This window comes from Podarcis erhardii, assembly GCF_964252035.2.
Source record: "Podarcis erhardii genome assembly, chromosome: 14".
NCBI classification, from domain to species: Eukaryota; Metazoa; Chordata; class Lepidosauria; order Squamata; family Lacertidae; genus Podarcis; species Podarcis erhardii.
The window spans coordinates 15,554,031-16,103,428 of NC_138503.1; the positions used below are offsets into that span (position 1 = coordinate 15,554,031).

Below are 549,398 nucleotides of genomic sequence, written 5' to 3' on the forward strand. Positions count from 1 at the left end.
ACATATCTTTTTGAAATGAAGTAATGCAGTAAAATATAAACTATATGATGACAAGTAAGCAAGTCCATGCTTCATATGACTTGTAGAGTTCAGTTTTTCTTGGTGCAAATGCACATAGCCCCTAGACATATGCAGAGTCAGAGTTTTCCTAATCAGTCAAGTTGTTTAGAGGTGAACCAAAGTTTCAAAAACAGCTGATCAGTCAAGTTACTTAGAGGTGAACCAAAGTTTCAAAACCAGCAGATGGCATAGAGGGGGACCTTTAGAGTTAACCTTGAGCCAATAATTAATTACCTAAGTTGGGGCTATCTGAGTTGAATGGCCTAGAATTTTTAGGAATCTTAATGGTCCAAATCCTTTATTTAAATTTTCTTTTCAACTGATGCCAGTTTTAGTAATAAAAAACCAGAGGATTCTCTCAATTGAATTCCATTAACCCAGTCTTAGCAGATGTCTGAGTGCACCATTGAATTGGGGCAACTGGGGGGGGGGGGCTTAATTTAGACTTGACTTAAATATGCATTTCTGTACAAGACATAAATATCACAAGTGTGTTTTCACCCATGGAGGCTCTTGCTTTAATTGGGTATGTAAAATAAACACAAACCCTGTGGTGGACAGAATTCTCATTTATTTTATTGATGCCTCTTCTTTCTTTCCTGGAGGCAGAGCAATCAGAGAGACAGTGGGACGCAATGAATAGGGTGGGCGAGAACTTGGAAGACCTGGCTGAAATTCCTTCTGAGCCATGAAGATTGAGAGGTGAACTTCAGCCAGTCACTCTCTCTCTCTTAGAAGAAGAAGAAGAGTTTGGATTTGATATCCCGCTTTATCACTGCCCTAAGGAGTCTCAAAGCAGCTAACATACTCCTTTCCCTTCCTCCCCCACAACAAACACTCTGTGAGGTGAGTGGGGCTGAGAGACTTCAAAGAAGTGTGACTGGCCCAAGGTCACCCAGCAGCTGCATGTGGAGGAGCGGAGACGCGAACCCGGTTCCCCAGATTACGAGACTACCGCTCTTAACCACTACACCACACTGGCTCTCCGGTGTGCTCAAGGGAGGTCCCACATAGAGTGCATTGCAGTAATCCAGTCTTTAAGTCACTCAGGCCTGAGCTACTGAGGGCAAACTTTCCTGGTCCAGGAACAGTCATAGCTGTTATACCAGCCACAGTTGATAAAGAAGCACTTTTGGACATTGAGGCTACTTGGAACGCCAGCTGGGTTCAGAAGCACCCACAGACTATACACAGTGGTACCTCGGGTTACAGACGCTTCAGGTTACAGACTCCACTAACCCAGAAATAGTACCTTGGGTTAAGAACTTTGCTTCAGGATGAGAACAGAAATCGCGCGTCTGCGCGGCAGCAACAGGAGGCCCCATTGGCTAAAGTGGTACCTCAGGTTGTGAAGAAGAAGAAGAAGAAGAAGAAGAAGAAGAAGAAGAAGAAGAAGAAGAAGAAGAAGAGGTAGAGGTGTTTGGATTTGATATCCCGCTTTATCACTACCCGAAGGACATTCTCCTTTCCCTTCCTCCCCCACAACAAACACTCTGGAGGTGAGTGGGGCTGAGAGACTTCAGAGAAGTGTGACTAGCCCAAGGTCACCCAGCAGCTGCCTGTGGAGGAGCGGAGATGCGAACCTGGTTCACCAGATTACGAGTCTACCGCTCTTAACCACTACATCACACTGGCTCTCAGGTTTCTGGTTAGAACAGTTTCAGGTTAAGAACGGACCTCCAGAACGAATTACGTTCTTAACCCGAGGTACCATTGTACTTGCTATTTCAGGAGGAGTTCAACCCCAGCCAGGGCAGGCAACTGACCAATTTCTCAAATGTGGTATCAACTCACCGACAGTACCTGTGCCTGCAATGGTTTCTTACAATTCCAAATATGCCACCAGGCCTTAAAAGTTTGGGGATCCTTAGCATAAGCTCTCATGGACTGGAGTCCACTACATCACATGCATGAAGCGTTATCCTGAACTAACAGGTGTAATGTTCATATGTGTATATGCAGGGTTTGGGACTGTGAAAAATATATACATTAGGACCCCCATCGTTCAGCCCGATGAGATCCAGCGCCGAGGGCCTTCTGGCGGTTCCCTCATTGCGAGAAGTGAGGTTACAGGGAACCAGGCAGAGGGCCTTCTAGGTAGTGGCACCTGCCCTGTGGAACGCCTTCCCTTCAGATGTGAAGGAAATAAGTAGCTATCTCATCTTTAAAAGACATCTGAAGGCAGCCCTGTTTAGGGAAGTTTTTAATATTTAATGCTGTATTATTTTTAACACTCGATTGGAAGCCGCCCAGAGTGGTTGGGGAAACCCAGCCAGATGGGCGGGGTATAAATAATAAATTATTATTATTATTATAATGAGGTCAGAGGGAAAGTAAATGCATGCATTCCAGACAGGGATAATTATATGAAAGCTTATGTGTTTGCAAAATGATTACAGTCGTACCTTGTTTGTTGAACACCTTGGCACTTGTCCGTTTTGGCTCCCGAATGTTGCAAACCCGGAAGTGGGTGTTTCAGTTTGCAAATGTTGTTTGGAAGCCGAATGTCCAATGCGGCTTCCGATTGAGTGCAGGAAGCCCCTGCAGCCAATCAGAAGCCGCGCCTTGGTTTTCGAACATTTTTGGAAGTTCGACAGCCAAGGTACGACTGTATAAGTTCACAAAGGAGCACTGCTTTCTACTGTATGTACTGTTCAGTGCCAGATTCCTGCTGCATGCCACCCTTATTAAATGTTAAAGTTCACTCATTGTGCAAAAATGCACAGTAAACATTCCAAAGGTTCATGGCAGATCAAGAGGAAAGCAATTTCCCTGGGTGGGGGCAATGTTTAAACTTTTGGAACTATCTGATCTGGAAAAGGTTATCATGCAGTCCTGAATCATCATTTCAGGGATGGCCCTAGATTAGGGGTGGTCAAGTTTGTCATTTTTTGTTTCTCCCCATTTCTCATTTTTTCCAATCTTAAGTCCTGTTTTCTCACATTTGCACAACAGTTTGTGATTTTTAAAAAGTCCTCCTTAAAATTCATCCACATAATTGTGTGAATTTCCCTCCAATAGACACATTTTTGTATGCAATTTCTCCTGATGTACACATTTTTGGAAACCGAAGTCCTCTAATATAATGCAATTTTGTGGGGGGGGGGTTTCCATGAATATATGCATTTTTATGCGCGCTTTCCCCCAATATATGCATTTTTGCACACGTAAGGGGTGTGCCTACAGCCACAGAACCGTTCTCAATCCAGGAATATGCTGCCATCAATTTGGAAAGGAAAACCCCACTCTCTCTCTCTCATAGGAACCATGCTCTAAACATGCAAGAGTCAGGAATAGCCAGAGCAGTACTCCTTTTCTTAGAAGAGGGGTGCTTAGCCAGAAGGCTACCATGAGAACCTCCCCATTCTGTGGTTTCCAGCAGCTGGTAATCAGAAACATTGCTTCCGCCAGCCATGGAGTTTTCTAACTGCAAGGAACCTATTAACAAGCAATCTATGCCCACATTCACATCATGCATTTAAAGTGCTATGATCCCACTTGAAACAGTTATAGCTTCTCCCAAAGAACTGTGGGAGCCAGTGGCATAGCATAGGTCGCCAGGGCCCGGGGCAAGGTGCAAAAGGGGCGAGGGGCTATGGCTCACCTGTAGCATGCCCACAGGAAGCTCCACTGGTCTGGCCTAGGAGCCAAGGCACTCTGAGAGGAGATATGACAGCCATCTTTAAATATCTAAAAGGTTGTCACATGGAAGATGGAGCAAGCTTGTTTTCTCCTGCTCCAGAGGGTAGGACTCAGACCAATGAATTCAAGTTACAGGAAATGTAACTAAGCATCAGGAAGGACTTTCTGACACTAAGAGCTGGGTCTTAGCTGAAGAGAGATTCCAACAGGTACAACAATATACAGTGGTACCTTTGTTCTCAAACACCTTGGTATTCAAACAACTTGGAACCCAAACACTACAACCGTGGAAGTAAGTGTTCCGGTTCGCGAATTTTTTTTTTGGAAGCCGAACATGCTCTGTTTTGAATGTTACACTTCCAATTTGAGTGCTGCGCTTTTGTTTTGAGTGCCACACTTCTGTTTAGAGTGTTACGCTGAGGTCTGTATGTTTTCGCTATTTATTTTGCATTTTTGTTTTTGCGGCTTTTTTTGTTTTTGTGACTGTGTGGAACCCAGTTCAGCTATTGATTGCTTGATTGTGTGACTGCAGTACGGTACATTGTTTATTGCTTTCATTTTATGGATCAATGGTCTCATTAGATAGTAAAATTCATGTTAAATTGCTGTTTTAGGGGTTGTTTTTAAAAGTCTGGAACGGATTAATCCATTTTGCATTACTTTCTATGGGAAAGCGCACCTTGGTTTTGGAACATTTGGTTTTGGAAGGGACTTCCAGAATGGATTAAGAACCAAGGTACCACTGTAATTCTGTATCTGGCTTCCTTTGTGATAAATACTATATCAACATAAAATCTACTTAAGAGGTACATAAGGCCTGCAAGAATTTGGAAGAATCGAAGCTATTGATGCTGAAGGTCTATGCTGTAAACTTAAAGCAATAGCTCAAAGACTTCCCAAGTCTACGCTTCACAAAGAATACTTCTCTTCATACTATAGCAAAAACTCATGTATAATGTGCCTAATGTTCTTGTTGCTCTAAGGTTTCTTCTCACACTTCCAGTGTCGGTGGAAAGGGGGAATGCAGTTTCTCAAAGCTCAAGCTTATAAAAACTTACATACAATCAGCGATGTTGCAAGAGAGTTGGCATGGCAAGTATATTAAGTTGAACATACTCAAGTATCAGCACTTGAAGAAGAAGAAGACCTCAAGAAATTGCTGACAAAATTTGAACATTTGAAAAGGAACTGCTGGCAAAATTTGAACATTTGAAAAGGAGAAGTAAGGTTTTGATGTGCCTGAAATTGAAACTTTTAAGAGACTTGAATTTTAACATCACAATGGACAAGAGTATTCAAAGTGATTTGTGTGCTAAAACATTTTCTTTTGTATTTGAGAAAGATCATCAAATATTGCTGTGTTTCACATTCTTGCAATTTAAAATAAATGTAGCAATTTCAAGTTTTTTGCTTTTCTTTTTTTCTCTTCCAGTATGTTGCTTTTCAAAAGGGAAGTTAGCATTTTTGGGGGGCTGAGGAGGGGTGGGTGCAAGTAGCCTTGCCTAGGGCACAAAATAGCTCTCTTAGCAACCAATCCTTCTTCACAGGAAACTTTGGGAACTGTAGTTCTGGGAGGAGAATAGTGGTCCCCTAAGAACTCTCAGCACCCTTAACCAAACAACAGTTCCAAAAATTCTTTGGGGGAAGCCATGACTGTTTAAACTGGTGTGATAAATGTACAGTCATACCTCATGTTGCGTTAGGTTCATGTTGCGTCTTTTCGGCTTGTGAGCGCGGTTTCACCGGGCGCTTTGCGCATGTGCAGAAGCATTCTGCTTGCTTCACACATGCGCAGAAGCACTCTATCGAACTCTGCGCTTGCGCAGAAGCACCACTCTAGTTGCGGACTTGGCTTCTGTTATTTGTACCACAGCACTTTATTGTGTCAATGTGACCTATGAATGTTTACTCAGAACGAAGTACCATGATAGGTTTTATCCAATGCTAACCCTATTTACAGCAGACCCACAGAAATTAATGAAGCTAAGGCTGCCATTTCTCTTAACTCCAACGGGTCTAGTTTTTGCAGGCCTAGCACTGGCTACACATCCTATTAAAGGGGCTTATATTCCCAGGCACAGGACAGCAGGCTCCCTCATCCATTTTTAAGTGGTGAAACATTCCAGAGAATTGCACCCTCCACATTGAGTCAGAAGTGGTGCAGTCCACGGCAGGGGCTCTACCACTTCCTTTTGCTGCAAGGTGCAACCAGGGCCAGATTTAGGTTTGATGAGGCCCTAAGCTACTGAAGGTAATGGGGCCCTTTATATGTCCAGCTGTCCTTTGTCAACAATAAATTGTCACTGTTTTTTGTGTTAAATATATGCTATATGGTAATTTATGGACCTAATAGGTCCATACACTTGCTGTATGTAGGTTTTATTTTATTTTATTTTTATCTTATATTTTGGAAATATACATCCAGGGTTTTTTTCTTAAATTTTTTTGGGGCCCCCCCAAGGGACACAGGTGGTGCTGTGGGTTAAACCACAGAGCCAAGGGCTTGCCGATCAGAAGGTCGGCAGTTTGAATCCTCATGACGGGGTGAGCTCCCATTGCTCGGTCCCTGCTCCTGCCAACCTAGCAGTTCGAAAGCACGTCAAAGTGCAAGTAGATAAATAGGTACCACTCCGGTGGGGAGGTAAACAGCATTTCCGTGCGGTGTTCTGGTTCGCCAGAAGCGGATTAGTCATGCTGGCCACCTGACCCGGAAGCTGTTCGCAGGCTCCCTGGACCTAATGGTCAGGGGTCCCTTTACCTTTACGTTTTAAGAGAGTGGGGCCCTAAGCTATAGCTGTTTAACTTATAGGTAAATCTGGCACTGGACAAATCCAGCTACGGAAAACAAGAGATCTCCCCACACCCCCGTGGCTTTCTTAGAAAAGGGTGAGGGGCGGATCTGAATGGTCGTCTTTAACCAGCCCCCTTCCCCATTCATCCCTGCCAGAGAGGCGCCCCTGGAGGCTATAAAAGGCAACGGAGGCGCCTTGGCCGGACGCCGCTTGCTAATTTGGGGCTCTCGCCCACCGCCTCCCTCCGCCCCATCGCTTTGGGCCAGCCAATCGCGAGGCGGCAGCTGCTATAAAGGGTCGCGGCCGTCCCACTGCCTCTCGCTTTTCGCTGCTAGTTTAGGGTAGGCGGGCTGTGTGTTCCCCGGAGGGGACGAGAGAGGGATCATTCCTGTCGCCAGAGCCGCGGAGAGAGAGGGATGCTGCGCGTCCGGTGCTTGCGAGGAGGGAGCCGGGGGGCCGAAGCCGTGCATTACATCGGGTCCAGGGTAGGTGCGGAGACCCCGGTGCGCGCGATCCTAAACCCAGAATTACCTGGGCGCTCGGATGGCTCGCTCTGGGCAAGGGGAGGAGAGAACAGCTCTCCAAGGATCGAGGCCGTGCGCTCTATTTATATGGGTGCAACTTTAACAAAAGTATATTTTTAAATATTCTTTTATTTAAAAACAACCCCGTCTCACTTTGCGCCATGAAAACATACTAGAATTTGCAATGAAAAGGTTTCTCTCCCTTGGGACGGTGTTAAAAAATTAACATTCGACTACTTTCTAGGCAAGGCAAGCCCCCTAAACAGTATTTTAAACCAGAACTTAATTTGAGAGGAAGGAGGACATGATTGGGGGAAAGTGAATCTGTGCATGTGCAGAGTGCATTCCTCTCGCCGCTGGACGCTGCTTGCTCATCAGAGCAGGACTTAGGGAGTAAGAGCGTGACTTCGCTGAGGCTTGGAGACGCTCTTATCATCTCCTATTCGGAATGGGGCCGGGCTATGATTAACAGCTTCTCTTAATTCTTCTTTCTAGGGACTGGAAGGAGTGTGCGTGTCTTGAGAGAAAAGTGGAATCTGGCAAAAAGTCAGGATTGGATGTTTGGAATTTCCAACGCAAGCACATTCTTGCTTTTGAAATTTGCATTGGAGAGCTACCCTTGCTGAATATGAATTTTTTAAGACAATATATTTAACTTGCAGGTTTAAATGCCTTAAAAAAAATAAGGGAAATTTCCATTTTATAGAACTATTTCCATAACTCAACTTCTCCAACATTCCATAATTTGGGGTGTGTGTGTGAATGGTTTAAATTAAAATATTGCTTACAAGTTTGGGAACCAAATCCAAATTCACTTGAAACTCTTCCCCTCCCCCATCCCATTGTCCAAATTGCTTCCAGCTATTAATTGACATCTCTGGCCCTTTGTAGGGTATAAAATATATATTTTTTTAACCTGATGCTTATGTGTGCATAAAAGAAAAAAACAGCTTGTGAAGGTTGCCTAATTTCTTCTTCTTGAGCTGATGATCACATTGCACTAACCTTAACCAAGCCAGTCTCTGCTCACACTGCAATCCTTGCAATAATCATAATTGCAAGAGTTGGAGCTTCATATTCTGTGGAGTTGTGTATATATCCGAATGGCATATGCAGGGCAGGTGAGAGACACAGAGGGGCTGTAGGTGTGTTTTAAAGCGGCTGATTGGGCACAGGGTTCGGTACTAGCTGAACAGCATCATGTATGCCACTTTTGCAAAATAATGCAACTCAGTGGTGCAGAATCTGCTTTGCACACAGATTCACTTCCTGGTATCTCCAGGTAGAGCTGGGAGAGAATCTTGTTTGAAACCCTTGATTGGCTACTGTCAATCAACATAGACATTGCTGAGCGAGGCGAACCCAATGGCCTGACAGCTTCCTGTGTTCCTCTCTTGCTTCCTAGGCCCCTGTCTTGTCATGTAGAATCATAGAATTGTAGAGCTGGTAAAGGTAAAGGGGCCCCTGACCATTAGGTCCAGTCGTGACCGTCTCTGGGGTTGCGGCGCTCATCTCGCTTTATTGGCTGAGGGAGCCGGCGTACAGCTTCCGGGTCATGTGGCCAGCATGACTAAGCCGCTTCTGGTGAACCAGAGCAGCACACGGAAACGCCGTTTACCTTCCCGCTGAAGCGGTACCTATTTATCTACTTGCACTTTGACGTGCTTTCGAACTGCTAGGTTGGCAGGAGCAGGGACTGAGCAACGGGAGCTCACCCCGTCGTGGGGATTCAAACCGCCAACCTTCTGATTGGCACGTCCTAGGCTCTCTGAACATACATGGCAGGTGGCCATCTTGGTAAAGCTGCTTTGGGCACAGTTAGTGGAAAGGCAGGTATGGATCTTTTCAAATAAGCAAAGCAACGATGGGTGTTATTTTGTAAATCTGATTTGACTAAGAATGCCCAGTAGGTACGTGATGTGAACATGCTCAACTGTCTCTTTCTGCGCCTTTGTGTGTACCTTTGGTTCCCAAACGGCTTAGTTGTCGAACAAATCGACTCCCGAACACCGCAAACCCGGAAGTAAGTGTTCCAATTTGCGAACGTTTTTCTGAAGCCCGACATCCAACTCCGCTTCCGCTTGAGTGCAGGAAGCTCCTGCAGCCAATCGGAAGCTGCATCTTGGTTTTTGAACGGTTTTAGGAGTCAAACGGACTCCCAGAACGGATTAAGTTCGAGAACCAAGGTACCACTGTACAGTGGTACCTCGGGTTACATATGCTTCAGGTTACATACGCTTCAGGCTACATACGCTTCAGGTTACAGACTCTGCTAACCCAGAAATAGTGCTTCAGGTTAAGAACTTTGCTTCAGGATGAGAACAGAAACCATGCTCCGGTGGTGTGGCAGCAGCAGGAGGCCCCATTAGCTAAAGTGGTGCTCCAGGTTAAGTACAGTTTCAGGTTAAGTACGGACCTCCGGAACGAATTAAGTACTTAACCTGAGGTACCACTGTAATCTGTTGTGAGCAAGTTAAGGAAGGTGCTGCCTTGTCAACAGGACTTAACTTCAAGTCCTGGAATGTGCACTTTAGCATTGTGGACTCTCTCAGAGCATTCCTTCTCAGCCAGGTAAGAAGTTAGCCTCCAACACGACTTGCCTTACCAGGGAGGTGTCAAAGTTCAAGGTGCGCCATTCATCTCAGATTGACACATAGCAGTTATGTTGACAGCTGTAAGAGATTCCTCCCTCTCCTGCCCCAATCTGTCCATGTCTCCTAGTTGTGAAGTTGGCTATGTATTTCCTGCGGTAAGCAGAGGCAATATGCATCTGAATACCACTTGCTGGAACGGGTGGTGCTGTGGGTTAAACCACAGAGCCTAGGACTTGCCGATCAGAAGGTCAGCAGTTCAAAACCCTGCAACAGGGTGAGCTCCCATTGCTTGGTCCCTGCTCCTGCCCACCTAGCAGTTCGAAAGCACATCAAAGTGCAAGTAGATAAATAGGTACTGCTCCGGCGGGAAGGTAAACGGTGTTTCCGTGCGCTGCTCTGGTTCACCAGAAGCGGCTTAGTCATGCTGGCCACATGACCCGGAAACTGTACACCGGCTCCCTTGGCCAATAAAGTGAGATGAGCTCCGCAACCTCAGAGTCATCCACGACTGAACCTAATGGTCAGGGGTCCCTTTACCTTTACTACATTTAGGGAGGCCACTGTTGCGCTCCTGTCCTGCTGCCTTATACTGAGCCGCTTATCCATCTTGCTCAGTATTATCTACACTGACTAATAGCATCCTTCCAGCATTCCAGACTGGTTTCTCTCCCAGCCCTACCTGGAGATCCTCAGGAATGAACCTGGAATCGTCTGCATGCCGGGGAGATGCTACTTGCACTGGGCTGCAGCCCCTCCTAAAAAGCCCAGTCAAAGGCGATTATGGGGTTGCGGCGCTCATCTTGCTTTCAAGCTGAGGGAGCCGGCGTTTGTCCACAAACAGCTTTCCGGGTCATGTGGCCAGCAGGACTAAACTGCTTCTGGCACAACGGAACACCATGATGGAAACCAGAGTGCATGGAAACACCGTTTACCTTCCTGCCACAGCAGTACCTATTTATCTACTTGCACTGGTGTGCTTTTGAACTGCTTGGTTGGCAGGAGCTGGGACAGAGCTCAGAGTCAGCCACGACTGGACCTAATGGTCAGGGGTCCCTTTACCTTTCCGTGAGGCGTGCTAGCAGATGCAAAGGGGAGCCACACAATTGAAAGGGTCCCCCCCCCCCGCCCAAGACAGGTCAAATCTTTGCTCTAACACAAGGAGACATCAGCAGCATCTACAGTAAGAAAGGGAAAGGGCAAAGCGACCCCTGACCATTAGGTCCAGTCACGGACGACTCTGGGGTTGCAGCGCTTATCTCGCTTTATTGGCCGAGGGAGCCGGCATACAGCTTCCAGGTCATGTGGCCATCATGACTAAGCCGCTTCTGGTGAACCAGAGCAGTGCACGGAAACACCGTTTACCTTCCTGCGGGAGCGGTACCTATTTATCTACTTGCACTTTGACGTGCTTTCGAACTGCTAGGTTGGCAGGAGCAGGGACCGAGCAATGGGAGCTCACCCTGTGGTGGGGATTCGAACTGCCAACCTTCTGATCGGCAAGTCCCAGGCTCTGCGGTTTAACCCACAGCACCACACGTGTCCCACGCCTCACGTAGGGAAGGGTTATTTCCCTCCCGCTGTTCCCTCTCTTTTGCTGAGCCAGCAGGCATGCATACCCCTCCCATATTGGGTCGGGGAATGTTGATCATTAACAGCCTGCAACAGGATAGGGCATATTTGCTCATCCGCAGCTTTGCTGTCTAGCCTTTCCCAACAGCTGGTGTGGAACAACTGCAACCAGCTTCTTTTTAAGTGGCTTGGAATGCTCAGCTTTGCAGAGCAGGGAGAAATTGCCCTCAAGCCTGATCCAGTTATGCCAGAGCAGTTTTTGGTTTTTTGGGGGGGGGAGCAAGCAAAGCGTATATCCTTATGTGTTGTGCCTTGCATAGAAGTAGATGTCCCAGCTTCAGAAAAGTACCTTCCACTGTGTACACACGGCACTGGAGAGCTGGAGCCAATCCTCTCTCCCTTATATTCTACATTCTGGGTAGGACGCTAAGCCCCTGCAATGTGGCCCTTCAGGCCTCCTATCTGGCCCTTCCCAGCTGCACCCCACTCTCCGCAGGCAGTGTTAGAAACTCAGATATATAAGCTAGGCACCAAATGACTCCTTAAACCAGGGTCAGTGTTGCCAAAACGGAATGCCTAGTTGCCATTTCTGGGACAGACGGCTCGAAAGTCATATTTTGCAATGTGACTTTTTGGTTCCTGAAATTCATTCTGATTGTGCAGATGAACTATAACGGGTAGAAAATTCTGCAGGATGAACTGTTGCTGATGTGTGTGAAGATAGTCAAGGGAAGTTTTTAATGACTGATGTTTTAATGCATTTTTAATCTTTTGTTGGAAGCCGCCCAGAGTGGCTGGGGAAACCCAGCCAGATGGGTGGGGTATAAATAAATTATTATTATTATTATTATTATTATTATTATTATTATTATTATTATTAAGATCCCAAAGCACGTACCTCCAGATGTTGGAGACGTTAGGCCAGGGGTCAGCAAACTTTTTCAGCAGGGGGCCGGTCCACTGTCCCTCAGACCTTGGGGGGCGGACGGACTATATTTTGAAAAAAAAATGTGAACGAATTCCTATGCCCCACAAATAACCAGAGATGCATTTTAAATAAGAGCGCACATTTGGCTCATGTAAAAACAGCAGGCAGGCCCCACAAATAACGCAGAGATACATTTTAAATAAATACATTTATATATTTTAAATAAAAGACACATTCTACTCATGTAAAAACACACTGATTCCTGGACTGTCCACGGGCCGAATTAAGAAGGTGATTGGGCTGGATCCGGCCCCCAGGTCTTAGTTTGCCTACCCATGCATTAGGCAGCATTCTGCCCCCCCCCCGGCATTTTCACTTGGTTGCAAGTGGCCAAAAGCCAGGTGCAAAATGTACCTGGTGAATTTCAAACTTTGCACCCTGCTTGAGTGATTTTGCCTGGCTGGAATGTGTCCTTGAGCTGTGACCAGAGGGATGCATGAGTGTGTCTAGAAACCAGCCTCGTACAAAAGGTATTATGTTTTTTTCCTGATGACTGTAGCCTCCTTCCACTGCTGCCATGTGGCACCCAGAAGGTTGCCAATGATTGGAACTTGGCCCATGGGCTGCAAGAGTTTCTCCACCCGTTCCTAAATGAGACAAGGTGAAGCAGCCTGGATGAAGAGCAGTGCAAGACCACCGTGGCTCCAATCCTCATGCAGCAAAGGGAGTTCCAGACCAGTCCAGTATTGCTACATAAACGTCAGGGGGGGTTGTGCCAGACAATTTCCTGCATGTCTCATGTTAATAGGAACAGACCCTCCAGAGTGGCTGGGGAAACCCAGCCAAATGGGCGGGGTATAAATAATAAATTATTATTATTATTATTATTATTATTATTATTATTATTATTATTTCCCTATTTTCCAGGGACAGTCCCAAATATCCAAGGACAGTCCCAGATTTACAGAAGCCATCCCAGTTTCTAATTTGATCGCCCGGAATGTCCCACTTTTCCTTAGGACATCCCTATTTTCATCAGAGAAATTAGTTATCCATAGCCATCTGAAGGCAGCCCTGTATAAAGGTAAAGGGGCCCCTAACCATTAGGTCCAGTCATGGCTGACTCTGGGGTTGCGGCCCTCATTTTGCTTTATTGGCTGAGGGAGCCGGCGTACAGCTTCCGGGTTACGTGGCCAGCATGACTAAGCCACTTCTGGCGAACCAGAGCAGCGCATGGAAACGCCGTTTACCTTCCCACCGGAGCAGTACCTATTTATCTACTTGCACTTTGACGTGCTTTCGAACTGCTAGGTTGGCAGAAGCAGGGACCGAGCAATGGGAGCTCACCCCTTCGTGGGGATTTGAACTACTCACCTTCTGATCGGCGAGCCCTAGGCTCAGTGGTTTAACCCACAGCGCCACCCGCGTCCCTGCAGCCCTATATAGGGAAGTTTTAAAATGTTTAGTTATGTTTTTATATATGTTGGAAGCTGCCCAGAGTGGCTGGGGCAGCCCAGTCAGATAGGTGAGGTAAAAAGAGTAAAATAATAATAATATTAATAATAAAAAAATAGGACGTCCCTATTTTCATCGGAGAAATGTTGGAGCGTATGTTGGAAGTATGGGGAGAGCCGTGGCTCAGTAGCAGACCATCTTTTGTAAAGATTCCTCTCCCCGGTGAGGTGTGTTGTGTTGTGTCATGTCCTGGCTTGGATACGTTTACATTAGCAGCTTTTGTTGACTGCTCACTCCCGGTGCTGAAATTCTTACTGCTTGCTGTTCATGCTGGCCCCGCTCCACCGAATGTTTTCTGGTGATATAGGGCAGTCGGCACAGTTGCTTCCCTCCCTCAAGCGCTTTGCGTTTACTCTCCCTCTGCAAATATTTTTTTTAAAATAATATTTATTAAGATTTCAAAAAAGTTACAATAATAAAAAAGAAAAGAAAAAGAAGGAAAAAAAATACAAAACACAAAAAGATAAAAAAAAATTAAAAACAAATCAACCTTTCCATATCTTAACTTCCATATACTTGTTTCCCTGACCTCCTCGCACCTCCCTTTTTTGTATTCTAGTTCAATTAATTATTTCAGCAAATCCTTTCCATTTTTGCTTTTATCCTAATAGTTTATTTTAATATATTATAACTTTACATTCTCACCTGTTAACAATCCATCTTTAAATACTCCTTTATAACATTACTGCTAAAGCCACATAACTTCATTCCAGCATCCTTCTAACATTCCTTAATTTTACAATATTTATGTAAATAGTCTTTAAATTTCTTCCAATCTTCTTCTACCAGCTCTTCTCCCAGGTCTCGGATTCTGCCAGTCATTTCCGTCAGTTCCATGTATTCTGTCACCTTCATCTGCCACTCTCCCTCTGCAAATAGACCCTGCGCAGCTGTGCAGAATCTTGCATGCAACACAGCCCCTTCTGTGGAGCTGCTGAAAGGGTTTGCGGGGCCCAGAGCAAACCCAAATCAGGTCCCATGCTTCTGGTCCGGGGTGTCGGGGACAGGACTTGTGTATACTTTTGTGCCTGCACCTGATTTCACTTACTGCATTTTCAGAAAAACAAAAAGTTTCTTGGGGACTTTTTATGAGCACAAGAAGGCAGCAGTGCTTGAGCTAGTTCCTTTTTCCTGAACTGGGTCTTTGTGCTTTTGAGGCTTGAGAGTTCTCTTCAAGCACAGTAAAGTAAATTGCGCTGTTCAGCATTAGTCTTCTGATTTTTGTGCAATTGGCATGAAGGGCTGAAGGCTTTTAAAAAGTGTCTTTGACTGAACGTGCTTTGAAACCTTCCTTCGAACCGGTTCCCTTTCTTTGCTAATTGTAAATCTGAAGAGCGGCTGGAAGACATTGGGGGGGGGGGCTTGCAGGCATGCTCCACCCCCCACTTTTACTCATTGTGCATTCAGGTGAATGTTCGAGCACTTGCAAAGTTCCTGCTCACAGGAAAAAGAAATCACGATTCTGCACATTGCACATTGCTGGTGCAAGCAGTCTCACACACGAGGAGTTCATTTGCACAGATCATGCATGAACCTGCTTGCAAGTGGGTGAGGCGCTAAAATTTACTTTCTTTTTAAAAAAAGAATCATGCCCCACACGAAAACAAAGACAGTGGCATAGCGTGGGGGGTGCGGGGGGGGGGGCGGCCGCACCGGGCGCAACATCTGGGGTTAGGGCAAATCCACGGGTTAGGGGGCGCAAATCCACGGGTTAGGGGGCGCAAATTACTTGCCTTGCCCCGGGTGCTGACAACCCACGCTACGCCACTGAACAAAGATCACCACAGCCAATTACAAACAAACAACCACATTCTAGGCCAACCCCAACCTCTCTCACCACCAAAGAAACACAAATGAACAGCAGAGAACCTGCACAAGCAACGCTGACACCAAACCCTACATACATTAAGCAAAATAGAGCTTAAGCTTTTAATGTTTAATAGATTATTGTATCTTAGTGTTTTGTTGGAAGCCGCCCAGAGTGGCTGGGGAAACCCAGCCAGATGGGCAGGGTATAATATTATTATTATTATTATTATTATTATTATTATTATTATTATTGCCACCCGACCCCCCCCCCATCTCCCCCCTCCCCCCCCAATGAAACTGATTTGTAAAAATGTTACATGGAAAAAATACGAGAGACATTACACATACTTCTGTAAAACAAGAAAATCTTTAATAATAATAAAAAAGAATCTTGCCATTCAAATACTCGAGGCAAATGAAATGGAGAACCTTTCTTCCCTAGAAGAGAATCGTTGTCTTGGCCACTGTGAGGATGGAGCTTCTTGGATGTATGTGTGTGTGTGTGTGTGTGTGTGTGTGTGCGCGCGCGCGCGCTGTTGAGATCATGAGGACTAGCCTCTTGGCTCCTCACTTAGCAGAATGATGTTTAAAGAATCTAAATTAATGAAGTGACCCTCCCCCCCCCACTTTTTGTTTTTTCATTAAAGCTTGGACGCGTCTTCACAGGATGGGTGCAGCGAACTTTCCAGAGCACCCACGCGGCTGCAGCCTCCCAGACGACCTGTGCTGTTGCTGATGAAAATAACAAGGCCCCTGACCCTGTTCCCGAGGATTGCCCAGTTTGCTCATACAACGAATGGGACCCGCTTGAGGAAGTCATTGTGGGGAGAGCCGAAAATGCCTGCGTTCCTCCTTTCTCTGTGGAGGTCAAGGTAAACCATTTGCTGTCTACGTCGCAAGACTTTATGTATGCCCTTTGCAGCTTCCCACTTCTGCAAACGCTGGAGAGGTTTTGCAATAACAGGCTTTTACAATGTCTGTTTTGCTACGAGTACCGAAGACTTTTAATAGCAATTGCGGGATTCTGGGTGCCTGCCTGCTACCCCCAATCAACTTGTAAATAAAAGTTATTGCAAGAAAAAAAATGGCTTGCTTCCAATTTCGTAGCTCTTACAAGGAGGGAATTGCAAGCTCAGACAGACAGTCTGCATCTAGAGTAGAAGCCTATGTATCATTCAAAGAGTCCTGAACTGTTTAAGGCTTTATAGGTCAAAACCAGCACTTTGAATTGGGCCTGGAAACTAATTGGCAGCCGGTTTAGTCAGTGTAATACTGACTGTAAAACTGTTTTGCCCCAGTGAGCAGCTTGGCTGCCAAAGTCTGCACCAGCTGAAGTTTCTGAACAGTCTTCAGAGGCAGCCCTATGTACAACACATTGCAGTAATCTAACCTAGAGGTTACCAGAGCATAAACAACAGCAGTTAGGCTATCCCTTGCAGACAGGGGCGCAGCTGGGCCACCAGCCAAAGCTAATAGAAGGTACTCAGCGCCACTGAGGCCACCTGAGCCTCAAGTGACAGCAAAGGATTCAGAAGTACCCCCAAGCTGCATACCCGCTCCTTCAGAGGGAGTGTAACGCCATCAAGAGCTGGCAATCTCCCAGCCATCCAGTCTGGGGAACTGCCACTTGCATGGCCTCCATCTTATCTGGATTGAGCTTCAGTTTGTTGGCTCTCATTTCCATTTCTGAGGCAAGACACCCGTCCAGGACCTCCACTGCCATGCCTGCAGATGTAAAGGAGAAATAGAGATTTGTGTCATCAGCATATTGTTGGCAACATACTCTAAACCTCCAGATAACCCTGTAAGTAAAGGGTGGCCAAGTTCTGTACAGTGGTACCTCAGGTTACATATGCTTCAGGTTACAGACTCCGCTAACCCAGAAATAGTACCCCAGGTTAAGAACTTTGCTTCAGGATGAGAACAGACATTGTGCTCTGGTGGCACGGTAGCAGCGGGAGGCCCCATTAACTAAAGTGGTGCTTCAGGTTAAGAACAGTTTCAGGTTAAGAACGGAACTCCGGAACAAATTAACCTGAGGTACCACTGTATTCTTGTAGTGAAGCTGGGGGGTGGGGTGGGCTACCTACTCTATGCAGCAGTTGTAAAAGTGTGGGGCTGAAACTTTATTTCACCTCACAAAATCTCTCCTAAGTGCTCAGTGTCTGTAGTAGTCAGTAGCCTGCAGTAGTAAGAGCAGTCTTCATCAAGCTGGTTTCCTTCAGATATTTCGGAGTGCAGTTTCCATTAGCTTTGGCTGTCACACGGAGGAAACATGGAAAATTGCTTTAGAGTCAAACCAGGGACGTGCAGAGATGGGGCCATCAGATCTGGCACTTAGGCTGCTGGTTGACAAGCCCATATTAATTTTATTATATCATGCTTCTGCACTTACTTTCACAGTTTATTTAGAGAGCAAACCCTAAACACGCCTGCTAAGGAGGAAGGATTACAGAGCACAATGAGAATTACTTTAGAGTCAACATTCATTCAGCTGCGCTGTCAGCCCAGCATTCGTATTCCAGACCTTGTTTGACATTTGCATGCTGCCAGATTAATCTGGCTGCAAAGAACACTATCGCCTGCAGGTAGAGAAGTAAATTCACTGATAATATTTGAGTGGCTTGACAGGCACATGGAAGCGATGCGGTTTAGCAAGTGAAGCAAGAAACCTCTAAGAGACGGAGCTGCTTCACAGGTCAATTTTCGGGGGGTGGGGGTGCATAGGGTTGCCATATAAAAGGTAAAGGGACCCCTGACCATTAGGTCCAGTCGTGGCCGACTCTGGGGTTGTGGCGCTCAACTCGCTTTATTGGCCGAGGGAGGTGGCGTACAGCTTCCGGGTCATGTGGCCAGCATGACTAAGCCGCTTCTGGCGAAACCAGAGCAGCGCACGGAAACACCATTTACCTTCCCACTGGAGCGGTACCTATTTATCTACTTGCACTTTGACGTGCTTTGGAACTGCTAGGTTGGCAGGAGCAGGGACCGAGCAATGGGAGCTCACCCCGTCGCGGGGATTCGAACCGCTGACCTTCTGATCTGCAAGTCCTAGGCTCTGTAGTTTAACCCACAGCACTACCCAGGGTTGCCATATATTGAAGAGCAAAAAGAGGGCAGCCTGAGATGTTGCCAACTTGAGATGGGGAAAGAGGTGCACGGGCGCGGGGCCCTTGCTGCCACGCCTCTGTGCCTGTTTCCCAGCTCGGGTTGGCAGTGCCTGTGGTGTGCAGAACAGCCCGAGTCCAATCATTGGCATGACCTGATCTTTGCTGCGACAGCCTCGCTCCACTGCGACGCTTCTGCTTCTGGGGTACAGGGCCCTCCCAAACATAAACATGCCCCCCAACCCAGACATTTCCTTTAAAATGTAAAAATCTGCCCGGATGGGCATGTTGGCACCCAAAATGAGGACACGTCCAGGTTTCCCCAGATGTCTGGCAACCCTAGGGAAACTGTTCTTAACCTGAAGCACCACTTTAGCTAATGGGGCCTCCTGCTGCTGTCGCGCCGCCGGAGCACGATTTCTGTTCTCATACTGAAGCAAAGTTCTTAACCCGAGGTACTATTTCTGGGTTAGCGGAGTCTGTAACCTGAAGTGAATGTAACCCGAGGTAACACTGCATCAGGAAACGGTGTTTCCAAGCAGACCCCTATAATCTCGTACTTGTGTGACTTCTGATAAGATTCTCCAGGCCCCTGGAATGACACCAAGGGAAGTTTGCGACAATTTCGCAACAGAGTTGAGAGTGTAGCTGTGGCGATCACACAGGGTCCCCTGATGTTTGACGGTCTATTGACCCTGTGCCACCACTGTGATTGCTTTCCCGCCTCCACCAACCCGTTTCTCTCGGGTAGACACTGAGTCCAGACAGTTGTTCACATTAACAAATAACCAAGTTTATTTTATAGGCATGAACAAGTTTATGGTTTCAGTTAATTTTTATTGGCAGTTTTTTACTCTTAGTTTTTTTACTGACCTATATGTTCCTAACAACTTCAAATTGATTATCCCAACTATCTATCTGACTCCACCTAACAGTTCTTCTCACTCTCTCACAACACAACTCGACCAACCCACAGACTTATCCTCCCTCTTCCTTCTCCAACTCCCAACTGATTTTCCAACAACTCCAACTCTATTTATTTTTTTAATAATATTTATTAAAAATTTTAAGGGTTACAGAAAGCAAAAGTAAAAACACCATATTAAACAAAAACAAAACAACACATCACAATAAGGAAAAAAGAAAAAAAGAAAAAAAACCACAGCTAATCTTCCCATAACTTATCTTTCATTCGCTTGTTTCCTTGACCTCCTCACACCTCCCTTTTTTGTATTCTAATTTGGTTAACTATTTCAGCAAATCCTTTCCATCTTTTCCAATTTTTGTTCTGTAATTTATCTCAATATGATGTTACTTTACTTTCCCTCCTTTCACCAATTAACAGTCTATTTTTTCCTAAACCCTTATAACATTTCTGCTAAAACCACATAACTTCATTCCAACATCCTTCTAACATTCATTAATTTTACAATGTTTCTGTAAGTAGTCTTTAAATTTCTTCCAATCTTCCTCCACCGACTCTTCTCCCTGGTCTCGGATTCTGCCAGTCATTTCCGCCAGTTCCATGTAGTCCATCACCTTCATCTGCCATTCTTCCCGGGTGGGTAGATCTTGTGTGTCCAACACCTCCAACTCTAACTCCTCCCCTTGGGTTCCCACTGGCCAGTCGCTTCACACTCATTGAACCCTTTCCTTATGATCCACCTAATAGGCAAACGCCACAGTGGCAAACCACTTTTATGTATTTTATTTGTAAAAGGGTGCTTTATTATTATTTTTTAAAAGTGCATTTATCACAGCCTGCAATGAGCGGTTCGACATGTAGGCAGTGGCGTAGCGTGGGGGGTGCAGGGGGGGCCGGCCGCACCGGGCGCAACATCTGGGGGGGGGCGCGCTCACCGCCTCCAGAGTCGCCGAAGAGCCTTGGGCGCAGGCTGTAGCAGAGCCCCATGTCTCGCGGAACCAACGAGCTGTGCGCGCGTCCGGGCTGAAGGCGTCCGGCAGGCAGCGGCTCTCAGCGCTCGCCGCGGTCCCCGCGCGTCAGGGCCGCAGAGGGCGCGCCAGGCAGCCCCTCCTCACAGCCCCGCCGCCGCTGCTGCAGCTGCTGGGCCATGTTGCATTTTCCTCGCCTCTCTGCCCTCCTCCTCCTCCGGGCAAGCGGCGTCGTTTGGGCGGCAGCGGCAGTGGCAACTCGCCTCAGATCACCTGACACGGACCCCCCGCCGCCGCCGTGGCTACCTTATCGTAAATACCCCAGCCCAGGCAGCAGCAAGAAGAAGCTGGCAGCGGCGGCAGGTTAGGGGTTAGGGGCGCAAATTACTTGCCTTGCCCCGGGTGCTGACAACCCACGCTACGCCGCTGCATGTAGGTTCCGAGTTGCTGAGCTGGCAGTCTCTGAAGGTCGTGCTTATGTTACAGGTTTCATTCCAGGCCATTTCTGAGTCTCCAGGACTGAGTCCTGCTGGCAGAAAATCTCGGGCTGTGTACTGTACATTTGGCCGCCGCCGCAGCAATTCATCTTCTAGCTGTCTAAAGGCCTTCTTAACATTTCCCTACTGAAACTTAAATACAGTGACAGATGTTCACTGTTGGCTGAGCTCGCTGCTCTGCTGACCTCTTTTTTTAGCAGCCGGTGGAGGGGCAGGGGGCAGTATTTATTTATCTTTTGAAAGCCACATTCACTTATTCATTGACTTGTTCAAAGCCTTAATACGTGGCATTCACATATAATGAATCGCATATGTGCAAAGCTTTGCTTGCGTTCTGTGGAAGGCGGCTGGCTGCAACACTCATTCCACTACAGTGGTACCTCGGGTTAAGTCCTTAATTTGTTCTGGAGGTCCGTTCTTAACCTGAAACTGTTCTTAACCTGAAGCACCACTTTAGCTAATGAGGCCTCCTGCTGCTGCTGCGCCTCCAGAGCACAATTTCTGTTCTCATCCTGAAGCAAAGTTCTTAACCTGAAGCAGAGTCTGTAACCTGAAGCAGAGTTCTTAACCTGTTAGCGGAGTCTGTAACCTGAAGCGTATGTAACCTGAAGCGTATGTAACTATGTGTTTTTTTCTGCATGTACATAAGAGGAAGGTGACAGATGTATTGTACAGTGGTACCTCAGGTTACATACGCTTCAGGTTACAGACTCTGCTAACTCAGAAATAGTATCTCGGGTTAAGAACTTTGCTTCAGGATGTGAACAGAAATCGTGCTCCGGCGGCGCAGCGGCAGTGGGAGGCCCCATTAGCTAAAGTGGTGCTTCAGGTTAAAAACAGTTTCAGGTTAAGAACGGACCTCCGGAACAAATTAAGTACGTAACCAGAGGTACCACTGTATTGGTACTTCTCGCGGCCGCAGCCCTGAAACCGGAAGTTTATTTCAGGCATTTTATACCCTGCCTTTGAAGGAAAAATGACCGTCAGAGCAGCTTACATAAATCAAGTACTAAGGTGGTTTCTGACTTGAGGCTGTCTAAAAAGTCATGACATGTGAGGAAAAAGGAACTGGAGGGAGGAGGAAGAAAGCAGGCTCAAAAAAGAACGTTCGGGTCAGGCATCCCCTTCCCTCAGGCAGCTGACTTAATGGCAGTCACTCCACCCAATTCCTACAAGTCTTAACTAGGGGTGTTGAACAATTTGGATGGAAACAGGTGTAGAAATTGCCAGTGTAATTATGTTCCTTGTGTTTTTATATTTTGCTAGATAATAGAGGGGGGAAAGGCTGACACAAGGTTGCCCAGTTAACTTTGTGCTGAATGGGGATTTGAACTCAGGTCTTTCTAGTCTAAGCCCAGGACTCTAACTACTATGAAAAACTGTCCGGCAATCGCTCTTGTTTATCTCAGTGGAATTTCTCCTGCTTGGAGTTGCAGTGGTCCCATGTGATTTAGGTTCCATGTGAATAGCAATAATTTTAATTTACTACCCCACATGGCTTGGTTATGACAATTTAAAATACATTACTATTATTATTATTATTATTATTATTATTATTATTATTACAGTGGTACCTCGGGTTACAGATGCTTCAGGTTACATATGCTTCAGGTTACAGACTCCGCTAACCCAGAAATAGTACCTCAGGTTAAGAACTTTGCTTCAGGATGAGAACAGAAATTGTGCGGTGGCAGTGAAGCAGCAGCAGGAGGCCCCATTAGCTAAAGTGGTACCTCAGGTTAAGAACAGTTTCAGGTTAAGAATGGACCTCCGGAACAAATTAAGTTCTTAACTTGAGGTACCACTGTATTTGAAATTATTTACCGCACTATACCCGGAGGTCTCAGGGCGGTTCACAGAATAAAATCCAAATATAAAACCACAAAATACATAATCAAAATAAAAACAACAACCCAATAACCCCCACCCCAAAAAAGCACATTTCAAAAGGGCATAGGATCCTCACAACATTTAAAGTAAGACCATTAACAAACCTAGACAGAAGCCACTCGTTGGAAAGACCATGATCTCAGAAATGTTTGCAGCAATATTTATTGGCAACCAAATTATCCAGGTGCCTTTCGGATACAAAGACAAAAATAGCTTTGAAATAAGAGTGGGAAGGGAAAAAATTAGCTGTGGTTGTTGAGCAGATGTAATACTATTCAAAAATAGTTTTAAAAACTTAGAATTACAGAAAATGCAATCACCTGAATATACAAGTCCTATGAGATTGACATACTGTTGTTTAACTGTTAGTAGATGAATACAGAGTGATTCTTTGCAATATGCTGCTGGTTCATGTCTGCTTTTTCTTTATTGATTACCAGGCAAATACCTATGAGAAGTACTGGGGGTTCTATCAGAAGTATGGAGGCCAGAGTTTTCCCCAGGATCATGTGAAGAAAGCAATTGCTGAAATTGAAGAGATGTGCAATATTCTGAAAATGGAAGGAGTGATTGTGAGAAGGCCAGAGCCACTAGACTGGTCAACCAAATATAAAACACCTGACTTTGAGTCCACAGGTAATTGCTCAGTGACTTGGAATGTGCAGAATCGATTTAGAGCATGCCCACATCCAAGCCGTACATGTAAAGCACATGGGAATCCTGGGAAATGTGGTTTAAGGGTGCCGGGAATTGTAGCTCTGTGATGGGTAAGCTGCAGGATTCTCTGGAGGAAGCCATGACTGTGAAAAGTGGTAAAAATGTGCTTAAAATGTACATTGTGGATGTGAACCATGTCTCCGTCTCCTCATTAGTTTATAAAGTATTGTTTATTCGTTATTGATGAGATTTATTTCCTCTTTAAAAAAACACAAAAAAACTTTAAAGTCCTCGTGACAATTCATAAAGGACAACAGTAGCCTACCGTTAAGCAATTTAGTGTATTGCTACCTATAGTTTCACAGGGGATGCATGTTGTTTACAGTAAAACAGTACAGTCCCTTCTGTTAATCTAGATCAGGGGTTGGCAAGGCTTACTGAAATATACTCGGAGTCCAGAGTGGATTTCATGCTCTTTATTCAGCTCATAGTGGTGAGGAGGAATGGAAGTTCCCCCAGAATGTCTGCTTTATATACATTATTTACACAATGGACCCCATGTGATTGGCTAATTCCGGGATTCTCCTGTAGGCCAATCAGGTTGCGGATTCACTTCCACCTGGAGCTGGATTGGGTGGCTCCTGTGGACCAATCAGGCTGCTGCATTCTGGATCCTATTCAACTCAGTACATAACACTTACCTTGCCTCCATGGGCCAGATTGCGGGTGCGTGTGAATGCGTGTGTCCACGATTTTCATCATCTGTGTCTGCGCAGACGCAATTTCTGGCGCCACTCACGAGTCCCCACACTGCACTACTTCGGTTTAGCGCAGCACGTGGGGACTTGCCGAGTGGGTGGCTCGGTTTGGGGGCGGCTTGTGGGCCGGTAAAACGACCCCTGTGGGCTACTTGTGGCCCATGGGCCTTAGGTTGTCGGCCCCTGATCTAGATCTTGCTAGGCCTACATAGACATCACTGTTATGCAGTTGTGATGCACTTTAGGCACACTGCGGAGCAGCCATGATGGATTAAAATGGATGACACGCTGAAACGTTTTTTTGTCTCGTACAAACTGCTTGAACTTGAGTGCACCGTTTTGCTGCTTTTTGATAAAGGCTTGGCACTCTGGTTAAGAGTGGCAGAAACACAGCCGTGTCCCCAAAATAAGGTTGGGTCATAACACATTTTGGCAAACCGACGCTGGGAATCACGTTGATTTGTTTCTGTTATGTTCAGTAGCCTGTGATTTGTTTTTTCGCTTGATGTGTGCAAGCTTTACTCCCTCTTCCACTGGGTTATTACCTAGCAAAATCGAACCTTGAATGGGATCCAGTGTGCAGGATTTGTGCCACTGTTGACTGGATCCCCAGATCAAACACTTCGTTCTTTTGGTAGGGATGTACGCAGCTATGCCAAGAGACATTCTGCTGGTCATTGGGAACGAGATCATTGAAGCGCCGATGGCTTGGCGGGCCCGTTTCTTTGAATACAGAGCGTACCGGCCCATCATCAAAGAGTACTTCCGCCGCGGATCAAAATGGACCACAGCACCAAAGCCCACCATGGCAGATGAACTTTATGACCAGGTATTACATGGGTGGCGCTGTGGGTTAAACCACAGAGCCTAGGACTTTCCGATCAGAAGGTCGGCAGTTCGAATCCCCGCAACGGGGTGAATTCCTGTTGTTGGGTCCCTGCTCCTGCCAACCTAGCAGTTCAAAAGCATGTCAAAGTGCAAGTAGATAAATAGGTACCGCTCTGGCGAAAAGGTAAACGGCGTTTCCGTGCACTGCTCTGGTTCGTCAGTCATGCTGGCCACATGACCCGGAAGCTGTACGCCGGCTCCCTTGGCTAATAAAGCGAGATGAGCACTGTAACCCCAGAGTCGGTCACAACTGGACCTAATGGTCTGGAGCATTCCCCGGTGGCTCTCTCTGGCTATAAATCTTCCTCAGTCCAGAGTGGCTGGTAATAAGCGACTCTTCTCTCTTCAAAAGAGCACACCAGTCTTCTGGTATATCATAGCAGAAGAAAGACTCAATCGTAGTTCTAAAACTACTTTATTTACAGTCTTATATACAGAGGGAGGCGCATGGCGCTGTGGGTTAAACCACAGAGCCTAGGACTTGCTGATCAGAAGGTCGGCGGTTTGAATCCCCGCAACGGGGTGAGCTCCCGTTGCTCAGTCCCTGCTCCTGCCAACCTAGCAGTTCAAAAGCAAGTCAAAGTGCAAGTAGAAGGTAAAAACGGTATTTCCATGCACTGCTCTGGTTCGCCAGAAGCGGCTTAGTCATGCTGGCCACATGACCTGGAAACTGTACGCCGGCTCCCTTGGCCAATAAAGCAGATGAGCGCCACAACCCCAGAGACTGGACCTAATGGTCAGGGGTCCCTTTACCTTTTATATACAGAGACTCCATCAGTACATCTGTGCTCTCTGAACACCAGTACAGTGGTACCTCGTGTTAAGTACTTAATTTGTTCCGGAGTTCCGTTCTTAACCTGAAACTGTTCTTAACCTGAAGCACCACTTTAGCTAATGGGGCCTCCTGCTGCCGCCATTCTGCCGGAGCACGATTTCTGTTCTCATCCTGAAGCAAAGTTCTTAACCCGAGGTACTGTTTCTGGGTTAGCGGAGTCTGTCACCTGAAGCGTCTGTAACCTGAAGCATATGTAACCCGAGGTACCACTATACAGAACTGCAACACACACAGAAGTGAAACCAACTTCCAATAGTTCATTGGTACCTTAGGTTACATACGCTTCAGGTTACATACGCTTCAGGTTACAGACTCCGCTAACCCAGAAATAGTGCTTCAGGTTAAGAATTTTGCTTCAGGATAAGAACAGAAATCGTGCTCCGGTGGCGCGGCGGCAACAGGAGGCCCCCATTAGCTAAAGTGGTGCTTCAGGTTAAGAACAGTTTCAGGTTAAGTACGGACCTCCGGAACGAATTAAATACTTAACCCGAGGTACCACTGTACTCAGAAGGAAGAGATAACACAGACTTACTTTCTCATGCTCACTCAGACACTCACATGATCATAGTACCACTCGCTTGGATAGATAAAAATCCTAACAGTTGGCAGGGGCTGATGGGAGCTCAATGCCAACAATAATATCTGCAGGACGATCTGTGTTCCTCACCCCAGAACTCAGCGTTTACCCACAGCATGTCTGCATTGGCAACCCTCCCTGCTAGAACTATCAGCCCTGGAAAAGCTTAGGCCGGGCTTCCTCAACCTCAGCCTTCCAGATGTTTTGAGACTACAATTCCCATCATCCCTGACCACTGATCCTGCTAGCTAGGGATCATGAGAGTTGTAGGCCCAAAACATCTGGAGGGCCGAGGTTGAGGAAGCCTGGCTTAGGCAGATCAGAGGTTGAGAAATGACGCCGTGTGATTGCCCCGAGTAGTGGGAACAGTCCTAGCGAAGGCCTGTGTGTGTTTTGTCTTTCTGAGACCAGGATTACCCCATTCGCACTGTGGAAGACAGGCACAAGCTGGCTGCACAGGGCAAATTTGTCACAACTGAATTCGAGCCGTGCTTTGACGCTGCAGATTTCATACGAGCTGGAAGAGACATCTTTGTGCAAAGAAGTCAGGTGAGCAGATTGGTTCCTTTTTTTGCAGTATAATTTTTTATTAATTTTTTCAAACATTTGCACCATAATTTTCTTATCAAATAGTTACATTGTTTCATAAATTGACTTCCCACTCTCATTTCTGCAGTCTTTTTACTCAGACCATCTCTACTGCATTATATCTTTATCTATTACAAAAGTTTCTCTGTTGCAATTATTTTATCATTTTTCCTTCCTCTGCTTTTATCTAGAATCCTGCCTTCAATTTCATTTGGCTATAGTATTTTTAAAAATAGTCCATTCCTCTATGAAAAGTTCACCATTTTGCTCTCTTAATTTCACTGTCAACTTTGCCATTTCTGCGTAGTCCAACAACAAAATTACATCCATTATCCGTTTTTTAGTTAGATTTATTTGTTGGTTAGTACCAAGTTTTATGCCAACTTTGAAAAGCCTGCTGAAAACTTTTCTATTCCACTACGCCTATGCAGACAATTATGAATACACCCCCCCCCCACAATGCTCTATTGATGTTCAATTTAAATATCTGCCTCTCTCTGTCCCTCCATTGTGTCAAGTTGGTGGAGTTTTGCACTTTGAGAATACAATGATCAGAGTTAATGCAGCGTGCGTTTATTAGCGGCAGAGTTTAGATGAGTGATTTATGTCATTCCCCCTTTAAAAAAGCTCAACAACTCTTGTCAATCCTTCCCCCCCCAAAAAGGTAGATCACTGCTATTTATTTTAAATACTGGGAGTAGATCGAAGTCTCTTGGGTGTTAGACGGGCCTGATATATGGCTTACTGTTGTTGCAGATATTTCTTCTGAAACAACTAAAAGTCTAAATCTTGCTCTCAAGGTTACTAACTACTTAGGTATTGAGTGGATGCGGAGACACCTTGCGCCGGAATACAGAGTGCACACCATCTCTTTCAAAGACCCCAATCCCATGCACATTGATGCCACATTCAACATCATCGGACCGGGCCTCGTGCTTTCCAACCCAGATCGTCCGTGCAATGAGGTAAGGGATCTTCAGCCAAACTGGGGGCAAAAATATAAGAGCAGCCCTGTAAGATCTGGCCAAAGACCCATCTATTATTGCTATTATTATTATTATTTATTGAATTTATATACTGCCCTATAGCCGGGGGTCTCAGGGCGGTTCACAGAACGAAATCAAAATATAAAACCACAAAATATGTAATCAAAATAAAAACAGCAACCCAATAACGCCCCTGCCCATTTTAAAAGGGCATAGGATGTCAATCAAGTCCTGGTTAAAAAGGAATGTTTTTGCCTGGTGCCTCAAGGTGTCTAATGAAGGCGCCAGGCGAATTTCCTTGGGAGAGCATTCCACAGATGGGGAGCCACTGCAGAGAAGGCCCTGTTCTCATGTTGCCACCCTCTGGACCTCTCGAGGAGGGGGCACACGAAGGAGGGCCTCAGAAGATGATCTCAGGGTCTTGGTAGGTTCATATGGAAAGAGGCGGTCCTTGAGGTATTGCGGTCCTGAGACATTTAAGGCTTTATAGTTCCAAACCAGCACTTTGAATTGGGCCCGGAAACTAATTGGTAGCCAGTGCAGTCGGACCAGGATCGGTGTAATATGCTCAAACCGTCTTGCTCCGGTGAGCCACCTGCCTGCTGAATTCTGCACCAGCTGAAGTTTCTGAACAATCTTCAGAGGCAGCCCTACGTATATTGCACGGCAGTAATCTAGTCCAGTATCCTTTTCCCACAGGGGTCAACCCATGGGAAAGCAGGACCCCCAAGCACAAGAGCCCCATCCCCCTCAGCAGCTTCCAGCAACTGGTATTCAGAAGCATCACATCCTCTGACCATGGAGGCGGAACATAGCCTTTGTGGATCGTAGCCCTTGATAGCTTTCTCCTCCATGAATTTGTCTAACCCTCTTTTGAAGCCATCCAAATTGGTAGCCATCACTGTTTCCTGAGGGAGCAATTTCTGGTGTACTTCTAGGCCCCCTCCCTGAGGTGCTAGCTGATTATGTGCAGGGAGTTTGATGCAGGAGAATATTCAAACATCCTGTTCACACACCTCCATTCTTAAAGTGGTAGAGTCCTGCCAGAAGAACGGAAAGAGTCCTGTTTAAACAGACCCAACGGCCAGTCTAGACCAGTGTAGGCCCACAGGTGCTTTTGGGAAGCTCGCAAGCCCAGACTTTTCTGAACCCTTTGAACAAGTCGCTAGGTTTCTCATCAGCAATTGTTAACTAAGCCAAACATTATTTAAGCCCTTGTTTTTGCAGCTGACCTTGGGCAATTGCGTGCAAAGGTTGTGATTCCTTTTTACAGCTCTTAAATTTGTGTGGGCTCTTCCTTGGACTCTTGATCTGTTTTTACTCCATCTAACAAAAGGACTGTACAGTGGTACCTCGGGTTACAGACGCTTCAGGTTACAGACTCCACTAACCCAGAAACAGTACCTCGAGTTAAGAACTTTGCTTCAGGATGAGAACAGAAATCGCACAGTGGTGGCGCGGCGGCAACGGGAGGCCCCATTAGCTAAAGTGGTGCTTCAGGTTAAGAACAGTTTCAGGTTAAGAATGGACCTCTGGAACGAATTAAGTTCTTAACCCGAGGTACCACTGTAGTGAGGGACACGGGTGGCACTGTGGGTTAAACCACAGAGCCTAGGACTTGCCGATCAGAAGGTTGGCAGTTCGAATCCCCGTGACAGGGTGAGCTCCTGTTGCTTAGTCCCTGCTCCTGCCAACCTAGCAGTTTGAAAGCACGTCAAAGTGCAAGTAGATAAATAGGTACCGCTCCAGTGGGAAGGTAAATGGCATTTCCGTGCGCTGCTCTGGTTCGCCAGAAGCGGCTTAGTCATGCTGGCCACATGACCCGGAAGCTGCACGCCGGCTCCCTCACCCAATAAAGCGAGATGAGCGCCGCTACCCCAGAGTCGGCCATGACTAGACCTAATGGTCTTTACCTTTACCTTTACCACTGCAGTAGATTGCTTCAGTTAGCAGAACTATTGCTCTGTTTGTTACCCTGGAGCTTCCTTGGACAGAAAGATGCATGTAGCCAGTGCCGGATTTACGTATAAGCTAAACAAGCTATAGCTTAGGGCCCCACTCTCTTGAGCCCACCCCCCAAAAAAATAAAGGAAAAGAAAACTGGATATACATTTCCAAAATAAAAGATAAAAAACAAATAAAATAAAACCTACATACAGCAACAGTGTTTTGTGTTGTGTAGGCTCCTATGATGTAAGTAATGGGCTCCACCTGCTAGCCTGCTCCCTAAAATATCACTGGTTTGCTATTATTATTTCATGTTATAGCAAGTTTCTAGAGACTAGATTATGAGTCTTTGTAAACTGTGTTTCTAAAGGAACTTTTGTTATTGCCAAATGCCAATGTGTTTGCATTATTAAGTTTGTTATGAATAAAATATCGTTTTAATTTAGAGCTTAATAATTATTTCACTATTAATATACTTCTTCTTAATTGTATTTCACTTTCAATATACTTCTTCTTAATTGTATTTCACTATCAATATACTTCTTCTTAATTGTATTTCAATTCAACAATTGCTTTGATAAAATACATATTTTGTTATGTACAAATGGCTTTAGATACCTTTTAGTTCCATAAATTACCATCTAGCATATATTCAGCTGAAAAAAACAGCAGCAATTTGTTGTTGACAAAGGACAGCTAGACATATAAAGGGCCCCATTACCTTTAGTAGCTTAGGGCCTCATCAAACCTAAATCTGGCCCTGCATGTAGCGTATGGAGAATGCGTTTATCTACATGAGAGGAATGGCCTACAAAAGCTGGCATGAATGCTAGAGGAGAAGAAGTGTGCATGCACACGAAAGCTCATACCAAGAACTAACTTAGTTGGTCTTTAAGGTGCTACTGGAAGGAATTTTTTTTATTTTGTTTTGACTAGAGGAGAAGAAATTAGTGTGTTGCTCTCTTTTAAAATATCTTGTCTGGTGGGGGTGCTAGAATCATCTGACGGGCCTCTGTGGGAAGGAGAATAGTGGACAAGATAGACATTGGGTCTGATCCAGGATAGCTCTTGATCTTCATTTGCAGTGGGTGGCCAAAGGAGGATGTGGAGTGTTTTCTAGGGTGCTATCTGCACTATAATTTAAAGCAGTACAACACCGCTTTAAACAGTCATGGCTTCTGTGGCAACCTTCCTTAGTAAAGATGGGAGTAAGGTAACATGACCGGATTTGGGGGTGGTTTTAAAATTTAGACTCTCCCTGTCTAATTTTTTAGAGGTCTGCATGTCTAGGCCTGCACTGATTGCGCGTCAGTTGTGAAGTACAAAGTACAATATCAAACATTTTAAGAATATTTGAGCAATTGGAAAATATTAGACGCCAGTGTCAGCACAATACATTTAGCTCCAGACTGAGATTGCATTCACATGGCAGTTTATTCCATTTTCACAAAATGTTTCCCTCACTGATAATTTCCACATTATTTTTCAGCTTTCATACAATGTAAAAGCCACCTCTGGAGCTATTGTGCTATATAGAAGCACTCGCTTCCATATTATTTGCAAATGGATTCTTTTCTGGAAGCAAATAACATGGACTTGACTGCTAAACTTGAACTATATTTCACTATAGTTACAGAAAAGGCTTTTACGATGTGTGAAAGCTCAAATATAATGTGGAACATAGCAGTTTGGGGAAAGATTGAAAATGGAATGAACTGCCATGGGAAAAAAAAGGATGCTCGGTGTCTTTCGTTGATGTGCAAGTAGAGAGCCCTCTTGTGATGAAAACTAAGCAATGCAACTTTGCAAACAATGCTACATTTTCCTATAAAGACCTTGAGGCCAGACTAGATTTGATGCAGAGTGCATATTTTCATTTTAGCATGCATGCATTTTAACATGCAAATGCCAAGAGCAGCAATGGCGATCATAATAAGGATTGTAGGAGGCAAGGCCATGGGTTTTATCTCTGTATGGGTGCACATTCCTGAATTGTAACGGGTTGGACTACTTATACTACTTCAAACTCTATTATTCTTAACCCTTTCCTCTCCTTCTGTGATCCTGCAAGACGCGTCCTCTTCTGTGGGTGCTTGTTTGCATTGGGAATAAATCCCACAATGGTTAAAAAAAATCTCCCAATTTGAATCTCTATCTCTTTCAGATTGATCTCTTCAAAAACGCAGGCTGGACGGTGGTTCACCCTCCATTGCCCCTGATCCCTGATGGTATGTTTAGCTTATTCCCAATTTTAAAGACCAGTTGTGCAAAGCAGAAGTCCCAGACTTCATCCACCCAATGGGAGTGCTAAATAGTATTTCCTGTTTATATTTGCATCCAGACCACCCGCTGTGGATGTCCTCTAAGTGGCTCTCTATGAATGTCCTGATGCTGGATGAAAAACGTGTGATGGTCGATGCCAACGAAACTCCAATCCACAAGCTGTTTGAAAGTCTCGGTGGGTCAAAATGTTTAGGGATGTGAATAGATGCCAGGAGAGGTTATATTTATTAGATACTATCCTTCCTTCCTCCCTCTCTCACACTTGTGAGTTCAGCAGAATGCATCCTTTCGCAGCTTAAAAGAGCCAGTGTGGTGTAGTGGTTAAGAGCGGTAGTCTCGTAATCTGGTGAACCAGGTTCACGTCTCCGCTCCTCCACATGCAGCTGCTGGGTGACCTTGGGCCAGTCACACTTCTTTGAAGTCTCTCAGCCCCACTCACCTCACAGAGTGTTTGTTGTGGGGGAGGAAGGGAAAGGAGAATGTTAGCCGCTTTGAGACTCCTTCGGGTAGTGGTAAAGCGGGATATCAAATCCAAACTCTTCTTCTTAAAAGGGAAGCTTGGATACGTTAGTTTTAGCCTTTTAATTTAAGGAAGACTGGATTCTCCTGATATTTCCCATATTCTCCCCCCTGAAAACAATAATCACCTATTGTAAAAAAAAAGTAAAAGTAAAACAGTCTTATAAAAAGTAAAAAATGACATTTACTCATTCAGTATTCCCTGTTGAAGAATTGCAGAGTAACAGCAGCTTTGTTCAGGCAGGCTTAAAATATTAATCCAGTTACAAATACACACTTTAGTCTAGTTCAAAATGGAGTCGGTGTGGCTCAGACTTAGCATATGTTATACATTGCTGGAATGAGGCGAAAGAGCAAAGAGAAAGTGCCCCGCCAGGTGAGGAGATTATATGTGGCTATGCCTTCCCGCTGTCAGGGCACATTGCAAGTGGCTCTCAAGAGTTCTGTCTAGCAAACTTACAGGAAAACTCTGTGAGCTTCAGCTCCTATCATGTGCCTGTCTAGCAAGCATGCATTGTTGGTTTGATTGCAACTTAAATATCCCATGCAATGTAGTGTGTAAAGGTAAAGGTAAAGGGACCCCTGACCATTAGGTCCAGTCGTGGTCAACTCTGGGGTTGCGGCACTCATCTCGCTTTATTGGCTGAGGGAGCCGGTGTACAGCTTCCAGGTCATGTGGCCAGCATGACTAAGCCACTTCTGGCAAACCAGAGCAGTGCACGGAAACGCCGTTTACCTTCCCGCCAGAGCGATACCTATTTATCTACTTTGCACTTTGACGTGCTTTCGAACTGCTAGTTTGGCAGGAGCAGGGAACAAGCAACGGGAGCTCACCCCGTCATGGGGATTTGAACTTGCCCACTCGGCCAAGTCCTAGGCTCTGTGGTTTAACCCACAGCGCCACCCGCGTCCCTAATGTAGTGTGTAAGTGAAGCTTAAAGGAGCAGCTAATTGGCAGGGCTGCAGTCACATGACGGAGAAGGTGATGAATATGGCTCTGCTCCAGGGCCTCTCTAGGCCCGAAACAGGAAAACCTGTGACTCCTCTATGCAGGTCCTATCAGTCTTGGGCATGCTGTTTAGAGCTTATGGGAGTTGGGATCCAACCGTCAGGTCACAATTTTTCCCATCCCTACTCTCTGGCAACTCTTAAGGCAGGTGTGGGGGACTTTTGACCCTCCAGATGTTGCTGAACTTCAAAACCCATCACCCCTGGGCCATGCCAGCTGGGGAAGATGCAGAGATATGAAGAACCAGATTTAAGCCTGGAAAAATAAGAAATATGAGAGAACTGAAATTGACTGAGCCATTTGGGGGTAGCTTGGCCAAAATGGCCTCACAGGGGGATCCCCACTGTTGGGAGAGGGGGGTTCAAGCCCAAATCTCCTTGAAATATGCCCCAAACACTCTATGACACTGTGCTGTGTTATAAAGATTAAAAAAAGGTAAAGGACCCCTGGACGGTTAAGTCCAGTCAAAGGCGACTATGGGGTTGTGGCGCTCATCTCGCTTTCAGGCCGAGGGAGCCGGTGTTTGTCCACAGACAGCTTTCCGGGTCATGCCTTCCCCTAATGTAATGTCTACTTTTGACAATAATGAGTTAATTCCTTGCTCTGGGCAATCCTAGCTCTGACACACATTATTATTTTAATGAAATTTCTACCCAACCTTTCCTCCCAATCTCATTTTGCTGCATTCACTGGGGGATTATGACACTGGTCATAATAATTAGTTCATAAACTATTGAATTCAGTGGGTCTAGGTGAAAAAGGTAAAGGATCCCTGGACGGTTACGTCCAGTCAAAGACGACAATGGGGATGCGGCGCTCATCTCGCTTTCAGGCCAAGGGAGCCGACGTTTGTCCACAGACAGCTTTCCGGGTCATGTGGCCAGCATGACTAAACCACTTCTGGCACAACAGGACACTGTGACGGAAGCCAGAGCGCACAGAAATGCCGTTTACCTTCCCGCTGCAGCGCTACCTATTTATCTACTTGCACTGGTGTGCTTTCAAACTGCTAGGTTGGCAGGAGCTGGGACAGAGCAACGGGAGCTCATCCCACCACAGGGATTCGAACTGCCAACCTTCCGGTCGGCAAGCCCAAGAGGCTCAGTGGTTTAGACCACAGAGCCACCCGCGTCCCCTGACTGTGTTGTAAATGAAGGAGGAGCTGGCCATGGTACCAGACATGCTTGCACAGCTCCTCATAACCCTGTGTGTAAATCTGAGTCAACCTTCACCAAAGGGTCTTGCTTCGCTTTCTTTTCTCCTGCAGGCATTTCGACAGTCAAAGTGAACATCCGCCATGCCAATTCCTTGGGAGGAGGCTTCCACTGCTGGACCTGCGACATCCGCCGTCGTGGTACCCTGAAGTCTTACTTTGATTAGGAAGGGTGCAGCTTTGTGAAGCTGCACACGGTTAAGTTTGCATGAGCTAGGCATAGGCAAATGAAGAAGAGGAGATCGGTTTCATCTTTCTGCTTAAAAAGGGTGCGAGTGCATGAACTGCAATACTTGGGACAGTGCCCACCTCCCCACCCACCCCAACGAAGGTAACAGGAACATTGTGCCCTAAGAGCCTATTCACACATTACACAGAGGCAAGCCCAAGATGTGCCTGTATGTTCCGTTTATTTTGTTTTTCCATTCATGCATACATTTGTTCAGAAGTAAGCTCCACTGTGCTGGACGTGGCTCATTTCTAGATGCACAGGATTGCAGCCTTAAATCACTAAACCCACTTATCTTTTTTTAAAAAATTCCCTTTTTAGAAGATGCCTACATTTTCAAAAGGCTCCTGCTACTCTTGCTTAGATCCAGACTGTTGGTTGCTGTTGTGTCCCAACTGAAATCAGTAGAACACTCTGTTGGTTAGAGCATGGCGCTGATATTGCCAAGGTTGCAGTTTCAGTCCCTTCCATTTCTACAATTCTATGGAAGTGACCTGCTGCTGACCTTATTTCCATAGGACCTCAGTGCATCTGGCTTACTCTGAAACTACAAAACACTGCTGAAACTTTTGTTACATGAATACAATACTGGTAATGACACACACAGCGTAACAGGCTGTATGTAACTGTGTAAATTCTATTTCAAAAAACAATTCAGCGTATCATATCACAATATGTAATTCCATAGGCAAACTTATCATATGAGCGGAACATATTCTGAGAGATTAAAGTCCAGCGGATTGATCAGGAGATACAGTCTATTCAGTTCTTATGCTAGAAACGTAAGATCCTGATTAATTCCCTGGACTTTAATCTCTCAGAACATGTTCCGCTCATATGATAAGTTGGTCTGTGGAATTACATATTGTGATATGATCTGTTTAATTGCTTTTTGAAATAGAAGCTACACAGTTACATACAGCCTGTTACATTGTGTGTGTCGTTACTCTGAATCTAACCTTTCTTGTATAGGTTCTGTAGCCTTTGAAACAACTTGGGTGTGCCCTCAAACACTGTAATGTGTGAAGTGGCCCTTAGCTCGTCTAGGCCAAAGTTGCAACTCCTCATCAGCAGTACAGGTCTTCTGGCTGGCTTTTTGAAAGACTTCCACCCCCCCACCCCCATGAAGTCCCTTCTTACATTCACTTCCAGGATGCACAAACTTCAACAGTACTTTTCAGCCTCATAGAGGTCAACTGGTTGATACTGCTCTACATCTACCTCTTTTCAAAAAGGCAGCTAGAAAGGTTAGACCTGAGTTTTAACAGAAATCTTTCCAGTATCTTTTCTAGTTTGAGTGTGTTTGTGGATACACATCACACTTCATAAAATTTAAGGCAAAATATTTAAATACACAGATCTTATATGGACCTTGGTTTTTACTGATTTTGTATAAGCTATTTAGGTTAGTTTGACTTGTGTTGTTGTTGTTTTGAAAAGGTTAAGCCCCATGCTGATGCGGCTGTTACTGAATTTATTAATCATGTAGGAATCATATGATGCCCTCTGTGGACCAGCTTGACACCCATTCATTGGAGCAGGGGAACTATGTGCGTGCAATCCATCACACAAAGGCTAGGGATCCTCGTGAATTGAATTTGGTCTGCATTTTTAAGCAAACAAGCCTGATTTGGGGGTTCCTGGTTTGCTACACAGATTGGCCCAGTGCTATCCTTCTATTTTCCTCCCTTCTTTGTTCTTTGCAATACACTTCTGGAAGCAGTGGCCCGCTTCACACATACACCAAACTATGACATGCATGTCTCCTGATGTACGCTGTCAGAACTGTGCCTAACTCACTCTCCCTTTCCTGCGCATACAGGAAGCAAACCACTGTGCCTATGGCTTACAGTTCGGTGCAAAATTGATCCTCGAAGTCTGTTTCTTTCCAAACAAACCACAAGAGGGAGAGCTTTTTTCCAGCAGCATGTACCAGCATTGTTACGTGTTCGCAGCACGCCATAGCTTGAGTTTCTTTGATGGGTGAACGCAAAACCAAGTGCGTACCTTGTCATGAAATGCACACCAAAAGAATATGCGAGATCAGAAAAAGATTGATCTCTCCTTCCTTAAAGTTGGCACAACCTTTGCCCTTTGAAATGGGAGATTCCTAAAGGTCCAACTTAGGAGGCCGGGCCCTCATATATAACTCTGAACCTCATGCTTTTCCTAGATGACTCAGTTGTTAGAGCATGGCGCTGATAACACCCAAGGTTGCAGGTTCGATCCCCTTATGGGTCAGCTGCATATTCCTGCATTGCAGGGGGTTGGACTAGATGATCCTCAGGGTCCCTTCCACCTCTACAATTCTATGATTCTAGTTAATATAATATAGAATTTTGCACGATGCAGAGAAACTGGGTAGATAATCCCCCCCCCCCCTAGAACTTGGGGACTGAATGTTGGGAAGATTCAAGGCAGACAAAATAAAAGCCCTCAAGAACGATGATGATGATGATGATGATGATGATGATAATTTATTATTTATACCCCACCCATCTGGCTGGGTTTCCCCAGCCACTCTGGGCGGCTTCCAGCAGAATATTAAAATACAATGATTCATCAAATATTAAAAGAATCCCTAAACAGGGCTGCTTTCAGATGTCTTCTAAAAGTCCGATATTTGTTTATTTCTTTGACATCTGATGGGAGAGCGTGCCACAGGGCAGTGATGGCTACCAACGTGGATGGCTTTAAAATAATAGACAAAGAAACATAAAAGAATAAACAAGTAAGGCTATGTTTTACTTCTGCTGCTTCCGAATGCCAGCTGCTGGAAACCACTGAGAGCCAGTGTGGTGTAGTGGTTAAGAGCGGTGGACTCGTAATCTGGGGAACCGGGTTCGCATCTCCGCTCCTCCACATGCAGCTGCTGGGTGACCTTGGGCCAGTCACACTTCTCTGAAGTCTCTCAGCCCCACTCACCTCACAGAGTGTTTGTTGTGGGGGAGGAAGGGAAAGGAGAATGTTAGCCACTTTGAGACTCCTTAAAGGGAGTGAAAGGAGGGATATCAAATCCAAACTCCTCCTCCTCCTCCTCCTCCTCCTCCTCCTCCTCCTCTTCTTCTTTTTCTTCTTCTTCTTCACTCAAGAGAGAGCTCTTGAGTTGAGGTCCTGTTTGCAGGTTCCCCTTAGGTCTCTAGTTGGCCACTGTTTTCATGAGGTGGTGGTAATGGCAGGAAATTCATGCACATAGCCCCTTACTCCAGTGGATGGGTTTGCAGATGGGTCATGAGATGGGGTCACCTTCCTACACAATCACATCCGCATAGTGCTTTCTAAAGCTCTAGACTTTGTATCTAGTGCCCTGGTTTAGGAAGTAGTTCTTATTTCAATGTATCTTCTCTCGATGAACATCACTTCTGGTTTGTTTGTTTTTAAAGTTCCCATGTGTGCCAACACATTTGATTTCGTGAGCTGGTTTAGATAAACGAAAAGCTTTTTATTGTTGTTATCATTGTTAATAATCCTTAGCAGAAATGCCAAATCGTGGGAATTTTAAGGATACCCACCAGTGCTGTAAATTAAGTTTTCAATACTGATTTCCTCAATATGTATTTTTATGCCGATAAAACATGTTTGCATTTGTGAACTGTTGGTGTTTTTCTCGTTTTGAGGGTTGATTTTCTGCCTTGGACAAGAATGGCTACACCCCGACCCCCACTCACCCCAGAAAACCCAAATCCTCTTTGTGTGTGTGTGTGTGTGTGTGTGTGTGTGTGTGTGTGTGTGTATTTTTGTCTTCAGACATTCACACTAAACATTTAAGGCACATTCAACACACATTTAAAACACATTACTTCACCCCCAAAATATTGAGAATGATAGCATAAGGGTGTTGGGAAGCGTAGTTCTGTGACGGAGAAATGATAGTTCCCAGAGTTCTTGGATGTGGGGAGTCATGCGCATTGAATGTGCTTTAAATACTTCTGCTCTCTGTCTGCCTCTCACAACCCACAAAACCCATTTTCAATAGGTTATTGTATTTTAGTGTTCTGTTGGAAGCTGCCCAGAGTGGTTGGGGAAACCCAGCCAGATGGGCAGGGTATAAATAATAAATTATTATTACAGTGGTACCTCGGGTTACATACGCTTCAGGTTACAGACTCCGCTAACCCAGAAATAGTACCTCGGGTTAAGAACTTTGCTTCAGGATGAGAACAGAAATCGCACGGCGGCAGCAGGAGGCCCCATTAGCTAAAGTGGTGCTTCAGGTTAAGAACAGTTTCAGGTTAAGAACAGACCTCTGGAACGAATTAAGTATGTAACCAGAAGTACCACTGTATTATTATTATTATTATCTTTAATGTTCAGTCAGCTTTAAGCCTGCAGATACATTTATTGATTTCATAAAATTTATACATTGCTTGGTGGTAAAAACACCTCTAGGCAGTTTACGCATACAGTGGTACCTCGGGTTAAGTACTTAATTTGTCCCGGAGGTCCGTTCTTAACCTGAAACTGTTCTTAACCTGAAGCACCACTTTACAAATGGGGCCTCCTGCTGCTGCCGCGCCTCCAGAGCACGATTTCTGTTCTCAACCTGAAGCAAAGTTCTTAAGCTGAAGCACTATTTCTGGGTTAGTGGAGTCTGTAACCTGAAGCGTATGTAACCCGAGGTACCACTGTAAAAGATAAAACAAATATTTTTTTTTCAACCATACTTAACAACATACAGAAGTCAAAATACTAAAACAGATTAGAATTACCTTGACTTTCTAAGCACGTGGGCAGGCTTCTCTAAACAGGGATGTTTTTAGCAGGCGCTGACAAGAGTACAGTGAAAGTACCTGCTTGGTCTCAAGAGGCAGGGAGTTCCAAGTAGATAAATAGGTACCACTCCGGTGGGAAGGTAAACGGCATTTCCGTGTGCTGCTCTGGTTCGCCAGAAGCGGCTTAGTCATGCTGGCCACTTGACCCGGAAGCTGTACGCCTGCTCCCTTGGCCAATAAAGCGAGATGAGCGCCGCAACCCCAGAGTCGGCCACGACTGGACCTAATGGTCAGGGATCCCTTTACCCTTTACCTTTAGAGTATATTGAGAAGCAAAGCAGCTGATAAGCCTGATCTCTATTAACTGTTGCAACAGGGTCCCCACTCGCCACACACAGGAGGGAGGCATAGCTGTCAACTTTTCCCTTTTCTTGCGAGGAATCCTATTCGGAATAAGGGAATTTCCCTTTAGAAAAGGGAAACGTTGACAGCTGTGGAGGGAGGAGGACCCTGAACAATGGTGCACAAGCCCTTATATAGACTTTTGAAATTGTCCACCCAGTAGCCCAAGACCCCCTGCTCCAAAAAAAACCATACATACATCACAGAAGGAGGTGGTGTACAGCAGAAATCCTGCCTGCCAGGATACCTGATAATGGTCACTGATTGCTTTACCTGGCCAATCTTTTGTGATGGTTAATACTTTAGTTCCTAAATCCAGGTCACATGCTCACCCTATTCATACAAAAATATGCCCTTAAGACAGGATTTGCAAGCAAAAAGACTATGGGAAGGCTTTCCCCATTTGCCTCCCTTACTGCAGAGGAATATTTGAGGTCGCTGGGAGAGTCAAAATGGCTTCAGGATTGCTCTCCCATACAATTTCAGACAAATGGTTCGTATATTTAGATATGTGTGCATTTATGAATATTTATTCTATATTTGAGACCTTAAAATTCTTATAACATTGGACTACACCTCCCACCTTTGCTGACCATTGGCCACACTGGCTGGGGCTGATGGGAATTGTAGTTCAACAACCTTGGGCAGGAGTAACCTGGCTTCTGCTTTGGCAGGTGTCCCTGTGCTGAAATTTATTTCCAACCAGAACTAGCAATGAGGAAGAAACTACTAAACCACGATTGGATGTGACCTTTTTTTATTACTGTGTTAAGCTTTTTGTTCAGAAAACAAAGGAAAACAAATTACAAGGAAGAAGAAACGATCAAACCATTCAGAGATTCAGAGTAGCTTCTTTTACACAAGGGCATTTCCAGATTGCCAATTATTTATTATTTTTTGCTGGATTCAGTCACATACCGGCACAATTACCGTTGCACAATTACCGTTGATTGCAAGGCTGATTGCACCACACAAACCCTTCTCCAAAACAACAAACCTTTTGCGTTAAGGAAAGTGAAATATACTCGGAGTCAAGAGTGGATTTTATGCTCTTTATTCAGCTCATAGTGGTGAGGAGGAATGAATGTTTCCCCAATATCTGCTTTATATACATTATTTACACAATGGGCTGCACGTGATTGGCTAATTCCGGGATTCTCCTGTAGGCCAGTCAGGTTGTGGATTCACTTCCACCTGGAGCTGGATTGGGTGGCTCCTGTGGACCAATCATACTGCTGCATTGTTCTAGGACCAATCAGACTGCTGCATTCTGAATCCTATTGTTCTAGGACCAATCAGACTGCTGCATTTTGGATCCTTTTCAACTCAGTACATAACAGAAAGTGATGGGAAATTGTGGGGAAGCGTTTCCTTGAATCCAGTGTCTTCTAAGCTCCCCACAAACAAATGAGATGGAGTGCTAACTCGTTAGTCAACATTATGTAGCCTTTCTGCAAAAAAGCAGGATGAATACTCAATAAAATACCCTCACCATGTGATGTTAACATATGAGAGTGCTGGAGGTGAAACAGTTAAACAGGTTACCCAATCAGAACCCAGGGGGGTGGAGTGAGAGGGACTATAAAACCAGCTCTGGGAGGGGTGAAGGGAAGAGTTCGTTGGGTGGCTGGTTGGGGTGGGAGTGAATTGGGATAGAGTCTATGGGTAGGTTGAGTTAGTGTAGTGAAATAAGCTGAGTCAGGAACAGTTAGGAGCTAGGAAGACAAGTACAGTGGTACCTGGGGTTACATACGCTTCAGGTTACAGACTCCACTAACCCAGAAATAGTACCTCGGGTTAAGAACTTTGCTTCAGAATGAGAACAGAAGTTGCATGGCGGCGGTGCAGCAGCAGTGGGAGGCCCCATTAGCTAAAGTGGTGCTTCAGGTGAAGAACAGTTTCAGGTTAAGAACAGACCTCCGGAACAAATTAAGTACTTAACCCAAGGTGCCACTGTAAATATCTGAGAGGTGGTTTAGTGAGTGAGAGCAGGTAGCGGAAGCTATAGGTCTGGAATAGGCACCCCATGATTGTAATTGCCCCACACAGTTTATGAAATCACACGCTTGTTAAACTGGACTCAGTATTGTACCAGGTAGTGCCTGGGTGGTGGCAGCGAGAAATGAAGCGGTGGCACAGGGATCAATAGATGGTGAAACGTCCAGGGACCCTGTGTGATTGCCACACACCCCATTAGAAGAAAGCAAGGAAGAAGGCAAAAGATTGTCTTGCTGAGGACTACCATCTTGAAAGCTTGTGATTCTTGCTGAGGGATATCTGCTTAAAAATAGTTATCTGGTCTTTACACATTCATTTCATTTATATTCCTCAGGTCCAGAGATGCACACTCTAATTTGATGCCAAATGATAGTTGTATTTTCCAAGCATTTCCTTTTAATACGTGCAAAACCTCAGAGACTTCTGCAAGTGCTTGAAATGAATGCTTGCAAAAAAAAGAAAAGAAAAGAAAGCAACATTTCCTGTCTTGTTTTTGAAGAGCTGCCTGTGGGAAAACAGGCATGAGGGATGCTCCCACCACAGAGCACACTCTTGCTCTCAAGTCTAGCCGTTATCTGCATCTGTCTCTAGAATGCTTCACATTGTTGTCGAATGGCTTGATGCTGCAACGCTAGAGGGTGCTGTGACAGCAGCTAATTGTCTAGGAATCCGCTTGAGAAAGTAGTTTTATTGCTTAGATTTTATTTCTTAGCTGACTTTTGCGATCATAACAGCCTGAAGTAAACCAGCGCACCTTTACCTAGAAGTAAGTCCAAAAGAGTAGTGTAAACCTTACTCCCAAGTAAGTACCCAGTAGAATTGCAACCTTCACCAAGTTCCATAGGCGCCAACTCCCCGGGATCCTGGGTGCCCAAGCACCCACAAAATTCCCCATGAAGGGGCCAGGCACCCACAAATTTCGGTGCCATGGCCGTGCATGCTGCGTGGCCCCAGGCACCCACAGTCGCAGAGCCAAGCTGGTACTCCCGCTGAGTCTAGTCCAAATGCCGTTGTTTGTTGAATTCACTATAGCAAGAGTTAGGCATTAGTTTAATGTTGCTAAACTATAACTCCTATCAGCCCTAGCAAGTGTGCCTAAAGGCCAGGGACTATGGAAGCTGGGACTTAAGTAACCATGCATAAAATTAAGACTTCTGGAGCTCATTTTAAGGCACTATCAACTAAGCAATAAAAACCATCCAATTAAAGAAATGGAATAGTTCCATAGGAAAAGAGATTGACTGTTAAACCACTTTCGGACCCTCCAAGTGTCCCTATTTTCCAGGAATAGCCCCAAATTTACAGAAGCCATCCCGGTTTCTGATTTGATCTCGCTTTTCCTTAGGATGTCCCTATTTTCATCAGAGAAATATTGGTGGGTATGGTAGGATGTCCCTATTTCATCAGAGAAATGTTGGAGGGTATGGAGTTATGAGACCCTGAGCCAATGAGATGAGCAACCTAAACAACCTTTAGAAGACATCTGAAGGCAGCCTGGTATAGGGATTTTTTTTTAATGTTTAATGTTTAATTATGTTTTTATATATGTTGGAAGCTGCCCAGAGTGGCTGGGGCAACCCAATCAGATGAGCGGGGTACAAATAATAAAATGATGATTATTATTATGGAATAGGATGTCCCCATTTTCATCGGAGAAATGTCGGAGGGTATGCACTTTGCAAACTGCAGCTGTGGGAGGCAATAGGAAGGTCTCCTAGCAATTCTTTGCCCCTGTAACAAACTACAGCTCCCATAATTCTTTGGGGGAAGCCATGACAGTTTAAAGTGGTATCCTACTGCTTCAGAGGTCTGGTGCGAATGTGCCTCAGGCAGCTTCCTATGTTCCACAGACACACACACACCATCTTTTCCCACACAACCCCTGAGGCTTATCTGGAGGAAAATATTCAGATCTTGCTTCTCTGTTTGCCGACGGCATTAGCATTGTAGATTAACCTGTTCTTGTAAGTCTGTTGACCAGCTCCTGGGAACGCTGAGCTCCTTACTGATAACATAAAGTAAACCACCTATGTAAAGGTCCTATATAAATTTCTTGCAGGGAGACAGAGGTAATACAAACTTTTGTATATGCATATACTCAAAGTTCCTGGGAAATAGGGACACTTGGAGAGTCTGCATAATGGTGGAAGGGGTTTTCCCCCATTCACATTAATGTCCCTCTAAAAAGGTAAAGGGGCCTCTGACCATTAGGTCCAGTCATGGCCGACTCTGGGGTTGTGGTGCTCATCTCGCTTTATTGGCCGAGGGAGCCAGCGTACAGCTTCCGGGTCATGTGGCCAGCATGACTAAGCCGCTTCTGGCGAACCAGAGCAGCACACGGAAACGCCATTTACCTTCCCGCCAGAGTGGTACCTATTTATCTACTTGCACTTTGACATGCTTTTGAACTGCTGGCTTGGCAGGAGCAGGGACTGAGCAACAGGAGCTCACCCTGTCACGGGGATTCGAACCGCTGACTTTCTAATCGGCAAGTCCTAGGCTCTTGTGGTTTAACCCACAGTGCTACCCGCGTCCCAATGTCTCCCTATGTGATTTTTTCCCCCACATAAAGGGACGCGGGTGGCACTGTAGTCTAAACCTCTTGGGCTTGCCGATCAGAAGGTTGGTGGTTCGAATCCCTGCGACAGGGTGAGCTCCAGTTGCTCTGTCCCAGCTCCTGCCAACCTAGCAGTTCGAAATCACGGCAGTGCAAGTAGATAATTAGGTACCACTGCAGTGGGAAGGTAAATGCTGTTGCTGTGCTCTGTGGTTTCCATCGCAGTGTCCCATTGCACCAGAAGCAGTTTAGTCATGCTGGCCACCTGTCCCAGAAAGCTGTCTGTGGACAAACACCAGCTCCCTCAGCCTGAAAGTGAGATGAGCACCTCAACCCCATAGTTGCCTTTGACTGGACTTAACCATCCAGGGGTCCTTCACCTTTACTTTTTTTTCCCCTTCCTACTTGCCACCCCAGAATAAGTGGCAACCTGGGCTGTGCACAGTGCACCCCCTTCCTGATCCTGGCCAGCGTGGGAAGCACCCGCCCCAGATCCAACCCCGAACCAGTGTGGGGACAGGATAAAGGCTTTTATAAAGGTCTTCATCCCCTCCTTGACGGCTTGATCCTGAGAATGCCGCTTTGCATGGGTCTCCCCTGCAGCAAAGGTGTTTGCAAAGAAAAGAGGCACACTGAAGCATGAGCACTGAACCTTCCAGCTGGTGGGTGGACAATTCAATCCTTTTTTTAAAAATCATGATTTTTATTGAGTTTTCCATGTTTCATTTCATCAACTTCCTTCCATCACTCTTTCTGACTTTCCTATTATTTTAACATATTTATCACATTTCTATAATCACTTCTTTACCATATATAATTATTTAACAATCACCCTCTCATTTGTAAATTAGCTCCTTCTCTCCAAATTACAAAACATTTCACGTTAATGCTACAAACGTTTCCAGGTGTTTACAAGTTTCTTTCAAATTTGCTCCAGTCCCTTTGAAATCTTTTGTAGGGTCGATTCCTAATTTTCTCCGTCAACTTCGCCAGTTCCACGTACTCTACCATCTTTATCTGCCAGTCGTCTAGGGTGGGGAGCTCTTACTGCTTCCAGGAGGATTCTTGCTGCCGTTGTGGCGTACATAAATAAGTTTACATCTTTTGGGCGGATTTCCTCGTCAATTAATCCTAGTAGAGTGGAGGATTCAATCCTGCTGGCGTCTGCTTCCCAAGTGCGTATCTTGCTGGGAAGGGACTGACAGCCTCAGACCACTCTGGGCAACCTGATCTAATCCAGGCTGATCTGGGGCTTTGTCTCAACCCAACTTGGCCCAAGGCCCAGATCACCCTCCTTTGGCCTGATTCAGTTCTGGCTTAGGCCAAAGTCACTGTACAGTCCTGGTGGCAATCACTCAATAAAAGTAAAAGGGTATGCTTCATGGCTGAGAAGGAATTCAAACCCAGATCTCTTCACTTCTACTCGAACCACTTCGTCACAATGGCTCTTTACACTGAAAAGTCTGTGTGCCGTTGTGGTTAAAGGTAAAGGTAAAGGGACCCCTGACCATTAGATCCAGTCGGGCCGACTCTGGGGTAGTGGCGCTCATCTCGCTTTACTGGCCAAGGGAGCAGGCGTACAGCTTCCGGGTCATGTGGCCAGCATGACTAAGCCGCTTCTGGTGAACCAGAGCAGCGCACGGAAACGCCTTCCCGCCGGAGTGGTACCTATTTATCTACTTGCACTTTGACGTGCTTTTGAACTGCTGGCAGGAGCAGGGACCGAGCAACGGGAGCTCACCCCGTCGCGGGGATCCGAACCGCCGACCTTCTGATCGGCAAGTCCTAGGCTCTGTGGTTTAACCCACAGCACCACCCGCGTCCCGTTTTTAGAGTAGTATAATGGCTTTATGAAAATCAGTTTTATTTTATATTTCACATTGATAGCCAGCCCTTAACCACGTGGTCCCAGGGTCAAAATAACTATCCCACATACAACAGAAAACATGGGAGAATGTCTCATTTTTCCAGTCTTCAATTCAGCTCTCATGAATTCAGCATTGGCCTGCGATTCTTTTTAAATATATATTTATTGACTTTTCAAAAATACAGCTTCAAGGAAGTCTAGAGAACGTACAGATCAGAAAAAGAAAAACAGTAACTATGCGAAGTGCAAATTCAGATTAAATCATCAGCGTTGGAAAATAAAGCAATTTTTTCCCTTTAAACGTCCTCATGAAAATCCACCACCATTTCAGTGTAAATTCCTGCTAATATACCATTTTTTATTTCAGTTTCCCGTAACGTGCATTTCTCTGCAAAACATTTTCCCATAACACAATGCATTTTGGGTATGTTGTTTTTACTAATACATATGATTACCCACACTCTTTACCATAGCAAATGCATTTTTGAGTGGGAAGGGGGTGGCTAAATATATATATATGAAAAGTTGGAAGTAAATGAGGAGAAAGAGAACATGGAGCACAAGTATTTTAAACAGATGAAAAATAGGCCTTAAAGATATGCAGGATTGTAGCCTGAAATCAGTAAGGGATGTTCGTGAGAGAGTCTTGCTCCACACGCCAATCACGGCTGGATTCATTTTCTTTCACTGAGGGGAAAGATGGCAAATTGATACATAAAGCGAGCCGCAAGAGCTGCCGCTGACCTTGACAAAGAACCAAAATAAACCGGTTATCAACAACACAAAGCAATTTGAAATTTCGGGTTGGCCGGCTGCCTCCTTCCTTCCCAGAATGAATGAACTCAGTAGGGAATTTGCAAGTGAGTTAAAAAAGCAGATCGCAAGCTCTTTATAAGGAGTGGAAGAAAACAGTCCTCGTCTATGGGCAGGTTGGGCTCAGATCAGCATGTGCTGAAAAGAAAATAGAAACCGCTATGCTTGGGGGAGCTGGCACGACGGGGATATCGAAGGACCCCTCCCACTAAGGCCAGACCACAGGACTCTGCTCAGCAGTTTTTTCTCCTGCTGAGCACCAAGGTTCTGCTATTCCAGTTGCCCCCACTCTGTTCATCAGGCTGCGTAGGAATGGGTGGATTTCTCTGCTCTGATTTCTCCTTCTTCTCCACTCTTACTTTCCGCTCATCACTTTTCCACATCATGTGGCGGGGGGGGGGGGGAGTTCAATTTTTTAAAATTTAAAAAAATTGCTCCTGAAAAACGCATCAGCGTTTATGCATGCTTCTCCTAAATAGACACATTTTCTGTGCAATTCTGCCAGATTTTTGCATGCATTTTTTCCTAAGGAGATGCATGTTTATTTTATTTATTTTTATTTACATATTAGTTTTCTATTCCTCCTTTCCTCTAAGGGGGCACTCGTAGCTCTCCTCCCCATTTTATCCTCACAACAGCCCTGCAAGGCGGGTTTGGCTGAGAGTGAGTGAGGGGCCCCAGGTGAGCTTCATGTGGCTTAGGGTGGATTTGAACTCTGGTCTTCCAGGTCCTAGAGATGCGGGTGGCGCTGTGGGTTAAACCACAGAGCCTAGGGCTTGCCGATCAGAAGGTCAGTGGTTCGAATCCCCATGACAGGGTGAGCTCCTGTTGCTCGGTCCCAGCTCCTGCCAACCTAGCAGTTCGAAAGTGCGTCAAAGTGCAAGTAGATAAATAGGTACTGCTCCAGTGGGAAGGTAAACGGCATTTCCGTGCGCTGCTCTGGTTCACCAGAAGCGGCTTAGTCATGCTGGCCACGTGACCTGGAAGCTGTACGCCGGCTCCCTCGGCCAATAAAGCGAGATGAGCGCCACAACCCCAGAGTCGGCCACGACTGGACCTAATGGTCAGGGGTCCCTTTACCTTTATCTCCCAGGTCCTAGTCCAACACACTAGCTAATACATTCTTTTCATTAACACATGTATTTTTAGGCTAAATTTCCCCCAATAAATCCATCATCGTTGTTGTTGTTAGTATTATTATTATTATCATTATTATTATTATTACTATGTCTACATAATACTTCTCCAGATGTTGGGGGTCTACTGCTGTCTTCTCCCATGACTGCTGGCTATAATGGGCAGCACAAGTCCAAAAAAGCATCTACATGCTGAGAGCCAGTGTGGTGTAGTGGTTAAGAGCAGTAGACTTGTAATCTGGGGAATCGGGTTCGCTTCCCCTCTCCTCCACATGCAGCTGCTGGGTGACCTTGGGCTAGTCACACTTCTTTGAAGTCTCTCAGCCCCACTCACCTCACAGAATGTTTGTTGTGGGGGAGGAAGGGAAAGGAGAATGTTAGCCGCTTTGAGACTCCTTAGGGTAGTGATAAAGTGGGATATCAAATCCAAACTCTTCTTCTTCTATATCTATTTTTATTTTATGGCATTGATATCCCACCTATTTCTCAAAGGAGCTCAAGGTGCCACACGTAGTTCTGCCCCCCCCATTTAATCCCCACAACAACCTTGTGAAGCAGATTAGGCTGAGAGACAGTGACTGGCCTAAGTCACACAGTGAGCTTCATGGCTGAGTAGGGATTTTAACCCAGATCTTCAAGGTCTTAGTCTGACTCTCTAACCACTTTTTCCTTCTTCTTCTTTGGCGATCACTCACAGCCGAGTCAGATTGTCTTCCATAAGCACGGCTTTAACAATGAGTCCGTAAGTGACTGTGGAGGCCAATTCTGGATCCACACGTCCTTCCACAGTGGGGACATTGCTTCCCAGGAGGGAGTTGATCACGGTGTGGATTTGCCAACCGTGCCTTCCTCTTAGCACTTTTCTCCCTTCCGTTCTGAGTTCAAGTGTCTGGGACATTCGCAGGGAAACCAAAATGCTTGTTTACGAAGCTATTGTACTACCAACCTTTATGCTTGTGAAACACGGACCACATACAAATGCCATCTCCAACTTCTCAACGGTGTCTCCGGAAAATCTTATACATCACTTGGGAAGAAAGGCGAACTAATACCAGTGTACTGGATGAAGCAAAGATCACCGGTGTTGAAGCAATGATTCTTCAACGTCAACTTCGTTGGACTGGTCATGTTGTGCGGATGCCTGATTATCATCTTCCAAAGCAACTACAGTGGTACCTCTGGTTACGTACTTAATTTGTTCCGGAGGTCCGTTCTTAACCTGAAACTGTTCTTAACCTGAAGCACCACTTTAGCTAATGGGGCCTCCTGCTGCTGCCACGCTGCCGGAGCACGATATCTGTTCTCATCCTGAAGCAAAGTTCTTAACCCGAGCTCCTATTTCTGGTTTAGTGGAGTCTGTAACCTGAAGCGTATGTAACCCGAAGTACGACTGTACTCTATTCCAAACTTAAAAATGGAAAGCGTAATGCTGGTGACAACAAAAAAGGTTTAAAGTTAAGAGCCTCAGACAGAAGATCACCAGGTTGATGGACTATATGGAACTGACGAATGACTGGCAGAATCCGAGACCAGGGAGAAGAGATGGTGGAAGAAGATTGGAAAAAGTTTATTTAAAGTTTATTTTTAGAAATAGAAATATTGTAAAATTATTGAGTGTTAGAAAAATGTTGGAATGAAATCTTATGGCTTTAGTAGAAATGTTATAAGGAGTTAAGCATAAATAAGCATTATAGTATTAATGGAAAATAAGGGTAAAAATATGTTAAGATATTTATATGACAGAAAATAGAGAAAGGTGGAAAGGAATTGCTGAAACAATTAATAGAAGTGGAATACAAAAAGGGAGGTGAGAGGAGGTCGATGAAACAAGGGAATGAAAGTTAGAGTACTGAAATGGTATGATGTATGTTTTTAAATTGTTTTTGCTTTGTTTTGTTTAGTTTAATGTGTCAATGTTGTGTTTTGTATTGTTTATATATTGTATTGGATTGTTTATTCCCTTTCTTGCTTTTTTTCTTTTTGTCTTTTTTCTTCTCTTTCTTTTTTGAAAGTTTTAAAAGTAATAAATAATTTTAAAATAAATAAATAAAGACTGTCTCAAGGCAAATCTAAAAAAAAATATAGTATAAACACAGACAACTGGGAAACACTGGCCTGTGAGCGCTACAGTTGGAGAACAACCTTCTAACCACTACAGCACACTGCCTCAACATGTGGAGAGTGCCACAGGGCCTACCCCTGCTGTCCTACAACCACCTGAGTATTCACTCTGGATGTGAGCCCAATAACGTCCGGCAGGCCAGCGGCTTTCGGGTTGGAAGGATTATGGCTTGATAAACCTTCACACCCTTGGAAAGCACCCTCCAAATATTTCGACGTCACTTCTCCAAATGCAGGAGTCCTATTCCCCCTTTGTACCCAGCCCTTCTAAGCGGCAGCCCGCATCTCTTCGCAACCTCTTTCTTTCGGAGCGGTTATCAGTTTTATTTCTCCGGGGGGGGGGGGTGTTGTTTGGGCTGACGTGGAACGGACCCGGTAACACGTTGTACCATTCTCCCTCCCTGCCTCCCTGCTTGCAAGCTTGGTATTCCGAGTACCTTATCTGAGCAGAAAGAAAGTCCACGGCGGGAGAGAGGCAGGGCTTAACAAGCAAGAGAATCTGCTTAACAAGCAAGAGAAGCAGAGAGCTGGAGAGACTCATTCCGATCTGTTTCCCTTTGGATTAGAGCCTGTCAGTCCGTCAGTCAGTCCGTCAGTCTCTCAGTCACACAGTACAGTGTGTGATGGCCTGGGATTCGGACTCGGATGCTGAACCTGAAGGATCCCAGCCTGCACAGGATTCCCCGCCTCCAGAACCAGCTGAGCCGGGGCTGGGGCATGAGCCTGAAGGGTCCTCACCTGTGCTGGATCCTCAGGTGCAGGCATCAGCTGAGTCTGGCTCTGAGGTGATGGAGGACCTATTGCCTGCAGGTGTTCCACTCTCAGCCCCATCAGAGGAAGCTGAGGTTGCCTCTGGGTCCGGTAACCCTCCAGCCTCTCCTGAGCTGCAGAGGCTCAGGGCAGAGAGGCGGAGGGAACTAAGTTCCCGCAGGAGTGCTCGCCTCCAGGCCAGGAGACACGAGTCACCAGAGGATCGGGGCCGCCCTATGCCTTGGGACAGATAAAAGCCAGCCAGCTCCAGTCCCAAGTTGTGGGAGCAACATTGCTGGTTGCTAGTTCCTGCCTGAACCCTGTCCTGCTTTTCTGCCAGAGCTCCTGACCCGCCCTGGCTCCCTGCTTGCTTGGCTGTTCCTGACTTCACCCGACTCCCTGCCCTGCACCCAGCTTCAGCTACTACGGGCTGCCTCCATATTGCACCTTTGACCACGGACTGGACTTGGACCTCGCCTCTCGGGTGACCCACGGGAGCAACATACAGTGGTACCTCGGGTTAAGAACTTAATTCGTTCTGGAGGTCTGTTCTTAACCTGAAACTGTTCTTAACCTGAAGCACCACTTTAGCTAAGGGTGCCTCCCGCTGCCACCGTGCCACCACTGCACAATTTCTGTTCTCATCCTGAAGCAAAGATCTTAACTTGAGGTACTATTTCTGGGTTAGCGGAGTCTGTAACCTGAAGCATCTGTAACCCGAGGTACCACTGTACAGGGAAGTCATCTAATTGGCTTGACAGACTCCCCATCTGAGGTTTAGAAACAGGTTGCGATGGTGGGAGTAGAGTCTAGTCCAAGCAATTTCTGATCTTGTTCCACTGCCTCTCGTGAGCCAGAAAAAAAGGACAAGATAAAAGGAATGAAATGCTTCGTGTTCAGCCATCTAGCTATCAAAGACGATGTAGGGAAGTCAGAGTGAACGAAGACAGGGCAGGGTTAGCAGAGGTGGTTCCAAAAAGCCGGCTCTACCATTGGGTGGGAGGAAGTACTGTAGTCACCTCAGGCAAATGGGCCTTGAACTTTGAGGTCTTTTGGGCACCCGGATAGAAAAAAGCGAGGGCCCTTACCAGAGAAGAATGGCGAATGAAACTATTGGACTACGCCAAAATGGCAAAACTGACCGGAAAACTCAAGAACCAGAAAGACCAAAACTTTAATAAGGAATGGGGGAAATTTACAATTTTCCTTAAAGACCACTGTAAGCAGTTGAATACGTTAGCGTGATTGCAATGACACTGTAATGTAACGAGAACTATGGATACAATGGAGTTATAAGAAACACACACTTGGATTACAGTGGTACCTCGGGTTAAGTACTTAATTCGTTCCGGAGGGCTGTACTTAACCTGAAACTGTTCTTAACCTGAAGCACCACTTTAGCTAATGGGGCCTCCCGCTGTCGCTGGGCCGCCGGAGCACAATTTCTGTTCTCAACCTGAAGCAAAGTTCTTAACCCGAGGTAATATTTCTGGGTTAGCGGAGTCTGTAACCTGAAGCGTATGTAACTCAAGGTAAAGGTAAAGGGACCCCTGAGCATTAGACCGACTCTGGGGTTGCGGTGCTCATATCGCTTTATTGGCCGAGGGAGCCGGCGTACAGCTTCCGGGTCATGTGGCCAGCATGACTAAGCTGCTTCTGGCGAACCAGAGCAGCACACGGAAACGTTGTTTACCTTCCCACTGGAACGGTTCCTATTTATCTACTTGCACTTGATGTGCTTTTGAACTGCTAGGTTGGCAGGAGCTGGGAACGAGCAACGGGAGCTCACCCCATCGCTGGGATTCGAACCGCCAACCTTCTGATCGGTAAGTCCTAGGCTCTGTGGTTTAACCCACAGCGTCACCCATGTCCCCTAACTCGAGGTACCACTGTATTATTTTTTTAAAGATGCAGTAAAAATGGTTTAATAACAGAACCCACAGAGGGGAAGGTGGGAAGTCCAAAGTCACAAGATTCTCCCAAATGAGAGTAGACCCATTGAAAATAATGAACCTGAGTTGGTTAACTTCAATGAGTCTACTCTGAGTTCTAGCATGGGCTACACCCCCATATCTTTCCCCTTTCTTTCTTCGCTTCCGCTGGGCCTCCGAGGAGCAGAGAGTTAATTCGAAAGATTCCTTTCTCCCTATGAAACACTGCTTCATTAAAGTGATTTGAAATGCATGCTTCACAGACCTGGTTGACCTTTCCAGCTATTTGATCATTTTATTAATCCTAAAAGCTTGAAAGGATCAGTCCAGGGGAAACGGATCTCGAAATCAAAGACCGTTGCCAAAAGAAGGGGCCTGACCTTTTTCCGGGGTGGGCAGGAGAGTTTTGCAACCAAGAAAAATGCCACCTATTTGGGGGACATCGTTCATCTGCAGCTGCCTGAAGATCTTGGAGGGAGGCATGATGTTGGCCCCCGAAATAGCCTAAGGCAGGAGTTCACTCAGGCAATAATATAATATTCTGTCTTTCCTGGTTGCAAGCGTCCCTTTGCCTCAGCCATAATAAAAGAGCTGCAACTGAGATACGACGAGTACTAAGCCTCACAGCAGAAATTAGTGGGCCGTGAAGAAGATAAAATTAAAGAATTCAATTAACACAGCCAAATCTGGATAACTGTGGACTCATACGCGGGGGTGCCAACTTGAATAAAATATTAGGGGGCCCCAGGTATGCCCTGCACCACAAAACCGAGCACATACAACATTTGAATGGCAATGCCCATTAGCTTCGTGGGTGGGGGGCTGGCCCCCTCAAATATTTTATGGGAGGGAGGGAACTCAGTCCCTAGGATTTGACTTCTATGGTCTCATGTTTTTAAGGGGAGAGCAGCCATAGCTTGTTTGTCCCAGAGTTATCTTTGTGGTAGGGATGAGGAACCTGTGGCCTTCTAGACGTTGTTGGCTGGGGCTGATCGGATGTCAGAGACTAGTATGACTCTGAAGAGGGAGGAATGTAGTCACAGACAGAGCAGACTTTAACAGAGGAAGAAGGGGAAGATTTGACCCCCCCTCCTTCCTTCAACGTTCCCAGAAGCAGAGAGACCAGCAGATTCAGAGGCCGTATAGTCGAGGAAAGAGTTGGACAGTTTTGAGATAGTAGCTAGGCAGCCAGGAGGGAGTGTATTAGCCCTGTCCCTTTCTCTCTCAGTAAAGGTGGGGCAACGACGACTGGGGTTTGAACCCTAACTGAAATGGATCTAGATAGTCAGTATCCTCCAAGAAGCTTGAGGCTGAATTACTCTCTCAAACCACTACAGTATTCTTATTTATCAAAAGAGAGGCTTTTTTTCCAGGGGTGGAAACAGCATCACTTCTTGAGTGTTCAGACCCCTGGGATCTCACTTGTGGGGTGCCTCAGGGTTCTGTCCTCTCCCTTGCTTTTTAACATCTATATGAAGCTGCTGGGAGAGATAATAAGGGGTTTGGGCTGGGTGTTCATCAGTATGCAGATGACACCCAGCTCTATCTCTCCTTTAAATCACAACCAGTGAAGGCGGTGAAGGTCCTGTGTGAGTGTCTGGAGGTGTCTGGAGGATGGATGGCGACTAATTGATTGAGATTGAATCCTGAGAAGACAGAAGTACGGTTTTGGGGGGCCAGGGGCCAGGCAGGTGTGCAGGACTCCCTGGTCCTGAAAGGGGGAACTATGCCCCTGAAGGACCAGGTGGGCAGCCTGGGAATCATTTTGAACTCACAGCTGTCCATGGAGGTGCAGGTCAATTCTGTGTCCAAGGCAGCTGTCTACCAGCTCCATCTGGTACGCAGGCTGAGACCCAGCTGCCCACAGACTGTCTCGCCAAAGTGGTGCATGCTCTAGTTATCTCCCGCTTGGACTACTGCAATGCTCTCTACATGGGGCTACCCTTGAAGGTGACCCAGAAACTACAACTAATCCAGAATGCGGCAGCTAGACTGGTGATTGGGAGTGGCCGCAGAGACCATATAACACCAGTCCTGAAAGACCTACACTAGCTCCCAGTACGTTTCCGAGCACAATTCAAAGTGCTACTGCTGACATTTGAAGCCCTAAACCAGAAGGAGCATCTCCACCCCTATTGTTCAGCCCAGACACTGAGGTCCAGCGCCGAGGGCCTTCTGGCGGTTCCCTCCCTGCGAGAAGTGAAACTACAGGGAACCAGGCAGAGCCCAGTTACGTCACCCCTTGCCTGCAGAGCTGGCAGCTTCTCACCCTTTTTCAAACACCTTCCCTTGTGGAGTGTTCCCTCAGCCTCCTCTCCCCTCTCCTTGGGAGTCCTCTGGGCAGCTGCTGCTACCGTCCCTGGTCTCTGAGCTGTCTGCCCTCCTGCCCCCAAGAGAGGTGCCTCCTCACACTGCCCCACAGGTGCCTGTTCATTCCCAACAGCAAGGGCTGGCTGGCTGGGCTCCCTTGCCCACTTGCTTGTTTATTCCAAGGCCGCCTCAGCTCCTGGCAACCAGCACCCCCTGGCCAGCCCCAGAGGCAGCATTCGCCTGGGGAGTCTGTAACAAGCAGGGCTGTTGCAACAAACAGCTGTCCAAGCCTTTGGGAGACAGAGACGCTGTTATGTACTGAAGTTCTCACCCTGTTGCCAGCAGGGGGATACTGTAGATAGTTTTCACTCAGGTCCACATATGCAAATAAGGAATTGAAAGTGACGTTCAGTGATTGGATAGTTACAGAAAGTGGTTACTGTTGCGTTGTAATGGAGCTCTATATAAGCAGGCTGGCTGAACCCTTCAGTTCAGTTCTGTTCTGGCCTGTGAATAAACAAGAGCTGTTTGAAGAATCGCTGTGTCGTCTGATATGATCACCCACAACTTAACACTGGCGACACCTGATAGGGCATCAGGGGAGGGAGGGAAGGAAAGAGGGACAGAGGCCAGTGTTGCCCATGGCACCCCTGACCGTCATTCACGGCACCCCAGAGTGCCACGGCACAGGGGTTGAAAACCACTGCTGTAATCAGTTGGACCACTGCAAGCATTTTGTCTATGTTCTCAGGCCACATAAATGCTCTGTTATGAGATGCTTTGGCCCATGTGGGAGGCTCCCATACTGTGGCTAGTCCCCATGAATTAATCTATGGGACTGCAATAATAGCACTCTTGTTATTTTGGTTGTACCTACATGCAGCCCTTCTTGCTTCTCCCAAACAGAACTGCAGTTTCTCTAGATACATTATTCATCTCCAGTTATTGGAATGGGCTGCACATCTCCCCCCCCCTTCTTTTGGTCTTGATGTATAAACTTTACCTAACAACAGCGGAGGATTTTATTACTGGAAGATCTCTCTCTTGATTATTTATTATTTAGACTATTTTGGTTCCAGTGTCTCACCAGTGCAAGCAAATTAAAGAGAAAATCCTTCTCCAAAGCGATTTCCTTCCTTCCTTTGCTCAGATAAGAGATCTTACCTAACGGCTCCGCGTTGAGGTTTAGGTTGTGTGTGCAAATACCGAAATGTGACTGCTAACTTGATCAATAGTTCAAAAAGCAGGGGATTCTTGTATTAAAGATTATTTCCATCGGTTGATAGTCATATTTAAAACATAACTCAGATGCATATGGTGAGAGTGACACAGAGAGATTTAGTAATTCATTCATCCCTCTTACCATTCCAAGGTTCTGCTTATCCCAACAACAATATTTACTCAGGCAGATAATAAGGCTTCAATGTAAGTTGACTTTATTACCTTCAGTGACGTGAAAGGATCGGTTGCCGGGTGACCTTGCATCTAGTTGTGTTTTTTTTTATTATCCTAGACATATATCTATATAATCTAGAATAGCTCTGAGAGCAGAGAGGAGGAGCTAACCTGTTGAATTACTTCTGATTTGGGAAGTTGAAAAAAACAACACAATCTGATTTTTATTGTTGTTTTGTTTTTTAAAAAGCCAGTCTGCAGAATAAGATCAGAGAGGGTTTGTGCAGGCAACAAGATCAATCCATCTCTGAGAGGGAAATACATACTCACATGTTGTGTGCTTCTTAACAAACCTATGAAGCGTGATTTGAAAATCTAGGATTAGACCAAGAGGACTTTAGGAGGAGGGAAAGAAACCACAACAACCCTCTGAGCTACTTAACAGAAGTAGCTCAGTTCAACTGTCCTACTCTGCTGGAGAAGCACTTATTTTGTCTCCTGGGGGGCCCACTTTGATGTTTACACTGGAAATCCAAGCTTTTAAAATCAAGAGAGCATGGAGGAAAAGGAAGACACCGGAGCTATGGAAAACAGAAACGTTCTCAATGGCCCTCTGTACAAGGTGGGGGAAATTATGCATTTATTTCTCTTAATTTGGCAGCAGAAGACTCCAGATAAGGACAGGAGGGGGCATGGGGGGGGGCTGGAGCCTGCCTGCTCAAAATTGTGTACAAAGTCAGGGTGGTGAGGAACAAAAGAGGGGGACCAAGGAATCTTGAGTTGGGAATGCTGTGACTTAGAGAGAGGTAAACAGCAGAGTTTTGTTTTATTTGCTGTACTAAACTATATATTAAAAAAACCGTACATTTTGGAAGCAAGCCGTTCAATCAGAGCCGGGCAGTCTGACTGCGTATATAAAGCCTCTGAACAAAATGGTGTAAACAGTGCTATTTTAAATAAAAATATAAACCCACAGAGTAATAAAACTTTAGAAGGCAGGGAAAACGGTAAAAGCGAATGCTGAAGTTGCTGTCACATTTGTGGCAGGGTTATCTCGGAAGAAGGAGCAATATTTCTGTAATTGTGGGCGTGGGTGATTTCTTTAGAATTTTCTTCAGAATTGATGTACTATTTTGTTGCATTTCAGCCCCGCCCCCCCAATCATTTGATGTAAAATTGAAGTTCTAACCCCACAGTCAATTTTAAGGATCAAATACATGCCTTGGAACTTCAAGTAATACTGAGATTTATATCTCATTGTTTGATTGTACGAGGAGGCTGCGACAGAGAAGTGGGATATTCGCCCAAATCCAAACCTTAAACAAAACTTTAACAAAACCGTTTTTAGGTGTCGCTTTTCTTTTAGTCCCAAACTTTGTTCCACTGTATCTCAGGGAAGTAAAATAGTCTTAAGAACCGAATAAAGGGTGTGGTGTCAGAAAAAAACCATGTACTTCTCCAGATCCATGGGGCAATTCTTAAAACCACATGTTTACTCTCATTTACCTTCGCTCAGACCAGAAAAAACATCCTAGTGGTAAAAATGAATCGATTTCTTGTTGTTGTAGTCTCAGGTGCTTTGTAAACATTTTGTTTCTGTGTAAGTCAGGGGTCAGCAACATTTTTTTAGCCGTGGGCCGGTCCACCGCCCCTCAGACCATGTGAGGGGCCGGACTATATTTTTTTTTGGGGGGGGGGGAGAACAAATTCCTATGCCCCACAAATAACCCAGAGATGCATTTGAAATAAAAGCACACATTCTACTCATGTACAAACACCAGGCAGGCTCCACAAATAACACAGAGATGCATTTTAAATAAAAGGACACATTCTATTCATGTAAAAACATGCTGATTCCCTAACCGTCTGTGGGCCGAATTGAGAAGGCGATTGGGCCGCATCTGGCCCACGGACCTTAGGTTGCCTACTCCACGTGTAAGTGGATGAAATTAAGGGGCACTGTTTACTCTTCTTGTGCAAGCGACAATTTCCTATGAGTCTCTCTCTCTCCATGTAATTTCATCCCTGAAAGTCTGTGTTAGCAAACCTCTTTCTCTGAGGGTAATCCCAATGACGTCGGCGAAACTGCTTCAGAGTTATAAGGGTTTGAAGACACCGGATTAAGGAACCATCATCAGGAGGGCAGCTGGATTGTACCTGTTTATTCATCGGTGCTGCTTTGTGTGTGCGTCGCCCTGGGTTGTGTAACTAGAATTGCCACCTGCCTGGTTGTAAACTGCAAGTAGCCGTTCAAAATGTGCATGTGAGTTCGGCGATGTTGGATCTCAAAAGAATTAGTGACCGGCTCCTCCTTGTACGTACCTTTGGGAGAGATGGTCAGCCTGGCGTTCTGTGTTTCTGCCAAATCCTTTTTCTGTGCTTGGCTGTGCTCCTAATCTAATCCGGCTGCTTATAACAGCCGTGTCCTCAGCTCACCTTTGAGTGGCAATTTTGACAGCTAGTTAAAAAGGGAAACACGCCAAAAGGTGGCGTGTGAAAAGAACCCCTCCCCGAATTATTTCCTATGTGAGAGACAATTGACAAATTGCCAGTTTAGGACAGGTTAAAGTGTTTCTGTTACAGTAATCTCCTCCTGTTACATGACTTGAAAAGATTGAGCTTGCAAGAACATATGGTCTTGTCCAGGGGTTTTATTTCTTGTTCCCCTGTAAAATAATAATAATAATAATAATAATAATAATAATAATAGTCAGAATAGATTTATTGCTGAATGAAATGCTATAACTGCAAAGATGTGGGGCTAGTTATGCATTGATCCCCCAGGTATAGCAGTTCAATAATACAGTGGTACCTCAGGTTACAGACGCTTTGGGTTACAGACTCCGCTAACACAGAAATAGTATCTCGAGTTAAGAACCTTGCTTCAGGATGAGAACAGAAATTGCATGGCGGCGGTGTGGTGGCAGCAGGAGCCCCATTAACTAAAGTGGTACCTCAGGTTAAGAACAGTTTCAGGTCAAGAACGGACCTCCAGAACGAATTAAGTTCTTAACCTGAGGTACCACTGTACTGTGTGTGTTGTACTTCTTGGAATTAAAACTGGTGTTTCCTGAAGACTGCACTAGAAACAATGTTTATTTCCTCTTGGGTAACCAAGTTTTTCTCTCATAAGCAATGTGATCTAGCATCCACAACTTGTATGTAATGGCTAAGGGTGATCAAGTCTCTGGCTTCAGATGACGCCTCAGCTGTGAACTTGGCGAGGGGCTGTAATTTTAGGCACATTTAGGACTCCACATTTCTTATTGCCCCATGCTTTCTAGGCATGGGTCTGAGCGGTTTTGACTTTGCCCATTGCTTTCCCCCAGAAAACCTGATTGCTATTTGTTCCGATTCAGTGCTCAACTGCAAGTTTGCCCAGGGGAAAACAGCAGGGCAAATGGAAGTATTAAAGAGCCCTAAACTGGGAGGACAATGACGACAGGATGAATTTGTCAGCTCTCCCACTGACAGCCTAAGACCTTCCTATTCAGAAAACGAAGCTGAAGACAATGCTGTCAACTGGGCTGCTGTCGGGCCAAACTATGTTAATTGCTGCTTCAAAATGAGCTTTGACGTATTTTAATTATTGTTTTTAACTAGTTTGTTTCTACTACCTTGCATTTTATAATGTTACTCTTAAGTGTTGTCAGCCGCTTTGAATCCCAGCATGGGAGAAAGGTGGGCTATACAGTAAATACGTTTTAAAGTAATAATTTAAGTTTCTCTCGTTTTGTATATTTTTACAATCTTTAGTTTGGTTCTCTCTATCAGTTAGCATTCCCCTCACCCCCAAGTCCTCAGGAAAATTCCCTAGCATTTAATTCCACATTTCCCCTTTAACATACATGTTTTCACAAGCAATTTCCCCAAATATAACCCATTCATTGGGGCTACTGTGTCAATAGGCTTCGGTTTGTGCTCTCGGTTGATTTGGACAAGCTGTTGTTCTTCTAGCCATTACTACTGCATAGAGGGCCAACAGTTTAGATATCAGCGGGGATGTATGTGAATGGGATTCTGATCGAGGTTTAAATTAGGGTGCGGTTGCAGGTGTGTGCTTGGACATGTGCGAAAGAGAGAGATTTCAGATTGGGGGAGGCACAATTCAAGGTTCAAAGGCCTGCTGTTAACATATTCTGCCCTGCTGGCTGAAACTAGTGGAAGCAGAACTTCATCTTCATAAATACTGAAGGCGCTTGTAGATTGTTTAGATAAGAAGGTTAGTGATTAACCTCCTGAAATATCTGATCCTGAAGAATAACAAACAAAATGCAGTTCCATTTCCATGGCTTACCGGAGAATTAATGGTTTAGATGTCCAACTGCGATGTTTTGATATGGATTTCAAAGCAGACACCTCCCCCAACAGCCTCTCCCACCCATGATTGAGACCTTAGCACAGGGACAGTCAACGTGGAGCTCTCCAGTGTTGCTGGACTGCCGCTAGCAGCATCCCTAACCCTTGGCCGTGCTATCTAGGGATGATGGGAGCTGTAGTCAACAACACCTAGAGTGCACCCCCTTGGCTATTCCTGCCTTAGAACTTGATGGGGCCTACTGAACAGCTCAGGACTGCAATACCTCAAAGACCTCCTCTTTCCACATGACCCCTGAGATCATCTTCTGAGGCCCTTCTTCGTGTGCCTCCTCCTCCATGTGAGGTCCGGAGGGTGGCAACACGAGAACAGGGCCTTCTCTGCAGTGGCTCCCCATCTGTGGAATGCTCTCCCCAGGGAAGTTCGCCTGGCGCCTTCATTAGACACCTTTAGACACCAGGCAAAAATGTTCCTCTTCAACCAGGTCTGTGGCTGATTGACATCCAGTGCCCTTTTAAAATGTGTTGGGGGGTGGAGTGGAATATTGGGTTGCCCTTGTTTTTCTTTTTATTGTGCATTTTGTGTTTTTATATTTTTATATTTTATATTTATATTTTATGTTGTGAACCGCCCCGAGACCTGTGGGTATAGGGCAGTATACAAATTTATCAATCAATCAACCAATCAATCAATCAGTTAATAATATTGAAAACCATGCCAATCCCTCTTTGTACAGCCCTATTCAATATTCTGCCTCTTTCGGTCACGCAACAGTAAAATGGAATATTTTACACAGTTCACCTCCACAATGTTTCACAACACCTTTCATCCGGGTTAATGCCCAACTCCTCCTCAGGTACTTTTATCAAGGTTTTCAATCTTTTTCGTTGATTTGGTTCTTAATTTGATAATGCTGACAGGCACCTATTAAACAGAGCTTGCAAAACAGAGCTTTTCATAGCTTGCTGTGTACGTTGCTCGTTTCCGTAAGGGTCGTGTTTTCTCTTGAACGTCTTAGGCCTGGTTTGGATAAAATGTTAAACCATCATTTAGCATTACAGAAACGAACCTGCTTGAGCCCTAGATGCAAGGGCTCTCTTCCCTTAATCCAGACATAGGCAAACTCAGCCCTCCAGATGTTTTGGGACTACAACTCCCATCATCCCTAACCACTGGTCCTGTTAGCTACGGATGATGGGAGTTGTAGTCCCAAAACATCTGGAGGGCCGAGTTTCCCATGCCTGCCTTAATCCCACACAGAAACAAGGAGGAGATGGGAAACATCCACTTCCTCATTTCAACTAATCACAGTTTCTAGTATGTCTAACACAAGAACGGTGGTTAGTCTAAACTACAGTCTATTGAAACAAGCCCAAAGCAGAAGCCATGGTTTGATCTTGGCTTGTTTCAATAGAGCATCATTTAAATGAACCACACTTTGCCCTTGTCAGACATAAAGACAACAAATGTCTTCACAAGCTCTACAGTGGTACCTCTGGATGTGAACAGGATCCGATCCAGATCCCCCAGAACAGTCAGCTCTCCGCAAGCCTTGGGAGACCAGCAGGACTTCCCGCCGGGCTCCCATGCCTTGCGGATATCTGCCTGAAGCCCAAACCAGGTTGGGGAACAGCAGGATGGTCGCGTTCTGCCTCCACACTGTCCCCCGAGCTTGTGGGGCTGGCGGCGGGGAGAAGTGCGCTTCTCCCCGCCGCCAGCCCCCAAACCAGGTCGGGGAACTGAAGCCCAGGGCACGTTGTGCAGCGTGCCCCAGGCTTCAAGATGCAGGCTGCTATCCGCAAGCCTAGGAAGCCCGACGGGAACTCCCGCGGGCTCCCAAGGCTTGCAGAGAGCTACCTGAAGCCTGGAGAGCGAGAGGGGTCGGTGCGCACCGACCCCTCTCACTCTCCAGGCTTCAGCGAAAGCCTGCATTCGCCCCATAGGACGCACACACATTTCCCCTTCATTTTCCTATAGGGCCAAAAATGCGGTAGGTACCGCTCCGGTGGGAAGGTAAACGGCGTTTCCGTGCGCTGCTCTGGTTTGCCAGAAGTGGCTTAGTCATGCTGGCCACATGACCCAGAAGCTGTACGCTGGCTCCCTCGGCCAATAAAGTGAGATGAGCACCGCAACCCCAGAGTCGGCCACAACTGGACCTAATGGTCAGAGGTCCCTTTACCTTTACTATTCCATTATTGTTGTTGTTGTTGTTGTTACTACTACTACTTTATTTTATTTTACTACGCCTCTCTAGATGTCTTCCAACATGTATAAAAACATAATAAAGCATTAAAAATCGAAAAGATTTCCGTATACAGGGCTGCCTTCAGATGGTTTGGGGGTTGCATAACTCCATACCCTCCACTATTTCTCTGATGGAAATAGGGACGTCCTAAGGAGAAGTGGGACATTCTGGAGTCAAATCAGAAACCAGGACAGTTTCTGTAAATTCAGGACTGTCCCAGGAAAATAGGGACACCTGAAGGGTCTGATTGATAACCCATGGGCTTTGATGTAATAACCACAGGTCTGACCAAGCAGTGCCCCAGAGATTCTGGTACCAGCTCCAGGTGGATGCAAGCTCTGCATAGCCTTGACACAACGTTCTCCACACACATTCCTTTTGCTATCCAGCCGGCCAAGGATTCGCGGCTCTGAATCTTCTTTGCATTTGAAAGATGATGCCCCAACTCCCACAAAAATATCCACAGTGGGGCCTTTAAAAAAAGAAAAGAACTGAATTGATGTTAGCGTTTTGTTCTGCAGTTGTTTGAAACGTCTGCTTTTTGTGTTTGGAAGAATGCGGTAGCTTGGCCCCTTGAGAACAGAGCCCAGAGCAAACAAGGTGATCTCACCCAAGAATACACAAGGCTACACTAGCAGGTGGGGAACCTGGACAGAGACTTCAGATGACAGAAGGAATTTCCCCACTAGGCCTGTGTTGTCCTAAAGGGCCTTTGATGGCTTGTTGTTCTTTAGTCGTGTCCACCTCTTCGTGACCCCATGGACCAGAGCACGCCAGGCACTCCTGTCTTCCACTGCCTCCCGCAGTTTGGTCAGACTCATGTTTGTAGCTTCAAGAACACTGTCCCACCATCTCGTCCTCTGTCGTCCCCTTCTCCTTGTGCCCTCCATCTTTCCCAGCATCAGGGTCTTTTCCAGGGAGTCTTCTCTTCTCATGAGGTGGCCAAAGTATTGGAGCCTCAGATTCACGATCTGTCCTTCCACTGAGCACTCAGGGCTGATTTCCTTTAGAATGGAGAGGTTTGATCTTCTTGCAGTCCATGGGACTCTCAAGAGTCTCCTCCTCTTATGGCAAAGCAGGAAGGCTCCAAAAGCAGCTTCCCTTGCGCTTAATCCAGTAGCTGCGCTCAGAGATCACCTCTGACTGCCAACTTGCCACCAGCCCGAATTCAAAATATTACCATTAGTACATAAAGCCCTTAACAACTTTGGACCAGTTGACCTGAGAGATCGCCTTTTCCCATATACACCCACATAACTGCTTTCATTTGTCGAATGGGCACTGTTGCAAGTGCCACATTGTAAGAAATCAGTCTTTTAGTGTGAAAGCATCTGTACTTCGGAACTCCCTTCTTATTGACACTAGGCCTTCACTATCCTACCTTCAGCACTTGCTAAAATCATTTCTGTTTAGCTACCCAGACATGTAGAATGCTGGTGTATGTTTTAATCTGGTTTTGGTTTGCTGCCTTTGAAAAAAAAAATGTTTCAAATAGTTGTTTTTAACTGTGTTTTTTTAAACCAACAAAAGTATCATTTCATTTTCTTTGTGAACTGCTTTAATTGTTTTTTTGTACAATCAAGTAGTGTATAAATCTTTAATGATGATGAAGACGATGATAATAATAATAATAATAATAATAATAATAATAATAATAATAATTACATTTTATTTACCCCGCCCTCCCTAGCCAAGACTGGGTTCAGGGCAGCTAACACCAGATATAAAACAATTGATACAACTTAAAAACAAGATTAAAATACAACATTAAAATGCAGCCTCATTTCAGTAGAAACTCAAATCAAAGCCTGTATAGCCTGTATAACTCAAACCGAGCCTGTATAGCTCGGTTGGTTAGAGCATGGTGCTGATAACACCAAGGTTGCAGGTTCGATCCCTGTATGGGACAGCTATCCTGTTCCTGCCTGGCAGGGGGTTTGACTAGATGACACTTGTGGTCCCTTCCAGCTGTACAGTTCTGTGATTTTAAGGTTGCATCGTTGTTTTAAACAATTTCTAATATTGTACTTCAGTGTTGCATGAAATAAATAGACGAAACGTCATCCAGTCTAGCGCCCCCAACTGCCCAAAGAGGAGATAGCCAATCCATCAACTATCCACAAATCAGCAAGTACAGATAAGACAACAAACTATGCCAACACTGAATTGCATATTCAGATATTGCAGGTTTGCTGCTTAGATTGTGGGATGCATGGTGTGGCATGTCACAACTTAGCAGCGGGGTGTCTGGTAAAGGTAAAGGACCCCTGGATAGTTACGTCCAGTCAAAGGTGACTATGGGGTTGTGGCGCTCATCTGGGTTTCAGGCCAAGGGAGCCAGCGCTTGTCCACAGACAGCTTTCTGGGTCATGGGGCCAACATGACTAAACCGCTTTTGGCGCAACGGAACACTGTGACGGAAACCAGAGCACACGGAAACGCCATTTACCTTCCCGTCATAGTGGTACCTATTTATCTACTTGCACTGGCATGCTTTCGAACTGCTAGGTTGGCAGGAGCTGGGACAGAGCAATGGGAGCTCACTGCATCACAGGGATTCGAACCACCGACCTTCTGATCGGCAAACCCAAAGGCTCAGTGGTTTAGACCACAGCGCCACCTGCGTCCCTTTTTTGCGGTTCAGGTTGTTGAGTTTTTTCAGGCAAAAAACTTAAAAATGTTGAGCTTTTTTAAGAGGAGTCACAGTTGTTCAGCTTCTTTGGGGGGAGCCTATGATCTACCACAGACGTCCAGTGATCTACCTGTTGGACATGCCTGGAGAGGAACGATGGTCGACGGCTGGCAAACCTTTATCGTCCACTGATTGTCTCCGTGGCAAGCTGCTGGGGACAATTACAGGAAGCAATGGTTGCATCAACTGTATTGTCCTGATGCAATTGTGCGTGGCTTTCCCTTTTGAGAGTGTCACTGATCTCAAAACGCCTTGGCAGCTTCTGAAAGCGTTAAGACAGATGGCTCATCTGTTTGGACACAGCCATGTGGCAGCTTGGAATGGGTGTGTATCCAAGGCACATAGATTGCCTTACCTCATTCCCTATGCACAATGAATCCTTGCATTGTAAGGTTGCTATCTTAGGGCTGACATATGTCCGGATTTTCCCGGACATTACCAGGATTTCAAAGGCGGAATTGGCGTCGGTGGGTGGGTGGGGATTTCCAAAAGGCAACACTTTGTCCTTAGGCAAATATATATATATATTGGAAGCTGCCCAGAGTCTCAGGGGCAACCCAGTCAGATGGATGAGGTATAAATAGTAAAATGATGGTGAAAGAATAGGATGTCCCTATTTTCATCGGAGAAATGTTGATTATGAGCTACAATTCCAGAGTGGCTTAACGGTCAATCCCTCTTCCCAGGGAATTTTGGGATTTGTAGCTATTTGTGAGCAGAGAAATTGGTGGGAACATGTCCCTGAAGTTCTCCAGAAGATTAAATTCTCCAACAATTTCTTAGAGATGGGTACAGACTGCCTCTTTGCAGTGGCACGATTTTTTCACTTCTCCCTGAAGTTTCCCCCCTTCTCTTTTCCCCTTTCTGTTGCTCCAAGCGGCAGTAGCAACAACTATCTTGGCAGCCTGGACATCAATTTACATCTTTTCCTTTTTTAATATAATCTTTATTAGTTTAACACATAAACATATATACACAGATAACAAGTCATACAAAGCAAAAGCGAAGAAAGAAAGGGAAAAAAGAAAAGAAAATACAGTGTATTACAATTAAATAAAAAGTTATGAATGTAAAACTTCCAATCATTCTCATTATACTGCTTATATTGTCTATGTTTTCTTGCACATTTATTATTATTATTATTATTTTTGTATAGTCCGATAAGATATCTAATATACTTTTTGCTTACAAGTATCAATCTAGTTCTGCAAGTATATTGTTGTTTGTACAATACAATTTTAGATATTCCTTAAATACTTTCTGTTGTGACGTGGGGTTTGTGATTTCAGCTCTCTTGACATAATATGCTGGAGACAGTTCTCTAGTAACACTTCTTTATTAACGCAACAAGACTGGGACCTGAGGAGGGGAGAGCTACATTTATAGGGACAGGGAACTAGCTAGAAAGGATACATTTTGGAGGGAACAATATCAGGCAATCACAGTCCTGCCTTTTGGAGGCAACCAATAAGACAGAGGATCCAAATACAGCAGCTTAAATGAACCAATAGTAGCTGAACCCTCTGGAACCAAAAGGCAGTTACTTTACCCTAATGCAAATACAGACAATAATAATACAGATATAAAATCCTTTGACTCAATACACAACACTTTCCATTCTCCATATACTTTCTGGTTTGAAACTCCTCTGACTCTTCCCGTCAGTTTTGCTAGTTGTAGGTACTCTATCATGAGGGTCTGCCACTCTGTTATTGTTGGTAGTGTTTCATTTTTCCAGTTTTCCACTATTATTCTAGCTGCCGTGATTGCATACATAAACAATGGTCTTATACTTCTTTAAAATTCTGTTGATAGTGGCAGTAGCAACAACTATCTTGGCAGCCTGGACACCAGTTTACATCTTTTCCAATGCCCTGGACTTAAGATAATTCTGGAGCATAGTGGGGAGAGAGGCAGTCACCCCCCCTCCAAAATGGTGGAAAAAATTTGCAAGAAAGTTGCAGCTTTGCAAATAAAATCCTGCAAAGTGGCCTTCTTTTTCTTTTCTTTCAAATTTCATTTATGATTTTCAATTTTACAAGTTTTCCGCCTTCGCAGTCACCCAAATACAAACAATATATTTAATATCGACTTCCCTCCCCTCACCTTCCATGGTTCAGTTTGTTTATCCTTTACTGCTGCATATTCTAAATATCCTATTTTCTGGTCTCTAGGAACTTGCAAATTAGATATTCCTATGAGAAAGGCTTCTAGTCTTTTAACAAAGGACCTTCTGAACATTTTTTTTCATCTCATTGTACAGCATTACCTCGGGTTAAGTACTTAATTCGTTCTGGAGGTCTGTTCTTAACCTGAAACTGTTCTTAACCTGAAGCACCACTTTAGCTAATGGGGCCTCCTGCTGCCACCGCACTGCCGGAGCATGATTTCTGTTCTCATCCTGTAGCAAAGTTCTTAAGCCGAGGTACTATTTCTGGCTTAGCGGAGTCTGTAACCTGAAGCGTATGTAACCTGAAGCGTATGTAACCTGAGGTACCACTGTATATCATCTCCCAGAAGCCCTTAACCATTTTGCATGTCCACCACATATGATAGAAAGTACCTTCCTTCTCTTTAGATTTCCAACATGCGTCTGATTCTGATTTATACATCTCAAAGTGGCCTTTTTTTAAGGGGATGAAAACAAGAAAAACACCAGAAATGCTCTCAGAAAAATGCCATCTAAGAAATTTCAGCTCAGCTCTAATTATAGAGCACTCAAGATGTCCTGGGGTGCTCTTCGCTAGAATCATAAAATCACAGAATTGTATGGTTGGAAGAGATCCACAAGGGTCATCGAGTCCAACCACCTAAAAGGCAGACTCACAGCTGAAGAATCCTTGACAGATGACCATCCAACCTCTGTTTAAAAAAATCCTGCGAAGGAGAGTCCATCATCTTCCGCAGTAGGCTGTTCCACTGTCGAACAGCTCTTACTGTCAGAAAGTTCTTCCTGATGAGAACATGTTTAAAATAAAAACAACAATGCTGAGGTGCTTTAAAAAAAATATTTAAAAAAATTAATCAGCTGCACAGATTTGGCTCTCACACACAAAAAGCGCAAGGAATGTCATTTGGCTCAAGATCAAGCATGGAAAGTTCCAATAAAAGAAAAAGGAATTTGTCTAGGGAAACCGTCAGCGAAGGGAACCAGAAGTGGACACACACACATTCATAAGGGAGATTTAGAGCTTGCAGTAAACCCAGAATCCTTGCAAAAATTGATGGTGAGAAAATGCTCTTCGGATCTAACAATGGAATCCCAGGTTTTGCTGCCATTCCAGTTTGTCTGGTTGGTGGTGATTCATAATCTAGGCATGGGGAAGCTGTGGCAGTTCAAATGTTGCACTGCAACTCCCCTCGTCCCTGATCATTGGCCATGCTGGCTGGGGCTGATGGGAGATAGAGTCTAACCCCCCCACCCCCCAGTAATCCCACCTTTCCTCCAAGAAGCTCAAGGTGGTATGGATGACTCCCCCCTCCCCATTTTATCCTGACAACAGCCCTGTGAGGTAGGATAGGCAGGGAGACTATGATTGGCCCCAGGTTACCCAGTTAACGTTGTGGCTAAAGTGGTGACTCGAACCCAGGCCTCCTTTGTCCAACACTCTAACCACTACACCACACTGCCTGTCAAATTTGATCATCTAGCTCATGGGTAGGCAAACTAAGGCCCAGGGGCCGGATCCGGCCCAATCGCCTTCTAAATCTGACCGCGGGTGGTCCAGGAATCGGAGTGTTTTTACATGAGTGGAATGTATCCTTTTATTTAAAATGCATCTCTGGGTTATTTGTGGGGCCTGCCTGGTGTTTTGACGAGTAGAATGTGTGCTTCTATTTAAAATGCATCTCTGGGTTATTTGTGGGGCATAGGAATTCGTTCATTCCCCCCCCCCCAAAAAAAAAATAGTCCGGCCCCCCACAAGGTCTGAGGAACAGTGAACCGGCCCCCTGCTGAAAAACTTTGCTGACCCCTGATCTAGCTGTTAGGGGAGAATAATCAACTTTAATGGTCTGGAATTGTGGGTCACTTTTTGGATTGAACATCAAAGCATTTCCACTTTCTCGTTTAAAACTGGCAACCTTTTTTTTTTTTTTTTTTTAAAGCCTACCCATGCTTGTAGATTATTAGTTACATAACAATTGTTCTTCCAATTTGCTAATGTGTTCCTAAAAGCTGAAGCAACAGCAGAAATAGTTGTGCCCCATGCTCCCTGTTGCTGTATTTAGAATACTGCACAAAGTCTCTCTGGCTACATCAGGTTGTTGCAGGATCAGTCCCTGCCCCACAGCATAATGCTATCCTATGGGACCCTACTATGGTCAGCCCTCCCTTAGGGCCCATAGTGAAGCTTGCCTGCATGCGACAACCACAATTTCCTCCCTACAATGTCCCAGAAGTTGAATTGAGTTCTGGGTCATCATGGTGGGGAAAACATAGCTGTCAGAAGAATATGGGATGGCTGCCATGCTTTCCTCACCACAGTTTGCGTGCATTGATTCACTTTCTGGGAGGCTGTCACAGGTCTGTCATAGGAGCGCGCCCGTCAGTAATCATGCAGTTCAAAGATGGAGTTAACTCTTTAGTTAGTTGAGTGTCAGGCCTAATAGGCAGAGCAGTTCATTCCTGGTGGTCTTCCTCCATAATAGGTAAAGGTAAAGGGACCCCTGACCATTAGGTCCAGTCATGACCGACTCTGGGGTTGCAGCACTCATCTCGCTTTATTGGCCGAGGGAGCCAGCATACAGCTTCCGGGTCATGTGGCTAGCATGACTAAACCGCTTCTAGCGAACCAGAGCAGCGCATGGAAACGCCGTTTACCTTCCCGCCGGAGTGGTACCTATTTATCTACTTGCACTTTGACGTGCTTTCGAACTGCTAGGTTGGCAGGAGCAGGGACCGAGCAATGGGAGCTCACCCCGTCGCGGGGATTCGAACTGCTGACCTTCTGATCGGCAAGTCCTAGGCTCTGTGGTTTAGCCCACAGCGCCACCTGCTTCCCTCCTCCATGATAGGTAAAGGTAAAAGGCAAAGGACCCCTGGACAGTTAAGTCCATTCAACAGCGACTATGGGGTAGCGGCACTCATCTCTCTTTCAGGCTGAAGGAGCTGGCGTTTGTCCACAGACAGCTTTCTGGGTCATGTGGCCAGCAGGACTAAACCACTTCTGGCAGAACGGAACACCGTGACGGAAACCAGAGCGCACGGAAACGCTGTTTACGTTCCTACTGCAGCGGTGCCTGTTTATCTACTTGCACCGGCATGCTTTCGAACTGCTAGGTTGGCAGGAGCTGGGACAGAGTAAAGGGAGCTCACTCTGTCGCGGGGATTTGAACCACCGACTTTCTGATCGGCAAGCCCAAGAGGCTCAGTGGTTTAGACCACAGTGCTACCCGCGTCCCCCTCCATGATAATCAGTTGCCGAGAATGAAAGCCCCTGCCTCTTCTCCAGGGCTTTTTCCAAGCAATCAGAGACTGCGCCGACATGAAGCCAACCTCCCCTCCGCCCTTTTCATGCCTCTTCTGGTTCTGGGAGACAAGGGGAGGGGAGGTTGTTGCAGCAGGAGGTGGAGACACCTGCGACTCTTCAGCAGCCTGACTTACCTCTGCTTCTTGGCTTCCGCCTCTGCATCTGATTCTGAACTTCTCTCTGTCACAGACTCTCCCAGCTCACTAAGCCCTGTGACCTCTTCATCTTCTGGCACCTCCTTTCCCCAGTCTTCTCCCTCTCTCCTTTCATCCCTGGGTCCTGAGCCTTCTTCTCTTGGTGGCTCCGCAGCTGGTTCCTCCCACCATTCCTCTGTTTCCAACCAGTCCATGACAGAGGCATTGTCAAAAATAAAGATGGCAGCTGGCTGGTTATTTTGGGGTCTGTCTGCTGTGAAAGAAGGCCCAAGGCAGACATCTGTGGCGAGCCTGGGCAGCTGCCTGTGGATGCCAGTGTCCAGTGTTAGCCTTGCACTGTTGCAATGTTCTCTAGTGCAAAGTCTTGTGCGCTAGCGGACAGGTGACTTTTAGTGTTGTGCAACCGATGAACCCAGCATACCTGTTGCGCTGGCAGAAACATTTTGCACAGACTTACCAACAGGCTTTTTATGCATCCTCTTGTGCAACAAACCCCCTCTTTCCATATGAACCTACCCGGACCCTGAGATCATCTTCTGAGGCCTTCCTTTGTGTGCCCCCTCCTTGATTATGTATGTTGTGATCTTTTCTGTGAACCACCCTGAGACCTCCGGGTATAAGGCGGTATATAAACTCAACTAACAACAACAACAACAACAACAACAACAACAACAACAACAACAAGTACAGTGGTGCCCCGCAAGACAAATGCCTCGCAAGACAAAAAACCCGCTAGACGAAAGGATTTTCCGTTTTGGAGGCGCTTCGCAAAACGAATTTCCCTATGGGCTTGCTTCGCAAGACGAAAACATCTTGCGAGTCTTGCGAGTTTTTTTCCTTTCCCCCCCTTTTTCTAAGCCGCTAAGCTGCTAATAGCTGCTAAGCCACTAAGCCGCTAATAGGGATGCTTCGCAAGACGAAAAAACCGCTAGACGAAGAGACTCGCGGAACGGATTATTTTCGTCTTGCGAGGCACCACTGTATTAGCACTGCATTGGATACAGCCCACTGAGTTCTTATCCTTTAAGATCCAGGAGCTTTTCTCAGGTCAGACCTGAGTTTCTCAATAAGTGAGAAATCTTGTTTTTTTTAAGGCAGATTTCACAGTGGATGTTAACATGTTTCCCTGCGCTCTTTGGCCCTCTAGATTCAGAGAACTTTTCCAGATCCATGTGGCATCAGATTGTGTTAGTTTTGTCTGTGCTTCATGACTGTGTGTGTGTGTGTGTGTGTAAGTAACCCCTTTGCCCCACCGCAGGAGTCCCTTGAAGTAGGGAACAGAATGAACCGCTTCACCCCTAGCAATTTTCTCTCTGGTAGATTATTAGGCAGCAGAGATCTGTGCTCTGTGGCTTTTGGGGAGGTTATGTTGCAAGCCGAGTGTGTTAGTTGCATAACCCTTTGGATTTAGGAGGCATAACCAAAACTGTCATTTTGCTTTTGCTGACAAAATAAGATTGCCGTTCTACTAAACTTTGTTCTGTTACAAGAACAGTGGGCAGATGCATACTCCATTTGCTCCAATTTAGCAGGGACGGCCCCTGATTTCTGGTAGGTTACTTTTTCAAGAAGTACTCAAAGGTACACACTACCAGCACCTCTTTTTGTTGTTGTTAAAAAGTCTGGCTCTTACTACAAGATGGTGAGTACTGGCAACCCTTTTTTCTAGGAAAAAAAGCACTACTAGTCCCAGTTTTTTGTTTTTTTTTCCTTTTGGGGAGATGTCAAATGTTTCTTTAAAAACTGGTGGTTAGTGTCAGTTCCTAGAGATCGCTCTGTGCTGAACTCTGCTTCTTGAGGGCACAAGTCTTCAACGGATGGGTCAGGATCTACTAGTGAGTTGCGGCCTGATCTGTGGTGGGTCACCACAAGAGCAAAGGTGTGGCGATCTGTTGTGGAACAATCCAACTAAAGAAGTTAACAGTGGTTTACCCAGACCTTGTTGCTACTTGCGAAGGGGCCCCCACGACAGTTCAAGCTTCAGTGTCCCCCAAAATATAAGTCTGCCAGTGGGTCAGGGAAAGCCTGGCAGGAATTCAACAGGTTCAGCTTTTCTGGCTCAGTGTGTTCTAGGCTTTGCCGGAAAATATTGTAAAATATGCAGCTGCTTTATTTCCTGCCTTCGATAATGACATGTCACTAGACATGCCTGTGTTTGGAGGGTGGTGGGAAAACCTGATTAGATGCCTCAGTTTCCACTCCCACCACCCTTGTGGATACAGTTCACACTTTATTCGCCTCTCCTCACACGTATACATCACCCGTGGTGGTAAATCTCAGTAGCCCCTGGCTGAAATTTAAACGTGCTAAGTGAATGCATCACAATAACGGCATAGTTAGAACCCAAGAAGCTTAGCTTTGCTACAGAAGCAGAAGCCGATGTGCATCGCATATACTCTATGACAAGGAGAAGCCGTTCAGAAAGAAAGAACCTCGCGAAAAATAAGTACAGTGGTACCTCAGGTTACATACGCTTCAGGTTACAGACTCCGCTAACCCAGAAATATTACCTCAGGTTAAGAACTTTGCCTCAGGATGAGAACAGAAATCGTGCTCCAGCGGCACGGCAGAAGCAGGAGGCCCCATTAGCTAAAGTGGTGCTTCAGGTTAAGAACAGTTTCAGGTTAAGTACGGACCTCCAGAACGAATTAAGTACTTAACCTGAGGTACCACCGTATAGAAATAGAGGGCACCTTGGCACAGTGCAATGAGAGCCCGATTCTCCCTTATGAGGAAGGGCGGTTGTTCCATGGTAGAGCACCTGTTCTGCATGCAGTTTGATCCCTGGTATCTCCAGGCAGGGCTGTAGAAGACCCCTGTCTGTAACCCTGGAGAGCTGCTGCCAGTCAGTGCAAGCACAACTGGGCTAGATGGAACAGCTTTCTATGTCCCTTTGTTTGTACGCTGATTCACAGCTGAAGAAGAAGAAGAGTTTGGATTTGATATCCCGCTTTATCACTACCCTAAGGAGTCTCAAAGCAGCTAACATTCTCCTTTCCCTTCCTCCCCCACAACAAACACTCTGTGAGGTGAGTGGGGCTGAGAGACTTCAGAGAAGTGTGACTAGCCCTTGGTCACCCAGCAGCTGCATGTGGAGGAGCGGAGACGCGAACCCGGTTCCCCAGATTACGAGACTACCGCTCTTAACCACTACACCACACTGGCTCGAGGATTCCCTAAGAAGGTAATTTGAAGACGCAGCAGCCGGTCCTCAGTAAGGCCAGCAGCGCCCATCCCACAATCCATTCACATTACAGTGGTACCTTGGGTTAAGCCAGAGACTTGATCACCCTTAGCCATTACGTTCAAGTTGTGGATGCTGAATTGCATTGCTTATGAGAGAAAAACTTGGATACCCAAGAGGAAATAAACATTGTTTCTAGTGCTGTCTTCAGGAAACACCAGTTTTAATTCCAAGAAGTACAACACACACAGTACAGTGGTACCTCAGGTTAAGAACTTAATTCGTTCCAGAGGTCCGTTCTTAACCTGAAACTGTTCTTAACCTGAGGTACCATTTTAGCTAATGGGGCCTCCCGCTACCACCGCACCGCCGCCACGCAATTTCTGTTCTCATCCTGAAGCAAAGTTCTTAACCCGAGGTATTATTTCTGGGTTAGCGGAGTCTGTAACCTGAAGCGTCTGTAACCTGAAGTGTCTGTAACTCGAGGTACCACTGTACTAAACATCTTCAAGGCTAGGAAGCAAATGCCTTAAAGGGGTTAACTCAACATGCCGCATGTCGCAACATCAGCCTCTCCCACCCTTCCCTTCAAATTAAGCTTTAATTATATGGTTCTCAGAGAAAGTACTTGCCTCCAAAACCCTTCCATCTGTGCTCGGTCTCATTTCAAGGCACTTGCTATGTTCACTGGCCCGCATGAGGTAGGCTGACCACTTATGCGTCGCCGAAAAAGAAGGTCCGGATTTGCATAAAATTTACACACACACGCATATATATATATATATATATATATATGCAAATTTAGGAATAATTATTTCAATTTAAAGATAAACACAAGACATTTTACCCAGATGCTTGCTGGAAGTGCAACAGCAGACATCATTCGGTTTATAACTTAAGGGTTAGTTCTGTTACCCTTAATGTCTGCTAGCCAAGAGTGTTAGGGAGTAGAGATGTTGCTCAGAAACCAGGCAGAGTAGCCTGATCTTCACAGAGGCAGGACGCGCCCTGATTGGCCGTGAATTTATGAGGGAGTTTTTCCAATGTATGTTTGGCTGAATGTCTCCCTGCTATTTACAAAGCCTGAAGCAAGCAAGAAAAAGCCCTTTGTTCCTTTCTCCTCAGACTAGACACTGCTTTTGTTCAGTTTTCCTCAGGCAAGCGTTATCGGGATTTCTTTTCTCTCTGGGCTCATTCCGCATTCTTTAAGCGACTTTGATAACAATGCCAGCTGTTGATGGGCAACTTCAAGGCTCTCCCTTCTCATAACTCTTTATCTTTAAACTGCATTCTGAACCAAGCAGTCCTTCAGACAGGGGATGCCTTCAGACGGAGGACTATCTCAAAATAAAGCATTGTACTCTGTAAACTGAGGCACGTGGGCACCCAGCTATGCAGGTGTCTGACCTTGGCGCTCTAGCAATCAGTAGCCCAGGAAGCTGTGCATTTTTTAAAATGTGTCCAGGGTGCAATGAAAGCTTAAATGGGTTTTCTCTGTGGCCTGGAAGGCAAAGTAGTTCTCACGTTCCAGAAGGTGTAGAAGCAGTGATCACATTTTATTGATTTCTATGGTAAGCTATCTTGGTGATCCTTTGGGGAGGCAGGAGAGAAATCAAATCAGTAGCTTCTGCTCTAGACTGAGACCCCATCTGTGCTACACATTCAAAGCGGTTCCACACCACTTTAGACAGTCATGCCCTGGGGACCGCAGTTTGTGTTGGGCAGGGCTGTTTTTCAGCCGGAACTTGCCGGAAGTCAATTCTGGCATCTGTCAGTTGGGCGCGATGGCCATTCTAAGAGAATGAAGGAGGTTTTTTCGCTGAGTTCCGACACCTCTTTTTCTAGAAAAATAGCACTGGCGTTGAGTATTGTTAGGTAAAGGTAAAGGGACCCCTGACCATCAGGTCCAGTCGTGGCTGACTCTGCAGTTGTGGCACTCATCTCGCTTTACTGGCCAAGGGAGCCGGCATACAGCTTCCGGGTCATGTGGCCAGCATGACTAAGCCGCTTCTGGTGAACCAGAGCAGCACACGGAAACACCGTTTACCTTCCTGCCGGAGTGGTACCTATTTATCTACTTGCACTTTGACGTGCTTTCGAACTGCTAGGTTGGCAGGAGCAGGGACCGAGCAACGGGAGCTCACCCCGTCGCGGGGATTCGAACCGCCGACCTTCTGATTGGCAAGTCCTAGGCTCTGTGGTTTAACCCACAGTGCCACCCGCTTCCCTTGTGAGGAGTATTGTTAGGAGACCTTCTTCCCCTCACAGAGCTACAATTCCCAGAGTGGTTTAACAACCAACCCTCTGTGAGGGGAATATTTCTCCCAGAACCCTTAACATACTACAGTTCCCAGGATTCTTTGTGGGAAGCCACAGCTGTTTAAAGTGGTATGGAATTTGCTTTAAATGAATAGTGCACATGGGGCCTGGCTGAGGTCCAGCTAACAAAATCTGGGAGTTTTCTTTGCCTTTGGATTGACACCACTTTCAGCTTCAAATGTGCACAAAGTTCAGACATAATGTCTCAAGCCCCTGTTCGGTTTACAAGTTTGATTTGCTCTGTATTTACTAATGTTCTGCTCTTTCTGTCCTTTCGCCCTCCTTCTCCTCCCCGTTTTCTTGCATACCTGTACTTTGTCCCCAGCAAAAGCGGGCAGAATTCTTTTGAACTTCTTAACTCTGTAGAAAAAACAACCTCCTTACTGTCCTTGGGGAAAAGGTCTATGCATGATAATACATTTCTGGAGCCGTTTAAAGCACTAGAACTGTTTCTGCCCCTCCTTCAACGCAATGTGGTTTTTGTGAGCACATGCGGTGCTCTTGAGGTCTTCCTCTGGTCCCCACCACTCACGGCTCCCTTGGTCATGAGATGGGGAAGGTGGCTACCTTTTAATCCCTTGAAAAGAGTTGTTGTTGTTGTTGTTGTTGTTGTTGTCGTCGTCGTCGTCATCATCACCATCATCAATATATATACTGCCCGTCATCATCAATAATAATATCTGACTAGGTTACCCTAGCCTAGGGGTCAGCAAACTGTTTCAGCTATGGGCCAGTCCACCGTCCCTCAGACCATGTGGTAGGCTGGACTATATTTTTTTGAGGGGGGGGGAATGAACAAATTCCTATGCCCCACAAATAACCCAGAGATGCATTTTCAATAAAAGCACACATTTTACTCATGTAAAAACACCAGGCACGTCCCACAAATAACCCAGAGATGCATTTGAAAATAAAAGGACACATTCTACTCATGTAAAACACACTGTTCCCGGACCATCCGCGGGCCTGATTGAGAAGGTGATTGGGCCTCATCCAGCCCCCGGGCCTTAGGTTGCCTACCCCTGCCCTAGCCACTCTGGGTGGCACCTAACAAAATATTAAAACCACAGTAAATCATCAGCCATCAAAAACTTCCCTGAAGTTCTAAAAATGAAAAAACATTGTTTATCTTTTTGACATCTGATGGGAGGGCATTCCACAGGGCGGGTGCCACTACCGAGAAGGACCTCTGCCTGGTTCCCTGTAGTTTTATGTCTCACAGTGAGGGAACCGACAGAGCTGGATCTCAAATGTCCGAGCTTGATGATGGAGGTGGAGATGCTCCTTCAGGTATACTGAGCCGAGGCTGTTTAGGGCTTTAAAGGTCAGCACCAACACTTTGAATTGTGCTCGGAAACGTACTGGGAGCTGATGTAGTTTTTTGGGGGACTGGTGTTATATGGTCTTGCGGCCGCCCCCAGTCACCAGTCTAGCTGCTGCATTCTGGGTGAGTTGTAGTGTCTGAGTCACCTTCAAAGGTAGCCCCACATTGCAGTGGTCCAAGCAGGAGATAATCAGACATCGAGCTGAAGGAGGAAGTTGGACGCATGCCACTCTTTCCTACTTCCTGTCCCAGCTCTATGTGCTTTTCAAGGCTCAGCTTTGTTCTCCCTTGGGAAATAAAAAATGTGTGCATGTTTTATCTCTCTCTGGGTGTGGCTAATTTGGGGGCAATGGGAGAAAAGTGTCCAGAGGAGAACCCATGGCATTTTCTCAAAAATCCAAATTTGCTTACAGGCCTAAAAAGTTTGCCACCCCCTTCTTAAAATCTTCTGGTGCCCTGCATGCCCTACAATGCCAGTATTTTCATTGCCTTCTATAAAGAAGGTAAATAATTATCCCTTTCCTTTACAACTTTATTGGATAGGGACAGCAAAGAAATTTTGGCAAGCATTTAGGGTACACCAAGGCTGCAATCCTAAACACACTTACTACGGAGTGAGCGTCATGGAACACAGTAGGATTTACTTCTGAGTAAACATGCAAAGCAATGTGTTGTATATATGATTCTATATATATGATTAAAGGCAGCAAAGCAGGGGGATTAGTGAGGCGGCTTGAGTTTATAGTAAGTAGATGACAGGAGTAAACAAAGTAGTTTGCATCAACGAAATCAAAAGCTTTATGGCATACTTTAATTATGAGACTCCAGAGTGAATTCATGTGTGTGTGTGTGTTTTAAAATATATTTTCAGGATGCGGCTTATATAAACTAATTGCATGGGATACATTCTTCTGAAACTGTGTAGAAATGATTATTTCTGTAGAAGTGAGTCCAGGATTTGGGGTCTTCAGCCACTGCTTTTTCCTGGGGGTTCTCAAGGCTACACAGTACCAACACCTTTTTTTTCTAGAAGAAAAGCACTGCCTTCAACTATCGCTGAGCCCAGCACAACGTTGCTATGTTGTAGGGATGAGTGAATCAGTCTATTTCCAATTCTTGTCATTTTCGTATGTATAAATTTCACTGCATCCTATTTCCAACATCAAGCTGTGGTTTGTTTGTTTTTTTTTTTAAAGCAGCGGATTTTGCATTTAAAACTCGATTTTTCCTAAAACGTATTTTGATAGTGTTTCAGAGCCAAGAGCTGGCTCAGAACATTCAGGAAGAGCTAAAATGGCTGGATAACTGAATCCTAATCCTCACGTTAGTCCAGGAAGTGAGGGTCAGGTTAGTCCATTACTGGAAATGCACACAGATGAAATGCTTTAAGTATTGTGACCCTCCACAGGCTATAAAATAAATAATGTGTACATAAATAAAAGGGCTGGTACCCATTGCTGTCTTTCTGGGGGCACTCAAAGGTACCCAGTACCGGCACCTCCCCCAAAGTGTGGCACTTACTGTAACAACTTAATGGTGATTACTGGCACCTTCCTTCCTTCCTTCCTTCCTTCCTTCCTTCCTTTTTAAAAAAGCACTGCTGGAGCTCTCCATGCTGCAACATTTTGTTGCAGGTCTCATATGATGCAGCTTGGAATATACAGGAATCCCATCTCTTAAAGTGACTAAGGACCATGTTAAGGAATTGCATTTCCTCTTAAAACTTCATGTGCTTTTTGTTTTAAACTGCTTTTAATATTGTATTTTTAAATTGCTGTGATCTGTCCTGGGACCTTGAGCTTTTATTTATTTGTTTAGCCCCTCCTCTAAGGAGCTCAAGGTGACATATACCTATTTATATATTATATATTATATATTATATATTATATATTATATATTATATATTGTATATTATATATTATTATATATTATATATTATATATTATATATTATATATTATATATTATATATTATATATTATATATTATATATTATATATTATATATTATATATTATATATTATATATGAATGAATCACTGCCAGAAAAAAATAATCCCAAAGCAAGTTAACAACAAAAACATATATAAAAACAATTTCAATACAGGCTGGGAGAAAAAGCTCCACTTCAAAGTCTTGTTGAAAAGGGAATTATCTTCAAAAGATAATAGAGCCAACTCCTATTTGATATGTGAAAGGAATTCCAAAGGGTGGTTGTCCCATTTTTTATTTTATTTTTAAATAATCCTCACAACTATCCTTCAAGGTAGACTATATTGGTAGCCTTTTCTGATCCAGGATCCAGCTTGAACCCCAACCTGCAACACAGAATCCACTTAACAGTGCAAAAATAAAATATATTACGCTGTTGTCTTTTGCCTTTTCTTTCTAAGGTGATGCCTGTTCATTTGGTTAGAAAGCAGGCTATGGAGGCACATGACGCAGGAACCTTGTTGAAGCTAAGCAGGCCTGGCTCTGGTCTGGGCCCTGGAAGGGAGACTCCCTGGGAACTCTGCCCCCTTGAGTTCCACAGAAGAAATGCAGGATGGAAATCGAATCAATCCTAATTTCAAGTTATTAATTATGTGTGCATGCATTAAAGCAGGCATGGCCAAACTTAGCCCTCCAGTTGTTTTGGGACAACAACTCCCATCATCCCTAGCTAACAGGACCAGTGGTCAGGGATGATGGGAATTGTAGTCCCAAAACATATGGAGGGCCAAGTTTGGCCATGCCCCCATTAAAGAATTCATACCCTGCCTTTATAGTATTAAAAACACCACTTGGGAAGCTCACAGTTTTACTGTTCTGTATAACAACATAATGCATAGGAGAGGGAGGGTTGGTTCTGTTGGAAAACCAATGGGACAGTGATTTGCACAAGGCCACCCTGATGAGTTTCCTGTCCGAGGAAGCGTCTCAAACTGTGATCTAAACTGATCCGGTTCCAATGCTTTCAGAAGGAGGCTGGGAATCTGGGACTCTCCAGAGGCTGTTGGACTCCAATGCCCACCATTTTTTTTTAAAAAAATAACAATTTTGTTATTAGATTTTCCACAATGATAACATAAACCACAAAGCGAAATGATACACAAAAACAGAAGAAAAAAGGAACAATAAACAGATAAACAATAACAACAAACTTAATTCTTCACAAATCCAACCTTTTAAACATCTTGGTTGACTTCCTCAAATCCCTCCCTTCTGAGTTTCCTTGTAACTAAAAGTAACAGCTTTCCAATACCATTCTTAAACTAAAACAATTTCCAATTATAGTCCATCTTATTCACTTTCCTTAACATTCTAAATCCCATTTATTTAATTATAACTTAGTTTAATCCTAGGCCTATTTGTTTCTTTCAAGTAATTTCTATTTTTTTATATTACAATGTTTATTCAAATAGTCCTTAAATTTCCTCCAGTCCTCTTGAAACTCCTTTCTGGTCGCGGATTCTTCCAGTCAGGTCAACTAGCTCCGAAAAGTCCATCATCTCCAACGCCCATCATCTTTGGCCATCAGCCATGCTTTGTTGGGGCTGATGGGAGCTGTAGCCCAGCAGCAAGTAGAGGGCCACACGTTCTTCACTGGTTGCTCTATCCTGATTGGCGCAGCTCTTCCCCTTTGCCCTGGATAATACCCCTTCTTTCTGCATTGTTTGTTCCACCTTCCTTTTCCTTAAATGCAGCCTATTACAGCTTTGGATTTCGATGGGTTGTCCTGCACGCCCCAAAGACCACTTCGTCAGCGTTTGTGTACACTATAATTATGCAGGCTTTCCCAGGGAACATAACCACAAGTACCTATTGCTATCACTAATCAAAACATTCAGGTAGGTGGCAATTATCCCTGGGAAAAGAACAGTAAACCCAGCAAGGTTAAATTTAGAGGACGTTTCTAACCACTTCAGAAGATGCCGGATGAAATTGGCAACTTTCCTGTCGACTGCTGGGCACTTGCTGAGCTGTCGGAACAGTGTGTGTTGCCTGCCCTGCCCTGAGCTCTCCATGCTGACCTGTTGGCCTCAGGTGTGGAGGGTAGGGGCAGAGGACCAATTTGCATTTCACTTTGTGTTTTAACTCACCAAGTCCACAGTTCCCGAAGCACGTGAGCTAGCGCAACAGTTATCCCTTGAAATTTGCACTTCTCTGAATTTTGTAATGCAGTTCTCAAGCGAAATGTGTATGCTAGGGAAAAGTGTGCATGGGTATATTACAGAAACGAACATGGAAAAATACATTCTATTAGGGTAGTTTGTGTGTGTGTGTGCAAAAATGTGTATATTAAGCAAAATTGCAGAGAACTGCTCCGTATACTGTAGGAATCAGGCCTTTAGTGTGCCAGCGCCTATCTTCTGGAATACCGTCAGAAAAGTGATTCTTTTAAAAACAAAGTGATTCCTTTTAAAAACAAAACAAAACTGAAGCCTTTAAACTAGAGATCGTTATTCTAAACTGTCTATGTATTGGATTCATTTCTATAGTTTTTATATATGTTTGATGTGCAGATTTCTCCCAGTCTACACATTTTTGTGTGCCATTTCACCTAATATACACATTTGCAAAGTATATCTCCCCTAAAATTTACGGTATATTCTCCTTAACATGTATTATACTCTATATACTCCTTATTAAGTGCATTAGCACCTTTGCATTTGCACATCACATGACTTGAATGGAGGACTGCACTGCAAAATCTGGAGATGTGTGGATTTCTAAAGAAGGGTGTATTTTGGTTCACGTAGCATTTCAGAAAGCATAAATTAGATAAATTCATATTCAGACTGAATCATATTTCTTCCCCATCCCCAAAGGAGTCTTCTTTGTGCTTTGTGTTAGCTGCCACTACTTATGTATTTATTTTCTTGTTTTCGTTTTTAATCACATGACGGGTTTTCTTTTGGCCTGTGGCTAAGAGAAAAGGACCCAGCCCTTTTAATACAATCTTGCTTCACATCTGCCTCTTTCAAAGAGGAGTCATGAGTGCCGAAGGGAGGAGAGCTTCTAAATGGGGTGTGATGACACATAGCTCCACTTCTCCTTTACATCTGTAGGTGTGGCATGGGATGTGCTGGACCGTTTTCTTGCCTCGGTAATGGACTGGATGAGAGCCAACAAACTGAAGCTCAATCCAGATTAAGGCAGAGGCACTGTTAGTAGGGGGTTCCCTAGACCAGATGGGTGGGAGGTGGCCTGCTCTTCATTGGTTTACACTCCCTCTGAAGGAGCAAGTCCATAGCTTGGGGTTATTTTGGGATCCCTTGTTGCCCCTTCCTTGAGGATCAGGTGACCTCAGTGGCATGGAGTGCCTTCCATCAGCTTTGGTTGGTGGCCCCTTTCTGGACAGGGATAGCCTAACTTCTGTCACTGTGGTAACCTCCAGGTTAAAGGTAAAGGGACCCCTGACCGTTAGGTCCAGTCGTGACCGACTCTGGGATTGCAGCGCTCATCTCGCTTTATTGGCCGAGGGAGCCGGCGTACAACTTCCGGGTCATGTGGCCAGCATGACTAAGCCGCTTCTGGCAAACCAGAGCAGCGAATGGAAACGCTGTTTACCTTCCCTCTGGAGTGGTACCTATTTATCTACTTGCACTTTGACGTGTTTTTGAACTGCTAGGTTGGCAGGAGCAGGGACCGAGCAATGGGAGCTCACCCCGTAGCGGGGATTCGAACCACCGACCTTCTGATCGGCAAGTCCTATGCTCTGTGGTTTAACCTTAACCTCCAGGTTAGATTACTGCAATGTGACGTACGTGTGGCTGCCACTGAAGACCGTTTGGAAACTTCAGCTGGTGCAGAATTTAGTGGCCAGGTTGCTCACCGGGGCAAAATGGTTTGAGCATATAACTCCAATCCTGGCTGACTGCACTGGCTGCCAATTAGCTTTTAATACAAAGTGCTGCTTTTGACATAATAAAGCCCTAAACAACTCAGGACTGCAAAACCTCACAGACCGCATCTCCCTATATCAGTGGTGGCCAAACTTGGCCCTCCAGCTGTTTTGGGACTACAATAATAATAATAATAATAATAATAATAATAATAATAATAATAATAATATAGCTAACAGGACCAGTGGTCAGGGATGATGGGAATTGTAGTCCCAAAACAGCTGGAGGGCCAGGTTTGGCCACCACTGCCCTATATGAACCAACCTGGAACCTGTGCTCATCATCTGAGGCCCTTCTTTGTGTGCCTCCTCCACTAGAGGCCTGGAAGGTGATAACTTTTCTGGGCCTTTTCTGTGGTGGCTCCCTTCTTGAGGAACACTCTCCCCAAAGAAGCTCTTCTGGCGCCTTCATTACATAGCTTTATAGACGGCCAGGCAAAAACATCCCTCTTCTCCCAGGTCTCTGGGCAATTAAACAATATGCAGCCTTTTAAACCGGGAGAGGTGGTATTTTGTTTATTATGGTATGCGTTTTTGTGTCTTTATATTGTAAACCACCCTGTGATTTACATTTGGATGAAGGGCGGTATACATAACAACAACAACAACAACAACAACAACAACAACAACAACAACAACAACAACAACAACAACATAATCTGGAATAATTGAATGAAGGAATAGAGCCTACAAAATCAAGGGACCAAGAGGTGGATGGTGGTTGCCAATTTGCCAGAAACGCAAACAAACAACACCCAGCCTGGTTTGCTCCCATGGGCCTAGCCAGGATTTTTGTCAGGCCTTTTGTTAGGGGGGACAGAACCTCAGTCAGCTATGTATTTTTACTGATTTTATTGATTTTCCCCTCCCTGGCTATGCCCATATCTGCTCAAGTGCCTTTTAAGGAGCAACTTGAACTGCAGAGATCAGCAAGTAAAGCAGAACGTAAGAGGCCTGCTGGCTCAGCGTAAAGGCAGTGTGTTCTCCTAGTGGCAAATCAGATGTCTATGGGAAGCCCATAAACAGGACCCTGAGTGTAGCAACACTCTTCCCTCTTGCGATTCCCAGGAATTGGTTTTCAGAGGTATAGTGCCACTGACAGTGGAGGCACAACACAGCCACTGTGGCTAGCAGCCACTGAGAAGTCTTATCCAACATGAATTTGTCGAATCCTCTCCCAAACCAAACCAAGTTGGTAGTCATCACTGCCACCAACCAAGTAGGGAACCTCCAGACAATTTTGGACTCCAGTTCCCATCATCCCTGGCCACTGGACAGGTTGGCTGAGATTGATGGGACCTGGAGTCCAACAACATTTGGAGGGTGTCAGGTTCCCCATCCCTAAGTAAAGCTTTTTACACTTGGCAATCTCTGCCAATTAAGATGTTTTAAAAGAGCAGGGGGCTCATGTATGTGTATGTAGATATATATGAAAATCTGGCAATACTATTCCAAATTATATTTAAAAAAATATTATTGCTGCAGACTGCAAAACAGCAACATCCCATAAGTCGCAGCGAATTTAACCTGGTTTGCTCCCAAGTATTCAGAGTATTGAAACCAGTAGTGCAGCGAGACAATTCTAAACTCTGGATTTCTTTTGGGGGGGGGCGTCTTTTGATCAGGGGTGGGGAACCTCAGGTCTGGGGGCCAAAGGCCACTTCTCTGTCTTTTGAAACTCTTCCTAGGCCACAGCCCTTCCTTGCTTTGTAGTGGGGGTGTTTTTTGCCTGGCTGGAATTTGTCCTTGAACTCCAATCATGCCTCTTGCTTCCTGGGTTGGAGGGTCCAGAGGGTTGTGGAAATGTGTGTCAAAACCAGCCTAATATAAGAAGCCAAAATTGACACCCACTGCCCCCTCCTCACTGGCATACAACCCTCAGAAGGTTCCCCTCAAGGGAATGTGGCCCCAGAAAGACATAAATTTCTCCAACTCCTGCTGCAATAACTGCTAAGATGTAAGAACATTTCTGCTTCCGCAGGCCTATGACCGGCTATGTTTTCCTGCATTTCATGGTGGTTACGTGTTTCAGATGGGTTTTTATTGTTAATGGTATTTTTATTACAGACGTACTCGCTGCCTGGGGCTCATTTGGGAGGAAGAGCAGGGTAGCGATGCAACAAAAGTTTCTTTTATTTTTTTATTACCCACCCTTCACCCTAAGCTCCAGGGCAGCTTACAACACCTAAGCACAATACTAGAAACTGTTTAAAACAATTATACAACCTTAGAATCATAGAATTGTAGCATTGGAAGGGACCCTGAGGATCATCTGGTCCAACCCCCTGCAATGCAGTTTTCCCATACAGGATCGAACCTGCAACCTTGGGGTTATCAGCACCACGCTCTAACCAGCTGAGCTATCCAAGCTCAGTCTTCTTTCAATTTTCTTTATTTCTATCCCTTCCTTCTTTTTCACTTTCTCTTCTCTTTCTTTAACTTTTGTTTTCCTTTGGTGTCTTCTGCTCTGGGCCATTTTGAGCGTCCACAGAGGAAAGCGATGGTTGATGAAGGACCCTGAGTGAGAGGCAGGGAAGGGAAAAGACGTCTGCAGACAGAGAAGAAAGGAAAGTTGCCAGGTGAGAGTTGGGAGGGTCCACCACTTTCTGCGTCAGGCAAAGGCAGACCCTCCAAGTGTCCCTATTTTCCAGGCGCAGTCCCAGATTTGCAAAAGCTGTCCCGGTTCCTGATTTGATCCTGGAATGTCCCACTTTTCCTGAGGACCATAGCTGGCAACCTTCCCTTTTTTTGTGGGAAATTCCCTTATTCCAGTGCCATTTCCCACTCCTATCCCGGATTGTTAGATATCCCGTAGACTATCCCCGGGACAGGTGAGGCTGCTGATCCCTTATTTTCGAGGCTGCTGATCCCTTATTTTCAAATCTGAAAGTTGACAGCTATGCTGAGGACGTCCCTATTTTCACTGGCGAAATGTTGGAGGGGATGGAGTTATGTGACCCCAGAGTGAAGGAGTATACAACCTTTCGAAGCCATCTGAAGGCAGAACTGTACAGTGGTACCTCGGGTTACATACGCTTTAGGATAGACTCCACTAACTCAGAAATAGTACCTTGGGTTAAGAACTTTGCTTCAGGATGAGAACAGAAATTGCGCGGCGGCAGCAGGAGGCCCCATTAGCTAAAGTGGTGCTTCAGGTTAAGAACAGTTTCAGGTTAAGAACGGACCTCCAGAACGAATTAAGTTCTTAACTCAGGGTACCACTGTATAGGGAAGCAGTTTATGCTTATGTTATTTTAAAAATATTTTTATATATATTAAAAGGTGCCCAGAGGGCTGGGGAAGCCCAGTCAGATGGGTGGGGTATAAATGAACCCAAAATTATGGAATAGGACAGCCCTATTTTCATGGGAGAAATGTTGGAGGGTATGGAAGGGTTAAGAGCTCACCCTGGCCAACCAGTCACCTCTCCTGGGAAGCGACGCATTTGATCCGCACTGATTTCAGGCGCGGATTTCAACAGCCAGGGCCTGCTGCTCCCTCCTCTGAACGGGGTCGGGATGGGGACCCCCGGGCGTTTACCCCAGCAACCCTGCCCCGGGGGCAACCGATCCCCACCCTCTTACAGGCCGTGCGTAAAAACCTCTCCAGCAGGGCCAGCTCCGCCTCCGTTTCCTGCGCTCTTGCTTTGCGCGCGAGAGGGCCGGCCGTCCAGCCAGCCCACCCACCCACCCCCAGGCCGGGCAGGCGGGCAGGCAGGCGGCCGATCCGAAGCAGCAACGGCGGAGGCGCGGGCAGGAGCGAGTGCAGAAGGAGGAGCCGCGCAAGGAGCCGGTTTGAAGTTCGCTCCTTCGCCGCCAGCCGGGCGCGCCGCGCCACATTGGCCCTCTCCGTTCATTTGCATTGACGCCAGTAAAGGCTGGAGGTCAGCGCTGGCGGGGGCTTTTATTGGCTGCGACGCGGCGGAGCCTGTCGGGGCTGTCAAACTCCCGGGCAGATCTTCTTCTTTTTTCTCCCCCTTCCTTTTTTTTTCTTCTTTCCTCCCTCCTTTTCTTCTTCTTCTTTTTTCCCCTGGAGGTGTTGGGTTCTTACGGGAGGGAGGGTGCTGGAAAGGGGGAGATCGTGCAAGCCGGGAAGCCTCGCTCGCTACTGGGGAGGAGAAGGCGAGGCGAGTGCGCGGCTGGGCTGCGGAATCGGCGGCAGCTGCAAAGATTTCGCCGCGAGCGCCGCCGAGAGAAGCAGCAGAAGAGGAAAAAAGAAGAGGCGAGCCGCCCCTACGCGCCTGGGATTTTTAAAAAAAAATATATTAGAAAAAGAACCCCCTCCGCTCCCCCCCTTTCTCGCCATTTTAATTCATTCCACGCAGATCGGAACTCCCCGCTCTTCCTTTTCTGCTTTCATTTTTCACTCCTTTTTTTTTTTAAGGGGGGGGGGGGAGAAGCGCTCCGTTTTGGCGCAGAATAAAAGCCACATTTTAAAAAAAACCACAACCAAAATGGAAACGGAGGAGGAGACGTCGGCTACCGGCTGGAGAATCTCGTTTTTTTTCCCTTCCTTGTGAAAAACTTAACCTTCTCTGTGTTTGTTACAATTCCTGCTGCTCTTCCCGGGGAAGGGAAGAGAAGAGGAAGACGGAGAAATCCTCGCTCCTCTCCTGGGCTTGACCCAGCCCCTGCTCCACACCCCCCCCCCCGTCCCCGCGCCTTCTCCCAAGGGTGCAGTTATTAAGATGCTCTCCATTTCTACGGGTCTTCTTTTGCATCGGCGCTCGTGCCTCGGGTTGATGCGCTCCGCTTGCAAGCTTCCCTCTCGCCTCTTTTTGGGGTGTATGTGTTTGGGATAAAGGGGGTTCTCGGTGCCCCTTGAATGGAAGGCCGTCGCTGGCTTGAAAGAAGCGCCTTCTTTTTTAACCCTAACCTTCCAGGAAGAAGAGTTAGTCCGGAAGAGAAGCCCTTTTCGAAGAAAAGAGAGGAAGTAACGTGTGAATGTCCGTAACGCGTTTCCAGGTTTTCAAGCGCAGCTGTTGCGAAAGAGGTGGTGGAGGAAGAGGAGGGGGAAGCGTTTGGCTAGGAATATGAATATGATGGGCGCTTCATGAGGTTCCCACGATAACACCAGAGGGGGCTTTATTCGCCCCCACCCCCAGTCCAGGAAGCCCCACTTGGGAACTGATTTATTTTAATCTTTTGGCAATATCCGACCCACTTGTGGGGGGCTTGGAGGCGGGGGGGCTTGGGGTGTGAAAGGGTAGGGCTGGGGGGGGAGAGCCCCCACCTACTTCGATGTAATTTGCAATACACTAGGAATACAAACGTGGGGGAAATACTTTTTTTTTGGAGGTGCTAAGGAGGGGGCCGAGAAATAGTACATTCTGGCATCGATCTGGCTTCTAATTAAACAGGAAGACTGAGGGGGGGGCTGGGGATTTTCCCCAATTTTATTCCTCTCTGCCCCCCTCTTTCAACTGACTTTTTGTGGTGGTGGTGGGGTTTGCCAGTTAAACGCAGTCCTTCTTTTTAACCCACTTTCTGAGGTTGAGATCATCAAGACAATCAGTTTTGTAGGGTCAAAAGGAAGAAGGGGGGGACAAAGCCCCTCCGCGCGCCTCCCCCACCCCAATTTCTCATCCGCCACCAGCCATGCGCCTTTGGGTTTGGGGTTTCTGCCTAAGGAACAGCTGACGATGTGGAGTCAAGCCGTGGATCAGGAACCAGATACGAACTATTAAGAGAAAGGAGTCACCAAGGAGCCCGTTTTCCCAAGAGGAAAGGGGGAAAAGAAAAAAAAAAAAAAAGGAGACGAGGTAATCTTGAGCACTAGCGGCTTGAAACCGCCACCATGGGCTGCGCTCCCAGCATCCACATCTCAGACAGCAGGGTGGTTTATCACAGTAGCAAAGAGACGGAGGACTCGAACTCGTCGTCGCAACAGCAGCAGCAACAGCAGCAAGGCAACCCTGTCTCTGGATTATTCATTAAATCTTCCAACACCTCCACGTACAAGGTGAGGACTAATCCTTCCAAGAAAGACAAACAGGACAACATGGAGGGGGACTCTCGCACCAGCAGATCCAGTGTTAAGGTAATGGAAAAAGTCGAGTCGTTTGGTTGTACTTTTCTCTTATTGACACATATATCGAACAGGATATTGGCCCCTGTCTGTTGAGTTGGTTTTAGGTTGGTTGGGGACCTGTTTATCTGAAAATGGCAACTTCAGCGGAGTTATTTATCCCCCCCCCCCATTCATCCTTTTGCAAACAGAATTAAGTTTTAAAGGTACCACTGTATGTCCTGTAGCAAGAGGTGCAGAAAATCTATCTATATATATATGTGCCAATTTCATATTGTTTGAACTTTCTTGGGCCTGCATGTGTCTAGTAGTGTAAGAATGTCACAGTAGCAAAGCTATTATTATTTTACCCCTGCCGCCCCCTGGCCCCTTTTAAGTTACCAAGTTTTTGTGGATTTAAGCAAAAGTTTGTTTTAACCTCCCCTCCCCGACCTGAAACATAATGGATTAGAACTGTTGATTTAAGGCACTGATTTTTTTCACACGCAAACGAACACAGAGGACGCTGGCCTTCTGAACTTTTGCAAGTATTTGTGAGCGTTCGTGTGCAGACCAGGAACAAAATTCACCAAGGTTAACGATAAAGGTGGTCAGAAGGGGAAACATGTAAAAACCCGGTTGGATTTTTGCAATAAATGTGTGGTTGCCTATTGTAAGAGGTTCCAGGTGAATTCACTATGTAGAATTTACAAGCAAGTTTGTTTAGGATTAGGGTAATCAAAACCACAAAGGTCATCCCACAAGAACCGAAAGACAAAAAGGCACTAGGAATATTGACTCAACTAAGAAAATAATTATTTTTAAGGATCAAAATAGACGTACTAATGCCTGCCCTTTTCAAGGTTTACAACCCAGTTAAACTGCTATGCTCAAAATAATAAAATGAATTATACTATAGCTTGAAAATATTGATTTCAGTGAGTACTTGATTTCAGTGAAACCTCATTATTCACTTTTTAAAAGCTTATTTAATACATATCTCACCTTTTCGCCAAAGTGCTCAGGGTACTGTATACTGCTCTGTCCCATTTTTATACCTGCAACAGACCTGACAGGTAGATCAGGTAAGGAAACTGTTCTAAACTCAGGCCTAAGGGAAATGGTGATCTAAACTATGCAGATATTTGAACTTGGTTGTATTTGGTCTAAACTAAGCAGCCTGGGTGCTGCATTGAACTGGATTGAATGTGTGAACGAAGATGCAAACTGTCTTAATTTCAACTGCTTCAAGCAGTTGGCTGAAGTCTAGGTGGTTTGTTTACCAGGCAATTCTGTAGGGACCATTTACTGTCAACATCCCCTTGTGTGTTTTCATACTTTAGGGCATTCTGTTGCAATGATCAGTTGCAATAAAACAAACAAGAGCTAGAGATGTCCATGAAATTACGTCCTGATTTTAATTCTAGGTGTGCTTACTAGGAAGGGAGGAAGAAGGTGGTAAGATTAGATTATGAAACCTAAATGCAGTGCTTTTTTTCTTTTTCTTTTTTTAAGGGGTACTCTCATTTTCCTACTCATATTGAAATACTACCCATCAATGAGGCCAAAACTTAGATTCACAAAATGTTTAGGGGTATGCGTCCCCCCAGGAAAAAAAGCATTGTCTAAATGTAATGCCTGTTGCTTTTCCCATGTAGGAAGAGCCAGGTGGCTGGTTTTACGTTGAGCAAAGTGGGTGGGTGGGTGGGTGGAATGGCTAAAATCCTCACACCCAGCTCCTCTCCTGCAGTGTTCAAAATTTCCCAGGCACCAGGTGCATTTTGCTACTGGTGTGGGTCCAGTTGCGACTACATGGAGATTTCTGGGTACTTAGTTGGCGGTCACTAGGGGTGCCAACTTGAATAAAACAGGTGTGTGTGTGTGTGTGTGTCCTAGGTAAGCCCCACCGTGCATAATCGATCACAAGACACAATTTAAATGGCAATGCTCATCAACTGGGTGGGAGGGACAGCTCCCTCAAATATTTTATTGGGGGGACGGACTAAAGGACCTAGGCCCCTAGGAGTTGGCTCCTATGGCAACCACAGTTTTAAAACCTCTGCCTTTCGATTTCCACTGTGTGTTTTTCTCCCTCTTGCATACCGGGCCAAGTGGATTGTTGGCCACAGTCAGGCAAGGTTGTTGAGATCATAGAACTGTAGCCTTGGAAAGGACATCTTGTCATCTAGTCCAATCCCCTGGCGAGTAGACATTCCGTTGCGGCTCTTGCAACCTAGGTTTAAGGTGCTATTTGGCACCTAGCTTATATAACTTGAGTTTCTAAGACTGCTATGCTGTACGTAATCAAAACTGAAGCCCCACCCCTCCACCGCCAAAACCAGCTTTAAGGTAAAGGTAAAGGGACCCCTGACCATTAGGTCTAGTCGTGGCCAACTCTGGGGATGCGGCGCTCATCTTGCTTTATTGGCCGAGGGAACCAGCGTATACTTCCAGGTCACGGGGCCAGCATGACTAAGCCGCTTCTGGCAAACCAGAGCAGCACATGGAAACACTGTTTACCTTCTTGCCGGAGTGGTACCTATTTATCTACTTGCTTTTGAACTGCTAGGTTGGCAGGAACAGGGACCGAGCAACAGGAGCTCACCCTGTTGCAGGGATTCGAACCGCCGACCTTCTGATCGGCAAGCCCTAGGCTCTGTGGTTTAACCCACAGCGCCACCTGCGTCCCTAGCTTTAAAGTATGTAAAGCAAAAAACATTAGGTGATCCAGTCTCAGGGAATTAAGTTCCGATTAAATCAGTGTGGATTTGTTGTGATTTTTAAGTAAGGCTCTGATCCGCTGCATCTGAGTAAACCCCATCAAACACAGTTGTACTTGCTTCTGAGTAAATGTGTAGGGCAGGAGCGGCAATCCTCTATGCCAATGAGGCTGATCAGAACTTAAGCCTATGATTCATGTGTTGCAAACTCTGATCTTGGCATGTGAAAGGGTCAATATTTTTTTCTTATTCATTTGTTTATTTATTGAGGGGATAAAATAGTTCCCAGGCTTCTTGCGAGATCGCTAGGGATTTGTGTGGCATCTCTTAATATTTTTGCTTTTCATTGGATGGTCACTGAATGATCACGAGAAGCTCTTAACAGAGAAGTAATATAGTTGTGTGTAGGTGACTTTTGAAATGTATTTTTGTCTCACTTTTACTCGCTTTTCCTATAAGCCTTCAAATATATGAAGAAAGAAGAAATATATATTGATATATGACAGACATACAGTTGAGTGAGCGATGGGTGGGGTGGGGTATATTATAAACGTTGCATAAAACATCTTTATCTCTTGTACTATTTCCAAGTTGAATGGTGAAATTGCAACCACTGTGGTAAATGAAATCAAATTAGTGATACGACCCCAAAACTCTGAAATGTGTGTTTAATTCCCACCCCCACATCTCTCCTGTTCAGTATAGGATTGAGGATTTAATCGTTTTACAGATTACAAAGATCACCAGGTCAGATGCACACCACACATTTAAAGCATATCATCCACAGCAAATGGCTTTCCTCTAAAGTATCATGGGAAATGTAGTTTGCTATCTCACTGGGAATTGTAGTTCGCTGAAACTATAGTCTCCATGATTCTTTGGGTGGGTGGGGGGCGGTCATGTGCTTTAAATGTGTGGTGTGCATTTGCAGAGACTATCGGGATCTTGCAGTAAAATTTAGAAGGGGCTCTCTGGTTGATTTCAGTCTGAATTCAAGATACTACTTCTTAATGGATTTAAGGCAGAGATAGGGAACCTGGTCAGGGATGATGAGGGATGTAGTTCACCAGAGGTTGCAGGTTCGATCCCCGAATGGGACAATTTACCGTACATACTCCTGTATTGCAGGGGGTTGGACCACATGATCCACTCTACAATTTTACAATTCTATGACTACCGTATTTACGCGAATCTGATGCGCCATCAAATCTAATGTGTGCCTCAGTTTTCAAAACCTTGAAACCAAGAAGGTATTTGCCATGCCAGCCGTGTTTTTCAAGTTTGCAACCGAATCTGATGCGCCATCATATCTAATGCACACCCTAATTTTTGCAACGTGATTTGGCCAAAAAAGGTGCGCATTACATTCGAGTAAATATGGTACAGTGGTACCTTGGGTTACATACGCTTCAGGTTACAGACTCCGCTAACCCAGAAATATTACCTCGGGTTAAGAACTTTGCTTCAGGATGAGAACAGAAATCGTGCTCTGGCGACACGGCAGCAGCAGGAGGTCCCTTTAGCTAAAGTGGTGCTTCAGGTTAAGAACAGTTTCAGGTTAAGAACGGACCTCCGGAACGAATTAAGTACTTAACCCGAGGTACCACTGTATGTCTATATCTATATCTGCTGCCTGATGATGGGAGCACCTTTTAAATAAGGTTGGTTAATTGATTAAACCTTGAATCTCCAGAGATGATACCTCATGTCGGTTCTTTGACGAGAGCAAGCAAGGCTTACATACTCTACTCCTTTCCTCTCCTCTCTTTAAACAGAATGGGTTTTACTCATGAGCTAAATAGGAGAGTGTGGGCTTTATTTATTTATGAATGGCGCATAAAACGAGTTTGCTATATAGAAGGGTCTGGAAACTTCTGTTTCAGTGTATCTGAAGAAGTGTGCATGCACACGAAAGCTCATACCAAGAACTAACTTAGTTGGTCTTTAAGGTGCTACTGGAAGGAAAAATTTTTTTGTTTTGACTATGGCAGACCAACACGGCTACCTATCTGTAACTGCGTTCATGTTGTGCTCCTTTTCGCTGCAGTTGACACATAATGTACACGGCGGTGTCTAACTTGAATGCGTGCATCAGTGAAAGGAGCTGCAGCCGCATCTCCCGCTGTTTGCCATGTCATCGACAGCTGAAAAGTAAAAAAGAACAAAGGGTTTTGTGGCACCTGAAAGGCAGGACAAATTTATTATGCCATGAGCTTTCTTGGGGAACAAGCACAATGATTTGGCTTTAAAACCTGGCAGAACCCGTTCAATAACTTGAGCCATAAAAATAGAAGGAGTGCATAAATAACATATGTGAGCCAGGGATTGTGATTTATTCTGTATCTATTAATTTGATGTGTCTGTTGTCAGATAATCCATCCCAGACCAGATGGAAGGGTGGCTGTGTTTTTAAAATGCACATTGTCATTGTAATCTGAATGTTGCTCCATGTAACTTCATAACCTTTATTTTATTTCGTTTTTAAAAAGCTCATAATATTAATACTCTAATAGCAAGGCCTATTATTATTACTATTTCGCCGTGAACGGTTGGGAACCAAAATGTCAAGTGTGGGGTCAGGGAGGCGTCCGCTCTGTCTGAGTGCTCGTCCGTAGACCAGCCTGCGGAGGGCCCTCCCCAACATGACCATATCGAACCTATTTAATTTTTAAAAAATAAATCATTCAAGGTTAGCAAGGAACAGCTTATTTGGGTTTGGTCCATGCATCAGTCAAGTTGCTACAGTGGTAACTCAGGTTACATACGCTTCAGGTTACATACACTTCAGGTTGCAGCCTCCGCTAACCCAGAAATAGTGCTTCAGGTTACGAACTTTGCTTCAGGATGAGAACAGAAATCGTGCTCTGGCGGCGCAGTAGCAGCAGGAGGCCCTATTAGCTAAAGTGGTGCTTCAGGTTAAGAACAGTTTCAGGTTAAGAACAGACTTCCGGAACGAATTACCGTATTTTTCGCTCCATAAGACGCACCCGACCATAAGACGCACCTAGTTTTTAGAGGAGGAAAACAAGAAACGAGAAAGCAATGCAAAGCCTCTTGAGCAAAGAGGCAGGAGCGCTCCGACTGTGCTCAAGAGGCTTTGCGTGGCTATCACTGAAGTCAGGAGAGCAAGAGGGATTGGTGCGCATCGATCCCTTTTGCTCTCCTGGCTTCAGTGATAGCTGTGCCGCCTGCATTTGCTCCATAAGATGCACACACATTTCCCCTTTTTTAGGAGAGGAAAAGTGTGTCTTATAGAGCGAAAAATACGGTAAGTTCTTAACCTGAGGTACCACTGTATTTTATTACACAGAAAAGAGTCTCAAGCTGCATCTTTTTCCCCTTTCCCCTGCTACCTGACTCTTCCGACTTGCCGCGTCAAGGACTGAACCTGGGACCTTGTGCATATATAAAGCAGGCACTCTGCCACTTCGGCAGCCTTCCTGCTGCAATCGTCTGTGCTTTTGACACATGGTGAAATCCAAATGGCACACATTAGACTGCCAGGTGTATAAATGTCTTTGGCACTGTGGTTCTTGGCATTGTGAAAGCCAGGTTAGACTGGATCGATGTGATCTGGCTCCCCAGTCAAATATATATTTCCCCACTAAAGTGCAGACTTTTATTTTACCTTTGCGCTGCCTATAAAGATTGAATTGAATTATTACTGCATTTCTATCCCACATTTTAGGGACGCGGGTGGCGCTGTAGTCAAAACCACAGAGCCTAGGGCTTGCCACTCAGAAGGTTGGCAGTTCGAAACGCTGCAATGGGGTGAGCTCCCATTGCTCGGTCCCTGCTCCTGCCCACCTGGCAGTTTGAAAGCATGTCAAAGTGCAAGTAGATAAATAGGTACCACTCTGGCGGGAAGGTAAACGGCGTTTCCGTGCGCAGCTCTAGTTCGCCAGAAGCAGCTCAGTCATGCTGGCCACATGACCTGGAAGCTGTATGCCGGCTCCCTCAGCCAATAAAGCGAGATGAGCGCCACAACCCCAGAGTCGGTCACAACTGGACCTAACGGTCAGGGGTCCCTTTACCCTTTACCTTTTCCCGACATTTTGCTCCAAGGAGCTCAAGGGGGCAGATTGGGTTCTGTCCCTCCTCGTTTCATCCACACAACAAGCCTGCGAAGTAGGTTAGGCTGAGAGGCAACAACTGGCCCAAAGTCACCCTGTGACCTTCGTGGCCAAGTGGGGATTTGGTTTCCTAGTCCAACACTCCTGCTACTGGCTCTCTAGTGTGGTAAAACCAAAGAACAGGTATCTAGCAAAGATGTGAGGAAGTGCTTTCAGATTACAGTGGTACCTTGGGTTACATATGCTTCAGGTTGCAGACGCTTCAGGTTACAGACTCCGCTAACCCAGAAATAGTACCATGGGTTAAGAACTTTACCTCAGGATGAGAACAGAAATCGTGCTCTGGTGGCACGGCAGCAGCGGGAGGCCCCCATTAGCTAAAGTGGTACTTCAGGTTAAGAACAGTTTCAGGTTAAGAACGGACCTCCGGAACGAATTAAGTACTTAACCCAAAGGTACCACTGTACCTGCTTTTGTGAGCATTCATTCTGATTTGTTTGCAGGGAGGTGTGACAAAATTATACGTCCCCACCCTTTGTGTTGCATTTTCCCTGTCATTTCCTTGATCTCAAGAAGTCCAATTTCTCCACTTTTTTGGGGTGGGGGAACACATCTGTCGTGCAAAAGTTCTGAACCAACTTTAATGGTAGAACCTGAGTTCACCAGCATGTGATGCTATTCTCCACTCTCGTCTACGAATGGCTGCATGTGATGGTTGTGGGTCGGGCTTCCTCTCTGGTCTGAGCAAACAGGCCGCTTCCTATCCCTGTTGTCGGAAATCCCATAAATTAAATCATGCGTTCTGTGATGTGCCTGATAGCGGTGGTCCAGGTGGCTGAAGGTTAGATCAGGTACAAGGCAACTTTTGATGTTCTTATGGAGTTGCATGATGATTGCAATCCTGATGGTATGTCCGTATGCAGTCTTCATAAATTTGGCTCATTACCAGGGCAAATGGAATGTCTCACACCTATTTACCCCCAATGTTACAGTGGTACCTCGGGTCCCATACGCTTCAGGTTGCATACGCTTCAGGTTACAGACTCCGCTAACCCAGAAATAGTGCTTCAGGTTAAGAACTTTGCTTCAGGATAAGAACAGAAATCGGGCTCCGGTGGCGTGGCAGCAGCAGGAGGCCCCATTAGCTAAAGTGGTGCTTCAGGTTAAGAACAGTTTCAGGGTAAGAACGGACCTCTGGAACGAATTAAGTACTTAACCTGAGGTACCACTGTATTTTAATTCAAACTGTGGGATTTTGGCCATGGCAGGCACAGAGTTAATTACTTGGGCATGACAACAAAAGTGGCAAAAATGGGTGGCAGCTTCGCTAATAAAATAAATCCCAGTGTCTTCAGAACTGCAGGTGTGAAGGTGATACATGAAAAGGATTGGTGTGCTTGCCCTTATTTAGCACCAATGAAAGTGTAGCAAACTTTGCTGAGATTCAGTGTTAGACTCTAAAATCCCTTTAAACCCTGTGTTCATCTAGCTCCTCCTCCTGACTATGGGACATAATTGTTGACGGTTCAGCCTCTGTTTAAAAACCTTTGGAGGCTGTCTGCTCTTTCACTGAACTGCTCATACTATCAGAAAGTTCCTCTTAATGCTTAGCTGAAATTCCTTCCTTGTCGGCTGAAATGCTGTGGCAGGGATGGATGGGACTTGCAGGTCAAAGTATCTAGAGGTTGCCAGGTCAGCATCAGCTGATGGAAGCAGTCCATAGCAAGAATATGAACCAGGGTCAATTTTTGCCAACCTGTTGCCTTCCAGGTGTTTTTGGGGGGCTGATGGGAGTTGTAGTCCAGTAACATCTGGAAGGCAAAGCCTGGTTTGCAGCATTCAGATTAAACTGCCCCCCCCCCAAAATATGCCACTCTTATTTGAAAAATGGATCAAACAGGCAGTGTTCAAAACTCCCATTGTTCTAGGTGCATTTTGCAGCAGGGAATTTCATTAGCACGAGCCGTTTCTGATCTCTGGGGCAGTGCTGCGTCTAAGATTTCAGATTAAAACTGCAGAGTGGAAGGAAAGGAGGATCTTTTTCTGCCTCCCCACTTCCCGCTACAGTGGTACCTCAGGTTAAGTACTTAATTTGTTCCGGAGGTCTGTACTTAACCTGAAACTGTCCTTAACCTGAAGCACCACTTTAGCTAAAGGGGCCTCCTGCTGCTGCCGCTGGGCCACTGGAGCCCGATTTCTGTTCTTATCCTGAAGCAAAGTTCTTAACCAGAAGCACTATTTCTGGGTTAGCGGAGTGTGTAACCTGAAGCATATGTAACCTGAAGAGCACGTAACCCGAGGTACCACTGTACTCTCTGAAGACTGGAGAAGAGACCCTCTTAAGAATATTAGGGGGGTGGGCAGGGGAAGGACTATGAAAAAATGAAGATAATATTTTAGCTATAGTCCATTCGTTTTCAGCTTTGTATTCTTCTTATTTTAAAAAAAGCGCCTAGACATTCCATTGTTGCACCCATCACCTAGATTTAAGGTGCCATTTAGCTCCTAGCTTTCATATCAGTTTCTAACACTGCAAACAGGTGGTTCTGGCGATGGGTAGAACCTCTAGATTCCGTCCTTTGAACTGATAAGGTCCTTCCTTTGAAACTCTCAGCGGACACTATAAACAATGGCTAGGCTCTGCCTGCACAGCTGAGAGGCAGTTGCGGGAAACCACCGGAGAGTTGATCATGAGTTCGAATCCTGATTGCAGGCTTCCCACAGACCTCCCACAGCATGGTGGGCTAGAGGGCCCACTGGCCTGATCCAAAAGGGGCTCTCCTTCTGTTCACTTTGGGGCGGGAGAATTTATGACACACTCGACTCTTTCTATTTCCACATCAGCCACCCTCCCTTTTCTTGACTGTGGTTGTTTTGTCCTTGCAGCCGATGTCATTGCTCTGAACCCTTCTCAGCCTTTCCCTCCCATTTCCATTGACGTCAATCATCTTGCACAAAGATTTGGCTTCCCACAATGAGACACTCTAAATTTTCCCCAGTGCTCCTGCTGCCTGTCTCTAAGGCCAAAATGTTTTGCTATGAGAGATGACGGCTTTTTTTATTGCGTTTTTGGTTGACCATAGTGCAGTGAGAGTTCCCCGCCCCCCACTTATATTGACCTGAAGTAAACATTTTATTTTTTTAAATTTAACCGAAGAAATATGCGAATCTATAAGGCAGAGATGTTGCTTTAGACGAGGGGCTGCATTTAGATAACACTTCATCACTTGTCCCTGAATTTTCCTTACCTGATAATTTCCATGTTACATGTGATTTTTCATGGGATATAAAACCCTCTTCTGGAAATTTAGCACTCATGTCCATGTTGATTGCTTCTGGGGGAAATCCATTTACAACCATGTTAACCTGGGAAATGGTGTGCTGTGATTTCCCCATGGTTTTCGTGGATCGTGCCATGTGATGAAATCTGGGGTGATATTCCTTATACAGTCCTCTCCTGCCTTTTTCATGAGTAAATCAGAGGGGAACAGAAGCACGCAGGTGGATAAAGGGGGGTGACATGTCCGATGGCATCAGCTGCTGTGTCACACCCCCATCCACTGGTGTGAATTAAATTTAGCTTGACATGGTGATATATTGACCATAGTGCAACATAGTGCAGTGCAGCGTAAAAGGAACGCTGGAAGCCAGGACAGAATTGCGAGTGTAACCAGGAAAACTAACATAACAATACCCATGTCTGAAAATCAGGGTGGGGAACCCACGGCCTTCCAGATGTTTCCCCCACCCAATATCTTTATTGAAACTTAACATATATACATAATAACCAAAACTCCCAATGATTCCCTCACATAAAAAATATTATCGAAATTACAACAGTTGCATAATTATACACCTAATTATAAAACCCATCACCCACCCTCTACTTCCCTCCACAGCAATTCAGCTTCTTTATATTTCTTTCTACCTTTCCCCCCTTGCATTCTATAATACATTATTTTTGTTAAATTCTGATTTTACTTTTTCTTTATTTGTTTTGTTATTGCTTACATTTTTTATTCTAAGCCTATTAACATGTCATTTTTAGAACAATATTTTGACATATAATCTTCGAAATACTTCCACTCCATTCTTAACTTTTGATTTGATTGGTATCTTATAAGTGAAGTTAATTTTGCCAATTCTATATACTCACTTAATTTACAAATCCACTCTTCCTTTGTTGGTATGTCCTGAGATTTCCATTTAGTAGCAATCACTACCCTGGCAGCTGTTGTTGCATATAAAAAGATTGTTTTTTTCATATGTGGTATGTTTTTGCCCATGGCCTTCCAGATGTTGTTAGACTCCAACTCCCATCAGCCCCTGCGAGCATTTGCCAATAGCCAGGGATGCTGGGAGTTTTAGTTCAGTAGCATTTGTTTCATTTATGAATCGCTTCCCATGAAACGTCCCAAAGTGATCAACAATAAAACAATTAAAAGCATGTATATTTCAAATCTGATAAAGGTGCAGGCCACGAGATTCCACAGGTGTCACAGGAACACGCCGGTCAATAACCACGCAGTTCAAAGGTGGAGTTATTAGCAAAAACATGAGCTCCAAAGCAGAGGTCGTCAACCTAAGGCCCATGGGTCAGTTCTGGCCCATAAGCTTCCTGGAACCGGCCCACAGCTGTTCTGTGGATTGGCGTGGGGATTCTGTGCTTCCCCCCCCCCCCCGCGGTGCCATTTTTTCTCTCACTGCGGGGGCCGACTTCTGGGTCGGAAGAGTGCTGGAAATAGCGTGTGTGCATACACATGGGCGCTCTCACCCAGAGTAGCACCCGTACGCATGCGTTCACGCTACTTCCAGCTCACTTCCAGGATGGAGAAGTGCCTGTGCACATGCGCGCACGCATAGCTTGAGAGCGCGCACACGCTCTGGCCCATCAAGAGATCTGCCGAGGATTGGACCGGACCAGCCTCAAAAAACGTTGCCAACCCCTGCTCCAAAGACTTGAGTGTCAGGCCTAAGGAGCGGAGCAGAGCATTCCCAGTGGTCTTCCTTCATCGTTCAGCCCAGACTGAGGTCCAGCGCCGAGGGCCTTCTGGCGGTTCCCTCACTGCGAGAGGTGAGGTTACAGGGAACTAGACAGAGGGCCTTCTCAGTAGTGGCACCCGCCCTGTGGAACGCACTCCCGTCAGATGTGAAGGAAATAAGCAGCTATCTTATTTTTAAAAGACATCTGAAGGCAGCCCTGTTTAGGGAAGTTTTTCATATTTAATGCTGTATTGTTTTTAACACTCGATCGGGAGCTTCCCAGAGTGGCTGGGGAAACTCAGCCAGATGGGCGTGGTATAAATAATAAATTATTATTACAGTGTTACCTCGGATTACATACGCTTCGGGTTACAGACTCCGCTAACCCAGTAATATTGCTTCAGGGGTTCCAGACACTTACACAGAGTTTGGTTTGCTAAGACTGTTATGTAGTGAAGTTTCACCCTGGGCCAGCAGGGGGATACTGTATATAGTTTTCAATCAGGTCTGTAGATAGTTTTCCCTCAGGTCCGCGTCAGTTATTTTAGGCGGGAACTCTGGGCTGTTGTTGTTACAATGTTGACAGCCGGCTGCCTATAAAAGCAGGCCGGCTGAGCTGTTTGCAGTCAGTTCTATTCCAGCTTACGAAATAAAGAGCTACTTGGAGAAATCGCTGTGTCGTCGGCTATGTCAACCCACAACTTAACACTGGCGACGAGGATGGGATTGATGGACATCAGAGCACAGCCAGATGCGGCCAGCCTCTGAACTGAGCTGAATCACAGAGCGAAATCACTGAGCGAAATCACTGGACAGAACCAATTCAGAGCTGACTGTTCTGGCTAGAGCACTGTGTTCCATCCATCGCCCTTCACGCCGGCATCGGAATCATGGCTTCACTTGTGCCTCTACCGCCGTTTGCGCCAGCCTCTGAATCATGGGATTCCTACCTCGCTCGGTTCGACTGCTACCTCCAAGCCAACGAGCTGACAGCAGTATCAAAGGATCGGAAGCGGGGCCTATTCCTCAGCCTCTGTGGGCCTGAGGTGTTTGAGACGGCCCGAGCATTGGTTGCGCCCGAAGCAGTCCAGGCAACACCATGGGACACGATCCAAGAGAAGCTCCGCAACCACTACGCACCAAAGCCGTCCAAGATTGCTGCCATGCGTTCTACCACCGGAACCAGGCAGAGGGGGAGTCAATCAACAACTACACCACCGCCCTGTGACAGGCTGCAATGCACTGTGAGTTCCGAGACTTAGACGATGCCCTGATGGATCGAATCGTCTGCGGGGTCCGGGACATCCATCTGCAACGGCGTCTCCTCGCCAAGCCAGACCTCATGCTGCAAAAAGCCATTGAGGAGGCTGTGGCCTCAGAAGCTGCTGAACGCTCCGCCCAGGAGATCCGCAAGTGCAGCAGCCCGCGTCTTGCTAGGGAGCCAGTTCCGGTGCATCATGAAGAGGCCAGCAGTGATGAGGCATCCTCCAGTGAAGGCGATGACGTGCACCAGACAAAGCGGGAGCACAGGAAGTTCCAACAGAAGTCCAAGGGCCAACCGGAATGTGCCGGCTGCGGAGGCAACCATTCCCGTGCCAAGTGTCGATTCAGAGACGCCATCTGTAGGAAGTGTTCCAGAAGGGGCCACATCGCTAAGGTCTGCCGATCGGCTCCGTCTGACACCCCCCCTTCATCGACTCGCAAGTCCAAGCCTTCCCTCCAGTCTGCCAAGGAAAGCTGTTTCGCTCTCACCAACTGCCGCTGCCCGTCTGGAACCACGATTGGCCAAACCGACTCGCCTACGCGACGCAAGCTGAACGTCACGGTGCTCATTGAAGGAGCTCCATGTGACATGGAGATCGACACCGGGTCTGCCCTGTCCATCGTGTCGTGGAGCACCATCAAAAGACTGGTACCCAGAGTGTCCAAAAGGCAACTCGACTCTCACCGCGTACACCTGAGAGACTACCAGGGAAACGACATTCCCGTGGTAGGCGTTGGCCGGTTCCGGATTGCCTTCAAGGATTTTTCGGGCCTGCTCCGGTTGGTGGTGGTCGAAGGTCAGCGGCCAAGCCTCCTAGGGCTAGACTGGTTTGATGCCCTCGGCCTGGAAGTCACCGGCATCAACTGCATCTCTAACGCAGAGACTGAGGGTCTGGTCAAAGACTTTGCCGAGGTTTTTGACGGCACCTTGGGGCAATATACAGGTACGCCCATCTCCTTTAGCCTTGATCCACAAGTCGCCCCCATCAAGCTAAAGCCACGCCGGGTTCCCTTTGCTCTCAAGGCTAAGGTGGACGAACAACTGGACAAACTGATCGCCCAAGGAGTTTTGGAGCCGGTTGACCACGCCAAGTGGGAAACCCCCATCGTCACGCCTGTCAAGCCAGATGGGTCGGTGAGAATCTGCGCTGACTACAAGTGCACGATCAACAAGGCACTTCAGCAGCACGCTTATCCGGTTCCTGTTGTCCAACACCTGCTGCATTCCCTGGGTGAGGGTAAGGTCTTCGCTAAGCTGGACCTTGCCCAAGCCTATCAACAACTGCCAGTCGATGATGCCACTGCTGAAGCCCAGACGATCGTCACCCACCGGGGGGCATTCCGTTGCCGCCGGTTGCAGTTCGGGGTGAGTGTGGCTCCTGGCATCTTCCAAAGCCTTATGGAGCGTCTCCTGCAAGGGCTTCCGGGCGTGGTACCATATTTTGATGACGTCTTGGTGTCTGCAGACTCACACCAGCAGCTGTTCGAGCGCCTCCGTGCCGTGCTGACCAGGTTCCAAGAGGCCGGGCTCAAGGTAAAGAGGGAGAAGTGCCAGATCGCCGTTCCACAGGTAGAGTTCCTGGGCTATCTTATCGATGCCTCCGGCCTTCACCCGACCACATCCAAGATCCGCGCTATCCAGCAGGCCCCCACCCCAAAGAACAAGACGGAGTTGCAGGCATTCCTGGGGCTGCTGAACTTTTATAACATGTTCCTGCCCCACAAAGCCACAGTGGCTGAGCCTCTTCACCGACTCCTTAGTACAAAGACGCCTTGGGCCTGGGGTCATCGGGAGACGGCGGCCTTCAACGCGGTTAAGGCTCTCCTTTCTTCAGACAGTGTGCTGGTACATTACAGTGAATCCAGGCCGCTGGTCCTTGCCTGCGACGCCTCACCTTTTGGCATCGGTGCTGTCCTTAGTCACCGTTTTCCAGATGGAAGAGAAGCACCACTCGCCTACTTTTCCAGGACACTATCTCTGACGGAACGGAATTACAGCCAGCTCGACAAGGAGGCATTGGCACTTGTGGCTGGAGTGAAGAGGTTCCATGAATACCTCTATGGCAGGACTTTTGACCTCATCACTGACCACAAGCCACTCCTGGGCCTCCTCGCCGGTGATCGTCCAACTCCACCGGTCCTCTCGCCACGCATGCTGCGATGGACTGTTTTCCTGGCTGCCTACCACTACCGGCTCATCCATCGCCCGGGGAAATCGATGGGCCATGCCGACGCCCTCAGCCGTTGCCCTCTTCCAGCATTTGTGGAAGACCCGGCTCCAGCTTCATCGCTCCTTCTGATTGAGGATCTTCCGGCAGCGCCTGTATCAGCTGCCACTGTGGCCTCCGCGTCTGCCCAGGATCGCACCATCAGCCGGGTGCTCAACTGGGTGTGGAGGGGGTGGCCACAAGGGCCTTTTGCATCAGAGTTCCAGCCCTTCGCATCCAGACAACATGAACTCTCAGCTCATCGCGGCTGTCTGCTGTGGGGAGACCGCGTCGTGATTCCCCAGGGACTCCGTCAGCGCGTCCTGGAGGCTCTGCACGTTGGCCACCCGGGAATTGTCAAAATGAAGGCGTTGGCTCGGTGTTATGTCTGGTGGCCTAATATGGACGATGCCATCACTGCCTGGGTGTCCGCCTGTCAAGCGTGCCAAGAGTCGAGGCCTGCACCACCGGCAGCTAAGGGACACACCTGGGAGACGCCAAAGACACCCTGGTCGAGGGTGCACATCGATCTGGCTGGCCCCTTTCACGGCCGGACCTTTATGGTAGTGGTGGACGCCTATTCCAAATGGCTGGAGGTCGCCCTGATGCCCTCCACCACTACCGAAGCTGTCATCCGGGTGCTGCGAGGCCTGTTTGCAACGCATGGGTGTCCTGATGTCCTTGTCTCTGACAACGGACCACAGTTCACGTCAGGCACGTTTGAGCGGTATCTTTTGGGACTGGGCATCCGCCATGCCCTAACGGCACCCTTTCATCCATCCAGCAACGGGCAAGCGGAAAGAATGGTGCGCTCGACAAAAGAGGCACTGGCGCGCCTGGACCGGGGAGACTGGCATGAGCGGGTCGCCGAATACTTGTTCGTGCAACACATCACCCCTCATGCGGCCACAGGGAGGAGTCCTGCTGAACTGCTTATGGGCCGCCGCCTCAGGTCACCACTCGACCGGCTACACCCGGACTTTGCCGTGGCTGAACCCCCAGGCTGTGCCAACGCGCCACGGTCATTTGTCCCAGGAAACCAGGTCTTTGCCCGGAACTATGTGGGGGACATTCCTTGGGTGCCAGCCACAGTAGTGGGAGTCACGGGACCTCGCTCGTACCAGGTGGCACTCGAAGACGGACGCTTGTGGCGACGGCACATAGACCAGCTTAGGCGCAGGGTTGGGGACTTGGACACTACCGAGGTGCCCCCAACTGCGCTTGCGGCTCCAGAAGAGACACGTACAGATGGCGAGGCCCCACCTACACCTCCCTCGCAAACTGCCAGCGTGGAGCCGAACCAAGCCGCTTCAGAGGGTCTGCCAGACTTACCACAGACTCAGACCACTCCACTTGCGGAGGCTCCACCCACAGCAGCGGATCCAGGGGATTTGGTTCCAACGCCACCTAGGGTCGCACCACAGCCTCAGCAAGAACTGTGTGGCCCTCCGGACTTGGCTACCAGTCCCCGGCGGTCTGGCAGAGTTCCCAAGCGCCCAACTTATTTAAAGGACTATGTTGTTGGACATGTATCACTGTTGGTCTAAGTATGGGAAATGTAACCAATATGCTTTTGTGCCTAATTGAACCATTACGCGTAGTGCTGTATATAAGGAAACCATTACGATTGTAACTAACGCCTTATCTCGGTGGGGAGGGGTGTTATGTAGTGAAGTTTCACCCTGGGCCAGCAGGGGGATACTGTATATAGTTTTCAATCAGGTCTGTAGATAGTTTTCCCTCAGGTCCGCGTCAGTTATTTTAGGCGGGAACTCTGGGCTGTTGTTGTTAGAATGTTGACAGCCGGCTGCCTATAAAAGCAGGCCGGCTGAGCTGTTTGCAGTCAGTTCTATTCCAGCTTACGAAATAAAGAGCTAGTTGGAGAAATCGCTGTGTCGTCGGCTATGTCAACCCACAACTTAACAAAGACAGTGGAGACTGTTGTGTCTTTCTGATACAGTGGTACCTCAGGTTACATACGCTTCAGGTTACACACTCCGCTAACCCAGAAATAGTGCTTCGGGTTAAGAACTTTGCTTCAGGATGAGAACAGAAATCGTGCTCCGACGACGCAGCAGCAGCATAAGGAGGCCCCATTAACTAAAGTGGTGCTTCAGGTTAAGAACAGTTTCAGGTTAAGAACGGACCTCCGGAACGAATTAAGTACTTAACCCGAGGTACCACTGTATTATTATTAACATCAGTTCCAGAGCCTGAGACACCTACCCACAGCTGTCTAAGTCCCCCCCTCTCCAGGGCTCTCCCCACACAATTGGAACCTGTGTGCAGCCAACATCTCCTCTGCCTTCTTAATGCCTCTTCTAGTTCCGAGAGACCAGTGGGGAGGGGAGCTTGTCGTAGCAGGAGGAGGAGACACTGATGACTCTTCATCAGCCTGACTCACTCTGCCTCTTGACCTCCCTCCTCCTTCACCTGCTTCAGCTTCTGCCTCTGATCCTGCACTTCTCTCTGCCTTAGACTCTCCCCGCTCACTAAGCCCTGTTACCTCATTCCCCCAGTTTTCTCCCTCTTCTGCCTCTGACCCCGAATCATTGTCTCTGAGCTTTCCTCCTTTGGTGATTCCCCTGCTGGTTCCTCCTACCATTCCTCTGCGTCCATGCAGTCCATGACAAAAGGCGCGTTGAAGAAGGAAGGTTTTCAGTAGATTCCAGAAAAGATGATAGTGATAGTTTTTTCTGCCTAGTAATGAGAAGGCGTTTCAAAGCTTAGGGGCTGCCACACTAATGACCCCATTCCTACTTTGTACAGGAAAGATGTCTAGATGTGATGGTATGTGCTAGACACTCTCTCCTGCAGAGTGTAGTGATTGGATGGATATACAGTGGTACCTCAGGTTACATACGCTTCTGGTTACAGACTCCACTAACCCAGAAATAGTCCTTCAGGTTAAGAACTTTGCTTCAGGATGAGAACAGAAATCGTGCTCCAGTGGCGTGGCGGCAGCAGGAGGCCCCATTAGTTAAAGTGGTGCTTCAGGTTAAGAACAGTTTCAGGTTAAGAACGGACCTCCGGAACGAATTAAGTACTTAACCCGAGGTACCACTGTATAAGAGGTGTTATGATCATTTAGATATTCTGGTCCAAGCCCTATAAGGTTTTGTCCTTCGGTGCCTACATGTTGAACTTAGCCTGGTGGCTAACAACAACAACAACAACAACAACAACAACAACAACAACAACAACAACAATATTTATACCCCACTCATCTGACTGGGTTTCCCCAGCCACTCTGGGCGGCTCCTAACATAATTTTAAAAACACGATAAAACATCAAACATTAAAAACTTCCCGAAACAGGGCTGCCTTCAGATGTCTTCTAAAAGTCAGGTAGTTGTTTATTTCCTTGACATCTGATGGGAGGGTGTTCCACAGGGCAGGTGCCACCGTCGAGAAGGCCCTCTGCCTGGTTCCCTGTAGCTTCACTTCTCGCAGGGAGGGAACCGCCAGAAGGCCCTCGGAGCTGGACCTCAGTGTCCAGGCTGAATGATGGGGTGGAGACACTCCTTCTGGTTTAGGGCTTTAACAGTCAGCACCAACACTTTGAATTGTGCTCAGAAACATACCAGGAGCCAATGTAGGTCTTTCAGGACCAGTGTTATATGGTCGCAGTGGCAGCTCCCAGTCACCAGTCTAGCTGCCGCATTCTGGATTAGTTGCAGTTTCCGGGTCACCTTCAAAGGTAGCCCCATGTAGAGTGCATTGCAGTAGTCCAAGCGGGAGATAACTAGAGCATGCACCACTCTGGCAAGACAGCCATTGCAACGTCTGCAGGGCCACCAGTCCCCCATCCCTGTAATATAGAAGAGCTCCTCTTGAACCCATAGGACTCTCCCGCTAAGAAGGCTTCCCTTAAACCTCTGTAGCTGCAATCCAAGTAAGACCCATTTAAATCTGTGGGGCTTGCATCCAAGGAAAGATGCATAAGATTACACTGCGGATGACGCGCAGTAAAAGCCCAACATTGAGGTTGACGAAATTTATTCCTACCGGTCTTGGCTATTTGGACTTTCTTGTCTCCCTCTGTTTGGGAAAAGTGTTGTGGAATGGAACATTTCCCCACTACTGTGTTTTTATGTGGAAAATGTGCCGCTTTTAGAAATGCGTTGTTTAATAAAAACATTAACATTATATTGAGCACAATATAATTCAAGTTGGGAAACCGGGATGAATGCGGCAGTGGCGAAATCTAAAAATCAACTTGGTAATTAGCTGTTTAACAAGTGCGTATATTTATGAGCCTGGCTCTTCAGGCTCACTGCGACGAAGTACGTAGTTTCCTCATTTCTCCCCTCCCCAAATCTAAAGGATGGCTGAGGTTGTGTACACACAGCATTTTATTCTGGACTGAATGGAGGCTGAGTACTTGAGTTGAGAGTCTGTGAGCTGGGCTGGAAGCAGGCAGAAGCCCGAGAGTGAGAAAAATGCTTGATTTCTGTTTCAATCCAAGGCTGTGGCTATGGGAGACCTCTTCTGGGGTGTTAATACTGTGAGCTCTTCCATCATAGGCTCAGGTTGTATATATGAGTAAATAAACCATATACAGTGGTACCTCGGGTTACATACGCTTCAAGTTACATACGCTTCAGGTTACACGCTCCGCTAACCCAGAAATCGTGCTTCAGGTTAAGAACTTTGCTTTAGGATAAGAATAGAAATCGTGCTTTGGCGGCACAGCAGCAGCGGGAGGCCCCATTAGCTAAAGTGGTGCTTCAGGTTAAGAATAGTTTCAGGTTAAGAACGGACCTCCGGAACAAATTAAGTACTTAACCGGAGGTACCACATTTTTGTCTTGCGAAGCAAGCCCATAGGGAAATTCATTTTGCGAAGCGCCTCCAAAACGGAAAACCCTTTCGTCTAGCGGGTTTTCCGTCTTGCGAGGCGTTCGTCTTGCAGGGCACCACTGTATTTTTTTTCCACCTGTGCTTGCATGAAATCTTGGATTGATTGACTGATGGATTTAATATGCCACCTGTCTGATTGGGTTGCCCCAGCCACTCTGCGTGGCTCCCAACAAAATATTAAAAACACAATAAAACATCAACTGTTAAAAACTCACAGTCTCCGCTGTCTTAGCAAACCAAACTCTGGGTAAGTATCTGGAACCCCTGGAATCTTGCATTGCTTGGAAATTGGGGTGGCATGCAATAATATTTAAGAGTGTTCCCATAAAACTGATTTCCAATAAAGCAGGGATGAAGAGTGTGTGAACCTCCCAATCAATGTTTCCCAAACTTGGGCCTCCACCTGTTTTTGGACTACAACTCCCATCATCCCTAGCTAGCAGGGCCAGTGGTCAGGGACAATGGGAATTGTAGTCCAAAAACAGGTGGAGACCCAAGTTTGGGAAACAGATGCTGCAGATGTTGCTGGACTCCAGGCTCCAGGCTCCAGCAGCAGATAGCATGAACTATGGTCAGGGATGATGGGAACTGTAATTCAACAACATCTGGAGGACCATGGGTCTCTCATCCTTGGAAAAAAAAACAACTGAATTAGTTTTGAGTAGAACATGTAAAGCGCAGGAAGTGCCCTTCATTGCTTTTTGGGTAATCACAAATGTCACTTCAACAATTTTAGGCTATTGAAACAGTTCCAGATGTTGATGCAGTGTGTCAAATGAACACGACATACTTTTTGAAGTTTTGTTTGATTCGTGTAAGTCTAAGGCGATAAATCTGCCCTCCGTTGATTTAGGTCAGTGGATAACTTTAAAGGAATGTTTCCAGAAAGCCCACATTACAGGGCAGAGGGCTGGTGGTGCATAGTTTTACGTTTGTTGTACCGAGTGTGATGGAATCACCGAATCACTACCCCATTCCAGAGAGAGTGGCTGGCTTGGACTATCAAGTCAGCTGAGATAGCTTGCTCACACAAGCCCTTTGCGCAATTTGTGATTAGACCAGGATCGCTTCATACAACTGAGAAGCAACCGAGAAACTATGCTACTAACTGCGCTTTCTTACTTCTGTTGCATGCAGTGTTAAAATGTAAAATCAGCATGTTATGCTTCGTGCTCAGGGAAATATTATGATGGGAAAATATTCATTTTATGTGAAACCTCAGGTCTGAAAAATAACACACACCCCCCAAGGAAGTATTGTAGAAGAAGCCTGAGCACACTTTTAGAGACTAAGTCCCATTTAACTTAATGGGTCTTGCTTCTGAATAACCATACAGTGGTACCTTGGTTCTCTAGCGGCTTAGTTGTCGAACAAATTGGCTCCTGAATGCCGCAAACCCAGAAGTAAGTGTTCCGGCTTGCAAACTTTTTTTGGAAGCTGAACATCCGACGCGGCTTCCGCTTGAGTGCAGGAAGCTCTTGCAGCCAATCGGCAGCCTTGGTTTTCAAACAGTTTCAGGAGTCGAACGGACCCCCAGAACAGATTAAGCTTTGGGAACCAAGGTATGACTGTATTGCCTGACACTGAATGTCAGGCAATTAATTTCATGGCTCTAAACTAGTTAGTGATAGGGGAGAATTTTGACTCAGTTATTCCAAGGTGAACCTGCCTAATTTGTACTTTCTGAAACAATATGAGAAACACAGCCATCCTTCACAATTTGTGCTTTTGCAATATATTTCTCTAGTAATGTAACATGCCCCGAAATAGGTGTACGAGGGTAAAACGTCCATAAAAACGTATACGTTAGAGAAAAGAATGTATAGCAAGCCCACAACTTATGCATATCGAAGTTCTGCTCATTCGGGGGGGGGGGTTGTCAGGGATAAAAAGATTTTGACAATCCCACCTGCCGTTGAACCCCAATGACTATATACGATTTAGGCTTTAGGTGCTATCCTCAGAAACGTAACCCCCATGTCAGTTGTTTGCTTATTGTACAAAAATGAATTTAAAAGTAGGAAATTGCTGTGTGAAAAAAAAGGTGCGTATTAGGAGCACTAAAATGATGTTGAATTTTACGAGGACTGTAAAAAAGAAGAAGCCAAGTCATAGCAATGGCATGATTTGAAAAATAAGGAGACATGACAAACCAAAATGCACAGAATCGCCCACCTCTAGCTCCAATCATAAAATTGTAATAAAATGATTATTACAGACCCTGAGATCAGCATCTGAGACCCTTCTTCGTGTGTCTTCTCCACAAGAGGTCTGGAGGCTGGCAACATGAGAATGGGCCTTTTCTTTTCTTTTTTCAAAAAGTACATAATTATATGTGCACTAAGCATTGTGAGACATAAATAAAAGAGAGAAAGAGAGAAGCAGGGCCTTTTCTGTGGTGGCTCCCCATTTGTGGAATGCTCACCCTGGGGAGACTCGCCTGACACCTTCGTTACAGATCTTTCGGTGCCAAGCAAAACCATTCCTCTTCTCCCAGGCCATTGGCTAATTAAACAATCTATGGCCTTTTAACTGTGTGTGTGTGTGTGTGTGTGATTGCTTGTTACTGTGGTATGTATTTTTATGTTTTTATATTGTAAACTGCCTTGTGACCCTCTGATGGAGAGCGGCTTATAAATTTAATAAATGAATGAATAAAACGAATAAATGAGGCTGGGATTGTATGCCCACTCCCTTGGGATTTTTCGCTTGAGCTTAGTAAAGCATACTTTTGAGCGTATCTGATTGGGCTAAATGTTTTGCTCCTTTGAAACCACTTCTTCCCACGTTCGTTTTAAATGCTGATTTCTCAGCCTCATCTAAGCTGCAGTTATTTCGATGAAGCAATTGGCTGTACTTTGTCCTAACAAGCTAAGGGTACTTGTAACAAGTAAACACTACAGGATTGAATTCACTTCCCTCAATACCCAACACAACCAAAAGGGCTGTATCTTCCTTTCGCTTACACACCCCAAATCCTGCCACTAACATTGAGATTGGCTTTCTAGAAAAAAAGCGAATAGCTGTGGAGAAGAAAAAAGTTATTGGGGGGAAAAAGTTTGCCTTAGGTTTCCTGTCTTTTGTGGAATGAAAATATAATAGACAATCAGAATATTCGAAAGTGTTTTTATTATTATTATTATAAAAAAGTATTGGTTTGGGGACCAGTGCTGCTTCTGTGTGTGTGTACAGACACATGTTGTAGCAAGCTGTGATTTCTGCCCCACTCTCTCCAAAGCTGTGTAGAAAATCTGTCAGTTATGATCGCATGTTACAGCTTCCCGAAGGTATTTCCTTCAGTTCTTGCAAGGCCTAAACTATCCATTAACTTTGTTGAACTTCTGCCAGAAAAGACTTTGCTCTGTGATATCTTCTGTGTGTGTGTGTATGTGTGTGTGTGTGTGTTTGTGCGATATGGTGTAATAAAACGTACTTGGTGAAGAATTGTTAAACACATCTTTGATTTGCTGCTTTTTTGCAAAGGAAAACTAAGTCAAGCAAAAACCGGCTTATTATTTAATTTAATATGGATTGATTCAGTTTTAATGGGAAAAAACAACTGCTCCTATCCGAATGGGTTTCCAGGTGGTGGCAGCACCTATAGAAATGTGGTTGTAAATATGGGCCTGGTCTGGTGGATGGGTGGCTGCGAGTCTTACTGTCTTTTCCTTAGGCTACTTTCCTTTCCTTTGGCAACAACTTCCTCGAGGATTGTTTGAGGGGAAGGGCCATAGTTTAAAAACTACCCTATACCAGAATGCTTTCAGATCTCTTATAAAGGTTGTCTAGTTACTTATCTTCTTGGCTCGAGGGTCACAAACTCCATCCCCTGCAACATTTCTCCAATGGAAATAGGGATGTCCTAAGGCAGGCATAGTGGGACGCGGGTGGCGCTGTGGGTTAAACCACAGAGCCCTGGACTTGCTGATCAGTAGGTCAGCGGTTCGAATCATCGTGATGGGGTGAGCTCCTGTTGCTCGGTCCCTGCTCCTGCCAACCTAGCAGTTCGAAAGCACGTCAAAGTGCAAGTAGATAAATAGGTACCGCTCCGGCGGGAAGCTAAACGGCATTTCCGTGCGCTGCTCTGGTGGCTTAGTCATGCTGGCCAGAAGTGGCTTAGTCATGCTGGCCACATGACCCGGAAGCTGTATGCCGGCTCCCTTGGCCAGTAAAGCGAGTTGAGCGCCGCAACCCCAGAGTCGGCCACGACTGGACCTGATGGTCAGGAGTCCCTTTACCTTTACCTTTAAGGCAGGCATAGGCAAACTCGGCCCTCCAGATGTTTGGGGACTACAGTTCCCATCATCCCTGACAACTGGTCCTGTTAGCTAGGGATGATGGGAGTTGTAGTCCCAAAACATATGGAGGGCCGAGTTTGCCTATGCCTGTCCTAAGGAAAAGCGGGACATTCTGGGATCAAATCAGAAACTGGGATGGCTTCTGTAAATCCAGGCCTGTCCCTGGAAAATAGGGTTTTCATTCTTTGATTACTTCAAGGCATCAGATCTGGCAAATTTCAGACCAGCAGATTGTACAGGCCTCCTGTACAGGTTTTTGCCTCAGCCACGCTTCAAATTAAGAAAATGAGCAGCAAGTTGATTTTTTTTGCATTCCCTGATGCTCCTGTAACTAGAAGGAATGAATGGAGCTTTTATTCATTTTACACACGAAAATACCCTACTTTCACTATTGGGTCACTTATTTCCATGTGAGGAGGAGCATATTGAAGGATGCATTCTGTTTGTCTTCTAACCCCTCTTGAATTCAGTGGGGCTTCTTAGTCTGAGTGCATGTAGGCAAGCTCTAACAATGAGCAAGTTATGTAAATAAGGTGCATCATAAAGCAATTTGCATATCTATTTATATAGAGCGTGCTCCTGCATTGTAGAGAACTAATGTGGAAAGCATTCATAGTAGGAGCCTGTGCCATGACGGGGGTCAAACGGTTGGACCAAAGGAAATCTGTGTGATAGTCCATTTTCAGTGGGTTCCACCAGCATCCCTAAACCAGGCTAGGCTATTGGTCCAACTATCCTTGTCCTATCTAATCTGACTGGCAGCAGTTCTCCAGGTGCTGCCCAGAAGTCTTTCATCACCTGTCACCTGATAATCCTTCTCAGTGCTGTTTTTCTAGAAAAAGAGGTGCCGGAACTCACCATGAACGTCTCCCTTGTTCTCTTATAATGGCAATGGTGCCCACCTGAGAGGTGCTGGAACTGAGTTCCAGTGAGTTCCAGCTGAAAAAAGCCCTGATTATTATATAGTTAATTATTTGCATACAGTGGTACCTCTGGTTGCGAACAGGATCCATTCCGGAGGCCCGTTTGCAACATGAAAAGAACGCAACCCACAGTGGTGTGTCTGCACATGCGCGGGTTGCGATTCACTGCTTCTGCACACACACATGATGTTATTTTGCACTTCTGCGCATGCACAAGCGGCGAAACCCGGAAGTAACCCTTTCTGGTACTTCCGGGTCACCGCAGGACGTAACCTGAAAGAACGTAACATGAAGCGGACGTAACATGAGGTATGACTGCATATTATCGTGCAAACTGTCCTGGAACCAATTCTGGTGATGGGTGGTATTTATTTATGCTCTTTCTTTTTTTCTTTTACTTCTAGCCCACCCTTCACCAAATATTCCCAGGGTGGGTTACAGAAACGTCGCCATTGAAATAAGTACAGTAAATTCGTAAGATAAAACCACAAATCTCCCACGGGCAGAAAGTAACAAAACAACAGCACAGAACAGCAGTGCAGGAGAAGACATCCACTCAGCCAGAGCCCTGGGTAAAAAAGTGTAGTTTTGACCAGTTGTCAGAAAACATTTAATGACTGTGTAGGACACTCATTCCATAACCTGGAAGCCACCACAGAGGAGATTCATAGCTGTCAACTTACAGATTTGAAAATAAGGGACCAGCAGCCTTGAAAATAAGGGACCAGCAGCCAAAATAAAGGACCTGCAGCCTCACCTGTTCCAGGCACTCCAGTCTTCCTGTCCTCCTGCAGTCTGGTCAAACTCATGCTGGTAGCTTTGAGAACACTGTCCAACCAACTTTGTAACCAGAGGTTCAACTGAATAGAATCTGAATCACATGCACCACAAGGCCTATGCAGCCTCAACTTAAGATGGCTCCCCGGCCTGGCTTTGCACTGCAAAGTTTTCAGCAGCACGTGCAACAAAATGGCATCCAGCATTCAAAAAATCCCTCAGCTTGCGTTAACTAGCCACACACAAGGCATGCAAGTTCCACCCCCCAGTCGTTCTTAGACTTCTTATTGGGTGAGCAACACAGCCAAGCAACACAGTTGGAGCCTCCCTCCTCCCTGGCCAGCAGGGAGGGAGGGGGAGGAGCTGCTTCCTTTGAAATTTAAGGGACATCATTTAAGGGACATTTAAGGGACATCCATCAATAAGGGACTGTCCCTTCAAATAAGGGACACTTGACAGCTATGAGGAGATTCTATTTTGAAGAAAGGAAACGAAGACAGCGAGCTAATAACGGTTCTTAACTTTCCTTTGCTTGCATAGAGATAGAGATAGATACAAACAGAGTGTCTTGTGTGCATCTCATTGTGTTAATTCTGAAAGATGAATATTTATTTTAAACTGGAGAGGGCAGGGATTTAATCTGGGAGCTGACTTTCGCTGCCACTGAGCTGTGTGGCCCTTTCTGCCTGGACAGCTTTGTTGTGTGCACCTTTCCTTGACCACAACAAGGTAATGGGATGCGGGTGGCGCCTCTTGGGCTTGACAATCGGAAGGTCGGCGGTTCGAATCCCCACGATGGAGTGAGCTCTCGTTGCTCTGTCCCAGCTCCTGCCAACCTAGCAGTTCGAAAGCACGCCGGTTCAAGTAGATAAATAGGTACCACTGCGGCAGGAAAGTAAATGGCGTTTCCGTACGCTCTGGTTTCCATCACGGTGTTCCGTTGCGCCAGAAGCGGTTTAGTCCTGCTGGCCACATGATCCGGAAAGCTGTCTGTGGACAAACGCCGGCTCCCTCAGCCTGAAAGCGAGATGATCACCGCAACCCCATAGTCGCCTTTGACTGGACGTATCCGTCCAGGGGTCCTTTACCTTTTTACCTTTACCTGACCACAGCACTCCAATGCAGGTGTGGAAACTCTGCATAACTGGAAGGAGTGTCCCGGTGAAACCAGCAGTAGTCATTTGCCGTGTGGGTTGGGGAGGCGGCGAGTTGCCAAGGGAGAACACATGGCGATTTGGTCAATGTATCATGTACATTCTTGGCAACTGGTACGGGCAGGGCACAGTATTGTCCTGTGTCAATTGAGAGTGAGGCTGCCTGGACAGTTGCGGCTGGAATTGACTGATTTATTATGGCTCTCTTTTCCTTGTTCAGTTTTGGGGAAATAAGCAGCCTTGGCGCATCATAAATTCTGGCTGATGGGAACATTTGCTGAAGAGGAGGTAGTTAAATAGCAAAATCTAAAGCGTGCATTCTTCCAGATCTTCCTTCTCTGCTGTGGGCTGAACTTTTGGTCTCAAATTAAAACTCCCAGGCTTCTCGTCACCCCCCTTTCATTTTCCCTTGGAAAAATCTGCATAGCTGTGTCACTCTCTGTTATATGAAAGCTTTGTGTTGTTGTTTTTTATTATAAATGAGACATTTTTGGCTTTTGCATGTGCCCCTTCTGTTTCTAATGAAAAAAAAGGAAAAACCTGTTTAACAACATTGCTTCTTATTTGAGTTCATCGATGGATGTGAGTTTTATTTTAGTCTTTTGACAACTAAATCTGCCTTGCAAATAAGTTTGCAAACTTTTTTTAGCCTCCTTTAGAAAACAACAGCAGCTTGTCTGCCTAACATCCCATATGTAGTTACTTTGTGGCCTGAGAATGAGTGAGCCAACTTTTATCAAACTTCCTGTCTTGGTTGCCAGAATACAATTCTTTGCTCAGCATAGGTGAATGGTTATTTAATAAACCTGAACTAAATGTCTTCTTTTAATTATTTGGCTGTGCCAGGAAGAAGAGAGGGGAGGGGCAGTGTGCAAGTTGAAGGCTCACTGCACAATAGACCATGGTCCCATCACAATAAAAGGTAAAGTGACCCCTGACCATTAGGTCCAGTCGTGGCAGACTCTGGGGTTGTGGCGCTCATCTCGCTTTATTGGCCGAGGGAGCTGGCGTACAGCTTCTGGGTCATGTGGCCAGCATGACTAAGCCGCTTCTGGCGAACCAGAGCAGCGCACCGTGGTTTATTGTGACATTCAAACTGGCCCCCTGTCTCTTCTGACAGGTAGTGGTGTATTTTCTTGAGTTTCAAAGCAGAGAACAAGTATTGAAAGTGGGGTTTAAATATTCTCTCTGTAAGCACAATTTTAGGCACACTGAAACCTGCTGAACTTAGTAAACATTATTCCCTCCACCCCGAAGGTGTAAAAATAGCTAACTTCAGAATTTACAAACCACTTCTCAACAAATGTTTCTGAAGCAGTGTATACAAATATAGAAACAACATATAAAGTTAAAAAAAGGTATTTATAATGGTGTAAAAAACAAATAAACAGATAATGAAATTATAAGATTCCATACGATGTACAATATAAAATGGCAGAGTCACTCTTCAGGGAAAGCCGTTAAAAAAATATAAGCCCATCACTAATTTCACCTGGAAGCCTATTCCTTAGAGCTGGGATTGCACTTTCTAGCTTGTCAGACATCCCTCTGGGGCATACAGTGGTGCCCCGCAAGACGAACGCCTCGCAAGACGAAAAACCCGCTAGACGAAAGGGTTTTCCGTTTTGGAGGCGCTTCGCAAAACGAATTTCCCTATGGGCTTGCTTCGCAAGACGAAAATGTCTTGCGAGTTCCTGCGGGTTTTTTCCCCCTTTCCCCCCCTTTTCCTAAGCCCTAAGCCGCTTATCAGCTGATCCGCTAAAAGCTGCTAAACCGCTAATAGCGCTAATCCGCTAAGCTGTCAATGGGCTTGCTTCGCAAGATGAAAAAACCGCTAGAGGAAGAGCCTCACGGAACAGATTAATTTCGTCTTGCGAGGCACCACTGTATTTCACAATGTCCCATCGGAGGGACACAATTGCCAGACAGAAGTACTGTATATGAAATAAGGCAGTCCTTCATATAACCTGTTTAACATATGATGGGCCAGGGAGTGGGTGTTCACTATTCCCCTGAAGTAGACCAGATATATTATATTATGGAGTCTGCTCCCTAAACCAGAAATGTCATGATCTGAGATCAAGACGTAGCCGAGTTAGAACTCTCTGTGTGCTTTGATCTTGGATTGACCTTTGGATTTGGAACGAAAGAAATGGGCAACATTGCCCCCTGCACTGGGCAAGCAGCAGGGGCACCCACATTGACGGCCCCCCGGCCATGTGATGTATCACATGACACATCACGTGATACTGCCCAGCGTGCGGAAGGCAATCTTCACCCTCGCTCGTCCCAGCCCCCTCCTGGGCGGAGGTCAGGGCATGCGAAGGGATGTTGGCTCCCTCAATATTGGGGGGGGGGGGCTGAGCCCCCTGGGCCAAAATATTGAGGGGGCTGAAGCTCCTTTTGCCCCCTATACCCAGCACCCCTGACAAGCAGTAAAACGCCTCGGATTGGCCAGACCTGTTAGGAGAAATAGGAGGTGGGCCTTTGGCTGCTGCGTCCATTTCTCAGATTCAAGAAGGCCAGGAGCTCTAGGGAAGTTGTTACTTCATGAGTCAGGAAAGTTCATAGGAGAGCTGGAAGTTCCACCTCATCCGCTCCTTCCTGGCTCTCCGTCGGGCCCTGATCCAGGCAGAGGCTCACATGTGCTTTCTCCTCATGCAGCAAGCCAAGCATTTTGTTGGTGACTGTAAAGCTCTTGCCTGGCTCAACATCTCTGTGCTTGTGACCCTGGATGTGGTGGGAGGTGAGGGTGAATTCAAGAGTTTTGTTGATCTGCTGAAGGTGGTGATCTGCTGGTTTCCCCTGCTCTTCCTTTGAAGAGACCACATATTCTAGGACTGGACAGGGCTGAGGCCTGACATTTGCCCGGTCCAACAGAGCAGGGGCTTTTTACCTGTTGCCCCTCAGACTTCTGTTTGCAGTCCACTGTCTTTGCGGAGATTCTGAGCTGAGGAATTCATCCTCTCCGGCGAGATTCAGCTGTAGCTACCCACAGTCCTGTCCTGGCTGCAACGACGGAGCGATACCGCTGAGCCAATAACCATAACAGAAGGGCATGTTTACGCTGGTGAAATACTGTAACGTAATGAAAGAATAACAGGCAAGCATCTCATGTTGAAAGAGCACGCAGTGTCTCAACCTTGACATCACTTAATTTTGAAATTAGTTATTGCAGTTTCCGAAACCACTCTGGGCAAGGAAAACACAGATGACATCCTGTTCGTTTTTTTGTTTTGCTTTTACACCCACTTTAATATTGACCTTTCACTCCCTCCTGGGATGCAATAGAACCAACGTGAGGCTCCATTGTTCTTGCTCCAGAGATGGCCTTTCCCTCTCTTGTGCATTTTGTACAGCTTTCTGTCTCATTCCTTTGTGCCGGTGATAATTAGAGATGGAGTTTTCTGAAAATGTCGGTGTCGAGATGATCTGCACAGATGTTTTCTCTTGTCTTTCCTGCTCTTTGATCTCAACAAGAAGCGAGTTTTTCTTCCTTTCTATAACTGGTTCTGCTAGAAGGACCATTCTATCATATTACATGCATTATTGCATGTATAATATTAGACCCATATTATACACACATTGTAACGGTTCTAGGGGTTGCTCGTGCGTTAGTCGTCGCCACACCTGGCTGAGTTACCTGGGTGAACCCTATTCTGTCCAGGCAGCCACTCACCCGCGGCTGTCTCAGTCACTGGCAGAATCCGTCAGTGGCCGTTTCTTGAACTTCTTCCAGCAAAGAAGCTCTTTGACGCCTAGTCTCCACCTACTCTCCCTGCGCGGAAGCCTTCTGCGCAGGGAGGGTGTGGGCAGCAGAGGACCCGTGCTCTCCCCGCTGGTCCCAGGCAAGGAGTCATGGGACCGCCTCGCCGCTTCCCCCATCTGCCCCCCTTCTCCACTGGTGCTACGCTGATTTCCCTCCCCAATAGATGGGCTGCTTCTCTCCCTCCTGGGACGCTCTCTATAATCCCTCTGGAGCCCTCCCTCTCCCTCTGGCTCCGATGGCAGTTCCCTGACACACATATATTCTAGGTTTCCAAAAGTAAACAGTACAGAAGCAGTTTCACAGATATAATGCATATGGCAGGGTAAAAATACTTGTGCATTAACACTTACAAAATTATGCAGCTGAAATATAGGACCACATGGGGCTTGAATCTTTTATATTTGTACTACAGTGGTACCTCAGGTTAAGTACTTAATTCGTTCCAGAGGTCTGTTCTGAACCTGAAACTGTTCTTAACCTGAAGCACCACTATAGCTAATGGGGCCTCCTGCTGCCGCCGCGCCGCCAGAACACGATTTCTGTTCACATCCTGAAGCAAAGTTCTTAACCTGAAGCACTATTTCTGGGTTAGCAGGGTCTGTAACCTGAAGCGTATGTAACCTATGGTACCACTGTATATGTATTTTCTACATGTAATTTTGCACATTATTTGTGAGGCTTTTTTTAAAAAAAATGTGACAAATTAGTAACTTAGGCATAAACGGATGTTTGAGGCAAGAAGCAAAAGGTAGCCTAATGCAAGCAAAGGTTGAGCAGGGTAGAACCACCAAATTCTATGTATAAATCCATTTAAAATGGATCCCTCCTTCATCCCTAGTGATAATTCATGACAATGTCTCCTCAGATATGCGAAACGAGGCACAAAAGAGGCAAAAAGAACATTTTAAGAAATGTCATTGTGCCGGAAGGTTTTAAAATCTTGCATTTTCCTGTCATTTTTAGAACGTGTTAAAAAGCAATAAGAAGAATAATTAAATATCAGGAGCTTACCTCTTTCTTTCATTAAGAATGCAGTATTATTCAGAGCCTAGCTTTTTTCAAGATCGGTTTCCTCCCCCAAAATACACTGCATGCACTAATACCCTACATATGATATATGTGGTGAAATTTAATTCAATGCGGGAATCCTTACAGCATCCGTGCGTTCAACAGAGTTGTGTATTTACTCTTCTGACGTTGCTGGTGCCCATTTCACAAGCCTTATCCAAATGGCGTATCTCAGGGGAGGACAGCAAATAGATTGGGCAGATCTAACGGTAAGGCTCTGAGTGACTTGAAGCAGATTGAGGTGAGGATTTTTGACTTCCAGTGGTTAACAGTAGCAATAGCGATACTTGACTGGACGTTTCAGTTCTTCAGCGTGAGGTGCCCTCGTTGTGGTGTGGCGTTCGGACAAACAGGCTGCAGGGAACTGCAGAGAAGCGAACGGCACCGAGTTGAGCTAAGCCATGTGAATCCCATGATGCTGGAACAGCATGCCAAGAAGAAACTTGGAAGAATTTCTGCAAAACATTGACACCAGGAGATTCTGGAAGAAGCCACCAAGATCTTCGGCAGCAGCTCCAATGTTGAACCTGAGGTGATGCCCGAAACACCATCACAGTGGTCAGTGCTGTTTTTCTAGAAAAAGAGGTGTCGAAGCTCACCATGAACCACTCTTAGAATGACAATGGCACCCACCTGAGAGGTGCCAGAGCTCATCGTAGGTCCAGCATCCTATGCCCAGAGTGGCCAACTATGGGAAGCCCACAAACAGGATTCAAGTGCAACAGTGATCTTTCCTCCTGCTGTTTTCAGCAACAGCAGCGTTTGGGAGCGTTGCTCCCTCTGATTGTGGAGGAAGAGTATGGTAGTTGTGGCTAATAATAATAATAATAATAATTTATTTGTACCCCGCCCATCTGGCTGGGTTTCCCCAGCCACTCTGGGCAGCTTCCACAAAGACCAAAAATGTAAGATGTAACACATTTAAAACTTCCCTGAACAGGGCTGCCTTCAGATGTCTTCTGAATGTCAGGTAGTTGTTTATCTCTATGACATCTGATGGGAGGGCGTTCCACAGGGCGGGTGCCACTACCAAGAAGGCCCTCTGCCTGGTTCCCTGTAGCTTTGCTTCTTGTAATGTGGGAACCGCCAGAAGGCCCTCGGTGCTGGACCTCAGCGTCTGGGCAGAACGATGGGGGTGGAGACGCTCCTTCAGGTATACTGGGCCGAGGCCGTTTAGGGCTTTAAAGGTCAACACCAACACTTTGAATTGTGCTCAGAAATGTACTGGGAGCCAATGTAGGTCTTTCAAGACCGGTGTTATGTGGTCTCAGCAGCCGCCCCCAGTCACCAGTCTAGATGCCGCATTCTGGATTCGTTGTAGTTTCTGGGTCACCTTCAAAGGTAGCCCCATGTAGAGCGCATTGCAGTAGATAACTGCAGGAGATAACTAGAGCATGCACCACTCTGGCGAGACAGTCCGCAGGCAGGTAGGGTCTCAGCCTGTGTACCAGGTGGATCTGGTAGACAGCTGCCCTGGACACAGAATTGACCTGTGCCTCCATGGACAGCTGTGAGTCCAAAATAACTCGCAGTCTGCGCACCTGGTCCTTCAGGGGCACAGTTACCCCATTCAGGGCCAGGGAGTCCCCCACACCTGCCCGCCCCCTGTCCCCCCAAAACAGTACTTCTGTCTTGTCAGGATTCAATCTCAATCCATTAGCCGCCATCCATCCTCCAAACGCCTCCAGGCACTCACACAGGACCTTCACCGCCTTCACTGTTTCTGAATTGAAAGCTATGGATATACCCTCATCCTCCATGCCTCTGTCTAATCCTCTTTTTAAGACATCCAAGTTGACCTGCAGCAGCAGCAGCAGCAGCAGCAGCAGCAGCAGCAGCAGCAGCAGTATATCATGCAATTTGCTGGACCACAAGGAAGAAGCCTTGTCCAAAACATCTGGAGGGCACAAGGTTGGCGAAGGCTGACATAAGCTTTTGTGGATTGCAGTCCACTTAATCAAATGCACAAACTGTTATCCTGCAATGCAGGTGCATACATGCAGAATTACGGTGATGGGGTGTAGAGGAATGGTAAAAAAAAGAGGTCCAAAGGAAAGGAAATGCAGAAAAGTTCAGACAGTGATGATTACCATAATATCATAAAAATAACAGTAGTGGATAACACAAACATCCTCGCTTGGATAAGCTTCTTGCATTGAAATTCCTATACAGTGGTGCCTCGCAAGACGAAATTAATCCGTTCCGTGAGGCTCTTCCTCTAGCGGTTTTTTCGTCTTGCGAAGCAAGCCCATTGACAGCTTAGCGGATTAGCGCTATTAGCGGTTTAGCGGCTTTTAGCGGAACAGCTGATAAGCGGCTTAGGGCTTAGGAAAAGGGGGGGAGGGGAAAAAACCCGCAGGAACTCGCATGACATTTTCGTCTTGCGAAGCAAGCCCATAGGGAAATTCGTTTTGCGAAGCGCCTCCAAAACGGAAAACCCTTTCGTCTAGCGGGTTTTCCGTCTTGCGAGGCGTTCGTCTTGCGGGGCACCACTGTGTTTGAGAATGGCTGCCTTAAGGTCGGTGAGAGAGTGTCATGGATAATATTTCTCCTCTTCATATTTGTAGCCTCCCCATTTTAAAGCTATCTAAGCTTCAGACCATCCCAGTATCATTTCCCAGCAGATTCCTCAAGCTAACCTCACTTTACATGCTGAAGGGCTTTTTTGGGGGTGTTTACTCATTTCTTGTGGCACTGACTTAAAACAGGACATCCTTCCTTCCTTCCTTCCTTCCTTCCTTTGAATGAAACTCCTCAGACTGCTGGTTAGAATTGTGTTTCGTTTGTTTCTCACCTGTGCCTGCCTTTCCTTAGATGTAGGCTGAGATAAGTGCCATTAAACATGACACTTGTTTTCTTTTAGACAACTGCTTTTGACAGATTCCATAGGGATCTCTTAATGAGTGTTTGTAATGCTTGCTTTTCAAAACATTTTTTTAACAGCCACATTAGTAACAATAATGTAGAATGAATGCCTGCTATTCTGACTATTGATTTCTACCAATATCTGTTGATAGATGTGGAAATGGACAGTCTGTAGTGTTGCACAACCCCCCCAACAATTCTGATTTTTAGGGTTGTTGAATACAGACCAGATCTTTCCAAACTCTGTGCTGCGACACGTTAGTGTGTCAGCTGTGTAGGTGTGTCGTGTGAACTCTCCCCATGATCTTCCCGGGCCTGGAAAGGGGTTAGTTTAACCTCCAGTTTGCTGATAAAACTGAATTACTGTGTCGTGAAATGATGCATGTCTAAAAAGTGTGTCACCAACACAAGAAGTTTGGAAATCCCTGATATAAGACAATTCAGCATGTTCTTTCTGTTGAGAATACTGTGATTCATCCCTAGAGATGTAAGCAAACATTTTTTCTGTTGCATGCGTTGGTGGTGCTATCCTTACTGGATTTTTGTTCTCCAGCACTGCTCAGAGAAACAACCATAACAAACTACAAGAATGTTTAACTTTTGAATGATGCTAAAATAGTCAAGGCCACTTGGGGGGTTGTCTGCCTAGTAAACGATAACAGGCTTCGGTGCAAGGACTCCATGGATTTGTTGCAAAACCACAGCACATTTAGACTAAATTTAAAGTCATTTTGGATGCTTACTGAACTGGTATAGCATCATGGCTAAGGCGCTACCGGCGCATGAGGCATTTTGGGTTCCAATCCTGCCTTAACCATGAATCTGCTCAATGTTCTTAGGCAAGGAGCTTCCATTCAGCCTCAGCCACCCTCTAAACCACTGAGCCTCTTGGGCTTGGCAATCAGAAGGTCAGCGGTTCGAATCCCCGCGGTGGGGTGAGCTCCCGTTGCTCTGTCCCAGCTCCTGCCAACCTAGCAGTTCGAAAGCACACCAGTTCAAGTAGATAAATAGGTACCGCTGTGGTGGGAAGGTAAATGGCGTTTGCGTGCACTCTGGTTTCCGTCACAGTGTTCTGTTGTGCCAGAAGTGGTTTAGTCCTGCTGGCCACATGTCCCGGAAAGCTGTCTGTGGACAAATGCTGGCTGCCTTGGCCTGAAAGCGAGATGATCACCATAACCCCATAGTCATCTTTGACTGGACTTAACCGTCCAGGGGTCCTTTAAGTCTAATACTAGCATGAATCACAGCATGCCTGGGCTGTCTTTTTGTACAGTGGTACCTCAGGTTAAGCACTTAATTCGTTCCGGAGGTCCGTACTTAACCTGAAACTGTTCTTAACCTGAAGCACCACTTTAGCTAATGGGGCCTCCCGCTGCTGCCATGCCGCCAGAGCATGATTTCTGTTCTCATCCTGAAGCACTTAACCCGAGGTAATATTTCTGGGTTAGCGGAGTCTGTAACCTGAAGCGTATGTAACCTGAAGCGTATGTAACCTGAGGTACCACTGTATTGTCTGCTTGCCCCCTATCGTTTTACTTGGAACTGCCACAGTCTTATAAATCATTATGAATGGCTAGGACTGTAAGTGCTTGCCATTTTCATTTCTCAGAATGGCTGCCATGTAGTAGTTGTACGCAAGTGTTCAGAAGAGATGGAGAGCAGGGATGCACTTCCTGGTTCTCCACCCTCTCTCAGGCCCCCATTCCCTGGTCTGGGGTGGGAAGCACGGGGCATAGATGGAAGCTTTCTGTTCAATTTAGAAGGTCTTTGTAAATAAACCCTCAAAGCGGTTTACAAGGAGAATTTGCAATCAAGCAAATGTATACAGTGGTGCCTCGCAAGACGAAATTAATCCGTTCCGCGAGTCTCTTCGTCTACCGGTTTTTTCATCTTGCGAAGCACGGCTATTAGCGGCTTAGCGGCTTTAAGAAAAAAGGAAAAAAACTCGCAAGAACTCGCAAGACGTTTTGTCTTGCGAAGCAAGCCCATAGGGAAATTCGTCTTGCGGAATGACTCAAAAGATGGAAAACTCTTTGGTCTAGCGAGTTTTTCGTCTTGCGAGGCATTCGTCTTGCAGGGCACCACTGTAAATTGTATGAAATGTATAAATTTTATTTATGAAATAAATAAGGTCAGAATGAGGCCACTTCAAGGCTGTCAGCATTTTGCAGGAGAGATTCCAGTACATACTGGAAATGCAGGTTTGCGCAATTAAAGTGGATTAAAGCGCTTCATTGCCCGAGATCAATAGGTAAAGATAAAGGGACCCTTGACCATTAGGTCCAGTCGTGACCGACTTGGGTTGCGGCGCTCATCTCGCTTTAATGGCCGAGGGAGCCGGCGTACAGCTTCCGGGTCATGTGGCTAGTATGACTAATCCACTTCTGGCAAACCAGAGCAGGGCACGGAAACGCCGTTTACCTTCCCGCTGGAGTGGCACCTTTTTATCTACTTGCACTTTGACGTGCTTTCGAACTGCTAGGTTGGCAGGAGCAGGGACTGAGCAATGGGAGCTCACCCCGTCGCGGGGATTCGAACCGCCGACCTTCTGATCAGCAAGTCCTAGGCTCTGTGGTTTAACCCACAGCACCAACCGCATCAATATATCGCCTTTAAAAACCAACCAACCAACAGAGAAGTTTTGCGGTTAGGAAAGTGAGGGGAAACGCCCAGAAAAATGTGGAGCGAGTGAATGAATGGTTAACAAGAAGATGCATAAACACCGTATCAGCAAATCAGGAAGAATGCTCAGTGCTGTGTAACCTCCCTGCAAGCAAATTAGAAAATATGCTCAGAAAAGACCCGGCATAGTGTAATCTTGGCGCACGTTTGGGGTAACTAGATCAAGACAATTGTTTGATAAACGGGTTGTCTGGAGTAGCCCTGACTGGATGGGTCTAGTGTTGATCCAGGGCGCTTGTGAGTAATTAAAATGGCAGGCCAATTGCATCACTGCTGCTACTGTTTGCAGGGTGGAGGGCAGGGAGACCAACAGGAAGTGGAGACAGAGCCAGTGATGGACATAGCAACAGCCAAAGGCAGGCAAGGATCCATTGTTGGGGGTGGGCCTTGAGAGGGCCTAATCCGCTCCCCACTTTCACATCTGAATGCTGAACGGTTTGTCCAGAGTGTTCAAAATGTGGCTCACAATCTTAGTTTGCAGCCAAGTTACCCCCCCTTAACTTAAGACATGGTTTGATTCAGGTTTAACGGCAAACTTAAGATCACGCCTCACTGGCTTCCACATTCCCCCCCCCCCCCAGTTATGTTTTCGTCTTTCTGAAGGAAGAATCAAACCAAGCAAGTTGTCTGCCCGACACTTGTTCTGAATGGACTTTGGAATCTGCTTCCAGCTGCAGAGCTTTTATTCCTACTTTCTCTCTGGAGCAAGGCAGTGTTGCCCTCTGGGATTAAGTTTCGGCCCAGGTGCCTGTTTGGAAAAGAACTGCATGACTTCTTGGCCTTTGCCTCCGATTGTGAAGCCCTGTGGGAATCGTGAGAGAACAGAAGAGTAAGCAAAATAATATTCAAATAAGATACTGGGAGTTTGAGGCCTCCTCCCCACGACTCTCTAGGAGCCTTTGTGGCTCCTGGGCTCAAACTGTAAATGGGGGACAGTCTGTTGTCGCAGCAATTCTCTAGCCAATCATAAACGTGCGACTCCTCCTTTATTTGGCAGTTTCTACAAACTTGGTCAAAGCAGAAAGATCATGGAAGCTGTTCAACAGTTCCAGTTTCCCTCTTTCCCCCCCATTTGAGTTTCTTAATTTTTAGAAGCAGAGAATTCGAGAAAATTCTGCTTTTGGGGTCAGCTCTGTTCAAATAACAGGTTTTGAAGTTTTACAAGTGGATAGGTTGACAACAATATTCCTTAATGAATAAAGAAGTCATACAGTGCAGCTTTTGTGTTTTGCTTTTTGCAGTGAAACGGCTTCCTTTTTCTAATCTGCTTAACGCCAGATTCGAGGGATTTTATCTGGTGGCTCCATTCATACAGCAAGGAATTATATATTTCATAGAATTTTAGAGTTGGAAGGGAGCATAAAGGTCATTAGGCCCAATCCTATGCAATGCTGGAAGCATTTTGCCCAATGTAGACTCGAACCCACAGCCTTGTCAGGGATTGGACTCAAGAAGGTGGGATAGAGGAGGCGGAATGGTGGAGATGACAACAACAACAACAACTTATTATTTCTACCCCGCCCATCTTGCTGGGTTTCCCCAGCCACTCTGGGTGGCTTCCAACAAAAGATTAAAAATACATTAAAACATCAGTCATTAAAAACTTCCCTAAACAGGGCTGTCTTCAGATGTCTTCTAAAAGTCTGATACAGTCATACCTCGGGGTAAATACGCTTCAGGATAAGTATTTTCGGGTTGTGCTCCACGGGGACCCGGAAGTAATGGAGCGCATTACATCAGAGTTGCGCCGCTTGCGCATGTGGAGACAGTCAAAATGATGTCACGTGCATGCGCGGAAGCAGTGAAACGCGACACGCGCAGATGCACAGACGTGTCTTGCGTTCTGTTCAGGACACGAACGGGGCTCCAGAACGGATCCCGTTCGCATCCCGAGGTAGTTGTTTATTTCCTTGACATCTGGTGGGAGGATGTTCCACAGGGCGGGCGCCTCTTCCCTGTAACTTTGCTTCTCGCAGTGAGGGAACCGCCAGAAGGCCCTCGGAGCTGGACCTCAGTTTCCGGGTTGAACAATGGGGGTGGAGACGCTCCTTCAGGAGATCACCCCCACTTCTCCTGACCCTGCAGGAAAAGAGGGATGCAACATTGAATTACAACAGGGGTTTGAGGAAAGTCACAGCTCAGAGATAGATGAACAGAAGAGTTGATAATTGTTAGAAGAAGTGGGGGGGGGGGGGACTGCGGCAGGGCAGCCAGCTGACATGTTGTCACTGGAGAGTCTTTCTATTATTATTTTTTTCATAAATTTTATTGAGTTTCCAATTTTATATAACAACAATAAAGAAAAAAATAAGAAAAGAAAAAAAGAAAACATTACATTAACAAGAAAACAGACAAACAAACAAACGTTTATCCTAACTGTTAAGTATCCATTTTTGTTATCATTGTTGTATGACTTCCTCAAATCCCCCTAGCTGATTTTCCAAGTTATTCATTGTAGCAGTTTTCCAACACTATTTTCCAATAATAATTACTTAGGCATTTAACATCTTTCTTCCTTTTCATATTGACTTCAATGCATAATATTATGTCATTTAACATAGTAATCTCCTAGGCCACTCAGTTACTCACAAGTAGTTCTACTTATATTAACTTAACATATTTATTTAAATAGTCCTTAAATTTCTTCCATTCATCTTGATACTCCTCCTCCCTCTGATTGCGGATTCTTCCGGTTAGGTCTGCCACCTCCAAAAATTCCATCATCTGGAGAGTCTTTCTAATCCCCCTTCTCCCAGAACTCAGCATTTGTTAAGAGTGCAGGAATAACGGACTCAGAGACATTTGACCACAAGTGGCTACCGTAAAGGGAGATTCTGTTGCTCGAAAGGAGGGTGGAGGAGCCCGGTTTGGAGCAACGCCATTGTTAGGGCTTGCTGTGTTCTTTTATCTCTCGCTATTATGATTGAATAAACTCATGAGAAAGGACTCTACCTTGTTTTCTCTGCTGTTGCTGCAACCGGGGGAGGAATAGCTTTCCCGAAGCCTTGGCAGGCCTTGAGATTAAGAGTCTCATGCGCTACCAGTAAAGCTATTGCTCTACTATTAATTGGTTATTTAATATATTTTTTATACCTCATTTAAAAGGTAAAAAATGGTCAGGATGGTTTAAAAACATGTTGTTTTATATACATGTGTAATGAAGTTAGCTAAAACGGTATTAAAACAATGTCAAAATAAAAATATGTATCATAGTTTAAATCATAACATACATATATATATATACCAGCATCACTTAAGATCCCAGTGCACTTACGGGTTCTCCATTGTGGATTTGTGATCTTCACTCTCACTTTTTCTTCCCATCTTGCTTAGTGTTGCGTCTGCTGCCCCATTTAGGTTCCTGATAAGGGAGGTTTTGTCATGGCCAATGGCTGGTACAATAAAGTTATTTGGTTGTGGATTAGGAAGTTGAGAAGGCAGTGGTTTCTGTTCCGATTTGCTTTTGTCAGAATAAGCGCTGTTTTCATTCTGCTGCAGTTCAATCTACATCCAGTACTACCTTATTTACCCTGCTGTCTGGCATTTAACTTAATCTATCCAATTATTTCTGTAACTGATGTAAGTTAGAAATTTAATGTAATCGTTGATGTTATTAATGGTGTAATTTATGTAATTGTATGTGCAATTTATGTGAGTTGTGAATTTAATGCAATTAATGACGTAACTATTTCCATGCTACTCATTTCAACGTAAAGGAAATCTCAACCCAATGGAGGGGGGAAAACATTAATTTAAATTTTTTTAAAAAACAAGAAAGTTGTAAGTGAATATCCATTGTATTCACTGAATATATTTCCATTTTGGACCTGTAATGAAATGTGACTGTCTCAGCCACCATGGCTAATGGTCAGGAAAAGATCAGTGTTGCCCAACAATATCTAAAGGACCACAGGTTATTCTTCCTGGCTGCAGGGTGAAAGCAGGAAAGAGAACTAATCACAACATCGAGTATAATACGATCTAGTCTTGGCTCAGGAAGTTTTAGGTATTGATAAGGTGACCCATGCCTCTGGGTGAATCTGTCAGTCTCAGTTTCTCTGTTGTTTCCCATTTTACAAATCCTGTTTTCCACATTTCCAAATCCCTAAAAAATATAATAAAAGACCTTATGCGAATTTCTCTTAACATACACATTTTTACAAAGCCATTTCCCGTAACATAATGCATTTGTGTATGTTAGTTTCACTGTGTGCATTTTAATGCATCCTTTACTGTGGTATATACAGTGGTACCTCTACTTACAAACATGCTGTTTGCACCCCAAAAAGTCTGTAAGTTGAGTGCCGCTAATGCGCGTGCATGAAGCGTGATGGAGCACTTCTGTGCATGTGCGCAGATCACTTCTGTGCATGTGCGCAGATCGCTTCTGCGCATGCGCAAAATGCTCAGATCGCATCTGTGTGTGCATGCGCGGCGAACCCAGAAGTAAACACTTCCGGGTTTGCCACGTTCGTAACCTGAAAAACTGCAACGTGAAGCAAATGTAACACAAGGTATGACTGTACCTGCAAAGCACACTGCAAAATTCAGAGAACTGTAAATGTCGAACGACAACCGTGTTTCGTTTTGCGTATCATTTCAGAAAGTGTGCGTTTGGTAGGTTCACCTATAAATGCAAACCGAATAGAATTTCTTCCCCTGTCTCCACCTACGAACCTACAAGCAGTTCACCATTCAACTCAATGACAGCCGCTTAAAGGTTTTTAAAGGTTTCATCTGAAATTCAAGTTGCACCAGAGGTTTGAAGTTTTCCCAGGCTCAAACAGAGGCTTCTTGGCATTTGAAGAAGCTGGTTTGTGTTAACGGAAAGCTTCCTTCGTGGAGGTAGGGATTTCAGACAGGCTCCCAAAGATGAAATAGCTGCTACTCCTCGAAAGTCAGCCATCCTGACAAGAAATGCAAGGTTTTCTGTCCCTTGTGAAATGTATAAAATGGCTGCAAGCTGAATGCTCTTGTTTGTGTATGTGGCTGGTTTTAGTATGAGCCTGTGTACCTCAAGACTGTGTGTTCTGTGTCAATCTCGCACACATCTAACAAAAAATGGCATTCTGTAGCCAGACCCGGGTTTCTGATGAGTCACTTGGCTGAGTGGAAAGCCAAGATATGTACCCTTCAGCGACATGAAAAGCCACAGATATTTTGTGGCAGAAAAGGAGGGACCTTTCCCTCGATGTACAGTAAGTGTTGCAATTTGGGAGCCTTTGTAAATATACGGTGCAATCCTTGACTTTCCTTGGCCTTAAATAGAGTAAGGCCCATGCCAATGAGATACCTCAATAAGTCAGTCATTATTCTTCAAAGCTGCAGCATGAGAGAAAATACGCCCTACTTTGAAAGGTTCTTTTTCATTGAGAAGGCGGCCTCCTTAAGTTAGGAATTTCTGGAAGGTGAAAAGTGTCCGAAACCATTTTTTGACAACCCAGTCCAATATATTCTAAGGTGGGCAGCCTCCCTCCTCCTGCGTTGAGTGCTGAAGAACTTGTGGTGGGACGCCAACTCCCATTAGCTTTAGCCTGGTCCTGCTAGCTAGGGATGATGGGAGTTGTAGTCCAACAACAACCAAGGACCCACGTTTGAGAAGCACTGAGCATGTCGGAACCCTTTGGAAGGATCAGATGTTGGCAAGAACAAGAACCTGGTGCCTATAGACTTGAGAAGAGTCTAATATGATGGCTCCGACCTGGTGGAATGCTCTGTCCCATGAGACCAGGACCCTGCAGGATTTAACTTCCTTCCGCAGGGCCTGTAAGACAGAGCTATTTCGCCTGGCTTTCAATTTGAACTTAGCCTGATCTTTTATTCCCCTCCCCTCCTTCCCTCCCCCTCCCGTTTTTATGAAGATTACCCACTCTGGGACCCCACAGCTAATTCTCCCCTGGTCTCCTTGCTTGCCCAAATAGGACTAACTTAGCCAGCTAGCCCTGGTGATCATCTAATGTTTATTGGATGGATTTCCCCCCTAAATTGATTTTTGACTTCTGAATTTATAGTCATTAGCGTTTTATACTGTATTTTATGCTGTTTTTTGTTGCATCAAGTAAGTGTTTTAAATTTGTTGTTAGCCGCCCTGAACACGGTTTTCTGAACCAGGAAGGGCGGGGTATAAATAAAAAATTATTATTTATTATTAATATGGACCAGTGACTTGCAGAACCAGGCATTGGACTTCCCATGCCCCAACCCGTATTGAGAGACCAAGGAGGCTGGTTTTGGGTCAAAACAGGCCATAACTTTATTGGATACGGATGAAAGAGGTTTGGTTTGGGCATGGGGCAATCTAAATACTTCCGGCCTGCTAATGCCCCCTTCGCCCATTAGGGAGGGCTCAGCCAGGTTGAATTCCCCCGTCAGGGCCCCAGAAAAACTGCCTCTGTCCCACAGTGCCGCCGCACATGAAAAGGTGAGTGGGTTTGTGGAGTGTAGAAGCATCAGCGAGTATCAGCATCCAGACCTGTTTGGACAGTGAAGCCAACCGCCATCTTAACTTGGCTGCTGTGCCCAATGTGGCCTCATCATGGAGCATTTTAAGAAAGGTAAAACTCAGAGGGAGGCACAACAGGGCCTGACTCAATTCACGGTGGTTCCTACCAGAAAAGGGCCCACTGCAAGGCTGGGGAATCTGTAACATACATTACGTGGACTGGCGGAGTCCCCCCAACCTCAGGCAACCCCCAAGCGGAACAGTGACTCAAGACAACGTGCTATGGGATTAAAATTGGCCACAACTTTATTAAGTTTCAGCTGTAGGGAGACCTTGGCTCAGGCATTGGGCGTTTATCCCTCCCAGTCCCCAGCCGGGGATCTGGGGAACATCAGGGTTATCCAAAATGTGTGGGGATTGGGCTGACTTTGGAAAATGTATGTTTAAGCAGAGAGACCGCCCCCCCCCCCCATTTCACTGCAACGCAGGGGAGACCACTGACAAGCTATCAGCGCATGTCCAATGACTCCCCTCAAACAACCCCTTTAACGGGGAACCCTGGGATCGCCGCCACAGGGGGGGCATGGGTCACCGCTTCACGGCCCCTCCCCCATTTAGGGAAGATAGACTAAAGGATTCTGCCCAAGGCCTGAAACCGCCAAAGTTGTGACGTTTTGCTACGGGGAAGGCAAACCTGCCAATGCAGGAGAATTCCTTTCCGGCCCTTCAACAGCGACCTTGACGTAGCAGCGCCCGCGTACCTGTGGAGAAGAGGTTAACCTGCAAAGGAAGGCATAACTGAAGGGAGGGGAGGGTGGGAGAAGCTCTGGAGCTGACTGAGGACTCCTAGGAAAGTTCCACCCTCTATTGTGTTGGCAGGGCGGTCCCAACCTACCTGGCCAACTCCCCTGGCAATGCTGCCCCTCCACCGGGATTGGTTAACTGAGGTTAGGCGGGAACCTCCAGGTATCTAGCGTGGGATTGGGCAAAGCCAGGTTGCATTTTAGGGAGCCGCATAGGATATGGGGGGGGGCTGTGTGTGACCACACAAAAAACACCCCCATTTGATGTGGGGGACGCTCATTTTTGCTTTGCCCAATGTGGCCTCATTATGGAGCTTTATAAGAAAGGTAAAACTCAGAGGCATAGCTGTCAACTTTCCCCTTTTTAAAGGGAAACCCCCCTATTCCGAATAGGATTCCTCGCAAGAAAAGGGAAGGGTTGACAGCTATGCTCCGAGGGAGGGCCTGACTCAATTCACGGTGGTTCCTACCAGAAAATGGCCCACTGCAAGGCTGGGGAATCTGTAAAATACAGTGGTGCCCCGCAAGACGAACGCCTCGCAAGACGGAAAACCCGCTAGACGAAAGGGTTTTCCGTTTTGGAGGCGCTTCGCAAAACAAATTTCCCTATGGGCTTGCTTCGCAAGACGAAAATGTCTTGCGAGTTCCTGCGGGTTTTTCCCCCTTTCCCCCCCCTTTTCCTAAGCCCTAAGCCGCTTATCAGCTGATCTGCTAAAAGCTGCTAAACCGCTAATAGCGCTAATCTGCTAAGCTGTCAATGGGCTTGCTTCGCAAGACGAAAAAACCGCTATACGAAGAGCCTCACGGAACGGATTAATTTCGTCTTGCGAGGCACCACTGTACTATAACCAAAACAGCGTTATTATTATTTTTAATGGACAAATGCACACTTAATTCTCAGTCACACGGATGTGAAACTTACTCTAATCAAGGCGTGCAGCCGTGGTGTCAAATGCAGGCTAGTTCTTTAAAGCGAAACATAGCAGTAGCATGTTCAGAGTTTATTCCCCAGCTTGTTTGTTTATATTTTAATTTGAAACTCCCAGTATTCTTTTAAAATGTTGACTGCAACATTTTAATAATTGGGAAGGAGGCTAGCTAGATAAACACAGGCCTTTTTTTATCGAGGATTCCTCCCTGCAAATGCCAAGCTGTGGATGCACATCGTGTCAACTGGCTGATGAATAGAGTCCTTGCTCTGGGTGAGGTCCAGTTGGAAATATTTGAGGTTTTGAAAGCTGTCCAAGTCCTGGAAGGGTTTTTTTTATCTTAGTTCACTGGCAGGCTGACTTATACTGGGAGGGGAGGTGGGGATGGGGCATAGTATGACCCAGCACTTCTGCCTCCTTGCATTTTAATCTTGGTGCTTTTAAATTTTAGTTTCGTCAGCAATGTACTTTCTCTAAAACGGTTCTGTTGTGTTTGGAAATTCAAGCAGAATGGAACTCCACAACCCCTGTGCATTTATGCACATTGGCTTAACCTGATTATTTTGCATGACTTTATATGGGAATTTTTGATACAATTTATTCTGATTTTGTTAGCCACTGGGGAGTGAGGGAATTGCCCTGCCTTCTGAAAATCTTATTTAGCAGTCTCTTGGGTTGCTGTGGTTTCCTTAGGCATTGCTGTCACACTTTCAAGCATACCTTCATGAGGCCCTGGAAACTTGCTTGGGGAGGGAAATCCCTACAAACTATGTAAGCAGATACTGGCTGCATTCAGACATAATGGCAAACCACAATTTAGTGTTACGTGCAGTAGCAGGAGGAGGAGCAGGCCTCGGACTCTTGTTTTCCCCCGGGACACAAGAAGAGAACAGAAGCTTCTGGTTCATTCCTGAGAAACCATAGTTTGGAATTGCCTACAACCCAGAACTCCTGAGCACAGCAGAAGTTTTTAATCTCCTCCCATCATGCACAGAGGAAGGGGGAGAAGGGAGCGTATACACTGCTGCTTGTGCACTTTATGGCAAGCCATAGTTTTCCCCAACATCTGAACCAATTCTATGCCCAATACAGTAGTACCTCAGGTTACATATGCTTCAGGTTACATATGCTTCAGGTTACAGACTCTGCTAATGCAGAAATGGTGCCTCGGATTAATAACTTTGCTTCAGGATGAGAACATAAATTATGCTCTGGCGGCGCGGCGGCAGCGGGAGGCCCCATTAGCTAAAGTGGTGCTTCAGGTTAAAAACAGTTTCAGGTTAAGAACGGACCTCCGGAACGAATTAAGTTCTTAACCTGAAGTACCACAGTCTGTATTTTTTTCCACCTGTGCTTGCATGAAATCTTGGATTGATTGATTGATTGATTGATTTAATATGCTACCCGTCTGACTGGGGTTGCCTTAGCCACTCTGGGTGGCTCCCAACAAAATGCTAAAAACGCAATAAAACATCAACTGTTAAAGGAAGGAATTAGGAGCGAATTTCTTAACTACTACAGAAATTTGTATAAAGACCAAGAGAAATTCGGCCTAAGAAAGATAGAAAGATTTATAAAGGATAAAGGGGGACAAAAAATCCCAATAGAGGGAAAACAAAAATTGAACACTCCAATTGAAAACGTGGAAATAGAGGAGGCAATTAGAGATCTAAAGAGGGGTAAAGCACCAGGCCCTGATGGATTCACTGCCGGATATTATAAAGAAATGAAAACTATTTTGGCGGGACCTCTGAAAAAGACTATGAACAACATATTAAAGGAAGGAGAAATCCCAGAAACCTGGAAAGAGGCATACATCACGTTTATCCCCAAACAGGATGCGGACTTAACCCAAGTTAAAAATTATAGACCAATCTCATTACTAAATACGGACTATAAGATATTTGCAGGAATTCTGGCAAGAAGGCTAAAAAAGGTGCTAGCAGATATCATACACAAGGACCAGGCGGGATTTCTGCCAGGCCGGTTGATGAGGGATAATACAAGAAATATTATCGATATGCTAGAATTCTTGTCTGTCAGGATTGACAAACAAGTTATAATGATGTTCATTGATGCCGAAAAGGCGTTTGATAATGTGATATGGAATTTTATGTTAAAAAACCTAGAACATATGGATGTAGGCAACGACTTCTTCAATGGGGTAAAGGCAATATATACAGAACAGAAGGCCAAATTGATCGTGAACAATATGTTAACAGAAGAGATAAAGATACGGAAAGGAACGAGACAGGGATGTCCGCTCTCCCCGCTGTTATTTATAACAGTGTTAGAAGTTCTCCTAAACTCAATAAGGCAAAATGGGAACATAAAGGGAGTGATCTTAGGTCAGAATGTTTATAAAACAAAAGCCTTCGCAGATGATTTAGTAGTAATGACAGAAGATCCAGTAACCTCAATAGGAGAGATATTGAAAGAAATAGAATTATTTGGAGAAGTAGCGGGGTTTAAACTAAATAAGACAAAAACAAAGATGATATACAAAAATATAGATTCAAGGACAATAGAATCAATTCAACAGCAATCACAAATAGAGATGGTCAAAAAAGTTAAATACCTTGGCATCTGGCTAACACCTAAAAACATAGACTTATATAAAAATAACTATGAGCCGATATGGAGGGAAATAAAGAGAGATTTAGAAAAGTGGGGACGGCTGAAACTGTCATTATGGGGAAGAATTAATATAATTAAGATGAATGTACTATCAAGATTAATGTTTCTATTCCAGACCATCCCTATAATAAAGGGGAGTAAGATCTTTAAGGAATGGCAGAGGACGGTCTCGAGATATATATGGCAGGGCAAAAGACCCAGAATACAATTTAAACTTTTGACAGACGTAAAGGAAAGGGGGGGCTTTGCTTTGCCAGATTTGAGATTGTACTACGAGGCATCATGCCTAAGTTGGCTAAAGGACTGGGTCAAGTTGGAGAATACGGAGCTACTCGATCTGGAGGGCTTCGACAATTACTTTGGTTGGCACGCCTACTTGTGGAAGGATAAGATGAAAGCACACAAGGGGTTTGGCAATCACATCTTCAGAGGGCCGCTAATTGAAGTGTGGGAAAGATACAAAAATGTGTTAGAGCCGAAAACACCACACTGGCTATCACCTCTTGAAATAACAAGCGTAAAAACTACCAATATGAGAAAAAACTGGGCAACATACAATCAGCTAGTAATGAAGGTAGATGGGAAATGGAGAACTAAACCTTATGAACAAATAAAAGAACATGTCTACGACTGGCTTCATCATCAACAGGTGAACCAGATGCTTAACAAAGACATTAGAGAAAGAGGCTACGCGGATAAAGACTCTAATTTCCAGACGGAGATAATAAATAGCAAAACAAAAACTATATCTAAGATGTACAGGATGTTGTTAGATTGGAATTTAGGTGATGAGGAGGTCAAATCAGTGATGATCCGCTGGGCAAAGGATATAGGGCATAGTATACAATTTGAGGACTGGGAAAGATTTTGGAAGGACGGGTTGAATTTCACGGCGTGTACTGTAATAAGGGAGAATGTTATGAAGATGTTCTACAGATGGCACTTGACACCTATGAAACTCTCAAAAATGTATAAGGTGGACAACAAGTGCTGGAGGTGTAAAGACGCAGAGGGCTCCTTTTACCATATGTGGTGGGAGTGTGGAAGGATTAAACAGTTTTGGGAGAAGGTGTATACGGAACTAAAAAAGATACTAAAATACACGTTCTTAAAGAAATCCGAAATCTTTCTATTAGGAATATTACGACAAGAGATAAAAAAAGAAGATAGCAGATTGGTATACTATGCGGTTGCGGCTGCAAGGGTGGTAATAGCTCAGAGGTGGAAACAGCAAGAAACTCCAACAGTGGAGGAGTGGAGATCTAAATTATCGGAATATGCAGAGCTTGATAAACTAACGGGGAAAATTAGATATAGGAAAGACCAAGTGTTCACCAAAGATTGGGGAAAATACGTAGATTATCTGGAATATATTAGTGAAGGTCAAATAACGCTTAAGGGATTTAAAGATGCACTGTGAAAGTCTATGGGTTATTGTACAAAGCAAATAGAAAACAAAATCAGATACAATGACAATATAAACGATGGAACGTGTAACTTTATTTACTGCTTCGAATGATTTGCGGCCAAGCTGAAGGAAGTCCTGAAAGAAACAACTATGTTATAGGAGCATTGTAAAAACAGTAATTTTGTGTATTTTTTCTGTTGGTGTTTTGTGTAGCTTTTCTTTATCTATATCTTGTTTGTATTCTTCTCTTTTTCTATGTTGATTTTGGTTTTCTTTATGGAACGAATAATAAAAATTATTTAAAAAAAATAAAAAATAAAAAAATCAACTGTTAAAAACTCCCTGAACAGGGCTGCCTTCAGATGTCTTCTGAAAGTCAAAAAGTTGTTTATCTGTTTGACATCTGATGGGAGGGCATTTCACAGGGCAGGGAAGGCCCTCGGCCTGGTTCCCTGTAGCGTCACATCTCGCAGTGAGGGAACCACCAAAAGGCCCTGGGAGCTGGACCTCAGTGTCTGAGCTGGACGATAGAGGTGGAGATGCTCCTTCAGGTATACAGGCATATATTCAGCCCTGGGGATATTTGGAGAAGACCTAGTTCTGACATAATATTTTGAACCTCCAGATATTGTTGAGCAATGGTTAGAATGGTGAAAATTGTAGTTCAACAACATCTGGATGGCTATTCTCACTCCAATCTAGAAGGAAAATATGAAGCTGTTTATATCAGATCTAGCTTTTGGTCCGTCTAGCGCAGGCTTGTCTTCTGTGTGCCTGATGGAGGCACTCTGTGGTCTCAGGTAAAAGTCTTTCTCACCACCTGCTCCTTTAAAGTAGACCTTTTGGGAATTGAACTGGACACCACCTGCATTTCTTTTGCCACTGAGCTGTGGGCCCTCTCAAAATGGGCTGACTTTTGTGGATTTCTGCAGACATGGATGCTTGTTTCTTGGCTTCTAAGAGTTCAGTGCGGGCAACTTCTTTCCAGGCAGCCACATGAATGGTATCTGCCCCAAATCATGGGATTTTTCTATGAACAAATTAGGCAAAGAACCCCTTTGGGCAAGACCATGTGTTTGCATGTGTATGCATTCAAGCAAATAGTTTCAGAAGCAGTTCTACGAATGCAAAAATGCCACCTTGGAACTGGCCCAACCAGAAGATGTATGCTTCGGGGAAAATATTTTTGAAATCTTAGAAGATGTTTACTTAAAGCTCTAAATATGAGCAAGTTATAATGGGGGAGTTTGTAGCTGTTTAAAAGTGGCATGGATACTGTCACGTAGTAAGGTGATAGTTATACCAACTGACCTTTTAAACTGTGTTTGTGGGGTTTTTGTTTGCTATTATGGGATGTTTTGTGGGTTTTTGTAAACCACCCCGTGATCCTCGGATGAAGGGCGGTACAGTGTTACCTTGGGTTACAGACGCTTCAGGTTACAGATGCTTCACGTTACAGACTCCGCTAACCCAGAAATAGTACCTCAGGTTAAGAACGTTGCTTCAGGATGAGAACAAAAATTGCATGGCGGTGGCAGCGGGAGGCCCCTTTAACTAAAGTGGTGCGTCAGGTTAAGAACAGTTTCAGGTTAAGAATGGACCTCTAGAACAAATTAAGTTCTTAACCCGAGGTACCACTGTACAGACATTTAATAAATAATAGTAATAATTCTATATGTTGTTTTTACTAATATATGCCTTTTGTGCATGCTATCCCATAATATACACATATTTGTACATGCTCTTAGGTTGGAGAACTCCATCACAAGATTCAGAAGGATAGTTGTGTTTCAGAAAGCAAAATTAGGTAGGCTAATTTCTTCCCAATCATGACCATTATTTCTGTTAACCATGTTCTGGTGTGAGTACAGTGGTACCTCGGGTTACAGACCCTTCAGGTTACAGACTCCACTAACCCAGAAATAGTACCTCGGGTTAAGAACTTTGCTTCAGGATGAGAACAGAAATTGCGCGGCGGCAGGGCGGCAGCAGGAGGCCCCGTTAGCTAAAGTGGTGCTTCAGGTTAAGAACAGTTTCAGGTTAAGAACGGACCTCCAGAACGAATTAAGTTCTTAACTTGAGGCACCACTGGTCCCCTCCTCTCCTGGGATTTTTCCAAGCAACCTCAGACAACTTCTGTGTGCAGCCTGATCCTGCTCTGCCCTTTTCAGCCCTCTTCTGGTTCTGGGAGACCAGCGAATACGGGAGCTTGTTATAGCTGGAGAAGCAGAAGACACCCATGACTTGACTAGCGAGACTCCATTCTGCCTCTTGTCATCACTCCCCTCCTGCTTCAGCTTCTGCCTTTGATTCCGGACTTCTCTCTGCCACTGACTCTCCCAGCTCACTAAGCCCTGTTCCCTCTTCAGCTTTTGACACCTCCTCTTCCCCCTCTTCTCCCTCTGACCACTCATCGTTGTCCCACCACCAATCCCCAGGCGCTGAGCCTTCTTCCCTTGGTGGTTCACCAGCTGGTTCCTCCCACTGTTCCTCTGCTTCCAACCATTCCATGACAGCCAAGATAGTTTATACAGTCGTACCTTGGTTCTCGAATGGAATCCGTTGGGCTTCCAGAAACGTTTGAAAACCAAGGCGTGGCTTCCAATTGGCCGCAGGAGCTTCCTGCACTCAGTCGGAAGATGCGTCGGATGTTCGGCTTCCAAAAAACGTTCGCAAATTGGAACACTCACTTCCGGGTTTGCGGTGTTGGGGAGCCAAAATGTTTGAGTCGCAAGGTGTTCGAGAACCAAGGTATGACTGTATTGGGGAAAACAGTCTTTTAGATGCTTGTTTCCATTCTGTTATCCATGCAGCTTTAGAGCAGGGTTGGGGAACCTGTGACTTCCAAATGTTGTTGGACTACAACTCCCATCACCCCTTGCTATTTATCATGGCGCTGGGGTGTGCTTTTTTATCTATGGATTTTTTAAAAAATATTTGTGTTACACATGGAATTATCTTTAGTTGTTCTTGTGAATGGGGTTGTTTTTAGTTGCTCTTATTGTCGAGTTGTTGTTCTTACTGTGCAATCACTTTGAGATGTTGTATGGGAGGGAATTCATAAGCGGAATGGCATTCTTCAGCTTTTATCCTGGAACATCGAGAACAGTCCAGACAGTTGGATATTAAACCAATAAAACACTCAGAGCAACTGTAGAAGACAGAAGTAAGTTTAACAAAACATGGGTTTGGGTTCAAATGTGTGCTGGGATTGCCTTAACTCAGATGAGTGTGAAGAAGAAAAGGCTTTGAGATCCTTGTGGGTTGGAAGACCAGTAACGCTGGACAAATTTCTCTGAGCGACATGTCTGAGCTGTCACATTGCTGCCAATGTTCTTCTCCAATGTGCAATTCTAGGGGAGGGCTTTTGGTAGACTCTAGGGCAGAGGTGGATTGGCTGCAGTCTGACATGTTTGTATTTTTACTAGGATTCCTGTGGTCTACTGATGTGAATTGGATGTACAAAGCAAGAGTGCAAACTCAGGCTCTCTCCACTATGGGGAAGATAAATCTGTCTATCTCCAGCCTTGATCACCCATGCGTGTGTTCGCCCATAAATCTGCCCCATCTCGTTTCTGCATAATAAGCCGAGAACTATAGAGATGCGCATCTAAGTTGTATTTAAGCATGCGTTTCCAAGCACACTTTGGCCACTTCCGCATATAAAATCTGTGGGGCTCAGAGCTATCACTGCAGTGACTGGTGGGGTATGAGAGCAGCTTGAGGGAAATCCAACCCACTTGGGGTCTCTCCAAGACCCTCAGGAATAGGTTCAGCCGGTGACCTGCCAAACCCACAGGAAGTCAACTGCAGGTCCCCTCAGGTCCCCTCTGTGTTGTCCTTCCTCAGACCCATGTGCAGATCAAGGTTCTAAGTGTGTTTTCTTGATGATGCTGTTCTGAATTCTGTTGCAGTCATCCTCCCCCACAAAATAGGTAAAGGTAAAGGGACCACATCGTGATCTTTTCCGCCTGCTGTAACAACCGTAACATGCTGTGCCAGCTGCTGTACAATTCCTAATTGAATCAAGATGGAACTTCTTAATTCTAGTAAAAGGCAAAGGGACCCCTGACCATTAAGTCCAGTCATGGACGACTCTGGGGTTGCGGCGCTCATCTCGCTTTATTGACTGAGGGAGCCATCATACAGCTTCCGGGTCATGTGGCCAGCGTGACTAAGCCGCTTCCTTTTTTTTTTTTTTTTTTTTAATTCTCTTTATTAAGTTTCGTTCTTCACATACTCACAAAAAAGTAAGACACAAAACATTAAATAAAAAAAAAAAAAAAATGTAAGGGCACCATCACAAAAAGAAAAAAAGGGGACAGGTCAAAAAGGAGAAAAAATAAAAAAGATAGAAATAAAAAATAAACATTAGACCAATACAGATCACACACTATCTGACTTCCTTCCCTATTGATTTCGGATTTCTAATTTTTTTTTTTAAAATATCATTTTTACCGCTGATATTGATTGTTAGTTTACACATCGGAAGTTTTATATTAGACCTGCTATAGTTGGTAGGTTTTTAAAGTTAATTTCTATGTATGCCATGAATTTAGACCAATCATTGTTCAACTTTGTATTCTTTTGGTCTCTGATTCTCTGCGTCATTCTTGCCAATTCAACAAAATCATATAGTTTTGTTTGCCACTCCCTTACGGTTGGTATGTGGGTACTTTTCCAGTTTTGAGCGATTAACATTCTGGCCGCTGCTGTTGAATATTGGAATAAAGTTTTATCTTCTTTCCTAATTTCCTCCCCAATCATACCTAATAAAAAGGCCTCTGGTTTTTTAGGGAACGTGTATCTAAATATTTTTTTTAACTCATTATATATCATGTTCCAAAATTTTTTAATTTCCTCACATGTCCACCACATGTGTATAAAATTACCTTCTTTTATTTTGCATTTCCAGCAGGCCTTATTACCAGTCTTGTACATCCTATTTAGTTTCTCTGGTGTTATGTACCATCTATATATCATCTTCTCTAAATTTTCTCTAATTGCAACACTCGCCGTAAATTTTATTCCCTCATTCCACAGCTTTGACCATTTTTCCAATTCTATGTTATGCCCCAGATCTATCGCCCACTTCACCATAACTTCTTTAATTTCTTCGTCTTTTGTATCCCACTCTAGTAATATATTGTACATTTTGGATAGTAACTTAGATTTACTTTCTATTATTTCTGTCTGAAATTTCGATTTCTTGTCATTCATTCCAATTTTTTTGTCTTCTGTCCATATTGCGTTGATTTGATGATATTGTAGCCAGCTTGTCAACTTCCCCTTCAGCTCCTCATATGGTCTTAGTTTCCAACTGTCTTCTGATCTTACCAGTAAATCTTCATATGTTAATTTTGGCTCTTCCATGTTAATTTTTTTAATTATTAGGATGTTTGTTGGGGACAACCACCAAGGTGTTCTCCATTCCAACAACTTTTTGTTTTTTTCCCAGGCTTCATATAGTGGGCCCCTGATGATATGATTTGAGAACCCCTTGTGGGCTTTTTCCTTGTTTGACCATAGGTAGGCATGCCAGCCAAACCTATTGTCTGCCCCTTCCAAGTCCAATAGGTCAGAATCTTCCAATGTTATCCAGTCCTTAACCCAACATAGGCAGGCGGCTTCATAATACAATTTTAGGTTAGGGACTGCAAGTCCTCCTCTCTCCTTTCGGTCCGTAAGTAATTTAAATCTGATCCTTGGCCTCCTTCCCTGCCATATGAATCTTGAAAGGGTTTTCTGCCAGTCTTTGAATAATTTAGATCCTCTAATTACAGGAATGTTTTGGAATAAGAACAGCATTTTTGGAAGGACATTCATCTTTATTGCCTCCATCCTACCCATCCATGAGAGATTAACTCTATTCCAGACATCCATATCTTTTTTGATTTCTTTCCATGTTGTCGAATAATTGTCTTCAATTAAATTTATATTTTTTGATGTAAGCCATATTCCTAAATATTTTATTTTTTTTGCTACCAATATGCCATATTTTCTCTCTAATTTTTCTTTTTCCACCTTTCCTAAATTCTTTATTAGCATCTTTGTCTTTATTTTATTCAATATAAAGCCTGATGATTTACCGTATTCTTCTAAAACCTCCAGCGCTTTACCAATACTTCTTTGCGGCTCTTCCAGAGATAACATCAGATCGTCCGCATAGGCTTTTAGCTTGTATTCCTTCAGCCCTATTTTAATTCCTTGTATTTCTGGTATCGATCTTAATTTGTTCGCCAGGACTTCAAGCACCATGATGAATAAGAGCGGGGAGAGAGGGCACCCCTGCCTTGTTCCCTTCTCTATTTTAAATGTATTTGTAAGATTATTATTTATTACCAATTTTGCCAATTGTGTTGAATATATTGCCTGTATTCCTTTTAGGAATTCTCCCTCTATCCCAGCCTTTTCCATAGATTTTATTAAAAACGCCCAAGAGACATTATCAAACGCCTTTTCGGCGTCTATGAAAATCAGTGCCGCCGGTATCTCGTTGTTAATCTCCAAATATTCAATTATGTTTATAACGTGTCTTACATTGTCTTTCAAAAACCTGTTCGGGAGGAAACCCGCCTGGTCTTTATGGATTAAATTTGCTAGGCACTTTTTTAGTCTGCTTGCCATGATGTCTGCATATATTTTATAGTCGTTATTTAGTAGAGATATTGGCCTGTAATTTTTAATGTTCAATTTGTCTGTGTCCGGTTTTGGAATTAGCGTTATAAATGCCTCCCTCCAAGACTCAGGTATTTTACCTCCTTTCAGGATATTATTCAATGTCTTACAAAGCGCTGGTGTCAGTTGACTTTCCAAAACTTTATAGTATTTTGCCGATAAACCATCCGGTCCCGGAGCTTTCCCTAACTTCATTTTTTTAATCGCCACCTGAATCTCTTCTATTCTTATGGGTCTGTTTAGTTGAGATCTCTCTTCTTCTGTTACAGTCTTTCCTTCACAGTTTTTGAGATACTCCTCTATCTGAATTAAATCTTCTTCTCCTTTTTTATATAACTTCTCATAAAATTTAAGAAAATTTTCCTGTATCTTCTTTGGGTCCTCTATCAATTCTTCCCCTACTTTTATTTTGTTTATCACATTCTGTTTTTGTCTTTTCCTCAGTTGCCAGGCTAGTAGTTTCCCAGTTTTGTTTGCCGATTCAAAATATCTCTGCCTCATTAACTTAACTTTCCATTCAATTTCTTGGTTCATTAGCATCGAATATTGTGTTTGTAATATTTTTATTGTTTGTATGCTTTGTTCGTCTTTCGGGTTGTCTGTTAGTTTTTTCTCTGATTCTCTAAGCTGTTTGAGAATTTCTTCCTTCTTTTGCTGTCTTATTTTCTTCTTGTAACTGTTTTGTTGGATGAAGAAACCTCTTAGGACCGCCTTACTGGCATCCCATACTACTTCTGAATTTATTCCCACATTAAGATTCAAATCAAAATATTCTTTTAGGGTGGCTTTGGCTTTTTCAATAACTTCATCGTTGTCTAATAAATATTCATTTAGCCTCCACCTGAAACCTCCTTGTGTTGGACCTTTTATTTCCAGTGTTATTGGATTGTGATCGGAGAGGGTTCTCGGTTGAATTTCACATTTAGTAGCTCTTAATGTGAGTTCCCTCGAGGACCATATTTGGTCTATTCTACCCCAACTTTTATGTACCTCTGAAAAAAAAGTGAACTGCTTTTCTGTTGGGTGCTTATGTCTCCAAATGTCTATAAGATCCATATTCTCTTCCAAATCTTGGAATGATTTTGGAAGTTTTCCTTGGTTTCGTTTTTTCTTTTCTGTTTGTCTATCCATCTCTGGTGTAGATACTGCATTAAAGTCACCCAATAACAACAACCTATTATTTTCTAATTTTATTAGGACTTGTTCCAGTTTCTTGAAAAATTCTAATCTATTTGAATTTGGGGCATATATATTTACAATATTGATTTTTTCCCCCTGGAAGTTAATTTGTACTCCCAAAATCCTTCCTTCTTCATCTTTATAGATCAGTTTAGGTTCCCATCTTTCATCAACATATGTTACTACTCCTTTTTTTTTCTCTGACGAAGAGCTTATAAATTCTGTTCCTAGGTTCTTGTTTGACAAGACATGTTTGTGCTTTTTGGCTACATGAGTCTCTTGCATACAGATTACATCCAATCTTTTCTTTTTCATAGCATTTGCAATTTTATTCCTTTTAGTTTTGTCATTCAAACCGTTTACATTCCATGTTAGAATTTTAAGATTCATTATTACTCTTGTCTAGTACTAAAATCAGTGATTTTCCTATTTGAGTTTTACCAAATTAAATTCGGGTGGTTTCGCTTTCTGTTTCTTCCTCTTCTTCACCACCTTCTTCCTCCCCTGTCTCACTCCCCTCCCCCTCCTCTTCATCCTCTCCTTCCAAACCCCTCCCAGCCTCCCCTCCTCCCGATCCTGCGACACCTGTCTCCTCCCTCTCTCCACCCCTCCCCCCGCCTCTGTCCTCCATCTTCCCAAGGTCTTTCTCATATCTACGTAGAAATTTACTGACTTCCTGACTTTCTGCGATCTTAAATCTTTTTTCTTTATAAAAAAAGGAAATCCCTTCTGGGAATTCCCATCTGTAATATATTCCATTTTTCCTTAGAATGTTAACTAATTGTTTATAGCCTTCTCTCTTACGCAGAAGCCTAATCGGTATTTCCTTGAAGATGATGATTGGTCTTCCATCGATTACTAATTTTTTCTTGTAGCTCTCTCTCAAAATTCTGTTTCTCATCTCTATTGATTTAAAAATCACCAAGCAGTCTCCTGGGACCTTTTTCAGTTTATTTTGTTTGGGTCTTATCTTTATTCTAAAGGCATTTTCTATTGTTTGAGCTACTTCTTCTTCTTTCAAGGTTAGCCACTTCGCCAGTTCTTTGATTATTTTTCCTTTAATATCTTCGTTTATTTCTTCCCCCACTCCCCTAAATTTTAGGTTTAGCTGTTTTTGTTTCATTTCCATCAATGCTAGGTTGTCCAGAACTTGATCCTGGGTCTTGCTTAATTCTCCAAAGTTCTCCCTTGCTTTCTCCGCTTCCTTTCTCTGGTCTCTCATTTCTTTTTGTACTTTTTTGTTTGATTCCTCTAAAGATTTTGTTCGGGTCGTTAATTCTTTTATCTTGTTTGACAGTTCTCCTACCACCCCCTCTATTTTTTTGTCAATCGAATCCTGCATCTCTCCTAATTTTTTCTCTATATGAATTTCATTCTGTTTAAGTTCTTCTTTTATTTTCATCCATAGTACATCCAAATCTTTAATTTCTTCCTGTCGTGAAGTTCTCCTCTCTAGTGGTGTTCCCGCTCCCTTCTTCCCGTCCCGTGACTAAGCCGCTTCCGGTGAACCAGAGCAGCGCATGGAAACACCGTTTACCTTTCCGCCGGAGCGGTACCTTTTTATCTACTTGCACTTTGACGTGCTATCGAACTGCTAGGTGGGCAGGAGCTGGAACCGAGCAATTGGAGCTCACCCCATTGCGGGGATTCGAACTGCCGACCTCCTGATCAGCAAGTCCTAGGCTCTGTGCTTTAACCCACAGCGCCACCCGCATCCCTCCCCCACAAAATAGTCAGTGGTAATTGAAATAATTAGAAGAATTAGTCTCAAAGTTTCGCACGCTGCATTGGGTTAAGCAGTTCTAAGTGTGCAATGAACTCTGACAATGTCAGAACAAATGCTGGCGTCAGAGTTCCATTTTCTCTTATTTTCTTCAGCGGGCTTTGAGCAAACAAGGAAGGCAAACTGTTCTTTTGATTCTCTACCCCACCCCACCCCAGATTTTGCCAGACTAGCTCTGTGTATCCAAGAAGGAGCTGTAAAATGCAAGAATGGGATCCTGTCCGTCTGTCCCCTTCCCTTCCCAGGTTTTCTTTTCATATGAAGGAGAAATTATGTATGCTTCATGTTCGGTTCCAGGAAAGGGAATTGTGTCCATTGGATAAACTAGCATGATCGAGCTGGAAATCTGAGAGAATGAGAACAAAAACTTAATGAGGTGGAAAAAATGAGGCTGTGTACTGGTTTGAGATCCTGTCCAAGATAACTTGGGGTTGGAAGGCTGAGCATCTGATCTGCATGCAGGTCGTGAGTTCAGTCCCTGGCATCTCTAGGTGAGACTGGGAGAGACTTCCTGTCTGATATCCAGCAGAGCTGCTTCCAGTCAGTGCAGGCGATACTGAACTGTTGTTGTTTAGTCGTTTAGTCGTGTCCAACTCTTTGTGACCCCATGGACCAGAGCACGCCAGGCACTCCTGTCTTCCACTGCCTCCCGCAGTTTGGTCAAACTCATGCTGGTAGCTTCATGAACACTGTCCAACCATCTCGTCCTCTGTCGTCCCCTTCTCCTTGTGCCCTCCATCTTTCCCAACATCAGGGGCTTTTCCAGGGAGTCTTCTCTTCTCATGAGGTGGCCAAAGTATTGGAGCCTCAGCTTCACGATCTGTCCTTCCAGTGAGCACTCCGGGCTGATTTCCTTCAGAATGGGTAGGTTTGATCTTCTTGCAGTCCATGGGACTCTCAAGAGTCTGCTCCAGCCTCATAATTCAGAAGCATCAATTCTTCGGCGATCAGCCTTCTTTATGGTCCAGCTCTCACTTCCATACATCACTACTGGGAAAACCATAGCTTTAACTATACGTACCTTTGTTGGCAAGGTGATGTCTCTGCTTTTTAAGATGCTGTCTAGGTTTGCCATCGCCTTTCTCCCAAGGAGCAGGCGTCTTTTAATTTCGTGGCTGCTGTCACCATCTGCAGTGATCATGGAGCCCAAGAAAGTAAAATCTCTCACTGCCTCCATTTCTTCCCCTTCTGTTTGCCAGGCGGTGATGGGACCAGTGGCCATGATCTTAGTTTTTTTGATGTTGCGCTTCAGACCATATTTTGCGCTCTCCTCTTTCACCCTCATTAAAAGGTTCTTTAATTCCTCCTCTCTTTCTGCCATCAAGGTTGTGTCATCTGCATATCTGAGGTTGTTGATATTTCTTCCAGCAATCTTAATTCCGGCTAGGGATTCATCCAGCCCAGCCTTTCGCATGATGAATTCTGCACATAAGTTAAATAAGCAGGGAGACAATATACAGCCTTGTCATACTCCTTTCCCAATTTTGAACCAATCAGTTGTTCCATATCCAGTTCTAACTGATACTGAGCTAGATGGACCAATTGACTCATTCAGTATAAGGCAGCCTCCTGTGTCCTGCGCCCAGGCGGCAAGACTCTCAAGCTGGCCTGCAGCAGTTTGTGAAGCCCCTGTTGGGTTTGTGTGGAAGAATAACTGATCAAAGTGGTACCTCCATGACTCTGGAAAATCACTGCCAGCCAGTGTGGCCAATACTGAGCTTGATGCATCAATGTTCTGACTGTGTTCCTTTGTATTCCTGCGGCTTTGCAAAATTGAAAAAGCTCTACAGCGCCACCCATAAATTATTGGTACGTTAAGCTGTGGGAGATAGCAGCAGCTGAGAAGTTTACCCATCAGCCAAGAGCTGTCAAAGGGCTAGCGAAACTCGAATCGTGCTTCACCGTGGAATGACTTGAATTGTTATTTTGTGGAAAATGAAACAACAAAATTCACCCCTCGCCAAACTCTAAAAAGTTTATCACAGTTTGGAAACATGGACAGTGGGAAAAGTTCTCAAATAGAAAATGGGAATTGTAGTTTGTTATGGATGCTAGGGAAACCAAAGTTTCCATTCTTCATTGTGTTGAATGTGCTTTAAGGATCTGCTGACTGTATTAGAATCTTGCATTTTCTAGGATTATTTTTTTGCGGGGAGGGGTGTACTTTAAACTCTGCTGCATTTCTACCCCAGCTGCATAAAGTGAGACATGAAAAACCCTTATTTCGCTGTGTTCACAACCTCTTTGCGTGAGTCTGAAATAATCTGGGAAATCTTCCATTAATATAATTTCCTTCCCATTATGTCTTCCTGCTGTTTGAAGTTGCTTTACGATCCTGGCTTGTCCTGAAGCTCTTAGCTGGAGTTTCCCAGTTTGGACACAATGGGAAGCTGTAGTTAATGGAGGACTTCCTGCTATTTTGTCCGCTGACTCACAAGAAGACAGGCTGTAGGGGCTGCAGACTCAGGCAAATGCCTTAGTAAGTTTATTAAACTGAGATATGGTTGCCCTCAGAGTAGAAAAGGGCAAATCTGTCAATTTCAGTTCTTCTCAGTTCCTCATTTCCCCATTCTTCAGTCCTCCACACTTCCACATTAGTTTGGATTTATCTTTTTAAGTCCTCACAAAAATTCATCAGAAGTTTCATAGGAATTTCTCCTAATATACACATTTTTGTATGTAATTTTGCCTTATATGTCCTCCACTTAAAGATGCATTTTGTACATAATTTACCCAAGTATATGCATCTTTGTACTTATTATTTGCCTGGAGAACTGCACTGCAAACTTTGGAGAAGTCTGAATTTTGAAGGATGCCTTATGTTTTGCCCATGTGTTGTTTTTGGAAACAACGATCAGGTTGGTTCACCTTTAGATTCGGACTGAATTGAAATTCTCGCCCATCATTTCACGTGCCACACAGCAACACATTTAAAGGACTACATCTTCCCAGACTAGGGATGGAAGATAACTTTGGTTCTGTGTGTGTTTGAAGCCAAACTGAACAAGTTTGCACTTTGTTAAAAAAAAAAGTATGCAAATGTGTATTTTTAAAAATCCACAAACTGCTGCAAAACGTGGAGAACTGAATTTCAGGTAGGAAAATGAGAAACTAACAGAACGGAAATAGAAAGATCTTTCTTTCCCTATCCCAGATGAATGTTTCTGTCTAACCATGGTCTCCTTGAACCTGCCCTCTCCCGGGCAGAGATGAGGACTCTGTAACCACCCAGATGTTCTTGAACATCAGCTGCCATGGCTTTGCTGGCAGAGGCTGAGTCCCAAAACATCTGGAAGTGTACCAAGCTGGTAGAGATGGACATAACAGCTATATATTCCTTTGTCCTTCTTGGCTTAATTTCCTGAGAGTTCGCATAAATTTCAGTATAGTTCTCATTTCCTTTACTAGAGTTCTGTATTGTTTTGAATTTTCGTTCCCATTCGTTTTTTCTTGAGTGCTGTAAAGGGATCGGCTGTAGCCCACACATAAAGAGTGAGAGGAAAATGTCTGAAGATGCAGAATCTGTTATTTGGAGATGAGCAGGAGCTTTGAAAGATCCGATAGTAAATTATTAATATTAGCAGGAGGAGATTGATACAGTAATGGATTTCTCACGCCTTTGTTCGTAATGCGTGAGCCTCTGCTAAGTGGCATTATGCATGTCCAATCTGTGCCGCTACTGTTTCCAAGAATTTTCTGCTTCTTGGCTCGCGTCTGGTTTCTCTTTATAAAAGAGTTAGTGAATGAGATCAGACAGTGATGAATGCAGATTGCATGTGTTTCCAGAACTCTTAAGGCCCATGGAAGAAATGAATGCTTTGCAGATACAGTCGTACCTTGGATCCCGAACGCCTTGCGAGTCGAACGTTTTGGCTCCTGAACACTGCAAACCTGGAAGTGATTGTTCTGGTTTGCGAACGTTCTTTGGAACCCGAACGTCCGACGGAGCTTCTGCAGCTTCCAATTGGCTGCAGGAGCTTCCTGCAGCCAATCAGAAGCCGTGCTTTAGTTTCCGAATGTTTTGGACTTCCGGAATGGATTCCGTTCGACTTCCAAGGTATAACTGTACTTTGTACCGGTTTTGTCCTTGCCTGACGATGATTAGATTTATAGCTCCGCCCTTCAATCCAAAGGTTACCTGATTGGTTCACAAAAATCTCTTTAAAATACACACATAAACCATGAAACTGACAATATGCATAAAACCAAAATCAAAAGATCACTTTCAGAACTTAGTTGCTTAGATTTTTTTCAGAGGCCCCCTTCTCCAGGTATGCCCCCCGAGAGAGGCTCAAAGGGGGGTGACAAGGAAGAGTGTCTTCTCAGCTGTGGCTCCCCATTTGGGAAATGCTCTTCCTGTTGAGGCCCACCTGTCACCTTTGTTGACATCTTTTGGGCACATCTTTTTGTTACCAGGTAAATGTGTATTTTGCTCCCAGGCTTTTGATAGATTAAGATTATGTTGTTTGTTGCTAGGGTGCTGCCAAAGCTTCATGTGGCTATTAGGTAAAGGTAAAGGGACCCCTGACCCTTAGGTCCAGTCGTGGCCGACTCTGGGGTTGCGGCGCTCATCTCACTTTATTGGCCGAGGGAGCCAGCGTACAGCTTCCGGGTCATGTGGCCAGCATGACTAAGCCGCTTCTGGCGAACCAAAGCAGCGGACGGAAACACCATTTACTTTCCCACCGGATCGGTACCTATTTATCTACTTGCACTTTGATGTGCTTTCAAACTGCTAGGTTGGCAGGAGCAGGGACCGAGCAACGGGAGCTCACCCTGTCACGGGGATTTGAACCGCCGACCTTCTGATCGGCAAGTCCTAGGCTCTGTGGTTTAACCCACAGTGCCACCTGCGTCCCTCATGTGGCTATTAATGGGGCTTATTTTGCTCTGCTTTACAGTATAATGCAGGGGTTGCAAACTAAGTCCCATGGGCCGGATAAGGCCCGAGGGGCTCTTTAATCCGGCCCGAGGACCCTGCCCCCGCCCAGTCATTCCCCATGCTAAACCGGCCTGACAGCGACTCACTTCCATGACGGGTGCGCAGGGGGGTTCAGATTGGCTCTGGGAAGCTTCTGCAGCCAATCCGAAGCCACGGATGCCTCTGGGCAGGCGGCGACGCTGGCCAATCCGAAGCCTCACCGCCTGCGGTGCTGAGGAAACCCAGTGTGGCTTCGGATTGGCTCCAGGAAGCTCCTGCAGCCAATCCAAAGCTGTGGACGCCTCTGGGCGGGCGGTGATGTTGGCCAGTTAAAACCGTGCCAGATTTCCTGGGGGGTGAGGATGAAGAGGACGGTGGACACGCTGCAGAGCTTTGGCTGGAGCTTGGCATGCCTGCTGGCCCCATGCCTGGTGCCCAGGAAAGCTCTCCCAGAAACGAGGCACCGCCACCGCTGCCGGCTCCCAACCGCCACCAGAGGACGTAGGAAAGCAGGGGGGAGGGGCTGGGGGAGAGAGAGAAGTCCCCCTCTGTCGGTGTGTGTGTACATGCATGTGTGTGTGGTCCAGCCCACCAGAAGATTTGAGGGACAGTGAGCCAGCCCGCTAGTAGAAAAGTTTGCTGACCCCTGGGATAATGTACCGTATTTTTTACAATATAAGAAGCACCTTTCCCCCCCTAAAAAGTAAGGGGAAATGTGTGTGCGTCTTATGGAGCGAATGCAGGCTGCGCGGCTGTCCCAGAAGCCAGAACAGCGAGAGAGATCACTGCGCAGAGCTCCCTCTTGCTGTTCTAGCTTCTGGCTTAGCCGCGCACAGCCCCTTCAGGGCATGGGGAGCCTTCATCCCACTGCCCTGAGGAGGCTTCACATGGTGAAGCCAGAAGCCACAACAGCGAGAGGGGTCGCTGTGCAGTGCTCCCTCTTGCGGTTCTAGCTTCTGGCTTAGCTCCTCTGTCCCTTCCCCCACCTCCCGGAAAAGCCCGCAAGAGCTGCGCTTCCTTTAAAGAGCCGTGGAGCGTGTGTGCGGCTCTTGGGGAAAAGCCCGCAAGCGCCGCACACACGCTCCTCGCGACTCCTGAAAGGGAGCACTGAGCAGAGCCTGAGATGCATACAGGCTCTGCTCAGCGCTCCCTTTAAAGAATTCCCCCCCCCCTTGCATTCCCCCTCTAAAAACTAGGTGTGCCTTGTGGTCAGGTGCGCCTTTATGGAGCGAAAAATACGGTATTTATATTTTAAATGTGTAAGTCACTTGGAGTTCTTAATGAAACAAGTGACTAACAAGTCTAATAAATGACAGCAATTGGAAATGAGATCAGACCTTATGTACTGAATCTTGTGCACATCACCCCTCACATTGTCTTGAATCGGGGTGTCTAAATGCAGAAGAGGACAGACCATTTAATAGTTTGGTGGAAGATGGAATTTCAACAGCTTTTGCTGTCATTTGGCCCTTTTACTCCATTTTTGAAGGGACAATGTCACTGTGCAGAGTTAGTCTGTCTTTGACTGCAGAGAAGAGCTGCACTGGAAATTTAAAATGTAATTATGTAACAGATTGTTTCAGACTTTATTGCATATTTGACTGACTTATTTAAAGAACTCGCTGAGAGATGTTATAATCTGTAATAGCTCCTCTCTTACAGAGGAGAAAGCTGTATAAAATTATTTCCTTCCAAATGTAGAGTGAACTTGACCTCGGAATAATTAGTATTGCTTGTCAGTCGCCAAAAAGAACATTTGCAGTCTGGTTTGCTTGTGAATAAGATTTTGTCTTGATTTCACAGTGAAGTTTCACACACGTCTGCAACTTAGTACTTAGACCAATAACACATTGCCTCAGTTTTCCATGAGATTTCACTGTGCACATGAGCTGAGGATAGGGAAGAGCGAATCTCCCAGTTTCTCATTTTTCTAATCTTCAGTCTGCTATATATTTTGGAAAGTGGTTTGTCTGTTCATCTGTCCTCCGCAGGTTCAGCTGCCTAGGTGGTTGTCGTTGATATTTGGACACGGACTGACATTCTGAATTGAGATGGTGGACCAATATTTCACTTTGCCATGCCTTTGCCCATTTTTTATTTTTTGGCATAGGTTTAGCCACCTCTTGAGATATTATTGCCTAAATTGGCATTGAGCATCCCAAGGTTGGGGCAGCAGCCTTCATTGATGTTTGCACACCAGACACCAAGATGGTGGACCGAAATGTGAATTTGGTGTGACATCACCTGATTTTGGTGTGATGGGCCCAAACTCACAAATTACACTATCCATTTAAAAATTACAATATTTCATGGTTTCTACAAATTTCCAGGCAGCACTGGGTACTCCCTGCAAGTTCTCCATACCTGTGCATCACTTAATGATGAAAATTCTTCAGCATCCTTAGCGCAAATTTCTCCTAATAGACACATTTATGAAGGCCATTTTGACTAATGTACACTTTTTTGCAAACCAATTTTGTATAATATAATGCATTACTTAACTGAAGAACTGCAATGCTAAATCATCTTGCTGAAGAGTATTCCTTCAACTTGATTTAGGGAATAATAAAGTGTTTAGGTTTTTTTGAACCAATGTAATATACAGATGATGGCAGTACTTGCTACCAATCCTGCACATATTTGCTGAACTATCTTTCCTCACCTCACCCAGTTCTCACTTCAGTGCAAACCAATTTAATTCACTCTATTCGAAACAAAACGTGAACTGAAATTCAACTACCCTTCAAGGTTAATGATTTTGCAATGTCGTTTTCCAATCAAAATGGTGATATTAGAGGAAAGTATGGACAAAAAAATGTGTAAATTAGTGAAATTAACAAACAAAAATGCATTATATTGAGGGCATTACAAAAATACTAATACAGTGGTACCTCGGGTTAAGAACTTAATTCGTTCCGGAGGTCCGTTCTTAACCTAAAACTGTTCTTAACCTGAAGCACCACTTTAGCTAAAGGGGCCTCCCGCTGCCGCCGCGATGCCAGAGCACAATTTCTGTTCTTATCCTGAAGCAAAGTTCTTAACCCGAGGTACTATTTCTGCGTTAGCGGAGTCTGTAACCTGAAGCGTCTGTAACCTGAAGCGTATGTAACCCGAGGTACCACTGTATAGTAAGAATTGTGCATGCAAAGACGTGCAAATTTTCATTCAGACTTCAAAAACACACCCCAAACCAGTTGCAAGCTGAAGCAGAAATAGTGGGGTCTGAATTTAAGATTGGAAAAATGAGAAACAGAGACAACAACAACCTCCATATAAAAATACTGTTGGGTTTTGGCTTTTTAAAAATAGTTGTCCCACATTTCCATATATCATATGATGTTGGCCAAAGTGCTTATTTGGAACCTATCTTGTTGTATTTAACAGCTTATCTTATGATATGTGGATGACCAGAAGTAAACAGTGAATTAAAGCCTTCAGCTATCTGAGGCATCTTGATTTGCTTGCTAGGTTAGCAAATTCAAATTAAGCAGCAATAAACTATGGTTTGTTTCACTGGCAGACGAACAAACTGCAAACACCACGAAACTCTCACCCCCCCTTTTTTTAAATGATGAGAGAATTTTTGCCTGCTGCTTAAGGCAAGTATTGCATTATGTTTTCTGCCAGGGATGACTCAGCTTTTTCAATAGCGCTAAGCTGTGCAACAGAATGCTGCGGTACAGAACACTCCTTTTTCAGGTTGCCAGCCGGCCAGCTCTGCCCTTTCACAGGAGACTCCATTCCATTCTCCCTCTCTGGTTTTCCACCTTGCCCCCTCAACTAACAGTCAGGCGGCATTCTATGCTCACTCAAACTGCACAGTTCCTGTGGGACTATTTTTTCAGGCCTCCCCTCCGCACTTATAGGATTTTAGTTATAAAGACTATTTTGTTACTTCTGCAAACATAGGGGTTCCCCCAGTTCTACTCTTGCACATTAATGGTGCCCTTTCTATTTATTTTACATATTTATAATCCACATTTTCATACATATGTATGACCAAGGCGCACCATAAAAACTTAATATTACATAACACGGATACAGGTTGCTTGGTACAAAATTCACATTCCAAAGGCCTGTTTGAGCAATACTGTACAGAGGTACTTTGGTTCTCAAACTTAATCCCATCTGAAAGTCCGTTCCAAAACCTTAGTGTTCCAAAACCAAAGCGCACTTTCCCATAGAAAGTAATGCAAAACGGATTAATCCATTCCAGACTTTTAAAAACAACCCCTAAAACAGCAATTTAACATGAATTTTACTATCTAATGAGACCATTGATCCATAAAATGAAAGCAATAATCAATACACTGTACTATAAAAGAAATAAGACAGTATTGTAGATGATAAAAATCAAAATTAGTTCTTTTTCTTACCTGCACTGATGATTGTTTGGATGGGGGGCTTTTATCCATTTCTGCAGCCACACAAGTAGATAAATCAAGTAGATAAATAGGTACCACTCCGACGGGAAGGTAAATGGCGTTTCCGTGTGCTCTGGCTTCTGTCTCAGTCCTCAATGCACCAGTAGCAGTTTAGTCCTGCTGGCCACATGACCCATAAAGCTGTCTGTCGAAAAACGTCGGCTTCCTCGGTCTGAAAGCAAGATGAGCGCCCCAACCCCATAGTCGCCTTTGACTGGACTTAACTGTCCAGGGGTCCTTTGCCTTTACCTCTACCTTTACCTTTTACGATTCTAAGAAATAGAAATAGCAAAGTAAAATACAAATAGCAAAATGAAATAGCAAAGTGGCTCACAAAGCATAGGGCTGCCAATCCCCCTTGTGCTGAGGTTCCCAAGCTTGGGAAACTCCTCTCAAAAGATTTTGACGGATAAGCAGGACAGCCCACCTGCCAGTCACGTGATGTCATAATGACATCATGCAATAGTCTGGCTTGACCCGCCCACCTGTGAAAGTTGGTCACCTCTGGAGCCAAACAAGGGTTCCCACCTAAAGCTTTCTGCAAGGGTGAGGGAATTCGATCCTGCTCAGTTTGGCCGCTTGTGTCAGTTCCCCTCAGGGAACTGGCATACACAGTGGATAATTTTAGAAAGTAGGATTTAACAGCCTACTTTGATGATGGGAAAGAGTGTTCAGTCTTGCTTGGTCACCATCTCTGCCCTCACCAGGGACCAATTTCGGCAGGTGGTTGGTTTGGCCTGCCTGTCAAAGTAGGCCCACAGGGGATGGAGTGGGGAGATCTGACCTGCCAGGTCAATAAGAATGGTTGTAAAGGTAAAGGGACCCCTGACCATTAGGTCCGGTTGTGACCGACTTGGGTTGCGGCGCTCATCTCACTTTATTGGCTGAGGGAGCCAGCGTATAGCTTCAGGGTCATGTGGCCAGCATGACTAAGTCACTTCTGGCGAACCAGAGCAGCACATGGAAACACCGTTTACCTTCCCGCCGGAGTGGTACCTATTTATCTACTTGCACTTTGACATGCTTTCGAACTGCTAGGTTGGCAGGAGCAGGGACCAAGCAACAGGAGCTCACCCCGTTGTGGGGATTCAAACCGCCGACCTTCTGATCGGCAAGTCCTAGGCTCTTTGGTTTAACCCACAGCGCCACCCACGTCCCTATGGTTAGGACGTCCCTATTCCCCTCACAGAGCTACAATTCCAGGGTCCCTGGGAAGAGGGATTAACTGAGAATTGTAGCTCTGTGAGGGGAATAGGGGTCTCCTCAGACGATCACAAGCCAAGAAAGGAAAGAAGATTGTGGCAGCTGCTTATCCATTCGAGGCAGGCTCCCAACTGTACTTCCCTTGATCAGTCTTGCAATAAAAGTTTACAGCTCTTGTGTATTTGCCACAAAGCCGCTAGCTAAAAAGAGGAATGAGGATTCGGAGCTGAACAGGAAAGTAATTTTCAAATTAACAAACCAACCTCCGTATTCTTGCATGCATTTTAGACGCTTCAGTGTTTAATGCCACCTCCTGCTCTTTAACACTGAGAATTGTTTTTCCGTACATCATAGAAAGGATTCCTCTTTCTTCCTTTTTTTCTTTCTTTCTTTCAAAAATTTTAACGGATGATATTTTCGTCAAAACAATTGGGCAATGTTCTTGTGGCAATGCCAGCTGTATTACCACAGGAAGAGCTGTGTCCTCTGGAAATATCACCAGAAGCACAGAACCCGCAGTATTCTCTAAAAAAAACGGCAAAGAATAACACACAGTCATCTCCAGTGACATAGGCTGTTTATGCACCATATATTTAAAAGCAGATTTAAAGCCAATTATATTTGTTTCTTTGTTTATTAAATTTCTATACCGTCCTTCATCCAAGGATCACAGGGTGATTTACAGTGTAAAAACAGAAAAATGCATAATGTAGTAGCAAACAAAACAATAATACCCTCCACAGTTGAAAAGGCTTTAGATTGCTTTCTTAGCCAAAGGCCTGGGAGAAGAGGAATGCTCTTGCCTGGTGCTGAAAGACAGGTAATGAAGGCACCAGGTGAGCTTTCCTGGGGGAGAGCATTCCAGAAATGGGGAGCCACCACAGAAAAGGCCCTTTCTTGTCTTGCCACCCTCTGGACCTCTTGCAGGGGAGGCACACCAAGAAGGGTGTCAGGTGATGATTACAGGATCCAGATCGGTTCAGATGGGGAGAGGTGGTCCTTGAGGTACTGAAGTCCTGAAGCACATGGCTTCCTCCCAAGAATTCTGGGAACTGTACTTTATCTATTGCAGAGATACAATTCGCAGCACCTTTAACAAGCTACAGCCCCCAGGATTCTTTGGGGAAATAATCATTCACTTTAGATGCACATTAAAGGCATGGTGTGTACATAGCCTTATGTTTTGGGTTTCTTTACGTTTTGGGTTTCTTTAGCAGTTATTCCAAAATTCTCTTTAAATCGCTGTTTTTTCACCCCCACCCAATTACGTTTTCTTACCAAATTTGTGATGATTTGGAAAGTGGGTGAAAAGGTTTCCCTGGCTTGTATACATCCATGGTAGGGTGTTTTGTTCTGTTTTGGGTTTGTTTTTGTAGGGAGAAGGTTTTGCTGTCCAGCTCACAGCTAGGACGTCTGCACTGAACGAGGACCGTCTCACCAAATAAACTTACATCTGCTTTATGTCTTTATAATATCCTGCCACCATCATCACACAGGGGTCTGTGGAGGGGATATTTTGATTGAAAATGTAACTGTACCATAATCTTTGAATACATGTGTTTGTTTTTAAAAAAACATTTGCTAGGAAGTATGAACCTTTACAATGTTACCCCACCACACACACACAAATGAGTAAACTCATTTTTATAAATATAATGCAGAGCAACCTTATTTTGGCCCACTCTTAAACTGCTATGTAGGATAAAAAGGTAAGGGTAAAGGGACCCCTGACCATTTTTTAAAAGTATGCATTACGGTGGGGTGTTGGAGGCATGGCTGAATTTGTAGCTGTTTTTTTTGTTTTACTTCATTTGCTTAAAGGTAAAGGGACCCCTGACTGTTAGGTCCAGTTGTAGCCGACTCTGGGGTTGCACACTCATCTCGTTTTATTGGCCGAGGGAGACGGTGTACAGCTTCCGGGTCATGTGGCCAGCATGACTAAGCCGCTTCTGGCGAACCAGAGCAGTGCACAGAAAGGCCGTTTACCTTCCCGCTGGAGCGGTACCTGTTTATCTACTTGCACTTTGATGTACTTTCAAACTGCTAGGTTGGCAGGAGCAGGGACTGAGCAACAGGAGCTTACTCCGTCGCGGGGATTCGAACCGCTGACCTTCTGATCAGCAAGTCCTAGGCTCTGTGGTTTAACCCACAGTGCCACCCGCGTCCCTGCAATGTAGGATAATCAGGGGCAATTAATTACCATTAGACCTTATTGATTTGCTTCTTAACTTCCTAATTATAAAATCATCTGTACTTAGATACCTGCCTTCATGGTTGGAAGGGTCCTCAAGGGTCTTCCATTCCAACCCCCAGCAATGCAGAAATCTCAACTATATCATATAGGACATCATCCAACCTCTACTTAAGAACCTCCAAGGAAGCAGAGTCTACCACCTGTAGGATAGATAGTAGCTGGGTGGTCCATAAAATATTGTGTTAGACTGTCCAGCCATAATGAACACTAGCTTTCTTCCTGTTAAATCTGCTGCTGCTCTTGTCATTAATTACATTATTTCCTTCCAACGAGGAGTTAACAGTGTTAATTGCAGTGAGGAGAACAGAGAGTCTCTGGGGCGGATGCATCCCAGGGCTCCAGCTGATGCTGTAGGCCATTGGAGGACAGTTGAAATGGTACCCAAAGAGCATCTTCTAGATACAAAATCTCTCCAGGGCCCACTTGTGTTATTGGTAACAGGAGAGACGCAACCAGATTTCCACTAGTCAGACTTGCAGGTTTCAAGAGAACAGTGAAAGATATCCATGGAAGAAGATATCAATGGAACACTCATCTGGAAAATAATATGGTTTTTTCCCCCCTCGGTTGAGAGCCTATAGGGGGAGAATCAGCAACTGAAGTCTCATGGGGCAAACTTGGTTCCCTGAGCATTCACTAGTTTTCCTTCCAGTGGTTGATAGAAGAAGCGAGAGATGTTTTGTGGAAAGGTTTGGGCTGGTCCACTTTGCTGTCTGAAGTGGGGCGACAAATAGCACCCCCCCAAAAAAGCTCCGAAGGCTAGCCAAGTTATTTCGATACCTCATGCTGAGCATCCCACAGGTAGGGATTTGTGCAACTCCTCCCAAGCCATAAATATATGCAACAATAATAAATCAAATAGATAATCATTTGCTTGCCCTTTTATGACACCCAAATCAGCCTGCTAATGGTAGGGTCTACCCTGAGAACAATGGGGAAATGAATGGAAGATCCTTGAGTCCTCTAGTGCACCTTTTGTAAAACCAGTTGCTGACTGAGGCTATAGAAGTTATAGCATCTTAATTCATTTCTTAGGCTTGGGTGCAATTAAATGTGAGAAGGCAGGGAGGAGAAGGCAGTTTGTAAGCTCCAAAAGTGGCCTAGTTGCTCAAACAAGCAGTAAGCTTAACCTGGAAACCCTTATAAGAACATCATAAGACTCCTGCTGGATCAGTCTAATGACCCATCTAGCTCTGTGTTTCCCAAACCTAGATCTGCAGCTGTTGTTGGACTACAACTCCCATCATCCCTAGCTAGCAGGACCAGTGGTCAAGGATGATGGGAGTTGTAGTCCAACCACAGCTAGAGACCCAAGTTTGGGAGACAGTGACCTAGCCAGAGCATCAGTTTCTCATAGTAACCAACCCCATACCTATGGGAAGTCTGCAAACAGGACTTGATCACAACCATACATGCCCTACTAGTGATTCCTAGCAAGCAGCATTCAGAGGCCTACTGCTTCCAGCTGTGGAGGTCGAGCAGCAGAGGGAACCATGGATAGCCTCTGCCTCCTCAATGAATTAGCCTAATCTTCTTCAAGGGTGCCATGGGAAGGATGGAGAACCTGTGGCTAATGGCCATAGCTGTCAACCATCCCTTATTTGGTGGGAAACTCCTTTATCCCAGCGCTGTGTCCCGCTGCTGTCCCTTATTGATGATGTCCCTTAAATTTCCTGGGTTTCAAAGGAAGCAGCTCCTCTCCTTCCCTCCCTGCTGGCCAGGGAGGAGGGAGGCTCCAACTGTGTTGCTTGGTTGCCTGGCCCGCCCCCCTCCGGCCTCCTCTCACCAGCCTCGGCCCCTGGGAGCCCTTCCCCGCCGGGACTGGCAGGAGCCTAGGGCCCTTCCGCCACCATCCTCCTTGCGGCTGCCGAACTGAGCGTCTCTGCCTGGGGTAGTATCTTCGTAGCTTGGACTTTGTTTTGCGCGAAAAGTGGTTGCTGCTTGTAGTTATTTAATTGCAGTATTTCATCAGCTTGAGCAGCAACTTCTGGAAACGAAGGGCTAAAAGCCGGTGCTGCTCTCCAAAATTATCTGGTCCCTTTTAACTCCGTATTTCAGATGGTTGACTAAAATCCCTTATTTTGGCTGCTGATCCCTTATTTTCAAATCTGTAAGTTGACAGCTATGGGCCACGCTGGCTGGAGCTGATGGGAGTTGAAGTCTGACCCAACAACATCGGAAGAGTCGCAGGTTTTCTGCCACTGCTTTATAGAGCTCTTGGTTATCACGTCAACTCTTTTGGCTCAGAGGCTTCCTCTGTAGCTGTGGCTGATATCCGTACCGTTCCCCTCTTTGACCAGATGTGGAAGGTGGCGCACAGGTCAAAACCCCACCCAGGTTCAAGATCCAGTCTGGGCTCTAGTACTGACAATACATGGGCATTGTATTCACAAATTCCTTGCACTGACGAGTGAGCAATACCTTCTTTTGCAGTGCAGGCCTTCAAAATACACCACGAGCTGAAGATTTGGGCTAGTGTGCTGTGTTCATTGCAGGGTATAGGCTGTCATTATGCTGCAATCCAAAGCTCCCTTTGTTTTGCTCTGCCTGGTGGTTACCGGAACAAGCGCCGAACTGATTTGTGGAGATCTGGAGAGCTCTGTTCAGCCAGACTGGAATTTATTTTCTTTCTTAGCCCAGATCGTGGGGCAGTCAGAAGCCCTTTCTTATATCTGTGTGTATTTATATCTGGGTCCTCTCCTGCCTGTTTGCTTTGCACATGCAATTGTATCTGGCAGCCTAAGTTTGCTGGAGCTGTGGTTAGGCTTGAAAAAGCAACTCCAGGTCTTTAAATCTTAGACAAATGTCCACTTCGAAGTACTTTCCTTTTTTCAGTCCCGACTTTTCTCTTGCTCCATGTTCTGATGTTATTTAACCGACCTTAGATTGGATCCACTTAAGCAAATGAAGGGACACGGGTGGCGCTGTGGGTTAAACCACAGAGCCTAGGACTTGCTGATCAGAAGGTCAGCGGTTCGAATCCCCGCGACGGAGTGAGCTCCCATTGCTTGATCCCTGCTCCTGCCAACCTAGCAGTTCGAAAGCACGTCAAAGTGCAAGTAGATAAATAGGTACCACTCCGGCGTGAAGGTAAACGGCGTTTCCGTGCGCTGCTCGGGTTCACCAGAAGCGGCATAGTCATGCTGACCACATGACCCGGAAGCTGTACGCCAGCTCCCTCTGCCAATAAAGCGAGATGAGCGCCACAACCTCAGAGTCGGCCACGACTGGACCTAATGGTCAGGGGTCCCTTTACCTTTAAGCAAATGAAGCAAAACAAAAAATCAGCTACAAATTCAGCCACGCCCCCAACACCCCACCGTAATGCATACTTTTAAAAAACAAAACAGAGACTACTATAGAACTGGATTTGTGCTTAAGTTGGTTGCAGAGTATTTTTATTATTATGGAAACGTTTTAGGATACTACAAAGCTGTTTATGATCAACAACAGCGAAAAGAAAGAATGCAAACAATTAAAACTTAAACCTACCACTCAACATTTTTTTTAAAAAAATAGCTGATTAATCTAGCCTCTTACCTTTAAAGCACATTCTTCTCCAAAAATATCCTGGGAACCACAGTTTGCCCTCCCAACACCCTTACCAAACAACAGCTCCCACGATTCTTTGCCGTGTGTGTGAAATGTTCTTTAAATACAGAGTGCGTGTACAGCTTCAGTCAAACCACTGCCCAGCTAAAAAGTGTCATGCCTAGAAAGCCATTTTTAAAATATATATACAGTGGTACCTCTGGTTACGTACTTAATTCGTTCCGGAGGTCTGTTCTTAACCTGAAACTGTTCTTAACCTGAAGCACCACTTTAGCTAATGGGCATCCTGCTGCCACCGCGCCGCCAGAGCACGATTTGTGTTCTTATCCTGAAGCAAAGTTCTTAACCTGAAGCACTATTTCTGGGTTAGCAAAGTCTGTAACCTGAAGCGTATTTAATCCCGAGGTACCACTGTAAACAGGTATTCAGTGACTTTTGACAAGTCTGCAATGTAGAATTTGAGGTAATGGAAGGGAATTCCATAGCCCTAAGACTGACACAATTGGGAGGGGCTGTTGGAAGTTTGGGGGCCGCTCGCTCGCAGAAGTACCTTTCCGAGCACAATTCAAAGTGTTGGTGCTGACCTTTAAAGCCCTAAACGGCCTCGGCCCAGTATACCTGAAGGAGCATCTCCACCCCCATCATCCAGCCCGGACACTGAGGTCCAGCGCCGACGGCCTTCTGGCGGTTCCCTCCCTGTGAGAAGTGAGGTTACAGGGAACCAGGCAGAGGGCCTTCTTGGTAGTGGCACCCGCCTGTGGAACGCCCTCCTGTCAGATGTCAAGGAAATAAACAACTATCTGACTTTTAGAAGGTATCTGAGGGCAGCCTTGTGTAGGGAAGTTTTTAATGTTTGATGTTTTATGGTGTTTTTAATATTCTATTGGGAGCTGCTCAAAGTGGCTGGGGAAACCCAGCCAGGTGGGCGGGGTATACATAATAAATTATTATTATTATTATTATTATTATTATTATTATTATTATTATTAAGAGGGGTTCTTCATGGGTTAAGAAAGATAGAATTGGGAACCTCCAGACTCCAAGGCTGTTGCTGTATCTTTAAATTATTGAGCTGACCTCTCCATCTCCTTGATGGATGGACTGGTTTATCTCAAGCTGCACCCCTGCTTATTTACTTTTTTATTTTTAGCAGTCCTTTACTGCCCCAACATATGTATAGGCACCTGTGTGTTTGTGTATGTGTATTCCCTCCCATTAGTTTCAATAAGGAGGACAAACCCCTAGGCTAGCTTCAATGATGGTGTATTGTTTGCCTGCCCTCCAAAAATTCTGGGGTCATGCTAAGCGAAGAAGATGGGTTTTTGATCTGGTGAATCTGACATTTCCGCCGCTCCTACACCGTTTTTGCACTTCCCACTGTTGGAGCACTGACTCTGGATGAGCAGTGCTGGACGTCTGCCTATGAAGACGGAGGTCTGCTATACAGTGGTACCTTGGGTTAAGTACTTAATTCATTCTGTTCTTAACCTGAAGCACCACTTTAGCCAATGGGGCCTCCCGCTGCTGCCGCGCTGTCGGAGCATGATTTCTGTTCTCATCCTGAAGCAAAGTTCTTAACCCAAGCTGTATTCTACGGCCCCGTGGGAAGTGCTACATTCAGATAGCACAGAGGTCGGCAACCTAAGGCCCATGGGCCAGAAGCGGCCCATGAGGATCGCTTAACTGGCCCATGAGCCGCCACTGAACTGAGCTGCCTGCTCCGCGAGGCCCTGCGCACTGTGCTAAACCAGTGCAGCGCTGCGTTGGTGCTCTCTTCCGTGGCTCCGGAAATGGCTTCTGCACATGCCCAGAGGCACGAAATCGTGGCTGCACATGTCCGTGGTGCCGGAATGACCACTCCCCGCTTAAAACGGGGGGCGCCCTTTGCGTGGACGCGTGCAGCCCCTAGATCTGGAGCGGCCCCAACAGCATAGACTTGGCTTTGCCTTCCCCCAGGTGGGATACCTGGAGGTCTCCGCCTACCTCAGTCAGTTGTCCAATCCCACCTGAGGGAAGTGTTGCCAAGGAGACCAGGCCAGGTAGGGGAGGGATTACCTGCCCACACAATAGAGGGAGGATCTTACCTGGGAATCCTCACTTGATTTCTGGCATCTGGGCATGCGCAGAAGCAATTTCCGGCGCCACGGACATGCACAGACGTGATTTCTGGTGTCACGCTGCGCTGGCCCGGCCTGCGGAGGATCTCTGCGGGAGTAATCCAGCCCATGCCCAGTAAGCCTTGCCGACCTCTGAGATCGCACTTCAGATGACCAGGCAGTTCAGCAATATGGTGTGGGTGTTGGGGGCTCATTAAGTGATTCTCCGTATGAGGTTGGGATGTTGGAAGTGGAGGACGTGCATGAAATGTCAGAGGATCTGCAGACTTGATAAAAGTCAGTTCTGTTGGGGTTGGTTCCAGCATTTTCTAGAGCTGAGGACAGGTGTTGGAAACAGCATCCACAGCCTCCCCCCACCCCCCCATTTTGCATCAGAAAGCTGTGCTGGGGAATCTGGCTCCTTTGGATGGCCACCAAACAATCCTGCAAAACAAAAGCCGCCTCCTTAGTGCCTTGATCAGGATGCGGCTGATTACATCTCTGCTTGGTCAGGTTCAATCTTTTCGATAAACAAATTGCTTCAATTGGGCAGCTATTCTGCGATAAAAAAAAAAGGTCTTGCAAGGGCTACATTTATAACTCTGCAGAGAACTGAGCCCGCTTGCCAAGCCGATTGCTTCATTTTCTCTGGCATTTTATAATCGGGATAATGAGCCACCTTAATAACAAGCAAATTATGTTAAAGGGGAACGGCAGCCATGTTTGTATAACCAGGGTAAATCAGCAACTTAAGCCGTTGCCTAAAAAAACCAATGCAGGGTACACATTAAAAAGGCTTTGGGGCATTATATTCATTGGCAATCTGTTAAAATTTGCTCTTTTGTTTTTTGGCTGCTCAACTAGGAATCCTTCCTCACTCCCCTCCACCAACTGAAGCATTTAACACAGAGCTGGTTGTGTTGATCTAGGATCTTGCAGATCTTGATCAGGGCCCTGGTGAGGGTGGGTTCAGTGAGTTCATCATCATCATACCTGGAGTTAAAAAAAACCTTCCAGTGTTACATAATTCCCTTACCCACACTTAAAAGCTTGTGTTCGTGGTTGTGGCATCGCAGATGTATCAGGTCAGGAGCAGTGGCAGAAGTAGAAATGCAACAACTGTTTAATTGCGCTCTTGCACAGAGAATGCAAGTTGGGGTGGATCTGGGCACGCTGCAGAGTTGTAGAACGGACTGGACTGCTTCAGATTCTGGCAGCGTGGAACCACATTTTTGAATGCTCCGCAACATGGAAATCAAACCAAACACCTTCCTGCAAGGAGAACACTAGCACAACAGGGAGTTCTGCTAGCTTTCTCCTTTCAAGGAACTATGCCACTCTGGCGGAATATTAAAACATCGTATCTCCCAGCTGTTGCCTTAAGTCAGAGCTTTCCAAACTGTGTGTCACGACATGTGTGTCAGTTGCAGTGTGTCACGTGAACGCTCCCTGTGCTCCTCCCGGGGCTGGAAAGGGGTTAGTTTAACCACCAGCTTGCTAGTAGAACTGAATTACTGTGTCGCGAAATGATACATATCTAAAAAGTGTGTTGGCAACATGAAAAGTTTGGAAAGTTCTGCCTAAAGTGCTTACATTCTAGCTTGCCACGTATTTCTGCTAAATTCCTTGGTTATGCCCTGTGTGAATAAGTACTTTCTTTCATCTTGTCTGAATCTTGCAACATCCAGCCTCATTGGATGGCTCCACGTTCTACTGTTAAAGTAAAAAAAAAAAAAGGTAAAGGACCCCTGGACGGTTAAGTCCAGTCAAAGGGGACTATGGGTTGCGGCGCTCATCTCACTTTCAGGCCGAGGGAGCCGGCGTTTGTCCACAGACAGCTTTCCAGGTCATGTGGCCAGGATGGCTAAACTGCTTCTGGTGCAACAGAACACTGTGATGGAAATCAGAGCGCACAGAAACGCCATTTACCTTCCCACCACAGTTGTACCTATTTATCTACTTGCACTGGTGAGCTTTCAAACTGCTAGGTTGGCAGGAGCTGCGGCAGAGCAATGGGAGCTGACCCCATTGCGGTGATTTGAACTGCCAACCTTCTGGTCAACAAGCTCAAGAGGCTCAGTTGTTTAGACCACAGCATCACCCACATCACCCTTTTACCATTGAGGAGGGGGGACTTCTCTCTAGCCACGGTCTTCATGCCATGCATAATTTTTATACTTCTGTCATGCCATTGTTTACTTGTTTTTTTCCCCTCTAAGCAAAAGATCTCCAAATGTTGTAATCTTTCCTCACAAGGGAGCAACTGCAGCCCCCCCCTCCTTTTTGGTTCCCTGTTTCTGGACCTTTTTCAGCTCTAAAATACCGCCCCCCCCCCCCGTTTTTTTCTTTTTCCCCTCAAAACTCACAGGCTGACTTTCCAAATTGCCTTGTTAAGCCAGGGCCGAGTTGCAGGGTGTCTGTCTTTTATTTTCTAACTGTACTAAAAGGAAGACGAGAGCCAAAGTCAATATTTTTTATGACCTGTTTAATGCCAAACATCAGCCCAGGAGGCCTGATCCCCCAACCCTGCTCCATATTTCCTTCCAAGTCAGAGGTTTAGATTAAGACCGCGCTGCTTGCAGTATACCACATCTGCACTGTAAGGCAATGCATGTCTTGCTCCGAGCAGCTGAGTTCACCGAATTTTACTCCAGGGTAAAGTATAAGGCCTTGCTCTGTATGGTTTGGTACATTGCTCCTTCTAGATTAGTTTCCCCTTCCCCTCCACCGTGAAGTCTTCTAAGGCTTATTATTTCTGATAATTGTGACAAACCAATAAGCTCTATGCATATACTAAAGTGGGGTTTCTTTTAACAGGAAGTGAATATTTTATGTCGGTTTGATTTTTGTGCGTATTTCAGCAGCCAACAAGCCTGTTCAAGCCAAAAATGAGTGATGGCTGCTAGTTTAGGGAAGTTTTTAATATTTAAATGCTGTACTGTTTTTAACATTTGATTGGGAGCCGCCCAGAGTGGCTGGGGAGACTCAGCCAGATGGGTGGGGTATAAATAATATAATATTGTTATTGTTGTTGTTGTTGTTGTTGTTGTTGTTGTTGTTATATTAAGGGACGCGGGTGGCCTGTGGGTTAAACCACAGAGCCTAGGACTTGCCAATCAGAAGGTCAGCGGTTCGAATCCCCATGACGGGGTGAGCTCCCGTTGCTCGGTCCCTGCTCCTGCCAACCTAGCAGTTCGAAAGGACATCAAAGTGCAAGTAGATAAATAGGTTCCGCTCCGGTGGGAAGGTAAACGGCGTTTCCATGCGCTGCTCTGGTTCCCCAGAAGCGGCTTAGTCATGCTGGCCACATGACCCAGAAGCTGTCTGCGGACAAATGCTGGCTCCCTCGGCCTATAGAGCGAGATGAGTGCTAGATGAGCGCTAGAGCGAGATGAGCGCCAGAGTCGGTCACGACTGGACCTAATGGTCAGGGTTCCCTTTACTCTTTACTTTTTATTATTATATTATTATATAGTGTGTGAAGATAAACTCATTAAATAACCACAGGATCCCGGGAGTCTTATTCGTAAAAGAGGGTGCTCGCTGCCTCTCTGCATGATTTAGTGTTCTGGCCTTGCTCCCCTTTGCTTGTCTCCTGGGAGCAGGTGTTTGTGCACACGTATTTTTCCTGGCACATCTTTGCACACGGCTCTGAACGGATTGCTCGCAATGCAGAATGGCAGCCTCCTGCCTTCTGAGGCTGCTTCCGTTGCCTCTCTGCATGAGAGCCCAGAGCAGTAATTCAGGAAACACTGCCTGATCTGATTTGTGATGATACATGGGGCCAGCTTTAGTTCCGGGGGAACCTCAGTAAAGGGTCCTTGGCTGCAGAGCTCTTACGGAAGCAGCGTTTTAATTTACCACAGTGGTGCAAGCTCTGGGGCATCGTGGGGAACCAAAATGCTGCAGAGCATTCTGGGAACTGCGGTGATGGCTTCCTAAGCACAGCTGCCTGCTGCTCAGATCAGAGCACTGGTGAAAATGGGGAGTGGGACCCTACTGGGGTACTGAGGCTGTAGCAGCTGCCTAGAGAGGCTGCCTGTCAGTGCTAGGCTGGTAGAAGCACAAACGGTTTTCCCTCCTACAAATGGTATAAGGACAATCCTTACTCTTTCATACTCTTAGAAAAGGAAGCACTTCTCTTTCAGCTCACAAGGCGAGTGTCTTTATACTGAACAAAGGTACAAGAAGTTCTCTACACATGTACAAGGGATTTTGTGCAGGGTGGATTTGATTTAAATCACTAGTTAGTAAGACTTGATTTAAATCATTTTTATTTTTTTTACAGAAAGACTCATTCTTCCTGGTAGAATCTTAATATTTACAACCAGAGGAAGGTTTCGTTTTTGGAATAATACATTTTCAGAGTAGTTTTTACAGTTATATCAAAAATTGCTGATTTGTTTATACTATTAGAAATACATTGACAGATAATTATGAAATTATTGTGAAGTTTAATAAGTTAACTGTTTATATTTGGAAAACGTTTCTGCTATGCTTTATTGGAAGGAGAAAAACAATCATTTCCTGAAACAATAACATTGTAGCATATGTATCCATGTTTGTTAAATGGTGTGGTTAAACAATTTTTTTAAAAAACAACAACCTTAGACTGAATTTTAGGACACATGGAAAATTTAAAACAAATCCTTATTTCCTGATGAATAGCCTTTGGACTATAATGTAACTTAAATAGAAAACTATCTTTAGAAAGATTTTCCCTCCAAAAGCATTTTATTTTAAAAATCCAATTTAAATTTAAAAAATCCGTTTTAAATATAAAAAATCCAATTTTTATTTATTTTTAAATCATTGATTTTTATCCACCCTGGTTTTGTGTGAAAGAGTGTATACCTGTTGATTCGTTCTGATCCACTATTTGTGTGCCCAGGTACACAGAGTGTACACTTGTTGACAATCATATGTGAACAACTGTACAAGTGTATGGCTCAACTCTTTAGCTTGCTCACACTGAACACAAGTGTTCATTGGAAAGAATGTACATATGTTTGGTTATATAGCTCAATTAGTGTGCACACGGGCTGTACACACATTGATTGTAACATGTGAACACCCCCGGTGTCTTCTGTCACAAGTTTGAAAAACACTAGAGCAGTTTGATCGCTGAGAGAGTTCTCATCTTGAAAATTTTACTTTTTCTGGACTTTGCATAATTAATATTTAGTACATTAATATTTTCCAATAACCTCCTTGGTTCAGGTTATTCCATACATTTCAGGGGGGTTTTTTATGCATCATGGCAGACATCTCTCTTTACAGTTGCTACTTCTAAATACATTTTCTATTGCTCTGTTTTCCTTCCATTCTTAGCTTCAAATTGGGTCTATACAGTTTCATGGCATTGTTTTTGTCATACTACTTTTTTTCAGCGTCTGTCTCGTTACTATGGCAATTACAAAATACAAACAGTGCGAGCGATGAGTAATGGCGATAAGGAATTGTGAAATGGCCTCAGGAAAAAAGATGTTTCACGCTTTCAAAAGATTTATGTTTGCAGATAAATAAGGAAGGAAAAGTGCTTCCTTTAAATCCATCTCCAGAACGGACATTTTCTGTGAAACCTCCTGTCACAACCCCTTTAATCCTCCTCGCCAACTGAAATTTATTTTTACCTATTTATAAAAGTCTTTTATATCATCGAATATTGGGGCGGTGTACACCATAAAAGATAAAACACCGTTAAAAACAATACAAATGATCATTAAAGTGTCTGGCTAGTTAAACAGCTGCCAAGGCGTGTCAACATAAAAAATGTCTTCAAGAGACACGTGGAAGTCAAAAGTGAGGGTGCCTGCCGCATCTCTGCCAGAACATTGTCCCACAGCAAGGCATGGGAGATACTAAATGCCTAAATATACTTCCGCATTCATCCATTACTACCCTTGAGGGAGAGGCCTGCTTTTATACTTTTACATAACACTGTCAATAAAGCATTGTGTGTATTGTATTGTATTGTATTGTATTGTATTGTATTGTATTGGGTCCTCCCTTAAAGAGGGCACATATTGCTGTGAGACCTGGAGAACGTTGTGGGTGGGTACAATTGGTCAGCCACAACACCTAATTGGTAGGGCCCTCGAAGCTGAGAACATTCTGGCCAATGGGACGCAGTCCAAACGGTTCGAGGGACCTATTTATACCCATACACGTGACCCAGAGCTTCCTCTTTCGGCGCGTGCATTCGGAACACCCGTCCACCTCTCCCTATTTTTAGGGTTGTGTGCTTGACCTTGCTATGCCGTCGTGTGTAGTCTGTCGTTGGGACAGGGGCACGGCAGGAATTTTCCCCACTTGGTTGATTGGCCGTTGGCATTTGGGTTTCACTGTACAGTGGTACCTTGGTTCTCAAACTTAATCCATTCCAGGAGTCCGTTCGACTCCTGAAACTGTTCAGAAACCAAGACACAGCTTCTGATTAGCTGCAGTAGCTTCCTGCACTCAATCAGAAGCCGTGTCAGATGTTTGGCTTCCGAAAAACGTTCAAAAACCAGAACACTTACTTCCGGGTTTGTGGCATTCGGGAGCCGATTTGTTCGACAACTAAGCTGTTTAAGAATCAAGGTACCACGGTATGTGGTGAAGATTAGGCTTGGGTCTCTCACATTTACCCCAAAGGATATCTTCCTTATGAGTACAGTGGTACCTCTGGATACAAACAGGATCCGTTCCGGAGCCCCGTTCGCATCCTGAAGTAAACGTAAAATGCGACTGCGCGTGCACGGGTCGTGTTTCGCCACTTCCGCGCATGCATGTTACATCATTTTGAGCATCTGCGCATGCGACGAAACCCAGAAGTAACGTGCTCTGTTACTTCCGGGTCGCTGCGGAGCTCAACCCGAAAATATTCATCCTGAAGCTACTTCAACCCAAGGTATGACTGTAATGGCTAAAGTCAGTGTAGGAAAACTTTTGCCTGTGAAGAGCTGTTGACCCATTGGGAAAGTCAACCTCGGGGCATTGTCAGTGATGGGTGGACTTTACAGTTCTGCAGGATTGTATCTCTCTTTCTTTCTGTCACCCCATCCCTGCAGGCTGCATGGAGTTAGGGCCACATGGAGTTAGTCCACAGGTCACATGAAGGCCACAGGTCCACGCCCCCCCCCACTCCCAAAATAAAGGCATTTTTATTTTGGGAACTGATTTGCATGGCTAAAGGCTACATTTAGCTGTTCCTATTCAGTTCTACCGTGTCCTTGAGATTTGTCTGCTTCACAAAAGAGAATTCCAGCACATTTGGTATAAGAGCTTTTATCGCAAGATGACGTCAATGTAGAAAAAATATATTAGCTTCCAAATCTGCTGTAAAAAGATTATGTGAATAGATCCATAATAAACCTTTGGGTGGGTGGGTATGTATGGAGGGGTAGAATTGGGGGGTGAATGCAAGCAAAGAGTGATACAAAAGCCTTGACAATCCATTTTTCAAAAGTGAAATGTATTATCTTAATTTAGATGTGTTAATTTTAGGCGCACTTTCAGCACTGCTGAGGCTTAATTTGCGTCATCATGGATCTTCAAGGTGATTGACGCAGGATTGCTGCCTTTTTGATGAAAGGACCCTTGGTTTCCATAATTTTTTAATTTTGGGGTGAGGTGCATTCTACAAGCGCACAGCTTTGCCTGCCACCTCGGGTCACAATTTTTGTACCCCAGATTAAATTCCTGAGAACAGATTGCACAGAAGTAGGAGGGCTGACTTCTGCAACCCCACAGTCGTCTTTGACTGGACTTAACCATCTGGGAGTCCTTTGCCTTTTACCTTTGTCCCCTTCCCTTTCCTTTTCAAACCACACTCCTCCTCCACTCTTGGCATGACACCTTACCATTTGTTCCCTGGTTCTTTAAGTTCTCAAATATTTCTATTCTCCCTCCTTTCAGCTGGTAATATTTATTTATTTATTGTTGCATTTACAGTGGTACCTCGGTTTAAGAACAGTCCAGTTTAATGATTCAATTTACAAACTCTGCAAAACCGGAAAAAATGTCCCGGTTTGAGAACCTTACCTTGGTCTACGAACGGAAGCCGAATGGTGGAAGGGCACCGGTGGTGGGAAGCCTCATGAGAGAAAGCATGCCTCGGTTTAAGAACAGTTTTGTTTTAAGAACGGACTTCCGGAACGGATTAAGTCCGTAAACCGAGGCACCACTGTATATCCCACTCTTTTTTTCCATGGCTTATGGGGTTCTCCCCCTTCTCATTTAATCCCCGCGACAACCCTGTGAGGTAGGTTAGGCTGAGAGGCAGCGACTGGCCCAAGGTCACTCAGTGAGCTTCATGACCAAGTGGAGATTTGAACCCAGGTCTCCAAAGTCCTGGTCAGACACTCTAACCACTGCACCACACTGTCACTTGCTTGCCTTTTCGTCTCCTTCGGAGCTCCCTTTTCAGGGTGTTCCCTTTCTTCCGCCTGGTGTTGCCTTCCCTGCCAATGTAAGTCACATCTCTTGTTTCTTCTCCCCACTCCCAGGCCACAGTCACTGCATGAGACCACTTTAAAAGCCACGGCTTCCCCCAAAGAATTCTGGGAGCTGTAGTTTGTTAAGGGTGCTGAGAGCTTTTGGGACACCTTTGTCCCCTTCACAGAGCTACCATTCCCTGAATGGTTTTAACAATCAATTGCTCTTTACAGGGAACTCTGGGAATGGTAGTTCTGTGAGGGGAACACAAGGAGCCTGCCTTTGTGCATAAATCACAATGTTTTCTGTCAAAATACACACATACATGGGGGCTAGGAAAGGATTGGGTTTTGAGCTGCAAAAAATGTTGTGGTGTTGTTACTTTTATTAAGTCAAGGTTTATGATACTACTTTAAGTCGCTTTGGAAACTATAATCAACACATGGGCATAGCTGGGGGGGCAGGAAGGGGCAGCTGCCCCCCCCCTCAAATCAATACAAATCTGAGGTTCTGTCCCCCTAACAAAAGCCTGCATCCCCTAACAAAAGCCTTCCCCCCCTTAACAAAAATCCTGGCTAGGACCATGACATTATCTGAAAAAACTCTCATCAAATTGAAGATGTTCCTTGCTGTACTAGAAAACTGGGTTCCTAAATAAATAAATTATTATCTTGATTGACTATAAAATACCCTACATTTACACATCTGCCAGGTGGATTAAAAACAAATCCTGCAGTTATAAATAGCATTTCTTTTTTTGCACGCACCCTCTGCCCCATCTAATCTAATCAATCTGAATTTAGTCCCTTTGAAAACAATGGGCTGAAGTTTGCAGTTGCTACTTAATCTCTTCATCGCTTTCCATGGGATTTTGTGGTACCTCGGGTTAAGTACTTAATTCGTTCCGGAGGTCCGTTCTTAACCTGAAACTGTTCTTAACCTGAAGCACCACTTTAGCTAATGGGGTCTCCCACTGCCGCTGTAGTAACATGGGGCAAGTAACATTCTTGCCTCTGTAGTTGCGTACATAAATAAATTTCTATACAACTTGGATAGCTCTATCCCCAGAATTCCCAGTAATTCTGGGAATTACTGGTTTATGTTATTAGGTGATAGCCTGTATTCATCATCCTCAGAGTAGACTTGCTGCAATCAGAGACAGTGGGTCCACTCTGTGGCTTATTTGGACATCCATTAATAATAACAATAATACAGCGGTGCCTCGCAAGACGAAATTAATTCGTTCTGCGAGTTTTTTCGTCTAGCGAATTTTTCGTCTTGCGAAGCACGGTTATTAGCGGCTTAGCGGCAAGACGTTTTCGTCTTGCGAAGCAAGCCCATAGGGAAATTCGTCTTGCGAAGCACCTCAAAAACGGAAAACTCTTTCGTCTAGCGAGTTTTTTGTCTTGCGAGGCATTCGTCTTGCAGGGCACCACTGTAATGTATTCTACCATATTGCTAATATTACCATAATAATCATAAATAACAACAACAACAACAACAACAACAACAACAACATCTAATAGAAAGATCTATCCCTTTTGGTAAAACATGAAATCATTCCTCAGCTATTTTAGACACACATTCTCTCTGGATGACCCTCTTCTTTAAAATTATACAAAAGTAATAAAAGGAAATGACATATATAGATAAAAAATGGGTAGGTCCATAACAGGAGCTTTCTTCACTTTGAATACACTATTCATTTCTACAAAAAGATCAGTGCTGGGGTTGTTGTTTTTTAAAGGTCTTCTAATTTAAGAGTCTACAGCCATATGTCACAATCTCTGTGGAAACAAAGATGGCCACTGTGATGAAATTGCACAAGCAACACACTCCTCTTTGTGGGGAAACATATGGTAGGTGCAGCTAATCCTTGCAGGCTGAGCTCTCTCCCACCCCTCGTTCTTTTCACATTGGAAAAATATTTCTTTGCAACATGCATTTGCTTCTGAAGTGGAAATTTTGGAGCATGCTCTAAAAGGTTGGACTTCAGCTGATGGGTTGTGGGGCTGGCCGTAAAGATGATCAAACCTGTCAGTTTCAGTTTCCCGCCATTTCTCGTTTTTCCATTCTTAAATTCAGTTTTCCACATTTCTGCAGCCATCTGCAATTTGTTTTGGAAACAATACTGAGGTGGATAAGACCACATTTCTGACAGCATAAGGCAGCTTTCTATGTTCGGGTCTAGAATCTGAATCTTGAATTTGCAGTAAATCAGCAAGGATGGCCGAGTCCCAAGTGTTTTGCAACAGCAGTCATGAAAAGAATCCTCAACTTGTAAAAACTCAAATGTACAGTGGTACCTCAGGTTACATACGCTTCAGTTTACAAACGCTTCAGGTTACACACTCCACTAGCCTAGAAATAGTGCTTCGGATTAAGAACTTTGCTTCAGCATGAGAACAGAAATCGTGCTCCAGTGGTACAGCGGCAGCAGGAGTCCCCATTAGCTAAAGTGGTGCTTCAGGTTAAGAACAGTTTCAGGTTAAGTACGGACCTCCGGAACGAATTAAGTACTTAACCTGAGGTACCACTGTAGATTGGTATGTGCAGGTTATCCCACTGTACGTGCATTAAAGGATGCAATACTTAATTGGTCCCACTTCCTGGACCACTATTATGAACTTGGCTGGAGTTCATAGAATCACAGAATTATAGAGTTGAAAGGGACGCCACGCGTCATCTTGTCTAACTCCATGCAATGCGAGTAGACCTTGGGTTTTTAGTGGTGATGGTGGAGAATAAGCAGATCTCAGAAGAGCTCACAAAAGCTCTAACTCATATTGTAGAAGCATTGGGGAAAGTATTTGCCCTCTCTCTGAGTGTTTTTCTTTCCATTTAGATGTCTGCATAATATTCTACAGTGGTACCTCGGGTTACATACGTGTCAGGGAACTGCCATCGGAGCCTAGGGTGGTGGCAAGGCTCCCAGACGCTGGAGAGGGAACCAGCAGGGAGAGAGGGAGAGCTTCCGCTGAGGAAGGAGAGGAGGAGGGGGCGTCGGAGGGAAGGCTCAGGGACGTTTCCAGCAAGACCAGTGGAGAGAGCTCAGGACCTCCCCTTGGGACGCCCACTCTGCGCAGAAAGCTGTCGCGCAGGGAAGCTAGGAGGAGACTCGGTGTCAAGGAGCTTTTATGTTGGAAGAAATTCAGGAAACGCCCACTGACGGATTCTGCCAGTGATTAAGACAGCCACGAAGTAAGGGCTGTCCGGTCAGGGAAAGTTTTAAGCCAACTACTCAGCTTGGAGCGGTTCGGCGCTTACGCACAAGCAACCCCTTATCCCATTACAATACGCTTACATACCTTTAAAGCCCTATACGGCCTAGGACCCTCGTACCTACGGGACCGCCTCTCCTGGTATGTCCCACAGAGGAACTTACGGTCTTCAAATAAAAACATCTTGGAGGTCCCAGGCCACAGAAAGGTTAGGCTGGCCTCAACTAGAGCCAGGGCTTTTTCAGCTGTGGAACGCTCTGTCACAAGAGACTAGGGCCCTGCGGGATTTGACATCTTTCCTCAGGGCCTGCAAGACAGAGCTGTTCCACCAGGCCTTTGGTCAGGGCACAGCCTGACGCCCTCCTTTGGCAATCTTCGCAGAGCTCTGGCCCAGTGGTTGCTATCAGTTTGATTTGAGTTAATTTTATAATGAATGATTTTGGTATGCTGTACTATTTTATTGTTGTTAGCCGCCCTGAGCCCGGCTTCGGCTGGGGAGGGCGGGATATAAATAAAATTTATTATTATTATTATTATTATTATTATTATTATTATTCAGGTTACATACGCTTCAGGTTACAGACTCTGCTAACCCAGAAATAGTACCTCGGGTTAAGAACTTTGCTTCAGGATGAGAACAGAAATCATGCTCCAGCGGCGCGGCATCAGCAGGAGGCCCCATTAGCTAAAGGGGTGCTTCAGGTTAAGAACAGTTTCAGGTTAAGAACGGACCTCCGGAACGAATTAAGTACTTAACCTGAGGTACCACTGTACCTCATAAGGTTGAGTGTTGAGTTGAAAATATGCAGTCTGATCTTCCTCACATTCACTCAGGGACTCACCGCTGTTGTCTCACCACTGCCAGGGTTGGGCAGAGCCAAAATCAAAGATGAGCAGAGCATTGGAGGTCATTTTTGCATAGTTGGTGACTTTATTTTCCACACTCAGGAATCCCTCTTCCTTCTCCATCCAAGGCCAGCAAGAATCAGAGGTGGATCTACTATGAAACTAATGAAGGTTTGGCTTCTGGTTCCCAGAAGCCAGGAGGGGCTTCAGAAGCAACTTTAGACCACATTGCTTTGAAAAATTGAATCTAGTAGACCAGGCACCCTCAAGCTGAGCCCTCCAGATGTTTTGGGACTACAACTCCCATCATCCCTAGCTAACAGGACCAGTGGTCAGGGATTGTAGTCCCAAAACATCTGGAGGGCCAGGTTTTGGGTGTGTGTGCCTGTAGTAGATCCAATTACGTCTCAAATTCCCCCCTATATATTTCAACAATCCCAAAGTTTGAGAGTCAGTAGCACAGATGTTGTAAAGGCTGTTGTAAACAACACTACTGAAGAAGATAACAATGATTACGCAAACCTCATTGCTGGTTGTGAAGGGCCTCCCATGGCAGTTCAGGCTTCATCAGAGCCTCAAAAATGTAGGTCCGCCACTGGCAAGCAGCGCTATCAGAGTTGGAGGACCAATTCCAGCCATGTGAAAGCATTCAAAGTGGTCCAAAAGAAGACTAATGAGTAGGGCTGCCATACCTCCTTGATTTTTTGGACATATCCAGGATTCGTTCATCGGAAATAGCGCCCAGCTGGAATTTCCAAAAATGTCTGGGGAAACCCGGGCAATGGCAACCCATTTCGGAACTGTTGATTTTTTGGCGAATTTAGCTCAAAAACTTCATTTTGGGGAGATTTTGTGGCAGCAACTTTTGTGTCTGGGTTTTCACTTTTTGAAATACTGTATTTTTTGCTCTATAAGACTCACTTTCCCCCTCCTTTTTAAGTATGGGGAAATGTGTGCGTCTTATGGAGCGAATGCAGGCTGCGCAGCTATCCCAGAAGCCAGAACAGCAAGAGAGATCGTTGCTTTCGCTGTGCAGCGATCCCTCTTGTTGTTCTGGCTTCTGAGATTCAGAATATTTTTTTTCTTGTTTTCCTCCTCAATAACTAGGTGCGTCTTATGGTCTGGTGCATCTTATAGAGCGAAAAATACGGTACTAATGAGGAGTGTGTAAAGTGGGGAAAATTCCCATCTAGAGAGCTCTAGATGGCTGCATTTGCTGTCTGGACCTAAGTTGCCCCACTCCGCAACAGAAGTTGACTTTCACACCAAACCCAGCAAATGCCCCACGGTAACCATGCTGGTTCCTCAAGTCTGTTGCTCTTAGGAAGCTGTTTATATCATGCTGACGTCTGCTCACCCTACGATGTCATCAAATTTCCTGTTTTTGAGGGGGCGTCCCCCACCTTCTGCTAGGGCAGTGTTTCAGGGAGCTGCGCTCAAAACAAGATACATTCAGAAATTAGAACATGTGGTTAAATGCAGCGTAGCTAAGTAAATAAAGTAGGTGTTCAGCGGTGAACAGTTAGATCTCTGCTCACCATGGGAAAACTGACAGCTTTAAATGTTGAATGGAGTCATTTCTTTTTCTGTTAGGTTTTTTTTTCTTTTTTAAAGAAAGATCCACATTTGTGTTGTTTGGCTTTGTTTTTAAACACAAAATCTTGTCCTTTTTTCTTCTGTTTCTCTTTCATAGAAAAAAACACACACACAGGGCACTGAGATTTCCTTTTCCTCCTCCGATTTTGAACATGCGGAAAGTATTCTCAAAATAGTTCCTTTGCAATGATACTTTTGCAATTATAGCTTTGCTATTTTATTAAAAAAAAGAGATTTTTAAGAAAGAAAATGTCTTTAAAGTAACCTTGGAGTGTTATCTAACACTTCATAGGTTGAGCAAAATTAACAGCCAAAATATGCATTTCTGGAGATGTAAAAGCAGGTTTTATGCATATATAATGGAACTGCATAAAAATAAATAAATAAAAATAAAACGTTTCTGGGCTGCAGTTTTGAATGAAATGCAGAAAATGACAGGTTGCACATTATCCAGAAACCCCAAAACAATTCTTCTCTGTGTGCTTCAATCTGAAGTTTTAAATGTTCAGTCTTCAAAGGTTAGCAACTCCTGACAACAGCAAAAGTTTGTATAGTTCAGCAATGGAAAAGTAAAGATCCCCCAACAATTACAGAATGGCTGAGGAAAACATTAGGGAATGTTATGGTGGTAAAACAGACATACATCTGTCACACCATTAAATATAACTAGCAAACCAACGTTAATGTGAAAGAGGAGCCTTTTTCGTTTAATTCAGAGTTACATAGATAAAATAGTTTATTAATTTTATGGAGAGTCTCGTTTCTCAATTTTTCTCATTCTCCTTTTTCACTTTTTAGATTTTGTTTCATATTCTATATTAGTAGATTGTAATATTTAAAATTTGAAAGTATAAATAAAATCAAATACATCTGGAGGGTTACAGTTTCCCCATCCCTATTATGCAGCTTTTCTGCCTTATCCATGTAGTATATCAATATTCAGATACATACATCATGTCATCCTGAACTCTTCCATAGCGGCCATGCTGATTTTGCCCATGTACATAGTCTTTTTGCGTGTGCTGATGAAGAAACCAGGTAGCCTTCCATCAACTATAGCTTCCCATTTTGGCTGAATCAGGAAACCGTAGTTGCTTCAGAACATTCCAAGGGACACGGGTGGTGCTGTGGGTTAAACCACAAAGCCTAGGACTTGCCAATCAGAAGGTCGAGGGTTCGAATCCCCGCGACGGAGTGAACTCCCGTTGCTCAGTCCCTGCTCCTGCCCACCTAGCAGTTCGAAAGCACATCAAAGTGCAAGTAGATAAATAGGTACTGCTCCGGCAGGAAGGTAAACGGCGTTTCCGTGTGCTGCTCTGGTTCACCAGAAGTAGCTTAGTCATGCTGGCCACATGACCCGGAAGCTGTATGCCGGCTCCCTCGGCCAATAAAGTGAGATGAGCGCTGCACGACTGGACCTAATGGTCAGGGGTCCCTTTACCTTTACTTTTACAGAACATTCCACCATCTTAAATCATGCCTTGAAGGTTTAATATTCTGACTTATTCTGAAGCTAGTAACCATGGTTTCCTGGTTTGATCAATACTTAACTGAATTCTTTGCTGGGTCACGAAAAAAAAGGAATAAACACTGGGGTCCATGTATGGGTAAAAGGCTTGTTTCTGTCTTGTCTTATTAAGCCAAAATTTGATTGTATGTAAAATCCTGAGAGAGAGATGCAGTATACATGGAAGTTTGGTGCAGAGAATGGCTTAATCTCAAACCTTTGATCCCCGCCGGACACATCTGCTCTTCCAGAACAGATGTAGACCATACAAGCGGCTTATTTGAATACTTAGCCAAAATATATTATTATTGTTGTAGCAATAAAAGCCTGGGAAAAGAAACGAAAATGCTCAAGTGATCCACTGTTTGTTTGGTCTCCGAAACAGAGGACAGAATGAGCAGAGCAGAACAGCTAATCACATCGTTGTGAATGTGGGAAGAACATTTCTCTTGGGTTAGCAAGTTGTACAGACCAATGAAACAGAACAATAGACATTTCACAGGTGATTGATTAAAAAAAGAAAACAGAATTCTGGGGTAGTTATGGTAACATCCGATGCAGTGCTCTCCAGGGATGGGCATACATGTCATTTTTTATTTCTCTCAGGTTCTCTTAAATCCTTGTGAAAATTCCTCAGTGAGTTTCTCTGGATATGCACATTTGCATGCGTTTTTGCCTATTCTATACATTTTTACGAAGTGATTTGCCCCCGAAAACATTGCATAATGTTATCAGCCTTACCAATAATTCGTCTTCTTCTACTACACAGTCATCTCAGGGCAATGTACAGTGAAAATAGTTATGTTTATTTTTTAAGGTAAAGGTAAAGGGACCCCTGACAGTGAGGTCCAGTCGTGGCCGACTCTGGGGTTGCGGCATTCATCTTGCTTTGCTGGCCGAGGAAGCCGGCGTACAGCTTCCGGGTCATGTAACCAGCATGACTAAGCCACTTCTGGCGAACCAGAGCAGCGCCAGAACGGTGTTTACCTTCCTGCCGGAGCGGTACCTATTTATCTACTTGCACTTTGACGTGCTTTCGAACTGCTAGGTTGGCAGGAGCAGGGACCAAGCAACGGGAGCTCACCCCGTCACGGGGATCCGAACCACCGACCTTCTGATTGGCAAACCCTAGGCTCTGTGTTATTTCCAGTATTATATGCATTTTAACTCATTTTTTTTTTACCCTAGTACGTGCATTTTTGTACTTGGCTGCAGAACTGCACTGCAAAATTTGGAGAAGTGCACGTTTCAAAGGACAGCTTTTGTTTTGCATTTTGTTTTGGAAAGTTTAAATTAGGTACGTTTGCCTTTAAAAGGAAACGTATTCAATTCCCTCCCCCTCCCCCCATGCCAAGTATCTCTTAATACTAAAAGGAGGTGTGTGATATCCCATCTGTCAAAGTGATAGGAGGACTGTGTTTGATCAGAAAGCGTGCTGGAGAAAATAGAAGGACTTCTTCCCTGGGTAGCAAGACCGTTCACTTCTTGATAAAGTCCCATGGCTCTTCTATGGATGTCTGAATTGCTTCTCCAATGAAATGGCAGCTGAGTTCATTCTAGCATTTTTGTGAAGTTCCTAATAATACTGCCTTTGTGTAGGTACTAATCACAAGGCTGGGCTTGGCAGTTGTGGGGAGGCAATTAATTTTATCTCCGAAACATATACAGTGGTACCTCGCAAGACGAATGCCTCGAAAGACGAAAAACTCACAAAACAAAAGTGTTTTTCGTTTTTTGAGTTGCTTCGCAAGACGGATTTCCCTATGGGCTTGCTTCACAAGACGAAAACGTCTTGCAAGTTTGTTTCCTTTTTCTTAAAACCGTGCATTCACTTCGAGGAGCAACTCATAGCACGTGGTGTGGTAGCCTTTTTTGAGGTTTTTGAAGACTTTGGTGATTTTTGAAGCTTTTCCAAAGTCCGTGCTTCGCAAGACGAAAAAATCGCAAGACGAAAAAACTCACGGAACGAATTAATTTCGTCTTGCGAGGCACCACTGTATGTACTGGGGAAGTCCCTCAGTATGTGAACATTATTTTTAATTTTGGGTGTTCCCATTTTCCTTCTGAACTGACAGGCACTTGGCCACCTGAATTTGCTATTTTTTGCTTAGCATTTACACCATGCTGCCCAAGACCTGGTGCCTTGCAGATGCATTAAGAGTACAACTCCCATTGGTTAAGATTTGAACTTGCTTTGAAGTTCACCTGCTTACTGTAGCTGTTACACTGCTGTTTGTATAGGATGAAGGCTGTCAGTTGGGTAAGAAGGCCCTTCAAATCCACCTGATCCTTTATATCCCTGCCTAGTCACTGAAATACTGGAGAAAGTTGCTGTTAGTGGTCTCCCATGGCTCAGATGTGTGGCTGATATCCAACAGGAGCTGTGTGTTCAGTACTGTAGGCCCAATTTTGTGAAACTCCCTTCCAGCTGAGGTCACCTTAGGTACTTGCTAAAGAATTGTTTTATTCCAGCGGGCACTGTAGATGAATTCTGATTTTATAATTTTAACTGAGTTTTAATTGCGTTGTATTGAGCTTCTCCCACGCAACTTAGAGATGATTGCAATTCTGCAATATATGCGATGTCAGAATGCACAAATAAATAAATAAAATCAGACTGTTGGGTTGTGCTTTAAGGTATTCTGGCAGTAGTATCTTTCTTTTTTTAAAAAAAAGAGTGTGTTTGTGTTGATCGTATCAGGGAGATGGAACAACTCTCTTGTTTTCAGGCTTCTCTTCTTCCCTGAGGGGAGCTTCCTCAGAGATGAGCCAACTGCGCAGTGAGCCTCTGGGGTCCAACTCCATCCCTCATCTTGCGATTCGGCTGTTCCCTGGATACAGACCAGAATGAGTTCCTACAAGGAAACGGTTCTTCTGCCATACTGATTATGCTCCGCGAGGATCAGATAGTAGTTTGAGGGAGGAAACAACCTCTTGTTTGGTTGGCATACTGTGTTGAATGTGTCGGAAGCTTGTGGTTTTCCTCCTCAGATGCCTTGTAGAGAGGAGGAACCATGGCTCTGCAGCACAGGATATACTTGGATGTAGAAGGCCCCTGGCATCAGTCGCTGGGATCTCCAGTTAAAAGAATCTGGAGGAAAACCCTTCTCTGCTTAAGACACCGGACAGCCACTTCCTGCCAGCCAGTGGAGGCTAGTCTATTCGAGCAGACAGGACAATGTCCCTCTGACTTCAGCCTGCCCTCAGCCAGCTACCACCTGCCTATGTTCTTTCTTGCAACATGTTCTGGGCTAGAACTGCCAGCCAGCTTTTGTCCTCCTTTGCTCATTGTGCAACTCAGCAAGGAGGAGGATGTGAGAGGACGGAAGTTAGTTGGCTCCATTTGTCATTGGCTCTGACGCTGCCTATCATTGGCTCTGGCTCCACCTACTGTCAGTCACCCTGCCATCTTCCATTTCCAGTGGGCACCAGCCAGAGTAGATAAGACTGGGAGAGTATAACAGCAACTGGACTCTAGCCACATTCAGACCATAAATTTAAAGCACTATGGTACTGCTTTAAACAGGGACACGGGTGGCGCTGTGGGTTAAACCACAGAGCCTAGTACTTGCCAATCAGAAGGTAGGCGGTCCGAATCCCCGCGATGGGGTGAGCTCCCGTTGCTCGGTCCCTGCTCCTGCCAGCCTAGCTTTTCGAAAGCATGTCAAAGTGCAAGTAGATAAATAGGTACCGCTCCGGCAGGAAGGTAAACGGCGTTTCCGTGTGCTGCTCTGGTTCGCCAGAAGTGGCTTAGTCATGCTGGCCACATGACCCAGAAGCTGTACGCCGGCTCCCTCGGCCAATAAAGCAAGTTGAGCGCCACAACCCCAGAGTCAGCCACAACTGGGCCTAATGGTCAGGGGTCTCTTTATCTTTACCTTTACTACTTTAAACAGCCATGGCTTCCCCCAAAGGATTCAGGGAGCTATACTTTATTACAGGTCCTGAGAGTTGCTAGGAGACCACTGTTCCCTTCCCAGGGATGTGGGTGGTACTGTGGTCTAAACCACTGAGCCTCTTGGGCTTGCCGATCAGAATGTTGGTGGTTTGAATCTCCGCAATGGGGTGAGCTCCCATTGCTCTGTCCCATCTCCTGCCAACCTAGCAGTTTGAAAGCACACCAGTGCAAACAGATAAATAGGTACCGCTCCGGCGGGAAGGTAAATGGCATTTCCATGCTCTCTGGCTTCCATCACAGTGTTCTGTTGCACCACAAGCAGTTTAGTCAAGCTGTCTGTGGACAAATGCCAGCTCCCTCGTCTTGAAAGCGAGATGAGCAACCCCATAGTCGCCTTTGACTGGACTTAACCGTCCAGGAGTCCGTTACCTTTTACCTTTTTCTTCCCCTCCCAGATTTACAATTTGCAGACATCCTTGTGAAAAGGGACTGGCTATTCAACCACTCTGGGAACCGTAGTTCTGGGAGGGGAATGGGACCTCCTAGCAACTCTCAGCAACCCTTAACAAGCTGCAGTTCCCATAATAACCATAATTTTTGCTGTATAAGACTCACATTTTCCCTCCTAAAAAGTAAGGGGAAATGTGTGTGCGTCTTATGGAGTGAATGCAGGCTGCGCAGCTATCCCAGAAGCCAGAACAGAAGAGGGATTGCTGCTTTCGCTGTGCAGCGATCCCTCTTGCTGTTCTAGCTTCTGAGATTCAGAAATATATATATATATATATATATATATATATATATATATATATATATATATATATATATATATGCAGGTTTTGGTGTCCTCGGGTGTCTTCCCGTGTAAAAGTTGGGGTGTCTAGGCGACGTTTCGACGAGGTCTCACTCGTCATCTTCAGGCTGGTGCTTTCGGCTTCTTGTTACTGGAACAGAGCAGGATCACAAAGTTCAAGAGGTCAAGACACAAAGACTTTAACAACTAATCCACACCTAATGACCCACCTAAGTGGTACTCAGGATATCACTCAAGAAATCACTCAAGATATCTCTCAAGTAATTAAGGAACAAAAGAAGAAAAGGCACACTAGCCTGGGAACTTCCTCTCTGCCCAGAACATTGGAGGCTATACACCACACCCCCTCTACAGTATTTATAGGAACTCAAACACTGAGATCCTGCTCTGTTCCAGTAACAAGAAGCCGAAAGCACCAGCCTGAAGATGACGAGTGAGACCTCGTCGAAACGTCGCCTAGACACCCCAACTTTTACACGGGAAGACACCCGAGGACACCAAAACCTGCATTCCTGTACCCGTGAAAATCTACGAAAGCATATATATATATATATATATATATATATTTGGTTTTCCTCCTCCAAAAACTAGGTGCGTCTTGTGGTCTGGTGCGTCTTATAGAGCGAAAAATACGGTATTTCTGGGAAGCCACAGCTCTTTAAAGTCGTGTAGTGTGAATGTGGCCGCTAGGTTTTTTTTAATTGTGCACCCTCAAATTTTAAAAATTGGGCCTTCGGTACCTGGTACCCAACTGGGTATTTTTGGGATCACAACCCCCATTATCTGTGACCCAACAAACGACCTTCTGGTTAGGACCGATTGGACTGGTAACATCTGGAAGTCACCAAGTGAGGAGAGACTGCTTTAAGTGCGCATGAAGTTTTAAATAGGAGTCTGACCTTTCTCATGCATCTTACTTGCGGTGTGGCCTTCATCTCACTAGCATGAGCACGTGGTGCTGGTAAACATATCCTCATGTATATATAGGGAAGTTTCCATTCCAGTGACGCATGTGGCCAGTGGGAACTGATGCTAAGAAGCAGCCATCCCCCCAGACGAGGACGGGGGACATATTCACTGACCCTGCAGAACGCACTGCTGAAGTGTGCTATCACATGGAAACATTTCCACATGATCTAAGTTTAAGACGTAGAGAAATGTGTGGCTCCCCAATGTTGCTGGAGACCATCAGCCCCAGCTAAGCATGGCTAGCGGTTAGGGATGATGGGTGGTGCAACCCCGCAACATCTTGGGAAGACCATCCCTGAAGGAAAAGGACCTTTAGCATGGAGTGGAGCGCATTAGAGGACTCTTGGTCTTTAGCGGAGTTTATTTATTAAGCACGATTGCTGCCAGCGGGGTTGTTGTATGACATGTTTTTCTTGCTCATGGTTTGTTTACTCAAAACGAGAACTCCCAGGAGGAAAGAGATCTTCCGAGAGCTCAGTTGCCATAGATGCTGCTCCTTCCGTAATGCAGCTTCTTCATAAGGATGACAGCGTATAGGCTATGGATATATTTCTGCTTATTTTGCTTTTAAAGAGACATTAGCTCTCTTCTTGAGATCATTTACAATTTAATAAACCAACCAACCAACCAACCTTGCCATTATTTGTTAAAATTGCGCCTTTAATCTTTTTGCCGTCCTTCTCTAGGATAATAAAGCACAAGAACCAAAAGAGGTTTTTAAAAAATGAACCAATGTCCCCTTAACATTCGGATTGGCTGATTCAAATCTGGCCTCGCTAACTGAAATGGACTCTGCCTATTTATTTATTCAATTTCTAAACCACAATTCATCATATATTATCCCAGAACAGTTTTACCCACAAAAGTATACACTTTAAAAATGATAACTTTTCTTAAAAACATTGTAAAACATTGTATAGTCGTACCTTGGATCCTGAACGCCCAAGAACTCAGACGTTTTGGCTCCCAAACGCTGCAAACCCAGAAGTGGATGTTTTGGTTTACGAACGTTCTTTTGGAACCCTAATGTCTGATGGGGGTTCTGCAGCTTCTGATTGGCTGCAGGAGTTTCCTTCAGCCAATCAGAAGCCGCGATTTGGTTTTCAAATGTTTTGGAAGTCGAATGGACTTCTGTAACGGATTCCGTTCGACTTCCAAAGTACGACTGTAGAGTACAGTACAGCAGGTGAACAATAACAGATTAGTCAATTACAGTGTTATTTAAGTAACTTGTCAAATGTAAATCAGTTAAAACCTGCAGCCCTGGTAAATTGGTTTAAGATTATCAACTCTGCTCTACCGTAGCCTCAGGGTCAACCTGTCAAATAACAGGTGTGCGAGAGCAATTGTTCCTTCAGCAATGAATTAAAATAATGCATAAATTGAATTTGAAAAGAGCAAGTTTCTGAGAACACAAAAAACAGTGTTTGTGGCTGTTTAAAATTCTATTATTCCAGATAATATTTTTTTGGCTTTCAGAAAGACCATATCGCTGTCAAAGGGGGAAGACTGATAGAATCACCTTCTTTATGTCTTTATAATCTAGAATCATAGTTGTGCTGCATAGATACTATGCCTTTAAAGCGCATTTGAAGCACATTTGAAGCACATGGTTTTCCTCAAAGAATTCTGCGCTCTGTAGCTTGTTAAGGGCTGCTGGGAATTTGAACTCTCTGAGGGATAAACTACCACGCCCAGAATTCTTTGAGGGAAAGAATGTGCTTTGGATGTGCTTTAAAGTGTACACAACGTTGGTCTTAATAATCTGGAATCAATAGGCTTCAAAAATAACCTAGCCACCCCCTCCCCCAGCTGATACAGAAAGCCCACTTTTACAACATCTCTGCTAGGTGGCCATTATGACTCTGCTTAGATACCTCTCTTGAAGGAGAGTTTGCCAGCTGCTTGGGATTGTAAACTAATTGGCCCTAAAACTGTTGGGTCTAAACCAGTGGTGGCCAAACTCAGCCCTCCATATGTTTTGGGACTACAATTCCTATCATCCCTGACCACTGGTCCTGTTAGCTAGGGATAATGGGAGTTGTAGTCTCAAAACATCTGGAGGGCCGAGTTTGGCCACCACTGGTCTAAACCAAAGGCAAGGCTTCCCCCCCCCCCCATTCAACCTTGCAGAGGTGGGGGAGATTCCAGATCTCCTGGAAGATTAAGGCCACATCCACACCAGATATTTAAATCACTTTGATACCACTTTAACCTTCCACCAAAGGATCTGGCTAGCTGTTAAGGGTGCTGAGGCTTGTTAGGAGATTCCTGTTCCCCGAGTTCCCAGGGAAGAGGGACTGACCGTTAAACCACTCGGGGAATTGTAACTCTGTAAGAGGGTGGCGCTGTGGTCTAAACCACAGAGCCTAGGGCTTGCTGATCAGAAGGTCGGCGGTTCGAATCCCCGTGACGGGGTGAGCTCCCGTTGCTCGGTCCCAACTCCTGCCCACCTAGCAGTTTGAAAGCACGTCAGAGTTCAAGTGGGTAAATAGGTACCACTCTGGTGGGGAAGGTAAACGGCGTTTCCGTGTGCTGCTCTGGTTCGCCAGAAGCGGCTTAGTCATGCTGGTCACATGATCCAGAAGCTGTCTGCGGACAAACGCCGGCTCCCTTGGCCTATAGAGCGAGATGAGCGCGCAACCCCAGAGTCGTCTGCGACCCGACCTAACGGTCAGGGGTACCTTTACCTTTAAGAGGAATAGGGGTCTCCTCACAACTCTAAGCACCGTTAGCAAACTCCTGGGTTCTTTAGGGGGAAGCTGTGACTATTTAAAACAGTATTGTAGTTCTTTCAGTGTGTATTGTGAAGGTGAGACCGCCCCAGCCAGATTGCTGTATCCTTTTTGCTCTCACTTCACAATACAGGCAAGAATATTAAAATCCAAATTCTCCCTTCTACATGCTGCCTGGTGACTGTCACACATGATTATCCGCCTGCGTCACCACTGCTGACTTCTGAAAGTGTTGCAATGATGCAGCAGGCCTTGAAATCCTGGCCCTGTGTGTGTGTGCAGGCACATTTGGACATAAGAGTCGCTGCCTGCCTTTCGAGACAAGGACAGCTTTCTAATATAGAACAAAGACTACACGTATTTGTCTGGCTCGCTGGCAACTCTTGGCCTGCTGCAGTGCGTCCGTTTGTGTGCCAGGTCTCCTGTTTTGCTCGCTCTCTCCCACCCCACCCCTTCCTGCTTGTTGCAGAAATGGATTGGGTGATGCAAGAACCATTTGCATAACTACATTATAAAGGAACCGGTGGTGCTGGAAGTTTTCCTGAAAAGAGCTTAGTAGTCAGAAAGAACCTGTTGACGTAGTGGCAGGGCCACATTGAAAGCGCTGTTCTTCAGCCATGGCTCCCCCCCCCCAAAGAACCCTGGGAAGTGTAGTTTAAGGATGCTGAGTGTTGCAGTTATTCCCTTTGCAGAGTTAACAGTTTGCAAAGTTACATAACGGTCAGTCTTCTTCCCAGGGAACGCTGGGTATTGTACCTCTGTAGCGGGGGCAATGGGGATCTCCGGACAGCACCCATAACAAGCTACGGTTTGCCAATTATCTGGGGAAACCCATGACTGTTCAAGTGGCATAATATTGCTGTAAACGTATGGTGTGTATTTAGCCTAAGAAAGCCTCGTTTTCACAGTACAGTGGTACCTCCGGTTGCGGACGGGATCCATTCTGGAGCTCTGGTCAGATCCTGAGGTTTCCGCAACTGGAGGAAGCACTTCTGCACATGTGCGTGTGGTAAAAACCCAGAAATATATTGGTACCTCCAGGTTTGCTGCTTATGTATCCCGAAGTTTACGTAACCAGAGGGATACGTGAGCGGAGGTACGACCGTACAGTGGTACCTTGGAAGTTGAACAGAATCCATTCCGTAAGTCTGTTTGACTTCCAAAACATTTGGAAACCAAGGCAGCTCCTGCAGCTAATCGGAAGTCGCAGAAGCCACATCGGATGTTTGGCTTCCAGAAAAAACGTTCGCAAACCGGAACACTCACTTCCGGGTTTGCAGCGTTCGGGAGCCAAAACGTTTGACTCGCAAGGCGTTTGGCTTTCAAGGTGCAACTGTACATTTAAAGTACTATGATACCACTTTAAACAGTCATGGCTTCCCCCAAACAGTCCTGGGAACCGGGGCAGCCTGTCTTGCTTCACTACCTGAGATGAAACTGGAATGTGCTGCTGCTGCCACCACCTCAAAAGATGCTTTGCTTACCTGGGTCATGCAGCTGTGAGTTCCAGGTTCTGGGGAGATCTTATGGGGTGCAATCCTGCCACAGAGGATCTCACCAGAAGCCACCACTTCTCAATTCTCTGTTGGTGGGGGTGCCACCCCTTGATATTTCACTGTCCGAAGCGGCTGCCATAGTCCGCCTCATGGGCAGGACAGTTCCCTGCTGGAAACTGTAGATTAAGGGTGCTGAGACTCTTAGCCGCTTTGCGACTCCTTAAGGGGAATGAAAGGCGAGATATCAAGTCCAAACTCTTCCTCCTCCTCCTCCTCTTCTTCTTCGGGTTGCTATGAGACCCCAATTCCTCTCATGGAGCTACAATTCTTGGAGCTTCTTGGGGAGAAGGATTGATTCTTAAAACTCTCTAAGAATTGTGGTTCGGTGAGGACCAGCACTCTGATCCTGCACCCTGGCTCATCTGGAACACTGCGGGTTTATTCTGGGCTCAGCCAGCAAAATTTAAATTTGTGTAATTTAAGCTGGCGTAAGTCACCAAAAAGGTTGGGATGGGGCAAGGAGAGACACCTGTAACCAAACCCTGTTCATCTTGGGCACGTGACCTTGGGCCCAGTCATTAAAGCGTGGGCCCACACTCACCTGCCACACGAGAGGCTCCTAAATGGAGTTTGGGATAGGTGTAATTTCGGGTGGCGCTGTGGGTTAAACCACAGAGCCTAGGACTTGCCGATCAGAAGGTGGGTGGTTCGAATCCCTGCAACGGGGTGAGCTCCCGTTGCTCGGTCCCTGATCCTGCTAACCTAGCAGTTCGAAAGCACGTCAAAGTGCAAGTAGATAAATAGGTACCGCTGCGGCGGGAAGGTAAATGGCATTTCTGTGCGCTGCTCTGGTTTGCCAGAAGCAGCTTAGTCATGCTGGCCACATGACCCGGAAGCTGTACGCCGGCTCCCTCGGCCAGTAAAGCGAGATGAGTGCCGCAACCCGAGAGTTGGCCACGACTGGACCTAATGGTCAGGGGTCCCTTTACCTTTACCTTTTACGTTGCACCAGCTTTCTATAGTTAGGATTGATCTGTTAATCTGAGCTGGATTTTCAGAGACCCGTCTTTAACAAATAACCGACAGCATTCAGTATGATTTATTCGAGAGCTCTTACCTTTGTCCCTTTTTAATCTGGAGAGTAAAAGTCAAAACATCTTAGGGACTCTTTGTTCCTTGGCTGTTCCAACTTCTGATTACCCTTGGCTCCAAATTGCCGCAGGAGTATGAGCAAGGAGCTGGTTTGTACTCTTCTTTACACTACACTATATCAACAGAAAGCTGTAAACCCATCAGTGTTAATTGCGCTGCTGTGGTTTACCCGCTGTTGTAAATGAGGTGAGAAGCCAGATCAGGAACTGTAAAGTGCTCAGTGTATAGCAGCAGTAGTATTTGAAAACAAGCCAGAAACAGTGTATTACTTTGACTGATGCTTTGTGTATGGCTATAAAAAAACACACACAAACCCATAATGAAATAAGATACTCTCAAGGATTATCCTGTGAGCTTGGTGGTGGTTCTGTTAAATGTTTGCGATGACAAAAATAACAACCCAGATTTCAGTATCTTTTAAGCATTCCTTCGGAGTTCATTGTTAGAGCAAATATATTGCAGACAGGCAGAAGGTCCATGGCTTCTCCAGGTAGTATGGTCTCATATGTTCCTCTTAACAGAAGATAGCCCTCTGTCTCAGGGATGGAGAGCCTGATGTTGCCGAACTTCAACGCCCATCATCCCTGACCACTTGGCCATATTGGCTTGGGTGGCTGGGAGTGGGAGTCCATCAACATCTTGAGGGACATTGATCCCCCATTCTTGCTATTCTTTGAAGGGCTGTAAGAGGACAGTTCTCTCTTTGAAAGGTTACCTGGTTTAAAGATGGTTTAAAGATAAAGAACCATAAGAAAGGAGGAGAGCAGTGGCTGACATTTTACTCTCCCACAGTGTCTTGGAGCGACTCTGTCTTGGGGCATTATGGGAAATGTAAATGGTGGTGTCCCAACTCAGCAGCTTTGTTGTTCCCCAGCACTGCCCCCTGGGGCACATGAATATGCATGGGGGTCCCATCAAAAGTCAACTTCTGTATCTTTTTCTCCCCCCTGCTCCAAAAAAAAATCTAAACTTCCCCTCAGTCAAGATGGCAGACTGAATCATTCCAGAGTTTACTGACTGGAACACCTCAAAAGATATTGTCACACCATTTGGTGTGATGGTTGCTGAGATGGAGGAGGCAGCTTTGGTCTATATTTGTATAACAGCAGACTCCACTAGGTATTCTCTGTAACGTATCCATGCTTATATATCACATTTGCAGAATTCCATATCCCCTCCAACAGTTTCAAATACCAGGAGATATGTTATTTGCTAAGTTTAAAAACACACACACATTGGAAAGAATCCTAAAATAGACAGGGCCAAAGGAGTGTGACTGATCGGAATCAAAGGGCAAACAAACTAGACACTGACCTGGCATAACCCACAAAAGCACTTCAGGTTTCTCCTCTGTGCCATGAGTCATTCCGTGTCACTCAGTCAGAGTGCAAGCTCCTGGAGGAGGAAAAATTCGGCTAATGGTTTCTCTTTCCACAGAATAAAAGCCTTCAACAAGCTTGCTCACAGGATCCTTAATACGTATGGGGGGGGGGCATGAAGGATGGAAAAGTCAACGTTGTTGTGGGGAAAATACGTGACATGGTAAGGAAGTGGGAACAGACCAAAAGGGTTGATGTTACTAGCACTTCTGGAAAAGTCTCCTCCCAGACCAGAAATCCTTTAGGTGAAGATTCCAAGAATCAAACCTGGACCTTCAGACACAGAAGGTATTCCTCAGTTTAGGTCTGGCTAAAAGTTCCCCAAAGTAAGTTCTCTTTTAAAGTAAGGAGCAAAATAAACTCCACTCATTGCATGGGGCAAATTTTGAAAACTGGGGGCTGGGGAGATGGGACGACGCTGACAACAGCTCACTGGCCTCTTCCCCAAACTGGTTTGCTGAGGCACCATTTTGAATTCCCTACAATGTGCCACGTAGGGTGATTCTGAGGATTTCAAAATGGCCACTGGCAACATGGACAAGTCGGAAGGTGCACTGTTGAGTTTTGGAAACGCAAAGGCACCTCTTCTCTAGGATCTCTAGGCTGGGGATCCCTCTAGGCTGGGGATCCCTTCTATGGGCGGCAGAACTCTGTATCTTCTTGTGTTGCTCCTCTTGGGTGAATGAGCTGCCAAGGAGCGTCCTAGGGCTCCTCCAGATTTATTGACCATTCATCCTCTGCTTGCACAAAGCTTATGCAGAAATTAGACCATGTCCAGCCTTTGCATACACTTAATACACCTTTAAAGCATATTGTTTCCCACAAGGAAGCCTAGGAACTGTATTTTGTTCAGGGTGCTGGGAATTGTCGCTCTGTGTGAGGGTTAAACTACAGCTACCAGGATTCTATACAGGAAGCCATGTGCTTTAAATGTATGGTGCATGGGTAGGCAAACTAAGGCCGGTGGACCAGATCCGGCCCAATCGCCTTCTCAGTCCGGCCCGCAGCCGGTCCAGGAATCAGCACGTTTTTACATGAGTAGAATGTGTTCTTTTATTTAAAATGCATCTCTGGGTTATTTGTGGGGCATAGGAATTTGTTCATTTTTTCCCTTCAAAATATAGTCTGGCCCTCCACAAGGTCTGAGGGACAGTGGACTGGCCCCCTGCTGAAAAAGTTTGCTGGCGCCTGGTATGGTGCATACACAGACTTTATGGACCATTTATTCTGATCTGCCTGTGAGGAGGTTATATAACAATGAACATTCATCCTGATTTCATATGATTTGTTTGTGTGGTGGACGGTTACATGTATTGCCATGAGCCATTCATCCCACACTGTTTAGTGTGTTTACACATCATTTTCCCTAACTTTAAAAAACCCCAAAAGACAAACAAACCATGTTTTTAAAAATAAAAATAAAAGTAGATTTGTTGCACCAGAATGCTTTAATCCGCTTTGATTGCACAAACCAAAATTTCCGGTATGCAATTGCATTCCTACCACATAATGCTGGCAGTCTGGAGATGACTCAAGACAACAGGCTAAGCGCACCCATTGACCAGGCCAGCTCAGCTTGGCAACTTAGAAAAGAATTAGCAACAAGGCAAAATCAGAGCAAGCCTGCAAAACCAGTCACTGTTGAATTTAAATGTCAGACAGACCTAATATAAGCTCGGATACGTAAGTATTTTGGGGAGGTTCTGCTGTAGATAGGGGGCTGATATTGTAGAGCAACAAAGATTTCCCAAAAAAACACTGGTCAGAAATGACGTTGCATCAAAAGCGCATCCTTATGCCAAATTGGCTGACTTTGCCAATTTGGTAACGCAAGTTGTGCTGGTTTTTTTTTTTTTTTTAAAGCATCACATAAGGTAAAGGTAAAGGGACCCCTGACCATTAGGTCCAGTCGTGGCCGACTCTGGGGTTGCGGCACCCATCTCGCTTTATTGGCCGTGGGAGCTGGCGTACAGCTTCCGGGTCATGTGGCCAGCATGGCTAAGCCGCTTCTGGCGAACCAGAGCAGCACACGGAAACTCTGTTTACCTTCCTGCCGGAGCGGTACCTATTTACTTGCACTTTGACGTGCTTTTGAACTGCTAGGTTGGCAGGAGCAGGGACTGAGCGACGAGAGCTCACCCCGTCACGGGGATTCGAACGGCTGACCTTCTGATCAGCAAGCCCTGTCTCCTGTTTCTGGGTCTCTTTCACAGGAAGTGGTTGGCTAACTCAGCCCCCCTTTGTGTTAGGCAGGGGTAATAAAACATTTATTTCACAACCTTTAGATCAGCAGCAAACTCATCTTCCTGCAGGAATAAAAGAAATAGAGAGTTTTGTTGTCGTCTGAACAAAAACTGCTTTGGGGATTTTTGTTACACTGCAAAGCCTTGCTGTGAATTCAGCAACAGTTGTGTGAGTAGAGGAGCAAGGGGTTTGGAAGCCAGCTTTTTAAGCATAACTTTTTAAGCATAACTGGTGACAATTGCTGCGATTTTAAAGGTAGCAGCTAGAAAAGGTTTGTCAGAGTACTGAGAGGAAATTCATTAAAGAGTTAAGTTCAATCCAAATAACTTTATTGTGCTAGCCATTGGCCATGACAAATCTGAATAAAAAATAAATAGAAGCAAAAGGGATTCCGTGCCACAAATACAGTCGTACCTTGGATCTCAAACACCCTGACTCCTGAACAAATCGACTGCCGAACGATCGAAACCGAGAAGTGAGTGTTCTGGTATTCGAACGTTCTTTTGGAACCCGAACATCCAACAGGGCCTCCGCGGCTTCCGATTGGCTGCAGGAGTTTCCAACAGCCAATTGGAAGCCGTGCTTTGGTTTCTGAACGTTTTGGAAGTTGAACAGAATTCCAGAACGGATTCCGTTCAGCTTCCAAGGTACGACTGTAATAGTCTCTCTCTATATCTTTGCGTTTCTCTTACAGTTCACTGCTATATTGTCCAGTTGGCAACATATCTGACACCACATCTGTCAACCATGGCACTTAAAGAAGCTCTCACTGTACATACACCATACATTTAAATTACATTTAAAGCACATAGCTTCCCCCCAAAGGATCTTGGGAACTATAGTTCACCCTCTCACAAATCTACAGTTTCCAGCACCTTAAAAAAACCAACAACTATAGGCTGCATCATTCTGCAGGGTTGACCCTGACTAGGAATGAGTGAACATGTCAGTATCGGTTTCACTAATTTTTCCACTCTTAAAGTCAATTCTCGACACTCCACATTTTTCATTGGGGGGAAAAAACCCATGGAAATCCTGCATATGTATTCTCATAAACGTTACTTGGCTAGGAATTGCATTGTAAATGTGAAAGAAGTGCAAACCAATTTTTGGTTCTCATATTGTTTCGGAAATTGTGAATTTCCTTTCAGTGCTAATTGAATCTAATTTCTCCGCTGTCCTTAGCCCTGACCATCCTTCAAACCACTTTGTGCTTTACACATGAAAGAGAGTAAATTACACCCAAACAGGAGAAATAGCTTAGTTTCCTTAATTTAGACAAGGAACAGAATCCATGCTTTTTCCTTTTGCCACAGCATTGAGGTCACCTTTGTGCAGATTTTTATTTTAAATACGAAGTACGTGCAGCCCCGTGAATGCTATTCTCCTTTTTCCTTCCCCATTACTTTTGCTGACTTCTCTACCCATCTTACCACTCCCCTTTCTCTTTTGGAGCTTTGGTTTAAATTTAAAATTAAATGGGTGATATCCAAAGTAATAAATTAAAGGGCATCTGAGGAGTCTTAAGGACTGAGCTTCGAAGCAATAGAGCCATGGAGAAACCATGTAATTTTCAAAGGCCTTTATGTGGCGTGTGGGATAGGCTGCTGGCTCTTTAAAATTACTCACTGGAAGAAATTCTGGATGGCTGAGGATTAAATCTGATCATAAAGTGTGGTTTTACTGTGAAGAATAACATTGTAAAAATGCCACTTTCATAGTCATCAGAATCTGTTCATTGTGTGTGTGTGTGTGTGTGTGTGTGTGTGTGTTTGTGTGTCTGTGTCTGTGTCTGTGTCTGTGTCTGTGTCTGTGTAAAGACATCTGTTAACAGCCAGGCCAAAATACTTTTCTACAGTTTCGTTTTCAAACAGAGCTAAAAGGCAAATATTCCTAGCCTAGGCCAGGCAAAAGACAGTTTGGTGCCTGAGGTAGATTGCGCTCCCTCAGGGTGACCATAGACTCAGCTACCTTAGTCAAAAGGCAACATTTTGAATGTGTTATAAACATGCAACACCAGATGGCGCTGGAGAGTAAAAGAAAATTCAATGTGATTTTCCATAGCGGGTCCCCCCCCCCCCCCCGTTTTCCGTTTTGGAGGCGCTTTGCAAAACGAATTTCCCTATGGGCTTGCTTCGCAAGACGAAAATGTCTTGCGAGTTCCTGCGGGGTTTTTCCCCTCCCCCCCATTTTTCTAAGCCCTAAGCCGCTTATCAGCTGCTCCGCTAAAAGACGCTAAACCGCTAATAGCGCTAATCCGCTAAGCTGTCAATGGGCTTGCTTCACAAGACGAAAAAACCGCTATACGAAGAGCCTCACGGAATGGATTAATTTCGTCTTGCGAGGCACCACTGTACCAGTTGCTAGAAACCACAGGAGAGGAAAATGCTCTTGTGCTCAGGTACGGCTTGCAGGTTTCCTCGGTCATCTGGTTTGCCGCTGATGGGCCACTGGTCTGATCCATCAGGCTCTTTTTTTCTTTTTCTTTTAACAGAATGGAATGATTTATTAGAATCCTTTTAGCAGGAAAAAAAAATCACACTGTGCTATTTTTTCGAACCCCATCATGGGATAAGCCACCAAAGGTTCTCATTACCTGATAAAACCATTTTGCATATATTCTGTCAGCCCTTCCTTCCCCACAAACCCATTTATAGCCATGATTTTATTAGCAGCCAACTTTTCTTAGCATGAATCCCATCTTGATGCAAAATGTTTACCAAGGGCCAAGACTTTAATGGAGCTCTTGCAAATAGTTTTTCTTTTGAACTACAGTGGTACCTCTGGATGCGAACGGGAACCGTTCCGGAGCCCCGTTCACATCCTGAAGCGAATGCAACCCGCGTCTGCGCGTGTGCGGGTTGAGATTCGCTGCTTCCGCGCATGCATGTGACGTAATTTTGAGCGTCTGCGCATGCGTGAGCGGCGAAACCCGGAAGTAACGCGTTCCATTACTTCCGGGTCGCCGCAGAGCGTAACCTGAAAACGCTCAACCCGAAGCTACTTCAACCCAAGGTATGACTGTATTATTGTTTTGAGTCGGAAGAAAATACAGTGGTACCTCGGGTTAAGTACTTAATTCGTTCCGGAGGTCTGTACTTAACCTGAAACTGTTCTTAACCTGAAGCACCACTTTAGCTAATGGGGCCTCCTGCGGCCTCCCTGCCGCCACCGTGTGATTTCTGTTCTCATCCTGAAGCAAAGTTCTTAACCTGAGGCACAATTTCTGAGTTAGCAGAGTCTGTAACCTGAAGCGTATGTAACCCGAGGTACGACTGTAAGGGGAATAGGAAGGACTGGGCATTATCTCTTTACAATGGTGAGAATACCTAGCTCTTTCTTTACCAGCAGGCTCTTCTTGAAGGACTGTCAGAAGCACAGGAGTAACCTTTCTGCAGGGCTGGCCCACCTGTGAGGCAAGCTGAAGCAGCTGCCTCAGGCAGTGTAATTCTGTGGGTTGGTACTCCACTTGCACCTTCGGCCACCACTGGGGCCATGTGGTGGCTTTTTCTTCCGGCGAGATCTTGCAGAATTCTTGTGAGATCTCATGGAGCTCCATAATGTCTCACCAGAAGAAGCCATGATCACTGCCGCCACATGACCCTGATAGGCAAGGCAGTGGCGGAGTGGCACTTTCCCGTTTTCCCTCAGGCGGCGAAATGGGATGGGACACTGGTTTAAAGGGAAAGAAGGGAGAGTGGGGAGAGCAGTGGCTTGAAGTTGTCCACTGTTGGCCATTGTGGTACCCTTCAGAGCAGTGCTCTTTTTCTAGAAAAAGAGGTGCTGGAACTCACCATGAATGCCTCCTTCTTTGCGTGGCAAGGTCCCCCCCCCCCCATGAGGTTGAATAAGACACTTGATGCTTTGAATAAACACTCACAAACTTTTTATTGATAATAACCAGTTAGACAAATTAAGGATTTATACAATTTTGTAACATGCAGAGAATAGCATTTATAGTGAAACCAGAGATTGGAACTGAGGGAAGTCGGAGGAGATGAGGATGAGGAGGGGGGGTTGATTTATGGGAGGGGGGGGAATAGAATGGCAGATGAAGTTGATGGACTACATGGAATTGGCGGGAATGACTGGCAGAATCCGAGACCAGGGAGAAGAGTCGGTGGAAGAAGACTGGAAAAAGTTTAAAGATTATTTACGGAATTACTGTAAAATTAATGAATGTTAGGAAAATGTTGGAATGAAGTTATATGGCTTTAGTAGAAATCTTATAAGGAATTAAGGATAAATAGATTAATAGAGTATTAAAGGAAAAATAAGGTTAGAATGTGTTAAAGTAATTATAAGATTAAAAATAGAGGAAGATGGAAAGGAATTGCTGAAAAAATTAATAGAAGTGGAATACAAAAAGGGAGGTGTGAGGAGGTCGCGGAAACAAGTAAATGAAAGATAAGTTATTGAAAGTATTTGATGTGTTTTAAATTGTGTTTGTTTTGTTTTGTTAGTTTAATGTTAGTGTTTTGTTAGTGTAATGTAGTGTTTTTTTGTATTGTATTGTATTGTATGGTTTTTCTTTTCTGTAGTGTCTAAATTGTTGGAAAAGGTAATAAATATTAATTTTAAAAAATATGGGAGGGGGGAAATTGGGGGGGATTAAGAATGATATGGTTTAAGATAATATGTTCTGTCTAAATTCCTAATTTAAAAAATCTTAAAAAAAAGAATAAGACACTTGAAAACAGTATTTTAGGTTAATGGGCTAAAAAAGGCCACAACTTTATTGGTTGCAGATTGTGAGCGGTATTGGCTTAGGCATTGGACCTAACCGACTATATCTGACTCTCACCCGTCTGCGCGGAGTCCGGGAAGGGTTAACCACCAGTAGGGGGCGTCCTGCTTATGCACATTAACTAGGAGCTCCCCCAGGGCCACCGATAGGGGTCGTGCCTTAGGCCCTAGCCTCCCCAGGCTTCGGACAGGGCCACCCCGCCCCCCCGGAATCCTTTAACACAGTGGTTCTCAACCTGTGGGTTCCTAGATGTTGTTGGACTACAACTCCCATCATCCCTGAGCTCTGGCCTTGCTAGCTAGGGGTGATGGGGGTTGTAGTTCAACAACATCTAGGAACCCACAGGTTGAGAAAGGCTGCTTTAACAGAATACCCTTCAATGGGCAGGGGTGGTGATGGCGCTACCTCCCCTCCTCTCTTCTCCAGCAATATTCCAGTGCCTAACCGCCCTGCAGGAAGCACGAAAAGGGGTGAGGCTGCCGCTGCATCCTGCTTAAATCAAGCAGGCCACACCCCCAGAGCAATCGGCTTGGTTGCCTGGGCAGTGATGCAGCCGGGAATCTCCCCCCCCCTCCCCAATCGTGCAGGGCTGACCACACCCCTGCGCATGTGAAGGGGTCGTGAGTGCCCGCAGCTCCATCTCCTCCTAAGGCGGAAGTGGCTTTCTTCTAGAACGGCGATGGCACCCACCTGAGAGGTGCCTGAACTGAGTCCCAGCGTGTTCCCTCCTGAAAAAATGCCCTGCTCCAGAGCATCAAAGAGCAAATCCAAATTGTAAGTCAACCCTTTGTTTGCTCTGTTTGGAAGTGGTTGTGTATCCTTTACTTTTTTTTAAAAAAAAGAAGTCACTACAGTAGTACCTCAGGCTACATACGCTTCAGGTTACAGACGCTTCGGGTTACAGACTATTTCTGCTTCAGCTTGCAACTGGGGTGTGTGTTTTTAAGTCTGAATGAAAATTTGCATGCCTTTGCATGCACAATTCTTACTATACAGTAGTACCTCGGGTTACAGACACTTCAGGTTACAGACGCTTCAGGTTACAGACTCTGCTAACCCAGAAATAGTACCTCGGGTTAAGAACTTTGCTTCAGGATGAGAACAGAAATCGTGCAGTGGCGGCACGGAGGCAGCGGGAGGCCCCATTAGCTAAAGTGGTGCTTCAGGTTAAGAACAGTTTCAGGTTAAGAACGGACCTCCAGAATGAATTAAGTTCTTAACCTAAGGTACCACTGTATTCAGAAAGCTCTCATCCAAACAGTCGAGTGCTGTTGCTGAGAGTGCAGAGCATGTTTGCATGAGCTTTCCACAAGAAATGGCAAATAAAAATGCCTTGGAGATCCATCAGTTCATTTGTCACCTTGTCATTTCTACGCTGGTGGTGAATTCCCATATGCAGTCTGACATATAATGCCTACACTGTTTCTCTGGAATGGGGGGGCGTTCCCCCCCTCTTTTCCTGCCAGGAAAATATGGAAATTTTTCTTCTCTGCCCACATGCAGTATAGAATTGTTTAAAATGCCCATCTTCTTGTTTCTAGGCAGTGGGAACAGATGTGCAGTTTGGGCCTATGAGACTCCACCAAGATCAACTTCAGGTAAGACGTGCCAACCAAAAATCTTGTTTATTTCCCACATATATAAACTGCAAATGCTGCCCAAGGGCGCTCATAGCAGGGCACAATGACAACAAACAGGCCAAGGCCAAATAGCAATGCATGGAACAGTAAAACAGAAAACTATCCTAACATTGAGCTATTGTGGCCAGGTGGTCAGAGCAGCTAGTGGTTAGAGCAGCAGACTAAAACTGAGGAGACCTTGGTTCCAATTTCCCACACACTACCCTTCACCACTGTAACCTGACTGCTTGCTTGCCTCTTGCTCAAAAATTTAACATATAGACTTCAATACGATTCAGATTTGTATTTTCTCAATTTCCTGCCCCATTTTCATGGTATTTTAATTTCTCCCCCTCTTCTGTACATGGCATTCTGTTTCTTGGTATAACACATCAATACTGCATTCTCTAATTCCTTCTGTTGCTTATAATTCAAATCCTCCTTGCGAATTCATTAGACTATATTTCCTTAAATAGTTCAAAAAGGGCTTCCATTCTTCCACAGAACAGTCCTTGTTAGATTCTCTTATTCTGACTATTAACTTTGTCAGTTCTGCATAATCCATCAACTTATCCATTCTTCTTTCGTGTGAACTTCTTCTTCCTTCCATTTTTGTGTGTAAGGAATCCTAGCTGTTGTTGTTACGCAAACAACAAAAGTGTTTCTGGTGAGTGCCGGTCATGGGTGCCTGTCATGTTTGAACAGGGATGCTTTTTTGCAAAACAGGGGCAGCCATAGCAAAGCCCCTGCTCCGAGTTACTGCAGAGTGAGCTTCTGAGATCTTTGAAACTTTCAGGAGAAGCTCTCTCAAAGAAAAGGGATAAGGCAGTCTCTCAAGTTACCTGGGATGCGGGTGGCGCTGTGGGTTAAACCACAGAGCCTAGGTCTTGCTGATCAGAAGGTCGGCGGTTCGAATCCCTGCGATAGGGTGAGCTCCCATTGCTCGGTCCCTGCTCCTGCCCACCTAGCAGTTCAAAAGCCCGTCAAAGTTCAAGTAGATAAATAGGTACCACTCCGGCAGGAAGGTAAACGGTGTTTCCGTGCTTCTCTGGTTTGCCAGAAGCGGCTTAGTCATGCCAGCCACATGACCCGGAAGCTGTACGCCGGCTCCCTCGGCCAATAAAGCGAGATGAGCGCCACAACCCCAGAGTCGGCCACGACTGGACCTAACGGTCAGGGGTCCCTTTACCCTTTACCTTTACCAAGTTACCTGCTCTTGAGCTGTGTATGTTCATTCAGAAACTTTGCCAAAAGTCTGTTGCAGAGCAGCGCTCCCCAGACTTCCATGTTTCTGCTTGGTGGCAGGGATTTGGTTGGGTACCAAAATGCTCTTCCTTCATCCGATTTGTCCTAAATTTGCTTCACTAAATATAGCTTAAAGTGCAGCATGATTCCGGGTGGGGTTTTCTTTCAACAAAGAGTTTTCCCCCCCAATTGCCCATGGAAACTATAAATGGAAGCCGGGCTTTAAATAAATTCGAAGTCCCTCTCTCTTTCTCTTATAAAATTATGCATTAAATACAAAAGGAGAGATTTAGTGAAAGGCATTCCGCTGAACCTAATCCAAAGGGTAAGCGCCATTGGAATGCCTGGAATTGCTCAGAAGGGTAAACCAAAGTGCTACAAGGGACCGTATTTAATTACAATTGCTAGATGTCGAAGGTTTATAATAGGGAAAGTGGAGAGCAGCCATAGGCGCAGGAGAAGGTCGGCTCAGTTAACATTTAAAGGTGAACCTTCCCCATCTGCACTTTCAGAAAAAGCCCACAAACCAAAACACTGCCATCCTTTGGAATTTGCATTTCTCTGAATTTTGCAGCTCAATTGGACTATATAAACCATCCTGGACTCTGCTTTCATCATCTGAGTGCCTCCTCCACGTGAGGTCTGGAGGGCGGAAACATGAGAACAGGCCTTCTCTGTAGTGGCTCCCTGTATGTAGAATGCTCTCTCCAGGGAGGTTCGCCAAGTGCCTTCATTATATATTTTTAAATACCAGGCGAAAACCAGGTCTATGGCTGATTAATATTCTACAGCCTTTACAATGTGTCTGTGAGGAGGGTGTGTGTGTGTTAGTGTTTTGCTGTTTTGTTTTTAATTATTTACTTGTTTTTATCCTGTATTTTATTCTGTGAACTGCCCTGAGATCTTATGATAAAGGGCGATATATAAAATGAAACAAGGGACACGGGTGGTGCTGTGGGTTAAACCACAGAGCCTAGGACTTGCCGATCAGAAGGTTGGTGGTTCGAATCCCCGCGATGGGGTGAGCTCCCATTGCTTGGTCCCTGCTCCTGCCAACCTAGCAGTTTGAAAGCATGTCAAAGTGCAAGTAGATAAATAGGTACCGCTCTGGTGGGAAGGTAAACGGCGTTTCCGTGCGCTGCTCTGGTTCGCCAGAAGCGGCTTAGTCATGCTGGCCACTTGACCCGGAAGCTGTACACCGGCTCCCTCGGCCAATAAATCGAGATGAGTGCCGCAACCCCAGAGTCGGCAACGACTGGACCTAATTTTCAGGGGTCCCTTTACCTTTATAAAACGAAACAAAATGATATATACAGTGGTGCCCCGCAAGATGAATGCCTCGCAAGACGAAAAACTCACTAGACGAAAGAGTTTTCCGTCTTTTGAGTCATTCCGCAAGACGAATTTCCCTATGGGCTTGCTTCGCAAGACGAAACGTCTTGCGAGTTCTTGCAAGTTTTTTTCCTTTTTCTTAAAGCCACTAAGCCGCTAATAGCTGTTAATAGCTGCTAAGCCGCTAATAGCCGTGCTTCGCAAGACGAAAAAACCGCTAGACGAAGAGACTCGCGGAACGGATTAATTTTGTCTTGCGAGGCACCACTGTAAAAGGAAAGACAAGAAAAAACTAAGACCCGGAAGGCCAGGGTTCAAGGCCCCACTGAGCCACGAAGCCTTGGCCAGTCACTGTCTTTTAAGCCCAACCTACTTCACAGGGTTGCTGTGAAGATAAAATGGGGAAGAGAACTACCGTATTTTTCGCTCTATAAGATGCACCAGACCACAAGACGCACCTAGTTTTTGCAGGATAAAACAAGAAAAAATATATTCTGAATCCCAGAAACCAGAACAGCAAGAGGGATCGCTGCGCAGTGAAAGCAGCAATCCCTCTTGCTGTTCTGGCTTCTGGGATAGCTGCGCAGCCTGCATTCGCTCCATAAGATGCACAGACATTTCCCCTTACTTTTTAGGAGGGAAAAAGTGAGTCTTATAGAGCAAAAAATACGGTATTTCTGCCAGCTTGAGCTCCTTGGAGGAAAGATGGGAAAGAAATGTAGCTCACTTTACAATGAAATGCTGTAGCGGTGAATGAGTCAGTTAAACATGTGCACCATTTTTCTTCCAATTGCTTAAACTCTCTCTTTTCCTCTCTCTTTTCTTTTCTTCTTCTCTCTCTCTCTCTCTCTCTCTCTCGCTCTCGCTCTCGCTCTCGCTCTGTGTGTGTGTGTGTGTGTGATGTGATATACAGCCATACCTTGGAAGTCAAACAGCTTAGTTCTCGAAAGTCGCAAACCCGGAAGTGACTATTCCAGATTGCAAACTATTTTTGGAAGCCAAACATCCGATGGGGCTTCCGCAGCTTCTGACTGGCTACTGGAACTTCCTGCAGCCAATCAGAAGCCACGCTTTGGTATTCGGACGTTTTGGAAGCTGAACGGACTTCCGGAACGGATTCCATTCGACTTCCAAGTTACGACTGTATATATGTGTTTGTGTGTGTGAAATGAAAAACGCTCACTCCCCTTCTCTTTTCCTTGAGCCTAGGTACTTCTAGTGTTTGCCAAAGAAGACAACCAGAGTAATGGATTCTGCTGGGCATGTGAAAAAGCTGGATTTCGGTGTAACATTGCCAGGACGCCGGAATCTGCCCTCGAGTGCTTTCTGGAGAAACACCATGAAATCATTATTATTGATCATAGGCATTCAAGATATTTTGATGCAGAAGCTCTATGCAGGTGAGTGCTCTGTCCTCGGCGCTTGGTGTGTGTGTGGGGGGGGGATATATTGATACATTTCAACTCCAAGTTTAATAACCTTCAAGACTGGACTACTGCAATGCACTCTATTTGGGGCTTACCTTGGGCTTGATCCAGAAGCTGCAACATGATTCCTGACAGGACTGAGACCTTGTCAGCATATAGTAACACCTCTGCTCAGAGATCAGCAATGGTTGCCAATTTGCTACTGGTCTAAATTCGAGGTGTTACTACTAGTATAGTATAGTATAGTATAGTATAGTATAGTATAGTATAAGGGACACGGGTGGCACTGTGGTCAAAACCACTGAGCCTCTTGGGCTTCCCAATCAGAAGGTCAGCGGTTCGAATCCCTGCGACAAGTGAGCTCCCATTGCTCTGTCCCAGCTCCTGCCAACCTAGCAGTTTGAAAGCACACCAGTGCAAGTAGATAAATAGGTACTTCTGTGGCGGGAAGGTAAACAGCATTTCCGTGCACTCTGGTTTCCATCACAGTGTTCCGTTGTGCCAAAAGCGGTTTAGTCATGCTGGCCACATGACCCGGAAAGCTGTCTGTAGACAAACGCCTGCTACCTAGGGCAGAAAGCAAGATGAGCACCGCAACCCCATAGTCGCCTTTGACTGGACTTAACCATCCAGTGGTCCTTTGCCTTTTGTTGTTGTTGTTTAGTCGTTTAGTCGTGTCCGACTCTTCGTGACCCCATGGACCAGAGCACGCCAGGCACTCCTGTCTTCCACTGCCTCACGCAGTTTGGTCAAACTCATGCTGGAAGCTTGGAGAACACTGTCCAACCATCTCGTCCTCTGTCGTCCCCTTCTCCTTGTGCCCTCCATCTTTCCCAGCATCAGGGTCTTTTCCAGGGAGTCTTCTCTTCTCATGAGGTGGCCAAAGTACTGAAGCCTCAGCTTCACGATCTGTCCTTCCAGTGAACACTCAGGGCTGATTTCCTTAAGAATGGAGAGGTTGGATCTTCTTGCAGTCCATGGGACTCTCAAGAGTCTCCTCCAGCACCATAATTCAAAAGCATCAATTCTTCGGCGATCAACCTTCTTTATGGTCCAGCTCTCACTTCCATACATCACTACTGGGAAAACCATGGCTTTAACTATACGGACCTTTGTTGGCAAGGTGATGTCTCTGCTTTTTAAGATGCTGTCTAGGTTTGCCATCGCCTTTCTCCCAAGGAGCAGGCGTCTTTTAATTTCGTGACTGCTGTCACCATCTGCAATGATCATGGAGCCCAAGAAAGAAAATCTCCCACTGCCTCCATTTCTTCCCCTTTTATTTGCCAGGAGGTGATGGGTCCAGTGGCCATGATCTTCGTTTTTTTGATGTTGAGCTTCAGACCATATTTTGCGCTCTCCTCTTTCACCCTCATTAAAAGGTTCTTTAATTCTTCCTCACTTTCTGCCATCAAGGTTGTGTCATCTGCATATCTGATGTTGTTGATATTTCTTCCAGCAATCTTAATTCCAGCTTGGGATTCATCCAGCCCAGCCTTTCGCATGATGAATTCTGCATATAAGTTAAATAAGCAGGGAGACAATATACAGCCTTGCCGTACTCCTTTCCCAATTTTGAACCAATCAGTTGTTCCATATCCAGTTCTAACTGTAGCTTCTTGTCCCACATAGAGATTTCTCAGGAGACAGATGAGGTGTGATCAGGCACTCCCATTTCTTTAAGAACTTGCCATAGTTTGCTGTGGTCGACACAGTCAAAGGCTTTTGCATAGTCAATGAAGCAGAAGTAGATGTCTTTCTGGAACTCTCTAGCTTTCTCCATAATCCAGCGCATGTTTGCAATTTGGTCTCTGGTTCCTCTGTCTCTTCTAAATCCAGCTTGCACTTCTGGGAGTTCTCGGTCCACATACTGCTTAAGCCTGCCTTGTAGAATTTTAAGCATAACCTTGCTAGCGTGTGAAATGAGTGCAATTGTGCGGTAGTTGGAGCATTCTTTGGCACTTCCCTTCTTTGGGATTGGGATGTAGACTTTACCTTTGCCTTTACCTTAGTATAATGTATATTTATATTATGATTTTTTTTCTGCCTATGCTGTTTGGGTATATTAATGTTAAACAGTCTAAAACTGTTGTTGAAATAAATTTAAATTAGCAATCTTCATTTTCAAATATGTGATTATGTTTTGATGATATTTGATCTTTTTATTATGAATTAGTGGCTTTTATGATAGCTGTGCTAATTGGGGCTGATTGGAATTGCTTTCCAAGTAATCTGGAGGAAACCAAGTTGAGGAAAGCTTTTCCAATCAATAGTTAAGATTCAGCTCGGGGGGGGGGGCGGTATTTAAACATCTGTTAATGGAAACAAAATAAACACTGCCCTGCTTACTTCAAGATGTATTGTGGAATTTATTGTTCTGATTTCCCTCCTTGTTTTTAAAGGTCCATTAGAACAAGAAAGCCGTCCGAAAACACTGTTATCATTGGTGTAGTGAGGAGGTAAATGAGAATTCCCATTATGTTTTTTTTTTGTTTTGTTTTGTTTTTTGTTCACATGTAAAATAATACTTGAATGGAAAGGTTGTGGTTTTAAGCCTATAGTTCTGAAAACCAGTGTGGCCTACAACCCTAATTTCACTTACCTGGGAGTAAGCCCCATTGAATTCAATAGGACCTACTTTTGGGTGGCTAGGATTGCACCGCAAAGTTATTGACACTTCAGATCACTTTAAATTCAATTGAACATGGCTGTTGAAGGTTGTCATGACATTTCCAGCTCCAGAAATTAATAAACAAGCACCATCTCTCAATAAATCTGTGACCAGCTCAATCTTCTTTGCACCTCTTATAATATACAGTGGTGCCTTGCAAGACGAAAAGAATCCGTTGCGCGAGTCTCTTCGTCTTGTGGTTTTTTCGTCTTGCGAAGCAACCCTATTAGAGGCTTAGCGGATTAGCGCTATTAGCGGCTTAGCGGCTATTAGCGGCTAAGCGGCTTAGCGGCTTAGAAAAAGGGGGGGAGCGGAAAAAATTGCAAGACTCGCAAGACGTTTTCGTCTTGCGAAGCAAGCCCATAGGGAAATTCGTCTTGTGAAGCGCCTCAAAAAACGGAAAACCCTTTCGTTTAGCGGGTTTTTCATCTTGCGAGGCATTCGTCTTGCGGGGCACCACTGTATTGACTTTGTCAAAAAGCTGTATGGGGAACTCCTCACTTATGTAGGGGTTATGTTCAGCCCCCCCCCCCCGCATGTAAGTGAAATGTGCATGAGTGGGTAGCACCCTTATGTACGTGAGGAGTCCTCATGCTTCACGAGGAGACCCCCCTTCCTGTATTCCAGAATTTCATTTACCATTGCATGATATCTGGTGTCTCTGGGGATTTCCAATGTCCGACTGTTACTGGCCTTGCTGCTATGAATAATGCCATTGTAAGTTCTACATCTGCCTCATTCCCAACTCCGTTGAGCACCCATGTGCTCCTCTCTCTATTCACTTTCTCCACACTGCATAACCTTGAGCAACTCTTATCACGTTCCCACCTTACCTTGCGATGTTAGTTGGCTGTGCAGCTACTAAACATGGACTTGGGGGCAGGTAGTTATTTCTGTGGCAAATGATGCCCCACAAAAAAGGAGATTTCAAGAAAACGGCCCATTCTGCCATGTGTAAAACCACACATAATGGCACCAGAGCCACCTCTTTAACTGGGGAGAGGGGTTGAACACTGTACCCCAAAATCTTGAAAGTCGGGGGGGGGGCTTTTGAATAAGGGCCTGCAACTCTCCCTTGGTTCCTTCACCACTAGGATTCTGGTCCCAAAGGGAGGCAAGACTGTTTTGGCCAAGGGCGCCCTCTAGGCTTCAACATTGGCTTGAGTAATGCTGGTGACCTCATCCCACAAGCCAGTGAATAAATGAATGGAAGCAGTACTGGGAATGGGACGTGGGTGGCACTGTGGGTTAAACCACAGAGCCTAGGACTTGCCGATCAGAAGGTCGGCGGTTCGAATCCCCGCGACAGGGTGAGCTCCCGTTGCTTGGTCCCTGCTCCTGCCAACCTAGCAGTTCGAAAGCACATCAAAGTGCAAGCAGATAAATAGGTACCACTCTGGCGGGAAGGTAAACGGCGTTTCCATGCGCTGCTCTGGTTTGCCAGAAGCGGCTTAGTCATGCTGGCCACATGACCCGGAAGCTGTATACCGGCTCCCTCGGCCAGTAAAGTTAGATGAGCGCTGCAACCCCAGAGTCGGCCACGACTGGACCTAATGGTCAGGGGTCCCTTTACCTTAGTACTGGGAATCTCAAGCAGGGAGAGCACTGTGGCACCATGTCTTACTTGTAGATTTCCTGTGGGCATGTGGTTGGCCATAGTGGGATGGAGCATCTGCAGTTGGCAACAATGGCAGTGAGATGGGATAGATTCCTGGCGGTCAGTTGAGGATGTCTACTGACCACCGACCCACCTAAAAAAACCCGGAACCGTCACTGACGCAAACCACTTTTACAAATATTAAATCGTTTATATTTGCTTTTAAATAACCCGAATTAAAATAAATAAACAAGGACACACGGTATTTGACACTTCTTAAGGGATAAAAGGAATAGACAGCTTCATTTTGGCTGTTTCCTGATGGAAAGAGGAGAGGAAATTGCCAGTGTGACTTGTGCCTCCCATGTCCGGAACGGAAATCAATCCAGAGAATACAATTAGTATTTGCTGCTGTCTTTGCTTTCCACCTGCAAACGATACGTAATCAATTACATCCCTCCGCCCCAAAGTTTGCATTGTATTTCTTTTGCACTGGAATTAACGGAGTCGGCTAATGTAATGACAACATAATTTATGTAGTTAATTACATAAAGAACAACAGTTACATAGTTTCGCCACAGCAGACAGCAAGATGAATAATGTAGTTTTTGGCGGAAGACACGCCGCAGCAGAAGAGAAACAATGTCGCATGCGATGAATATAGAATGGAACCAGAAAATATTCCTACTTACATTCCTAGCTGTAACTAAAACATACAAACTAAGGGATGGGGAACTTATGGCCGTCTGGATGTTGGTGGACTACAACTCCCATCATCCTTGATCACTGGCCATGCTGACTGGGGCTGATGGGAGTTTGAGTCCAGCAACATCTGAAGAGCCACAAGTTCCTCAGCCCTGGTTTGGACCTTTCTATATGGAATGGAGGAAGTTTTAAAGTAGATGGAGGCTGATTTCACTGGTGTTGTATCACACTTACTGTTTGTAGCATGTGTTTTTTTACAGCTATGGTTGTAATAATGTTCTTTCAGACTTGCAGGAGGGAGCTATAACTGGGAAGCAGGTTGTGCATTTTTAGATATATATGTAGATTTAAAAAACATGAAGTTCCCATGGAATCCAGTAGGAATTATGCCTATGTGACCTTTGCTGGAGTACGGCCGTGACAGACATCTCATGCACCTTATTTGCAAAGTGTCCTTTGACAGCAGACTGCAGATGCTAACATTTTTGTCTGGGAGAAAAATAAAAGTCTGACATCTGTCCATTCTTCCTCTCCTTTTAAGGCATGCAGATCGTGAAGAATCCTCAATATTACCCTTCATTTCTGCTGGCTTCACGAGGGTAAGTATGGCGTTTGAAGTTGATATTTGCAGCCCATCTATATTTAGTTCACCTCTGAATACTGATAGTCTCAGATTCATTTTGTGAACGCCCAGGAATAGATACCTGTTTGCTCCTACTTTGGGGGCAAATCGTACTTTTCTGTGTACTAACACTCCCCCTAATTTTGGGGACTCCAATTTAAGAAAATGGGGGGAGAGGGCCCAGAGTTGTTGAGCTTTTTTACGGGGGGGGGGGTAGGTTGTCATAAAATCACTTACCAGACTGACAAACGCTGACTATTGCTCAAATCGCAGAGGCTGCAGCCGTTCCAAAGCAACAATTGCCGCGGTGACCAATCACCCACCCACCCAATGCAGCAGCAGCCAATCCAATCAAGCGCTTCACACAGCCACCAATCACCAACGAAATCGCCACTGACAAGCTCCTGCTCGAGCCTGCAACCAATCACCCATCTCCCACAACGCACTGTCTGTGTATAAGACACCCCTGCCTTTTAAAACATTATTTTACAGTAAAAAAAATCCTCGTCTTATACACGGAAAAGTACGGTGTGTGTGTGTGTGTGTGTGTGTGTGTGTACACACTTACACACACTCTCACACACACACTTATTGAGGGCACTTATATACTGCTTTATCATTAGCCTTTCGAAGTGGTGTACATAAAAACAAACCATGCAGAGAGTAAAACAATAAAAGCCACCCTAGATGTCCGCTGGAATAAGAAAGTCCTTGTCATGCCTGGATAGCTCATTCCGACTAAAGTTAAAAAATGTCGCCGGATTCATTGAAAAAAATCTGGTAATCTTAGTCTTGGACAAAGGAAGTGTCTGTGTGAGGTGAGGCAATAAACAGGGGTCAGCAAACTTTTCCAGCAGGGGGCCAGCCCACTGTCCCTCAGACCTTGTGGGGGGGGCGGGCTATTTTTTTTGGGGGGGGGATAATGAATTCCTATGCCCCACAAATAACCCAGAGATGCATTTTAAATAAAAGCACACATTCTACTCATGTAAAAACACACTGATTCCCAGACCGTCTGGATCCAGCCCAATCACCTTCTCAATCCGGCTCACGGATGGTCCGGGAATCAGCGTGTTTTTACATGAGTAGAATGTGTGCTTTTGTTTAAAATTCATCTCTGGGTTATTTGTGGGGCATTGGAATTCAATCATTTTTTATTTTATTTTTTTCAAAATATAGTCCGGCCCCCCACAAGGTCTGTGGGACAGTGGACTGGCCCCTTGCTGAAAAAGTTTGCTGACACCTGGAGCAAATGAATGCTGACAACTTTTTGCATGCCATCCTATATGCCAAGTAAATAACAAGTAGGGCATGCGGCAAAATGTTGCAGTGTATTCCCCTCCCCATAAAAGTGGTTCTTCCTCTTAGAGCTCCAGCCAGCATGCATAAAAGTTGCATACAAAAATGCAATATATTGGAGGGGGTTGCTTTGCAAAAGCATGTCTGTTAGTCAGAGCTGCAAACAAAAATAGGTTTATTAGGAGAAATATGCATTAAAATGCTTCTGGATTTTAATTGGGATAAATTTCCCCCCCTACAGCACAAATTTATGCAGAAATGTGGAGAACTGAATTTAAGACTGGAAAAATGAGAAATTTTGGGAACCAAAATTGGCAGATTTCTCTATCCCCCGGCTGCTATATAGACTCATTGAACCTAAGTGGAAGTCTCATTGGGATCAATGGGACCTATTCCTCTGTAGACGCGCTTGCCTTGTTAGGTAACTGCTGCCAGCATTGACTGATGCACCACTAAATATATTAACAAGCATGACAAGTGTGCGCATGTGCCCAATGACATTCTATCCCATATCCAGTAAGTGTTGTATATCTGCCCTTGTCAGGAACCTGTTCGTAGTTGAGCAGACATCTGGGCAGGTGTGGGGTGCAGAATGTCTTTCCTCAGGAAATAATTTGCTATTTGTAAGTAATTTGCTACCTAAATCACATCTCTATTTAGAGATAAATAATCAATGCAGACATTGCACTTTTTTCTTTTTAAACAGAGATATGTAGAAAATCCCAACATCATGGCCTGTTACAACGAACTCATTCAGCTGGAATTTGGAGAAGTGCGGGCACAATTCAAACTAAGGTAATTTTACCTAAGCTAAACATCATTAGCATACAGTGGTGTAGCATACTGTGTCATTCCAGATGTTGCCAGACTCCTAAGTCCCATTCTTCTTGGCATGAGAACCGGAGCAAGATGATTTGAGCATATTAAACCAATCCTAGTCCGACTGCGCTGGCTACCAATTAGCTTCCAAGCCCAATTCAAAGTGCTGCTTTTGACCTATAAAGGCTTAAACGGCTCAGGACCGTAATACCTCAAGGACTGCCTATTTCCATATGAACCTACCCGGACCCTGAGATCATCTTCTGAGGCCCTTCTTCATGTGCCTCCTCCACCTGAGGTCCGGAGGGTGGCTGCATGAGAATGGGCCTTCTCTGCAGTGTGAAATGCTCTCCCCAAGGAAGTTCGCCTGGCGCCTTCATTATACACCTTTAGGCGCCAGGCAGAAACATTCCTTTTTAACCAAGCCTTTCATTGATTTGACCGACATCCTATGCCCTTTTAAAATGGGGGGGGGGGCATTATAGGTTGTTCTTTTTATTTATTATATTCTGTGATTTTATGTTTTGATTTTGTTCTGTGAACCGCCCTGAGACCTCCAGGTATAGGGCTGTATATAAATTCAATAATTAAAACGAAAATAAAAAACCCCTTGTGTGTGGAAGCTAACCTGCTGGTAAGAAGAGATCATTTCCCTAAGAAAGAAGAGGCTTTTGGGTCCAGCCAAGTGGTCTAGCATCTGTGCGCTCTGATTTCCATCACGGTGTCCCGTTGCGCCAGAAGCGGTTTAGTCCTGCTGGGCACATGACCTGGAAAGCTGTCTGTGGACAAATGCTGGCTCCCTTGGCCTGAAAGCGAGATGAGTGCCACAACCCCATAGTCGCCTTTGACTAGACTTACCGTATTTTTCGCTCTATAACACGCACCTGACCATAACACGCACATAGTTTTTAGAGGAGGAAAACAAGAAAAAAATATTCTAAACGAAACAGTGGATATATTATTTTTGTGGTTCATGCTGTGGCCACAGACATGTGATCTGACGGTGAGTTTGGGGTAGCCCAATGCAAAAATCCTGAGGATCCATGTGGATCCATGCTTTGTAACCACGTTTTTGCGCCATTGCGACCCCATGAAACAGTGGGTGTGTGTGTTTTTTGGTGCAGGCTGTAGCCATGGATATGCTATGTGATCTGATGGTGAATTTGGGGTGACCTAGTGCAAAAATCCTGAGGATCCATGTGGATCCGTGCTTTGTAACCACGTTTTAAGTGGGGAGGGAAGGAAAAGAACTCAAGGGACAAGGAGCTCGCGTGGGGGGTGTGGAGAAGGATGCTGCTGATAATGCAGGAGAGGCTCCTCTCCGGCTTTGCTCCTTTAGAACAAGCAGGCTCTGCGTCTCTCCCTCCTCCCCGGCAAGGAAACCATGATAGTAACCACTCTGAGACAAATCAAGAAAAATTGTGACCAACACTCTCCCCCAACGAGCGCAGTGAGGTCAAAACACACACACACGCAGAGAGGGAACTGGCCCTAAAGTCGCAGGGCGCTGGGGGAGTGAACGGGAAGCAAGAGAAGGAGAAGGAGCCCTCACACACAGAGAGACACACAGAGTGTCAATTCTAAAGTCGGAGGGACAGAGCAGGGAGAGTGAACGGGAAGCAGGAGGAGGAGAAGGAGCCCTCTCTCACACACACACAGACACAGAGTGTCAATTCTAAAGTCGGAGGGACAGCGCAGGGAGAGTGAACGGGAAGCAGGAGGAGGAGAAGGAGCCCTCTCTCACACACACACAGACACAGAGTGTCAATTCTAAAGTCGGAGGGAGAGCGCAGGGGCGCAGGGAGAGCGAAGGGGAAGCAGGAGGAGGAGAACGATAGCTCAAGCACACACACACACAGCCCCTACAGTGGCTAATCCAAAATCGGACAGCAAAAAACTGCAGGCAGGGACAGAGAGTACGGGGTTGTTTTAAAGCAGCCAACCCCGCTCTGCTTCTCTCCCTCCTCCCGGCTAGGCTGGCTGAAAAGCTTCGCTGCTACTTAGCAGATCAGTGGGGAGGAGAGAGGAATATAGAGGACGGGGTTTTTTTAAAGCAGCCAAGCCCGCTCTGCTTCTCTCCCTCCTCCCCAGCTCGGCTCGCTGACAGGAGCCGCTTACACCTGCTTTGCTGTTTCAAAGCAAGCCACAGACTGCTCACAACTGCAGCAGATTCCCCCGCCATCTGTAGGCATTCGCTCCATAACACGCACAGACATTTCCCCTTACTTTCTAGGAGGAAAAATCTGCGTGTTATGGAGCGAAATTTACGGTAACCGTCTAGGGTTCTTTACCTTTACCTAGCATCCTGTATTCATGATGTCCAAGCAGATGTCTATGGGAAGCCCACAAGCAGGCCAGGAGTGTAAGAACAGTCACCCCACTTGTGATTCCCAGCGACTGGCGTTCAGAGGTTCACTGCCTCCAACAGAGGAGGTGGGCTGTAGGTGTCATGGCGGGGTCTTGTGAGAGTTTTGAGTAGCACAGGAGGGCTGTGGATTCCCATCTACGATTCCCATCAACAGAGGAAGAGCTGCTATTGCTGAGATCTCTCCTCTGGAGACTTCTAGGGTGGGAGAAGTGGCGTTAGTCTACAAGGTGTTTGTGAAGTGCTGTATTTTTCACTCCATAAGACGCACCTGACCATAAGGCGCACCTAGTTTTTAGAGGGGGAATGCAAGGGGGGGGGGAATTCTTTAAAGGGAGCGCTGAGCAGAGCCTGTATGCATCTCAGGCTCTGCTCAGTGCTCCCTTTCAGGAGTCGCGAGGAGCGTGTGTGCGGCGCTTGCGGGCTTTTCCCCAAGAGCCGCACACATGCTCCGCGGCTCTTTAAAGGAAGCGCAGCTCTTGCGGGCTTTTCCGGGAGGTGGGGGAAGGGACAGAGGAGCTAAGCCAGAAGCTAGAACCGCAAGAGGGAGCACTGCACAGCGACCCCTCTCGCTGTTGTGGCTTCTGGCTTCACCATGCGAAGCCTCCTCAGGGCAGTGGGATGAAGGCTCCCCATGCCCTGAAGGGGCTGTGCGCGGCTAAGCCAGAAGCTAGAACAGCAAGAGGGAGCTCTGCGCAGTGATCTCTCTCGCTGTTCTGGCTTCTGGGACAGCCGCGCAGCCTGCATTCGCTCCATAAGACGCACACACATTTCCCCTTACATTTTAGGAGGGGAAAAGTGCGTCTTATAGAGCGAAAAATACGGCATGTCAGGAGCAGCCACAGCATCTGCTGCCCTGCCATATTAGAACCTCAAGGTCCATTCGGAAGGCGAGCAGGATGGGTCGGAAATGATGTTGGGGAGAAGGCACTTGGGAGGACAGGATTCGTAGCAAAGTTAGTGGGAGCCTAGAATTAAGAAGTTCCATCTTGATTCAGTTAGGAATCGTACAGCTGCTGGCACAGCATGTTACGGTTGTTACAGCAGGAGGAAAAGATCATGACGTGGTCTGCCAAGACCCTCAGCAGTTTCCAAGTGGTCAGTGAGGGGCAAAGTTTGGGAACTGATGGTAGAGCTGAAATAAATAAATGAATAAAGGTTCTCATCAGGCTTTTACCCTCTCTCTGTTTCCTTCCCCTTTTTCCTGTTGTCTCTCAGATGCCACATTTTAAAGTGTAAGCCCCTGGAGACAAAGACCTGCTCTCTGGTAGTTTGAAATGCAATGAGTTTACTGATGACACACACTCTCTTTCTGTATAAATAAGTTAGCCTCTACACAGGCCAACTTTCTCTTTTTGCTGGGCTAGGCAAAAGGCCAAGCGGCCTGTCTAACTTCCTACTACTGTTCTTCAAAGCAGAATCATCTCTCTTGAATGTATTGCTCTGAGGTGGTGGTGGGTTTTTTTGGGTCATTTATAGCCCTCAAAATTGCAAGCCGTGAAATTCGAATCTAATGAGTCCACTCCTTTCTTTCCTTTGCAGGGCTTGTAATTCAATCTTTACAGCGTTAGAGAAAAGTCAAGAAGCCATTGAGATTACAAGTGAAGACCATGTAATACAGGTTTGTTCTGGCTACTTTTACGAGTGTCAAATGCTGTTCCAATGCCTTGTATGACTCAGTTCCGGTTCACGGTGTTATAGCCATGTTATTGTATTGTAAATATGATAAACTCACCATTTATGCGGGGGTTACATTTCGGAGATTGAGCCCAAAGCCAAAATAGTGTATAGTCAAAACCCATTGGGTTCAGTGGTGGATGGGATTGTCAATGCCATTTCCACCTCTTTTTAATTTGTTATAAAACTGAATGTGCACAAGTTAAATGTGCATAAGTTGCAGAGCTACTGGACAGAGGTTGGTATCCAGTGCTAATCAGACCCATTTAAGTTAATGGACCTGCCTTTGGGTTGTTTTTTTATTGTTCCTTTGAAGCCATGCCTGTACCCACCCATGTAGACCTGACATTGCATATGATACCAGATGCAGTAGGCTGGGTTGATATGCCCCCCCTTGTATAGAGGAAGTACTGCTTTAGAAATGCCCAGCAAAATTTAAAATCTGCAGGCTGACGACCATGCCTTTCCTTTTGGTTTGACTGGAGTGCTTTATTTAAATCTTGCAGTACGTAAACCCTGCGTTTGAAACCGTGATGGGCTATCAGAAAGGCGAATTAATAGGAAAGGAACTAACAGAAGTGCCTACAAATGAAAAAAAAGCTGATTTCCTTGACACTATTAATTCTTGCATCAAGATAGAAAAGGTAAGCGCATGCCTTGGTTTGGCACCTGAGCGGTGAACCTGACGGGGTGGTGTTTTAGGACTGGGCTGCTCAGTCACAGAGCTAACTCTGAGGCCTTTGGGATGTCAGAGTCTCTCAGCCCCATCTATTTGGCAAGGCTGCTCCGAACATAAAATGCAACGGCCCCACAGAAACTGATCTGCACCGCATGCAAATGCAATAAATAAATAAGATAGGATGAGCATACATGCCTGTTGAAGTAATAATAATAATAATAATAATAATAATAATAATACTTTATTATTTATACCCCACCCATCTGGTTGGGTTTCTCTAGCCACTCTGGGTGGCTCCCAATCGAATATTAAAAACCCAATACAGCATTAAACATTAAAAACTTCCCTAAACAGGGCTGCCTTCAGGTGTCTTTTAAAAGTAGGATAGTTGCTTATTTCCTTGATATTTGGTGGGAGGGCATTCCACAGGGCAGGCACCACTACCGAGAAGGCCCTCCTCTTCCTGGTTCCCTTTAACATCACTTCTCGCAGGGAGGGAACTGCCAGAAGGCCCTTGGAGCTGGACCTCAGCTGGACAATGGGGGTGGAGACACTCCTTCAGGTACACTGAAGTGGTATACTGTTGCTGTAAATGCACGGTGCAGATTGCGCCCTAGACAACTCAACAGGTTCAACCAAGTGCAAATGATTGCGCCGACCTCTCCTGCGCCTTCCAACATGCGAACAGAGCATTCATGCCAGAATCCTCTGAAAAGATAGGTATGTGGCACGTTCCCTTAGCGACAGCCTTGCCCCTCCTAGGGCAGCAAACAAGGTTTAAGTAGCCACGGAGGAGGAAGTTAAGCCGTTGCTGTGTGGGCACGAAAGGCTGGCAGATGGGTTGCCGCTTCAAAGACATGCGTACGTCACAGCTTACATGCTGCCCTGTGTGAGTCAGGTGAGATGAATGGGCGGCGGTGGGTGCCACCTTCAGAAGTCCCAAGCTGTTGACGCTGCATTCGATGAAGATGCTGCAGTGAATCAGAGGCCCTACGGACATTAATGCATGCAGGAGTGGAAGGAAGAGAGAAATGAGTCATGGTGCGCCTGCATCAAAAGCCCAATCTGGAAAGGAAATGCTGTGGTTGCCGTTTGCATCTGGCCGTGAACGTGTTCCACAGCGTTCCCAGGAGTACTTTCAAATATGTCAAGTGGGGGGGGGGGGAGAGAACTAAAATGGCAGGTGTTTTTTGCACCAACTGAAATTGCATTTGATTACAACTTGTTTTATTTGTTTACATTGTTAATACACCGCCTCCAGAAAAAGGGAAATTATCTTTTCAGGTTAAAATAACTAACAAGGAAAAAATATAGCATGATCTTAAAGCAACTTTGTTTGTTCAGCTTACGTTAGGCCCCATCTGCATTATTCCTTTAAAGCAGTAGCATACCACTTTAATCAGTCATGGCTGCCCCCCCCCCCCGAATCTTGGGAGCTGTCTTTCGTTCATGGTGCTGAGAATTGTCAGGTCACCCATTTTCTCCTCACAAAGCAACATTTCCAGAGTGCTTTCAGAATCAACCCGTCTTCCCGGGGAACCCTGGGAATTGTAGCTCTGTGAGGGGAGAAGGAAGAAGAAGAAGAGTTTGGATTTGATACCCCGCTTTATCACTACCCGAAGGAGTCTCAAAGCGGCTAACATTCTCCTTTCCCTTCCTCCCCCACAACAAGCACTCTGTGAGGTGAGTGGGGCTGAGAGACTTCAGAGAAGTGTGACTAGCCCTTGGTCACCCAGCAGCTGCATGTGGAGGAGCGGGAAAGCGAACCCGGTTCACCAGATTACGAGACTACCGCTCGTGGCAAATACATCAATAGTAGAGGGTTTTTTAAAAATAAAAACAGTTTTATACATTCTAAAAAGTGATCTCAGAAGTGCCATGAACAATGTTTTTCAGGTATCAAATGCCTGTATAAAGCAAGAATACAGTCAAACCTCAGTTATTGAATGTAATCTGTTCCAGAAGCCCGTTCGGCTTCCAAAACGTTCAACAACTGAGGTGCAGCTTCTGTTCAGTTGCAAGAGCTTCTTGCACTCAAGCGGAAGCCGCGTTGGACGTTCGACTTCCCAAAAACTTTCGAAAACCGGAACATTTACTTCCGGGTTTTTGGCATTCAGGAGTTGAAACGGAGCTGTTTGGGAACTGAGGTTTGACTGTATTTTTAAATTTATCCTGAAAGTCAATAATGAGGGAGGCAGGCAGACACCACCAGTTCCACAAATGGGGAACTGCCACTGAAAAGGCCCTGTCACAGGTAAACACCAAGCAGAGAGAGAAATAAAACTCCAACCAAGTAGAGGAAGCAGAGAATAAAACTCATGAAAGCTAAAGCAGGCCAAAAAGCTGAGTTTAAAAGGCCCAGACGAAGGCCGAGGGAGGCTTGGCCTGGTGCAAAAGAACATTCACACCTGTGGCCCTCCAAATATTAGTTGGCACTACAACATCCATACGCCCTGACCATTGGCTGTGCTGGCAGGGGCCAATGCGATTAGGAGTCAAATAACATCTGGAGGGCTGGAGGTTTCCAACTACTGATGCGCAGCCTGACTGGTATAAATGTGCGTGCCAGGCCTTGTGTTTGTAGCGATAGCGCACCAGTAATAAGGGCTTGAGTGGTTGTGCTTCTATGGACATAAAGGGGCCAGAACCCTCAAAAGAGGTCTGTGAATGCTTAGTAGGATTGTGGCACTCAGGATTAATGCCTTTTTTGATGTGGCGGGTTGCCCACGGAATCCTTCCACAGGCAGCTGCTCTGCCTGTGCCTCCTGTCATGAAGCTCGGATGCAATTATCTGGGGTGAAATTGGCAAATCTGTGTGCGAAATCGGTGAGCATGGCTGTTTGACGTGCTCAGATCGGGTCATGGTAGCGACCTCTCCTTGGTCATAAAATGAGGAGTTCAAGCTTTCTTTAAATATATGTGGACCTTTTTTCGTGGGGCCACGATTCAGACTTAGGGCCAAATTAAGCATGCCGCTTGGTGCTTTAGCAGTCTTCCTTTGCTTTTTTTAAAAAAGGAATAGCTAGGACAGGCAGGGAGACAACCCTAACGCTAACCCTTTCCTCATCCCTCGCCTCTGTCATGCTGTGAGGCTCAGACTGGGTCTCGGACAAAAAAATTCTCTTTGTGAGGTGAGGCAATAAGAGATTCAGGCTGGTTGTGGCAGATTCAAGGTACAGCAGAGCTCAGACTGGGTTCAGGGCTCAAGATGCGTTAGAAGAGCAACACATAACTCTGACGTTGCTTCAGCAAGGAAAAGAGACTGAGCCCAATACACAAGAAGTCACATCAGCTGAATTACTAGTCCTGAGGAGCCACTGGACTTGCAGGGTGGGCCTTCGGCAATGGAGTCCTCCGAGTCCAAGGAAGACAGTGCCACATCCTCAGGCTGGAGGCCTCTGTGGGTTTGTCTGATATCAGCAGGCAAGAAAAGGACGCGGGTGGCGCTGTGGGTTAAACCACAGAGCCTAGGACTTGCCGATCAGAAGGTCGGCGGTTCGAATCCCCGTGACGGGGTGAGATCCGGTTGCTCGGTCCCTGCTCCTGCCCACCTAACAGTTCGAAAGCACGTCAAAGTGCAAGTAGATAAATAGGGAAGGTAAATGGCGTTTCCGTGCGCTGCTTTGGTTGCCAGAAGTGGCTTAGTCATGCTGGCCACATGACCCGGAAGCTGTACGCCGGCTCCCTCGGCCAATAAAGCGAGATGAGCACCGCAACCCCACAGTCGGCCACGACTGGACCTAATGGTCAGGGGTCCCTTTACCTTTACCTTTAAGGCAAGAAAAGCCTTTCTTCCCCTCTTGCTTCAGAACCCTTGATCTCCTGACAAACTGGGATGGAAATGTGGGGAACTGAACTTCAGAATGGAAAACGGAGAGGAACTGAAAATTACAGATTATCCCCTCCCATAAGAGCTGCTCACTATGGAGCTAGTTATGTGTTGGTTGATTTGCTCGCCGCCCGTCTGACTGGCTTGCCCCAGGCACTCTGGGTAGCTCCCAGCAAAGAAATAGCAAAAGCACAACCCAACATCAAACCCTAAAAACTTCCCTGATGTCTTTTAAAAATCACATCACTGTTTATCTGTTTGTCATCTGCTGGGAGGGCGTTCCACAGGGTCGGTGCCACTACTGAGAAGGCCTTCTGCCTGGTTCCCTGTAACCTCACTTCTTGCAGTGAGGGGACCACCAGAAGGCCCTTGGAGCTGGACATCAGTGTCCGGGCTGAACGATGGGGGTGGAGGCACAGTTGCCTTTTAGAGGCATTAAAAATAATAACCAAAGGCCCCATCTGCCCTGTACATTTAAAACAGTATCATACCATAGCTCCATGAGGGGAACAGGGCTCTACTAACATCTCTCAGCACCTCTAACAGCCTACAGCTTCCCAGATTCTTTTTAAGTGGTATGGAGCTGCTTTAAATGTATTGTGCAGATGGGGCCTAAAGGCACAAATCTGAAGTCTTATGTGAAAATAGTTTTAATGAGAAAGAGAGAGAAAGCTGGGGGGATTTGTCCGTGAGCTCCTAAGTCGAATGTCGTCTTTACTTGGCTTTGATTCCCATCTGCAGGAATGGCAAGGAACCTACTACACTAAGAAGAAAAATGGAGAGAGTATACAACAAAATGTGAAGATCATACCTGTCATTGGACAGGGAGGGTAAGCCTCAAAATCAAAACTGAATATTGATATTGTCCTTGTTGTCTTAAAACGAACTACTCATAATTGTGGGGAATGGCTTCCTATGAAGTGCATGATCAGGAATCCCGAGGACTTTAGCCATTTTTTAAAATAAAGTTTGTAGTCCTCATGGTGAAGGCTTAGACAATAGAATGAGACTTCCTCTGGTCAGGTTTCTCATCTCTCTCCCAACGCAAAAAGCAGAGTCAGACCACTGGTCCATCTGGCTCAGTTTTGTCTACTTGGATGGGCAGCGACTCTCCAGGGTCTCAGTCTTTCCCCATCCCTACTTGGAAAAACCAGGACTTGAACCTGGGACCTTGTGTAGCCAAGGCAAATACTTTGCTACTGAGCTATGGTCCTTCCCCAAGGCTCCTGCAGTGTTCCTGTAACCTGGGGTGGCTCACCTGGAATTCTCCAGGTGCTTCATAGACTCCGCCTCCCATCATCCCTGACCCTTGACCACTCCAGCTGGGGCTAATAGGAGTTGGAGGCCAACAACATCTGCCTTAACACAGGCTAGCCACCTCTGCTACAACCCACCAAACTAGGATAGACATTTTAGGCTAAAATGTATTTTTTAAAATAAATAAATAATCAGCTCTTAAGAGAATCGAAATCTAAGAAGCCAAAATATATAATTTGTCCCGTTGCTTGTCTTTCTTTTACAGAAAAATTAGACACTATGTGTCACTTAGTAGACCATGCAATGACAACAGTAAGGTAAGCAGAACAGGTATTCCAGCTTAACTAGAAGCGGGGAGGGGATGCGTGATAGGAGGGGTGAGGAAATGTTTCAGCCCTCTGTGGGCCAGTTCTTTATCTTCCTCCATCCCTGCAGGCCAACTTCGACAGGTGTATAAAGTCACCCACCTCTGATTTCATGATGATGACTGGGGACTTATAGGTGGGCAGTCTCACCCATCTGTCAAAGGTGATCTGTGGGGCAGAGGGAGGGGGTCTGTGTCTCTAGTGTGTTCCCCACAGGTGAAGCAGCACCCTCTAGGACTGAACCCTCCTCTCACCAGCTGATAAGCGAAGGGTTCAATCCTGCTGGGTGCAGGGGTCTGCTTCACAGGATTGAACTGGAGCCATGAGCCAACTGGGAACCCTTGGCAGGCCAGATTTGGCCCAGAGGCTCAAGGTTCCTAACCCCTGCACCAAAGGTTGATCCTATTGTTCTGGCTAATTTCTCTCTCTCCCACCCCCCACCCCTTTTTTTTACTTGCAGGCTGAAAGAGTCTGTGAACGTGTCCAAGCTGAGTCCCAGACAGGTACGGCACTGCAAGTTTTGTTACGAGAAAATCTCTCGCATTTTAATAACAACAGCTCAGCCTATTGCTATCCACCAAGACATTTCTTCATAATAAAAAGGCATAACCTGAAACGCATTTTAGAAATGCGTTTACTTGAGGCGGTTAAGAGGAATGATTAAAAACAGGAAGAAAATACACTGTCTGATCTAAAACTCCTAAGACATTTGCACAGCGCTGGTGAGGACACCAACATAGGTCAAATGCTTGTTGAAACAAGTCAGGGCTTAGCAGTTGTATAGTGTCAGGATTGCCAACCGTCATCCCTAGACCTAATTTCAAAAATTCCCACAAGTGATCAGTTCAGATGTCTGACCAGAGCGATCCTTCTTTCTCCTATCAGCCCACTGTGGGGGTTGGGGAGCAGTGCAGATGCAGCAACAGATGTGACCCAGATGTGTACAGTTGCCTACACTTCAAGTGAGCAAAAGTAAGAGGACAAAAGCAGCTGAGTCAGGTGTGGAGGTGAGAGGCATGGCCTGGGGAGATTCCCAAGGGCCATATAGGGGCTTCTGGGGGCCACATTTGGCTCCCAGGCCTGAGGTGCTGTACCCCTACTCTAGAAGGCCATGTGCTACCATGTTGTTGTTGTTGTTGTTGTTGTTGTTGTTTACCTAATCTCACCTCAAGGCCCCAGGGCATGTTCCAACATCAAAACAAAATATAAAAACAGTTTAAAACAACTCAGAGGTCCAGCTCCAAGGGCCTTCTGGCAGTTCCCTCCCTGCAAGAAGCGAGGTTGCAGGGAACCAGGCAGAGGGCCTTCTCGGGAGTGGCACCCACCCTGTGGAACGCCCTCCCACCCGATGTCAAGGAAATAAACAACTATCTGACTTTTAGAAGACATCTGAAGGCCGCCCTGCTTAGGGAAGTTTTTAATGTTTGATGTTTTATCATGTTTTTAATATTCTGTTGGGAGCCGCCCAGAGTTGCTGGGGAGACCCAGCCAGATGGGCAGGGTATAAATAATAAATTATATTATTATTATAACTTGAAATAATAGGAATAAGGTGGGTCCTAAAAATAAACACCTTGTGTGAAAAGCCAGGATAAAATACAATAATCTATTAATCAATAAAAGCTTTCCTAAAAAGGACTGCCTTCAGATGTTTTCTAAAAGACTTCTAAGCCCTTATCAAGGTAAAGGTACCCCTGCCCATACGGGCCAGTCGTGTCCGACTCTGGGGTTGCGCGCCCATCTCGCTTAAGAGGCCGGGGGCCAGCACTGTCCAGAGACACTTCCGGGTCACGTGGCCAGCGTGACAAGCTGCATCTGGCGAGCCAGCGCAGCACACAGAAACGCTGTTTACCTTCCCGCTAGTAAGCGGTACCTATTTATCTACTTGCACCCGGGGGTGCTTTCAAACTGCTAGGTGGGCAGGCGCTAGGACCGAGCAACGGGAGCGCACCCCGCCGCGGGGATTCGAACCGCCGACCTGACGATCGGCAAGTCCTAGGCGCTGAGGTTTTACCCACAGCGCCACCTGCGTCCCCAAGCCCTACCTAGAATCACACAATTGTAGAGTTGGAAGGGACCCTGAGAGTCATCTAGTCCAACCCCGCGCAATGCTTGGAGACGGCAGGGATTGAACCTGGGACTATCTGCAAGCAAAGCAGATTAGATGCCATTGAACTGCGAGTCCTTCCCCAGAGGTTAGTATTTCGCATGTGAAGGGGGCACTGAGCATCTCTGCTAGGCAGGCTCAAGCACAGAGTACACCACACTAGGCAATCCATAATATTTGCAGAGCAATGAAACAGTTCTCTGGGAAGGAGACTAAATAACAGGCCAACTATCTGCTCCAGGCAGCTGTGTTTCAAAGCGAACAAGGAATCAAGGCAACCTTGACTGTTTAGTGGGCTTGTAGGAGAAGGAGTTTCCAAGTTCATTTCCTACTCCTCGGGAACAGTAGCTGATACAGCTTCCTAAATCTAGATTTGAATGTGTCAAGGACGGAGTCTTGAGTGTTGTCGTGGCTGGGATGGAAATCTCCCAAGGACATGTTTACATGGGTTCCTCTTCAATGGCCACAGGTGTTGGGAATCCACAAGGCACAACTTGCTGTAGTGTTGAGGTAGAACAAAACAGCAGATTTTGCTCCCTGTCAAAGTTCAGCTGATTGTCAACAATTGGATTTACTGATTTATCGTTAACCGTTGTTGGGAGTAACATTGAGGCATCCCAGAATATGGTTTGAAGTAGGGGTTAGGCAGTTCTTCCTTGGCAAGGAGTTCCAGAGCCTGAGAGCAGTACATTTCCGAGCACAATTCAAAGTGTTGGTGCTGACCTTTAAAGCCCTAAACAGCCTCGGTCCAGTATACCTGAAGGAGCATCTCCACCCCCATTGTTCAGCCCAGACACTGAGGTCCAGCGCCGAGGGCCTTTTGGCGGTTCCCTCCCTGTGAGAAGTGAGGTTGCAGGGAACCAGGCAGAGGGCCATCTCGGTAGTGGCCCCCGCCCTGTGGAACGCCTTCCCCAGCAGATGCCAAGGAAATAAACATCTTACTTGTCTAGGACAGAACAACGGGGGTGGAGACACTCCTTCACGTATACCGGGCCGAGGCCGTTTAGGGCTTTAAAGGTCAGCACCAACACTTTGAATTGTGCTTTGAACAGCTCTGAGGCTCTGGAACTCCTTCCCAAGGCAGCCCTGTTTAGGGAAGTTTTTAATGACTGATGTTTTAATGTATTTTTAATATTCTATTGGAAGCCGCCCAGAGTGGCTGGGGAAACCCTGCCAGATGGGGAGGGTATAAATATCATCATCATCATCATCATCATCATCATCTGAGAAGGCTCTCTCACCTTCCTAAATGGGGATGTCCTTTTTCACAGCAGCAATTTCTTGCCTCTACAGATATCCAGAGCTGCAGGCACAAAGACAGGCGGAAAGGCTCTTTAGATGTCAGATCGACCACTTCTCGGGGCAGTGATGGTATGTTACATGAGTCCATCTGTTTCCAATGTGCGGGAGGATTGTGCCGTTGCTTATGTAGCCAAAACTGAACCACCCCTGTAGAAAAGAGGAGTCTCAACAAGCTTGGGAGAACCCCAAGGTTTTCAGAAGTACAGTAACATCTGGGGAGGGGATCTTTCGGGTAAGAGAAACCCCAACAACAGCCCAATTCCGTCTGCTTCCTGGCTGCTTGCAGGAAGAAATACGACAGAGGGGGCACAAAATGGAACGGAGCAAGTGGAACCGAATGCAAGCTTTTATCGCAGGTCCAATTTGTCATTATTAGTATTAATATCATTTTATTTGTTTATATCCCACTATATCATAGAATTGTAGAGTTCGAAGGGACCCTGAGGATCATCTAGTCCAACCCCTTGCAATGCAGGAATACGCAGATTTCCCATACGGGGATTGAACCTGCAACCTTGCCGTTACCAGCACCATGCTCAAACCACCCCAAAACAAGGATTCATGACAGCTCAGAAAAATTGAAGCAAATACAGAGAAAACAGACATAGCTTTTTAAAAAAATTTATAATTTTTTTTTTATAAAACTTATAAAAATATTTTAAAGGGATTAAACTGTTTATGGAATGAAAACAACATAAGACCATATCTGTTAACATGCAGAAGGGGGAAAATACAGTAAAGAGCCCTTTCCTTAAAAGCAGTCAGTTCCCCCAAAGCCTGCCAGAATAAAACAGTCTTCCACCTCCTGGTGGAAGGACAACAAGGAGGGAGCCAGTCTGGCCTCTCTGAGAAGGGAGTTCCGAAATCTGGAAGGAGCCACTGAGAAGGCCCTCTCCCACATTCCCCTTAAAGGTGCCTGGGAAGAGAGAAGGGTCTGGGCAGAATATGATCCTTCAGATATTTAAAATATTTTTAATTGCTTTATGAATTTGGCACCTTTATACCCAAAAGAAACATTCTGTTTGTGAGCTTCAAGTTCTCTCATTTCCTCCTCTAACCTCATTTGTGAAACATGATCGTCTAATTTTGAAAAAATAATAATATATATGTGTTGAAGAAAATGGAAAAATTGGGTTATCATGAAATCTCAATGCAGCCTCTTTGAGGAAGGCAGTAAAACATACAAGCTTTTATGCTGTAGGTTGCTGGATGTGTGTGTGTGTGTGTTATGTACTTTATGTGCCTTTGATGCTAAATGTTAATATTATTTCTATTGCATGTTTAAAATGTAAGCTGCTTTGGAGTCCTTCTGGTTCAAAAAAGAAGCAGCTTGTGATAGGTTAACATTGTCCACTAATTTTATTCCACTTTATTCTGCATAGGCAGTTCACAGAGAAGGCATTCCTCTATGGCCAGAATACATTCCATGACTATTGAAGCACCCATTACCAAGGTGAGACACTACCGTTTGAGTTCATTGAGATCCAATGGCTTCATTTTCCCCTAGGAATTTGCCTTTTCCCCTTACAAAACTACCATGCTCCTATACAGGCCCCCACATATTAGCATGGGTTTACATGGGGGAAATGTTCTGCTATATGCAGCCAAAGGCCACATAGAAGTAATAGGAAACCATGGTGTCCTGTCCTGGTCCGGACAATGAACCCATGTAGCATGATGGAGCAAGACAGGCCTGTAGTTGCAGCACCAAGGACAGCTCCAAATGAGCAATGTGCTCTGAGGGCTGGAGGCGAACTAAGGCCTTTTGAGCCTCTGTCTCCAAACCATCTCTCTTATGCTCTGTGCTCTTGGAGAACTACAGACTCAGGCCAACCCTTTGGCCTGAAAGTGGACATTTCTCCTTTACTCTCTAGCCTGGTGTGTTGCCTCACCATTGGACCAGTGCCATAATGTAGGAGACACACAGTTCCTTAGACTCTGGGGAAGGGGGTTGTGGGCCACGGTCAGCCTTCAGTGAACCCTGATAATCAGCACCGGCCTCAGAGCCAAGTACCTCATCCAGATATTCAAAGGAAGGCCTTGGAACTCCTCCTCCTCCTCCAGCTCCAAGACCAGGACCAGGACACATGGTTTCTTGCTACAGACAAGAGCAAGTCTGCATGAGCCACACAGTCATGTCTTCTATTACAAGTGCAAAATGAACTACTTTTGCAGTTATATTTTTGTTACCACAAGTTAGTAAGAACTCAATTTTCTGCTGTGCTGACCGCTAATATTTTCTGACCACAAGCAAGGACTTTGGCTGTAATATTTATACAAACAGAGATCAATGTGGTTAACTGGTTTAATGAGACAAGTCAGTTTCAAAAACCAAAGTTCAAAGTTACGACAAACAATTGTTAAGTTGAAACACACTTTGTCTGAGTTTTGGCATAACGCTAAACTGCTGTTATTTAAAAATGGAAGGGAAAGCTTCTGATCTTGTGGGTGAATCAGAGGAGAGCGGAAAACACTGAGATTGATTCAAATAACTAAACCAGCATGCCCCAATGTGATGACCTCAATATATTTTGGACTACCGCTCTCATAAACCCTGCCCATTGGCCATATTGACTGGGGCTGATGGGAGTTGTAGTCCAAAACATCTAGAGGGTTCCATTTTGGAGGGAAGAGATGCTTGTCTAAACCATAGTTTAGCATTACGTCTGAATGAGGTCACTATAGCCAATATGGAGCTAGATGACCAATCGTCTCTGACTCTAACACAGCTTCCTATGTTCCTGTGCTTTTGACAGTCAAACCTGACTTCTTGAATTGCTTGTTGGAATCTTTCCTTCAACCTAGGTAATAAATATTATCAATGCTGCACAAGAAAGTAGTCCCATGCCGGTTGCTGAAGCCTTAGATCGAGTTCTTGAAATCTTGAGGACCACTGAATTGTATTCTCCACAACTTGGGACGAAAGATGAAGACCCACATACGAGTGACCTTGTTGGAGGTTTGATGACAGTAAGTAGAATCTGCTTCTTGATTAATGTTGTCTGGACCTTAAGTGAGCCAGTGTGGTGGGAAATGGTATTTTTTTTATTTTAAAAAACACACTATATTATGGGGAACCCTGGGGTGCCTCAGAAATCCTTTGGAACTTCTTCAACAAAGATGCTCAGTCATGACAGATAAAATTCGTGGCAGATAAAAATCACATGACAGTGAGGCCCAACAAGCCTGAAGAGCCTAACCAGGTTAACTGTCATGGCTTTCTCACAAGGAAACCTTGGGGAGGTGGCTCAGCGGGTCGTAGTTAGGGGAGATTACCCAGCAACCTCACAAAACTACAGTACCCAGAATTCTCTGGGGGAGGTAATGACAGTTAAGCTGGTGTGAAATGGGGTTCCAGTTTCTAAGGCAGATGCATCCTTTATTGTGTGGGTTTCTAGTAGGAATGAATAAATCATTTTTTAGCATGGGTTCTTTTCAAATGTGTTCACACGTAAGTTGATGGGGTCCCATTTCTGCATTAATCCATGATATTTTTGATTTTTTTAAATAAAAAAGACAACAACATGCATGTAAAGTTGCATTTGAAGATTTGTTTTTGAACACATCTCTGGAAAAATGCATTTTAAAATGTGTTTTGATACGTTATTTGAGCTGAGGACTGTGTCCAAAGATTAGGGAAGTGTGAAAGCCAGTGGGTAACAATGTCAAGCATGTCTACTCAGAAGTAAAACCTACTGAATTCAGTGGGGCTTTCTCCCAAGTAAGTGGGGCTGGGTTTGCAGCTTTGGTTCCAACCTGCACTGTCTTGGGGTATTTGGGGTGTGTGTGAAGAATTAGGTCAGCTCACACCAGAATGCGCTAAGATTGAATTTTGCAAGCTTCTCTAGTGAAACAAGGGCTTCATACGAGAGAGGACTGGCTTTCAGTGAATGAGGAGTGCATTCATGTTAAGCGTGTTAATGGATAAAAAGTGCTCAAGAAACTGATTTTCATGGTGGTGGATCAAGTCTACCCCCCTTGTTGATTCTGGAAGGTGCACAAGAGCTTTGTTTTGCAGTTATGTGCTTTTGGAGGAAGTGTCAAGCAGCTGTTAAGAGCCAGGCAGCTGTCCCCTCTTAAGTCACAAAGCTCCAGACTAATTGATTTATTGTTCTTAAAATAGAAGCCAGATGCAGACACAGACCAGCTGCAGCTTGAGTGTATTACCTTTGCACTCGGCTTGAAGTCTGAAGGTTGGGCGCACTTGTCGTTAAGGTCCCTTAGCTTGTGGTAGTCACGACTCATCTAAGCCCCAGTGATTTCAGTGGGCCTGGAGTGCAGAAGCAACTCACCTGGTGGGGTTCAAACCACAGTGCTAGTTTCTAGGCTGCCTCATCCCTTGCCCAGTCCCACTGTCAAGAATCTCACACAAGGGACGAGCTCCTTGAGCCACAGTGTGACTCTGGGGAGAAGGTGTCGTTTCAGTAAGCATGGCAGCACTGTGGTCTAAACCACTCTTGGGCTTGCTGATCAGAAGGTCGGCGGTTCGAATCCCCACCACAGGGTGAACTCCCATTGGTCTGTCCCAGCTCCTGCCAACCTAGCAGTTCAAAAATACACCAGTACAAGTAGATAAATAGGTACCACTGCGGCAGGAAGGTAAAATGGCATTTCCATGCACTCTAGTTTCCGTCACGGTGTTCCGTTGCGCCAGAAGTGGTTTAGTCCTGCTGGCCACATGACACGGAAAGTTGTCTGTGGACAAACACCAGCTCCCTCAGCCTGAAAGCGAAATGAGCGCTGCAACCCCATAGTCGCCTTTGACTGGACTTAACCATCCTTGGGTCCTTTACCTTTACCTAAGCATGGCTAAGTCCGTTTACAGCTTTAAAGGTTAAATTCAACATTAGGGATGGAAGGATCTGACCATTTGGGCTCTCTTGGTTCCTCATTTTCCCCTGTCTTCAATTTAGTTCTCTACATTTCCGCAGCCACTTTTTGGAAAAAAAATCCTCATGCCTTCAGCATTTTAGCACAAATTTCTCCTAATGGACACATTCTTGTATGCAGTTTTGCATCTTTGCAAGCAATTTCTCCTAATGTAAAGCATTTTTGTATATCATTTTCACTAATACGTTCGTTTTTTATGCACACTTTCCCCTAATACATGCATTTTTCTAAACATTGTTTGGTTGGAGAACTTCCTTGCAAAATCTGGATAAGTCTGAATTTCAAAAGATGGCTGTAGTTCGGCTCTCATATTGTTTCAGAAATTGCAGATCTCATAAATTCAGCTTTAAATGCCAGCTATATTTAATTCCTCCCCCCTCCCTCCCCAGCATCTTATATTGTACCCATAAATCAACTGATGACGAGCATACCTCTTTTAGGACCAGTGAAATATGACCAATTCAGCCAGAATGACTGCTCCACTGCATGGGTTGCATCCGACAAAGGTTTACTCAAAGTAGCTCCATTAAAATTGAGGTCATGTCTACTAATTTCATTGGATCTACTCTGAATAGGGCTAAGATGGAATACAACCTAGTACTCCGAGCACTTTCTTCCCCATGTGCATCTGGAACAGTAAATTTATATATAATAATCCCCCCCATTTGTTATTTTCAACTCTTTCTTAAATAGGATGGCCTACGAAGATTATCAGGGAATGAGTATATATTATCAGCAAAACGTAAGTCTTCTCATCGCAAAGTATACATTTTCTTTATCTGTTTTAGAATTGGTGACTTTTATAAAATGCATTTTATAAACTTTTATAAAATACAACCCAATATTATTTTAAACAGAGAATTTGTGTACAGTTTTTTGTACAGTGGTACCTCGGGATGCAAATGGGATCCGTTCCAGAGCCCCGTTTGCATCCTAAATGGAATGTAAGTCGCGACGGCATGTGCGCGGTCGCGTTTTGCCGCTTCTGTGCATGTGCGTGGCGTCATTTTGAGCGTCTGCACGAGCAGCGAAACCCGGAAGTAACGTGCTCCGTTACTTCCGGGTTGCCGCAGAGCGCAACCCAAAAGCGCTCAACCTGAAGCACATTCAACTCGAGGTATGACTGTGCAATTACTGCTATAACTAACAATTAGGGAAGTGGTTGCACACAATGAGCTTATTCCAGAAAGCCTATGGACGCTTTATCAGTTAAATCTGTATTGGTTTTATTCATTCATTCATTACTTCTGAAGCACCTGTGCTGAGATTAAAAGTGATTTGCAGGCTCATAATCCGTAGATAGGACACAAAACTTAAAAGGCACCCATTTTTGAGGGTTGCATAATCTCAGCCGTTTGCAAAGTATACCCCAGGGGCTGCCAACATGGTGCCCCTGAATGTTGTGGCTGCCTTGTAATCTTCCCCTGCTGCCCACATGGGCTCTGGGCTCTCCACTCCCTTCCCCCCTCTCCCTTGAAAAATACATAGAGATGAAGAAGGAAGTTGCAAGAGGGACCCTCTTTCCCACTTCCTCTTTCAACTCTTATGTGATTTTTACCCAGACCCCTTGGAAAAGTGGGGTTTGTGCGCACTATCTGTTTCTGTCTCTTGGCGGGGTGGGGTTGCGAGGAGCTGATCTAGGGAAACACGGAGGGAAATTCTCAGAGGGGGTGGAGCCCACAACACTCACTCCAAAAAACCAATTGTGCTCAGAGGTCCAGAAATAGTTGGCAGCCCCTGAAAACCTTGCAGTCCTGAGCTCTTCTGGCTGACAGAAACATACAGAGGTTGCTTCCTGTCAACTCTGTGGTCTGAAGACAGCCAGCAGTTAGAGGGTAGAGGGAGCATAGTTCCCTGCAGATGTGCCTTCTCTGTTTGATGGATGGGGTTAGGTTTGCCTTCCTCTTTCTCTCAGGGTTTTTTAATTTATTTATAGGAAGTAGGAGGTGCAGCCTTTGATCCCCAAGCTGATGCCAGAGGCCAGGTCATGCTTTATAATTTCCTCCCACTGTCTATTTTCTCCCGTAGAAACTCATCAGGTCCCAGGTAGTTTAATCTCGCCCATCTCCCTTAATGACATACCACCACGGATAGCAGAAGCGATGGAAAACGAGGAATACTGGGACTTCAACATCTTTGAATTGGAAGCAGCAACCCATAAAAGGTTTGTTGTCAAGCAAGTAAAACAAAAAGAACAGTGTTTCCCAAACTTGGGTCTCCAGCTGTTTTTGGACTACAACTTCCATCATCCCTAGCTGGCAGGATCAGCGGTCATGGATTGATGGGGATTGTAGTCCAAAAACAGCTGGGGACCCAAGTGTGGGAAACGCTGTTGTAAACTGTGTTGCAGTCTGAAAATAAGTAATCTGGAACATAAAAAAGTGATGCTCGATGTGACTTTTAAAACCCTGGCCAACCTAGTCCCAAAGAAGTAAGGGGGGGGGGGGACATTTGCTGTGCTGAGACCCTGTTTTTCCTCTGTTTTCCATCCAGAATAGACATTTCCTGCCTTGGCTTAACTTAATGTGCTAGAGACATATTGTCAAAGGCTGAGGCTGCCCAAGATGCTTTGGCGCTTCAGGCAGAAATCCAAGCTGGCATCTCCCTAGTTCACCCTGGTGGCAGGAATACAACAATAAACTTTTTTACAGTGTTTAAGGTTTTCCACTTGAGGCAGGCAATCTCACTCTGCTTACTGGGAGCTCAGCCCTTGACCCAGGGCTATCTGATAGCATCCTATAGGCCAGATTTAGCCTGCAGGACCTTGGTAGTTAGTGCCTACCCTAAAGTTTCACTTATGAGCTCTTTGCCAGTCGTAGCACAATGGAAGTTTTATTTCAAGATTGTTGCATTATTTTTGAGACCAAGACTGTATTCATGCAGCAACTTGTTCCATTTCTCCAACACCTCCCTAACTGTTCATGTCTGCATTATATTTCAGTTTTCACATGATGTAAAAGCCACTTCTGGAAAACTTGTGAAATGTAGTGCGTGTTTCGCGCTCATTTCCATATCACCGGATTCCAGAAAAAAACACAATCCATTTGTAGCCCTCTCAACCTGGAAAATCACAGGAGTAAAGTGATGAAATTTGGGGCATTATACCAGCATGTAGTTTTTTCCTGCTGTTTTCATGGAGGAACAGAAACACACATGTGCAGAAAGCGCTGGAGAATAGCGACATTGTCCAATGACATCCATTGCTGTTTTGCAGCGCACCCACTGCTATCAGTGAAATTTAGTACATCATGCTGGTATCTCATTCAAAAAGCTGCAGTTCCACAACAGAACAGATACTACAATGGGAAAGGAATGTGAGAAAACAAGACAGAAGCCCTAATATTACAGTCAGGAAAACTATGACAATATTCCCCACGTCTGAATAAATCGTGCGTGAACAGCAATATTTCTCTGGCTATTTCTGCCTTTAGACAACAGCTGGACAGAGGCTGGTCTCGTGTTCTGATTTCACTTCTCACAGCCTGAATACCAGCTGTTGGGGCATCACAAGTCAGAAGAATGCTCTTTTGCTCAGATCCTGCTTTAAGGTGTCTCATTGACCCCTTTGGGAACAGGATCCTTGAGAACAGACAGGCCAACAGCCTGATCCTGCAGGGTTCTCTTTATGTTACCATCCACAAGCTTTTACCATTCTGATAATGTCGACGGCGATTCTCCTTTCAGGGCATTTTCATTGAACTTCTTTCTTTCTGTTTCTCTCCCCACCCCTTCAGGCCTTTAGTTTACCTTGGTCTCAAAATGTTTGCCCGCTTTCGGATCTGCGAGTTCCTCAATTGCTCAGAGTCGACCCTGCGATCATGGCTGCAAGTCATCGAAGCCAACTATCATTCGTCCAACTCCTACCACAACTCGACTCACTCTGCTGATGTGCTGCACGCCACGGCCTATTTCCTTTCCAAGGAAAGGGTTAAAGTAAGAACAGCTTCACAGGAGAGAGGTGGGAGGAAGGGGGACCAGTGGTGGCTGGTGCCCATGGAGCTGGTGGGGCGGAAGGCAGGCAACCCACCCATAGGCGGAGCCAGAGCTAACGGCAGACAGAGGCAGAGCTATCTAATTCCAGTTTCCCCTCCATCCTGACTTCCACAAGGAAGACAGGGAGAAGGCAGCTGACAGGCAGTGGAACCCCCCCCCCCTCGGGCTGGATGTAAGTCAGAAGACAAGCAGGTGTGGGTTAGCAGATTGAGGTTGGTGGGGCAGCACCCCACTTGCCCTGATGTGCCAGCCTTCACTGATAGGAAACCATCAGAAGCTGGAGTCTGGGGTAGGTCAACAATAAAGCATCCAATATCAGCAAAGTTAACTCCTTATTCAAAGAAACAAAACAGCTCAGTCCTGTTGGTCACAACAACCCTTCCCAGTGGGTCTTGCCCCAATGAGGCAGTTGCGAGAACTGCCTTCCCACTGCTCTCGTAAGACTCCTCCTTTCCCAGGTTCTTCCTCAGCAACCTGAGGCTCCTTCGTCTTGTATCTTGTTGCTCTGCTCTCTTCGTTTTCTCTGCTCTGCATGTTCTGGGAGACCAGCAGGGAGGGGAGTTGGTTGCAGCAAGAGGGGAAGACTCCCTGGACTCTTCAGCGGCCTGTCTTATCTCTGTCTCCTAGCCCCGCTCCTCTCCTGCCTCTGAGTCTGGGCTGCCCTCTGCCACAGCCTCTTCCTGCTCACTAAACCCTGTTGCATCTTCAGCTTCCGACACCTCCTCTTTCCAGACTGCTCCCTCTTCTCCCTCGGACCACGCATTGTGGTCCTACCACCAGTCCCCGAAGCCTTCTTCCCTTGGGGATTCCCCAGCTAGTGCCTTCTTCCACTGCTCTGCACCCAGCCAGTCCATTACAAGAACAGACCAGACCAGTTTGTCCACCTAGCTCAGAATTGATGTAGTGACTCTCTAGGGTCTCGGGCTGAGAAGTGGCCTCCTCATCACCTGTTATTTGGTTCTTCTGATTGGAGATACCAACTTTGACATGCAAAGCCCCAGTGTTGCATAATTCACATACGTATGCACACATGCACACTAGACAGCTTGCATTAACAACAACAACAACAACAACAACAACAACAACAACAATAATAATAATAATAATAATAATAATAATAATTTTTTATTTATATCCCGCCCTCCCCAGCCGAAGCCAGGCTCAGAGCAGCTAACAGCAATAAAAGTAACACAGCATTCTAAAATGAATATTCTAAAATCAATTCAAAATCAAATGGCAATCACTGGGCCAGAGTTCTACGAGGATCACCAAAGGAGGGGGTCAGACTGTGCCTTGGCCAAAGGCCTGGTGGAACAGCTCTGTCTTGCAGGCCCTGCGGAAAGATGTCAAGTCCCGCAGGGCCCTAGTCTCTTGTGACATACCGTTTCACCAGATCGGAGCCACAGCCGAAAAAGCCCTGGCTCTGGTTGAGGCTAGCCTAACCTCTCTGTGGCCCGGGACCTCCAAAATATTTTTATTTGAAGACCATAAGGTCCTCCGTGGAGCATACCAGGAGAGGCGGTCCTGTAGGTATGAGGGTCCTAGGCCGTATAGGGCTTTAAAGGTTAAAACCAGCACCTTAAACCTGATCCTGTACTCCACCAGGAGCCAGTGCAGCTGGTATAGCACTGGGTGAATGTGATCCCGTGGCGAGGACCCCGTAAGGAGTCTCGCTGCGGCATTCTGCACCCGCTGGAGTTTCTGGGTCAGTCTCAAGGGCAGCCCCGCATAGAGTGAGTTACAATAATCAAGTCTGGAGGTGACTGTCGCATGGATCACAGTGGCTAGGTCAGGGCAAGAGAAGTAAGGAGCCAACTGCTTAGCTTGGCGGAGATGAAAAAATGCTGCCTTTGTTATAGCTTTTGACATGGTTTTGACACTGTAAGAACACCAGAGCAGCATGTTGGAGGAGGCCATTGGCCCATCTAATCCAGCAATCTGTGCTCACAGCAACCACCAGGATGCCTGTGGGAAACCTGCAAGCAGGAACTGGGCACATGAGAACTCTCCCCTCTTGTGGTTTCCATCAACAGGCAGACAGAAGGATACTGCCTCTGACAGTGGAGGAAGAGCATAGCTATGCAGATAGGAGCCACAGACAGCCCTATCTTCCATGAATTTGTCCAAATCTCTTTTAATGCCATTCTAGCTCATGGGCAGGGATGCGGATGGCGCTGTGGATTAAACCACAGATCCTAGGACTTGCCAATCAGAAGTTCGGCGGTTCGAATCCCCGCGACGGGGTGAGCTCCCGTTGTTCGGTCCCTGCTCCTGCCAACCTAGCAGTTCGAAAGCACGCCAAAGTGCAAGTAGATAAATAGGTACCACTCCGGCGGGAAGGTAAACGGCATTTCCATGCGCTGCTCTGGTTTGCCAGAAGTGGCTTAGTCATGCTGGCCACATGACCCGGAAGCTGTACGCTGGCTCCCTCGGCCAATAAAGCAAGATGAGTGCCACAACCCCAGAGTCGGCCACGACTGGACCTAATGGTCAGGGGTCCCTTTACCTTTAACTTTAGCTCATGGACATCACTGCCTCCTGTGGGAGGGAGTTCCATAGTTTAACTATGCACTGCAAGAAGTCTGTCTCCTGGGCGCCAGGGATACAAGGTCCCTCTGAACTGCAGAAAGTAGTCACGGAGGAGGCCACTCGTTGCACTTCCGGCCTTGCCACCTCCCAAGCAGCCTCTTCTCAGGGTTGTGATTCTTGCAAGCCACAATTCTGCATCGAACTCGGTTAGGTTGCTCTGGGGCTCCCCATGCAGAGAGGCAGTGCAGGGACTGCCTGTTGCAGCTCTGCACAAAACATCTCCCTTTTGCTTCTGATTTGGCTGCTTCACGTAGAAACTCAGGGCTTGGGCTACTTTAAAGGGCAAGTGATTCTTGACACGCCCTGAAAGCGTGAGATCATAAGAAACAAAACTTTTCCTCCCATTTCGTAACTGCATTTATCAGAAGCACTGAGCTTGGAGGGGGGAGCTGATTAGTTTATTCTTGAGAAGATTAATCACAGAGGCTGTTTACAGTGGTGCTCCGCAAGACGAATGCCTCGCAAGACAAAAAACTCGCTAGACGAAAGAGTTTTCTGTATTTTGAGTCATTCCGCAAGACGAATTTCCCTATGAGCTTGCTTCGCAAGACGAAACATCTTGCGAGTTCTTGCGAGTTTTTTTTCCTTTTTCTTAAAGCCGCTAAGCCGCTAATAGACACTAAGCCGCTAATAGCTGTGCTTCGCAAGACTAAAAAACCACTAGACGAAGAGACTCGCGGAATGGATTAATTTCGTCTTGCGAGGCACCACTGTATATACGGGGCAGCCCGGATGGAACAGGAGCAGGTGCTAGCTTGTTCCACTTTCTTGAAATCCTCCCTGCAAGGCAGTTGTTTGTAGGCGCCCCTGTGTTGGGAAGAGGGCAGTGCAGACAGAAGCAAGTGTCTAGGCAAACTAAGTAGGCAAACTAAGGCCCAGGGGCCAGATTCGGCCCAATCGCCTTCTCAATCCAGCCCGCAGTCAGTCCAGGAATCAGCGTGTTTTTACATGAGTAGAATGTGTGCTTTTATTTCAAATGCATCTCTGGGTTATTTGTGGGGCCTGCCTGGTGTTTTTACATGAGTAGAATGTGTGCTTTTATTTCAAATGCATCTCTGGGTTATTCGTGGGGCATAGGAATTCGTTCGTGTGGTTTTTTCGAAAATATAGTCTGATCCCCCACAAGGTCTGAGGGACAGTGGACCGGCCTCCTGCTGAAAAAGTTTGCCGACCCCTGCTAGGGTCATATTCGCCTGCTTCCCTGTGGTGAGGAAGGAGACAAACCAGAAGTTGCCTATGGTCATCTTGCCTGCTTGCCTGCCTGCCTTTTTCAGGATACTTCCTCCAGGGTAGTGAATGCAAATGGCCCCATGTGCTAGAGGGGACCATTAACAACTACTCCAGCAGCCAGTTGGGGCCCCTCCCTCCCTCCCTCCTCCTGTTGCCACTTTCGATATTATATTGCTGTATTTTTTATGTTTTTATTTCTTTGTTTGTTGCATTTATATCCTTCCTCTTTTTCCATGGAGCTCAAGGTTCCTGACAGTTAAGCTGCCTCAATCATTGTGAAGGGGGAATAAATATTTTCAGTAAATCATCTAGATAGGCAGGCAAGCAGGCATGTGCTAGAAATGTTTTCTGAGGATTTTATTTCATCCTGGACTGGTTTGAAAATGCCCCCTCATCTAAGGCCCCATCTTCATTATATATTTAAAGCAGTATCATACTGCTTCAAGCAGTCATGGCTTCCCCCAAAGAATCCTGGGAGCTGTAGTTTGTTAAGGGAGCTGAGAGTTGTTAGGAGACCCCCATTCTCCTCACAGAGCTCATAACCTCCAGCATTTCTCCAATGAAAATAATAGTAATAATAATAATAATAATTTTTTTAAAAAAAATATTTATACCCTGCCCTCCCCGGCCAGAACCGAGCTCAAGGCGGCTAACACCAGTAAAATTACAGTAAAAACATAATAGGAAAAGAAAAAAACAATTTAAAATGCAGGTTAAAATGCAGCCTCATTTTAAGAGTAGCCCATAAATCAAAACCAAAACCATAAGGGGAGGGAAACATAAGGGTCAGACTGAGTCCAAACCAAAGGCCAGGCGGAACAGCTCTGTCTTGCAGGCCCTGCAGAAAGATGTCAAGTCCCACAGGGCCCTGGTCTCTTGTGACAGAGCATTCCACCAAGTCGGGGCCAGTACTGAAAAGGCCCTGGCCCTAGGTGAGACCAATAGGGACATCTCATTCAACAGTAAATAATAACAATTTTATTATTTATACACTGCCCATCTGACTGGGTAGCCCCAACCACACTGGGTGGCTTCCAACATACAGTGGTGCCTCGCAAGACGAAAAGAATCCGTTCCGCGAGTCTCTTCATCTTGCGGTTTTTTCGTCTTGCGAAGCAAGCCCATTAGCGGCTTAGCGAATTAGTGCTATTAGCGGCTTAGCAGATCAGCTGATAAGCGGCTTAGCGGATCAGCTGATAAGCGGCTTAGTGGATCAGCTGATAAGCGGCTTAGCGGCTTAGAAAAAGGGGGGGGGACCCGCAGGAACTCGCAAGACATTTTCGTCTCGTGAAGCAAGCCCATAGGAAATTCGTTTTGCGAAGCACCTCCAAAACGGAAAACCCTTTCGTCTAGCGGGTTTTCCGTCTTGCGAGGCATTCGTCTTGCTGTATATAAAAGCATAATAAAACATGAAATGTTTTAAATCTTCCCTATATAGGGTTGCCTTCAGATGTCTTCCAAAGGTTGTATAGTTAGTTATTTCCTTGGCTCAGGGGTCACATAGCTCCATACCTTCCAACATTTCTCCGATGAAAATAGGACATCCTAAAGAAAAATGGGACATTCTGGGATCATATCAGAAACTGCGACAGCTTCTGTAAATCCTGGACTGTCCCTGGAAAATAGGGACAGGTGGAAGATCTGAGAGCTACATTTCTCAGAGTGGTTTAGCAATCAGCCCCTCTTCCCAGGGAACTCTAGGAACCATAGGTCTGTGAGGGGCGAAAGGGGTCTCCTGATGACTCTCAGCACCCTTAGCAAACTAAAGTTTCTAGGATTTGGGGGGGGGGGAGCAATGACTAAATCTCATCTAAACAGCCTTGTGTGGAGAAGCTAAGTCGGTTAGAAGCAAGCATTTCCCCTGCGACTTAGCTTTCTGCAAGCTGGGAGAGTTTGACATAAAAGTAGAAACATTCATTCTAGATGCAGGATAAGCCCAGTGGTCTCTTGGGAACCTTACTAAACATCCTTCTCATCTTTGTCTCTCTCTCTCCCCCCCCCCCCCACAGCAAACCTTGGATCCCATTGATGAAGTTGCTGCTCTGATTGCTGCCACTGTTCATGACGTGGATCATCCAGGCCGAACAAATTCCTTCCTGTGCAATGCAGGAAGTGAGCTGGCCATTTTGTACAACGACACAGCAGTGTTGGAGAGCCATCATGCCGCCTTGGCCTTCCAGATCACCACACGGGACGATAAATGCAATATTTTTAAAAACATGGAGAGGTGAGTTTTCAAAACGGGGGATCTGCCATGCTTAGGCTATAGTCTCTACATACCTTGAAGTGATGTTTTCGAAAAGGAAACGGCAAGGAAATGCACCAGACAAAAAATGGCATTGGAGGATGATATACATACTGGAGGTCTGGTAGGAAGGGTTGCGAAACAGCTCCCTAAGATCTCATAAACCTAAGGGCTGATTCAGATGGTCAGGAAAAAGCACTTGGGTACAGACCTTTAGGGACTACGCCACTCCCTAATGAAGGTGAGGATCACATATTGAACTGCCTCCCAGTGAAAAACACTTCCACCCTTCCCTGCATGTGGAAAGCTAGAACTCCAGGAAAAGGGTTCTCCCCATGTGCTAACTTTCCACATGCAAGGAAATTTTGATATGGCGAGAGAGGCATTCACACATATTCCCCACCTGCATTCTGGAGTACAGTGGTACCTCGGGTGACATATGCTTCAGGTTACAGACGCTTCAGGTTACAGACTCCACTAACCCAGAAATAGTGCTTCAGGTTAAGAACTTTGCTTCAGCATGAGAACAGAAATTGTGCTCCGGTGGCGTGGCAGCAGCAGGAGGCCCCATTAGCTAAAGTGATGCTTCAGGTTAAGAACAGTTTCAGGTTAAGTACGGACCTCCGGAACAAATTAAGTATTTTTTATTTTTTTTTAAATAATTTTTATTCAATTTTCAATTTTAAAGACAAAACAAACTTACATAAAAAAAAATCAAAACAAAGGTAAAACAAACACAAAACAAAACAAAACACAACCAAATTTTCATCTCCTTCTTTCAATGACTTCCCCGCACTCCCCTGCCCACCTTCCATTTTCACTACATAGCTCAGCAAATTATTTATTAGGTCTCTTAAAAATTATTCAATTCTTTCCTTCCAATTTATCTTTTCCCCCTTTTTAACTTATCATAATTTTACATGTTCCCTTTCCCATATTGGATCTATTCTCCAAGGTCGGCGTAATTTCTCTCCCACAAACTCATCCTTTTTTTTTTTTTTTAATATTAAATCTAAAATCATAATATTTCAGTTCCAAATCCCAGGTTTTTACCACCCCAAATTCCCCTCCCCCCTGCCCCCGCTTTGCCCCTACCCAAATAGATAAACAACAGTTTTAGCCCGGATTTCTGACATCCGAGGCCTTCAGGCCCCAGTTAGCCTCTCTCCGCCGATTTTGTTTATAGTCCTCTTTGTTGGTCTTCCCTTCTCCATGAAGTTCTGTCAGCAGCTCCTCATATTTTCTTTCTTCCAAATCAAACAAAGGCAGTTTTTGACCAAAGACAACAAATCTCCCAAAGTCCAGCCCCAGAAAGAAGTCCCCATTGAACTTGTTCATTCTTTGTTGATTCAATATTTTGATTATTCCAGGGGCTTCTCTCTTCCTCTGGCCCTGCAGATCTGCAATCCCATAGTCATCCTCCTTGTTTCTTTGATTCCCAAAAGTTACAGGTTTCTGTTTGCATTCTTGTTGAACTCTTTCTTTTTCTCCTTCCCCCCATAGGGTTATCTCTCCTTCTGCAGCTGCAAATTTTTTTTCCACTTGTTTAGTTCCATTGACAGAGTCGTTAAGTTTAAGACTGAAGGTCATCAACTGTTCAGTCATAATTGTGTTCTGTTTTTGCAAGGTTCCCACCAGACAAAACATTTTTTGTATCTCTGCCAGTAATTTTCCTTCAGCAGCCATTGCAATGTCATCAGTTCCCTCCAGAGGGATCTCCATCATGAATCTCACCCAACAGTCAGTTACTTTGTTGTTAAGGATTATTTTGTTTCCAATCAGTTCAATCAATTCAGTTTCAATGTAGCATTTAATCCAGAAAAGCAGTTATAACACAGTTCCACGTTTCGGCTAGTCGTTTGACAGCTCTTTTTGACAGCTGTCAAACTCCTTATTCTGTTTCTCGGGCTCCCACACTGGGCGCTACCCGGGTCTGGGGGGGTCAACTTAAAAAGCAAAACCCCCGGAATTCCTCTTTCTTCCACTCCTGCTCAAATTACTTCTTAATTCAGTTTGTGAAAGTTCTCCGTTTAAGCACCAAAGTCTTTCCGACCTGGTGCTATCTCTTTGCTTTAAATCTTTTGGTGGGGAGGGGGAGTGCGGACTTCCTTTTTAACACGTCCCCCCGATCATACTCGAATTCGTAAATAAGAAACTTTTAGTGCCGAAATTTCCTTTTACTCACGGGTTACATTTTCAGTCCAAATTTTAAGAAGAAAGACAGCGCTCTCCGGTCATGGCTCGCGGCTTCGCTCCGCCAAGGCAGCGATCGACTCTCAGCACCACGCCACTCTCCGGTCCACTCCGTAGCCTTTAAAAAGGCTCTTCGCGGGTCAGGGAGGGCGCTTAAGGTGCCCACCGAGTCACCATGTCCGCAGGCTTCCGCGCCTGCGGTTTCTAAGGGTCCCCGTGTCGCCGGCACGGCAAGACCCGTCCTTAGCGGAGCCGACTCCCTCCGGAGCTCAGAGGGAGTCCGCCATTACCCGTTCGCGCTATCCCGGAAGTCCCCGGAACAAATTAAGTATTTAACCCAAGGTACCAATGTACTATAGCCTTGAGAAGTCTCCTTCATTGATAGCCTGCACATTTAAGCAGCAAAATTTAGTTTTAGATTTATCAACTTACTTTATAGTTTTCGAGTCATCCACTAAAATTCTAGTGGATGGATCAAAAGGGGTCAATTTCAGGAGCATTTGAATTTGAATTACTGGTGCTGTTGTTCGGTTCTGTTGTTGAAATAGGGTTTTTTTTATAATAAAAAAAAACTATCCGGAGAATTAGTTAGAATGCAGTTCCTTTTAAAGTCAAATCATTTGGTTAAGTGGTTCAAAATGCAAAGGATTAACAGACTGAAATTTTTTTAATTGGCTGACAGCTCTAGTAAACTATAAAGCTCTGCGTGTTGTTCGGATTGTTCCCAAGTTTTCAATCAGAAACCTTTTCAGTCAGAATCTAAACAGGATGGCCTTGAGCCCATGCATATCCCACACATCCCTTCTTTACGCAGGAATGAATACCGAACCCTCCGGCAGGCCATTATCGACATGGTCCTGGCCACAGAAATGACCAAGCACTTTGAGCACGTCAACAAGTTTGTCAACAGCATCAACAAGCCGCTGGCAGCGCTTGAAGAGAACGGGGTAAGAGGCTCTCCGGGGAAGGCAAGGAGATGCGAAAGCTTCAAGTGGATGTTAATTTATTACTTAATTTGGGAGCTAATTGGCCTGCAAATTTCACACTGCTTCCTGAGGAGCAGAATAACATCTAGGCAAATCCTTTCTCCTATACATCTTTCAGGATTTTCCCTATTTCCAGCCCAAGAGCCAGTGTAGTATTGTTGTTGTTGTTGTTGTTGTTGTTGTTGTTGTTGTTGTTGTTGTTGTTGTTACTACAGTGGTACCTCTGGTTACATACGCTTCAGGTTACAGACTCCGCTAACCCAGAAATAGTGCCTCGGGTTAAGAACTTTGCTTCAGGATGAGAACAGAAATCGTGCTCCGGCGGCATGGTAGCAGCAGGAGGCCCATTAGCTAAAGTGGTGCTTCAGGTTAAGAACAGTTTCAGGTTAAGAACGGACCTCCGGAACGAATTAAGTACTTAACCCGAGGTACCACTGTATTTTTATGCAAAACAAATGTTGTTTTTTAAGAGAGAGAGAGAGAAAGAGAGAGGGGGGGTATGTGGTACAGTTTCCAGGGGACTTTACTGCATCCTAGAATGAAGGTGGTTTGCGCCCCACTCAAAACCATGCCCCTGGGGCTATGCCCCCACCACTGCTTCGCCCCTGTCCCATCCTTCTTGGCATGAGAGCAAAAGGAAACTGCCGCTGAACAACCCATCTAGTCCAGCATCCTGGAAGGAGGTTTGTGAATGGCCCTTATCTAAATGGCCATTTATTAGCTTGTGGAAAGCTAGCCTGTTGGTAAGCAGAGATCTTTTCCCTAAGAAAGAAGGGGCTGCTGGGTGGCCCACCTGGTCTGGCGTCCTCTACTCCCAGTGGTCAAGCAGATGCCTAAGATGCACGACTTGAGTGCAACAGCTTTTCCACTCCTTGAGATTCCCAAGAACTGGGATTCAGAGGCATACTCTGCCAGCGGAGCTGAATATAGCCATTGTGGTTAGTAGGTAAAGGTAAAGGACCCAAGGATGGTTAAGTCCAGTCAAAGGCGACTATGGGGTTGCGACACTCATCTCGCTTTCAGGCCGAGGGAACTGGCATTTGTCCACAGACAGCTTTCAGGGTCATGTGGCCAGCAGGATTAAACCGCTTCTGGCACAACAGGACACCATGACGGAAGCCAGAGCGCACAGAAACGCCGTCTACCTTCCCTCCGCAGTGGTACCTATTTATCTACTTGCACTGGTGTGATTTCAAACTGCTAGGTCGGCAGGAGCTGGGACAGAGCAACGGGAGCTCACCCTGTTGCGGGAATTCGAGCTGCCGACCTTCCGAACGGCAAGCCCAAGAGGCTTAGAGGTTTAGTCCACAGCTCCAGCAATGGCCTTTTTCGTCCATGAATCTGCTTAACCTTCTTTTAAAGCCATCCAAGTTGGTGGCTAACAGTAATTCCATCGTTTTAGCTATGCACCCTATAAAGAAGTGCTTTATTTTATGTCTCCTGAATTTTCCAATATTCAGCTTCAGTGGACATCCCTGAATTCTAGTATCACGGGAGAGGGAGAAAAATTTCTCTTCCTCCAGGTCCATGAATAATTTTTGCACACTTCCATCATGTTGCCTCTTGTCCTTTAGAGAGAGCTGCAAGTTTCACCTTTCGTCCTTTTTTTGTATGCACACATTTTAAAAGGGTAAGGGTACGAAGCAGCCGTTGGATAAGGGCAAATAGATCACATTTGCTGCTGGGTTTCTCATGCCTTTTTTTTTTAAAAAAAAGTCTTATTTTCTTTTCTGTACCACATTCTCTTATAAGTGCCGTTTTAGGTCTCTCCTCGCTTTGCAGTTGCAGTTGGCGTGCCCTTTTCATTTATTCACACCTCTATCTGTCTTCCTTGCAAAGCGGCTGAGAGGAACAGTTTCGGGATTTTGAGAGCAGAGATTTGGCATCTCCCAGCAAGTAACTTGCCAGTTCCGATGGGCTGGTTTTGTTGTGGTTTGACAACTCACACACACAAACACCTTGCACCCCCCCCCCAAGGAAAGCACTTTCTCCTTGCAGTTAAAAAGGACATCTATGCTGCTGAAGGACGGAAAAGCTGGAAACTGAGGTCCCCGGCTACTCTACTCGTCCTTTAATGTGTTTACTTTTACATTGTGGGTTGGAGGCTTCCTCCGAGTCTGCTGCCCTTTGTACACAACTGTGCAGGAGGTGGCTGTTTTTAGCTTCTTCACAAAGGGCTCCTTTGAGCTTCCCTTGAAATCTTTCCATTCATTCAGCGAGAAGTTGGATCAGGCCCAAGTATTTTGAAGTCAGTGCAACGAGAACTGAAGCCCCAATTCCTTTGGTCATCTCAGCAGTTGGTCCTTGATGAACAATGGGGGTCCCATTGAAGCGCCATTTGGAAACTTGATCAAATGGCAATGCCGCACAGAGGGCCAGACTCTGGACTCCAGGCTGAATGGCTGGGCTCTTCCACGCAGGATCAAAGCCTTTTTCGGTGGCTAAATTGGCCAAAAACAGCTGCCTTTCCTAATTCCATACTCATTGGCTTCATTTGAAATCACACTTTCCCCCCATAAGCTTTCATGGATAAGAGTAGGGGTGAAAGCCATCCTTTAAGCATTTGAATTTATGAGAGGGGAGGGAAAATATGGGGGGGGGAGTAGTTGATGAATGAAGTTTGGATGATGGGGGGGGGAGTAGGTGTTTGATAGACAGTGATTGACATAACTCTTAACATATGTTTTTACTTTTTTAATGTTTCAGATAGTTGTTTTCTACTGACTATTTTATTATGTAAGCCACTTTGAGTTTTATTACAGTCAAAGGATGCAGGTGGCGCTGTGGTCTAAACCACTCAGCCTCTTGGGCTTGCTGATCAGAAGGTTGGCAGTTCGAATCCCCACAACAGGGTGAGCTCCCGTTTCTCTGTCCCAGCTCCTGCCAACCTAGCAGTTTGAAAGCACACCAGTGCAAGTAGATAAATAGGTACCACAGCAGTGGGAAGGTAAATGGCGTTTCCATGCACTCTGGTTTCTGTCACAGTGTTCTCTTGCACCAGAAGTGGTTCAGTCATGCTGGCCACATGACCCAGAAAGCTGTCTGTGGACAAATGCCGGCTCCCTCGGCCTGAAAGCGAGATGAGCACCACAGCTCCATAGTCACCTTTGACTGGACTTAACCAGGGGTCCTTTACCTTAATTACAATCAAGCAGTATATCAAGCTTGTGAAATAAATAAATTAAAACTAATAATAATAATAGTTTATTTATATGCCACCCATCAGACTGGGTTGCCCCAGCCGCTCTGGGTGGTGTCCAACAAATTAAAACACAACACATCAAACATTGAAAACTTCCCTGAAAGTTTCTTGAGCCTACAGTTCATGCAGGTTCCTCTCCCCATCCCTCAATACCCATGTGTGTGAAAGTGTGTTCATGCATCCGAAGCAGACTTTGATCCTTTAAAGCCGCTATGAATCTGTTCATGTTTAAGGTTCCCACAAGATTCTTTGTTTATACGTGATGCCTTTGAAGTTCCTGCACAGATGCTGATGGTACATTTTTGTCAACTTTTCGATAAGGGCGCAAATGGAGATAGCGATTCCATCAAAACCGTCCTCACGTCTCCCGAAAACCGGATCCTGATCAAACGCATGCTCATTAAGTGTGCTGATGTTTCCAACCCGTGTCGGCCCCTGGAGCAGTGTGTCGAGTGGGCAGGCCGCATCTCTGAGGAATATTTTGCACAGGTGGGTGAGATACGGCCAGCTGGAGAAATTTCAGCTGAGAAAGAGAGAGAGAAAGAGAGAGAGAAATCAACAGTGCATAGTTCGTTTTTGGTTGTTAGTTTGTTAATTTCAATATCATTTGTGGATTAGGAGAGTTGTAATGCTTTGTGAATTTTATAATAACTTTATAATACAGCTTTTCTTGTGGCTGTGCTGTTTAATCTATTTTTAAGTTGTTTGGTTAATAGTGTTTTATAGAAGGTGGTTGTTTTATGGATGAGTTGTTAATTGTTTTATATAATTTGTATTGCAATTGTGATGTTCTACTCTGTTATTATTTATTGTATGAAAGCCTCTTTGTGACACGTGTGAGTGGCATAGAAACTGAATGAATGAATGAATGTTGATATACGATACATGATTTTCATAGGAAGTTAAGGGTATGTGGAAGTGGATGTGTCTGTCTCCCCCTTCATTTCTGACCCTAGCTCAGTATAATATCCTCCTTGTTCTGAAATCACCCCCAAATGAAAGCAGTCAACCTATGTGTGCTCTTAGACCAGGTCACAACCACAACCCATCTTAAGATTCTGCAACTTTCTAAGATTATGCAATAATCTTGATTTTTCATATGCTTCGGTATACTGCTTCTCGTACTGATTTTTTTAGCCAAGAGAACATCTTATAAATGCTCAAATAAATAAATAATCAAAAGTTGAGAGCTCATTAACAATAACAGACAAAACAGTCGTAACAATGGGTTTCTTTTGGGCGGGGGTTGTTTTTCAGACAGATGACGAGAAAAGGCAAGGATTGCCTGTTGTGATGCCTGTTTTTGACCGGAACACTTGTAGCATCCCCAAATCTCAAATATCCTTCATTGATTATTTCATCACCGACATGTTTGACGCTTGGGATGGTAAGTAACCTCTTATCCCCTTGACAGCTGCTCAGTAGGCAATCCAGAATATTGTTAAGATTTGCTTAGAATAACAAGACTGTGTTGAAAATCTGCAAATTAATTGAACCCAAAAAACAGGCCTCTAGCATGCAGTGTTCAGAGCCATTGGGCACCTTCCCCATCTTGTCTTATTCTGCAGGAACGTAAGCACTTTGTTTCCTTTCTTCTCCAGCCTTTGCAGATCTTCCAAATCTGATGCAGCATCTAGACAACAACTTCAAATACTGGAAGGGGCTGGACGACAAGAAGCTACGGACCCTCCGACCTCCCCCCGAATAGCAACCGGACATTTTGGTGGTGTGAACATTGCCCATCTGGAGGCGTTCCTACAAACTTGCATTTGAGAATGCATTTTCGGATTTGTTTTGGTCTCTTCAGTATTACAGCAAGGCCTTCCTGTACACAGCTTCGGAGAACTTGAGCATTCTAAGAATGTCTTGAGGTCAGCAGTGGACTCTTGGCAACCTCCCACCTAGGGACTCTGTGTTGAGTGAGCCTTTCAAGTTGAATTACACTGGACTGCTGCAATGTCTGTACTGAAGAGGGTTTGAAAGCGAACCTTTTTTTGGTTTTGTCTCACATTTTTGGCATTCTCTTCATGCCAGATTTCCAAAGCTTGAAGATAACCTCTTCCTTATAAAAGAGACAATTTTAACACATTAATCAGATCTACAAGTGAAGGCGGACATCTCCATCGGTGGTAATGTCTCAACAGTTATGAGGATACTTTTTAATGAGCACTTAAAGGAAGAAAAACCCCCCAGTTACATTGAACAATATTTGACATGCAAACCCTTTATGAAGGATTTTGGGAGGGGGGGAATCTTCTGAAAAATGGACATAGCTCTATTTTTTCGCATTGCAGAAGGCGCAATCATTCACTTCTGAGCACTACTGAGAGCCAGGTTTCTTTAAAATGAGTTTAGTAGCAAACGTAAACAAACGAACCCACCCACCCAACCTGCAAATCTTTTGAAGCTGATCGTTAGACATCTTTGATTAAAATATGTTTTATTTATTTTGTTAGATGTTCAATATTTTCTATGAATTTATAAAGACTTTAAAAGCCAAAGCCAACTTTAGATGCATTACAGATTTACATGATTCATACTCGTTACGCATTTTATTTTCATAATGCAAAACGCCGTACAATGAGGATACATTTTTATTGCACTGTAAGGATAGATGTGTATGTTGAAATATTGTTCAATTTTATGTTAATTAAAATAAGTTTTTATCAAAGGTCTCATTGGAGAGCCATCAAGCGAAATGACGTGGGTCATATAACTTGTACTGTGACCGTAGCTGGAACTCCCCAACACTGGAGTTGGGACAGTGATCCTCAGAGCCCTGGTTTAGTAGTAAAACCAAGGGCAACAGACTCAAAGCGCCCCCATCGTTCAGCCCAGACACTGAGATTCAGCTCCAAGGGCCTTCTGGTGGTTTCCTCCCTGCAAGAAATGAGGTTACAGGGAACCAGGCAAAGGGCCTTCTCGGTGGTGGCACCCGCCCTGTGGAACGCCCTCCCACCAAATGTCAAGTAAATAAACAATTATCTGACTTTTAGAAGACATCTGAAGGCAGCCCTGTTTAGGGAAGTTTTTAATGTTTTAACACCCAGACATCGTGTTTTTTATATTCTGTTGGGAGCCGCCCAGAGTGGCTGGGGGAACCCAGCCAGATGGGCGAGGTATAAATAATAATTATTATTATAGGTCAAACCCTCTTATCTCCAGGTGTTCTGAACCCCTGGTCTACCTGGCAGCAAGTCAGTAGGCCAGGTCCAAAGTTCAAAGTTCGAGGGTTGATCCGCACAAGTGAAGTCCAAAACCCAACGTCTGGGTCAGGAAAGGAGGTTCAGGGTCAATCCAAGTAGCAAAGTCCAGCAGTCAGGATACAATCCAAAGTCAAACCCAAAGCACAGCCCTGTGGCAGTCCAGGAACGTCCAAGTCAAGGCCTTTGAGCAGACACAGCGCCTCAGCTCTGCTGCCTTTTCTACTTTGCAGAATGATTGCAGCATCTGGGCTTAAGGAGACATCATCATCATCAAATCTTTTATTGGCATTGCATACAAACATCCAAAACAAATCAGTACAGAATTTCCACTTCCCCAGTGGCACAAAACATTTGCTAAAAGAAAGGAGGCAGAGCAGTCTATCGTCACATCTCTAGGTCTCATGGGAGATCAGACGTCTGCAGTGTATTTTGACGACAAAAAACCAAATAGAAATATCTAGCCACTAACTTGGTGAGCTCCTGATCATTCCCCAGTAATAGAAAATGTATGACTTCTGACTCTGGTTTCCATTTGGGGATGCAGAGTTGATCTAGAAATTGCTGACGGAGATCAGCATATAGTTTACAATTGAGAACCATATGTGTAAGGGTTTCCACCAGGTGGTCTTCACATGGGCAAGTTCTTTCTCCTTCCACCCTGCCTGAGAACCTTCCCCAAAGGAGGTCTGATGGATTTGAATTAAACCTGGCCAGCGAAAATGCCCTTCTTTCTTGAGGGTTAAGCAGAAATTCAAGGTAAGTGTGGTTAGTTTCATGTGCCCAAGAAAGAAGGAAATAAAGAGGGGAACATGTTTTCTCTGCTGCTACTGTTAGTGCTTGGCGTTCAATATCCCACAACCTAGTCTTTATTATAGCCTTGACAGATGGTAGGGACATCAATCGCAAAAGTTCCACTGACAGCCCGAGTTGCTGTACCTTCTTGTTAAACTGTTGTTGAGGAGACATGTGACCTCCTGTTTTGAACGTATTCCAGCTGAGGAATCACAGAGCTAGTGATTCCCACCTGGCCAGCTAAGGAACTGGGTTGTGGGCCCTTGGCTGCTTCAGCCTTCTGGATTACCTCACCCCCTGCTCCCTTTGCCTCAGAGCCTGCCGTGATCGTGAAGACAGGGACCCCTCTGGTGATGGGGCCCGGTGCTCTGGTTCCTGTGTCCTGGCCCCCAGCCCCTCGTCACCCTCCACCACCCTGTAAATACCTCCGACACCAACCTATCCCAAACCCCAGCTTGCTCCAGTGTCCCAGTCCCAGTTACACCCCTCGCCGGGATCTTATTCCTCTTCCTCCCTGTTATCCTGCCAGTTCATGAAGCCAGGTAAATGGACACAGTGATGGCAAATACCATTTGCAGGAGACCAGGACTGAAAACGTAGCCATCAATACCTTCAGAGGTATACAAAATGCACAGTGAACAGATGGTAGACTTTCCAAACTGTATAGTAGATATGGTTTCAATCTGCCATAACTTTTCCTGTCCAAGTTTCATTTGAGAAGAATAAAAGGGACTCAGCACAATTCTCCATAATTTGGGTGCCTGTGGTGCAGGGAAAACGTTCCCAGGTGAAATGTGCTTCAATAAGTCTTTTTCCCACCCACTGTGCTGGAGAAGAAAACTAAAATAGCGATTAAAAAATAAATGTTTTAATTCCCCAGTGGTTTGTAAACTTTCCATCCCTTTGACATTTGGAGGAAGCATTCTGGAAGATGGCAGAAGAAGTGTGTTTAAACGTATATCTTGCAAAGTGTCAAACATTTTAGCCTATTCCTCTGAAACATTTTCTTTTATTTATTTTTATGCCATTCCATAGACCTCTGAAATTAAATCCTTTCTTTGGGTGGGGGGTTAAAATACACCATGGAGATGCTTGTTTCTTTGTTCTCAAAATGTCAAAGTGTCTTCTGACCCAGCCTGACTTTTTGCTAATGTTTGTTTATTCTTAATCTCCATTCCTTGGGTGAAAAATATACAGGAAATGCAGCTTGATTACGTCAAGGCGCCCATTGTGGTGAGAAAGCCAAAAACTTCCCATCTCTCTAGAAGTTAATGTATATTAATAGCACCCAAATGCAAAGGGAGCTCTGGGTTTTATGGATACCCAAATAGAAGGGTTTTTTGGGGGGAATATATTTCCATTCCTCATTATTTCCCTTCCCCCACAGCTATATTTTAGCTTGGGAGATGCTAAAACAGATTTTAACCAATTTATTGGTTAGATTAATCAAACGTTGCACCTTTAAATTGATTTTTTAAAAATTAAAAACCCTGATTATTCAGAGCATCTTCTTATACAATCCACGGGTTTGTTTTTTTATGGCTATATAACAATATAACTGTTTTGATCTAACCTTATAAATTGGTCAACACAGGTTCCCATGAGAGCAGCTCCCTGTCTGGAAACTGAGCCACCTTTTGGGAGCTACCCAGGGTGGCTGGGGCAACACAGTCAGATGGGCAGGGTACTACTATTAATAATAATAAATAATAATAATAAAGGTAAAGGGACCCCTGACCGTTAGGTCCAGTTGTGGCCGACTCTGGGGTTGCGGCGCTCATCTCGCTTTATTGGCCAAGGGAGCCGGCGTACAGGTTCCGGGTCATGTGGCCAGCATGACTAAGCCACTTCTGGCGAACCAGAGCAGTGCACGGTAATGCCGTTTACCTTCCCGCTGGAGCGGTACCTATTTATCTACTTGCACTTTGACGTGCTTTTGAACTGCTAGGTTGGCAGGAGCAGGGACCGAGCACCGGGATCTCACCCCGTCGCAGGGATTCGAACCACCGACCTTCTGATCGGCAAGTCCTAGACTCTGTGGTTTAACCCACAGCGCCACCCGTGGCCCCTAAATAATAATAAATAAATAAATAAATAAATTTTATTGTTGTTGTTTTTGTAGTGTCGTTCTCCAGCCAAGTAATGGGCACAAACATGCATCTAGGGTAAAGTGTGCATTAAAGGATGAGTGAAATCAACAGGGAAAACTGCAATACATTAAGGAAAATGGCTTTGCCAAAAAAAAAAGAAAAATGTTTTTATTATGCAAAATTTCATACAAAAATATGCACGCTAGGAGAAATTAGTGCTTAAATGCTGATGGATTTTAACGAGGGCGTTTTTTAAAACAAAGAGATCACAAACTCCTGGACATGAGGACTGAACTTAAGATTTGAAAAATAAAAAAGGGAGACAAACTGAAATTGACACATTTTCCCATCCCCAAAAGCTAAGTGCCCTCAGGCCCCCTTTAACCTGGAAAAAGCAGTGTGTGCAGACTGGGCATTCCTGAGCTCTGTCTCAGACTTTCCTGGACTGTGCAGTGTGAGACTAAAGCCCCGAGAAAACTAGAAACTGCATGACCTCCCCGTCTTCTTGATCTGCCCCTGGAGACAGTGAGGTGGCTATATAAAGATTGCAAATGATTTGTTTTCCAGGCAGTGTGACATCATTTCCCTGAGCAAATTAATCTGTTAGAGCCTTTTTGTGACACATGAGCTCATTTGGGCGACGGAATGAAAGGATCCTGTCATTTCTACATTAGCCAAATGATTGCTTGCTGGTCCTCCCCCTCCTAACATCAAAAAGTATGAGATGGGATTGAAAAACATGGAGAAGAACAAGTAGCCCAGGTTTTTTGGGTGGTGGCGGGGTATGTGTGTGTGTCATTGGAGAGATAGCTAATATTTTAAGGATCAAAAGTTTATTTCTTTGTACAAATCCCTAAGGGGCTTAGTTGCAAGCATGCAATTTTCGTGATATTGTGATATAGGAAAGGTAGGTCTGATATATACTGAATTCCCTCATATTTTCACTGCATCTTTACTGTTGTTACCTTATTTGAATGCTGACCAGCCCATGTGACCAGTGTGGTTTTAAACAACACTGATGTGCAGTCGTTTTGTTATAACTTTGAGTACTCCATCACAGTTATACAGACTCCCTATTTTAGCTTAAAGTTAAGAGAGTTATAAATCCATTAAAAGGATTATAAATATATTGGAATCAATGGGCTTAAACAGCCTTGAATATAACTTGGCTTGTCTAACCCATTGGTGTCTTCTCTCCCCCCCCCAAAAAAATAATTTTTATTGGGTTTTACAAATTTAAAATTATAATAATACCACAACACATCCACAATTAGAAGATTCCTCCGAATCGCTGGACTTCCCACCTTCTCTTCCATGGGTACTGTTGTTAAACTTTCTCTACGACATCTTTTTTCAATAATCCAAGTTTTTTTATAACTCCATTATATCCATAGCTCTCGCTACATTACAAGCGTTATTGCAATCCTGTTAATGTTTTCAATTGCTTACAGTGGTCTCCAAGGTAAATTATACATTTCCCCCATTCCTTATTTAAGTTTTGGTTTCCAGGTTCCTGAGCTTTCCAGTCAGTTTTGCCATTTCAGCATAGTCCAATAATTTAATTTGCCATTCTTCTCTGGTGGGAACATTAACTTCTTTCCATCTCTGGGCTAACAACATCCATGCAGTTCTCGTCGCATACATAAAAAATCTTTTCTGCTCCCTTGGAATATCAGCACCTACAACTCCTAATAGAAAAGCCTCTGAGGTTGTTTTTTTTAAAATAAAAGTTATTTTAAGCATTTTTTTCCAATTCATTATATATCATTTCCCAGAATGCTTTGATTACCTTACACGTCCACCACATATGATGAAAAGTGCCTTCTTTTACACTGGTGTCTTCTCTAGCAGGAGTTCTGCGGAGTATCAGGCATGGGATCTCTTCATACTCTTATGCCTGAGATTCTTTTAACCTGAGATGCCTGAGGACTGAACCTGTTGTTCAATCAGACGACACAGTGATTCTTCAAACAGCTCTTGTTTATTCACAGGGCAGAACAGAACTGAACTGAAGGGTTCAGCCAGCCTGCTTATATAGAGCTCCACTCCAACACAACAGTAACCACTTTCTGTAACTATCCAATCACTGAACGTCACTTTCAATCCCTTATTTGCATATGTGGACCTGAGTGAAAACTATCTACAGTATCCCCCTGCTGGCCCAGGGTGAGAACTTCGGTACATAACACCTGTGACTTTCTGTTTGCAAAGCATGTGCTCTATCACCAATAGCCTAATGGTGACACGCAAGCGAGAAGCTTTTTATAGCAGGGGTTATTGGCACACGTCTGTCTTGAGAGACACGGGGGTGCATCTCTAGAGGTGAAGTCAAACTGCTACATTAGCAGCACTGAAGTGACCTCACTGGGACACAAGTTTGGGCAGATGGTATGGAGGTCCTCTGCTGCCCGGACTAGGCCTCGCTGATGTGGTCCAAAAGAAAACAAAGCAAGACCAACTTGACTGCAGGAGTTGCTAGAAGGAGGCGTACAAGGAGCCACCCAGCCATCTTAGGGGCTCTGCTCTGGATTTGTTTAAGTCTTGCTCCTTAGGTTTTTCTTCTCCTGAAGGTAAGGTAAAAGGTAAAGGACCCCTGGATGGTTAAGTCCGGGCTTGTGACGCTCATCTCGCTTTCAGGCCGAGGGAGCCGGCGTTAGTCCACAGACAGCTTTCCGGGTCATGTGGCTAGCAGGACTAAACTGCTTCTGACGCAACAGAACACTGTGACAGAAGCCAGAGCACACGGAAACTCCATTTGCCTTCCCACCACAGTGGTACCTATTTATCTACTTGCACTGGCATGCTTTTGAACTGCTAGGTTGGCAGGAGCTGGGGCAGAGCAATGGGAGCTCACCCAGTTGTGAGGATTCGAACCACCGACCTTCCGATCGGCAAGCCCAAGAGGCTCAGTGGTTTAGACCACAGTGCCACCCGAAGATGTCCTGTGAGGCAGTGGAAGTTTAGGATCAGACAGGGAGGAAGGAGGGGAAACACAAACTCAGAAGTCAGTTCTTAACAAGCTGGGATGGAAACAGTGCTTAGGTAGCCTGGGAAAATATAATGAGCAACTTTAACTTATGCTTATAATGAGTGCAGAGTTGATTCAGATGAGAAATGCAGACACTCCTTGTAAAAGTGTGTTAAGTAGGAAGCACTATACTGTACGTACAAGGAGAATTCACCCTGACATTGTGGTCGCAGAGATGGATATCTTGGAGAGCTACTGTCAGTTAGTGAGGGCAACACTGAGCCTAAACAGATGATAGTGATTTAAATTTGTATACTGTCCTCCATCCATAGATCTCAAGGCAGTTCACAACATAAAAATGCAATATAAAAACTACAAAATAAGAACAATAGCAAACCAATGAACTCGCCTCCCACAACACATTTAAAAGGGCATCAGATGTCAATCAGCCAAAGGCTTGGCTGAAGAAGAACATTCTCTCCTGATGTCTAAAGTTGTATAATGAAGGTGCCAGCCAAACCTCTCTGTGGATTATTGTTGTTTAGTCGCTTAGTCGTGTCCACTCTTTGTGACCCCATGGGCCAGAGCACACCAGGCACTCCTGTCTTCCACTGCCTCCCGCAGTTTGGCCAAACTCATGCTGGTAGCTTCGAGAACACTGTCCAACCATCTCATCTCATCATCTGTTGTTCCCTTCTCCTTGTGCCTTCCATCTTTCCCAACATCAGGGTCTTTTCCAGGGTGTCTTCTCTTCTCATGAGGTGGCCAAAATATTGGAGCCTCAGCTTCAGGATCTGTCCTTCCAGTGAGCACTCAGGGCTGATTTCCTTCAGAATGGAGAGTTTTGATCTTCTTGCAGTCCATGGGACTCTCAAGAATCTCCTCCAACACCATAATTCAAAAGCATCAATTCTTCGGCGATCAGCCTTCTTGATGGTCCAGCTCTCACTTCCATACATCACTACTGGGAAAACCATAGCTTTAACTATACAGACCTTTGTTGGCAAGGTGATGTCTCTGCTTTTTAAGATGCTGTCTAGGTTTGTCATTGCTTTTCTCCCAAGAAGCAGGCGTCTTTTAATTTCGTGATTGCTTTCACCATCTGCAGTGATCATGGAGCCCAAGAAAGTAAAATCTCTCACTGTCTCCCATTTCTTCCCCTTCTATTTGCCAGGAGGTGATGGGACCAGTGGCCATGATCTTAGGGATTTTTTTTATGTTGAGCTTCAGATCATATTTTGCACTCTCCTCTCTCTGCGGATATCATTCCACAAATGGAGAGCTACTGCAGAAAAGGTCTATTGTCATGTTGCCACCATGCAGACATCTTGTGAAGGAGGCACAGGAAGTAAGGCCCCAGATGATGCGCAATTGGTCCAACTGGTATAAGTCAGCTTCTTGTGTTCCCATGTTTAAACTTCCAGGCTTCCTGCAGGCATCTTGTTGGCCATTGTGTGAACAGGATCCTAGGCTAGATGGGTCACTGGCCTGATCCAGGAACGCTCTTTTTATGTTCCTAAAGGCTCACAGTGTTTGCATGTGAGTTCCTATCTCGCTGCCTGTGAAATAAAAGCGCATTCCTTCCACACCACAGAGTCGAACTTTTACAAGAACTTTTGCATGAGCGGAAAAAAAGGACTTGGAAAGCCCAGGGAAATGGAGGCTGCAAGTTGTGGACTGTACTGGAAAGCATCTCCAAACAAATATGAAATAATCCCAGCTGATTCATCATCTTGGGTGGGTGGGAGAAAACAGGAGAGCAAAGAGGAATACAGTCCAAACTAAACTGTCTGATAAAAAAATATATACTTTGAACCACATCTGAGTCCAAGCCTAAGCTAATTAAACATCTGTGACATATTTAATACCGACTCAGTAAACATTGACAGTGTGGAGTGTATTCATGAGACTTTGCAGTACCGCTTAGACAGCAGAAAGGTCAAACACTGTGCATTAAGCACTTGCAACACAAGCACACTGGCCCCATTTGCCCTATACATTTACATGCTGATAGCTTCCTCCAAAAACCCTGGGAACTGTAGCTTGTTATGGGAACAAGCCCATAACTGTAGCTTGTTATGGGTGCTGATAGTTGTTAATAGGACCCCCTCCCCCCGTTCCTTTTACCAAACTGCAATTCCCAGAGTGGTTTAACTATCAATCCCTCTTCACAGATAATTTTTATATGCAGTTTTGACTGATGTGCACATTTTTTACACACATGAACCCCCGAACATAATGCATTTTTGAGACTTATTTTTTACTCATCTTTGTAACTTTATATGCATTTTTGTACACATAACTTGGCTGGAGCATTGCAAACGTCAAAGAAGGGCAAATTTAGAAAAAATGATCCCAAAGAATCATGGGAACTGTAGCTTTGTAAACTGCAGTTCCCAGGATTCTTGGTGGTGAGCCCAGTGCTTTAGAGATACGGGGTGTGTGTGTGTGTGTGTGTGTGTGCAACATAGCTGTCAACTTACAGTTTTGAAAATAAGGGACCAGCAGCCAAAATAAGGGATTTTCCAAGCACAGGTATGTTCAACTTCTGAGCCCCTCTGACCCAAAGGCAGAAAGCCCAGCCAGCAGCCAAATGAAGCCTCAAGTTGTGGTTCCCACAGCGCAGCAACCCAGCAAAGGGGATGCAGCAAGTAAAACCACCGTCACTTCTCCACTGGGAAGCGCTGAGCAAAGGCAAGTCCCCAGGCAACGCGGCTGACTTGATCGGCACAAGGCATGCAAGTTCCACCCCCCCCCCAGTTGTTCTTAGACTCCTTATTGGGTGAGCAACGCAACCACCAAGCAACACAGTTGGAGCCTCCTTCCTCCCTGGCCGGCAGGGAGGGAGGGAGAGGAGCTGCTTCCTTTGAAACCCGGGAAATTTAAGGGACATCATCAATAAGGGACAGCAGCGGGACACGGCACTGAGATAAGAGACTTTCCCGCCAAATAAGGGACGGTTGACAGCTATGGTGTGCAACCTTATTTTATTGTCTTATTTATTAAATTTATATTCTGCCTTTCCATCCCAAAGGGATCCCCAAGTCTGATTTAGGATCACTGGGCACACTGGGCAAAATGTTGTTTCACACTTCTTCTCTTTTATACAGGCAGATAAGCTCTGGATCAAAGCTGTGCTTTAATTTTCTCAAGTTAGTGGAGGGCAAGCTTGTCCAATGGGTCTGGTTCTCCACCTGCTGTTGGTCTCTGAAGAGAGACATACAGTGCTTGGCATTTACCTCCTGATGTTCTGAGCTTGCAAATGTCAAAACTGAATAATGCTTGTGTTTTGATTACCCCAAGGACTGATTCACAAAGCCAGCGAGACAAAAGGGTCGCTTCAAAACGACAAGCATAAAACCTTCAGAGCCACACATTAACAAGAGGCGTGCATTCACATGATAATAAAGCTATCAGTTCTGTGTCAGATGTTCACTTAGCCAGGTTATTACATGACATTTGTAAGTAGTATCTGATTAATATGCCCAGAAGGGGAGGAAACGCCCCTTGAAATGGCATTCCCTGCACTTACGAGGTGACAGGCTAGTATCAGTGCAGCGTCATAAACAGAGATGCCCTGTCACATTTCAATTTGGAGATAGGAAGTGAGGAAACTTGAGCACAGACCCTCCAAGTGTCCTTGTTTTCCAGACACAGTCCTGGATTTAAAGAAGCCATTCCAGTTTCTGAACTGATCCCAGAATGCCCTGCTTTAAAGGTAAAGGGACCCCTGACCATTAGGTCCCGTCATGGCCGACTCTGGGGTTGCAGCGCTCATCTCACTTTATTGGCCAAGGGAACCGGCATACACCTTCTGGGTCTTGTCTTCTGAATACATTTTTATTAAAGTTATACACAAAACAGACATATTATATATATATATATATATATATATATATATATATATATATATATACAGAAAAGATTACAAAAAAGGGGTCACTACAACAGAGATATACAAGCCAACTTTTTCCTTTTTCCAACTATACAAAGAAAATAGTTTAGCTACATCATGAAGAAGGGGAAAAAAAAAAAAAACACCCTGAACTCCCTTCCACCCTTTTGGTAAGTATCAAATATCTACTTCCATTACGTATTTGATTTTTAATCTATAATCCTAAATTCACTCGCTGGTAGTATTGTTCTAACCCCGCCAGTTCACATTAAACATTTATTCCAATATAGTTCCAGTATTTACTCCAATTTTTCAGAAATTTCTGTTCATCTTGATCTCTTATTTTACCTGTTAATTTATCAAGCTCAGCATAATTTACCATTTTAATCTGCCAGTCATTTATGCTGGGGATGGTTTCCACTTTCCAGTATTGTGCCAACATAATTCTCGCTGCTGTGGTGGCATAGAGGAATATCGTCTTGTCTTCCTTTTTGATTTCTTTGCCCGTCATTCCCAGCAAAAAGGCTTCAAGTCTTTTGGGAAAAGTGTACTTAAGTATTTTTTTAAGCTCATTATAAATTGATTCCCAAAAGCCTTTCACCTTTTTACATGTCCACCATAAATGATATAGGTCACCCTCCACCTCACCACACTTCCAGCATTTCTTATCCTTTAATCTATACATTTTGGCCAATTTCACAGGGGTGTGGTACCACCTATATAACATCTTCCAAACATTTTCTCTCAGTGCCATACATGCTGTAAACTTTATGTTACAATTCCACACTTCCGACCACCTTTCGAAATCGATGTTATAGCCAAAGTCAATTGCCCATTTAATCATTGCCTCCTTCACCTCCTCGTCCTTTGTATACCACTCTAATAGTATATCATAGATTCTGGATAGGGTTTTGTTTTTGCCTTCTACTACTTCTATGTTAAATTTTGATTTTTTATCATCAAAACCCAACTTCTTCTTATCCTCTTTTAACAAATCATTCACCTGGTGGTATTGCAACCAACCAGTGAATAAGCTTTTTATCTCTTCATAAGGTCTGAGTTTGGGCCCTTGGTCTGTTTTTCTTAACATTTCTTCATAGGTGGCATTTTTCTCCTCCATGTTTGTTTTCTTGACCGTTAAAACCTCTATTGGTGAAATCCACCAGGGAGTCTTTCTTTCAAGGAGGTTTTTATTCCTTTCCCATGCTTGGTATATCGGTCCCCTAAAAATATGGTTTAAAAAGCTCTTGTGGACCTTCACTTTCCCATACCAAAGGTACGAATGCCATCCGTACCAATTATTAAAACCTTCCAGGTCCAATAGGTCTCTATTCTCCAGTTTTATCCAATCTTTTAATCAGAGTATGCAAGCTGCTTCATAGTATAGACTTAGGTCCGGGAGAGAAAAGCCCCCTCTTTCTTTTTTATCTATCAAAATTTTCATTTTTATCCGTGGCCTTTTCCCCTGCCAAATATATTTTGCCAAGGCTCTCTGCCACTCTTTACATTGTTTTAAGCCTTTAAGTATGGGGATAGTTTGAAATAGAAATAGCATTCTAGGCAGAATATTCATTTTAACAACAGCTATCCTCCCCAAAAAGGAGAGTTTCATCCTCCCCCAAATTCCCATGTCTTTCTTTATACTCCTCCAGGTGACATCATAATTATCCTTATATAAATTTATGTTCTTAGCTGTGACCCATATTCCAAGATATTTCACTTTCTTGGCTACCGCAATTTCCGTCCTTCGTTCTAGATCTATCATTTCTTCCTTTGTTAGATTTTTGACCAACATTTTGGTTTTATTTTTATTTACCTTAAGTCCTGCCACGGCTCCGAATTCGTCAATTTTTTGTAAAGCTTCTTTTACGCTATTTTTTGGGTCTTCTAAGGTTAATACGATGTCATCTGCAAAGGCCTTGATTTTATATTCCCTCTTTCCTACCTTGACTCCTTTAACTTCTGTTGCCCCCCTCAGTCTCTCGTTCAGTATTTCTAATACTGTTATAAACAATAGAGGAGACAGGGGGCAGCCCTGTCTAGTTCCTTTATATATGCTAAAGTATTCTGTTGTGGTGTTATTTATTACCAATTTTGCCTTCTGTTCCTTATATATTGCTTCTATGCCTTTTCTAAATTTCTCTCCCATTCCCATCGTTTCCAGACTTTTCTTCAAGAAATCCCACGATATATTATCAAACGCCTTTTCAGCGTCTATGAACACCAAGGCCGCTTGTCTATCTATACTCATATCCAAATATTCAATAATATCTATCAAGTTCCTTACATTTTCCCTTAACTGTCTCCCTGGGAGGAAGCCCGTTTGATCTTTATGTATTTTATTGTTCAGGACCTTTTTTAATCTTTCTGCCATTATATCTGCAAATAGCTTGTAATCATTATTTAATAATGAAATTGGCCTATAGTTTTTCACTTCCAAGGTATCTGCATCTTTTTTAGGAATCAAGGTGATATATGCTTCCTTCCAGGTATTTGGGATCCTTCCTTCCTTTAATATATTATTCATCACTTCTCCTAACACTGGGGATATTTGGTTACTTAGCGTTTTGTAATATTTGGCCGAAAGGCCATCTGGCCCTGGCACTTTCCCACTTTTCATCTTTTTAATGGCCTTCTTTATCTCTCCTTGAGTAATTGTCTGGTCTAATATCTCTTTTTCTTCTTTTGAAATTTGTTTTAGGTGATGTTCTTGCAAAAAGCAGTCTATTTCTTGTTTTGTTTCCTTTCCTCTTTTATATAAATCCTTATAATATTTTTTGAATATCTTTCTTATTTCTTTTGGTTCTTCCACAATCCTTTCTCCTTCCCTTATCTTACTAATCGTGTTTTGTTTTCTTCTTTCTCTTATTTGCCACGCCAAATATTTGCCTATCTTATTTGCAGATTCAAACGTCCTCTGATTCATCATTTTAATTTTCCATTCTACCTCTTGGTCAATTATTGTAGAAAATTTAGCTTGTAGTATCTTTATATTCTGCTTTGCGGTCTCCTCACTGGGGTTGATAGTTAACTTTCTTTCATTTTCCATAATCTGTGTTAGGATCTGTTCCTTCTTTGTCTCTTTTTATTTTCTTACTTGACTATTTTTCTGTATTAGAAAGCCCCTCATAACTGCCTTTCCTGCGTCCCACACCGTCTCTATAGCAGTTTCCCCGTTTAAATTCCATTTAAAATAATCTTCTATTGTCTCTATTGCCTTATTCACAATCTTCTGGTCATTAAATAAAAATTCATTCATTCTCCATCTAGCTGTTTTGATATCCTTACCTTTTAACTCAATGGAAACCGCATTGTGATCAGATATAGTTCGTGGAAGAATTTCCGATTTAGTTAAATTCTGAGTCAGTTCCTTCGAAATCCAAATGCTATCTATTCTCCCCCAACTTTGATTTGGGTTTGAGAAGAAAGTATATTGTTTTACAGTGGGGTTTTTGAGTCTCCAAGCATCAATTAATCCCAGGTTATTTACCATATCAAAAAAGGATCGCGGTAATTTACCTTCCTTCTTCTCTTGTTTTTTTGTTGACTTATCTAGGCTTGGAGACACCACCCCATTAAAGTCTCCCATTAATATCATTTTTTGGTCCATCCATTCCAGCAATTTGTCTCCTAATTCAGAATAGAAGGCGGATTTTTTATCATTTGGAGCATATATTCCCACAACAATTATTTTTTCTCCCTGAAACACCATCTGAACTATGACTACTCTCCCTTGATCATCTTTATACAATAGTTGTGGGTCATATTTTTCCTTTATATAAATTACCACCCCTCTTTCCTTCACCCTATCTGATGTCACAAAATCTAGTCCCAGTCTCTTATTGCTTAATAATCTCTTATGCTTATTTATTATATGCGTCTCTTGGAGACATATTAAATCACAGTTCTTTTTCAATAGTACATGTGTAATCTGGTTCCTTTTATTTTTATTGTTCAGCCCATTCACATTCCAGTTTAGTATTTTTAACGCCATCTGTTATGTAATATTAATTAACTTATCAGGCCTATGCACAATCTACTGTTCTTTGTCTCCTTTCTCTAGTTCTTCTCTTTCTCCTATTGAACTCTCCTCTCTTTCTTCTTCTTCACTCCCCCCCCCCTTTCTTCCCCCTGCTGGTTCTCCACCTCCTCCTCCCCCATCATTTTCCCCAGGTCCTTCTCGTATCTCCTTGCAAATTTTTGAAGTTCTGAAATGGTAGACAGTTTAAACTTTTTTTCCTTGAAATAAAATGAGATACCTTCCGGAAACTCCCATCTGTACAAGATCCCATTTTTCTTCAATTGATTTGTTAATTTTTTATATGGGTCCCTCCTTCGAAGAAATCTCGAAGGAATCTCTTTATAAATAATAATTGGGTTTTCTTCAATATATAACCTTTTAATGTAATTCTGTTTCAAAATTTCATTTCTTATCTCCAATGAATTAAACATGGCTATTACATCTCCTGGCAATTTTTTCCCTCTGGCTTTGGCCGATTTTATTCTTATTCGGAATATGTTTACCAAGGAATGGATTATCTCTTCTTCTTTTCTATCTAACCATGTTGCCAGCTCTTTCACCACTTTAACTCGAATATTCTCATTTGAATCCTCTGATATTCCTCTAAATTTTAGATTAGATTGATTTTGTCGCATCTGCGTCATAGCCATGTTATCCAACAACTCTTCCTGTGTCGCTCCTATCTCTTTAACTTCTAGTCTAATCCTGTCCATCTCTTTCTTGCTGTCTTTCGTATCCTTTTGCACCCTCTTCACTGAGTCCTCCAAAGCCTTAGTTCTTACCGAGAGATCTTTAACTTTTCCTATCAATTCCCCCACGACTCCCTCCAGTTTCTTATCTAAAGTATCTTGTACCTCTATCAATTTTCTCTCGATATACTGTTCATTATTTTTAAATTCCTTTCTTATTTCGGCCATCAAACTATCATAATCTCTAATTTCTCTTGCCTCCTTCCCCTCTTCTTGTCTTGAAGGCCTTCTGGGTCTTGTGGCCAGCATGACTAAGCCACTTCTGGCGAACTAGAGCAGCGCACGGAAACGCCGTTTACCTTCCCGCCAGAGCGGTACCTGTTTATCTACTTGCACTTTGACGTGCTTTCGAACTGCTAGGTCAGCAGGAGCAGGGACTGAGCAACAGGAGCTCACCCTGTCGCAGGGATTCGAACCGCCAACCTTCTGATCGGCAAGTCCTAGGCTCTATGGTTTAACCCACAGTGCCACCTGCGTTCCTCCTGCTTTTCTTTAGGACATCCCTATTTTCATTGGAGAAATATTGTCGGGCATGTGAGTGACCTTTTCAATAAAGTCCAAAAACCTACTCTTGATTTCTTAAAAACTGCAATGGCTTAACTCACAGGTGGAAAAACCTCGGGCCTGAAGCCCAAATGTGGCCCTCAGAGCCTTACTACCTGGCCCTTGGAACACTTTCCAGGCCACACTCCTCACTGGCCTTCCTATGAACCCCAAGTGTGTTTGCCTGGCTGGTAAAGGTAAAGGACCCCTGGAGGGTTAAATCCAGTCAAAGGCGACTATGGGGTTGCGCCGCTTATCTCGCTTTCAGGACGAGGGAACCGGCGTTTGACCACAGACAGCTTTCTAGGTCATGTGACCAGCAAGACTAAATTGCTTCTGGTGCAACGGGACACCGTGATCGAAACCAGAGCGCATGGAAATGCCGTTTGCCTTGGGGGGGGGATGCAGGGGTACGCATACCCCTAAACATCTTGTCAATGTAAGTTTGGTCTCATTGAGGGGCGTTATTTTAATATGAGTAGGAAAATGAGAGTACAGTGGTACCTCAGGTTAAGAGCTTAATTTGTTCTGGAGGTCCGTTCCTAACCTGAAACTGTTCTTAACCTGAGGCACCACTTTAGCTAATGTGGCCTCCTACTGTCACCACGCGATTTCTGTTCTCATCCTGAAGCACAGTTCTTAACCCAAGGTACTATTTCTGGGTTAGTGGAGTCTGTAACCTGAAGCATCTGTAAGCTGAAGCATCTGTAACCTGAGGTACCACTGTACCTCTAAACATTTTTTTTTAGAAAAAAAGCACTGGCGATACCTATTCATCTAATTGCACTGGTGTGCTTTCAAACTGCTAGGTTGGCAGGGGCTGGGACAGAGCAATGGGAGCTCACCCCGTCGTGGGGATTCGAACCACGGACCTTCTGATCAGCAAGCCCAAGAGGCTCGGTGGTTTAGAGCACAGCACCACCCGCGTCCCTTTGCCTGGCTGGTATGTGACCTTGAGCTCTGATAGTTCCTCTTGCTTGTCTGGAGGGAGAATTGAATGGGTGGCATTGAAGGCAGTGCACCTTTGAATACCATTTGCTGGGAACTGCAAGCAGGAAGAGCTCTGTTGCACTCAGGTGCCCAATCAGATGCCCATAGCTTGCCACTATAAGGTTGGCCACTATGAGAACAGAATGCTGGACTAGAAGGGCCTGAGTATTCCTTTTTTTTTAACTTGCTTGGCTTGGCCTTGCAATTACCAACACACATTTCATATTTTTTTTAAAGATATTTATTAAGATTTTATATAATAAAACAAGCATCACAATCAAACAGAACAAAAGAAAAAGACAATTAAAAACAGCACAATCCAACAAGACAAAAAGTACAATAAAAAACATAAGAAAAGATAAGAAAAGACAAAGAACAAAAAAGAAAATCTAGTTTTTTGCTTATTATCTTTATAACCCTCTTTCCTGACTTCCTCACATCTCCCTTTTCTGTGTTCCCCTTTACACAATCAAATTCAGCAATTCCTTACCCTCTTTCAACTCTTATTCAATATTATACATTTCAACCTATTATGTCTCCGATTTTTCCTTTTAAATCCATTTTTACATATTCTTTATAGCTTAATCCCTTATATCATTTTGTTTAATTTCAACATAATTTTACTCTGGTCTTTTCACCCTTTTCTTTTAAAGCATTTTTGCATATTCCTTTTAACTATGTCCCTGATGCCATATTAACTTTATATCCAACATCATTTTAACATTCAAACATTTTACAATGTTTTTGAAGATATTCTTTGAACTTCTTCCAGGTTGGCCACTATGGAAACAGAATGCTGGACTAGAAGGGCCTGAGTATTCCCTTTTTTTTAACTTGCTTGGCTTGGCTATGCAATGACCAACACACATTTCAAACATGTATCTGACTACTTGCATATCATTTAGCTTTATTTTATTTATTTATTGACTTTTATTACATTTGTAATTGAAGAATTGATGCTTTTGAATTATGGTGATGGAGGAGACTCTTGAGAGTCCCATGGACTGCAAGAAGATCAAACCTATCCATTCTTAAGGAAATCAGCCTGAGTGCTCACAAAGGACAGATCGTGAAGCTGAGGCTCCAATACTTTGGCCACCTCAAGAGAAGAGAAGACTCCCTGGAAAAGACCCTGATGTTGGGAAAGATGGAGGGCACAAGGAGAAGGGGATGACAGAGGACGAGATGGTTGGACAGTGTTCTTGAAGCTACCAGCATGAGTTTGACCAAACTGCGGGAGGCAGTGGAAGACAGGAGTTCCTGGTGTGCTCTGGTCCAGGGGGTCAGGAAGAGTCGGACACGACTAAACGACTAAACAACAACAACAAATTACATCCGTACACTGCCCAGCTTTAAGGTTCAGGTTTAAGGCTAAAGAAATTACTCCCAACCCAGACAACAGGTTATAAGTGTCAAATCTGGTAGGTGTCTGCTGTGCTCTAAGAGCAGGCACAACATGTGCTGTTGATTGTAAGTCACAGATGAGCTAAGAAGGCATTTAAGCTCAGCTTCTTGCAAGAGCTTTTTCCCATCCAAAGGGTTGTTTCTGAGAATGAATACTCAAAGGATTGCTTTAGGCTTAGTGGAATTGGCTAGCACCAAGGTGTTTCTCTTAAGCGGTGGACACTTCCATGTATGGAAACGGGACAGCTGCCACCTTTTCCTGCATGGAAGGGATGGGGTGTTTTCCAAGAACAAAGTTCAAGTTCTGGCAAGATCAAGGTGCAAAAGTTCAGCCATCTCTTCACTCGAAGTTCAGTCCATGAAATCTGATGGAGAACCCAAGGTTTTGCAGTAGAAGTAGAAAAAAAATGCAGAAGAAGGAAAAATATGCCTAGGCAGTGACTCCCCCCAAAATAATAATAATAATAATAATAATAATAATAATAATAATAATAATAAGCATCTCAGTCCAGTTCAAGGTTCCTACATCCTACTATTGCAATAAAAGTTCCCATTTGAACCAATGGAAACATCATTATCATTATCATTATCATTATCAATTATTATTATTATTATTATTAATTGCAATGCACATATGCCTCCCAAAAATATCTGGATTAGGACAACAGTAGAGGACAAAGGATTAAAGCCCCAGTTCTGACCTTCCAAAATAGGATCCTTTTGGTAAATTAAGTAGGATCCAACTCTCCTACAAAAAGGGTACTAACATGGTGCTGTCCTGATGTTGTTGGACTACAGCTCCCATCATCCCTTTCAGCCATGCTGGCTGGAGCTAATGGGAGTTGTAGTCCACCATATTGAGGGCATCACTTGGCCTATAATCCCTGAACGACCCTGTTCCTCTACCATTTCATTTAGGAGGACCCTGTTGTTTTCTTAATTGACGAACCACCTTCCACATCAGCCTCAGGGCAATATACATAAAAACAACTAAAGACAGGTTTACAAATGGTACCAAAAATATCAGTCCAAGATGGGTTTAAAAATAATACAGAACAAACACCTCAGGAAGAGACCTGGAAGATCTTGTTGAACAAAACAGTCTCCAGTTGTTTCTGGAAAGTGAAGATTGTGGTTGACAATTGTATCTCAACAGGAACGAGGGCAGCTGCATTGAAACCCCTGCCCCGAGTCATTGTAAAATCGGTTTCTGATGATTGATTTGACTGCTTCAACTTTTTTACTCCTTCAAACTATTATATTGGTGCGTTTCAGTTAATTTGCTGTTTTTCCTGCATTTTAATGTTCTGTTGTGTAAGCCGCTCTGGGTTCTTTCTTTCTTTCTTTCTTTCTTTCTTTCTTTCTTTCTTTCTGAAGAATGACATGTGAAATAAATAATGCTGAGGGACTCCTGGGCCTCCAGATGCCATGGGACTCCAACTCCATCTGCTCCCGCCAGCATAGCCAATGGTCGGTGTTAGAGGTATCGGTTTGTTGGTTGCTCGAGAGCAATCAGGCAATATGCCTCCAAAGCGTGTTTCTAAGGCTTTCTTATTAGTGATAAAACCTTTAGAATGCAAAGCGCCTGTATTCCGTGTCTTGCTCATTCACTGGCAGAATCTGAGAGTGGGCGGTCCTTCAACCTTCCCCAGCAGAGTAGTTTCTTGACGCCCAGTCTGCGCCTTCCCTCTCTGTGCGGAAGCCTACTGCGCAAGGAAGGCGTGGGTAACGGGGGACCTCTCTCCTCCCCGCTTTGCTCCGGCAAGGTGTCGTGGCACTGCCTCGCCTCCTCTGCCCCCTGCATCTCCTCTCCACTGGAGATGTGGCTCAGCGGCGTAGCGTGGGTTATCAGCACCCGGGGCAAGGCAAGTAATTTGCGCCCCCCCAACCCGGGGCAAGGCAAATAATTTGCGCCCCCTAACCCGGGGCAAGGCAAGTACAGTAATTTACTCTCCCAAGCAGCAGCAGCAGCGAGGCTTCTCTCCTTAATTGATTCCCCCTCCACACCGCGTCGTTTCCTGGCTGCTCCCCCCCCTTCCCCTCTCTCTCCTCCTCGCTCTGCTTGCCTTGCCCTGCCCTGCCTGAGGGCACCCTGAGGAGACTCCGCTCTCCTTTTTGACCAGGCGAGGTGGGAAAAAGGGGGGAAAGTCTCTTCCCGCCCCCTCGCCAGACTCCCTGCTCCGCTCGGCTCACTACCCAGGCGGCCAGTGGAAAGAGAGACGCAATTACCTCTCCCTCCGCTTCGCCAAGCTGTCAAAGCCCGGCAGCAGCGGCAACGGCAGCAGCAGGCGCAGCCAGACCCCCGCGAGCCAGCCAGCCCGCCCGCCCGCCCGGCTTCCTCTCCTTTTTTTGCCAGCGGCAGAAGGCTTTGCTCTCCCCCTTCTGCGACCTCCTCGCCAAGCCGAGCGAGCGCGGGCTCCCTAACCAGTGGATTTTAGTAGGGGCAGAGAGCTGCTAGTGCGAGTGCGCCCCTGCCCAAGTTGCGCCCGGTGCGGCCGGCACCCCTGGCACCCCCCACGCTACGCCACTGATGTGGCTACTCTCCTCTGCGAGGAGGTGCTGCTTCCCACGATCTGTGGGGGCTCTCTGTAATCCACCCAGTCTTTCCCCTCTCGCCAATGGCAGTTCCCTGACAGTCAAGGATGATGGGTGCTGTAGTACAGCTAGGAAGGGGAGCACCCATCAATTTCAATTTCTCTCCATTTCCAATCTTAAATTCAGTTCTCCACATGGCCACATCAGTTTATTATTTTTTTAAGACAGCATGAAGGTTCATCTGATTTCCTCCAATGCACATATTTCTGCATAATATGCTCATTTTTGCAAAGCAACATTCCCTAACATGATGCTTTTCTGTACATTATTTTCACGAATAGATGGGTTTTTAGGCGCACTTTATATGGAATTTTGTTCACGACACTTGGTTGGAGACCTGCATTGCAAAATTCGGAGGTGTGTGGAGTTTGACGTACATCTGTTCACAAATTGTTTTGCCAAGTGCAAATTATGTAGGTTCACCTTGAAGCGTAAAATTAATAGACTCTTTCCCCATGCCTAAATAAAGCAACATCTGGAGGACCATAAATCAATTAAACTATGTACCTAGTGAACATCAAGTTTGGCCTTAAATCAATCTTAGAACAAGCTTCATCAATCTGGAGTCTTCCAAGTGCTTTAGACTGCAGCTAGCATATCTGGGGGGAGAAGGGAAGGATTACACAACACTTTGGTCATTCTTTGAGGCTTGCCAGCTTTATTAGTGTTGAATTTGTTCAACAGCAACAAGATGCAATCTTTTCATGTCACTTCCGCTACTACCCTCTAGTGGCGAATTGTAGCCTTGGCACTTTAAAATACAAATACAAGCTGGAAAACAAGCTAAATAACAAATCCTGCAAAATATTGGATAACTCTGAGGCAATGAAATGTCCTGAAATGTCACACATTTGTCATTGTTCATTCGGTTGGCTTGAGTAAGCTTTGCAAAATTCAGATTGCACCAAAGTACAAGACTCAAGTCAAAAGACCTGAAGCATTTTTCTTAGGTATCATGGGTAAAAAAAAAAAAAGGACCCCTGGACGGTTAAGTCCAGCCAAAGGCGACTATAGGGTTGCAGCGCTCATCTTGCTTTCAGGCCAAGGGAGCCGGTGTTTGTCCACAAATAGCTTTCCGGGTCATGTAGCCAGCATGACTAAACTACTTCTGGTGGAACAGGACACCGTGATGGAAACCAGAGCACAAGGAAACACCATTTACCTTGCTGCCACAGCGGTACCTATTTATCTACTTGCACTGGCGTGCTTTCGAACTGCTAGGTTGGCAGGAGCTGGGACCGAGCAACGGGAGCTCACCCCTGTGGACAAACACTGGCTCCCTCGGCCTGAAAGTGAGATGAGTGCCACAACCCCATAGTCCAGGGGTCCTTTCCCTTACCTTTTACCTTTTTACTTATGGGGTATGTCCTAACCATGCACCTGTGATCAATGAAGAATCATTCATCCATCAATAGCCATTGAATAAGCTTCTTCACCTACTTCTGGAAATCCCCACCAGCCATCAATATCCACCGGCAAGCAAACACAGAAAGAGTCTCTGCTGTAATTTATAAACTTTGCCTTTTGTAAAGCATGGCACACATCAAGGCTGGTGGGGCAAGGCTAGCAAAATTCAAACAAATGAAGGATTGAGTATTTGGAGAAATACTTCTTAGAGGAGCTTTGGGGTGCTTAAAGAACACGCTCTATAATGCTAGGCTGAGCAACCTGTGGCCCTCCAGGTGTTGCCAGTACTCCAAATCCCATCATCTCTGGCCAGTTGCTATGCTGCCTGGCGCTTATGGGAGTTGGAGTCCAACAGCCTCTGGCAAGCCACAGATTTCTCACCCCTGCAGAATGCAACTGGATCCTAAGTCGTGAGGGAGCATCTTTAAAGAGTACACACAGAAGCATCTGGGTTTTATATTATTTCTTCAGTTTTCACTGCAGGTGGCTCAGTGCCTCCCACCTCGTACTATCAATATTCACAAGCAATATCACAAACTTTGACTTGCCTCCCAAACTGCTTCTTTAGGAAACTGGTGCAGAGATGGCTAAGCAGAAAGAAAGAAAGAAAGAAAGAAAGAAAGAAAGAAAGAAAGAAAGAAAGAAAGCTTTATCCAAATGACGCTTACATGGAATCGTAATTACTCTTTGCAGATGTTCCGTGGAAGCTGCAGCAATAAGGACCACTGACAGCTCATCATGACCCAAAGCTACACAGCATAACAAGCTTATAATGTAAGTAAAAGTTAACATATATTTCATGTTATTATTTTCTGTCATTTTGAGTTTTGCAGCTGTGTAATCTGATGTGGCAGCTTTGCTTAAAATTTTCTATGAAAACTGCTTTGCTTTCAAAGAAAAATGGGATATAAATGTGTGTGTATTTTTAAAAAGAATAAAGCAGATGGTGTTTTAAGGGAGAGAGTATGGTTGTGACACTGTGACGCTGTAGGTTTTAATAGTTATGCAAGTCAGGTATTGCATGCATGCCAAACAGCTGCCCCCAAATCACAAAATCGCGTAGGTGGGCATCGCAATGCCATTCAGAATCCGGAGTGTGCCGGGCTCCTCTAGAGCAAAACAAGGACACACAAAGTCCTGAAAGTGATTGTGGAAGGTGTACAGGTGTTGCATAATATCCGTGTTAAAAAACGACAGGCTCCCTTTGTCGTAATCAAGCAAAAGTCCAATCCTCTGGGGAGGGACAGTAATCGTAATGTCTGGAGTCATCCCATTGTTCAGAAACTCGTAGGTATGTCTGTGCAAGAGAGAAAGAAAATGCATGCCATTAGAAGCTCTTAGAGCAGACTGAATTTTGTTTTTTTTGGTAGGGGCTGTGTTCTGCAAAGTGTCATTGATGCGATAATAGTGCATTAGTGGTAGATTTTTACTGGACATTATTCTAGTTCTATTAGCTGTTTTCCTACGCTTCTCAACTGTTATTTCATTTTTGCCACCTGGAGCGGCAGCCATGCACTGTTAATGCAAATAATAATAATAGTAATAGTAATAATAATAATAATAATAATAATAATAATAATAATAATACATAATTTATTTATACCCCGCCTATCTGGCTGGGTTTCCCCAGCTGCTCTGGGCGGCTCCCAACAGAATATTAAAAACACGATAAAACGTCAAACATTTAAAACTTCCTTAAACAGGGTGGCCTTCAGATGTCTTCTAAAAATCAGATAGTTGTTTATTTCCTTGACATCTGATGGGAGTTCCACAGGGCAGGCGCCACTACCGAGAAGGCCCCCGGCCTGGTTTGTTTGTCTGTTTGTTTGAGCAAGTGCTTTATAAATGTTCTTTTTTTTTTTTAAGTGCAGGAGGAAAAAAAAATAACCAGAACTTTTGTGATATAAAAAGTGACAAGAGTTTCAGCAGGAAGGTATGGGAACATGCATATATTGGAAATTAAGCAGCACATCCAGCTCTAAGCTTTTGCAGGTGCAGACGGTATTGAAAGCAAGATCGTTTACAACTGGGCAGTTGCACCAGAAGATCACGGTGCTGAAAGTGCCAGGGTCATGGGTCTGAACCCTGTATGGGTGCATATTCCTGCATTGCAAGGGATTGGACTAGATGATCCATGGGGTCCCTTCCAACGCTATGATTGCTTTGGTCTAAACCACTGAGCCTCTTGGGCTTGCCAATCAGAAGGTCGGCGGTTCGAATCCCGACAATGGAGTGAGCTCCTGTCACTCTGTCCCAGCTCCTGCCAGCCTAGCAGTCCGAAAGCACGCCAGTGCAAGTAGATAAACAGGTACCACTGTGGCGGGAAGGTTAATGGTGTTTCCGTGCGCTCTGACACTTGTCACAGTGTCCCGTTGAGCCAGAAGCGGTTTAGTCCTGCTGGCCACATGACCTGGAGAGCTGTCTGTGGACAAACGCCGGCTCCCTCGGCCTGAAAGTGAGATGAGCACCGCAACCCCATAGTCGCCTTTGACTGGACTTAACCGTCCAGGGGTCCTTTACCTTTACCTTTTACCTCTATGGCCTGGAAGCGTTTGTACCTGGAAGAGTTGACTGTGTGCCTCATACACCAGGAGGCATGGCTTGTGCCCAGGTAGCTGTCTCGAGAAACATTTTCAAAAGCCACACCAACACGGTACTCCATATTTTCATTGACGTCCACCTCCCAGTAATGTTTGCCTTGGAACGGTATTGGGTTTCCCAAGATAGCGATAGATCTGGCAAACGGAAATGTGGAAAATGCTGTATATTCCCTTGCTATAGAGAATATCTGAAGGTAGCCAACATCTGTGACAGGTGTTCCCAACCTTTAGTGAGTATATTTGGCTATTTGAAGGTGTGTTGTGAGCACCACCATTTCTGGTCACACCCCTCCTCCCTCCCTGGATCAGTTCCCTCCCAGAGAGAGAGAGAGAGAGAGAGAGAGAGAGAGAGAGAGAGAGAAAGAAAGAAAGAAAGAAAGAAAGAGAAAGAAAGGCATGTACACACACTTTGCTTTTCCAAGGGATCAGGGTAAGAGTCAGGTACAGGTGGGTTAACCTGAGCCTTGAAAAACACATAGAGCTGAAAGAGGAAGTGGGAAAGAGTGGCACCGTTCCAACTTCCTCCTTCAACTCTGTGTACCTTTCAAGGGAGGAAAGGGCAACCGCTCTCACTACTTCACCCCAAGTGAACGCAGGAGCTCTCGGAGTCTTTACTGGCACCAGGAGAACACCATGTGCCCTGTTGACGGCTCTTGAACCTTATCACAAGACCACTGGATTTATGAGGGAGCATAGTTCTGATTCAACATGACCATGACTTCTTCCGTGTTTATTTTGTTTGCTAGGAAATCAGTGGCTTAAGGTTTCTCAGCGCCCATTTGCCCAGTGGCATGCCTGTTCCGTAGTAATCACAACGATGATGCTCACAAGCCCAGGAATTAGAAATCTTTGGCTGGAAGTTGTGCTGCATTTTAACTGTTAACTCTGGAACAGAGAATGCAAAATGGTGGTGTTTGGACAATGCTGCGTTGAATGATGCATGTGATGACTTTTGGTGGGGAGCCTATTTGCAACAATCTGAGGACACGGGACTACAATATCCTAGTGGTGAAGGCAAAAAGTGCAATTCGTGTGCATTCTTGTTGGAAGATTAGTCCTGCTGCAAGGGGTCAATAAATAAATAAATGGATGTACCGTGCCATATTAGAAGCAAAAAAACTTGTTTTGATGAATTGGAAGAGCCGCAAAAAGATCCCATTGAGCACATGGATTGACAAAATGGACAGACTAATTACATACGAGTGAATTGCATATCAACGCAAATTAAGAATGGATAAATATGAAGAAATCTGGAAGGAATACTTAAGCGATAAGGCGGAAAGTGGTGGGAAGTAGGGGGAGGAGAGGTGGGGAAATATTGTTAAAAAGGTGTAGTTATAGGTATATCAGTACTCAAATCTGAATTGTTAAATTGTGTTATTAGTGTTATTGTGGTTTTTGTTGTATGTGTTTTTTGTGTTTGCTGCTTTTATTGAAAAAATGAATAAATAAATTAATAATAATAATAATAATAATAATAATAATAATAATAAAGATTAGTCCTGCTGTGTTTAATGGGACTCTCTCCCAAGTATGTAAGCATATGATTGCGGCGTCCATCTGTTGCAGTTTACTGTCATAGCAAATACAGGACTTAGATCAATAAGGCACCTGATTAGCAGTGCACAAAATTCCGTCACAAAGATTATAATTTATCTGCATAACGTAAAAAGAAATTAAGAGAATTATATATACAAAACTTAATACATTGCCATTTTTATCATAACAAGAAATCTTACAGTGCAATTCTAGGCATGCTTACCCTTAAGGCCACATCACGGCATATATTTAAAACAGTATCATACTGCTTCAAATAGTCATGGCTTCCGCCAAAGGATTATGGGAGCTGTAGTTTGTTAAGTGTGCTGAGAGTTGTTCGGAGACCCAGTTTTCCCCTCACAGAGCTGCAATTTTCAGAGCTCCCTGTGAAGAGCAATTGACTGTTCAGCCACTCTGAAAATTATAACTCTGTGGTACCATAGTGCTTTAAATGTATGGTATGAATGTGAAATGTGACCTTGGCCATACTCAGAACAGACCCTCTGAAATTAATGAACCTAAGTTAGACATGCTTATTAACTTCACTGGGTCTACTCTGAGTAGGACTAACCTTGAATACCACCCAGTGTTTAATGGGGTTCTCCCATAGGGACAGCAGCCAAACAGGGTAGAGGTCTAGCCTTACCCCTCTTTCTCCTCGTTTTAAGTGGAAATTATTCATTTACTCTCTGGTAAACATCACCCAGAATTGTCAGCTGTGTGTTGTAAGGAGGAATCTTTCGGGGGGGGGGGGGGATATCTGCATATCAGTTTGTGTATAAGCCAGCGTTGCCATGGCAGTCACAGCAACTTTTGAAATTAAGTGGGAGAGAAGACACTTGTCAGCTTCCTGCAGAATCTATTAATGTGCAAAAAAGCGAGAGATTGCTACAAGGACCACATTGTGTAATTAGGATGACTTTAAAACCCTCACAGCTGTGTGATTAAGAGCACAGATTTGTGATGGAATCCAGCGATTCTCGTCCTTTTCTTTTTGCATTTTGGGCTGTCTGGAAGCCGAGATGAGGGGCAAACGGGGCTCACAGGCAACATCAGACCAGCATGCACAAACGCTGCTAAAATTACAGGATTCCCCCATGTTTTATGGAACCCCAGAGGAACGCCGGAGGGGAGAGGAAATTCATTCACAACATAAATGGCGTGCATAATGAAATGTGGGGGAGGGAATCCAAGTTTCCCTCAGTGTAAACTGTCCTGTCAGAAATGTGTTGGCTCCGCCTCTCACGTGCTCTGACTCCACCTACTTTTCATTCACGCTCCCTGATTTCTACCCCACCAGTCCCAATGTCTGAGAGAGGAGGCAGACATTTCCTATTGATTTTTTTCCCTTTTTTTACTGCACTTGAGCACAGATCGGAAGAATCTTTGCATCAGCCACTAGCCATAGCAATAAAATAAAATGTACTGAAGATAGAGGTAAAAACTTAACTATACAAAATACATTTTGGAGGTTTACACCAATAATCAAAAAATAGATCTTATTCTAATTGCCCCTGCTAAAGATTTTGCAGTTTTTGCTGTCACCTGATTCTCTTGATCTGCTAGAAAATAGGGCTCAGTAGCAATGTTTGAGCGGCCTGGCATGGACAATAATAGAGGGGTGAAAAGCTCACTCCTCAAATCTTTATAAAGAGTGTAAGCCGGAAGCACATGAGCCACAGACTCAATACAGTACTGCTATCTTAACAGGGACATAACCGTTTTTCCAGAGGAATTTGAGCACACTTCATGGCTGGCTTGCCCCGAAAGCGTGTCTGAAAACCATCCTTTACTATTATATTAACCCTTTGAGAAGGCATTTCTGAAAGGTGCATGTTATGTACTAAGCTTGGATCCTAGAACAATAGGCAAGTAAGATCCTAGAATGCAACAACTGATTGGCTTGCAGGAAAAGACCAATCAGGCTCCAGGAGGAAGTTAATCAGCCTATTAGGCTGGTAGGATGCAACAACTGATTAACCTGCAGGAAAAGACCAATCAGGCTCCAGGAGGGAAACAGAATCAGCCAATCAGACGGGACTTATTTGTATAAAAGCCTGAGGTTTGGGGGGCAATTGAATCACTGTTTTACAAGCTGCAATAAAGAGCATGAAATCACTACAGAACTCCGAGTATATTTCAGTGCTGATCCCTGCCAAAGAAGAAAAGGTGAAATACTGTAAAATTGTATGCTCGTAAGCCTATGAAACAGGCCTATAGATTCCATACCTTGTAAAGCTGTTTTCACGGAAGGGCCAGTCACATTTGGGACTCTCAGTTTTGCAACATGCAATTGTCAATCCGTCTTCTAGCACAGACAGCAAGGGGTGGGCCGTCTCCTCATTCAGAGTGAAGGAAGTGCCTGTGAAAGGATGGAAGATTGTAGCTGGCAGGGACTGCAGAACCTTGCAAATGCAAACAACTCCTGTATGATGGCCCCATTGGCACATGCCCAGTGTTTCTCCCCTGGAATTGGGGCCTACCGTGCCACGCCACAACCCACTGCCCAACCATTCTGCCCATACAGGTGTGAAGAATTGTTCTTGTAATTACTACCCCAGTACGTTTCCGAGCACAACTCAAAGTGTTGGTGCTGACCTTTAAAGCCCTAAACGGCCTCAGTCCAGTGTACCTGAAGGAGCGTCTCCACCTCCATCATCCAGCCCAGACACTGAGGTCCAGTGCCGAGGGCCTTCTGGCGGTTCGCTCACTGCGAGAAGCCAAGTTACAGGGAACCAGGCAGAGAGCCTACTCGGTAGTGGCACCCGCCCTGTGGAACACCCTCCCACCAGATATCAAAGAGAAAAACAACTACCAAACTTTTAGAAGACATCTGAAGGCAGCCCTATTTAGGGAAGCTTTTAATGTTTAATAGGTTATTGTATTTTGATGTTCTGTTGGAAGCCGCCCAGAGTGGCTGGGGAAACCCAGCCAGATGGGCAGGGTTTAAATAATAAATAATAATAATAATTATTATTATTATTATTATTATTATTATTATTATTATACCTGTGCTTAGGATGGAGACAGGCTCACTCCGCTCACTGGAACCTCCCATGTTGACGGCTTTCACAGAGAGCAAGTAGTTGTGTCCTGGCTCCAGCTGAATCAGTGCTTCACAATTTGGAATGCCAACAATGGACCTGGAGAGAGAGAAAAACAGAAGGAAGCCTAACGGATCACTGTTGTCAAGGGAGCACAAAAGGCATCTGAGGAAGAGTGGAGAAATGAGGCAGAAAGAGTCCTCCCTCACCCCCCCCTCCACATCTGTTCTGATATTGGGATCAAAATCAAAATCTTGGGGGCGGGACAAAGGCAGCAGTCTGAGGTAAGCTAGGAACCAGAAGCTCCAATCAGCACAAAGAGCGAGAAGACAGACGTCTGAGTGGCTAAAAGCTCCCTTTTCATGCTGATTGGTGGCTCTTGGGTGGAGACTGGATCCCTACTGCAGAAATAGCAAAGGGTCTTTGACCCCTTGCAATCCCCAAGGCCCAATGGTCTCAGTGTGGGTCAGGTGTGCCTACTGTAAAAGAAAGGTACAGTCATACCTCGGGCTGAAGTAGCTTCAGGTTGAGCATTTTCGGGTTGCGCTCTGCGGCGACCCGGAAGTAACGGAGCACGTTACTTCTGGGTTTCACCGCTCATGCATGCGCAGACTCTCAAAATGACGTCACGCGCATGCGAAACGCAACCCGTGCATGCACAGTCGCATGTTATGTTTTACCCAGGATGCAAATGGGGCTCCGGAATGGATCCCATTTGCATCCAGAGGTACCACTGTAAATGTAAAGGACCCCTGGACGGTTAAGTCCAGTCAAAGGCGACTATGGGGTTGTGGCGCTCATCTCGCTTTCAGGCCGAGGGAGCTGGCATTTGTCCACAGACAGCTTTCCGGGTCGTGTGGCCAGCAGGACTAAACCGCTTTTGGTGCAACGGGGCACTGTGATGGAAGCCAGAGCGCATGAAAACGCTGTGTACCTTCCTGCCGCAGCGGTACCAATTTATCTACTTGCACGGGTGTGCTTTCAAACTGCTAGGTTGGCAAGAACTGAGCAACAGGAGCTCATACCGTCATGGGGATTCGAACCGCCGACCTTCTGACTGGTAAGCCCAAGAGGCTCAATGGTTTAGAGCACAGCGCCACCCACATCCCTGTGCACCTACTGTAATGTATGTATTATCAACTAAATACCATTAAAAAGGCACGTGGCCTTTTTAAGAGAAATAGCTATGACCCTGCTATAGAGAAGCTTGTTGCCCTGTCTGCAGCCTCCCAGGCCTTATCGGGAATGAAGTTTGCTAACCCTTAGCTCAGAATGCCAACCTTCCCCTTTCTGCCTCCCTCTTTCCCCTTGGCTCTTTGGGTGTTTTGAAAAACATGGCCTGAGCATTGCATGCATCTAATACTATGCAACTCACTCGGTAATCATGTTCCCATCCTCTCCATCTGTCAGCTTGGACAATTCAGCTGTGTAGGAGTCAACAGGATTCGTGTTCCCAGATTCCCAGCGCACCAGCGCTGCATGTTCACAACTCTGGATCTCCTTCCTTTTGAGGACAGGTGCCAAAGGAGCTTTAAAAAAAGAAGAAGCAGATAAATATTTTTCCCCCTGAGCCATTTGGTTATGAGATATACTATGAGGGTTTGTCTTTTAAAAGTATTACAGTATTAAGGTTTTCATTGATTAACTTGAAAACAAAGATCAAAGACACACACACACAGACACAGATCAGCCCCTCCACAGTGGTTGGGCTTTCAGCATCCACTCAGATGATCAGTTCTTCCTGCCCCCCCTCCCCTGCTGAATATTTACATTAATTTATTCCTTTATTTCATCGCAGTTTTTATATTCCACCATCTCATGTAAAATATCAAGGCGGTATTCAGCAATTTATGCAAATATGATGAAGCATTTGGAGCCCCCTCCCACTTGAAATCAGGCAGGCACCATCCTTGCTAAAGTTCAGGCTCCTGGTTAAAACAATATCGTTTCAGGTGGTCTTTGCACCATGAATTCCTATTTAATGTTTTAAAATTTCCTCTCCTCATGTTTTTGTTTCCATTTTTGAGATTTAAAATTTCTCAGGTTTAAAGTGCTTGAAGTTTAATTGATGTTTTACATTTTGTATATTTCTTTTATCTTCGTAAGCTGCTTTGAGACCCAGATGATTAAAAACCGGGAGATAATCTTTAAAAATATCTATGAATTTCTTATTTTTATTTCTTTATGAAATTTGTATACCGCCCGCCCTATACCTGTAGATCTCACAACATAAAATCACAATATAAAACCTCCCAGAAAATACATAATAAAAACAAAAACAAACCAATAAATAATATAATTATTAATATACATAAATATATAAACAAACAAAAATAAAATACTATACCTGCAGCACAAAATTATCATTAAAATGTCTGGCTAATATTGAGAAAATTTAAGCTGAGTAGGCCTGTGGGATGCGGGTGGCGCTGTGGGTTAAACCACAGAGCCTAGGACTTGCTGATCAGAAGGTCGGCGGTTTGAATCCCCGCAAGAGGGTGAGCTCCCTTTGCTCGGTCCCTGCTCCTGCCAGCCTAGCAGTTCAAAAGCACATCAAAAGTGCAAGTAGATAAATAGGTGCCACTCTGGCGGGAAGGTAAACGGCGTTTTCGTGCGCTGCTCTGGTTCGCCTGAAGCGGCTTAGTCATGCTGGCCACATGACCCGGAAGCTGTACGTCGGCTCCCTCGGCCAATAAAGCGAGATGAGCGCCGCAACCCCAGAGTCGGTCACGACTAGACCTAATGGTCAGGGGTCCCTTTACCTTTACCTTTAGGCCTGTTGGCATAAAAGGATCTTGAACAGATCCTTGAAAGTTAACAGTGTGATTGCCTGCCAAATTATCTACTAGAAAAGGCTTTTATAGTGTTGTTTTGTCTTTGTAAGCAGCTCTGGTGGGATCTAAGTATTTGAGATAAATAAAAAAAACTTGCAGAGTTCAACAAACTTTAGCTGGTTCACGCCCCACTTCTGTAGACTTTGCTTCGTTCAAAACTCAGGAAAAGGCGAATGTCAAAAGCCATTCGAAATCTGAAATGCATTTACCTGTGATGTAAACAGCTCGTTCACTCGCTGAACCGACCCCAGCTCTGTTGAGGGCTTTCACCCAAAACTCATACTGCGCGTTCGGCGCCAGGTTAGTAACTGTGCAATATGTTTCTTTCACGTTTAGCATAAACGCTGCAGTGAGAAAGCGGAAGATTTAGGAGGTTGTTTTTAAATGGCATTTTCCGAAACACGCTTCTAAGCAGGAACCCTTTCAATATCTGCTGCGCCATTTCATAGTTCAGTGGTGGGAGCCTCTCAGCCAGATTTAATTTTCAAATAAAAACAAAGATAATGCTTTGTATTTTCCTACTGGCTCGCCAGTTTTTAAAAAGGTTTCAGCACTGTTGTTTCAGGACCCTGGACAACCAACTTGACAGGTGCTTGAAATTATAGCTCTGTGGGGGGGGGGACTACAGTTCCCAGAATTCTTTGAGGACAGTCATGGCCATAGCTGTCAACTTACAGATTTGAAAATAAGGGACCAGCAGCCTCGAAAATAAGGGATCAGCAGCCAAAATAAGGGATTTTAGTCAACCACCTGAAATACGAAGTTAAAAGGGACCAGATAATTTTGGAGAGCAGCACCGGTTTTTAGCCCTTCGTTTCCAGAGGTTGCTGCTCAAGACACCAGCTGATGAAACACTGCAATTAAATAACTACAAGCAGCAACCACTTTTCGCGCAAAACAAAGTCCAAGCTACGAAGATGCTACCCCAGACAGAGACGCTCAGTTCGGCGGCCGCGACGAGGATGGCAGCGGAAGGGCCCGAGGCTCCCGCCAGTCCTGGCGGGGAGGGGCTCCTGGGGGCCGAGGCTGGTGAGAGGAGGCTGGAGGGGGGCGGGCTGGGCAGCCAAGCAACACAGTTGGAGCCTCCCTCCTCCCTGGCCGGCAGGGAGGGAGGGAGAGGAGCTGCTTCCTTAGAAACCTGGGAAATTTAAGGGACATCATCAGTAAGGGACAGCAGCAGGACACGGTGCTGGGATAAGGGAGTTTCCCACCAAATAAGGGACGGTTGACAGCTATGGTCATGGCGTATAGGCAGCCTTACCGTCCTGCTCCTCTTTCGACGTCTCGTTGCTCACTCGTTTGTAGTACAGCTGGTAGCTTTCGACAATATCTTCTGAAAAGAAGCTCCAGCAGACTTTCACGGACGTACCGGTAGCAGAATTGGGATCCTGGGTGTTCATTACTGGTGCACAAGGAGGCAAAGGAGCTGGAACAAGGAGGGTGGAAGGGGAAAAAATAATCTGTTAAACAGAATTCACATGGTGAATTTCAAAGATCAGCAATGCCACTTAACAGAAGAAATTGCTTTATATTTTATGCTAGTTGTCTGCCTGGTTTAGTATTTAGTCTACACAAAGCTGATGGTGGGGAGAAACACCAAGGGCCACACTTCTTTCTGGGCAATCTCCCGAGGGCCACATGACCGTGGTGGGTGTGGCTAGAGACAAAAGTGGGTGGAGCAACACATGTAAATTTTCGCTTTGTACAATAGATTAGTTTCTATGTACCCACCTACCCCAGCTAGTTCTTCCATTCAGACAAGAAAGAGGCATTATTGATATAATAATAATAATAATAATAATAATAATAATAATAATAATTTATTTATACCCTGCCCATCTGGCTGGGTTTCCCCAGCCACTCTGGGCAGCTCCCAACAGAATTAAAAGCACAATAAAACATCAGACATTAAAAAATTTCCTAAATATTGAGTTCAAAGACACTTTTCAGCCAGGCAAAAATCATTGAAGCACAAGCAAAGCCAGTAAGGAGTATAGATGGGGGATAATTCGAGGGTCAGATAGAAACCAGAAATAAATACAATGAAAATACCAGGGACTGAATTAATGGAGTCCATTAGTTCCTGAATGTCAGAGAAATCTATGACCCGGGCTTCAAAATTTGTTGGCACTGAAAGATCTATATCCACATCCTTTTTCAAGAAGTCGACCAATCTGCAAGTGCCAGAGAAATGGAGAGTAAGACAGCAACTCTAAGAGCTTGGCTATATATTAATGTCTCATATTTTCTCATGTGTGCGTGTTTGTGTATGTTAGAGATAGATATAAATCCATTATGTCAAAATCATCCTCATCATTATTATGTACGGTATACAAGTGGGATCTGCAACAAAATGTTGCAGCATGGACTGCCCCTGTTCAGAATACTCCATTCCTTTCCCCATCTCTCATGGTTTTCTCTTCTCCACTCAGCGATCAGTTAGCATTCTGTGTCCACTGAGCATGCTCAATCCCCATGGGACTACTGGGAGGCATCACCCCCAGCAACCTTTAGTAATTCCCCCCCCCTAAATAATTTTTGTACTACTGCTATTCACGCCTGGTGATATGCCCATGAATGGTGGCAATCTAAGCTACATAAGGACCGACATTTGGAAAGTTGAGTTTCTTAGCTGCTATTTAATGCTTCTGTCCCATTCTTCTGTCAGATGAATATTTAAATTACAGAAGAAAGAGCAATACAATATGGCACCCCCAAACTTGGTGCCCTCCGGATATTTTGGCCTACACCTCCTGCTAGCCCCAGCATGGCCAATGGCCAGGGATGATGGGCATTGTAGTTCAAAACATCTGGAGGGTACCAGGAGGTTGAAGAAGGCTGCAGTTGGACAATATTGGAGCCACAAATCAAACACAGACCCTCCAAGTGTCCCTATTTTCAGGGACATCCCTGATTTAGAGAAGTCATCCCAGCTTCTGATTTGATCCCGGAATGCCCCACTTTTCCTTAAAGGTAAAGGGACCCCTGACCATTAGATCCAGTCGTGGCCAACTCTGGGGTTGTGGCGCTCATGTCGCTTTACTGGCCGAGGGAGCCGACGTACAGCTTCTGGGTCATGTGACCAGCATGACTAAGCCGCTTCTGGCGAACCAGAGCAGTGCACAGAAACGCCGTTTACCTCCCCGCTGGAGCGGTACCTATTTATCTACTTGCACTTGGATGTGCTTTCGAACTGCTAGGTTGGCAGGAGCAGGGACCGAGCAACGGGAGCTCACCCCGTCACGGGGATTCAAACCGCCGACCTTCTGATCGGCAAGTCCTAGGCTCTGTGGTTTAACCCACAGTGCCACCCGTGTCACTTTTCCTTAGGAAGTCCCTATTTTCATCAGAGAAATGTTAGAGGGTATGGAGTTATCCAACCCCCGAGCCGTCTGAAGACAACCCTCTATAGGGAAGTTCTTTTTATATGTGTTGGAAGCTGCCCAGAGTGGCTGGGGCAACCCAGTAAGATGTGTGGGGTATAAATAGTAAAATTATCATTATGGAATGGGACGTCCCTATTTTCATCGGAGAAATGGTGGAGGGCATGCAAACACAAACATTAAAAGTTCACTTTGTGACCTTGGGATGGTGACGACCACTCTCAACCCAACCTATTTCACAAGTTGTTGCATGGATAAAAGCTGGGGGGAAGCCATGTCTTTCACCCTGATCCATTTGTAATAAACATGAGGGATGGACACAGGCTCTGAAGCATAAGAAAGATATTCAGTATCTTAAGTACACAGGAGGGTAAGGAACTACAAATTCAGGGCTTAATATTACCTGTGGCTTGTAGCTACTGCGGCCTGTAGACAAGAAAGGCAGAGAGAGAGAGAGAGAGAGGAAAAGAAGGTGGTTTAATGATAGGAACACATTACAATAATAAATTAAAGGGGCACAGGAATGTTAAAGTATGCAACAGCAACAACCAAGGTTTTGCCATTTAACCACAGAATACTATTGTTCATAGAAATGGCACCTGTTGATCTAATAACTTGGAACTTTACATACATGATTTACCTGAAGAGGTCTATGATATGCCGAATTTCAAACAGATATGATAAAATTACCACAAGTTCAGCAGGTTAAAAAGTGTTGAAAAGTGACACATTTCTTCTTTCTCATCCACTTATCATATATTTATTTCCCATTTTGGTGAAAACTACTACCGTACATTATTTTGGCTTGTCAAGGAAGGCATGCTTCCATGAATTTTGGTAAAGTTCTGAGCAGCCGTTCAACTGTTCTTAAGGTTTTCCTGAGCCATTAAAGCATACGGCAGCAACTGCTGGCAAAATGATTTATTTATAATTTATTTCATTAAGAAATTATACACTGCTTGTTAAAAAAAAACCCAAAACACCCTCAAAGTGGTTAACAAAAAAAGCAAAACAATAAAATCAAGAGATTGTTGCAACCATACTTAGAAGCATACAAAAGTTAAAACACTAAAACAGATTAAAATTACCTTAATTTTCTAAGCGTCTGGGTCTAAACGGGAATGTTTTCCCCCCACAATAATATTTATTATTTTTCATACAAAAACATAACAAAAGAGAGAGTAAACAATAATAAAAGGAAAAAAGAAAAAAAGAAAAAAGTATATGAAACATAAAATACATCAAATCACCGCGTAAACTAAAACTTAGTTAATTAATTAAAATTCATCTTCATAAACATACTACTTGACTTCCTCTAATCTCTTCCATCTGAATTTCTTAGTAATTATATATAGCAGTTTCTAATATCATTATTTCTTAAAACCATATCACAGTCATAATCATATTTCCTAGCTTTTCTTATCGTACATTTTCTTATTTATTTATTTAATCCTAATTTAGTCACAGGCCTAATTAATTCTTTCAGGTGGTTACATATCTTACAATATTTATTCAAATAGTCTTTGAATTTCTTCCAGTCTTCTTGGTGTTCCTCTTCTTTCTGGTCGTGGATTCTCCCGGTGAGATCAGCCAGCTCCATAAACTCCATCATCTTCATCTGCCATTCTTCTACCGTTGGTAGCTTTTGTGATTTCCATTTTTTGGCTAGTAAAATCCGTGCAGCAGTTGTGGCGTACAAAAATACTTTTACATCTTTTTTGGGCAGTTCAGAACCTGTTATTCCAAGGAGAAAGGCTTCTGGTTTCTTCATAAGTGTATATTTCATCATTTTTAAAAATTCATTATAAATTTTTTCTCAGAAGTCTTTTTCCCAGAAGACTAAACAGGAATGTTTTTAGCAGGTGCCAAAAAGAGTACAGTGAAGATTCCTGCTAAATATCAATCAGCAGGGAGTTCCAAAGTGTAGGCGCTGCCACAGTAAACAATTGGGTTGTTACAAATGCGGAATGCAGTAATGGCAATTCCACTGATCAAAGCGATCCAATCCAAAGTAATGCAGGGCATACACAGTTTGCTACTGCAGAGAGAATTCTGCCAATGTGCCAATGTTGCCATACCTATTCCTTAAGTTAAGGATCATCATAGCCATCAAGAATTGCATTTATATACCACCTTACGGTATATAAGTTTTCATAGAATTGGTCAATTTCAGTTTCTTCAGCACCAGTGGTTGGTGCATAAACTTGGATTACTGTGAGACCTTTTAACATCACAGCAATCCATGTTTATGCAGCAACCACTGGTGCTGAAGAAACTGAAATTGGCCAATTCTATAAAGACTTACAACACCTTATAGAAGTGACACCAAAGAAGGATGTTCTTCTCATTATAGGGGATTGGAATGCTAAAGTAGGGAGTCAAGAGATAAAAAGAACAACTGGCAAGTTTGGCCTTGGAGTTCAGAATGAAGCAGGGCAAAGGCTAATAGAGTTCTGCCAAGAGAACAAGTTGGTCATCACAAACACGCTTTTCCAACAACACAAGAGACGACTCTACACATGGACATCACCAGATGGGCAGCATGGAAATCAGATTGATTATATTCTCTGCAGTCAAAGATGGAGAAGCTCTATACAGTCAGCAAAAACAAGACCTGGAGCTGACTGTGGCTCAGATCATCAGCTTCTTATAGCAAAATTCAAGCTTAAACTGAAGAAAGTAGGAAAAACCACTGGGCCGGTAAGATACCATTTAAGTCAAATCCCTTATGAATACGCAGTGGAAGTGAGGAACAGGTTTAAGAAATTAGATTTTTGAATGTTAATGACGTCGAAATGAAATGAAGTGGTTCTAGTAAAAAGGCAAAATAAGAATATGCAAGAATGGATTGATATTAGATGAAAATTTGAAGCTATAATATGTGAGGATAAATAATTAAGGGTAAATTAAGAGGGTATGAATTTGCTGAACCAATTTTTAAATGGAATACAAAAAAGGGAGGTGTGAGGAAGTCAGGAAAATAAGTAAATGAACGGTAAGAAATTAAAAAGAGGGATTTTTATTTTTTATTTTTACTTTTTCTTTCTATGTTAAATTTTGGTTTTTGTATTTTTCTTGTGTTTTTTTGTTTATTGTTTTGTAACCTTTTTCTTGTTAAAAATTTAATAAAATATCATTAAAAAAAAAAAAGATTTGGTGGACAGAGTGCCTGAAGAACTATGGATGGAGGCTTGTAACATTATACAGGAGGCAGCAACTAAAACCATCCCAATTAAAAGGAAATGCAAGAAAGCAAAGTGGCTGTCTAACGAGGTCTTACAAATAGCGGGGGAGAGAAGGCAAGCAAAATGCGAGGGAGATAGTGAAAGATACAGGAAATTGAATGCAGATTTCCAAAAAATAGCAAGGAGAGACAAGAAGGCCTTCTTAAACGAGCAATGCAAAGAAATAGAGGAAAACAATAGAATGGGAAAAACCAGAGATCTGTTCAAGAAAATTGGAGATATGAAAGGAACATTTCGTACAAAGAAAATTGGAGATATGAAAGGAACATTTCGTACAACAGAAGCAGAAGACATCAAGAAGAGGTGGCAAGAATACACAGAGGAATTATACCAGAAAGATATGGATGTCTCGTACACCCCAGGTAGTGGGGTTGCTGACCTTGAGCCAGACATCCTGGAGAGTGAAGTCAAATGGGCCTTAGAAAGCACTGCAAATAACAAGGCCAGTGGAAGTGATGGTATTCCAGCTGAACTATTTAAAATTTTAAAAGATGATGCTGTTAAGGTGCTACACTCAATATGCCAGCAAATTTGGAAAAGTCAGCAGTGGTCAGAGGATTGGAGAAGATCAGTCTACATCCCAATCCCAAAGAAGGGCAGTGCCAAAGAATGCTCCAACTACCGCACAATTGCACTCATTTCACACGCTAGCAAAGTTATGCTTAAAATTCTACAAGGCAGGCTTAAGCAATATGTGGACCGAGAACTCCCAGAAGTGCAAGCTGGATTTCGAAGGGGCAGAGGAACCAGAGACCAAATTGCAAACATGCGCTGGATTATGGAGAAAGCTAGAGAGTTCCAGAAAGACATCTACTTCTGCTTCATTGACTATGCAAAAGCCTTTGACTGTGTCGACCACAGCAAACTATGGCAAGTTCTTAAAGAAATGGGAGTGCCTGATCACCTCATCTGTCTCCTGAGAAATCTCTATGTGGGACAAGAAGCCACAGTTAGAACTGGATATGGAACAACTGATTGGTTCAAAATTGGGAAAGGAGTATGACAAGGCTGTATATTATCTCCCTGCTTATTTAACTTATATGCAGAATTCATCATGCGTAAGGCTGGTCTGGATGAATCCCAAGCCGGAATTAAGATCGCCGGAAGAAATATCAACAACATCAGATATGCAGATGACACAACCTTGATGGCAGAAAGAGAGGAGGAATTAAAGAACCTTTTAATGAGGGTGAAAGAGGAGAGCGCAAAATATGGTCTGAAGCTCAACATCAAAAAAACGAAGATCATGGCCACTGGTCCCATCACATCCTGGCAAATAGAAGGGGAAGAAATGGAGGCAGTGAGAGATTTTACTTTCTTGGGCTCCATGATCACGGCAGATGGTGACAGCAGTACCGAAATTAAAAGACGCCTGCTCCTTGGGAGAAAGGCAATGGCAAACCTAGACAACATCTTAAAAAGCAGAGACATCACTTTGCCAACAAAGGTCCGTGTAGTAAAAGCCATGGTTTTCCCAGTAGTGATGTATGGAAGTGAGAGCTGGACCATAAAGAAGGCTGATCGCCGAAGAATTGATGCTTTTGAATTATGGTGCTGGAGGAGACTCTTGAGAGTCCCATAGATTGCAAGAAGATCAAACCTATCCATTCTGAAGGAAATCAGCCCTGAGTGCTCACTGGAAGGACAGATCGTGAAGCTGAGGCTCCAATACTTTGGCCACCTCATGAGAAGAGAAGACTCCCTGGAAAAGACCCTGATGCTGGGAAAGATGGAGGGCACAAGGAGAAGGGGATGACAGACGACGAGATGGTTGGACAGTGTTCTTGAAGCTACAAACATGAGTTTGACCAAACTGCGAGACGCAGTGGAAGACAGGGTTGCCTGGTGTGCTCTGGTCCATGGGGTCACAAAGAGTCGGTCATGACTAAACAACAACACCACCTTACGGTCAATGTCAAGGAAATAAACAACTATCTGGCACACTGGAGAGCCCGTGTGGTGTAGTGGTTAAGAGCGGTAGTCCCGTATTCTGGGGAACTGGGTTCGCTTCCCCGCTCCTCCACATGCAGCTGCTGGGTGACCTTGGGCTAGTCACACTTCTCTGAAGTCTCTCAGCCCCACTCACCTCACAGAGTGTTTGTTGTGGGGGAGGAAGGGAAAGGAGAATGTGAGCCGCTTTGAGACTCCTGAAGGGGAGTGAAAGGCGGGATATCAAATCCAAACTCTTCTTCTTCTTCTTCTTTTAGAAGACATCTGAAGGTAGCCCTGTTTAGGGAAGTTTTTAATGACTGATGTTTTAATGCATTTTTATTCTTTTGTTGGAAGCCGCTCATAGTGGCTGGGGAAACCCAGCCAGATGGGCGGGGTATAAATAATAATTTATTATTATTATTATTAACCTATGGCAGGCATAGGCAAACTCAGCCCTCCCGATGTTTTTGGGACTACAACTCCCATCATCCCTGACCACTGGTCTTGTTAGCCAGGGGTGATGGGAGTTGTAGTCCCAAAACATCGGGAGGGCCGAGGTTGCCTATTATTATTATTATTATTATTACCATCATCGTCGCCTTCATCATCATCATCATCTTCTAACACCTCTCAGCACGCTTAAGAAACAGCAGTTCCCAGCATTCTTTGGGGGAAGCCATAACAGTTTAAAGTGATTTAAAGGTATAGTGCAGAAGGGGGACTAAATTTAGATATAATCTTCGGAGTTCTCTTCTGGCCTGGCACAGTTTGGAAAGATTTATTTGGGGGGGTATTATTTGGAAGACTGCCTTCCTCCCCTCCAATTCAAATTTAAAGAGAATAAAGCTGTTGCTAAAAATAGCACAGAAAGCCCTTGTGAAGGACTCTTAGGAAAAATGCAATTTCTTCTTTTATCTCCTTCTCAAAGATTGCTGCAATTGTTCTATAAAAAGCCCTCTTTCCCCCCCCTTGCACCCCGACTACACGACAGAGCAAAATTACGGTGATCACTCACAGGAATTGCAAATCCCCTGCTATGTTCTCAACTGAAGCACCTGTCTATAAAAGGGCTTTTCTCAAAACATGGTCTGCTGGCTGGATTCATGAATCAAAATGCAGGAGATTTCTGTCACCTTTCAGCAAGTCAATATTAAACCCATTCATCAAATCAATTCACTGTGTGTGTGTGTGTGTGTGTGTGTGTGTGTGTGTGTGAACAACCACTTGCTGATGCATTTCAGTTGTGCTACGTTTACCATCAGTATAATTTGTGACACTTTGTGCTGCTCTGATCCGACTAGAAGCAGGGATTCAACCCCATCGTGCCTATCTTCTTCTTTTAATTATTATACATTTTTATTAATTTTAACATTTCATTTCCAACAGTCATTTAGCATAATTTCTGGTCTTATACAATATTTTGGACTTCCGTCAACAACCTCTGAAGATTTCCCATTATTTATCACTTATTCCGCATTTCTTAATTTCTGTATTACTTTTAATTATCGTTAACTAATAGTTCTCTTCATAGTCTTCCTTGCAATATTTCACCTAATCCTCCTTACAGAACTTCTTGCAGTCCTACTAGCGTGATCTGTTTATTACAATTGCTTTTCAAATAGTTCAAATATTTACTCCAGTCTTCTAAGAATCTCTGGTCCCGCAGGTTTCGAATCCTTCCTGTTAATTTATCTAATTCTGCATAGTCCATTAATTTCATTTGCCGCTCTTCTTTCGCGGGTAATTCTTCTTGCTTCCATTTTTGTGCCAATAATATTCTTGCCGCCGTTACTGCATATAAAAATAATTTCCCCTACAATGCCAAGTAAAACCATTGTGTCTATCTTCAATCAGAAGCACCTCAACAAATTCAATGGAGCTTAGCCAGTGCTGTTTTTGTAGAGAAACAGGTCTGGACTTCACCATGAATGCCTTCCTTGCTCTCTTATAATGGCACACCATGAATGGGGTGCCAGAACCGGGTTCTGTTGAATTCCAGCTGAAAAAAAGCCCTGGGCTCAGCTCTCCCCACCCTCAAAATATTCGGTGTTGGAGAAATTCATTTACCCTGCAATAGCCTGGCCTTCACCAGTTTCTGAAGCAATGCTTGTGTCTCCTTTAATTCAGCATTTAAGAGAATGCCAATGTTCAGTCTCACAATGGATCTGATTGTCCTTGTTACAGAAGAGCTGCTTTTTCCCCTTTCAGTTTCTCTTAAGCCGCTTTGTGGGTCTGGTCTTTGGGACAGAGGCTTGCGTGTACGTACCCTATATTGATAGCCCATGGCTTCCTCCAAAGAATCCTGGCATCTGTATGTATAAAATGTCACAGTGTTCCCAGGGCAATTAACAAGTATCATATTTTTCCATGTATAAGACGCCCCCATGTATAAGATGCCCCCCAATTATTGGGGACTCCAAATTAAGAAAACACCACCCAGCACTACCCGTGTATAAGACGAGCCCCAATTTTAAACCTAATTTATTGGTAAAAAAACCCCTAGTCTTATACACGGAAAAATACAGTATATCTATTAAAAAAAACACACACTCCAGAACCAAAAAGCAGTAGGCTTTTAAGTAAATGTTGAATAAAATGTGGTCAGGTAGGCCATTTGTATAATCCTCATAATATCGCTTGGAGTTTCGCAACTCTGCTGTGGCAGTTCTTTAGTTCCTTACAGACACTCCCTCAGAAATGTGGGTCGCATCCATACCACACATTTAAAGCACTCTTATGCCACTTTAACCAACAAAGTCAAGGGCGCTGACTTGGGCTCCAGGTTATGGGTGCCCAATGGCACCCGAGTTATAACGTGATGACATCATGACGTCACGTTGTGTCGGTCATGTGGCGCCGCTTCCGAGGCCTCACAGGGTCTCGGAGATTATGCCAGAACCTCAGTTTCTACCAGAAGTCACATTCAGAGGTCTGGCAGGGCCTCGGACGTCACTTCTGAGACTTTGCGGGGTCTTGAAGGTCACATCCGAGTCCTCACAAGACCTCCGAAGGTCCTCTGGGAGGTTGCGTTGGGGCTCTGTCACAACTTCCGGTAGAAACCAGAAGTCACGTCAGAGCCCCATGTTGCGAGTGCTAAGCACCCACAATTTTTGGTGGGTGCCCTGGTATCCAGGGCCCCCTAGACCTGGCACCTATGATCACAGTTCCCTCTAAAGAATTCTGGGAACTGCTATTTTTTAAGGGTACTGATTGTTAGGTGACCCCTCACAGAGCTACAATTCCCAGCACTCTTAACAAACTGCAGTCTCCAGGACTCTTTAAGGGAAGTGGGATAAAAATAATAAATCTCATTTAATTTTTATTTGCTTACAGACTGTCTCATTTGCATTTATCAACTGACTCTTAAAACAAAACAAAACAGATTTGAGGTTAAAGACTAAATAAGTACCGTATTTTTCACTCTATAGGACGCACCCGACCATAGGACGCACCTTGTTTTAGAGGGGGAGAACAAGAAAAAAAATTGCCCCTCTCTGCTCAGCGCCCCTTCAGCGAAGCGGCAGGAGAAACGGAGCCCCTTCTATTTCTCCTCCTGCTTGGCTGAAGGGACGCTGCGCGAGCCCGGAGAGTCTTGCTCTCCCAGCTTCAGCAAAGGAACCTGAAGCCTCCGGAGCGCAGCGGGAACTCGCGCTGTGCTCCAAAGGCTTCAGGCGGCTATCCTTGAAGCCTGGAGAGCAAGAGGGGTCGGTGCGCACCAACCCCTCTCGCTCTCCAGGCTTCAGCGAAAGCAATGCGAAGCCTCCGGAGCATGGAGTGCTCCCTCTGCACTTTGGAGGCTTTGTGTTGGTATCGCTGAAGCCAAGGAGCCTGCATTCGCTCCATAGGATGCACACACATTTCCCCTTAATTTTGGAGGGGAAAAGGTGCATCCTATAGAGCGAAAAATAAGGTATTTCATCACTAGTTATTTCCATTGCATACATCTCCTTACCTTGATCGCATTCACTTTATTTTCACCTTGGCTGAGATCCTCAATGGTTTCCATCAGGTCTTTACATGTGTCCAGGTTGCCTCCACAGCTGACCAGCTGCTCATACAATCCTTCCAGCTTCTCCTTCTTTTCTTCCCCCAAAGCCTGCATGACTTCCTCATACCTTTGCTCAAGGGTCAGCATGAGATCATTGTAGCCCCTCTCCAAGTTCTGCTCCTGCCTAGCAAAATTCTCCTGGAAAGAGAGTATTTCAGGGTTGGAATGGGTTTGCTGAGCAATTGCCAACCAAAAGATCCACGAAAGGACCTACATGACAAGCCTGCCCTGATTTTATAATACTGGTTCAGCCATAATAGGTTTTTTTAAAAAAAGAAGCAGATTTTCCAGCTGCACAAATTTCCCGCCAGACACCCCACACTAAAAAGAGAGAAATCTGAATGAACACAAAGAGTGCTTTGCTCTTGGCATCAATGGCAGTTTCTCTATAGGAGTCGGTTGTTGTTATCTACTACGCAGCAACGGTTCATTTATGGGTCTGTCTTAATTCAATAACCTGAACAAACATAAACCCCTGCATTGCAAAATGGGACAATCTACAAAAAGGCAAACACAACACGCTGGCTAATAACTTAGTAAATATATAATCAGTATGATGTCATTCAAAATATACGAATAAGCCACTTCAAAATAATATATATATCATACAAAATCGCTCAGATTCAGAAGGAGGTAGACTCCACCGTGGGAGCAGGGCCAGGGCGGGAGAGTGCTAGAGTTCTGTCTGGTCCTGTTACATGGGATCAATTCCAATCTGTTACCTCCGAGGATGTGGACAGGCTGCTTGGACGAGTGAAACCAACCACCTGTCTCTTTGATCCTTGCCCATCCTGGCTGATAAAAGCGAGCCGGGAAGGGCTGGGCGATGGGATCTGCGGGGTGGTGAATGCTTCCCTCTGTGAGGGAGCCTTCCCAGACCCGCTGAAAGAGGCGGTCATTAAACCGCTTCTTAAAAAAACATCTTTAGACCCGGCCAATTTGGCCAACTATCGCCCAGTCTCAAATCTGCCATTCTTGGGCAAGGTGATTGAGCGGGTGGTTGCTGAACAACTCCAAGCACGCCTGGAGGAAACGGACCATTTGGATCCCTTCCAATCGGGATTCAGGCCTCACCATGGGACTGAAACTGCCTTGGTCGCGCTGGTTGATGATCTCCGGCGGGCTAGGGACAAAGGTGAGAGCTGTTTCCTAGTTCTGCTGGATCTCTCAGCGGCCTTTGACACCATCGACCATAACATCCTTCTGGACCGTCTAGAGGGGCTGGGAGCTGGGGGCACTGTCATACAGTGGTTCCGCTCCTTCCTCCTGGGCCGTGTCCAGAAGGTGGTGGGGGGGGTGAGTGTTCAGACCCCTGGGCTCTCACTTGTGGGGTGCCTCAGGGTTCTGTCCTCTCCCCCATGCTTTTTAATATCTATATGAAGCCGCTGGGAGAGATCATCAGGGGGTTTGGACTGGGTGTTCATCAGTATGCAGATGACACCCAGCTCTACCTCTCCTTTAAATCAGAACCAGTGAAGGCGGTGAAGGTCCTGTGTGAGTGCCTGGAGGTGGTTGGAGGTTGGATGGCGGCTAGCAGATTGAGGTTGAATCCTGACAAGACAGAAGTACTGTTTTTGGGGGACAGGAGGCGGGCAGGTGTGGAGGATTCCCTGGTCCTGAATGGGGTAACTGTGCCCCTGAAGGACCAGGTGCGCAGCCTGGGAGTCATTTTGGACTCACAGCTGTCCATGGAGGCGCAGATTAACTCTGTGTCCAGGGCAGCTGTCTACCAGCTCCACCTGGTACGCAGGCTAAGACCCTACCTCCCCGCGGACTGTCTCGCCAGAGTGGTGCATGCTCTAGTTATCTCACGCTTGGACTCCTGCAATGCGCTCTACGTGGGGCTACCTTTGAAGGTGACCCGGAAACTGCAATTAATCCAGAATGCGGCAGCTAGACTGGTGACTGGGAGTGGCCGCCGGGACCACATAACACCGGTTCTGAGAGATCTGCATTGGCGCCCAGTACGTTTCCGAGCACGATTCAAAGTGTTGGTGCTGACCTTTAAAGCCCTAAACGGCCTCGGTCCTGTATACCTGAAGGAGCGTCTCCACCCCCATCGTTCAGCCCGGACACTGAGATCCAGCGCCGAGGGCCTTCTGGCGGTTCCCTCATTGCGAGAAGTGAGGCTACAGGGAACCAGACAGAGGGCCTTCTCGGTAGTGGCGCCCGCCCTGTGGAACGCCCTCCCATCAGATGTCAAAGAGATAAAGAATTACCTGACGTTCAGAAGACATCTTAAGGCAGCCCTGTTCAGGGATGTTTTTAATATGTAATGCTGTATTGTTTTTAATACTGATTGGGAGCCGCCCAGAGTGGCTGGGGAAACTCAGCCAGATGGGCGGGGTATAAATAATAAATTATTATTATTATTATTATTATTATTATACAACACATCTCACAAAATATACAAGTAACTGCAAGTTGTTATATGTATCAGAGTCAAATAATAAAGGTTCAAACAACCAATGAATAGCTTAGAGATGTTTTCCTTTGAGACTTGTGTGAGACGCCTTTCGTTGAGAGATGGTTTGGTGTTCATTGGTTGTTTGAACCTTTGTTTGACTCTGATACATATAACAACTTGCAGTTACTTGTATATTTTGTGAGATGTGTTGTATGATATACATATTATTTTGAAGTGGCTTATTCGTATATTTTGAATGACATCTGTCAGGGAACTGACATCAGAGCGAGAGGTGGAGGCAAGGCTCCAAAGCGATGCAGGAGAGGGGACCAGCAGAGGGGAAGGAATTCAGCGTAACACCGGTAGAGAAGGGAGGGAGATGGAGGATTCGGAGAGAGGTCTCCAAGACTCTTCACCCGAGACTAGTGGAGAGAGCACGGGCATGCCTCTGCCTACTCCTTCCTTGCGCAGAAGAGTCCCGCGCAGGGAGAGTAGGCGGAGACTTGGCGTAAAACAGCTTTTATGCTGGAAAAGGTTCAAGGGACGCCCACTGACGGATTCTGCAAGCGACTGAACAGCCACGGAGTGAGGGCTGTCAGCCAAGGCATGGTTAACCAGGCAATCTAGCCAAAAGTGACGGCAACTTACGCACAAGTAACCCCTTATAACCATTACAACATCATACCGATTATATATTTACGAAGTTATTAGCCAGTATGTTGCATTTGCATTTTTGTAGATTAATTCAGTAACCAACAGAGGTGCAAAACTTCAAGGGTATTTACAAAGACAACCCAAACGTTACCTGCCTGAAGATGAAGAAGGAGGGGAGCAGATTTCAGCCCCAAAGAAGAAGGTATTTTAAGATGGTTTGGCAGTTTAAGGAGGAGTTCAGTATGGATGGGGCTCGTCTGATCTCAACTGGTAGGAAGTCTCATAAAATTCGGCCCACAATCCTCAACCTGTGGTTTCTAGTGGATACACACCATGGGGGACTTCTAACAGTGACTCCCCTGAGGACATCTGTGACTGAGCAGCGATGTAAGAGATCAGGTCATCCTTGAGGTATCTTGGGTCCAAATTACTAACTTAATACAAGAACCTTGAACCTGGTCTTGTAGCATGTGAGCAGCCAGTGCCGACCTTTGAGCTCTAGAATTATGCGCTGGCAATAGTCCATCTCCAATAACCGTCCAACTGCAGCATTTGGAAAACCCAAAGGTAGCCCCACAATCAAGTATTGAGGTCCCATTCTTGAGGTTTCCAATGCATGAAGATGTCTCACCTCGATGGTGATAAAAATTTCCTCCAAGTGGCTAGAAAAGCTCTCCAGGTGAGTGATCTGATCTTCCAGTCTGCATACGTTTTTCCGAAACTCATCCTATTCAAGAAATGACAGCGTTTAGCATACCGGATTCTTGTGGAAAGAGAAACACCCCTCCTTCCAGACTGGATTGGCTGGTTTTCCATTGTCCTCACTGTTAAGTTGTGGGGGAACATATCAGACGACACAGCGATTCTTCAAACAGCTCTTGTTTATTCACAGGCCAGAACAGAACTGGACTGAAGGGTTCAGCCAGCCTGCTTATATAGAGCTCCAGTACAACATAACTGTAACAACTTTCTGTAACTATCCAATCACTGAACGTCACTTTCAATCCCTTATTTGCATATGTGGACCTGAACTATCTACAGTATCCCCCTGCTGGCCCAGGGTCAGAACTTCAGTACATAACACTCACCTTTGCAATTTCCACCACGCTGCTAAGAGGAATGACCTCGTGCTCACTGTGGTCGCCACTCTGCTGACCAACAGCTCTGATCGGGACACAGCACGTAATGCAGTATGTATCTTCCATTTTGTCGCTCTCTCTCGTGTTGTCCACAGAAGGCAACCTTTGCTCCTCTGCGCCTTGAGTCTTACTGGTTTCACACAAGCCCAGATCTCGCCTCCGGAAGGGCTCTTCCGAAAAGAGCTCCAGATCTTCAGCTGAGTCATAAAGCTCCAAGTGGTAGAATCTGGGGGGTTCTGCCTCGTTCTCTTCAGATCGCGTGTCCATTGCAGGAACAGAAAGACGGGATGCCAATCTATCCTGCAGAGAGAGTTGTTTGGGTTATGAGTAGCTGAGGAACAAAATGCCACAAGATGTTCAGAACAGGCAGAAGGAGAGCTGCATGGCCACAATGACACGAAGGAAGAACAAAATACATTGGTACCTCTGGTTAAGAACTTAATTCGTTCTGGAGGTCCATTCTTAACCTGAAACTGTTCTTAACCTGAGGCACCACTTTAGCTAATGGGGCCTCCTGCTGATGCCGCACCGCCAGAGCACGATTTGTTCTCATCTGAAGCAAAGTTCTTAACCTGAGGTACTATTTCTGGGTTAGCAGAGTCTGTAACCTGAAGCATCTGTAACCTGAGGTACCACTGTATTGGCACTTTTAATAAGCAGGAGGAGTTACTTTTGTGTAGTGAAAAAGCCAAAGTCCTGGCGTGTCTTAAAGTTTTAAATCAGGGTTTTTTTGGTTGTTGTTCTTAGCCTGGGGGCCACATGACATTCTGTGCAATTTTTGGGGGGCCTAATGACCAGTGGTGGGCAGGGCCAGAAGAAAACATAGGCAGAGCAACAACAACAAAACCTTGCCTTTGTACAGGTCCGCTCACCTTCCAGGGTAGGTGGTGTTGCAGCCGGGCATCCATGCCCTCATAGTGACCTGGCTAGGGGGCGGGAGATTGACGCCCCCTCCACACCAACCCCCTCCACGTCACCCCTCCCCGGCCAATCCATGCCAGCAGGTGGCGTGGCCACAGGTAATTTAAACCGCGGTGTGGCTGGGGGCTTCCCACTCCACGCCAGATCTCCTTACCCATCCACCCTCTTTTTAAGTTTTGGTTTGGCATGACCTTGCTATGGACAAATGTCGGCCGCCTTGTTGTTGGTAGGAATTTTTCCACTTGGCGAATTGGCACCGGCCATTTGGCTCTCGCCTGCCTTGTAGCCATCGTCACAACTTTGCAAGGTTAGGCATTGGGTAAGCCTTTGTTTAAGGGCATCCTGTTTTGATAAGGGCATCCTGTTAAAGGGATCCAGGGGTGTGGAGTCTGTCCGAAGTCCAGGTGTGGGCTAGGGCCATGCCACAACCTCAACAGGGTATTTTATGTAAGTCTTAGGGTTCCCCCTTCTGGTGGTTTGCCCTTAATTTGACTCCCTGCAGACGGGCGGGTGTCAAGATATAGCCTGGTTTCACCCAATGCCTAAGCCAAACCGCTCACATCTGTAACCAATACAGTGGTACCTTGGGTTACATATGCTTCAGGTTACATACACTTCAGGTTACAGACTCCACTACCCCAGAAATATTACCTTGGGTTAAGAACTTTGCTTCAGGATGAGAACAGAAATTGTGCGGCGGCAGCAAGAGGCCCCGTTAGCTAAAGTGGTGCTTCAGGTTAAGAACAGTTTCAGGTTAAGAACAGACCTCTGGAATGAATTAAGTACGTAACCAGAGGTACCACTGTACAGTCGTGGCCTGTTTAAGCTCATAATCCAAAACACTCATGGTGTGTTTATTAAGCAGTGCAGAACTACAGGGCACAGGGCCTTGGCACGCAATGGGCTTGTTTCCTCATTTGAACACATTCTTGTCTATCATGCAGTGGCGTAGCTAGTTGCTTGGGTGCCCGTGGTGGCACAAATGCCTTGCACCCGGGGGCGGGGCAAGAAGCCCATGGGGTGGGGCAAAGCACGCTGCACGGAACTTCCACAGAGTCCGCAAGCCCCACGTTGCTGTTTTGGGCAGCATGGAGCCTGCAGGTGCCTGAGCCACTGCGTCACTCCCCAGGAGAGGCGTGTGGCTCGGGCGCACTACAGGCCAGGCCCCGCGTTCACCCCCTCAGTGATGACACCCGGGGCATCCCCCACCTACTGCACCCCCTTTCCTATGCCACCGCTATCATGCAAGTAGCCAGACAAGAACACTCAAAGAGGATGCGAAGCAGGACTGATGGAAAATGTGGCTCAGTAGGGTGTTTGGCGTTAAAGCTCTGGTTTTCCCAGTAGTGATGTATGGAAGTGAGAGCTGGACTATAAAGAAGGCTGATCGCCAAAGAATTGATGCTTTTGAATTATGGTGCTGGAGGAGACTCTTGAGAGTCCCATGGACTGCAAGAAGATCAAACCGATCCATTCTTAAGGAAATCAGCCCTGAGTGCTCACTGGAAGGACAGATCCTGAAGCTGAGGCGCCAATACTTTGGCCACCTCATGAGAAGAGAAGACTCCCTAGAAAAGACCCGGATGTTGGGAAAGATGGAGGGCACAAGGAGAAGGAGACAACAGAGGACGAGATGATTAGGTAGTGTTCTCGAAGCTACCAGCATGAGTTTGACCAAACTGCGGGAGGCAGTGGAAGACAGAAGTGCCTGGCGTGCTCTGGTCCATGGGGTCACGAAGAGTCGGACACGACTAAACGACTAAACAACAAAAGGGTGTTTGGCCTGAGGAGAGTCCCGATAACCTTATAAAGAGGCCTGGAGTGAGCAACAGAGACTCAAGACTCCAGGACTGGCATGGACCTCTGTCCCCCAACAAGGTGCCAACTCTGGGTTTTGTCGCTCTGCCCTTTCACCCTCTAGCACGTGTCCTTCCAGTGGCCTTGCTGACCAAGGATCCAATTCAGGCCATTAAGAGAATTTCACGATAGTACAAACTTTACACTACAAAGCCATACATTTTGTTTCGGGTTTTTTTTTTACAAACATGTAATTTCAATTTACAAAGCATGAATGCCCTTTCAAAACTACTGCATGCAGAAATATGCTCTTGTTATCTTTTTATGCCGCAGTCCAATTGCTCACATTTGTCTAAGTTTATTGAGCAGCATTTATTAAGCTGAAGCAAAAAGTGTCATGGAGCAGCTTACCTGGAATCAAAGCAAAACAAGTCTGTCCATGCAGGTTTACAGTCTTAAATAAAAGACGCACAAGGGAAAGGGCACAAGGAGGAAAATGGAAAATAAGAATCAAGACTCAGGCACCCATTTTTAAACAATCGCTCCTACACTGAACAGCTGCGCCAGTTCAATCTACCATAATAAAAAAGGAGAATCTTGCTGTTCTGAAACTTGCCTTCTGTGTAAAGATTCCACAATTTCTTCTGGTGCCCAGATAGCAGTAAACTTCACATTTGTCTCTCCTGACAAACCTTGATTTTCATACAAAGGCAATTCTCTGCCAGGTTTCTAGACGGGCAACGGCGGACTTTTTGCTGTAACATGAGACAGCCGCTACTTTCTGTGAGGGATGTCAACAGCGATGAGCAAAACGACAAATATAGACCACCATCAGCTCTCGTTGCAGGGGAAGATCCTAAACTGTCACAGAGGAAAATGTCAGAAGCTGCCGGGAAAAGTTTGAAACCCCCTTGGGACCTATTCACAACATCCCTCCACCATTTAATTCCCTGTATTCCCAGTTTTCACGCATGAATACTGTTGCTCAGCAAGTCAAAATGCCATCACATTTGCACATCAGGAAAGTTTCAGCCAGGACCTGATGAAGACATGCTCAGAGCCTAAGTTATGGCAGATTTAAGAGGCCCCATAAAGGTAAAGGGACCCCTGACCATTAGGTCCAGTCATGGCTGACTGTGGGGTTGCGGAGCTCATCTCACTTTATTGGCCAAGGGAGCCGGCGTACAGCTTCCGGGTCATGTGGCCAGTATGACTAAGCCGCTTCTGACGAAGCAGAGCAGCGCACGGAAACGCCATTTACCTTCCTGTCAGAGCGGGAACCTATTTATCTACTTGCACTGGTATGCTTTCAACCTACTAGGTTGGCAGGAGCAGGGACCGAGCAACGGGAGCTCACCCCATCACGGGGATTCGAACTGCCGACCTTCTGATTGGCAAGTCCTAGGCTCTGTGGTTTAACCCACAGCGCCACCCACATCCCAAGAGGCCCCATAGCATTACCCAAAACTGAGTTTAATTCAAAGACGGAAGTCAATGAAAATAGAATAACCTTTGATGTTTGCGCATAAGCCAGGAAAGAGGCAATGGTGGAATCACGAGCCAGGCTGAGACATTTTGCTGCCACAAAAGCTCCCCCCGATCTATACACTTTCCCCCTCCCTGCCCCCAGCACCATACCTGACCCTCCCATCACAACTGCACCCTCACCTGTGGCTGCACCTGTGTTGCTGCCACAATACAACAGCACTGAGGATACAGCGGCAGTAGTGAGGGCAATGGCCCCTCCAGGTGGGAGGTAAAGGTAAAGGTAAAGGGACCCCTGACCATTAGGTCCAGTCGTGGCCGACTCTGGGGTTGCAGCGCTCATCTCGCTTTATTGGCCAAGGGAGCCAGCGTACAGCTTCCGGGTCATGTGGCCAGCATGACTAAGCCGCTTCTGGTGAACCAGAGCAGCGCACGGAAACGCCGTTTACCTTCCCGCCAGAGCGGTACCTATTTATCTACTTGCACTTTGACGTGCTTTCATACTGCTAGGTTGGCAGGAGCAGGGACCGAGCAATGGGAGCTCACCCCGTCGCAGGGATTCGAACCACCAACCTTCTGATTGGCAAGAACTGGCTCTGTGGTTTAACCCACAGCGCCACCCACGTCCCCCAGGTAGCAGGGGGAGAACTCAAATCGCCAGGTGGGTGAGAGTACCTTTGACAAAAGGCAAAATTATCACGAGAACTGCGCATGCAGCTTGCAGGCTCCTGCAGTAGCCAGTTTCAAATTCTAGCACAGACTCTCTGGGGCGGTGGCTCTCCTCCCCTCCTCCCCTTTCCCAATTAACCTCCATCTCCAGGGCTCAGTCATGCTTAATGACATCACCCTGGACTGGCCCCCTCTGTGACATCACCAGGGACCACCCTTAAACCTCAGATTTGGGCCCTGAAATCTCAGGGTGTGGGATGTTCCTTTACTGAGTGTGTGCAACGGTCACAGAATGTTGGCTGGTTGTTTGTGGAGGGACGGAGCCGGCAGAAAGGAAACTGAGTCGGAGGGGAAATGCCGTGTAGGAAGGCGTGGCTGGCTGGCTGGCTGGCTGGCTGGCTGGCGCAGTGAACAAGAACACTGCAGCATTCTGTTGTCAGCCTCACTGGTAGTGCTATCAATTAGTCTGGAAGACAATTTTATCAGAAGTAGATCAGAGGACAAGGTATAAAGGGCCAAAACAGATCCAACGGTAGTTGTGTTAAATTATTTAAAAGGATATGTGGACAAGGTGGGCATCAAAATTGTTACCAACCTATTATTCATAGCGGCAATAATATCCATATTATCTTATGGTGGTTGTTACGACTGATTCTTTAGAATCTGTTGCCTTTATGGCAAAAATAACTTATTATACACACCTGAGAAGAGAAGCAGGCACAGAATAAATATAGACTTTGGGCTGTATTCCTGTACACACACAGTAAGCTCTGTTGAATTCAAAGAAATGTCCTGGTGAATAACAAATACATAGGACTGCACTGACGAGGGTTGATGTTTGTCTTATACTGGAAGAACAAATATTGTTAGTGAAATAATTGGAACGTTATAGTAATGCATATGCAGAGTTTTTATGTGGAAAGATCCTTGCAAAAAATAATAATTTGTGCTTGAATTCATTTTAAAGGATAAAACCGTGTTTAGTAGTCTTAAAATAAAATGAGCCATCTGCTACCAAATCCTATCTGTTATGAACTTATATCAGTGATGGCCAAACTTGGCCCTCCTTCTGTTTTGGGACTACAACTCCCATCATCCCTAGCTAACAGGACCAGTGGTCAGGGATGATGGGAATTGTAGTCCCCAAACAGCTGGAAGGCCGAGTTTGGCCATCACTAACCTACATAAACAAGACTTAGGCAGAGCGATCCTTAACCTCGATTGATGCAATTAGAGGAGTTAAGGAAGCAGGAGAGTCGTCCACCAGGAAGCACCAGCCAATGGAGGGCATCAGTGTGGCTGCTGAAACTATGGGCAGGTGGAAGCGACTGCAGGTGGTATCCCTGGTGAGGGCAGCAATCATGGGCTCTGAATGACTGGGCCAGGCCAGAGCAGTGGCAGACAGATTGCCCCAGGGAAGGATCCATTGGGCTGGGAAGGTTGGAGGAAAGGAAAAGGATCCTGGGGAAGGGAAAAGTAGAGGGTGAGGTCTACAGAAGTGCTAGGTTTCCTGGCCAGTCTAGGGGTGCATCTACATACAGGGGAAAACCCGCTATAAATGAGTCAGAAATTAAAGCATTATAACAAAAGGAAAAAAAACGCTATGTAAAAATTGCATGGAAATTTATTTTGCTCGCCAGTGCCATCTGGTGTTGCATGTTCATAATGCATTCAAAACATTTTTAGTATTAATAATGTAGATAATATAGGCTCAGAACCTCTGGCTGTTTTGATTTGCGCCTCCCCCTTTCTCTTACAACTGTGTTGTGGTGTGTATGTGTATTGTGGTTGGATCAACATCTTTGCTCACGTCACCATGTGCAGCAACTGCTGTGTACAGCATCTTCAGCTGCCTTGAGACTGCACTCAACAAAAGGAGAACCAAAACAATTTGTAGATCCCACAGTTCAAACGACCTCAGAGTTCCTAGTGCAGGTCTCAATCACTGCAGGCACTCTCTCCAGTGCTGCAGCCCCCAGCAACCCCCGATGCTACAGCAGGAACCTGGACAAATCTGGGGCGCTTGAAAAGAGACCTGTTATGTACTGAGTTGAATAGGATCCAGAATGCAGCATTCTGATTGGTACTAGAACAATGCAGCAGTATGATTGGTCTGCAGGAGCCACCCAATCCAGCTCCAGATGGAAGTGAATCCACAACCTGATTGGCCTACAGGTGAATTCCGGAATTAGCAAATCACGTGGGGCCCATTGTGTAAATAATGTATATAAAGCAGATACTTTGGGGAAACTTTCATTCCTCCTCACCACTATGAGCTGAATAAAGAGCATGAAATCCACTCTCAACTCTGAGTATATTTCAAGACCCGAAGCAAAACATTCTGGCTTTTTCCCAAACTCCTGCGGATCTTTACCCCTGCCTCCTCCTGGAAATGAGGGAATCTCCCTTTGTCGCGTAATTTCTAAACACACGCCCGAAATGTTTTTCTTTCCCCCTGAGTTTTGCTGAATTGGAAAGCTTTAAAGCCGAGGCGCATCATCTAATGTTTATCGGACGGATTTTCCCCCTAAATTGATTTTTCAATTCTGAATTTATTGTTATTCACATTTTATACTGTATTTTATGCTGTTTTTTTGTTGCATCAATTAAGTGTTTTAAATTATTGTTAGCCGCCCTGAGCCCGGTTTTCTGAAACCGGGGTATAAATAAAAAATTATTATTATTTATTATAATCTGGATTCAGTGGCAAAGAGCGGTTTTTCGCGGAGAAGAAAAAGAGCGTTCAAACACAGAGCTTTAAAGTGCAGACGTGCCTGGGAATCCGAGTGTGGATAATCCCCAACGTCAATTCAGAGGTAAACAGTGTGTTTTACGGCGTTTTTTTCCGGGGAAAGCGGCAGAACGAAACAAAAACCTCTCTGGCGCGGGAAAAGCGGAAGAGTGGGTGACCCTTGAGCCACCTCTGGACCCTTGGCAGCTGCTTCTAACGCGGGCAACGGATGCTTACAACTTCCAGATTAGGAGGGGATCCCACTTCCCACGGTGCAAAAAAAGTCCCTCCCTTCTTTTTAAAAGAGCGTGTTTGCTTTTATGAAGTCCACTTCCTGGGACCCAAAAAAGGGGTGGGGGAAGATGCTCAGTCTCCTCCCACTTGAGAGCCAACCAGCCAACCAGAAGCGGGGACGCCGCTCGCGACGTCACAGAAAGAGGCACAACAAGTCCTCCCGGGCCGCTTTGCTACTTTCACTAAAAGGAGGGGGGGGAAAGAAAGTTTATCGGGGTTCTAGAACGTTGGAAAGCCTTTGAAGTTCAAAGGGGCGCCGCCGCTGGAAAGGAAGCGGCTGCGAGGCTGCGGGCGCCCGGCTTCCTCTCTGCCCCCATGGACGAAGCAGAGGAGCAGCCGCAGCCGGACAGCCTGGACGGCTGGGTGGCCATCAAGGAGGACGCCTTCGGGCAGCCCGAGCCGCCGCAGAAGCTGCGCTTCCTGGTGGCCTGGAACGGCATCGAGAGCAAGTTCGCGGTGACCTGCCACAACCGGACCTTGCAGGAGCAGGCGGCCGAGGCCGGAGGCGGCGGCGGCGGCGGCCCGCAGCAGATGAGCTGGGCCGGCCTCTTCTCCCCGCAGGCCCTGCAGGGCGTCCACCGCCAGCTGTCGGCCTTGGCCCCGCAGCTGGAGCCCTGCCTGCCCGCGCTGCCCGCGGCGCTGTCCGGCCAGAGCGGCCTGTGGGCGCTGCTCTTCCCCGGCTGCCCGGTGCTGGCCGAGGCCGAGCTGGAGGCGCTGTGCCGCCGCCTGGAGAGGTATCTGGGCTGGGCATTGGAGGCGTGCGGCCGCAAGGCGCTGCTCGACTCGCTCTTCGCCCACGACCAGGACGAGGAGGACGAGTACTTCGAGAACTTGCAGGAGTTCCGCAGGAAAGCGCTCAAGGGGCGGCTCAGCGGCGCCAAGGAGGCCTTGCGGAGGGTACGGGGCGCCGTCGGGGGGGGGGCGTGGTGGGGGGCGCCGGGGGGGGAGGAAAGGAAGGGGGCCTGGAGGGCGCTGGCAGGTAAACCCCGAGACAGGGACCGGGGAGGAGTGGGTTCAGATTCCCTAAGGAGAGGCAGTGCGGCGCAGTGGTTAGCGCGTCGGACGAGGACCTGGGGGAATCCAGGTTCGAATACAGTGGTACCTCAGGTTACGGACGCTTCAGGTTACAGACTTCGCTAACCCAGAAATACTACCTTGGGTTAAGAACTTTGCTTCAGGGTGAGAACAGAAATCGCACGGCAGCAGGAGGCCCCATTAGCTAAATTGGTAAGGAGCCCCTAACCATTAGGTCCCAGTTGTGGCCGACTCTGGGGTTGCGGCACTCATCTCACTTTATTGGCCAAGGGAGCCGGCGTACAGCTTCCGGGTCATGTGACCAGCATGACTAAGCCGCTTCTGGAGAACCAGAACAGCGCACGGAAACGCCGTTTACTTTCCCACCGGAGCAGTACCTATTTATCTACTTGCACTTTGAGGTGCTTTCAAACTGCTAGGTTGGCAGGAGCTGGGACTGAACAACGGGAGCTCACCCTGTTGCGGAGATTCGAACCGCCGACCTTCTGATTGGCAGGCCCTAAGCTCAGTGGTTTAACCCACAGCGCCACCCATGTCCCTTGCAGCTAAAGTGGTACCTCAGGTTAAGAACAGTTTCAGGTTAAGAAAGGACCTCCAGAGCGAATTAAGTACTTAACCCAAGGTACCACTGTATTAAGATACCGTAACACATCAAACATTAAAAGCTTCCCTAAACAGGGCTGCCTTCAGATGTCTCCTAAAATCTGGTAGTTGTTGTTCTCTTTGACATCTGGTGGGAGGGCGTTCCACAGGGCAGACGTCACTACCAAGAAGGCCCTCTGCCTGGTTCCCTGTAACTTGGCTTCTCGCAGCGAGGGACCCGCCAGAAGGCCCTTGGAGCTGGACCTCAGTGTCCAGGCAGAACGATGAGGGTGGAGACGCTCCTTCAGATATACTGGACCGAGGCCATTTAGGGCTTTAAAGGTCAGCACCAACACTTTGAATTGTGCTCGGAAACGTACTGAGAGCCAGTGTAGGTCTTTCAAGACCGGTGTTATATGGTCTCGGCGGCCGCCCCCAGTCACCAGTCTAGCGAATTAAGTTCTTAACCCGAGGTACCACTGTACCCCACTTGGCTATGAAGCCGAGGCAGGTGGCTTGGAGGGGGGGGCCTTTCTCCAAGCCACCTGCCTCGGGGCCTCCCCTACCTCACAGGGCTGTTGTGTCAGGGGAGATCAAATCATCTGTATACCCCCCCTTGAGTTTCTTGCAGAAAAAGGTGTGGATATAAATGCAAGAAATAAGCAAATAATCCAGGCTTTTGCAAGTTTCGGGTTCCCCACATGTTGTTGGACCACTACTCCCATCAGCCCCACACAGCATGGCCCAGTGGGTGGGAACTGTAGTTGCAACAACACCTTAGACATTAGGTCGGGCAACGCTGCTTTGATATATGTGTGTCTTCATTTCTTACATTTGTACACCGCTTACCGGCTGCACAAAGTCAGTCCATTGTTCGAAAAATAAGACTTCAGAGTCACCTTGCCCCCAAATGGCAACTAGACATTCCATACATTGGCGACTGCAACCTTGGTTTAAGGAGCTGTTTGATATCTGAGTTTCTAACACTGATTCTTGCCTGGAACCCTGGAGGGTCGCTGCCAGTCAGTGTAGACACTATTGAGGTTAATGGGCTGATTTGGCATAAGGAAGAGTGCCCTGCATTTTTGAGCTCTATGCAATGGACACACAGCAGTGAGCTGGAGCTGTTTAATTCCACCCCAGTTTTCAAAGCCCCATGGAAACCCGAGGCCAAGGAGCCACAGATTTTGTGAAGGTTGACGCTTAGCTAAATACAGTGGTACCTTGGGTTACAGACGCTTCAGGTTACAGATGCTTCAGGTTACAGATTCCGCAAACCCAGAAATAGTACCTCGGGTTAAGAACTTTGCTTCAGGATGAAAACAGAAATCGTGCTCTGGCGGCACAGCGGCCCCATTAGCTAAAGTGATGCTTCAGGTTAAGAACAGTTTCAGGTTAAGAACGGACCTGCAGAATGACTTACGTTCCTAACCCGAGGTACCACTGTAAAGCCTTCCTTGTGCTGTCTATTATAAGGTGCTGCGTGCAACTCTCCAAAATCCAAACACCCCCCTGGCCCACCAGCTGTGTGTTGGATGAAGACGCTGTTTGGAAATCGGCTGTCAAAATCCTCACAAGTCTTCTGCATATTTAGGCTTAAGTGTAGGGGAGAGGCCTGTGTTTATAGGAGCAGGCAGTGTTGCACTGGATAGGGTATCTGATTGCAGTCATTAAACGAACTGGAAATTCCCCTTGACCTGCAAAAAATGCCTTCTCAGAAATCTGAGCGAGTTTCTCTTTTATAACAGCTGTCCTGGGTTTCCAGATCACTATAAAGCAGGGGATCCCTGGTTTTAAAGCGTATTTATATATTTCCCCCCCACCCATCCTCTAAGCATAGGGGGGTGATGTACCCAGTATTTTCTATGTTCTGCCTCCCCAGTTGGGGAGTTGCCCCTCCCCTCTTTGAAAATATATACAGTCATACCTTGGAAGTCGAACGGAATCCGTTCCGGAAGTCCGTTCGACTTCCAAAACGTTCGGAAACCAAAGTGCGGCTTCTGATTGGCTCCTGCAGCCAATCGGAAGCCCCGTCGGACATTCGGGTTCCAAAGAACATGTGCAAATCGGAACACTCACTTTCGGGTTTGCGGCGTTAAGGAGCCAAAACGTCCGAGTACCAAGGCGTTCGGGATCCAAGATACGACTGTACTGTTCCCCTAGGAGGCTTTCAAAGTATTTTCTATTTTTTTAAAAAGGAAAATGATCTACATTAAAACAGTTTATCCTCCCAACAACCTTGCGAGGTAGGTTAGTGATTGAAGCTGGGGATCACTGCAGAAGGGCTTGCATCTAAACAATGGCAGTAAGAAGGCCGAAACAAAATAAATAAAATAAAATAATTCCTTCCAGTAGCACCTTAGAGACCAACTAAGTTAGTTATTGGTATGAGCTTTCGTGTGCATGCATCCATCCAGCATCTTAATTTTCTGCCTTCTGTAAGGCCTAAGTCAGCCACCCTCTCAACCTGTTGCTGACTAGGCCTCATTTCCACCATGTTCTGGGCTAATGTACACATTCAGCTGAATCCTGTGACCTGGTTTCTGAGACTTCCGAGTTGCAAGGGGAGGGCTGTATACTACAGGCCCTTTGGCCCTCCGGAAGTTACTGAATGATGACTCCCATCATCCCTGGCCATTGGCCTTGCTTGCTGGGGCTGCTGGGAGTTGTAGTTCCTGCCATGTTGCCTCAGGATCTTCCTGCCTGTGGAAAGCTAGCATGTCAGGAACACCCTTGTAAGCTTGCTTTCTCCCAGAGGTGCTAGTTTCCTATGTGCGGAGATAGTACTGTCTTTTTCGCTCTATAGGACGCACCGGACCATAGGATGCACCTTGTTTTAGAGGGGGAGAACAAGAAAAAAAAATCTCCCCCTCTCTGCTCAGCGCCGCTTCAACGAAGCGGCAGGAGAAACAGAGCCCCTTCCATTTCTCCTCCCGCTTGGCTGAAGGGGCGCTGTGCAGCTCTCCCTCTCTGCTGAAGCCAGGAGAGTCTTGCTCTCCCGGCTTCAGTAAAAGGAACCTGAAGCCTGCGGAGTGCAGCGCGAGTTGCCACTGCGCTCCAAAGGCTTCAGGCAGCTATCCCTAAAGCCTGGAGAGCAAGAGGGGTCGGTGCGCACCGATCCCTCTCACTCTCCAGGCTTCAGCGAAAGCAACGCAAAGCCTCTGGAGCGTGGAGGGAGTGCTCCCTCTGCACTTCGGAGGCTTCGTGTTGCTATCGCTGAAGCCAAGGAGCCTGCATTCGCTCCATAGGACGCACACACATTTCCCCTTAATTTTTGGAGGGGAAAAAGTGCGTCCTATAGAGCGAAAAATACGGTAATTTTTAAAACTTGGAGGAGCATTTAGATATACCTCTGGCTTCGCTGTACAATGGCACAGTCCTCTAGAAACATGGGACTCTGTGATTTGTGTGTTTGGCTGGCACAGCTCTTGGAAGAGAGAGTGCGATGTGTCGGCAGCAATTCACAAGTACAGTGGTGCCTCGCAAGACGAAATTAATTCGTTCCGCGAGTTTTTTCATATTGCGATTTTTTCGTCTTGCGAAGCACGGACTTTGGAAAAGCTTCAAAAATCACCAAAGTCTTCAAAAACCTCAAAAAAGGCTACCACACCGCGTGCTATGAGTTGCTCCTCGAAGTGAATGCACGGTTTTAAGAAAAAGGAAACAAACTTGCAAGACAAAGGAAACAAACTTGCAAGACGTTTTCGTCTTGCAAAGCAAGCCCATAGGGAAATCCGTCTTGCGAAGTAACTCAAAAAACGAAAAACTCTTTCATTTTGCGAGTTTTTCGTCTTACGAGGCATTCGTCTTGCGAGGTACCACTGTAACTCAAAACAGAGAGGTGTTGTCAGATGCTAAGGGGGAAAGGCAAATTCTCTGGCTCTTGACTCGCCTCTGTGGGTGTAGGAAATGGCTAACACTAGTCTGAGCTGAGCTGAGCTCTTGGATTCTGGAACACTTTTGGTGTGTTTTCCATGCGGTTCAATCTACCACCCTGCTGTGCAGCCTTTATTCCCGTGAATGGCTCCCTGTTTGTAAGAAAATTAAACTTATTTAATTGATGACATAGTCAGCATTATACATCTATTAGGACCACCAAATGTAATGATTTAGCTGCTGCTGTGTTCCATTCTACTGTGATATAAAGCAATTAGCACCCGGAGGTGTAGCTCATAGAATTGTAGAGTTGGAAGGGAACCCTGCAGGGTCATCTAGTCCAACCCCCCGCAATGCAGGAATCTCCCCCATCCAATTTGAAACCATACTGGGCGCTGCTTAGCTTTGCTAATGTGCTAGCAGTTTTATTGCTGCGCCACTACCAATAGCAATACTACCCCCCTACTTCACATAAATTGCTTAAGCATTTTCCATTGCTCTGCAACCTTGACTTTCCTCCTGTACAGTCGTACCTTGGAAGTCGAACAGAATCCGTTCCGGAAGTCCGTTCGACTTCCAAAACATTCGGAAACCAAAGCGCAGCTTCTGATTGGCTGCAGGAAGGGGATTGGGCAGGGGTCGTAAAAGAAGGAAGACTCCCCTGAAAACTCCCTAGGGTGGACTGAGCGTGCTTAGGGGGTCAGAACCCTCACTGACTGTTGTGGGGTGCGGGGGGAGAAAGTTGGAAGAGGAAATGGAGTGACTGGAATTCGAACCTTTGTTGTGGGTTCGAATTTGTCTAATCCTAGTTGTAGAGCCATTTTGGGGAATCCTTAGCCCCCCAAATGTTCTGAACTACAACTCCCTTATTCTCTGGCCATTGGCCATGCTTTCTAAGGCAAGAGGGAGTTGTAGTTCAGCAACATTCCCCACTCCTGTTTAGAGCCATTTAAGCTAGCGGCTGTGACTATGTCTTGTGGCAGACAGTTCTGCAGGTTCTGGATGTGCCCTGATAGGTGCAGCACTGTTATTGTTCTTATTTATTAAATTTGTACACGGCCGTATGCCTGCTGCTCTCAGGGCTGTCCACAGGATAAAATCACAATATATAAACACAACAGGTGCGTTTGTCTTGCGAGGTTTGTGCGGCGCCTCCATAGGACCCACATCTACGTAAATTTGCGGCGCTCTTAAACGGCTGCTGTCCACCCACCACCACCCTGGATGGCTCAATTGTTTGCAAAGGGTACGATTCCACTGCTAATTTTGGAGTCTTCTTGCCCCTGTAGGTTCTCTACCAGCACAAGGATGCTGACAAGCTGGTCGCTTTGATGGAGCTCTACAAGGAGGAAGATGATGCTTATTGGGAGCTGGTTACCGTGGCGACCGAATTCTATCAATATTTGCTGCAGCCGTTTAGGGATATGCGTGAGCTGGCAACTTTATACAGACTGGAGATCCTGGTAGGTTTCTCTTTCCAGTGTTTCAAAGTCTCTGTAAAATAAGATCCTGTATGATGAATGCTTTCTCCCCATGGAGTCAGAAAGATGGGATCTGTTGGCACCAGACTGCTGTTTTGTGTTGTAGGTGTCATTGACACAACCATAGCACATTGTGATGGATTTATTTTGAAACATCCAGGCATTGTTTTGCTTTATTCGTTGTTTCGCAGGGCTCTTCCCTAATGTTACTGCATTATTGCAGTCAGCACTCTTGTGCTGCAGTGCAACTAAAGCAGGACAAAAACCAGGCAAACTTAGAATAATAGAGGTGGAAGGGAGCCTGAGGATCATCTAGTCCAGCCCCCTGCAAGGCATGAATATGCAGCTGTCAATAATAATAATAATAATAATAATAATAATAATAATAATAATAATTTTATTTATACCCCGCCCTACCCAGCCAAGACTGGGCTCAGGGCAGCTAACACCAGGTTGATTAAAATACAACTTAAAAACAAGATTAAAATAAAACATTAAAATGCAACCTCATTTCAGTAGAAACTCAAATCAAAAACTTTTTGGGGATGAAAACGTCAAATCTTCACCAAGGCCAACTATCCAGACTGGCCAGAAAAAAGCCAGGGAAGTCCCCAAGTAGGAGTTCCATCGCAGAAGGAAAGAGGGGGAGGGGATCAAGTTGATTCTAAGCCAAAGGCCAGGCAGAATAACTCTGTCTTACAGGCCCTGCGGAAAGAAATCAGATCCTGCAGGGCCCTGGTCTCATGAGACAGAGCGTTCCACCAGGCCGGAGCCAGTGTTGAGGAGGCCCTGGCTCCGGTTGAGGTTAATCTGACTTCCTTAGGGCCCGGGACCAATAGGGTGTTTCTATTATGGGGTGTTGCTACTATGGGGATCAAACCTGCAACCTTGGCATTATTAGCATCTAACCCAATGTTTCCCAACCTTTTCCCAACCATGGGCCCCCTTCCAAGGGGGGAAAGGGGGCAGCTGCCCCCCTCAATAAGTAAAAATCAATACAAATTAATACAGATCTGAGGTTCTGCTCCCTCTAACAAAAGCTGTCCTACCAGTAGAAAGGTAGCTATTTAATTTTTTTATTTGTAAATAGAACAATTTTTTTATAATTTATACTCTTATCTAGATTTCAAAGAGAAATTGTAGATTATAATACCAAAATATTGAAGGAAACGTATAATTTATTGCTAGAATGGGAAACTAAAGATGAAGAGGTCAGATATGTAATGATCAAATGGGCACAGGACTTAGGACATAATATACAAATGGGAGACTGGGAAAAACTATGGAAAGTGGATTTAAAATTTACTGACTGTATAATTCTGAAAGAGAATTATATGAAAATGATGTATCGATGGTGCATGACTCCTGTTAAACTTGCAAAAATGTATAGAATAAGTTCCAATAAGTGCTGGAAGTGTAAATAGAAAGAAGGTACGTTTTATCATATGTAGTGGAATTGCAATCAAACACTATTGGGAAATGATATATAATGAACTGAAGACGATGTTAAAAAAAAACTTTTATTAAAAAACTAGAAGCTTTTTTGTTAGGCATTATAGGACAGGAGGGACTTGGGTGGTGCTGTGGGTTAAACCACAGAGCCTAGGACTTGCTGATCAGAAGGTCGGCGGTTCGAATCCCGGCGACGGGGTGAGCTCCCGTTGCTCGGTCCCTGCTCCTGCCAACCTAGCAGTTTGAAAGCACGTCAAAGTGCAAGTAGATAAATAGGTACCGCTCCAGCGGGAAGGTAAACGGTGTTTCCGTGCGCTGCTCTGGTTTGCCAGAAGCGGCTTAGTCATGCTGCACACATGTCCCAGAAGCTTTACGCCGGCTCCCTCGGCCAATAAAGCGAGATGAGCGCCGCAACCCCAGAGTCGGTCACGACTGGACCTAATGGTCAGGGGGTCCCTTTACCTTACCTTTATAGGACAGGAATTGCCAAAAGAGTGGAAGAAGTTATTCACGTATGCTACAACGGCAGCTAGGATTCTACTAGCTCAGAAATGGAACTCTGATATAGACAGAACACCTTTTGCCCATTTTGACTCTAAAAATATACTCCTTTTTTGCAGAAATCCTTGCAAGCTGACAGGCTGGGTCCTAAAAGGGTTGAGGCCCTGAAGAAGGAGGCGGAGGAGTGGACGGATCAGGCTGAAGAAGCTGTTTGCTCCATCCAAGACATCACGGTTGGTTACTTCAAGGAGACAGTGATGGCACTAGCAGGTGAGCAGAGAGGCAGGGAGGGGCAACCTTCCCTTTCTTTTAAAATTATTTTCCATTTTTGCGTTTTACAATGTTTCAGCAATAAAAATTGCAGTGGTACCTCAGGTTACATACGCTTCAGGTTACATACGCTTCAGGTTAAAGACTCCGCTAACCCAGAAATAGTGCTTCAGGTTAAGAACTTTGCTTCAGGATAAGAACAGAAATCGTGCTCCGGTGGCGTGGCGGCAGCAGGAGGCACCATTAGCTAAAGTGGTGCTTCAGGTTAAGAACGGTTTCAGGTTAAGAACAGACCTCCGGAACGAATTAAGTACTTAACCCTAGGTACCACTGTAAGTCTAAACCAGTAGCATCTCTAAAATCCTGCTGCCCCCCCCCCATGATACATAATTCTTATTATTCAAAAAGTGAACTCCTATTCACATGGAAGAAGCCTAAAAGGCCATTCACTGTTAATAACTCCTTCTCGAATTGCCCCCTTAGAAATCAAATTGCCCCCCTGTGGGGACCACGGGTCTAAACAAATTCCACCTGCGTTTTCTGCGACTTCCCTCTGTGGTTTCTTATTTTATTCCGTATTCTTACTGCATAACCAATTCAAACCTATTTACAAATCTAACCTTTTTACTTCTTTTAAGTTATTTCTCACCGCTCATGTTTATGTCAACCCTGCTAATGTTTTTAATTGTTTACAATTTGTCTTCACATATTCAACAAATGTTCCCTCTCCTGGACCGCCTCTCCTGGTATGCCCCACAGAGGACCTTAAGGTCCATGAATAATCATAGTTTAGAGGTCCCGGGCCCTAAGGAAGTCAGATTATCCTCCACCAAGGCCAGGGCCTTCTCAGTGATGGCTCCGACCTGGTGGAATGCTCTATCCCATGAGACTAGGGCCCTGGAGGATTTAACTTCCTTCCGCAGGGCCTGTAAGACAGAGCTATTCTGCCTGGCTTTCAATTTGAACTTAGCCTGATCTTTTATTCCCCTTCCTTCCCTCCCCCTGATAGGAGTAACTTAGCCACCTAGCCTTGGTGATCATCTAATGTTTATTGGATGGATTTCCCCCCTAAATTGATTTTTGAATTCTAAATTTATTGTTATTCACGTTTTATACTGTATTTTATGCTGTTTTTTGTGACTTCAATTAAGTGTTTTAAATTTGTTGTTAGCCGCCCTGAGCCCGGTTTTCTTTTTTCTTTTTCTTTTTTAAATGATATTTTATTAAGTTTTTAACAGGAGAAAAATTACAAGACGATAAACAAAAAAAAAAACACAAGAAAAATACAAAAACCAAAATTTGACATAGAAAATAAAACATAAAAAATAAAAATCCCTCTTTTTAATTTCTTACCGTTCATTTACTTATTTTCCTGACTTCCTCACATCTCCCTTTTTTGTATTCCATTTAAAAATTGGTTCAGCAAATTCATACCCTCTTAATTTACTTAATTTAAATTAATTTAATTTAAATTAATTTAATTTATTTATCCTCACATATTATAGCTTCAAATTTTCATCTAAGCCCGGTTTTCTGAACCGGGAAGGGCGGGGTATAAATAAAATTTTATTATTATTCTGTTTAAAAAACCCTCTCTCATCTTGATATTCTTCCGGTAACTTTTGCCCCATCTCTGCGTAGTCCATCAATTTTAGTTGCCGCTCCTCTTTTGTTGGAACTGCTTCTTCTTTCCATCTTTGGGCGTATATCATTTGGGCGGCTGTGGAAGGGTACATAAATAGTTTTTTCCCTGATCTTTGGGTACCTCTTATCCCATTCTACCTAAAAGAAAAGCTTCTGCCCTTTTAACAAAGGTCATTTCGACATTTTCCCCCAACTCATTATAAATCATTTCCCAGAAAGCTTTTACTGTCTTGCACACAACCACCACATATGATAAAATATACCTTCTTTCTCAGGCATGAGTGAGGCGCAATCTTCCAACGAGTTCCCCTGGGCAGGCCATCTTGAGTTTCCCAGTAGATTGAGGTCCATCTTAATTAGAGAGGGAGGGTCTGTGCTGAGTGGGAGATTCCATCAGAATATCTTGGGCCCTCCTTGGGGGTGACCTTCAGGGCCTTCTCGGTGGCTGCTCCCAGACTCTGGAACTCCCCTCCCAGAGAAACCAGACTGGCTCCCTCTTGGTTGTCCTTGAAGACCTCTTTGTCCCAACAGACTTTAGCGAATTGACGGCTTTTAATGAAAGGGCTTGTGCCATGCTATTTTTATTGTAATTATTTGTACAGTGGTGCCCCGCAAGACGAACGCCTCGCAAGACGGAAAACCCGCTAGACGAAAGGGTTTTCCGTTTTGGAGGCACTTTGCAAAACGAATTTCCCTATGGGCTTGCTTCGCAAGACGAAATGTCTTGCGAGTTCCTGCGGGTTCCCCCCCTTTCCCCCCCCCTTTTCCTAAGCCGCTAAGCCACTTATCAGCTGTTCCGCTGATAAGCCGCTTAACAGCTGATCCGCTAAAAGCCGCTAAACCGCTAATAGCGCTAATTCGCTAAGCTGTCAATGGGCTTGCTTCGCAAGACGAGAAAACCGCTAGACGAAGACGGATTAATTTCGTCTTGCGAGGCACCACTGTATGTTTTAAACAGATTTCATACATGTACAGTGGTACCCCATTCACCTCTGGTTACGAATCTTTCAGGATACGTATGCGGCAAACCTAGAAGTATTTTTCCAGGTTTTGCCGCATGTGCAGAAGCGCTCTGCTGCGTCACGCGCATGTGCAGAAGCGGTCCCTCCGGTTGCGGAAACCTCGGGATCCAACCAGAGCTCCGGAACAGATCCCGTCCGCAACCGGAGGTACAACTGTATATAGTTTTAATTCTGTTAGTGCTTTTTTGGATAATTAAAACAAATGTTTTTAGCAATACTTGTTTTTACAGTCAAACTTTGAAACTCGAACGTAATCCGTTCCGGAAGACTGTTCAACTTCCCAAACGCTTGAATTCCGAGGCGCAGCTTCCCTCACTCAAGCTGAAGCTGTGTCGGACATTCGGCTTCCGAAAAAGTTTGAAAACTGGAACACACACTTCCGGGTTTTCGGCGTTCAGGAGTTAAAACATTTGGCAATGGAGTTGTTCAAATTCTGAGGTTTGACTGTATCTGTAAGTTGCCTTGAGTCCCGTAAGAGGAAAAGATAGGGTGTAAATAAATTAATAATAATACAGTGGTACCTTGGGTTACATACGCTTCAGGTTACAGACTCTGCTAACCCAGAAATAGTACCTCGGGTTAAGAACTTTGCCTCAGGATGAGAACAGAAATCGTGCTCCAACGGCGCGGCGGCAGCAGGAGGCCCCATTAGCTAAAGTGGTGCTTCAGGTTAAGAACAGTTTCAGGTTAAGAACGGACCTCTGGAACAAATTAAGTACGTAACCAGAGGTAGCACTGTAGTAGTAGTAGTAATAATAATAATAGGTGATAGTCATAAGCAAGATTTTTAGTTCTTCAGTGACTCAATTTGTTTCAAGTGTCAACGTTCTTAGTATGTAATAGTGCATTTGAAAGGGTTTCACACAGATTTGTCTGTCTCACGTCACAATTCCTTGCAACAACCCTGTGAGGTTGCCCAGCCTATACTGGGGGGATACCATTATGGCTGTTTGGGCTTGAGAGAAAGCGGCCTGGCCTAAGGCCACTCAGTGGATTGAGTAAGATCCGAACCCAAGACCCCTTGGCTATATGAGGTCATAGCAAAAAGTTTCACTTGGCTTTAATATGTTCCTACGTCTTTGTGGGGGGGACAGAGAAAAGGCTCGAGGTTGTTCTTAGCCTGCATAAACATCGAAAGCACACGACACCCTAAGCATCCTGGGAATTGTAGTTTGTTAAGGGTGCAAGGAACTGTAGCTCTCTGTGAGAGGTAAATTGCAGTTCCCAGGATTCTTTGGGGGGAAGCAGCACACTCTAAATGTATGCTGAAAGCACGGACTTTTATTTTGATTTGTTTTTTTCAGATGATCTTAATTGAATTTTTAGTTACATACTGTACATACACATACATTATATTTCACATTTGTTCTTGCTCTCCCGAGCTGACTTCCCTCCTTCCTTCTTCTGGCTTTTTTGTGTCCTCTTTGACTTTTCGCATTGTCTTTGTCCATTTTCCACAAGATTGTTCTTCTTCATTTTTTCCATTAAATGTCCGTAAACAAATAAATCTTTCTATAGGTACAAATTCTTGCTGTCTGTCTATATTCATTTACAAATATTGTTCAATAATAATCCTAATATACATTTTTAATTCATTTTGATATTATTATTCAGTAAATTTCTTGTATTTTCCTGTTATGAGATATTATTTTAATTCTCCTGGCTTCCCTATTTCACATCATCTTCTCTATATATAACATAATTTTTTCCCATTCTTTTTGATATGTTTCATCCCCCTGATGTCAATTTTTTGCTGTTAATTTGGCTATTTCTGCGTGCTCCATAACCTTGTACTGCCATTCTTCTATTGTAGGCAATTTTTGCTGTTTCCATACCTGAGCAGCAATAACCTCGCCGCCGTTGTTGTGTATAAGAACAGTTTCTGGTCATTCTTGTCAATGTCTTCTCCCACCATTCCTAACAGGAATGACTCTGGTTTTTTCAAAAACGTATGCTTAAAAATCTTCTTTAATTCATTATATATATTTTCCCAATACGTTTTCACTATGTCACAAGTCCACCACATGTGGAAGAAACTGCCTTCTTTCACCCCACACTTCCAACAATTTTTATTTCCTGTTTTATACATCTTTGACAATTTAATTGGCATGACCCTCCTCTTGACAGCAATGCAGAAGCAAATGGAGCAGGATCGGAAGCGCTTTGGCCAAGCTGCCTGGGCCACGGCTTCTCCCAGGTTAGAAAACCTGAAATACCTGTTGGCAAAGGAGACTCTGCAGCATATGAGAGCCAAAGAGCTGTGCCTGAACCACAAGAGAGCGGATATCCGGAAGCAGGTAAGGGCATCGCCCCCCATTCTCCTCTCGTCTCGCTAGAGGAGCCTCCCAGATGCAGGAGTCATGAGATGGAGAGTGAACATTGCAGCTAGGAAACAGCCTTAAAGAAAAAGGTAAAAGGACCCCTGACCATTAGGACCAGTTGTGACTGACTCTGGGGTTGCAGCGCTCATCTCGTTTTATTGGCCAAGGGAGCCGGCGTACAGCTTCCGGGTCATGTGGCTAGCATGACTAAGCCGTTTTGGCGAACCAGAGCAGCGCACAGAAACGCCGTTTACCTTCCCGCCGGAGTAGTACCTATTTATCTACTTGCACTTTGATGTGCTTTCAAACTGCTAGGTTGGCAGGAGCAGGGACTGAGAGACGGGAGCTCACCCCATTGCGGGGATTTGAACCACTGACCTTCTGATCGGCAAGTCCTAGGCTCTGTGGTTTAACCCACAGCACCACCCGCGTCCCTAGGAAACAGCCTTAAAGCATCCCTTAAATGCTTAGATGAGTTCCTGCAGTTGCAATCTGATGAGGCTAAACAAACCTCATACAGCCTCGGCCCAGTAATAATAATAATAATAATAATAATAATAATAATAATAATAATAATAATTTATGATTTATATCCTGCCCATCTGGCTGGGTTTCCCGCAGAATATTCCAGCAGAATATTAAAATAAAATGATTCATCAAATCTTAAAAGCTTCCCTAAATTGGGCTGCCTTCAGATGTCTTCTAGAGGTCAGATAGTTCTTTACTTCCTTGACATCTGGTGGGAGGGCATTCCACAGGGCAGGTGCCACCACCGAGAAGGCCCTCTACCTGGTTCCCTGTAACTGAAGGAGCATCTCCACCCTCATCGTTCAGCCCGGACACTGAGGTCCAGCTCCAAGGGCCTTCTGGCGGTTCCCTCCCTGCAAGAAGGGAGGTTACAGGGAACCAGGCAGGGGGCCTGGCGCTTGCCCTGTGGAACGCCCTCCCATCGGATGTCAAGGAAATAAACTATTATCTGACTTTTAGAAGGCATCTGAAGGCAGTCCTGTTTAGGGAAGATTTGAATATTTGGTGTTTTACTGTGTTTTTAATATTCTGTTGGGAGCTGCCCAGAGTGGCTAAGGAAACCCAGCCAGATGGGCAGGGTATAAATAATAATTTATTATTATTATTGTTATTGTTATTATTATTAGTAGTAGTAGTACTAACCTGTGGCAGGCATAGGCAAACTTGGTCCTCCAGGTGTTTGGGGACTACAACTCCCATCATCCCTGACCACTGGTCCTGTTAGCTAGGGATGATGGGAGTTGTAGTCCCAAAACATCGGGAGGGCCGGGTTTGCCTATGCCTGACCTATGGCAAGTGGCCTTGGCTGAGAAGCGAACAGACAGCTTAAAGGAAGCAGAGGGCAAAAAGGATGGTTTCGATACAGGTTTGCATTGTTTCATCATGTACAACAGCAGATTGGGTCACCTGTTCCAGCCACCATTGACAAGCAGAGATTTATGGAGGGGAAGAGAGTGAATATACATAGGTTCTTAGTATATTTCATTGTTTACAGATGCCCTGGAAATGTGTGTTTTATTTTTACTTGCATGTTCTACAACACACCCACCCACCCACCCACCCACCCACATACATATACAGTGATACCTCGGGTTACAGATGCTTCAGGTCACAGACGTTTCAGGTTACAGACTCCACTAACCCAGAAATATTACCTCAGGTTAAGAACTTTGCTTCAGGATGAGAACAGAAATCGTGCGGTGGCAGCGGGAGGCCCCATTAGCTAAAGTGGTGCTTCAGGTTAAGAACAGTTTCAGGTTAAGAACGGACCTCTGGAACGAATTAAGTCTGAACCCGAGGTACCGTGTGTGTGTGTGTGTGTGTACACACACACACACGGAAAATGCCCCCCTGATGGGAGGGAAGCACGATGAGGGAAGGGAAAAGGGCCGAGTGACGTCGTTTTGCTTCTAATAGTTTGTGGGCTTAATGACGCTTCCTGCAGATGGAGGCTCTCCACGAGCAAGAAAATGACATGGCTCGAGTCGAGGAGCTGGAAATAGAATATTATGAAACTCAGCTGGAGCTGTACGAGGTGCAGTTTGAGATCCTGAAGAATGAAGAAATGCTGCTTATTACACAGTTGGAGACTTTAAGGAGGCGGATGAAAGGTAAGCAAGCATAATGAGCCACACCTGCCAGGGACTGGGCGGCTGTTTCTCTGCTCTCCTGCAGTAGCCGGGGCAGCAGTTTGAGGCCTCCAGTCAGAGAGCAGCAACAGGGGAAAGGATATTGTGTTCTGTGTCCTGCTTGGAGGCTTCCCAGAAGGATCTGGTTGGGCAGTGTGGGGAGCAGAATGATGGAGCATTGGCTGACATCACTGACACTCGTTAGTTTTCCCACTCTACACGCCGGCCTCCCAAGCTTTCGGCCTCCACAATAAAGCATTGTTTTTACATCGCCAGTCCAGGGGCAAGGCCAGAACTGTTAGTCACACAGAGATGCAGCGGGCAGCCTCCTTTCTGAGAACTTGTAATTATGCCATGGTGCTAGATTGAACGAGTTTGCCTATGCCCCTTATGGAGGCTGGAAGAAGGAAAGTATAGAGAGAAGGGCATCATGCAGAGATGCAGCAGATAGACAACTTTTGGAAATTTGGGGAACTTGAAAAATATTATTATCATGAGCTTATTTAATATACGTGTGTGTACAGTCATGCCTTGGAAGTCGAACAGCCTAGGTCTTGAACGTTTTGGCTCCCGAACGATCAAAACCTGGGAGTGTTCTGGTTTTTGAATGTTCTTTTGGAAGCCGAACATCCGACGCAGCTTCGCAGCTTCTGGTTGGCTGCAGGAGCTTCCTGCAGCCAATCGGAAGCCACACTTTGGTTTCCGAACGTTTTGGAAGTCGAACGGACATCCGGAATGGATTCCGTTCGGCTTCTGAGGTACGACTGTATAGGTATAGATAGATAGATAGATAGATAGATAGATAGATAGATAGATAGACTTGCATATTTCACATAAGTAAACATTTTCTCCTTCCTTTAGAGATCCAGGATGAAGTAGTTTATTATGACACATGTGAAAACCCTGATGAGTTAGAAGCCACTGAGCAAGTCCTGGAAGAAACCCGTGTGCCTTCCTCTGAAATAGCTCAACTGAGGCAGAAGACCCAGCAGCTGGAGACGAAGCGTGGGATTATCTGCTCAAGGAGAGCTTACCTCAGAAACAAAAAGGCAAGTGGTCCAGAAAAGTTTGGGTGCCCTATTGTTATTGTTTATTAAATTGGTATATCGCCTTATACCCGCAGGTCTCGGGGCTGTTCGTGGGATAAAATCACAGTATAAAATCACAGTATAAAAACACAACATACATAAAATAAAAAGAAGAACCCAGTACCCCCCCAACCCAACCCCCCATTTTAAAAGGGCATTGAATGTCAAGTCAACCAAAGGCCTGGTTGAAAAGGAACGTTTTTGCCTAGCGCCTAAAGGTGTCTAATGGAGGCGCCAGGTGAACTTCCCTGGGGAGAGCATTCCACAGACGGGGAGCCACTGCAGAGAAGGCCCCGTTCTCGTGTTGCCACCCTCTGCACCTCTCGAGGAGGAGGCACACAAAGAAGGGCCTCAGAAGATGATCTCAGGGTACAGGTGGGTTCATATGGGAAGAGGCAGTCCTTGAAGTATTGAGGTCCTGAGCCGCTTAAGGCTTTACTGGTCAAAACCAGCCCTTTGAATTGGGCCCAGAAACTAATTGGTAGCCAGTGCAGTCGGACCAGGATTGGTGCAATATGCTCAAACCATCTTTTTTTTAAAAAAATAATTTTTATTAACTGGCCAATCACATCAAATTAGATCACATCATATAAATTCCGAATTACAAAGCCAAATTTTAAATTTTGTTGGGGGGACCCATACTTCAAGATCCAAAGGGGAATTCTGATCATCTTCTTGCTGCTGCGTTAATGTCCAGACAGAGTTCATAATTCTATCCCATCTTATCTTGCTGTTTCCACTTCACATCTTGTTCATATATTTTCTCTTTTTTCTTTATGATCTCTTCTGGTAGTCTCCTTAAGCTGATAAACACCAATAGCTCAAACCATCTTGTCCCGGTGAGCAACCTGGCCGCTGAATTCTGCACTGTTGACATTGGGCGGAGACACTTGTTGCAATAAACATGATACACACAGACACACACACGTTGCATTTTAAAATAAAATGGGGACCTCAGCCGGCACTTATAGCTGACTGGCATGCTTCTGTTTGGTTTCTTTTCCATTAGGATCAATGTGAAGAGAGCCGCCACACCCGGCTCCAGCAGGCTCAGGAGAGCTCACGGCATTTCCAGCAACATCACAGCATCCAGATTGTGAGTAGCAAGGAATTGGGGGAGAAATCTCTAAGGCAGGGGTGGGGAGTGTGTGGCCCCATGAGCAAATGTTATTGGGTTCCAAGCCTCAGCCAGCACGGCCAGTGGTGAGATGTGAAGTTCTCGCTTCTCCTTTATGGAATTACAGTCGTAACCTGGATCCCGAGCGCCCTGGGAGTCGATTGTTTTGGCTCCCGAACGCTGCAAACCCGGAAGTGCTTGTTCCGGTTTGCGAACATTATTCAGAACCCAAACGTCCAGCGGGGATTCCGCAGCTTCTGGTTGGCTGCAGGAACTTCCTTCAGCCAATCAGAAGCCGTGCTTTGGTTTCCGAACTTTTTGGAAGTGGAACGGACTTCCGGAACGGATTCTGTTCGACTTCAAAGGTACTCTGGCTGAGCTGTAGTTAGTGCTTCATCATGCAGCGATTCACAGGAACGCAGGGAAAGAAAGTTAACATTCTGTGTGCTGGAAACTCTTGCTTTTATACCAGGTTTCTAGGCCTTGTGGTTGGGAAGGTACACTTGGAAGCAGAATGGGCGGTGCTTGCTGGTAACTCGGAAACCAGGGACACACTGTTGGGGGTTGGACTAGATGACCCTTGGTGTCCCTTCCAACTCTATGATTCTGAGTCCTGTGTACATCATATTCCCCTGCCCTCGCTGACCTGAGGATTGCAAAACCAGAATAAAGCATGCAAAATAGTTTTTTAATGGTGGTGGTGGGGAAATGAGATGGATGCAAACTTGCGTAACATATTCGCGACTCAGAATCCTACTTTTGGGGGCTATAGGATTTGGATTCCCTGTGCATATAACTTTTCTGCACCATCTAGGGACACGGGTGGCGCTATGGTCTAAACCACTGAGCCTCTTGGGCTTGCCGATTAGAAGGTCAGCGGTTTGAATCCCTGCAACCGGGTGAGCTCCCGTTGCTCTGTCCCAGCTCCTGCCAACCTAGCAGTTCGAAAGCACACCAGTGCAAGTAGATAAATAGGTACCACTGCAGTGGGAAGCTAAACGGCGTTTCTGTGTGCCCTGGTTTCCGTCACAGTGTTCCGTTGGGCCAGAATTGGTTTAGTCATGCTGGCCACATGGCCCGGAAAACTGTCTGTGGACAAACACGGGCTCCCTCGGACTGAAAGCAAGATGGGCTCCACTACCCCATAGTCACCTTTGACTGGACTCAACCTTTCTTTGTTTTTTTTTACTGCACCATCTTCTGTATATTTATCCCAGTCATTGTAGCAGATCTCTATACAGTGGTACCTCAGGTTACATACACTTCAGGTTACAGACTCCGCTAACCCAGAAATATTACCTCGGGTTAAGAACTTTGCTTGAGGATGAGAACAGAAATTGTGTCGCGGCAGCAACGGGAGGCCCCATTAGCTAAAGTGGTGCTTCAGGTTAAGAAGAGTTTCAGGTTAAGAATGGACCTCTGGAACAAATTAAGTACTCAACCCGAGGTACCACTGTATGCAAACTTTTTTCCGGTGTCCAAATTTAGAAAAGAGACAAAAGGAAAGAGGACGAGAAGAAGAAGAAAGCGTGGATAAAGCAGGAGCGAGAGAAAACCCTGGAGAGGCTCAAGACGTTCAAAGAGGTGAGTCTCAATTCGAACTCCCAGCGATCTTCCTGCCACTGGGAAATCTTCCTTCTGGAGAAAAGACAAATCGAAGGTGGTGTGCTTGTTTCCTCGTTCCCCTGCAACTGGCCAGCGGCAGCAGGAAACAACAAAGACAAGTTCTTTTTAGAAATTGTTATAATAAATTGGTTTGGCATGGGTTGTTGTTGTTTCTTAAACATAGGCTTATGTGGTGTAGGACCCCACCCTCTTGCTTTGAAGTGATTTTGATATTGTATTTTTAAATGGCTCGATAACTCACCTTGGACGCTGTGACGAAGGCTGGGTAAGAAATCACGACCGCAGTTATAATCATAGTACCTTCCTTCCGAAGTAGCAAAGGAAAGCGCATTGAAGTGCACTGATGGAAATGATATGTTTATTGTATTTATAGCCTGCCTTTCCTCCAGGGCGTGGCTCTCCCCCTACCCGTTTTAATCTCAAATCAACTTCAGTCGGTAGAGCAGGAGACTCTTAATCTCAAGGCCGAGGGTTCGAGCCCCATGTTGGGCAAAAGATTCCTGCATTGCAGAGGGTTGGACTGGATGAGTCTACAAAGAAGAGTTTGGATTTGATATCCCGCCTTATCACTACCCTAAGGAGTCTCAAAGCAGCTAACATTCTCCTTTCCCTTCCTCCCCCACAACAAACACTCTGTGAGGTGAGTGGGGCTGAGAGACTTCAGACAAGGGTGACTAGCCCAAGGTCACCCAGCAGCTACATGTGGGGGAGCAGGGACACAAACCCGGTTCACCAGATTACGAGTCCACCGCTCTTAACCACTACACCAAGCTGGCTCAAACAACCCTGTGAAATAGGTTTGGCTAAAGGCTGGCAACTGCCCCAAAGCCAACCGGTTAAGGATCATGCTTGAGTGGGCATATACCATATTTTTGCTTTATAAGACGCACTTTCCCCCTCTTAAAAAGTAAGGGGAAATGTGTGTGCGTCTTATGGAGCGAATGCAGGCTGCACAGCTTTTGCTGAAGCCAGGAGAGGCACTGTGCAGCTTTCCCTCTCTGCGCAGCGCCACTTCAGCGAAATGGGAGGAGACACGGAGCCCCTTCCATTTCTCCTCCTGCTTCGCTGAAGGGGCGCTGCACAGAGAGGGAGAGAAAAAAAAATTCTTGTTCTCCTTCTCTAAAACTAGGTGTGTCTTATAGAGCGAAAAATACGGTAACCCCTGGTTTCCCAGGTCCTAGTTTGACCCTCCAACCACCCACTGGCTCTCTTTCCCCCATCATTGCTCTCCGGCAGTTGAATTGCACCTTTCTGAAACGTGACAGCTCTGTCGTCGTTCCCCTTGCAGAAATGCCCAGCGCAGTTTGTGCTGAAGACTTCCCGGTCACAGCCGTTGAACGCCAAGCAGCCCCAGGGCACCTCCCGTCGGACTCCAGCCGGTGCCCCTCAGACACCCTCGGCTAGCAAGACCTCCCGGCCAGCACAAGCCAAAGGCTTCAAAGCGCTGCGGCAGAAGCCCTCGAAGGATATCCCCGTCCAGATTTTTGCCCCTCCGCCACCCGGCCCTGAGCAGCAAGGGAAAAGCAACGGGGGGCCGCCACTGTTGCCTCCCCCGCCGCCTCCCCCGCCACCACCGCCGCTTCCCCCACCATCAAACAACCAGCCTCTCTGCTTAAGGACAGGAGCGCAAATCGGTGAGAAGCCTCTGCCCCTCTTGTGCAAAGACCCTCCTGGGAAGAGTGGCTCTCTGGAGAAAGCAGACGGGACGCCCAGGCGCACGGCAAACGATTATGCAGGTAGGGAGGGCTGTTGTTTCCTTTTTCTGTGCATTGCTGATGTGTGTTGCATCACACCATCATGCAGGCTGACCCAGCAGGGATGCCAAGCTTTGTAGCTTCCCAGAGCGGCCTCTGGCTCACAAATGTTCCTGGCTAATTGCGGGACCTTTGATCTGATCCAGGAAGGCATTTCTTAATATTGCAGACTGGAGCAATCCCGGTTGGCTTCCTGCAGGCTTCTGGTTGGCCCCTGTGGGAGGAGGATGCTGAATTATATAGGCCATGGGACGCGGGTGGTGCTGTGGGTTAAACCACAGAGCCTAGGACTTGCCGATCAGAAGGTCGGTGGTTCTCGTCAAATTTTATTAAACGGTCACAGACCAGATTGGTTCGTACAGCTAGTCAGCGAAACATAACACCAGAAAAAACAAAGGACAATTTCAATACAGATTAGGCCATAACAACAATTTAAGATTGGACAGCATGAATAAGATTAAGTATTTGCCTTCGCCTGCATGTTGACATTGGAAAGCTCTTGTTTTCTGCGCCTTTTTTCTGCGTCGGTGGTTCGAATTCCCGTGACGGGGTGAGCTCCCGTTGCTCGGTCCCTGCTCCTGCCAACCTAGCAGTTCAAAAGCACGTCAAAGTGCAAGTAGATAAATAGGTACCGCTCCAGTGGGAAGGTAAACGGTGTTTCCGTGCACTGCTCTGCTTCGCCAGAAGTGGCTTAATCATGCTGGCCACATGACCCGGAAGCTGTACGCTGGCTCCATCGGCCAGTAAAGCGAGATGAGTGCCGCAACCCCAGAGTCGTCTGTGACTGGACCTAATGGTCAGGGGTACCTTTACCTTTACCTAGGCAAACTAAGGCCCGGGGTCTGGATCCGGGCCAATCGCCTTCTCAGTCTGGCCAGCGGATGGTCCGGGAATCTGCGTGTTTTTACATGAGTAGAATGTGTGCTTTTATTTAAAATGATGCATCTCTGGGTTATTTGTGGGGCATAGGAATTTGTTCACCCCCCCAAAAAAAAATATAGGCCCCCCACAAGTTCTGAGGGACAGTGGACCGGGCCCCCTACTGAAAAAGTTTGCTGACCCCTGATACAGGCTTTTGTTCAAACCCAGAGGGGCTCTCCTTGCCTTCTTAATCGAGCAACAGACATTTCCACATTTAGAAACTTCACTGCCACCGTGAAATTCAAAAGTAACTTCCCCTCCCCAACTCCCTCCTGGCATAGCGCAGGGACCGGTCCAAGCCAGTGTGGTGTAGTGGTTAAGAGCGGTAGTCTCGTAATCTGGTGAACCGGGTTCGCGTCTCCGCTCCTCCACATGCAGCTGCTGGGTGACCTTGGGCTAGTCACACTTTGAAGTCTTTCAGCCCCACTCACCTCACAGAGTGTTTGTTGTGGGGGAGGAAGGGAAAGGAGAATGTTAGCCGCTTTGAGAGTCCTTAAAGGGAGTGAAAGGTGGGATATCAAATCCAAACTCTTCTTCTTCTTCTTAAACATGTGAGTTGTAATCAGATGGAAGAAGCAGGCAGTCCGCAGCTAAATTCATAGGTGGCACATATGGCAGCTTAACAAATGAGCTCTAAAACGATGTGCTTTTTAAACGTGTCAATAGTTATTGCTAAATTAACTCAGGTTCCTTCCCCCCACCCCACCCTCTTGTTTTTGTTAATGATTTTTCTGCTTCTCTTGCTTGGTTGCGGTGGTTTTTAATTAAACGTGAAAAGCTTAGATCTTAAGGGTAGCTTTGTGGTGTGTAGGGGGCCGCATGGGAACAGAAGCCTGCAGAAAAGGAACTTTGTGGGTGTGCGAGGGGGGGCTTCTCCTTTTGGAGATGGAGCCATAGATCCAGTGGGAGGTTGCCTGCTTTGAACAGGGAAGATTCCAGGTTCAGTTTCCAGGGGGCAAGGAGTCGGGTGGTGGCAGTATACCCAGTTTGCATGTAACACTGATTTGTCTCCAGTGCTGGTCCTGCTTGGAGAAGATCCATTAAATCATGGGTAGGCAAACTAAGGCCCGAGGGCTGGATCTGGCCCAATCACTTTCTCAATTTGATCCGTTGCGGTACTTCCAGGTTTCGGCGCAGAAGCAGTAAATCTCGCTTTGCGCATGCGCAGAACTGCCAAATATTGTCACGCACGGGTGCAGATGTGGCGCTGCAGGTTGCGAACGTTCCTCCCGTGTCCAGTTTTCCATTCTCAGCAGAAGTAGCTGCGGAGTTCCTGGTGTGTCTGGAGAAACCAGATTCATTGCCCTCCTCTCCCCTTTTCTCTTTCTCCCCTGCGCCCGAATCCTCGCAGCTGAGGGTCTTTTTTATATATAATAATTTTTATTAGTTTTCAATTCCAATAATAGCCTCATTATAAACAATGCCAAATTATAATACAATTACTAATGCCAATCATTCAGATACCAAATTATATAACTTAGGTGGCCCCCCGCGTGCTAGAATTGATGGTTTGGTGATTTACTTTATTTCTCCCTTCCAAAATCTTATAAATTTCAGTTAAACTCCGGTCAAAATAACAATCCCTTATACAACAACTGCAATATTAACAACTTCCATTCATATTGACACATTAAAGGATTTATAAAGCTACAGGTGAGGCACTCAAACTACAGTATTTTTCGCTCTATAAGAAGCACCCGACCATAAGACACACCTAGTTTTTAGAGGAGGAAAACAAGAAAAAAAATATTCTGAATCTTTTATTTCTGTAGAGCCTCTTTTCAAAAGCTTGATTTTGCAAGTGAACAGGAGAAGCATTTTAACAGGCATTAGTGTTTGGATTTCATTCTCTCACAGAAAAAAACAATGGGATCATCTGGCCGTTTGGAGAGACAGAGGCACATGGTTTGGGCAGTGATGGAATCCAAGACTGACTGAAGAGGGAAAACAAGAATAATGTTCTCTTGTCTGTTTGTCAATTTGCTCAGGGGGGTAAACAAGGGCTATCACACAACAACCTCACAACAACCCAGTGAGGTTAAGGTGGCCCTCTCTGCGCAGCGCCTCTCCAGCGAAGTGGGAGGAGAAACGGAGCCACTTCCGTTTCTCCTCACGCTTTGCTGAAGAGGTGCTGCGAAGAGAGGGAGAGCTGTGCAGCACCATTCACTCCATAAGACGCACACACATTTCCCCTTACTTTTTAGGAGGAAAAAAGTGCGTTTTACGGAGCGAAAAATACGGTATATCCTTGTTCTTCCTGTGTGTGGCAATTATTCTGTCTGAGATGTTTCTTCCTGTCCTTGTAAAGTGTTGTCTATCTTTTCCTGGTTGTTGCTGTTCTCTGTTATGCTTTGGTTGGAGCTAATATTGCCTTGTTGTTTCAGAATCCTCCATTGCTCTGTCCTGTGCTTCATTGTTTTACAACTTTAACAGCAGCTGCAAAATCACACTGTCCCAGTAAATAACCTGTTTTCGCCATTTCCCCTCTCAGCCAGGGAAGGAGAGTGATCTGTTGAACTGCGGCTGATGGTCTTAATTTTGTTTTCCCTCCTGCCACAGGATCCATGGACGAGGTTTTGGCATCGCTGAAGCGTGGCGAAATCCTTCTCCGCAAAGTGGAACCGCCCCGCCAGGCGCCATCTTCCAACTCCTCCCTCAACGACAGCATCCTCGCAGCCATACGGCAGGGGGTTAAGCTGAGGAAAGTGACGCAGGAGCCCAAGCTGGACACAGAGAAAGGGCACTCCAGCAGCGAACTGGAGAGGAGCATAAAGGCAGCCATGCAGAGGATCAAGAAAGTGTCTGCCGATTCGGAAGACGACGAAAACGACCACAACAGCGGCGAATGGAATAGTTAACGGGAGCGCGCTTTCGAACTGCGTTCTGGGGTTTCCCCAGAAGGTTACAAAGGGTTCCCCTTAGAGAAGAAGGTAACTACTGGTGAACCAGCTCAGTTCACGCAGCGCAGCAATGAGGTCCACCTGATCTGCCTTGGGTCCTGCATTAACGCCCTGGAACTTGTCCCAGAATCCCTTGCAAGCACACTGGAGTTCTGGGCCAGATAAGTTTATATAGTAATGTGTCAATGCGTCCCACACACCCTGGATTTAGGAAGTTTGAAAAACCATCATGTTTGACTCTGTTCAGGTCAACCAGTTTACTGACATGGGACATTATGCTTTTATTGAATTTTGCACATTTTAAAGGAAATGTATTGGCCTCTTTTTAGGAAACGGAGGACTTTGTGTTTCCTGTGATTTGCCTACCAAAAAATAACACTTCAGAACTGTTTGTTTATCTGTTTGTTTGTTTTTGAAGAAAAGCTGCCCTCCCGTTTTTTTCCCCCAAGTCATTTTTGTTGTTGTTGTAGTGAAATCAGCAAAACTTTTATCAAACCCATTTCTGTACGTTTGCCAGAAGCCATCCAGTCAGACAATCCAATTCTCAGAATGATAATAATCAGGTTTGCAGCAGTGAAGTAGACAGACTGTGAGGATTGGCTGTGTTTGTGGGGAGCCAATAAGGGCTCCCGTTGAAATTCTGATAGTGTAGAATAATTATTTTGTGCATGTGAAAATCACAACGGTTTTTTTGACTTAATACTCAAACCAATATTTTATGTGGGTGTCACTGTTGTTTGCTAAAAAGGGTATTCCATGCAGTATTTAGTAGAACCTCACTTGGACAAAATGCTGCTAATGTTTTATGCAAAGTTTTATGCAAAGGTTCCTTTTTAATAGTGCCATCACCAGTTAACTAGGAGAGAAGTACCCATCAGTTTGGTGCATTTTATTGGAACGTGCATGCTGCCTTATACACTCCCGGGATAGCTCAGTTGGTAGAGCAGGAGACGCTTTAAATCACAGGGTTGTATGTTCTAGCCCCACGTTGGGCAAAATATTTCTGCATTGCAGGGGGTTGGACTAGATGACCCTCGTGGGTCCCTTCCAACTGTACAATTCTATGATTCTATTCAGAATCAGGCCATTGGCCCCTCTAACTCCATATTGTCTACACTGACTGGTAGCATCTGCCTAGGATTCCAGACAGGGGTATTATTTCCCAGTCTACCCTGGAGATGTTGAGAACCCAACCTGCATGCTCAGAGAAGGGCGGGCTGGGTAGATAACATTTCTGCTCCTCCAATACTATCAACTTTAAACCAGCACAGGTTGATGGGCATGTGGGGTTTCAGTTTAAGGACAGCCTTCCAGGGAACTTTGGTGAGCCTAGGCCAGGCATAGGCAAACTTGACCCTCCAGATGTTTTGGGACTACAACTCCCATCATCCCTAGCTAACAGGACCAGTGGTCAGGGATGATGGGAGTTGTAGTCCCAAAACATCTGGAGGGCCGAGTTTGCCTATGCCTGGTCTAGGCTACTGCCTCCTCTGTTGTCATGGCAACTTTGTGACCTAGGAGGCAAAGATGTTGCTCCTGTGGAAGGAGATGAAATCTGGACCACAATGTACTTGGGGTTGCTACCAAACTCTGCCAACACTTCAGGGACCTTGCACTATGCACTAGGGGGAGTTAATCATGCATCATTGAAGGTTCCTTACCTATTTTTGCATTTGGTTTTGGTTCCAGTGCTCCTCCTACAGGAGAGGGTGAGGCTTTGCGCCGCAAACCATGAGGACAACCAGGCACCCATTTGTTTCATGTTTTATTGCAATTTTCAGTTACAAGTGTTATTTCGGTAACTGTCATAATGTCATATCAAAATGGGTTAAGATGACAAATAACTTGCCCACAGCCATTGTTTTCAGTGCTGGGCAGAGATCTGAACTGGAGATTTCCAAATTAACTTCAGCTTATAACGAAGTGGGCTTTGTATAACTACATAAAAAGCATGTTGCCATATTTCACACTTCTGCACTAAGCAGCATAAGATCTCCAACAAAGTATTCTGGCCGTATCTGGTGTGCCAAGCAAGGGAGAAATCTGATTGATTTTGCTATTAAAAAAACAAACAACCCCCCCACACACATATTCTTCATTTTTCTGAAATGTTCCAAACTCTCCACACCCAGGTTTTTCTCTTGTATCTCTGCAGTTTCCCATCTGCTTGCAATTTTCAATTTTAGTGGTCACCAGAAGGCTTAAAACATATCGGGTAGAAGTCAACTAAGCTTTACTCAAAGTAGACCCAATGAAATTAAGAGACCTGACTCATTTCAGTGGGTCCTGGCAGAGTATAACTTAGTTGAATACCACCCTTTCTAATCAACAGTGTTTTTAATGTAATCTAACCCACTTGTTAAAATATGCCAAGATTTAAGCTGTATTTTGTTAATATCCTGGATTGTTTTTATCACTGTATCTTATAATGTGTAAGTCATCAACATCTTCTCTTCTGCATTTCTATCATCTTATCACAGGTTAGGGATAAATGGGAGTCCTGCTCCAAAAAAAACATCTGGAGGGCTGCAAGTTCCCCATCCTTAGCATAGCTAGTGACAGATGAAGAACCCGCAGCTCTCCAGATGTTATTGGACTAGAACTCCCATTTCCCCCAGTATACCATGGTAAGTGGCCCAGGGACGAGGGGAGTTACAACATCTGCAGGGCTATCGCTCCCATCCCTGACCCTTGCCATGCTGGTTGAGTTGGACAGGATTTGTGAGTCCCCCGAACAGCTGTAGGTTCCCTACCTCTACAGTATTCAATGCATCCTTCTCAGGGATCTTAAATGGCCTCATAATGAGTGTGAATGTGTGTGATTAAGTAATATTGGCCATTGAACCTGAAAGGGAGGGGGGATATTCTTCCATTTCTTTTTAGAGAGCCAGTGTGGTGTAGTGGTTAAGAGCGGTAGTCTCGTAATCTGGGGAACCGGGTTCGCGTCTCCGCTCCTCCACATGCAGCTGCTGGGTGACCTTGGGCCAGTCACCCTTCTCTGAAGTCTCTCAGCCCCACTCACCTCACAGAGTGTTTGTTGTGGGGGGAGGAAGGGAAAGGAGAATGTTAGCCGCTTTGAGACTCCTTCGGGTAGTGATAAAGCGGGATATCAAATCCAAACTACTCCTCCTCCTCCTCTTCTTCTTTAGAAGGCAAGGTAAACATTTCTCCCCTTCAAGAGCATAATGCTGAATAACCCGCCTTTCGGAACTTAACATGGTATTTAGGTGAGCACTTTATATTTTAAAAATGTGGCTACATCCCTATTCGTTTGATGTTTTGTCTTACATTCTCCATAATAAAGTGTGCTTTCGGAGGATGCTGGGGAAACCTTGGTCTCTGCCTCCTTTCTTGCCAGCCTCAGTTGGGTCCTGCTTCAAGGCTGCTGCCAAGCGAGAGTTGGAGGAAGGAGGAATCCATCTTCTACTTCTCAGCTGAGATGACCAAACACCTTCCCAGAAGAGAGACAAGAGCCGCTGGAGTTTGGCTGCATTTGCAATTTGAGGGGGAAATGCAGCCACTTGTTGACAATGGACACAGCTTGGGGACAGCCTTGGCTTGCAGTTCTGCTTTATCGCTTGCTTGTTAGCTTCATGGGCTGGAGTCACGTAGGTTTTTGGCATGTGTGTTTGCCTCTCTGAAGCATAAGCCTTTATTTTAAAGCTGTTTTTCAACATCTGGTATTAAGTCACAGAAAACAGAAAGCAACAATGCCACCGAAGTTGGGATGGGAAGAGGGGGGGAAGCGATCACAAAAAAGCAGTAGTAGATAGAACTAGCAATTTAACTCCAGCTGAACGTTTCAAAATAGTGTGAGCTTCGCCCACTGAGAGAGGAGGAAAGTGGAATCAGCAATGAAATAGTGTGAGGTTTGGGACTGGCTGCTAGCCCTGAACTTAAGGCACATTCTAGCTATACAGTGGTAGCTCAGGTTAAGTACTTAATTCGTTCCGGAGGTCTGTCCTTAACCTGAAACTGTTCTTAACCTGAAGCACCACTTTAGCTAATGGGGCCTCCTGCTGCCGCTGCGCCGACGGAGTACAGATTTCTGTTCTCATCCTGAGGTAAAGTTCTTAACCTGAAGCACTATTTCTGGGTTAGCGGAGTCTGTAAGCTGAAGCATATGTAACCTGAAGCGTATGTAACCTGAGGTACCACTGTACAGCTTTTGTCTGTATGTGTGTCGAGAAGGGAAGAAAGGTAAAATGACTCACTTTTTCCTTCTTCCTAAAACATCACTGTAGAGCAGAGGCGCTGAGTTCCTCCCAACATTGGGGGGCCTCGTCACGTGCATTGAGAGGAAGCCGTGGTGCCCGCCAAGGTCCGCTGCCACTACTGGGAGGCCTGGCGGTGTCCGCCATCACTACAGGGCCCTCAGCCCCGTTCCCACATACAGCAGCATTGGTGCCTATGTAGAGGGATACCTAATGTCACAGCCCACAACTCCTCAACCCTAATAATCTCATTTCCCAAGATACTTACTGAGTACACGCACCAATCTATTATATACTATCATAGCCCTTGTACACATAAAAGCCACTCCCTTCACTTTTGGGCGTACCTGTTTGCTTCCAACCTCATGACTTTGCTCCTGACTGTTGACAGATATATTCTTCCTTTCTGGAAGAATATATCTGTGAAGGCAGTGCCGGATTTATGTATAAGCTAAACAAGCTATAGCTTCGGGCCCCACTCTCTTGGCGGGGCCCAAAAAAATTAAAGGGGGAAAAAACCTGGATGTACTTTGATAAAATACATATTTTGTTATGAGCAGATGGCTTTAGATACCTATAAGATCCGTAAATTACCATATAATATAACATATAAAGGTAAAGGGACCCCTGACCATTAGGTCCAGTCGTGACTGACTCTGGGGTTGCGGCACTCATCTCGCTTCATTGGCCAAGGAAGCCGGCGTACAGCTTCCGGGTCATGTGGCCAGCAAGACTAACCCGCTTCTGGCAAACCAGAACAGCACACAGAAACGCTGTTTAGCTTCCCGCTGGAGCAGTACCTATTTATCTACTTGCACTTTGACATGCTTTTGAACTGCTAGGTTGGCAGGAGCAGGGACCGAGCAACGGGAGCTCACCCCGTCGCGGGGATTCGAACCGCCGACCTTCTGATCGGCAAGTCCTAGGCTCTGTGGTTTAACCCACAGCGCCACCCACGTCCCTTAATATAACATACATCATTCAACTTAAAAAAACAGCGACAATTTGTTGTTGACAAAGGACAGCTGGACATATAAAGGGCCCCATTACCTTCAGTAGCTTAGGTCCTCATCGAACCTAAATCTGGCCCTGTGTGAAGGGCTTGCCTGAAACCGTCTCTGCTTATTCCACAGGTGACCTTGAAACAACTAGTTCCAAAAATGTGTTTGGAAGAAGTTTTGGTGCTTGCCTTTTGCAAGACAAGCGCTTTGTTGGAGCCGATGCATGAGAAGATGGACTTGATGACTGTTTTGGACAAACAGTGAATATTTATACAGAAACCATCCAGGAGCCAACTCAGGAACCTGCTTTGACAGAGCAAGTGCAAACGCAGAAGATAATGGAGGAGGCTGCTGTTGAACCTCAAGTAATACAAATGGAGAAGCCCGAGGCCCTACAGGAGCATAAGCCGTTGTTGTTGAAGGTTGAATCTGGAGTGGGCCGGGGGGGTCTGGAGTTGTGGGGGCCCTTAAGTTTGGAGGGACTTTGAAACATGACTTTAAATGTTTTCTGGACTACACTGTTGATTGTGGGGAATGGGACTGTGGGGAATGGGCCGATCTGCTGAGGAGAGATGGAGATATTTTTGAGTTGGGACATCCCCGAGACCTACTCCTCAATGAGAAAGGAAAGGAATTAAGAAAGAGATCAACAAAAGATAAGGTAAAGTGCAAGTACAAGTACAAACAGGAAGAAGATCTGCAGAAGGGACATGGAAAAGACTTAAGCGCCTCGGACATAAGATTACCAGGTTGATGGACTAGATGGAACGGACAGTAAGGACTGACATAACCCGAAACCAGGAAGAAGAGACGCTGGAGGAAGATTGGAAAAAATTTTTTTACTTATATTGGGAATTAGTGTAAAATTAATGAGCATTAGGAAAATGTTGGAATGAAAATATTTGGCTTTAGTAGAAATGATATAAGGAATTATGTACAAATAAATATTAAGTTTTAAGCTTTAAGGTATTTTATAGAAAGATAAGGTTAAAATAAATTAAGGTAAATTGAATGACAGAATATAGTGAAAGATGGAAAGGATTTGCTGAGTTAACTAATAGGTTAGAATGTTAAGACAAATTATTCAATAAAAATTGAGAAAGATGGAAAGAATTTGCTGAAACAAATAACTAAACTAGAATACAAAAAGGGAGGTGTGAGGAGGTCGATGAAACAAGTAAATGAAGAATGGAGATATGGAATATTGGATTTTTTTTATTGTTATTGGTGTATTGGTTTTTATGTGTGTGTTTTTTTCTTTTTTGATGTACTGTTATGTATGTTTTGTTAATTTTTTGTTGTTCTCTTTTTTGCCTTTTTTTGTAATTTTTGAAACTTCTAATAAATATCATTAAAAAAAAAAAGAAACTACTATGAAGTTCCTAACCCATGGCCATTAACTGAAACAAGCTCACTAATCTTTATACGTACAGGCTTCCTGTTCACTTCCTTCACAGAACTGATCCCTCCTTTGAAGTGAATGGGGAAAGTCTTGTGAAGAAGAACTCTGAGCCTGTACAGTAGGGGCACAGAATCTCAGAGGCAGGGCAGAATGTGGCCCTTCATGACTTATCTGGCTCTCAAGAATCTCCCCTCAGTGACCCTTTTCCTTCAGCTGCTGCCTGTGTCAAATGTGTCCCTGAGACAGGGCATTTTTTCAGCCGGAAATCACCAAAACTCTGTTCTGGCACCCATTAGGTGGCCACATTGCCATTATGACAGAAAAAGGGAGGCATTTAAAGTTCTGGCACTTCTTTTTCTAGAAAAATAGCACTGCCCTGAGTGTATGTTGAAACTAGCCTCCTTTATAAAGGTAACATTCACATTTGTTTCTGTGCCCCTGCCCACCATTCACTTGTGGCCACCAGAAGGGAATGCACCCTTGAGGCTGGGGAAAAAAATCCCCACTTCTGATCTCGATCCTTGTATAGTGGTACCTCGGGTTAAGTACTTAATTCGTTCTGGAGGTCTGTTCTTAACCTGAAACTGTTCTTAATCTGAGGTACCACTTTAGCTAATGGGGCCTCCCACTGCCGCCATGCCTCCAGAGCACGATTTCTGTTCTAATCCTGAAGCAAAGTTCTTAACCCAAGGTACTATTTCTGGGTTAGCAGAGTCTGTAACCTGAAGTGTCTGTAACCCGAGGTACCACTGTACCTACAAATTTGTGGCTACTGCCTTCCATGATTTCTCCTTTCCTCTGGTAGAGTTTAGGAACAAAAGCAAATTAAATAAACCAAAGACAGAGTGCCTAATAGAATTTCCTAGAAGAACAGCAGCAAAGATTAATAATGCTGAATTTATAGAAGCTGAGAGATTAAAATAGAACCAGGCAGCATATTAAAATTCACTGCTAGGAAAGGAGTTGGTAATGGCATCACTGGCTTAGGAATGCAGAAACACTGGCGGGGGGAGCGCACCGCCCCCAGCACCATTGGGAAGGGGGGTACCATTGTGGCCAACCCCCTGGACATGCAGCGCACCCCCCCACACCGTGCCGGGCGCCACACCCCCGCAAGCAGCACACCACACCCCCAGGATGCACACCACACCTGTGGGATGTGCGCCACGCCCCACGGGACGCGCACCAGCCACGCCCCCGCCTGCTCTCCGCCCCTGGTGCCAGAGCATGCAGCTTTGCCACTGCATAGAGAGCAACATTATATGCCGTATTTTTCGCTCTATAAGACACACTTTTTCCCTCCTAAAAAGTAAGGGGAAATGTGTGTGCGTCTTATGGAGCGAATGCAGGCTGTGCAGCTATCGCTGAAGCCAGGAGAGCAAGAGGGATCGGTGCGCACCGATCCCTCTTGCTCTCCTGGCTTCAGGGATAGCCGCCCAAAGCCTCCTGAGCGCAGCGGGAGCGCTCCCGCTGCGCTCAGGAGGCTTCGCGTTGCTTCGCTGGAGAGGCACTGTGCAGCTTTCCCTCTCTGTGCAGCGCCCCTTTAGCAAAGCAGGAGGAGAAACTGAGCCCCTTCCATTTCTCCTCCTGCTTTGCTGGGGAGATGCTGAGGAGAGGGAGAGAATTTTTTTTTTCTTGTTCTCCTCTAAAACTAGGTGCGTCTTATGGTCGGGTGTGTCTTACAGAGCGAAAAATACTTGAGGCCCCACAGAGAGCCTCAAGGTCCATAAATAGCAACACCCTAGTGATCCTGGGCCCTAAGGAAGTTACATTAGCCTCAACCAGAGCCAGGGCCTTTTCAACACTGGCTCCGGCCTGGTGGAACGCTCTGCCTCATGAGACCAGGGCCCTGCAGGATCTGATTTCTTTCCGCAGGGCCTGTAAGACAGAGTTGTTCTGCCTGGCCTTTGGCTTGGAGCCAATTTGATTCCCTCCCCCTCTTTCTATTTCTTTTTCCTTTGTCCTCCTGTGATGAGGCTGCATTTTAATATTTTAATGTTTCCATATTTTAATGTTGTATTTTAATATTGTTTTTAAGTTGTATTCATTCAACTTGTTTTTATTATTGCTTGCTAGCTGCCCTGAGCCCAGCCTTGGCTGGGGAGGGCGGGGTATAAATAAAAATTATTATCATTATCATTATTATCTAGCTCAGTATCGTCTACACTGACTGGTAGCTGCTCTTCAGAGTTTTGGAGAAGAGTCTCCTAGCCCTACTTGGATTGAACCTGAAACATTACACATGCAAAGACTGAGCTCTTCTCCATAGGAAGTACTTTTTATTTGGCTTTTTCCTCTTTAGATCTCCAGTGAACTAGCAACAGCACCCGTCATAATAATAATATATTGCTAAAAAGTAGGGGGAGGGTCATATCGTTTTGCAAAAAGGCATAATTGAGATGGAGCACACAGGGAAGCTGATGCATTTCCTACCCCTGGAACCCCCCAGTGCAAGTATGAAATTAATAGCCGATGAGGTAGCCAACAGAGCAAAGATGTAAAAGAGGGAATTACTTGGGAGTTGTGGATGAACAGGTGCTTATTTTGTTCCACACCATTAGAGAAAATGCAACACGTTCCATCTCTCAGTCTCACCAGTTCCCTGTGCAAACATCTATCACAGACAAGCTGGAAGTTATAATTAGATAAATGGTGATGATACACATGCTGGGTCTCAGATCGATGCTATGTAAGGACACACACAAAGAGGTCAGTGTGCCAGCCTGAGATCATCCCTGCTTTTGCTTTATTTCATGCATGCATGTCTACTTTGCTTTTTCCATCCCTGGAATGAGGCTCCCAAAACAGCTTACAGAGAAGAGTTAAACCAAGTACAGTGGTGCCTCGCAAGACGAAAAGAATCCGTTCCATGAGGCTCTTCGTATAGCGGTTTTTTCGTCTTGCGAAGCAAGCCCATTGACATCTTAGCGGATTAGCGCTATTAGCGGTTTAGCGGCTTTTAGCGGATCAGCTGATAAGCGGCTTAGGGCTTAGGAAAAGGGGGGGGGGAAAACCCCGCAGGAACTCGCAAGACATTTTCGTCTTGCGAAGCAAGCCCATAGGGAAATTCGTTTTGCGAAGCACCTCCAAAACGGAAAACCCTTTCGTCTAGCGGGTTTTCTGTCTTGCAAGGCGTTCGTCTTGCGGGGCACCACTGTACCATTCAAGTGACAATAAGAATAATGAAAATTAAAAAGTTAAAAGGGAAGAGTTCAAATTCAAAAGTAAACCAGGAAAAGTAGATGAAACCACAAGCAAAACATTACAGCTGTGCTGTATTGTCAAATAAAACCCTACAGCAGGGAGGTTCACTCCAATTTTCGCAATTCCTTCCATTGCATACATGGAGCTCTGTGGGTTGCAAAGACACTTCAGTGGAGAATCTTTGCACTTGCAATGAAATATGCTTTCAAAAAAGTCTAGGTTCAAATTCTTCCCTGAGGTATATACTCAACAGCCCTTTCACTATAGATTCAACTGATCAGATTTACTCCAGATTTACTCTGGCATTTCCCATATAAAGTTTGGGTTAAGATTTGCTTATTTGCCCAGGCGTTTAATTTTTTCCTAAGTTAATTTCTGCTGTGTTGCTTTTATAGTTGCTTTGGTTCATTTGACGATACGTCGTCGTTTATTTGATCATTTAATTGGTTGTTTTTATGTGTTGTATCTGAATTGATGAAAGGTGGACTATAAAAGCTTTAATAAATAAAGCATGGGGAACAGAGGTGTATTCCTAAACACTCATTTACTGTTAAATTTGTATCCTGCCCTTCCTCACAAAGGAGGCCAAACCATGAGGAATAAAAGAATAAAAACCTATTATAAAACAATTCTAATACAGAAGCAGATCTCAATTTAAAAGGCTTTTTAGAAGAGGAAGATTTCCAGTAGGCGCCAAAACGACAGCAGAGATGGCGCCTCTCTAATATTTAGGGCAATGTTTTTCATGTCTAATACTCAGCGAGGGAATTCCAAAGGGTGGATACCATCACACTTAGGGCACGATTCCCGCATTGTGCTGGATGGACCTCCTGGTAAGATCAGTGGTGTCTGGTACTCATTCACTTGGTAGGGCGGAAGGCCTGGAGACCAGCAGCAGGTGGCGCCAGAGCCAACCAATCCTAGTTTTGTTTCCATCCCTGCTGTAACACCGAGACTGAGGAAGAAGCTGACAGCCAGGGCCAACTCCTGGACTGGTTTTAAGTATGAAGACAAGCAAGTGGGGTGCTGGCTGAGAGAAGGCGGAGGATGGCCGGGTGGGGCCTCACTTGCCCTAATGGATCAGCCTCCATTGGGTAAGAAGGTGTCCGCACCTGCAGAGCGCAGTGATCAATTGGCTATATAAGGGATCAGGCAATCTGGTCCCAAACTGTATGGAAGAAATAATAATAATAATAATAATAATAATAATAATAATAATTTATATCCCGCCCCCTCAGCTGAAGCCAGGCTCAGAGCAGCCAAAAATAACACAGTTTACATAAAATCACAATCAATTAATTGAAATACATTCTAAAATCAATTCATTCTAAAATCAATTCAGAGTCAAATTGATGGCAACCATTGGGCTAGATTTCTATGAAGATTACATAAGGAGAGAGGGGGTCAGACTGTGTCTTGGCCAAAGGCCTGGTGGAACAGCTCTGTCTTGCAGGCCCTGAAGAAAGATGTCAAGTCCCGCAGGGCCCTAGTCTCTTGTGACAGAGCGTTCCACCAGATCGGAGCCACAGCCGAGAAAGCCCTGTATCTGGTTGAGGCCAGCCTAACTTCCCTATGGCTCGGGTTCTCCAAGATGTTTTTATTTGAAGACCATAAGGTCCTCCGTGGGACGTACCAGGAGAGGCAGTCCCGTAGGTACATGTGCTTAGGGAAGCCTTTGCAAGTCTGCTACCCCTCCAGATGTTTTGGACTACAACTCCCATCAGCTCCAATCAGCACAGCTGGAGGGCAGCAGGTTGGCAAAGGGAATTCTGAGAGATCAGAGCTCCCTGGCAGACACCCACTATGATTTTAGGAATGACTGACCTTTGTTGTTGCTGGAAAACACTGGTGCAACAGCGGCCACGTAAAATGATGAAATGGCAGTTTAGAAAGCCACTGGGGGGCTGAGCCCTTTTGGGCCCCTCTATAATTGGGGGGCCGGGGGCATGTCCCCCAATACCCAAAAAGCGTGGGGCAGAGCTGACCACACCGCTGCTCCAGTGGCTGGTTCCTGCTCCTCTGTGAGGTGAGTGGGGCTGAGAGACTTCCGAGAAGTGTGACTGGCCCAAGGTCACCCAGCAGCTGCATGTGGAGGAGCGGAGATGCGAACCCGGTTCCCCAGATTACGAGTCCACCGCTCTTAACCACTACACCACACGGGCTCTCGGAAACGCTGTTTACCTTCCCGCCAGAGCGGTAACTACCGTATGTAGGAGAGCCCAATTCGCACATTTGCAAAAGAAAACCCCACAACAACACTCTCTCTCTCTCTCTCTCTCTCACCAACAAGTCAGGAAATGGTACATCTCTGCTCTAAAGTAGGAGGAAGAGATTTTGAGTCTGTCAAGCTGGGAGACCTTTCCTGGTTTTGCCTACGAAACTGCAGCTGCAGCTTTATCCCAATCAATATTATTAAAGAATGAGTCATTGGAATCCTCCTCCTCCTCCTCGATCTCTGTCTCCATCCCGAGTGCCCAAGAGCTGCAGAGGTGGCGACAGCAATTACACGCCACCCTCTGCTGTTCTCACCTAGCGGAAACTTTCGCTGCCTCTCTCCTGACAAGCCAATTAAAATTAGCATCGAGGTGAGCTGGAGGTGCGGGGCAGGATGGGCAGAGAAGCATTTACCACAGAGCTATAAATTGACCTAAAGATCCTGAGCCTCGGAGCAGCCCAAGGATTGCTTTTAACACGCTGGCATGCACACTTCTGTGGGTTCATGTCGCAGCAGGAAAACGGAACACAACACGGACTATAGCCACTTCTTTTTAATATTTGCTATTTATTGGCCACTGCGGATGTTTGCAGAGGGGTTTTACCTGTAAGAGAAATAGCGCAGCTGGCTCCCAGGCCTGTTGACTCGGGGACAAGTCCAACAACAACAACAACAATTCATTATTTATACCCCACCCATCTGGCTGGGTTTCCCCAGCCACTCTGGGCGGCTTCCAAAAAAAGATTAAAAATACATTAAAACATCAGTCATTAAAAATTTCCCTAAACAGGGCTGCCTTCAGATGTCTTCTAAACGTCAGATAGTTATTTATTTAGTTGATATCTGATGGGAGGGCGTTCCACAGGGCGGGTGCCACTACCAAGAAGACCCTCTGCCTGGTTCCCTGTAACCTCACTTCTTGCAGGGAGGGAACCGCCAGAAAGCCCTCAGTGCATAGCTGTCAACTTTCAGATTTGAAAAAAAAAAAAGGGATCAGCAGCCTCAAAAATAAGGGATCAGCAGCCTCTCGGCTCTCCAGATGTTTTTTGGCCTACAATTCCCATGATCCCTAGCTAACAGGACCAGTGGTCAGGGATGATGGGAATTGTAGTCACAAAACATCTGAAGGGCCGAGTTTGCCTATGCCTCATTTAAACATTGTTTTAAACATGAAACATTAAACATTGCCACTTTAAACAGCTTCCTCCAAAGATTTCTGGGAGCTGTAGTTTGTTAAGGTTGCTAACCATTGTTTAGAACTACCTATTCCCCTTCCAGAGCTACAATTATTATTATTATTATTATTATTATTATTATTATTACTACTACTACTACTGCTACTACTACTACTACTGATATATATAAATAAATAAAAACTGCTCCTTTTCCCTTATGTGGTACCCAAAAGCCCATATAGAGTCCTTTTGTAGGTTCTCTATCGTTAGGAGAAAATAACAGAGACCAACCAGAGAATATTAAGAAGCAAAGCAGTAGTAATTCTGATCTTTATTAACTGTTGCAACAGGGTGCTCACCCACCCCACACACGCAGGAGAGAGGAGGAGGACCCCGAGCCATGTGTGCAAGCCCTTATATAGACATTTTAAATTGCCAGCCCTGGAGTCCAAGACCACCCCCAGAAACATCATACATACATCACAGAAAAGGTGGTCTACAACAGAAGTCTGAGTGCGTTGTTTATCTCCTGTCTGGCAAGTTACCTGATTGCATTATCTGGGTTTTGAACACTCTTTTGTTATTATAACTACTTAATTCCTGAATCTAGGTCACAGGTCACAGGCTCACACCCTTTTCATATCTTTAATGTGCCCTTAAGACAGGATTTGTGAGGAAAGAGACAATAGGGAGGTTTCCCACTTTGACCTTGCAGAGAAATATTTGAGGTCAGTTTGTTCAGGGTTTCAGACATGTGGTTTATATATACAGTTATGAACATTTATTTTATATATATGTGACCTTAAAATTCTTATAACAACTACTTATTAAATTTATATGCCACCCTTCATCCGAAAACACTGGGCACTTCACAACATAAAAATACAAAATGAGAACACAAAACACATAATAAAAACAAGATCAAACCAATAACCCTACCTCCCAGAGTCACAGAGTTCCCAAGAAAAGAGGAATTTATTCTTAAACCACTTTAGAAATTGCAGCTCTGTAAAGGTAATAGCGGTATCCTGACAACTCTCAGCACCATAACAAGCTACAGCTTCCAGAATTATTTGGGGGAAGCCATGGTATAAAAGGGACGCGAGTGGCGCTGTGGGTTAAACCACAGAGCCTAGGACTTGTTGATCAGAAGGTCGGCGGTTCGGATCCCCGCGACGGGACGAGCTCCCGTTGCTCGGTCCCTGCTCCTGCCAACCTAGCAGTTCAAAAGCACGTCAAAGTGCAAGTAGATAAATAGATACCGCTCCAGCGGGAAGGTAAACGGTGTTTCCGTGCTTCTCTGGTTCGCCAGAAGCAGCTTAGTCATGCTGGCCACATGACCCAGAAGCTGTACGCCGGCTCCCTCAGCCAATAAAGCGAGATGAGCGCCACAACCCCAGAGTCGATCACAACTGGACCTAATGGTCGGGGGTCCCTTTACCTTTATGGTATAAAAGTGTTTGTAATTTTTAGTGCGACTAGGGTGCAATTGGTTTCACTTAAAAAATTGCATACTGCAAAGCCTTCCCACATTTTTAGACATCTATTGCCACTTCACACCTGCCCATCCGAGGTCTAAGACCAGAATGACTATAGCCTATGACATATAAATACAAGTCTACTTAAAATGTGAAGACTGGGGTGTGTACGTGTGATATTCCAAAAATGTGTGTGTGTGTGTCCCCAAATAACACTATTAATACAAATTGGTAATAATAATTGGTGCATGTCTGAGAGCACAATTCCATAAAGTGCCTTGTTTTCTGCCTTGCTTTCTGTGTAGAATGAAAAAAAAAAAGAGTATTTTGTCAAACTTTCCTGAGCTGTCTTAGTTTTGAGTGGGTGATTTGGTATACTATAATTAGGAGCTCGTTTCAGAAATGTTCCTGTAGGCCACCATCACTGAGCGCTGTCGTATCCATAGCAACAGCAGTTGCCTGGATTCCTCCAAGAAGCTATTCGGTTCTTAAGAGGGAGGGCCTCCGTTCTGACGTTGCTGTTTACATTCCCCCAAAGGCTTTTCCTGGCTCGGAGACAGCCATGCTACGGCTTTGCAGAGGAGAGAACATTATGGCAACAGATGACGTGAAACGGCTTTTTCTCCTATGTTCCCCCCTTGGCACCTGGCTAAGTGTGAGCAACATAATTCTATTTCATGCCGCCTGCTTTGGGATGCTTAGACAGCGACAGCTCATAAAACAGAATTTGCCAGGGATGAGTCAAGCGGGAACAAGGGCACATACGCCCCATACATTTAAAGCACACTTACGCCACTTTGGGACGCGGGTGGCGCTGTGGGTTAAACCGCAGAGCCTAGGACTTGCCGATCAGAAGGTCGGTGGTTCGAATCCCCGCGACGGGGTGAGCTCCCGTTGCTCAGTCCCAGCTCCTGCCAACCTAGCAGTTCGAAAGCACGTCAAAGTGCAAGGAGATAAATAGGTACTGCTCCAGCGGGAAGGTAAGCAGTGTTTCCGTGTGCTGCTCTGGTTCGCCAGAAGTGGCTTAGTCATGCTGGCCACATGACCCGGAAGCTGTACGCCGGCTCCCTCGGCCAATAAAGCGAGATGAGTGCCGCAACCCCAGAGTCGGCCACGACTGGACCTAATGGTCAGGGGTCCCTTTACCTTTATGCCATTTTAACAATTCTGCCTAACCCTAACCCCCCCCCCCAATTCTGGGAAATGTAGTTTCATAGGGAACGCTGGGAGTTCTAGCTCTGGGAGGGTAATAGGCATATCTAAGCAATGCTCAGCACCCTTAGCAAAGTACAGCTCTCAGAATTCTGCTGGGGAAGCCATGGCTGTTTATTGCCACTTCTCTAAATCTAACATTGACTTAGATTTATGGGAACAATTGTGGAAAATGTTATGTGCTGAAGTTCTCACCCTGTTGCCAGCAGGGGGATACTGTAGATAGTTTTCACTCAGGTCCACATATGCAAATAAGGAATTGAAAGTGAGGTTCAGTGATTGGATAGTTACAGAAAGTTGTTACTGTTGCTTTTGTAGTGGAGCTCTGTATAAGCAGGCTGGCTGAACCCTTCAGTTCTGTTCTGTTCTGGCCTGTGAATAAACAAGAGCTGTCTGAAGAATCGCTGTGTCATCTGATATGTTCACCCACAACTTAACAGAAAAGTGGATTGAAGTTCGCTGCATGTCATACACTAAAGGAAAACTACTTGAAGATGATTCATAAGTGGTATTTAGCACCAAACAGACCAGCAAAGATGTTTAAATCAGAGACAGGTAAATGTTGGAAGTGTAAAGAGGTCGAAGGGTCATTCTTCCACATATGATGGTCTTGCAGCGTACTTAAAGGTTACTGGGAAATAATATATAATGAACTTTTAAAAATAATGTTTAAAAGAAAATTTCCCTCCAAACTCAGAAGCTTTCCTCCTGGGTATAATAACATCAGAAGTCCCACCCAAAAATCAGAACAACCTATTCATATATGCGACTACGGCAGCAAGGATGCTACCAGCGCAAAAAATGGAGAACAGGTGCAGGACCAACGAAAGAAGAGTGGCATGTTAAAATGTTGGAATATTTGGAATTAGCAGGAATGGCCAGTAGAATAAGAAATCGAGATGAAAAATGGTTTAAGGAGGACTGGATAAGAGAGAGAAAGAAAGAGAGAGAGAGAGAGAGAGAGAGAGAGAGAGAGAGAGAGAGAGAGATGTTAGATGAAAAACTATGATAAGCAGGATGCTAGTAACTTCAGCAGTTTAAGTAAGAACAAGAGATAAGGAGAGTAAAAGAGAAAGGATTGGAAAACTAAGAAGATGCAAGCGGGGGGGGGGGGGGAGGAGTGGATTATAAAAGGAGCCATGGAAGGAGAGGAAGGGAAGTCAACTAATGTTTGTACAGGGGTACCTCTGGTTGCGAACGGGATCCGTTCCGGAGGCCCGTTCGCAACATGAAAAGCGCGCAACCCGCAGCGCCGCGTCTGCACACGCGCACGTTGCGATTCGCCGCTTCTGCGCATGACGTCATTTTGCGCTTCTGCACATGCACAAGTGGCGAAACCCGGAAGTAACCCTTTCCAGTACTTCCGGGTCACCCTGAAAGAACGTAACATGAAGCGTACATAACATGAGGTACGGCTGTATCTTTGAAAGAAATAGAAGACATTACAATTTTGAATTGTGTTTGAAATGCAAATAAATAAAATATGTGGGGGGGGGGAATAGAGTGGCGTCTGTTGTTAGCATCTATCTGTCTCGAGAGACAATGCACTGCGCCTCCAAGGGTGAAGTCAAACCGCTACGCAACTATGGGAAGGGTAGTGGCGAATTAGGGCTGGGGATACCACACTGTTGCTATGTTCAGGCGGGATTAAATCACATGTGATATGCCACCCATTTTTAAAAGCATGCTTAGAACTGGTCACTGTCTCCCCATCCCCTGAAATATCCACCACACAGGGTTTTAATCCGGATTGGAGCCACTTCCCTCCATTTCTGGGAATGGAGTTGAGAGACGACCTAACCTGGGGAGAAAACAGCAGAGACCTGGTGAAGAGAGCACAGCAGAGGTTATATTTTCTGAGAATCCTCCGGAAAAACAATCTCTCAAAGGACCCGTTGATGGCATTTTACCATTGCACTGTGGAGAGCATACTAACTTATGGTCTGTGTGTGTGGTTTGGGAGCTGCACGGCCAGGGAAAAAACAATGCTATCCAGGGTTGTAAAGACTGCAGAGAGAATAATTGGTTGCACTCTTCCCACCTTAGATCAAATCTATGCTTCCAGGTACCATAAGAATGCGGCAGAGATAGCGCAGGATAGTGCGCACCCTGGAAATGACCTCTTTCAGCTTCTGCCTTCTGGAAGAAGGTATAGGGTTATAAACGCCAGGACTAGCTGCCTGAGAAACAGTTTCTACGCAAATGCAATTCTGGTTCTAAATGCAGAATAAGGGGTCTCTATAGTATAGTGTATTTTAAAATGGGGTTTTAGAGTTTTTAGGGGTTTTTTAATTATTTATGTAGTTTTATATAGTTTTTATGTGGTTTTATGTAGTTTTTCAATTTCATTGTTCTACATGGGACAATGACCATAAAGATATTGTATATATATAACATTTTACCCACTCAAAATCTATGCCAAACACACACACACACACACACACACACACACACACCTGTGTTGCTCTTTCTCCCAAAGGCGCTGTTTATTTCAAACAGCACATTGGGGGATAAACAGCAGCGGTCTTGCTCAATTAAAGTGCTCTGCATACATTCAAATTCAGGTTGACTTTTATTTGAAGGGCAAAGGGAACTCTCCCAAGTAGAACACAAAGCAACAAGAAAGTGTAATTCAGAAAACCGGAAGTTTATCAAGTCAGGACAGAACTTTGTATTGTTGCTTTTTTAAAACTTAAATATATGACATAAATGACTCTATAATACAATAAAATCAGATAAAAATTACAGAAAATTCATAAAAGAAAAATGTTTTGCTTTTCCAAATATATATATATATATAAAACCATCATTTACTGCTACTAGAAGAGAATCCACATATCAATGTTTGCTGAATATTCAGTGACATGGAGGAGGGGGAAAAAACTTGTTCACAGCAGACAAGTAATAAGGTAAAAGATAATTTCACACCAATCAACCTACAATAATATCTTCAGGTTGGTTAATCATATTTTATATCTGGATAAAAATATACAGTTTAATCACTGCAATGTTTTCCCACACTCTTATAATCAGTTAATTCATCTTTCACTAAACCTTCCTTGGAACCATGAGAACATATTGCAAATTACTAAAGGCTCATCTTACTTTTAGAACATTTGGTATAGCAATATCGCACTAAAATACTCTCATATTTGTTAACTACAAGGGAAGAATATATTTCAGTTCTTAAAAGTGCTCTGTACATCAACATTCAATTTCAGAATGTATCACAATCTGTAGCATAATAAATTCAAAATGCTTTTTTCTAGTATTGTCAACTAACCTCCCCCTCTCTCTGCCAGACACACACACATCAAATTGAAGACAATTGTGCAAGACTTAGGATATCAGTTTGTACCTTTTTAGGGGGACAATATTTCTTCTTGGTTGGCATATGGCTAAAATAAAATTATTGCTAGCCGTTATTAGAAAACAGAAAACACAAGTTAATTCCCTTAATTGCCCAGATACATTTTAACTCAGAACATTTTAATAACTCACACTATGTTTCCTAAATGCAATGAGGGCAGTCCTGTGTGCTATCAGCCATGCTCAAAATAAGTCAAACTCAGGGGGCTAAAATGTGCCCAGAACTGTATTGGATCATGGCCATTATGTTAAAATGAAATACAGTGGTACCTAACAAGACAAATGCCTCGCAAGACGAAAAACGCGCAAGACGAAAGAGTTTTCCGTTTTTTGAGTCGTTCCGCAAGACGAATTTCCCTATGGGCTTGCTTTGCAAGACGAAACGTCTTGCGAGTTCTTGCGAGTTTGTTTCCTTTTTCTTAAAGCCGCTAAGCCATTAATAGCCGCTAAGCCGCTAAGCCACTAATAGCCACTAAGCCGCTAATAGCCGTGCTTCGCAAGACGAAAAAACCGCAAGACGAAGAGACTCGCGGAATGGATTAATTTCGTCTTGCGAGGCACCACTGTATACGGTGTTTTTTGCTCTATAAGACTCACTTTTTCCCTCCTAAAAAGTAAGGGGAAATGTGTGTGCATCTTATGGAGCGAATGCAGGCTGCGCAGCTATCCCAGAAGCCAGAACAGCAAGAGGGATTGCTGCTTTCACTGCGCAGTGATCCCTTTTGCTGTTCTGGCTTCTGAGATTCAGAATATTTTTTTTTCTTGTTTTCCTCCTCCAAAAACTAGGTATGTCTTGTGGTCTGGTGCGTCTTATAGAGCGAAAAATACGGTACTTGTAAGGAATTGTGCTTAGAATAATGGCCTCACATTCCAGATCCATTTAATGTAATAACAGCTTCAATAGCTCAGAATCACTACAGGAATCCAAAATCTGCCAACCCACTACTTGTTGCCACTACAAGAGTCAAACCAAAACTTGAGAAGTTGAAGCATATGATACTCATCCAAACCACCAATGACTAGCAGCCTTCCAAAGTCTCAAGCAAAGAGCTTTTTGAGATCTGCTAGGATAATTTGTCCCTGGGAGTTTCGCTATTTGTGATGGCAGCCAGTTCTCCCCACAATGCCGTTAAATGACTCAACTTCTGTGGCATTGTCAGGAATCCAAGATGGCGGCTGTGAATCTCCAAGGCAAAGGCTTCAGGGCCCATGGGACAGCTCCCCAATGATGGAGCTGGCCCTGTCTGTATGCAGTGCAAATGCCCAGTTAAGATATCCAGTCCTGCCACACTGGGACAAATCCATTCAATTATGGCACCTGATACGAACTTGCTATCAATGCTTCCAAATGCTACAAAGGCCAGCTGGCCACATCTAGTGTATTTTTTATCTCTGTTGGAAGCCGCCCAGAGTGGCTGGGGAAACCCAGCCAGATGGGCGGGGTACAAATAATAAATTATTATTATTATTATTATTATCTATGCTGTGTACTGTACAGTGCTGGTGTCGAAGCTTTGTCACAAAGCATGAGTTATGGTTGCAGAAGCACCCTTGGGTTTAAATGCAGCTTCTCCTCCTACTACTATAGGCGTAAAGCAATACCAACCTCCCTCCCAAGGTTGTTGCAAGTATTACTCTGGTGAAGTTACATGAATCGCATTGAACACCTCAGGAAGAGCTACATATATAAATGCCAACAGTGATCTCAAGTCATCGGCACACATCCATCCAGCTACTCTGGTTGCACTGTAACAAGTTACGAGACTGCAGATGGCTACATACTCCACTTAGAAGCCATGTTGGCTTATAAGCAGCATATAAATGAGTAAATAATAATTATTGCAAACTGAACTTGTCATTGTGCACCAGTTTCCCACAAGATATATTTTCATCCCTTAAAAGAGGGGTGTGTCTGCACGATTTCCACAAAGTGGTAAGGTTGTCATCATTAGAGTGGGTTACTAGCAGATCCCAGAAATTTGTCTTTTGCCCCAGTCCAGCAATTTACATGAAGCGGCCTTCAGGTTATGATCGCAAGCACACTTTTGTGAAAGCACCACTGGAATCGATGGAAAGTTGCATCCAGGTAATTAGAATAATCTACAGGTACAGATGAAACACATAGTACAGAGCTTTGGGGATAGTTCCATTTTAAAACCACAGCTGGCGTAACTATCCCCATTTGAGTAACTATCCCCATTTCCATAGTAAAAGCAGCCTTCACACAAACACACCCTAATGTGAAATGGTACAGTCCACAGAACCATGGGATTTACCTACAGAATGGCTCAGCGTTCTTAAGACCAGGGGTATAAGAAGCCAAAGCAATAGAAAGAAGCAATCTAGTAGGCAATCAATCGTTTACAAATATGCATATAAACTTTATATGCATATATAGGCACCTTGATGATTTAAAAGTTAATTTCTACCTCTTCATTTTATCAAAGTAAAATGTCATACTGGCTAGCCATTCTACAAACTCTATTCAACACTTCTTCCACCAACATAATACTGTATACTTATTTATATCAAGCATATTAGCCAAGGGCTGTGGCCAACTAAGGTCTACTCAGAGTAAACCCACTGAAATGAATGAACCTAAGTTAGTCATGTCTATTAACTTCAGTGGGTCTACGTTGAGCAGGGCAAGCCTTGGCTACAACCCCAGTGTTCTTTAATAGATACCTTATATATAGTAAGTACCCTTTTTGATTCAAGGTATCTTATTACTACTGAACATAGCATACAATATTTCAGACAATAACTTCTTCAAAATTGCTAGCCCCCCCCCCCCACACCGGTCTGAAGATGGTGCTTTGGCGTGCCAGATCACTAAATGGAAAATTGACAGCCACCGAGAGGTTAATCCTGGGTGAGAGAACTGTCAAAAGTTTCAATTTCCTGATCAGGGTACCAGACATATCAGGTTTTGGGTTTCGGGGGTTGTAATTGAGGATAAGGTAGCGAGAACAGAATGAGTATTTTGTGGGTATAACCTGCTCCCCAAAAATCTCCCTAGCTTATCTAACCCGGGCGGTCTTAGGTGTGGTTTTGAAGACCGGTGGTTATGGGTGGACACGGGTGGTGCTGTGGGTTAAACCACAGAGCCCAGGGCTTGCCGATCAGAAGGTCGACGGTTCGAATCCCTGCGATGGGGTGAGCTCCCACTGCCAACCTAGCAGTTTGAAAGCATGTCAAAGTAGATAAACAGGTACCACTCCGGCGGGAAGGTAAACAGCATTTCCGTGCGCTGTTCTGGTTTGCCAGAAGCGGCTTAGTCATGCTGGCCACAAGACCCGGAATCTGTATACCGGCTCCCTCGGCCAGCAAAGTGAGATGAGTGCCGCAACCCCAGAGTCGGTCACGACTGGACCTAACGGTCAGGGGTCCCTTTACCTTTTAGTGCTGGGTGTCTTCAGCATTCAGGCTCCAGATGTCCCACAGGCTTGGATGGTCCACACCAGTTCCAACTGTGGGGATGCTTTGATGTCTTCTTCTCTACTGCCTTTGATCTGGGCTCCATGTTGCTGAACCAAATGGGCCCTTGCTTAGCCACACTGAAGCTGGTCCAAATGGAACTAACTGGTACCGTGCAAAGCATGAAGTAATGCTATGCGTGAAAGCATCTCTTGAGCGTTTTGATCCAGCCTGCCTTTGTTTACACTGTGCTTGGGAAAAGTTTGTTGTTGGTTTGAAATTCATGACATTGCAATGCCAATTGTATTGTATTTGTTGACCATTGGTTATTATGCTCACTTTATGCACTTTAAATTTATTCTGCAAACTATCTTGTGAGGGCAAGGCACCTTGAAAGCCCGTTTAGAAATCCATTCAGTTATGCAAATAAACCTGCTGAGGCATGGCTATGTTCCTCTGAATTTTGGTAACTCTGAATTTCTTGTGTATCCAGTCTTAAGTCCAGTTCTCCACATCAGTTTGAGAAATGCATTTCCTCATGAACGTTCACCAGCATTTTAATGCAAATCTCTCTTAATATGTACATATACTTGTATGCAGTTTCCCATAAAATGCACATTTTGGCAAAGCAATTTCCCCAAATATCATAATTTTTTGTATACATCATTATTTTCACTTTACCCCGACCATTACTTGGTTGTAGAACAGCATTGCAAAATTCAGAAATGCGTACATTCCAAAAGATGACTGTGTTTCAATTTATGTATTTGGATAGTGCAAATTATGTAGCTTCGTTCACATTCAAATATGAACAGAATCAAATTTCTTACCCATCTCCAGGCATGCCATGCAAAGTCCTCAGGGAAACACAATGCTAGTATGGACCCTTTTTGCCATTTTTTAAATTGGGAGCAAGCATTGAATATGGCAGCAGCACCTGAGACTCCCCCAAATTGCTTTAGGAGCCAGATTCGGGGTACAGGAAGATGCAGCCTTATGATGTCAGTATATTTGTTCATTTAGCCAATAGTGACTGACTGAATGCAACTGACAATTCTCCAGGGGAGAGTGGTTGTTATCATAACCTGCTACTTGACCCTTTTTAAGTGCAAATGCTGGGGACTGAAGCTGGCATCATTGCATGCCCTCTACCAAAGAGCAATGGTTCTAAGCCCCACTTGATCCCAAACGATCTGGTTTGTAGTCACTTCAAAAGAGGAGAAAATATCTATGATCAACTTCTTGAAATCTTTTGACTACTGCTAGGTCAGCCCCACTTTCTGGGAAGACAGAGGTAGCCAACTTAATAGCACAACAAACGTGCCATCTCTCCTGGCCGACTTACCACTACACAAAACCAGTGCAGCAGATGGTAGACTAAGGAAGGGGCTGGGGTGTAAAAACACAGGCCTTTAAATGATTTTTGTAAACAAATAAAATAAAATACAAGGCAGCCTTGGTGTTATTTGTGGCAGCTGTAGGTTTCATAGAAGCCTGTTTTCAGTTCTAAAATGTCAAAGACTTGCTCCTGGCAAAGGACCGCCTCCGTGTTTTAATTGCCAAAGAAGAGGACATAGCACAGAAGGCCAGTCCTGTCAGCCTGTTGGCCTTGGCCTGTGCTGCCCACATGCTCCTCATCATGGCTTCAGCTCAGCCTAACACACCTAAGTCACCTGGCTCTGACCTGAAAGAGAAGCTCTGAACCCAGCCCTTCACTGGCACCTGCACAGATAATACTTGTGATCTTGGATCAAGAGCCTGTGAATTGTGGAAGAAGGAAAAAGTGGATTAGGCGTAGGCTCAAAGCAGCGAGAAATCAGATTAGAGGCATGGGGTGGGCGAGTGGGCAGGAATTTTGGTTCCAAGGAGTTCAGTGGGAAAGGTTTACTGGAGAGGTTTACTGGTGAGCAGAGGGTTTTGCTCTCAGGAGCCAAAGGAAGCAAAAATTAAGGAGAGCTGTGTGCTTTGGGTGCAGCCAAATGCTTCCCTTGCTATTTCAGATTTCAGATTTTGTTAACTCTGCATGTGAATTCAGATCCTTGTGACTCGCGCCTCTCTTCTTGTGCCTCTCTATGGACCACTCACTACTCTGCACCTCCTTTCCTAGGCTCATCTGCTAACCCTGCCTCTCTAGAATCTGAGAAGCTCACCCAATGGCAGCCAGACTCCTCTCTCTGCTCCCCACCATCCACCACGACATTAGGCAAAATCTCAAGCAATCACGGACTCCGTCACCACCATAAAACCCCATGGCACACTGCAATATAGATATGCATATATATCAGCAGAAAGAATAGCTAACTGTTTTGGCAGTGGATCAGGTTTCATCAGCTAAGAAGCTGTTGCAAACTGCCCTCTTCATACTTTGCACCTTATGAGGAAATGGGAAAGTCACACAGTCCAAAATGAGAGCTTTATGTCTGCTTTTTCAATAGGAAGGTGGCTTTTTATGTTAAGAGCAGAGAAAATTGAATCACACACCCATGCAATGGCAGACACAAAAGGAGAGAGCGCTGCGAATGATGAGTTGAACTCCCTCCTGCAGTTCTAAAAGCAGTTAGGCACTGCAGGCGCTTAACACACAGGACAGAAAAATGGAAGAGGAGGTAGCTGACTGTTACGCAGGGCACCTTTGAGCTTCCACACATCTGCCTAGCAGGCAAAGGAGGTGAGTTCGGGTAACTACCAGTACTAAGATCCATAACGGGCATGACTAAGAAGTGTTTTCCAATGTGATACAGTCTCAGTAGCCGACAGACATTTGTGTCAGCAGCCTTCCCCAGTGCCCTCTAGAAGTTTTAGACAACTCCCATCCGCCCCAGCTAGCACAGCCAGGGTGATGGAAGATGTAGCCCCAAACATGTAGAAGGCACAAGATTGGGAAGGTTCGTACAGAGCTTAGTTTGAGATACCCCAGGACCCGGTTTTTGTAATTCCAGGGGCTCAGACCTGAAAGAAGCTGAAAGCGCTAACGGGAGTGTTTTGGAGCATGTGAAAATGACTTTCTTGTTTCATCCCAGCTGTGACCACCACCAGCCTTGATTCACCCAGAATTAAAGAGCAGGTCTTTGGGGACAGAGCAGAAACCTTCAAGGTGGGTTGATGTCCCAGGATGTTCCTTTTTAGGTGGCCATGTGTCTCGATGCTTAGTTTGAAGACACCCCCCTGAACTCTTGGGTGGAGGACTCTTGGATGGAGACTCAATTCTAAAACCCAGTTGCAACCAGTGCCACTGTCTGCAACAACTCTTCCATTCCCCTCCCCTCCAATTCGTGCCTGCTTGCTGCTGCATCTAATATCTTTATATCAGGCACCAACCTCATAGCCAGTATGGCACCAATTAAACACATTTTCCCCTTGTTGCCCAGACTTTTGGCAACAACTGAGAAATTCAGAACCGTTTGTTTATAATTTATCTGCTCCTTTGTCTTGCTTCCACCTTTATTTCCATGTCGCTGATACTTTTATTCTAACAGGCTCTTTAAATCCTTACGATGGTTTAAAGCATGGGTAGGGAAACTAAGGCCCGGGGGCCAGATCTGGCCCAATCGCCTTCTCAATCCGGCCCGTGGACGGTCTGGGAATCAGTGTTTTTACATGAGCAGAATGTGCCCTTTGGTTTAAAATGCATCTCTGGGGTTATTTGTGGAGCTTAGGAATCCATTCATTTTTCTTCTTCTTCAAAATAAAGTCCAGCCCCCACAAGATCTGAGGGACAGTGGACCGGCCCCCTGCTGAAAAAGTTTGCTGACCCCTGGTTTAAAGTCTTTGTTGCAACCAACGTCTGAGGTTTCTCTGGGTGAAGAGGTGGCACATAAATAGTTTTAAAACAAATACCTGTATCCTGAATGTAAAAATGGTGCTGCCAGCCAGTGTAGGGACAGCCAACTGCTTACATCAGGGATGGGAAACCTGTTCCAGCCCAAGAGCCACATGCCAGTGGATGGAGCAAAGAATGTAAATATTACCTCTGTGTAACAGGTTAGTTCCTATGCACGCTCACACAGCCTGCTCTGTTCTCCATCCAGAGAAGCAAAAGGCATCGCCAGAGTTCAAGGGCAAATTCCAGCCAGGCAAAAACACTTGTGGTACAAAGCAGGACCAGCGAGGGATGTGGCGTTGGAGAACTTCCAAGGAACAGCTGGAGAGGCATTTGACTCCTGGGCCTGAGGTTCCCTACTTAACATCCTTTGCTCCGGGAGTGAACTGACCCTGGATCCTAGGAAGAGTGCCCATTTCCCCGGCATTCAGATGGCTTAATGTACAACATCTGCATTTCTAAGCACCCTCAAAGGCTTTGGAAACCGCCAACCAACTTTGGGTAACTACCTCCACGTCCATTCTACCAGGAGTGCAAAGGGCCACACCTGAACACATTGCGATTTCTACACCAATTTCAAATGCACATTGTTGAACATGGCAAATTCTGTATGAAAAGGCCTCGTGGGTATTTTTTTTATTTTTTTAAAAAAGCCACCACTGAATTCTTCAAATGAGGCTTCACAATTTGATCCTAAGGCCATGAGCATCTACTAAAAGAATATTTCTCTACCTGCCAATGGCTGCTCCCAAGTGCATTTTTCTTTTTCAAGCCCATGGACAAATTGCAAGCATCTCCTCTCATCTTCACTGTGGTCTGTTACACACACACACAAATAAAACTGCACAGGGCTTGATAATCAAGATAAGGAAAAGGCTCGCTTCCTGTTTCTATGGTTGCAGCAGCCCTTAAGATAGAAATTTCCCTGCAACAACTAATGCATATTCATTTTAAGGTAGGTCTAGTTCCATTTTCCTGAGGCTAGAACCCTCCCCCACCTGTTCACAAACCCTCAAAGTCCAGAAGCAGCAAGATAAACAAAGCTCTACCTTAAAAAAGAAAAGTCAACAACAATTTTTGGAAAGAAAGAAAGAAAAGGAAGAATTGGTAGTGGGGGAGAGAACCATTAAATCTTTAAACTCTATGTACAAATCACATTGCAAACAAAAAGAATACTCTGGTTTTTTGGGGGGGTTTTTTTTGTGGAACAGACATTTAGGATTAAAATGCACACCCACCAAATGTTAGTTTACAAAAAGATATATGTTGCTATTCCCTAGTTATCAACTCCCAGTTTAGATAGTCCTTGCCGGAAGTCATGCAATTCATCAATCTTTCCATCTAGTACGTCTAAAAAAGTCTGTAACTCAGTCTTAAGGTTGTTTTGTCTGTGTTTGCTCTCTTCCACCTCTGTCCTTAGAGCTCTGACTTTCTCTTCCAGGTCTTTATTCCTTTTCTCAGCAGCCTTTAAAAAAAAAAAGTTACATTAAAGTCTCAACAATAACAAAAAGAGCAAAGGCCCTCCCCATACCTGCCCCATCGCTGCATCTCTTATTTATTGTGTCCATTGCAAGCCTACCTGCAAGCAAACTCTGTCAGGGGAAAGGCTATTATTTTAATCTGACTGCTTCACAGAAGGATGCGGAAGAGAAGCTTTGCCTTGAATGAGGTCACTTTGGGCAGCTTTTGGCTGGAATTTATGTGCCCTGCTCTGCATATATTACTGCCATTCCTAGCGCTTCAGAATTTGTTCTAAACATTATCTGAAGTTGGTTCGGGTCCTGGCTCACCTGTCCACAAATACAACCTGACAAAACAGCGCCTGGGAACTGATACTGTTTTGTTCTGGAACTCAATGTCATTTTCTAAAAAAATAGGAAAAAGAAATATCTGGAGTCTCCCTGGCTGAATGTGTAGGAAGACAGTGATAATGATAATAATAATGAGAAGAATAATCTTTAAGTTCCCTAGCAATGGAGGTTTACATCATCAATATTACATCATCAATATAAACCTGTACATTGGTGCCCCGCAAGACGAATGCCTCGCAAGACGGAAAACCCGCTAGACAAAAGGGTTTTCCGTTTTGGAGGCGCTTCGCAAAACGAATTTCCCTATGGGCTTGCTTCGCAAGACGAAATGTCTTGCGAGTTCCTGCGGGTTTCCCCCCCTTTTTTACCCCTTTTCCTAAGCCACTAAGCCGCTTATCAGCTGATCCGCTAAAAGCCGCTAAACCGCTAATAGCGCTAATCCGCTAAGCTGTCAATGGGCTTGCTTCGCAAGACGAAAAAACCGCTATACGAAGAGCCTCATGGAACGGATTAATTTCGTCTTGCGAGGCACCACTGTACTTGAAATGCTTTGCCCCAGAGGATACAGCCCCATATTGCCTCTCCTCAACAAATTCATGATGCATGGGTTGAGATGAAAGATTTACAGATGAAGCCGTTCCTAAATTGTGAAACAGGGTACATCTTCTACAGGCTTGAGCTTCCAAGGCAGAAGAAGGGTAAGTCAGTGGAGTGCCAGCAGCACAGTACAGCAACTAGGACTTTAGCACCGAAGGCTCTCTCATCCCTTGAGTAATCCAGGCCCCTCCCTGAACATACTGCTTTTATTGAAAAATATGTCTCCAGCCATGGGTGTAGCCAGAGGAGTGCAGGGGGGGGCAGCTGCCCCCTAAATAAATAAATCAAATAAATCAAAATATTTAACTGACCAATTGCATCACAGATTACTCGGTTCTGCTGCACCTAACATAAAGCCTGCCTACCTCCCAAATAAGTCCTAGCTACATCCATTCTCCAGTTCTTTTATTTTATGGAGATAAGGAACACAAAACATGGAGGTGGTGCTCTACCCAATTGCACACTAATGCAATTAAATAAATGGAAGCATGAATTTATGATTTCGTTGTTCTGCAGTTATTCCCTGGTTCCCTTAGGCTGCTTTGAGTCCGTTCTCAAGGTGGCTTTTAGAGACTTGTGATCAGGGAGTCCACTTCCCCTTCCTACTAGAGCCCTCATTCCTTGACAGTTGTGCGAAGACACCATCGCACTAAGCCATTATTGTGCTGTTGGCCTGAGCAGTTAAGGTGCCTTAATATTTTCCATCTGTGTTATGATTATACCTGCACTACAATAACTTACATTTATGAATGGAAGAAAAAACACTGTGGCTACTTCCCTACTGCTTGGCTCTCCAAGCAAGCAAGCAAGCAGCATTATCCTGACATGACCCCAGAGGAGCAGAGGACCAAGGGGGAAAACTGGGTAAAAGTTAAGAGGAAATCGTTTTCCCAACACCTTCACATCTCTACCTGAGCCATCCTCATCCAGCATGAATCATACGCTTCAGTTTCTCCAACATAAACATTCTGGCTATAGGTCTTAAGTGGAGTATAATTTTCCTTTTAAAACTGAAAATACATACTGAATAATAATAACCATTCATACCTGCAATTTCTCAGATACTGTTTCACATTCTGTCATCAACTCTGGTATGATTTCACCCTGTTTCCGAAGATCCTCTATTTCCTAGAGAAAGTAACACAAAAAATATAAAGGTTACTGTCAGGGGCTCAGGCGCTGAGGCACAGGGAAGATGGGAGATGGAGAGCGAGGGGGAGGAATCCGAAGGGAGCGTAGGAGGGGACAGTGGTCCGAGGGATTCCATGAGCCTCTCCAGCGAATCGGAAGATTCACAGAGGGGAGCGCCAGTGGCCAGGGGCAGGGGGGTCCCAAGGGGAACGCCCCAGGAGCAAGGGGGCAGCAGGGACTCCCAGAGCAGTAGTTGGAAATCAGGACCAGCTTCCCCACCAGAGCAGAGTGGGGGGGAAGAGTCCCAGGCATCGGGGCCAGTGCTTTCCCCACCAGGGAGAGGAGACGAGGCAGAGCCTACCACGCCTCCCTCGGAGAGTCGGACAATGGAAGGGAGGTCAGATCCGGCCAGTGTCACGGAAGGGGGAAGCAGTGACAGAAGTAGTGTAACGGTTAGGAGAAAGGTCACTGGGTTGGCGCGAGAAGCAAGTTCAAATGTACAGGAGCGCGGGACAGCAGAGAGTGAGGATTGGGAACCGGGTCCTAAAGCACGCCAGAGGCAGGGGGAGGAGCTAAGCGACTCAGCGTCAGAAGAGTCCAGAAAGGGCAATGCCCCAGAGGGCAGGAGGACCCAGAGGAGAAGAGAGCAGCGCAGGAGGTGGAGCAGGGCTAGGATCTTAAACTGGTGTGGAAGGGGAAGTGATTCAGATAGGACTTCGCCGATCTAGAGTTTAGACGTAGGGCTGCACGCTCTGGCTTTGAAATGGAAATTAAACTTCAATAAAGACTTTTGTACATAACATCAGCCTGGCGTTGGTCCTCTGTGAGCTGGGACCTAGAGGCAGCTCTGACAGTTACGAATTTCAACCAGATAATAAAACTTTTTTAAAAAAAATCAGCATCAGCCATATACACATTACCCAACCTTCAGAAATATATACAGGCATTCCCTGCCCCCCAATTGAGGCACATTTAATTCACATGTGACTGTGCATACAAACAGCCCCAGAAACCCAGAAGTTGGGGGAGGGGAGGCCTGAAGAGGCTGAACCAAGTCCTACTGTGTCTCCAGCTTGCAAGGACACTCTCCCTGAAGCCTGAAGGGAGTGTCCTCTTTGGGCTCCTAGGAAGGTCTCCATGTGAGCCAGAGGCACAGCAGGGCTTTGTTCAGCCTCCCAGCTAACAGCTGATGTGCAGAAAAGCTGTAGCAATAGCTGCTGTGCTTTCCCACATAGCAGCTGCTAGCAGGAATGTCCACTGCGCCTCCGGCTCAGCAACCCAGATAGGTAGAGGGACTTAGCGGGGCTTTGCTGAGCACAGCCTCAACAAGTCTCTGGCTCACTGAGACCCTCCCTCCCCAAAGAGGACGTCCCCTTCGGGTTCTGGGGAGGGTCTCCTCGTGAGCAAGAGGCACAGTAAGACTTTGTTGAGGCTGTTCAGGTCTCTCCCCCCACTTCTGGTCTTCTGGGGCTGCTCCCCATTAACACTCATTTCACATATGTGTGCAAGGGGTCAGAGTGTAACCCCCAGCATAAATGGGGAGTCGCCTGTATTTGAATATCAGGACTTTAAATAAAGTGGCCATATGAAATTAGCATTCAGGGGTGAGGGGTGGGAACCAATAAAAAGAAAAAAGTTTGCACTGCCAAAGGAAATGAGCCTTTTCAGTAGTGGCTACTGTCTGTAGAATGCTCTTCCAGGCAGGGAGATGTGCTTGGTGCCATCTTTGGCAGTTCTTAGGCACCAGGCTAAGACCTTTCTGTTTCCCCAAGTCATTAGTTAATTAATGGGCTTGGCCCTTATTATTTTATTTTTTAAAAATTTTATTTTCTAAATATTTTTTAAAAATAAATCTTTATTAAACATTCAACACATATTTACACAACAATTTACCATGTTACAATTTATGCACGTACACTACATGGAAAAAAGAAATATATAACAAAAAATAGAGAAGAAGAATAAAGAATAAGGAAAAGAAAGAAGAAAGATAAGAAAGATAAAATAAACTTCCGATTGTTCTCAAAAAAATGAATCTCATTTGCTATTTTTTACACAGTATCGTGTTATTGTACTTTGTTTCCTCAATTTCCTTCAGAGAAAAATTCTTTAGTTTATTATCTATACATTGCAAGAATCATTCAAGGTCTGCCAGATTTTTCCTATCATAGTAGTTTTTCAAGTATTCGTTTAATACCATCCATTCTTTATTCACCCTTTGTTTTTGTTTTTTTTAAATAATATTTTTATTAAGTTTATAAAATACAGAAAAAAAGAATAAAAGATAGATATAGAAAATAAAGTAAAAAAGTTACAAATTTCCATAATCCTTTTTTTCAGCCAATCCAATGGACTTCCCCGCATCTTCCTGACCCTGCGTTCTCTGTGATACAAAACATCAGCAATTTGTTAACTTATTTCAAAACTTATTGTATCTTTCATTTTATCATGTTATCTAATTTCCAAAATGTTGTAACCGACATCTTATACGTTTTAGCTTGAACATAATAAAGTTATTTCATTATTCCACCTCTGACTTCTTGTACCTTAATTTTCATTTCATTAATTTACAATTGCTGAAGCTAGAATTTCCTCAAAAGTGCATTTTTTAACATTCATACAACTTATGATGTTTTTTCAAATAGTCTTTAAATTTTTCCCAGTCTTCCTCGATTGTTTCTTCCCCCGAGTCTCAGATTCTGCCAGTCATTTCGACCAGTTCCATGTAGTCCATCAACTGCGTCTGCCATTCCTCCAGCGTGGGTAAATCTTGTGTCTTCCAATGCTTAGCAATCAGGATCCTTGCTGCAGTGGTAGCATACATAAAAAAAGTTCTATCTTAAGTACTCTCTGGTCTACGATGCCCAGAAGAAAGGCCTCCGGTTTCTTAGGTAAGGTAAATCTAAGTACCTTTTTTAGTTCATTATGAATAATCTCCCAAAAGGCCTTCACTTTCGGGCAAGTCCACCAGAGGTGAAAGAATGTCCCTTCCGCCTCTTTACATTTCCAACATTTGTTGTCAGACAGGTGATATATCTTAGCAAGTTTGACTGGGGTCATGTACCACCGGTATATCATTTTCATAATATTTTCCTTCAAGGCACTACATGCCGTAAATTTTATTCCAGTGTTCCATAACCTTTCCCAGTCTTCAAAAATAATGTTGTGCCCCAAATCCTGCGCCCATTTTATCATGGCGGATTTGACTGTCTCGTCCTGTGTATTCCATTTAAGCAGCAAGTTGTACATTCTCGAAAGTAGTTTGTTTTTTGGCTCTAACAGTTCTGTCTCTAATTTCGATTTTTCCACCTGGAATCCAACCTTTTTATCCACTTTAAAAACCTCCTGAATTTGAGCATAGTGCAACCAATCTCGCACCTTGTTTTTTAATTTTTCCAAGCTCAGCAACCTCCAATTGTCTCCAATTTTTTCAATTATTTCCCAATATTTAGGCCAATAGGCTTCCATGTTAAGTCTCTTACGTGCCTTGGCCTCCACCGGTGAGAGCCACCTCGGAGTCTTACTCTCCAATAAGTCCTTATATTTTGTCCAGACCAACAAAATTGCTCTTCTGACAATATGGTTTTTAAACAATTTGTGAACTTTAACCTTGTCATACCACAAATATGCATGCCACCCAAAAGCATTATCAAACCCTTCCAGATCTAGGACATCAGTGTTTTCCAATAAAATCCAATCTTTCAACCAGCAGAAGGCTGCAGATTCATAATATAACCTCAAGTCTGGCAGGGCAAATCCCCCTCTTTCTTTCGCATCAGTTAGTATTTTAAACTTTATTCAGGGCTTTTTGCCCTGCCAAACAAACTTAGAAATATCCTTCTGCCACTTTCCAAAACATTCCACTTTGTCCACGATCTGTAGGGCCTGGAACAGAAATAACATTTTCGGCAATACATTCATCTTTATAGCTGCTATTCGGCCCAACAAGGAAAGTTTCAATCTTAACCATATTTCCAAATCTCTTTTGATTTCTGACCAACATTTCTCATAATTATCTTTAAACAAATTCAAATTTTTGGAGGTCAGATACACCCCTAGGTATTTTACTTTTTTGACCACATTTAATTCTGTTTCTTTCAGGAACTCATCTGTTTCTGTAGTTGTCAAATTTTTTGCTAAAACCTTAGTTTTTTGCTTATTCAGCTTAAATCCCGCCACCCGACCAAAGTCAGAAATTAATTCTAGCACTCTTTTAGTACTAGAGACTGGCTCCTGTAATGTTAATACCAAGTCATCTGCAAAAGCTTTCAGTTTGTATTGTTTCACTCCGACCTCAATTCCTTGTACAGACCGGTCCTTTCTAATCATGTTCAATAGCACCTCCAGAACTGAAATGAACAATAGGGGGGATAGGGGGCACCCCTGTCGTGTCCCTTTTTCAATTTTAAACCCCTCTGTCACCACATTGTTTACTATCAGCTTAGCTTTTTGTCCTGAATAAATTGCCTCTATTCCATTTTCAAACCCCCGCCCCACTCCCATCCCTTCCAAATTTTTCTTCATGAACATCCAAGAAATGTTGTCAAAGGCTTTCTCCGCATCAATAAAAATTAAAACCGCTCTAGTATTAAGATTTGTTTGTAGAAGTTCCAAAATGTCAATAATGTTTCTTGTATTATCAAACAAATGCCTACCGGGGAGAAAGCCAGCCTGGTCCTTGTGGATCACTTCATTGAGTACTTTTTTGAATCTACTTGCCAAAATATCCGCAAAAATTTTGTAATCCACATTTAGGAGTGAGATGGGGCGGTAGTTCTTAAGCTGGGTCTTTTCAGATTCTTGTTTGGGTATCAATGTGATGAAAGCTTCTTTCCACGTCTCCGGTGCCTTCCTCCCCTCCATAATCTGATTGCAGACCTCCAACAGAGGTTGTATCAAATAGTCCTTCAAAACCTTATAGTATTTGGAGGTAAGTCCATCAGGGCCTGGAGATTTGCCTAGTTGAAGGTTCTGAATGGCACTTTCAATTTCTTGCGGAGTAATATTACTATTCAGGGTAGTTCTCATTTCCTGGGTTATTTTTTGTAATCCATTAGTTTTAAGGAATTGATCCACCTCAAAGTCTTTCTGTGGCCCTTGTGAATAAAGTTCTTTGAAATATCTCTGGAAACACTTTCTAATTTCCTCGGGTTTCTGGATCATTCTCCCTTCTATCTCTAGATTTGTAACTGTATTAAGTTTTTTCTCTTTTTCAACTGCCATGCTAGCAGTTTCCCACACTTGTTTGCTGATTCAAAGGATCTTTGCTTCATTTGTTTAATTTTCCATTCCACCTCTTGATTTATCAATTTCGAATATTGTGCCTGGAAAAATTTCACTTCTCTCAGCACTTCCTTCGACTTGGGCTTAGATCTTAATTTTTTCTCTCCTTCTCTTATTTTCTCCAATATCTTCTCCTTCTTTTCATTCCAGAACTTTTTCTTGATCGTATTTTGTTGTATAAGAAACCCTCTCATAACTGCTTTACTTGCGTCCCAGATTGTTCTTTTTTCCACAGTGGTGTTTAAATTTATCTCAAAGTAGTCCTTTAAAGTTTTTTGGGCCTTCTTAACAATCTCCTGATCCCTTAATAGGGTGTCATTCATTTTCCATCTATAGGATCCGGTTATGTTTAATCTCAGTTCCACTTTCAAAGCATTATGGTCGGAGCAAGTTTTTGGGCAGATTTCCACTTTTCTAGTCTTAGGTGCCAGTCCTCTAGTTACCCATATTTGGTCGATTCGTGTCCATGTCAGATGAGCTTCAGAAAAGAAAGTTCCTTCTTTTCCTAGGGGGTTCTTAACCCTCCATATGTCAATTAAGTCCATGTTGCCAGTCATTTCAAAAAAAGTTTTAGGTAGTCTGCCATCTTTCGTTATGTTAGCACTTTGCGACTTATCCATGTTTACAGATACGACCCCATTCATATCACCCAACATAATGATGTTGTTATAGTCTAAATAGTCCAGCATAATCTCGTGCAACTTCCTAAAGAATTCTGATTTTCCTTCATTTGGTGCATATATTCCTAATATCAAAAAATTTTCTCCTTGTGTCTGAATTTCAATCGCCAAAATTCTGCCATGTTCATCTTTAAATAAGAATTTCGGTGACAGGCTCTCCTTTGCATATATCACCACTCCTCTTTTCTTAACTTTGTCCGAAGAAATAAATTCTTGGCCTAATCTTTTATTAATTAACACTTTTCTGTGGAGCCTTGTCACATGTGTTTCTTGCAAGCAAATAATGTCCAATTGTTCTTTTTTCAAAATATGAAATACTTTTTTTCTTTTTTCCGGAGAGTTTCCGCCATTTATATTCCAGCTGAGAAGCTGCAGAGACATCCTGGTTTAGTTGGTGGGTCCTACAATGGGGTGTCTAGGTTTTCCTCCGATCCCAGAGGTGGTGGTGCTGGTCCAGATCCAGACGGTGTAGGTTTTGGTGGTGGTCCCGATGGTGGTGGTGACCAAGAAGCTGCAGCTCCCTTTTGTAGGTCCTCCTCGTGGTCGTGTAGGAACTTCTGTTGATCCTCAGGTGTTTTGATTACCTTCCTTCCTTTATAGGTAAATGATAGTCCTTGTGGAAACTCCCACCTATAAGGAATTGCGTTGTGTCTTAACAATTTGGTCAGGTCTGTGTAAGTGGTCCTGAGATCCAATAGATGTTTGGGTATATCTCTGTAGATTTCAGCCTTTTTACCTTCTATCTCCAAAGATTTTTTAAAATGTAGGCCTAATATCTTATCTCTTTCCTCTCTTGATCTCAAAATAACCAAACAGTCTCTGGCCTTATCTTTCTTTACCGATCTTCCCAGTCTAAAGGCCGTCACAATTTTGAAATCTTTGTCTTCCTCAATTCCCCAGAATTTGGAAAATAAAAGTGTCAGAAATCCCTCTAAATTACCTACCTCCAATTCTGGGATGGCCCTTAACCTGAGATTATTTTCCTTACTTTTCAATTCGACCAGTGACAGGTAGGCTTGTTGTTCCCCTACCTGTCTTTTCAGAGGCCTTACTTCCCCCTTAATCTCATCAACTTTTTTATTTGCCTGTTCTGCTTTTTGATTGGCTTCCACAGCTAATTTATAATTTTCAGCCGTAGCTCCTTGCAAATTCTCTATTGCCTGAGTATGCTGGGAAACCTGGTCAGATAATTTACTAATAGAGGATGTAGCTTGATCAATTTTTAATGATTGATTGTCCACCTTTTGGTTTAAAATTGCCAGTTGCTCCAAAATTTGTTTCAGGACTGTTTCAGATCCTCCAGTTGCCATATCTTCTGTAACAGGCTGCTCAGTTTCCACCTCCTGTGCTGTTAGCACAGTTGGGACAGATGATCTGCGTTGATGAGTTAAAGTTGTTTGAACAAGTTGCACAGATTTCTTTTCTTTTTCTTTTTCTTTAGCTTTGGCTGCTCTTGTTTTCCCTGAGCCGCTCATTCCACACCTGCCTCAGTTCAAGGTCAAATTGTCTTTTATTCCATAAGAGAGACAAGTCCAAAATATAAACAATTAAATCACAAGAAGTCTCAATAAAATACAGTTCCCAAGCCACTATATCTCCACAATCCTCTGGGGGGGGTATTTCAAAGTTTCAAGGAAGGAGAGAACTCTTTTCCGCCATTGAAGTTCCTATATTCCCCGTATTAAGTCTTTGTAATTCCAGAGTACAAAAGGAAGGTTCCCAAGGCTTTCTATTTCTTGAATAAAAGCCACAAGGTGTCAAGAATGGTCCCAGCAACAATGTTTAAACGTTAATGTCTCAGTCTATGTAACAGTTTAAACTTCAGCAACAGTATCAGCAGTTTGACAGTTCTCTATTACGCTCTGGCAGCCCGACGACTAGGTTGTCCCTTTTAACTCCGTATAACTCAAAGATAGGAAGAAAGTTCCAAAAAATAGAGTCCACAGGTTTAACAAAGATTTCCCTTTTTTAACTTCTAAAAGGCAGAGTCTATCAATGCGCCTTTGTTCTGCTTTTATGATCCTTTTTAAACGCTACAGCGCTCTTCAGAGCCCTTGCTTTGATCTAATTAGCAGGATCGGAAGACGGACTTCCTGTTACTCGCCTCCCGTTTTCAGTCAAAATCCTCAAATTTAGTCCAAATTTAGTCCAAAATTTAGTACTCCTTACTCACGGGTATGTAGCTGTCAAATTCAGTGTTTTCAAGAAGAAAGGTCAGCGCTCATCGGCAGCAGCAGCGCGGCTTTGCATCCACGAAAAGAGCGATGAACTCACAGCGCCGCTCCCCCTTTCACGTTCCGGAGCCCCTTACGAGGTTCCTTCTTCGTTTCTGGGGGGGCTTTTGGCGCCCGCCGAGTCCCACGGCCACAGGCTCGCTCTGCCTGTGGTTTTTCTTAGTGGGTCTCCGCTTTGCCGCAGCGGACGACCCTTTTTCGCGGAGCCCCTCTTCACAGAGTAAAGAGGACCGCCATTGCCGTTTTGCGCCGCCTCCGGAAGTCCCTTTATTCACCCTTTGCATTGAGTATCCTAACTCACCCCGTCATTATTGCCAATTGGATGTATTCTGTCATTTTTACCTGCCATTCATTCTGACTTTGTAGGTGTAATTTCACTCTTCCAATTCATTGTGACCAGAATCCTGGCTGCAGATGTTGCTTACATAAAGAGTGGTCTTACTTCTTTATTGATTTCAGTTGACATTATCCCTAATAAGAAGGCCTCTGGTCTTTGTGTGAATGGGAATTTGAGTATCTTTTAAAATTCATTATATAAAATGTCCCAGAACTCTCTGATTTTTTCACATTCCCACCACATATGCATATATGAACCTCTCCCCTTTTTACATCTCCAACAAGTTTCTTATACATTTTGGCCAGTTTGGCAAAGGTGCCACCGACAGAGCATTTTCATAACATTTTCTCTTAGATTGTAACACACTATAAACCTAATATCCTCCTTCCTTGATCCTTATTAACATACTGCTAGATGGGCATTTTATGTATTCTGTATTTTGCTTTTCCCCCTTTTCTTTTCAGCCTTTGAATAGCTTTTATGAGTTGTATTTTATTTTTGTCAAGTTGCTTTGAGATTTTTTTTTATTGTAAAAAACGATAAAGGAAACAACACACCCCAATTCAGATATCATCACCAAACTATGATGTGCATGTGTAAACACTTCAACACATACTTCCTCCTTTACACTCTGTTTCGCTTCCTGATTTGCACTGTACAAAGTTTGTCCCTAAAGCAGTATTGGAAAACAGCATTTAAATAAGATTTCCAGTCCTGCTTTGGAAGCAAGCTATAGTTTGTGCAAAACCTAATTTATTGGATTTGGTTGTTATACGAAACTATAGGAACTGCAACCATGAAGGGGAATGAGGGAGCATGGCAACCCAAATCCTGTGTTGATGGTCAAAATTTGGCCAGGTCACCTGAACCATACCTCTTGGAATTAAGGGGGCAGCAATTTGGAATTGCTATGGCTGCAGAATGAACTCATTTTGTGTACAAATAGGGTCTGTTTGATTTTCGCCCTTAATGTTCCCTAATGGCTCAAGACAATGCAAACAATATGTATGCCAAAGCTCTTTTCCGGGATGATATTGCTAACACTCTCAACAATCAGGCTTGTTAAAAGAGCCCCAAGCACAAGGAAATTGATTAGGGCGATGGATTTTGATGGATTTTAAGACATCTCCCAGGGACACGGGTGGTGCTGTGGGTTAAACCACAGAGCCTAGGACTTGCCGATCAGAAGGTCGGCGGTTCGAATCCCCGCGATGGGGTGAGCTCCCGTTGTTTGGTCCCTGCTCCTGCCAACCTAGCAGTTCGAAAGCACGTCAAAGTGCAAGTAGATAAATAAATAGGTACCGCTCTGGCGGGAAGGTAAACGGTGTTTCCATGCGCTGCTCTGGTTCGCCAGAAGCAGCTTAGTCATGCTGGCCACATGAACCGGAAGCTGTACGCCAGCTCCCTCGGCCAATAAAGCAAGATGAGCGCCGCAACCCCAGAGTCCAGAGTCGACTGGACCTAATGGTCAAGGGTCCCTTTACCTTTACCTTTAAGACATCTCCCAGCAGCTTTTCCCAAAGAAAAAATGTCATGCTTTCTAACCCTGGCCCTTTTGCGCTGGTAATAGCATTCACAAAGAGCAGTATTTTGTAACTTTCAGTACTCCCACTCAGCCGGAAAATGGGCTCATTAATATTACAGATTTCTTTCTCACTTGCTGTGGAGGGCTGCCCCAACTTCCAGGCTGTGTGCTCTTACACGAGCAGCCACAAAACAACCCAGATACAAGCTATTCTTGGCTTTGCAAGATAAGCCCAGTGTGCACTCTGCTCAGTGTGAAACTGCACGTAAGGAGCACCTTTGAAAACCTCATATTTAGAGGAACACCGGAAGGCCAAGGAAGAACGACAGAGCAGCAAGGCAGATGTAAATATTTTAAATTTTAATTGCAACTTGGAAACCTGGGCAAGCAGCAGCAGCAAGATGTACACCCCTCTACAGCATAGGAGAGTTGCCCCTTCCAAAAAGATGGTCGTCGCTGTCCACTTAAGACAGTGAGGGTAATTGGTTGAGGAAACTGGGGTCCTGGAATCAGTCCACACTCTTCCAAGCAGGTGGTGGGCACAAGCAGAACTCACAGCATTGACAGTCAGTGGTGTACACCAAAACTGCAGCAGCTTGGACCCTCGGGGGCTGGAGGTGGGGAATTCCCTCCCCCAGCAATTCCCATTTTTGCGTGTTTTGCAAAATGTCTGTCCAAGGATGAATCACCCCTACTATTCTGAGCCAAAAGTCTTTGTCACTTAATCACTTGCTGTAGGTCTCTGTTTATTACTACCTCAATCCATTTCCCCCCTTCCCACCTTGTGTAATATGAATTTTTATGTGTAGGTGTAACTGTGTGTGTGTGTGCTGATAATTTAATGAAGAACAAAATAGCTTGGATTCTTGGGAGTCAGATAAATGCTTAGGGTTGTGATAAAATAAAATAAAAATGAGTTGGTGTGAGTGCAAAACGTTTTAACTTTCTAATATATGAATTATTCATTCTTGTGTAGCCACCCCCTACACCCCCCTTGTGCAGGGTCCAGGGGTGGCCCAGGATGTTTTGCCACTAGAGGCAAAAACCCTGGCTGTGATCCCCACCTCCTGCCCCTCTTCCCACTGCCACATACTTGCCCCCTCCTGCTCGATCCTGCTGCTGTGCTCCTCTACCCCAGGTAAACTCGAAGAGGGTGAGCAGGAGGAAGGCAGTGGCCCAGGAGCAAATAGAGGAGTTGCCACTTGAGCATGCTGCTGCAGCCACCAGGGTTGTGGAGGTAGAAAGCACTGAGAAGCAATGAGTGCCTGGCAGTGGCAAGAGGCAGAAGGTAGCAGCAGGGGCACCAGATCATAGCTGTAAACCTTTCCCTTTTTTTAAAGGGAAATTCCCTTATTCCGAATAGGATTCCTTGCAAGAAAAGGGAAAAGTTGACAGCTATACGTGGCCAGCTCCACCTGTGCAGGGGGGAAGTGTGATGGTGTGGGGAGTGGTGGCACTGCTGCTGGTGGAGAGGCGACGGGAGGTGCAGCCCCAGCTATTAGCAGTGGCTTCTGCTCCTCCTCCTCTCAGGGTGATGCCCTCCCACAGCTTGCTTCAGACTGCTTCGTGGACTGCCTGCCTGTGTTGCAGGGTCTGGGCTGGTTTATAAGGTGGATGGGTGGTCCTTAAGGTTTCGTGGTACCAAGCTGAACTGAACCCAGAAACTAATTGGGGGTTTTGTATGTGTAAATTCCAAAAAGGGACGCGGGTGGCGCTGTGGGTTAAACCACAGAACCTAGGACTTGCTGATCAGAAGGTCGGCAGTTCAAATCCCTGCGACGGGGTGAGCTCCCGTTGCTCGGTCCCTGCTCCTGCCAACCTAGCAGTTCAAAAGCACGTCAAAGTGCAAGGAGGTAAATAGGTACCGCTCTGGCGGGAAGGTAAACGGCGTTTCCGTGCGCTGCTCTGGTTCGCCAGAAGCGGCTTAGTCATGCTGGCCACATGACCCGGAAGATGTACACCGGCTCCCTTGGCCAATAAAACGAGATGAGCGCCGCAACCCCAGAGTCGGCCACAACTGGACCTAATGGTCAGGGGTCCCTTTACCTTTTACCTTTAAATTCCAAAACTAAACTCTATTTGTGTCTCTGCCTCGGCCCCATCAAGCCACCTTAATCCCTTATTCCAGTTCAATGAATATATGCATGCTACAACAAGAAGGTTTTTTTGTGTGTGTGTGTTTTGCGCTGTGTCACCATTATCCTAAGATGTCAATCTTCCTTCCAGCTGCAGCTGCTGAAAGCAGGAAGAGGCGGGTGGGGAAACAAGAAAGAATAGATCTGAGACAGCCCCAACAAGTTTTCCAGACAGCAGTTAATTCAGTACAATGCAATTGTCTGTCAGGGACCAGGAGTCAGGTTCCTCTTCTGCAGGTGAGGAAGAGTCGAGGACTCTGAACAAGAAGAGGAAGGGCACACAGGGACAGCTTCAGAAGCACTGCTTCCCAATGAGCCTGTATGGCCAGAGCCTCTCTGGTCTGAGAATGTGGCACTGTATCAGAGTTCTGGATTCCTAGAGTACAGGACAAGCACTGCTCTACCTTAAAACCTGCTCTGCCCTCATCAAGCCTGAGCCTCGCCTTACCTTCATCCAGTCAGAACATTGTCCTGCATCCAGCATGAACATCACCTTGCCTTGACTTGCCCCTAGCATGAGCCATGCCTTGTGTTCAGCCTAGGCCTTGTTTCAGCACAGAAAAGGGTCGTATCTTTTAGTAATGCTCTATTCTGCCTTGGTCAAGCCGCACATGGAGTAAGGTAAAGGTAAAGGACCCCTGGATGGTTAAGTCCAGTCAAAGGCGACTATGGGCTTGCGGTGCTCATCTCGCTTTCAGGCCGAGGGAGCCGGCATTCGTCCACAGACAGCTTTCCAGGTCATGTGGCCAGCAGGACTAAAACAACTTCTGGCACAATGGAACACCGTGACGGAAACCAGAGAGCATCGAAACAGCATTTACCTTCCCACTGCAGTTGTACCTATTTATCTACGTGCACTGGTGTGCTTTCGAACTGCTAGGTTGGCAGGAGCTGGGACAGAGCAACGGGAGCTCACCTTGTTGCGGGGATTCAAACTCCTGACCTTCTAATCAGCAAGCCCAAGTGGCTTAGTGGTTTAGACCACAGTGCCACCCGCGTCCCTGCTCTATTCTGCCTTGGTCAAGCCACACCTGGAGTACTGTGTCTAGTTCCGGGCATGCTCTACCAACTGATCTAGGATATTGACAAGGGGAAACATATGCAGAGGGCAGCCAAGATGATAAAGTGGCTGGAAACCAAGCCTTATGAGGAACAGTTGAGGGAGTTGGGTATGTTTAGAAGAGAAGACTGAGAGGTGAAAGGATAGCCACCTTCAAATATCTAAAGGGCTGTCACATGGAAGATGGGGGAAGCTTGTTTTCTCCTCTTCCGGAGGGCAGGACCCGAACCAGTGGATTAAAATTACCAGGAAGGTGATTCCAACTAAACTTTAGGAAGAACTTTCTGATTGTAAGAGTTACTTGACAGTGGAACAAACTGCCTCAGAAAGTGGTCAACTCTTCTTCATAGGAGGTTTTGAAGCAGCAGTTGGATGACCATCTGTCAGGGATTCCTTAGGCATGATCCCTGTGTTGCAGGGGGTTAGACTAGATGGCCCTTGGGATCCCTTCTAACTCTACAATTCTATGCTCCTTTTGTTTTGTCCCTTGTATTGAGCAGATGGAGTTGAAACCAAGCAGGAAATTTTGGTACAGAGTGAATACAATGCGCAACAGCTTTCAAGAGATCCGTGTAAACGTCTTCCAACACTGGGTAGCTTGACAACTCTGTGAGGCAGGTTAGGTTGAGAGGCAATTGACTGCCCCAAGACCGCCCAGTGAGCTTCAAGGCCAAATGGTAATTTGGTTTCCCGGGTCCCTAGTTTGACACTCTAATCCAGGGGTCCCCAAACTAAGGCCCGCGGGCCAGATAAGGCCCAAGGGACTTGTTTATCCAGCCCGTGGTGACCCTCGACGCCGCCCGCTTTTACCGGTGCTGTGCTGCGTGGCTTCCCACTTCCAGGTCGGAGGAGCACTGGAAATAGCTTGTGCGCATGCGCAAGCGTTATTTGCACATGCGAAAGCGTTATTTCCGGTGCACATCTGGGTCGGAGGAGGCCCATGCACATGTGCACAAGCTATTTCCGGTGTTACTCTGACCCAGAAGTGCACCGGAAATAGCGTGTTTTCACATGTATGGGCACGCGCTCCCCTGCCCTCCACACGATTGGCACTGGAGACACCGGCTCGAGGTGCGGTAAGTTTGCTGACCCCTGCTCTAATCGCTGTATCACACTGTGTCTCTGGTTTCCTCTGCGTAGAAGAAAAACACCTTCCTCACACATTTCTCAAAGGACAAATCCCCAGGGTTCTTTGGAGGAAGCTTGCAGTATACACGTACCTTAAGAAGGGTACCAACCATCACTTCTACCTGCCCCTGTGGGTTATCTAACCCTCTCAGCTCCCCCAGGAGGGCTCAGTTTGCTCACTTAGAAAAGAAAAACCGTTCTACCCAACTTAAAATTTTGTCCAGCTTTTGCTACTACATTAAAACAGAACACCAAAAAAAATGAGAATAAGGTCCCAAGGTAAAACAGACAGAGCACAAAAGCCTAATGTTTTGCTGGGAACCCATGGTATTTTCAGGAGCATCAGTCATGTTGTTGTGCCCAAAGCCTCCAGGGCTTGCTCAGCTTCCAAAGCAATCTGCATTAGGGTTTTTTATGTTTTTGTTTTACAAGTACTGTGGAAGCGGATTGATTCCCCAAAGATGTTGTGGCTGCATGTCCACAGCTTTAAGCACTTCATTACCATTCTTTGTTTTACATACCAGCTCCTTGTCTTGCAGCTCTGTTTCCAATTCCTGGAGGCGCCTGCTCAGCTGCGCATTTCGTTCTCTCTCCTTATCTATTTCATTGCACTGCTCTTCCAGTTCGTCAATCTTAAAGAAGGGTTGAAAGGAGACAGTCTGAGTTCCCAATCCACTACAAATACTTATCATTTGCTTTTCACGTTTTTAAATAATGGAAACGTTGCAGGAAAATGAGGAGATAGCAGCAGGTTGCTGAAGGGGCTGGGGAGGGCCTAGAGCAGAGTTTTTACCAAACTTGGGTCTCCAGCTGTTTTTTGGACTGCAGTTCCCATCATCCCTGACCTGATAGCTAGGGATGATGAGAGTTGTAATCCAAAAACAACTAGAGACTGATTTAAAGCACTTGTTTGTTAAGGGTTGCTAGAAATTGTAACTCTGAGGGATAAACTACAACATCCAGAATTATTTGAGGGAAACAGTGTTCTTCGGATGTGCTTTGGAGGGAGAAGCAACTACAGCAAAAAGGCTTGTGTATAGGTCAGCTTATGAAGCCAAGATGCAATCATCCAAATGCAGTCAGTGTGCTCAAGCTGCAGGTCCTTATGAAGGAAAAAAGAACTCATCTCTGCATAGTTCTCCCAGCACTCAGCAAAGCTGCCTATCCCCACAAATCAAGTTCAGTGTTGTGGGATTCTTGCTAAAAGTAGCATTGATGGAAACCAAAAAACCCTGCTGTCAATATACTTCTGCCAGGAGTGTGTGGGTCAATTAAAAGCTTTTGAAATATTGCACCATATTATTTAGTGGCAGTGCACACCACTATTCCTGGACTGCTCCAAAATTTACACCTTTTTGTTATTCTCCCCTGACATTTACATCCAGTACATCTAATATTGGGCAAAGCAGTTTTTAGTAGACAGGAATGATTGTGCCTTGACCTCTCTCCCTCCAGCAATTTTTGGACTATCCCAGGGCAACTCAGCACAGCTAGGTATGCATGAAGCGGCACCAGGATTTTTATATTGGCTAAAATGCATTTTAAGTTCTCAACTTTTATTTTTGCAAGTTGCCAATGCGTTACATAAGTGAAATAAATGGATCTACCTCCAAGGTGTGTTACGGACCAGGATCTATAGGCTAGCTATTAAGTATAGATACTAAAATATTCATCCCAGAGTAAGAACCAATTTATTTGTTACCTCAAATGCTTAAGACCCCTATTCTTCTCACAGAGCTATACAGTGGACCCTCCGGATACGAATTAAATTCATTCTGGAGGTTCCGTCCGCAACCCGAAAAGTCTGTAGGAAGACGCACCACTTCTGCGCATGCACATGGCGTGATTAGCGCTTCTGCCCATGCATGCATGTGGCGAAACCCGGAAGTATACACTACTGGGTTTGCTGCGTTCATAACCCGAAAGTTACATATCCAGAGCGGTACGGAACTAGAGGGTCCACTGTAGTTCCTTGAATGGTTTAACAATAAATCTCTCTTCCCAAGGAACCCTCAGAACCCTGCAGTTCTTGTCCAGTACTCCAGTACTCTCAGCTCCATGGGCCCCTCCTTTGGACATGCCTTCTCCTCAAGCCACACCCCTGACTAGCCGCTGCTGGTGCTGCAGCAACATCTGATGTCTCCTCTTCTGGAGCCTTTGCCCTGAGCCCTGTCTGGAGCTGTCCAGGGTACCATTGAAGCTTTCCCTCTGTAAATTGCCCAAACCATCATTCAGAAGAGAAGGTTTCCCAAAAGGAAATGCAGCCCTCAGGGTTGGAGAAGTTTCCTCACTCCTCATCTAATCATTACAGCACACTGGCATGTTTTCTGACTAATAAAATTAGTAAAGCACCACCGTTTCAATTTGTTGCATCCAATACCTTGCTCCTAAGTTGATCGTTCTCATCTTTGCAGATGGAAAACTGTTTCTTCCAGTGTTCTATGCTGGCTGCAGATTCTTGGAGTGCAGAAGTCAGTCTGGCATTGCTCTCCCTAAGACTGTGCAGTTCTGTTTCCCATTTCTTTACATTGGAGGAGCTAAAAGAAAGGGGGGGTGAGGAATCACACAAACATTGGAGATTTCTCTATAGTTTTTTCTATAGACCAGATAAGAGGCACTCATTATGCAGCATATAAAATACCTCAGAACTGGGAGGGGGAAGTAGTTTGAAATATACATAATCCTGATTAACAGGGATGGATTAAGCATTTTTAAGATTAATCACACACACATATTCCAGTTCCCTCTCTCTCTCTCTCTCTCTCTCTCTCTCTCACACACACACACACACACACACACACACAATCATTCAAGTTTACTACAATACAACAGCTCTGTTCGTATTTGGTGAATATTACTCATATTCATATTTATTGTTACAGCAGGTCAAATAAAAAAACTTTATACCTCATGAATTGTGTGCCTTATTATGCTAATCTTCTACAAACCTATTCCAGTTGTGCAAAAAAACTATTTTTTTTGTCTCCCTTCTTGCATCCTTATATAACTTGTAAGCTCTGTCATTATGAAATAGCCATACTTTCTCAGTTCCCACTCTCACCTTATAAGTTTATATCCATTTGCTATGTCCAGCCTTCCAAGCATATTCCCAAACTGCAAACGTAACTTGATTACTCAAACCCTTGCAACATTTATTTTGGGCAGCTGTGGAACCAGGGAGTTTCCTAAAGAGAAAACATGTGCCATTTTGGCTGCTTTCACCCGGGCAATTTACTGGAATGGTCACACTTTGCACACCTACTTTGTGGCGGCAGGGTGCTAGAGTAAATGGCCTTTACGTTCTTCTTTTGTTCTTAATACTAGAAAATCTCTCTCATGGAAGTCTTTTGTTCTTAATACGAGAAAATCTCTCTCATGGAAGGCTGACTGTTAAACACCTCTCTCGTCAATATCATAAATACATCTGAGGGCATAACAGTGTCCAAGAACAGTATCAGTATTGTTTTAAATCCTTCCAGCAGGACAAATATATGTGGTGTGGCGAAACTTCTCTGATCCTCTTTAAACAGCATAAAGGTATAAAGCCTCTTAGCGAAACAAAACAAGGCACACAAAGTGACCCAAAAGCTTCTCTCTGTCTCTCTCTCATGCACAGAGAACTATTTGTATTGCTCTAGTATTGGTGGATCACAGTAGATCTCCTACTTATTTGATTTTGGCTTCCAACAAGTTTGATCATGTTTGGGTGGGCCTGTGTTTAAAAGGGCAGGGGAGGAGATTGCCACATGGGGAACCTCCAGATGTTCCCAGCTCCCAACTCATATCAGTCTCAGCAAGGATGGGCAGTGCCAGGGATTGTGGGAACTGGAGTTCAACAACATTGCGCACCACTGTAGGGAATGTTTAAGTCAGAGCATGGAGTTGAAAGGAGCATGGACTGGAAGCAGCAGCCGAGACCACATAACACCAGTCCTGAAAGACCTACATTGGCTCCCGGTACGTTTCCAGGCACGATTCAAAGTGTTGGTGCTGACCTTTAAAGCCCTAAATGGCCTCGGTCCAGTATACCTGAAGGAGTGTCTCCATCCCCATCGTTCTGCCCGGACACTGAGGTCCAGTGACGAAGGCCATCTGGCGGTTCCCTTGCTGCGAGAAGCCAAGTTACAGGGAACCAGGCAGAGGGCCTTCTCAGTAGTGGCACCCGCCCTGTGGAACGCCCTCCCACCAGATATCAAAGAGAAAAACAACTACCAGACTTTTAGAAGACATCTGAAGGCAACCCTGTTTAGGGAAGCTTTTAATGTTTGACAGACTACTGTATTTTAATATTTTGTTGGACACCACCCAGAGTGGCTGGGGAAGAAATAAATTATTATTATTATTATTATTATTATTATTATTATTATTATTATTTTGTGAGCCAGTGTGGTGTAGTGGTTAGGGGATTGGGCTGGGACCTGGGAGACCAGGGTTCAAAGCTCCATACAGCCAAAAAGCTCTATGGTTGACCTTGGGCCAGTCATAGTCTCTCAGCCTTACCCATTTCACAGGTTGCTGTGAGGATGAAACAGAGAGGGAAGAGAACCTCATATGTCACCTCAAGCTCCTTGGAGGGAAATTGGGGCAACTGACAGTTGCGATGGTGGTGGGATTTTATTTTATTTTTCAGCTGACAATTTGAAAAACAAGAGGGTGGTAATAGGTTTAAGAAGTTACTAGTTCTAACTGCGTATCACCCTAAGCTTCACTTTACTGTGAATTTGGTTTTTTATATGGTTCCTCCAAAAAACACTCCCTGTCAGGTTTATACCTTGGGTAACTGCTATGCTTAGAGGGCTTAATGTGGCACGACTTTATCCAAACATGTTTGTAAGACATGCTTGTATTATGTGAACTGCAGAGCTAAGTTTATAACACGTCACAGTTACTGGTGTCCAGAACAGACCAATCCATTTAAGAAATAGGCAATATCATAATAAAAACCATATAAAAAAAGCAAGATTTAAAAGAGCAGCCTGTTAAAAACACAATTAAATTAAAAATGGATTAAAACACAGCGAAGCAGGAAAAAACAATCAGCTCGGTAGGCCAAACACCTGTTTAAATAAAGAGGATCTTTGCCTTCTGGCAGGAGAATATCAACAAGAAAACTAGATGAGTTATCTCAGCAGGGAGTTTCAAAGTCAAATCAGAGCCCCCCAACTCCCATAGGATAAAGTTAGCTCTCAACTCCTGCTTGCTATTTAACCACGCATTTAAAGCAAATGACTTCCCACAAAGAAACTTGGGAACTCTGTGTTGCTGAGGGTGTTGGGAATTGTAGTTCTGTTAGGGGAAACTACAGTTCCCATGATTCGGGGGGGGGTGTTATGCTTTAAATGTGGTGTGGATCTGCCCCAAGAAGTGGCCGTTGGTGCTAATTGGGACAGACAGGGTGGAAAGCAGGGAGGACCAACAGTAGGGGGAGCCAGAGCGCAGCCACTTCCCTGACTGTTTGTAAGTAGGCAGTGACTGGCTGAGAGCAGACTGAGGTTGTTTGGGCAGTGCTTCATCCACCCTAATAGCCCAGCCCCCACCATTAGTACAAAAGAAGTACCGTATTTTTTGCTCTATAAGACTCACTTTTCCCCTCCTAAAAAGTAATGTGTGTGCGTCTTATGGAGCGAATGCAGGCTGCGCAGCTATCACAGAAGCCAGAACAGCAAGAGGGATTGCTGCTTTCACTGCGCAGTGATCCCTCTTGCTGTTCTGGCTTCTGGGATTCAGAATATTTTTTTTCTTGTTTTCCTCCTCCATAAACTAGGTGCGTCTTGTGGTCTGGTGTGTCTTATAGAGCAAAAAATACAGTACTCTCCCACTAAAATGCATGGGCACTTCTTTTGGCCTGGGAACGCAGTGACCAACAAATAGCCAACAATAATGTAAGTCATGAAAGCAGCTTCACCTCTGGGCTAAGGCAAGTTTCAGTTTGTCATTCTCTGTTTTCAGTTGTGCATCTGAGGGACCCCCATGTGATGCCTTCTCATCGTCCGTTCCATTGACGCTGGATGCCCGGGTAGAACACGGAGTTTCGCGGCCTGATTCCTGCACAAGGCATTCCGCAAACCAAAAAAATTGTTACGATAAAGGCCTGCTGCTTCTCAACGTGCTACAACACGGTGCAGAACCCCCGCGGGCGCCCCCACCATCTTCCAAGCGACCCAAAGGGAACACCTTCTGCAAGAAAGGACAGTCATTGTATTTCAGAGGGCGGGTCAACGCAATCGGATCACTTGGCAAAATTGTTCCTGGACTGTATCACCTCAGCTTTGAATACTATTGGAAAAGTATCCGTGCGCAAAGATTTTCAAGCCAGGCTGGGAGATGGCTAGGCCCAAACTCTTCTCCTTAAGATGCAAAAATTTCTATCTCAGGGGCAGGCCGAAGGTAGATTTGGATCTACTGGTAGATTTCTAAGTGATTTGCAGTAGATTTCAAAATGTCTCTGCCTACCAATGCTTTAACAAGTTCAAGTAAAAATTGAAGTAAAAAAAAAAAATCTATCATGGCTGGTCTTGTGTTAATTGCTTCTCTCTTAACATCAGTGTCCCTTGCTTGTCAAATGAGAGTACTAATTGGCTGCCATATGTCTTCATTCAGCAATGTGGGCCAGTTTGGGAGGGTTGTGTTAGAAGCACTGATGCCTGGAAACTTACAGGTAGATTTGTATGCATTCCAGTGTGCAGGTAAAACTGGCTTCACCATTTTGTGACTGGCTCTTGTTTGCAGACCTTGACATTCTAGCAAAACAGAAAAAAAAAGACCCCGCACCTCTGAATTCTCCCTGCTATGAGTGCAAATGAAGGGAGTTCTGGAGGTGCCTTTCTTAGGGATAGCGTGCCAAACGTGTGACTCCCTTTACCTAAGGTCAGAAGTCGTAAAGTCCAGGGACAGCTTTCTCAGCTCATCCGCTGTGTGTGGCATCTGTCATCAGCCTAGGCCATTAGGTCTCAAGCAAGTAAGCAGATCCACCAAAAGCAATTGCCAAGAATCATTTTTGTTGCTGCTGTTAAAATACTTTATTTCTTTGCTAACGTTCACCTGAAGCTGACCTTGGGTAGCATTTTCAACTGCTCTTCTCTTTCACAAAATCCATTTTCAAATCAACGAGACCACGTTCCCATATTCCACATTCAGATAAATCACTTACTTGGGAATGATTGCTGGAAGTCTCTGTTTTTTCTTGAGACCGGTCTCTTGCCAGTCTGGCAGCTTCTTTCACCTCTTGAAATTTCTCGGCAAACTGAACATAAACACATAAGCAAAGTGTTACATTAGGACAGCCGCAAATAACAGCTTGCTCTAACTGATTTTAAATTAGCCTGAATGAATTATGAAGGTCCATAGAGCAGGCGTGTTCAACTTTCAAGAGACTGAGATCTACTCACACTATAAAATAACTGGCAGTGATCTACCAAAGTTGTTGAGCTTTTATTTAAAAATATATATATTTGGGATGGGGGTGGGGTTTCCGCGATCTACCGAAATCTACAACATACCCCCCATGATCTACCAGTAGATCACGATCTACCTGTTGGACGTCCCTGGCATAGAGAAAAGGGAGCTTTAAGGTATTCCTCTGGGGCCATCCAAAACAATCAGAAATTGAGGTGGAGGGGGTTCTAGTTTTGTTTCTATACAATGAGGTGCTGGTGGGGAACTTCAGGCCAGTAAAAATCAGGCTCTCCTATGCCTGTTAATATATATATTTAATTTGCATGTTATTGGTATTCAGTTACAAATGAATTAAGATATAAAAAAGGAGAAACGAAAAAATTCAGCAGCAACAACAAAGGGTACGCAAAAAGATATACTGCTGCAAGCTGCATAATTAAGATAACATTTAAATGTGGCCCTGAGATAATTGCAGAAAGCACACAATTAACATCTGGATGCTGAGAGCCTGAATCAGAGCTCCAGTTGTGTAACACTGCACACTGGCAGATCTCCTTTCCCCACAGATTAGCTGCAAACGTGGCTAATTCTGATATATAGAAGGTCAAAATTAGAGCCAAATCACACAGGATGCAAGATAATATATCTATATATCTATTTATTTGTTTCCTATACCATCCTTGTGTCTAGCTGGGAGCTCAGAGCAAGGTAAAGGGACTCCTGACCATTAAGTCCAGTCGTGACCGACTCTGGGGTTGCGGCGCTCATCTCGCTTTATTGGCCAATGGAGCCGGTGTACAACTTCCAGGTCATGTGGCCAGCATGACTAAGCTGCTTCTGGCAAACCAGAGCAGTGCATGGAAACGCTGTTTACCTTCCCGCCGGAGCGGTACCTATTTATCTACTTGTACTTTCACGTGCTTTCCAACTGCTAGGTTGGCAGGACCAGGGACCGAGCAACGGGAGCTCACCCCGTCGCGGGGATTCGAACCACCGACCTTCTGATCGGCAAGTCCTAGGCTCTGTGGTTTAACCCACAGCGCCACCCGCGTCCTAATATATCTATATATCTATTTATTTGTTTCCTATACCATCCTTGTGCCCAGCTGGGAGCTCAGAGCAATGTACTGCATCATTAAAATGCAGTCAATTCAAAAACACTGTATTAAAGCTGATTCTAAAACTCTCCATACATGCAATGCAACCTAATTTAGAACTGTCCTTGCCTCCCTTTCTCTTAACAGGTTGGAGGGGTGGTGGTGTCCACATTTGATTGATGCAACAATGCTGTGATAAGCTGTGGTTCATACTCCCCCTGAGCTATTTCCCTGATCTAAAGACCACTGCTCATTCAATCCTACAAGGGGAAAATTAAAGGTTCAAATAAGTTGGGGAATAGAAGGGGAATCTCCTGCTCCCACCCCTGGGTGTGGTGTCCACTCCCAGTTCTGCTCTTGAAACGTCAATTTAATGAAAGAGAAATGTCTGTGATGGTTTGAGGCGAAGGCAGGAGTGACAGGTAATGACAAATAATCATTTGAGAGCACATTTGGGATATGTGTGTATGTGAGGAAAGAGCCTTAATAAATTCTTGCAACTGACCATGAATGTAATTTGGCTGTCAGCCTTACAGTAACCTCTGGCCTCAGACATCATAAAAATAATGGATGTGAGGCTGTTAAATGTTGAAAATTTATTGCTGGGTTTAGGGAGCAACAAGAATACAGATCCATTATTTCATTATTGTCATCCCATTGTAATCCAACAAGCCTAACTAATGCATGTCCTATTGTACAACTTACCTTAAGGTTGCACAATTCTCATTAAATAAAATAAGAAAATATTATCCCTGCAATGCTTAGGGTCTCAGAATCCTGATCTGGATAAGGAATCCACCCCCTTTTAAAAATGCAAAACCAGACAGAATCACATGTTTCCATCTTGCATAAGTCTTCCACAGATTTTGACATTTAGCCTGCATGAAATTTTTATGATTCTTGCTTTGTGTGGGATTTAATGATGCAAGCCAGCAGGGAAAGCTACAGCTTTAAGAAGATGAGCCTATATCAAAAACTGTTTGCAAAACCTTTGAACTTCATTGCAATCCCATGCAGGCACATTCATAAATGACACTGAAGTCCAATTAACAGTTATTGCCGCATCCTCCTTCTCTTTCCTATGGACCAGCATGTCATTACTACTGTAATTTACTTCTTCCCAAATGGTAAACTAAGGCTCAATCAGAAGAATAATTTCTGACTTAGCTGGAGGGATCAACAGTGGTGGTCTTCTCTCTGTTTAAAAACAAATAAATCTGGAAATTGCTGCTTTAATTAATTCACAGCAATCCACATTGACAAAAGTTTGTTATTTGTGCATTGTGGGGCATCTCTTTAAGTTACATCTACACCAAGTATTTAAAACACCTTTTTACCATCTTAACGGTCACGACTTCCCCCAAAGAATCGTAGGAACTGTAGTTTACCCCTCACAGAGCTACAATTCCCAGCATAGTTACAAGCTATAGTTCCCATGATTATTTGGGGAAAACCATGCACTCTGAATGCTATTTAAATGTATGGTGTGGAGCAATATAAACAATTCTGGTAAGAGCAGAGCACATCATCCCTAAAAGTTTATCACAAATTTCTGATGCTATTACACCATCACTACAGTTATTACACTACCTACTTTTTGAAGTTATTTCACAGTTACTCTAGGACAGGGGTCAGCAACATGTGGCCCATGGGCTGGATCCGGCCCATGAAGACCGTTTTACTGGCTCATGAGCCACCCCCGAACCGAGCCGCCCACTCGGTGAGTCCCCTCTGCGCTATGCTAAACCAGCACAGCGTGGGGACTCGCTGAGCGGCACTGGAAATCGCACCTGTACACACAGATATCGGAAATCACTTCTGTGCATGCCCTGACAGCTTGAGCTACATGAGACTGAACATACAAAGCATTTTCGGCATGAAAAGCATGTGCTCTGTCCCTGAGCTATGACTCCCTCCCCTTTGGCCATATATGTTTCCAGGGCAGCTTCAGACTCTTGCAGGAGCGGTGACACGGCCAACCCTATCATTAGGCCAAATGAAGCAGCTGCTTCAGATGGCAGGTGCTAAGGGGCAGGGAGTGGAGAGGAAGTACTGGGAGTTTTGAACTGCACGTACCACGCAGCCTGCCCTACAGCTCCAAAGCTGGGAGTGGTGGCGATCCCATCAGCAGTCCTGGGAGTACAGCCATATCTGCACTATATACATTTAAAGCAGCATAACAACTTAAACAGCTGTGGCTTCCTGCAAAGAATCCTGGGAACCGTAGTTTAAGGGTGGTGAGAGTTGTTAGGAAACCCCGGTTCCCCTGGCAGAGCTGCAATTTTCAGAGTGGTTTAACAAGAGCACCTTTAGGGTTCTACTAACAACTCTCAGCACACTTAAACTACAGTTCCCAGGATTCTTCATAGGAACCCATGATTGATAAAGTGCTAGAATAGTGCTGAAAATCTACAGTGTGGCCTAAGAACCAGTGTGGCATAGCAGAATGTTGGGTTCGGACCTGGGTTCAAGGCAGCCTTTCCTTATAGATATTTAATTACAGAACAAAGACCACTTCTCCAATGCAAGTCAAAATAATTTAATAGAAGCAGAGAAGGTGCATTGTGTCTGTGCATGCATTTGCTCTAGAATTCTGTTTTGTGCCTATTTTCTTATGGAGGTGGCATGGGGAATCTTTCAGGGAATTTCAGAAAGGGACCGGTCAAAGGAAAATGCAGAGGATTGAAAGAGTGTGAGCTGCAAGGTACCCATATGGTAAGCTTAGTCCAAGGGGAACAGAGAACGAACTGAGCAAAGGGCTATTCTTTGGAACCTGGGAAAAGACTGGGAGGTTCATAGCTGACTGTTTAGTCTCTCACTCTGCCAAATTACATAGCCCTAAAATACAGTAGAAAAAAACAACAACATTGGCCCCATTCATAAGCCACAATTAATGGTTTATGGTCAATGCTCTGATCTTCTCACCTTTGCTCTTCCCTACTCCTGCCTGGAGGAATGAAAGCATTATGCCTGGCTTAGCGCTATGTTCAAACTGGGGATCCCAGTCTGTCCAGCAACAAAACAAACCATGGTCTGCAGCCAAGGTTTGCTCTAGTTTGTTTGAATGAAATAAACCATGATCCCTGGTTTGGGTGTAACACTAAGCTAGGGACCAGGGTTTCTTTCTTCCACACATTAGTGCAAAGCAGCGAGACAGGTGCATGCATGGTAAACCATTAAATATGGTTTGTTGTGAAGTGTGAACTAGGTCCTTGAGTTGCTTGGTCTTCAATTTGGGCTTCTTTAGGTTCTGTGACACACTTGCAGAGAAAGCAGTATTAGGCTAGACCCTCCAGACTAAGCCAGTTGAAATTAAGTCCCATTGAACTCAGTGTACTTAATCATCATAACTTGGGTCCCATTAGGGATCCAAGTGGAACTACCCAGGAGTAGATCCAACCCATAGTCTTTACTTGAGGTTCCAATTTTGTCTTTTGGATTTCTTCACATGGATGTTCATCACTGACCTTCTTGCAGAACTGTTCAGGGTACTTGAGGAGAAAGAGTTGCCTTGGAGTACGCCCCACTGAACTGAGTGGGACCCAATTTTGAATAGACACGTATAGGATTGTGCTGCAGGGCACCCCAGGAACCCCAAACGAAAAGCAACAATCCATAATGGTGCAGACATACTTGGGAAAGTACAAAGGATCCATTTGGAAGAACTAGTTCCCAGCCTGATTTAGTTTCAGTTATAGAAGCAGGGGTGCAGTGAGGGGACCCAAAGGTTGCTTTATCTACATTGCTAATATCAAAGGGAGAAAACTGCTGAGCACAAGCGGGTGGGTGGGTGGGTGGTTAAGTGCCTAATATTTAGATCAAATGCTTTTGGGCGGGGAATAGAGCTCTGCTCTCAAGACAGTTACAAAATTATTGCAGATCACAAGAACTGGAACAACCACTTATTGAAAATATAGATGGAAAGAATGCTACATTTCAGACCGAACCGGATTCGAAGCATGCTCCATGCACCCGCAGCAAAGTTTCCTGTGAACAATGGTTATTTTCCCCAAGGTTCTCTTTGACAGGTGGCAAACTGAAGGACACTGCATCGATTCTTAGGAAGATGTTCACAACTGTAGCAGACTATGCTGAGGATCGGTCAGAAGTAGCTAAATTATGCAACAATGAAACTGTATTTATTTATTTTCCGTACCACCGTTCATCCAAATATCACAGGGTGGGTTACAATATTTAAAAAAAACAAAACAAAAATGCATACCATAATAGCAAATAAAAACAACAGCAACCCCACACAGAGAGATTAAAAGTCCATAGATGGTTTAATTAGCCTGTTTTTGCCTGGTGCCTAAAGATATGTAACAAAGGCGGCAGGAGAGCCTTGCCAGGGAGATCATTCCACAAGCAGGGAGATACAGCAGAAAAAAGGCCCATTCTCGTGTTGCTGACCTCCGGACCTCTCGTGGAGGTGGTACACGAAGAATTGCCTCCAGTGATGACTTTTAAAGTCCTAAACGGCTTTGGCCGTATATACCTGAAGGAGTGTGTCCACCCCCATCATTCAGCCCAGACACTGAGGTCCAGCTCCGAGGGCCTTCTGGTGGTTCCTTCATTGCGAGAAGTGAGGTGACAGGGAACCAGGCAGAGGGCCTTCTCGGCAGTGGTGCCCGCCCTGTGGAACGCCCTCCAATCAGATGTCAAGGAAATGAACTATCTGAGTTGTAGAAGACATCTGAAGGCAGTCCAGTATGGAGAAGTTTTTTAATGTTTGATGTCTTACTGTGTTTTAATTTGTGGGAAGTTGCCCAGAGTGGATGCATAATAATAATAATAATAATAATAATAATAATAATAATAATAATAATATTGCAGGGTCCGGACCAGTTGATTAGAGGACAAGCAGTCCTTGAGGTATTGCGGCCCTGAGCCATTTAAGGCTTTATAGGTCAGAACCAGGACTTTGAATTGGGCCCGGAAACTAATTGGCAGCCACGGCAACCCAGTCCAGGATTGGTTTAAGAACAGCTTAGTTTATGAACAACTTGGATTAAGAATGCTGCAAACCCAGAAGGTGTTTTGGTTTGTGAACTTTGCCTTGGAAGCAGAACATGTTCTGCTTCCTGTTGAGTGTGTTCCATTTGTAAATTGAGTCCCCCGCTGCTATGGGAAAGCACGCCTTGGTTTAAGAATGCTTTGGTTTAAGAACAGACTTCCGGAACGGATTAAGTTCGTAAACCAAGGTACCACTGTATACTCAAACCGTATTACCCTTTTCTGCCTGGCACAGCAAGCCAGATATCTTGGGGGTGGAGTAGGGTCCTCCCATGTGGTCAAAAGGGGGCACAAGGTCTCCCCCATCCAGACGCTTGTCAGTCTGGTGGGAAACTGGCTGGGACTTGGCCAATTGCAGACGGGTCAAGGGGCCAAGTGAGGGCAGAGGCCTGGCTGCAACTGGGACCGCCTCTCCCCTTTAAAGGGTGAGTGGAGTCCGAAGCTCAGCTTCTTGTCGAAGTGGAGCCATTATTGTTGGATTGCCCCTTTTCCCGCCCTGTATATATTCTCTTGTTGTAGGTGGTCCAGCCTAAAGGTGAGCCGCACGTGGACACTGCTATGGAATAATAATTGTTATGTACTGAAGTTCTCACCCTGGGCCAGCAGGGGGATACTGTAGATAGTTATGCAAATAAGGGATCGAAAGTGGCGTTCAGTGATTGGATAGTTTTAGAAAGTTGTTACAATTATGTTGTATTGGAGCTCTGTATAAGCAGGCTGACTGAACCCTTCAGTTCTGTTCTGTCCTGGCCTGTGAATAAACAAGAGCTGTTTGAAGAATCGCTGTGTCGGCTGATATGTTCACCCACAACTTAACAATAATAATAATAGTAAGTTTTTATTTATACTCTGCTCTTCCTAGTTCAAAAACCGGGCTCAGGGCGGCTAACAACAAATTTAAAACACTTAATTATAAAAGCAGCATAAAATACAGTATAAAAACATGAATAACAATAAAAATCAAAAATCAAATACTCAGTCGCCAAAAATGGCTGCCATAGGCAGCAACAAAGGAAGTGCTGGAACTCTGTCCCGATGCATATTTGCCACAAAAAAAGGACTGTGGCTCTTCCTCCCGAAAAAGTCCAGAAGTATGAGGAGTCTGACCATGTTTTCATCTGGCTGACAAACACAGCCACCAGTTTTCGCTGTTTGAGGCAGCAGCTGGGACTTCTGTTAACATGGCCTCTAATCGAACATCTCATGGCCTATAGCCGTCAAGGCTATGGAGAACAAGATTAATGAGGAAGTTGTGGAATGTTCAAGGGCATCACGTTTAGTGAACTAATACAATCCGGAGACACTAATGGTGAGTAGTTCTTTTTTAAAAATGTCAACTATCTGTCCTGATAAGTGACTCATTTCTAGCCTGGGAAAAATTATTCTGATTCTTTGACAAGAGCACCAGCTCAACAAATAGAGCGCACATTGTGTACACCATTGGGCTATTCATCACCAAGCTACTACTGCTAGTTTAAAAGGGTCTCTAATAGGAAGACTCCCAAAGTAATAAATCATTTCTACGACATCCAATTCGCCTAGATCTACTGGTACCTAGGCTCCATCTGTGTTACACATTTAAAGCAGTATCTGAAAACTTTTGACCGTCACGGCTTCCTCCAAAGTATCCTGGAAGTATAGTTTGTAAGGTATGCTGAGAGTTGTTACGAGACCCCTTAATCCACAACTACTGCACTATTATTGTACTGAGAACACAGCCCCATCTGCACCATACATTGAAATCAGCACCATAAACAGCTATGGCTCCCCCCCCACAACTCCTGGGAAGTGTAGTTTGTTAAAAGGGGTTTATTGTTGTTAGTATAACCCTTTTCTGCTTCCCAGAGCTACAGTTTCCAGAGTTCTCTGGGAAGATTGTAAAACCATTCTGGGAATTGTAGGTCTGTAAGAGGAACAACTCTCAGCATCCCTAAAGAAACTACACTTTCCAGGATACTTTGGAGCAAGCCATGGCTGTTAAAGTGGTATGATACCGCTTTAAATGTATAGTGCAGCTGCAGTATTAATGGCCGTATGAGCAAGACTGTACCTCCACTGGCCAATGGCTAGATCCAGCAGACTGTTCTTACGTTCTTAGATGGGATGTCGTGTTGAAGTGATGAGCAGAACACACAGCTGTTCTGTTGAGCAATGCCTTTGCATTTAGCCTAACACCTAGTTTGGCTTCAAGGCAGGCACAGAAAACTAGGCATAGAAAACCATATGATCAAACACACTCAGAAAATTTCTAGCTTGAACGTTAACACCTCCCACAAACTCTGGCCCACTCATTGATTACAGGAGATTAATCGCTTGCAAAGAGCCAAGTTGCTATTAATTAAGACAAAGTGGAAGAAATCCAGTTTCTCTCTCTCTCTCTCTCTCTCTCTCTCTCTCTCTCACACACACACACACACACACACACACAGAGAGAGAGAGAGAGAGAGAGAGAGAGAGAGAGAGAGAGAGAGAGACTACCACTGTAGCACCCTGCTTGTGGTTAACGCTTAGCTGGAATGAAATATTCAACGCAGCAATAGAGAAATTAAAATAGTAATTTATTTGTCAGACAAATAAATAAGAGGCTCAGTGGTACGTGGTTACCAAGCTCTGGCCTGCCCTCCTGCCATTCTGGCCAGCACTTATATTCCCTTAATCCAGCCCCCTTTGCTCCTCCTGTGGCTGCCTCTGTCCAATCAGCCTGGTTGAAATTCCTATTGGCTGTTTGCTAGAACCAATCACAAAAGATACACCCACAAAAGATACACCCATTTCCTTGCCCTTATAAGGGAGACAAAGAGCTATATATAAATGACAAATAAGTAATAATATATCTTACATGGAATCTTAATTACCAGCTCACCTCTTGCCCTTCTTGCCCTATTGCCTTCTAAAACAAATGGTTTAATCTTACATTTTATGTTCAACAGATGTCAAGGATCTTGAGTTTCACATCAACATTGAAAGATTTCCTTCATTTAATGTTTCTAAACAAAATGCCTGACAACTATATATCAAGACTGCCCGGATGGCGTCTTCTGTCTGGCAAGGGGGGGGCTGGTGGCTGACTTAATTTCAGGATAAATACAACTCTTACAACCATATGAAATAAGAATCTAGCATTCCTTAAATCCTTTGCATAATTACATTTAAGCCAATATATTTAAGCTAATATATTTCATACATTTATCATAGGTAGCCTCTTAAAAGAATAAAGCTTTTCAAAGTAAAAAGGAAAGAACTCAATAAAACACAGCTTTTAAAAGAAGCCTCTTCAAAAATGTTCTCTTTTTCTGTCAGCTAAATGTTTTTCCCTTTTGCTCCTGGCCTTTGAACCTTAGAAAGAAGATCTGGCTCATTTTACTGGGAGGCACATTAGTATTATCTTTCCCCATTCCTAATGGTGTTTTCTCAGCCTTGGGGCAGCATATGTAATTCTCCCTTTTTTATGACTTTGAGAATTGTTTTTCTACTATAAATCAATGGGGCCCTTCTTGTTTTAGGAGGAAAAACATCTTGCCAAGGTTCTTTTAGGCAGCTGGTCTTTTGCCTGGCATGAAACATTTGAAAATCCTTTTTTTAAGCTCATTTTTAAATACAAACCTTGATTGAAATATATAGAAGCTTTGATAAAAATGCAGGCTTATGATTAGATGCCTCATTCCCCCCTTTCAAGCTCAAGGACCTTCATCCCAAGTGTCCTTGATAGCTTGACCTTCATCATATTCCTGAGGTAAAGCTCTGTATAGGGCCATGATATGAGGTAGAGTTTCATTTGAAACCATCTTGCTAATTGTACTTCTAAAACATGAAATGATACATGGCATCATACATAAAACCAATACTACTACTGTCAAGAAAAACAAGCAAGACAATAGTATCCCTTTGAGTCCTGTGACATTAGGTAACCAATTGGTGAGCCATCCCATATCCCATCCTTCCCATGTTTGTACTGGGACATGTGCTATATTCTCCATCTTTGTGGCCAACACACGGATTGCCTCACCATTATCAGAAATGTTAAAGCAACAGGCATTCCCTGTCAAGTTCAAGACTCCACATAGGCCTCCCTGCCTGGCAAGTACATAATCCATTCCCATTTTCAGCTGCAAAATGGCGGCTCTACTTTCATCCAACTGTTGTGCAATAAGTCTCAAACTCTGGGCCGTTGCATTGGTTACAAGTTCCACTACTGCTTGCAATCGAATTATTCTGTTTAGATTATAAATAGGATCCCGTGCCCCTTGTATGAGCTCACCAGGATTCCAGGAGGCAGGATCATAATAGGCTATAATGCGCTCTGGCGGCCAATCATCAGTACCGCTCCAACTTTGGGTACTTCCTCCTGCTATATGAGAAATATCAGCATTCCTTCGTGTTCGCCTGGCCGAACTAGTGGGCATAATCCACATTGGTGGTAATACCCAACCCAAGAAACAAGTCCCACTCCATTTGGAAGGGAGTTTCTTGTATGCCCATTCTCCACATATCCACCACAACCATCGGGTCTGAGGTTTTTGGTACGGGGAATACAGAAGGCGAAATACCAAAAGGGGTAGAGAGTTCACAGTGCAGTATGTTAGATTGCCTTCTTCTGTCACAGTTATGTTCCACACCACTTTCCATGCATGAATAAAAGGAGGTGCACAGGGCAAGGCATTCCGAGTTCGATAGGTAGTACCGTGTGCCCAGGTATGACTATTCTTCTTATAATCCCAAGTATAGTGACAATGAGAAGAGCCTATCATGGGAGAATCAGCTGCATCTGATGATTTATGTACACAGAATTCCCCTTGTACAGGTATAACTCGTAATGGTTTAGTTGAGTTCCATCCGGGGAAATTCTGTATTTCAGTTTGGTGTGGCATTTCGCTTACCATACCAATAGCATCTAATGGTATCGGTAATAAGGGCATACCTCCCTCTGAATCATCTGGCCCAAGAGAGCAAACAAGGCAATTGGTCCTATTTGCAACATTAGCTACCATTTCAGCTAAACCTACCCACATATTGTGGTCATGGCTGAATCCATATTTAGCCAATTTGGTCAGATTCAAGGACCCTTCCCCTTCCCAAGGGATCAGGATTAATAATAAAATCATGTTGATGTCTAGTATATGCATTCCTTCCACAAAAGATTACCTTATAGTGATAGCAAATAATTATTAGCCCCAATATAATTCCCCCAGTGACAGAAATGGGGAACCACCAAGACCAAAACATATATCCCGAGGATCCCCAATGAGTAATATCTCTGATAATTGTTCCACAAGGGGGGGGGCAGTCAATCAATTGTATTAGAGAATCTTTCCGTTCACAGTCGCTGGTTCAGACGCTCCTCAAGCTTCAGGCGTGCGCAGGTCAGCCAGCTTCCAGGTTGTGGCTGCAGCAGGCCGGTCGTCAAATGTTGCCCGTGACCTAGCCCGTTCCCGGTAGGGCTAGATACAGGGGTTTTTGGAGAGAGTTAGTTTTAAAGGATTAGAGGGGTCACCTTTGCACGTCCAACTGCCTTCAGACTTCTTCAAACGAGAGTGATGAATCCAGGGGGTCACCTCAGCTACCTTCACCGCTGTTGGAGTAGAGAGCAAGACGGTGTAAGGTCCACGCCACTTAGGTGCAAGTGGATCACGTTTCCACTCTTTCACCCATACGCTATCGCCAGCCTGGAACTGATGAATCGGCTCGGCAATGCTGCACGGCGTGCGCTCGAGGGCCCACCTGTTAAGAGAAACAAAAACACGGGAGAGAGATTGCACTTGTTCCTGTGTCACATGGTCTCCTATTTGTTTAAGGTCAGCTGGAATATCCTGAACAAAGGAGGGCGGTCTCCCATACAGGAGCTCAAAAGGTGACAACTTAAGTCTTTTTGTGGGTGCACACCGAACACGAAACAGTGTTATGGGTAACACATCTACCCATCCCAATCCCGTTTCCTGGGTTAATTTTGCCAATTGGGTTTTCAGAGTCCGATTCATTCTTTCAGTTTTCCCTGAACTCTGAGGCCTATATGCTGTATGCAGTCTCCATTTTACTTGTAGGACTCGACATACATCTTGTACTACTTGATCAATGAACGCTGGCCCATTATCACTTCCAATGCATCTAGGTAATCCAAACCTTGGGATCAATTCAGTGAGGAGTCTTTTAGTTACCTCTCGTGCCTTTTCAGTTCGGGTGGGAAAAGCTTCAACCCATCCGGTAAGAGTATCTACAAACACAAGGAGATACTTGAATCCCTTAGAAGGGACCAGCTCTGTGAAGTCCACAATTAGGCTTTCCATGGGGACGTATCCCACATGCTGAATTCCAGGAGGTTGTACCGGTCCCTGCCTGGGATTGTTTTTAGCACAAAGAACACATTTCTGTGAAATGCAAGTTGCTAATTGTGATAGATTAATAATATACAACTTCCGACTGAGACTCTCTCTAGTTGCAGTACCGCCAAGGTGAGTAGATTCATGATAATTTCTTACAATTGTGCCTGCTAGATGATGAGGTACATAAATCCTATTGTCCGGCAGGATCATCCAACCGTCCTTCACAACTGCTCTTTCCTGTTCAGCCCACTTCCTCTCTTCTGGGGTATAGTGAGGTTTAACATCTTCTGGAACTACCTCTGGTATGAGGGCTGCTATAAATCCTTCCACAGGCTTTTGGGCTGCCTCTCGGGCTGCTTTGTCAGCAGCATGATTTCCTCTGGTTATTGGATCCCTTCCTCGTCCATGACCTTTGCAGTGCATTACAGCAATGGAGCCCATACTGCTTCTAACAGGATTTCTACTTCAGGTCCATATTTCAAAGCCTTCCCGTGGGCTCCGATTAGACCTCTTTCTTTCCATAGAGCTCCATGTGCATGCAGGGTTAAGAAGGCATATTTTGAGTCAGTATAGATGTTTGCCTTACATCCGGCTGCCAATTGCAGAGCTCTAGTTAAACCTATAAGTTCAGCCTTTTGTGCTGAGGTGCCAGCAGGCAAAGCCTCAGCTTCCACAACTTCCTCATTGGTGACCACAGCATATCCTGCTCGTCTGGCACCTTCATGCAGGTAACTGCTACCATCCGTATAATATACAACATCTGGATTTTTCAATGGCTCATCTTTCAGATCAGGTCTACTGGAATAAACTTCATCCATTATTTGGAGACAATCATGTGATTCCTCATCATCTACCTCTGGTAGGGGCAGCAAAGTCGCTGGATTGAGCATATTCACTACTCGTAGATGAATCCTGGGATTTTCACACAATAGGCCTTGGTATCTAGCCATCCTTGGGTTCGTTAGCCAATAACTACCCTTATATTCCATGAGTGTCAGAACAGCATGAGGTACATTCACATACATCGTCTGGCCAAAGGTAAATTTATCAGCTTCTTTGACAAGGCTCGCAGTGGCCGCTACTGCCCTTAGGCATGGAGGCCATCCTTTTGCTACTGAGTCCAATTGTTTAGACAAATAAGCTACTGGACGGTTCCAACTTCCTAATCTCTGGGTCAGGACTGCTGCTGCAATCCCATTCTGTTCATGTACATACAGCTGAAAGGGTTTTTCCGAATTAGGCAATCCAAGGGCTGGTGCCTCCATAAGTCGCTGTTTGATAACTAAAAAGGCTTGTTTCTGCTCAGGTCCCCATACGAATGGGTCCTTTTCTGCACCTCGAGTGCTTTCATGTAAGGGCTTGGCCAGACTGCTGAAATCAGGTATCCATAGTCTACAAAACCCTGCTGTTCCCAGGAATCCCCTAAGTTGTTTTCTTGTGGTAGGTTCCTTGATAAGGCAAATAGCTTCTTTCCTCTCTGGTCTCAATGCTCGTTGTTGGTGTGAGATGTCAAAGCCCAAATATTTGACCTTTTCTAAACATAACTGTGCCTTTTTCTGGGAAACTCGGTAGCCAGCTTCCCAGAGCAAGTGGAGCAGTTCCTCTGTCCCTTCTTTACAGGTATCAAAATCCTTTGCAGCTAGTATAAGATCATCCACATATTGCAGAACCACCTTTTCTCCCGGTATTGAGGGGTAACTTGTTAGATCCCTCGCCAAGGCAGTGCCAAATAAAGTTGGGGAATTTTTGAATCCTTGGGGCAATCTTGTCCAGGTTAGCTGGCCTTTTGTTCCTGTCAAAGGGTCTTCCCACTGGAAGGCAAATATAGGTTGGCTCTGTGGTGCCAGCCGGCAACAGAAGAATGCATCTTTCAAGTCCAATACAGTAAAAAATGTTGCTTCTGGTGGGATCAAACTCAGCAAGGTATATGGGTTTGGTACATTTGGGTGCAAGGTCTCGATAGCCTGGTTTACGAGCCTCAAGTCCTGCACTGGCCTATATTCATCTGTCCCAGGTTTTCGAACAGGCAAAAGGGGTGTGTTCCATTCTGATTGGCAAGGCTTAAGCAGACCATATTTTAATAGGCGGTCCAAATGTTTCTGGATGCCCTCCGCTGCTCGCCGGGGTAAGGGATATTGCTTTACAGATACAGGGGTAGCCATAGGTTTTAGGGTTACTACAATTGGAGCTATATTCTTAGCCATTCCTGGTGGGCTATTTTCGGCCCATACTCCTGGTGGCACCTGTAGAGTTCGGAGGAGCTTGTCTAATTCTGTATCCAATGTGGGTTGGACTTGCAAGGCTGACATTAAGCGCCATGATTGTTCCTTAGGTACTGAGAGGGTAATTATTCCTGCTGCTTTTGATGGCAGTTTCATTTCTGGACCTCGAGGAGTGAAAGTGATTTGGGCCTGCAATTTGGACAGCATATCTCTACCTAAGAGAGGTATTGGACACTCAGGTATATACAAAAACTGATGGGTTAAACGATGTCCCCCAATCTGGCATTCCAAAGGTTGGAGGAAAGACCTCTTAGCTGACTGTCCAGTAGCACTTTTAATGACTACACTTTTGGATGCCTTTTTCTGCAATAGTTCTGGGAGTACTGAGTATTCAGCCCCAGTATCAATCATAAAGTCTATTAAATGGCTCCCTAATTGAATCGTGACCGTGGGCTCCTGGAAGCCTAACTTTATGGAGTCCGGTCGTTCCTAGTCTTGGGTAAAATCCTCTTCTGCCAGTCCAATGAAATTGTCTCTACTCCGTCCCTGTCCTGGTCTCTGATATCTTCCATCTCGGATCATTCCCCGTCCCCGTCCCTGGTTTCTTGGGCCGGAGCCGGAGCCTGGGCCTGGGCCTGGGCGTACTTCTTCCAACCTCAGGGGTTCAGGACACTCCCGCTTCCAATGACCCTCCTTCTTGCAATTTGCACATTGATTCCTTCCCAGTGGTGGATTCCTTCCTCGCCCTCGCCCTCCATTTAAGGGGCGGTGGTCTTGCTTCACTGCTGTGGCTAGCATTACCATCTTTTCCTTCTGCCACTTCTTCTTCTCTTGCTTCTCAGCCTCATCCCTATTCCGATAAACTCGGCGTGCAATGGCCATAATTTGGCTCATCAGCATCCCTTCCCATCCTTCTGATTTCTGAATTTTCTTACGAATGTCAGAAGCGCACTGGGCCACAAATGTAGCAGTAATCATTCTACTGTTTTCAGGGGCTTCAGGGTCAAAAGGAGTCCATATACGATAGGCTTCTTGCAGCCTCTCTAAAAAGTCTCCCGGACTCTCATTTGGTTTTTGTTCTACTTCTGAGACTTTAGACATATTAGTGGGCTTCTGGCATGCCCTGCGGATACCTTGCACAAGTGTCTGGCGGTAGGTGGTGAGTCTGGCCAGGTGAATTGCATTGTTTGGATCCCAATTAGGATCTTCCAAGGGAAAGTTATCTTGGAGATGACGGTCAATATTATAAATATTTCCCGCTCTGGCCTGCTCACGCAAATATATCTGTGCCTTTTCAATTATGTCTCTCCTTTCCTCAGTGGTGAACAGAGTATTTAGGAGCTGGCGACAATCTGTCCAAGTAGGGCTATGAGTATTTACTATTGAAGTCACCAAGTCCATCATAGCCTGAGGTTTTTCTGCAAAAGATGGGGTGTGTGTTTTCCAATTCATCAGATCTGTAGTTGTGAATGGAATATATTGCAGGGTCGAAGTTCGAGGTGGCCGTGGTCCGGGTTGCCCATTAACCAGCGCAGGCTCCTCAAGTGCATCAAATACTCTTCTAAGAGGGGCTACTACGTGATCTTTCTCTTCACTTTGCTCTAGGGGCCTCAAATCATAGGGGATGGTATCTGTCGCAAGGCGTTCTTTTAGCAGCTTTATACGCCTGGCTGTATTGCTTGCTGACCGAGCAAGGTCTCCCTGTAACTTCTGTAATATTTCTCTGGGACTTGGATGTACAGGGGTTTGGGGTGGGCAATCAGTTGTTCCACTAAAGGAGACTGTAGATGGAGGTCTATTAGGAGTCACAGGTGGAATAACCACTTCTGCTTGGGCTTTATTATAGAACTCCAATGCCTCCTGAAGATATTTATCATAATCTATCAAGGAATCAAGCTCTGTGACTCCACTCCCATTATTCATTCCAGTTTCTTGCCTTGTGGTTACAACTGGTGGAGTGTTTGGATTAAGCTCCCTTCGATGTGGAGCATAGGGTGGAGGTGGAAGCACCTCTTCCTCTGGCCCCTCAAAAATGGGTTTGAGTTTATTTGGCAAGATTCCTTTCCTAGCTTCGGCTTTTACAGCCAATAATTTGCATCGTTTGACTTTGCATTCCCTTATCCATGGAGGATTTTTATTTAATGTGCTCAGCCAGGAATCTATATATGGAAATTGTTCTGGGCACCCTCCAGTTTCTTTGGCGATATCAGTCCAAAGTTTGCTTACTAAATTTATATCAAAGGTTCCCTGGGATGGCCATCCAGTAATTTGTTTTGGCCATTCTAGTTCACATAACGTTCTCAAGCGCTCTGGCGTCATTTTGACTCCATATGCCCCTGAGAAGGCTTTCTTAAAATTATTTAACATACACTCAAGAGGTGTATTTTCCCCCTTTGAACCCCCAACTCCCATTGTATGGCCCTGTGAAGTATCCACTCAGTCACTCACAGACGCGCTTCGTGGGTTTCCTTGCCTAGTGAAGTCGCCTTACTAGGAACCGAAGTACTGCCCACTCCACACTCGGGTCAGCTACAGATTGCTCTGTACTTTCTCACACATACAATGCGCTGGATACTTCACCACACTCTACCTCCCAATTTTTCCCTTTCCCTACACCAGATCACCATCTGATGTACCCAACCACCTAGCGTACTCAGTTTCCCCTTACTGAGACGCAGAAGTTTGATCAAGACTTCTCTTCCTCCCAATTAATTGGAGGGCCAAAAATCCCTTTGTGCACTTACCCTTGGTTGGTTCCCTGTTTCCCCCGGTCCGTCGCCGCCAGTGAGCAGGGTATCAGACAAACGAGTCTTCTGCGTTCCCCCTGGAAAAATTTACCAGTGCGCGCTTTGGGTAAGCAGTTGTCCTCTCTCTTGTACCCTGCCCAGTAGGGCGAAGGGGCTGCGTTCCAGCAGACCACTTATCCGAGTCACAGGGCACCATAAAATGTAGCACCCTGCTTGTGGTTAACGCTTAGCTGGAATGAAATATTCAACGCAGCAATAGAGAAATTAAAATAGTAATTTATTTGTCAGACAAATAAATAAGAGGCTCAGTGGTACGTGGTTACCAAGCTCTGGCCTGCCCTCCTGCCATTCTGGCCAGCACTTATATTCCCTTAATCCAGCCCCCTTTGCTCCTCCTGTGGCTGCCTCTGTCCAATCAGCCTGGTTGAAATTCCTATTGGCTGTTTGCTAGAACCAATCACAAAAGATACACCCACAAAAGATACACCCATTTCCTTGCCCTTATAAGGGAGACAAAGAGCTATATATAAATGACAAATAAGTAATAATATATCTTACATGGAATCTTAATTACCAGCTCACCTCTTGCCCTTCTTGCCCTATTGCCTTCTAAAACAAATGGTTTAATCTTACATTTTATGTTCAACAGATGTCAAGGATCTTGAGTTTCACATCAACATTGAAAGATTTCCTTCATTTAATGTTTCTAAACAAAATGCCTGACAACTATATATCAAGACTGCCCGGATGGCGTCTTCTGTCTGGCAAGGGGGGGGCTGGTGGCTGACTTAATTTCAGGATAAATACAACTCTTACAACCATATGAAATAAGAATCTAGCATTCCTTAAATCCTTTGCATAATTACATTTAAGCCAATATATTTAAGCTAATATATTTCATACATTTATCATAGGTAGCCTCTTAAAAGAATAAAGCTTTTCAAAGTAAAAAGGAAAGAACTCAATAAAACACAGCTTTTAAAAGAAGCCTCTTCAAAAATGTTCTCTTTTTCTGTCAGCTAAATGTTTTTCCCTTTTGCTCCTGGCCTTTGAACCTTAGAAAGAAGATCTGGCTCATTTTACTGGGAGGCACATTAGTATTATCTTTCCCCATTCCTAATGGTGTTTTCTCAGCCTTGGGGCAGCATATGTAATTCTCCCTTTTTTATGACTTTGAGAATTGTTTTTCTACTATAAATCAATGGGGCCCTTCTTGTTTTAGGAGGAAAAACATCTTGCCAAGGTTCTTTTAGGCAGCTGGTCTTTTGCCTGGCATGAAACATTTGAAAATCCTTTTTTTAAGCTCATTTTTAAATACAAACCTTGATTGAAATATATAGAAGCTTTGATAAAAATGCAGGCTTATGATTAGATGCCTCACCACAAGATCTATATGTTCCTCTTTTTAATTCATTGAGATTGCAAGAGATTTTACAAAAGCAACAAGAAGTGAAAAAGTAATTCAAACTCAAGTTACCTTTGTTAGCTGCTGTTCAGAAGAAAACCCCAGGCCAAATACAGTGTTTGCTCGGCTATCAGCCCACTGGCCAAACTTCTGTGATGTTTTTGTGAAGGTCATATTAGGTGTGATTGTGCTATTTATAATCACCTGGAGAGAGAGGGGGGGGGATGGAAACACAAAACAAAAAGAGGTACACAATTCAGAAAAGAATATCAGGATTACATATTATAGGAGAAACAGCAACTTGCAAAAAAGCTTGCTGTGCAAAAGAAATATTCAGGTGAATAACAACAATCAGCCTATTGGTACATGGGCTTGAGCTGCATAGCATACTGATTTGACTTGTATATATTTATGTTTCTCCTTTAGTTTATTGTCTTGCATCAATCATTAAAAAAAAAAGAACAGATAAGAGATATTCATATCCATTGCTAGATTTAAAAATGGAATTCAACTGCAGAGGATTGATCTTCCAATCCTGAGTTCAGTGAACCTACAAGTCAAAATCTTCCAAACAGTCAAAAGGTTGCTTTAACAGCAAGTTCAGACCAGAAGAGCAAGAACTGGACTTAATACCAGCGCCTTAATTAAGATGGTGTTATGACAGCCATAACAGTAGTCAGGGATAGGGCACTTCATAACTTTCAGTCTACAAAGGAGACAGACTTATTTTAAAAAAACAAAAACAAAAACTCAAGAGTCTGGTGGCTCTGATACTACCTAGTTGTAACCCCATACATTAAGGTGTTATTATTCCTCATGCTGCAGGTAGGGGTCGGGGACTGAGGCTATGAGCCGTGTGATTCGCCTAAGGCCGCAAAGTAAGTTCATGGTAGAGGTGACATTTAAGCTCTTAGGTGCTACATTCCAACAGCATTTTCTCTTTTCAAAAGGAAAAACAGGTCAAAGGGTTGCATCCAACGTAGGGGGCTAAGTTAAAGTTGCTTAGTGATATGCAGTACTTGTTTTGCTGGCATGGTTGTGCAATAGAAAGCAAAAGCAGGCTGCTGGTAGCAGAGGTTGCAATTTGTTCTGCAATGAGTTTCTGCTAGGGTACTTGCTGCACTGGATTCCCCTGTTTCACAGCATTAAAACTCACGGGAAAAGAACGCTGGGTGGTGCCCAAGGTGGGCACAATAGAAACATTAAAACACAGGTGGGCCAAATAAAACCAGTGGGAGGGCCCTCACTTTGTTTTCCTCTCTTGCTGAGTGGCAGGCCACTGATGGAGGGAAGGGACTCAATATCTTTAGGCAGCTGCCTGGGCTCACAGTTCCCAGCAAGGCCCACTGCCACCAGCCATCACTTTAAAAAATCCCCACAATGCCCAGAGAGAGACTGCTCTGAGGTACTGATGTAGGCTGCCCAAGAGTGACACTGCTGTGTAAGCACACTTGAGGGGTGGGGGAACACTGGCAAACACAATCACCTCAGCAAAGGCTGGATCCGGCGCTAGTGAGTAGGGAATAGACCAATGCAGCAGTTGGGCCAGGCAGGCAGGCAGGCAGGCGGACAGGAAAGGAAAGGAAGATCTTATACTCTCTCCTTCTCCTACAGGCAAAGAAGGAGAAGACCTGGGATGCATGCCAGTTCACGTTTGTTAAGAAGCACATTTGAAATAGTTTGCTTTTGCAGCAGCCGGGATTTAAAAGAGGAATATATTGCACAGGAAGCAGACACCGATAAGTCTCTGTGATTCACGCTAAGCGGCAATTAAGGCAAACTACTGGGGACCCAGCTTGAACCTGAATGGAGGAAGACGCAGTCCTGCCAATCATATACTGAACAAAGGAGCTCCATTCTTGTTGCAAAAAATGAGACATAACAAGAGAACATTGATGGGAGAGAAAAGGAGCTAAATTAGTCCAGGAATGCCTGCAAAACACAGAGCGCATAGCACACCCACCCAACAACGCTTTTTTACATGTAAAAAAGTTCATCAAACCTAGGAATATGGGGCCACATCACCATCGGACCCAGAATTTGCAAGTCTTTCATGCAATTAAAATAGAGCTTATCTTCTGATCAGGGAAAATGCCAGCTGAAATATCTTTAAAATCTACTACGTTGCCCTTATTTTTAAGGAAATCCATCAAAATCTAAATTTCTGACATGGGTTGCCATATATCCATATTTTCCTGGACATTAAGCAATTTCAGTCTGGGACACTGTTTCTGTTTTTTTTATATATATATAAATATTTATTAAGGTTTTTAAATATAAATGCACACATAATAAACAATCTTACTTCTATCACAACAATTTCATCACTTCTTTGGACTCCCTCACGTCTCCCGCTCCCATTTCCATCGTTAAAAATTTTTTTCCAAACAAATTATCAACTTGTTTACAATCTCATGTCCACTCATTTAAATATAATCTAGCACTTCTTCCAAAAAATTTTATATTTTCTTTAGTCTCACTTATCATCAAATTTAAATCTAGTTTAGTGGTGACCAGTTTTTTATAATCTAGCATCCTTCTTAACATTCAACCAAATTACAATGTTTTTATAGATACATCTTGAATTTCTCCCAATCTTCCTCCATCTTCTCTCCTCCCAGATCACGGATTCTGCCGGTCATCTCGGCCAGTTGCATATAGTCCATCAGCTGCATCTGCCACTCTTCCAGTGTGGGTAGATCTTGAGTTTTCCAGTTTTTTGCGATAAGAATCCTTGCTGCCGTTGTTGCATACATAAAAAATGTTCGATCCTTCTTTAACACCTTCTGGCCGACAATACCCAGGAGGAAGGCTTCTGGTTTCTTAGTGAAGGTATACTTAAATACCTTTTTCAACTCATTATATATCATTTCCCAGAAGGCCTTCACTTTAGGGCAAGTCCACCAGAGGTGAAAGAATGTTCCTTCATTTTCTTTACATTTCCAACATTTATTATCAGACGAATGGTATATTTTGGCAAGTTTAACTGGGGTCATGTACCATCTATATCAGTCTGGGACACTGTTTCTGAAGGCCAAATCCTGGCTATGTCTGGGATTTTCTGGACATATGGCAGCCCTAACTTCAGTGAACACTGAAGAAGTCCTTTTGGTTGACATGTATTGGGTTTTTTATATTTAAATTGTTTGGTTCCTTACCATTATATTTGTGTTATAAATCTTGTCATAGCAATACTTTTTCTGATCCTAACTTGTTCGTTGTCATTGGAGGCAAGATTCATCACTGTTCGCTTTGCCGGTTTGCCAACCCCTGAAATGCCCCATGAATCCAGGGACTGCTAGTTGTTTAACCTGACGACCCCACTTCTCTGCTGTTTCAACACCAGCTTCTTGTCCTTTGCTTTGCAGAAAGGATGAACAATTGCGACTCCTCTTTTTTTTTTTCCCCTTAAAGGTAAAGGTAAAGGGACCCCTGATCATTAGGTCCAGTCGTGGCCGACTCTGGGGTTGCAGCACTCATCTCACTTTATTGGCCAAGGGAGCCGGCGTACAGCTTCCGGGTCATGTGGCCAGCATGACTAAGCCGCTTCTGGTGAACCAGAGCAGCGCACAGAAACGCCGTTTACCTTCCTGTCAGAGCAGTACCTATTTATCTACTTGCACTTTGACATGCTTTTGAACTGCTACGTTGGCAGGAGCAGGGACCGAGCAACGGGAGCTCACCCCGTCGCGGGGATTAGAACCGCCGACCTTCTGATCGGCAAGTCCTAGGCTCTGTGGTTTAACCCAAAGCACCACCCTAGGATTACTTTAAAACAATGCATTTTTAAAACCAGGTATCTCTACCTATGAAAAGCTGAAGCAGTGTGTGAGATGAAGCCAGACAACTGCTAGATTTTATATGAGGGATGAGGGATAGATTACCCATTGTTCTGAAACCTCATGCAGCCTAATCTAATTAAGACTGCAACATCCTCCTACACTCCAACATTAGACAGTGACTAAATGCAGACTTGGTGGCTTCAACACCAAGCCCAGACTCTACCCTGTTTTTGCTTAATATCCAGACTGGTAAAGACCTCTCACTGCTTTTGGTTAGTCCAAATAACAAGCATTGCCCAACTGTGGACCATACATATTGGCTATCAAAATGGATATGCAGATTATTATTTTTATTCATGGCCGACAGTGGCTACGAATAGATTTCTTTGACAGCAACTAGCGGGGTAGGTTGGCATTCCAGGAGGATCCAGTCATTTGCAAATCCAGACTGCAAATGACAGTAAAGTAGAATCCCTTTATCGCACCCACTCAGGGGCTTAATACGTTTGATAAATGAGGTCATTATTCTGCACGGTGCTTATTAGATTTACACTTCCTTCTTCTGTTCTCCAGTTTCACCACAGATTACATTAGTGCTCAGGGAACTCTTAAAGCATATTGGAGCAGCTATTGTTGACCAGATTGCTTGGCTTTTTTTGCCTTGTTATCTACCAGGACTGGAAATTCAATGCATAGACAATCCTACTCATCCCAATAGTTTAAAAGTTCCTTTGCATATAGTTTCTGGTTTCATAGGCCTCATAAACTGGTAGGCCACTAAAACCCTAAGAAGAGCCTGCAGGATCAGGCCAATGGGCCATCTAGTGCAGCACTGTGTTCTCACAGTGGCCAATCGGATACCCATAGGGACCCCACCAGGGTTAAGGCAGCTGCCCCAGGCGGCAGAACTCCAAGAGGCAGGGTCCTTGCCAATTCTGCCACAAGATCTCACTAGAACCTGCCGCTGCCATCACCCCTTTGCAGGCAACACCACACAACCCTGCGAGGGTAGACTTTGGTCAGGAGAAGTGGGGCAGCACTTTCCTGTTTCACCTCAGGTAACAAAATGGGACACCACCACCCCCGGACCCCATCATGCACATCTCCTTTGCTAGAGTAGGCAAACAACAGATGCTGGCATAAGACAGCTTTATTGATTCCAAAAAAAACCCACCAATTATCCCACCTTTCCCTCCCACTACAAGAATATGCATAGTACATTATAACTTTGGGTGAGCATAAACAACACATAAATGTATTTTTATGTATTTTAAAATGTGTTTCTCTTTCCTCTTGGTTTTAATGTATCTATGTGGTGGTACATTGTCTGTTTGGTTGTAAGTTGCTTTGGGTTGCCCTGGACTAGACAAAATGACAAGTTAATCAATCAATCAATCAATCAATCAATCAATCAATCAATCCACCAAATTCCAATGGCTCTTATCCCTTTTGCCTTTGTTCCCTTATGCCTATCTTTCTATATTGTCAAATATTTAGCAAGGACTATGTTCCACGGGTGGTGCTGTGGGTTAAACCACAGAGCCTAGGACTTGCCGATCAGAAGGTCGGCGGTTCGAATCCCCGCAATGGGGTGAGCTAGCGTTGCTCGGTCCCTGCTCCTGCCAATCTAGCAGTTTGAAAGCACGTCAAAGTGCAAGTAGATAAATAGGTACCGCTCCGGCGGGAAGGTAAACAGCGTTTCTGTGCGCTGCTCTGGTTTGCCAGAAGCGGCTTAGTCATGCTGGCCACATGACCCGAAAGCTGTACCCCAGCTCCCTCGGCCAATAAAGCTAGATGAGCGCCGCAACCCCAGAGTCGGCCACGACTGGACCTAACGGTCAGGGGTCTGTTTACCTTTACCTTTATGTTCCACTTAATGTCTTAGGAAATGCAGCATTACAAATTATGTCAAAGAAATGGCAGCAAAGTTACTTGTGTGGGAGTTTACGTGCCTTTGACGCAGGGTGCCAGGGAAGGTGCCATGGCTCACTGGAAAAGCATCTGCTCTGCATGCAGGATCAATCCCCAAAATTTCCAGGTAGGGGTGAGAATTTCTCCTCTCCAAAATGCTGGATTGCCACTGCCAGTCGCAGTAAACAATACTGAACTAGATGGGTCTTAACTTGGTACAAGGCAGCTGCCTAGGTTCATATGAAGAATTCAAGAACACTTGGCAGCTATTACCTGGTCCAATATCTCTCAGTATTCTCAATGAGAAGACAGAGTTGTGAATGCCTGGGCCTTTAGGGGCTGCTCCTTTTTACTTTTAGCATGACAGTGGGAGGTTAGCCAGTGAAACCTCTCCTGTTACTAGCGCTGTGGCAGAAGAAATTGGTAAGCTTCTCCCTTGAGGAGACCTCAGTTGCTAAAGAAATGGGAAGAACCTTATTTAGACTAGCAGCTAGCAACCCCTTACAGATGAAGAACACAGAAGATGGGTTGATTTTTAAATCAGACATTTCAATCACAACTTACGTCACTGCATTCAATGCAACGCTCTTTGGGGTTTTTATTCATTTGCCCTTTAGGCACTTGGCATAACCATATCAGCCAAATAATTCCCTGGCTTATTTTTAAATATGTTAACTAATAATAACTGGAGTTGCCATTATCTGTGCGTTTTAGCATGGGAAAAGTAAGCAAATACTGTCGCATTTTATCTGTCTAGTTACCAATTTGCTCCTCTGTAAGCTGCTTTAGGGCAGGGAGAAAGCAGGAAGTTTAACCTATCAAGAGTCCTTTGGCACATTAAAAGGCAAGCAAATTTATTGTGGCATTGGCGTTCATGGTTGCAGCCTATTTTAAGGCACCACAGGAATCTCATTTTCGCTAAAACGTAGTGACATGGCTGCTCTCCAGAAATTTAGCAGGATGTCACTTTGCCTTCGGTAAGGCAAGCAGATGCTTGTGTCACAGAGCCAGAGTTGCATCCTATGCCATCCTATGGGGTGCGGCGCTGATCTCGCTTTCAGGCCAAGGGAGTCGGTGTTTGTTCGCAGACAGCTTTCTGGATCATGTGGCCAGCATGACTAAACCATTTCTGGTGCAACGGAACACCATGACGGTAACCAGGGCACACGGAAATACCATTTACCTTCCCAGCACAGCAGTACTATTTATCTACTTGCACTGGCGTGCTTTTGAACTGCTATCTTGGCAGGAGCTGGGACAGAGCAACGGGAACTCACCCCATCGCAGGGATTCGAACCGCCGACCTTCTGATCGGCAAGCCCAAGAGGCTCAGTGGTTTAGACCACAGCGCCACCTGGGTCACTATTCAGCATCTGCAAAGTCGCACGACAGAAGCAAGAGGGGTTGATGACCCTTTCCTCACCAGGCTTTTAATAGAAGTACATAAAGACTAGCCTGTTGGATCAGGTCAATAGCCCATCCAGTCCAGAATCCTGTTCTCACAGTGGTCAACCGGATGCCTGTGGGAGACCTGGGAGCAGAACATGAGCACAAGAGCAAACTCCCCTCCTGTGGTGTCCAGCAACTGGTATTCGGAAGCACTGCTTTCTCCAACTGTGGATGCAGAATATAGTTATCATGGCTCTCTCCTCCTTTTTTCAAAGCCACCCAGTGGTGGTGATCACTGCCTCCCTGTAAGAGCGAGTTCCATCGTGTGACTGCATTGCATGAAGGAGTACTTTCTTTTATTTGCCCCCAACCCTTCCAAAATTCAGCTTCATTGGATGTCCCCTACAACCCTTTCCACCTTTCTCCAGCAAGTGACAGGATGTTTGTAACATCCCAGTGGTAGATGCAATGTACAGGAAAAGCATAAGGCAGTGGAAAGGTTAAGTAATTCTTCAACCTCCACCACCAACCCCACCATCTTGCAGCAGCCTTGGAGACTCACCTGCCTAGACTTTAGCATTCACCTGCTGCCAGTTTTCTACTGGGCTACGTTCAAGGTTTTAGTACTAACTTATAAGACAATATACAGCTCAGTACTGGGTTACTTGACACTAGGGCTAGGTGGTATCTGTTTTTCAACATTGTGATATATCACCAGCTAAACATCGCAATATACTGATATATTACAATGTCTGAAATAAGGGTGCAGCTATGCAGAGGCATTGGCTGGCCTCCTGGTTTTTCCCATATCGTGATTTTTGCGCGCGCGCGCACACACACACACACACACTTTGCAATATATTGCCAGGTCAAAAAATTATGAAACCAGGATCACAATATGGACTTCAAACCGGTTTTAGGTGATCTATTGCCCGGCCCTACTTGACACATCCTCTTATCGTTTAGGCCCCCATTTTCTGCAAGAGACTCTAGAGCAACGTTTGAATTTTTGCACCTGGCTATCAGCCACTTGCAAACCAAGCGGAGATGCCTGGGCGCCAGAATGGCGCATGACATCTTCACCATTTGGAGGTGCATGCCTGGGGATCCTTGGATGTTGATTGTTTTCAACAGTCAGAATGAATTTCAGGAACCAAAAAGTTGTACAGTGGTACCTTGGGTTAAGTATTTAATTCGTTCCGGAGGTCTGTTATTAACCTGAAACTGTTCTTAACCCGAAGCACCACTTTAGCTAATGGGGCCTCCTGCTGCTGCCGCGCCGCCGGAGCACGATTTCTGTTCTCATCCTGAAGCAAAGTTCTTAACCTGAAGCACTATTTCTGGGTTAGCGGAGCCTGTAACCTGAAGCATATGTAACCTGAAGCGTATCTAACCCGAGGTACCACTGTACTGAAAAATACGACTTTAGAGCCATATGGCCCCCAAATGGCAACGAGGCAGTCTGTTTTTGCGACAAGACTATAACCTTGGTTTAAGGAGTCATTTGGCACCTAGCTTATATACTGTATCTGAGTTTCTAACACTGCTGCAGAGTGACTCCAGACATTTTTGTTTTGACAAGTTCTTCTCCTTGGATGAAAGGGAGTTCATTTTGTACTGTTTTCAAACTATTTTTGCTGTTTCTATGATATGTCTGTAAACTGCCTTGAGACATACAGAAAAGGTGGTTTATAAACTAATAAAATTAACAAACCATAGCCATATTCTAAAACGTAGTGCCACCCTGCATGGTTCTCATTTCCATTTGGATATCTGAACAGGTTCCTCTTTTTTCCTCTCTCCCTTTTTTTTAAATGATTCAAAGCATGTACAAATCCAGCCACTGATCTCCTGCGCAAATGGACCTCAGGTACTCACAGGAGAAACAGCAGCATCTAAATTGAATTAATAAAAGTATGTTTTGCAAGGCAGCAAGCAAACACCTGAAAGCAGCTTCACTTGCACAGTTGCTTACAGACTTCGCAAACACGCTCTTACAAAACACCCAGAGATACCTTAAATTACCTTCCCATGAGGCAGAGACAGAAGCTTTAAATGTTTTCCTGTGGGTCGTGGTAAGAAAAAAAATCACAGCAGGAGGAACAAATTTAGCAAATTAAAAAAGAAAAAGAAAAAACAAGGAGGGAGGATAATCAACACCCATTCTTGTAATTATAAGAAACAGAAATAGAATGGTTAAAATTAAGCGAATGTTTAAACCCAACCAAGAGTTGAGGTTTGTGAGGGATTGGGGGGAATTTATTCAGGGAGGGAAAACATGGAAGGGGCTACAGGTGTGTGACCAACAGCAGAGCCAGACCAGAGTCTAGTGATGTAGTCCCCCCTGAAATTCCACCAGAGTGCTGGAGCTTCTCTCTGATGGACTATAGGGGTCAGCAAACTTTTTCAGCAGGGGGACTGTGCCTCAGACCTTGTGGGGGCCCGAACTATTTTTTTGGGGGGGGGGGGATGAACAAATTCCTATGCCCCACAAATAACCCAGAGATGCATTTTAAATAACAGCACACATTCTACTCATGTAAAAACACGCTGATTCCTGGACCGTCCACAGGCCGGATTTAGAAGGTGATTGGGCCGGATCCGGCCCCCAGGCCTTAGTTTGCCTACCCATGGACTACAGAGTCAGCTAGCCACAGAGAGGGGAGGAACAGCACTTTGGGTGGTGGTGATGGGGAGAATAAAAGGTACAGTTTCTGAGGGAGAAGGTTAGCTGGGGCTGGATTTAAGTTAAGGCTGGATTTTAGAAGAGGGAAAGGATTTGATTTGAGATGTTGGAGAGGTTTCAGGTTGGGAGATAGGGGGTAAGATGGGGAGAACTGATTCCGAGTTAAGTTAAACATCCACAATGTGGAGACTATCCATAGCGAGAGTACAGAGCCTCTCAGCTTGGATAAGGAGATCAGGTTGAGGTCCTGGGAAAGGTATACAGACAGGAGTGTCCTGGGAGGGCTGTGACTGAACCAGGAGAGGTAGATCTTGTGTGAATTCAGGCTACCTGGGTGTCAGTATAGCCAGGAGGGGAGAGTTCTCTTAGGTACTGAAGACTCCCAACCCAGTAACAAGAAGATCCCCTCGCTCATGAACCAAGGTATTAACCAGTGAAGGAAGCGGTATGGTGTTGAAAGTATTTAATTGTAATATCTAAGTAACAGAAACTGAGTTGAGCGTTTTACCATCTGCTCTAGAAACCTGAGCATCTACTACCTGAAGTGCAACAACTGATTTTTAGTAACTGAAGTTGAAGAAGAGCTGTGCCTGTAGTGTTGTGTTTAAGCCTGAAACATCCTAGTTAAAGTAAACCAGCTAACTTCTACCTGAAAGAACACATTTCCTGACCCATTTTGTATCATAAACCTTTTTTGTTCAATAAAACTTTTGATTATTTTCTGCCTGAGACTCTGATCATTAAGTTTTCCCTCACACAAGTCCCCCACTAGGATAATCTGTGGTAAATTGTAGAAATTCATGTAACTGGTGTACCGTGAGGTGGGTGCACTATTATTAATTGGGGGCAGCTAGTGGGAGTGGATCGGCTGCATTATTTACAGGTGGCATTAAGTGGTTGGGTCCGCTACAAGCTGTATTAATGAAAAGTTTTCAATTTTGGATCATTAGAGTGACTGGGTGGCTTGGAAATTAAGCTTTAAGGGGAGTTCAGGGAGGGTATACCTTGAGACCTACTTTCAGAGTCCCGTATGAAGTCTCCCCCCCCCCCCCCACTTCAGACTTGTGTATTGAATTTGCACAAAACATAAACATTAAATTGTTGTTCAGCATCACAACTTGCATTACATATTTGCTGTAACAAAACAATACATGGGTGCCCTTATTTCGGCTTTAGACAAATCATTTATTTAGATAACCTCTCCAAAGATCTTTTTGAGTAGTGGGCAATGGGAAATCTCTTCCATGTTCATTGACAAAAGTAATAAATGGATGCCACACCATGTCAGACTTGTCGCTTTTGGAAGTTCCTTGTACAACCCTAGGTACTGAAGACTCCCAACCCAGATTCATGGGTATTTCTAACTGGTTTCCCCACTGCTGGGCTATCACCAGGCAGGCTGCAGTCAGAAGAAAGCCCATTAATTCCTTATGACCCTGAAGACAACTTGAGCTAAGGTCCAGTGTACTAAGGAGTACTAATGCTTGATTAAGCTGCATGACTTGTTTAGTGATAACGGAAATAACTGTGAAGACAGTGGTCCAGAGTTTTTGTAAAAGAATACATTCCCATCATACATCAATATATTATACATCCATCTTTTATCCAGGGTTCCCATACCATTTCCAGCACAGAGGGGGCAGCCAGTGGTTTATTTTAGCTAGCCGTATCAGTATCCAGTACCAACAGAAGATGATTTTGAGGGAGGCTTCCAGAAGGCATGCAGATACCCTCTTTCCTCTCACATTTGCCTTAAACCAGGCACCCCCATACTCGGCCCTCCAGATGTTTTGGGACTGCAATTCCCATCATCCCTGACCACTGGTCCTGTTAGATAGGAATGATGGGAGTTATAGTCCCAAAAGATCTGGAGGGCCGAATTTGGGGATGCCTGCCTTAAACCTTTAGAATTTCCCATACTATGCTCCAATATTGCAATAAAGTGGTACCTCGGGTTACATACGCTTCAGGTTACAGATTCCGCTAACCCAGAAATAGTACCTCGGATTAAGAACTTTGCTTCAGGATGAAAACAGAAATCGTGTGGTGGTGGCGCAGCGGCAGCAGGAGGCCCCATTAGCTAAAGTGGTGCTTCAGGTAAGAATAGTTTTAGGTTAAGAATGGACCTCCTGAACGAATTAAGTACTTAACCCGAGGTACCAGTGTATAAACTAGGAAGGCTGCCCCTTTCAATTCAGAGTTTGAGTTACAGCACAGAGACCCAAATGCAGTGAGGGGGTTGTAATCCTTCCCCTTTATGCTCCAGGTAGAATACAAAAGAGTAGCCTTGTAATGCTCCGAACCGTGACTTGTGTGCAACCCCCCCCCCAGCTCTTCCAGCATCGTTCCCCTAGAGATTGTGCCCTCCCCACTGTTGAGAAGACCTCAAATTCTATACAGCTCCTTTGACTCCCAATCACTGAACTGATGGCGCTTATCTACCAGTCTAGAATGGGAGTCAGGGGTGAGGAAGCCAGGGTTAAAACTTTATGCCGCTCTTTCAATTAGGTCTGAAAAGAGGTCCTCATGGCATCAGAGCGCTGGATGAAAATCCATGTACTTTTTCCAAAACCAGTACCATGCCGTTACAGAATAATAATAAAAAAACCCAAGAAACACAAAACTTTGCTGAATAGGCTTAATGAGCATAAGCCAATGTCAAAGTGGCGCTCCACCTTCTTGCCACCACTCGACTGGTGACAGCTGCCAAACACTTTGCGACCATCTATTTATATCCGGGGTCTGGGCACATCTACCCTTTGATTATCAAAGCATATGCCCTACAAAGAATGCCAGACATGAAACCTGGGATTATAAATCAGTTGGAGGCTTGGCAGCCTCTTTAAAAAAATGCACAAGATATTAAACCAAACTTCTGGTTTGTTCTGAACAGATAATATTGGTTCTGCTCTCAATTGTGGCTTCCAAAATGTGGATAAACGGAGAGCCCCCTATAACAATACTCATAGTTTCATATGCAATGAAACATATGCAGATTTAATCTTTATTTATTATGTGCCACCTTTTGGGGTTTACATTGAATTGATCAACCAAGAGTCCCTTAATCAGATGGCAGCTCTAGCCCTTTCGGTCCACATCTGCACTATACATTTAAAGTAGAATTATACCACCATATATGTTTGTTCACTGTGCTGTGAGTTGTTAAAGGTAAAGGGACCCCTGACCATTAGGTCCAGTCGTGACCAACTCTGGGGTTGCGGCGCTCATCTCGCTTTATTGGCCGAGGGAGCTGGCGTTTGCTTCTGGGTCATGTGGCCAGCATGACTAAGCCGCTTCTGACGAACCAGAGCAGCACACGGAAACGCCGTTTACCTTCCCACCGGAGCAGCACCTATTTATCTACTTGCACTTTGACGTGCTTTCAAACTGCTAGGTGGGCAGGAGCAGGGACAGAGCAACGGGAGCTCACCCCGTCATGGGGATTCAAACCGCCGACCTTCTGGTTGGCAAGTCCTAGGCTCTGTGGTTTAACCCACAGCGCCACCCACGTTAGGCGACATCTATTCCCCTCACCAGTAGAAGTAACATCTGTGCCCTTTGTCTGTTAAGCTAGAAAATGGGAACAGGCAGCAGAACTGTCTTAAGTTGCTGCCTTATTATTGTAGTGCAAACTTTGGAGACAAACAAAAGGCAATCTCTGTTCACAATACAGGCAAATGCTATGAAGTCATTAAAAGCCATGGAAACCTAGGATTTCATACATGTCAGGAACAGTTACAGTTCAGCGGGGAGGAATACATTAGGGATCCCGACAGCTACATGAAGTTATAATATACATAACTGCTGCAAGCCATTCTTAAGCTGGATAGCCATGTGTGTTCCATTAAAATTACTTTGTGAAGATAAATACACCACCCCTGATCTTTCACTGTACTTCCCATAAGCCAGACCCAGTAATTCGCTAGTGTGCAGAACAAGCACTATGATTAGTGAGCAGGCATCTACTGACGTATTTCCATTTATTGGAAGTTGGATGATGCTCTGCGACGCAATGGCGAAGATGTAACAGCATGAAGCTTCCTTTCATGGGGAAATAAATCTCAAAAGCTTCATCCGAGATTTGAACAGCAAACTAGTGACAAACCGAGTTTTATAAAGAGACATTAGTGGGAACACAAAAAGTAAAACTCCCTCCCCCCCCCAAAAAAACCCTAGCCTAAGGAAGAAGAGGTGTTCATCGTCAGTACAGTGGTGCCCCGCAAGACGAATGCCTCGCAAGACGGAAAACTCACTAGACGAAAGAGTTTTCCGTTTTGGAGGTGCTTCGCAAAACGAATTTCCTATGGGCTTGCTTTGCAAGACGAAAATGTCTTGCGAGTTCCTGCAGGTTTTTTTTCCTTCCTCCCCCCCTTTTTCTAAGCCACTAAGCCGCTTATCCGCTTATCCGCTAAGCCGCTAAAAGCCACTAATAGCCGCTAAACCGCTAATAGCGCTAATCCGCTAAGCCGTCAATGGGCTTGCTTCGCAAGACGAAAAAACCGCTAGACGAAGAGACTCGCGGAACGGATTCTTTTCGTCTTGCGAGGCACCACTGTATGTGCAGGACTGTGCGTAATTCTAATTGTGCCACCTCAAAAAAGGTAAGTTGTACAGCTAGAAAAGAGCAACTAACATGTTCAAGAGGATGAGATGCCTTCTCTGCGAAGAAAGGGCTGCAACATTTGCACTTTTCATTTAGAAAGCAAGATGATTCAGAGGAGACATGACATTTATATAATCATGTATAGTGTGGTAAGAGATCGCTTCACCCTCTTTCAACACTAGAACAGCTCAAAGATAAATTCAGTGATAAAACAGTACAATTAAAAACAAAATGAAACATGATTAGAACATTTAAAAACAATTTAAAACATCTAAAAACATAACCAAACCATCATGTAAGTGTTCTAATCTCAGTCAGTACCACCCTGGGAGGTAGGACAACACGCTAATTTAAAATTAATGAAATCTCCTTCCACCCTTTTGTGAGAAAGCCAAATTTCTCAGTAAGCACACCAAGCTGAAAGACTTCAAACAGCTTGGGACTCAGCTACATTGGAAAAAAAAGTGATCTGAATGCATTATAAGCATGCAACACCAGATGGTGCCAGAGAGCACAAAACATTTCTATAACTTTTTTACATAGGGTTTTTTTTCTTTTCTTATAATTATTTAATTTCTGGCTTTTTATAGCATTCCCCCCCCCCATGTGTAGATCCACCCATGAAGTGCTCAGTGCAATATATACTTCTATATTCCATTATGGAATGAAAAAATCTACTTGTTCTCCCTGCAGTCCACAGAAGTTAATTTGTCTGAGGCCAGCTATTCAGTGCTGCAGTTATTTTTTTCAACAGGTAACAACAGGTAACTTGATTAGAACAAAAAGAAGTTTGGGCAGCCTTGTCCTTTGCATGGCTCTCAAGGGTAAAAGAAGGCAACTGCTTGTGCTCTTTCAAATCTGCATCCTTTTAGGTCACCGTTGTTCTGAAGGAATAACAATGTAGGTCGATTTTAATGAGCTGTCTGGTGTGTAGTTTTCCCCATGCGCTGTGCAGTAATTTTCATGAGCTCATGCCTTTTCTCCAGAATAATTCCTCTGTTAATTCTCCCCCTCTCTTTTACCTGCAATATTCCTTTTTATCAGGTAACAAAGACACAAGTTAAGAGTCCTCGCAGCATGTTCTTCATCTGGTTTGCAAGTTTGGCATTGCAACTTGCATTACAAGTTGCATTATTTCCCGTGAACCCATCCTGGGGTAAAAATGCCTTAAAATGTTCCAGTACAAGTTGAATGTTGAACCAACTGTCAAGTCTGTCAGTTTTTAATTGTGCGTAGGCAATGATTGTTACAGTATAAGAATCACAAAAGCACATTGATCGAAGACAAAGTTTTTTAAAAATCAGTTTTCGGAACTGCAAATCATCAAAACTTAAAATCGCAACATTCTCCAAAATAATTTAGATTTTAAAATCCCCCTGGCAGACAACACTGTTTGGGGTCCAAAAATTAGTCCAGAACCTTCATGCGGATTAAGTGCATATAAAACTACCCGGTAGGTAACAAACTTGTCTTACAACCATCAGCCACCATATAATTTTGAAAACATCTGATTGGCCCCTTGGAAAATTCTTTGATATAGATGAGCTGTATCAAATGGCAACACAATATACATAGCACAGTGTCTTCAATCTGGCCTGATATGCAAGCACAAAGGTGGCCATTTGTTGATCTGTTAAATAATTTACCAGCCAGATTTCCAATTATGCTTGAAGAATTTCTAAGCTGAGTAAATGGGTGTTTAATAGGAGGGGAACTGGTTTTTCAGTTTGCTCTGAAAGGGCAATGTGTCCAGTGTAGAGAGGTTCTTTCAAATCAGTCCTACTGATCTGTAAGTACTACACTCATCTTCACTCTCATATGCCATAGTAAATACACACATACACAAAGTGGATTCTATGTCTTTTAATGTGTCTTTCTTTGACTTTTAGTACATCCCTATTGAAGCAGCAAGGATGCTCATTAGTAAAAGAACAAAAATAATTTCTTAGTCACAGTGGAAAGTTTCTCTGTAACCATGCTTTAATGGAATTGCTTCATTGCATATTTTAATTATGTGTGTTTATATTTTAATGGGATTGTTTTATTGTGTATCTTAATTGTGTATTTTAATTATGGATGTTTAACATTTCTGAGGTTGTGCAATTGGCTTTTATGCTTGTAAACCATCTAGAGGTCTATTGCAGCATAAAGCAGTATATTAATGAATTAATTGGTGATGATTTCTGGGGGGGGGGGATCAAGTGATTTTACTGGTGTTTTTCTTGTGGTCAAGAGCTATCATGAAACACTACATGTAGCTATTATATGCATTGCCTTTTCTGTGAAAAATAAAAATGAGGTGATAGTAGTCATAGATTGATTAAAGGGTCTGGTACTCTGTACCACTAACTGCTGTCGCAAAAGGGACCTGGATTATATGTAGTCTTATCTAGAAAGGTTGTTCTGTCAATGCCAAGATAAATAGCATTAATGGGAGCCTTCCCCATTTGACAAGTCTAGAGGTGGTCTGCATGTAATCCTCAGCATAATTTCAGACAGGTGGCAAGGAGAGGGAAAAGGAGGTGCCAGAGTTGGAAATGTAATGAGAACGAAGGTACCTTCTATCACCTATGGTGGACCTGCCCGAGGGTGAAAGCATTCTGGGAAATGATCTATAATGAAATTAAGAAAGTCCTTAAATGGACATTTATTAAGAAACCAGAGGCTTTTCTCCTGGGCATGGTTGGCCAATTGGTGCCAAAGAAGGATAGGATTTTCTTTATGTATGCTACTACTGCAGCAAGAATTCTTCTGGCAAAGTATTGGAAGATGCAAGAACTACCTACTCTGGAAGAATGGCAGACAAAGGTCATGGACTTTATGGGACTGGCAGAGATGACCGGCAGAATTCGTGACCAGGGGAAAGAGGCAGTGGAAGAAGACTGGAAGAAATTTAAAATATATCTTAAAAACTGTTGTAAAATTGAAATTGTAAAAAGTGTTAAGATGTCAAGGGGTAAGAAGCAGAGAATTACAGCTGTAACCAACAAATTTATGGGAATTTAATGAAGGGAACTAAATGGATAAATTGACTAAAGGGTTGCTAAAAAAATTCTTTCTGAAATAAGGATGCAGCGAAAGGGAGGTATGGGGAAGTCGATTGAAAGAAGTTACAAGAAAATAAGATTATGAATTTATTTATGTTAGATTTGTTTGTTTGTGTTTTGTGATGTGTTTGTCTTTTAATTATGTGTTTTAAAAATTGAATAAAAATTATTTAAAAAAAAGAAAGAAAAAGAAGAAAAGGAGGTGCCAGAGATAAAAAAGTCGGGTGCCTTTCCCATCACAAGCTAGCAATCTCCCAACAGTATAATAGATTCCCTGCCCCTAAACTAGGTCTATTAATAGGCACATTCCCTATTTTCTCCACAATCTATTGAATGTTTTCCTGACAATGGAACTTACCTGCCAGTTGCATCACTTGGTTAGACAAAATACAACCTGGGAACTGAATCTCATAATCTTGCTAATGTAGTCTGGATGTTAATATTCTGAATAAGATGGATGGTGAGGCAACAAGGAGGAAAATGCAAATTGGTGCAAATTGATGCTAACTCCAGGTGGGAATGTGCTTTCTGGTTGAAGGCGAATATGTATTGAGATGTTATTACATCAATAAAAAATGTGGCAAGGCATGGCAACAGATTACATGGAAGTAGCTGCCTCAGCAGCCGAAAGTCGGATGACATCAACAAATTTTGAACTAGCTTAAAATTAAGAGTACCACTTTCCTCTGCCAAGTGTTGGAGGCTATGCACTCCAGGTACCCACATTTATCACCTAGCTTCACCACAAGAAAGCTGGAGACAGACAAGCAAGAGGTGAAGAAAAGTGTTTGAGATAAGTTTCACATCCCATTGCGCATGCATACGTCCCTCTTGTCCCACTGTAGCCTTTGAACAAAAAAGCTCCACAGGTTGGTATTTTGATTATTATTTTTTTGGTGGTGGTGGTGGTGGTGTTTTGAAACAACAGAAAAAACTCTCTAGGGACTCGGCTACACAACTGCAAATAAAACATTTTAAGTGTGTTTTAAGTGCAATATACAATGTGAAATTAGATGGCAATGGTGAGCCTTATGGAAAATTCAATGTATTTTTTAAAAGGCTTTTAAAAAAAAGCGTTTTCAGAACGGTTTTTATACGTGTGTGGATTCCACCATAGTCTCTACCCACAGGTAACATGTGAAGGGGGCTTTTAGATGTGAAGGGAAGGTGAATTAGTGAGTGCACAACCACACACCATGAACCACAGTAACACTTTCAAACAAAACATCCTTAACACTCAGAGAGACGCCTGCCTGCCTCCTGCCTCACTTGCAGCAAAAAAGGCAGATTTTCTTGTCTATCTACCAGTGTTTTTCTTTTGCAGCCCCTGCAACATGCTACCCTAGGCAACAGACCAGTAGCACTCAGCAGGTCTTGTCAAAACTTAAAAAGTCTGGTCTGAATTAAATGGCCACATATCAGGTGCAATTTTCAAGTTTAGGACAAACTTTTCTGAGAGATGCAGCTATTATTTTTTAAGCGGGAGATTCTAGGCACACTGGAACTCACAGCAAGCCTGCAGAGTATATAACACAGACTCCCATTTACCTCAGGGTAGAAGGCCATTGTTGGTGCATGCAACAGTACGCTAGCAACCTTTTAAAACTGGAAAAGCCACTTCCCACAGAAAAAGCAACAGCAGGGAGGGGAGAGTTGAGCATTCTCCCTGCCATTTATCTAACCCAAACTGCGCACAGTATGAATGTGACAACCAGTGGAGCAGCAACAAATTCAGAAGTGGGTGAATTTTGTAATAGTCATAGCCACACACGCTCACACGCTATACAACTTCCAAAAGCATTATTGCATAATTATAACAATGTTATACAACCAGGGATGCGTTGCAATGATTAATGCAGTTCTCCGTATATTGCCTTTCAAGCTAGTTCTACTATTTTCTGTGCACATACAAACTCAAGTGATGTTAAGTGCTCTAATACCTTCTTTCGGGGTGACTTAAGTTGTGTTACCCCAGAAGTTCCCTTGCACCTAAAAGAACCTGCACACCATACTCTTGAAACTGAAGCACCTTGTGCTTTCAGCATTTTTAAATGCTCAGCTTTAAATGCGCACCACTGGTGGCAACCAAGTTTGCACGCATGAGCGTGGGTGTGTGAGCACATGTGCAAACATACACAACCGGCTGCAGCACCCTGTCAATGCATGTTTGATGGCAAACCCCTTTGCAACATTTTGCTTTTGTGTGGTGTGCAAAATGCCTCTTTACCCTCAGCAACTGATGGGCAAGAGAAACAAGCTTCTAGGCTGCCTACGAATTGCTCATGGGTAACCTGGAAATTGTCTGACACTCAGTTTCAAGTTGAGAATTTGACCCTGCCCTGCACACAGAGGCAGAACACCAGCTTTACCTGCAGAAGATCCCTGGTTTAATTCCTGGCATCTCCAGCTGGAGATGTAAATATCCCCTTCTCTGAAACCCACTGCCAGTCGGTGTAGGAAGTACTGCCCTAGATGGACCAGTGGGCTGACTCAGCAGAAGGCAGTTTCCATGTTCCTATCATAGCTGTCAAGCGTCCCTTATTTGGCAGGAAACTCTCTTATCCCAGCGCCGTGTCCCGCTGCTGTCCCTTATTGATGATGTCCCTTAAATTTCCCGGGTTTCAAAGGAAGCAGCTCCTCTCCCTCCCTCCCTCCCTGCCGGCCAGGGAGGAGGGAGGCTCTGACTGTGTTGCATGGCTGCACTGCTCACCCAATAAGGAGTCTAAGAACGACAGGGGGTGGAGCTTGCATGCCTTGTGCCGATCAAATCGGCCGTGTTGCCTGGGGACTCGCCTTTGCTCAGCACTTCCCAGCGGAGAGGTGACGGTGGTTTACTTGCTGCATCCCCTTTGCCGGGTTGCTGCACTATGGGAACCACCACTTGAGGCTTTGTTTGGCTTCTGGTTGACTAAAATCCCTTATTTTGGCTGCTGATCCCTTGTTTTCGAGGCTGCTGGTCCCTTATTTTCAAATCTGTAAGTTGACAGCTATGGTTCCTATGAGTCAACAACTTCACCCCTCCTATGCATTTAGCACTCTAACTGGCCCAAGTGGTATTAAAAATAGGTTAGAAACCCTTCCCCTCCTAATCCTCCATATGTTCTATTCTGTGATGTCTTTACACATACACCTTCCCTGCGTTTCTCTTGGGGGAGTGCCATAGCTAAGCGGCAGAACACCTGTTTCATATGCAGAAGGTCCCGGCTTCAAACTGGTATCTCCAAGCAGAGTTTGGAAACTCTGGAGAGCCACCATCAGTCAGTGTAGACGACACTGAGCTAGACAGACTGATGGTATAAGGTAGCTTCTTATGTTAAAATATCAGGGTTTCACTACAAGGGCATTGGGGTCAAATTTCACAGCACTACATTAATCATCTAAATCAAGTCACATCCCTGATTACCTTTAGAAACAGGGTTCCTGATGGAGGCGACATTACTGCCAAACCATGGTTTAGTGCTGCGTGAATGAGCAATCTAAGCCTTGTGCAAACCACAGTTTGCAAGCAACAGCAATATATAATTTCCCTAAAACACAGAAATAAGGTAAGCAATTGGCTGGCCCAAGGAGAGACAATGTTGCAGGCATATGGCTCGCTGCTATGCCTGAATGACGCCAGAGACCGCTGCTGTGATCATAAAATGAGGCAAAGGTTGCAGCCAGTTTTTGTAAGTTACCTTGAGCCTAGGAAGCTCAAGTCATAATACTAAGTATTGCAACAACAGCAAAAACCCAACCAGAACAACATCCTGTATCAAAGAGATTCTTAGATTCACTATCTCTCTGTCTAGAGAAGCAAACCTTGAGCTAAAACTCCCATCTTTTTACCTCCAAAATAAGTTTCTACAACCAATTCTGCTTGGAAGGGGGAGGGGAGAAAGAGAGAAGCAACATCCCTTTGTCCATTAAACAAAACGGTTAAGTAAGGCACCCACACAATTAAAATGTATTTATGAAATACAGTTAGCAGAGAGCTATTACTGATCATAGCTTTTCTGCAACACTAAAATTACAGTCTCATAATTCATGTCTTCCTTTAAGAACCCACAGAACAGCTTAACAAAAACTCCCAGCAATTTCCCATCTAGGCACTGAAAGGAGCTCCACCATTGCCACAATATGAGAACCTTACTAGACAATTTACCGAGCTACCTCTTATTCCAGCCTTGTAAATAAGCTCAAAAAAGTTGATAGAGATGTTTGTTTGTTTGTTTTTGTTTGTTTGTTTGTTTGTTTTACTAGTTTGGTAAGAGACTAGTAGCCTGTTTTTCCATGCTGGCCACCAGGGGTTATTATGGGATAGGGAACTCTCAGCAGCCAGCTGTCTTCTTAGCAAACATTGTGTGTATCATTGGGGGAGGAACCTACATTTTATCAAACATACTGGTAAAGGAGAGATGGGTTTCCTGTCCTCCACAGCCAGATGGAATCCAAACAGACTGAAGAACAGAAAGGTCTGTCCCTCCTCCTCCAGCACTCACTTGCGAGAAATTCCTGGCTGCCTGTGGCTATCAGGTGAGTTGGTAAGTAAAAGCCTTTCTAAGTCATCCTATGCTTTTCTTCCAATGAAATGCATACGTTTTCATGATTAACCATACACCCCAACTTTCCTGCAACAACTAAAGTTTATGAAATATGGACAAGCCTATTAAAGTTTCATATATATATATATATATATATATATATATATATATATATATATGAATGAGAGAGAGAAATGTACATGAGCCACATTCATACAAATTTTCCCACTTCAGTGATATTTCAATTCTGCAAGCATGCCAGATGTATCTGCGCCAACCTCCTACCTTGGTGCCATCCACACTGATTATCCGATAGCTGTTTCTTGTGCTGTCATAGAAGTAGGAAACAGTTACAGCCTGCTTGCTTGCAGGTACCCAGTTCTTCTTGGTGGTGTGGTCAATTTGGAACACATGCGCTCTGGTGGTGAAGATGGGCTGCTCTCTGGAATAGGGAGGGACAGGAGAAATGGAATGCATCATGAGTTTGTGAAAGATGGAAATGCCGCGTCTGTTCTGCCCTTGATCAACAACGTAACATTGATCAAGTCTAGCCCAGTGTTGAAACAGCTCAAGATGAGAACTCTGGAATTCTGAAGCAGGAGAGCAAAGCTGCAAAGAGTTACACCACTCAAGTCTTATACCTATTCTGACCCATATCACCTTATATTTTACCTCCTCCTTATCCTGGGAAGTGTCAAAACTTGCTAGCACCGAGCTGCTTCTTCTTAAATTCCCACACTATTACCAAATAGCCAAATTCCACAGCTCCTTTTCCTGCAAGTGTCACCCACCACTCACAGCTGTGAAGTTATAAGGTTTAAGTAGCTGTTTTCTTCTGAGAGAAATGGTTGTGTGTGCGTGTAAAGAGAAGGGATCATCAGATCCTTGAAAGGATGATGGAATAAATATGTCAGATACTTATGTGCTCCATGATCACATTCTCTTACCGCTGCCACTTTGAAAGACGGTAATTATTTTTAAAATATATATTTTTAAAGCTTTTAAATTTTCAACACTTAAAACAGGAAAACATCCCATAGCCAGACCTGTGGCCAACTTTATGACAAATGTGTGTATTTTCAGCTAATGCTAGAAATTACCTTGTGCAAATACCAGAGACAACTGAAGCTTAGTACTGTAATTCAGGTACATAGTTTAATACACAACACACGTTTCTAAGCAGGTGGCTCTGGTGAATGCTAATGCAGCAGGAAGATAAAATGAATTCGAATATAATGTGAACAGCCAAATGGCATACAGGAAGCACCATCATTCTTCCCCAATCCCCTTCTGCATTCTAATAAGCAATCTCCAATGTAGATCCACGCATATAAAAATGACCAGTACCTAGGTGGTCGAGAAGAAGATTGTGTCATGCATTTTATCTACAAAATGCAAAGGTTCCCTAGAGTAAAGCTTAATTTAAAAAATCCACAGTTTGGGGGATTAAAATTCTGCTTCTTGGTTTCATTCCAGGTGCAGGATTCTTATAGCAGGTATTCCTCACAAACAAGTAAAGAACTAGTTTCCACCAATTCTTGCAATTCTCCCTTTTACTTTGCCTTTTTGTAAGTGACTCGGTACAAGTTACGAAAGTAAAAAGGAGTATGAGGTATCAACCACATGTAGTGCGCTCATTTTAAAGCTACATATGTATTCTTCCTCAACATTCCCAAGTGCCACAAGTTCCAGGGCAGTTTAAAAAACAAACAAACTAAGGTTAGCGTCCTTCTGGAGAGAGGGAGAGAGAGAAAACGTGCTGCAAACAAGCATATGTGTGTGTGCACATGTGTGTGTTGAGCACAGGCACCCCAAAAAACCATCAAGTCTCCAGAACACAAAGAATGCTCTTGGACATTCAGCCAGCTGCACAACTCAAACTTATTTCTCCTTCACTGACCACAACACAACTGCTCTTCTGTTTCTTCTCTAGCCCCTAATCAAGCAAGATGTGGACCACAGCTAGTAGCCAAGAGCCATCAATACAGATATAAGGAAACAGTTTCTAGTCATCAAGGATGACTGAAGCAGAATTTTTGATAAAGGCTCTTACACCTGCAGAGAAGGCTCCACATGCATAATAACCAAAACATTGTCCTTAAATGTCCCCCTGCAGTAACACTCCTTGATATAGACACATAACTCCACCTTTTAACGGGGCTCAGACTAAAAGACCCTCCCAAGTGTCCCTATTTTCCAGGGACAGTCCCAGATTTACAGATGCTGTCCCGGTTTCTGATTTGATCCTGGAATGTCCCACTTTTCCTTAGGACATCCCTATTTTCATCGGAGAAATGTTGGGGGGGGTGGAGTTATGTGACACCCCAAGCCAAGGAGATAACTATACAACCTTTAGAAGACATCTGAAGGCAGCCCTATATAGGGACTTTTTAAATGTTTAATGTTTTATTGTGCTTATATATATGTTGAAAGTCTCCCAGAGTGGCTGGGGCAACCCAGTCAGATGGGAGAGGTGTTGTTGTTGATGATGATGATGACCTTATTTTCATCAGATAAATGTGGGGGGGGGGGCGTATGGACTAAACTCATTGCAGGCAAACACAGACAATGCTCTTTGACAGATATTTGCTAAGGGCAGAGGAAGGACATGGGAAACTGCTTTAGATCAAGTCAGACGATTCGTTAAGTGAGCTCAATATTGTCTATAAGGTAAAGGTAAAGGGACCCCTGACCATTAGGTCCAGTCGTGACTGACTCTGGGGTTGCGGTGCTCATTTCACTTTATTGGCCAAGGGAGCCGGTGTACAGCTTCCAGGTCATGTGGCCAGCATGACTAAGCCACTTCTGGCAAACCAGAGCAGCACACGGAAACACTGTTTACCTTCCCGCTGGAGCGGTACCTATTTATCTACTTGCACTTGGCATGCTTTCGAACTGCTAGGTGAGCAGGAGCAGGGACCAAGCAACAGGAGCTCACCCCGTCATGGGGATTCGAACTGCCAACCTTCTGATTGGCAAGTCCCAGGCTCTGTGGTTTAACCCACAGTGCCACCCGCGTCCCTCTATACTGGCTGACTAATATTGTCTATACTGACTGGCAATGGGTTTTAGGGAGGAGTCTTTCCCATCCCTACCTGGCGATGCTGGGCACTGAACTCAGGACCTTTTGCATGCAAAACAGATGCTCTACCACTGAGCTAAGTCCCTTCTCCAAAGGCCCAATCAGGTCTATCGTCTTCTAAATGAGCCATGAAGGCTAACCATTTAACAGGCAACCATTCTACCCAAGGCTGCTTGATGCAGGAAAAATTATAACAAGTTTTCTTTTTCGTAAGTCATTGTGAGAGTTATTTTAGATGAAAAGCAACTAATTTACACCACACACCTGGGTATGCACTTAAATCATTACGAGCCAGGTGATCATTAATTGAAGCAATCTTTATTTGTGAAGTATATCTGGGGAGTGCCTGATCACCTCATCTGCCTCCTGAGAAATCTCTATGTGGGACAAGAAGCCACAGTTAGAACTGGATATGGAACAACTGATTGGTTAAAAATTGGGAAGGGAGTATGACAAGGCTGTATGTTGTCTCCCTGCTTATTTAACTTATATGCAGAATTCATCATGCGAAAGGCTGGGCTGGATGAATCCCAAGCCGGAATTAAGATTGCTGGAAGAAATATTAACAACCTCAGATATGCAGATGACACAACCTTGATGGCAGAAAGTGAGGAGGAATTAAAGAACCTTTTAATGAGGGTGAAAGAGGAGAGCGCAAAATATGGTCTGAAGCTCAACATCAAAAAAACGAAGATCATGGCCACTGGGCCCATCACCTCCTGGCAAATAGAAGGGGAAGAAATGGTGGCAGTGAGATTTTACTTTCTTGGGCTCCATGATCACTGCAGATGGTGACAGCAGTCACAAAATTAAAAGATGCCTGCTTCTTGGGAGAAAAGCAATGACAAACCTAGACAGCATCTTAAAAAGCAGAGACATCACCTTGCCAACAAAGGTCTGTATAGTTAAAGCTATGGTTTTCCCAGTAGTGATGTATGGAAGTGAGAGCTGGACCATAAAGAAGGCTGATTGCCGAAGAATTGATGCTTTTGAATTATGGTGCTGGAGGAGACTCTTGAGAGTCCCATGAACTGCAAGAAGATCAAACCTCTCCATTCTGAAGGAAATCAGCCCCCAGTGCTCACTGGAAGGACAGATCCTGAAGCTGAGGCTCCAGTGGCGTAGTGTGGGGGGTGCAGGGGGTGCCAGCCGCACCGGGCACAACATTGGGGGGGCGCACTCGCAGCTCTCTGCCCCTACCTGGCTCACTCACTCTCTCTCACAGTGCTGGCTGTGCGAATCCGATCCGAGCTGCCGGGTCGCCGCCCACTGTGGAGGGGGAGGGTGCCAGGCGTGTGTTGTGGTGCGGAGCGGAGAGAGAGCGAGGGAGGGACTATCTGGGGGGGGGGAACAGTGCAGCGGCCGCCCAGCGCAGCACTCAGCGTGGGAGAGAACCACACCCAACCAGCCCAGGCAGCAGCAAGAAGAAGCTGGCAGCGGCGGCAGGTTAGGGGTTAGAGGCGCAAATTACTTGCCTTGCCCCGGGCTAGGGGGTGCAAATTACTTGCCTTGCCCCGGGTTAGAGGGCGCAAATTACTTGCCTTGCCCCGGGTGCTGACAACCCACACTACGCCGCTGTGAGGCTCCAATACTTTGGCCACCTCATGAGAAGAGTAGATAACCTGGAAAAGACCCTGATGTTGGGAAAGATGGAGGGCACAAGGAGAAGCGGACAACAGAGGATGAGATGGTTGGACAGTGTGTCGAAGCTACCAGCATGAGTTTGACCAAACTGCGGGAGGCAGTGGAAGACAGGAGTGCCTGGTGTGCTCTGGTCCATGGGGTCACAAAGAGTCAGACACAACTAAACAACAACAACATATCTGGGGAAACTAAGAGTTGTGGTGCTGTTTTGAAAATCAACCCTCTGATGAACCACCATGCTTCTAACACCTTGGTGTTCAAACCAATAGCAGCTCTGGAGTTCTTTCAACAGGGGCTCCATGAAGCCTACACACTTGAAAGTGTTGAGCCTATCGCAAGAGATCAGGGGTCACCAACGCAGCTCCAGGCGCCTGCAGAAGGCTTCAGTAAATGTGTCCTCAAAAATCAATGTCAGTATAGTTGTATGCCACCTTTCCAAAGTTAAAACCATGCTGAAGGCAGCTTACAACATACAAAAAATGACATAACTACAAACACAACATTAGTATTCATAAACAATGAACAAAACATGAAAATGTGCACAACCAGGCTGAGCAATTTCCACCTGACTCATAGCACCTGAAATAAAGATACAAAATTAACAGCAACCACCCTCTGCCAACAAACACCCCTTAACAACACCCCAGCCCAAGCATCTGTTCAGCGGCCTCAGCTTTTGTAGCTGGAGTCAGTCCGGGCCCTGCCTTCCCAGGCCAGGTTGGAAAAGGCCTGCCTGAAAGACAGGGGTCAGGTCTTCCAGGACTCACAGCCAAGATGCATGAGACTGCTTGCTCTTTTGATTCACTTCCTCAGCTTCTCCTACATAGAACACGGTCCCTTCATCAAATCTACCTTTTCCTGGATGCCAGGATAGGACACCCACCTTCCTCTTCCTTCTGAATGGAGGTAGTGTGAAAGACCTTCTCCCTATGACCAAGTGCAGCGGTGGCTGATGTACGTGCCTCAGTCTATTGATTAGGGGGAAACCCGCCTGTTTCTGTACTTTTAAGGTGTGGTGACTATTTGTGACTGGCACCCACTGAACTTCCTCAAAACTCCAAATGTGCCAAGAAAGGATGGAGGCCCCTTCAAAAGATAATGAGGGCCACTGTCATCAAGCATACACGTTACCAGCTTTTAACGTTTCCAAACCAGCCCTCATTAAACAGCTCTACATAGCGAATTTTCTCCAAGCATCCTACACACCCACAATGCCAGGGGAAGGGAAGAAATGGTATATGTACGAAAAAAGCTGAAAATCCAATAATGACAAAACAGTGGGTGGAACAAATGGCGAGTCTTCTTAAAGAGTTTCACTTGCTCAAGCTGCCTTACATCTTGTGTACACCTTCAGCTTCTGAACCAGAGCCAGATTTTTAAAAGCCTACATACCCAAGATTTATCCTTTAGCTAAAGAACAAGCTTACATCTGATGATTTGATTGTAATTTGAACATACTTAGGTGTTCAGAAGCATGCCAGGTGTCAGGTGGTAAGGTAGTTGAAATGCTCTGTTCTGGGTTTGTAAACATTCCCAACAGCCAGGCATAAGCCAGCATGGCAGAGTGGCTAGTATAGGGGCAGGGAACCTGTAGCTCTCCAGATGATCATGCATCATAGCGTTGGAAGGGACCCTGAGAATCATCTAGGCAACCCCCTGCAATGCAGAAATATACAGTTGCCCTATACAGTGGCACCTCAGGTTACATACACTTCAGGTTACATATGCTTCAGGTTACAGACTCTGCTAACCCAGAAATAGTACCTCGGATTAAGAACTTTGCTTCAGGATGAGAACAGAAATCGTGCTCTGGTGGCGTGGCAGCAGCAGGAGGCCCCATTAGCTAAAGTGGCGCTTCAGGTTAAGAACAGTTTCAGGTTAAGAACGGACCTCCAGAACGAATTAAGTACTTAACCCGAGGTACCACTGTACAGGGATCAGACTTGCAACCTTGGCATTATCAGCACCATGCCCTAACCAAATGAGCTATGGTGGCCATCTTGGACTCCAACTCATATCAATCAGGCTGAGATGCCCCAGCCAACGGTCAGGAACACCAGGAGTTGGGAGCATAATAGCAGTCCTGTTGGATGAGACGAAAAGGCACATCTTTAGTCTAACATCGTGGTCTCATGATGGCCAACCAGAGGAATATAGAAAGACTGCATATGTTAGTTCTTTAAGAACTTTCTGGACAATGCCACCCAAGACCCAGGGATTTATTCATTTTTAATATCACCGTTATAAGACCTATCTGTTACAGTGCAACTCAGTTTATTAGACAGCAGTGCACATGTACAAGTTTGTTTGCTGAGCAGGTATACCTCCCCATGCCCTGGATCTTTCAAATGCCCACATCTGATGCCCAAAAATGTCTTTTGCAGATGACAAGAGGGACAAGATGAATACAAAATGGCCTCCTATTATATAATATAATCTTATGTGCGCGCACATACACACACACTTTAAGATTATTTTGTTTTTGTTGCAACAGACAAACACGGCTACCCGTCTGAAAATTGTTACCGTAGCTATAACTTATTTTAAATATGATAAAAGCAGAGCAATCATGTGTTTTAAAAAATGGATTTGGGGTTATTAATTCACGCATGCAATTAATAATATGCCTGGAGTGTATCAGCATAACTTGCCTATGTATATTCAGGAAGGAGGGGGTGAATGGATGAACCAGTTCACAACTTCAAAAATTAAAATGCATTTAAAAAGGGAGGGGGAGCCTGTTCTTGTGCCTGAAGGCAAAGCTGAAGAAATATGTTAATTATGATGTAGTTATAAATCCTATTTTGTGTGGCCCTGAACTAAGCATAAATGTGATTCCACAGCCCATGTATACTTGAATTTTACACAAGACTAGAAATTGTTCGGAAAGAAGCTGTGACAATGTATTTGGACACCTCAAATACCAACCAGGACACAGTATTAAAATGAAGGATATAAATCTGCCTGGCGCTCAGCTTCCTCCACTTCTGATTTATTTATGTGCTCTTCACATGAAAATGAAGCTCCCCTGTCCACATCTATGCTTGCTAGCAGCAGGCCTTAAGGTAGAGACCCATTCCCAGACTATTCTAAGCACCTTTTAATCCCAAGGAAGGGAAACCTATAGCCCTCCAGGGGTTGGACTACAACTCCCATCATCCTTCACCACCCATGGCCCCATCTGAACTGTACATTTAAAGCAGTATCATACCATTTTAAGCATTCATAGCTTCCCCTAGAAAACCCTTGGTAATGCAATTTATTAATAATGCTGAGAAGTTGCTAGTTGACCCCTATTCCCTTCACAGAGCTACAATTCCAAGAGTTCTCTGGGAAAAGAGGGATTGACTGTTAAACCAAGCCTTCAAACATGCATATAAAGCTTCTCACCCTTCAACAAAAAGTTGAAAGGTTGGAGTTCTGTTCTGTTGTTGTGGCTGTTCCATTTCATTTGAATATTGATCCTAATAGGAGAAGACAGGTAGGCCAATCAAGCCTTTTATACTGCCAGCAACCAGCACTGCGAGGGATGTGAACAGTGTCACTTATAGATTGACAAATGGAACAGATAGACTAATTGTATTTTAGTTGTCTTTGGACAGCTTGCAAAAATCACATAACCATATGGTGATTATTTCCACTGTGTTGGAAATAAATTTAACACTTACCACCCTCAAAAAACCACGTGGGTTTCTTTTTCGTTGCTGCTGTTGTTGGAAAAAGTTAGAATCTAGGGTAAATGGAACACTGTCAAGCACTGATCAACAAACCGAGCACAGAACATTTCCTCCAGAATCCTAGTTCAGTATTAATCCCAGAGCCTGAGGGGAGCACAATCATTGATCCTGCTGACTGTGTGATGGGTCGCTCTGCTTGTGTACTGTACTGTCGGAGCAGCTGGAGAATTTATCAGAGGAAGGATGCACAGCTGCCACCTGCTCATTTGGTGGTCCATCATCCAAAAAGTGTGCCCTGGTACTGAATTCCAGGAACAGCAACATCCACACCAATAAATCTGCAATTGCAACCACTTTAGGACAGGCTTCTAATACACAGAGCTGACTGCCTTGACAGCTGAAACAATGAGGGTATTATGAGGACAGACACACTTCAGGAGCCCTGTTCAGGAGGAAAGCAGATCAGGGGAAAGGTTTTAAAGTGGGAAAACTGGTTGTAGGGGAAAGGATTCATATATGCACATACTACTGCTTCTCTCCACTCAGAAACTGAGTTGCTTTTTATTTTAAAAAAGCTGTGGGAGCATTTTTGCATACATTTGAATGCATCACATGGTCCCAGTGAGAGTGAGTATCCTCAGGCTGGTGTGCAGACTGTGGTTGCTGCGTTTAGTGTGTTTTAAGGTGCCATGATAGAAGCATCCTTGAGCATGGTATGTATACTCATCAAAAACAAAAACATTTCCACACACACAAAAACCCAAAACCTTGGAAAGCCTATTTTGATGAGAATGGAGAAAAAAAAATCAGAAAAACATACAAATGCCGCAGAGGTAGTCCACAGAGCCTGTTTAACTTCCAGCATGAACAAATTCTCTTTTAGCAGCACCATCACTTATTGTTAAAATGACTAATGTATGTTTTTTAGAGTGACTTTCAATTAAAGTTGAAGAAAGGTATGGCCTACAGGCACATGAGGCCACCACCATTAGCATTATTTAAGTGACTTTGCTAATAACCCTAGTTCTAAACGCCAGTCTCTGCTATCAGCAGCAAACCCACTTTTTGCACTCAGAACCCCAGTGGCAAGTCAGTTACAGGGCTCACAATGCTAGAAAAATGTGCAATTTTGGCACACTTAACCATGTACACAAGCACAATCTTATTTACTGCTCTTTCAATGGGAATTAACCAACTGTCCCATGGATAATAAACCATGAAACATTTCCCTAGCCTGAGCTAGCATAAGAACATTCTTTTCATTTTATTTATTAATTTAAGCGAGTGATTAACTCGCTCACCGACATTTGTATCCCACTGAAGCGCTTAGGCACAATCTCTTTTCAATGCCAAAATTACAGTACCTTCATCCATGTTTCTTCATTTGAATAAGCAGCACCAGAATCTGACAAGATGCCAAAAATGTCAAACGAATGCATCCTTCATTTCCATGGCAACTTCCACGCGTAAAGAATGTACAGAATTGCAAAGCTCATAAAAATAACTCTGCACTCTGTCCAAACATGCATATACTGTATACATTTTCCCCAATTCTCACTGCCCCATCTGCCTTCCTCGCATACCAGTTCATCAACAACAATCTATAATCAGAAACCAGAAAGAAGGTGAAATATGTCCAGATTCAACTTTCTTCAAGATTTGGTTCAAATCTCAATATAAACAATTAGAAGTCACTTGAAAGTACCAAACAGGCCTAGGATTAAAATAAGATTCAATTGTAAGGAAGTTGGATTTAGAATATTAAGAAAAGAGAAGATAGTTAATTGTTGGAAATAATTTTAGTTGAAGAATGATATTGGAGAGCTGTTGTATGCAGATACAATGAAATTCGGAAGGGAGGGATTCGAGGAAGTCAATAAACAATGTAATTATCTTTGGGTTTTTCAAGTGATATGTGTTTACATGTTTTGTTTTTCTTTTTTAATCAGTGTGTTTTCTTTTTGTGTGTTTTCTTTTCTATGTAGTATTTGTTATATTTTTTGTTATAAATTTGTTATATTTGTTATAAAAATTTTTGAGGGGAAAAAATTGGTTCAAATCTCTTCCCCTCTTGGGATAGGACAGGATACACGTGTTTGGATAAATTGCTCTTTTCATTCTGAACACTCTTAATTGTGCACCCCAAGTTTGTCCAGCATTACATTATACCCTTTCTCTGCTTCCCTCAGCAAGTTTGTCATTATCCACACCCTAATTGCTGCCACACCCTGATCTAAAGGAACTCATTCATACCTTGTGAATCAGGACTAAGCTGCAGCACTCCCATTTTTCACCTGCAACCGGGTTGACAAGCATGCCTTAAAACTAAAGGCGCATCAAGATGCACAAAGCTTTGAGGGGCAAGCCCACTGCAGAACAGCACCCACTGCATTGTGTTCAGGCATGCACCCTACAGCAGCAGTAAGCCAACATGGTGCCATCCAGATGTTGGACTCCCAACCTCCCATCTAACATGATCCAAGGGACTAGCCAATTTCCCTTCCACTCTAGAGGGGCTTCTGAACTTTTTAAAAAAAAAATTGATTTCTGGTGTGTGTTTTTAAAATGGGAAGAGAAATGAACATTCAGGCTAAGTGATACACATGTTCTGCTCCAAAAGATTAATGCAGACAGTCTACCTGGAGGAAGAGCAACTAAGCAAATGCATGTTCGGTGTACACATAGATACATCTGTCATCATGGCATTTTGAATACAGGAGCACACCAGGCTTACCCAGATGGGGAAACATCTGTCGTTAACACCCATTTTGTTGTTGTTTTTTAAGTTTGGGTGCACCCTGCAAAAAGGAATTCTTATGCTCTTCCGAGCAGTTTAGTAAAGCAGGTTGAAGTGGCATGTTGAATAGATTGCTGCAGACTCAACAGGTTTCACACCACATGCAACATGAGTGAAGAAAACTGGAATAAGCGGGCAATCCTCACCTAAAGCTCTGGCAGATTTGAGGCAATGCCTTCAGAGAACTTTCCTTCACCACACCAGTGGGTCTAGGAGACCAATTTTGTGTGTGTTAAGCCTGTAGAACTGCAGAAATAAAGCAAGAACTCTAGAAATCTCTCTTTCATAAAAGAAAGCTGCATTTTAAGTTTTCTAAAGCATGGGTCCTATACCGTAGCTAGGCTTTTGTGTATCTGTGACTCCATGCAACAAGGAAGAGGGGAAAGAATATGCAGAATTCAGTTTCCTTCAATAATAATAATAATAATAATAATAATAATAATAATAATAGCTTTAAAAATGATTTTAATAGTATGTGGGACCTCAGCGCCGGCACTGCTCCTTGTCTAGCAGATGTAAAATAAAGTTGCTCTCATAACACCTTGGTTTTTAGGAAATCTAGCAGATGTAGTGCTACAATATGGCTAAAGGAAGCCTTGGAAGAGGAGGGAGAGTTCAGCTGGAAGGATGAGCCCATGACACAATTCCAATCTCCTAACCATGGTTAGCAGATCAGGAAAGTTACACCTTAGCAGAAATTAGTTTACAGCCAAGTTTTATTTTGAGGCCAGGATGAGGACTACAAAAGGTGGGTGGAGGCAGCAAACCTCACATCAGTTACAACTTGGAAGTTACTGTTTCAAATCATTTGTCAATTTAATGCAAATCTACACTAACAAGGAAAAAAAGGGCAACACACTTTAACCTTAAGCATCTACCGCTTGTTTGGTCAGAATACATCTCTATCTCCTCTCTCTCATCTGACATACACAATGCAGAGGTTATCAGAGGGCAGAGAAACAGAACACAGCAAGGTCTCTCTCTTCACCACTGGAATTCTGTGCTCCACTCCGAATCTATCTACAGTGCCATTAATAGCAGTTTCAGTGTCTGTAGGCAAAAACAATGCAACAGAATATTTGTAATTCACAGGGGAAGCCGCTTATGGTCCTCAACAGAGCTAACACTTAATACAACACCACTTAATACAAATTCTACTTCACACATTACAGCACTTGTCACAGCTGAGACCCAACACAACAAGGGGGGGGGGGGAATATCATAAGGATCAAGACTATTATTATTTTTTAAGTCTAGATTACTGGCAAATCTTTGAAATGAACTTTTAGCTTTGCTTAAAGCCACCTCTTAAAGGGAGACACCTTCTTTTCATCCCCTTCTTCCAACTTCCTCATTGTCTTCCGCTAATTATTTTAAGCATTCAACAATACAGGGAAGGTTATGGCAAATTTAAGTGGGAATATTAAAGAGCATGCGGAGGGGTGGGGAAGGGAGGGGAGAGAATAAATCATGCAGCCAGCCTTTTTGGACAAGTATTCATCTCTAGCCCTACTTCAGTTCCTCGTGAGAATCTAATCCAACAGCCAAAGGGAAAATATAATGTACCGGTAGCTAAACAGCTCATTATCCTGCCACTTTCAGTCGGCACAAAGAACTATCTCCTGAGCTATGCCTTATGCTGAGCATGGTGCTTTGGCCACCTCCACCCAGAACCAAACTGGCAACATTGCAAGTGCATGCTGAAGGGAGGTGAAACATTACAGAGTACAAAATATAGTGATGGAGGAGAGGCATAGGTTTACTTAGCTCAGGAGCAGAGCACTCGCTTTGCATGCAGAAGATGTCAGGCTCTTTTTAAAAAATTCACTTTTATTAATTTTTCCACTTTAACAACCCAATCAAATCACATTAAATATTCCAAATTATACATATACATATCAAATAATCCGAATATTCTGCCAAATCATAATTTTTTAATAGGACTTCCCATGCTTCAAGTTCGGATGGTTCTGATCATCTCATACTTCTACTGCTTTTCATAGTCACATCCGGTAGTTCCTCTAATTCTTTCTGTTGTTAACCTTCCTTCTTTCACAGCCTCTGAGTTGTTCATACAAGCAAGTTAAAACCAGAAGGTGTCAGGTTCAATCCCAATCACCTCCAGTTAAACTTGCAATGTATATAGCAGGAGCAGAGAACCTGGAACCTTTTTTCAGCATTAGGGTTGCACGCCGTTGTGGCCAATATTCTGGGGACCCCAATTCCCGGGATGGACAGAGCCAGTGGGAACAGTGGAGGTGGAACAGTAGCTGTGACTTTTACCTTTGTACAGTAGGCTACATTTCAGCCACCCAAAAGGTAGACACACACACACACACACACACACACACACACACACACACACACACCCCTATCTATGAAAGGTTGCAGCATCTGGGACTCTTTCATTTTTAGAAGAAACGCAAGTAGGAGGTGATGTGAAGGACATTTATTGTTGTTTAAATTTGCATACCGCCCTATACCCACAGGTCTCAGGGCAGTTCACAAGATAAAATCACAAAATACAAACATAAAATACATAATAAAAACAAAAACAACCCAATAACCCCCCCCACCTCCCCGACACATTTTAAAAGGGCATTGGATGCCAATCAGCCAAAGGCCTGGTTAATGAGGAACATTTCTGCCTGGCGCCTAAAGGTCTATAATGAAGGCGCTAGCTCAACCTCCCTGGGGAGAGCATTCCACAAATGGGGAGCCACTGCAGAAAAGGCCTGTTCTCCTGTTGCCACCCTATGGACCACTTGTTGAGGAGGCACATGAAGAAGGGCCTCAGAAGATGATTTCAGGTAGGTTCATATGGAGAGAGGTAGTCCTTGAGGTTCAATAAAATTTCCTTTTGGAAATGTGGCACAGCGGAGACTGTGGTGTCTTTAAGATATATGGTTTATTTACACATACAGTGGTACCTTGGGTTACAGGCGCTTCAGGTTACAGACTCCGCTAACCCAGAAATAGTACCTCAGGTTAAGAACTTTGCTTCAGGATGAGAACAGAAATTGTGCGCCGGCGGCACACTGGCAGCAGGAGGCCCCATTAGCTAAAGTGGTACCTCAGGTTGAGAACAGTTTCAGGTTAAGAACAGACCTCTGGAACAAATTAAGTTCTTAGCCCGAGGTACTGCTGTATATACATCCTGAGCCTAGTGGATAGCGATGTTTTTCTCCATCTCTCACAACGCTGGAACTCATGGTCATCCAATGACGCTGAATCTTCGAAAACACAGAACAGGCAAAAGGAAGCACTTCCACAAACCAGCACAGAGTTGAACGTAAGGAATGGCTGTCAATTTGGAGAGCTTTAAAAGCGAACCAGACAAATGTATGAAGGTCAAGGCTATCAATGGCTGCTAGCCTGTGCTCTGTGCTTCCATGATCAGAGGCAAAAATGCTTCTGAATGTACTTGCTGGAAAGCACAGGAGACGAGAATGTTCCTACCCTTGGGTCTTCCTTTCAGGTTTCCCACAGCATCTGGTTGGCCACTGCGAGAACAGCATGCCAGACTAGATTGGCCACCGGCTCTTCTTTTTCCAGTTGCATTCTAAATAAAAGAAATATGCTAATACCACAGGTATGCATCTCTACAACCTCCTCAGGAGCTTTTGCCTGAGTGGAATGTGTATTGCGGTAACATGCCCATCCAGGCAAGCAGGACGCATTCCAGTCAGGCAAAAGCTATTGTTATTATAATTTTTTATTGTTAAAATAATTCAACATTAATACACATACAAACATACATTTCATACAACATACCTACATACATACCACATACCTACACTCAATCCCACAGATAATTCCCATCACCATCCACCACCCCTCACCCTTTGTGTTAGACTTCCAATCTACTTCTAAATAAGATGGATAACAGTGTGTAATAGGAAAAGAAAGTTAGGTTAAAGGTGTGTGAAAGAAAGTAACAGGCAAAAGCTATTGAGAGGTGTGTGGTGGTGTGGCCTTGAGAGAAGAAGAAGAGGAGGAGGAGGAGGAGTTTGGATTTGATATCCCGCCTTTCACTCCCTTTAAGGAGTCTCAAAGCGGCTAACATTCTCCTTTCCCTTCCTCCCCCACAACAAACCCTCTGTGAGGTGAGTGGGGCTGAGAGACTTCAGAAAAGTGTGACTAGCCCAAGGTCACCCAGCAGCTGCATGTGGAGGAGCGGAGACGCGAACCCGGTTCCCCAGATTACGAGACTACCGCTCTTAACCACTACACCACACTGGCTCTCAGAGCAGGGCTGATGACTGCAGAGGGTCCCCAGGGCCAGACAGAAAGGAATGGAGGGCCACATTTGAAGTCCCCCACACCAGGTACATATTAGTGGCATCAGTGTATTTCTTTTACTCAAAACATTAGTTGCTCTTCAGCCACAGCCCTCAGAGCAGCTTACGAAGAAAAACATAAAAATACCAGGAACCAGTGGCGTAGCGTGGGTTGTCAGCACCTGGGGCAAGGCAAGTAATTTGCACCCCCTAACCCGTGGATTTGCGCCCCCTAACCCTATCCCCCAGATGTTGCACCCGCGCCCCCCCTGCACCCCCCACGCTACACCACTGCCAGGAACGACAACCAATTCTGCTTTGAGCCTAGACAAATTGGCACCAGGCAAACCTCTCTGGGAAGAGAATTCCACAACTGAAAAAGATTATTCTCTGTCTGATCTTCACCCCTCACCTGGCTTACTTCAAATGGCAAGGAGATGCAGAGCCTCCAAGACCAATTTTAATAGCCCAGCAAGTTTATGCAAGAGCAGGCAGTTTTATCAGACTGTCCCCTGGTCCCAAGCCATTATCTGCTTTGTTCAATGGAACTAACTTGCAAGCAGCAAGCATGTATAAGATTACAACCTAGGTGCAAGAAAAAGAGGGTGCCAAGATCCTAAGGAGGTTTTATTTAAGTAATATTTTGCTTACAGCTCCCTTTCCGTTTTTGTGCTCTTACTCAAGCTGACATACAGCCAGTTTGGACTTTATGATAAGCCATGATTTATCATGGCAGGAATGAGTCACATCAAGTCTCAGCCTCCTGTGCTCCGTGCTCCCCTCTCCCACTTTCCTCCCATGGTATGGCTGCAAGGAGGAGATGTGGAAGCTTTCACTTCTGTTTTCCCTTAACCTCAGCTTGTCATTTTGTCCAAACTCAACAAACTGTGGTTAATGTTAACTGCAGCTCATTGGAAATAGGTCCACTTCAAAGCAAGTATAATGAAGCTGTCTTATTTCAGCACACCATCAAGGGTAACCACAGTTTAGGGTTCAGACATATCACTAAACAGCAGTCAATCAAAACAGAGATGAAAGCTTCTGATCTCCTTCTCATGGCTTGAAACAGACAAGGGAGAATTGTGGGGAATGTGTGAGCACAAGACATGGTTTACTGTGATGTCTGGACCCACTCAATACATTTGCTCAAGAATCAGAGAGAAGGAAGGTGACTTGGGAAACCTACACATATTATTTTCATGTTAAGCAAGTCAAATCCATTTATCCCTGTCCGTTGTAGTTTTGTGATGGAATACCAGTCTCTCTGCTGAACAAGTGTCTTCTTGTTTGTAACATCAGACTCATAATCACATTCTTGGTACTCGCTGGTAATGAGTAGCTTCTGGGAAATTAGGAAGAGTCGTTCTTCCTTCTCACAGTACTGATGTGCCACAATTATCTAACACAGGTACTGGTAGGCAGACAAAGATGTTATGGGCTAGTGATTTTTGTGAACTAATTTACAAGGATATGTAGCACAGCATCTCTCCGCTCACTATTTTTAAGCAAGACGTTTCCCACAAATCCCTGACAGTTTTTTTTTCACCTACACAATACTGCGTAGCAATCCCCTCTGAGTCATGCATGCAATCAGTGATGTGATCCGGTAATATCTCTTATATAAACCTCTGAAATTAGATTCTTAAGAACAATAACTTGAAGTGCCTTCTCTCTTCCAGAACCAGGCCTGAAGCATTTTGGCACATCTAAGAGTTTCAACAATGCTGGTATTGTCCATGGCAAGAATCACCGCTTGTACTCAACTTAAACTTGTTTGATGTATTACTCACAAATTGTTGCTTCCTTTTCAGTTTACAAAGACCTTTTCCATCTACAGGTAGATGAAGAACTACTTTGCTGCAGAAAACAGAAGTGCTTCAATTTCTAGCTAGGGATTTCCGATTGCTCTAAAAATAGTGGTGGGGATATTTTATAGCGCTCTGTCAATCGTCATAGTAGTAACAGACCACAAATACGCCATAAGGATATAAGAAGAGTCTGCTGAATCATGCCAATGGCCCATCAAGTCCAGCATACTGTTCTCACCATAGCCAACCAGATTCCTGTGAGAAGCCTTCAAGGAGGAACTGAACATCACAGCACTCTCCTCGCCTACAGCTTCCAGCAACTGGCATTCAGAAACATACTGCCTCTGACAGTGGAGGGAGAACAGATCAGTCAGAATTAGTAGCCACAGATACAGTGGTACCTCTGGATACGAACGGGATCCGTTCTGGAGCCCCGTTCACATCCTGAAGAGAACGCAACCCACGTCCGTGCATGCGCAGGTCACAATTCGCTGCTTCCGCGCATGCATGTGATGTCATTTTGACTGCGCATGCAGAAGTGGCGAAACACGGAAGTAACGCATTCTGTTACTTCTGGGTCGCTGCGGAGCGCAACCCGGAAGCGCTCAACCAGAAGCAACTTCAACCCGAGGTATGACTGTAATCTTATTCTCCATGAAGCTGTCTAATCCCTCTTTTAAAGCCACCCAAGTTGGTGGCCACCACTGCCCCTCAGGAGAATGAATTCCACAATTTAACTAAGCACTGTCTTAAGGCGTATTTTATCTTGTCTCTCCTGATTCTTCCAACATTCAGTTTCATTGGAAGTCCTTCATTGGAGTTCCAGAGTTAAGAGAAAAGGAGAAAAACTTCCTCTCTAACCACATTCTCCATACCATGCATGTCAAGTTGCCTCTTGCTTGCCTTTTCTCTAAACCCAAACATTGCACCCTTTCCATTCCAATGATCATTTTGGTTGTTCTCTCCTGAAGTTTACACTTATATAATGCTTTAGAGAGCAGGAGTAACCAACGTGGTGCTTTCCTGATGTTGCTGGCTTCCAATTCCCATAGAACCAGCCAAGATAGCCAATGGTCAGGAGAGATGGGAGTTGTAATCCAACCATATCTACGTTGGCTACCTGTCCTTTACAGTGTTCAAAGCACTTTACATACTGTTATGAGTTTGTGGGTGCCATCCCCCACCATCCCTGGATCCTACAAGTGCTAAAATCTAATCAAGTCTTCTGATCCCTGGATCCAGCAAATGTTAACAGCTAATCAAGACAAGATAGCTTCCTGGACTCTGGATCCAGCAAGTGTTAAAATATAAGACAGGCTAGCTTTCTCTTGAGGTCATCACCTGGGAGAAGGGCCATTAAGAGAACAAAGGGGGCTCTGTGCCAGACAGAAAATGGGTAGAGCCTCTCCTTCCAACTCTGAGATAGTTGGAAGGACAAAGCCCAAGTTTGAGAGCAGAGTTTTGGTACCATTGTGTGAACTAGAAGTAAAGCAACAAGCTGAAGAGAGAGGGTGCAATGCTTGGTGTGTGTTTGAATCCAAGGCTGCAGCTATGGGAGAAACAAGACCCGTTTAGGGTGTTGATGCTGTGAACCCCTCCAATGTAGGCTCAGGATGTATATATGTGTAAATAAACCATATATCTCAAAGACACCACAGTCTCCGCTGTGCCACATTTCCAAAAGGAAACACAAACCCTGGGTAAGCACCTGGAACCCTTGTAATCTTGCACCACTTGGAAATTGAGGTGGGATGCAGCAATACATTGAAGGTACACAAAGCCAGGCCTTCTCTATAGTGGCCCCATATAACCCTTTCATTGGAAACCCTTAAGCAGACCTATAAAACGTTTGTTGTTTGCTGCAATCCTTACTGAACATCGTGGCATTTGTGCTGATTTTGAGCTAAGCGCAACATCCTCTGTCCATTAATACATGGGCTCCTTTGATTTGAGTTTTAATTGGATTTGAGATCCAATGCAACAGAACAGAACAGTAGCAGAAACTCACTGTGCAACAGGCTATGCAACTGTGCAAAGAAGTTGCCAGCAACTTGCCTATGCCTTCTCTAGTGCAACAATGCTCCAATGGCACAAAAGACTAAGACTGGATATGACCCACAGGATTTTATTCCTAAACCACATCAGCACCATTCATTTACAGCACTACTATACCACGTTGGCAGTCATGCCTTCACCCAAAGAACCCTGGGAACCAGAGTTTCTTGAGGATGCTGAGAGTTGTTAGGTTGAAGGACAGCTCAGTCGGTAGAGCCTGAGACTGTTAATCTCAGGAGCTTGGATTTCAGCCCCACCATGGGCATGGGGTTGGACTAGATAGCCATCATGACCCCTTCCAACTCTACAATTCTATGATGACCAATTTCCCCCCTACAGAGCTTTAATTCCCAGAGTTCCCTGGACAGAGGAATTGCTTCTTTCAAAACCACTGGGAGAACCACAGCTCTGTGAGGGGAACAGGGGTCTCCTAACAATTCTCAGCACCCTTTACAAACTACTGTCCGCATGTTTCTTTCAGGGGGCTGTTTAAAGTAGCATCATAGTGCTTTCAATGTATGGTGCAGATTTAGCCCTAGTCACAGGAGGAAAAATGCTATTCTCTCATCCAATTCTATACCCCCCCCCATCCTGCACACAGCATCAAAGCACACCATTATCCAGCATTACCACTGATGGCTCAATCTAACAAGTTCTGAACAAGATGCTACAGAGCTTCAGTGACCCTCCTCCTTGACATTAATGGCCTCCTTCCTGGTTTTCTTTGCGCATTAAGAATTTCCACCCCACCCACCCGCAAACCCTCCAGAGCTAAAAGCTTCCTGTCCCTAGCGGCGGGCCTCTGCCGCTTGCCCTTGCCACATTTGGAAATTTAATCACAGCCTTCTTGACTGTTTTAGGGCAGTAGCATTCAACTACTTGAGAGATGCAAATTATAAGGTTCCCCCACCTCCAACACCCCAAACACAACCACAACCAAGCAAATTCCAAGATGCTATTTAAGGGAAGCTGGCTTGCGGTATTTAGAAAATGGGTGGGGGAGAGAGAGAGATGGGGAACAATGTACATAAACATAGCTAGTAGTACACAGGGTGGGATGAGGAAAAAATAGACAATCAACTTTTATAGAAACCTTCCAGAACTGAACCAGCCCACACAAATCTGCACATCCAGCAAACTCATCAGTGCTGCAGCCATCCTTACAGCAGCTGCTTCTAAACATTCACAAAACAATCACCCTTTCAAGGTTCAGATATTGCAGTGATCTTCTAAAAGTCCTTTTAAATGTAGGGGCAGAGAAAGAGGTGCAAATCACAAGAAGCTGGCGCATTAGCTGTTATTGTCTCTAAGCCACATGTGCAAATGTGGTCACTCAAACAAGCCGCATACATCCCACAAGCTCTGTGTGACTTTCAGCTAGGGCAGGGATGTGTGGCCATCCATATGTTGCTGGACCATAAGCCATGCTGGCTGGGACTCATGGGAGTTGGAGTCCAATGAGAAGCTGGTGGCCCAGAGGTTCCCCGTCCTTGAACCAGGGGCCTGGAACTGCAAACAAAGGTGTTTCACCCCCTAGTGCATTTTCTACACCACACATTTTAAACCACTTTGAAGCTGGGTTAACTAAGTTGTGGATGGTTCCCCTAAATAACCCCTGGCAATTGTAGTTTTGAGACTATCCACTACTAGACACCCCTTATTAGGGTCAAACAAAATGCAAGGTTAAATGCATTATTATATTTAATGCGCACATTTGTAAGTGGGGTGCTATTAGTTGAAGTTGGGGATTCAAGTAGGATTGGGACCTTAACAGGTCCCAATGAAAACTGGAGTGCTCAGAGTGTTGGACTATGACCAGGGAGGCCAGGGTTCAAATCCTGACTCAGCCATGAAGCTCACTGGGAGACCCTGGTCCAGACGTTGTCTCTCAGCCTAACCTACCTCTTAGGGTTGTTGTGAAAATAAAATAGGGAGGGGGAGAGCTATGCATGCCACTCTGAGCTCCTTGAAGGATATAAGTATTTAATACATACTGCCATTTTCACTGAGAGAAGGGCTCCTGGTGATGCCAATGGGAGTTTTACATCCAACGCAAATTAAGTTAGCATTTAGTTTGCAGACACAGTGAACACATAAAACACTTAAAATCAAAAACAACATGGCTTAAAAACGTCTTAACTTATACACTTGCTTCAAATATCAACAAGAAGATTAAGGCATAAAACACTGTGCACTACAACAAAGCATTGCAAAAGAAAGGAAAGCCTCATCTAGCTGCTACATGTCCCGCTGTTAACTTTGGCAGAAGTAGTTTCTTTTCTTCCCCATCCAAGATAGAAATGAACAAAGCCCATTATACCTCTGGAATGCTAAACAACAGGCTTCCAAGTCCATCCACCTTTCTTTGCAGCCAAAGATTAAAATGTGTACAATTCCCTCCCTCCCTCCTGGCCCTTTACAATGCACAGCAGGTGGGGAGAAGCCCCTAGGAAAAATCCCTGGCATCTCCAGGTAGAGCTTGGAAAGGCTCGTCTGAAATCCTGGAGAGACACTGCCAGTCAGAGCAGACAATATTGAGCTATATAGACCAAGTGTCTGACTCAATATAAAGCAATTTCTGATGTTCCTACCGTATATTATTAGCTGCAGGGCAGAAGGTACTGTGTTAAATCCCTGACATCTCCAGAAAGTCGCTTACGTGAAACCCTGGAAGGCTGCTGCCAGTCAGTATGGACCAGCTAGGTGGCAGTTTATGTCCCTATTTATTTATTTGTATTTCATAAAATTTACATACTGCTTGATTGTAACAAACCAAACCTCAAAGTGGTTTACTGGGGGGGGGGGGGGGACAGTACCGTATCAGTAAAAACAGCTATTTTAAACACTCAAAAGAATAATTAAAATCAACGATAAGCTAAAAGCATATTGAAGCATATGTCAACATTCTAGGCTTGTTTAAACAAACATGCTTTTAGCAGGTCTAAGAAAAGTGTACAATGGGGATGCCTGCTTTATGTCACTAGGTAGTGAGTTCCAAAGTAATGGGTGTTACCACACTAGATCAATTTCTTATAAATACAGAATAAGTATTACGTGGCACCTGTAGCACTTCCAGTTCCGCAGATCAAAGCACTCCAGTGGGCATATAAGGGGCAAGGGAGCATCACAGGTAAACCAGTCCCAAATTGTTAAAGCTTTGACTTATCAAGTGCTTAAGGGTGAAGGCCTCTTGTTTGTCCAGCATCAACAACCCAGTGAAGTAATTGCCTATTCTTTTGAAGACATCTAAATCCATCTGCGGATTCAAAGAGCCAGGCAGACAGTTCAAGATGCCCAAGGTGGTTTTGGGTTTGCGTTTCTCACCCATTTCTGAAAACAATGTGACTTGCAAAAGCAGTTGGGAAATAAAGTTTTTATAAAACAGTTTGCAGCACAAGAGGGAGAGAGAAGGGGCTCAGGACCACTCCATCGGCCCTGCTTAAAGATCAGCTGGCTTTTGGCTCTTCCTCAGTTGTGACCTAGCCATCAGCCATTCCATCAGGATGCTACAGAGGGAGAGATGGAAAGCAGGGTTACTGCACCAGCTGTGTTAAGAGAACAACTTATTTTAGGTCCCCTTTCCATTGAAGCTGATCCTTACAAAAACACTGTTAAAAACGGATGCCCAGGGTCAGGAACAGTCTTGATGACTTTGCGTTTTACTAATCAGTAAGCTGCCCAATGGGACGCGGGTGGAGCTGTGGGTTAAACCACAGAGCCTAGGACTTGCCGATCAGAAGGTCGGCAGTTCGAATCCCCATGACAGGGTGAGCTCCCGTTGCTCGGTCCCTGCTCCTGCCAACCTAGCAGTTCAAAAGCACGAAGTGCAAGTAGATAAATAGGTACTGCTCCGGCGGGAACGTAAACGGCATTTCTATGCGCTGCTCTGGTTTGCCAGAAGCGGCTTAGTCATGCTGACCACATGACCCAGAAGCTGTACGCCGGCTCCCTCCGCCAATAAAGCGAGATGAGTGCTGCAACCCCAGAGTTGGCCACAACTGGACCTAATGGTCAAGGGTCCCTTTACCTTTACCTTTAAGCTGCCCTAGGACTCTTTTTGCCAGAAGCATTTGGGGGGGGGGAGGTGTGTGCTTTAAATAAATAAGGCATTTGGGTGGGGCCTCTGCCTAGAGGAGTTCCTATGCAGCTTTCTCCATACACCCTTAATGCTTCAAAATTATCTCTGTAACTACCAGTCATATTCCAGCTTCCAATATAGCTTTCACCTCCTGTTCCTGCTTGATATTCATCTTGTTTGCTCAGTTGTTCAGAGCTATGCCACTTCAGCACCATCACACAATTAACATTTATGCGCCCAATCTTCATAAATTCTGAACTGTGCATTTCCATGCTTAGGGTTGCATGAGTAGACAGAGAAGTGAGTGAACAGAAGGAGGGTGGAATATTTAAGGATGACTACTTGCCATGAAGGGCTAAATGAGAGGAGCAGATAAGTCACAGGAGCACCATAACCTGAATCATAGAATCTTAAGAGTTGGAAGGGACCCCAAGGGTCATCTAGTCCAACCCCCTGTAATGTAGGAATCTCGACTAAAGCATCCATGACAGATGGCCATCCAACCTCTGTTTAAAAACCTCCAAGGAAGCAGAGTCTACCACCTCTTGTGGGAGTCTGCTCCACTGCTAAACAACTCTTACAGTCAGAAAGTTTTTCTGAACGCTTAATCAGAATCTCCTTTCTTGCTACTTGATGCCACTGGTTCAAGTCCCTCCAGAGCACGGTGCCCAGTGCGCCTGAACCAGTGGCACAACCATAAAACAGTCTCTGACCCAAATCTCCTTCCTGTCACCTCACCCCTCCCCATCACCTTGAGAACCTCTGTTTTACACAGACCTGAGAGATTCCTCTTTAGTGTGGTAACCTCAGCCTATTGTTTCATAATGACCTACATTCAACCAGCCCAGCCAGGCTAGATTGTACAGGCAACACCCAGGAGAACTGCTTCAGCTTGTATACTTTGCATTCAACATCCCTCATATTATCTATACGAATCTCTTTTCACTAATAGACCCTGGTACCCCAAATCTGCAACACTATTTTTCCTTTGAAAATATCTGAACAGTATTCTAGGGTTAAGCATTTCAGGTTCGAGGTGGGGACGTGGGCAGAGTGCCATCTTAGGAAGATAGGAAGCTACCTTGTACAAAGTCAGGCCATTGCTCCAGCTAGCTCTGTATGGTTTACAACACTGACTGGCAGTGGCTCCCCAGCAGGTCAGGCAGGGGGTTCTCCCAGCCCTACCAGGAGATGTGGGGAATCGAACCTGAGACCTTCTGCATACAAAGCAGATACTCTACAACTGAGCCATGGCTCTTGGTCTGTGAGGCATGTCTGATTTACCTAAAGGCTGCCACGGCAGGCAGCAGCAACAGCACTCCAACAAAACCACTGCCTTAATTTCCCAAAATTCCCTGGTGTCACTGCTTTTTTTTTTCAGGGGGTACTCGAGGGTACACAGTACTGACACCTCCTCTTCTTTTTGGTTAAAAAGTGTGGGACTTGCTGTAACAACTCCATGGTGAGTACCAGCACCTATTTTTCTAGGGGGGGGGGAGCAGTGCCTGGGCCCTGGAGCAACACTGTATGGGGCATTGTGGGAATTAAAACTGTGGGTCAAGGGCAGGCATCAGCTGTACTAGGGTGAAAACAGCTGCCCAAGAATGCTACAGGATGGCCTGTGGCCTGAAATATTTCACCAAATCTTTTCTGGCCCGTCAAGTACCCATTCTGAATTCACTACCCGCTTTCGCAGACTGAAAACAAGGTGGCAAGGAGGGTGGGTAGCTGGGGTCAGTAGGTGTGTTTCTGCTGGTTTCTATTTTCACACTTAGAAGAGGAGTTTGGATTTGATATCCTGCTTTATCACTACCCGAAGGAATCTCAAAGCGGCTAACATTATCCTTTCCCTTCCTCCCCCACAACAAACACTCTGTGAGGTGAGTGAGGCTGAGAGGCTTCAGAGAAGTGTGACTGGCCCAAGGTCACCCAGCAGCTGCATGTGGAGGAGCGGAGACGCGAACCCGGTTCCCCAGATTACGAGTCCACCGCTCTTAACCACTACACCACCCCACTTAGTGTTGTGTCATCAGCTAACCTAAGTTTCCTAAGTATTCACTCCACAGGGAGTCCCAGCCAATTCCACCTCTCTGATGCGTCTTCCTGTGCTTATGTAGTTCTTGGTCATGTTCACAGCCTTTCCACTTTTAGATGTATGCTTTAAAAAACACCTTTGATGCACATCAGTGGTGGCGTGTGCTTTCTGTGCCAACTAATTCAACATTGTTCCCATCCTCCTCCCTGTTGAGTCCTACAAAGGCAATACTTAGACTAAGGCTGAGGAAACTAATAGGTAGCAGCAGTTCCTGGACTGGTTTTAAGTAAGAAGGCAGGCAGGTGGGAGCTGCCTAAGGTTAGTGGGCAAGTCTTCTGGTCACCCTAATGGACCACATTGCACTGGTGTTTGCTCCCAAAATGTACAGCAATGCCCAGAGTCAACAAGCTACTAAAGATTAAACAGCATATCCATCTCCAATACACTTATTTGGAAGCAGGTTTACTGATTTAAGTGGAACTTGCTTCCAAGTAAGCGAGATTTTAGGTTCCTAACACTTCTAAGAAACTCAAGCTAAAAATACTAGGAGAGATGCAAAGCCTAAATCTAGTTGCTTATGCAAGCAGACAGTATTCATATTAAGCAGCCGAAATACAAAAATCAACGCAATTTCGCTGATGAAAATATAAAGAAGTTGAAAATAAATCCCTAGCTCTGACATCACGTTAAATACTTGAAGGGTTTGTCACCTCGTGACATTTCACATTTACACTTTTGCCAAATAGGTTTTAGCAATTCAGCCCATAAAATGGGCTAATGAAGTCAAACATTTTACTTTCAAAGGCTGCCTGCCTGCCCACCTTGTGCAAAATGACATTCATTCAGCTATAATGACATTCATTCAGCTTAATATCAATGTCATGGGAGGCATTTTGCTTAGCAAGAACCCAAGTCTTAAAAGCTTGTGCATGTCAAAAGCTACTTTTCCGTCACATGCTTACCACTGAGAAAGTTAAAGAGGTTCCTAACATTCCCTTTGGCATGCAATAAGTTAATGGCCCAAGGCACCTCAGGCTACAACCTTAAGATTAGGTACCCTAAAATAATTATACTGAATTAATAGGAGTAACCTGAAGAAACTGGTCAGTGTACCTTAGAGAATTCAGGACTACTCTTCAAAGAAATATTTGGTACACTGATAATTGAAGTCTTAAGGATACAGAAGAACCCTTACAGGCACTGGAAATGGCAAGTCTTTTTTCCCCTTTTTGTAGGGAACATAGCTCAGCAGGAGAGCATATGGTTCGCACGCAGAAAGTCTAAGATTCAATCCCTGGCATCTCCAGTTTGGAACACAGGAAGCTGCCTTATCCCAGAAACTGGTTATTTGTCCATCTTGTCTGGAACTCTCTGCTGTGGCTGATGGTGGCTCTCCAGAACCAGCTGTTATCAAAGTCCATTGAAACAAAGATGACAGGGAGAATCAAGTAGCAGCTGATGGGGGGGCAGAATCTTCCTGAGACCCATCAGAGGAGACAATTCTGGGCTAGATGGCCAAATAAATCTGATAGGGTGTGAGACAGCAGTAAGCTAGACATCATACATGCTAGGATCCTGCAGGAATGTTGAGAAAGCTCAGAAGCTAGTGCTGAGTGTAGAAGCAGAGTCCTAAGAATCCGGGAATTCCTTTTGGGGGAGGGAAATCAAGCTGCTAGTCCTTATGACTATGAAACTGTGTTTAAAGGTTTGTGGGCAATGCCGGCTCAGATCTCAGAAGTCAGAAAGGTTTCCAGTGGTTGGGGAAGAGTTTCAACATACAGTGGTACCTCAGTTTATGAACTTAATCCGTTCCGGAAGTCTGTTCTTAAACCAAATCCGTTCTTAAACCGCCGGTGTCCTTCCACCATTTGGCTTCTGTTCTTAGACCAAGGTAAAGTTCGCAAACCAGAACACTGCTTCCACTTTTGCAGAGTTCTTAAACCAAATAGTTCATAAACAGGGCTGTTCTTAAACTGAGGTACCACTGTACCTTGCCCCACTTCAAACCAGAACAAGAAGTAAAATGAGACACATATTTTTATTTATTTTTAAAAGAATAAAAAGCACTGTGTAACATACCCCAATTTGCATCACCTATACAGGTTGCAGAATTCTTGGCATTAAGTAGTCACACAAAGGAAACTATGGAAGAGTTATTCCTATTTCCTAGATAAATGATGACATGCTAATTTTCTCTTTTGGCAGACATTTTATATAGGAAGCTGATTTTAAAAATAATTTTAAATGAAGCTGTGGCCTTCTAACTTGGTCACTCACTTCACACCTTCCTTTACATAACTCCCTGTCAAAGGCAGATAGTGGCCATTATTTCCTCTTTATCAGGGAGAATTTGGAAATCTCTCAGCTGCCAGACTTGCACTGCCTATTGTCCTTGACTTTTGTCCTTCAATTCAAAGTTCGAACTAGTCCACCAGTGCCTAAGGAAAACACCCACTTCTGTTCCCCCACAAAATGTATCCAAGTTTAAACATACATAGGTAAAGCAATTATAGGACAAATTACTCCTGGTCTAATCACTATGGTAAGCAACTGAGCAGTCTGAAGAGAGAGCTACTGTGATGTTAGTGGTTAGAGTAGCAGAGTAAAATGGGGAAAATTTCTTTGCCTAGCCTACCTTACACGGCTGTTGTGAGGATAAAATGAGGGTGATATAAAATGAGGGGAGGCTATGTACACCATGCTCAGTTTTTTGAAGGAATGCTTTTTAAAATTATTATTAGCAAAAACAGTAGTGGACTTTTAAAAGGTACCACTGCTGAAATCTTAAGTTCAGTCACCCATGCTTTCAGTTAACTCTTCCAGCTCCTTCAGCTATTGAATGTACTGCACTGAGTCAGGCTGTAAATGCTGAGACTATGAAGATGCTACAATACTACTCTGCCTGCACCTTCATCAAATCTCTGATCAATCAAATGCCTGGCTTTTTTGGAAACTTGGAAGCATGAGTAATTATTTCAGGTGGAAAACAAAATGTTACATGATTTTAGTACATGTCAATATGTTTCAGGAATTTTGGTGCCAGCTCCTATCCAGGCTGTGCCCAGGGAAAGTGGTTTTACTGGCCTAAATTCACTATTGCCAATATTCACCTTCCTATACCTTTAGAAGCTGCTAAGACTGCAGAAATCCAGCAGTAAAACTTTTCACGACAGGCAGATAAGCATTAACAAGTGCCAGGGAGCAGTCAAAGAGCCAGTAAACACACTGGTAATTCTACCTGTTGTGGATATTGTACTATGCTCTATGCCTTAAACCAGGCATCTTCCTCCCATCACATTGTCTGCAAGCCACAAATTATTTACCGTACAGTAATATAAATAACTCACTGGGCAATACTTCTGGGCAGATCACTGTTATGGTGGCCAACTCCTGAACCAGCCCCTGCAGCTATGCTTTAACAGTGACTTGGTCAACAGTCATTAGCAGGCGATCTAACCTGTTCTGTAATTCTTAAACCAGTACAATCCACACTGGCCCAGCCTCACCCCCATGCCTTAATAAGGACACCCCAGCCGGCATGGTCAACGGTCAGGCCAGATGGAGAGGTGCACATTGAGACCAGAGCTCTCGCCATGCCAAGCAACATGATACATTTGTGCAGAGCAACACACAGCTTGTATCCTCCAGCAGCGGATTACACCCACTTTCAAGGAAGTCCGAACATGGCAAATGCTAGTGCCTTAGAAAGCTTCAGTTGCCAAAGTCTGCTTTTAAAGGCACAACTACAAAGTCTGCTTTTAAAGGCACAACTACAGCTTGTTGAGGAGTTGGTGACCTGACCCATAACCCAAATGGCACATGTTCAGATTTGGGAGGGGAGGGGCAAAAGCTTGACTGCTGGTTGTCTTATTGCCCCAGTCACAATACATCTCACTCCCCAATACTGGAATGCAACATGCGAAAATGTGACCATGTAAAGTATTCATCCTCAGCATGCTCACTTGAAGGAAAACAATGGAAGTCCGCAGTGCTTATTTGCAGGTAAATGATCAGAGTGCAAGTCAAACTGGTGGCAATCAAAACAGATGTTGAAAGTTGCCGGTCAAATTGCATCGAGTACACACATCCCAACAAAACAGTATGCACACTATAGAACTTGCAAAAGGCAACTCTTCTGGTTGCCCATAGTGAGCGAAAGTCACATCCTGGTAACCAGCAGGAAATCTGTAAAATGGGAAGGGTGTTGTTTCATCCACTCAGCCTCCAAGCCATCCATACAATCCCAACAGCTGTGTGATTACAAGCAGACTGAAAGAAGTGTTTTGTGAGCGCCTAACTTTTGTAAAACTCATATGCAAGCTACACTTTACCCTAGAGAAACATCTCAAGCACTTGCTTTGGACAGCAATATTTTTATTTTTAGGGGCAGACATGAAGCAGCATGCAATATGAGAGCCCTTGGGACTCTTTGCCACATCATGGAGAACGCTGGCGTGAAATCAGATGCCTTTTACCAGTCAGACCCAATGGTCCATCTAGCTCAGTATTGGCTACACCAGGGGTCAGCAAACCTTTCCAGCAGGGGGCCGGTCCACTGTCCCTCAGACCTTGTGGGGGGGCCTGACTATATTTTGAAAAAAGAATGAACGAATTCTTATGCCCCACAAATAACCCAGAGATGCATTTTAAATAAAAGGACACATTCTACTCATGTAAAAATGCGCTGATTCCCGGACCGTCCGCAGGCTGGATTTAGAAGGCGACTGGGCCAGATCCGGCCCCCGGGCCTTAGTTTGCCTACCCATGGGCTACACCACTGGTCTACAACTGGTGGGCTGGGAACCACTACTAGGTCATGATCTGATCCAAGGTGCATCACAGCAGCAAATATATGGGGAGGGGAAAGTTTAAGAAATGGGTACCCAAATCCATGTTTGATTAAAGGTGGGTTCTGAGTCTGAAAAAGTTGAAGAATACTTACTGGTCTATATTGACTGGCAACAGCTCTCCAGAAACTGAGGCAGGAGACATTCTACGCCCTCCCTGGAGATACCAGGGACTGAACCTGGGATCTTCTGCATGCAAAACACATAGTCTACTACTGAACTATGGCTCTTCTTCATGATGTCTGGAATTGCATCCTTGGCTGACACACCGTTGCACACATGCAGCAGCATCTTTGCAATGGTGCCAGAGTTTCTGGGAGGTGCATCTCCCGGATTGCACAGTGCAGCTTTTTGGGAGCCATTCCTGACCATACCAGCCAGTTCCTGTCCACATAACCCAATCCCATGCAGGTTTATTCAGAAGTATAACTCCAATTGCATTCAGCAAAGTTTATTCCAGGTGTACATGCAAAGAATTGGCGCCTTAGAGCACATGGACTCAATGAGTGAAACAGGCTTTACCCGAAGGTAAGCGAGTATAATATTTCACCTTTAGTGTTGTAGTATTAGATTGGAAGGTGTGGGAAATATGTTGCAAAAATGAGGTAACAATGGGAGGGGGGCAGTTTGTAAAGCTGCCACCTGCACCAGTCTTGCCAAGTCAATGTGCTGTCTGGACCTGTTTTCCCTTCCTGTTCGCATCCCTGCGGGCAGGGCTTGTCTCTAGATTTCTATCACTGCAGAATGCCTAGCAGATTTCAATAACTTTCAAAATATTGCTCATATGAACAGCCAAGATCAGACTAAGGCTGACAGTCAGCCCCTGCTTGGCTTGACCCTGACACAACCAGATGATCTGAATCTGAGATTATTTTTTATTTAAATATAGTCCAGCTCTTGAGTCACACGACCCTTCCATTCCTCCCATTTAAGCAAGGCACCGGCTTCCTTTTTAGCCCTCCCAAAGCTAAGTGGCGATCTGAAAGCACACGCACCTGCACGCAAGCCCTGCTGAAGTCTATGAGACTTTTACTTCTGACACGGCTGCCAGGCAGAAAATCCTACAGGGACCAAGGCTGGACATCCTTTGCCAAAGGCGCAGGAGAGCTAGAAGCATTCGAGCCAGAACCTGTACCTATTTACTCAGAAGTAACCCCCACTGTTTTCCAGGAGGCTGAAGTCTCGCATAGTGGGAAGGGCTCGATCCCGTCGAGCTCATCCAGCAGGACTCCTTTCCCGTGGCGTAGCGTGGGTTGTCAGCACCCGGGGCAAGGCAAGTAATTTGCGCCCCCAACCCGTGGATTTGCGCCCCCAACCCGTGGATTTGCGCCCCCTAACCCGTGGATTTGCCCTAACCCCAGATGTTGCGCCCGGTGCGGCCGGCCCCCCCTGCACCCCCCACGCTACGCCACTGCTCCTTTCTGAAAGGGAAAAGAGCCCAGGGCGCGCCGAGAGAAAGTGGCCAGGCGCCGCCGGAGAGCCGCGCCGAAGTTCGAGCGCCTCCTCCGCGGGGCGCGTCCCCCCCCCCCGGCCCCTTCCTCACAAGGAGCAACCCCCCCCCGCGCGCGCGCCCTCCAAAAAGGCGCGAATTTCGAGGCGGGAAAGTGTCGCCCCCCACACTCCGTCGCTGGCGCCCGGACTCACCCCATCTCTCGGCACTTGTCGCCGGCCCCGCAGCCCGGCGGCGACAGCGCGCTGGCCGGGGGAGTCTCTCCGCCGCCTCGGTCGCCGGCGGGGAGCGGAGGGCGCGTCCCGACTTCGCACATACGGCCGCTCCGGGGAGAGCTGCTTTCTCAGCGCCCTCGCGGGTGGTGTGTGTGGAGAAGAGCTTCCGAGCTGTGGCGGCGGCGGCGCGCGCAAAGCAGCCTCTGGCTTCGCGGCGGCACCCAACCTCTGCGGCGTCCTCGGAGCTGCCCGCCCTGCTCTTTAATTGCCTCTGGTCCTTTTACATAAGCGCCTCTCGCAGGCGGGGAGGGCAGCGAGGGCAGCCCGACGAGCGGCTGGGCTGGCGAGGCTGGAGCCGGGCGCGCGCTGCGCTCTCCTCTCCCGCTTCGGAAGTCGGCGCTTTGGAGCGGCGGCTCCGAGTTCCACCTGCTTTTGCGCGCCCGCGGCCGCCTCCCACTCGCTCACTGGCGGCGGGGGGGGGGGGGAGCGAGTCGCACACGCGGCCGCTGCCGCAGTTTCTCCCGAGGGCGAGGGGCGGGACGGCGCGCGACGCGTCCAATCAAAGCGGCGGCTGCCACCGCGCAGGGGCTCCCCCGCGCGCGATCCTGGGCGCCGGAGCGATTCCCCGCACCTCGCCCCCCCCCCCGCCAGGCTCTCTCTGCGGACGGAGGGAAATCCCCTGAACGCGGTGGGGTTTTTAACTCGCGAGGCAACGGGCATAGGATCGGACTGCGCTACTTCGGAAACAAAAGGATACCGAGTGCTGCACCCAGGCTCAGAAATGTCTGATCTCTCCCATGAAGTTCACAGCATGACCTTGCGCGCACAGCACACTTTCTCTCCGCCTGACCTTCCTCGCAAGATTGTTGTGGTGAGGATAAGTTGGGAAGGGGGGAAAGGAACAGCGTAGGCCAGCTGGAGCTACTTGGAAGGAAGGTGCTATATGAATGCAATTAATAAAGAAGGATGTACTAGAGCTGGCACACATCTGGAGGGCACAAGGTAGACAAAGACTGCTACAAAACTCGGTTTGAGCTGAAACCTGGGGGAAAGGGGTTTTTGGTGTGAGCTCAGTTCTGAGAGCAAAAACAAATATTCACAGGTGAAAATATAAACAAAGATTTATCAGAAAATGTTTTCTCAGGCTGATTTTAAACTAGCAAGTGTAAATTTTATCCTGTGAAGCGGTTTTTTTTTTAATGGGGGGGAGATGTTTTTAAAATATTGTATTTCCATTGAGTGAATAAACATAACATGCTTTACTGCCATTTTGGAAACTGTACAAAAAAAGCATTCCCATTGGGTGCCTTGGAAAGGACATTAATTTCTCTTGTTACTTATTAACCACCTTCCACATGTGTGTCTCAAGGCGAATTACCTGTCTTTAATCCTCTCAGGAAAAGTTTCTAATTTGAAGTATGCCAAAGGGTGGGCCAACAAGTTATAAATTCATTCTCTAACTCCTGAATTGTGGATTCAAACATACAAGAGCAGTTTTCAAAAGCATCAGGACTGTGCTGCATTTACTATGATAACAAAATAACAACCATCATATGAACACAATAATTGTCATGTGGATTACTACAATTTGACAAACATTGCAGGCAGCTGTGTTGGTACAATAGTGGGGGAAATTGGAAAACAGTAGCATAAAAGCTTTATTAGGACGAACTGAAACATCACAAAGTAATAAGCAAAATTTCAAATTTCACCGGAATTCTAAGCACCCTCACTTTTCTTCCTTTCTTTGCTTCCCCCTTGCTTTGGGAGACTGCTTTCCATACAGAAGGTCCCTGCTTCATTATCACTTCATGTTGGTGCAAAATGGGCATTACAGATTTGCTTCACTCACTTCCAAAAGATGGTACCACTTGCATCAAAGATGCCTTGAATCGGGAGTTGCCAGAACTTGCCAGATTTAAGTTTCAGACATTCTGGAATCCAGAATGTGTGTTGGAAATGGACTTGAGCTACAATTCACAGAACTACAATTCACAAAGTTCCCTATGAAGAGAGATTGATTGTTATACTACAGTGGTACCTCGGGTTACATACGCTTCAGGTTACATATGCTTCAGGTTACACACTCCGCTAACCCAGAAATAGTGCTTCAGGTTAAGAACTTTGCTTCAGGATAAGAACAGAAATCGGGCTCCGGCGGCACGGTGGCAGCAGGAGGCCCCATTAGCTAAAGTGGTGCTTCAGGTTAAGAACGGACCTCCGGAATGAATTAAGTACTTAACCTGAGGTACCATTGTACTCTGCAAATGCTCTGGGAAGGGAGAAGTGGCCTCTCTCTCTCTCTGGCACCCTTAACAAACCACAGTTCCCATAATTCTTTCGGAGAAGCCATGGTTGCTGTTGTATAAGAGTGCTTTAAATATATGGTGCAAATGTGGCCTTTGAGGTTAAATGGCAAGGATCTGAGATGACTGACAATATTAGGGCTGATGATGCTCAGAATATGAATGTGGGAATTCTCCCTTAGGCTGAAAAAATTCACGGGCAGACATTTTGAATATGTGTAAGACTTGCTGTTGGGTATTAGTGAGCAAGGCATTTCTACATCTATGTTCTGAAGCAAGAGTGTGAGAGGACGAGCACGTATTTAAGTATAATAAATGGCTCGTTCATAAACAATCCAGTAATTGCTATATATGGTTCTTCCAATACGTTTTGGACGCATAAACATTTCATTTTTGTCTTGTGACTTAGGAACACTTCTGTGGAACCTCTGTTTCCAAAATAGTTTGAACACAGAAGTTCTTTTAACCTGCTTTGTGTTTCTACTTAAAAAAGAAAGAAAAAGAAAAGACTTATTTCTGATGATGCCAGCAATTTGCAAACTGGGTCATATCCAACTAAGTTTCAACTCAGAGTAGACCAATTCAAATTAACAGATCTAAGTTAGTCATAAGGGGACGTGGGTGGCGCTGTGGTCTAAACCACTGAGCCTAGGGCTTGCCGATCAGAAGGTTGGCGGTTCGAATCTCCACGACAGAGTGAGCTCCCGTTGCTTGGTCCCTGCTCCTGCCAACCTAGCAGTTCGAAAGCACGTGAAAATGCAAGTAGATAAATAGGTACCGCTCCAGTGGGAAGGTAAACGGCATTTCCGTGCGCTGCTCTGGTTCGCCAGAAGTGGCTTAGTCATGCTGGCCACATGACCCGGAAAAACTGTCTGCAGACAAACGTAGGCTCCCTTGGCCAGTAAAATGAGATGAGCGCCGCAACCCCAGAGTCGTTCACAACTAAACTTAACTGTCAGGGGTCCTTTACCTTTTTTTAAGTTAGTCGTGCCCCGTAATTTCAATGGATTTACTCTGAGTCAAACCTAGCTGGCTACCACCCCACCTCCTAACCACTTGTATCTTCCCGAAAGATCACACTGCAACATTGTCTCTTAACCAAACAATGCTAAAACCGTAGCCATGTTGGCCCATAAGATACAATCCAAAAGCAGGGCAACATCTTTATTATGCCAACCAAATTAGTGCACAGTTTGCAGAGGTAGCCATCCCTTGGCTAGGCTGGCTGAGTTGCAGGCAGCCCTGGCTCCTGTAAAAGTGGATTGGGCCTTCTTAAAGGGATACCTAATGTAGAGGCCATTCTTCCCAAGGCATCTCCTGCAGACCATCACACTTGGTTTTTAATGTTTTGTTTTTGCAGGGTAAGTCACTTTTGGTGGGGGGCAACAATAGTGTGGTGCAGTGGTTAGAGTGTCAAACTAGGACCAGGAAGGTCAGAATTTGGCTCCCCACTTGGCCAGGAGGCTCACCAGGTGACCTTGGGACAGTCACTGCCTCTCAGCCTAAGCTACCTCACCAGGTTGTTGCGGGCATTAAATGAGGAAGAGGAGACCCATGTGTGCCACCCGAAGCTCCTTTAAGAAAAATGTGGGAAATAAACATACACATAAAATCCTAACCAAATAATGGGGCTAGGAGGTGCTGCCCCACCAACCTCTGTCTACCCTCACCCAGTCCCCACCTGCCTGCCTTCTTAGTTACAACCAGCCCAGAGGGTGGCCCTGGATATCAGCCCCCCCCCACTTAGTCTCAGCGTTGCCCCTTGCAAAACCCAGCAGGTAGGAAGATGTGTACAAACCTAAATTATAGGTGGCCCTGCCTGTAATTGTCTCTGTCACCACCTACTGTTGGTCTTCCTGCCTTCTGCCCTACCCATCCCAATGGGCACCAGCCACCACTGCTCCCAGGCAAGCGTGCATAGAGTTGCAGTTTGCTGGGGTTTTTTATAAACATATGTATATATAAATATGAGTTAAGGGTAGCTTTGTTAAAAGTTCTGTGTGAATTAGGGATATTGCCAAGCCAGCAAAAAGAGAGAGAAAGCGAGAAAGCGAAGTATAGCACCCACGCCACATAGCATCTTCTGCCAACTGTGCAGAATGAGGGTGAAATTCCATCTAGGTAGCGATATCGCCGACCACTCAAGTGAAGCTCAAGCCGTTTAATGTCACCAGAGCCCTCAGATGGAATTACATCCCCCGCCGTCCCCCTCCTCCATATGCATCATGCTAAGAGGTTTCAAGCGTTGCCATTAGCTGTAACGTTGAGACAGGCTTTCTGAAATATCTAGTGCAAATTCTGAAAAGCCTTCCAAGATAAGCAGCTGCGCCATTCTGACACATGAGACGAATGTAGTTCAGCGGATTTTCCTCACATAAGCATTGTCAGACCCTCAACAGTCTAATGTACGCCCATAGATTTTAAACACTTGTAACTCCAGCCACTAAGTCTGCTTGAAGGAGATTTAAAGGCCATGATTCTCAAGGCAGATTTCCAAACAGCAGTCCTGGAAAAGTTGAAAAGGGGCACTGCAAAAAAGGGTACTGCAGGGTCAGTGATTTTTCTTCAGATTGCATTATACACACACACACACACACACACACACACACACACACACAGTTGACACCTTCAATCAAAAAGATTTAAAGGCACTGTGAATAAAACCATTCACACAACATATGAATGCAGTATTTAAAGCAACAAATAAGCTTAACAGCACATAGCATAAATGTATGGTAGAGCAAAATCATACAACTAAAGAGTGGAGTAAAGTAAAATTCCAGCTAAGGTTAAAGCACATTTAATGCACTTGGTCTTCTCCCAAATAAGTCTGAGAACTGTAGTTTGTTAAGGGTGCTGACCTCATGCAGCTACAGTTCCCAGTGCCCTGTAACAAACCACAATTCCCAGGATTATCCATGACTGTTAAAAGTGGTTTGAGAGTCCTTTAAATATACAGTGTGGATGTGATTAAAGAATCAGCCTAGCATCCTTTAACCAGTCTTTCTGGCCACAATTAATAGTTTTCTGTCCGAACCCAGATTCCTTCACAACAACCAAATAGCAATCCTAATAATCTAAGAACTGTGAGTTAACCTGACATGCCTGCCCACAATATCCCAGCTGGGTCATCTGTAATCTAAACGAGGGGGTGAAATATTTTGTGAACATTTCCTTCCTTGGTCCTGGATAAGTCTTACCCCACCTGGCTTACAAGACTAGTTTTGTAACGGTTTCCATTTAGGAGCTGCAAGGATGGGAAGCCTTAAGCCTAGGGGCTAAATGTGGCTCCCAGGCCTCTCTATACAGTGATACCTCGGGTTAAGAACTTAATTTGGTCCGGAGGTCCGTTCTTAACCTGAAATTGTTCTTAACCTGAGGTATCACTTTAGCTAATGGGGCCTCCCGCTGCCACTGTGCCACCACCGCGCAATTTCTGTTCTCATCCTGAAGCAAAGTTCTTAACCCGAGGTAATATTTCTGGGTTAGCGGAGTCTGTAACTTGAAGCATCTGTAACCCGAGGTACCACTGTATGGCCCTCTCCCCAAGCTACACCCTCTCATTCTCAGGACATACCCTATCGCGAGTCTTGCTTCACACCCTCTCTTATTGTTATTGCCTGGCTGGACTATGTCCCTGAACTCTTAATTTTTGACTGTTCCTTGCCTGGATGCAGGCAGGCTAGAGAGGGGTGTATATAGAAACTAGCCTATGGTACAAAGGTGAATTCATTCCTCCCTTCCCTTTTGGTATGTGGGAGCTGAAAACATTTCCCCACCCCTTGCTCTAAATCTCACCTACATGTACTGATGGTAATGGGCCAACTTTGATGATGTTAAGAGGGTAGCATAGCAGAGTTATGGATTATGCCCTTAGAGCGCACAGCCTTCCAGTTCCACAAGTCTATGAACTGTAAAGGGAGCATAGCCAGGACAACAAATTGCAAAACAACAGGGCAGACTATGCAGTTTTGGAGGACAGCAGCATAATTTTCAGGCTAATTAAATCACAGAATCATTTTGTTCTCCAAAATATTTTTCTCACATATCAACTTGTATGTTGTTCGGGTGTTTTGAATTCTCAGCCTCTTGTCACCATCTGTAACTCAAATCCCCATGTCTTAAAGAAATGGCAGGCATCTGTTGAAAATATTCGTCTCTTCTGTGGCATGGGAGGTTCATAATCCAAGCTTATCTAATAAAAACTGGGCTATATTTCAAAGCAACCAGGGAGAGATTGTCCTTATTAGAGTTGCTTCCCCCCCCCCAAAAAAAATAATAATCTGCAATGGACATCATCCTGCATGTGATGTTGTCCGTTTACAACAGATTGAAAAGTCAAATGATGCTTCAATGGGAATATCACCATGTTGTATCAAGTGAAGAGGTCATCTTTAGACTTTTATACAGTTTGCCAGCTTGCTTCATGACATTGGATCACTGGTAGTTGGTGGTAGTTTGACCAAACTGCGGGAGGCAGTGGAAGACAGGAGTGCCTGGTGGATGCACCTCAAACTGGGGTGCTGCGGCTGCTTTATTTCCTCACATAAAAATTGTCATTTAAGAATATATTATGAACAACTTAACACGTGTTTTATCAGTGGATGTCGAGGGGGAATCTTGGTGTGGACTGCAAGTTAATTCTGTTGCTTTGCTGGAGTGGAAACCAATGCTGCTTTAAAAACCGTATGGTTATTTGCTTGCTCAACCTGCATAGTTTGTAAATAAACCAATACCGCAACACTCAATTTTATATCTAGTCCTTTCTCTTCAGCTGAAAAATACAGCTGTTAGAATCATCACTTGAGGAGATAGGAAGCACAAAACAATACCTTTAATTTTCAAGAGGCATGCATGCGCAGGTGATTGTAAAATTCCAGACATCCTCCTGATTCCCTGCTTGCAAATGATGAGTATAGTCAGTTTATCAAAAGGCATTCTTTGGCACCTGCAGCCCATCAAAGCAAAACTCTGGTTTGGTTGTCATTCAGTTTGGCGGTGAAGATATGAATTATTTGAATCACGTGTCCTTACACAATTAGAAAGTCACAGTGAGCTCTCTTATTAATTTCTGCTACCATTTTTCAGATATGACAGCTCCTGTATCTTTCCACTAACATAAGAAGAGCTCTTCTAGATCAGGCCAAAAGTGCACCTAGTCCACTATCCTTTTTCTAAGAATGGCCAAATATATGGTTCTAGGGTGTCCACAAGAAGACACAAAGGCAACATCCTTCCCTTTGATTTTTTAGAAAACAAATCATATGAGAAAAGGTGGAAGGAACTAGGAATAATCAGCCCAAATAACAGAAGACTCAAGGGACGTTCATATTACTACTTATTCTACATCCACTGCTAGTTTTTGAAGCCAAATTCCCATTGAGTTAGCCACAATCCATATTGATCCAGCTGTTTCTTGACACATACTGCTGTTTGATGTGCTTTCCTCAAATCAGCTTCAATCCAGCTAGAAAACTAGATGCAGAGTACCTTGGTTTATGAACTTAATCCGTTCCAGAAATCCATTCTTAAACCAAAGCATTCTTAAACCAAGGCGTGCTTTCCCATAGCAGCGGGGGACTCAATTTACAAATGGAACACACTCAACAGGAAGCGGAACATGTTCTTATTCCAAGGCAAAGTTGACAAACCAAAACACCTACTTCCGGGTTTGCAGCGTTCTTAATCCAAGTTGTTCATAAACTAAGCTGCTCTTAAACCAAGGTACCACTGTAATGCAAATGTTTGAGACCACCATTGTGCACAGATGGCAGCTTCATGAATAGCAGTGTGTGTTTGTGTGTGTTGCAGGTGTGGGGAAACCAAAAAGGGCATTCACGTTTGGTGAAGACTTCCCTGTCCCTCTCTGATGTGAACAACACCGTCCCAATTCAGTTTGAAATACAGCGGGGGGAAATGACCTAACCATATTTGCTGGACTTAGGCTTGCAGCCCTTGGTTCAGGCTCACGGGCATCTGACATCTCAATTCCGGAAGGCTACGGCAGCTTGGCTTTGGGGATCTGCAATAAGTGCCAATGCCTCAATGGTCATGGCAAGTACCTTGTTGTCTCTTCAATGTAGGCTCCATTTAGCTGTCATGGTTCACAGCTGCTGCCAGATGAGGGATGGGGAACCCATGGCTTTCCATACATTGTTGGACCACAACTCCCACCTCCCACTGGCCGCTGTTTATATGAGCCTTGAAAAATGAAGACTTGAAATCAAGAGCAAAATCTGTTTTTCAGTCTTTATTTGCAGGGCTTGTACAAAGCACAGTTAGCTGAAATGACATGGCTTGCTGAAAATAATAAGTGATTAATTAAGTAAGGTCTGCTACCTGCTGAGTTTTGTCAATGAGCTTTCCATGCATATCCTTCCTCATTATTGTTGCAGTAACCTTATCAGACTCAGCCAGTACTAGATTTTTACACTTTAAGTATTTGTAGTCTGGCACACCATGTTACTTGCTACTTAACTGGCTTGCACATATCACACTGTATATATTTCACATGAAGCTTTTCACCCCAAATCAGTTTATACAACTGTGAACAAAAACAAGCCACAATGTTCCCTGACTGAATCAGCCTTTAGTGTACAAAGAAAACAGCATGATGCCACCTCATATGGCCACGTTGTATTTTTCCCATGCAAAAAAACCCCCAATGTATTCATTAAGATTAATAATTGAAATTTGCTTTAGGATAAGCTGCATTGATTTTTACCTCCTGGTAGGAGGCCAGCCTTCACCCAAGTCTTCAAATATGTTCATGTCCATCTGGCATGTCCCTGGCTCATCCTTCCTGTTGCTTTGACCATCTGTTTTAAAATCACTTCCAAAATACTGCATGACTCCCCCCACCCCAAAATAGGTTAGACAAATCTTTGGTATAATCTGAAAATATCCAAGAATGGCTCCAGGTTTGAGTATTCCCTTGGCAAAATGTCCTCTGGTGGGTCTCCCTAGCTGGTATATTTGGTTGTGGTGATAGCAGTGAGCAGCAGCAGAGCTCTGATAGAGTCAACTCCAGTGCCTCTGATCTATCGTCACCACTGTGGAAAATCTGAAAGATTTGCAAAATTAAGGAATGTTAGAAGGATGTTGGAATGAAGTAATGTGCTTTTAGCAGAAATGATATAAAGGATTAGGTAAAAATGGATTTGTTAATTGGTGAAAGACGAGAATGTAAAATTACAGTACTGTACATTAAGATAAATTAATAGGATAAAAACAAAGCTGGAAAGGATTTGCTGAAATATCTAATTGAACTAGAATACAAAAAAGGGAGGTGTGAGGAGGTCAAGGAAATAAGCAAAGGAAAGAAGGTTATGTAAAGGTTTGATCTGTGTTTTTTTTCTTTTTTTTTAATTGCTTACATTTTTTCTGTCTTTTCTTGTTTTTCTCTTTTTTGTTTTTTCTCTTTTCTCTTTGTAATCCTTAAAAGTTGAATAAATATTATTTTAAAAAAGAAAATCTGAAAGATGGCTCCAGCTACCCAGCACACACAAAACATGATTAGAATGGGGGCACATGCAACAGGAATATCAGCTTAGTTTAAAATAACTGTCCTGAAGCTCTACTGATTAGCCAAAGATGCAATCTATGGATGTACGTTATGCTCACATCTACAATATTTAACCAACCCTGATTTAAGAAAACAGAGTGTCTTATTGGGCTGTGCATACCCATATATTTAAAGCACATGACTTCCCCAAAGAGGCCTGGGAACTGTAGCTTCCCCTTCACAGAGGTACATTTCCCAGCACCCTTCCCCCTCTCTTTTGGGGAAGGCATGTGTTTTAAATGTATGCTGTGTACACAACCTGGGTGTGAATTACTGGTAAATTCCATCTCTGTAAGTTTTAGTCTGTGATAAATGCTTGGCGTCAGGGGGAGGTTTCCCCCCAAAAGCTCAACAATTAACTCCATCGACTTCAATGGGACTTACGCCAAAGTAAATGTGTAAACATTTGCAATCTAAATGTTACTTCCTAGGCTGCATACACTCTATACCTTTAAAGTACATCTGAGGCACATTTCTCCCCTCAAAAAATTATGGGTCCCATTGTTTATTAAACGTTGATGGGAACTGTAACTCTGTGAGGGGTAAACTACAGTGCCCGGGGTTCTTTGAGCAAAATAATGTGATTTTAAAGGTACAGTTTGTGTGCAGTCCTCTTAGTTTTCCTTGGCCAGAGAGAGGTGGCCCTATGTCTCATCTCTTCATACATGTGGGCGGTGTTCCTGGAGCTGCTATGCTCCTGATGATGTACACTCCTCTTAATAGTGGCATTTAAGTTTTAACTGTCTAATTTTTGTGTGCTGTTGCTGCTTTTATAATAAAGAAATAGAAATAAAGCTTTTGCTTCCAGGACATTTATTCGTGCCTGGTGTTGTTGGCCTTGTTGTTGCTGCTGCCATTCTTTGCAAAAAGGGGGGATTGCTAAATTTTCAGATTAAATGCACCCCACAATGCGCTACCATGATGTAACTTCTGCTTATCCAAATCCCAAAGCAAGAACCACTCACTCTGCTTTGTGAACTGCAGCCTGAGTCTTCCTGAGTCATAATAGGATTTTATTTACTCATATTTGAATCGGTAGCTCCTAAGCTATGTGTCAGCAGCAAGAGGAAGGGGGACATTCAAGAAAGAAAGAAAGAAAGAAAGAAAGAAAGAAAGAAAGAAAGAGTTTATGGTTTCTGTGGCCCTAAGGCACCCATTTACTGAAGAAGGTTACCCATTCTTCCTCTGCAATATCCACTCCTCTGGCCTTGCCTACTTCTAACCAACCTGTATTCGAAGCAAGTGTCTGTCACCTTTCTCTGTCACAACTAGATCATTCAGTCACTTGGGCTGTGGAACCACTGCAGCAAAGGGACATTACTGGTGCTGCAGTGGCACAGCAGCCAAGGGATGAGGAGGAGCTGTGGTTCAGTGATAAAGCACATGTTTTGCATGTAAACGGTCCCAGGTGCAGTTTCCAGCAACTCCAGACAGGGCTAGAAAAAGACTCCTGTCTGAAACTCTGGAGAGCTGCAGCTGGTCAGTGCATACAAACTGAGCAAGGCGATCTGATTCTGTATAAGGAAATTCCCCATGTTGGCCCTACCGTTAGACGAAGTGAGGCAGCTGCCTCAGGTAACTTATTAGACTGTCCTGAAACCACAGCACAATTTTAGTGGTTTAATTTACTTTTGTTGTTTCCCTTTTTTCAGCCAAGGAATGGAAAGAGGTGATGGTGAGATTTTCTGTCTCAGATGCAAGAAATAACTTGACTGTCTTGCAAGGGAGCATTTGTTGTTCTGCCTCAACCAGCAGAGACTCTCAAGTAGCGCTTTAAGAACAGGTAGGAGCAGGAGCAGCTCTACCATTAGGTACTGAGACAGCTGCTTCAGACAGCAGATGCTGGGGAGGCAGGGAGTGGCAGGGATGTGTTGGTGGGCAGAGGCTGTGCATCCCTTGACCTGCTCTGCAGACTAGTCTGCTAACCTCAGGTGTGGTAGAAGACTGTCTCATTACCAGAACTGAAGCAAAATTCAACCAGTAAGTTTATGTAAATAGAATTGGGTGGGGAGGCATAAATGTCCTGAAATTGACCCCCACCCAGCTGATGGGAGGATGTCCATTGCATCTCTGCATGAGTCACAGGGTTGGGACTTGCCATGACTTTTTTCAGATTCTAATTATAAATCCAACTATAAATCAGAACTAAAGTGTACTTCAGTTGCCAGAGGTTTGGAGAACGCTGCCTAATATTATGAAGTTGACCCAGTGATGTACCCAAGTACGAGAGGGCAAGCGTGTATCTGAGCAGAGCAATCCTATCTGTGAATTAGGCCTATCGGACAGGAAAAGAAATTCCTTTGCACACTGGTGAGAAATAATATGTTGCAATGTAACTGAGATCTCTCTGCACCAGTAGAGGCTAAAGCCAGGGAAAGGCAGGGTGAGTGGTAATGGAATATGTAGCACTGAGGAGGGAAGAATGGAATTTGTAGAACCTTCTCCCCATGGAGGCTTGCCTGACACCTTCATTTCATATCTTTAGGCACCTGCCAAAAAACGTTCCTTTTTTCTCATGCCTTTAATCATGTTCTCATGTTTAATCATGATTGATTAAACAATCTATTACCTTTTCATAGAATCACAGAATTGTAGAGTTGGAAGGGACCCTGAGGGCGATCTAGTCCAAACTCCGGTGTGTCTGTGGGGGCGGGCAGTATGGTTTTATTTTGTTACTAAGTTGTGTATTTTATGCTGTTGTACTGTAAACCACCCTGTGATCATCAGATGAAGGGTGGCATATGAATTTAATAAATAATGATAACAATAAGAGTGAAATTTAGTTGGAATCTTATGCTTGTATCGGTCCCAAGGTGCAGCAATAAAATATTCTGGAAGCATTCACCACCAACCTCCCTGCTCCATTTCAGAAAATGTCTTCTCTTCAATATAAAAACAACTTTTTTCCTTTTTTGTTACACAGGCAGTTAACATTTAAAGGTCACTGTTAAGAGAAATGCTCTCCTAGCAAGCATTATATTGGAAACTCAAGTCTTATCAGGGCCTTTGGGATTGTACTCTGTGCTCTAAAGGTGCCTATTTTAAAAGCCGTGCTAATGCACACACACCCGATCACGAAAGGCAATGTTGATTTAGCAGCTCTGTTGATTCCAGTGGGAACTTACTTGGAAGTAGCCTAGAATATTTAGGATTGCTGTCTAAAACCAAAGCTTTTTCTGAACCAAAACTAACCTCTGGCCATTACACCTGTGGCAGCAGCTGGTCGGTGGTGGTGGACCCTCACCAGGCAGGCCTGCAGCAAACTACATATATTCCAATATTTATTTGTTGGTTAGGTGCAGACTGGCCCTTCGCCTCAGGCAGCAGCAACACTCTTGCATCCTGGTATTTATTAACCGAACAGGTGGCAGATCCTTGACTGGAGCTGACTGGGGGGGGGGGCACCCATCCTTCATCGACAACGTTGCATTTCAATTTCATATTTGGGTGTAGCGGTGGCATCTCAATTTTGCCTCGGGCAGCCATTGGCAATAATTGATTTCTCTCCCCACTGCCTCTGGCAGCAGGGAAAAGTGCACAGTTAAACTATGGAACTCGCTTCCGCAGGACAGCCACCAACATGGATGGCTTTCAAGTCTGGCAGTTGTCTTTGCGCCACAGTTAGCATTATTTCATGTATGAGAGAGCGTGCAATGAGGACTTGGTGCATAAAATATGAATATGAAGGTGGATAGCTCAGTTGGTTAGAGCGCAGTGCTGATAATGCCAAAATTGCTGGTTCGATCCCTGCATGGGGGAGCTGCCTATTCCTGCATTGCAGGGGGTTGGACTGGATGACCCTCTGGATTCCTTCCAGCTCTGCATTTCTCTGATCCTTCGTGTCGTCTAAAAAGTGGGGGACTGACGGACAGACTTGCAGCTGGTGGTCAACTTCAACCTTGGAGGAATGGCTCCATAATAGTATTATTATTATTATTATTATTATTAATCCGATTTGTACCCCACCATTTACCCAACGTATTATATATTATATATTATATATTTATTATATATTATATATTATTATATAATGTTGGATAAAGGGTGGTGTGTGTGTGTGTGTGTGTGTGTGTGTGTGTGTGTGTGTGTATTTGCTGTTTTTCCGTGCTAAACCCTTGCCCTGAGTCGAGATTATTTCCCTCCCCGTCCCCTCAGCCAACAAGGTCGGTGTTTCACTGTGTGGGGCGGCGGCGGGCGCACTTTTAGGGGGCGGAGCAAACCCCACCCCCTCGGCCGCCGCCGCCTTAACTCGAGAGATTTCCCTCGTTGACAAAGCTGTGTATTTTATTTGGCTGTTCATGGGTGCGAGTCCGCGAAGGGACACGAATCGACCCGAGACCAGCGCGAAGGCTCAGCCCCTGAGGAGACTGAGAAGCGACGAGTCCCGCCTTTTCGATTTACCTCAGGCCGAGCAAGCCACGCCCACCGGCGGCGAGGCCAGCTGGGGGGCGGGGCAAGGGGCGGAACCGGAAGCTGGAGGCCGCCGGCGCGCGGAAGAAGAAACAGGATCTCCTCCTGCTGCAGCCTCAGGTGAGGGGCTGTGGGTTCTCCTTCTCCTCAGGGTCGGGCTGAGTGCGGCTCATCCCCTTTTCGGGGGTTGGGACGGGGCTGTGTGCTCCTCAAGGTTTCCTTTGAGCCCATATATTGCCACAGCGGGGCCAGCCCCTCAGCCGTGGGAAGGGGGACGAGAGCGCCTCTGGGCATGTCGAAAGGGCCTGTGCCTCACGGGCACGCGGTACCTTGCGGAGGGAGGGGGCGGGCGGGTAGAGATGGGGGGGGGACGAGGGGCTCTAGGAGGGGCGTCGCCATCCCTTCTCTCTGCTTACCCCGCCCCCCAAACACCCACACTGTGTCTCAGGACCTTGGAGGTTTTTGAGCTGAGGTTCGACGGCCACCTGATGTGTATGATTTAGCTGAGAATCCTGCATTGCTAGGTGTTCCTAGGGGGTCCCTTCCAACTGTACAGTGGTACCTCGGGATACAGACGCTTCAGATTACAGACGCTTCAGGTTACAGACTCCGCTAACCCAGAAATAGTGCTTCGGGTTAAGAACTTTGCTTCAGGATGAGAACAGAAATCGCGTGGCGGCAGCAGCAGCAGCAGCAGCAGCAGCAGGAGGCCCCATTAGCTAAAGTGCTGCTTCAGGTTAAGAACAGTTTCAGGTTAAGAACAGACCTCCAGAACGAATAAAGTACTTAACCTGAGGTACCACTGTACATGTTTTACGGTTCTGTGATCACAACAAAAGCGTCCTATATTGTATCAGACCATTTGGCCTCCCTAGGCCTGTGTTTTTTGACTCCTAGCTGTACTCTATAAGCCTTAAGCATCTTAGGTCTCAGAATCAAGGCAAAGTCAAAGAGATTAAATTCTGACTTCAAAACTCAGTACAGTGGTACATCGGGTTAAGAACTTAATTCGTTCTGGAGGTCTGTTCTTAACCTGAAACTGTTCTTAATCTGAGTTACCACTTTAACTAATGGGGCCTCCCACTGCCGCCACACAATTTCTGTTCTCATCCTGAAGCAAAGTTCTTAACCTGAGGTTCTGTTTCTGGGTTAACAGAGTCTGTAACCTGAAGCATCTGTAACGCGAGGTACCACTGTACTGTTGTTATTTTTTACTTTTATATCCCAACTTTTTCCCCAGTGAGCTCGGGGTGCAGGTGTACATGGTTCTCTCTCTCATTTAACCCCCACAGCAACCCTGCGAGGTAGGTTGTTCTCCCACACAGTTCCATGGTTTAGTGCTCAGCCATCTCAGAAGCAGGTGGCTGAGCACTATGGTAATTATGGAGGAGTCTTGGAAGAGAGGGCTGTCGAAGGCTACTAGCCATGATAGCTATGCTCTGCTGCTAGCTAGAGGCACAAATGCATCTGAATACCAGTTTTTGGAAACCACCAGAGAGGAGTGTGCTATTGTACCCAAATTCTTCTTGCTGGTTTCTCACAGGCATCTGGTTGTTCACTTTAAAAACAAGATGCTGGAGTAGATGGGCCATTGGCCTGATCCAGCAGGCTCTCAGTATTTGTTTAGTATATTTGTATCTTACTTCTTGACTCAATTTTCCAAAGCAGCTAACATCATTGAACACTGTTCAAGTGTTCCAAAAGAACACTGTTGGAACAGAATGTGAGACTTGATAGACTTTTGACCTGATGCAGCAGTTTTCTTTTTCTGTTATTATATTCACTCTCATTCACATCCACCATTGTTGAAGAAAAGTGAGTATGGATCTCTCCCTCCCTCCCTCTTCCCATCCCACTTTTGACTCATCTTTATTTATTTGAGTTGAAGCAGGTTTTCTGATCCATCTGAGTTAAGTGCAACTGCAGAACCGTATATTGCAGTTCACTGTTCAGATCAATTAAGGCAGAGATGTGTAGTAAAAGATTAGAATCCACATGTTATCTACAATCATGCATTGAGAAGATGGTGAAAAGGCCACTTTCTTCCCACGCATTTAACAGTTCTGACAATACCTCGAGAAGATTAAAGCACGTTGGGGCAACTAATCCCAGTAATGAGGGGAATGTACTCTGAATATATTTAGAGTCATTTTCCGGGAAACAGTTGGGATCTTTCATTAGGTGGAGGATGAAAAAAATCACATATGTACTGAAGCAACCTGCACCATGTGCCTGCATAATACAGAACCCACAGAATACAAATGCCCAGTTAACAAAATGTATAGGGATAGTATTCCCCATTGTATAATTACTTTGAGTATGTGTGTTGGAGGGGGGCACTAAGAATCTTAATCCAAATTACGGAGAGACTGACAAATTAACTATTTGTGATAATAGCTATATAAAGGATAAATAGACTTATTGGGTAGCAGTTGACTACTCAGAGTAGACCAATGGCCCATGACAAAACCCCACTAATTTCAATAGCTCTAATTTGTGTAAAAATTTAGTTGAATACCATCCATTGTTTGAAACAGAAAATTTAAGCTTTATGTTATATTTTTCATTCTGTTCTGTAATCCACTTTGTTGACAGTTTCAACCCAATGATATACACAAGTATTTGGTTTCCAAAGGTGGTCAAAATATTTTTTCCCCCCATATTTGCAGAGATTATAGAATGGCTTCCACAATTGACATCCTTCAGAATTATAATAACCTGTTTGCTCATCGATATACTTCTGAAGACGAGGAGTATCAGAAATATGTTCAACGCCCTGCAGACCCACCTCCCATCGTGGAAGACTGGGCAAACAGGTCTGTTGAAAACATTCCCTTACCAACACTTTGCGTTTTTGGTGGTTGTAGGAGTATGCTATGCAATAAGGAAGCACCATAAACGAAAAGCAAAATGGCAAAAACCTAAATATAATTAGGCCATTAATGTATTCGTTTAATTTTAATCCTGTGTCTACAGTACTTTGGTGTCTCTCTTTTAAATGCAGACGTATTAATGATTAAGAACAAAACACGCAAGTCACCGGCAAAGCAACACACAACCTATTCAAATCTGTAGAAGAGGGCTTTGAGATATTAGCACAGTGAGAAACCGTACAAGTTTTCTGCCCAGTTTGTGTTCTGTCCAGTGCTAATGCTACTCAGAGTAGACCCATTTAAATCAATAGACTAAAGGAGCCTTGAGTCACTTCCACAACATACATTTAAAGTACTCTTATACTGTAGCACTTTAACTGTCATGGCTTCCCCCAAGGAATCCTGGGTTGTTCAGGGTGCTGGGAATTGTAGCTCTGTGAGGTGTCTCCTAATCACTCTCAGAGGCAAATTAGTGGTCCACGTTGTATATCTCCCTGCTCGATTACTGTTATAGCCTGTAACAAACCAGCCAGCGGAGCTATAGGCCTCCTAAGTGTTCCCCTGGTTAACATCAACAGAGTGTGTGTTTCTTGTGATGGGAGGGACGTATCTTCTCAAAAGAGTTTAATGCACTGTGGATTCAATCTGTTTAACACAACCTCTTTGATTTCACATAATCTTTCTAACACAGGGAAATATTGAGTATTCTAATAGCTATCTTGAGAATACATGCATTTCCTGTTTTATTTAGAAATGGCTTGCTTAAAAAAAAGATCTCCCAGGAGGTTGAATGATGATAAATAAATAAATATGCATATATACTTGAGGCGTAAATGCTTCATTTTTAGTTGTTCCAGAAATTACCTAGATATGATAACATTCCCTGGAGTTTGGAATAACTTCGGGTTCCATGATGGAAGAAATGCAGGATATAAATGTGAGGAAATTAAATAAATCACCAAACCTCAAGATCATACAGAGAAAACCTGAACAATGTGTGAACTAAATCAAGTTTAATGCAGGATATCCAGGAGTGATTAGTAGCTTGCCAGTGGTTTAATAAACCTTCCAAGAGAGAGATGGAACTGTTCACCCTGGAAAGTGATGCCTTTCTGAAATCATGTTCGGTCATCGTGAGCACTGTTGTCTTGTCTTCAGTCATAGGGAGGTTGCCAAGCATCAGACAGGCCACAGTATGTAGTTGATGAGCTATATTCAACTTGATAGGCCAAAGGTTGAGTAGCTTTGATTCAGAGTTTGTCAGTGTCTGATTTTCTACAAATAGCTTATATACGTGACTCGCCCACAATTGTGGAAATTCTTGTATGTATTGCTGAAAGCTGCAGATGGTTAAGTGCATGACATTGTGATTACTGCCTCGATCATAAGAAAAGTTTGAATTTGATATCCCACTTTATCTACCCTAAGGAGTCTCAAAGCAGCTAACATTCTCCTTTCCGTTCCTCCCCCACAACAAACACTCTGTGAGGTGAGTGGGGCTGAGAGACTTCAGAGAAGTGTGACTAGCCCAAGGTCACCCAGCAGCTGCATGTGGAGGAGTGGAGACGCGAACCCGGTTCCCCAGATCACGAGTCCACTGCTCTTAACCACTACACCACACTGGCTCTCAAAGAAGAGCTGCTCTCAGTGTACCCTTGATGTATGAAACAAATCTCACTGGCAAATCCAGTTTGTAAACTACTTTAATCCACAAACTTCCACAGATAATGTAATTTAGGAGAGCCTTTTTTTAAAAAACTTCCAGAGAACCCACCGTGCCTTCTGTATCTGAGATACTTCAGAATTATGAAAAGATGTTTGCAAATCGATTTTCTTCAGAAGATGAAGAATATCAGAAATACGTCCAGCGTACTGCAGATCTACCTCCTCTAGTAGAGGACTGGAGAAATAGATCAGGTGGCAACCAGCGATACAGAGACAGGTATTTCTCTTATTTATTGGCTCTATATAAATGTTAACCTCTCCACTGATGCTCTCAGCAGCCACTGTTTTTACTGTAAGAAGAGAATGACATCTAGCCTCCAATGCAAAACGCAAAAGAGCAAGTTGGGGAAGGACAAAAGGAGAAATTGTGTGAACAGCTACCCATCAAATATGGTGGAGAGATAAAATTCAGTTCATGTCCCAGAGTGGCTGGGACAACCCAGTCAGATGGGTGGCATAACAATAACAACAACAACAATAATAATACCACCTCCCAGGTCCCTCAAAGGAAGTGTGATTGGGCACTACCACAATAACAACTCAATTGGTAATATTTATCCTTTTACATGAGCGTGGCTTTGGATTTTTACAGTGATTTGATTGCTATGAGGAGAGGTCATTTCACCACATCATCGGGCATGTTGGCTAAGAGGCCAGATTCATGTTATAAGTTGTTCAATACTTTTTTGAGCCACTGTTGGGTAGAAACAAGTTTAGGTTTTAGTATATGCTTTAATTTGTCACGCAATCTTTTTGACCACATATACAGACAGATTATTTTAATGTGTTTTTGTGCTAAAGCGTTTATGTTTTTCCCTTCCTAAAATTTGAGTAGTAGCTGTTGCCATGGGGCTGTACTCAATGCTAGTCCTACTCAGAGTAGACATGTTGAAGTTAGTCAGCATTACTATCTTAGGTTCCTTATTTTCAAGGGCTCTGCTTTTGAGAAGGACTAGCACTGAGTGTGTGGAATTCAGTGTCACACTCTTCCAATAATCCTTCTGTATAAGCATGCCGGGTTGCGAGATGCAATAATGCCCCTTCTCCCCCACTCCATGGGTTTTTCTAGAGATTCTCCTGACTCCCTCCCCTTGCTGAGCTAATGGTTAGGTGAACCCCACCCCTTGTTTTTACTTTTGCCCAGCATACTTTTACTGTAAGGCAATTATGCTGGTGATGGGCCCGGATCCTACTTTATAATCTCTGTAAAACAAGACGGTTACCTTTTGGTTGGCAACTGAGGACCATATAGTAAAAAGGTAAAGGACCCCTGGACAGCTAAGTCCAGTCAAAGGCGACTGTGGGATTGTGGCGCTCATCTCACTTTCAGGCCAAGGGAGCTGGTGTTTGTCCACAGACAGCTTTCTGGGTCATGTCGCCAGCAGGACTAAATTGCTTCTTGCGCAATGGAACACCGTGACGGAAATCAGAGCGCATGGAGATGCATTTACTTTCCTGCCTTTGATTGGACTTAACCATCCAGGGGTCCTTTACCTTACGTGGATCATATAGTATCCCTGATGGAGCCATCAGTTGCTGATGCTTTGGGTTAATTTTCTTTCTCTCTCCCCTCTCCCTTTTGCCAAGCCAGTAGCCACAGGGGTGGGGAATCTAGGCACTCTGCTTAAGCAACAGTGCCAAGGGTTTTGAATTCTGTGTGGAGCTGAATCAAAGTGCTGCTTATGCCAAAAAGGAATGAACTGAAACTCTTGAAACAGATTGCCCTTGGGACCAGCTGCTTCCTTGGGCATGAAGTGATTCCCCCCCCCCCCCCATGGCAAAGAAAAGAGATCCAGGCTTCACCTCGTCAGCCAAATAGCCTTTCTTCTGTGACATAATTATTAGCAGAAAAACGACTTTGCCAATCAGCAGGCTAAATATTTATATTTATTTTGGCCTTTTATTTTATAACATAAAATAAAATTCATTTGCATTCTTAGATAACATATCTCGCTGTGCGTGGTCTGATCTACGTTTCTTATGATTCTTTGTGACAAATGTATACTTCAGCCCCACTACGAGACACTTGGGATTTTCTACCTACTGAAAATATTCTGAGTCATATACTCCAGGCTGTACATACTGTGCTTCCTTAGTTTTAACTTAATCTTGGCTGCTGACACTAGGGAAACAAGAAAGGACATTGTGCATTAGATTTACTTGGTGCTTCTTGTGCTGCATTTCATAGTACTTGGGCCATGCGAGTGAGACGGTTTAGCTGTTGCTTGGATGTAACATTCTGAAATAAGAAACTTGAGCCTAGTGCTGTAGTCAAGTCCTACTCATAGTAGATCCGTTAGCATGAATGGACATGACCATTGTAAATCTAATACTTTCACTGGGTCTACTATGTAAGCCAAAAACTGGGTCTACTCTGTAAGCCTATTATTATTATTATTATTATTATTATTATTATTATTTATTGCTTACACCCCACCCCTCTGGCTGGGCCTCCCCAGCCACTCCAGCAGAATATTCCAACAGAATATTAAAAACACAATAAACATCAAACATTAAAAACTTCCCTAAATACAAAATCTGCAAATCAGGTAGAGTGCAAATATGCACATTTGAGAAATGAGAAAACTGGTTCTTTGTTTACAAGGAAAAGCCTCTTTTAACTCTGTGCATCTGGCAGAAGGCAATGATTCAGATTAGATATTAAATCTAACATGCTTGTGTCCAGATTTTTAAAAAAATAATTACCCAAGTGCTTCTGTAAGAGAAACCTAAGTCTTTATACTTCAATTTTCAAATTGGATTTTTTTTTAAAAAAATGGCTATATCCAATGTTCTCTGTTCACTTAACACAAATACAAGTTTAAATATTATGCAACAGAGGAATCCAGTGCAGTAGTTGCACTAACAGAAACCTGCTGTGCAACAGATTGCTGGTAACTTTGTCGCGCAAAAAGATTGAGCAATCTTCTTACGCATTCTCCTGTGCAACAACTTCCTGCTGGCAGACAACATCTTGCCAGCAGAATATGTATTGTGCTAACTGACTTGAACATACCGCCATGTTGGATACAACCCAATATATTTTATCCACCCTACTGAGACAGTGTATGTCGATGCAATTTGAAAATAAATATTGTTAAAATGCATACCATTTGCTTCCTTCTACAGATTCAGAGACAGCAGACAATTCAGAGGCAGAGGGGACAGATACGACCGGCAAGGAGGCTATAGATACGGTCAATGGCAAGAGAGAAGCTGGGGAAATAACTATCAGCAGCACAGACAAGGACAGTCTTCCTACTCCTATCACGGGCGACCGTCCCACTATGGCTATAGTTCTTATTCCCAGGGGTCACAGTATGGCCATTACTAGTATTGTCTCCATCCAGTCAGACATTGCTTTATTCCGTTTTACATTTTTTTTAAGGAAAAGTGGTAGTGTTGGTGCTTTAAAACAAATCTTGTTGATGTATTTTGGCAGTACTCACTTAACAAAGGAACTAGAGATAGGCTTGATGAATGAGCCATTTGCCTGTGCATGTAGCCCTTTCTGTTCCTTCGTGTGAGCTGCAATTAAAACAGTAAGTCTAACCATAGTCACCCAAACTGGGGAAATGCAGTTACCACCTTCAAGACAATAAAAGACCTTAAACCGCAATATGAAGCTGGTTTAAGAACCTCGCTAGCTCCAAAGCTGGTAACCGTCATTTCCTGGTTCAGATGAAATAGGAAGCAGTTGGTTAATTAGAAAGTTTCTGGTTTAATTGCGGCTTCAGTGAAGGAGCTGAATGCGTGGGCAAAACCTTATTCACATCTCCGCTTATTAAGTCAAGATACCATCATGCCAATATGGCCACCGTGAAACTGATGTACAAATGCTAAAGGGTGAACTTGTTACCTTACATTCCCTTTCCCCTTCAACGTATTGCCTGTACAAATATGTAATAATTTGGGGGTAAGGAGGGATTGCTTTGCATCAGAAGAATTTGGCAGCGACCCTCAGCAAAAAAGGCTGTTCTTCCAGAAATTCTGACTCATACTATTTCATTGCGAATGGGTAGAAAAACAATTAAGATTCGCAATGCATCATGGCAGAGGAATGTGCAGGTTGCAGGGAATGGGGCTGGCTGTTGATAATAAGCAGGTTTAGCAGTTTTCATTTTGATTACTCTGAAACTTTTTTTTTAGCCCCTTTAGCGTCGTTGGTTTAATTTTCTTTTTAACTCACTAATAACTGATGAGCAAAGATGTCAAAATAAGCAGGAAATGTAAAAGATGCAGTACTTGGGTTTGCTTGCTTTTTAGAAACTCCCCCACAAGATTCATCATGATTAAATGGTGTCCTCTTGAATATGTTTTTCCTGCCATTCATCTGATCATTTTTCACGTTAAATTGACTGTTGTGATTGTACACTATGGAATAAAATCCAGTGGCTTAATGAAAATTCTGGACGTGCATGTGAATGTCTCGTTTCAAGGGAAGGAGAGCACCTAGGGCAGATGTGGGAAACCTCTGGAGCTCCTGATGTTGCCAAACTACAGCTCCTATAGCCATTGGTCATGCTAGCTGGGGGCTGAGGGGAGTTGTAGAGCAGCAACCTATGGAGAACCAAGCACAGGAAACTATGAGGATTTATTGCATTTATATCCCACCTTTCCATTCAGGGAATTCAAAGTGGCCTACATAGTTCTCCCCCTCATTTACTCTCCACAACTACTCTGTGAGGTAGGTTAGGCTCAGAGGCAGCGACTGGCCCAAGGTCATTTATTTTAAATATATATAATTATCAATGCAGAATTACAACATAAAATACAAATAAAATGAAACAATCAGAAAACCAATACAAAAAAGGAGTAAAAGAAAAACAACAACTATAACAAAACATAACCAGTTACAGATAGGTAGCCGTGTTGGTCTGCCATAGTCAAAACAAAAAATTCCTTCCAGTAGCACCTTAAAGACCAACTAAGTTAGTTCTAGGTATGAGCTTTCGTGTGCATGCACACTTCTTCAGAAGAAGTGTGCATGCACACGAAAGCTAAAACATAACCAAACACATATACATACATTTTGACTTCCTTCCATCCTTTAGCGACTTCCAATTTTTCTTTTTCGTTGTGTTGATACACACAAACACACACATTTATTACTTCCGGTTTTATGCCTTTATTTCCTTTCCTCAAGCCTACAAACTTCATTCCTCACATCTCGATATATTTATTCCAGAAAAATGTTTATTCATATACTCTTTGACACAGTGGCCCAAGGTCAGATATGTGACTCATGCACCAAGGCTTCTCTCAAGAATATGAGAAATCCACAAGAAAGTCTAGAACATCCCTTTGAGGAGAGGACACGTGTACCTTCTTATGCGGATAACAACTTCCAGAGTAGCAGCTTTATTGCAGAGCCTTGTGGTACCTGAAAGCCTAACAGATTTATTGTGCCAATACCTTTTTCCATCCAGGAAGACTTATGCCACAACAGAAAATTTAAGGTTTCACAAGATTATGTTTATTTATTTATTTTAGAACAGCTTGTTTCTGTTTGATTTTCAGAAATCCATTGTATGTCTTTCCGAAGTGAGACGAGGTCTGCGTTAGTTTAAAACCTTTTTAAGGGGTGGGGGTGTAGATGAAGGACACTTGACCTCACTCCTCTCCATTCCAATTAGGGTGGCTATTTAATTAAAATAGTGTCTTCTTCTTTACAGAAATAATCTGTGGTTGTCTTGGCAACCTTTCTTTGGCTCCTGGTAATCTTGAACGCAAGAAGAAGCATGTACAATGTGCCACAGATTGCTTAACCTATTATCTCCTTCAGTGTTTTGGGGCACAGCCTTGCGTACGGGCCAAGGTGAAGTAGATTAAAAACTTGAAACACAGTGGGGCTTAAGAATTCTCCTTGAAGATTCCCAGAATGGGCCTAGCATTGCTGTCTCAGGCCTAAGCGTGACAAAAGGTTGTGTCGAGTCTCACTTAAGGAGTTAAAACCGAAAGTGCTGAAGAGTAAAGGTAAAGGGACCCCTGACCATTAGGTCCAGTCATGACCGACTCTGGGGTTGCGGTGCTCATCTCGCTTTATTGGCCGAGGGAGCCGGCGTACAGCTTCCGGGTCATGTGGCCAGCATGACGAAGCCACTTCTGGCGAACCAGAGCAGTGCACGGAAACGCCGTTTACCTTCCTGCCGGAGCGGTACCTATTTATCTACTTGCACTGGCGTGCTTTCAAACTGCTAGGTTGGCAGGAGCAGGGACCGAGCAACGGGAGCTCACCCTGTCGAACCGCCAACCTTCCAATCGGCAAGCCCAAGGCTCTGTGGTTTAACCCACAGCGCCACCCGCATCCCTTTGCTAAAGAGTAGGGGCTGGCAAACTTTTACGGCCTTTGGATTTTTGAATGAGTGTTGTAGGTGCCATCCTGCCTGGTCGCTTCTCCCCCTATATATTCAGAGACGGAAAGTGCAAACATTTCACTCATCCAACGGAGCTGGGTTGGATTGAGTAGAAATAATATTGAGCCTTGAAAGGTGTAGAAAACTACACCTTTTAAGGAGAAAAAGGTCACCACTGTTGGGGTTTTTTTTTGGGGGGGGGAAGAATGGCGTCTCCCTGAATGCCAGGGAAGACAAGGGTACTCAGAGAGGGGGAACACATGGACCCTTTCCCTTATTTCTTGTCCTTTTACAAGTACCCACATCCCCTTCCACCCAGTTTTCACACTAGCACTCAGTCAGTAGAGCATGAGACTCTTAATCTCAGGGCCGTGCCTGTGTTTTATCCATTAATGTTGATGCTACTCCATTCAGGTCTTCCATTAAATTCAATTTATAATCCATGAGTTTTAAGTCCAGATTCTTAAAGAATTCCACTTTGCCGTCATTTGGTGCATAAATTCCCAGCAAAAGAAAGAAAAGAAAATTAGAGGGAGCTAATTCCATAGTTTAACTCTGCACTGTGGGAAGAAGGACTTTCTTTTCGTGATATGTGAGATGAGGGGGGAATTCTCTTCGTTCACTTCCTCCATGCCACGCATAATTTTGTATACCTCCACCATGTCTCCTTGTCCTTGCCTTTTCTCTAAACTAAAAAACTCTACCCCTTTGATCATTGGCAGGGGAAACCCAGCCAGATGGGCAGGGTATAAATAATAAAATTATTGTTGTTATTTTGGTTACCCTTTTCTGAACCTTTTCCAGCTCTACCTTATCCTTTTTGAGGTGAGGCTGTGGGAACCAGGCCATTATTGTAAACTCAAGCGAAGGAACCTGGCTGACAACACATGAGTTACTTAAGTCGTGGGGGTGAGAGGCAGAAATCCTTTGGTTTTACCATTCGGCTGATAAGCTCCTCTTGTGGGAAGGAGGAGGCCATTTCATGCCATTTTCTTAAAAGTTCCCCAGCAGGATGCCTAAACAGCTCAGCCAGCCCCGAAATAAATACCAAGATGCCCTGCTGTGAAGCCACGTCATGAATGACAGGGGTACACCTCTGTATAAACAAAACAGAGATGAGAAATGGTAAAAGGATGACTAGAATTGAGTTTCCTGTTACTCGGGATTTTATTTTCTTTCTTTTTTTAAATAAGAACACAGAAAGCTGCTTTCTGCTGAGTCAGAACATCAGTCCATTAATGTGTGAAGTAGGAGTTGGAATCTAGCACGGTGATTGGTTAATTTTGTTGTTACCACCTCCGATGGGAGCTTCATTTCCTTTCCCGGTGATTTTTTTGAGCCAAAATGAGAATACAGTGGTACCTCGGGTTACATACGCTTCAGGTTACATACGCTTCAGGTTACAGACACTGCTAACCCAGAAACAGTACCTTGGGTTAAGAACTTTGCTTCAGGATGAGAACAGAAATCGTGCTCTGATGGCGCAGCAGCAGCAGGAGGCCCCATTAGCTAAAGTGGTGCTTCATGTTAAGAACAGTTTCAGGTTAAGAACGGACCTCTGGAATGAATTAACTACTTAAACTGAGGTACCACTGTACCCCTAAACATTTTTTTAGAAAAAAAAGCACTGGTTCTGACATGTCGTCCCTTTCTGAATATTTGGGTAGATGACAAGAAGAAGAAGAAGAAGGAGGAGGAGGCGGAGGAGGAGGAGGCGGAGGAGGAGGAGGAGGAGGACAACAACAACAACTACTACTACTACATGACTACCCCCAAGGGTCAGGAACCTGTGGTCCTCTAGATCAGGCATGGCCAAACTTGGCCCTCCAGATGTTTTGGGACTACAATCCCCATCATCCCCAACCACTGGTCCTGTTAGCTAGGGATGATGGGAGTTGTAGTCCCAAAACATCTGGAGGGCCAAGTTTGGCCATGCCTGAGCTAGCTGAATGTTGTCTGCATGGATCTTCAGAGGCTCTCCAAGGTTTCAGACAGTGAATATTCTCAGCCTTACCAGGAGAAGACAGGGTTTGAACCAAAGACCGTATACATGCAAAGCAGATGGTCTGCTGCCAAGCTGCATCCCTTCCCTTGCAGCTGGAAGAGAGATGCAGAAGCTGAGAAGTCTTCACTTGTTAAGAATTCATCCTTCCTTCCCCCCCTCCTCGCCAACTGTCAGTATTAATAGTTTTCCTCGCCTCGGTTGATAATTGTTTCCAGGGAGGCTGCTGTGTTTGTATGCGGCAGCAAAAACAAGAAAAGAGGCTTCTGGCACCTTAATGACAGATAAATTATGGCTTCAGCTTTCATGGACAAGAGTCTTGTCCACATATGTATAAAGTGTTCTCCTGAATTGGCAGATTTTATACAGGGTTGCAGGTGGGAGCTGAACGCTGCAGCCTGCAAGGTCAAATGGCAACGAAGGCGAAAAGTGCAGTATCGGATAGGTCTTTACAGAGAATTGTCACAGGCTAGACTTTTTGTAGCGTGTTGGCATTTGACCTCACAGTTTACAATACACACGTCCCTCTGTGCGTAGAGTGGTTGGTGGTATGTGTATATATTTTGTTCTTCTATTATTGTTGTTGTTGTTATTTACATGCCCTTCACTCTAAGGTCCCAGAGTGGATTACAGCATTACAAGAACATTACAGCACACTATTAAAAACAGGTTAAAACAATTATACAAATAAAGTAAAGGTAAAGGGACCCCTGACCATTAGGTCCAGTCGTGGTCAACTTTGGGGTTGTAGCGCTCATCTCGCTTTATTGGCCGAGGGAGCCGGCGTACAGCTTCCGGGTCATGTGGCCAGCATGACTAAGCTGCTTCTAGCGAACCAGAGCGGCGCAAGGAAACGCCGTTTACCTTCCCGCCAGGGTGGTACCTATTTATCTACTTGCACTTTGACATGCTTTTGAACTGCTAGGTTGGCAGGAGCAGGGTCCGAGCAATGGGAACTCACCCCGTCGTGGGGATTTGATAATTATACAAATACAAATAATTATACAAATAATTATACAAATACGGTGGGTCCTAAAAACTATATTTTTTAATCTACATATGCACAAACACACACCATCTAGCTACCAACAGAAGATATCACTACATGCATCTAGTGGTGGTCTCTAGTCCATTAAAGTTTTTGCCATGATAATAGATATTTGAATAAATCGTGGGGTTCAAACATAGGAATCAGCCTTCAACTGAGTCAGGCCATTGGTCCACTTAGCTCAGTATTGTCTACACTAGCAGCAGTTCTCTGGCGTCTCAGACAGGGAATGTTCCCCAGGCCTGCCTGGCGATCCCAGGGATTGTACCCAGGTCCTTCTGTGTACAAAGCAGTTGTTCTACCACTGAGCTATGGCCCTTCATTCCTGCTGGTCACATAAACCTGCTGGTTTGAGGAGGCGATGCTTGTTCACTTTTCACCTGACATCATCATCATCATCATCATCATCATCATTATTATTTTATACCCCACCCATCTGGCTGGGCTTCCCCAGCCACTCTGGGCGGCTCCCAACAAAATATTAAAATACTGTAATACACCAAACATTAAAAGCTTCCCTAAACAGGGCTGCCTTCAGATGTCTTCTAAAAGTCTGGTCGTTGTTGTTCTCTTTGATATCTGGTGGGAGGGCGTTCCACAGGGCAGACGTCACTACTGAGAAGGCCCTCTGCCTGGTTCCCTGTAACTAGGCTTCTTGCAGCGAGGGAACCGCCAGAAGGCCCTCGGAGCTGCACCTCAGTGTCCAGGCAGAATGATGGGGGTGGAGACACTCCTTCAGATATACTGGACCAAGGCCATTTAGGGCTTTAATGGTCAGCACCAACACTTTGAATTGTGTTCGGAAACATACTGGGAGCCAATGTAGGTCTTTCAAGACCGGTGTTATGTGGTCTCTGCAGCCGCATAAACTCTTTCTTTGAGCATCCCTAGTGTGAAGAAGCCACTTGGCTCATGCCTGCCTCCTCAGGGGCAAGCACAACCTCTGCTTATCTAAGAGTTGGCAGTCTCCAAGCTACATGGAAGTCATAAATGGCGCCAAGGCAACAAAGCACACTGATAAACGCTGTGTTTGCAGAATGAATTCATCACCATTATAATTCGTAGAGCAACCCTCCACCCACCATCCCTGATCATCAGCCATGCTGACTAGGGCTGGTGCGAAATGTGAGGCAACGCCTTGAATACTCTGAAGTCAGAGGCCACATTCACACTACAGTGGTACCTTGGTAGTTGAATGGCTTGGCTCCCAAATAAATCGGCTCCTGAACACCGCAAACCCGGAAGTGAGTGTTCCGGTTTGTGAATGTTTTTCGGAAGCTGAATGTCTGACATGGCTTCCAACTGAGTGCAGGAAGCTTTTGCAGCCAATCAGAAGCTGTGTCTTGGTTTTTGAACCGTTTCAGGAATCGAACAGACTCCTGGAATGGATTAAGTTCAAGAACCAAGGTACCACTGTATACATTTAAACCACCATGATACCACAGTTATTCTGGGAGCTGTAGTTTGTTAAGGGCGCTGAGAATGGTTAGGAGGCCCCATTCTCCTCCCAGAGCTACAATTTCCAAAAGCCCTGTGAAGAATTGAAAACTGTAGCTCCGAGGTCTCCTCACAACTCTCAGCACTCTTAACAAACTACAGTTCCCAGAATTCTTTGGGGGGGCAAGCCCTGCCTGTGCTTTAAATGTATGGCGTGAATGTGTCAGAGATGGGCAGCAATGTAAAAGGGGAAAGGGGAATATCTTGGAAATAAATCGTCAGGTGGTCACAATTCAAGAATGAATTGAGCGGCTTTTGATGTTTTAGGATCAGGCTTGAATATGCAAGAGTCCAATATGGTAAAGTTGATGGGCCGGGAAGACATGGGACATTTGGCAGTTTATGATGGAGAGTGAATTTTGTTTGCACACAAACTTAGGAAATGAGTGATGCATTTTTCAGGAAAGACAAGTATTTGCCTGAAGATTTCTGGAAATAATGGTCCCAGCATCTGCAGCTGTGATCTCAAGAATTAGTAAATTCTTGCCGTTTTATCATTGCTGTCAGGGGCATGAACTTCATAAGGATAGTTGTCACAAGGCTATGAACAAAGATATCCTGTTCACCTTCCTCTGGGCCAAACCTATCTATTTGTCAAAGGGAAGAAAAGATGTAGATAAACATGTCTTGAAGGTCATCCATTTATACTTGTCAAATTAATAACATGTTGCTGCTATCTGTCAAAAGATTTCTTACAGCCTTCAACAGGAGATTATTTATTGTTTTATTCTTGGTTACCGGAAATCCTTTATATATATATATATATATATATATATATATATATATATATATATATGCTTTCGTAGATTTTCACGGGTACAGGAATGCAGGTTTTGGTGTCCTCGGGTGTCTTCCCGTGTAAAAGTTGGGGTGTCTAGGCGACGTTTCGACGAGGTCTCACTCGTCATCTTCAGGCTGGTGCTTTCGGCTTCTTGTTACTGGAACAGAGCAGGATCTCAGTGTTTGAGTTCCTATAAATACTGTAGAGGGGGTGTGGTGTATAGCCTCCAATGTTCTGGGCAGAGAGGAAGTTCCCAGGCTAGTGTGCCTTTTCTTCTTTTGTTCCTTAATTACTTGAGAGATATCTTGAGTGATTTCTTGAGTGATATCCTGAGTACCACTTAGGTGGGTCATTAGGTGTGGATTAGTTGTTAAAGTCTTTGTGTCTTGACCTCTTGAACTTTGTGAAGAGTTTTCCTGAGAAGATGGCTGTACTGTACTTAGTTGTGCTCTGGCTTGGCTTCGTGTATAGGGGCGAGCTGTGGTTTTGTGGCTTGTGTCAGCCAGATCTGTGTAGGGATTGCAGGGGGGTGCAGCATCCGGAGGTGCCACCATGGATTGGCTACTGGATGGTGTCTGTAATTCATCTGTGGAGAGGGTCTGGGTTTGGGTCTGGTGTGGTTGATTGGTGTTGGCGTTCTGTGTGCCTCTGGATCTGGTGTCAGTTTTTGTGGGGAGGGCTAATTTCCAGATGTCTGGCAAGCGGGATGTGTCGTCACGCTTGTTCATGTTGTGAGGGTGTTTCTCTATCTCGATGGCTTCCATGATTATTCTCTTGTGGTGATGTTCCGTGTTAAAGAGCAATTTGGAATCTGCAAAATTAATTTTGCAGATTCCAAATTGCTCTTTAACACGGAACATCACCACAAGAGAATAATCATGGAAGCCATCGAGATAGAGAAACACCCTCACAACATGAACAAGCGTGACGACACATCCCGCTTGCCAGACATCTGGAAATTAGCCCTCCCCACAAAAACTGACACCAGATCCAGAGGCACACAGAACGCCAACACCAATCAACCACACCAGACCCAAACCCAGACCCTCTCCACAGATGAATTACAGACACCATCCAGTAGCCAATCCATGGTGGCACCTCCGGATGCTGCACCCCCCTGCAATCCCTACACAGATCTGGCTGACACAAGCCACAAAACCACAGCTCGCCCCTATACACGAAGCCAAGCCAGAGCACAACTAAGTACAGTACAGCCATCTTCTCAGGAAAACTCTTCACAAAGTTCAAGAGGTCAAGACACAAAGACTTTAACAACTAATCCACACCTAATGACCCACCTAAGTGGTACTCAGGATATCACTCAAGAAATCACTCAAGATATCTCTCAAGTAATTAAGGAACAAAAGAAGAAAAGGCACACTAGCCTGGGAACTTCCTCTCTGCCCAGAACATTGGAGGCTATACACCACACCCCCTCTACAGTATTTATAGGAACTCAAACACTGAGATCCTGCTCTGTTCCAGTAACAAGAAGCCGAAAGCACCAGCCTGAAGATGACGAGTGAGACCTCGTCGAAACGTCGCCTAGACACCCCAACTTTTACACGGGAAGACACCCGAGGACACCAAAACCTGCATATATATATATATATATATATAAAAATTTTTATTAGTTTTTTAACATATCATTTTCAACAGTAATGAAACATACTTTTACATCTTATTCAATTTTTTTGACTTCCATCAATCCTGTCTGAAAATTTTGCAATCTAATCTCTTAGTATGCATTTCTTATCTTCCCTATTACATTTCAAATTCATAACGAATATCTCAATCTTTTTCTACTTTGTAACACTTCGTATATTTCTCCTTACAAAACTTCTTGTTGTCCTACTAGTGTAATTTGCTGATTACAGTTGCTCTTCAAATAATTCATATACTGTATTTTTCGCCCTATAGGACGCACTTTTTCCCCTCCAAAAATGAAGGGGAAATGTGTGTGCGTTCTATGGGGTGAATGCAGGCTTTCGCTGAAGCCTGGAGAGCAAGAGGGGTCGGTGCGCTGGAAGTCGCGCCGGTCTCCCAAGGGTTGCGCAGAGCTGCCTGCATTCCGAAGCCTGGGGCGCGCTGATGAGCGCACCCGGGCTTCGCGCAGCTCTCCGCAAGCCTGGGGAGACTGGCGTGACTTCCCGCCGGGCTCCCTAGGCTTGCGGATAGCAGGCTGTTCTCGGGGCTGGGGTCAGGAGAAGCTCGGGCTTCCCCCGCGCCAGCCCCGCGCCTGGGGAGGGAAATAATTTTTTTTCTTTATTCCCCCCCCCAAAAAAAACTAGGTGCGTCCTATGGGGCAAAAAATACGGTACTTCTTCCAATCTTCTGTAAATCTCTGGTGCCGCAGGTTTCAAATCCTTCCTGTCATTTTGTCCAATTCTGCATAGTCCATTAATTTCGTCTGCCATTCTTCTTTCGTCGGAATTTCTTCCTGTTTCCATTTCTGGGCTAACAATACACTTGCCGAATATCTGAAATCCTTTTAAAGGAAGGATGAACTTGCTCATTGCTTTTTCTGGAATATGTTCCAGAGATTCCAAAACTTCCAGGTTGGTGCCTCCAGTAATGGCGGAATTCCTCTGATCGGGAGGAATTTGCCCCGTGGGAATTTGGGTCTGGCCGTCACGGCAAAGGTGGAGACCCACAAAAAATCACAGGCGGGAGAAGCCTGTGAGTGTGGGATTCGGTGGGCACCTTTTGCGCCTCCCCTACTTGCGGGGAAACCCGGTTTTGGGGGTCCGGAGCGACATGGGGTGAGCGGCGCGGTGCTTTGAATCGTCTGCTTCTTCCACGGAGCGAAGCCGCATAGCTGTTGCCGGAGAGCGCTGACTTTTTCCTGTGGACAATTTGATTTTAAAGTAATTACCCGTGAGTAGAGCTGAAGCGGGAGAATTGGATTTCTAAAAGTTTAATTTGGTATCGTAACGGGGAGGTTCAATACAGGAAGTCTGCCTTCCCCTTTTGTAAATAGACTGAAGCATTGAGGCTGCAAGCTGAAGCCTTGGAAAGCCTATTGTAAAGGACTAAATTTCCATCGGTAAAGAACATAAAACCCCCCCTTGGAGGCAGGAGAAGAGGGGGGGAAGTTGTGAACTGAATATGTCTGCGGGAGAGAGGGAAGAGAGTTAAAATACCGCCGCTCAGACCCTGGAAACGGGCTGCTAGCAGGACTGACGTTCTTTGGAAGGCTCACTGACAGCGATTAGAACGCTCCTTGACAGCTAGTTAATAAGAGAAATACATTGTTTCTACTGTCTCCGTCTGCTTTTAGAAAGGAGTAAAAGTAACTGAAAACTGAAACTAACTTCATTGTTTGAGCTGTGTTTAAAAGAGGACATTATTGACTAATATAAACAGAAACTGTTTCCCCCTAGAGGAAGCTTTTGAAACTGTTACAAGAGCTGGGCTGGGGAATTTCCAGCTGCAAGATAAAAAGCTGTGAGACTCTGGGACTGACCTTGAATCGGTTAAGTGTTATGGCAAATGGAAAGGAAAAAACGGACTAGTCAGTTCCTGAAAAAAACATTAAGGTCTGGGAGAGCTTCAATATCAGGCCCCCCTGCTTCTTCCGCTATTGCTTTTGTAACAGTATATTCAAAATCAAGAGGAATGTCGACAGAAGAGGCCTTAGCGGTTGCATTAACTAAGATAAGTGATTCACTGGAACAGCTTAACAAGAAAATAGATGTGACAAATGCGAAAGTGGACGCTGCAACTATTAAAATTGACTTAAATACAGAAAGTATAAATAATCTGGGACAAAAGGTGAATATCAATACAGAAACAATCAAGAAATTGATACAGGAATCTATTTTGATACGGCAGACTGCAGAGGAAGCTAGGGAGAAAGCCGTTGCTGCTGAATGTAAAGCAACACAATTGGTGAGAGAGAGAGTCCCAGCCTTACAGAGGCAACTTGATGACCATAAGTTGACGCTTGCTATGATTGAATTTAAAGAAAAACAGATGAATTTGAGGATCAGAGCCCTACCTGAATTGGAGAAGGAAAGTTTGATAGACTTTTTCACACAGGAATTTGCTGATTTTTGGGACTTGGATCTGGGTCAAGAAGAGTTTAAAACTGTGAGGGCCTTCAGATTTGGAAGAGGAGGGAAAAAAGAGAAGAACAGAATAAGAGACTGTTGGCACTACCAGAAGAACCTAGAAGTACAACAGCCAAGAGTGGAAATTTTTAAAGACGTCCCGAAATACCTTTTGGATCTTAGGTCTAACTACGGAGATTTGGTTGCCCTGCTGAAAAGGAATAAAATCATCTTTAGGTGGGAGTTTCCCCAAGGTCTATTCTTCAGCTTTAAAGGAAGGAAAATAAAAATAAGATCAGTAGAAGACAAAGTAAAGTTTTTGTATAAATACGAAGAAGATTTGCAGAAGGGACTTGGAAAAGAGCTAAGAGCATCGGACAGAAGATCACCAGGTTGATGGACTATATGGAATTGGCGGAAATGACTAGCAGAATCCGAGACCAGGGAGAAGAGTCGGTGGAAGAAGATTGGAAAAAAGTTTAAAGACTATTTATAGAAATATTGTAAAATTAATGAATGTTAGAAAAATGTTGGAATGAAGTTATATGGCTTTAGTAGAAATGTTATAAGGAATTAGGTATAAATAGATTATTAGAGTATTAAAGAAATAATAAGGTTAGAATATGTTAAGATAATTATAGGACAGAAAATAGAGGAAGATGGAAAGGAATTGCTGAAACAATTAATAGAAGTGAAATACAAAAAGGGAGGTGTGAGGAGGTCGTTGAAACAAGTGAATGAAAGATAAGATACTGAAATTGTATGATGTGTGCTAAACTGTTTTTGTTTTGTTTTGTTTTGTTTATTGTGTTAGTGTTGTGTAATTTTTTTATATTGTATTGTATTGTCTTTTTTTTCTTTTGTCTTTTTTCTTTCTTTTTTGTAGTGTTTAAAAGTAATAAATATTATTTAAAAAAACAAAAAACAAAACATGGATAGATGGGGGTCTTATAGCTCTTCAAAATGTCCTAGCAGTATTCCAGTATTACATTTTGCACCCCAACTTTCCTCCAAGGAGCTCAAAGTGATGTATGTAGTCCCCCCCCCACTTTATCCCCTCACGACAACCCTGGGAGGTAGGCTAGGGCAAGAGTTTGAGACTGGCCCAAGGTCACCCAGCAAGCCTCATGGCTAAGCAGGGATTTGAAGCCCAGTCTCACAGGGCCTGATCCAACAACTAGCATAATAAAAATAATAAAAACAAATACAGTGGTACCTCGGGTTACATACGCTTCAGGTTACATACGCTTCAGGTTACAGACTCCGCTAACCCAGAAATAGTACCTCAGGTTAAGAATTTTGCTTCAGGATGAGAACAGAAATTGCATGGCAGCAGCGCAGCAGCAGCAGGAGGCCCCATTAGCTAACGTGGTGCTTCAGGTTAAGAACAGTTTCAGGTTAATCTTCCGGAGGCGGCGCGAAACAGCGATGGCGGTCCTCTTCACTTTCTGAAGAGGGGCTCCGCAGGAAAGGGTCGTTCGCTGCGGCATAGCGACGACCCGTTAGGAAAAACCACGGGCAGAGGGAGCCCGTGGCCGTGGGACTCGGCGGGCGCCAGGAACTCCCCCAGAAGTGTTGAAGGGACCCCGTAAGGGGCTCCGGAGCGCGAAAGGGGGAGCGGCGCTGTGAGTTCATCGCTCTTTCTGCGGGAGGCGAAGCCGCGCGGCTGCTGCTGATGAGCGCCGACCTTTCTTCCTGTGAACATCAATTTGGCAAGCAACATACCCGTGAGTAAAGTGAACTACAATTTGGACTCAAAATATCTCTTTTCCGGGTTTGAAAACGGGAGACGAGTAAAAGGAAGTCCGTCTCCCGATACTGCTTACAAGATCAAAGCATAGATACAGAGAAGCGCTGAGGCGTTTAATGGGAACTTTGTAAAGTGGAACTATTGTGCATTCACAGAATTTACAGTCCTCTTATTTAAAAGACCAAGAGAGATCTTATTTTTGCCTATGGGACTTGTATTTGGGACTTTGTTCTAAGAACGCAAGTCGTCGGGCTGTCAGTGCGCAACTGAGCTGTCAAACTGCGGACTATAGTAACAAGATTTTAAGTCGCTACATATATTGAGACTTTAAATGTTTAAAACACTGTTGCAACTACCACTCTGGCTCCTAGTGGCTTTAGTTTAAAAAGTAGAGGACTCTGCGAACCTTCCTTTTGTCTTGGAATTACAAATTAAAAAAAGAGATCACAGAAACTTTAAATGGCGGAAAAATTCTCTCCTTCCCTGAAATTTTAAGATACTCCCCCTAGAGGATTGTGGAGTTACAGAGGCCTGGGAAACATACTTTGTTTGGAATTTTTGTGGTTTAATTGTTTGTACTCTGGACCTGCTTTCTCATGGAATAAAGGATAACTTGACCTTGAACAAGAGGCAGGTGTGGAATGAGTGGCACAGGGAAAACAAGAGCAGCCAAAGCTAAAGAAAGAGAAAAAGAAAAAGAAAAAGAAAGGAAGCCTGTGCAACTTGTCCAAACAACTTTAGCTCATCATCGTAGATCATCTGTTCCAACCGTCCTGACAGCACAGGAGGTGGAGGCCGAACAGCCTGCTGAAGAGGACATGGCAACAGGAGGATCTGACACAGTTTTGAAACAAATTTTAGAACAATTAGCAATTCTAAATCAAAAAGTGGACAATCAATCATTAAAAATAGACCAAGCAACATCTACTATTGTTGTATGAATGTTAAGAAAATGCACTTTTTAGGAAATACTAGCCCCAGCAATGGTAATCAGGTGAAATGAAAACTAAGGCACAAGAAGATAGAGGTGAAATTAAGAAAATTTTTTATTGCATTATGTTTTAATCACAATACATAAGATCATGGTTATAATAACTCTGACTTTGGTAACACGATGAATTGAAAGATACAATAAGTAATGAAATAAGATAACAAATAGCTGAAGACTCTGTATTATGAACATTGGGTTACAAATATACTGAAATGGGTAACATGACAAAATGAAAGATACAATAAGTGACGAAATAAGATAACAAAATGCTGAAGTTGGTATTATAAATAATGCAGATTCGGGAAGATGTGGGGAAGTCCAAAAGATTCTGTAAAAGAAATATGATTTATGAAAAAAAAAAAAAAAAGAACAGTTTCAGGTTAAGAACGGACCTCCAGAACGAATTAAGTACTTAACCCGAGGTACCACTGTAATGAATAAAGCAATGAATTGTTTCAGAAGCGAAAGAGAGATTATTAAGGGCATGCGTAGCTTTGCCTTCCTCTAATCTTACTCAGTACAAGGGATTATATCCTTTGATGCTCACAACTGCCCTAAGAAGTAGGCACAGAGAAATGGCGACTGGCCCTGGGACACTTCACGGCTGAGAGGCAGAAATGGAGCCCTGGTCTCTTCCACCCTCCAATAGCCTTAACACTGTGCTTCTTCTTACAGATAGGTAGCCGTGTTGGTCTGCCATGGTCAAAACAAAATAAAAAAATTCCTTCCAGTAGCACCTTAAAGACCAACTGAGTTAGTTCTAGGTATGAGCTTTCGTGTGCATGCACACTTCTTCAGAAGAAGAAGTGTATCTGAAGAAGTGTGCATGCACACGAAAGCTCATACCTAGAACTAACTCAGTTGGTCTTTAAGGTGCTACTGGAAGGAATTTTTTTATTTTGTTTTGACTGTGCTTCTTCGTTCTTAGTGAAAGACTATAAAAGAATTTAAATACAGGGGCTAGGGACCGGGGTAGGGGCGTTGAGACAAAGTCCTGGAGATGGACTTGTCTACTGTCTATAATTATATGCAAATCAGTGCTAAAATAAGATAACCACGCAGAGCGCACTTGCACAAGCTGTTTTCTGGATGTCAGTGCCAGATTGAAGTCCCCAGCTCTAACCTGCCTTGGCTGAGCTCAAAAAGCATATTGTTGCAGCCTTGGCTTCCTGCAGAAATCAGCCATTACTCTCTGACCCTCTGCTTGCTGGTTTTTCTCCAGCTTCTCGCTCGCATAACCACAAACTCTACCCTGAAACTCCTGTTTTGTGCTACTAACTTTCTAAGAGAGGGAGGAGGGCCCCCACACATTTGTCATCGAGCACAGAACCCCCTTTCCTCTGTTCTCTTTTCCCCCAAAATTTTTTTATTAAATTTTCCACAGTTATAACACATATAACCTAACAAAAAAGAGAAAGAAAAAAGAAAAAAAGAAACCAAAGGAAAAAAAACAGTACAATACATTACAAGAAAAAACATGACCAGAACCACAACATAAAGAAGTAATCTTAATCCCTTAAAACCCAACCTTGTTTACATATTAATTGACTTCCTCTAATCCCTCCCTTCTGAATTTCCTTGTATCTGTATGTAACAGCTTTCCAATATCATTCTTAAACAAAGATATTTCCAGTTATTATCTAACTTATTCACTTTTCTTACTATTCTGAACCCCATTTATTTAATAAATCCTAATTTAATCCCAGGCCTCTTTGGTACTTTCAAGTGATTTCTAATTTTTAATGTTACAATATTTATTCAAATAGTCCTTAAATTTCTTCCAATCTTCTTGGTATTCCTCTTCTTTCTGGTCACGGATTCTTCCCGTCAGATCAGCTAGCTCCGAACCCTTTCCTCTGTTCTCTTAAAAACCCATTATCTTTCCTCCTTCCCCCAGGTGACCACCTCGCGAGGAACCAAGGCTGGCAGTGGTGTCTGGTGCCCATTGGGAATAGAAGGGTGGAAGTCAGGGAGATCAACAGATGAACAGGCTGTCCTGTTTTAAGGAAGGAAGCAAGGAGGTGGGGGATGGCTGAGAGCAAACAGGTTGGTGGGAAAGCACCACATTTGTCCCAAATGGTCCGGCCTCCGATGCATCTTGGTTAAGGGGTGGGTGGGTGAGAGAATCTACTTTTAACAAAATTAAAGGTGAATTGGCTCCAGGAGATAGAGAAGAAGAAAGTGTTGAAATGAAGAAAGGGGGACACTCTTTCCCCCCGTTTCTAGGAACAACATGCAAGAGTGCATTTTAATAAGCTGTTCCCCGAGCCAAGAAAGTGGCATGAACAATAAGGCAGATGAAATCAAACGAAGGCAAAATAAAACCCCATCTCAAAGCCCAAACGGGTGACGAGAGTTGGAAGCAAGAAGAACTGGCGTCATTTTTCCCCCTTGGCACAAAACCCAGTCCAGATTGCATGTGTTTGTCATGAATGTTCTTGGGAAGATCAGAGATTTCTCAGTCTCTCTTCATAACTCTGGAATCAAAGCTGCTCTTCAAAGCACAGTGCCACCACTAATAATTATGATAACGTACACTTTTACATTGGAGGTCTCAATTGTTTCATATAGACTACAGTAGCAAGCTTTATAATAGCATAATGTTTCCAAATGGTTAGTGTTTTATTTTGCCTGTATTCTCCAACATGCTCTGGGCATAATAATAATAATAATAATAATAATAATAATAATAATAATTTATACCCCACCCTCCCCAGCCAAGGCCAGGCTCTGGGCGGCTTAATGCATTAGTAGTTGATTTATTCTGCTTTGTTAAGCTGTTCTGCAACACACTGTTGCAGTATAGTGGTTAGAATTTTGGGTTAGGACCTGGGAGACCAAGGTTCAAATTCCCGCTCAGGCATGAAGCCGCAACCTTGGGCCAGTCACTATCTCTCAGCCTAACCTACCAACCACAAGGGGTTGTTGTGAGAATAAAATGGGGAGCGAACCATGCATGCCCTTTTGAACACCTGGGAGGAAAAGTGGGATATAAATATAATAATAAATAACAACAACAACAACAACAACAACAATACTTTTAACAAATGTTTTCCCAATGCTCCCACAGTACTGCTGTCTAGGAGGGCTGTAGCACAATAAAAGCGGGACGGTAAAAAAAAATCCCTGAACATTTGTGGCATGAAAAGTTATGCAATTTCATCAAGAAGCTGCAGAATAATACACACTGATTGGAAAACAAAGGGTGTGACTGGCTTGAAAACATTGCAGGTTCAAATAATATTGAAAGCAGGATCGCGTACCTCAATACCATTACAAGCACAAATAATCAAGAATACACAGTGCGCCAGGAGGCACCCTTAATTTTTCAGCTCAAGATTTGAGTCAGGGACCCCCTGATGGCTCACAGTTCTAGCTACCATGCTCACTATTCTCCTTGCCACCATCTTAGTCCTACTTTTCTATTTATCATGTCCAAAGCACAGCCACATGGGGCCATATCCCATGATACACCTGTGCCTGCTTTGTTGCTAGGATGGAAACTCTGTGGGGGAGATGGGAATGATGGGAATAAACTCTTCTTCCCCAAGGGAAAATCTCTCGTAAACATCCTGATGTAATAATAGCCTCTGGGGAACACCTGTACTCTAGTCATCAAAATAGATTGGGAAACTTGTGGTTGTTAGAAGTCGCAAATCGAATCACCTGCACAGAAAACATTACCACACAGGAATTTCCAAGCACCTCATGTAAATTATTACACAAGCCTTTTCCTTATGGGACAACCGCATTTGCTAGGGTTCTGCACCACATTTGGATGAGATCCAAGACCAACTGGGTTGAGATAGCCATGAATGGCTTTGGGTCAGATGGCTCTGAGCAATTCAGGGCTGTCAGGCAAGGAGAGGCAGAGAAGACCAACCTGGCTGCCAACTGTATCTTCCCTGGAGAAGATAAAAGGCAATGCCGCCTGACTCGCCTTCACGTCTGATATCCCATTCCTGAAACAGCACTCACTATGATCAGTGAATGGATTTCCCAGTAGTGATGTATGGAAGTGAGAGCTGGACCATAAAGAAGGTTGATCGCCAAAAAATTGATGCTTTTGAATTATGGTGCTGGAGGAGACTCTTGAGAGTCCCATGGACTGCAAGAAGATCAAACCTCTCCATTCTGAAGGAAATCAGCCCTGAGTGCTCACTGGAAGGACAGATCCTGAAGCTGAGGCTCCAATACTTTGGCCACCTCCTGAGAAGAGAAGACTCCCTGGAAAAGACCCTGATGTTGGGAAAGATGGAGGGCACAAGGAGAAGGGGACGACAGAGGACGAGATGGTTGGACAGTGTTCTTGAAGCTACCAACATGAGTTTGACCAAACTGCGGGAGGCAGTGGAAGACAGGAGTGCCTGGCATGCTCTGGTCCATGGGGTCACGAAGAATCGGACACGACTAAACAACTAAACAACAAAACAACAAATGATGCCTCCATCATGCAACAGCTGTTCAGCAGATGCACTGATCCTGCACGGTGCAGGTTGCTCCTTCAAAAGCTGGAAGGAGCACGCTGCATAATTGACCCCTGGAACTGTCATGCGCTAGGAAGCCAAAATCAGGTCTGTGTGAATATGTGATTCTGCTGAAGCATGGGGTTGGGGGGTGGTTGGGAAATAAGCACTACATGTGGTATTGGGCATAGAATTCAGATTCTTGAGAATCCTTTCTTTTCCTAGCCCCTAGGACAGCAAAGATACACAGTACTTGAAAATGCATTTTGAAAGCATTGCCTGCTGAAATCTTGGAAGCCAGAGGGGTTGCTGAATAAAATTAAAAGTGATTAGGGTTGACCTTCAGTGCCCTGCACAGCTCATTGCTTCTTCCTTTCAGAGGCACCAATGCTTCTAACTACCAGTTGCTGAGAATCGCAAGAGTGGACAGGGCGCTTGTGTTTGTGGGCTTCGCATGGGCATCGGGTTGACCACTTTTTAAAATCCATCCTGGGACTTTAGGGTGAAGGGTAGGTAATTATCATCATTAACAAAAGTGATGCTAAATGCATAATTAGAAAGCACAAATTGGCACGCTCAAGATGTGAATAAGTATCTATACCAGGGGTCAGCAAACTTTTTCAGCAGGGGGCCAGTCCACTGTCCCTCAGACCTTGTGGGGGGCCGGACTATACAGTGGTACCTCAGGTTACATACGCTTCAGGTTACACACTCCACTAACCCAGAAATAGTGCTTCAGGTTAAGAACTTTGCTTCAGGTTGAGAACAGAAATCGTGCTCCGGCAGCACGGCAGCAACAGGAGGCCCTATTAGCTAAAGTGGTGCTTCAAGTTAAGAACAGTTTCAGGTTAAGTACGGACCTCCAGAACGAATTAAGTACTTAACCCGAGGTACCACTGTATATATATTCGGGGGGGGGGGTGAACGAATTCCCACAAATAACCCAGAGATGCATTTTAAATAAAAGCACACATTCTACTCATGTAAAAACACCAGGCAGGCCCCACAAATAACCCAGGGATGCATTTTAAATAAAAGGGCACATTCTACTCATGTAAAAACACATTGATTCCCAGACCGTCCGCGGGCCAGATTGAGAAGGTGATTCAGCTGGATCCGGCCCCCGGGCCTTAGTTTGCCTACCCATGGCCTATACAGCTCCGACCACCGCTTTAGAGGACTGCCTGCTGCCTGCCCTCATTTTAGGTATTAAAATTTGGCTTTCCAGTATTAATGATAAAAGGCCCTCCTCTTTATAGCAGTCTCCCCCACCGACCCCCTAAAATCTGTCATCATCCTGCCTCCTCTTGAACAGAACCATTGCTTATGGAGGTAGTACGATTATCCAAGAGAAGATGATGGCAGGTAACTCTTCTGATGGAGTTACCAATTTAGCACAACGGGAATTTTGCCACACTTTGCATTCACATTTAGCTGAAGACACCCCCACCCCCACCCCCACCCCCACTTTGCCTCTTTGTTTGGCTTGTATGGCAGAGAGATTCTGCCAGCATCTCACAGTAATGACAGGGTGTTAGTTTTGCCTCACTGCAAAAGATAAGTGTCTCCCCCACATATTGTGGTGGGAATGATCAGACCTTGGCAAATACCAAGAGCTTTTGATGAATCAAATGGATTTAAGTAGATTTTGGGATGTGGGAAGGTTGCAGGAGATGGAATTCTTTTGTAGGGGCTCCCTTTAATTTCATCAGATGTGGCCAATTTTCTTCTATTCCTAAAAAAGTCGAGGTCGTCTCAAGATGATTATTCACATGACTATTTTAGCAGGGACAGAAGAAGCTGGTTCCTCAGGCAGAAATGCAAGTTTTCTTCGTTCAAGTTCATTTGATAGCTCCATTGGACCTGAGCATCTCAGCTTTGTGGTGGTTCTGGTCCTACTTGTATGGTCATTTTTGGTAAGCAGTGCTTGAGGAATGTCATTTGGCCCTATGGAGCCTTCAATGTGGGGTTCCTCAAGTTCAATTTCATCCCTCATGCTGTTTAACATCTACATGAAACCGCTGAGTGGGGTCATCTGGAGTTTCAGAGTATGTTGTCTTCAATATGCTGATGACACACAGCTCTACTTCTCCCTTACATCTGCAGGTGTGGCAGTGGATGTGCTGGACCGTTGCCTTGCCTCTGTAATGGACTGGATGAGAGCCAACAAACTGAAGTTCAATCCAGAAAAGATGGAGGCACTGTTAGTAGGGGTTCCCTAGACCGGATGGAAGGGAGGTTGCGTGCTCTTGATGAGGTTACACTCCTTCTGAAGGAGCAGGTTTGTAGCTTACAGGCTCAGGTGGCCTTGGTGGCTTAGTTGCACCCCTATCTGGACAGGGATAGCCTAACTTCTGTCATCTAAGCTTTGGTAACCTCTAGGTTAGATTACTGCAACACATTATATGTGGAGCTGTCTCTGAAGATGGTTTGGAAACTTCAGTTGCTGCAGAATTCAGTGGCCAGGTTTCTCACTGGGTCAAGATAGCTTGAGCATGTAACACCAATTTTGGCTCAACTACACTGACTGCCAATTAATTTCTGGGCCCAATTCAAAGTGCTAGTATGACCTGTAAAGCTTCCAATAACTCAGGACTGTAATACCTCAAGGACCTCCTCTGCCCATATGAACTGACGCAGACTTTGTGATCATCAACTGAGGCCCCCTCCATGGGAGGTCTGGTGGGTGGCAAACAATAATGGACTTTTTTCTGCAGTGGCTCCTAGTTTGTGGAACATTCTCCCTAGGGAGACTCACCTGGCGCCTTCATTAAGGTAAAGGGACCCCTGACCATTAGGTCCAGTCGTGGCCGACTCTCGGGTTGCGGTGCTCATCTCGCTTTATTGGCTGAGGGAGCTGGTGTACAGCTTCCAGGTCATGTGGCCAGCATGACTAAGCCACTTCTGGCGAACCAGAGCAGTGCACGGAAATGCTGTTTACCTTCCCGCCAGAGCGGTACCTATTTATCTACTTGCACTTTGACATGCTTTCGAACTGCTAGGTGGGCAGGAGCTGGGACCGAGCAATGGAAGCTCACCCCGTTGCGGGGATTCAAACCGCCAACCTTCTAATCAACAAGTCCTAGGCTCCGTGGTTTAACCCACAGCGCCACCCAGACAAAAACATTCCTCTTCAACCAGGCCTTTGGCTGATTAAGGAATCCATGGCCTTTTAAATGTGTTGGGATGGTTTTTGTTTTGTTTTGTTTTGTTTTGTTACCCTGTTATATGCTTTCTGTTTTCATGTTGTAAATGGCCCTGTTATCTTCAGATGAAAGGCAGTCTATAAATTTAATAAATAAGAAAAATAATAAACAAGAAGAATAAATGAAGCATCCTGCAAGGGGGTTTCGAGCAAGCACAAATAAGAACAAGAAGCACAGGCACCCCATTATTGTGAAGGCACTCAAAATTTCCAGTATGGTGGCAGCTCTTTGGAAACGTGAAAGATGGACTTATTGCACTCGCAGAGAAGAGCCAGCATCTTAACCTGATACTGGGGAATGTAGGAAGTCAGAACACTGGGCAATTAGCTCTGTATTGTCTCTACTGGAAGAGGCTTTCCAGGATTTCAGGCGGGGGGCAATTCCAGCCCTATAGTTGCCAGGGATTGAGCCTGGAGTCCTGCATATATAGCATGGGATCTGCCCACTGAGCCTTCGCCACTGCTAATTCTATTTTTTTTAATTTTTCACCTTATTCTCCTGCCTGCGCTCTCAGCTCAGGAAGCTTTTCAAAGGCACAGATGTCTCTTAGCTGTCCAGAAGGGATTAGCCGCTTAAGTCCCCCAATATACTCTAATAGGATCTTCCATCCCACAAACTGTCTGTCCATATGTACGAAAGCCTTAAGGTCTTAACAAAAACCGTGGGTTGTGTGTGTGGTGTTTTTTTGTTAAGTTGAAATGTGGCGTTTTGATCAGGATGTTCTGCCCATTAGGGAAGGGGAAAAACAAATTCAACACACCAGTGATATCCACTCATCAGCTATTCCTTGGGGTGATTTGCAGGGCATTTTTGAGAGCTGTTGTGGTCATTCCTCTTCAGAAATGAAGGCTGGGGGAATGGGGGAAGAGAAATGTACAAAAGCAATCTGCTAGATGTTCCTACGAATATCTGGATGTACAAGTCTGCTGAAAACCAACATTATCCCCATCACAGATCCTTCCTTTCCTGTTCTGACACAAGTGCTTGAGCTGAAAGCCAGCTGCCAGGAGGCATTTCAATGTGCTCTCATCATGCACTTTGCAAAACATCCCTTTGGTAGAACACAGACACGGTGACATGTAGCAAATGCTACAAAAATTACTTCCAAAAAGCCAAACCGGATTGCTAAGAGCTCAATGACACAGGGAGCTATGGAGGAATCCGCAGAGCCTAATTTAAATGAAGCATTACTTTATATTCATTTTATTGGGGGGGGGCGGGAAGGGGCATGGATAAATCCACATATCTCGCTGCTCCAGATATCTGTCACCGTGCGGGACCTAAAACAAGTTATTGGCTCTTCTCATCAGGATTAAGAAATGTAACCTATGAAGGACATGCCCTACTTCAGTGGGAGATATTCTGGGCGGGAATCGGGAGGGACCGTTTTCAGTTGTTAGAGGTCAAGGCAGTCATTCTGTGTGCCATGAGAAACAGATTTGATTTTTAAACAGTCAAGTCTGAGAGCCCAAAGCAGCTGCCTGCTGTATCTCTGTATGAGTCACTGCTCTGGGCTTTCATCCTTTCAAACAGCCCTTGCTGGGGGCAGGTAATTCTCCTTTGTATCAGGTGTGCTTGGATCATCCAATCATTCCAGAAGAAAAGGTGAAGCTGAATGATCAGGCTTCAGAGCGCTGGCCAGCTGGGCTTTTCCCTGTGTGGGTGGGCAGGCGGCTCAGAGTGGCCCCTCTTTGCTGCGGTGGCGATGAGGACTGGGCTGATGCCCACCCAGTGCACACACCCATGTGCTCTCCCCGGCGAGCAGCAACTGATGCCACACCACTGCCTCGAATGTTGCCTTTAGAGATTACCTCCTGTTCAGCCTACATGCCACCCAGCTGCATCATATCAGCTATGAACAAAAGTCGAGGCAGAACTGCCTAGTTAGGTGCTGCTACGTGCCTACGGTTGCATATCTAGATGGATTAAAAGGCACACCCAAATTAACTTGCAGCGCTGAACTAAGCAGCTACGCGAAGCTGAATATTGTCAGCTAGGAAGGCCAAGTGTCCTACTTTACAGAGGATATGAAGATCTGCTTGGTCCAAGTCCTGTTTGCTTATTTCAGAGTCTTAATACCACACCCTTCCTTCTGATGGGAGGTAAAGGATGGAATTCAAAGTAGCGCTAAGGAGATTGCTCCATCAAATGATCTCTCCTCTCCTCCCCCTGCAAGCTGTTCTGGTGGTTCTTCCCATTCCTCCCTTCCAGCTATTTTTTTGGGGTGCTGGGAACAGGGGCAGGAAAGCCCCATTGTGCTAAGCCAGACTCACGCTGGCTCCACTAATGTAGCTATTTCATTGAATCTGGCCTAAAGAACCATAAAAAATGAGTGTGATGGCCTTGTCGTTGTCCATCAGTGGTTACAGTAGCATCTTTGGAATAAAGGAACCTGCAAATCAGACCATTAGTCCATCTTCAGCATTGTCTACATTGACTGCCAGCAGCTCTCCAAAGTTGTAGGCGGGGTTCACTCCCAGTCCTACCTGAAGATGCTGGGAACTGAACCTTGGAACTTCTGGGTGTGAATAGGTGCTTGACTCCCACTGAGCTGTCGGCCTTCTACTGAGGCAGCACACTGAGCAAGCACACAGGTCGCTTGGCCACAGTCTTCTCCACTATGGTGAAGTGTCTTTCTATTAAAACTATCACTATTTCAGAAGTTGCTCCTATGCACATTGGTTTGCATAGCATACACAATTTCAATGCAAATCTGTGTCCTCTTCTGCCCTCTCTTTTTGCAGTTTGTAAGTGGCCACCACTGGAGGAACGCAGGTGGCGCTGTGGTCTAAACCACAGAGCCTAGATCTTGCAGATCAGAAGGTCGGCGGTTTGAATCCCCGCGATGGGGTGAGCTCCTGTTGTTCAGTCCCTGCTCCTGCCAACCTAGCAGTTTGAAAGCACATCAAAGTGCAAGTAGATAAATAGGTACCGCTCCGGCGGGAAAGTAAACGGCATTTCTGTGCGCTGCTCTGGTTCACCAGAAGCGGCTTAGTCCTGCTGGCCACATGACCTGGAAACTGTCTGCAGACAAATGCCGGCTCCCTCAGCCTACAGAGCGAGATGAGCACGCAACCCCAGAGTCGTCCGCGACTGGACCTAACGGTCAGGGGTACCTTTACCTTTACTTTAAGTGACCACCATATTCTTACCTCCAGTGATAGAAGCTCCATTCATATTTGGGTCATTACAGCCAGCCAGCCAGCCAGTTCAGTATCCAGAGAGGCTTTTGCTTGCTAATAAAATATCCATTTACATAAGCATATGTTTTATTTGTGCGCACTGCCTCTGTTGTGATTTAAATGTACAGATACGGTTATATGCGACATTGGGATTTTGAATTGTTGTAAGCTGCCCCAGTCCTGCGTAGGCACTGGGAGGATAGAAATTTCTAAACAAACACACTAGTAAATTAATAAATACATCCTGAGCAAGGAATGTGATAGCAATAAATTATCCTCAAATGCAGGAAATACAGTGTGTCATAATTTCGATGCAAAATTCAGAAGGATTTGCCAATGGTATATCATCCTGACTTTCCTACAGCCAAGGGTACTATGATCATTAAATAGGACCTAGCAGAAGTATACAGGCAAAATTACATCAAAATAACCAGTCTTTACATTGTGCCTTGGATATATGTGCATCTACAACAGTTACCAGAGGAGGAATGACTGCTGTGAGGAGCAGAGAGAAAGAAATACTATGGTGCATTTGAAGCAGCAAAAGCAAACACCTTTTTGCTTTTACTATGTATTTCATGTTCTCGTTTTGTATTTTTACGTTGTGAACTGCCCTGTGATCTTCAGATAATGGGCAGTATACGAATAATAATAATAATAATAATAATAATAATAATAATAATAGACCAATGGTCTGGCCCAGGATACAGCTACGTCCTAGGTTCTGACCATGCTGAGGCAGAAAATTATGTTGCGCCGTCCAGCTATCCTGCCTGATACTTAATAGTATAACACACAGACACAGTTCTATTTTGAGCCTTCTCCCTATTCGCCCACCACCTCCTTTCTCTTAAGAGCACCATTGCATTACTTCCCAGCAGGACAGAGACAGGTTCACTGAGCTCAGGCACAAAAGCGACAGTTTCCTAATGGATCTGCTCACTACCTCCTTCCGGTGCTGGCTGGCAGCTTTAAATACAGGATTAATATTAAAACTCCCAGATAAATGCAAAAGCTCGGGCAGGGGACAGCTTAGCACTCTGCCACCCAGTGGCCGCTGCTTGAACGGCAGGCTCGTTCCAAAAGCAGCGCTGCACACTCTGGGGCCTTCTTGCGTACCCCGTGCTAAATAAATCAAATGCAAGAGGAGCTGAATTTTGCAACCTCAATGAATCACACAAAATCATGACATTTGCAGGGGTACGCAAAATAAGAACACTATATTTTGTCATTCTTGGGGAGGCCCAAGAAGTTAGGCCAGCTCTAGATTTGAGGTAGGGGGACTGGTGAGGGAAGGCTCCCTTTTACATTGGAGATCCCCCTCCCCGGCTTACTTGCTGGTGGAAGACAGCAACAGCAGTGCTGCAATCTATGTATCTGTCCACTATTTTAATTATCCAAAGACACCTGACATAGCACCAGCCTGGTGCATTGCAGGGAATTTAAAAGTGTGTATGTGTGGGGGGGTACCCTTTTAACTTCCATGTGGGGCCCGCTGGGGCTCTAGTAACTTCCCAAAGATGCCAGCTGCCGACACCAAGCCTGCCCTGAAATCTCTCTTTCTGTCCCCCATGACACACGATGTTTTGCTGGAAAACTTTGTTTGGCAATCCGTTTGCCTCTCGGGTATCACAAGCCCTAGGCCCTGCAACTTTCAAGTTTGTTTTATAACCCCACAGGTTATAAAGGCTGCCTTTTAAAGATGTTGGTGACCATTGCCACTTTTTTTCCTTTTCAGTTTTCCTATGAAAGCATGGCGACACTGCCTACGTGTTCAAGTTTGGGCCTAACAACAGTGCCGCCTGTGCCTTTGTAAGTTCAAAAGCTGACAACTACTCCAGGTGCTTTGGGGGCTGCCCTTGAGAGCTGCAGATGTGTCAATGTGGTGATTCACCTCCTAATAAAGGTAAAAGGACCCTTGACCGTTAGGTCTAGTCGCGGACGACTCTGGGGTTGTGGCGCTCATCTCGCTTTACTGGCCGAGGGAGCTGGCATACAGCTTCCGTGTCATGTGGCCAGCATGACTAAGCTGCTTCTGGCAAAACCAGAGCAGCGCACGGAAACACCATTTACCTTCCCGCCGGAGTGGTACCTATTTATCTATTTGCACTTTGACGTGCTTTCGAACTGCTAGGTTGGCAGAAGCAGGGACTGAACAACAGGAGCTCACCCCGTCGTGGGAATTTGAACCGCCGACCTTCTGATCGGCAAGCCCAAGAGGCTCAGTGGTTTAGATCACAGCGCCACCTGCGTCCTTAAAGCACCTTCTGATAGGGCCACTCAAAAGATATTGCTGCTGCTTCCAGGCTCAGGTTCAAGGTGTCCTTTAACATTGAAGGTAAAGGGACCACTGACCATTAGGTCCAGTCGTGGTTGTCTCTGGGGTTGCGGTGCTCATCTCGCTTTATTGGCTGAGGGAGCCGGCGTACAGCTTCCGGGTCATGTGGCTAGCATGACTAAGCCGCTTCTGGCGAACCAGAGCAGTGCACGGAAACGCCGTTTACCTTCCCGCCAGAGTGGTACCTATTTATCTACTTGCACTTGGACGTGCTTTCAAACTGCTAGATTGGCAGGAGCAGGGACTGAGCAACGGGAGCTCACCCTGTCACGGGGATTCGAACTGCCGACCTTCTGATCGGCAAGTCCTAGGCTCTGTGGTTTAACCCACAGCGCCACCCGCGTCCCGTCCTTTAACATTAGTTGATGATAATCTGCTGAAGCATCTGTCCAGCAACTGCAGCAGCTGGTTCTAATGGCTTGGGTCCAGCATTGTCTATGGACCATTTCGCAGGAGACATTATTGCTCCTATGTGGAGATGATCTCGAGGAAGACAGTGTATGATATATATTGTGTAAAGTACACTGTGAAAGTTTGGATGTTGGGAAGGTGCTATAACCCCCAAGAGCACTAAACTAGTTCCAAGCAGCCCAAGGAACATTTGCAGTGCTCCAATTTCACACTAAAGACTCATTACCTTCAACAGCAATTCTGCAAAGCGGAAACGTTAATAGGAAAGCCGCTCCATGCTGCAGTAAAGAGGCAGCCGGCAGAGTCCTTGGGGAAATTGTCTAGGCCAGAAAGTCTCCTATCACCGCCTGATTGCCATTTAGAACAGGAACACTTCCATAGTCTCAAGGACCATTCAATTCTCCAGACAACTATTTGGGAGGCAAGAGATTGTTGCTTTTCTCACGCACAAATGGACCACCTCTCAGATGAGCAGGCTCAATGCTAAGTTGGGTGCCATTCTAGCAGTATAGAGATTTACGATCCTGGAGCTCAAGCACAGAGAAAGAGATGTTACATACAAAATCGAAGCAGGGGGAAAGAAAGAGTACCATCACGGGAGAATTTCCAACTTCTTGACTCCTTGCTTTTGAAGCCTTACAACAGAGTCGGGGAACCTGTGGCCCTCCATATGTTGTTGGCCTATGACTCTCACCCTCCCCCATTGTTAGGCCTATTGACTGGGGCTGATCGGAGTAGGAGTCTGACAACATCTGGAGCACCAGAGGCTCCCCATCCCTGTCTTATTAAGAAGGCTGTTGCAAGAGACTGAGAATAGCATTACAGACTAAGCTGCTGCCCAAAGGGACAGTGGTCCTCCGAGGAAACCTCTGTTCAGACTAACTTGATTTGTTGCAGAAATGGCTGCAATGGCTTGATTCTGGAAGATCTGTAACCGAGGTGAAACTCTTTGAACGGCCTTGAAGGGAGATGTAATGTTGCTACCTTCATAGTATTGGAACACTGCTGGGTTTCTGGTATACTATAAGTGTTTGGATTTGATATCCCGTTTTATCACTACCCGAAGGAGTCTCAAAGTGGGTAACATTCTTCTTTCCCTTCCTCCCCCACAACAAACACTCTGTGAGGTGAGTGGGGCTGAGAGACTTCAGAGAAGTGTGACTGGCCCAAGGTCACCCAGCAGCTGCATGTGGAGGAGCGGGGAAGCGAACCCGGTCACCAGATTACGAGTCTACCACTGGCTCCCTGTGGTGTAGTGATTACTCCTTGTAGTGTAGTGGTACCAGCAGCTCCTACTATACATTTGCTGTCACAGTGGAATCATTCTTGCAGTTCTTGATTTTCTGGTGCACTGTTGTTTTCATTTTTTGCATGTTTGACTCCAACTTATTCTCCAAGGAAGCTGAAGACGGCTCAGTGGTAGAGCACTTCTTTTGCATGACGAAAGTCTCAGGTTCAAGCCCCAGCATCTACAGGTAGGGCTAGGATAGAACCCTGCCTGAGACCTTGGAGAGCTGCTGCCAGTCAGTGTAGACACTACTGAGTTGGATGAACCAAGGGTCTGGTTAGGTACAAGTCAGCTTCCCAAGTTCTTATTAAATAATAGCACAGCATGAAAGAAAGGAACCACACACTAGCCAATAAAACACAAACTGACAAATCCAGGAGTCATTAAAACAAACATTACCTATGCCAGCATAAAAGTTATTTCATGAGCCTAATAATAATAATTTATTAAATATACCCAGCCCATCTGGCCAGGCCTCCCCTGCCACCCTGGGCAGCTTCCAACAGGATATTAAAAACACAATAAAACATCAAACATTAGCAACTTCCCTAAACAGGGTTGCCTTCAGATATCCTATAAAAGTCAGATAGTTGTTTATTTCCTTGACATCTGGTGGGAGGGCGTTACACAGGGTGGGCACCACTACAGAGAAGGCCCTCTGCCTGGTTCCCTGCAACTGCACTTCTTGCAGGGAAGGGATCTGCCGGAAGGCCCTCAGAGCTGGACCTCAAGTGTCCAGGCTGAACGATGGGGGTGGAGATGCTCCTTCAGGTATACTGGGCCGAGGCCATTTAAGCCTTTAAAGGTCAGCACCAATTGTGCTTGGAAATGTACTGGGAGCCTTAGTACAAATGCATGTGTCAAAGAAGTCAGGCATGGAATGCCCTGAGTAAGGAATTAACTCTTTAAAGTGCACTTACAAGTTAGGGAAAGGCATGTCCATCAGTCCTACGTCTCTCAGCTACCCAATGAGGCAGTTGGCGAAACAGCTTATGTATCTCCCCCAACCCAGCTGCAGGCAGGCAAGCAGACTCCACCTGTGTGTAGCCTTCTGCTCCCCCTGCTTCAGTCCTCTTCGGGTCATGGGAGACAGCAGAGAAGGAGAGGTGGGAGCAAGAGGAGAAGGAAGAGGTTTGAAACCCCTTGACTCTTAACCAGCCCAACTTCTCTCTCTCTCCCTCCTCCACCTGTTCTTCACTCTCCAATCCTGCAACTTCTCCTGTCTCTGACTCTCATCTTCTGGCTGTTGCAGGCTACCCCAGTTCACTGCTCCCATCTTCCAAGCCAGCCTCCGACCCCTGCTTTCTCATGTGCATAAGCCTGCTCATATTCAGCAATATCAAGTTACAGTATAGGAAAACTGGTGCTATTAACAGTAATCCTTCTAGTTGGTTAATTGGTTCGGCAACCCATTCATCAGTATCCAGCCACCACTCCTCAGGGTCCAGCGAGTCCCTGACATTGTGTCTTCCCTGGGGCCCTGAGAAGACACAATGGTGTCCACCTTGCTTGGCGGAGGGTTCCACAGGATGGGTGCCTCAGCAGGAGAAAGTCCAGTTGATACTGGCTTTGTGTAAGGAGGGCCTCAGATAATGAGTGGAGCATGCTGAGAGGACCACATGGAAGACCGCAGTCTTTGAGCTACCGTGGTCCCCATCCATTACTCCAGAAGTTGACTGTAGCCCATTAGCTGGCCCTTCCCTGTTTCAGAAGAGTGTTCTGCAAGTGCGGTGTTGACTTTTAGTTGTCCTTGGCTTTTAAATGGCCTCGCAGGAGTGATAACCTGATTTGAGAAGCAAGATGACTAGGCTAAAATGGAGCATCCTTATTAAGCAGAAATTAGCTGAATCAAATTGGCCGAACAAGCCCCATGTGCAAAGCAACCGTCGATGCCTCTCAGTCAGTAGCTGGCTCAGTAATGGGTTTCTAGAGCGAAAAGGAAGACCTCCAGGTTATTAGGGACAGACTTGCACTTTCTTTGTTAATAATGAGAGAGGGGGAGAGAGAGGGAGAAGGAGAGAGAGAGAGAGAAGGCAGCCAAAGACTGCTTGACAATTCTCTTCTGGGGGAAAGGGGAAGTGCCTTCTAGTTGTTTCATTGCAATTTCGCTTCCAGCAGGATGTCATTTGGTGAGCAGCCGAGACCTGCGATGTACTCTGGATTCTGAGCTGTCAGATGCATTAGAAGCCCTGAGATGTGCACTTTGCAAAAGGGTAAATGCTAGCGGGGAGCTGCAAAACCCCAGCCCAGTTCTAAAAGTCAAGGCAAGCCGGCCTTCTGCTGACGGTGCAGGTGGCAAAAAAGGCCATTTCTGAATCTGCAGGTTGCCAAGATACCCTTCAACAGACAGAATGCTTGCAGACTTACATTAGATGGATAAGTCTGGGTTTCAGGGAGAGACAAAACTTTTTCATGGAAATACAGCAGGGCTGTGTGTATGCAGTGATTTGCACAAAATGCGGTGTGTCAAATGACATACAAAAACTCAGTTTGCTTTTTTGAAAATGATAAAAGAAAAATCCATAAAACTCACTTCTTCTGGCTACACAGAAATGGTGGGCATGGCTAACTGAAACTACAGAAGGCAGGAAGCCAGCAGAAAAAGCTTTCCAGTGGGTGATGTAGCTCCTTGCTCCCAGTGGTGCAGTTAAGACAATTTTAGACTCTGCACTTAATGTTCTTACAAAGGGTGGTAATCCTCAGATGGTAATACAGTGGTACCTCGGGTTACAGACACTTCAGGTTACAGACGCTTCAGGTTACAGACTCTGCTAACCCAGAAATAGTACCTCGGGTTAAGAACTTTGCTTCAGGATGAGAACAGAAATCGTGCTCCGGCGGCGCAGCAGTAGTGGGAGGCCCCATTAGCTAAAGTGGTGCTTCAGGTTAAGAACAGTTTCAGGTTAAGAACGGACCCCCGGAACGAATTAAGTTCTTAACCCGAGGTACCACTGTATATGTTTCTTCACTTACCGGTACTACAAGCTGCTCCTGCTACATTTGGGGCCCTCCTGCCTATCTAGCTGAGTTCTGGACTTCTGCCCCAAAGCCTGGCCCTGGTGCATATATCTTAGTCTTCATTGCCAAATGAAATGAAGCCTTTATTAGTGCGCCGAGAGCTCATTTTATGGCATACTGTGAAACGTGGGGTTTGCATTGGCAAAAAACGTTGCAGGGGGGCATTTGCCGGTGTTTAGCACTATTTTCAAGTGAATTGGACGATGTCAGGTTTTGGGCAAAACTGTGACGCTGCGGGTTAGGGCGCCAAGGGCTCATTTTCACAGGGAACTGCAAGTAAATGACTCCAGGTTTTTCCTTGCTTCCCAGTGCCAAAAGGGCTATTCTGGACTTACCAGTTTGCAACCTTTCGGAGCACAAATTGTTTGTAAGTGACTGTGCTCCTGGACAAGGGACCAAACAGCTAGTGTGAAAGTATGCAAACAGAACAGTGAATCTCATGAAAAGAAAAGTTTTTAAGATGCGGAACAGAGGAAGCGGAAATAAACCGAAGCTCAGCTGGTCAAGGCTGTTTTAGAGGCATCCAAAGAAGAACTAATTAGAATAAGGTGACATAATGAAGACAAAGTTCCTAGCTTACTACTTCCCAGTAAAATAGCAGCTGTGGGTTACTGAAAAGGATGTCAATTTCAACGGCTTATTAAGATGGATGAAGGAGAGCAAAAAAAAGGTGCAGTGGGAGGTTTTGTGCAGGAAGGTGGAGAGGGATGCAAATGAAAGCAGCTGGAAGACTGATTCAGAGAGTATGAAGAGGGTAGCATTTGGGGGAATAAGTGAATCCTTTTAAGTAGGAAGGAACAGTGGTGCAGTCAATACAGGACTTTGGTCCAGGGTCTCAAATAAAAGAATGAGCAGGAGGCAGCAGGGACGGTTTAACTACATCTTGATATAAGTGATGGCATGGGCATTAATCATCTAAAGACCATTAAGTCCAAAGTCTAAAATTACTTAACTGCACCACTCAGCAAGAAGAAGAACATGAACACAGTCATTTAAGGTGAACTACAAAGTTAAAAGGGAAGCCTGCCTAAATAGTGCAAGAGGAAAAGTAAATCAGGCAATCAAAACTCAGGCAATTAAATCAGCTAAAGCACAATCCTATGCACGCTTTCCTGGAAGTAAACCTCATCTAACACAGGCTGGGACTGACTTCTGAGGGAACTTACATAGCATTGCAGCAGACTTTCAGACAGCCTTAGCATGGAAAAACGATAAGTAATTCATATCAGAGTTATTGCTGCCACTGAGACACAGAGAATATGAGAAATAACATAAATGAATAAAACCAAGAGAGACAAATGAGGTGATGATCAAGCTGGGTTTTAGTTGCGACTGGAATACACTGATTGGTGGAAGATTTGAAAGCTGCTTTTTTCTCAGTTCAAGTCCCAGAAAGGCCAGTTGCTGCCATATCCCAGTTCCCACTGTCTCCAAGATCGCAGGCAGCGCTCCCCACCTGCTCACAGCATTTCCTCAAGGAAAGCCCCTTACTTTTCCAGCACAGGCCAAAGGAGTGAATATCCTCCAGCTTGATGGCCACACAGAAAGTCCCGTTGGCTTTACACTGCTATTTGACAAACCATGGAATCAGTGGTATAAGTGGGAGTCTCTGACAGACACAAATCATCGAGCTGACAGCGTGTCAGGCCTACTGTATTTTGAAATGAGCGCCTCAGTACCTAAGGCACCCTTGGCCATGTATGTACAAGGCAGGAAACCCAATGTGATGCGAAAGCAAAGAACCAGAAAACCCAGTTTTGAAACATGCAGTCAGAAAACATTAATGCCAAAGGAGAGCTGGAAAGGCAGAACATAGCAAGATCAGAATTCACATTCTCTTATGAGATGTTTCTCCCTAGCTTGTGAATGGGGAACAGCAGGGGGAGAAAAGGTTCATACAGTTGTATCTTCACTGTAATAGGTACAGGTGGGAGACTGGCAATGGTTCCTCATATGCAGATATGAAGTATCAATGCATATTTACCCACACCAAATGGCAGCAAGTATACTAATATACTACGGGAGAGAGATTCTTACTAACATGAGAACAAAATGGGTCTTCCAAATGTTATGTCAGCTGGTTTTTAACATTTGTTTTTATTGGTGATTTTAATGAATAGTTGCTATAGTCCAATGTAAACCACTTAGGAGGTTTACATCAATTAAGCAGTATATAAATTCTGGCAATAAAATAATATTGATTATACCACAATTTTCATCTTTTCCAATTAATGAAGTCTTGGAGTCCTGAGGCTCTCTCAAATAACATTAGCTTTTGTACCTTGTGTTCTGACATTAGTGTATCCACACCTTGTGATCGCTCTTAAATTCATCATGCACGTTGAGCTTCTCTGCCACCTTTTAAAATGTGCTCTCCTGTGTATAACCTTCTTTGTCCTTCACCTTCAGCAAAACGATCTGCTGAGACAACTTTGCTCATTTATTGCTTTGGAAATGGCTCAGCCGGCAGCTTCTTTTCTCAGCTTCTCTAAAACTTCATCGGGAGTCACTGGTGCCAAAATCTTCACTACTTTTTCTCGAGATTTGCCTCCCTGTTTTTAATAAAAAAGCAAATAACTTTAAGATGATTTCACACATTAACACCTGCATATTTTGACGACGTTTCTACATGGGACTCCTGGTCATCTCCCATCTAAGTTTCTGACCAAGTTTCTGTGCCTGCTTAGCTACAGCAACGCTACAGCATCAGCTGCTATCAGGCCCTCACTGGACTCCTTAAAGAGTTTGAAAAAGTTATGGACAATATTTAAAGGATCAATTAATGTGAATGATGATAACGAACAGAGAATTGGACTACAAACCCGGTCACTCCTGACCATTAGCCATGCTTGCTGGAGCTGATGGCAGAGAGAATTGTAGAGTCAGAAAGAGTCATGAGGGTCATCTAGTCAAACCCTCTGCTTTGCAGGAATATCAGATGGTCCGTGACAGATGGTCGTCCAACCTTTGTTTAAAGGCCTCCAATGAAGGAGAGTCCACCACCTTCTGAGGGAGTCCATTCTAGTGTCGAACAGCTCTTACTGTCAGAAAGTTCTTCCCGATGTTTAGTTGGAATCTCCCTTCTTCAGTGTTCGAAACTCCCATTGTTCCAGACGTGTTTTGTGACAGGGAATTTCATTAGCACGAGTGCTTTCTGAGCTCTGGGCACAGTCCTGCACCTAAGATTTCAGATTAAAACTGCAGAGTGGAAGGAAAGGAGGAGCTTTTTCTGCCTCCCTACTTCCAGCTACTCTCAGAAGACCCTCTTAAGAATATTAGGGGGGTGGGCAGGGGAAGGACTAGACCATGGGTAGGCAAACTAAGGCCCAGGGGCCAGATCCAGCCCAATCGCCTTCTAAATCCGGCCCACGGATGGTCCGGGAATCAGCGTGTTTTTACATGAGTAGAATGTGTCCTTTTATTTAAAATGCATCTCTGGGTTATTTGTGGGGCATAGGAATTCGTTCCCCCCCCCTTCAAAATATAGTCCGGCCCCCCACAAGGTCTGAGGGACAATGCTGAAAAAGTTTGCTGACCCCTGGACTAGACCATGTGAAAAATGAACATAATATTTCAGCTGCAGTTCATTCATTTTCAGCTTTGAATTCTTGTTATAAAAAAAGCATGCCTAGACATTCCGTTGTTGCACACATAACTTTGGTTTAAGGTGCCATTTAGCTCCTAGCTTTCATATATTAGTTTCTAACATTGCCTTTCTTGTAACTTGAAGCCATTGGTTCGTGTTCTACCCTCCGGAGCAGGAGAAAACAAGCTTGCTCCATCTTCCATGCGACACCCCTTTAGATATTTGAAGGTAGCTATCATATCTCCTCCTCTTCTACGTCCATCAACATCTCTTCCAAGGCCTGTGGTTAGACAGCCATTTCTAGTTCTTCAAGACAACCTTTTGCCGGAATTGGTCCCCTCCTACTTTTTATATCAGTTGGAGCGTTCCCCATGCTGGTAAAATGAAAGTTGGCAAAAGTGACCTGCCACGGTTAATCAGCATGAATAAGTTTCAAGAGCCCCAAATATAACATATTAAAAAGAGAGAGAATGGAATACCTTCTCCAACACAACCTCGCTCTTCTTAACCTCAAGGACCTTAGAGAGGTAGCGACATAGCTCTGCATTGGCCTCCCCTTCGGATGGAGGAGCAGCAATGGCCACACCGACTGCATCTGTCGTCACATCTGCAAGGAGTATTTTAAGGCTTTTATTACTCAGATACTCATTAAGCTTTTTGTGACGTTCAAACCACAAAACGCTTCTTTTGAAACTTTCATATACCATCAACATGAAACTCGCGGGTGAGGTCATCTGGTGATCTGGGGTGAACACACATTGTAAACAACAAGTTGAAGTGCTAAATTGGTGTTGACTGAGATATTAAGATGAGCCCTGCTGAATCAGGCCAAAGGCCCATCTGCTACAGTATCCTGTTCTCACTGTGTTCAAACAGCCAGGAAGCTGACATAAGTGTTCTCTCTACTTGTGTTCCCCAGCAACTGGCATTGACTACAGTTTATAGACTGGATAAGTGCTAATAAGCTTAAAGTTTTACCCAGATAAAACACTAGATGAGTGGAGTTCACCCTGTTTTGGGCCGAATTACACTCCCTGTGAAGAACGTTCCAGTTTTACCAGTTTAGGATGGTTCACTTGCTGTATCCCTATCTAAGCTGAAACAGGCTGACTTCAGTGATCCATGCTCTGGCAGCTTCAAAGTTAGACTACTGCAATGCATTCTACATGGGGCTGTCCTCTGAAGATACTGTATTTTTCGCTCCATAAGACACACCTGACCATAAGATGCACCTAGTTTTTAGAGGGGGAATGCAGGAAAATAAGTATTCTTTAAAGGGAGTGCTGAGCAGAGCCTGTATGCATCCCAGGCTCTGCTCAGAACTCCCTTTCACGAGCTGCGTGGAGCGTCTGTGCAGTGCTTGCAGGCTTTTCCCCGAGGAGGGAGAAGGGCAGCCCATCACTGCATTTGCTCCATAAGACACACAGACATTTCCCCTTACTTTTTAGGAGGGAAAAGGTGCGTCTTATAGAGCGAAAAATACAGTAATCTGGAACCCGCACTTACTTCAGAACAGACCTCCTAAATTACTAACTGGGACTGATGATATTATAGTGGAGATTTGTCTACTGCACTGGAACTTGGTCAATTTACAGACCCAATTCAAAGTACTAGTTTTGACCTTTGAAGTCCTTTACAGCTTGAATCTGGGGTATCTACCCATAAACTGAAGGCATCATCAGAGGTTCTTCTCGGGGTGCCCCACTATGTGAAGTGTGTTGGCTACTAGGGGGAAAACCTATTCAGCAACGGCACCCAATCTTTGAGATGCCTTTGCCAAAGAGGTTAGCCTAGCATCAACTTTAATCCCATTTGGCACCAGGCACAAACATTTTCATTTCCCCAAGCTTTTAAACCATCCTGATTCATTTTGTTTTATCCTAGTTTATGTACAAACCTTTAGTGCTGTTTTATGGATGTGTTGTTTTCATTAGCTTTACATATGTTATCATACAAAAATAATTGAGAATTTTTATTGTGCTTTTCTACCCCCTTTAACACAGCTGTAACAGCTCTAAGACAGCTCACCCTCCCATTCCTTCTTTTCCAATAAATGGAACCTTTTGCATCCAGTACACATCTAAGTTCTAGGAGTTTTCTGCCTCATCCAGGAACCAACCAGGATTTGCACAAAGAAAATTTCCCATAACAAGGAATTAAAAACATTATCCCCTCCAACTTCCAACATACCTGTTACAGCATTTTGTTTGGAGCCAGGTTTGGCATGGACAGAGATGGTAACGGAGCCACTTTTATCTGTTGCCACAGGGCCTGAAGGAACCGAAGACTTTGCTATATCCTTACTCTGTGCTTTTCCCTTAAAACAGAACAGAGAAACACGATGAGCCAGAGAGTGCAGGTAGGGGAAGAAAAGTTGAAAAAGCCTCGTTTTACTTTGTTTTTAATGTAAATATTTTATTGCATAGGTTTTGTTAATTTTTACTGCATTTTTATTGCACAATAAACATTTAAACAGGCTGTATCATTGTGATTTGAATTGCATAATGTCGTTTTAAAAATAAAACATTGCTATAACATATGCTGCCTTGCAAAGTCTGCCTTGAAAGGCAGCTTAAGCATATCAGAAACAACTACGATATTAAGACTGCTGAATCAAGTGGCTTGCAAAAAGTTTCAAAGGCATTCACTCATCTCTGCCAAATGTATCTCCTCCCAGAAGTTCACAAAGACAAGGAGGGCAGGTTTAAAGAAAATAAGTAGCTCTACGTATCCAAACCCCAGGTAATAGGCAGTATAAAGGTAAAGGTAAAGGTATCCCTGCCCGTGCGGGCCAGTCTTGACAGACTCTGGGGTTGGTGCGCCCATCTCACTCAAGAGGCCGGGGGCCAGCGCTGTCCGGAGACACTTCCGGGTCACGTGGCCAGCGTGATAAAGCTGCATCTGGCGAGCCAGCGCAGCACATGGAAACGCCGTTTACCTTCCCGCAAGTAAGAGGTCCCTATTTATCTACTTGCACCGGGGGTGCTTTCGAACTGCTAGGTTGGCAGGCGCTGGGACCGAGCAGCGGGAGCGCACCCCGCCGCGGGGATTCGAACTGCCGACCTTTCGATCGGCAAGCCCTAGGCGCTGAGGCTTTTACCCACAGCTCCACCCGCGTCCCAATAGGCAGTATCCCCGCCCACATAAAAATTCAAACTATCTCCTAATTTCAGTTGCTGACTGGCTGTGAGAACTGGCTTCTGCTATCGTAAGTCTGTTTTGTCTGGTATGTTCCACAAGAACCTTTGTAACCATTTCCAGAGGCGTAGCTGCATCAGTCAGTCACAGCAAAATTAACAAGAGTCCTGTGGAATAACAAACTTTGTTAGCTTTGGTGAACTAGGTTGCACTCCATTAAGACGCATGAAGCATAATCCTCACTTGCAGGTATGTAAAGATGTGGTGGTGAGGGGAGGAAGCTTTAAGAACTGCAGCCAATGGGAAGTGAAAAGCAAAAAGTAGAGTGACAAATCATTAAAAAGTTTATTGGAATGTTACAATTCTGTTAAGTTTTCTGGATCTAACGGAATTGTCCACCACTTTTGGCATTAGCCCTTTTGAGATTTCATTTCCCTCTGACCCAAGCTTCCTGAGCCTCGGCCTTCCAGATGTTTTGAGACTACAATTCCCATCATCCTTGACCACTGGTCCTGCTAGCTAGTGTTCATGGGAGTTGTAGGCCAAAAACATCTGGAATGCCGAGGTTGAGGAAGCCTGCTCTGACCTAACTGCTTACAACTTCTAGACTGTTGCAAGGGATGGGGGAAGAGGGTTCTTGCTCTTATTGATTATATATATATATATATATATATATATATATATATATAATCATTATAATTTGTGGAAATCATTTGATTTGGTTGTGCGCTTTACGCGTTTTATTTACTTATTTCGTTACGTTTGCAGTTATGCGATTTCCCCCCAAATGTTGTAAGCCGCCTTGAGCAGGGCCTTAACTATGGAAAAGCGGCAGACAAATTAGACATGCATGCCCGTATGTGTCTAATGAGCTCATGCCACAATATTATTTATTCGTCTCTAAGGTGCCACGATATTACTCTGTCTAATAATTCTGTGATTCTAAGATAGGGTTGCCATATCTCCAAAAGTGAAAATCAGATCAGAATTGTTGAGCTTTCCCCCCCTGCCCCAAGTTGTTGAGGTGTGTGTGTGTGTGTGTGTGTGTGTGTGTGTGTGTGTGTTTTAGAGGAACCAAAGTCGTCAAACTTTTTTTCCATAAAAGCTACAAGAATTTTTGAGGTGTCAAAAAATGTTATTTATGTATGCCACTACTGCGGCCCGGTTTTGTTAGCCCCAAAATGGATAACGAATGAGGTTCCAACTAAAGAAGAATGGCAACTGAAATTGCCAGAATATGTGCAGCATGCAGACCTAACATACAGGATAAAAGAACAAGGAGAACATACATTTGAAGAAGATTGAAAAATGTTTATTGAATATATGGGGGGGAATGGTGTACACTTGAAAACGTTGGCAGCATTAAGATAAATTCAACAGTGTAAACAAGTTATGATGGATGTAATAATGGAATACTGAACGGTTTAGTTTATGTAAAATATGAAGGGATTTATGGTATGCAAAATGAACCATGTAAAGAGAAGAAGGGAAGTCATTGACATTTTAAGGTTGTTTAAATGAATATTCTAAATTGCAAAGCAGAAAATTTAATAAAAATTATACGCACACATAGACACACAAAAAGAATTTTTGAGTTTTGGAGCTTTTTTAATACGTTTTCAGCACAATTTAACCCCTGTTGCAGGTTTTCCAGGACATTTGTTGTTCTGTGAAATGCCCTGAGATCTCTGGGTCTAGGGTGGGGTATGTACATATATTATTATTATTAATATATATATATTATTTATAGGGACGTGGGTGGTGCTGTGGGTTAAACCACAGAGCCTAGGGCTTGCTGATCAGAAGGTTGACAGTTCGAATCCCCGTGACGGGGTGAGCTCCTGTTGCTCTGTCCCTGCTCCTGCCAACCTAGCAGTTTGAAAGCACAAAGTGCAAGTAGATAAATAGGTACCGCTCCAGCGGGAAGGTAAACGGTGTTTCCGTGCACTGCTCTGGTTCACCAGAAGCAGCTTAGTCATGCTGGCCACATGACCCGGAAGCTGTCTGCAGACAAACGCCGGCTCCCTCGGTCAGTAAAGCAAGATGAGCGCTGCAACCCCAGAGTCGTCCGCGACTGGACCTAATGGTGAGGGGTCCCTTTTCCTATATTATTTATATATACAGTGGTACCTCAGGTTACATATGCTTCAAGTTACATATGCTTCAGATTAAGAACTTTGCTTCAGGATAAGAACAGAAATCGGACGCTGGCGGCGCGGCGGCAGCGGGAGGCTCCATTAGCTAGAGTGGTGCTTTAAGTTAAGAACAGTTTCAGGTTAAGAACGGACCACTGGAAGGAATTAAGTACTTAACCCGAGGTACCACTGTGTGTTGATTTGCCCGGTTTCCAAAAAATAATTCAGGCCTCCAGATAAGACCTTGTTGAGCCGATAATAATGAAATTATAATACAGAAGGGGGAGGTGTGAGGTGGTCGGGGAAATAAGGTTTAAGAAAAAAAAAAGGGATTGAAATTATACCTGTATTTTGTTTGTGTATGTTTGTGTGTTTATGTGTTTTAATGGAAACTTTAATAAATATCATTTTTAAAAAATTAAAAAATAATAATAATTCAGGGCTCCATTTTCAGAGGCGAACTGCAGGACATATCCTGGGAAACCCGGACGTATGGCAGCCCTATGTAAGGCGAGGGTTGCACTAAGCCCTGGGAGGCCACGAAGCTCCCTGCCTCGCTCTCTGCCTAGCCTACCTCACAGGGTTGTTGTGAGGCTTGGGCTGAGGAAGGGGGAGACCCTCGTGCGCCCCCTGGAGGACACGACGTCTTTTACATTTCAACCTTCGGACCCTCAGGGCGGCTAGTCTGGAAGCTCGGAGCCTCCGCGCTCTCCGCCGCCCCCCGACCGACCTTTTTAGGCATGGCGCCGCCTCCGCCTCCGTATCCCCTCAGCCCACCGGCCGCAGCAGCCCAGGGAAGGTTCCGCGAACCCCGACGGGAAGCGAGAAGGGCCAGCCCAGCCATCCCCGCACATCACTTCCGGCAACAGAGCAGCCCGTTCTCCTCGTAGAGCTAAGAAGAAGAAAAAGGCTAGAGTGATAATCAGGCCTTTCGACGGCGGGTTTCTTCGCGCTCTCCATGTGCTGCAGCTGCCCAGATAGAGACAACGGCGGAGTCTGTTCAGACTTTGGTAGGCGAGTGAAAAGGAGGGCATTTCGTGCTGATGCAGAAATGGGCATTCCACCCCCTTCCTCTTATGGAATCGTACAGCTGGAAGAGTCCCGGTGTCATCTAGTCCAACCCTTCAGGGTAAAAGTCCTTTACACGTGGTATGTGCCCAGGTGTGGAAAGAGGACACAGTACCAATATCTAAATATTACGAAATAATAACAATTTATAAATTTATATAGAAATGTATGGGAGCATCTTATATTGCATTTTTTGTATGCATATACATGTACAGTATATGTGTGTGTGTGTGTGTGTGTGTGTGTGTGTGTATATATATCACACATATATCTTTGCTGTTCTTTTTTCTCCCCCTCACTTTTCCTCCCCCCCCCCGTATCGCTTCATTTCTTTTAATTTAAAATACCTCAATAAAATATAAATAAATAAATACCAACAAAGGAAGAATGGCAGATGAAACTAATAGAATGTGTAGAAATGGCAAGGTATGAGAGATTGGAAATGTTTTGTAGATCATTTGGGGGGGGGGGAGAGAGAATTGCAAGCGTATTAAAAAGTTAACAGTAATGAAGTAAATTCAGCAGTAGCAATCATTGAGTTATAAAAATGAGGAAATGAAAAGATAGGGATTCATTAGAATATGTAGTGGAAAAGAAAATAATGACGTGAACCATGGAAAGTGGGGGGGGGGAGTCAAAACTAAATGTGCATTTGGCACTTGGATTATTATCTATTGTTTTAATTGTAAAAATGAAAATGATAATTTTTAAAAAGTCCTTTATGCAAATATTGGTGTGTTTCATGCCATCTTCCAGAATGTGATCTAAACACCTTCTTCCAATAATTTCTCTGCCACTGTAGATTTATTCTCTCCTCCCCCCCCCAAAAAAAACCCAGTCCTTTGCTGCTTAAACACCAGTTCCTTCAAGAAGAGGCCCTAGTTTGCTCATCCTGCGCTTGGCATCAGTGCAGTAGCTAGTGGAGCTCACAGCAGTTTACACCTACCCTCTCCCCCGCCATGCTGCACTGTTAAACCTGGGCTTTCTTTCTCCAGACTTAGAAACTTGCAAATTAAGTCTAGCAGACAGCTTTAGCATAAGCCCCAGTTTGGGCAATACTTAAGCCAGGGCAGTCCAACTTTTCAAAGCAAGTGGGCTGCAAGAGGACCTCCATACAGTAGGGCCACACACTGCCTTGTTATGGGGAAAGGGGAGCAAGGGTCCTAAGAGCCCTTCCATCTTCTTCCCAAAGCTGGGGAAATGCTAACTGCGGTTTGGGAAGGAGGTGGGAGGAGTCTAGGATCCTATCCGAGCCCCATGCCTCCTTCCCAAAGTCCAGCACCTCAATTACCTGACTTTGGGAAGGCAGTATAAGGGCTGGGGGGGGGGGGGAGTCAAATGTGGTTGACGGCCACAAAAAAAGCCTTGAAGGCTGCATGTGGCCCTTGGCCTTCGCATTGCACTACCATGCTCCAGGCCAAACCTTATCTTAGTACAGAGTAGCATGGGGGCAAGAATAACCAGGGAAGAGGAGCAAAGTAGTTGCAAGCGTCTCTCCTGCAAGGTTTGAGTTAGCGTGATGTGCAAGCCAAGCCATGGTGTTAAAAACATCTTAAGGTGTAAACCAGAAAGACAGGGAACCCATGGTCCACCTAATGTTATTGGTCTGCAACTCCCAGCTTCCTTCACAATGCTTGATGGGGCTGATGGAGGAAGTCTGTTTTCTATCCTTTCTACTTTATTTTTTTTTTTTTAATTGATGGCAAAACATTCTAAGGGTCTAGGCACAAGGTGATGAGAAGCATTCAGTCTCCCAACCCATCCAAGTCCTAAAGGTAAAGGTAAAGGGACCCCTGACCATTAGGTCCAGTCACAGACTCTGGGGTTGCGGCGCTCATCTCGCTTTATTGGCCAAGGGAGCCAGCGTACAGCTTCCAGGTCATGTGGCCAGCATGACTAAGCCGCTTCTGGCGAACCAGAGCAGCGCACGGAAATGCCGTTGACCTTCCCACCGGAGTGGTACCTAGTTATCTACTTGCACTTTGATGTGCTTTCCAACTGCTAGGTTGGCAGGAGCAGGGACTGAGCAACGGGAGCTCACCCCATTGCGGGGATTCGAACTGCCAACCTTCTGATCGGCAAGACCTAGGCTCTGTGGTTTAACCCACAGCGCCACTTTGACGTGCTTTCCAACTGCTAGGTTGGCAGGAGCAGGGACTGAGCAACGGGAGCTCACCCCATTGCGGGGATTCAAACTGCCAACCTTCTGATCTGCAAGACCTAGGCTCTGTGGTTTAACCCACAGCGCCACCCACGTCCCATCCAAGTCCTAACCCGGCCCAATCTTGCTTAGCTTCCACAACTGGGTAACGTTTATGGTAGTATGGTCACATGTGATTTAGTCATAAATCCAGGTACACAGAGATTTTTCTAGGGCTGATACTTTTCACCTTTGGTACTAACCACCTCAACAGAAAAGGCAGCATTTCAGACACTTGTGATATGTAATACAGCAGCTGCTTGCTTTGCTGAAGTTTCACACAGTGAGGTATGCATCACAGACATTTGTGGCACATTTTCAATGAGATCTTCTCAAAGATGAAGTCACCTCTGTCTTTTTCACTAGCCTGATCCATAGCTCACTGAATGAGCAGAGGCATGCATTAATCATCAAAGCAGCTTTGAAAAATGCTGCTGTGACAGCAGCTTCCAATCAAATCACCATGGAACTAGTTTTTGAGGCCAAGGGAACTTTGCAATCCTGTTCCTTTTTACCTCTGAAAAAGGCCCATTACTGAGCACAATGGTATTTTTAAAGTAGATTTTGCAATGCAGAGTAAGGATTAAAGTGACAAGCTTTTCAGATCCTAGCAAACAGCTATACCTTACCGAGGTGATAAGACTTGTGTTTGAGTTGTAGCATTTCAGACTCTTAAAATGGGCTTGCATGATTTTATATGGGGTATTCCACCTGTACACCAGCCTTTGCCAACCTAGTGCCCTCCAGATGATTTGAAGAACTTCCATTGTGAGACTAAGTATTCTGATCCTTTGGAACCTAGCCAGTATCTTTAATACTTAAAATATATGCCTAGGCTACTTTAAACAATATTCTTAATTACTCCATTTTATATATATACTGAACTACTCAGTATGCTTGCATATGTATGAACAAGTAAGTTTAAAGTGTTCAGGATTTATTTTTAAGTAACGTATTCCGGGACTATACAAAATTGCTTCCACTCTTCACTTTATTTCAAGGGTAGCTTCATACAACTGACTTCTGAATAATATTTCCCCAGCAAAACAGCAAAACAGATTTAATTTTATGTATACTGTACTGAGTACAATTACAGAGGCAATTTGTATCAACCTTAATTCAGCTTCTCTTCATAAGTGTTCAGTTTTAAGAATGCAAGTGGTGTATTGTGCAGGAACGCAATCATACCATCCGCAAATGATATATCATTTGCAACATGTATATTTCAGGAAAAAAATACAAATATTCTGCTCCAGCTTTCAGGTAACGATGGCAGTATATTTAAAGTGATCAAGTTAAATACTTATGTACAGGTAAGAATATTTTAGTTCAAGAACAATTTGGCTGCAAACTGCCACTGGAAGTAGTGAATACTAGGTTTTAGTACCTTCCATGTACAATACTTCAGTATCATCATAACACATCCGAGATTATGTATTTACAATGCTTCACAGTATTCTGTATCTTCCATCTGTCCTTTTTATCAAGAGTCAATGCAAAGTTTTACTTCTCAGTTATTTGAAGTTACGTATAAAATATTATTTCTGGTATTTGCCCATCTTCTATTGATGTACCATTGTTGTTACCCGGTGAACTAAAAAAGAAAAAGCAGGTTTTGCTTGAAGTGGGGGACTCGTGGATTACTTTCTTCAATCCCTTTGTGCCATAATGAGAATCAGGGCCCTAAAGAATAATAACAAGATAAGTTTATTTCCTTCTTCTTTACAATACTTTATAAAGTATGCAGTAAAGTAAATTAGTGGCAAAGAATTACAATACCAGGAAATATATGCTACAGCGGAGATACTCGTTTTAGTAATGAAGAGGCTTATATTATATAAGCCACACATAATCAATACATACAGTCCAGTTTTCTCATCGCTCATGTTTAAAATATTTACAAAATAATTGAGAATATCTTACTTTTAGGGTTGCACAAGCAGTGTAACACACAGTTGGCAGAATCTCTATAGGTTCTTTGAACATCACTCTGAAGGTATTGGCAGTTCCGTCACAGCTAAATCCAGTGTCATTCTGCCCTAGCGTCTGATTTTTCTCATATTCAATTATCTGCAGTAAGACAGCATGGCAAGAAATAAAACAGAAAACACCCTGTGATTTTTTGTTTTAGAAACCACTTCCTACACATTTTATTAAGATGACCAGAACCTGATTTTTGCCACTGGAACCTGTTTCACTCTTCCAGCTTCTGGTTGAAACTGAAACCACAGCCTGGGGCTTCAACAAGCAAAGCTTTCACAACCCATAATGCTTAAATTGGGGCTCTAATTGGCACCTGAAATTAATACACAATCTAATACAAGATCTATACTAATAGTTTGTTTCAGGGCATAGTTCAAAGCAATCAAAACCAACTTCAGAAGCTCTTCTTCAGATGCTCCTTCTGTCATAGGTAAGACAAAAGGGGTTTTGCTCTGTCTTTGGAATGCCTTCCCCAATCAGATTTGTCTAAATTTCTGTGGTGGCTCCCCATTTGTGGAATGTTCTTTCCAGGGAGGTTCAGCTGGCGCCCTCATTATACACCTTTAGGCGCCAAGTGAAAATATTCCTTTTCAACCAGGCCTTCAGCTGATTGACATCCAATACCCTTGTCAATGTGTTGTTGGAGGGAGATTATTGGTTTGTTGCTGTTCTTATTTTTACTATCTGCTTTGTGGTTTTCATATTGTAATTTTATGTTGTGAACCACCCTGTCATCTATGGTGGTAGGGTGGTATACAAATTTAATAAATATTTATGATAAGATGATGATGATGATGATAATGATAATGATAATAATAATTGATTTTGAAAGTAATCCATTAAAATATTCTGGATTTCTTGATAACTATTTATTCAAGTACTGGCATACATAATTTTTTTGCCAAGCACATTTTTTTCTCCATAAGCCCTGTAGTACCTTAACAGAAGATCTGAAAATGTAATTCACACACAGTTCAGTAATTTAGGTAGTACTCCCCTTGAAACACTCCAGATATATCAAGATAGCAATACTCAAAGTGGGTGGGTAGTTGTATTCCACAAGCAAGTTCCAACATGGCAAGTTTGAGTGGAAAGCCAGTTCCACAGGACCATAAGTAAGAAACCCTGCCTCAGTAATCTACTGATCCAATATCCCAAAATGATGAAACTCTGAACAGACCATCCCTGGCCAATTTAGTTAAATTAATGAACTATTTACACATTTTGGTGTCTAAGGAAAATGTGTCACTCATTAAGCACGTAGAAAGCATGATGGTACCTGTATATTAACTTGGTAATCTGTGGGTCCATGAATAGAACCATACAATCCAAATCCCACTATCGAAATCCTTCTATTAACGGTGAACCTTAAAAAGAGAAAATAAAGAATTTGTTGTTGTTGTTTAGTCGTGTTCGACTCTTTGTGACCCCATAGACAATAGAGGGAAGTAAATGTATTTGAAATATGAAGAGAAAAATGTAACTGACTAGTGTTAAAATTTCCAAATAAGGGTTGAATTCCTAAACTACAGTTGTTTCTACCTTTATTTTGCACTGGAATAAGCTAGAAGTGTACAAATTCCAGTTCTGCCACATGCTTAAAAAGATACCTGTGCCAAACTAAGATCTCCAGAAAAGATAAGCTCAGGCTTCGGTTTGTCTGACAAATAGGGGCAAAGGGCATAATCCCCTCAGCAGGACTCCCTCCCCTTCTGAATCCCCTCCCCAGAAAGACTTGCGAAGTCAGTTCTGTTCTCATCTTCTGAAAATGAAGTTAAAATGCTTATTTCATCAGGGATTCAGAGGGCAATATAGACTACTTTAAAAAGAAAAATAGGAACTATTTGATTTGCTGCTAGTAGTTTTATCAGTTGGGGGGGGGGTTTAGTGATTCAATTCAGGAGTTGTTTTATTCCAATGTCTGCTATCATTATTATTTACATTTCTTAGACTCCTTTCTCAAAACAATACCCAAGGTACTTACACAAACATTTAAACAATATTTCTAATAGTAATTAGTCTGTATAAAACCAACTCCTCCCAATACAAATTAACAAAATCAACACTGGAACAATAATAATAAAAGGGACAAAACATCCCATCTCATGGTACTTAACCTGGTATTGTAAGCAACCTCTTGAACTTGCCTAAATGTTAGAAGCTTTGGCCCTTCTTTTAATGCTCTTTTATACAAGTATTATTTAACTGATCCCCATTATCTTTAGTGAAATACTACAAGTCAACACACAAGAGCATATGGTGCAACAGCATAGTGTGCTGAACATAAGCTTCAAGCAGTCTCTTCTAAAGAAGACCTCACTGTGCTTTTGTAAGCACCTGGGCCAGGATTCAGAGAGCTGTATAACCAGTTCTATGCACCCAAAAGAGGCACTAGGATTTCTTTTTCCTTTTTAAACAGCAGCCACCCATGCCACATGGCAAGCTGTTTTTGAAACTTAGGTACTTTCAACCGTACCACAACAGTTGTGGCATGGTATTTTGCAGGGTAGGCTCAACAGCTTACAAAGCAAAAACATGTTTCCCCTAGTAGTTCTTTAGGTCCCAGCCACCATTAAGTAAATATATATTGAACAAACTGAGTGTGAAATAATAATCTATTGAATCGGACTAAGGGCCAATGAAACTACATGCACACAGCCTTAATGAATTTGACCCCAAACCTATCAGCCAGTGTTTACACCCAATAAGAAGAACATTTATTATAGGCAGAACAGTGCATCTTTTACCTAGTCTCCATGCAATCCCAAAGCCACAAGAGAAACCTTCCATGTCATAGCCCAAAGTGTGTTTATTTGAGCATCAATGTGCTGCCATACGATTCCCTACATGAGTTATCCAATCCTGTGTGAAAAGCCAAACAGCAGAACAAGCATCCTTAGCCATGCTTTCTTCTTTAATGTGTCTATGATGGCAGGGAAAATACATGCCCTCATGGCCAGCTACTAAGTTGCTAACTGAGCAATAATATTTTGGAAGGTTTCTCCTAATTGTGATAGGCTAATTACACGAGTTCCCCTGAAAATGGACCAATACCTGATCCTGTCACTTGTTCCACTGTAACCCCAGCGGCTCTCCACTTGCTGGAATCTATTTATGCTGCATTCCTTTCCTCTAAGACAGCATCTTGGTCGGTCAATATAGTCAACTCTAGGCTTAGGGTTGACTGTAAAATGCAGAAAGAGATTTACTACTTCCCGATCTGACAAAATTCCAGACTGAGCAGGACCTGGAAAAAAAGGCAGTGCAACTGAGCTGAATATATTCTATATACTAGGAGGCCGACTGAGAAGTGTTCTTGAGGCAACTATCACTTTATAAGCCTATTTTTTTTACAGCAATCCCACTGCTAGATTGTAGCTGTTTAACTTGGATTAACTAATCTGGGCTATAAACGGAGAAAGACCAACATGCTTCAAGAGAAGGCTGACAAGATCCAAATACTCCAACCAAAAAATAGCTTGTGAATCAAGCTTGTTATCTGCTAGCATAAGCTCTAATGTTTTTTAAGATAAAATTAATATAAGCATTGGGATAAAAGGTTTGAATGTCCACCTCAGCTAGTCTGAAATATGTTGTGTTAGCCACATATTTACTGAATAAGCCTTATTCCACAACACACAGATTAGACTTGAGAACTATTTGCACTAGTAGTACTTTGGCAATTAAGATTTGTATTATGAGTGATTATTTTCCATGATATATGGTCTATAGATCTGTGTTCACACTGCCAAATTTGCCATTGGCAATAGACTTAAACAGGATGAAACACTTAATTATTCTGGTTTAACTGGTTTGTATATTGCAGACACACACACAAAAGAACCATTTTAGCAGTGTGACTTGTGAAATAGGTAAAACCAGGTGTTTAGTTTTATATATGATTCTCAACCAGTTAAATCAGAAATATAAAACACAAAGTTATTACAATATATAAAATTAAATACATGTAAATTTAAATGCAAGGTGTTTTTTAAAAACAACAACAACCCTGAAACATCGTAATTTTTAAAAAACTGAAACATCATAATTATGGTCCTTTGTTGTGCCTAAGGCAAATATCCTAAGTGAAAACAACACATGAAGCCAACAGATTTGTTTTTAAGTGCTTCATCCAATGTTCAACCTCTGACATGACTAAATTGTCTTGTAAAAGAAGTAAGTTCCAGAGAGTTCAATGAGACTTGCTCCCAGGTAAATAAGCCATTATCTGTGGATGGTTTGTATCTTTTAGTGCAAGCTACTTTCCATTTTTTTACAGGATGTATCGCACACATTTGCTTTCCATCCTACAAGAGACGCTTCCCATTTTTGAAAGCAGACAGCCTGTCAATGAGGCACAAAGTTTGTCTTCCACTATAAAAATGATTAAATTAATTGAGGATAACTGTTCCCATAGGCAATTCTCATTATTGGCAGCTAACATCTTAACTGCAGGGATTAAACAAAAAACAAATGAGCAACATTACAAATATGATTTAACAAAATCTGGAGAATAAAGCTGCAGTCTTATGCAGATTTTCTGAGAAGCAGGTCTTATTGAGATCAACAAGGCTTATTTCAACATAAACATCGCTGGATCAAGCTGCAAGAGCATCACAAAAATACAAAAAAGTCAGATTTCTGAGCAAACAAAATATACTGTATTGTTTTCTTGCTACTTTTCTCGCACCAATGACCATGTTGTTAAACATAGATGATTTAATCTCTAGTAAAAGGGCCAATAGAACTGGAACCTTAGCACATATTTTAGACATTATATCTAAAAACATAGAGAACCTTTCACTTTTTGCAACAATGAAGCCAGTTACCTGCTGCAAACTCTTCAATAGTCATCAGTGGAAAGCGGATTAAGGAGAGGGCTTTGCCAAGCACTTTCTGCTTATTGGCAGATGTGACGGGCAATTGCTGTCTTTGACATTCTGCTTCAGCCCAGCGGACAACAGCTCCAAAAAGTCTACTTTCACGAATACTTAGTGTGTCTCTTTCCAATACTGCACACAAAGTGTCTGAAGAAGAAGAATGAAGTTACTTGCGAACTGAGGACTCCATCCCCTCCCCACTTCTGCCCAGAAAATTCACTGCTATTGAATGCCTTTTAAAGTTACTACATAAACTAGCTTTCTCAGCCTATACTCCTTAAATTAATTTGACAATATAGTTGACACAAACTTTTTTTTAAAACTGTGCTGTCCTTCATCTGATTACAGGACAGTTTACAATATAAAACAAAAAAATGCACATCATAATAACAAACAAAAATAATAATCCCCCGCACACAGATTACATAGGACCTAATTAAAAAGAAACTCAGTAGGAATATGCATTCAGTTGGAGTGCAAAATCTAGTACTAATCTCCCCTAAAATGGTCAAGACAATCAGGTTAGCTTGGAAAGTTAAATGCCCAACTAAAATCACCCATTAACAAAGAATGTGGATCTTTTTGGATCAACGTGTGAGAAGGGATAGCAAAAATACTATCAGTTAAGTTCTCAGCCTAGTCCTTCAAAAAGAACATAAATGGTTAGAGGGCTACTTACCTATATCAATATCTGTGAACCCTTCTGCACTTATTGCATCCATAGTACTTTTGTCTATTGTGTCAAGACAGAGACTAGCTAGTTGTGGTTCATCAAATAAACGAGCCTATGCAAGAGAGATTTACTTAGAATTATTTTGCAAATTCTGTATTGCAGGATAGGCTTGACAGCTAATAGAAACAGTTTCCAACATAAAATAACAAAAAACAATTTCTACAAAACCAACCTTAATTTCACACTGCTGCTCCCAACATTAATATGTTTTGTAAACAAAACTCCATTTGCTACCTTCACTCCTTGCTTGCCTTACTTCTATCAACAGTGACACAAAGCATGACTAATCAGGGTTCCCATTTAATACCAGTTTAAAATCTTGGTTATGAGCTGGCTTCAACCCCTTAGCAACTGGTTACCTTAAGCAGCCTTAACTGTGGGTGGTGGGGAAAAATAGTCACAATTAAGGTAGAAAAGATTTCCCTACCGGCTCCCAGGTCTTCACTGCAGTTAGAAGTGTTTCTGAACTAGCTCTGGGACATACAGTGGTGCCCCACAAGACGAATGCCTCGCAAGACGAAAAACCCGCTAGACGAAAGGGTTTTCCGTTTTTCGAGGCGCTTCGCAAGACGAATTTCCCTATGGGCTTGCTTCGCAAGACGAAAACGTCATGCGAGTCTTGCGATTTTTTTCGATTTCCCCCCCTTTTTCTAAGTCACTAATAGTCGCTAAGCCTTTAATAGCTGCTAAGCCGCTAATAGCGCTAATCCGCTAAACTGCTAATAGGGGTGCTTCGCAAGACGAAAAAACCGCAAGACGAAGAGACTCGCGGAACGGATTAATTTCGTCTTGCGAGGCACCACTGTACACAGAATCCTATGCATGCTTAATTTTCATTGAGTATAATGGAACAGTGCCTGATAGGCACCAAACTTTAAGAACTGTTAAACATTGTAACTCATATAGGTTCTAGGAGGATGAATTTGATTCTGATACACCAGAGGCTGATAACACTGAATATCAGAAACCACCAAGCTTCACGCCATTTTCTTCCAATAACAAAATATGAAAAACTTAACAACTGATCACTAGCTCATGCTGTATTTATAAAACAGTCCTGAATGCTAAGCAATTTGTCTTTCCACAGTGTTGTTCACAACACACACACACACACACAGGCTGAATCAGGATCATGAGCAGGAAGCCTTACTCAAATGTGTGAGTTATCATAATTTCCATATTCCAGCATCATTCACAACTGCTTTACTGCGTACATGTTTCTAAGTAAGACGTGCTCAGATCTACGCAATTAGGGAAGTAACAGACACATATTTCCAGTTAGCTCATTAAGTATGCAAGTCAGCAGGTTACCTGAGTAAGCAGCATAAAGGCATTGTCTGCCCGAAGGTGCTTAGTGAGAAATTCAACACAATGAGCTTCTAAAGCTGGGACAGCGTACTTCTTGGCTGTGTAGAGAGTGGTCATAACGGTTTCAGGACCAATCTGAACTTCATCTGAATACAAAAACCTAGGAATCAAAGAAGAGCAAGTTATGAGAACAGTGCTTGATGACAATTAAGGCAACCACCCTTTATAACATGAAAGGCCCATTGAACTTACTTTGAAGTACATACACATAGCACTGAGCTGAAAGTCACTCAAGATCCTAATATCCTTTGTTCTGCAGAGCTGGTTCTACAGCATATGACAGGCAATTCTACCCCAAATATTAACGGACAATCTTGACTATCTGCAGAAAGTCAGCAGCTTTACAAACCTGAAAGGTCAGAGATTGCCTTACGATGCAAAAACAGACCAGAAATACTACATTCCTAGAAGAATGGTTTAGAGCTTCTTTGTTACTGACTAGATATAAACTCAGATTCAAGTATTTTGACTTCCAACTATTTTCATCTTGGGCTCTTAGGCTGCATCTTCCAGATCATACACACCACAGCAGCATCTCCACACCCAAATCTATATTCTATTCAAAATCCACACCAAAACTTTGATCCGCGATAACTGGTTTGAATGAGGAGTTAACATAAAAGGTCAGGCACTAGACAATTCTCTCTGCCGTGCAAAAGAAAAAACTCAAGATTGCAATACCATCTTGTGCAGAGAACAAGCACTGCCATTTGCTTGACAGCACAAGACCTCTATCCATGTCCTCCAAACAGGGAGTGAGACTTCACCAATAGATCTATCAATGTACTCACAGAGGGAGTGTACACTAAATCTTGTGCAGCATGACTTTTTACACAATACCTGGAAGAAGCAATTCCAGGATTGCCATAACTGGCATAATTAAGTGAAGCAAAACCCAACACAGTAAGCCCCTGGTTCAAATCTTCCCTCACTAAGTCACTGACCAGTGGGTCTTTCAGGAAATCAAAATCTGTGCCACAGCCTCCAAGGTCACATTCCACAGACCAGGTTACATTTGTTTATTCATAACATTGATTTATATGTCAGTCTTGAATTTAAGCGGTCCCTTGATGGTCACAGGTGACAAGGAGTTCCAAGTGCAGTGACAGAGATGGGATGGAAGACTCTATCCCTCTTTGGCACCCAATAATACGAATCAAGCAAACTGTCAGAGGAAGAAAAACCCATCCATCACATCCATATGTGCAGAAAGTTAAACTATGGAATTAGCTACCTTAGAATATGGTTAGGGCCACCAACTTAGATGGCTTTAAATGGGGAAGTAGACAAATTCATTAAGGGTAATAGCTTACAAGTTATGATAGCTGTATATTCCTTCAAGTATCAGAGGATCTGAATGTTAGTTGTTGTCCCATAAGCACTTGGTTGGCCAATGCGGAAAACAGGATGCTGGACAAGTTGGTCCTCTGGTGTGATCCAATAGGATGGTTCTTGTTTTCTTAAAATGCTGCTGTAGAAAGGACAGTTTCCACTCCCTCCTATACTTATGGTATAGGAGGTATGTGGTATGGTATAGCTTATGGCAGTCCAGCTACTTTTGTTGATTATACTCTAAGAACTGCATAGCCACAAGCAAGTTGGGATGTAAATGTCTATATAAAATAACTATGAACAAATATAAATTATTCAATAAAACATGCTATTTATTTGTACTATAAAATATAAATTTAGCACCATAACAACATGAAAAGGGTCCTACTGGATTAATAGCCTTCTCCCATTGTTGTTCCTCGCAAACTGGTAGTCAGAAGCATACTGTGTCCAATACTGGGAAACATAGCCATCATGCTAGCCACAAACAACTGGCTGCCCAACCCCATTTTTATAGCCACCTAAGGCAACACCCACACCATAAATTTAAAGCACTATGCCACTTTAAACGGTCATGGCTCCCCTCATGAAGAATCCTGGGAACTGTAGTTTGTTAAGGGCACTGAGCGTTGTTAGCAGACCTACCTATTCCTTTTCCAGAACTACAATCCCCCAACAACTCTGGGAACTGCACCTCTGGGAGGGGAATAGAATCATAGAATCATAGAGTTGGAAGGGACCCTGTTTGATCGTGTTTTTAATATGCTGTTGGGAGCCGCTCAGTGGCTGGGGAAACCCAGCCAGAAGAGCAGGGTATAAATAATAAATTTATTATCATCATCATCTAGTCCAACCCCCAGCAATGCAGGAATATGCAGCCATCCCACACAAGGAGCAAACCTGCGACCTTGTCAGCACCATGCTCTGACCCACTAGGGATGTGGGTGGCGCTGTGGTCTAAACCACTGAGCCTCTTGGGTTTGCCGATCAGAAAGTCGGCGGTTCGAATCCCAACGACAGGGTGAGCTCCGGTTACCCTGTTGTCCCAGCTCCTGCCAACCTAGCAGTTTGAAAGCACGTTAGCGCAAGCAGATAAATAGGTACCACTGTGGCGGGAACATGAACGGCGTTTCCATGCGCTCTGGTTTCCGTCACGGTGTTCCATTGTGCCAGAAACGGTTCAGTCCTGCTGGCCACATGTCCCAGAAAGCCGTCTGTGGACAAACGCCAGCTCCCTCGCCCTGAAAGCGAGATGAGCGCCACAACCCCATAGTCGCCTTTGACTGGACTTAACCGTCCGGGGTCCTTTACCTTTTACCTCTAACCCACTGAGCTATCCAGCTGATGGAAAGGGGGGGGGGGTCTCCTAAGAGCTCTCAGCACCCGTAACAAATGACAGCCCCACAATTCCTTGGGGAGAAGCCCAAGGACTGTTTTTAAAGCAGTATCATAGCGCTTCGAAGGATGGTGCGGACGCGGCCACATCTTGACAATGCCTCGTGCACGGAGCGTGTATCCAGCAGCCACCGCCGTCGCGACCCACCCACCCTTCCTCCCTCCTCCTCCCTCCTCGACGGACCTGAGCAGGGCGAGGAAAGCGGCGGGCTCCACGTCGGGCAGCTCGATCTCGGCCGAGGTGGTGGCCATGCCGCCGTTGAACATGGCGTCGAAGACGGCGCTGCCGGCGGCCAGGACGAAGCGGTGCGCGGGGATGCGTTGCTGGCCCGGCCCGGGCGCGCCTCCTCCGGCCCTCGGCCCGCCTTTGCCCACCACGAAGCGCACGTCGCTCAGCAGCTCGTTGGCGAAGAGGAAGGCGAAGCGCTCCCGGAGAGACCGCTTCGTGGCCTGCCAGTTGTACACCGGCTCGCGCTGCACCACCACGGGGGCCACGGCCGGCGACGACGAGGCCGCCACGGCGACGCCGGCCGCCGACGCCGCCTCCGAGGGCCCCGACGCCGCTGTCGCCTCAGGGCCGCCCGCGGCCGCCATCGCGAACCCTCTTCAGGCCGGCGCAGGCGCACTCGCCGCCTCTTGGCTCACAATGGGGGGCCCCCTTCCTCCAAGCTGCGCCGGCGCGGCGCTACGTAGGCAGGGCGGCGACGCACAGCTTGGCGCGCCCGAGGCGAAAGCGCCTGCGCACAACTCACAGAGCTAAAATGGGAGAGAAGCATTCCATTGGGCGAGTGGGTCGTTTCGTGGTTCACTTTGGGGAAAGGGAGGGTGGGCGTTTGTATTCCGCAGAAATCCATAGAGTTGCTCAGTGGAGAGTTCCTGCACATTCTTATTCAGGTTTTGTTTTATTGTTGATTTTAATTTTTGGTTCCTCAGCGTTAATAAAAAGAAGTCATGCCCATCCCTAGTCATTATTCCCATATTGCCAGTGGGGGCCCTGCGAACTAATCCACTGGTAGCCTGACACTTTTCCAAGCTCGGAATCAGAATGGGAACATCTCCAGCTTCGCACAGGGTTCTTCGCATAGCTGTCAACTTTTCCCTTTTCTTGCGAGGAATCTTATTCGGAATAAGGGAATCTCCCTTAAAAAAAGGAAAACGTTGACGGCTATGGTTCTTGGGAGGGTAAAATGAAATTGTCTCCTCGGAAGGAGGATAATATTCAGACGTAGTTAAACGTGATTCTATAGGCACTAAAACAGATCTTAAGTTATTTCTTTATTTAAAACATTCCCTACATGCTCATGATTGCAAATGCAATTCTAAAGCAGGTTACAAGTGGCACCTCATTCGCCTCACAGAGTAGCAACAAGAAATTAAATGCGGGTGGCGCTGTGGGTTAAACCACTAAGCCTAGGGCTTGCTGATCAGAAGGTCGGCGGTTCGAATCCCCGCGACTGGGTGAGCTTCCGTTGCTCAGTCCCTGCTCCTGCCAACCTAGCAGTTCAAAAGCACACCAGCGCAAGTAGATAAATAGGTACTGCTCCGGCGGGAAGGTAAACGACGTTTCTGTGCGCTGCTCTGGTTCACCAGAAGCGGCTTAGTCATGCTGGCCAATAAAGCGAGATGAGCGCCGCAACCCCAGAGTCGTCTGCGACTGGACCTAATGGTCAGGGGTCACTTTACCTTTACTATATGCTAGGGACGCAGGTGGCGCTACCTTTACCTTTTACTATATGCTACTTTGGGGTGGGGGGAGGTGATCTGCAAAAGTAGGAAGTTCATCAGCCATCATTTTGAGCCATGCCTGAATTTTAATCCACTCGCTCTGACCAACAAAGTGAGTGATTTTGCAATTGCAGGATATTTGATATACATGGACACTGTTATAATTCATCATTTTCAGATCTATCAGGATCTATCAAAGTCTGTGTTAAATAAAGGGGAAATTGTGTGGTGCTACCCAACTGCTGATGCGGGTGGTGCTGTGGGTTAAACCACAGAGCCTAGGGCTTGCCGATCTTGGAAGGTCGGCGGTTCGAATCCCCGCGACGGAGTGAGCTCCCATTGCTCGGTCCCTGCTCCTGCCAACCTAGCAGTTCAAAAGCACCTCGAAGTGCAAGTAGATAAATAGGTACCGCTCCAGTGGGAAGGTAAACAGCGTTTCTGTGCGCTGCTCTGGTTCGCCAGAAGCGGCTTAGTCATGCTGGCCACATAGCCCGGAAGCTGTACGCTGGCTCCCTCGGCCAGTCAAGTGAGATGAGTGCCGCAACCCCAGAGTCGGTCACGACTGGACCTAACGGTCAGGGGTCCCTTTACCTTTACCCAATTGCTGACTATGCCCACTGACAGCAGAACAGGGAGAGAAGAAATTTTTGGCAGCCCATCCCACCCTGCAGTGTGACCTGCACCACCTCAAAATCTGCTCCAGAGGGTTGGGCAAACATTCAGAGCAGATTTAGGTGGGGGGCAGTTTGGCACAGTGGGGAGATCACTGAAAATTGCATCCCACCCTGTTATGGGCGTAGCCAGGATTTTTCTTGGGGGGGGGGGGCAGAACCAAAGTGATTGATCAGTTTGTTAGGTATTTCTCTTGTTTTACTTGATGGGGGGGGCAGCTGTTCCCAGCTCCCCCTTGACTACGCCCATGCGCCCTGTTCCGCTGACAGATTCCATTCCATCAGCAGATGGTCACCACTGGATATCACTGTATGCATTTCCAATGCTCTATTCAGAATTCGCTTTAGCAGCTTTTAAAAGATGGGTACAGCATAAGAGGGATGAGAATTATCAGCTATTTGCTGTTCCAAATGTTTTGTAACTGGAAACATAAATGTGTTCTGCCAGCATAACATGCTGTTGGGGCACACGGCTGACATTTCCCCTAGAGTGAACTCTTTGTTATCAGAAAATGATAAAATTATTTATTTAAGGACAATTTTACTGGGTCTTACTCGGTGCTTGTTATGGCTTTGTATTAAGCTGGCTTTCAAGGAAGGTGAGATTGTGGAGTGGGATACGTAAGAACATAAAAAGTGAGGCCTCCAGGAAGTCAGCATGCAGAAAACAAAATCAATAGTCCTCAATAGTTTCAAGTGTGACCTTGTTTAGAAGGTTGACACTAGGATTGAAACTAGGGTTTGGCTTGCCATTTTTAGTTTCTGTCTGAAGCCAGTGTTCTTCCTAGTGGGTCTGGCCCCTTTAACCTTGTACAATGATTTTCGGTCAGCCTGGAAAAAATATTTGATTGCAAAGCTGCAATGTTATGGGCTTTTCATAGGTTACCTTATCCCTATGGGAGACGAACTGGACAGAGCAATACTTGGGCAACATGCTGCAGAAATTGAACACCAATATGATTGAGGCTTAATCTCAAATAACATGCAAATTGATGGAGGACTACAGTCCTATAAACCCAGCAAACTACCTTCGCAAGTTCCCTGTTCGAAAACACCACAGAGCTTTTACTCTGGTAAATGTTCTTCCATCAACAGTTCTGGAGGCGAGGTTCCAAAAAATTGCCTGCTGTCCCTGTGAACCTGGAGATGTAGAATTGATAACTCATGTTCTTATGTGTTGCACATTTTCTTGTGACATATGTAAGATTTTTATTCAACTCTTTTTAAAAAAAAAACTAGGACAATTGAATGCATTTCAGCCATTTTCGGTTTTTTGAGACATCTCTCTATTCCAAGGGGGCTAACTGTTGTGTTGCTGCATGTACAACTCACCAGGGACTGATTTTACCTGGTTGATGACACTGTTTTCTATGCTTGGCATTTTATAGTACTTTTACACACCACACCGATCTCCAAGTAGTGCGAGACTCCAGGGGTTCTAGCCACTTACCTGGCGTTCATGTTTCCTTTGGAAATGAGGCACAGCAGAGACTGTGGTGTCTTTATGATGTATGGTTTATTTACACATATATACAACCTGGGCCTATGATTGAGGGATTCAAAGCATTACACTTCAAGAGTCTTTCCCATTGCTGCAGCATTCCATTCAAACAGGCAGCCCGCATTGTGCTTTGGCCTCCTTCTACAGCTAGTTGCATTTAACAGACTGACACCTTTCCCCCTTGATCACACCACAGCCCACTGAAATCCTAAAACTTCCTCCTAACAAATGCACTGGCATTGTCTTCAGAATCACTGTCTCAGAGCTCAGGGTGGGGCTCCTGTTGAGAATCCAGTTCCACCTTAAGGAGCAGACGTGTGGAATTGTTGCATGTCACATGTCTGTTTACATTCCAGCACAGTATGCTGGGAACTTCCGTTGCGTGTATAGCTTTAGCTTTTAGCTGTTCTCTCTGAGACGACATGAGAGAGAGAGATGACATGTTTCCTTGTCCTGATTTATGATTAATAAATCTGTAGTTGTAGTATGCTTCCACAAGCCTCACGCCTATTCTGTGTGCGCAGTTCAATCTGCTGATAGTGTGCCCTGGCTGAGTAAGCCTGGGTCGCTGATTTACGTCGGAGCAGAAGTGATGGTCTTCGCAGCCGGATGGCTGGAAGGGAACGGCCCAGCCGGGGCTAACCAGCTAGCCTACAGGGCCTCTGCATGCCGACAACAGCTCCACCCAGCGGGCAGAGAGTCTTTGCTTTGTCAATTGCTTCCTTAATAGCTATGCCCCTTCCCTTTGTCCTCTTTTAATGGTCCATCTCCCCAAGCAATTATTTGGCACAGGAAGCTGGTCTGACCTGTACTTACTAAATCCAGCGTCTGTCAGCCTATTTTAATACTCCAAGCATTGATTAATTTCTAACACTTACCAAATCCAGGAATTATGGGTTCCCTGCACCCACAAACTCTGGCACCCAAACTAATAACAGTACTATACAGTTGTTAGTAATTTTATTTTTTATGGTTTTGTGTTTTGTTTGGTACTACTTTATATATTTGTACAAGTGTTGTTGTTGTTTAATAATGGCCATTGACTGTCATAAAGAGATTGATTGATTGAAACCAATAGTCTTCCTGTGCTGCTGCTTCCCAGCATCTAGTACGTGGAAGTTTAGTGTTTCTGAAAATAAAGGTTCCCCATTTAGCTATTGTGCCAAAAGCATTTGCTCTAGAAGGCTGTGATAGATGTACTCTCACATTCAGGGGATTTACAAATGATGCTGCTTTTCTCCCTTGGCTCAAAATTAGTGCCATAAAGCACACAACTAGCACCTATTTCTATTTCTCCCTCACTAAATATTCTACCCCAGTAGATGGTATTAGTGCATGTGTTCTCTCCTGAGTTTTTTCCCTGCATGAAGAGCAGTATGCATCTTGAAATATGCAGCAGCACTAAATTCTTGGCTGAGCAGCAGAGAGTGATTGAAAATCATCTCTGTTTTCCCAAACATATACAGTACTAGATCCTCTGGGCAATACCACTTTTCCCCGATCAATTGCTTTCTGAGTAAGTAGCAATTGTACTGTAGGCTTGAAGCCCCATCTGCAGCAATTATAAAACACAACGAAGGCTCGGAAGCAGCTGGCACAAAGACTCATATGCCAAGAAACAACATCAAACATGAAAACTCCTGATATAAAGCTGGCAGGGCAGACCTCAGGAGTGAAGCCGCCTGGGTATCCCTGAGCCCTTCGCTTTTTCTCAGCTTAACCTACCTTACAGGGTTGTTGTAATGACAAACGGGGAGGAGAAGTCATACCCTCCAACATTTCTCTGATGAAAATAGGGACGTCTCATTCCATAATGATAATGTTATTATACCCCACACATCTAATTGTGTTGCCCGAGCCACTCTGGGCAACTTCCAACCTATATAAAAACATAATAAAACATTAAACTTTTTTTTTAAACTTCCCTATACAGGATTGCCTTCAGATACCTTGGGGATTGGATAACCCCATACCCTCCAACCATCCAATAAAAATAGGGACATCCTAAGGAAAAGCGGGACATTCCGGGATCAAATCAGAAACCGGGATGGCTTCTCTAAATCAGAGACGTCCCTGAAAAATAGGGACACTTGGAGGGTCTGAGAAGTATGCCACCTTTGGCTCTGGGGGGAAGCAGGATGAGAATGTAATAGTAACCATAACAAAACTTGAGAGCAGTAAAGGTAAAGGGACCCCTGACCATTAGGTCCAGTATTGGCCGACTCTGGGGTTGCGGTGCTCATCTCGCTTTATTGGCCGAGGGAGCTGGTGTACAGCTTCCGAGTACAGTACCGGAGCGGTACCTATTTATCTACTTGCAGGTCGGCGGTTTGAATCCCCGCGTCGGGGTGAGCTCCCGTTGCTCGGTCCCTGCTCCTGCCAACCTAGCAGTTCGAAAGGATGTCAAGTACAAGTAGATAAATAGGTACTGCTCCAGTGGGAAGGTAAACGGTGTTTCCATGCACTGCTCTGGTTCGCCAGAAGTGGCTTAGTCAAGCTGACCACATGACCCGGAAGCTGTATGCCGGCTCCCTTGGCCAATAAAGTGAGATGAGCACCGCAACCCCAGAGTCGGTCACGACTGGTCAGGGGTCCCTTTACCTTTACCTTCCATGGATTTAATTTCTGCTGTTCCAACTGACCAGCTTCCAACTGCATAAAGCTGAAATTGCACATGTTACATGTGGGTAGGTTGCAATCATACTGTACATACAAGCCTCCCATCCATTTTTTGGATCTAGTTTCAACTCAGGCTTACCTAAGCAAAACTATTCTACAAGGGTAGCTGGGATAGTCTAACCAAAACCAGCAGAGGGTGTTGTGGTAGCAAAAAAACAAACAAACCAAAAATCCTCCTATAATAATGTGTTTGTATGTTTATTCAAGAGCAATGGTCCAGTGCTTTTTTTTTCTTTAAAAATGTTTAGGGGTACTCTCATTTTGACTCAAGAAAATCAACATTCTATAGTTCAAATCAGGAAAAATAAACAGACAAAAGTACAAAGATTCAAAAAATGTTTAGGGGGTATGCATCTCCCCAGAAAAAAAAGCACTGCAGTGTTCCAATCCTATATGCATACCCAGAAGAAAGCCACACAGAGTTCATTGTACAGGCTTGCAGCCTTACTCTGTTCGATGGAGCTTGCAATCCTGTGCACTTTCTGCAGACGTAGTTCCATGAATGCAGAGTCAGTAACGCACAGCATTGCGCTGCAATTGGTCTACTGCGGCATAAGCAGCCATGGATACAAGTTAAGTCCACATCCTATGTGGACTCATGTCACACAAGCAAATTAATCTCAACAAGTGTAGATGACAGCAGGAGAAGCACAAAGGGGGAAGTCAGCCTGGGAACCACACACACACCAGCACATAAATAATAGGTGTGTGTGTCAATAAATAAATAAATAAATAAATGGGGGGGGGGCTAGACGGACCATTGTAAAATGAGCCCATCCCCTGACTTAGCCAAATCAAGTCACCAGGAGATTGTGGTAACTGTAAGGAAAAATAAATATAAAAAATAAATGTAAAAGGTGCCCTGGCAGAATCAGGCCAGTTGCCCATCTGGTCAAGCATCCTGCCCACACAGGAGAGGCATCTGGTTGCCTAGACAAAACAATAAATTCTGTGCTCCCCTAGAGACCTGGAATTGGGCAAGGCAGCATCACAGGCCGCCAGCTAGAAGCCACCAACACACAGTTTCACCACTGGGTGCAAACTTGAATATTGGGGGAGGCCAGGCAAACCTGCCCCTGCATAATCACAAGACATGGCACACACACCATTGGAATAGCAATGCCCAACAACTGGGGAGGAGCCCCTTCAAATATTTTATTGGGGGGCTAAAGGACCTCAGCCTTAGAAGCCCCATTGCATGCAATGACCTCCTTCTGAGTAAGACGGGCATTTAGGATTTGACCCTGCAGATCTTTTAGTCTCCAAGGTGCTACTGCAGGTGGGGACATAGGAGCCAACTCCTAGGAGCTGAGGTCCCTTCGGCCCCCCAATAAAATATTTGAGCGACCCCCCCAATATTGATGGGCATTAACATTCAAAGGTTGCATCATGCAACCCTCTCATATTTTATTCAAGTTGGCACCCATGATGTTTATGCTGGGCTGGATTTAGGTTTGATGAGGCCCTAAACTACTGTAGGTAATGGGGCCCTTTATATGCCCAGCTGTCCTTTGTCAACAACAAATTGTCCCTGTTTTTTTGTGTTGAATACATGCTATGTGGTAATTTATGGACCTAAAGGTAAAGGTAAAGGGACCCCTGACCATTAGGTCCAGTCGTGGCCGACTCTGGGGTTGCGGCGCTCATCTCGCTTTATTGGCCGAGGGAGCTGGCGTACAGCTTCCGGGTCATGTGGCCAGCTTGACTAAGCCACTTCTGGCGAACCAGAGCAGTGCACAGAAACACCGTTTACCTTCCCACTGGAGCGGTACCTATTTATCTACTTGTACTTGACATCCTTTCAAACTGCTAGGTTGGCAGGAGCAGGGACCGAGCAACGGGAGCTCACCCCGTCGCGGGGATCCGAACAGCTGACCAAGTCCTAGGCTCTGGTTTAACCCACAGCGCCACGTGTCCCAATTCATGGACCTAATAGGTATCTAAAGCCATTTGCACATAACAAAA

At 44.8% G+C, this 549,398-nt stretch overlaps 8 protein-coding genes and 2 long non-coding RNA genes across 17 annotated transcripts; 6 read left to right on the forward strand and 4 right to left on the reverse strand.

The window, feature by feature from the left end:
• The first annotated feature begins 6,826 nt into the window (after positions 1 to 6,826).
• Positions 6,827 to 36,099, forward strand: GATM (glycine amidinotransferase). Its single transcript, XM_081839160.1, has 9 exons — positions 6,827 to 6,979; positions 16,081 to 16,305; positions 23,261 to 23,456; positions 24,874 to 25,064; positions 26,947 to 27,084; positions 27,924 to 28,088; positions 32,221 to 32,284; positions 32,398 to 32,514; positions 35,135 to 36,099. Exons 1-9 carry the CDS (start codon positions 6,911 to 6,913, stop codon positions 35,245 to 35,247), a joined length of 1,278 nt encoding a protein of 425 aa, XP_081695286.1. The 5' UTR covers positions 6,827 to 6,910; the 3' UTR covers positions 35,248 to 36,099.
• On the forward strand, positions 36,100 to 38,901 carry LOC309328957. Its single transcript, XR_014150953.1, has 2 exons — positions 36,100 to 38,107; positions 38,408 to 38,901. It is a non-coding gene; the product is annotated as an uncharacterized lncRNA (long non-coding RNA).
• An 18,680-nt stretch (positions 38,902 to 57,581) lies between these two features.
• PDE8A (phosphodiesterase 8A) lies at positions 57,582 to 256,044 on the forward strand. Of its 5 annotated transcripts, XR_014150840.1 has the most exons (23): positions 90,100 to 90,933; positions 205,414 to 205,470; positions 209,278 to 209,468; positions 211,895 to 211,951; positions 215,007 to 215,064; positions 217,093 to 217,181; positions 221,113 to 221,191; positions 221,754 to 221,891; positions 226,497 to 226,585; positions 227,278 to 227,329; positions 227,838 to 227,880; positions 230,778 to 230,855; positions 232,169 to 232,239; positions 233,592 to 233,756; positions 236,370 to 236,418; positions 237,705 to 237,840; positions 239,411 to 239,609; positions 245,498 to 245,715; positions 248,741 to 248,873; positions 252,436 to 252,603; positions 253,372 to 253,501; positions 253,716 to 254,243; positions 255,942 to 256,044. XR_014150840.1 is itself a non-coding variant. In XM_081838860.1 (22 exons), exons 1-22 carry the CDS (start codon positions 57,858 to 57,860, stop codon positions 253,820 to 253,822), a joined length of 2,373 nt encoding a protein of 790 aa, XP_081694986.1. In that variant the 5' UTR covers positions 57,582 to 57,857; the 3' UTR covers positions 253,823 to 254,785. The 5 variants fall into 5 exon arrangements, 4 of the variants coding, with proteins under 4 accessions (XP_081694986.1, XP_081694988.1, XP_081694985.1 ...); XM_081838860.1 differs by lacking the exons at positions 90,100 to 90,933; positions 255,942 to 256,044 and adding an exon at positions 57,582 to 57,923 and having other exon boundaries at positions 253,716 to 254,785; XM_081838859.1 differs by lacking the exon at positions 255,942 to 256,044 and having other exon boundaries at positions 253,716 to 254,785.
• Positions 256,045 to 277,220: 21,176 nt separating this feature from the next.
• On the reverse strand, positions 277,221 to 307,184 carry FSD2 (fibronectin type III and SPRY domain containing 2). Of its 4 annotated transcripts, none has more exons than XM_081838956.1 (13): positions 306,934 to 307,182; positions 303,549 to 303,899; positions 303,092 to 303,187; positions 299,304 to 299,537; positions 290,578 to 290,600; positions 288,844 to 288,965; positions 288,053 to 288,217; positions 287,001 to 287,135; positions 285,333 to 285,486; positions 283,923 to 284,056; positions 283,143 to 283,275; positions 279,333 to 279,509; positions 277,221 to 278,071 (listed from the first exon to the last, which is right to left on the reverse strand). In XM_081838956.1, the coding sequence occupies exons 2-13, from the start codon at positions 303,864 to 303,866 to the stop codon at positions 277,822 to 277,824; spliced, it is 1,941 nt and encodes a 646-aa protein (XP_081695082.1). In that variant the 5' UTR covers positions 303,867 to 303,899; positions 306,934 to 307,182; the 3' UTR covers positions 277,221 to 277,821. The 4 variants fall into 4 exon arrangements, with proteins under 4 accessions (XP_081695082.1, XP_081695083.1, XP_081695085.1 ...); XM_081838957.1 differs by lacking the exon at positions 306,934 to 307,182 and adding an exon at positions 306,729 to 306,879; XM_081838959.1 differs by lacking the exon at positions 279,333 to 279,509 and having other exon boundaries at positions 306,934 to 307,184.
• A 4,446-nt stretch (positions 307,185 to 311,630) lies between these two features.
• Positions 311,631 to 337,633, forward strand: WHAMM (WASP homolog associated with actin, golgi membranes and microtubules). Its single transcript, XM_081838875.1, has 10 exons — positions 311,631 to 312,393; positions 318,279 to 318,452; positions 320,543 to 320,693; positions 325,487 to 325,656; positions 327,653 to 327,818; positions 328,698 to 328,885; positions 329,934 to 330,020; positions 331,530 to 331,625; positions 332,956 to 333,403; positions 336,902 to 337,633. The coding sequence occupies exons 1-10, from the start codon at positions 311,812 to 311,814 to the stop codon at positions 337,198 to 337,200; spliced, it is 2,361 nt and encodes a 786-aa protein (XP_081695001.1). The 5' UTR covers positions 311,631 to 311,811; the 3' UTR covers positions 337,201 to 337,633.
• Positions 337,634 to 338,532: 899 nt separating this feature from the next.
• Positions 338,533 to 340,561, forward strand: LOC309328981. Its single transcript, XR_014150983.1, has 2 exons — positions 338,533 to 340,134; positions 340,400 to 340,561. It is a non-coding gene; the product is annotated as an uncharacterized lncRNA (long non-coding RNA).
• Positions 340,562 to 364,353: 23,792 nt separating this feature from the next.
• Positions 364,354 to 462,174, reverse strand: HOMER2 (homer scaffold protein 2). Its single transcript, XM_081839180.1, has 9 exons — positions 461,755 to 462,174; positions 430,093 to 430,249; positions 407,939 to 408,070; positions 388,821 to 388,913; positions 387,576 to 387,715; positions 384,051 to 384,207; positions 382,192 to 382,302; positions 367,205 to 367,285; positions 364,354 to 365,214 (listed from the first exon to the last, which is right to left on the reverse strand). Exons 1-9 carry the CDS (start codon positions 461,874 to 461,876, stop codon positions 365,026 to 365,028), a joined length of 1,182 nt encoding a protein of 393 aa, XP_081695306.1. The 5' UTR covers positions 461,877 to 462,174; the 3' UTR covers positions 364,354 to 365,025.
• Positions 462,175 to 476,050: 13,876 nt separating this feature from the next.
• On the forward strand, positions 476,051 to 485,059 carry RAMAC (RNA guanine-7 methyltransferase activating subunit). Its single transcript, XM_081838551.1, has 4 exons — positions 476,051 to 476,175; positions 478,725 to 478,871; positions 480,694 to 480,870; positions 483,783 to 485,059. The coding sequence occupies exons 2-4, from the start codon at positions 478,735 to 478,737 to the stop codon at positions 483,985 to 483,987; spliced, it is 519 nt and encodes a 172-aa protein (XP_081694677.1). The 5' UTR covers positions 476,051 to 476,175; positions 478,725 to 478,734; the 3' UTR covers positions 483,988 to 485,059.
• Positions 485,060 to 519,117: 34,058 nt separating this feature from the next.
• LOC309328895 (UPF0235 protein C15orf40 homolog) lies at positions 519,118 to 526,764 on the reverse strand. Its single transcript, XM_081839378.1, has 4 exons — positions 526,629 to 526,764; positions 522,816 to 522,942; positions 521,105 to 521,232; positions 519,118 to 519,591 (listed from the first exon to the last, which is right to left on the reverse strand). The coding sequence occupies exons 1-4, from the start codon at positions 526,740 to 526,742 to the stop codon at positions 519,499 to 519,501; spliced, it is 462 nt and encodes a 153-aa protein (XP_081695504.1). The 5' UTR covers positions 526,743 to 526,764; the 3' UTR covers positions 519,118 to 519,498.
• Positions 526,765 to 530,139: 3,375 nt separating this feature from the next.
• Positions 530,140 to 541,466, reverse strand: BTBD1 (BTB domain containing 1). The gene is made up of 8 exons (XM_081839096.1): positions 541,042 to 541,466; positions 538,074 to 538,230; positions 536,709 to 536,814; positions 535,979 to 536,176; positions 534,204 to 534,396; positions 532,429 to 532,516; positions 531,090 to 531,236; positions 530,140 to 530,849 (listed from the first exon to the last, which is right to left on the reverse strand). The coding sequence occupies exons 1-8, from the start codon at positions 541,449 to 541,451 to the stop codon at positions 530,691 to 530,693; spliced, it is 1,458 nt and encodes a 485-aa protein (XP_081695222.1). The 5' UTR covers positions 541,452 to 541,466; the 3' UTR covers positions 530,140 to 530,690.
• Between the last annotated feature and the right edge of the window lie 7,932 nt (positions 541,467 to 549,398).

Coding starts and splice junctions, on each gene's coding strand:
- GATM (XM_081839160.1), top strand. CDS start 6,911: ATGCTGCGCGTCCGGTGCTTGCGAGGAGGGAGCCGGGGGGCCGAAGCC. Junction 16,306..23,260: donor CTTTCTCTGTGGAGGTCAAG/GTAAACCATTTG, acceptor ATTGATTACCAG/GCAAATACCTATGAGAAGTA. Junction 25,065..26,946: donor CAGATGAACTTTATGACCAG/GTATTACATGGG, acceptor TTCTGAGACCAG/GATTACCCCATTCGCACTGT.
- PDE8A (XM_081838859.1), top strand. CDS start 90,691: ATGGGCTGCGCTCCCAGCATCCACATCTCAGACAGCAGGGTGGTTTAT. Junction 90,934..205,413: donor CCAGCAGATCCAGTGTTAAG/GTAATGGAAAAA, acceptor TCTTGTTTCTAG/GCAGTGGGAACAGATGTGCA. Junction 217,182..221,112: donor CGGGCACAATTCAAACTAAG/GTAATTTTACCT, acceptor TTTCCTTTGCAG/GGCTTGTAATTCAATCTTTA.
- FSD2 (XM_081838956.1), bottom strand. CDS start 303,866: ATGGACACGCGATCTGAAGAGAACGAGGCAGAACCCCCCAGATTCTAC. Junction 299,538..303,091: donor AAATTTTTATCACCATCGAG/GTGAGACATCTT, acceptor CTCTCTTTCCAG/GAGAATTTTGCTAGGCAGGA. Junction 284,057..285,332: donor GATGGGAACATGATTACCGA/GTGAGTTGCATA, acceptor CTCTCTCTCCAG/GTCCATTGTTGGCATTCCAA.
- WHAMM (XM_081838875.1), top strand. CDS start 311,812: ATGGACGAAGCAGAGGAGCAGCCGCAGCCGGACAGCCTGGACGGCTGG. Junction 325,657..327,652: donor GAGCGGATATCCGGAAGCAG/GTAAGGGCATCG, acceptor CGCTTCCTGCAG/ATGGAGGCTCTCCACGAGCA. Junction 331,626..332,955: donor GGCTCAAGACGTTCAAAGAG/GTGAGTCTCAAT, acceptor TTCCCCTTGCAG/AAATGCCCAGCGCAGTTTGT.
- HOMER2 (XM_081839180.1), bottom strand. CDS start 461,876: ATGTGCGAAGTCGGGACGCGCCCTCCGCTCCCCGCCGGCGACCGAGGC. Junction 384,208..387,575: donor AAACTTGCCTTAGCCCAGAG/GTGAAGCTGCTT, acceptor CCTTTCTTTTAG/CTCCTCCAATGTAAAGAAAT. Junction 382,303..384,050: donor ACGATCAACTTAGGAGCAAG/GTATTGGATGCA, acceptor CCCTTCTTTAAG/ATTGACGAACTGGAAGAGCA.
- RAMAC (XM_081838551.1), top strand. CDS start 478,735: ATGGCTTCCACAATTGACATCCTTCAGAATTATAATAACCTGTTTGCT. Junction 478,872..480,693: donor GTGGAAGACTGGGCAAACAG/GTCTGTTGAAAA, acceptor AAAAACTTCCAG/AGAACCCACCGTGCCTTCTG. Junction 480,871..483,782: donor AACCAGCGATACAGAGACAG/GTATTTCTCTTA, acceptor TTCCTTCTACAG/ATTCAGAGACAGCAGACAAT.
- LOC309328895 (XM_081839378.1), bottom strand. CDS start 526,742: ATGGCTGGGCTGGCCCTTCTCGCTTCCCGTCGGGGTTCGCGGAACCTT. Junction 522,943..526,628: donor GCGGCGCCATGCCTAAAAAG/GTCGGTCGGGGG, acceptor TTCTGTTTTAAG/GGAAAAGCACAGAGTAAGGA. Junction 519,592..521,104: donor GCGAGGTTGTGTTGGAGAAG/GTATTCCATTCT, acceptor TATTAAAAACAG/GGAGGCAAATCTCGAGAAAA.
- BTBD1 (XM_081839096.1), bottom strand. CDS start 541,451: ATGGCGGCCGCGGGCGGCCCTGAGGCGACAGCGGCGTCGGGGCCCTCG. Junction 536,177..536,708: donor GTTCACAGATATTGATATAG/GTAAGTAGCCCT, acceptor CTTCTTCTTCAG/ACACTTTGTGTGCAGTATTG. Junction 531,237..532,428: donor ATTACCAAGTTAATATACAG/GTACCATCATGC, acceptor GTCTTACTGCAG/ATAATTGAATATGAGAAAAA.